Raw genomic sequence first — 545,492 nt, 5'->3', positions numbered from 1 at the left:
GAGTCACTTCTACCAAAGGGCAAAGAATAGTCACACTTCTGCCTGTATGTTAAGATTTATCTGTGTGTTTAAATGGTTGTGTATATAGCTGGGAGCAAAAGCATTCAGTGATTTAATCCCAGCGGGGCGAATGCTTCACAACGTTTCTCTAAGTACATTATCTTACTGAAGGAACTGCCTAACTAAAACCAAGTCAACATATATGGTAAAACATAGTTTTTGCTCTCAAATTAGACACAGATATCTCCCTCTCAATTTTTGTCATACTGTTTTATTTCTCTCCCTTCTCTTTCAGAGACCTTGCCAACAACAGTGAATTCCAGTGTAAATGGGATATAAACAAAGTTCATATATGGTGTAAGCGTATGAGAACCACATTGGAATGGTATTCATTTCATTTTAGTTAGTGATACTTTAAGTAGGCCATGTAGCAGGCAAAAGGTATTTTAGACATAGTGTTTCCTGTGTGAATGCCAATTAATATGTGTAACTACAGTTACCTTAAGAACCTGCCTACATAGTCACATTCTTCTCTTTGAGGTGTTAGACATGGAGGATGGTTCACAAGAAATAATTTGCAACGGAGTTTGATTTGCAAATACGTGTTGCGTGAGCTATTAACAGAGCACTGAGCACACATTGTTCAGTGATAATTAGAGATTAAATCAGGGATTTCATTTCCAAGTTATACACTAAAATGTATAAAGAATCATATTTTATCTGCTAAATGCGTGGGTTGTATAAAATATAACTCCTTCAATAAGATTGCAATGATCATTTTCATTTCCCCTTAAGAGATGGCACTAGATGGATTCTCAAACAATAGCTTGCCTTACTAATTGAGCTGATTTATAAACCCACCTTGCTATATGAATGTCAAAAAGCAGTAGTCTGAATGTGGAAATTTGTCACTTAGGAGTGTCTAGGTTGTGTGTCAGTTTTCCATTAAATTAGAATGGGTTGAAAAAAAGAAGGTTTAGAAATACACAGTGGAAGTTACTGAGCTTACAGCATCGATTTGCAATGCTGTGCCCTCCAGTAATCAATGCAAGTTGGGAGCAGTAACAGTGCTGCTATGCCTTTTTACCCCACTGACAGCAGTGCTGGAAGTGCTTCCTGCACTCAATAAGTCAGTGGGCTTCCTGGGAGCCAAACAAGGAGTCTGGCTGGTGTCTCACAGCAAGCAGCACTGGCACAAGGTGTTTTTTCAGTTTGGCCTTCTTGACCATAGTAACAGCTCAGGATTGCACATTGTCAAGTATTGCTGCAAAAAGAAGTGCAGGAGTTTCCTGATGGTGTCCTGGATCCATTTGTGCCCTTGCCTTGCCAGCATAAGGAAGGCTTTAAATTCCACCAGTGCAGTCAAACGAGCCGCTGCAATCAGGGCAGTGCTGTCAGCTCACGTTGTCATTGTGACAAGACAGACACGTGGGTTTTTCATCCGGCCAAACAACCTGAATGCACCTACCAGTACACTCAGGTGCACTGTGGTGCTTTTCCTTGTCTCTAGAATTCATCTTCCAACAAACTGAACAAAGATTCTTCTACAAAGTCAAGTTTTACCAGGCCTGTACTTTTCTTTGGAAGTTAATACAGCGGCTTCTCTCAATGTAAGAAGGAAAACGAGAGAGCAGTGTGAGATTGCTAGAGAGCCTGCAGCCTCAGAGTCCTTTTAATCCCTCTGTGTTTTCAGCTTCTTCCCCCTTGGCCACAAGCGTGTCCCTGTGCAGCTGGGATGGCAGGTGCTGAGCCTCAGCAGGAACATCTCTGCAGGCTCAGCCCCTCGGGCACGTGTGTCAGCAGCTGTTGAGAGGCACAAGGGCCTTTAACAACTGCACATAATTCAGATGACTGCTCTGGAGATGTTACCCTCTAAATCAGTGAGTTCACTTTTAGACAATCAATAAATCAATTAAAATGGAAGAGTAAATAGTATGTGCTTACATACACTGCTGCTGCATTTGCTTTTTTAATAAGATCAACTTCTACGGACCCTCAGAACTATTGACACTGCTGTTACAATGCCTGTTTGTGTGCATGGTCACATTTCAGTACAAAGCACAGTGTAGCAGCTGCTGTGTTGTCTGGCACTATGAAGACAAATGGAAAAGTAACCATAAAGCATATGAAAATATGAAAGTGTTGTTTCCAATTGCAGAGAGTCTGCTGGGGAAGAGGGAGAGAGGAAGAGGACAATGATTCTTCTAAAATATGTGCCTGGTTCAACAAGGTACCTAAATATAAATAGAAGTGACTACTTTTGATTTCAGTGAAGATAACAAAGGGCATCATCAGCCTGTATTTCACTGTAGAGTTTTACTGTATATAACTTCTTCAGTGACCTAAAATATCTCTTCAACTAAAATTTCCATAGAAAACAAGTGCTTTGGAATAAGTAGACTTAACTCCCCTAGTACTTGAGAACTCAGAAGTTCACAAGTAACTACTGAAGAATACGGAAGGCCAAGGAAAGGTGGAAGTATCTCTGGTGGTAAACATTTCAGCCCAAATGAAATCTGTGGGTAGCTTGGGTATGGTAGGGTGTGCAGATGAAATGACAATGTGATGTGAGGTCATGGTAACAAATCAATTACAGTAAACTGGAACAAACTATAGTTTTGAAATGCTATGTTCATTTGAGACCACCACTAAGGAAGTCACATTTCCCTAGTTAATTCTCCCTGAAATTATGATGGCTGTAGCATATAGATCAACTTTGGAGAGCAACTGACACTGTAAGTTCCAGGAAGAGAGATCATGAAGTCAAGTTTCATTTAGTGATACCTGTCTTTGTGTCATCCCTGGGGCAGGGTGTTTGTTAGGATTATCATTTTCTTTACCAGCTGTTGGCCTCCATCCTCAGTGATTGATACTGTTCCAGCAAGGAAATCCTGGTGCTTCCAGAGCAGTAGCAGCACTGGTGATACTGAATACAGTGGACGAGATGCTGGCTTGTTCTTGGTGGATTTTGTATCTGTACTATGTCAATATTCACTTTACTCACCTGTTTCACAATAACACCCTTGATTTATTGGTTAAATCTTAAGAACTGAATTGTACATCAGAGCTTTCCCACTAGCTGATGAGTTTTTTTGCTTAACCATTTATCTTCCATTTTCTGCCTCTATAAAATGGAAACTACTTGTCAAAATGCACCCCCACCCCTCCAAACGAATGCCCACTGAATTTGAAGCTAGGCATTTTTATATATCTTAAATTTATCCTCTAGCAAATTCTATTTTGGGTGAATTAATATCCACTAGGAACTGCTGCCAGAGTTGAGTCAGGCAAGAGCATGGGTGAATAACTCAGAGCTTCCCATGAGCAGAGTTCTGGAGAAAACTAACAAGGGGTCTGCTCATGTATGTGTAGAACATCCTCACTTTTTTGGAGAGTCCTTAACTCTGATTGCTGAGAAATTGGGGTGCTTCAGTACAGCAAAACCTCAAGTTTTGTTTCTAATCAAGACTTACTTGGAATTTTCAGTTTTTCCTGTTTCCCAGTTGAAGTTTCCTGTGTCTTGTAACCATTTAACAATATGTTACTAACCCTTCATTATGTCCTGCCTTATTCTCTTTTAGATGAAAGAGACATGTAAAGAAGAATTCACCAACCCCTGTGACTGAATTTGAGCGATAATGTCAATGGAATTAACACATTGCCATTGTTGAATGGTCTCCTGTGGCTATATAAACATCAAGGTAACACATTTCCAAAGCAGGACATGTTACTGATGGGGGGCTGCTGGTTTGGGAATATTTCCTTACTGACAAAATACTGATGTAGATGGTGGGGGGAGGGAAAGGTTTATCTTGCTGCTTTTTTGCTGAATTATGGTTTATTTGCTGAAGATAATGTATTACCTTGTTTGTTATGTGAGTTTAGCTTCTCTGCAGTCACCTTTAAACAACAAGGCAGTGAGTTTGCTGTGTTTCTACTAATCAGGGACCATACCCAGGTATCAAAAGGTGGGAGGTCAGTCTCAAAGATGACCTCACCAGGCAAAGACAGACACATCCCTCTCCAGAATCCATGAGATATACCTGCTGTCTCTACCAGAGCTAAATCAGTTCTGGAAAAAAAAGGATTTTAGCTTACAAAGCTGAATCTGACACTTTCAAGAACATTAGGACTAAGACAGCAGAGGGGAAGGTATTGCCCATCTGCTGTTGTCCAGTACTGTTGTTCTGGGTTGGAGTTTGGAAAGCAAAGACTTTTCAGCACCAGGAATGTTCTGGTTTTGGGCTGATCTTGAGTAACAAGGGCTAGGAAAGAAAGTTGTGATGGAAGGAAGAAGGAGCTACTCTTGGCAGAGTTTGTCAGGACACAGAAAATGAACTGATGAATCATGAACACTGCACATGAGTTGTAACTGAGTGGACATGGTTTGTGTGAACTGAAGTCCTTGCTTCTCCCTCAAGGGCTGTTTGAAGCTCTCTGAAAGCAGAGAGGAGAACAGCTAGCAAACTTTGTGCTTCAGAATTGCAGATAAATGGCTGCTTTCATCTATGGATCAATCATTTGTCAGCCTTAACACAGTGGCTGATGGCTTTAGTCTGTCTCCACTGTCACCTGAAAGCACTTATTGTGAAATGAAACGCAGTGGCTCAATAGCTTGACACTTTTGCTACCTCTCCAGTCCAGGCCTAAGAGCAGAATAGAGGAGTGTTCTACCAGACTCAGCAGTGTTTAGTTGGCAGTCACACTGCCCTGAGGAGTCAGTAGCTGATCTTTTGTGAGTTGTGATGTGTGGAAATAGTGGATTTTGGTTTTGTGCATCATCAGCTGGGTACAAAAGCTGATGGCAAGACCACGGAGTCCTGGGAGAGGATACCAATGGCAGGAGCATGCACAGCCTGTTACTTTTTTTTTCCCTTCACTATGTATTACCTTGCATTTTTCCCTTCTTTCTTTCTACCTTTGCTTTTCCATCCATTTTCCCCCCACCTACCCACTTTTTGGTTGGATTTGTGGGTTTTTGGCAGGATCTCCTGAACAATAGATGGTTTTTCTGAAGAACAGGAGTTATTTATGGAGCCCTTCTGCACTTCTCCAGGGTTCTTCAGGAACCTGTCTGCAGCTGGCCACTGCCAGAACATGCACTGGCCTTACAGAAGCTGCAGCTTTGGCCAACAGCAAGTAACAGTAGTGACAGCACCAGGTAGGACAAAGTGGTTCATCATCTCAGCCACTGAATATGCTCCTGATTTTATCACTTCAGACTGTAATAAGTTAACTGCATATATATAATGACATCTAAACTTCTAGCAGAAAACCCCGTGGGAACATTGAGTATGATTGCAGTAGTTTATTTCCTATTAATTGACAGTAGGGCTCCTGATCACCCAGAATTCATGTGGCAGGAACATCATGGAGAGGCAGAGGAAAGAAATGCTGAGTTGTCCTGTCACAACCAGTCCTTTACAAGTGTATGTGAAATGAATCTAAAGACTTGTGTGGTCATGCTGCCAGTATTTCCCTCTGAGTACTTTTAACCCAGTCTCCTGGTGTCAGCCTAACTTGGCAGAAGTGTAGAAGTCACACATACCAGTTGGGTCCTGTGTGCTTCTTGAAATGGTCTGAGGGAATAGCTGCGATGCAAGTGAATGTAATAGCAGGCAACAGAGAATCAAACAGGAGAGCTCCTTTTTGAATGCCTCGGTCAGGAGAAAAGCATCAGTCACAGCTCAGGATGGGTCACAGGGTACACGTTGCACATGTGTGAGTATTCCTTGTGCCCATAGTCCCTTTGTTTTGGTTTTTTACTTTGTATTAAGAGGAAGAAGCTGAGTAGCAAGGCAGTGAAGCAAGCTCAGAGTGAGGAGGAGGAGAGCTGTGAGTTCTATGGCTTCAAGTCTGACCCCAGCAGTAGCTCCTGTAGAAGCTTAAGTGAGTATCTGCGTATTAGGGGGTGCCAAAACCAGTGACCCCATTATTGATAACCATCTAAACTGTGCTCAGAAGAAATGCTTGCTCTCAAACACGACTTTGATTTCCTCCTGCACACTCCCCAGCATTCTTCTTAGCAGAATTTAAGTATTTATGTTGAATTTAGATCGTGTTGGTGTTTGTTTGTATCTACATTTGATTGGCAGACATAGATTAGATTGTAAAGTGTCAGTAATTTAACAAGGGCTTTCCCATCACAAAAGCAAACATTGTATTTTTAAGAATGGTATATATGATGTGTGTGTTAGTGATTGCCAGGCTAGAGAGGAGGAGAAATCCAAGTAACTTATGCCAAAGTAGCTGAAATGCAGTATTTTCAGTGCAATGCAGTCACTGCATACCTCTGTTATTCTCAGTGCAAGTGGAACTTCTCTGCATTAACTGTTTGGATAGCTCACAGCTATGCGTCATCCCTTGGTTTCCCAAGGAATTGCAACCAATGTATTTAAATCATTTGAGTGCCTGATGTTCTTTACAACTTAGAAGCATTTGTTCACTAGAGTAAGGCTAAATTTTAATTTATTTTTCTAAGCACATCTATCCAAAATGATGCTGTGCTTTTATATTCACAGCAGGGAGCATTGTGAGGTTAAATATCCCTTTAATCACTAAGGATGTAATAAAAACAAGGAGAGTTCTTTGAGCTGCAGAGTGTTACCCAGGGAAAAATCTACTCTGGAGCTTACAAATGTGAGCTGAAGAGACAAACTGGGCAATAAAATCCACAACTATGGACCAAACCGACTAAAAGTTGGTCTGTAGCTGCCCATCAGGAGCTGGGATTTGGAGGGGGGAAAAGGCCATTCAGCACCTCTAGAGCCATAAGAGCCAGGTCATAAACATTTCACATTCTGCTGGGTGGGGGGAGGGAGCCGTGGGCCTGTGATCCTGCCTGGAGCTTGTACTCTGGCCTATGGCTGCAACAAAGAATGAGATGAGGAATTTGCCAATATGAGAAGAGTGGAGGAAAAAACCTAGACAGATTAGGGATTGCAGGAAAAAGTTGTAGCTGAGATTGATGATATCCAATTCATGTAAGTTTATGACAGCCTCATCCCACTGCTGACTTGAGTGATCTGTGAAATCTGACAGGTGCTTCTTTTCTTTTACCAGTGATGTTGAAGGAGTCTTACCTGAATGTTGTTACTGTGGACTCCAGTATCATTTTGCTGGTGAACATGTTGGGTGAGAAAAAAGTATGATTTGGAATTATCCAAGGACTTTTGGCTTAAAAGGAATATATATTTCCAACTCTTTGTCCTACAGATGATATGTGTTCCATCATAAAGCTCTGTATCAGCTTTCAAAAGCTGTCTTGGAGGAAGTACCACGTGAATCTCTCATAACATTCATTTTGGTTTTATGGGAGATCCTATAAAGAGCTCAGCTCAGACTCCACAGGTTGGTTAGACATCCTGTGGGTTTGGTTCCCTTCCTCCTGTGAGGTGCACACACAGTTGTGTGTCCCCTGTGGCTGTATAACTTCTTATACTTCTCTTTTTTTTTAGAGAAATGATTAACTGTAGTGTAGCAGAAAAAACTCAAATCAGTGATGGGAGTAAAACAAAACAGCATTTCTTGTAAAGTGCCCTGAATCAAAATCTGCTCCATTTTGTTTAACTGATCTGTTCTCTCATGCTTGCTGCCAGTGCTAGTTACTTGCCCTCAGTTGGAGGAGCTGGACTCTGCTCAGCTCTGTAGAGCTCTTGATAGATTTTTTCATTCCCAAACCTTTGTATCTTAACAGTTTTCATTTGTTCTTTGAAGACAGTTCCTTTAATTGGGAATTACCCTGTTTATTGATTTCCTGTTTTCCTTAGAACCTTGTTGTGATGAGCAGTGTCTGGGAATTTCCTTATGAAACTGCTAGAATTAAATCTTGGTTGATAAAACAAAGTAACTTGCAAAGTAACTTGATTGAGGTCTTGCTGGCTTTACAAATGCTTGCACTCCAAGGAAAATAAAGCAGCATGCCAGTGGATCTGCAATCTGGGAAGTGTGAAAAGTTTAGATACGAGCTTCTGGGTTTGGGCTGCTGCTTTTTCCTGAGATTGGCTTTTCAGCTGAGATTGCCCAAGCACCTTCAGCTGGGCTTCCATCCATTCTGCTCAGGATGCTCAATTTACAGTTAAGTAATCTGCCAGCAAAGTTTAAGCCCTGCATGGTGCTTCTCTTCACGTATGTTTATGTGCCATGTGTGTAACTACAGCTACAGAAGTGTTTATGTCTGGGTGGTAAGCCCAAGCTGTTTGCATGTTTTCTAAGGCTGATCCTTTATGGCTTCTGATGGAGATGGGGTGGGGAGGAAGGGTTCTGGCAGGGCTGTGTGGAGGAAGGGACGCTTCCCCGGTCCAGCAGAGGAAGGGCAGCGCTGGCACCACAGTGCTTGGTTGACCCTTTCCTGTGCTGTCTTGCAGAGCTGCTCTTGCTGCTGTCAAGTCCTTTCAGTATGTATTTTTTGTGTATTTGAGTGGGACAGAATGCTGAGCTGTGTCTGGGAGACACAATGGGTTGACAGGAAAACAGTGCACCTAACATCAGGAGTCTGTGAAGACTTGAAAGAGATCTAGACAGAAATATTTTGCATTTGACTCTGGACTATAGCCTTTGAGGCTAAACTCAGCCTTCAGTGTTAAGTGGCTGCTAACTATTTCCCTTCTTGTCTCAATGCTAAGTAACTGCTGGGAGAAGGGTGCATATTCCAGGAGGGCTGTGGAGGGCGGATATGATAAAAGGGAGACAGAAGAGCATCCTCTTTTTCTTTAGTTCAGGAGCACAGCTCTGTGGCCAGATACCTCAATCCACAAACCTGCAAGAGAAAAAGCCTCCTGTTAAAGTCATAATGTACAACTTTTCATTTAGGTGAGCTACTTTCATACAGTCCTTTGCAAAGCAGATCCTGTCACTGCTGAGCTCTCCACAACACCAGGGCACCCATTGTGAGTTCACATTGGACTGTTACCAACTGTTTTGTTTTGCCAAATGTGATTTGTGCATTTTGAGAGCACAGGGAAGATTTGAGGGTGATGCAATTTAGGGCTCAGCGTGGGATTTCCAGCGCTACAGAGATTCTGCCTTCTCAGGGGCCCTTGCATGGGTCCCAGGGTGAGTGTCTGCATGGCAGTGCAGATGTAACATACCTAAAGACACTAGACAACTTTTCCCAGGAAAAAACAATCAAACCCAACTGTAGGGGGAAAAGGTGCCATTTGCCACTGTCAGAATAAAATGCTGTGTCATGAGTGCAGTGAGGAACCAGGTAGGAACTATTCCTTATAGTACCACAAGATAGGCAATGCTATATACTACTTCTTCAGAGGAGCTCTGAACACTTTGTAAGCTTTTACCATTCCTGTAGCCACCCATAGAGACCTGCTCACAAACCTGCCCAAACTTGGGCAGTGCCTACACTGCCAGATCTCAGCCATGCCGTCCTGACTGACCCTGCTCCATCCTCTCAGGCAGCTCAGTGCTGTCTGAGGGGCTGCACTTGTATTTCCTTGTTTTCTATGTGAGATGTTGGTCCCTAGCAAGGAGAGGGAGACACATGCTTTGAGGCTGAGACAACCATAGGAACAGTAGTTTCATCAGGCTTTTTCTCTGGAAAAACAAAGCTTTTCCTCATGGCCCCATGTGCTCAGTGGTGCCCCATGTGCTCCGCAGTGAGCTGAGCCTGTGTTTAAGGGGCAGGGTTGTGGATTCTGAAGTTATCTGGAAAGTCTGAGGCTGCTTCATGATTTTAATTAAATATGAAAATAAGTAGCTGTAAGTGTAGGGCTGTCTATTTTATTTTAGGTCCTGTCATGATGTCTTTCCATACTTGCAGATTTGTCCCGTGCAGAGGGCAGAGTATCCCTCATAAAGAGATTGCCAAGATGCTCTGGGGCTGTGGCCTGTGTCTGCCAGGTGGGAATCTGCTGAATGAGTCACATGTAATGACAGTATGGCTATCCTCATATTTCAGAAGGGAGTATCTCTTAAATGCAGTTTGCACTCCTCCCTGTTATTCTTACTCGCTCGTGCAAGCTCAGCCAGAGAATGCTGCTTCCCTTGGCAGCTTGGATAAAGCAGCAGTGTGTGTGGAGGGAACCCTGCTGAGGTTGGATTACTGGCCACTCTACCCAGGTGCTGATACACATCAGCGATGATCCAAGACTGGTTCTTTCAAAAGATGATCCTGTTGCATTGTAACAGTCTCCCAGGCAGTAACTTTACGCCTTGCCCTTGAGTTTGCTCTCAGAGCAGAGGAAGTTCTGCTGGGACAGAGGTTGTGGTGCATCTTGTGCAGGGGCCTGCTAGCCCAGGCCTCCTGCTAGCCCAGACACTTTTATCTGTTCTCGTGCAGTCTGAGAGCCCCAGACACCAGCCAGAGATGGCAAGATGAGATCTCCCAGTTCAGAAGGCAGGAATGGGGGAGGGTATGAGTGCAGACAGGTTCCCTACAAGGTCCTGTTGAGTGTTAAAGGTTAAAGCTTCACTTAAGGCCTGAGAAGTGTCAGAAAACATTTGCCTTTCTACAAAAGAGGGAGAATGTTTTTTTTCTAATCACCTCCTCAAAGAGATGCAAAGCAAAAGCTCTTGGCCTCTGCTTTTGTCATCAGGCATCCCCTGCCTTCTGTGCTGCCCTACCTGCCCCCTCAGCACAGTGAGGGCCTAGCGTTAGAGCTGGGCACAGCTGCTGTAAAATGTAAAAATCCTGCTGCTGTAAATGAGCTTTGAGCAGAGCTCTGTGTGTTACTGCCTTACACATGTCAGAGCCACTAGCTCTCCCATCCCCTCCCACCCACAGCCTCCAATTTGCTGGTGAGCTCTTAAACACCAGCACGTTCACCTCTGGCTTCCCAGCAAACTGCCTGAGGGCTCTCCGTGGACGGGTAATGTGCTGCATTCTCCCCTTTGCTAGGGATGAGTTTCCTGGGGCTTGCTGCTGTTAGTCACTTTCCAGCAATAGTAACAACTTCACTTTTTTTTTTGACACTTTTAAAACCTTTCCCGTGCTGGAGAATGCCAGAAAACTCTTTGTTAACTAGTCACGCGTAATTAATGACTCCACCTTCCCCATCAATCAGCTGGGAAAAGCCAAAAGGATTTGAGTACTTGTAGCAAATGTGTGTTCTCTAGACATGCTGATGGCAGTGTGCAAATGAAGTGGCAGCAGGAGACCATCTCGTAGCCTTGGGTGGGGGAAGCAGTAAGTCATGATACACATCCCACGCTCCTGTCAGGTGAAGAGTCTGAAATTCCCAGCGCTGCTGCTGCTGTGGTGCAGTTTCTGACTGTGTGGGATGTTGATCCATCTCGCTGCTAGCTCGAATCTGACCCAATTTTTGTTCTATTTTTCCTTTTCAGATTCTGATTATAGTTGTCTTTTTCACTTTCTACAATTAAAATGCTAGCATTAGAAAAAAAGCAGGGCACGGTGCGGGGAGGCAGATGTATGCTGGCATTCCTTTTGTAGCAGAGCATTTCTGCATCCTCTTTTGTTTGTGTCTGGTAGCATCTAAAAGTACAAGCAGAGACTTGACCATGATACCGTTTTCAGCTGATCTTTTCTCTTCTAATGTATTTTTCCACATATATAATAAATAATCTCCAGTTGAGCTACAGGTTGATGTTGCTCCACCACATGATGGTTCTCTCTTCCGTGGTACTGAGAATCCCCAGCTCTGGATGTCCCCATTTTAGCTGAAGGGGAAAATCTTATAGTCTTCTGTATTATCCAGTAGTTTTAAAGGCATGTCAGGAAGGCTGGATGTGGTCCTTCAAAGGTACCAGGAGCCTATGGACCATCTCCTGCTGTAAAATCCTCCTCAAGACTTCTCAAACTCTGCAACCCCTTTTAAACATTCTTCCTTGCCACACTAAGCATTAGATTTTATCTCTCTATCTAGTACTGGGATGCCTAAAACTCAATATACTATTGAAAGAGCCATTTCCTCCTCTGATTAAACTCTTTTGTGCTCTTTGCATGTGCTTGCATTGCCTGCTCCAAAAGTCAGTACAAACAGAGCTAAAAGGATGTTGTTAGGGTATAGGGACTAAGTAAATTCAGAATAACATTTTGCATATCAGAGTAAAAATCAGATGTTCCAGTAACATCACTGACAAACGTTTATTTTATTGGGAGCAAAACCAGGCTGTGAATCAGCTGCAGCCTTATAGTATGCTCTTGGAAATGAGCAGAAGTCCTAAACTTGCTGTGCAGGATCCAGCACTGGCCCCTTGAGTCTGATATCCTGCTGTTGACCTCCACTTGTTGGACATCTTGGACCTAAAATGTTAGTATAGCCATTTCTGTGTGCGAATGCATGGAACTCACTTCTTCACTGGGGTGCAGGGGCTGTTCTGTGCCCTGAAGCATGAGACTTGATTGCTGTCTCTTAGCACTTGTAAGTACAAAAGCTAATGGTCACACTTGCAGAATAAACTAATTAAGAGAAAATGCTCAAGTCCTTCAGTTTCTGCTCAGTCTGCCTTCAGTGAGAGCAAAGCCACTAACAAGGCCTGAAACCAGGGCCCGATCCACCGCAAGGCTCTTGGGTCCCTTGCAGGACCCAGAGAGGTGCCAGCTGAAGGAGCTTGGTGCCCTGAAGTGGTACACTAGCACGGCTGTGTCATTAAGCCATTGCAGCTCTCTCTCAATGCTCAGCTGAGTAGGTGCTGTGTGTGGAGCAGCCTCGGTGCCGAGCGGCAGAGCAGACACGTGCAATGGTCAGGTTCACTGTGCAGCGAAGGGCTGTGAATGCACAGTCTGGGCAGAGAACTGATGTTCTACCATCACCATGTCTCTGTTAGCAAAGGCATCTGTTGGTGAACAAACACTCAGTCACGCAGCATCCCAGTCATGGCAGCAAACTACCACAGACTGTTAATCGCCCACTGGGGAAGGAACAAGCTTGATACAGTCCTGACTCTGATACCAGAAATCAAGAGGAAAATGATTCTTTGCTCTGCAGATAAAAATTACTTTAAATCCATGGAATGGCCAGAAGGAGAGTTTTCCTACTTGCTGTTTAAGGGATGTTTTTTAGTTTGTAGGTGAGTCTTCAACCGATGGTTTTGGTCTTGTCTCTATTTGTTTATAAGTGCGTTAGCAGTAAATCAAGGTGCATTTCCCCTGTAGGGTTTCCTGTATGTCAAAGCCATGTTAATTCTCTTTGATTTTCTTCCCTTAGCCCCAGCCATTGCTGCAGATCCTTCCTCTCTTTGTCCCTTCGGACATCAAAGGATTGCAAGGGGACAGCCCTGGCAAGAAGCTCCTCCCTGCTCATTAGCCTCCATAAAACAGGAACTCACCTTGGCTGGCTGTGCCTGGAGTGCCATCCTCATCCCAGTCACTCTTGACACTGGATCTCAGAAGGGAAGGGCTTTTGCTTGCCCCAGGAGAATAGACTTTTGCTTTTGAACTGGACTATTTTGGGTTCCTTGGAAGAACTCTGGTGGCACTCTCAGCCGTGTAAGCTCCTGGACTCCCCAGTACATGGAAAAATGCAAGCTTTGCCAGGTGAGTAAAGGACTCCCTGCTTCCTTATTGCATGGAAAGATTGGAGACCTAACACAAGAGTGTACCATCAGTTTACAAAGAGAACAAGTGGTCCTGAAGGGCTGCTAGCATTTATAGTGTTGTGTGTGTGGCTGGAGAGGATTTTTAAAAGGGGGGGGAGGGAGTGTGGGAATAGATGGGAAATTGTGGTCTTGAGCGTTCCTTGGAAGATCATTTGTAAGGTAGCAATTATTCACAATTGTGCTCAAAACTCCCTTAATCTGTATCCCCTCGTGCAGTGAGATCATTCATTGAAGGCTGGAGGTGTTGTTTTTGTATTGTCTACAAAGTGCCCTGAGTTCCTTCAGGTTGAAGGCCACAGATTGGGAAATAAATGTTGTATTGCTAGCAGTAGTTCTGCTACAAGTTACTGGGGTTTATCTCACTTTTTCTCTGCCCTTTGAAAGTGTAAACCCCAGGCAGGCACACTCCACCTCTACCAAACACAGGATTTTGTGATTTCCTTAGGATTTTATATACGTTTTTCTTCATCGACCTGTTGTTAACATGCTGTTAACATCTGTGTGGGGCATGATCACACATGGAGTGACAGATTATGTTGGAAAATTAAGGGCCAGTCCAGAGGCAGTGCATTTCTCAATGTAACTGAACCCAAAGTTTAGTCTTGGATTTCACCCTGCATGGGAAGGGAACAACTATTTACCTAGTTTAGGTGTGCAATTCATATGTACATATCATAGATGGTTGGGTGTTCTCAGCCTCCTTTCTCTACCTCTGCAAGGTAGAGAAGGCATTTCGTTCACAAGCAAAATACTTGTGCTGTGGCTCAGATAATTCCCACCTTCCCTGTTTGGGGTTTTTGTGGAGCAGTCTGTGCTGTGTTGATCTGATTGAAGAGAATTCTGGGTTGAAAAGCAAAAGAGCGACAATACAGACTGTGTGATGGTATTTTATCATGTTGAAAGATTCCAGTCATTGCAGAAGTCACCTCATTTTCTTACTGAGTTGTTGCTGATGTAAGCCCCTCACACAAGAAATATTCCAGGTGATGTCTGGGTGCATGTGAGAGGCGAAGCCACTGCATTTGTAGAAACACCATACTTCCATTGTTGCCAAAAAGCTTTCTGGTTCTGAGACAGAGTTCCCTGCAGAGGATCAGGGTGTTTCTGCTGACATTTGTAAGATCAGAAAACAGAGGATTGTTTTTGGCTGTTGGCAAGATTAATTTCTCAGATAGCTTTGTATATTGGTGTGCATGTGTTGCCCCTGGACACTGGGTAGCTGATGGTGTTGGACTTCACTCAGAGACAACAGCAGCCAATGCAACGATAACTGATTTTAGTGAAGGCAAGACGCACACCTCACACCTTGTTTGGGTTTTCCCATTAGTGCAAACCATTTCCCATACATTTTTGGAATGTTGAAACAAATGTTCTGACATCATAGCACATTGTCTCAGTAATTGACAATTAATTGAGAGGCTACTTTAGATGAGTGGATTATACTCCAGCGTCTTCCATCCAAAGATCTTGTCTCCCAGGCAAACGTTGCTGAACTGACTCTGATTTCTCTTTCTCTCCTTTCCATCATCTCCAAGGTAGGAAAAATGTACAGCATATTCTAGATAAGAAAACTGCTTGTATTTGTACAAGGGCTTTAAAGTCAAGAATTGAATAGGCTAAAGATCTCTTCACATTCAGTGCCTTTATCATAGCAGCTATCTTTATTTTCAACTGCAGCTTGGCATAAAGAATGTGTTTTAAAAGGTGCTGTGTGTGTTGTTACCAGTAGCTTTGAACTGCAATTCTTGGGAAATGTTTAAATCTTTTGCTAATAATGCTTAAAATAAAAAATCAGTCAGAAGAGGAAACAATAGAAGTACAACTTTCACAAGTTCAGTTCGGTGCTGGAGGCGCTGCCAGAAACGTCTCCCAGCTGGAGATGCGTCTGGGGGGAGATGTGTGGGGCCTGGCCTTAGTATCAGAGGCACAAATGGTGAGTGGGTTTGAAGTGCCTTGCAGACCAGCCTTTGGCTCTGCACAGAAATTCCAGAGTGGTTCCTACAGAGGAATCCACCACTGCAGATCCCGCTGATGCTGACTGCACACCACTCTAGTCAGCTGTGGGGATCCATTAGCAAGCTCACACCTTTGCTGGGGCCCAAATCCTCATGCAGACTGTTAATGTCCTGTTTTTCAGCCTCCAACTGTGCACACAAAACCTGCAGAGTGAGAGACATTAACTACATTTTAAAATCTTTGCTGCAGTGTTTATTGTGTGCGCAGCTCTTTGTCTCCTGCAGCATCTCTGCTCACACAGGTGCATTGCGACTCAGTTTGGTAAAGAAACAGGTTTTTAACATCTGCCTTTGATTTTTAATTCAGTATTGAACTCCTTTCACTTCAGTTCCTCTTGATTTCATTGGAAATCTCCCCTCAGTAAGGACTCCTGAGATCTGCCTGGTTGTAGTGTCATTTAATGGCATTGGAATTTGCTTACAAAAATGTTAATTGTGGAATTCATTTGGGGATGGAGCCAGCATCTGTCTAGCTAGTCAAAATCTGTTTGCATGTATTTGTGACTAGATGACTCCTGTGGGAAATCAGCCCAATTTTATTGTAACTCCTTTTGATACATGTGCTGCACTGAGCTACTGAATGCATCGGCTCATGGCAGCTTTCATGTCTTTGCAAGAGGATATGGGGGAAGCTTTAGTAGGAAGATGTTAACAGGCTAATCTTAGTGAGCAAACTAGGTGTCACTTCTTAGCCAGTTCATTAATGTCGGATCAAAGCAGAAAAAAGGGTAGAGGATATTTTTTTTTAAATGCCTAAGAGCCTTTACAAGCTGACAAAATGGTATTAAAATATTTTTTACTTCCTCATCCTGAGAGAAGATTCCCTTGGACTCACTTTGGGTTGTTTTTCTGGAAAGGTATTGCTTTCTGAACAAAAAAAAAAGGTAATTTCTCTGGAGAGAGTTGTCTGTTTTTCATGCTTGTTCTTTGGAGGATGTTACTGGCAAAGCTGTAACAAGCTGAAAATTCCTTTATTTCTAAATAAGATCTGATCAGACTGAGAGGCAGAAAAACCTCCCTTTGAACAGAGCCATGCAGGGCTGGTAATGCCTCAGTGCAGCACAAGCCAACAGCACTGCTGGGGGAGTGCCACCACCTCCTTGAGTTCTGGCCACTGCTGCTGCAGCCTGGCAGTCCACCACTACCCATACTGCCTTTACACCTAAAATTAAACTGGTGGGGTTTTTTTTGCCTGGGTTTCTCAATATGGCAGAAGCAATCTTGTGTGTTACAGTAGAGTAACCTGTGGGAGGTTTTTAATCCAAACAGCTTCACAGAGGTGGTAGGTACCATCAATACCAAAGTGGGTTCCTCCAGAATAGCTTCCCTTTCCTCCTCCTCAGGGCGAGAGTCAGTCCTCTGCCTGTAGGTGAAAGTGTTCCTCAGTTGTGCTGTGGTGTGTTCCTGAAAAAGCACCTTCCCCTGCCATCACAGGCTCCTCCGTGGTCTCCATCTCTGAGCCCAGCTCAGACCAGCCATTGTCTTTTCAGAACATTCCATGGTCTGGCTCTGTCACCTCCTTTTCTTGCCTTCACTTGCATTTGAGTCCTCAGTCTGTCCCTTCTTTGTCCTCTGGAGAGATTTTTCACCTCTGCTACCACCTATATGTCACTTTCTCCCATTACCCACTGATACACTTAAAATCTTACCAAGTCCTTCCAGCTTTCATTTTATTCTCTTGGTAAAGTAAACCCTGATCATGCCAGAACAGGAATGAAAGTGCATTGTGGCTGCCCTCCAGCAGGAGTTGTGGAACAAGGGAAGTCAGGTGGAGTTTGTGCAACATACAAATCCTGAAAAAAATGCATCAGCTGAAAACAAACCTGTTGGGAAAGCTTTTGTTCCTCTGAGCCCAGCGAGTAACAAAAGCCTTGGAGGACAAATGGCTTTTCTTTAAGAGGTTAACTGTGGCACACACTCCCCAGTTCTCAGCGGTACTTGAGAGCTTCTTGGGTGAGCTCAGGGCACACCAGTGTGGGATGGGATGTGCTCACCCTTCTGCTACAGTAGGTCAGGGAGCTGGAGCTGGCAGGCACTGTGTCTCCAGACCCTGTCCCTGAGCAGGAGCTGCCTCCTGCCAGCTCCCCTCCTGACCCTCTGAAGTGACCCTTCTCTCTCCTGGCAGACGTGAAAGCGCCGTGTGAGGCACTTCCTTCCCCCAGCCTGGAGCCCTACCCGCAGAGCTCCATTGTGGTCACCCTGGAGGACATGGATCTCTGGATGAAGTTCCACCAGATAGGGACTGAGATGATCATCACCAAGTCTGGCAGGTGAGAGGCAGGACAGCTGCCCACTCTGCTCCCCAGCAAGCTACTGACAAAGTCTCCAAGTGGTCACTTTTTGAATGGTGGCCCTTAAACTAGTTTTGTAGCCAGTTACACACAACTCCCTGTCTCTGGCAGAATAATTGCACTTTGAGAATGTCTCAGAAGTCCAAACTGCAGTGCACAAGGTCCCTGTGGGAGATATTTGTGTGCTTTTCTCACCACTTAGCACTGATGCTCCTGCTGTTGCTGTGAGGCAGCTCTGGAAAGCGCCCTGGGCTTCCTTCACCTCAGTCCTAGGCAGCAACACTTGAGCAGCAAGTGCCTGGGCTTGAGCCTGCCTTTGCAGTCAGGAACGTGGTGTAGAATAGTAACGAGCTGTGTGTGCAGACTGCTCTGAAGTTTAAATGAGTCATGCACTGGGGAGCTTGCAGTGAAAGAAGATGAAATAGGGAAATTGTAATGCATGATGTCGAAGCTGCTGTGAGGTGAAATAATCCCCTTGGGTAGGGAGGTAAGTGTCAGAGATTTTTTGCAGAGTCAGAAGATGAAAGTGGTGGCAGGGAGTGCTGGAATGGAAAGCTGCACCTGCTCTGAGGTGAGAGCACATTCTACCAGTCCCAGAAAATGCTCTCATCTATCCTCCAGGCCTGCGATAGCTACAGAAGGCTGGGGACTATTTAAAGTTTCCCACTGTTGTGTTAGCAATCAGAACAAGGGCAGTAACAGTGTTAGGCCTTCAGTGAGTGCTGCCCTGTTAGTGCCTATTCCACTCAAACCCATAGGGCTAGGTGGTACACCATGAAAATGCCAAAATGTTCAGTGGTGGCCCTGTAGAAGTGATGTTACCAGCACAGTAGTGAGTAAACATGCCAGGCTGCTTGATCATTGAGTGGTATCTTCTTCATAGAGAAACCCTTATGCTGGCTGTTTCATTTCCCCTCCAGACGGATGTTTCCACAATGCAAAATCAAAGTCTCTGGCTTAATCCCATATGCCAAGTACCTCATGCTCGTAGATTTTGTGCCAATGGACAACTTCAGGTACAAGGTAAGTACTGTAAATGGTAGAAGTTATGCTGCCCTACTGCCTGTTTTTGAGATGGAGTAGTCTTTGTGCTTCACTGGCCAGGCTGATAAACAGCATTATCTCTGGACAAAGTTCTGAAGTAAATGGTGGCTTTTATGCCCCTCAGGAGTTATTTGTCAGTTCTGCTTGGGGAGCAGCTGGAAAGGTAAGTGATTTTCATTGTAAGTGGTACAGTTTTAATCATGATTCATGTCAGGCTTCTCTGACAGTCATTGAGAGAAAGAGGAAAAATGAGGTCTAAACTTGGAGCTCTTTTGGTGACACAATCATGGCTCAGAAGAGAGAATCTACTACTTGTGCTTCAGAGCAGTCCACTAAATTAACAGTGAAGCAAAGTTGCTGGGGCTTTCCTGGAATGAGATTAGGGTTTTTCTTAAGCTCTAGATTTCTGTCTCTCCCTTCACAGTGGAATAAAGACCAGTGGGAAGTTGCTGGAAAAGCAGAGCCCCAGCTCCCCTGTCGCACCTACGTCCATCCAGATTCCCCAGCTCCTGGCAGTCACTGGATGAAAGAACCTGTCTCCTTCCAGAAACTGAAGCTCACCAACAACACTCTGGACCAACATGGGCATGTAGGTTGTAGCTGGCCTTTGTGCTGTGCTCTCTTGGAATTCATTGCAGATGGAAGTTATGGGAAATAAGTGTGACTTGTGAGGAATTAGATCATGTGGCAGTTAAAATGTATCCAAGTGCCCTTTCTACCTTCCTCAGCCCAGCCCTTGTGCCCTCTCAGCTTCCTGCTAGGGAAGGCTTTAGTCTGCACTGTCACTGCAGAGGCACAGTGGAGACACCAGCCCCAGGCAGGCATCCCTGCTGTGAAATGAATGTCCTGGAATCTCCTCAGGAGACTTTGCACAGTGTGCTGGCAGTGGTTGCAGATGGAAACTCTCTCTTTTGTCTGTGTCTGTGCCAGATCATCCTCCACTCCATGCACCGTTACAAGCCTCGCTTCCACATTGTGCAGGCAGATGATCTCTTCAGTGTCCGCTGGAGCATCTTCCAAGTCTTCAGCTTCCCTGAGACTGTCTTCACTTCTGTTACTGCCTACCAGAACGAGCAGGTACAACATGCAAATACTCCTCTTGGACTCTCAATACTAAAATACTGACACCAAATGAAAATACTCTCTTTAGAAATCTGGTAAAGGAAAGTGTCTCCTTCCAGGCTGCTCATCTGGGCACCTGTGGTGGACCTTCCTGGGTGGGAAGAAACAGGCACATTACTGTTCCTATGGAAAACATCTGCTCTAGGATGAGTCACTAATTGCATTAAGTGTGCTGTCAGTGATGAGCAGAACCCTAAATGCAGTAAAAAGATTGGGCAAAAGTCCAGAGATAGATACTGACCCTGTGTATTTCTCTAGTCAGATGAGTCCCACCTAAATTCCTGCTGACCTTGGCAGAGTCATGCCTGTGTGTGTCAGTTCCTGGGAGAGCTGTTACTGTGGCAGGGCTGTGCCCAAAACCCTCAGACAATCTGTTGTGATAAATACTGAGGTGGAAGTCTTGAAACCCAACCAATCAACATGACACTGAATCTTACTCCTTTTTACTTTAAGATTACAAAGCTCAAGATAGACAACAATCCATTTGCTAAAGGTTTCCGTGAGCATGGGAAGAACACCCGAAGGTAACTATTTTGTCATCTTAATTTACTCTTAACTGGAGTTCACTTGGGAGTTTTACTTACGGCCAATGAGCAAAACTTCACCAGCAAGCCCTGCAGGGACTGCTGCATTGTGCACACAGCATTTGCCTGTGGCTGGGAATGGTGTCCCCTGTGCAGCCTCCTCCCAGGGGAGATGGGGAGTGGGAGGAGACACAGGATTTCCTACAGAAATGTGGGAGGTGTGACAAATTTGAGACTTGCATTCGCTTGGGAGTTGGAGCTACACTGGAGTCTGATGTGTGAATAGCAGTGATAACAGGAGTCTGCAGCAGATCACTGTGTCTCTCTGAGATCAACTGGATTCTGACATTTGGAGGCTCCCTCATCCACTTTCCCTGTGTGTGGGAAAGTATCTCTTTCAACAGGAGATGTGTCTGTGAGCAGGAAGATGGATGCCAGCACCAGCGAGATCTTGTGTCTGATCTGAGGGCAGACAGTGGATGAGATGAAGAAAAGCTTAACCATAGATTGGCAATAGAGAGGGATTTTTTTTCCAAGCAGAAAAATGTTATGAAAATATCTGAGATTTTGTTTTTATGCCTGAAAAAAAAAAAATCTCATTTCCTGACTAAAAATTCCAAAATTGACTTTGTTACTTAAACCTTGCAGACGCCGTGGGTTTTCTTTCTCCTCCTAATGGAATCATTTGTGACTAAGCTTAGGCTCATTTGTCATGGAGGAAAAAGCTGCTTTCAAGCAAAAGCCCCTCTCAATGCATACAGAACTGTGTGTGTAGCTCTTGCAGCCAAGCTGAGAGGGCACGTGCAGAGCCGGTGCCCACCCTCGGGTGCAGGGGGTGTGTGCCCCACGCTGAGCTGCAGCCCTGCTTTGGACTTGCCCTGTGCTGCAGGGCCAGGGCCTCGCTGCCGTGGCTGACCCGTGGTGCTTCAGAGCAGGCATGTTCCCCCAGGGCTGGCAGGGCACTGTGCTCAGTGTCAGAGAGGCTCATCCCATCTGTCCCAGCAACCCTCGTGTTCTGATCCAGGCAAAAAGCTTATGTACAAGCTGCCCTCGTGTCTCGTGTCGTTCCAGGGAAGGACGAGCCAAATGCCAGAAGCCCAGTCCAGCCAAGGGCCAGAAGAGGAAGCTGCCTGAGGAAAAGGAGCCTGGTGCTGAGGAACGTGGTAATATTGATCACAACAAACCCAGAGGAGGATTTCCAAACAGCGCCCAGGCCACAGGAGGGGAGAGAAACAGCAACATATTCCCCTCTCTGGGGAAGAGTGGCCTGGGTGCAGTTCCTAATGAGTGCTGTGTGTGGCCTTGAGTCTCTGACTGTTTGGGAATGATCCTCAGGAGGCTGCTCACAAATGGCTTGTCAGTACTGATTCATTAGCTCTCCCACCAGCCTCTCAGCCTGGCCATGCTCTGTGGCCACGTGTCACCGTGGGCTCTGCTTTCACAACACTTCAATAGAGACAGGAGCTTGCAGTATCCCCTGTTGCTTGCTTCCTGGTTCTCACTGTTGCTGCTGTGCCAGGAGTGCTGTTTGTGCAGCTGGTTGGGATGCAGAGGTGGGAACTGATACCATTTGAAAGAAGTATTTAAATCTTTACTCATTCTGTTTGGGCGGGTTTTATTCCTGATCCTTCCTTGCTGCAGTTCACAGTGCAGTAGCACAGCTGAGGAGGGAGGACAGGGGAGGACTGAGCCACTGTGTAAGGGCAGAACAAAGCTGTAAAGGGATAGTCCCTTAAGGCAGTGTGGCTGCAGAAGAGGTGTTGGTGTGTTTCCATCTGCCATCCTGTGATGAATGCAGCTGCCAATAGACCATTGTGAGCTTTGTCTCTCCTCACTTCTCATTCTTTCCCACTCTTTCCTTTCCACACCGTGAGTCAGATTTTGAGAAGGATGAGAATGCAGATGTGAAGGAGGAGGGTACTCCCGTGGTGGTGAGCAGTGGATTCCCCTTCTGGGTGTCAGAGCAGAGCGGCAGCAGCTCCTTCCCTGCAGCGTCACCAGTGCCTGCCGACCAGAGGGAGGCTCTGCCCAGGGAGCAGCAAGTGCCCACTCCATCCTACCAGACGTACCGGTGAGTCCCACCTCCTGCTGCTGATGTCCAAAGCTGCCCTTGGACTCATGAGGTTCCTCCTCTTCTGCTCGGTGTGTCCTGGGAAGAACAGTCAGTGGGGGTAAGGAAGGATGCCTTTCTGTTGGGCAGTGTACCTGGGCAATGAGTGCTAGATCAGCATGGAGATAGCTCCACAGCAAAGCCTTTGAGGGACACCAAACCCACAGACTCAGGCCATACTCATCTCTCAGTAACTCTCTTCATTTCCCTGTCCTTGGATGCTCTCCCAGCAAGCTCCATGTACCACACAGCTTGCCTGGCCTTTGGAGGAAGTGAGCTGGGGGACTGGCAGGACTCCAGTGATGTTTTCTCCCTCCTTCTTATTGCAAATTCAGACCTGAGTTACTGTGAGCCCAGGCTAGAACTGAGCAAGAACTAGGGCAGTCTGGCCTTACCTTCCTTGGCGCCGAGATCTGTGTGAGTGACAGTAAGACATGGACTGACCTCCACAGTAGCAGCAAGGTGAAGCAGTAGGCAGGGGAAGAGGGCACACTGGCAGAGGCCCTGCCTGTCCCTGAGGGATCTGTGTGGGCTGTCAGCGGTTTCCCTCTGCCATGGGTTTGACTCGCTCTTCTCTCTGCCCTGGGGTCAGGTTCCACGAGGCCGGGGACAGCCAGCAGCTTCCCCCCCGCGACGGCCCGGCCGGCAGCGATTTCCGGGCACGGTGCCACCCGCTGGATCTCGCCACGGTGCCCGAGCACGACTCCAAGCAGCTCCCCGAGGGCTTCAGCAACCTGCCTCCGCTGCCCCCGCCTCTGCCTCCTCCCCAGGACTACACAGGAGTGGTGAACGTGGCCCTAGACTCGGTGGGGAAGCCCGGGGCCCGGGCACCGATGTACGGCCCGTACGGCCCCGAGCAGGGCCTGGGGCAGTGGATGGTGCCGGCCCACAGCCAGTACCGCGCCATGAGCTACTCGGCCTTCTCCACGGAGTACAACACACAGGGGGCTGCAGGACATGCCCACGGGGCCGTGGCAGAGTGGAGCCAGTACCCTCTGTTCCCCTATGCCTGCTGGTGAGCAGGGAAGCGCTTCCCCGTGAAAGAACTGAAAGAAAATTGTAAATGAGATCGGCTTTGCTCTGGGGTGTGGACCTGTCGAAGCCTTGCCTGTGCTAGGCAAAGAGGTGTTGCTGCAAGAGGTAGCGTGGACACCTTCACTTCCTTGTCTCCTTGCACAACACCCTCGCCATATTTCACAAGCAGTGCTAAACTGGTGGCTGCTCCAGCCGTGTCAGTGTGGGTCTGGCCGAATGTGTGTTCTGCAGTGTTGTTTGTTCCCAGCAGGAGTGGGAAACCACAGGAGCTGCAAGAGCATTTTCAAGAGCAAGTATTTCAAGAGCCGACAAACTCCCAGTCCTAGGCTGGTTTGCATCTCGCTTTTGGCAATTTCCAAAATCCCATCCTCCCAGGACGTGTGTGCAAGGAGACAGGGGCTGAGTTTCACTAAGCCACCCAGGTGGCCAAGGAGCTGTAGAGAACTATGACAAAGATGAGCAGAACAAGCAATCCCGTTGCCTCCGTGAGCAGTTTCCTCACTTAGTGTAGTCCGACCAAAGCTAGAGTCTTGCCTTCCTTCCAGCAGCAAACCAAACCAAATGCAGAGCAATGCATGTGTGTGGAACTCGGCAGTGAGTCGTGCAGGCAGGGAGGAACTTGTCCTGTGCAGGAGAGGCAGCAGCAAGGCTGTGTGCTGTGTCCCCTCTGCCCACCCTCTCCTGTCACCCCTAGATCTGAGGTCAGTGAAACTCCTCTTTCTGCTCATGCTGGAGGGAGGCTGTTAACAGAGTGTGGGGGATGCTCTTGGGGCTTCCAAAGGCCTGGGACTGTCAGAAACAGCCATAGACACCAGTGCTATTGGGGTCACTCTGACCTTTTCCTTTTGAAGGAAAAGAGATCTTTCACTTCAAATTTCTTCCTTCTTCCCCCCTCTCCCACCCCCCTGGAGGATACAGCCTGTAGTGCTGGTCACCGCACTGCTTTGAATGACCTCTGTCTGCTGACACTTGTCCCCTGCTCCTGGGCATATCCTTCAATTCATACCCTTAGGCAGGGAGCTGGTGCTGCAGAGCTGCTGTGTGAGCACCTCCCAGGCCGGTTGGGAAAGGCATCCTGCTGCTGTTGGGGCAGACTGCAGGGATCTGACTGCCCCAGAGCAGTGTCAGCTCCCTCCTGTGTGTCCAGCATGGGCAGGGGTGGTTCTGCCAGGAGCAGCCTGTGTGCTGCGTTGCAGATGGGATTTCTTTGCATCTTTGTTTTAGAAGGAGGAGTCATCCCTGTTTGCCCAAGGGGCAGAATGGCCCTGGCAACAGGGTCTTGTTTGAGACAGACTTTTTGCTTCTCAGGGAGGACAGACATGTTCCTAGGTGTTATTTAGGGAAGGTTTCCTTGTCACGCTTTGAATGCAGTGCTGTGTGGCCTGTAGCCGTGGGCAGGCAGTGAGGGGTGTCACTGAGCACATGTGCCACGTGGCTTCCTCTGTGTGACATGTGTGCAGCAGATGTTGTCCCTGAGCAGCCCTGGGCAGGTTTGTGACTGTGCACTGAGCTGTTCAGGCAGCAGGTCACACTGTGTGTAGGTAGAGGTGTCGAGTCATGTTTGTTGTTGTTTAAAATTACTTTGAAAAGTAGCCCTAAACGTTTGTGAAACAACTACAGTGATTGCTTCTTTATTTAAATAGGATATTACTAACTGCTTTTGTACCACAACTGTGATATGTACAGAGCAGCCAAGCCCTTCCCTCAGCTCCACAAGATGTGATGATGTGCAGTGTTTAAGTAACGGTCTGTGCCCATGACACCCACCATCCTCCCCTCTGATAGCACCTGGCCAGCAGTGATTGCTGCCTGCTGTGTCTGACATGCAGCTGGATGCAAGTGACACTGGGGAGAAAAAAATGGGGAGGAGATTGTTTATGGCCCCAGAAAATTGCGATTTCCTGCTGTCCAAACACCAGCTGCATGAAGACAGGTCAGGTGTAAAAGGCTCTCTGGATGAAAAAGCATTGTGAGTAGCTGATTTTGCCACCACCATTTCCCACAGCTTGGAAATCAGATGAAGAGGCTGCTGGGGAGTTGGGGCCTGAGCCCCATGGGCAGGGCCCCAGGGTGGGACTTCCCAAGGCAGCCCTCGTGCCCCCTCTGAGGGCTGGCAGTGCCATGCTTACCAGGAAGGAGAAGACAATGCATTACCTCACAGCCTCCTGGGTTAGATCTGTGTCTTTGAAGTTGGGTTGTATTTCCCTCTGTCACAGAGTGCTAAGGAGGATGAAAATGGTGCTGTGGTGAGTGTAGCTGGGAATTGGGCAGCAGGTGGAAACTCCTGGGTGAATATGGGTGTAAAGCTGTTCTTCACAAACCCTCAGAGTAGCCTTGCAAGTGCTGCTGCCCCTGGGGCCTGTGGTGGGGCAGGTTTGGCAGACAGCTCTGCACCAGGGGAGAGACAGCCCTGTGCCTAGCACAGCTGTGAGTCACTCTGGTGAATGCCCTCAGGTGCGCAGGACTCCGTGCCCTTCTCCAGTGAATCATCTCGCTTAGAAAAGCACTTTTACAGTCTCTGGTTGGAGACTGTGGCTGGGCTGCTTTGTGAAGCCTTTGGAGATGGTGCCTGTAGGTGTGTGCTCTGGACTCTGCCGCTGCCCTCCCTCCTCTGCAGTTCCCACTATCTTGTTTTCTTCAGCTGTGGCATTTGAAAGTCTGTATGAGCCGGACTGCAGCGCTGGTTTTGCACGCGTGCCAGGTAATGTACTGCCTCTCTGACAGCTTCAATAAAGGGAAATGAGACATGTGGAAGGCAGGCCATTAACAGCAATAAAATAAACTCTAAAGTGTGGGTTTTGTGCATCTCCTTCAAGCACACCAGTGCCTCCACCGGAGTGCTGTTACCTGGGGCCAGTTTGTGCATGCCTGACAGGCTGTTGATGTTGGCAGTGTTCAGCCAGCCTCTGGTTATCCGCTTCATTGCTCCCTCTGACTCAGGCTCTTGCACTAATTCTTTGCAGTAAATTGTTTATTTTCTCTGTGTTTTCTGCACCTCTTCTGCAGAGGAGTTACATAAGGGATGAGGGCAAACAGACTATAAATGGGATCTAGGTAAATTTCCTATGGGAAATAAAGGTCCTGATTTATTTTGGTTTCTCCTGCTGGTTTTTGCAGCCTGAAGCCTTGTCTGATGCTGCTTCCATGCAGATGGGAATGGCAGAAGATTGCATTGGTGCCAGTGCTGCAGTTCTGCCCCAGGCAGCCATGTCCTGAGGAGCAGCTGCAGGCTAGGGCCGGGCTGGGAACCCTCATCCTTAGGGTACAGCATCCCGCTCCCCTGGCCCAGGCTGTGGCCTACAATGCTTGTGCCCATGCTCTGGCTCTGCAGAGGAAGCTCCTGCCTGGTTTCAGAAAGAGTGTACCTGGTCTCCAAGCACTGGAGGGAAATGTGCTCAGCTGGTGAAACCCAGACTTGCTGCCTGGTGCTGTCAGATTGGCCTCTGTGGCCCGGCCAAGCCTGGGACAATGCTGCTCACCTGCACCTTCCCCCTCAGATCACACAGCCGGTGGCCAGGCTGGCTGTGGGCCTCCCTCAGGTGGATGTGGCAGCACAGCCTGGGAGAGCTGTCATTTGGCTCCTGCTGACCCTCCCAGGAGCCTCCTGCAGTGCCTTTCCTCAATTGGTGTGTAAGCAAATCCAAGTGAGCTGTGCAAACCCCCTTCCAGGAACAAAAACATCCTCTTGAGTCAAATGGAGTTTTATGGCAGAGCTTAAAAGCCACTTAATTCACCAGCCTGCAGTTGGGATCCCACAGGAGCCTCTTAGCAGGGGGCTGCAGCATTTGGCTGGCAACAGCAAACACTGGCTGGGGCTGGCCTGGCCAAATGCTCGTGCCTGGAGCCACCTCAGCTGCTCTCTGCCTCCCTTATCACGGGGGGTAGGTGTCTGCGCTCCCTGCACACCCCCAGCCTGCACGGACCTTGTGAGCAAGAGAGGGCAGATGAAGCTGTCCAGCACCAGCTGGGGAAGAGGACAAAGGGGTGTGTGGCTCTTTCTCCCTGCCCAAAGCCCCCTGGCTGTGGCACTCAGGGGCAGCTGGGGGCAGTGGGATGGGCACCCGTGTCTGCCTGCGTCCCAGACTCGGTCCTGTGCCTGGCTCCAGGAGCAGACATTGCTGAGCTGCCCTCACTGTCTTGCAGAGGTGTGATAAGGTTTAAATGTTGCTCTGACACTGCTGCAAATCTGAGCAGGAGGAACTGGGAGAGAGAAGCAGCTGCTCACAGGATAAAGTGAAACAAGCTGGGAAAGTGTTTCTTGCCGCAGCACATTGTGTCCACTGCCCAGAACAGATGCTGAAGTGATCTAAAGACCTGGGCCTGAGCAACAGCATCAGACAGAACGTTAACAGGGGTGAGGAGGGGCTCTGGCTGTGATGAGCAGTGTTACTGCTCAGCCTGATTCAGTGCTGGTCCTTTCCAGTCACGTGCGTTTGGTGTGTGGCACAGGGCACTTGGCTGCAGGTGCTGGGTTGCTGCTGACACTTCTGTAATGCTGCTTTTTCCTTTGAATGTGCAGGTCTACAACTACAGTGTTCCTGCCCAGACAACACCCTGCTTGGTGAGTGTAATGGATGGGCGTCATTCCCTTCTACTGTAGTGCTTTGGGGATGTGCTGAGAGTTTTATGTCCTGTTTCTACTGAAGAGGGAAAATGTGCCTCCCTAAAGGCGTGTAGCGAGTGCTGCAGGACGGGCACGCCGTCAGCCACGCTCCCTTCTGGGATCTGCCCCTCGCTGTACAAACAGGGCTGGGAGGTGAAACATGGCTGTGGGTGCTGTGTGGGCACTGTCAGCCTCCCCATCCCCTCTGAGCGGCCACAGGGCACCGGCACCAGGGAGGGAGCCAGAGCTGTGTGCCGCAGCCTCGGCGGGAGCCGCTGCGCTGGGGCAGCTGCGCTGGGGCAGCTCTGCAGGGCACTGCTGGGGATGGGTCAGGGCAGAGCATGTGGGGGTGGGTTGGGCCTGATTCACTCATGCTGCAGGGTTCATCCCTCGCTGCTCTGTTGTTGGTGCTGCCCAGCCCTTGGCTCGCTCACCATTGGTTTGGGCTCAGTTTTAGCACCTAGAAGGGGCTCTGGGCAGGGCTGTGCAGAGCAGCTCAGGTGCCACCCAGCAGTGTTTTTGGGTAAGCGGGGAAATGAGAACTGTTACAGACCTGGGAAGTGTAAGTCAGCCCTCCTGCATCCTTCAGGGCATCCCCAGCCAGCCTGCTCCAGGGATCTGAGCCGTGCAGTGGCTGTGATCAACTCCTCCTGTCTACCAAAGGGACGTGCTGAGCGTCACGCTGACGTGGGCTGAATGACACTAATGTGTTGGGCCCCTGGGGACACGAGACATTTTGGAAATCATGGATGAGAAAGCTTGGCCAGGACAGCTGGCTTTGCACTCCTCAGCCTGGGCTGGCAGTCCTCTGTGGAGCTGTGCCACATGTTCCTCATCCCTGTGTCCTCCTGCCCCCATGTCTGTGAGGGTCCTGTCCTGCCTGGTCCTCAGGGACTTGTTGTCTCACACTGGAGCAAATGTGCTCGGTGTTTAAAAGGAGTCTATCGATTTGTGCATGTTCCTGAAAGCCTCCCAGGGCCCCCTTCCCTTTGAAGTGTAAAAGCATCTGTCTCTGCTTTTCCAGCATCTCCTGCTCCATTTGCTCTCTTCTCCAGCTCGGGGCAGCCTGGGAGGTCCACCCTGGCCCCATTCTGCTTTGGGACTGCTGAGAGGGCTCCCTGACACAAAGATGTGGCTTGAAGACAAAGGTGCAAAGCTTCTTTCTGGGCGGGGAGCTGAGCTCAGGCTGCAGCCTGGGGTGCTCGGGAGGGAGCTATTTCTGATGGGCAGTTTCCAGCACTCAGGATTTGGGAATGTTCTCACAGCACATTTCTCTGCAATGAGTGAGCTGATTAGGAAGGAGAGGAAATGGTCTCTGGCTTCTTCCCACTCTGGAACTGAGCTGCTCCTGCCAGAAAGCACTGGTGGGTCAGGAAATACAGTCAGACCTGGGCTGCTTTGGGTGATCCACTATCCAGGAGCTGAACTGCCCAGGGGCAGCCAGACCCTGCAATGGTTCTGACACACCTTTGAGCAGACACTGTTGAAATGCAGCCGAGTCCCTGCTCTGTGTGTGGGCAATTTGGCCTGTGATTCTCCCCATCCCACAGCTCCTGCACAGTGGGACTGGCCCTGGACAGGCTGCTTATTCTCACCTCCCAGGAGTGACAGTGTCTCTGTCCCTCCTGGTTGCCCCCAGGTGCTGTGAGGCAGGGGCTGTCCAGCCGGGGCTGCCCATGGCCGCTGCTCCGGATGGAGCTCAGCGGTTCCTGTTTCCTGCGGCGCAGCAGCGGCTCTTGGCTGTGGGAGGAGGCCACAGGGCTCCCATCTGCTTTAATGATCAGTAGCACTTTGGTGCTTGTTTATTCTCAGGTTTTACACTTCAGCAGTAAAATACTGCTTCAGCTTGTTGGATCCCTCCTGGCGCTGGCTGGAGATGAGTTCACAGTGTCTGCGGCACACAGGGTGCTGGCTGCTCCAGACGGCTGGGCAGGATCCATGATGTCGCAGCAATTAGTTTGAAATACAAATGTCACTGGGCAGGATGGAAGGTGGGGAGGGCAGCTCATCCTGTGTCTAGCAAAGGAATCTCATCCTTGGTTTAAGGAGGAGACTTTTGGTCATGAAGCTGGAGCCGTTCTCTCTTCTGTCTCCCCCAGGTCAGCCCAAAGCTCCCATGTGGAGTCCAAATGAAGTTAGTCCCAACTTTAAAGCCAGGTACTTGAAGAAATTTTGGGTCCAAAGTGCTGCCCATGGTAGTCACTCAGCTGCAGTGCTGCTTTTTAACCCTAAAGCTGCAGTGGAGGTGGCAGAAGTGTCATCAGGGCCACGTCTCGCTTGGGCAGGGGCCAACTCTGCTGCAGGGCAGTGGGACGGGGCTGGGTTGTTTCACAAACTTCTCTGGAGTGAATACACTCTGAAGTCAATCTAAGGAGGGAAGTGCATGGGGCTGTGGGGGTTTCTGGTGTTGCCCCCTCCGCCCAGCATGTGTGTGTGTTACCTGCCTGCAGCAGCTCTGTGCAGAGGCATCCTCTCGGAGGGACCAGCAGCAGCACTCTGGCACTCAGGATCTGGGCATCTTGAGTCACTTTTACAAATGGTAGTTAAGCTTTTCAGCACATCTGAACATGACTCTGTCCTGGGAGGTGAGTGGGGGCACGAACGCAAAGAGAGATTAGACAGTAAACCACAGAAGGGAGAAATAGGCTCTTTATCTCCCTTCTGACTTTTATAGAGACCTGGAAACCTTTTGCTTTCTCATCTCCCATTTGTCTTCCACCCTAATGGTAGAGGAACAGCCACCTTCACTTTATTTCCCAACAGGATCCTCCTTGCAGGATCTTTAGCTCTTGCTTCTAAAGAGCATTGATTTTCAGCAGAGATCCTTTTGCCCAGCTGTTTGTCAAGGCTGGGAGCTGTAGGTGGTAACAAAGAGAAAAGGATTTCAACAAACTCATTAACCCCCTTCTGAGTCCTTTGGGGCTCCATCCCCTGGGTGCCACGGATGTCCATTTGTGCTCATTTCCCCTGGAAGGTTTAACAGAGGAGGGAGCCATTAAAGGACACTTTTCTCGGGCTCCTTTGTGCATGAGGAAGAAGGAAGGTCCATTTGGCCACTGCTGTCCCGGGGTGGCTGTGCAGTTGCTGCTCCAGACGCTCCGGTGGAGTTTAGGTCTGACCTACACTGGGGGTGCAGCCCCAAGAGCTTGAGTCCCCCCTCAAGCCCTGACAGGTACCTCCAAAACAGGGCTCCAGGTCACACCAAATGTGTCACCTCCATCTCCCCAAACAAACAGAGGTGTCAGTGTGGAGGGAAGGGACTTTTACAGAGCTGAGCAGATTTTGCCATCGTGGTGTCAAGAGGGGCTGTCTGCTCTGGGGTGAGCTCCTGCTTTCAACTGCAAATGAAGCAAACGGTGAAGTATTTACAAAGGAACTCCCTGGCCTCTGCCTGGGCCTGGAGCTGCAGCCAGTGTCTTGGCCTGTGGCTCACCCTGATGGTTTAACAGCTCCCAGAGTCAGGGCAGAGCTGGGTCACAGTGCCCTGGGAAGAAGAATCCCGGGTCCCTGCAGATGCTCCTGGCAGCTTTGTGCTGCTGGAACCCCTTGGGCTCTGAGTGGTGGGAGGCAGGCGAAGGCAGCAGGCCTGTGCTCATCCTCATGCTGCTCCCAGCTCAAAAGGGGGGTGGTGGGGATAAAGAGCTCGGTGGCTGCTGGGATTTGGGGTTGGAACAGCCTGTGAGCTGCAGCACAAACTCCTCAAGTCCAGACTATAAAGTACTTCACAGGGCAGTCCCAATTGCCCAGCCTATTAGTTTTATGGAGGGGGATATTGTAAAGATGCAGTTGATCTCCTTTTACCACAGTAATGAAAATGGAACCGAGGTGGGGAAGGAGAGGCTGGCAGGGAGGCAGCGGGAGCCCGGGGTGGGTGCTGGGGGTCCCCTCCCTGCAGGGTCCCCAGATGCCTGTCTGCTCCTGCTGTGGTTGGTAACAGGAGCCTTTGCCTTATGTGGGCACCTTGGCAAGAGGAGCCTTGACCCTGTGGCCCTGTCTAGGGCTCCTGTTGGGGCCAGTGCTGGCAGCTGCGGGGGGCACAGGGCTGCCCAGTGGCTGTCACCCTTGATGGGGCAGGTGCTTTGCTGCAGAGGGTTTGAGGCCTGCAAGCAGCAGTGAGGGAGCTCCAAGGTGATAGAGGACGTGGAAAAACACAAGAAAGCTGCCACATTGCTGTTTTGTGCCTGAGGTGCATCAGGGGCAAAGCTCCTGCGCCGTCCAGGGCGAGGTGGCTGCGTGACTGGGCTTGTTCAGGTGCTGCCAGAGGCTGAGGCTGGAGCTGGAGCTGAAGCAGCTCACGTTTCGGAAGGGAATCTGGCAGCAAAACAAGGGAAGGAGGCGGCAGTTACCCAGGCCAAGCTGCTCTCTGGGGGAAGGGATGTGTCTGTGCCCTGGGAAGCACAGGAGAGGTCCTGGGGCAGCGTTGGCTGATCCCAGAGAGACGAGGCTGCCTCTGAGCCGTGCAGTCGCTGCCAGACTGGGACTGCACTGGAAGGGATTCCTCGTGTCATTAGGTGGCAGCCGTGTGTGGTGACTTTCTGATTTGCACCCTGAGGTTTCCTCCTCTCTGCCCAGACCCTGCCTACATTCTTTGCTGGGCTGACCCTGTTGGGTTCCCTGGCTGTAGTGTCAACGAGCAGCTTGAACGGTGGGGGAAAGGAAAGGAGCCAGGTACAGTGGGGTGCAGCGTCAGCAGCTCCCAGGGTGGCTCCCTGTGCTGGCAATTGCTGCTCCAGCAATGCCTTGATGTGTTTCCAGCAGGGACTGTCTCGAGGACACGCAGGCTATGGCACTATTTTGGGTGGTGACTGCAGAGCATTTGGCAGCAGGGAGGAGTCTTTGCCCAGCCTGTTCTTCTCCAGGTGCCTCGTCTCCTCCCTCCACTCACCTCCATTTTCCATCCATAGCTGTTCCAGTGCTGTCCCTGTGCTGTGGGGCTGCAGAGTGTGGCTGGGATCAGGGCATTGCAGTGAAGGGGGCACGAGCCCTGCACGCTTCGTGGATGCAAGTCCGACATTGTTACTGCCCTATCAAGTACTGTGCATGCTTCCTGTTCCTAGGCTGCTCTCCAACATGTCTTTACTCCTGTCTCAGTTTAGGCCAGCATTGATCCATGGGCTGTGGAGGTCTGTGGGCCACAGCTGCTGTACAGCACAAGCCCCTGGCAGCCACTAGCACTCGTCCCACCGGCTGTGAGCGGTTTCCATCCCACCACCCTGCATCAGATAGGCACTGGGGATGGTGAAGGTGGGTCACTCAGCCTCATGCAGGCAGGAGCTGCTGCTGAGGACTGGAAGTAACTTCAGTGTTGCTGGCATACATCTTGCAGTTTGGGATGATTTTGGCCAGAGGTTTCCAGAAGTGCCGACGTCCTTCCCGTGTCGCTCAGCCCCGTGTTACCTGCATTCAGCAGAATCCCAGACCAGAGCCAATTTTAGCCTATTTCATACTCCCCTGATGTGTCCTGTGTTGGGACCAAGGTGCTATTTCCTGCAGTGAAATTGTCTTCGTTAATTTTAGATGTTGTTTTCCAAAGTGCTGAGTAGCCATGGCTATTTCAGGTAGTCAGGGGCAGTGGGAGGTATTCCATCATTGAGGGATGTGGCTCTTTATTCCCTTTCCTTTGTGCCCTGCAGCATTAGGCTGGGTGCTCAGCAGGTCCCAGCCCAGTGCTGTGTGTGTCAGTCATTGCTGCAGACTCAGAACCACATCTCCAGCTGCAACACCTGGAAATAGAAAAGCTGTTTCTCTTCAAGGTCAGAGGGCTGCTGATGCCACTGGTCACAAGATGGGGGCAAGAAAGAGGTAACCCAAGCCACAGAAGTGGATTCAGTGTGTAGGAATCCTGGTGAGAGGCCTCTCAACTACTTCATGATCCAGATCAAGTTTTCAATTAACATAAAATAGATTAAAAAAGTTGGATTAGGGTCTAGAAATACAGGAGACTGTTCCTTCATGGTAATGGGAAATGGGCAAGTTTGATTTGTATGGGTTTTATGGTCAGTGCCCGCTAAGGCCTGGCTGGGTTTGTCATTCCTGTCAGGAGCATCCTGGGGGGCTCGTTCCGGGCGTTAATGATGAGCAGCGGTGGGCTGACAGGAGGTGAGTGCTAAGAGTTTCAAAGCAGCTCCCATTGTTCCCTTCAGGCAGTCCCTTCTGTCTCAAAAGAGCATCCTCTTCTCTGACTCACTGCTACCCAGAGTCAGGCAGCTCTTGGGTGCAGAGGCAGCTGGGTTAAGGCCAGGCCCCATGTCCAGCGCTGCCTTTCCACCTCAGTGCCCTGTGAGGGGCTGCTCTTGCCCCAGGCCCTGGAGAGGGTTCCTTAGGTGGCACAGATTGGGAAATGCAGCACAGGGTGAGTGCTGTCAGCCTGGACCCACTCATCCACACTTTCTCTTGTGCTTTAGTGCTTCATTTCTGGACCAAATGCAAGATTACAAGTGAAGGCTTTCTCCTGACTTTCAGCTGCCCTTGTTAGGCCAGCCAGGACATACAGAGCAGGAACCAGTTCCCTGTGGATGCCCCAGATTTAGCTCTGATCCTGATTGTCTGGTGCACCAGTGGCAGGTTGCACTAATAACTCGTGCAGGGGGGGTTCTGCTTACAAAATGCCTGGGAGGAAGGCAGCAGGTGCTGGGAGGGTTTATCTGAGGAGAACAGTGTGATGATTCCCTGTCACTTCTTGTCTCCCACCCGCCTCAGCAGCAGCGTGGATGGCACCCCTGCAGGTGAGGCCGTGGGGGCACAGGAGGGGCTGCTGGGCTCCCTGGTGAGCAGCCATGATGCTGCTCAGGCAGCAGCCCAGCCTTTAGCTCCCAGGGGTTGTGCCAGCCAGGAGCAGGAGCCCCTGCAGAGACAGGGCAGTCAGGGGTGGGTGCTGGGTGCCCAAGCTGCTCTGTGGAGGGTCCAGCTGGAGCAGCACTTCAAAACCCTGGCTTGAGGTGAGCACACAACAACCCGTGTTCACCAGTTACCAGTTCTGGCTGTAGGGAAGGTCTTGGGGCTCAGGTTTCGGAGCAGGAGGCTCACTTGGGACAGCTGTGATGGTTTCTTTCCCTGCTGCCTGCCTGTTCCTCTTGGACTCGCAGTCCTGCTGCAGGAGGGCTCAGCTGTTTGTGCAGTGTCTGACACAGGTTGCAGCTTGGGATGTCGAGGTAACTTGAAATTGGAACTGCTTTACCTTACCATGCTGAGCTGTGGCTTGTGGCTCAACAGCTGCTGTGGGAACAGCTGATGTGCCCTCTAAAAAGAGGCCGAGGGGACAGTGTAAGGGACAGAAGCTGCTACAGCTGCCCCAAGGTGTTGCCCAAGCTTGGGTTACTGCTTGTTTCTCCTTACCTCTGACTACTTGCCGTGCTGGGCCCTCCTGGTACAAAGCCCGAGTCCTGGCTGCGCTGAGGGGTGACTGTGCCAGCCTGGGGAGAAGCTGAGTGTCCCTGAGGCCTGGGCCCTGGCTGGAGGCACAGGGAGGCCGGCGTGGGGGGAAGCCAAGGCAAGGAGGGCCAGTCCTATTGAGACAAATCCCAGCCCTGCAGCCCCCTCACGCTGTGGAGTTTGTCCCTCTGGTAACTGGAACATGCCACAGTAAAGCAACCCAGCACCCTGCTCCTGGGCCCAGCTGTGCGAGGAGATACTTCTAAATGCACAACATAAGGGGATGCAGATTGTTGTGGCCTCACCGTGCTACAGCGTGGTGCAGATGGACACTTGGTGACACCTGCTGCAGCTGGAGGCACAGATAAAGTTCTCCTGTGCAGAACACAAGTATCCCAAACGTCCCCAGGCGCGTGCAGGTGTCCCGGTGTCAGAGGAGCCTGGGTGGCACCAGAACCCAGCCTGTCCCCGCCCGCGGTGGCCGGGCCCGCGGCTCCCCCGGCACGCCCGGGGCTGCAGTTCCTGTGCCGGCCAAGCGACACAAACGGCAAAGCGAGAGCTGCCGAGGGACGGTCTCGGGAGAGGGGCTGCAGCAGCGGGCCGGTGCTGCCAACCTCGGCGGGCGAGCGAAAGGCACACAGAGCGCGTTGGCAGGGGAGGATGCACACGCTTCACCCGTTCGAAACAGGCTTTCTCTGAAACGTTACCTGCCACGTGTGAGTGTTTGATGATGAGACACGGTGCAGAGTTGTCTATGAATGTTTATTAACATCACACTGTGCTCCAGAGAAGACAAACAGTAGCGGTGGCATGCCCAGGCCAGGAGCAATGGCAGCTTTTAGACTTCTGGGCAGCAGTTGGGGTCTGATGGTCCTCTGAAGTCTTTCTCCATCAAGAGCATCTCACGTTTCAGCACATTGTTAATGATTTAACGGAAGGATCTCACCGATTAAACCCCCTTAACTTGCAGTTAGTGCTGGCATTGACCTGGACTGACTGCAAGGTGGTGAAGGGCCACGTTGTGGCTTTGAGCGGCCACATCCCGTGTGCAGCCCCGTGCTGCAGCGAGGAGCTCAGCGAGTTCCTCAGAGCTGACGCTGCAAGGAACGGGGGATGCAGCTGCTTCAGGGGAGCCCCGGAACACAGCGCGGCCTCTGGCACAGGGTGAGAGGGAACAGGGCAGTCTCCTGCCTGGCAACAGCATCTGCTTCATTCAGCCTTTGATTCTCGAAGACTGCAGCTGGTGCTTCACTCCTAGAACAGGGCTTCGCCACGGCAGAGCAAGGGCTCCACTACTCTGAGAATGCCGTTAACACTAAAGACAACAAGTAATGCTGTAAGTTGAGGCAAGTTTTATTTAGACTGTACAAACAGGGCACTGGGGAAAAAAAAAACAGTGGCTTGATGTTGGGACCAGTTCTATGAAATAAGTGGAGCAAGAAATTAAAAAGGCACTAATCTTAAGAAAAGACACTCCGTATGTTCTAAGAATATAATTCATTTAATACTGTTAATCTCATAGCACAAAAAATAAAACACGCTATGATCCCCAAAATAAACTTTAGAAGCTTACACTTAATATTATTGCCTGAAGATCATGGTCTTTAAATTACATATTGTGTTTTAAAAGTTTACACAGTGAAGACTGTCTCAAATACAAGGCCACCTTTCCCACTGCAGTAACCGGGTCCTTGTCCCAAAACACACTCTACTTCAACATGAGTAAACAAAAAATGACAACTCTACAAGAATGCTGTCACTGGTCCCAAAAGGCAGTCTTTTAGGCAGGTCTCACTTTCAGATGCAGGTATGGCGGAAAAGGCTTGAAAACTGGACTAGAAAACAAAGGCAGCCCACTCATTCCCAGGATGTTAATACAGTATTAAAAAAATCCCTTTACAGGCACGTGAAATGGCACAAAGGAGGCTGCTTTCCCTTCACAAAAATAACACTTGGCCCCTCGGAGCCTCAGCCCCAGCAGGACATTCCCTTTTGTTTGTATCTTCCCAATTTGTAAACAATCATGGTTTCAATTAGCGCTCAGCCAGTGATGGACACTGATTAACAGTTTTCCCTCGAACTTTCAGGCTGGTCGGAGGCTTCAGTGTCTCTATACACGTCAACGTAAGAGGAGGGAGGAGAGCAGTGTGTGTGTGCTGGTGGTTGGCTGCTGTGGCACCAGGTCACCCCACCAGCCACAACAACCGGCTGGTGCAGTGACGGCAGCGGCTGTCGTGGCTCTCGTGCCGGTAGCTGCCCCTCCCGCGCCCGGGGACGTTCACACGCACAGGGGACCACTGACAGGCGTCACGGAGCGAGGACGGCCCGTGTCAGCACGCAACAAGCGGCTGAGAACCCACAGCCCCTCAGAGGAGCACTGGTGGCAATGCAGCCTGTCTGTGGAGACGCTGCCAGGTGCAGGGGCAGAGCCGCTCCACGGGCACCACGGCTCAGCGCCAGCCGTGCTGCTCCTCCCTGCCCTGCCCCGCAGACCCCAGAGCTCTTGTCTCTGCATCAGATGCCACCACACACAAGTTTTGCATAGTTTTGAAAGTAAACAGTTTTGCTTTTCTGCAGTATCAGAAGACAGTGAAACCTAAAGCAATGCCTGTGTTCAAAGCGTGACCCTTACTCAGTGAGGGGAGGAGTCAAGACCTTTATTTCAGTGAAAAAAAACCTCCAGGTTAAAAGCTGCGTTCAAGAGCTCAAATCTCACAGTATTTATTCACCACACAAAGGCCCAATCCTGTAATCAGTCTTCTGAAGAGCTGCCTGTAACTAGGTCAGGGCTGAAATAAGATTTCTCTGCAGCAGACTGAGTTTAGTGCAGTTTCTGTATGCAAAAGATGACTTTCAGTAGTACAATCTATGTAGTAAACTTTTGGGTGTAGCTGGGGCACAGAAAAAGCATCACCTTCTGTAGTTGAGAGCTGCATAGCTTTTCTTTGCAAGACAAAACGTCAATGCCTATTGTCGAGATTTACAGCACCAAACACTTCAGTCAATGCTACTCTACTTCACAGTTAATTTGGTAGTACAATGCTCAACAAGAACTTCTAGACTGTCAGACACTTGATCAATACTACAGGAAATAGCTCACAGAGGAACAGAGACATTTCGGATGTCTTGTTGCAAATACCACTTTTGCATTTCTTCAGTGCCTTCCAATTAAGGACCTCATGGCACTTTCACATCAGCTAAGACCAACGTGCTTTTATTAGGGTCAAGCAACACAAATCAACAAGGAAACATGCTGGAACTTGAGACAACAACGTTTATGTGATGTGACATTTGTAAGGAGGGGTGGGATTGTGCCTTGTCTGACGTTTCTGCTGCAGCTGAGGCCTGAGGCTGCTGGGTCCCATCAGCTTTCACAACAGGCTTGTCTTCACCCGTGCTGGCTGCAGAGGGGTGCAGGTGTCACCTTTGCAGACGTGGATTCTGTTAATTCAGCGTTCCATTCTTTTGACAAGCACCTTCCAGTCCATCTACAAAGCCCTACAGGACACCAGCCTGCCCAAGCTGCCATGTCCCGCGCTATGGCTCAGGACTCTCCGGCATGGCGTGTGGGTGCCAGCTGCAGCCCCGTGGTTCCCTACTGCAAGCAGGACCATGGCAGCAGAGCTCATGCACAGGAAAGGGGAGATGCTCTACTCATCACAGACACCTTTGTGGCCTCCTCCAGCCTCAGCACTGATTTCTCAGGTGGGGAACCCAGGCAGCTGACTCCAATTAACCACATCCTAGAGGCTGCTGGGAAGAGGGTGGATCCAGGGCATATATAAACCAGAGCCAGCTCAATCAGAAGGGTGAAAGAAAAGTAGTGTGCAGAGGACTTAGGATGCAAGCAAGGAAAAGAAAGGAGAAGGAAAAAGATGAAAGCAGCTCTGGAAAACAAGCACCATGGAGATATCCTGGAAAACAGGTACTGTGTTTGGAAAGGAGCTTTCAGCAAGCTGGGGCTGGCACAGCTAGGAAACTTTGGAGAGTAAGGGAGCCTGCAGAGAAATGGGTATAAAAGGTGTATGTTTAAATAAGAGGATCTTTATCACTATTTACTAAGCTTTTCTGTCCCACTCCTTTACTGCCTCCCCATGCCATGGCAATCTGATCAGTCTGTCTAGCAAGTAACAGCTCTGTGACAAGCACTTCTCTACTAGTGAAACCACACTTTCAACACTGCAGAAGAGCTGTGTGTAGACCAGGCCAAAGTGTTTCCCTTTAAAGCTCGCTGTCTACAGTTAGTGCTTGCAAAAATCAACAAATATGTTAAGCGTATCAAAACCGGGATACAGGTATCACTCCCTCCTAAGCTTCCTCATAAATAAATGCCTCAGCTTCAATGCAGATCAATCCATGATTATTTGCATTTAACACACTGTTTCAGGAAGGTCAACAACAAGCTTAAGAGTTAACAGAAAAGAGCAGTTTCTAACACAACTGCTTAGAATACATAAGCTTCGATGTTTGTCCTTTAAAGAGACCATCATTTAAAATGTACTACCTTAGGGCAGGTTCTCTTAAAACTAAGTCTTCTTCAGTCCTAAAATTGCATTTTTGTTGTTGCTTTTTGTTGGACAGTAATGCACAAGTTGCATGTTTGATCTAAAATGAGGGCTCTTCCTACTGAGCAAGCCAGAAAAAGTCCACGGAAGTCTCAATGGGAAAGGTTTTTCTTCCCATGCTTCTCTGCTACACGTTGGTTCAGTCTTCTCCAGCTTAAGGCCCAATAGTTTCAAAAGTGAAACTAAGTTCTGGATGATGCAACTAAGGTATGGTCAGGCAGTGCCTTCAGTTGTATGTACTCCAAGGTATACGAAAAGAACCGTCAAACTGCAGCAAGCTGGACAATGGGCAATGCTAGCAACGTGCCATCAGTCACCATCCCACCTCAAACAATGCCACCGACAGCCAGGGCAGGAAGCAGCAGTGGGAGTGGGGCAGGGGGTCACTCGCTCTCTTCGGGGTTCTGGGGGTCAAAGATTTTGACGTGTGTGAAGGGGAAAAGCCCTTTTCGGCCGTTGACTTCTCCTTCCCACTGACCGTTTATGTTCATCCTTGTAACCTTCACAATGTCTCCCACCTGTGTAAGCAAAACAAAAAGTGTGTCACACATGGGACTCAGCTCTGACACAAATCAAATGAAAAGGAACAGCAAATACAAGCCTATCACAGCAAAAAGATTCCTTATGCCCTCTTCTGGGTGTAAGGTTCACCTGAAAAGTTAAGTAAAACACCAGCCCTTTGCTGCTAACCAGGACAATTGCCTGACCTCTTTTTCAGACTCTTAACTAAATGCATATTTACATAGCCAGGCAAATTGCCGAGCTACACCTTTTCCTATAGGAAAGTTCATGCAACAGTGTATTTGGCTTGGATATAAGTTGCCATCAGTAAAGCTGCCATCAGCAGGGGGATGCACCATCCGTTCAGAAGAGCAGGGCACTCACACTGGTTTTGCCATCAGCTGCCTTATTTCACAGGAAATTGAGTTTTCGAAGAGAGATTTCTGTGGCCAAGAAGTTGTTGCTTAAAGTTCTGCTTCTGATTATCACAGTCTAAGAAGCTTCTGTAGTTTCTAAAGTAATGGTATATCTCTGAAGCAGGCAAAAGCTACCAGACCTTTTTTTAGGATGTACAGATTCTAGCTTTTATTTGTTCTCTTTACCGCTACTTCCTAACAAAGAATTTGAAAGAGGAACGATGACGTGTCAGGCCGTCCCTACCATAACTGTGTCTCCTATTTGGCAGTGAAAGATGAGAAGAGCTAAACCATGAGCAAGCAAGAAACAGCCCAAATGCTAAGTTATACTCTCAGCATTATGCAGTGCCCGTATTTAATTTGGATTAGTATCATTTGCAAAGCATCCAATATAGCAAGTGGCATTGAAGACTAGCTGAACAGTAGTTTCTCCCTTAAATGCTTCAAAATAGCTGAATATGTGGTCTGTTGCAGCAGCTCTCTAGCTTTACACCTCCCTTCCTGTTTACTTCAGCTAGTTAACATGGTAACTCTAGTAAATATTAGATAAGTGACATTAGCAGCTAATAACTCATTTCACAAACAGTCCACCAGCCTGTGGTGGATGACAAACAGCTGGGAAGCCTCTTCCCTAAACTAGGTGCAAGCTTTTTGTAGCTGAGTCTCAGCTCACTGAGCTGCTTCAGTGAAATCCGAAGGGTAACTAGCTTTGATGTTTTATTGAAGGAAAAACTAGATTTTAGCCTTGAAACAGTATGTATTACAATCTGTCTACATTATCTGAATGGTATTAAAACTTGGAACTGATGCAGATAGTTTAAGGACCTTGGCCTAAGGGCCTTAGATTAAAACTTTTTCAGGTAAGACTTGTGTTCTGTTGAAGAAAGAAAGCCTGAGTTTATAAAACAGTGTGCATGGCACTAGGTGATCTGAAGCCCATTTAAACCAGTGACCATTACTCCAATCGATATTTTCTGAAGATCACTCTGGAACAAAAACCCTTAAGTGAAGTTTAAGATAGTAGGATACTCTCCTTGGCAGCCACTCAGTGTTATGTCTTTTAAATAAATTTCTCAAACTATGAAGCTCTCTTTAGAGATTTAAGTTTATGTAGCATGATATTGAAATGAGATATTGAAGCAAAATATATTGCTCCCCCTCTTCTTTGTCTAAGTAGAGTTGTCCATGTCCCGTCCTCCTCCCAACTTGAGACTGTCATACTTGGAACAATTGGAATCTTGTGATTTTAGAAGAGGAGAAAACCCTCTGAACTCCTTTCAAGTTTCTCAGGATAGAACTGAGACTGTGTTCCACTCCTAAATGGACATCTTTACTTATGCTGTCCCTGAACTCAAGCATGAAGCCAGCATGCTACTAAGTAGTTACACACTGCCCATGACAGTTAACACATACATTTGGCATTAATTTGAGGGAGTTTCATCTCTTTGCAGTAAATGTTGTGCATTTGCTGAAAAGCACAATTTGTCAGACTCTTTACTGAATAGAAAGGCTGGGGAAAGCTTTAAATAGTAACAAGATGACCTAAACAGGAACGTAATGAATGTCTCTTTGGGAAAAGGCTGATAACATCTAAAAATACTCAGTGTTACATTGCTAGATTTAAATAGCCTTTGAAGACAGATCCAAGTTTTAGACCCAAATTCGAGGAGATACAGTCAACACTGTAACAGTTAAAACCAAGTAAGAAACTGCATTTGTACCACACCATAAAACCAATCCACTCTCAAGCACTCATTCATGGAAGAAAATGGTCTATAGTACACTGGCTCAGAAACATGGAGTGTCATTTTCTGAGAGCCTATTTAATTCTGCTCATGTGCTGTAGAGATCAATCCATTAGTCACTTTGAAGTTCTGGAAGAGATACCCTTCAATTTGACAGATTTGTACAATGTGGATAGGTTTGGAAGTCTTGCTTCATATGACTGAAAAGATATTTGCACAGAAGTCTACGGCTTGGCAACAAGCTGCCACGCAGATTGGGTGGGCAAAGTTGCTACAGTCATTATCTTCCTGGAAAGGAAGGCTGCTAGCATACAAAAACTACTCAACATATGCCAGAACCACTGGAATAGTAAATAAATGACCTGAAGCAATAACTTTATGTAACTTTTTTTTTAAATGAAAGTTTTTGAATATGCTCTTGTCTGTATTACTCAAACCCAAACAGGCAGTTCCCCTGAGCTGATGAAATGCCATGCTGAAACAAGGTTTTTAAAGACAGAACCTTGGTATGCTGAGGGAATCATTAAGGGATGTTATGTTAGAAACCTCCATTTTGCGAATGTCTGCAAGAATCTGGTCACATACTCCTGATTTTTTTACTAATCAAAAGCAATATTTGGTAAATGCTCTTTAAAGCATCTCTAGTATGGTCAGCTGAGGTGTGATCACCTACTACTGTAACATTTTTAAGTCACTCAGAAGGATTGTCTTATGATTAGGCACAGGACAGAGTCAGGAGACCTGGTTCTATTCTCATCTCTGCCACAAACTTCCCGTATGGCTCTGGACAGCTCATGGCCCTTATCTTCAAATTAGGATAATGCTTCCTTAGCCTCAGCATCTCACTCCTAAAGCATGCCAGCATCACTGGATGGAAGCAGCAACTGCTGAAGTGAGTAATACTTCTGAAATGCAGCCATTTGGTTCCACCCAAAATGATAAAAATCACAATGTATGTTAGATAGCATCCTTCCATTATGTCCCTGTTACAGCATGAGTTCAAAGCCCTGAGGAAACATAAGCTGTGGAACATGCCAGTCAGAAAGGTTACTTCATTTGCTCCAGACCCTTCCATACCTGCCTTCCATTTGAAGGTTTCCTGAATGCCATTTTAGTCACACAGTCAACCAATTCCGTGTGTTTTACAGATACTCCAATAATTGTATGTTAATAGTTCTATAGCTGATTGGATTCAGTAATGTAATTTTAAGGAGATAGAAATGCATTAAAACTCTAAATCATCACTTTTAGCCTACTGAGACAAGAGCTATAGAAAACATATTGCTCTCTGAGAATTTACTGAGTGTTGAACCTCAGTTGTTATCCTAACACCTTTTAGTGTTATCCTCACCTTTTTTTTTGGCAACACTAACATTAGTACCAAAACAATTGTTCAGACCAGCTGTCTGCTCTGCAGAAGAATAAATGAGGCTTCAAGGCTAAGGGATTACTTGATATCCTGTTGTTCCCAAAAGGTACAAAGCTGAGCAACACAAGAGAGGAAGAGTTCAGTTGCACTGCAGGCAGGACCAAGGGTGCTTTATCTATTGGACGAAACCAACAGGCTGAAAGAACTGCTTAATTTTCCTTCACATCAAATGTTATGTGCCAGAAAAATAATAGCTGATGCCCAAACCAGAGAATTGAGTAGTTCAGAGGAAAGGCCTTCACCCATTCTTGAGGGACAAAAGCAGGTCAAAAGGCAGCACAGATGCAATTAATCTGGCCTCATCTAGGAACATGGTAAAACAACAGAAGTCTGCATTTTGAGGGTGGCTCATTAACAAGAGTTGAGGTTGCAGCACCACAGTGCTGATTTTCACTAAGTGATGGTAGCCTGTCTCTATCAGATTAAGCTATTTGTCTCTACAGAATCTGTAGAGCTCAAAACTTCCATAGACCATCGTTCTTGAGCCATGCAGAATCTCACCATAGCACAGGACCTTGTCTAGGTTATCCAGGTCACATTCAGTTCCATTTGAGCCCTGCAAGCAGTTCTGAGGGTGAACGTGTATTAAATTGTGAGGCATTCAACACTATCATGATGGGAACCATCAATAATTTTGACTGGAAAAGGATATTACAAAGATTAAGACTGCATATGACATCTCCAAAACTTGTCAGTGGTATTTTCCAAGTAGCATAGTGAAAAGTTGGTGCATGTCAGGCAGACACAGGGATGCTGCTGCCAACGTTGCTTTCAGTCCAGCAGTTATCAGTACTCCTTGATCAACACTTCACACCACACAAGCATAGGCTCAATGTTTTGCTTAAAATTTAGACCTTGTGGGTTTGAAGCATGTTAATGTTTAACACAGCAATACTAAGTTTTCTTAGCTTAAGAAAAGCACAATGCTTGTTGTCTAGTGAAAGAAGTAGCCTAATTTCCTAATTAAGAAAGTTCTACTACTAGCACATTTTGGCCTACTTGTCTCAACTTTTCTTCCTCTCCAAAGGAAAGTTAACTGTAACCTAATTGTAACAAGCTCAAGAGAAATACTGTAAGTCAGTTACATAATCATGGTGAATGGATATTTATTTCACCAAAACATTTCAGTAACAAGGTAACTTTGTATTAACAAACATAGATGTATGTGTCTGATAGATCATGAACAGATAAACTACTCAATACTATAATGCTGGCAGAGGTCTAGAAAAAGCCATCATTACTATAAAAACTTTGCTATAAAAAATATAGCAAAGCTGTTGTTTTAAAGCAAAATAATCTTCAGATTCCGTCATGCTGTCACGTTGATTCTGGAGATGAACTCTGGGAGTCTTCAAAATGGTCTATCACACTTATTACAGTGTCTGCAATATATTTAGAACATGTTTGTAAACCACAGGGCACACAAGCCTAGTGGCTGCTCCTGGTCTCCCATTTTCTGTTTCCTTATACCACTTAATTTTCTATGTGGACGTGGAATTTCTTGTTCATGTTCTGAATCCCCTTCAAGCAGGTCACTAATTTTTAAGGGCATTATCCACCATTAGTTTAGCTACTGACTACGCTGGATATAAAGAACTTCGTTGTGTAGAAGTTAGCAATCAGTCAGCTACTTTGGATCCAAACACGTACCCAGCTACCAAGAGATAAGCTCCCTAAATGTACAAGGTACCAGGTGTTCGTCTGCTGGGCACTGTGTGCACGTCACGTGCTGGCTGGAGCTGCCATTTACCACAAGGCTTTATTGGCGTGTTATTGTTATCAGGCTGCCTACAGACCACAGGCTTTAAATGTTGAGAAGCTATCATAGTAACAGTGCCAAACAATCTCTGCTCCTACAAAATCTATCACCTTCTTGGGGTGCTTTCCTGTATAACATTTGAATGTAGGATTGCCCTCCTAGTTTTCCCAGAGCAGGACTGAAGAACAGCAGTACATAACCCTGTATTGTAGAGTTCTAGTCCCAGTAAATACAGGACACTGTATCCCTGTCCTTCATTTTCCTTCCTCTAGAGCACCAGAAAGGAAGGAAATTGCTTCTTGGCTAAAAGCACACAAGTAAAGAAACAGATCTAGGTCGGGTTTTTTTGGTGTGGTTTTTTTGGTGTGGTTTGGAGGTTTTTTTGCTAGTTTTGCTAATGCAGTATCCAAGAAAATACTTGCATACATCACCAGGAAGGTCAGCTGTAGTGAGAAACTGCACATTTCAGTCATTTAGTTAAAAACATTACATCCAAACTGCCAAGGCAACTAACTCCACTGACAACAGGAGATGGAAATCTTAGAGGTACATAAAATTTATTGTAGGCTTTACCAGTTGCTCACTGGTGTATAGGAAGATGCCCAATGTATACCAACTGTATTCTTTCAGATAGTTTACTTAAAACTTTTATTTTGGCCTATAAAACAGATTAGTATTTATATTTTAAAAAGAGAGTAGAGCATGTAACACTGTAAGAGCATGTCAAGGTTCAGATGTTAGTCACTTCAGTAATACCAGTATGAAGACTAACTAATTTTAGCCCAGCAAGGTCCAAATTGCAATAAATGGAGTATTAACTAGTCTCCTTACATTGCAGTTGCCCTTGAACTGTCACACTTTAAATAGTATTTAAAAGTGAAACACCCCATCATGATCCAAACAAGCACATCTTGAGTCAGATTTTTCAGTAGACTATTCACTTGTTTAAAAGTTACATTTTTCATGTGAGAAACTTTCCTAAGGAAGGTATAGATTTTTTTAAACTCTGCTGCAACAGGCTGTGAATCTTTATCTTTTCTTAAACAAAACTTCTGACAGCTTATGTAAACAATTGTGTGCAACAGAAAAACTGGCCTTGCAAGTGGAGAGCTTGTCCCATTTTCCAGCGGAACCCAGGAGAATGACATCCCTCCATTTCAAAGGAAGTTGAGCATATTACCATGCAATAGCTTTATTTACTCCAGATGGTATTCTCTTCAAGTACTGTCTGTGTGCTGACCACATAAACCTTGAGCCAGCAACCATGTTCTGCTCTCCTATTCATTTTATCAGTTTAAATGAGATCACACAATCAGGTGCTATATCATTACACTAACAAAGTGTTCTACCTGTACAGGCTGAGCTGGGATTTAGAGTACACCTCTACTGAAGCAGACTACAGATGCAGTTATTATGAGAACATCTTAACTTTCTTCCCCAAAACATTCCCATCTCTGCCACTAGGTACTTTCAGTGTTCTTACAAAATGGAAGCTTCAGATGGTCCAGATTATTCAGACAGATGCAGAGCCCTGACAAGGTTGGGAATAAATGTGTGGTCTGGGCCCAGCAGGTGTTGGGCAATCTGAAGGAAGATCACGAAGTTGGGTTTTTTCTTTAGGAGTCATCAAAAAAACCCCAATGAGGTTGCTGAAGTTCCCTAGGCATGGATAGCTATGGAGAAGCTGTAATCATTGCTTTTAATGAAACTGTATATCAGTTCCCAGAAGCCTCTTGAGAAGCCACAGTGTGGCTAAGGTGCACAGACTACATAGGAAGACAAAAACATAGCAATGGTGAGAGACAGAGACACAAAGTAATAAATTATTAGGATTCAGTGGAACAGAAGGATCCCTCAAACAGAACTTCAGCAGGTTCAGAATTATTTGCAGGTTCAAAACAATTCAAAGCTATGTGTTGGTCAGAATTAATCCTACTGGTACACTAGAGTAGCTAGAATGATGGAATTAACTAGGTCACCAAATAGCAAGTCAGGAAAATCTATTTGTGAGGATCATCCTTTCAAGTGGTTCTGCTGCTCTGCAGTGAAGCAGGTTCCCTGAAGTAATTCCGTGACACATTGACAACATAAAATCTGTTGCTTGCTTTGTTTTCAGAAGCATGAGTAGCTTTGGCAGGAATCTTCTGTACAGTGCAGCTGGTGGAGAATTTACACTTTGTTCTGTGATAACTTTCACATACTATTCACAAATAACTAGCTGCTACATCTCCTAAGACTGAAGGAGAATCCAGTGATATGTCTTTAATATGAAGCCAGTAATCACCTGTAGAGGTTTTACATACCTGGAAGTGTCAAATACCACCTTTCAAATTTCAGTCATAAGTCAGAAGCTGAGCAATAGCAACAGGAAAGTTCAAAAGTGTTTTTAAAAGCCACTGTTTTATTTGCTAAAACGCTGTTGCTTTATTTGCATTTTTCCTTGCATTTCCTTTGCTCCTTGAAGTATGGTACCATGCTCAGATCTCAACTTTTGAGACTAGCACTTTTTCCAAGTGAGACATTTTTGAACCATAGGTTAACTAGCCTTTGTATCATCTTAACGTAACAGCTCAGTGTTCGGGATTATTGCTTTAAAAACTTCTTCCAATCCATCATTTGTGCCAGTTAAACTTGAATTGTAACCTGAATTCTTCACCATTTAAATAATAAAGCTCTAGAGTCTTAAAGACATCCCTAATAAAAATAAATTTTAAAAATGCTTTGGCAAGCATGGGAACTTATTAAAGGCTCAAGACAAGTTTAGAGGCCACACTCTAGCCTTTCATCTCACCTCTTTGGTCTTAAGGTTTCTCAAATTCCACTTTTGAAAACGAAAGTAAAAGGGACTAGACTACTGCTGACATACTTCTGCCCAGGTTTCATGTCTCAGCACCAGATAGTGAAGTGCATTACGGTGTGTTCATGAGCAATCCTTACCTTTTTCTGAATGATGCTACTGCCAGTTCTCAACCTGGAATACTGCAATGATTAATGACACATCACTCTCCTTCCTCAATATTAGCTGGAGAAGCAAAGTCATCTTCTCACTAGCACTTATTTCCAAAGCAGGACGTATACACTCCAATGCCTTTGTAACATATTTGAAGAGGCAAGAGGAGAGGGTAAATACAGGTCCTGAAGTAACTTAGTCACTTTTCTCAAAGGAAGTGGTATTTATGAAGCAATTTTTGTAGATCTTTCTTCAGAATGTAACCTAACTTCTCAGTCCCTTGACATAGATAAGCAGATTCCACGTGAAGTCATCCACACCAGCTCTGCCACTAACCATTTTTAGTTTATTTTACAAAGCAACTGAAAATCACGAGACCAGAGAGGAAAAGCTTACCTCTAATGCCAGTGCAGTCTTGTCATAAGCACAGGGTACTCTCTTTTGGATAGCTTTGGCATAGACTGGTCCATTCTGTGTTGATGGCAGAGGATTGATCACTGCTCCAGGTGTACTGGATACTGAGGGAAGGGGGCTTGCGGTCTGAGGCTGAGCATAAGCATGGGCAGGTTCTGGGATACCGTAACTGTTGGAATTCCTGATTCCGTGCTTCCCAAGAGAAGATCTGACTAGCTTTTCTACGTAAGGAACAGGAATCATCCCAATCCGACCATCCTTGTTTCTGGCACTCCACCACTGTTCTTCTGGCTTCTCTACAATTACCAGTATCTCACCCTTTTTAAACGGAAGATCCTCAGCATCATTGCCAGGAAAGTCATAGAGAGTCCGAACATACTCCACATTCTCTTCTGCAGCAGACATAGCAGGGGCAGATCCAGATCCCATTGGTGGACTTGGATACCTATGTTTAAAAAAGATTTGGTATAAGCCATGGCTATTGTTTGGCACTTCCAGTAACAAAGCCAAGTATCAGTTTTACAGCACCAACACCAATTAGAGCAGAATGACTTACTGAGCTTTGTTACAAAAGTATTGGCTTGGTGGCACTGTGAGGCACTTCAGGAGTAACTTGTGCTCTTAAGAAATTACTTAACTAAGTTGACTTCCTCAGAAACCCAAAAATAATCTGTCGTGGATGCAGGAAATCAGGACAAATCATGTGAGATCTTCATCTACCTGTTTTGGATTGTTGTAAGGACCTACCTTAGGATAGAATAAAGTCAATTCTGTAGCTTAAGTTACAGGAGTAATGATACATAAAACCAAATTAAAATTGAGTGACTTGGGGTGGAGAGGCTCTCAGAGACCTACATAATCCTCTTCAGTTCATCACATCTATATTTTAAACCTCAACATCCACTTGTAAAGAATTCAGTAACTCTAAATGCCAGAGTTCAGGTATCCTAGTGAAAAAAGACAGCAAAAGTAAGAGGGCACGACAAACATTTTTCTAACTTAGAAATCCAGTGTTGTCTTTCTAATTGGTTCATCTTTCTAACCAAATCCTACTACTTACATGCAGAATTTTGGGGACAGCTAGTCACATTTATACTGAAAACTCCTTTAAGAAAAGAGTTAGGCAAGTCCTGTGGGTTTTTTTAGGAGACAACACTTTTTCCCCCTTTTCTGGAAAGTAGTATGGAATTAAGCTCTGTAATGTTTTTTTTGACAACTTCAACTCTCAAAGGGCTGTTATAATAAAAAGATTATTACTTTCAAAGTACTTTCCTGCATATTTAAATACCTAATAACCTGAAAGTGACATCTTAAAAGACAGTATGCAATACCTGCATCCACTGGTAAGAATGGAATAAGAAATGGAAAAAGTTGACCATCTAGAAACATTCCTTTGCCTTATTAATCAGTGCTACCTTTAATTTATTCACATCACTGTTTATTACTACGTTCATCACCTGTCTAATACAGTCACTTCACTGTCTGCGATTAATGTGAGTTTGTTCATCAAATGAGACTATTTTCACTGCAATCTATTCTCACCATAAATTTTACAAATTTTATTCAAAGCAGCTGTCAAATCTTAATGTATGTAGGCCACAGCAGATACTTAGCTAAGCTACAATAGCAGGAATGCATATCATTAGCCTACTTCAATTCTCTTTTGCTACTTGCAAAGTAAGATGGAAGTCAAATCCCTGTGATTTTTGCAAGATATGCCAGAAGCTCTAAATAGATATATGCTTGAGACATCCTGCTGCAGGCAGAGCCAGGGGAGAGGGAACCCTTTAGAGAGCAGTCACTCTGTGTAACCAAGAGCTCAGGAACATCTGCAATGATGGTCTGAGCTCTCTGTTGACACAAAACAAACAGAAGGCTTCCAGCACTCCACTTTCAACTGTTTCATTAAGTTTAAAATGTCATCTGAGAGCGAAAAGTGTTGTGGCTATATACAACAAACTACTTAATCCTGCCACAAAAACACCTCTTAACTCTGTACTTTATGAAATTAAAAGATCAACAGCCTTCAAAAGCACAAGAATCTGAGCGTGGTGTTACCTGAGAGATAAGATGTAGCAGTAACAGTTCTGAGGCACATACCTGTCCAGCCCTATTCTAAATCTAGTACATTAACTCCAAATAAACTTCAAACAAATTAAAGTATCTGGAAATGCTACCTCTAGTCCTCCCTCTTGCAGCAGGCAGTCTCCTATATCAAACCATCAACCATTGTCATGGATTTTTCTAAACCAGTTTAGAAGAGAAATCATGCTGAGGAAAAACTACCTAGTTAATCCCATTTGCTGCTTCACAAAAAAACCCTTGTCACTTCACAGTAGGCCAGGTCCCATCTGTCTCTAGCTGCTGAGAGCATAATATGAAAGTAAGGTTCTAAAATGCCCATACAATGTTTCACACAAGACTCCTAACAAATACCAAGCAAGCAAGTGTATGGAGAAAGCCAAGTCAGTCTTTGCCATAAATGATTAAGTTTTTACATCCAAAAAATCAACAGTATCCAGGTTAAGGAGAACAATAAGCATAAAGATTGTTTCAGTGTTGACTATTTTTTTCCTCACAACTATCCACATGTTCAAGCATGCACACAACACCAGGCAGCTCCATTTAAGCTTTCCTGCCCTGACGAAAGTGATGTTTTGGGTTTTTTTTTACCTACCCACCTCTCTAGCTACAGCACAATCACTATCCAGAAGACTTCTCAGCAATTGTAAGAGTTCTTGAAGCTAGTGCTGTCACATCCCTCCCATCACCTGACAGGGTCACAAAAAGGCTCTTTTTGACCACTTGAGGATTTTCAACTTGGCAAACTGTTGGCAACCTTTGACAAGCTCCTGAATGCCAGTCAGCAACTGGCCTATGCCAAAGTTAAATTGTGACTATAAACCTCAAAAGTTATTCTTCTCCCACCTAACAATGTGCTAATCTGCTAAACATAGTACGATTTTAAACTGTAGAATTTAGAAGCAAACTAATGTGCATTTATTTTTCTAATGTCTCACTACTTTTGTAAGTTTCATTTAATTCTATCCAAGAAGCCCAAAAGCTTTTAAATAAGATACTGGGAAAAGGTTTATTAATTAAAAATAGAAAATATGTTCTTGATTGCAAGCTGCAGGTATGTCCCATGTTGGGAACAGGGCAAAAAAATGAGCTCATAGTCATGTCACATTTTCTCATCCTCATAGAATAGCATTTCTCAAGGTAGTGCCTGGAGTATGCTGATATACACGATCAGTGCCATAACCACACTGAGAAGTAAATGGTTTACATTTTGAGGGGGGTGACATGTCATTCTTGAAGTTTAGGAAATGCTATCCCAGAATGTATTAAAGCTGGCTTCACTGAGTGAAGCAGTCTAACGACATAAAAGCCTGTTCTATTGTAATAGGCGTGGATGCAGGTGCAGACAGTAACTTAAGGTCAGAAGCTGTACTTGGGTACTGAGGAAAAGACTGGTGAATCAGCTTCTCAACCATCCTAAGAACAGGACAATACCAGAAGGAAAGGCTGATGCAAAGCACGTGGTAGAGATGTATACGGTACCTTACCTAAGGAGGGGCCCCGTGTATTGTATGGATGATGTAACTGAAAGAGCAACCCGTGATGGTCACGGAGATGCTAATACACTGTTAGAAACAGCCTAAAAGGATGGCCACAAATGCTCCCTTAGCATGGCCGTACACGCCGTGGCTGGACGGGCACCCCGCGGTGCCGCCTCTTCACGGGCAGCAGTGGGGGGCTGGGGGGCACTCACCTGGGCGCGGGCTCGATGAGGGTCGTGGTGTCCAGGTAGTGGATCTTGTAGAACTCCAGCAGCGCGGGCAGGTGCTCGAACTCCTGGTCGCCGATCTTAAAGCGGCGGTTGGGCAAGGAGTTGATGATGTAGTGGGAAACGCGGGAGTTCTCGGACACGGAGAGCACGTAGTCCCCCGGGCAGGTGGAGGAGTCCCGCACCAGGAACATGCCGTGCCGCTGCCCCTGCAGCCGCGTCTGCGCCTCCGCCCGGGACACCGGGCCCACGTACCAGCTGGAGCGGTCCGACGAATCGAAACGGGCGGCGGAGGACATGGCTCCGGGCGGGGAGAGGAGAAGGGAGGGGGAAGAGCCCGAGGACCCGGGCGGAGGAGCAGACCCGGAGAGGGAAGGCCTGGGCAAGGAGGCCCGTGAGGCGGCGCGAGTAGGGGACGAGCGGAAAGCGGCTGCTGCCCAGCCCGAGAGCGAGGAACCGCAGGGAAAGGGGAGCTCGGGGAGAAGGAAAAGCTCTGTGCCTCGGGAGGCGAAGGACCGAGGAGCGGCTGGGGTGGGGCCGGCCAGACGCGGCGGTCAGGGCCCCCGGTGTCGCTCAGCGGCGGGGTGTGCGGGGCATCCTTCCCGCCTCTCCGGCCTGCGGCGGGCCCGGCTGAGCGGCGGGCGAGGCGCGGCGGCGGCTGACACGGGCGGGCGGCGCGGGAAGGTGGCGGGGGTAGGCTGCTACGGTGCCTCAGCGCCGGAGCCAGGCGAGGAGGGCAGAAACGCCGAGCTCCCGCTTTCTCCTACGGGTTCCCTCCCCTCTCCGAGCCGAGCACCAAAATGGCGGCGGCGGCGCCGGGCGGCAGCGGCTCCGGAGACACCGCCCCGCGCAGGCGCGCGCCGAGCGGCGGGGGGAGGGGCGCGGGGCCGCGTGCGCGGGAGCGGCCGCGCTGAGGGGCGGCGCCGGGCTCGGGAGCGCCGCCGGGCTCGGGAGCGCCGCCCGCCTCAGGGCTCGCAGCGGGGTCGGGCGCGCCTGGCGCACGGGGACCCCCGCAGTTGGGGTGAAGGGGCGCGGGCGGCCGCTGATGTGTTGTTAGACGGGTGCGAGACCCCCGCGGCGGCCGGAGCCCCGCGTTACCGCAGGGTACGCTCCCTCCCCGCCCTCCTCGAACTCTGCCCAGGCTGAAGACGTCTGAGGGGGATCAGCCACCCTACCTCCTCCGTCTTCTCCCCTTCTTTCTCTTGGCACGCCCTCGCCAGTGCTGCCCAGCCTCAGGCGGCACTGTTCTGCCATGGCACCGTAAGGCTGCTCTTCCCTTCCCTCGGGGTCGCTCCTGCCCTGCCTTGGGCAGCCCTTGAGCCTCCCTCAGCTCTCCGCAGCTACTCGCTTAGTGGGAGGCCCTGACAGCAGGCGGTTTGGAGACAGAGATCATATTCTCTGAGATACTGGTTTTTCTGTTAGTTGATTTTTTTTGAGGAACAAAATGGACTACTGTGATAATTTCTGATCTTAAGATAACTTCCTACGCGCTCAAAAGAGGCAGTTTCCTGCCTCTTTATGGCATTGCTCACAGAATGGGGTCAAAGCCCTGTCTGTCTCAGGACGTGGGCAGGAGGGAAGATGGTGTTGCAGCTGCTGAAGAGGAAGGAAGCCCCGGAAAGGACTCAGCAGGCCTCATGGGCAAGGACTTGGCACATGGTGCGGCGGGAGCTGTTTGAATTTGAGAGGGAGGTTGGCGTGCGGTGACCTCAGAGAAGCAGCGTGGGCCTTTGCACAGTCTGACTCACATTTGGGAGGGCTGGCAGTGGCAAGCAGCGTGTCCAGCTGCAAGCAGCAAGGGCATGACAAAATAACGTTACTAAGTCCCTATTCGTGCTAGAAACCTTGGCAAATAGTTTGATTTTAGTGCAATCTCACAGCTTTAGTTTGTGCTTTTGATTTTGCTTTGGGGCTGGCAGTGTGAAATGAAGCAGCACTCAATTAAAATGGAGAAATAGATGTAAGATGACTGTCTTGAAGTGTCTGTCTAGGCTGTTGTGCAGTCTTAATTCCAGCTTTGCCATCTGTCTTTCATGCTCTGCCTTTTCCGAAAGCTCAGTCACAACACGGTCGTTTTTTTCTCTTTGTTCTACTTCCTACATTGGCAACTGGTGCCAATTGAGGTGTTTGGATTGGAGCATATGGGCTGTGTCTCTGCAGACATTTAGCAGAGCTCCAATCATCTAAAATGGAAGAGTCATGCTTTAGACAAAATCATCCATGAAAGTCTCATAACAACACTAACACAAAAGGATCCTAAAGTAGGCCCTGAATGCATTTACAGGTATCACTTTACCAGCTGCTGAAATACACTCATCTCCTGGGTGGAAAACAGCAGCTGTTAGTCATGTACAGCAACACTAGCAAAACAGTAGACCCAGAGATGAATAATACCATCTGAATATTCACATCTATGCAAAAATACTTGGTCCATTGCTGGGGAAGATGACTCAGTAGTTATAGCTTTCATACATCCCTACTGGTTTAAGTGCTTGTATCTGCCCATGAGAGTCATTTTTAAACACATGTAGGTAGGGTACACTTGATTATGAAGGTTAATATGTTTTCTCCTGTCCTTTGAACAGGTTTGGATCGTTTTGTTTGACCACAGCCAAAATACAGATGAACAGATAGTACAGATAGTACTTGGTCTAGCAATAACATGCTAAATGATGTTTAAAATTAATTACACAAGCCACAAGTTTGCAGAATTAGCAACACATAGTACATAAAAACAAAATAAAACTTCCTATTGATGCATTTTATCCAATTACAATTTTTGTTTTAATAAAAATCAAATGTAGTGGGTCAAATACATAGTGATTTTACCTGCATTTGGTATGGATGCTACTAAAATCTCAAAAGATTTTAAACATGGCACAAATAAATAGTGTTCAATTATGAACCAGGTTTTGTGCAGTACTGCGTGGGGTCAGACTGATGCTGGAGAGCCAGCACACCCACCTTTCTATCCAGAGAGGGTTCTGAGTGCCTAAGAAAACCTAAGAGAGGTTTTCATTTGGAAGGAACTGCCACAATTGTTCTGAATTTGTGTTCTTGCAGGCTCTGTGCATCCTTCAAGTAAATTACTCCTCAGTTTCAATAACTGTGGTTGAACTAGGTCAGATCTTCTAGGTAAGAGGTCCCACATGTTACTTATGGATGAGAAAAAGGTGACTTGTTCAAGATCACTGATGTTCCCTGATAAGAGTGGCCTTCATCTTCCTAGAAAATCATCTCAGCTGTGTTACATACCTACAGCTGCATATGGTTTAGGAAGAATGGCTAAATGTATGGTACTACTTTACATTTTTATTACATATAAATACATTTATGCTCTTTGTCTTACCTGTTGGCAACTTCCACCCTCAAAGCATGGACAAATAGTTTAGCACAAGTGAGGAGGTGGAGAGAGCTCTTAAAAGTGCATCAGCTGCCGATGAAATAAAAACTTGGTTGGCTGAATATTCCCTTGAGAAGGTCCTGTCCCTCTTTCCCTGTTCCCATCTGCTCCTTCTTCCTTTCACTGAAAGCTTCGGACCCCATCATGTGGGGCTGACTGCCAAATAGATGGTACATGTCGCTGGTAAGGGGAAGTAAATTTCTGTCAAGGGTATAAAATGAGAATCCTTATTTGTTTCAAGTACTGGGTATTCCTCCAATTCAAATTAACATCACTAATTTAAACCATGATGAAATGGGAAAGGATATGTTGGATTTGGAGGTAGATACCTGGAGAACAAATACAGTAGTAAAAGAAGGCTAAGGTTCTGAAGCCTCATTCTTGATAGCAAAACTGATCAACAATAATTATAGCTCTGCATATCAACCCTTTATCTCTCCTGCAATTTATTTATATAGGTAACTGCAGTACACAAGTAGAACAAAGTGCTTTATATCTGCTGAGTGAGATAAAATTGACAATTTTAAAGCAAAGCCAGTTTTTGATTAGCCTATGTGTTACTTTGGAAAGATATATGCCGGACTAAAACGAGCTACTGCTAAATTATTAGGATGGTTTGAGCTAAGCTAAAGTCTGGTTTTTTTACCTCAACAAAATACATGCAAGTAAGATAGGGCACACCATAACATTCCACAGACACATTATGGTCAGGTGAAATGAAATTTTGGGGGTGAAAGCAACAGAAATTTTGTTTTTATCAAATCAAAATACGTAATACCTGCCCTTTGGTTTACTTGATGTCACTTAGGGGTAGGATACCAGTAACTAAAAAAAGAAAAGGAAAAAGAATGCAGAACTCCCTTATAAGGTAGATGGTCTGCTTTAAGAAAAAGTAATTTCCTTGTAACTGCGTTCTATGCCTTATATTGATCTGCTTTGCACAGCATCCAACTGCAACATGTAATAAATAATGCAATCACACAAAAGCATATACTGGCAAATGAAAAAATGGATCACCTGCCAATCTAAAAACCAGTATTCAAACAGAGAAGGAGTGGTAGGGTTGAAGCTGGAAAAAAACCCCAAACTCTTGAGTTTTCCTCAGTGTTTCTTTAGCTTAATAATCACTCAGGAATGTCTTATATTCTGCTATGTAATGTGAGAATTAGCCTATCAGCTTGGTTACTTGTAATAGTAATACCCTCTAGTGGTATATGTAGGAAAAGAAGCCAGACAAAGAATGATCACAACAGAGGCCAAGTAACATTTTCACTTGTAGAGTATAGGGTGTGTTGAGGAGCCTCTTGAGACGTGCTAGTTAAGATGGGAAATGCGCTGCATGCATTGATGGAGTTAGATGCCTGGGTTTAGTTAAACCAGCTGGGTATAGAATATGGCCTGGGCCACTAGAAGTCTTGAATCATTTCTTGTTTGCTTATGAAACAAAAGGCCTCTGCAACAACTGCAGTCTGGAAGGAGTGGTTCTAGTGACGTCAGGGTCAGAGAGATCTGTCCTTACCTCTGAGGGGTACATTTAATTCCTACAGATTAAAAGTAACTGTAGGCAAAATGGGGAATACTTGTCAGTCTCCAGTACTGTGGTGTACTGAAGTCTGGATTTGCAGACTTCATGTGCAGTTCACTATAAAAAAGAGATTTTCTGAATAATCTCATTATCAGGGTTTCCTGTCGTTACCAGGTTTTTATTTGCCAGTTGGCAAAGGTTCAGAGATTGTGGTGAAAACTGACAGTGCTGGAGAAAAAAGTCCAACAAATGCCCCTCGTACCAAGAAAAAAGCTGTTGAGCTTATTAAAAGAAGTGTCCAAATAGTCTTGAATCTTTTTCAGAAGCCCAGTCTACTGACACAGAGTCATCTAGGTCATTTTGAAATCATCTTTGTTTCCATAAACAAAATATCCTCAAGTAATGGTAATATCCAGAAACTTCTTCAATTTCTCTAAAATAGCAGGTCAATGTGCAGAAGGGCAGAAGGGTTTGCCCTTCTCCTGTAACCCCGTTATTGCTACAACATTTAAAAGCTTTTGGTAGTTTGTTATGATTTTCTGGTAGCACTGATTACTTCCCGCCCCTCCATGAGGAAGGATCCCATACTGTTCAGGTATCATACTGGTTTGGACTTCATCTTCTAAACTAATGTTAAGCAAGATGGTAGTCAGAAGCCAATTATTTTAAGGCCTCATGAAGGAAGGATTTACTGTGTCTTATCTTTCCAAGCTGTTGTAATTCTCTATTATGTTCCTCGAATTAGTTTGGCTACTGCAGGGGCTTGAACCAGTGTAATCTGCAATACCTCTCATTATCTCCTTACTTTTTTTTCCCTTATGCTGTGGCAAGCCAGTCTCTGCTCTCTTTACCTTCTTCTGAAGCATATATTAAGAGTTTTTAACCCAAGCTGGTGTCCCACTGCCACTAACGCAGCACTACAGGATCCGGTGAAGCTCACTAACGTGCCAACTCCTCATCACGAGCAGTACAACTGAGACAGCACTTAAGAAGAAAAAAGTTCTGATGAGGATTTATTAATTTATGCCTGTGAATAAATGCATCTGACAGCTGAATGACAAGACTGCCATACTCTGTACAGAGTTTTTTCCTAGAAATCTTCTTTGCGCTGTGTTGACAGAACTTGCAGTACAGAAGTTCAGAAGTAGGCGTCAGCTCCCAGACTAACCCAGTCACAAAGATGGTGACATGCCCAGAGGAGAGGAAGGTTCAGATTATCTTGATACTGTTCCTATTTCTGTATGTTCAGTCCTGCTCAAAAAACAATCAAGCTGTCTGACACCTAGCACTGGAGGGAGACACTAGACCCCTTCCTGTGTTAAGCTGGCTGGAAGTTCTATTACCAGAAAGAAAAGGAAATAAAAAAATCTCCACAAGCTATTTTGATTTAAAAGCTGGAAGGAAAGAAGCTAGTCAAGCTGAGCCTTCAGTGCCTTTTTTAATGTCCATGCTGAAGGCTGAGAAAAGTCTCCTTCATAGCAAAGGAACCGCGACGAACGGGGGAAAACGGCAGTTCTGTGGTTACTTTAAAATTCTGGCAGATACTCACTGTAAGTGGCATTTTGTGCAGAACATGTGCAGATGGGCGGATACTGACTGTGGACGTCAGAATTTTGTGCAGAATGCTTATTTTTCAAACCTTTAAATACTGATTTATATATATAAGAAAGACATATAAAATCTATTTTATCCAAGCCTTAACTTCCTCGTCCACTGGCAAAAAATAAATATTAAAATTTTTCTAATCTTCACTTGAATTGTCAAATTCCTCCCAGTCTGACACACTCATAACTTCTGATGGAAAGTCAAGGTGATACTTTACGCGGTCTGCATGCCACTCTGAGAACCATTTCTCTGTTTCCATTAAAATAGCCCTGGGTAAAGTGAGGACACAGGCAGCCATCCCAGAAATATCATCCTCCAGCTGGGGTCCTTCCTCCCAACAGTCTCTCTCTGCATCGTAAATGTGGACGTAGTCCATGCGGATTCCTCTGTTGTGGGATCTGCCTCCCAAGACATAAATCCTGTTGTCTAAAACAGCAATACCTGGCTCTCCGTGACCTGCAGGAAGTGGACATACATTTGTCCACTGATCAGTGCTTGGCCTATAGCAGGCAACCTGCAAAAAAAGGAAGGGGATTAGCTAAAATCAAACTTGTATCTTGGTGACAGAGCCTGGCCATATGGCAAACTGCTTCAGAAGCCATGCAATATCATCAGTCTTTTGACAGGGTGTTGATAATGGAGAGAGCATGCCCCTATGTTGTAAAAGTACAGTACTCAGCAGAAAACTGTGCACAGTTACCATATAGCTTCACATCACAACTTCTGACCCTGCCGCTGGAGTTACAGCTGTATGTCATTCAAAGCATGTATACAAATGTGAACGAGGTGGGAACACGTGCCAAAATAAGCTCTGACATAATCCATCTGTTTGCATTAGGAAAAAACTGTCCTGGAACAAAGAAATTGGACAAATCTGTCTCTGCACCATAGACTGGGAAATTTTAGGTTTCATTGGCTACCTTTTTGGCTAACTGCTTTTACTTGTGAGCACCTTTTTATCCTTCAGATGTTTTTTTCAAGTAGATGTAATTGTCATCTTGATAGGCTTTGCAAGAGCAGTTACTTTTTTTGTCTTCATGTCTCTTGCAGTTATAGAAGCTGGATTATGATTCAAGAGAATTCTCTCCAGCCATCACTCGTCATCAGGTACTGTGAATTTAATGGCATTATACAATTGCCATCCAATATATCCTTAACAACTCTGTCCTGCAATTATACATTGGTAACTCAAAAGTCCTTGACTTAGAAAAAAATGCACATGAGAAAACAACATAAAGTAAATTTAGTTGATGTGCTACTTATTGGGTATGTGCATGCCAATGAATGTTATCCATCAAAGACATTTTAAAATTGTGCCAGAGCTTCAATGCTTTGTGGGTTAGACAATGTGTTCAAGACAGACAGCAGCAAATAAATCATTGCAAGTTCTGCAACTGAATGGGGGAGAGCGGGTGCCGTAGCAGCTGCTGGGCAGGGAGTTTTACTTCCATACTTAGTAGGAGACAGGCACTATGTCAGAGTGCAAGCATCCGTAAGAAACAGACTCTTTCAAGAAAGACACAGATATGACATGCTCTCACCTGGTGAACATCCCTTCTGTAGCCAGAATCATTGTTGCTCCCTCCAATGACATAGAGCTTTCCCAGCAGTGCAGCCATGCCATGCCAAGCACGTCTCACTGGACCATCTGCTAAAACTTCCCAGCGGTCAGTCTTTGGGTCGTAACATTGTAGCTCCTTCAAATAGGCTTCTCCTCTCCTCCCACAAGTAATGTACATCTTCCCATCCAGTGCTGCTCCAGCATGTGCATATACCTGTACCAACACATGGGAAAGCAGGAGGTTGAGGTGTGAATTTATGTGTTTCTCCCAGTTTCAGACATTAAGGGAGTGACATTCTTCATGAGTAATGCAGATATCAACGTCTGAAAGGATTTTCTTACAGACAATTGCTTTCCATGTGATTCTGCTGTAAGTGTGAATTTCTGAATGAAACACACAATTTCTAAAGCTTCCAAAACTGCAGTAGGTTCTCATATTGTTCCTTGCTTAGAAGATCATTCACACTACTATTTTTCTCCCTAGTCTACTTGGAAGCTTTTCTGTTGGAGATTTTTATTACAGAAGCAGTATTACCAGGAATGCAAGATATCCTACTTGGTAGCACTCAACTGCATCTTAAGGATTTTTATATTCTCAGCATTGACACACATCTGTTATTCCTGACCTAATGCAAGTTGTTTATCCTCTTCTGCCCCTGCACCTCTTTTGTAAAATGGCAGCAATGTTTATATTTTTAAGGTATCTTGAGATTCAAAACTGAGAAGCATTTTGAAATCACAATATTATTTTGTGCTGGTTACTTGACCCAAAGCTTTTGGGAAGTGTAGTAGAAATCAGCATAGTTTCTTGAAAGATTACTCAGGATTTTAGTTTTCTTGCCTAACCAAGATTCATCAAGCAGTTGTTTGTATTTATCTTTCTCCTTTGCAACACTTTTAACCTGAGAATGGAAATTCTTGCTTTTTTTTTAGCAGTATTAGAACTTAGAACGAACTTTTCCACACATAATCCCAATTCCCATGTCTCTGCATCATTTCCTGTTTCCTGGGGTCACAACTGCTTCCTTGGCAGTCCCTGTTCTAGAAGGGTAAATGGCAATGATGACAAAAGATAGCTATTCACTCATGTATCTGAAATGAGTAATGTCTTATGTTAGCTGACTGAGATGTGACTCTCCATCACATAAGCTATTGTCAGCAGAACTTGTTACCCACTCTCAGTTCTGTGTCCAGGAACAAAGTAGTCTATAGAAACTGAGGTCCCTTCTTACTGGCTCGCTACCTTTTCTGATCAGGAGTGAAGCATATTGTCAGAACTGTGAGAAGCTCATAGTTCACCTGCCTATGAAGAATGGAACATTCCTATTCTAAGAGCTTATGTGTTCAATTTTAAATGGTTTTAAAAGTTGACACGGTAAAGGAGCAGGCAGAAACAATAAGGAAACAGGAAAAATAAGCATTTAACATAAAAATGTAATTTACATGTATTATTATTGTCCTTTGGTGATTATAATTTATCCCATATACAGAGGCTGCTGTTTCCTAGCTAAATATCAGCAAATGTAAAGCTACATGTGCAAAAAGCATCTAAAAAGATTAAATCAGGAACTGGGGAACTGTAGCAGTGTGTGTGGCTAATGCACTCCTTACCTCCTTCTTCAGAGGTGTCACATATTCCCAAGTGTTGCTTTTAGGGTCATACCTCTCCACTTCTCTCAGGTCTTCATGGTAATCTCGGCCTGCCACGGCATATATATAGTTGTCCACCACACAGACACTGAGGTCAGCATGCTCTTGCTGCAGGGACTGGATCTGGAACCACTTGTTGTGTCGCGGGTCGTACCTTGCAAAACAATGGGATCAAAGGAAGTTATTCATACAGACACAGAACTATTGCTGGAATACCAGACAGCACAGATGGGGGTTGCTGAGCTGCCTTTGGACAAAATTGAGCTCAGCTGTAAGTGGAGTGAAATTTGGCCTTGTCAGCTTTTTATTATTAGCAAAGTTGTTTCATTCTATTTTAAGAGGATGTGCTTTAGCTGACATAATCATGCTATAAAAGCCTAGGTTTTCCATTATCTTACATACTGCTGTCAGGTTATGTATCAAAATCTCTGCTTGCACAAAGCCATTCTACAAAGTACAATGTCTAAAAATAGCCCAAAGACTGAATCTCAAACTTCAAGAGTCCGAGAAGGGCATAAATATGTGGTGGGTTCTTTGATTCTTTTCCCCAAATATCCGTTGCTCAAAGTGAACCTCATGATTCACTTTCAGATCAAAATATCTATCTGGTCTGCAAATTTTAGTTACAGAGAAAACTGGTTGTGAAGTGAAAATGCGTGCCATAAAATAAGGGCAACTCAGCTAAAACTAGTAAAAACAGCCACATTATAAAGACAAAAGGGTTTGAATCTGGTTTTGCAATGTAACAGGCGTGAAGGTCTAAACCTGATCTTTCCTCCTGCTCTTTTCCCTGGCACAGAAGAACATAAGAGAACCTTGGAATGGTGTTATTGTGCACAAAATTTCTTAAAAATCAACCAGTAATATCATTTTATTTAAAACCCATTTTTGGTAGCTACATCCTTTTGTATTTAGACCAATCCTAGTTCAGAAGGACTTAAGACAATCTAGTGTTCCAGGTTTGTTACTGCTTCCCACACCTTTAATACTTCCCCCATCCAATGAGACAGAAAGTAGCACATGTAATACTCTTGAATGAATAGTTGGTTCTACCCTATCAGTTACTAGAAGGCTCATTTGTTTATTTTCCATGTTTTCTTCCAGCGAGACCCCTGCCCAGTTCATAATGTTTTGTCTAGCAAGCATACAGACTGTGGTACTGGCTTACTGACTCAGATATGGGCAACAGGGTGGGAATAAAAGTAATAGCAGGATTATCCTTATCTTACCTCCAACACCTTGACTCTGCTCGAAAACCACTTACATTGTTGTCTCCACCAATTAAATACACAAAATTATTGAGAACAGCAATCCCTTGGTTGGACATTCTGGGGGCTAGTGCAGCTGTAAAGTGCCTCCACTCTCCCAACAAGGGGTTCAGATACTTGGCTTGATCACTGAGAACAATGGATGGAGTGGAATGCATTCCTCCAAATCCTACTACACACTGGAACTCTGATCTCAGCTGTGTCTGGGAGCTCTGAAGCATTGGCTGAAGACATTCATTTTTGTGGTACATTAATGCATCTGCAACCGTATCTTTTAAAGGACAAGGACTTAATTTGTCATGAAGCCTTTGCAGGATCTGGGGTTCCATCAGAGGAAAACGAACTGTCTCAAGTAACTTAAGGGGCTCCATCAGGGAAACCTGATCTGCCTCCAGTTGCTCTGGAGAATAATGATAAAAAAGTGCTCCGTCATAAACTTCAAACTCATAGTTAACTTCCAAACGGTTGCTGCTGAGAAGAGAGTAGACCTTCTGCAAGGGTAGCTGTCGGTACACTTGTGTCCTTGAGAAAGCTGCGAAGTTCTTCAAAATGTAGAAGTCCAGCTGCTCACTCAAGTGTCTCAAGTCATAATGGTCAGCTAGTCTGTAAACATCGAGGATGTTCTCTTCATCTACCCAGGACATGAGAAAATCACAACAGAACTTAATGACTTCTGGAATCTGCAAGAGAGGGAGATTTCTTGTTTCAGATACCTCACACTCCGGAGAAATATGACAGAAGCCTGGGCTGACTGAGAAAGTAGTCCACAAGTTAACTGCTGTCCTCACAGTTTGATCCCTTGCACCCAATTCACCTTTCTCCAGGAAAAAAGAACTCGACATGGGTACAACAATTTCTGACTAGCAAGCTCTGTCCTTTACTGTAGGCCAATGGCATTCTATCTCAGGGAAGCTTTCATAAGCAGATCACTGGCGGTGAGTGCTATATGAAATAGTCCTCTAGATGAAATGGTAAAAGTTTATACGTATTAAAACCATTGGCACAAATGAGATATTCAAGTACTCATTCATTGTTCCTACCTTTAGACAGTTAGTTCCAGTGGATATAGAATCCCAAAGAAATTCTTCTCATCAGACTCATACTCTTATTCAGCCCCTAATCCTGCATCTAACCAAATATTCTTGTTTTCATTGTTGCTTTTATTTCTTGCTTCTTTGTGTTGCATCTCCCACTATCTCACCTGAAGCTGACAGGCTGCAGCTAAAGTTTCCTGTACACTGTTCACACTGAGTTCCAGCTCCGAAGTGTAAATGAAATTCAAGATTTTACACATTGCGTTGTAGGAGATGCCATGGATATGAACTTCTTCTTGCTCCATCTCTCTCAGTCCTCCTGCAAACATTCCTCTGTAAAAAAGACAATGGCACATGCTATGGCAGATTTGCATTGAAGTTATTTTTTGTTTGCTTATCTTATATTGTCCTGGGAACATAAAAAAAACTCAGATAAAATCCTAATCAGACACTTTTATGGGATTACCTTTCCTCTAAGACAATGACACAAAGAGTACAGGTCTTTAGGGCCTAAGAAAGTAATACTCTTCATTCTGCAGGAAAACAGTAGAGGCCATCTGAAAGGCATGATTCACAGCTGAAAGACTGTGCAGAGACAGTACATATGGGTAGTCAATGGGCAGAAGCAGATACTCTGGGTGTGGGGGAAGAGGAAAAACAGAGGAACTTGGGACCACAGGAATTATGTCTAAACCAGGGCAGTTCTTCCTCCAGTTAGAAGTTTGTCTGGATTGCCTTGGGATTTGTTTGTTTGCTCTATGAAAATAAAGTCTGTTCAAGAAACTGTTAGTCAAACTCATCAGGGGAGTACCTGGTTTAATGGACAGTGAGACACACTGTAGGCATGTAACAGAGGAGTGACTCATTCCAGGGACTTTTTGTGGATTCTGGATTGATCACCATATGGGCAAAGTCTCACAATGCTAAGGATATGTTAAAAGCCACCCAGAGTGCATTTATGCAGAGGAGAACTGTCCAGATAGTCTCTCCTCTTTATATACCTCCAAGTACCACAAGCAAGCAGTGAATTTAGTGGAGGTAAGCTCAGTGTGCAGGAACAAGAGCTTTATTTCTGTAAAGAAATAACAGATGAATAAAGCCACACTCAGCATTTCGAAATACATTCAGCTCCACCTTAGGGTCTATTTTCACATCCAGAAGCAGCGTGCCAAGACAGAAGATTTGGGTGTTGCAGGTTTGAGTAACATTCAGACACATGCTTGTTACTGCTGTACTGAAGTGTACCTGAAATAGTCACAGGATGCAGCTAGAAGTATGCGATGAGCCTCAATAGGTTTCTCTTCCACTACCAGAACTACATCGAAGAGGATGCTGCTGTCTCGGAGAGATACCAAGCCACTGAGCAGGGCCTGGGAGTGCTCTGCACTGCGGTATGTGTTGCTGGTACGCTGCTGGAGGGAGGGCTCGAGTTGAGCTTTGTGTGGCTGAGTCAGCTCCTGATCCTCCGCCATCCCAGGCAGAAATGCTCAGCCAACAGCTGTAGCAGAATGAAATCTGTGAGACAACAGAATCAGCAAAGGTTTGTGCCTTTTGCTTTACAAATAGTTCTCTGAGTCCTGCCTGACACAGAAATCAAAACAGTTAATGGGGGGACAGTTCTACCCTCAAGAAAGGATTCTGAATGATGAGATGAGTCTATAGCAGCACACTGAAGTGGCAGACAAATATTCTGACTCTTGTGTTTTCAGTCCAAAAGTCAGAGTATGCAGCATGTGGGGATATTTCTTAGCAAGTTTCACTTCCCAGACCAATACCAGAAACCCTCATTTCTTTTGCATTTCTGCATCATTTATAACAAAGAATGGACATAATTTTTGTCAAATTACAAATTGCCTAATATCCTCAGGGAACTTTGCTGCAACATAAACTGCACCTTCTGTCTTTCTCTTGATGTCAGACATTTTCCTTAGCTGACATATTTCCATCTGCCATTCTATAAAATGCTGTATGTAACTGTAGGCTTGAAGGTGTTTCTTTATTGTGAAAACATAGAGCTAGCATGCACAATTGCTTTCCACTTCACTGTGATCTGCAGAGAGGGTATTTCTTCTGGCGCAGGCATGGCAGAGGCTATCCTGTACCTCTCTGGGGCTGCCACTGACACTGTAGGAAGGGCCCCTTGGCACATGGGGAAACATCTGTAAGGAGCTATCTGGAAGTGATTGTTTCATGTCTATGGTTAAGCTCTGAAAATCTCATGAGTCCTCTTCTACCATCCTGTAGTTTACCCTTTCCATTGTCTCTGAAGAATGTCAGAATTCGTAGCAGTGAGAGCTGACAGACTCTATCCAGTTGTCAGAGCATGTTAAAAAAAACCCATTAGCAAAAGGAAATAACTTGGGTGATATGGTTCCTTAAAACAGAGTTATAACAGCCTCTCCTCCAGTGGCCTGGGAAATAGCTTAGTGGTACACGTGGTAGTTGTAAGAGGTTATCAGCAGTCAGAGAAGCAAAAGCAGAACAAACCCAGCAAATCCAAACAAGCAATGAAGGAACGGAACCATTGTTTAATTGTACCAGCCACAGACTCTGAATTCAGCATTGGAAATCTCTGCACCACAAGATGTTCTGTCCACGTATGATCAGTGAGCAAGGGGCTACCTGAATCACTCCAAGATATATGAAAACGTTTATTGTTCTGCCTGAGAGAAGTTACCCTATGCTGTCCAAAACAAAAGGAAGCTAGGTGGCATTGCACAATAAATGGGATGGGCAAAAAAATGAAAAAGCATATTAATGGTTGTCTTCTCTTTGCCAGCAAACTCAAGACAACCAGCTCAGAAGAGGAGCTCTGATGAGATAGCCTTCTAGGGAGCACATTCAGGTCAGTTACACAGGGGAAACTATCCATCATCAGCTCAAGAGATGAGTAATCAATTCTTTTTCATGACAAGTAAATGCTTTTCCTAGAAATAAGTGCTTTTGAAGCAGACAAAACATTGCTGTGTCATTTGATTTGCTCCTAGGGAACGCTAAAAGTGATGGTTTGAAGCAAGGGAGATAATATAGTCAGACAGGGAAATGAAGGAGTGAATGTTACTAGACATTGATCAGAAATTTCCCACTTTGGTTGGGTAGGGGGCATAGCACAACCTTCGGTACAACCTTACAGCATGTCATATAGTATAGCTATTGGTGGAAGAGCCTAGGGAGAAATATGTGAGATAGAACTGCACAGGCCATTGAACCCATGCAACAGGTGTTAGCAAAGCAATGTAGGAGAAAGTGGAGAAAGAATGAGGGACAGGGGACAGAGATATGTATGCAGGATAGACCTTTAAGACAAAAATTAGAGGACCGTTAACAGCTTGTCGGGGATCCCCAGCAAGATTCATTCAGCTGATTATTGAGTGTACTCAGCTTCGTAATAGCTGTACAAGGAGCAGCTGGGGTTGGGTGGGCAGGCAGCTGTTGAAGCAGGCTTAGTGGGTTTGTGTTGTGGGTTCCCTTGAGAGATAAGTGAGGAGGTTTGGGTATTTTGAGTTTTCTGGGTTAAATAGAGTGTGCTTGGTGAGATGATAGCTTTGTGGGTATTGTGATAGCTTCTCTGGGTATTGTTTTTAAATGCTGACTACAAATTTGATGGGGAGGGACATTGGTGCTAGCACAGCACCCTGCTTCTCAGATTGTGTGGTTTAACTGTGACCTGTGTATTTAGCCTTACTGTCTAAAAATCTGATAGCCCAACAGGGGCAGTATACTATTTTACTTGTGGTGTACCAGTTGGGTGGGGGAAATGACTGTTAACATCTAGGAATTGTTTTGCCTTGTAAGTGTCTGTCAGTCTTAAATTACAAGGAAATTTACTGAATAAGTTCTGTGTATTCTCAGCTGAAAATAATTCCACCCTGTCTCCTCAAAACTGTTTTACTTTATTGCCCTTTATGTATGTAAAAAAAGGTACAAGCAATATAGTTCCGAATGGAGAGATGGACCAGATTTGTTAAGCCTCCTGTGTGCTGCAGAAAAGCTTCTATTTACTGTTTTTCCCATATAACCACTCAGGAAATTTACTGGCTCCTTGGACTTGAGACACCATTTTCCCAGGCTGGCACATCTGTCCCTGAAATGAAAAAGCTGTAAGCAGGCCCTTGCTAACTATGTGAATGCACAGTCCCTTGAAGCATAAAGTCTGAGCCTCTCTACTGTCGGCTTCTTGCTTGTAGGATGTTCTTGAAGCTTCCCTGTTCTGTTTTTGAGAAACCAGCTCTGTGACTGAGCCAAGTTCCTAGAAATCTCAGTAATATCTTTTCTTTCCTCTTGTGCAAGTTTCTTAGTGCTGGTCAGCTGTTCACAGTGGGATTCGGTGGCTGAATATTGCAGAACTGACACTAAGGTGGAAGACATAAGGAACTCTTTCTGTTCACTGTGCTTCTTTCATAGTATCAAGGCTAAGAATTATTATCTCATGTGCTGTGGGACGCTGCCTTCAGAAACAAGGTTAGACAAACCCTTGTTCCAACCACTACAAACCGCAGAGAAAATCAGACTAGAGAATTTCTTAGCTGGCTGCACAAGGTATGTGAGACTGCAGTTATCTCGGTTTGCACTTGTCTTTTAGAGGACATCAGTTAATGTAGTTACTCATTTCAGGGTACTACAACTGAGTGCTGGGTACATAAACACCAGGGAGGTATATGGGGTCAGTAATTTTATGTGCACTTGTATAGCAAATGCTCATGTAGTAAGGCAGGCGCTGTTTGGTCACTTTAAATCTTTTCCTTAAAGTTCAGAAACCAAGCCACACAAAAGCCACCATAATTGGCAAAACCCTCAGAGGTACCTGGAAAGACATGACTGCTCTTTTTCAATAGACCGAATTTTTCTATATGCTATGCATTTAGGAACCAGGAGAAAACAGCCATGCCTTGCAATGGCAGACATGGAGGGAACATGAAGGCAGTCTAGTATTTCCTTCTATTTTCTGAACTGTATTCAAAGTTCACTGTATCACCAGTGATTTCTTGAAATGAGCTATGGACACAGTGAAAGCTGTAGTATCTTAGTGGCTTGCTGATAGCTCTGTGTGACTTTTCTGGTATTCAAATTCCTTTACCACAACATACTTCTGCAGATTATTTATATGAAAAAAGCAGAAGTCTCAGGCTTCTGGTTATTCAGCTGAAATCACTGCTTATCTGCACATGAAGAGCTGTGGGTTTGGTTTGTTTTGGGTGGTTTTTTTTTGGTTTGGGTTGGTTTTTTTTCCCTTTCATAAAATCCCCTCTCAGATGAAGGCAAGATTACTTATTCTCCCAGCCAAGGTTTACAACTGAGGATGTCCTAGGACAGGAGGAACTGAGGGAATGGTGAGAAACTGGTATGTTGCTTTGCTCCTGTGGTCACTGAAAATCCTCATCCTTTCAAGAACACAGGGTATAGGAATGGAGTAGTTCAGCTAAAATGAGGGAGGGAAAAATTACGGGTGTGACAAAACAGATTTGATAGAAGAGAATGCAGAGTCTGTCCTATTTGAACGTTTTAAGTGCAGAGCAATTGTACCACGGTGCTTGTGTGCTGTTCCAGTAAAGAACATTCTGGGGAGTGGGAATCCACAGGATTTACAGCATACACTTAGATAGAGAACAGTCCTGCTTCCTTAAGAATCTGTGGTGTACCTGGGAGCACTTCCCAGCAGCTGGGTCAGGGCACGTCCTGGATGCATCCTGTTGCCGTTACAGATATACTCAGCCTTTATCTTCTGGTGAGAGATGCTGTGAGCTGATCCTGTGCTTTAAACACAATGTAGACAGTTACAGTGATGAAGCTGGTACTGTGTGTATGATATACACCTAGGCAAGTATTCACTCCTCCTATGACTAGCATCTATGTCAGTGATGCTTGCTTGTGGGGGCGGGGTTGGGGTTTGGTTTTTTGGCACAGTTGTGCTTACAGCCTTGATTCGCTATTGTAGAGAAATGGCTGGATAGAGGAAGGATTATCCAAGTTAGTTTCTATGGAAACTCAGACATTTTTGTACAGAAGAGCTCCTGGCTGTCAGTTACATCTTATAAAGAGGTGTTTAATGCAGATAGTGATATTTTCTTGTGCTTCAGCTGTGCCCAAAATAAACTACAGCTTGCTGGTGTCAGGTATCTAAATCTGTTTAGCTTACTGCCATATGGACAGGTGGTTCGGGCTTGCTGGGGTTCCCAAGCTTTTCTAGGATTGTGGAATAATTTAGGCTGGAAAGAAACTTGGGAGTTCTCTAGTCCAGTCTCCTGCTTGAAGCAGGGAAAACTTCAAAATGAGGTCAGGATGCTAAGAGCCTTGTCAGGTGCAGAATCTCCATCCTTGTCAGTAATTGGAAAATGGAGTGTTTAACCATCAAAACTGTTCTGTTTGAATTTCTTTTCCTGCATTTTGTGACACTTGCCTCTGATCCCTGGTATTGTACACTGGTTTTGGGTTTTCTGGGCTTGTAAGTGCTCAACAGAGTGGGAAACAATTTCCCATAATCTACTGGCTATGCTCTTGCTAATACAGCCCAGTATGAAGCTGGTCCCTGTTGGAGGAATCATATTCAACTTGATGTTCATCAGGATCCCCAAGCTCTTTTCTTGCAAAGCTGACTTCTAGCCAGGCTTGTCTCCAGCCTGTTTGGATGCATGCAGTTGCTCTGACCCAGGCACATGGCTTCACTTCTGCTTTTGAAATTTATGTGGTTCCTCTTGGACCATTCTTAAAGCTTTTGACAGTCAGTTGCAGTTCTGTCCTCTTTCTTGCAGGCCACCTTCTTCATAGCTTTTTTTTTCTAATACAGAGCAACCAGTATGGTGGATGATTGGGATCGAAATATATTGGTCCCTCAAAAGTCATAGTGCATTGGAGAAGTCTAAATATATATCCCCTAAGGTTTCCCATACCTTGATCTTTTCCTAGGGAGAAAAAATAATTAGGATCTAAGCCAGGCTTCAGCTGAAAGCCTGACCAGAAATCAAGATGTAAGACTGTAGCAAAATGCCAGTTATGCTCTCTGAGGCTGCCAATGCAAACAGGCAGAATCTGGCTGTGTACCAGAAATTTAGCAGGGCAAAGGGTACACGAACAAATAGATCAACTAGTCAGTGAGTGTGCAGAATGGGGAGGCAGCTGGGTCTCTGCCAAAATAGTTCAGAAAACAGATGTGATGCCACAAACAATGTAAACTGAAAAGCAAAACTATTGTTCATTCTAACTGGAGTGCAAATACTGGAATAATTCACCAACTATATGAAAATTTGTAATGGGCACTTGTAAGACTGTTTGCTACAGAGGACAATGGAGTACACCATTATGTGTGGACAAGACTTCAGCCAGTTTCATGGTTTTTGAAGAACAAGGGAAAAGGGGTGAAGGAAAACCAAAAACTTTTCTTAGCAGTGCTGCTTTTAAAGTAATCCTCTCTGCATTCACAACTGTGCAAAGGAAAAACAGTCTTCGAGAAATACCCTTTCACTTTTGGAATCTTCCACCAATACAGTAACCAACCCAAACAGCTCCTTTTGAGCGAGGTCCCAACAGAAAGAAAGAAACTGCAACATACAGTAGCCTGTGATATCTCAACAATACTTCTGAACGCTTCTCAAATGATGAGATGCTTTTGCTTAGGTCTAGGTGCACCACCTCCCTTTTCACATCACTAAGGGAAATACCAAGCACAACCCTTGAGGCTGAATCTCAGTCACTTTCACTTTCTAGCATTAGTAGTGTGCTTGAAGTGTGGGAGGAAATAAAAGGCTGTGGTTTGGGAAACAACCCTTGCAAATCATGCTGTCTCATAAACTTTGGCATTTGTTCCTTTCAGCAAACACCTGTTGGGTTTTTTTTTCCTCAAGGCTATTACAAGTTATTTTGAAGACATATCAAGAGTAAAACGTCTCTCATTTAATATGTATATGGTGAAACTCCCATGAAATCTATCCATATTTAAATATATAGAGATTGTAAAAGATGCCCCCCATGAACTGCTGCATAACCTAAAGAGTATGAGCTTTCACACTTGCCTTATCCATAAGAAAATTGCAACTTTCCTAAATTCATAGAATTGTAACTGTAAATCTGGGAAGTGGCCCATAGCCCAAATGCTACCAAGAAATAGCAATAAGGGAAACAAAACTTCAATATAGTGCCAAAATTCTTTCTCTTACAACTTCATATTTTTAAAGAGTCTGATTATCTCTTACAACTTCTTTTTTTTGTTCCTTATCTTGAAATAAGATTTGCTTTTCATCCGAGTCTTTCAGTAGCCATGTTCTGGTTTGGATGGAGCAGCATCTTTGATGGAAGGTGTGTTAACCAACTATATTCAGACACGATTACCCGCTTACCCTAAAAACAAGTGGCTTTCCGTTAAGGCTCCATCTCTTTACAGAAGGCAGTGTTAGTTCTATGTTCAGATAGATCTGGTTAATCTGTGAGGAATATGTTCTTTTAATAGAATTGTTTTAGTTAGCTCAAGAACTTTTAGAAAGACTCTTAAATCCTAAAGTATTTTCCATAACAAGCACACCACCACTTTTTAAAATCAAGCTTCTGTAAGATCAGTCTCTCTTAAGTATTAATTGTGCCCAAATTCACAGTCTGTTAATTCGCCAATGCTGTATGTTCTATAGATCTTGAGACTCATCTGGTCAGTAAGACTTGAAATTGCTTTGTTGAATTGCTTCATCCATATCAATATTTTTAACAGTTGAAAATACAAAGATAAAAAAAAAGACTTAAAAGTATTAAGTCTTTGCCCAATATATGAACAAAGTGACCTGGAGGAGAGCAAAGGCCTCTTCCAGCACATCCCAGCTCTGATTTCTCTATCAATCATAAATTCATTAATATTATTCACCACATTAATTTTGTTCCTGCAGGGATGTTTGAGATTCCCTTCTGTCCCGTAACTTACACATCTCCCCATCAAGAACAAAGAATGAGCAGCTTTCTCTGCAGGGGGAGGCCAGCTGGAATTGTACACTGTTAACAGACACGCTGACCAGACTAACGCTGTGATGAAGAGGTGAAGGCCAGTTCACACACGCTCTGGTCTCACTTTGTATAGCCTCCCTCTTGGTCATCCCATCTCCCATGCAGGCACCCCAAGTAACTTTGTGTAGGGATGTGGGTTTGGGCCTCGACCTTGCCAGGGCATCCCCTGGAGCTTCATGCAGGCAGCAGGCCCTAGCATCAGCCATTGCCTGCTGGGTTAGCTCGAGGGCGGCGGCGCCTGGGCGAGGAGCTGCCTTGGCCGCGCTGGGATGACAGCGTCAGCGGGGCTGCAGAGCCCTCTCCGCTGCTCGCTGCTCTGCCCGCTAACCTGCTCTGGCCCTCGCCCTTGGCAGCCGTTGGCGCCTGACCCCCGTGCCCCCGCCTCTGGGTATCCCTGCGCCCGCTCCGGGCTCGTTGCGGGGAGCCCAGTCAGGATGGGGTCCCGCAGCAGCGGCGGGGCTCCGCTCGGCCCCTCGGGGGAAGGGGCACGGGCTCCCCGTGAGCAGCAGGCAGCCCTCTCACCCTCCGCCGCTGCCCCAGCCACCTACCGAGAGCAGCGGCAGCGGCCTCCGGCGGCGGCCTGCGCCTTCATGTGCGACCCGGAAACCACGGCGACCCCGCGTGATGCGCCCCCCCGACGAGGGAGGGGCGGACGCGGCCGGAACCGGGGCGGGCGGCGGGGGCGACAGCCCCCAGCCTCACCGAGGCCCCCGCCAGCCCCAGGAGCTGCGGCTGCCGCTGTGTCCGGCGCGGGTGCCCCCGCCGTGCGCAGGGCCCGTCACCGCCGCCGCGGTGCCTGTGGCTGCGGATGGCCTCGCTGCCGGGGTCTCTAGTAGCGTGCCTGGGACGGGACTGCATTTCCCAGCGATCCCCGCGCTGAGCCGGAGGCTCTCGCGATATTTGCCTGGGCTGGCGCCGGGACTTCATTTCCCTGAAGCCCTCAGCGCGCCGGAAGCGGGAGCGCGGAGGTTCCGCGGTGCGTGCGGGGGGCGCGGGGGCTGCGCGCCGCAGCGGCAGGGATGGACGTGACCGGGCCCGAGACCGACTGGCGCAGCACCAACTTCCGTCAGAAGCTCGTCAGCCAGATGTGAGTATGGGCTGTGTTCGCAGCGCCGAGTAGGCCGCAGGCGGGCTTCGGCCTGTATCGGATGGGTTTCAGCAGTTCCCGCGGTCCCGCGCCCGAGCGGCCGTGTCCCACCCATCTCCGCTCCTCAGCAAGTCCTCGGTCCCCTCTTCTCTGTCTGAGCTCGTCTGTGGTCCCCGGTGTTTCCTGTCCCACGAGCTCTTCCGCCGTCGTGCTCGGAGGGGGCCTTGTTACCGGGTTTTGCTCAGAGCCTCCACGGGGGGTGTCTAGGCCTGTTCTTTGACTTAATTTCTCCAAGCCTCCATCCTTTTTGCTTTCCTCTTCCCCAGGAGTATCGATTTCCTATTTCGCTTGACAGCATCTGCTTTAGGGTCTCGATTTTGTCAGTGTCTGTAGTGTTGCCAAATTTGCCGTAGTCTGTCCTCTGAAAACCGCTGTTACTCTCTTGCATCCGACTTTTCATGGCAAAAGGAACATTTAAAAATAGGTGATTTAATGAAAATCGCAGCTTGTTGCATTTTCAGTTGTTCTTTGTGAAACAGTCGCTTTACTTGAATTATTTTCCTGCTCTGTGGGATTTTTCTATTTTATGGCAGGCACTTTACCCTGGGAAAGGTGGTTATTATAGAAGTGAAAGCACTGCTCAATGATTCTAAAGTGATGTTGAAATCTGTGTTTATGTATGCTTGAAAAGCTGGATCTTGCCTTGTTGCTTCTAAGAATCAATATTTGAAAACAGACTGTCATTTTACCGTTGCCATTTGACTACATGGGGTATTGCTACCTGGCTGTGGGCTTTACTTGCTGTTTCAGAATTAAACTGTTATACTATTTATCAAAGAAACATGATAATGTGTGTTTGACAGAGCCCTGTGAGCTTTCTTGGTGCTCAGAACTGGTATTTTACTCTAAACTTTTTACAGAGTCATTAATCTTGTTAGATTAATCCCTTGATTTTTCTTCTCCTCCTCTTCTGCTGCTTCATCAAAACAAGCAAACAAAAGTATCCTGGAATACCAACTTTGTATCTGCTTACTCATGTTTATTTCCACAAACATTAAAGCAATAAACCTTTGGTTTTGTGTTTTGCCCTGGCAACTGTAACTGTTTTCTTTCTGAGTGGTAAACAATGCTGTTTCAATGGAAGCACACAATGATAGGTAAAAGCCATTACTACTTATGACCAACACTATCTTTAGGGTTAATTCCAGGTGAAGAGAGATGACAGTGATCTTAAACTTTCAGTTATTGTTGTGAAAAAGTAGAAAGAAAGTGTCTTTTGTTTATTAGCTGTTAGATACCTGTGCAGATGTCTGTATGTGATCTGTGTGCTTTTTGTTATAAATGCATTGATGCAGTCAATGCAACATTTTTAAGGTTGTGCCTGTAAGTGATGTGTCTTCCTTACACTCCATCCAGTTTTATGGTATAAATCAGATGTTTGCATTCACCATGTTGTTTAAAATGCAAACAAAATTCTTACCGGGATATGTGTACAATGGCTGCAGTGTATTTTTTCTAAAGTGATTAATGTGTACTAGATACCTGAAAACAACTTGACTTCTTTTCATGTTGGTACCTGAAATAAAGTGAAGCTAGTCAAGAGCAGAGTTTATAGTAAATATGTTTTGTTGAGTGGGAAATAGAAACAACATAGTGGCGAAAAAGTTTTGAGCTCTGCATGCAACAAGTTCCTAGTTTGTTCCATAAGCAGTTAGAGAAGGTTATGTAGTAAGTGGAAGAGGGGAAGTAGTTCAAGTAAATGCTTGGTGAACCATCTGAAAGTTTTCTTAATTTGTGGGAGGGTTGTTCCTAACAGTTATGAAAGTACACTTATATGCAGGTATGGCTCCCATTTCATCCTGCAAATAACAGATGATATTTATTTCTCAAGTCTTAATTCATTGCTGTTTTACACTTGTATTTACTTTACAACTCAGAGTTTTAAGTTTTGGCTTCTTGTCATTGTTTGGATTTTTTGGGGCTTTTGTGTTGATATGTTTTGTGTTTTTCAAAAAAGTAAGTACATAGCTTACTTTTCTTATCTGATCACCTCTGCTGGAGGATGTGATTGTGAAGCTATGAAGGGATGATTCTGTGTGTGGTGAGAAGGGCTTTTTTCATTCCTCCAGAACTGGAAAGGCTGGAACAATGCCTTAGGGAGGCTGAATGGTCCTTTACTTTCCCCTCTGGAGCTGAAGACATTGTTCTGGGGACTGAAGTCCTTCAAGCATTTATGCGTTCTGTCCAGCAAATGTGAATAATATGAATGGCTCCTGTTTTGGGTTTTCTGCTGCTCAGTGGTATGTGGGCTATGTGGATATTCCTGCAGTGAGGGCTGCTGTTGATGCAATTTATGTCTGATCTGTAAGAGAAGTGTTGTGTGGAACAGCTTCATGTGCACAAGATGAAGTAATGAAGTTTTTTTATGTATTTGCTTGTGTTTACTTGGAGCTTTTTAACTCTTTAATGTGGATAGATGTGGCTCACAGCTTACCAGCATACTTTTAAAAAAAAAAAAAACCTCTGTATTTTTTCTTGTTGTCTTAAGCAAGAAAGGTTTGTTGAACGGGGTGTTGCAGTGATCTGTTAGTCTGTTTGCAGCATCGGGTGATGCTACATGACTTGATATGGTGTTTTGTTTCATTGGAACAACTGATTCATGCAGTCATGGTCAGAATTGGATGGAGGCTGATATAGTTTTGAAGGAAAACATGTCTTGCAAGATTTTTCAGCTAGACCAGCTGGTCTGGATGAGAGGTGGAATGTTTCTGGTCTGGAAACAAGCTTCTTGGGAATGAAGGGGGAATTCTTGAAGCTGGTGTTGAGTGCTTCATCTTGTGAAACCTCAACTTTGAGTGTTCTTCATGAAATGAGAAAGGCAGAGTTTTAGTGTGCATCTTATGATGCATTTAATAAGTGTTTGTGAAGCAGATGAAGATTGAATTGGCTGGTGCCAATTGGTTCAGGATTTTCTGGAGTTTGATGTTCTGCAAGGATATGATACACTATTTGGTATCCTTAACTCTAGGCTAAAGCCATGGCTTTTTTTTAATGACTTTCTCAGACTTTTAACATCAATGTTTTTATGTTGTTTTCATGTGAATATCTGAACAAAGAACAAGTTGTGTGGTTGCTTTTTTTCCTTCTTCCCAGTCTAAACCTTTATTGGAATGCTAACAGATAGGACATTGAGAGCTTGGAGTGCCGTTATAAAATGTCTTTCATGTTCTCTATTCCATCAAAAGGGAGTGGTAGATACATAGAAAAGCAGACTTCTTTGCTGTTGATTTTTTTTCAAGTTCCTAATACCCCATTGGTCACTGTCTGTATCATAGTCACTTAGTACTACCTACCTGTGACTTCCTTTACTTGCCCCTGCATAATCTTGTCCTTCTGCCTGATCAGTTCTTGGTGCCGTAAAAATGACAATGTAAAAATTTTACAATGTTCTGTGTATTGTTCTTTTTCTTCCCCTCAACTTTCCATTAACAGGGCCTTCTTTTCATCTTCTTTCTTCACCTACTGCTTTCACATTGACTGTCCCCCTCCTTGCCCAGCATATCACTGCGCCTTTGCTCTTTTCTGCCCCATCCAATGTTCTCACTCATTCTCACTCATTGGTTAAACCTCTATGCCTTTAGGCAGTGGTTGAGGGTTTTTCAATCCTTCCACCTTATATTCAGATAATTCTTTTGGAAGTACCTGATGCTAGACAGGCTCAAATCTATTGTTCACCAATCATGGACTACCTTAATCCTCTCACTCAGCTTTCTTCAGGTGAACAGATCCTGTCAAAATAATACATCAAGTGGTAAAATTAAGACTTGCTTAGCATTTTTTGTCAAATTTCTGCAAAGAATATTTGTATTTCCTTTTTAGAAATGAGTTGGTTAGTTTCTCTGTTGTTTGAAGAAATTTTAAAGGGCATTGATTTTAAGTAATGTATGTGGTGTCTTTTTGCTTGAGATTTTTTGTTTGTTTGGGTTTTTTTAATTTGTAAATGAAGTGGAGGTAAAAAGCTGTTTTACAGACCTTCCAAACTACAGAAAGTATTTTCAGGTGTCCTCAATTAATACCCAGTCTTGTTTTTTCCCCTTTTTTTTTTCCAGTGATGATGCTATGAGGAAGGCTGGTGTTGCCCATAGTAAATCCAGCAAAGATATGGAGAGCCATGTGTTTATGAAGGCCAAAACAAGGGTAAAGCATCTCTATTTGTTTCCAGAAGTTACTATGGTGTCAAAAGAAGTTTGAAACAACTTGCAGGAATAGCAAACACAATGCATGTAGTTAACTGTCTCTGCATAGACCATATATAAGTAAAAAATTTTGCATAACTATGTGCTTCTTTTACCCTGAGGGGAAATGAGGTGTTTTGCATCCAGTATATGCATCAGATGGACTTCAGTCCACGACAGCTTTGCTGATGCTGCAGTGTTTAATGCATATGTGGGACCGCACTTCATTCTTATCTGAAGACTTGTGTGTAGTGAATTGCATAGACTTTCCTTTATCTACAGTATAGCAGAATTCCTTGTTGCCAGTTTGTTGGTCAAGAGGGATTAAGATGTCCATGAAAAGGCTGTGTCAAGTGTAAGACCAAGGGAAGAACTGTGGTCTCTGGGAAGGTCTAGTTATCATGTACAATTATAGACTATACTAAAATGTAAACTTCTTTCCTGGAGCTGTGTTATGGGAAATTGGATACTGTTGCTGTTTCCAAAGAAGCCACATTTGAGCTAGAGCTTGTCTTGCTGCAAATTCTATAATGCTACTGTCACAAATGTATGCCTGCTGATGGCATCCTCCCTGGTGAGCTGGCAGTTTCATGGGCATGAAGGCTCTGCAGTTGCTCTTCTACGTGAGGAAGCATGTTAATAAAGTGCTGTGAAGAAGATCTGTCTTTTGACTTCTATCATATGTTAATCTTTAAAGTTGTTAACCTGCTTGTGTTTGTAATACTAACTTAGCTTAAAAAAAACCTTGTAGCATGACTGTGACATAGTTCAGGGACTGAAGTAAGTTGCTGTATTAATATTAAGTAAGCAAGTTAAATCCTTAAGAAAAAGGAATTTGAGTGGATAAGAAATGGAAAAAGGATGTATTGGTTGATAATTACATTCATATACTGTGATCCTATTAGTGTGACTGTCATGGAGGTTCTCTCCAGTACGTTCTGTGGTTTCTTGACCTTCTTGTATTATCATCCACAATGACTGATTAGTAAAAGTATTCTCAGTTAATAAACAAGTGCAAGTGAATTGCTCTGAAAAGCCTACAGATATTGTAAAGTAAAATCTGTTGTGTTGAGGAAGAATACTGAGGAACCAGAAATTCATCGTTGCCAATTGTTTATTCCCTGTGCTAAAATACTGATTTTTCACCATTAGGAGGAATATCTTTCTCTTGTGGCCAGACTTATTATCCATTTTCGAGATATTCGTAAGTAATTATTTGAGATTTTTTATTTATTTGTTTTCCCATCCTCCCCAAAAAGTAAATTTCAGGGTTTCTAAGTGTGGTTCTGCAGGTGACTGACTTCAAGTTGCTTTAAAAATTTTCCTGTAATACATGTGCCTAATTTTCAAATACTATTTCTTTTACACATCCATTAGTAGTTGAAAAGTGTCTGACAAATTATTTAAACTTACTGCCTTTTAACCTTCCTAATTTTTTCCTTTTTTTTTCTTTTTGCTTGCTTTCTGTTGCTTATGTAGCATTCTGGTCACCAAATTGGCTTAGCTCAATGACTTTTGTTAGAACTACACGAGACAATGATTTTTAAAAATTAAAAACTTATTATGAATATATTTCTTGCAAAGAATATGCCTGAAGGGCTAAATTTATGTGTGACAAGATTAACAAAGGCAATTTTTCTTCTTTTGCAGACAATAAGAAATCTCAAGCCTCAGTCAGTGGTAAGAGCTCCTTTTCCTTCTTCCCCCCTGCCTTCTCACCACCTCCATTTCTAAACAGAAAAGCTTGGAAGTCAGGGCTGCAGTGTACTGAGAATAGGACTGTGGATTTCCTGGCTGGAAAAAAAAGATAGCTTGATAGTCTGGGAGTTGTTCAGTGGTGAGGGTGACAGGATTGGACAGTCTTTTGGATGTAACAAAGGAGACTTGTTTCCTTGTTTGTATTTTTCTTAGTTCACAACACAAAGATTCTTGAAAGAACAAGAGTGACTGAAAATCTCTATCTGAGCAGTGTAGGTTTCTCCCTGTTATCTCTTACTTTGTGTTCCTCAGTGTGTTGCATCAGAGACAAATGTATCTGTGGAGTATAAACACTATGACATTTGACTGAGATTTGATTTGATCATGTCTTCTGCCTCTGTGCTAATTCTTAGTGTGTTAGGAACATAGTGTGATCTTCTGTTTTTATCCCCTTGTAGGCTAAATATGCAGTGTCTGCAATTGATTAACATCTAGCCTAGACATTAGGAAATTATAGGTGTTCTTGAGAAAGAGATGATATGGTATTCTGTATCTGATTGATGTTGATTCTGTACCTAATGTTGTGTTTTGCCCTCTTGAATTGTCATTCTCTCACTTTTCTGTGTGCCCAGGGTTCAGATTATGACAATTGTCTTGAGGGATACTGAATTTACTTACTGCATAGTAAAAATAATATCATAGGGTCAACTGTATAGCAAAGTATTTGCTCTGGTCTGAGCTCTGGTTCTTCATGTTGACCTCAGGAGGAGGAGGCTAATTGAATCCATAGCTAGAGTATCATCTTGGTTTTTGAGGTCACAAGCTGGATATCTTCATGGAATTTTATTGGCAACTTGTTTTGACTTACATTAAAGAAACTTATTAGCCACCTCTGAATTGGATGCATTTAGAATCTGTTTGGAATTTGCAAATCCAAAGCACTTTAAATAGTCTCCACTACACTTTACAGAGAGGCAAAGATGTGCCAGAAACCTGTAGTCTTACAGGCAGAGTAGGGAATATTAGATTCTGAGGGGATCTAATCTAGTTATGGTCTGAAGCTGCCAGATCAGAGCTGATGATGTGGAACAGGATTTTTGGGAGGCAACTGCATGTCTGGCTGCATATTGGTAACTGTTTCCTTTGTAGATCCGATGAATGCTTTGCAGAATCTAACTGGAGGTCCCCCAGCAGGGGCACCTGGAATGGGCATGGCTTCCCGGGCTCAAGGGGCACCCATGAGTGGGATGAGTGGCCTTGGCCCAATGGGCCAACAGATGAGTCTTCCAGGACAGCAGCAACCTCCTGGAACCTCGGGAATGGCCCCTCATGGTATGCCTGGTGTCTCTACTGCTACTCAGCAAAGTAAGTGTTCAGACTGTTTCAACAACTGTAATGGTTAGATCAGCTTCAGAACTGTGTTTTTGTAGAGCTCACCTGTTTTCCTTGGGTATGGTGATTCCTGCTAGTGACATTTTTATATCCTTTACTGAGGTTAGTGACAGGCAGTGAGAATTAGAGGTTGGCAGTAGGAAGTGTTTTTAGAGGAGAGGGAGTTTTCACAAAGGCATGTAGTGATAGGACAAGGGGTGATGGTAAGAGACTGGAACAAGTTGCCCAGAGAAGTGGTATATGCCATATCCCTGGCAGTGTTCAAGGGCAAGTTGGATGGGGCTTTGAGCAGCCTGGTCTATTGGAAGGTGCCCCAGCCCACAGCACCAGATGGAACCAGCTGATCTTTGAGGTCACTTCCACCCAAATGATTCTATGATTAGTTCTGCTGTTAATGTGCTTCATCCATTTGAGGGAGGAAAAGTGTATTCTGCTAACAAAGAACTAGTGTACTTCAGGTATTATCTTCAATTATTATGAGTTATACTGTGTAACTGTGTCTCCCATTGTTTGGATCTCATGTTTTAAGTACAGTCTACCTTCTTTTTAGCCCAACTTCAGCTTCAGCAGATAGCTCAGCAGCAGCAACAGCAGCAGCAACAATTTCAGCAGCAGCAAGTGGCTTTGCAGCAGCAGCAATTCCAGGCCCAGCAATCAGCCATGCAACAACAGTTTCAGGTCCAGCAGCAGCAGGCTGCAGCAGCTGCAGCAGCCCAGCAGCAGCAGCAGCAACAGCAGCAGCTGCAAGCTGTCCAGCAGCAGCAACAGCACATGCTGAAACTGCAGATGCAACAGCAGCAAAACCAACAGCAGGTGATGAAAAACAATTACAATGGTGATTGTGGTGACCTGTGTTCAGTTACTTGTCAAGTGAGGTTTGCTTGCATGGAAATACTGAATATCATATCTTCCTATTAGTAAAGTGTTTCCACTTTAGGGTATGATTTCAGCTTACACTGGCAGGTTAATAGGCAACATGTATATTATAATCCAGGATAAAAGGCTTAACAGCTTTCTTCTGTCAGAGCAATAGAGAGTTGAAACTTGTCTCCTTCTTATAAAACATAGGGATAGTCTTTCATTCTGCCAAGAATAGGGATGTGGGAAAGAACTAAAAGCATTTACCTTACTCTAGAAATAGTGGCTGTTCTGTCATTTTGTGAATTACACATTGCTACTTTAAAAAAAAAAAAGTGTGCCAAGCACATCACATATATGTTTCATCCTTAGGCACAAAAGCAGAAGAGGAGACTTCAGCTGTCATATCTTGTGCAGTTTTTGGTAAATAGTAGTGCTGGTGCAGGCTGGTTGCAGAAGTGCTTCTGAGCCCATCTGTACAGGAGAAGCTGATGGACTTCATCTTTGCTTTTGAAAACTGTTCTAGTAGTGAGACAATCTTGTAGCGTTGAAACCTCAGGATGTGCACTGTATACAGTTGAAATAGTTAAAAGTGAGTGGATAAAAGGTTGGGTTTTCCCTTTGGACGTAGAACCTGGGTTTGATGGGTTAGGGTTCTGGTTGCTCTTGGTTTATGCTATAAAAATAAAGCTACTATTGCACTGCTGGAAGCTTTAGCATCCTGGCTTTTCCTGCTTTTCAGATACAGCAGCAACAGCAGCAGCAGCAACTTCAGCGAATTGCACAAATGCAGCAGCTGCAGGCAGCACAGGCTATGCAGGCACAGCAGCAACAACAGCAGCAGCAGCAGCAGCAACAACAGCAACAAATACCACAACAACAGATACAGCAACAGCCACCTCAACAAGTAATGCAACAGCAGATGCAACAAATGCAGCAGCAACAGCAGCAGCAGCAGCAACAACAACAGGTCGCTCAGGCACAACAGTCTCAGCTTCCACCACAATCCCAGCCTCAGCCCCAGCCCATGGTATCTCAGCCACAGGCAATCTCAGGACAAATTCCTGGTCAGGTCATGCCTGTTACTCTTACGCCACAGCAGTTGAAAGCAATGCAGGTAAGGGCTAGTGACCAGCTGGTTGTTGGCTCATTAAGATCCTCTAGAGAAATAGAAAACATTCTTTGACTTTTGCAAATAATGAAGCAGAAAAAAACATTGTTTATTAAGACACCTGTAGTTAGCATGTTGTGAGTATGAAGAGTTATGTCTGGGCCTGCCAGTAGAAAACAGTTTTGTCTCGGAGAGGGACTTCTGGAAATCTATTAAAACCATAGCTAATATTTTATAATAGTTTATTGTCTTAGTCTTGAATGGACAAGTTAAAAGAAAAAGAAACTACTTAAAGAAGAATCATGTCCATGATGTTTGCTTTTCTAGAACATGAGCAAGTGCTTTGAAGTGCATGTGACTGGAGCCAGTGTTGGCTCTTTAGCATTCTGGCTTTGCTTCTGCTGCCATGTTTAGAGATTTTAGTCAAAGTTTAGGTGACCAGGAGTTCCTGCCTTGAAGAGAACACAGACAATAGTTTTACTTTGAAACTTCTGCTGGGTGCAGCTTTTTGAACTGTTGCATTTACAATAACTTTTTTTGGGGGTCCATATATACTGTTGAGCAAAAGCTCTGATGTAATCCCAAGAATACTTTTCTTTGGGCCTTGCTGGGGAGGAGTGGCGTGTCAGCTATGTGTATTGACCATGTGGACCATCCACTTCGTGCTTGTCAGCTAAGCTAGGAATGCTTATAGGTCATGTACATGAAAATTATAGTTGTAATGAATGTATAAAGTTTGAAATGCTAGTCATTGGTTGGTGCTGAATACAGTGTGCTTGAGGGAAATCAACGTCTAAGTGGTCAATTGTATCTGTCAGAAGGTTAAACCGTGTAGTATTGTCATAGGAAGACTTGGTAACACAAGGAAGAAGTTGCAAGAAGATAATGAATCTTGGGTGCACAGTCTGTGGAAAGACTGTTCTAGATGTCAGAAACACTGGAACTTGTTTTCTTAAAGAAAACTCAGAAACTCTAGGAAGACTATTTTAGGCTGATCCTGTCTCCACACCCTTTTTTATGAGTATAGTCAATATAGTTGAAAAAAGAGTCATACCCTAGTCAAATACATGTGTTCACTTTTTTCTTTCTTTTCATGCTCAAGGTAAGAGCTCAGCTGGTCCAGCAGCAGCAGGCAGCGGCAGCAGTGCAAGCAGCTCAGGCCCAGGCTGCTCAGATGGGAGCTACAGGGCAGGTAAGGGCCCAGGAGCCACAATCACTAGATATAGGCCTGTAGCAAGTGCATGCTAGAGATAAGCATGGAGTTGGGTTTCTGGTGGCTTTTTGATGAAGGGTCTGATGTCAATCGTCCCCTTTATAAAGGGAATAGGAGCTTTTATGCTGTTTCTCCTTTGCCTGAAGTCAGAGGCAGGATTTCGTTGACAACCTCTGTGCATGCTGTCTCTCCCCAGTAGGTAAGATTGTTGCCTGTACCGACACAGGAATGCACATCAGTGACCTACTGGGGTCACTGTTGGTGCCTGAAATGTATCACCTCTTTGTTCATTAAACTTCCTTAGGTGACTGCTTTGTTGTGTAAACTGATTTCTGTACTATGAAACTTTGCCTGCTTCCTTTGCCCACATGTGATTTACCTTCCATCTCCATGTGTCAACCATAAAAAAAAATAGTATAGACAAAGAAATCTCTTTTCACACTCCTTTCACTCCTTTCATCTTTTATTCTCTTTCTGAGTGAAATGTGCAGTAGATATAGATTGCTTTTGTTCTGGGTGTGAATTGTGAAGAAAAAAATGGCACGTGTCACAAGTGCAGAGTTGTGTTAAAAAAAAAAAGTGCTGGGTGAAAGCTTATTGTCTAACACGGTTTTCTTATCCTGCAATACACTTGTAGCCCCAGTGATTGTTCCTTGATGTGTGTTTGGTATGAAGGAGACGTGGGGGAAAAATGGGGAATAGCTTGAGCTGAACTTCTGGTCTCATTTTCCACAAGAATATGAAATAATCTTTCATGGCTTACCTCTGTAGTGTTTCATATTGAGGCATTTTACAGTCATGGGTAAGTACAATTATCACTACTTTGTAGATGAAGAGACTGAAGCAGACAGATGAAATGAGGTTGATTAGGTTTAATGGCAGAGCTCTTTTCATATAGCCAGACATTCCGTGTCTGTATGCCCCGTTTTCCCTTCAGTGCACAAGTAATGTTATAGATTCTATAAGACTTTTGGAAGCTTTCCACTTGGACAGCAATTGGTTCTTCAAAATCTCCCAGACTTCTAACAGGAATAGTGTCTTGTTACTGTCATAACTCTCCTGTAGTCTGCATCCTTGTTGGTGTTTCTGTATTGGTCCTTTTGCTTGTGTCAGTGTTACACAGAATGCAAAAGCTGAGCAGTGGTAAGTACAGTTGTTACAGTACTGGCAGCAATGCAGAATTCTCTTTCTACAGTTGAAATGTGAACTAAAGCTTCTATTTGTTTCTTAGACAATTTCCAGGTGGGAACTGCAGGGACTTAGACTGATGAGAAGGAGACTCTGACTTTTTTTTTTTTTACTAACTTAATGATACTCTTTTTCTAACTCCTAGGCAGATGGATTGTACTTATGTAGAGTCAACTAAATTTTTGCCCCATTTAGTAAATTCAAATGCCAGTGGCTTAACAGCACAGTGCATTTGGAAATGTTTCTGGTGATAAGATGATTGACATCAGGTTTTGTGTTGCAGCTTTATTCAGACATGTAGTAGGAAGTACAGAGTTCAGAAAATTCCACATACAGACTTTACTCCTTTTATGTTTGTACCATTGCAGTGTGACTACTAAAATTCACTTAACACTGTCAAGTCTAATAATTACAATAAGTTTCTTGTATGTATGTAAATATTTTCTGTATATAATATTTAGTTGTAAGGTTGTAGCTGTGTATACTGTTAACAATGCAGCTTCAGTGTTGAGTGTATATGGATTTTCTTTAATATATGAGAAGTTTCTTTTAAGAGTAGATTTTGTTTTGTATTTGTTACACTTTTCATTGGCATAATAGTTTTTAATCTGCCTTGATTTCTACATTTGGTTCAGGGAAGCTTTTGTTATAAACAAACCCTGTCTTAATCTTTGCTTGTTGCATTTAAACTTAGTCTCCAGAGGTTTTCAAACTGGGAGCTTTGGTAGATATGGCTGCATTTTTCCTTTACTGAAAAGTTTCTGTTCATCCTTCCTACATAAAAGTAAAAGCAATCCCAGGTTTAAACATGGATCCGTGTAAGATTTGAAGTTCCTCTCTCAAGTCGTAAAGACATTATGTGGGTCAATGTTTCCTTGCTTGGGTTTAAGTTCTTGTGAGCTTGAAACTCACAGGTGAAGCTGGTAAAGACACAAAGTAGTGTCCTAGTGACTGCTGAGTGCTACACAAGTGCTTGCAGCACTAAGAGAAAATCTGTAATTGGCTGAACTTAGTATTAATAAAGTTTAAATCACTGTTCTGATGCAGCTTCTTCAGGTGCTCTGAATGCAGGTTGGCTGATGATCTTTGAGAATCAGAGCTGCCTATAGTGGAGTGACAGTGGCACAATACTCACACAGGCTCACCAGAAGCTCTGTATTTATGGAATTACAAGTCTTTAGGTTTTAGGTGAAAGAAAAGTACATGTTCAGGATTTATATTTTGATATTCCACTTCATTGTTTGACAAAACTGGGGAGGGAGACTCTCTTCCTCACCTTACTCTATGTTTTTATGGGCTAAAATTCTTGATTTTGTAGATTTAGGTAAATCAGTTTCACTTGTGGAGAAGGATTTGCCTTCAGTTTACATCTTTTATCAAAAGGACTTGAACACTTCTGGTTGTCTTCTGTTTTTAGACTGACAAAAACAGCTCCTTCAAGAATATATTGCTTTGCATAAAACAGATGCTATCTTTGGAACCCCCATTCCTGATTCCTTTGTCAAAGGATCACAGGTTTCATAAATGTAAATCAACTGGAGAATGGGGAAAAAGAGATTTCTTTCCAAAGCACCCATGTCAAAAAGCGAAAAATCGAACCCGAAATTGTGTCCACGGACGTATGTGTTTGACCATCCACAATGCAACAGCTGAAAGCCACTGAATCGAGAGTTTGTCATGCTGGTGTTCAGTGATTTGTCAGACAAACTCTACACATGCTTCTAATTTCTTTGACCTCAGAGGAAGTAATCTAAATCGTCTCACTTTGGTGGTGTGGCATGAGAAACGGGATCAAGATGGGACATGTGGGTCACAGTAACATCCCTGGGATTTCACACGCTCCAGAGATCCATGTGCATTCACGAGGGTCTAAGATGGGGTGATTGTGCCTGGAAGGATATATTTGAGGTTTTTTTCCTAGCAATTTCCCTTTTTTGTTTGGTTTTTTTTTGTTTTGTTAGGGTTGTGTTGCTTCACCAGCTCTCATGTTTGATAACTGTAGCTCTTCACTGCACTTTGTAGCATCCGCCTGTGCTTTGTGCCAGCACTGGGATGTTGTATTTGCTCATGATGGCTGTTGCATGCTGTGTGTGTACTTGTGCATGTGTGTGTGATGTCTGAAGTGCTCTCATTTGTTTCCCTTTTGAAATCCTGTCTCTGACCATCCCTCTTTGCCTGGATGGAAAGGGACCACATTGCTCTGATGTTGTGAACTAACAGCTGTGCTGAATTTGACACTATTTTCTTTATCAGTTACTGCTTTCCTTTTTCAGTCTTGTTATGTTGTGTTTAATTTTATTTATTTTTAACAATTGTAAGCACATGCATTCTCTGACTCTGTAGAGACATGTTGCTGGCTGCTTCAGTTCATTTACATAAAACACTAAGCAACAATGCCCCAACCCATTTACTGAAAGGAGACTTCGGTACCTCTTAGGTTAGTTAGGGCCTGTGTAGGTTCTTGGGTAACATGCTGGAATAAAAAGTAGCCCAGAGGACTTTTCTGTGGGTCTTTGAAGTACCAAACCGAAGCTTTTTCTGTGGATAAATCTTCTAAAGTTACCTGAATGCTGCCTCAAAAATATGCTGTACTTGCTGTAAATCCTCAGCATATATGGTATAATACCACATTTTAACAAGGCTGTACAGTTAAGTATTAAATCTGTGTGGCTCATGCAGGGTGATGGTTCTGAAGGGTACTTATAGGCACTGTAGAGTAGCATAGTACTAATACTATTTTAAAATACAAATTGTAATGCTAATCTTAATTTGTCCTTCATGATTGTACTGCAAGGTATGCTCAGTCTGTACACTTGAAGACTCAAATAGTACATGGATAAGCTTGAGGCAGATTGTGGACTGAGAATATTTTAGCACAACAGTAATATAGGAATGGGTATTTGTCAGAATGATGGAAATGACAAGGATATATTTGACTTAGTTGTGGGTTATAAAAGAAAGACAGTAGTTTTTTCAGACCTAGTAGTGCTTTTCCTTGTCTTTGGTGATGTTATACTGTCATAGATTAGGCTGCTCTGAAATTTTTCTCACTGTGGAGCATTCCTACTGACAGTTGCTGTTGAACTGTCTGATGAACTCTTTTATAATGAAGGGTAGCATATGCAAATACTGCTGAATCCTCTGAGTCCATAGCAGGAAAAGCACATCAGAAACCAAAGGCACGGTATAGTTTCTTAAATGTAGTGTTCTTGGTAGCAATCTTGGAGTATTTCTTCCCAAGAATTCTAGAAATTTAAGGTATCAGGCAAAATTTAGGAAAAGGCCTTTGCACAAACATTAGCATAGTCAGCCCTTGAGCCATGAATCTGAATGTACATGTCTGTTCTCTCACGATACCTAGAATTCATTAGACGCTTTTCAAAAACAGATAGAAAGGGTATAAAAGGGACTTTGCTTTATAAACTAGCTTGTTAGGTTAACATTTAGAGAAAAGCTCACTAACCTTTCCTTCATGCTCCCCCACCCCTAATTGTTGGAGGTTGCATGTGCTTCTCATCCTGCCAGTGCACTGCATTTCTTGTTTTGCGATTACTTTGTCTGTTGTCCCTCTGTCCTCAAAGATGATCACCGCACCTATGGCCCGAGGTGGGATGCAAATAAGACCACGGTTCCCGCCTACCACCGCAGTGTCTGCTACACCGCCAAGCTCCATTCCTTTGGGCGGACAGCAAATGCCACAGGTATTTACTGAGTCAAAGCACATTGTGTCAGGAGTTGTGCAAAGCATTCAATTCATGATTATATGGCACTTGCTTTCGAGCAAGAGGAGGAAGGTCACTGTTTCATCAAACAGCTAATTTGCTGGTGTTACTCGGGGTGTTGGACTGTTGATGTTTTTTATGGATCCTTTTCCGTTTTGATGAGAGTTTGGGATACTGAATAAAGCATTTTAAAGGTAGCATAGATCTGTATTTCAATTTTTAAAATATTTCCATATTCATAATTGATTCAAGTCTCAAATTAGAACTTTGTAGTTTCTGTTTGGTCTTTGTCCATATTCCACTTGTGTGCGTTTGAGTGTTGCAAGTCAGTACTGCAGTGTACTGATTGAGTTGTGTCTGGGGTCTTATAGTGTGTTCATGCTCTGTACAGATGCTTCTTTCATCAGTAGTAAACTTAACTCATTTCAGTTGCAATACTTTCTTGGTATGGTATCAGGGACCAAAAAAAATGGAGCTCTTCTAATTAATGATTGTATAGGAGGAACTGCCAGAAGGAGTGCACTTGTACCTGCATCACAGATGAACCTCTGTAGGCAGGCTGGCAATGCCTGTCCAGCTGTTGTAGGGAGATACGTGAAGTCACAGTACTGCATCTGCCTGATGTGGATCTTCATCTGATGAAGACCTCAGTAGCATGTTTTGCATGCAAAATGTGTCATTTTTGGGGCACAAGGATGGGGAGAAATAGAATGAAACAGAAGCAAGTTCTTACCAGTAAGTCAAAAAAACAAGGCTATGCTCTGCAGAAGTTTGCTGATAGTGGAATAGTGTTCAACTGCATTTTCCTATCTGTTATTCATGAACCACATATCTAGTTCTTCTAGATACTAATTTTCAGGTTTAATATCAGATGCAGTTTCAATTCTTAATGCTACTGCATTTTGTACATAGGGTAAATGAAAATTTCTTCACTCTTTGCATTTTCGTTTCCTTTGCAAGCTTGTGATGGGGTTGTGGAATGTCTGAAACTCTGCTTCCTAATACTGCTGCATCAACTTTAATAGGCACAGCTTTTTCTCCTCAGGAATTTGCTAAGGTAGATAACAGTGATCAGAAAGATTCTGCAGACCTAGACAAACACATCTGTTGTTTCTGGTTTAAGATGGATGATCATTTCAGTTCAAGTAATTTCTTATATGTTAACTGAAATAAAATAGCTGTTGAGTCAAAGGAGAATTTACTCTGACCTTTATTTGCTGTAGCAGTCTATATAGACTATCATCTTCCACTGTGAGGTATTCATCTGGTTAGAGGATGAGGCCTTCTGATGGATATTTAAGTGTTAGATTGGCTTGTATTTTGTACTTGAGTCATAACAAAAGACCTCTAGTTTAAGCATTCAGTGCCATAGGCTGATCTTTTAGTGCTATGGTTATTGAGGAGCCTTGATTTCTGACACCAAATAAATTGGTTATCAAGGAGTGCTCTCAGTAGCATACCAAGGAAAATTTTGTAGAAGACTGAACAACTGGAGAAGGCAGAAGAAGAAATTTCTTTCTGAACAATGATTGGAGTGAAAATGGCTCCTAAGCAGGTGGTAGGATGCATGAGTCATAGTTTCATGGTTGTGGGAAGCATGTTTTTAAAGCCACTCTGACGTGTTATGTGCTCAACAGCTCTGGATCAGCACGAGTCTCGTGTTGTCTGCCAAAACACTTTTTTTTTCAGGTTCTAGGTGGATTAGAAATCAGAAACATTGTTACCTACACCTGAATTTGTAAAATGCTTATATAATATTGAATGCTGGGTATATTGTAACTTCCTTGATATCAGAGCCCGAGCATCTGTTCACAATAGGAATAAAGGACTGTAGAATATATCTGGTTATTAGTTACTCAGTTAAGAGTCTGTCATCTCCTTGGCTACAGTATCACAAGTCTTTTAAACTTGGTGATAGGTGGTTCAGAGCATCTTCTCTCTTTAGAAAAGAATCTTCATATTGCGCTGAAGAGTCTCTTTCAACAAAAGGACCAGATGTGATATCAGCTATTATTTGCTATATCAGCTATTATTTGCTATATCAGATATTATTTGCTATAATGGTCTTTTCAATTAAAAGAATATATTTGCTGATGCAGTATTGCTTTCCACAGTCTCCTGGTCTTTTGAATTGCCAGAGAATTAGAACCTCCTTTTTTCTTCTTAGATGAAGTCTGTTTGTGCCTGAGTAGTTTCCAAACATGAACTACAATCAACGTTAGGGCCACTTTTTGAACAACTAGGAGGAGTTTTATAACACCATATTTGGATTGGCTCGAGAAACCTGCTGATGTTGAAATTTTGAAGGATTAAGCTAAACTGATACTTAGCTTTTGCTATAGCAATTAGATAACTAATGTGCTGATACTGATCATTCTCTTTTACTTCTAGTATCAAAACCTTTGAGTTCTGGTGAAAATTTATTGCAGTCTGCAGTAGGATGAACTTCCAGTGTATTATTGGCACATATTGGCAAACTGAAGATACAGGGGGAAAATAGTAAAACCAAGTTAATATTAGAATGGAACAAAGCATCCTGGCACAACTGGGAACATGGAAGCATTTGTCTAAACTGATTTGAAGCCCTGCAGTTTCCATTTTGTCACATGAAGCAGCATGATGGTGAAATGTAAACCAAGCTACAGCAGAGTAGGCAAGGCTGTGCTTACTGGCTTAACACTGGACTGGAAGTACAGAATTGGAAATGCTTTCTAGAGTTTTCCTTTACACTAAAACTGTTTCTACTGTTCCTCATTATTACCTGTTACTTCCTTGTTACAATCTCCTATTCCTTGCTGTTAATTTCTGCCTATTGCATACTCCTGCTACCAGGAGCTTCTGAAAATCACTAACCTTTCTGCTGAGGGCTGTTCCTTGCCTGAGGCTCAGCAAGCCAGAGCTAGGCCTCATAGCTGAGTTTTCCAGCATGGTGTGCATTAAACACTGAAAATAGCTTGGATTTAGTGGATATTAAATGCAACTTTTTGTCATGCAAGCCTAAATCTCTTTTGGGCAAGACTTCAGAAAATTAGGGCTTGGTGTCATGATCAGGTCACTGTAGAGTCACAGAGTGAATTAATAGTCAGTGAGCTGTAGTAACTGTCCATGAAGATGCTTGTAGATGCAGAAAATCTCATCCTGCAGTGAAAAGATGTGTAGCTGCCTTTCCTTATACGTTTTGAAGGTGAAGGGTATACAAATGGTCAGTAACTGTGACGTAACTCTGGAGCTAAACGAGATGTAATGAAATCTTTCTCCTTCCTTCCAAACTACAAGGATTTAAGTTTTCAGAAGTTCATGTAACCAAGTTGAGGCATTTAAAGGGGGCCTGATTTTCAGGATGTGATGAACCACTGAGAAATGAGTGCAGCATCATATCGGTGAGCTCTTAAGTCACCTGCTGTTTAATAGAATGTTAAATAGAATTGTAAAAAGAGTCAGGGAGTGCTCTTTGCAGTGTTCATCCTAGCTTCCTTCCAAACAGTGGTGGGATGCTTGGTTTCTGTGGGAGGCAGACTGTGCTTTTCAATCTCAGAAATGCTTTTCCAGCTGTTGAGGAGACACGGGCTGTTAATGAATCCACCTCCTGTGAAAAAGACAGTAAGCACAATGTCAGTATGTGCTGATTGTGGAGGAAAAGAAGATATAACAGGTGATTTAAAACATGATTTCAGCCTCACTTGTTCCAGATATTATTTTTGTAGGAGAGGTGGTGAGGGTAATGGAGTTATTGGAGATTTAAAAACATCATAGTCTGCCAAGGTGCATTTGATTTTAGACTATGCTTTAATGGATGATGATCTAGTATCTTCAAGTTTAGTAGTTTTACATTTATACCTGGGGATTGTTTGGGCCTCTTATTTTTCCAAGTGGAGTGTGACTTCTTGCAAGCATTTCCTGTCATATTGAGTGTGTATATGGAAAAATAAACCATGCAATACATATTTTTAATGTGCTAAATATCGTGTCCTCTGGAAAAAGTTGGATGATTAGAAGATATTTAAAGAGTGAGTGAAGGACAACCCCAAATGGCAATGTCCATGAAGTGTATGGGACTTACGGATTTACTGGGACCTTTGCTTAAAAATGGCATAGACTGAGGGAAACAGAGTTGTTAATTCCTTAAGGTGCTAATCAGTGACTTACAGAACAGACATGTGGCTGCTGAGTCACAATATGTGGCCTCTGTGGGCTAATTCAATTTATGTTTGTATTTCCTTACAGCCTCAGGTTACAAGAACTCTTGCATGTGATTTAAACACAATCACTTAACAGCTGCATTCTGGGAGGCATCAAGAAGAGTGTAGCTAGCAGGTCGAGGGGGATTCTCCTCCCCCTCTACTCTGCCCTGAGGCCTCATCTGGAGTACTGTGTCCAGTTCTGGGCTCTTCAGCTCAAGAGCGACAGGGAACTGCTGGAGAGAGTCCAGTGCAGGGCCACCAAGATGATCAGGGGACTGGAGCATCTTCTTTATGAGGAAAGGCTGTGGGAACTGGGGCTGTTTAGTCTGGAGAAGAGGAGACTGAGGGGGGGACTCATTAATGTTTAGAAATATCTCAATGGTGGGTGTCAGGAGATTGGGGCAGCACTTTTTTTCTGTTGTATCTAGTGACAGGACAGGGGATAATGGAAAGAAGCTGGAACAGAGAAAGTTTTGTTTAAACATAATGAAAAACTATTTCAGTGTTGATGTGAAGGAGCCCTGGCCCAGGCTGCCCACGGAGGGTGTGGAAGCTCCTTCTCTGGAGGTTTTCAAACCCATCTGGACATTTTCCTGTGTGACCTGATCTGGGTGGGACCTGCTTTGGCTAGTTGGACTAGATGAACTCTAAAGGTCCCTTCCAACCCCTACCATTCTATGGTGAGAAGTTGTTTTAATTTGAGCATCATCTGCCTCTGGCACTTTATTCTGTACACTATGAATTTAGTTGTTTGGTGCTGTTCCAGAAGTGTTCTTATGCATCTCTTCATCTTTCAGGCACACATCAGAAAGCTACGTGTTTTTTTGTTTTTTTTTTCCCCCCACTCAGCCTTTCAGTTTGGAGTGTTCCTCTCTCTGCCCAGATTTGCAAGGATGGATATTTAAACAAGACATTGATGGTTTGGCTTACTTCATTTTTTTTTTTTTTTTACTTCCTTCTAAAGAAAACCAGCTGGGAAGCAACAGTCAAGACTGGCAGACCTTTAAAGACTCCAGTTAAAATGTCAAAATAAGGAGGGGTTTTTATGACTGTTAATTCTCGAGTTAGAACTCTTTTAATCCCTGCTTTTCTTTACTCTAGTTCTAATACAGTGTGTGGTTTTCAGATGATACTTCTGACATTTTAATTGCAACATGATTTGAGAAATGAACAACAATGGTAATACAGTTATTCAAGTTATTTTCTATTTTAATGGTTGTTTCTGGTAAAGTTGTTCTATGAAGTATTGCCTGAGAGCCTCAGGACTGATACAGGTGGCCTTGTCATAACAGGGGAGAACAGGAAACTAACGCTTTCTTTTCTTGTAGGCTTGAGGATACACTTCTGTCTGTATGTAGAGCCTTTTAGTTAGGTTCCCATCCTGTACTCCCTTTTGGTGTTATTGATCTGGTCTTTTTCCACATTTCAGGTCAGCCAGAACAATATTACTATGATGTCATCCCCATCTCCTGTCCAACAAGCTCAAACACCCCAGTCAATGCCTCCACCACCCCAGCCACAGCCATCTCCTCAGCCAGGCCAGCCATCTTCTCAGCCAAATTCAAATGTCAGGTGAGCCAGACTGCAACTTTCAAGGACCTTTGGTAGTAAGGGTAAGATTTTTCAGAAGCATTCAATATATTTTACTTTATTTCCATTGAAGTGAATTAATTTTAGTGTGATCTTCAGTGAAAACACAGGTGTGATTACGCTGAATACACTCTGAAACCCTCCATTTTAAATAAAGAAGCTGCATACAAAATCCTCACTGACTCTATTGGCTGAGGTACAGAGCTTATCATGCTTCCTTGGGAGATTCTGGCAGATTTGACTCTGTGCTTATTTTTCAGCTCTGGTCCAGCTCCATCACCCAGCAGCTTTCTCCCCAGCCCATCTCCACAACCGTCCCAGAGCCCAGCAGCTGCACGGACACCTCAGAACTTTAGTGTCCCATCCCCAGGTCCTTTAAACACTCCAGGTAAATTATCTGAGAACCATACTGCAGACTGTTAGTTGGGGTATGTTTTGGTAGCTGTAATAGTTTCCAAGAAACCTGCTGTTGTTTAGTGTGATGTTAACTTTAAAGAGCTCTGTGAAGCAGCCAGCATTGCAAGTAGTGAACATGTCACATGCACCACATAACACAAAAACATGGATATCTTAAAACCTCCTTTCTCATCCCTGAACTACATGATGGGTTTTTCTAACTTCCCCAGCCTTTTGAAAAAAGAATGATACTTAATGGAGCAAATTGAGAGCCATGATGATTCCTTGGTTCCATGCAGGATGGAGCTCTTAGCAACAGCATGCAATTGTAAGGGATGTTGCTGCAGTAATCACAAGTGGCAGGCTGCTTTCCTCCGTAACATCTTCCTAGGTGTACTCTGACACTTACGCTCTTCTCTCTCCCAGATATAATAAGCAGTTTCTGATACTGTGAATGGATGTAACATACTGGCTTTTCTCGTACCAGTGTTATGTGCTCTGCAGTTTCAGCAAATTCAGTGTGCTGATTTAGTGCTTAATCCCCAGAATGAAAGCAAAATGAGGACCTAGAAAATGGGCATATGAAACTTTGGACCTTTTCAGAAAAAGGATAAAAATGAATTGTTTTTCTGTCTGGAATATGTTGTTTCCACACAAAGATGAAAGGTTTGAACTAAGTGCTTAAACTGTGGGGGGTGTCCAGTTGTGGACTTGGATATTTGATGTGAGCTACATTTTGACAGTGCCACACTTAGAGCTCTAGATTCTGAAATATTAGCAGTGTCTTTTGTTGTCCCTGTGACATGCATGATTTTGCTTCTTACCAGGAAATCCAAATTCTGTCATGAGTCCAGCCAGTTCTAACCAGTCAGAGGAGCAGCAGTATCTGGAGAAACTCAAACAGTTGTCAAAATACATTGAGCCACTCCGGAGGATGATCAATAAAATAGATAAAAACGAAGGTGAGGTTCTCTATATTTAATCATACATCTTTTTCTGTCAGCTGCCTCTTCTGATGAAAGAAGCAGTACCTTGCCTTTTGTGATGATTTCTATTCCAGGGATTAAAACTGACAGCTAGTTGCTCTCTTTTGACCATAACTGTAAAGATTTTACTCTGAAAAGTGGATAAAAATCCTCATCCTTAAATTCCCATTTTTGAGACACATAGAGCTTACACAATGGTTATACTTAACACTTAGATGAAAGATTTTTGACCCTCGCTAGTTTCTTCTTTTAACGTGTTTTCTCTTTTAACAGTATATTGTATTTCTGTTTGCAAGTATGGAAGTAATTCTTGTAGTCAGTGTTTGTGTGTCTGAATCTCTTTCAGATAGGAAGAAGGACTTGAGTAAAATGAAGAGTCTCTTAGATATCCTGACTGACCCTTCAAAACGGTAACTCTTTTTCCTTTTGGCTGGACATCAGGTTCCCCAGCTTTTCCAGAAACTTGTTTAGCCTCTAGCTGTGTTGGCATTGAGATTGTCTCTGGGGCTCAGATAGCTGGAACACTTCAGCTGAGGTGACCATTCTCTGGTGATGAAATTTGTCCTTTTCTGCAGGTGCCCTCTGAAGACACTGCAGAAATGCGAAATTGCTCTGGAGAAGCTGAAAAATGATATGGCTGTGGTACGTAATGCTTTGTGCTAGCGAGAGCAGCAGTTAGTTCCAAAGGGTCTTATGCAAAAAGTCATCTTGCCAAATGATTTCTTGTTGCTCATGCTGTTAAGACTTAAAGTAAGGTTGGGCAAAGTTCATAGGAGTAATTCCTCCTATGAACTCTTGCAGCTGATTTCAGAATACTTTCATAAATGAAAGCTCTGCAGACAGCTTGTTGGCTCTGGTTTTAGGAGGTTTTTTTCCCCTCCCTTAATGTTACTCTCTGCAATTCTGAAAATCATTGGCATGTCCTGCAGTGGAAGTTTACTGCTAGAAAATGTTCTGGTATCAATAGTAGAGGTTTCTTTTTTGGTGATGATTGAAATAGAGGGGGCTTCTCTTGTGTTTCAGCCTACTCCCCCGCCTCCCCCCGTGCCCCCCACCAAGCAGCAGTACCTGTGCCAGCCGCTGCTGGACGCCGTGTTGGCCAACATCCGCTCGCCAGTCTTCAACCATTCCCTGTACCGCACCTTCATGCCAGCCATGACGGCAATCCACGGGCCGCCCATCACGTACGTATCCATCGCCTGCTGCCTGCCTCAAGTGTGCACTGGTGATTCATTTGTAGAAAGTACTAGAAGGACAGATGGTTTATGGGTTGGTATGAATTGTATCCTTCCTTTTTCACACCTGTAAAATCTCTGACAGATGCAGCATTGGCAGGAATGTTTTCACCTGCTCTTGTGGGTTTGTGTGTTTCACACAGGGCCCCAGTTGCTTCTCCCCGAAAACGGAAATATGAAGAAGATGAAAGACAGACCATACCAAATGTTTTACAAGGGGAAGTTGCAAGATTAAATCCTAAATTCCTGGTGAACCTGGACCCTTCTCATTGCAGTAATAATGGCACAGTTCATCTCATATGCAAGCTAGGTAAGCAAGAAAAAAGACTGAATTCAGAAAGAAGTGCTGAGTTTGACTGTAGAAATTTGATAAGTCTTGGATAAGTCTTGAATCTTGCCAGCCTATGACTTCTGCACAAAGTATGTACTTAGCAGATTCATAGCACTGCTTCCACATGGCATTCTGCAGAGCTTGCTTCAGGGTGTACCCAAGACTTCATTCACACTGGTTGATCCTTTTTTTACCAATTGCAACTTCAGTGCAATCTCATTTAGGTTTACCAACAATCTTGATTCCTGATTTGACCTCTATTGATAGGTGGCAATTGTTCTGCCTCCAACAGGCCGCACAGAGCTAGAGAAATGTTATTTTTTTGGGAGTGTGTTTAAATTTGTACTAATGATCACTGAAACCAGAATTCTAGAAACTCAGATTGCATCCTTTTTTGCATCTCAGCTGCAAATATATCATAAATTGTTGCTGTTTATTAATTTGTTTTGCTTTTGGATTCCAATGGAGAAAGTAGATTCTTTCCTCCTTCCCTGTGTTTGAGAAATCTGAACTGATTTGGTCCTGAATATTAGCACATAAAGCATTTAATTTTCAAAAATGATGTGTCTTAACTTTGTGAAGTTTAGCTCATGAAATGTTTAGATTGGCAAGGTGCAGATGGAAATATGTTTGCCAGGCTTTTCTTCCAAGAATTTTAAGAGTGTTGTTAAAGTGAGCATGAGACTGCCTTCCAGTAAAAATGGAGTAGTACAGCCTGGTTCCTTCTTGGGTTCAGAGGCTAGAAACCAAGCTGAATTGTGCACAGAAGATGTTGTCTGTCCAGCAAAGAGGAATGCTTTATTCTGATGGGAAGTGTGTTTGCTTCTAGATGACAAGAATCTTCCAAATGTCCCACCACTACAGCTCAGTGTTCCAGCAGACTATCCAGATCAGAGCCCTCTGTGGATAAAGAACCCTAGACAGTATGGTATGAGGATGTGTGCATGTTGGGCATGTGTATGTGGGGAATAGTGGGGAGATGGGAACACCTAGCAGTACTTCTGTTTAATTGCTTTAAAAATTGGGTTTTTTTTTTACTAGAACTCCATTTACCTGTTATCTTTTTTTTCCAGCAGCTAATCCCTTTTTGCAGTCAGTGTATCGGTACATGACTTCAAAACTGTTGCAACTTCCAGACAAGCATTCAGTCACAGCACTCTTAAACACCTGGGCACAAAGCATTCGCCAGGCCTGCCTGTCTGCTGCCTAACAGCTCACTGCTTAGGTCGTGAAGCATGGACAGAGCTCTCAACAGCTGGCCTCTTCCACTTGCCACTGGAACATCCCAGGCATTTTGAGGAGTGTTCTCCAGAAGAAAGAAGCCTTACATTGTTTTGTTTCTAGGTGTCAGGTTCGGTAGAGAGCCTGATGTTAGACTTAGCCTTCATGCTTTTTATCTTCTGCCTCTGTGGACTGTCGCCAGCATTTTCAGATATACAAAATGTGTATATATGGTTCTTGAGACTGTATTAGGATGAGTTTTATTGTCTTCTTAGAGAAGAAATTATTTGTGGACTTCCATCAGGGAGTCTGGTATAAGAGGGAGTAGGGAGGGAATGTCCTAATTTGCTTCCAAGTTTGCTCAGTGCCAGTATTCCTTTCATACTGTATGTTTTGTGACCTGATACACCCCCAGAAATGAATTAGCTACAACTAGATTGTGCTTGCAACCTTAGTGGTTGCAGGAATATTTTTGCCTATTGCCTCTGCCCAGAGACAGGATAAATTATGCCTTTTTAAGGCATCTCTCAAATATGTGAGATAAATCTGGATAATTATACTTGGGGAACCAGATAGAGGAAAAAAGTATTTTATAGCTTATTTTAAACACTACTTTGTATGAATGGGTTTTGGTTAGCATGGACCATATCTCTCCAAGTGAGGTTTTGAGAAAAGTGATACTAATGTGCATACTGACTTCCTCTGTCAACTCAGTAAATGTGTATGCAAAAGTAGGGGCAAAACCCCGCCAGTACGAAGCCCCAGTAATGCAGGTTAGTCCAGCAGGCTTGTGGCTACACTTCTTCTTTTCCTCGGAGTCTCTTTGAGGTGTCTGGCTTCCTTTGGGAGTTGATGCTTTTCAGTGAAAATGCTGCAGTGCTACATCAGTTTGTCTAAAAAGAAAAGTTAAAACCCAGCATAGCTCAGGAGTGGAACTAACAGGTAATACTTGGGCTTTGAGCAATGATGGGCACTCAAGTCGGGCATCAGCTGTCTTTATTGGTGGGCAGTTCTCATGAAAACATTTGCCATGAGCAACTAACTTCATGCATAGATGATTGTTTGATTTTTTTTTTTTCCCCATGCTTGTAAGTTTCAATTTCCTGGTACAGAAGAACTTAACATTTCCTATGTTCCCATTATATGCCACTTCATCTCCCTGCATTGTGCAGCAAACCTTAAAGAGTAGCTGGGCTCTCTTAAAACAGTGTCAAGAAATTGCTATGACCTTTGTAAATCTGTGTGGTGTCACCAGTTTTAGGACGTTTTTAAATGTGGGTCCTTAGTAAGCACTGACTGAGGCAGCAGAATGCTATCAGTATTTTGTACATGAACTAATGCATTGTCTGTCCATTTCTATTGTAATAAATTTATTATTATTCCTGTGTGGGATGCTAACATGATATTGCTCTTCCCATGTTGATCCTTAGCAACCAGTTCTGTTGTGTCTACTGGATGATGATTCCTTAAGCACTGATGGAACAAAAGGGATTTCTTGCCTTTTCACGTCAGGGGAGAGGACAACAAAGTAGTGTTGAACTCCAAGAAGAATGCTGCTGTCTTGCAGGCCACAACTGCCAGGTTACAGTAAGGTTATAGGGGAAACAATGCAGTAGCTTCTGTTTCTACAACCAAGTGTTAATACCGCATCGAGCACGGCAGCTCCGGAACAGGTGTAAACACGTGGAGAAGTGGTTTACAGAGGTAGAAGACGCAAATCTGCCTGGGCTAGGGAGGCTTCAGGAGGGAAGAGGAGCTTTAAGCCCAGTGCTGGGTTATGTGATGCTGCTCTTGCTGCCTTGTCCCATCTTCTGTTTTTGGGGTTTTTTTTCTATCAGTGCAACTTCCTATAAATTTCCTGGTGCTCTGCTATTTCTGTTGCCTTTGCAACGGCTGGGTATGTAAGCATAACGTGTTGGTCCTACAGTTAATTCTGGCTTCAGAACAGGGTAAAAGGCTTCAACACAGTTACTACTGAATCAGTATTTAAAAACCCAATTCAGTAGATGCTCTAGGAGCACTGTTATAAAAACAAAATTTACATTGCTAGTCACCACAAGACCACACCATTGTTTATAAAACTCAATTACCTTTAGTAATAGAAAATACTTTAGTCAGATCCGATAGCATAATTAAAACACTTCAGTCATTGAATCCGAGGCTCATCCTTAAGACATTTATTTTTACAAGCGTAAACTGAGAGAAGGAAGTTAGTCGTCATGTGGTTTCCATCCTTCAGAGAAAAATGTCATTATTACAGCATAAAGAAAATACCCAATGAGGATAATGAATGTGCAGCCCACTGGCCCAATATAAAACCAGGATGCAATGAAGTAGGTCATCAGCAAAGAAACAAGAGTCCTGTAGCTAGCCAGAAACCTCAGACTGATTCTTGGTCCCCAGTTCTGGCTTGTTCTTTCCTTCACTGCCGGACTACACCTGATTTTCTGTATGAGGTGGGGGCTGGTAAGATGATAGCGACAAAGTCTGCCAACAAAATCTTCCCTGGAGCAAAGCACGTCCATCTGATGAGCAAACTGAGGTAAGAAAATAACAAATGTGAGTATTCTGCCACAACTACTATCATAAAGTTAATTTAACTTATAGTAACATTTTCTTCACTTACAGCATGAGGGTTATAGGAAGTAGAAGTAAAAAAAAAATCTAAATACACTTTTAAATAGTAGATTTGCCTTAGTTGCAGGCTTAGATCTGTCATACCTGGAGGCAGACAGGATTTGCTTTTCCCATTTTAGAAACACTGACTCTAAACAATATTCCATTGTTCAACAAGGATACATTTAACATGTTATTTGATAATGTTTTGTGTAGGAAAAGCAGGACTACAGGTGGAGAGGCAGCCCTGGTACTAAGAGGAAATGCCCACCTAGATCACACTAAAGGAGACAGCAAGAACAAACCGAGTATCATATATAAGTGCAGTGAAAAACCAATTTGCAATGTAAAACACAAAAGGAGGCTCTGCTGTACTTACTCTTTCGTTGAGGACCGAGGACAAACGGAATAGGAGGCGGACAAGGGTGGCGTTTTCATAGCTTCGGATGGGCTGAAGCTCAGCATCTCCTTGGTACTGCACCTCAAATCTACGCAAGCCATTTATGATCTAGAGACAGGCAAATAAACCCCTTGTCTTGTAGCTCCCATCTAGAACACCTTTATACAGGCATTGCTCAGCCCAAGATAAGGTGCATTTCTCTTGAAAAAAACAAGTTGTTCTATACCAAGACCCATCTAGGGTAGAGACAGGGAGTCTTTCTCACCTGGTACCTGCCAAGGGGGGTAAGAATGAGGCCATCCTCGCTTTCAATGCTGTCTGGAAGCTGTTTTTTTCCATTCTCGTCTTGAGCTGTCCGACACTTCATCATCATCTGGGTCAGCTGGGCTTCGTTCAGCTACTCAAGAATAAGACAGTGCTAAAGCATGTGTCTGATCTTCCCCCTTCTATTTGTTTCCCCATTCACAAACTCCTCAGAACTGGAAGCCTGTGACAGCCAGCACAGATAGGAAAAACTCCTCAGTTAGACATTAAAAGGAGATAAAAGCCTCCATGTTCACAGGTCTGTGCTTGTGAAGTCTGAGAGGCATTCCATTTGCCATATCTCTTACTCCTTGAACACTGTCCAACAGCATCTCCTAGGTCACTTCAATGGGAGGGTGTGTGGCTGACCCGAGAAAATAATCTGCTCTTAAATTTAACCAAAGAAACAGGTCACTTGTAGTTTGTTCATTTATCTATAGTGGGAGTTAAGTGTTTATTTTTATAGCTCTTTAGAAGATACGGGAGACTCTTTAAGCCATGCCCTGCCTGTTTCTAAACAAGAGGACAAGAACAAGCAGGAAGATGAGTTTGGTATAAACTATAGAGTGCAGACAAGTAGTCACTTTACACAAAGTAGGCTTTGATATTTAGATTCAGAGCATCTAGTTCCATCTGTACTGAAAGGGGTTTTGAAGTGATAGGGTAAAGTCAAGTCTACAAGATGTTTAAAACAGGGTCTCTGGATGGGTTTTTGACCCCACAAACTACAAGAGAGTCGGAAACATGTTTGAGGAGTCCTGACTCTTCTTCACACTGCCACACAGGGAAAGCTCTTAGGTGTTACGTACCTTAAATATTTGGCACAAGTATTCCAGTGCCTTCTCTAAATATTCATCTGTTTTTTTGATGCTGTCTTGCCCAGTTTCATCTAGGTCATTGCCTGTGTAGGAACCATTCATCTCAGATGGTGTAAATCTAAACCATGAAAAGAAGGACTGGCTAGCCATTGTCTCCGCAGAATGGTCTGATATGGATTTTGCTGTCTGTTGTGCCTGACAAATTAACTGAGCCAGTTTTAACACCTAAAACAGAAAGAAACGGACAAACATAAACTGACCAAGCACCTTATAGATGGATAAAACTCTGCTTTGATATCTGGCAGCGAGAGCAAACCCAGCAAACACACTCACTCAGCTCTTCCAGACCTGTGTTAAGACTGTTGGTTTGTATTTGCAGTAGAGCAAAGGTAGTTCTTTGCTGTTGAGGCATTTAAGAAACTTGAGTGCTGCTCAGGTTTCTCAGATGCTTTGCTTTTTTTTTTTTTTTTGGTTCTGCTATTTTTGTCTGACTGGCTGATAGGTACTAATCAATACAGTGAATCAGCAGTGTTTGAGAGGAAAGGCTCACAATATTCTGCGCCAAGGCAACAAGCTGTTACATTAACTTCTTATTTGGCAAGTAGAAAGCAGATTTTTTACAGCTGTGCTGGTTTGACCTCTCAGGTTCCAGAAGTCACCATCAGTAAATGTTAACTGTAGAGTAGTGCAAGGTGTAACGTTTTCCACTCTTAACTTCCCATAATATGGAGGCTCAGCACTGAGAAAACACCCATCAGTAGAAAGACATGTCACAAGAAACTTGTTGCTTACCAAATTTCTGACTTCTGCGCCAAACATCTGTTTATACTGGAAGTCCTGTCCTTCCAGGCTGTAAACATGACTCTTCACCTTAAATGAGGCATCTGTACTAGTTGTAGGCCATGATGACAAGAAGCTCCCACCAAGTGTGGGGCTCATAAAAAGTCGGTGCTGACGATGAGGAATAACAAGTTCTGGCTCCAGGAATAGCTGTTCTCCTAGAATTTCAGAAAAGTAGTGAAGGCAATAGTGAAGAGATACAGACTTTTGAATGGCAAACTACCATGCAAAAGGGGAGAGTAAGTCTATTACTTCAGTGCTTCTGGGGTAAAATGTAGCCACTGTGAAGAAGGATTGAGACAGGACAGCATAAGATGTCAAAATATCCATTTACCTTTCAGGATCATTTCAGCTAGATGGGGCTGAGCAAAGACCTTGGCTACTCGGAACACCATAAGAGCATTTTTTGGGCTGACTAAGTCTGTTCGAAGAGCTCTGTTCAGAAATCCTACAAACAGCTTTGTGTACATGAGTAGGTTTTCTTGAATGAAGGGAGCCCTGTCAAAGTAAGTACAGGATTTGTGAGTACAGCTATGTAAATATTTTCTAACTTGAGTCATTAAGGGAATGTAATACTCTCAAAAGCTTCTGTTGTAACAAATAATCTCTGATGTTGCACAGGAAGCTAATTCAGGGTGGTGGATGCCTCCTGAAATTCTGCTGTCTTACTCAGGATCTGCATAAACCTGAGCCTTGGTTCACATTACTCACAGTTGCTTTCCTCCTTACCATTTCTCCGACACGTTGCGAGGCAAGGCCTCTGCACTCTGTGGTGGCTTTTCTGGAGCATACCTCCAAGGCTGCAAGTAACTTAACCACATCTCTAGAACCTAAGCAAAATCACACATAAAAACACATATCAACATGTTTTGGGAAGGAAGACGGAAAGCAGTTTTTGTTTGCTTCTTCTAAACTTCGTGAATAGTATCTTAATGGTACCTAGAAGTGTTTGAGGAATAAGCTCTCACTAGTAACCTGAATAGCTTTGAAAAAACTAAGTGTGTGTTTGTTAGGACCAGTCTGCATCTTCTGTAACACCCAGGTGAGATGGCACTCAAACAGCTATTAGAAAACCAGAAAAATTAGGTGATGGCTGTACTTAAGGTGCATTTAACAGCTCTGATAATGTTCACTGAATCCCTTTGGAAGGAAACAAAATGCTACTGTTACCATCACTTCAGCTCTCACCTGCTGCACAGGCATGCCCCCCACCTTAAGGAAGCACTGGGGGTCTTTGACTGCACCAAAGCCAAGAAGGGGTTTGCCTTGGCCTCTATAAGTGTTTCTTTTGGCAGTCTGCCATACACGTGTACCTCAAACACTGTGATATAGCTAAATGCAGATCTGGGGAGCAAGATGTAGCCCTATTACATTCTGCATTTTAAACTCCTACATTAATTAGAGTCACGCTCTGATGTATTCCTTTTCCTGCTTGCAGGAGATAGTATTTGCAGTAGCTTGCTATCATATTATTTTTGTTTATGACTCATCATATTGGATAAGAAATTAGCACCTGTAAGAGTGTAACTGTTTTAAGAGTAACACCTACTTCTTTTCAATCAACAGACATTTTCAATGTTGAGAAAATCAGCCAAAAACCTGTAGTAATCCTTACCAAGATCTATTCAATTTCCTTCTTATGTCTAATTGGCACTCTTTCTGTAACATTAAATATGCATGTTGTAGAAAGTATATGACTGGTCTAGAAAAAATATTGTTAAAGATCAAGAAGCAGCTGCCAAACAGCAGTAACTAATTACTGTATCTGTTGAGTACAGCTGTAGAAAGAGAAGCAAGTACATACTGCTCTGAAAGAGGCATCCAGAGGCCAGTGGCCAAAACAGTGTTGCAGAAAGATGTAAAGTTTCTCCTGGACAAACCGAGGAATTACAACCCTGCAAACAGATCCAAAGACAGTCACTTGTATAAATCAGCAGCAAAGTTTGAAAGCAAAAGAATCCAACCCAACCAACAACCCAACACACTTCCACAAATGCAAATACAGAAAGGACTGACCCAAACTTGTTCTTCCTTAGCTGATGCTACTTTTGGCCACTGAATTTCAACTCAAATACATACTTATAAAATTCTCTGCTCATCTTGGCAAGAATCCTCCAGTATAACTTTTTTTTCCCCTCCTGAAGCTGCCTACCCCCCTACCCATCTAGCAGATGTGAGAAATATAATCCATTAGCTCTCCTTCTGTATTTAGCCATCAAAATATTCTTTAATTCAACCTCTTGGTGAAAGCTTTTTGGGGAGTAGTTCTATGTTTCTAAGCTGCTCACATACCTACCTTTTAAATTCCTCCAGTGGGCCAGCTGTGTGGGAGTGGGCTGAGGGGGACAAGGGCTCTGGTTTTAGACTGTTGCTGAAAGCATGCAGATGTTTCACAAGCAGTCTTACCACTAGCACGTGCTCTTCGGTGGGCTTAAATGACTCCTAGATTCGAAGCAGAAGACAGGAAGGTATTAAGTATCATATGCTAAATGTGCAGAAGAGCATTCAGGAAAATGATATTCTCAGATCAGAACTGGAAACACAAGAAATGCTCTCATCCTTTGACGTTCTTCACTGTAGTTTGGTGTCACTTGACAGACTTGCTCCCCGGGACAAGCTGCATCAGTCTTCTGCTACCAGTTCACTAAGAAACAGCAGCATATTTTTGATAATGTGGTTATAAGAAAAAGTACAGTACTCTGATACGTTGAATTTCAGGCTAGCATTAAAGAATAGAATAACTTGTAGATTTTGACTTACCCCTTTCTGAAAAAAGAACATTGAGCCTTTCATTATCGTTATAAGTTCATTGCTGTGGGCAGCACAACAGATCCTTTATGCTCCTGGCTGGCTTTACCGAGTTTTGCTTCCTATGCTGCTACTCATCTGCCTTTCAAGAAAGAATAGTCCTAGAAAGAGTTATGGTAAGGATAATAACTGCTTCGAGTCCTGCGTGATCCCGCTGCTTCCAGCATTGTTATGGGTGGAAGTGGGCTGGGTGGGAGTAGCACGGGGAGCAACGGTGAGCCCGTGATGGTACTAATAAATGAGTGAGTGTATGATATAGCTGGGAGATGAATGAGGTAGAAAAGAGCTAGTTCTCCTGGGTGCCCAGCACCAGAGCTGGTCTGATACAGAATGTGAGGATTAAGCACTAACTCCTTTTCACTGTAGTCTGCTTCAAGAATAGTGATCTAATCTCAATCCACTACTGATGGCACATTCTAAGTTTTAAAAGTCTGAAAAGTTGAGAAGAATGTACAAGAAACGAAAGTTACAGCTGCAACTATAAGAGAAGATGCTGGAAGAGTGGGTTAGACAACTGCAAGGTGTTTCCAGGAATCCAACTGCAGCCAAGCTGAGGTAAGACACTGACTATGACTCAGGGGGACTGGCAGGCATTTTTATACAAAAAGCTTCCTCTTCTTAAATTCAGTGCTGGGGGTGGGGAGAAGGGGGATAGATGTGAATTTGTGTCTAAGCTTCCTGTAATGCCTGAGGCAAAGCAGATGTGTTTGTTAATACACTGTAAAGTTCACTCCAGGAAAGACTCAAGGCTTGATTGATAGATAGTCACGTAGTACAGCCAGATCTGAGACTCCTAAGAGTCTATGTAAGAAGATAATCTGTTATCAGTTCTAATGAAGGCAGGTCTGTTCTTGACAGCTCCTGCTAAGACAGTTTGTTTTCTACTGTCCTGCGAGAGTTCATACAAGAGAGTAGAACTGAGAAGTTACTTAATCCTAGGAATATAGACCAGGATCTCTGAAAGCAACAGAGAGGTTGAGTAGTCTGCTACAGGCCTTGAAAGACTGGGATTTACACAAATTCTAGGCTCCTCCTGAAGGCACCTTTTGACCTTACAAAGCGACCAGTACCACTAGTTCAATATGCCGCTTCAGGTGACACTAGAAGTTTTTCCTCTGAGCAATTCCTGTAATTTCCTTGTCTGGCTCGGCAACATCACAAACACTGCTGGTTTCAAGAGTGGTTTTCCTCAAGTGTTTTTTCTGTCAAACCCCAGCTTACAGGATGCCATTCTTAACACAGCATTTACTATTAACATTTGATTAGCTATGATGTACCTAACAGATGTAGTTACTATGACGTATATATGTATTATACCTAGTTACTATTAGTAACGTAGCAGTCACTCTTTACATAATACTAAAAAAGATTTAAAGACAAGTAATAGTTTCTGGTTTTCCTTTCTCAGCAATACCTTGAGTTATCATAGCACTTTATTTTTTTAAAAAAAGATAAAACAGCAGAAAAAAATCTGTGTAGTGCTGAAGTGCTTTATAATAGACTAAGAGCTTTATAGTACATATGCTCAGCCCTCCCTTTTCCCAAAATGAAGACCCAATGAATAAAAGGCTGAAGTAGGAAAAGAGGAATCAGCAATCTGTTCCAACAGGAATGTTTTCACATGCACATTTCCTGAACAATCTGCAAATGTACCACTGTGTGCTTTTGCAAAACTGGACAGTCAGGTTCACATTACCACTACCAATTTGGTACCATCCAATAACATTTCACTGACTAACAGAGCCTCATGTTACCTACCTTAATTTTAGATGACAGCCTTGCAAATTCTGATCTTCTCTTCCACGTGAGGTTTGCATACATGACTAGTGTGTGAGGGGCAGAAAGCTGCTTTCAAGGAAGCCAATTTTGGTGTTAAAAAAAGCTGATCAGCCTCTTTCTGTAATGCATGACAAGAACGGATCTCTAGAAACAGAGGTCCCAATTAGTTCTCATAATATGCTAAATTTTAACTATTTTCTCCATGAGCTTTGCTAATACCTCTCAGGATCTTTCACTGAAAACTGAGTCAGTCTCAATGCAGTGTTTTCAATCAAGTTGTAAACCCATACGTTAGCAGAAAAAGCTGCTGTACAGTTGGCACCAATACACTTTGCAGATTATACGATGGAACAAGATTTTTAAAAAGGAAACAAAATGAAAAGATGGTAATACTTGGTATGCGTGGAGGGCCTGGTGGCTGGATTGGGCAGGACTACCGTGGTGTTTACTGGAGATACTGAGTCGGTAGTGGAGAACCTCCAGCTGAGACAACAGAAACAAAAAGGAAGGGGGGGAGGGAAAAAAGGAGAGAAGAGAGCAAGAGAAAAAAAAAGTGAGAATGAGCCCAAGAAAGAAGGGTGGGGGGAAAAAATGAACATCACAAATACAGTCAGGGACAACATATCACAGTAACAACTGCAGCCACAGTATCCTCTTCTCTCCACTGTGTAGGACATTGATTCCACGGTATTTCATACACTTTATTGACCTGTGACACCTGCCCCCAGTTGTATTTTCAAAAAGTATAGCTGTAAGTTGCTGTGGCTGGTCTATTTGCCACCCTCAGAGCAAGTATGAATAGGGAATGTGGAGCTTTTGCCAAATAAACTCCCCCTTTCAGCAGGTGACTGAACTGCAGCAACAAGGGTTTGCACATTGCTACAGTGGTTTATTAAATAACACAGCAATAGTGCTCAATATTCTGCAAGCTTTTTTAAGACTATTTTGAAAACTTGGTCATTTCTTCCTGGGCTGCTGGAGAAGCAGGTTTTGTATTCTGGTAAGAAACTCAATTTGATATTTTCTTCTTCCCAAGGGACAGGAAGAAAAAAAAGTTTGACTTTTTATAATCACCATTCAGTCTGTCCAGTAAGTTTCCAGTTTGGGGAAATACTCTGTCTTCTTTCTACTTAAAGGCCACTTGGAAAAGCTGCAGATCTTGTGAATTTCCTCAAGAGAGGAAAGCATTTTTACTATTAGAGAAACATCCCATGTACGAATAGGCAAGAGACATACCTAACATACAGCAAAAGGCATCTTGCCTTAACACTGAAGTCTCTGCAAGCCTCAGCCAGATCCCTACTTGGATGAGTAAAGTAGAGAGTATCTTTTGACAGTGGGCTGTTGAGGAGGATATTGTAGCCACAGCAATGCACATGTATGAAACTCATGAAAAAACATAAAACAAAAAATGTATACTACACAGATCCCAATGACTGTTGTCAGGCATCTAAACTAACTCTCCAGATCACACCTCTGCTGTCCCTGAACAGCCCCTGCCCCATCTCCTCTACTGCTGGTTTGGTATCTTTTGGCTGCACACTCTCAGAGTGGTAGGGTTGTTGCTGCAAGATCCTCAATGGCTCAACCATATTGTCTGCTTCATAATACATTCCCCTGCCACAGGACTGAGCAAGAGCCTGGAGTCTAATAGGTGTTCTCCATGCAGTGCTGGGCTCTGTAGCACCTGGCATTGGAAGGTCAGGAAGCCTCATGTACAGTTTTATTGAACTGCTTTTTAAGGGTTCACTGTGATTACAGCAGAAGGGAATAGGAAAAAAGATGCTGCACACTTGGGCTCTGCATCACCCAAGAAAGAAAAAGCAAACAGACAATGTAAAAAAATGGGAAAACAGTTGAATTAATGGGGAAAGCAGCAAAACTCAGCATAGCAAACAGCATCAACCTGAGGCTGACACCAGACCCAGAGAGAATTCAAAGCAGGAAAGTAGAAAAGAAGTAAATCTACAAAGAATTCACTATTTGTTCCCATCTTCTAAGTGTAAAAGAGAAATCTGTGATGACAATAACAAGGTTTAAGGATAATCTATCATTACTTGAAGCATCTCACAGGAAAGTTACGTATCTGGGATCTGGCTTGGCCCATCAGAGCAAACCACTGCTGGACAACGAAAGAGCGAGTTCTGTGGATCCTCATCCCACCTTCCAATACAGGTATGTAGCCATTTCAAGTCACTGATGGTCACAGGGATCCAGGGATGAACAGTCAGTAATTACCCCTCCTTCCAAACACACAGAAGGCTAAATGGAATCAAGGGAACCTGCATAGTTATTAAGGACTTCAAGAATAAGGTTTAGGGTGACCTTGGGTTTCCAGTCAAGACCTTGAACACTTATGATAAGACAAACTTGCATTTCTGCATATGCTACTTCTTAATTTGAGGAACTATGAAACAGACTATTCTCATTCCAGACCACCCTGAGACCCAGGCTGCAAAGCTTAGTTTAAGCATTGCAGTCTTATGAACAGTTCTGTCCCCAGCTGATCTAGAACCTTTCCTCAGTCCTGCAGGATGGATCCTTTGTCTGTTTATGGATGTCATGGGGAATTCCAGTCCCCTAGTTGGATGTTTGAACTCCCAACAAGTGAAGACTTCCTTTTTCACATGCCCATGATTACTTCCCATCAAACATGAAACTAAAATACCATCAGGGACTTATGGCCCCAAGTTGTGGCTCAGTACACCTTGTGGAGGATCCTGAAGTGACTCAATTTCAGAGAACTTTAAGCTCTACCTAGGCCCTACTCCACCTTACCAGTGACAGTCACTGTCTACAGCTGCTGCTCCCTATTGTTAGAAGAGAGCATCTGAAATACAGAGGGTGAACAGAGGAGAGAAGTTTAAAGCAATCATTATTTCTGGCCTAAGCACAGCGCTTGATGCACAGAGACTGGACAGACAGACAGACCAAATGTACTGCAAGCAAAGCCTTTCCATCACAGGTGCACAGCCATGCTGCTGGGAGTCCCAAGGGGAGACTTTGTAACATTAATGAGTTTGCCTTTTGAGCTCAACTTTTAAGAATGAAAGACAAAACCCACCACACTTTGTGTCTCCAAGAAATATATTTGTTATTTTATAGCCTGTGAAGGATCAGAATTTCTCAGTCAATTCTTGTATTGCTCTTTCACACAGGAATAAATCCTGAGTAGTTTTTCCTACTTCTTTCCGTTTCTATGAAAGTCCCACTGTGACCCAGAGGGAATTTGGAGCATCAACATTTTCTCCTTCAAATTCCCTTCACATTTATGATGCCTTTGATCTTGGCCTCCCCAACATTTAGTTTTTACATGCGGTAGTTTGTTACTGAACAGGCCACCACAAACTGCTTAAAACAGTGTATTGTCTGAGCAAGAGCTTGTAAGGTGTTCTGAACTCTGTAGCAACAGAACTGCTTCTGACACCATCAGGGTGAAATGCATATTTTGGAACATGAAACAACACAATGGCTTCTTCGCTTAGCGCTGAAGGACAGCTGAGTCAGACCGCCCTTAGGAATTTGGATGTGTGCAAAAAATTGGTTACAGATAGTAGAAATTGATAACTGCTGCTTCAGTAACTGTTGATATAGCTGCTGGAAAGAAGTTTTAGCTATTTTTAGCAGCCATGTTGCCCCAGTGGGATTTCACATGATGGCTTTATAGTGGCACCTTCCCTGTCATTAGTGGGTTAATTCTTGGTGTTCAGATTGTTGTGACCATCCTACAAACTCAGCTTGTACAAAAAACAAGACAAACCCAACACAACTTCTGTGATGAAGGCAAGTCTGGATGACACACTTATTCACAATGTTTTCCATAACCAGATCAGCATTTCTGACACACACATGTAGATATCCTGATGTTTTTTTTGCCTTTGGACCAATATAGCAAAAGAACCTCTCCACAGTATTGGAGATTTACTCCAGGATAAGAGGTCAACCATCAGATGTCGCTCATGAATGAAGTACAAACTGTTACCTTGACATGAGGGGACTGCATTTTCTGATACATTTCCAGTGAATAATGATGAAGCCACATTTCAACAAAGATCTGCAAAACAAATATTTTCTCAGGTAGAGAAATAGTCCAGGACTTGTCAGTCACAAGCTAGGTATAAGGGAAGACCATAGGGTACCATTTGAAAACTAAGCTATGCTTGTAAATAGACAGAGATGCTTCAGGTTATCATCATGGCAGAGCAAATGACTGAGCTGACATACTGTTAGCACCTGCTAAGCATCAATAATTCAGTTCAGCATCGTGTTAGGAACCTGTTTCAGAACAACTGTTAAGTCCAGATTCTCCTTTCCCTTCCCTTGAGGTGAACAGAACCAGCTTCTCTGTGCTCGGCCTTTGCTTAGAGCATAGAATAGACATAAGAGTGAAAAGAAAATAATTTGAAATCAGGTTTAGAAACTCTTCTAGAAAAAAATTACTCAAATATCCAACAGCTTTCAGATGTTAAAATATGCAGTCTAAAAAAAAAGGTATCAAGTGCCTTTCTAAATTACAACTTACCAGTTGCACAGTGGTTCTTTTTTCCATTAACCAAAACCAACAGCTGCATTGCTCAAAGCCAAAAACAAGTTAAAGCAACATGGCATAACTGTCTCTGGTCTAAAAAGAAGAGATTCCTCAGTTGGCAGCAAGAAATGTTGTGGGGTGTTTTCTTCCTTAAATCCAACCTACCTGAAGCAGTGTTTCTGATCTCCAGATCTCCTGTGAGGCTGGGTCAGCGTTCACAGAAGGCTGGTGGGCAATGTGCCGCTTCAGCAGGCTGGTGTGGTGCATGCCATAGGAGGTGAAGGGCACTGCTGGGGACCTGGGAAGGCAGGAAAGGAAATACTGAAGTCAGCAGGCCTCAGCCCAGAGAAATGTATCATTGCTTTCATCCACTAGTTTATAAACTGGAAAACAGTCTTTAAGAAGAAAATCTGCATAGTTGATGACAAATTTCAAACTTCTGCAACATCAGATACTGTCACTTTAACTATGAACAGAGGCTCCATCACTGCTTATACTGCCCTGAGCCAGCTTTACACAGACCTGATGGTATCTTCAGTAATACATGGTTGGTTTACTTTCTCCTGTGCCGTTTCTCTTTCACTCTGCCTTCCATATTCATCATTCACCTGATCAGAGACCTGGTCCCAACAAGCCATATTTTGTAAGTACAGTTCCCTCTGAGAGGGAACTGTAGTTGCCTCTGGAACTGTAGTTCCAGTTGCCTCTGGAACTGTGGTCATTACCTGGGAGTTGGGGAAGGGATGGCTCCCCCAGGGTTTGACGAAGGTGGAGGAAGGACACTTCCTTCTGTGGGCAGGAAGCATTTCAGGTATGTGTCCACCAAGATGAAATAAGCACTGTTGGAAGGGCTGACATGATGGGTGACGGGTGAGTTCTGAAACAGACACAAAGGGTACACCTGGAGTTATATATATACACTCTTTAATTTTAAGCCACTGCTGGGGAGTGTCTGCTACACATCCAGACCCATTTAGTATAAATAAGCAGAGCCCAGTGGTTATAAAGCATGAAATAGCAACAAAGACACTTTGGAGCAAAGGTAAAGTAACCAACTGTAAGATCAGTTGCTGTAGTAGTGAGTGTAACAAAGTATAAGGAGTGCAGTGTTATAAAGCACAGGTAGCAATAACAGGAAGAGGAACCAAATAACCAGACACCGTAGTACAAAGCTCTGATGATGACTATAAATAGGTGTCCTGGTTTCAGCTGGGGCAGAGTTAAGTTTCTCCCTAGTGGCTGGTACCAGGCTGTGGTTTGGATTTAGTACGAGAATAATGTTGGGAACACGCTCATGTTTTGCTCATTGCTAAGTAGTGCATGTCCCAAGTGAAGGACTTCTCAGTTTCCTATGCTGGGAGGGAGCACAGCCTGCACAGCTCACCTGAACTAGCCAAAGGGCCGTACCATACCCTAGGACACTGTGCCCAGTACAGAAACTGGGGAGGTCACTGCTCAGGGAGGGTATGGGCATCGGCAGCACGTGGTGACCTACCACATTGTGCATCACAAGTCTTGGGGTTTGTTCCTCTTTTTGTTCTATTCCTTTTCATTACAATTACTTTATTATTAATAATAATGTTATTGTATTTTATTTTGGTTACTCCACTGTTCTTATCTCACCCCAGGTTTTGGGTTTCTGTGGATTCTCCTCCCCATCCCCATGGGGCCTTCGCTGTCAGCTGGGGTTGAACCCTGATGATGGTGATACTGGATAGAAGAGCAGCAAAGCCATCTGGGATCCCCTGCCTGCTCCCTGTTGGCATACTGCTGGACAGACTGCTTACTGGGATATCTAAGGTGGGTATTTTGTTTATTATCCAGTCTCACATCATCACTCAAACCCAAAGCAATAACAAATTCTAGAAGCACGGGTAAAACTGCAGTTAATTTTAGCGGGACAGCATCTCGACAGGCTCTTGAAGCATTGTGAAGAAATAGCATTAACTATTTTAAGGGAAAAATTGTGAAAGGTACTTACCTTCTGTGTAATCAAACTAATTGCAAAGTAAAACATGTAATATTCAAATGGATCTGGAAGAACAGAGTCAAGGACCAGATTATAAAAACTAGGTACAGCTGGGGATGCTGACCAGACATTACATTTTTATTTTGGGCATGCTAAATGAGCTTGCTAAAGCTTAACAGCAAATTCAGCTTTGCCTCCTTGCTTTCCAGCTGACTCAAGCATTGGTAACACATTCTCTATGCAGCAAGGAGTGTTTGCATTACTCTTCTTTAGCACATTCAACTACCTCAAACTGAAACCAGTGCAGCTGCAGCTAGCCTGCTTCCAGCAAGTACACTAGCTGCAAAGTTAACATGCTGCTTTTCTATCACTTTACATAAACTGTGAGTAATTACAAAACCAAAAATTGTGAAATAGAGGCTGTACTGAAATCACTGGAAATTTTGTTGTTGATTTGAATGAGGCCAGAAATTCCCCCATGAGGGTTTGTAAGGAGATGACAAATTTATCCTTCACTGCAATATAAACATTTCTTATCAGCCCAAGCTCTTTAACACAACCATGGTTTACCATAGACACGTAATAAATATACAACAGAAAAGCTTCTAAGATCTGTTTTCAGTATTTAAAATTAAATATCCAACTGTTAAAAGGATACTAAGAGCCAAATTCCAACCTAAACCACCAGAAGGAAACTGGACTTTGTTGTGGTATAAAGAGCACTCTGGTAGGACTTGCTCTTGTATTGAAGCTTTCACAGGGCCCTGAAAGACAGAGTAATGAAATATGAATCTGGCTACTCTGCATACTTGCAGAGTAGGTTTTCAGATAGTGACATTCTGCTGCATTCCAGGATATCTGGGATGATATCTATGTTCAGCTCAGTAGGATCTTACTGCATTGCAGTACTTCCTTGTGCAAATGCATATTCTTTAGGTAGCTGCCAACTTTCTCACGGAAAATGTATATTCAGTATAAGAAATAAAAACAAAGACCCTTCACCAAGACTCTTCCAGTTGGGAATAGGAGCAGCAGAAGACTGGCATTGGCCTGATGGCTGATGGTTTTGTTAGGGTAACTGCACTGCAGACCAGCAATTACTATATACTTAATGTTTCCATTTGTTAAACACTGTAAAACTACCTGAATCAGCTTCCAGATAGCAGGTAGCTGGTGTAGCAGGTAAACACCTTTGTTTGAAATGTGATACTTTGTAGGCAGGATAGCAGTTAGTCCTCAAACACATGGGCACAAGGCACAGTGAGGGAAAGCACTGCTCTGTCATGAGCTTGGAAAACTGTTTTCAATCCTGCAACTACTGGTAACCAAGACAAACCACAAGATACGAATCACAAAGTGGCTTTCTTGTCTGAACAGCCCAAATAACCAGTCACCATCTCCTACAAAGTTTTTGGCTGGGAACCCTCCTCCTCTAGCAACTGCTTAAAGAAACAGGTTCCATTCTACAACCCAGAGCACTGAAGCTAAACCTTGGCCTATACTGAACTGTACACAGAAAGTGTGTGCAAAGTTCCAATAGCTGCCACAACTATATTCTCTTACATATTTTTTCAGACACTCACTGGAAGATATGAAACTGGGAAATCATATCTGTACTCTTCTGCTTGGAGTTTGTAAACCAGCTTCATCATTGGGCCACTGCAAATAAGCATCAGAAAGATAAAACGTGGTAAGTACCTTCTGTTGCACTTCATGAACTTATGTTTGCACAAGGGAAAAAGGTCAAACACTGGTTATTTGTTCACCACCTACTTTTTAATCTGTGCTGAAATGAAGCTTACCTGGGATCCAGGAAATCCAAAGCCATAGAATATTCAGTAGGACTTGTTCTTCCTTGCAAACAGCGAAGATTCCAGCCTACAATGATGCCATCCAGGCTACCAAAAATGCTCTCCACCAGCCATGGGAAGATGCCATGTAGTTCCTTTAGGGAAAGAGACACAAATAGTTAATGTATATGATTCCTTGCCTGAACAATCTCTATTTCCTGTGCTGGCACACACAAAGATGCTGTCTGACAGCTAGGTATGACTGTTTACAGATTATCACTAGGCTGAGCAGACAAGGACAGGAGTAACATGGAAGAGCTAGGCCTGGTAGTGAGTTTGAAAAGGCCATGTCCACCCACCTTGGCAGGAAACTCCTCGATGACCGTCTCCAGATCGTGGCACCTCTGAACAAAAGGCTTGTTGATACAGTCCGCCTTCAGTGTGGCCTGTTACAAACCATAAGGGCAATCAGATCACTGCTGCCGGCAAGGGCAACATTTATCATGACCAGGACGTAAAAAATCACAGAATGCCAGAATGGTGGGGGTGAGAAGGGCCCTCCAGAGCTCATCCAGCCCAACCTCCTGCTAAAGTAGGTTCCCCTTGACCAGGGGGCATAGGAAAATGTCCAGGCAGATTTGAAAACCTCCTGAGAAGGAGCCTCCACGCCCTCCCTGGGCAGCCTGGGCCAGGGCTCCCTCACCCACACAGAAAACAAGTTTTTCCTTGTGTTTAAGTGGAACTTTTTGTGTTCCAGCTTGTGTCCATCACCCCTTGTCCAATCACTGGACAATACAGAAAAAAAGTGCCATCTCATCCTCCTGACACCCACCCTTAAGGTACTTCTAAATGTTAAAAAGGTCCCCTCTCAGCCTTCTCTTCTCCAGGCTGAACAGCCCCAGGTCCCACAGCCTTTCCTCCCCAGGGAGGTGTTTCAGTCCTCTCAGCATCTTGGCAGCCCTGCACTGGACTCTCTCCAGCAGTTCACTATCTCTTTTCAGCTGGGGAGCCCAAAATTGGACACAGGACTCTAGATGATGCCTCAGCAGGGCAGAGCAGAGGAGAATCTCCTCGATCTGCTGCTCACACTCTTCTTGATGCCCCCCAGGAGGCCAGTGGCCTTCATGGTCACGGGGCACGTTGCTGCCCACCAGCACTCCCAGGTCCCTCTCCCAAAGCTGCTCTCCAGCAGGTCATCCTCAGCCTGTCCTGGTGCAGGGGGCTGCTCTTCCCCAGGTGCCCTTGGTGAACCTCAGGACGTTCCTCTCCGCCCAAACCCCTCCGGTGCAGCGTTTGTGTCGCTGCGGATGAAGGTCCCGGTCCGGCCGGGCACGTCCACAGGCACACACAGAGCTGAGGGCGGCTCGGAGCCGCACGCCCACCCGCCCACCGCTCGGCCTCACCAGCAGGAAGCTGGGCTGCTGCAGGTGCGCACCGGCCATGTCCCCTCGGCCCGGCGGGCCGCGCTGCTGCTGGGGCCTCGCTCGCTCCCCGCCTCCCGCGCTCGCGCGGCCCTTCGGCGTTACCAGCCTGGCGCGGCGCGATGACGTCACACCCGCGCGGCCGCACGGGCCGCCGCTGCCATGGTGACCGGCCCGGTGCTCAGGGGCCCGTGGCGCGGCCTGCGGGGCGGCCACCGCCCGAGGGGCTCCAGCCCCGGCCCGGCAACACACGGGCTTTGCGGGGAAGCGTCTGCGGGGCGCTTTGGAGGTTCCTTCTGCGCGCATAGGCAGAGAGCTTTTAAAATGAGCGGTATCGCCAGACGAAAGGAGCCCCAGGCAGCCAGGCCCACAGCAGCTCGCGGTCTGGGGGCGGTGCAGCCGAAGCTCAGATACCGGTGTCTGCAGAGAGCATCCTCTGAGCAAATGTGGACAGAGAAAGGCCTCATAGATGATACATACTTCCTGACCGTTCAAAACGACATTTTTGTCCAAAGTCTGTGCAGATTTAAAAACGATGCAGCAGAACATCACAATACTGTGGAGGAAATGTACGAGTTTCTAAGTAGAAGTGTGTTAAATGGACAGAAAATGTCCAAAAATGAGGCAGCTATGACATGAAACTCTGTTAGAAATGATGGCTGCATACATTGATTGAGCTATAGGAAACTGTAATTACACGTTTCAAGTTAAAGAGAATTGGTAAGGGAAGCTGAAGTCCCTGGGGAAGTACATGGCTCTAGAGGTAAGGGTAATCACTTCTCAGTGTGAGAAAGAAATCGTTGTGGTGGTCGTATCCCATTGGTATATAAACAAAGTACAACTCAAATTGTTAACAATGCAGAAGAATGTTTGGTAGGTCCTTTTGATTCGTAAGTAGAAGGAAGTAAGATAATCCATTTAATTGCAAAGCCACAGTAATTTGTGTGCAAGAAAATTAAGCTGCTTTTTTTTTTTTTAGTGGGGAATCTGGGAGAAATTCCATTAAACCAGAGGAATGCTCATGTTGTGCCAGTACTCAGAGAATTCCAGTCAAAGGTCTAGAAAAGAGTAATTAATTTTCTAAAATGCCAAAGACAGCTATACAATTAATACCAGTAAACATGATTATAGAAATTTACCCTGCTCAGACAAGTTTGTTTTTGTTTGTGGTAAGATTTGCACACTTTGTCTGAAAAGATTAGTTTGGGCAAAATACCAATTTTCTTGAACATTTTGATTGTTTCATGTGTGGAGGTGCAGGAATAGTTGAGTGAAATGGTCTGGTTTAGTTTGTGTAGATCAAACAAAGTGATGTGGCCTCATACTCTACTGCTGTCATTAACATTGAAACAAAGTGTAAAAAATTGTGTCAGAACAACAGAATTCCTTTCATAAAGTCAGCTCTGGTTCCTCAAGGTAACTATCCAGCAGTGTGAAATGATTCAATATTTACATAAACATTTGCAGGATCCGTATTTAAAATGGTACATCATTTCTTGCTATTGACATGTGCTTCCACTCCAACCTGCTTTTCCCAAGCTGGATCTCAAGATTGCTTTTTGATATCAGTGGTAAGAGAAGGGAAGGCAGGAGCTCCAATGGCAGTAGAGCAATCCAGTTCCTGACTGCTGGAAAGACAAATTAACAGCTTTTCAGACAGAGTCATTTGGAAATCTGCCAGCAATTAATATGCTTGTTCCTTTCACTTTTTAAAATATTATGTATGGGGTTTTTGAAACAGATGTCCAGTATTTTGAAAGTAGCAAGGTGGTAACAGATGATGTGAGTTCTTTGACACGTGCAAAAGTGTGATTGAATAGAATTTGAGCCGTGTTTGCTGTGATATGCATCTACATATGGAAATGCATGTCCTGGTGGGATGCTGACCGTGGTTTAAAAGTGCGCTTACAGATAGAGAATGGCTGGCTGTGAGTGAATGCTTTTCCTTGAAAGGCTCGGTCCTTCCTCCAGGTGGGGATAAAGAGCTATTTTAGCTCCAGAAAATTTTTGCTCTTGGGAAAACTGGGACTTGATGGCAAAGCTTCTGCAATGTGTTCATTTAGTTATAAAAGTCATGAGTATGATTGCCAGAAGTTATGGAAACAGCAGACCTGATGCATTTTTGGTGCCTGATAGAGCTGGAGAAAGAAAACAACAAAAAATAAATGACTGAGTGAAGAAGTGGAAACAGAACAATGAAAGTGCTTGGTAGGGATGGCTTACTAACACTTGTCGAAGTTAATAAAATAGCTGCAAGGATACCGAATTACAAGCTAGAACATAAAAGGTTCCAAAGAAACATAAGGAAAGGCTTCTTCACTATAATGGTGAGGGAGCACTGGAAGGGGCTGCCCAGATGGGTTGTGGAGTTTCCTTCTTTGGAGACATTCAAAACCCACCTGGACAAGTTCCTGTGTGACTTACTCTAGGAGTTCCTGCTCTGGCAGGGGAATTGGACTGGATGATCTTTCAAGGTCCCTTCCAGCCCTTGAGATTTTGTGATCCTGTGGATTACTTCAGTAACCAGGGGAACTGCTGAGGAGATCTGTGGAATGAGTCTATTTATATTTCAAAGTCTGTTTTGGAGCCTACTGAAATCAATGGTATAGGTTGATTATCACTCACAGCATTTTTAGATATATATAATCAGGATTGCACATGTATTTTCCCCCATCATGCATATGGGGAGACAGAGGCCCAGAGAAGTTATGCAACATGCCGCTTACCCGGGTTTCCTTTTTTCCCCATCTCCCGAATTACAGCTGTCTTTAAGCCACAGCAACTAGATGAGCCTTTTTGTTTTAGTGGTGTGTTTTTCCTGAGAGGAATGTCTCTGTGAGAGCTGGAGGTTGAGCTGTTTTCTGAAAGTATCAATTCCATTCAGTAATCTGCTTTGGTGCTTGCTTTGTGTTTTTATCGTTCATTGTGTGAGGGGTTTTCTGTTAGGCAAAGAAGTGCACAGCTGAAGTGACTCACTTCAGCCACACTAAACACTTCTCCCAGGCAGCTCCGAAGGTAAGTCAGCATTTTGTTGCCTTGGTGTAATCACTACAGCATTACAGTTTCCATCAAACTCTGCAGAGGTAACTAAGTTCATACAATTGCTATAAAGAAGAACTATTCGATACAGCACAAGCAACTTGTGCATAGTAGAGTGAGCTAATCCAACACTCAGTACCAGAATATCCACTAGGAAAAGAGGCTCTCTAAATTCTCTGATGGCAACCTGCACTGTTACTTATGCAGACTTGTGTGTTTCTGGTGCTTGCAATTCTGTGTCTTAAGCTCCTACAGCCTTCTCTTCTGAAAGCCTCCAAATTTACTCTTAAGAGGCCTCCAGTGCATTTTCCACACTTCAAAGGGAAGTTTGGGTACAGAACAAGTGTTACATCAATGCTTTAGCAAATGGCTTACCCACTTTAAAAGTGTTTGTAGGAGAAGATGCCATCTGTTATAAAGCCAATGGATTTTAGCGGGAGAAAGAGACAAGGCTTGGGCACTGTAGCTTCTCTTGAAGTCTGACTCAGATGCAGCAAACAGTAAGTCCAAGCTGGGAACAAGTTACCATGACCTTAACCAGATTATATCAATAAACTTGAGAGAAAAAGATAAATTAGAAGTAATCTAATTTAAAGAAACAGCATCAGTTTCTAGTAAATTAGACAGACCTTTTTGCTTGTGTGGGATTAATTTAATTTCTTCCTGTAAGGACAGGCTAGAGTGTTACAACACGGAAGAACTCTGTCAAGTATTCTTTTGTTTGGACAGTTTTTTTGGGTGTTGATATGCCAGGGATAGATTAAATGAGTAGAAAACCTACAGTTTTCTTAGCTGTGATGGGAGAAAAACAGGACTGCCATTCAATAAGAATTCAGATGGAGCAGAGCCTAGAGTCAAACAGGTGAGGAGAAGAGGGGAATTTTCAGAACTGAGATAATGTTTCTGGTCCAACTGAAGCAACTTCTCTTTCCAAAGTGCTTCAGCTCATGCAGACATCAACATCATACGGTCCCTAACATGCACAGACCTGCTAAGGCTGTAAGTCAAAGTTACACATGGATTAAGAGGACATTTCCTTTATAATCTGAGAAAGCATTAACCCTCTCACTAATGGCTTCTTTTCTGAATGAAGCTTCAGCAGGCTCTCAGGTTATGTTTAATCCTTTCAGGATGTGTCCCCAGGTCTGCCTGCTTTTGTTGTATAGCTCTTTGGGCAGTCTGTTGCACATTTAATTTACTTATCCAAGACAAAAATTTTAAATATTAAACTTCTCTTTGGTAGCAGGATCTGACAGAAAAATCCAGATTTTCAAAGGACAGGATTTTCTGTGCATTCCTTTTTGGATTTAAAAAATTTGTCCTTAAGAAATATGGGACTTTGTTGTACATTACTGATGCCAGGACACACTCAGGCAGAAATTGAGGGCTTCTCAGAAGGGTTGCTCTAGCTTATCTGTTATGTGGCAGCTCTTCTATTAGATCAGAGAGCATCTTCTTTGTCTTTTAATATCAAGTAAAATTGCCGTGACTCTTGGCTTCAGAGGACCCAGAAGCAGGGGACAGCAGTGCATTGGAAGAGGTACCTGCTGAAATGTGTCATCTCCAGGGGCTGGAGGAAAGCAACAGGACAGCTTGGCATGGAAAAGTGTTCTGTGAAGTCTTTCATCATATACAAGAGTGAGTGAAAAAAGATGCAGGTTTTTTACATGTCAGTTAATATCTATTGGGGTATGTGCATTAATATTGCCTCATGATTTCAGCAAATTTGTTACATTTTTGCCTAGCTTCAAGAGATTGCTTAAGATATTGCATGGCAGCATGTTCCAATTCCAGCTTTCCTCCCACAGTTTTGAGAGTACCTTAAGGACAGTCTGATTTAATATGCAGCCTATTTTGTGCCTTCTTACATGTACTTTGAGTTTTGCAACTTTAGCAGTCCCATCTTGCAGTCTTGTTCCTCCATATGAAGTGCTAGAAATTTGGGTTTTGTTGAAACTTGGATTTCTTGCATAATCACATGAATCCAGGAGCCTGAGGCATAAGTAATCTCACCATTTCATCACATGGGATAAAAGATGAGTACCAGTGGCAGAGGGTATAAACATTATGCAGGGAGCTAAAGCAACTCTTGGATCAGGAGCCTGAGAAGTTTGAATTCGATGAGCACTACTATTGAAACCACTTTCTCATTTTTGCTTTATTAATATAGGGTGTGGGATTTGGGCTTCAAGAAGTAAAGCAACATTTAAGGTACCTTTTTCCATTCTAGTTGCTGGTGATCTGTATTCTGACTTTTAGTTTTGGAAGGTTAGCCTAGGAGGAAAAACACTTTGTTCCATTTGCAGGAAGCTTTTCCTGTTGATTTTTAAGGAAATGGCACCTTAAGCCAACAATTGGTTTCATTTTGATTTTAGATATTTCCCAAGCAAAATCATCTTTATGCAGTAAGATAAGCATGAATTGCTCAGCTCTGACTAATGCTTGAAGAGTGCAGTTAGAGCTGTTTGCTTTTTATACTTTGCCAAATTGCCATTCCCATATCTCAGCTCACCCTATTCCCATTTCTCAGTTTCTGCAAAATGCTGTTGATGACAATGTCACCTTTTCTCATTGGACTTGCAGTTCTATGCTGGGGGCTAGATGTGGGCACTGGGAAGAGGAGGGATTGCCTTTGGCTGCACCTTTGTCATACCACTGGATGTAGACACTACACCATATAGCACTAGGGTGGGGAGTGGCCTCCCTTATGAACTGGTGACTTTGTTAGAGACACAAATTTCTCAGTTCTGTGCATTTCCAGCAGTAGACTCTGTGCCTTGCAGAGAGACTCTGACATGTGTCAGGTAACCTCACTTAGAACAAATGTCTCTCTTTGTCCCTACACATGTCTTCTTAATGTCTCCCATACTGCATGATATTCAAAAGTGTGGAGAAAAATGTGTCCCTCAAGAAGAGACAGTGATAGTCCTTGCTAGATTGTGCTGGGTACCTGCAAATGTCATTGCTCTTTTCTGTGTGCCTGAGAGGCAGCAGCTCTATCTACAGCATTTGGTGTGAGTTTTCCCAAGGACTGTATATAGTCCTCACCATAGCAAGATGTCCTTGGATTAGTTTAGCATCAAGGTCCTTTTGTAACCTCAGTACTCAAAAAAAAAACCCTAAACAAGGAAATACAACTTAATAAAGTGAAATAATATAATAAAGCATAAATGATAGCCTTAGGAAGGGAAGCAGTTCAGAGCCATAATATGGATTGAGTAAGCTGTAGCTGGTTGGTTTTGTGACTGATACAGTATTTCATGTTATTTTTATCCTTCCAGTTAAAACCAGATACTCTCCCCCTTAAAAAGCAGTGAATGTATTTAATGATACCTTTAATAATCTCTTTCCTTTTGGAAGCAGTATTTGGGAAGCAGAATGTCTCTCCCAGTAATGGCTGTCTGCCAACTGGCTTTCATCTTTATCCTTTCTGGTTCTTTAGTCATTTACCCAAGTGAAGCATTTGCACTTAGAACATTCAGTTTTTAGCTCCCTGCAGTCAAGATGAGAGAAATCAATGTAAATTGCTGGGGTGAGTGACCAGGAGGTGACAAGTCAAAAGCCTCGATGTTGAATGCTTCAGCCTGACAAGCAAGATGAAGCATGCATGAATGGGAAACTGCACAGAGCTCAAGGAGGAGGATCAGTTACAGGACCTCAGAAGAAAATACAAAAAAGAACAGATAAAGAAGATTCCCTGAGGTAGAAAGGAATTATTGAGAATCATGTAGAAAGCTTCAGTGGTAGTGGACAGGGCTCTGGGTCTGCAGAAACCAGTGGAAAAACATGGGTTGACCTCAATAGTGGGAGATCATTGTCTTCAAAAGTATTTGCCTGTAGACCTTTTAAGATAAGGTCAAAGGAAACTAAGTATTCTCTGACAGTTTTTTCCTTAAGTAAAAACACCTGCTGTAGGGCAGCTTTAGGAAGGGAAGCTCTGAATTCACTCCCGGTGTTTGCTTTCAGTGATTTACACCACTGTGCTTTGGCAGTAGGCTCCCTGCTATCTGCAGAAGAGATGCTTCCTTTTGACTGATTTGGTGCTCTCAGATCCAAGTACTCCATGTTAGGTGAGCATTTTGAGCTCAGTTTAAGAAGATGCTGATTCTAGATTTTTTAAAATTATATGCAGAATCCCTGAGACAAATCTGTGTCCTCTGTGTTTCCCTTGTCTGTAATGAAGGCTTTCCTACTTCACAGGAGTGTAGTGAGGAGAAACAAACACTGGAGGATTGCTCTGGCACTCAGGTGACTGTATATCATAAACACCAAAATAGCTCTTCTAGGCTTCTGTTTTTCTGGATAGAAAATTTCCATCAACCTCTAAAACTTATTTGCCTGAACTCTTCTGCCAGGCAATGAAACAAGATCTGAGGACTCAAAAGTAAGGTCAGTCAACAAATGATCCTGAGATTGGTACTATTTATGAACTTGCTTGTTTTCTTAGACAAAAAGACATGCTTGATGCACAATAGCTTTGCTTTGGTTTAGTTTAGGAAATTATCATAAAAGAAAGAGTAAAAAGTTCACAGACACAGAAAATGAGATTTCTGTGCAGGTAAAGACCATGATTTTTTTGGTTGCCTGACCTGAAAAGTGAATTTGAGTTTTGATCCCTGGTTGTGAAACTGTGTCTTTCCAAGAGCTCTACAGAGAGGTACACAGTGCCTTCTTGAAAGGCACATGCACTTTAATCTTCAAAGTCATACTTCTGTTGGCTTTGTGACTATGGAAAGAGAGCTGTGTAAGTCTTGTCTTACAGGTGGAGTGAGGAAGATTTCCTCCTTGGTTTTATTCTTTATTCTGAAACTGACTTGCTCTACAAACATAATTTAATCACTCATATCTTTCTGTGGATAAGTCACTTGTCTCTTGCTCAGCCTCTGCTTTAAGGATAGCAAGGTTTATGTCACTGTCCTGTGTACACTGAGGCAATCTGGGATTCTGCCACTGGGTTGTTGCATTGTGCTGCCTTCCCCTGCGATGGTCCCCTGAGCACTGGACACTGCTGTAGCTGTGCATACGTCTGAAGAACAGGGAACGGGGTTTATTGTGCTTGGGTAGGAGAGACTGCTGCTGTACCTGAGAGATAGAGCTCAGAGAAACAGGCTGATTTAAGAGGCAAGTAGAGACACACAGATGGGGAAGTCTTGATGGCATTGAGGTACTTAGATAGGCTTAGGGGCTAGAATTGTGTATAAGAACATTAGGACTGAGATCAAGGAAATTGTTAGCTCCTGTTTGATAGGTGCAGTGTCCAGGATAACTTGCTTTGTGCAATTGTTTGTACATAACCAGAACAACCCACAGGTTTCTGAGTGTTGGTCAGCTGCAGGGGTTAAAAAATCAACCCCATCAATGCCAGAAGAGCTATGGCTGGGCATAGAGCAGTATCAGTCATCCTCTCCAGACCTACCAGCTGTTCTGTGCAGCACAGGAACAGGATGATGCAATGTCCACAGTTTTGTCCACTGAATCAATGCTTGGGTAAGAGCCTGGGGAAGGTCCTTAGCCCTCTTCCTGCAGATGTCCTTGTCTCCCCAGCCATCAACTACATTGAACATTAGTTTCTAAATGTACTGAGGCACTGAAGGATCATGCACAGGTGTTTCTCATAATACAGCCCACCTGATAGGACAGAGTCCTCATCAAAAAATTTCTAGAGAACAGCAGTAGCTCTGCCATTGGGCACTGTTGCGTCCATCCCCACCTAAGCTTTACCAAGTTTTGTGCTGGATGCATTGCATAAGACATGGTGTAGGCACAGAGTTAGGGTGTTAGAAAGAGAAATCCGAGACATACGGTGTGAGAGTGGTGCTCATAAGGGGTCACCAAAATAGTTGGAAGGCTGTTGGAAGGGTTCCCTCAACACCACAACCTGGGCATGTGCCCAAGATTACAGCTTATAACCCATTCTAGGTTTAGAGTCCAGATTAGGGCTCTGAGAATTTCAAGGCACATAGTAAGGGTGGAGTTCAAGGGAGATGCCAAAATAAAATGAGGATTTTACTAGGGCTGTCCCCTGAGTAGTCCCTTACCTGGCGGACTGGAGTGCCTACATCAGCCTACATGTAGGTAAGGGATAGGCTGGGACAGTGAGGTCCTTCTCAACCAGAGCTTTATACGCCTTTGGCTCTTCCTAAGTTGTATTTCCTGTGTGGATGGTGCATGTGCCAGCACCAAGTCTGGCACCACAGTACACTGAAGTATAACCAGAATAGAGCTGTGCTGTGCCTGCACGGGAGCCCTCAGTGCCCTGCCTGGGGGACCCACTCAAGCTAAAAGGATTCAGGCTGTTACTGCTAGAGAGGAAAGAACATGCCCTAGCACAACCAGGGTTAACACAATGCAACCACTCATTTTTCTCAAGAGTCTCCTATATAAACAGAGATTAAGTTCATTGCATCCTTGTAAAAGATCCTGCTATCAAATTTCATTTAGAGTTGCACAGAGGTCTGGGGAGGTAGGGTTTCCAGTTTCACTAATGAATTTTGGCTTCAAGCCTGTATGTTTTTGGGTTTTTTTAACCTCTATTTCCCAGAAACATGTTCTGCTTCTCAACCTTTCATATTCATGTCTCGTGTCTAGCATGCTGAGAGATTACAGCTCCATCCTGCTGCTTGTCTTTGATAGTTTAACCTCTAGGCTAAATTTATGTTGCTTCAGTACCATCCTTGAGCTGTAGTTTTGCAATGCCTTGCCTACTGCTAGCCATTTCATATTGTTCTCTGCTGTTCTCACAGTATTTGGTTTTGGCATTCTTGTAGTAAAAGGAAGTGAGTAAACACTAAAGGTGACTAATGTGAGGTTGCAGTAATGTTGCTGTATATCGATGGAGAGTGCAGAGCTGCTGGAGTGCTGTTCTTTGGCATACCTAAAGTTGTGGTCATATGTGTTTTTCCTTGTTAGGGAGTCACCTGCAGTGTCTTGAAAAGCCAGCCTCTTAACAAGAATCTCTTTGTTTTGTGTACACCCTGGCTGGAGCAGAGTTAAGTCAGCCATGAAGAAAATCGTAAGTTCACTAGTTGTCTTTTAAATGCTTCATTTTCTTTTAAATCATGTTACTGACACTTTACAGCTGCTCAGAGATGCCAAATTATAACCCCAAGAAAAACAAAACTATTCTTTTACAAGAGTAGTATTTGCCGGATGAGAATTCATGCTGTGCTGCCACAAGTGGTGAATAGGCATTAAAAATCAGGCAAAAGCCAGGCAGTTTCCTTAATTTTCGAATAAACAGTAAGTTTGTATGTGTTCAGTGTTTTGCACTGCGGGGAAAATCACTACACATTTACTTCCTCTTATAGTTCTCCCTAGGCATCCACTGCCAGGTGCTGTCAGAGGCAGGATATGGAGCAATGGGCTTTCAGCTTGAGCCATGTGTCTGGATTTGTGTTTGTATGAAAAGATTGTCACCATCTAAGCCTTATCATATAGAAAGTGTGGAGACTGAATGGAAGCAAATGAGACAAATATGCTTCATATGAGTATAAATGACCATGAACCAGGACAGGCCTGCACTAAATGGAGTTACATTTGATCAGTGGACTTCTACAGGGTCTTTAGAAAAATATGTTTTCTCTTTCTAAGCAATGTCTGGGGAGCAGAGACATTTCCCAACTGTGAACACTTCTGCTTTCACTGACTTTATATTTTCAAAATGGCTGTTTGTTTGGCCTTGAGTAAACAAGGCTCCAAAACACTGTGTTGGGCAATCTGGGCCACTAATGTGTGTGTGATGTATGTGTTTGTGTGTACGACCCTGCTCAGTCTGACTGAGTTTCAGTGTCAGGAGAGGAAATAAAAACCATACAGAGTTGCAGAGAATCTGGGCTTGGCAGGCTTCTGTGAGTCCAGCACAGATCTGCCCTTGACTCTGCAGCAAGTGTCAGACCTTGAGGAAGCAGAAGAGGGGAAGTCTGACTTGGCTCTGAGTCTGGTGGCACCTTTTTAGCACTTGACATGCAACTAGAGACTGACATCCAGGAACTGAGAATCACTTGTCTCCTCTTAGTCATTACAAGCCGTGGGGAGTGGGAACAAGCAAAGAAAGGAAAGTGCTGATTGCCTTTTGGCAGGAGCAAAGGGCCTGCTGAGGTTTAAATCCAAAAGAGTTCCTTTTGAACTTGGGGTGCCCTGTGGTAATGGCTACCTGGGTTGAAGGACTAAGTTTCTTTATTCCAGGAGGTCGTAGATGCAGGGCAGAGCTGCTGAGAGTAAACAAATGCCCCTGTGGCATAGGCATGGCCAGGATCATGCGTGCCAGGAGGGAGTTACTAGGGAGAGAGTGGCCCCAGGCATCAGCTGACTAAGAAAGAGAGATGTATGTAAGTTTTAACATCACAGCACTGCCCATGCTTCTGGGCAAGCCAGAGGATCTCTGTAACTGATTATGATTTGGGGACTGAATCCTTTACAGTATTGTTGTTGGTATGAAGCACTCGAGAAGCTGCACTGTGTACATGATGTGGATCTCAGGACAGACAGCAGCAGGGAGGAGGACAGGTGCTGTCTATGTGATAGGAACACCTGCAACACCTGCAGTCAATTGACAGGAGAGCTGTGGATCTCAACCCTCTGTAATTCATCCTTGAGCCTGAAGGGATGGGAAGGTTGGTGTACAGCATCCAAACCACTCTGCTTAAACTAAGTACTAAAAATGGAAGTATTGTGAAAGCTGCTGGTGCAGACAGGGAAGGAGAGGAACAGAAAGGAAGCCAAGATGCAATTAGCCCCGTGGCTGTGGCATCTGGAGCTGGGTTTTGTTTTCTTGATTTGCAGAGATAAGGATGTGTGAGGCTGAAAGACCAAGTCCATTATCTTTTTGTTTCAGCACCATGCTGGCCAATAGCATGAAGCTCTGGAGAGGCACACTGACAACATCCTCTTTCTGTGCTCCAAAAGCTTTCAAATTAATGTAATTTTTATTCAAATAGGACACCCTGGAAGTCCTTTAATCTGTAGCAGACAAAATCCAGATGTTTGTGCATTGTTTACTTTGTCCTTTCTACACTGACCCTGGGGCACCATGGAGAAACTGCTCCATTTCTTCTCATGAAATGCTGCTGTTTCCATCAGCCTGTTAATATAGAGGCCAGTAGCTCTGCTTTTTACGGGTGGGAAAAAGACAACCTTTCAAGGTTGTCTTGAGAAAACTTTTCCCTTATTCCACTATCTTAATTTTGATGATTTTGGTGGAACTCTATCCATTACTAGTTTAGGGTTTGAATTCAGAGAAGGCTTGTGGTGAGTTAAGCAGGAGTAAAGTGAAGAGGCGAAAGGTACTGTGCTGGTACAGCTACTGCCACATGATTTGGAAAGGGACTATGTTAGTGTTGGGAACTTTGATTTCTTTACCCAGCAGGAGCCTTGCTCAGTGCTGTGTGTTTTAATGTTTGCTGTTGTGCTGCACCACTTCCCAAGAACTCTCTCAGCATTTGCTGGAGGTGGCAGGCACCAAGCTGTATTATTTTACTACACTAAATATTTCTGGTTTCAATACCTCTGCTTTTTCCATTTGTAATACCTGAAGTTAACAGGTGTACAGGCTTTTGCTGTCTCTAAAAGAATGCTCAATACACATTTGTCAACTCAGATATTTTTGGGCGTGTTCCAACATCATCTTGGCAGTCCCATAGTACTATATATAGCATCCCTTCAGCACTCACCAGCCTGGGTGCTGGTCTGAGGAACCAATCCATATTTTGGATCCAAAACAAAAGAGGGGGAAAAAAAGAACTTGCTTCTGAAAATTGTAACTGACTGGACTTTATTGCTGACAGTGACTTGCATTTTGCAATTTGATAAGCTGAAAATATCTTACTCCAATATGGCCAGAAACCTAAACAGCTCTTCTGTAAAGAAAGGTCTTAAAATTAACTATACAGTGTAGAAAAGAAGAATGTGCATGAAACTCTGAAAACAGCGTATTCTCTATTGAAGTAAAAATACGTAGTGCTCATCCAGCTCGGCTCAGATGTTCTTACACTACATATCTAACATCAACAGAGATAAATACCCCAGTTCTGAAGTTTTTTTCCATTCCCATTGCTCATTCTCAGGAATAAGTAACAGTTGAATTTTTGCAATTTCTACCCTACATTCCAGATGAGTAAATTTGGGCACTATAACACCAGCGTGTCCCTAGAGGAAAGTGTAAAATTTTGAAGGAAGAAAGGAACCATTTACAGTGATCACTGTGTGGGAAAGTGGTTAAGGATAAATAATACAACAGCTCCAAAGGGAATTGTGCAAGAGCCTGGAAACACAATTGCTTAAAAGGATCTGAGCACTGGGGAATTTCCAAAGTAAAACAGCAGTGAAAGATGAGCAGGGAAAAAGAAAAGGACAGAAAACAAACTCCAGAAGAAAGAGTTTCTCCCTTCCTGCATGCTGCTTCCCAGTGAAGAAAGCAAACACTTTCTTGTAATCTTTTACAAGAAAGGATTTGTTTCACACGGGCTCTCAGGGCCATTCAGAAGAAAATGTAGTCATTATGAAGCAATGCTGTTATCCTTGGGACCAAGACAGAGATAGGAGTCTACAGCTGTAGTTGCACAGTCAGCAATGACCCTGTTTCTTTATACCAGGACGACAAGGGCTGTTTGTGGAGCTGCTTTTTCTCCTTCTATCAACCTCACCATTGCTTTGCCTATGAAGTCCATGAGGATCATAAGGGCAGTTAAGAACCTGCTCTTCCCCCCTTTCCTGGCAGAAAAACTCAGCTTGCACTGTGTTTGCTTATGTGCTGATTCTTGTGAGATCCTCATTGACTTGAAGCACTCACGTATCTGGCTTGTATGTGCAGACATCCTTCCTGAAGATATGGAAGGGCAGCAGGGAGAGAGGGCAGAGGTCCTGGGTGCTTAGGCTGTGTTAAGCTGGGACTCAGGAGAGGGGAGTCTAAGGCAAGTGTGAGTGAGTCTCTTGTAGCTTCTGGCTTCCCAGAGGCATGTCCTGGTCCCTTCCTCCCCTTTCTGTGCCAGCTGCACAAGTTCTCCCTCCCTCCCTCTTTCAGCACCAGCTCTGATGCTGGTGGATGTCACTGGATTCCAATGATAATGGATCCCCTACTCCAGTGGGGATGCTCTGTGAGTGCTCTCATTTCTCAGAAAGAGCTGCAGGGACAGGCAGAGAAGGAGTCTGCTGTCTCCAGAGGAAAGTGTGACCTGATTGGCTCCATTTCTTCTCTGATTGAGCATTCCCGCTCATTTTGGAGAAGAGATTAATTCCAGATGCTGGTCCTGGTCTTGATTCTTGACTCAATGAAGCAGTTTGGAAAGGTTCCCTGTGCACGGCAGCACAGCTCTCTCATTTACCTGGGAATCCCAGAAAAGTCTCATTTTCTTTTCAGTGATTTAGGGGATTTTTAAAAATTATTTCCCCTCCTTGCTTCTATTTCTGAGATTATGAGGTTGTTTGCAGACAGCCTCTTAAGACAAAAGTCCCTATTGTTCCTACATACCCTTCACTAACAGCAAGGACTTGAAAAGAAAAGAAAAAGGATGTACCACCTGCACAAACAATCAAGACAAGGCAGCCCAGTTGCTTGGGGCTCAGTATGTGCAGCCTACAGAGTGTTTGCCCTTTGTCTCCTGCGTGGTGTTGGCATGTACTGGCTGACTTCGAGGCAGGAGCACAGACCAGGGACTCAGGAGTGTGTGGCGATGGCAGCAGGTGGGAGATGGGGGCTGTTTGGTCACTACCATAATATTTTGGCCTATTTTAGTCAGCACAGAGTTCAGGCAGAGTTTACTGTTGGGATCTTTGGATGTACACAATGTTTTCTTTTGTTTTCTAGTGACCATATTTTCAGCTGCTTATAGTAGTTGTACTAGTGAGATCTAGTCTTTAAGAAAACTGCTGGATTTGCTCCAGAAGAGCACTCAAGAGTTAAAGAGTGAATCACAAGGTTTCACTGTTAATGTAATCTTGAGCACAGCTGCACTGTTACAGAAAGGCTAAAATGCTGGTGCTGTGCAGTGAGCTGTACCTGAATATACTCACTGAATGAAGTTAATGGGGAAGAGTTTCCCTTGGGCCATGGTCTGGGCCATGTGTCTCACTCAGCAGAGCCATGCAAGTAATTGACTTTCAGTATGTTGACTGAACTGTAGAGCAGAGGGTGTCCCCGAGATTCTACAGGGTCCTTTTTTGTGATTTTAGAGATGTGAGAAACAGTGCATGTCTTGCAACTGGCCTGTTAAGTGCTTTCTCTTTGTCCATGCTTGAAGCCCACAAAGAGAGATCCTGCACAGTGGGAAACTAACAGTCAGGGTGGCTGAGGAAAACAGTGCCAGAGCAGTGTTTAGACTTTTGAGATATGTCCTCTTCAGGATGTGGGCTTGCTCCCCCTAGTCATTCATTACTGCCCTGCTGCGCTCCTAACACATGGACTGCTTGTTATCACCCCCAAACTTTTTCAGGGCTTGTAGGAGGAATCTCTTTAACCATTACAGCTCCAGCACAAAGTGTGTTTTTAAGACCTGAGATGAAGTAGCGCCAAGTTTCTCAGCTAGAACGGGAGAGTTGTTCCTTGGCATGCCTTGAAATGAACAGGAAAACCAAAAAGCTTTAATTAAGAAGGTACTTAAATATTAATCTCAGAGGAACATTAAGTCCATGAGTAGCTGTAGGACACATTTCCCTGTTCTAATCTCAATAATAAAAGACAGAGTTTGGTTTTCCTGAATCGGAGGAGTTTATGGGCTTTACTTTCATCACAAATTCTGAGAAACAGCAGAGGGAAGAGACAAGAATCTCCAGTACCAGAATCTGCAGTTTCTCAGTATCTGTTTTTCCAGATGTAGTTACAGAAAACTATACATGGGAGCAAACCCATGGCCCTCAATAAAAAAAGGTTGTTTGTGTGCGAAGGAAAACAATGGGCAAAGGTTAGTGTTTCTCAGTTCCTGAGAAATTGTCCTGAGACAAAAGGATCATGAGCACCAACATCTGTGGGACTCACAGCCAAGTCCCCTAGAAGATTTGACCAATAAATTCCCAGTATGGTGCCTGCTTTTGTAATTTGATTATCATATAGAGAAAGCTGATATTCCTGAGTGATAAATAAGCACAACTGAAGGAGGAGACAAATGGTGTTTGAAATACATCCAGTTTGGCTTTTGGTTGCATGTTCTTGGAATCTTTCCAAGAGTCTTGTCCAACGGTTTAAACTTAATTTTGAGTTGGGAAATGCAAAATGCACCTCTTATTTATTACAATAAGAGACTGGTGACTGTAGACAGTGCTCTGCAAGCAAACACCAGCAGAAAGATTCATCTGCCCTCAGTATGTTGCAATGTAACTTGGACAAAGACAAAGAAGGATGTTTAGGACACTAGCATGAGAGTGCCTTATGAGTTTGGTGTGTGTTTAGGGTTGTTTTAGTTTATATTTTTAAAGATGAGATGAAGAGTGATAAATTGAGGGTCAAATCTTAGTCAACTTTTCTTTGCTGAGCAGAAATGTCTGGCTTTCTGTCCAGTGATGTCCTTTTTTATCTCTCAATCAATGGAAAGTAGCACTGAAGAAAAGAAGGCATGGAGAAAACACAGTGCTTGAAATGCTGTTCATGCCATAAACCTGCTCTTTGTCTACAGACAAGGCAGCAACCCTGTTTTCTTTAGTCTGGCCACAGACATGTCACTTCAGCATAGTGGCCTTGACCTTCTCAGAAGATGGCTCCTTGGTTTGCATCTCTAACCTTATTCTGCTGAACAAAAACCACAAATGCAGCATGTGTAGATGCTGGTGCTCTTTGCGATTGTCTCCTCACCTCCAGGATCCTGAGGGTGGTTATGAGGGTTGACTTTCAACCAGTCACTAGCTTTCTTTTTGTTGAACCTGACTGATACTAGTCATCATCTGAAACTAGCTTCACTGTCAGAGAAGGAAATTCTACAGATGGTAGTTCAGTGTGTCAAGGACATTCTGGAGCTTGAGGTAAGATTACATTGACTTAGTGCAATACACTGCTGCCAAGACAAGCAAAGGTGTAAGCTATCCTCCAGCAAGGCTGAAGGGGAAGCTCCTGGTAGATACCAGAGACCACCATAGTCGCTTTGGTCACTAGATGATGGGACTAGACTAACTGCCTCTCCCCACTAACTCCACACCTCTGCAATAACTTACCTGCAAGGGGAATTTCTCCACAACTTCTTCACATACTGGAGCTCTGCTCTTGAAATCTGAGGATTTCTATGCCTTGATGGTTTCTTACTCTCCATAAGGAAGCTCTGGTGTTCACATCAATCTCATCAGTGCCTGTACTTCAGATGTGAAATAATTTTCTAATTTGGTCTCTTGACTCAAGATTTGGAAAAAAAATGAAACAGAGCCTCAGCAACATAAAGGATGATTTAAATGTTGTGTGCCTGCTTATTTGTTCATAAATGGTGATTCTGTTAATAATTACAACTATAATTTAAATCTCCTTGAGTATCTCTTGGCCTGTAAGGGTTTTTTTCATGCAGCATACAAAGCCTTTCATGCTGGCAGTGGAGGAACAAAGAGCCCTTGCAGTGAAATGCTATGTGTGGAGATCTATGGCAAGGTAAACTGCCCTCCCAGTCAATCGTGGTAAATGTGAAAGTTTTGAGAACCACACAGACAAATAGAAGTCCTGAGCCCTAATATGTGAATAGATAAGCAGCCTCTCACATGGGAGGGTCAATACGGGCTTTGAAGCATAATATGGTAAAAGTTGAGTGTTGTATCAACAAGACTGTAAAGGTTACACATTGAAAGACACAAGGTGGCTCAGACTGCATTTATGTATCTAAAAGACTAATGGGTTTGACTGTGGGAGGTATTTGTTAGTTGGAGTAGATAATAAGATGCATTTTGGCTTTCCCAGTCATGGTCTGGGAGATGACACATTTCTTCATTACATTTCTTCTGTCTTCCAGGTCTTTTCCTTGGCAACAAAAGTGGTTTTTTCAGTTAAAGGTGTTTGATGTGCTGAGTTGAAAACCCAAATGGACGGAAATTTGGAGTCTGCACTTGAATTCTCCACAGCATTTGACGAAAGCAAATGGGCAAAATCCACTTAAGCCTTTTGGTACTGAGTGGTCTTGGTATCCAGCCCTGCTATGAATTTAAAGGAAGAGTTTTCCCAAGAAACACCAGAGTGATGACTATTTGTTACAGAATCATTTTTCAAAAAATGAATCATAAGAGTCATGTAAGGATTGAGAAATTTGACAAGATCAGCAATGTTTTGCAATGGGGTGAAAAGAAGAATCCCATTAGAGCTGTGGAGGCTTCATACACGTGCCAAGTACATTCCCCAGGGACCATGCTTTTATCTTGGACAAAACCATATCTTTTTCTTGGACTGTTCTCACTCCCTTAAGATAACCTTACGGGAAGATGCAACTACAATACAGACAATCTATCAGTTCTTCTTCTTGAGATACGCCACATGAAACAGTATTACCTAGAGAAAGTTTAGTGGCTGCAAGTTCAAAGTCCTGAAATACAGAAGACAATCTGCACAGGTGAGTTCTCCTTCTCCCAAGTCTACCCGGCAAAGGGGCACAGATAACATCTTTTAGAAAGACAGCAGGCAGATGTGGAGTCACATCTTTAATCAGCTGCTGTGGTTTCTGACAGACAGGCTGGCACCCAGAGCTTTTAGCTCTAGTGTTTTGCAGGGTGCAAAGATGTGCTGTTTTGTTCCAGGCACTCAGGCTTTTTTACAGAAGGTGAGTGGTGAGGACACTGGTGAGTTCTAATGATGAAAAAAAGGTAAATAAGATTATAATAAACTATAAGGTAGAGTAAGAGTAAATATGGAGCTTCCACCTTTATATTTTTGTATTTAGCTTTTACTTCTTTCAGTAGTCTTATAGAAAGAAAATACCCCAAGTTTGCAATGTAGGATTGATGTAATTTTCCCAGTGACTTCATCATGTAGGCTGCCTTTGGCAGTTTGGAGAGAGGGAAGCTGTGAAGCCCGAAAGCAGCATAAAGGTTTCACTTTGCAATGCTCCAGCAGTGAATGTGTTAAATGTTTTCATCAGAGACTTGGAAAAAAAAAAGGCATTTGGTGGATATGCCAGAAAAAGTTTACTTTACGAAAAGCTTCTCACACATAAGAGAGCAGACGAGACAGAGCAACCTTCTTAGCAGCTTTTAATCTTCAACATTCTTAGTTGCAGGGGGCAGAGCCCAGTCCAGCGAGACCTCCCTCCCCAAACCGCCGTGGTCCTCCGCTTCCAGCCCGGGGAAAGCCCTCGCCAAAGGAGTGCAAGCGGCCGGCGGCGCAGGAAGAGCCATGAGCCCGGGGAAGCTGTGCTCCCTGGTGCTGCTGGCCCTGGGCGCGCTGGCGGCGGTGGTCGCGCTGGTGGTCACCCTGACGCGGCCCACGTGCGGGCCCCAGCGCTACGTGCACGGAGCCGTGGCCGCCGACACCGAGACCTGCTCCCTCATCGGCCGGTATGTGCGCGCACCCTCACGGGCTCAGGCTCGCGGCGGGACAGGTAGTAGCTGCGGGAGCGGAGCGGGTTCGTGCAGCTGGGGCTGCGCAGCGATGCTGCTCCCTGCGTGCTCTGAGGGCAGATGGAGCCCTGCCTCTGTGGTGGATGCTGATTTTCATTATCTGATGTCACTAAATTGCAGCTCTGTGACTTATGGCCTTTCAGAAAGTAAAAATATTTATAGTATACAAATACAAGGTTGTTTTTAAGTGGAGAAGCAAGACATTAACAATTTACTTTATGGTGATAAGTCTGTCAGACAAGTGGCTTGAAGGGATAGGAGCTATCAGAGAGCTGCAGCTGGACTTGAGCAGAGGCAAGGAAGGCAGGCTGAGGGCACTGGGCATCCCAGCCTTCAGGGTGTGTGCTTCTCTCCAGCAGTTGTGTCTGGAAAGCAAAGAGCAAATTTAATTGAAGTTCAGGCAAACCAGTGTAAGTATGAAAGACCTACTTACATTACTTGATAGGAAACATGTAGGTTTAAAAAAAAAAACCTCTCTAGCTGCCCAGGTGGTTACACTTCAGTTTGTGTAACAGCTTCTCCAGTTTGTGTAACAGCTTCTCTCTCAAACGTTTTGGCTCTTACATTATTATTTTGCTATTACTGTTCAATTCTTAAATGCTTGTATACATGGAAGTGAAAGGATGGAACTCTACAAGCTCCATGCATTGCAGGATGTTCCAGCAGCAGAGCTGTGGGCTCTGCTTGGGGGCTGAAAGAGTTGAGGTGAGATATCATGTGTGCCGTGTCACATACATGGACCTTCAATGATGTGCTGACAGCTTTGTGGGTTGTGGAGAAAATGGACTGTGGTTGCATGTACGTCAAGGTTTTTATGCTAGGCCACAGGTTAGTTCCTTAGAGGGCAGAAGAGGTATCTTTTACATCGGTATTAATAGAAATAGAGGTAAATACATGATTGGATTACCCAAAGAATCTGCTGGGAAAACCACGGCACTTATGCAGCTATTGTAATTTTTCACTTGAAGTAGTGTAGGATCAGGTGGAAGGCACTGGAGTGAGAGCCACAGAAATCTGTGATCAGGTGCCAATTGAGCAGCTTTGGCTGCAAGGCTGCTGCTCCACAGCCTCAACCACTGATGGGGCTGTGGCTCCAGTGCACTTGCTGGCAGTGTCAGTGGTGTCTCTCCAGTCCAACTGACACCCTTAGATTTCCTACAAATAGTTTGCTGAGGATCCCCAAAAAATTCTGTCCTTGCTCCAACTTCTACACACGTTTTTCTCCCTCTTTTTCCCAGTCTGGAGCATCTGCATATCACATCCTGCTGCTACAAATGTATCAACTCTCTCCACCCAACCCTGCCAAGCCCCTGGATCTCCCCAGTCAGGACTCTTCTTCACCCTGGCTGCACCTCCCTCACCCTCTGCCTGCTCATGCTACTGCTTTTCCTATTATCCTTTGCCTCCAGCTGTTCTTGGAAGCCCTTGTGCTCATTTTGTGCTGTCCTTGTATTTGGAATGAGCCACACTCCTGTGTTGTTCTCTCAACTTGGGCCATGTGCTCATATTCTTGCAATAGATAAGAAAAGTAAAACTGTTAACAAAAGTGTTCCTCTTCAACAGAGCTTGTGATGATAAGCTCTGTGTTAATGTTTGTTCTTTTGTTTGTTGCTGCCATATTTCTCTCATTGTCCCCACTGGCTCACAGCAGTAGCTTGTAAGGAAGGAACATGTTTTTCTTTGGAGGAAGCTTCCTGCATGCTCTGTTCTGCGTGATCTTGTTCATTTTCTCCCAGACGTTTCTGTGCTGTATGTCATGTTTCAGCTCTTAGCCATTAAGCACATGATACCACTAAACTTAATTCTCATAGCAATCTGTAAAGTGAGCAAATGATGTTATTTCACCAGTCTAAATAAGGAAGTCTAGCATAGTACCTGTAGTGCATGGATGCTACATCAGGGCCATTGTGATGGGGTCTCTGCCTTTCAGACCAGGCTGAGCTGCTCAGGGACCATCTCACACAGACCTCCTAGGCAAGGGCTTCTCTGGACCTGGCCCAGAGGTCTTGATGTGAGCATGAGGAGCTGAGTAGCGTAAAGCAGCCTTCTGCCTAATCTTTGTTGAACAAGAGTTTAGCATCACATAGGAATTTCTCACAGCAGTAGCAATAAAATTCAGTTTCAAATAGTCTGAGCCACCAGGCCCTGCTGTCCCCACCTGTGAGCTGTCAGTTCATTTGTCATAGCAACAAAGCAAGACTTGGGCAAAGCCAAGCATCCCTCAATGTACAACCCTAACTCCTTCCCAGACACTGCCCAGCCAGTCAGCTGAATGATTCTGAGATTGCAACAGTGCTGTTGACTTCAGCTGTTCAACAATAAAATCCTAAATTCATGAGACTTAGGTGAGAGGAAACAAGAAAAAATAATTAATCTTGGGGTTTTCTGTTTCTTACAAAGTCCTGTGTTGAGGTCTGCACTAGTTTTCTGCAATTATGCAAACATTTGCACATTTTTGCACTGGCTGTTTGGACCTGTGATACTGTAAAGCATTGAGGAATAGGTGAGCTGTCATAAATGGTGAGATACAAGGGCACAAGAGCTCTTGAGTCCTTGCAGGCCCTTTGGTACCCGTGCTTGCCTTCTGCCTAACTGCTGCCTCACCTTCAGCTCTCTGGCTGCTCCTTCCCTCGTGTACCCATCTCCCTGTGCTGGTGTTTGAGCCTGTGCAGCCACTGCATCTCATTTTCTCATCCTACCAACACAGCACTGCCATCAACCCCCCTCCTTTTTTCTGCCCTGATCCTGCCTCCACAGATCAGTCACTACTCCCATCTCCTCTGTGTTTGAGGCAGGACATGACCACTCTGCTGGCTTCTGCTCCAGCCAGGGGAACAGAATAGTAATTTCTTTGTTTTTTTTCTGCCCCAAAGCCATTACCAGATGCAATTTTTTTCAAGGAAGATGTGCTTAGCTTTTGCAGCTCAGGGTTGGAACAGCCTCATTTCCACTCTCATTGCTTAGAAATCATAGGAGAATGAATCTACCAAAACTGGCTAATTCACTGATGGCTACATACATATGCATTTTTGTGTATATAAAACTAAGTTACAGAAAAAAACTATATGACAATATGATCGGAGTTTTTAATGATCAGTTTGGGGCTCTTTTTTTTTCCCAGATCAAACAACTTGGCCAAGTTAGAGAGAATTCCTTGAACTGGAGGCAGAAGTGCTACCTCTCTGGCTTTGCACACTGCAGAGCTGCCTAACAAAATTTCCAGAGGAGTTTCAAACAAGTAAAGTAAACAAAAAAAATTCCTCAGTCATAGGTTTTTGCTAATTGCTGAATGCTTTTAGTGGAAATACAAAAAAGGAAAAGCAACCTCTAACATCATAGGGAAAAAGAATTCGTGTTGGTGGCTTGTGTATAGCAAAGCTACAAGGAAATGAAAGCCACGTGTTGTAACTGAACCTGAGAGCAGGAGTCCCTGCGGCCAGTCCCTGGGGCACACTGCAGACACAGCCGCCGGTGCTGCGTCTTGGCAGCTCTTCCCCACTGACCTCCAGACCTTCTCTCCTAAGCCCTGGCTCTGTCCCCTGCAGCCACCCCTTTCATCCTACTCCTGGGAACTTGTGCAGAGGGTGCTGCAGTGCAGGGGGGGCATCACACCAATCACACTGCTCTGGTGCCTAAAGCCGTGCGAGTTAAAAGCAGCATCTAATCCCTGACCTGCCTATACATCTTATTCTTTAATTAAAAAGTCTTGTTTCCTTTTAAAAAAAAACAAACCAAAATCTCAAACCAGATGCTTTGGTTTAGTAATGAAATTCCTGGGGCATTACATGATACTGTGTTGGTTTAAGATGCTGCTGTTTAAGGCAGAGACTTTGTGTGCTCCCAGTAAAGCTTTCAATTGAACTTATTGGAAATAACTGAACCTCTTGTCCAGAAAGCAATCGTCCTTTAACAGGTGGGATGACGGGCTAGGGAGAACACCTCAGGGCCCTCGTGTTTCTCTCACTGGTAGTTCAGCTGTGAAGGAACTGTGTGGCTCTGCAATTCATTAGTAGAAGCAGATGAGGGACAGACTCACAGCCTGTGTTTGCGGCTCGTTTTTCTTCAGTTGTGCAAGCTGTCATCCTCATGCTTGAGGTTTCCAGCTCTGGAGATGGTGTTTGTATGTTCTGGGGCTGTGTAAGGTTGGACTTTCTGGAATCTTTATGTGGCTCTTTGGCTTCAAGCAGAAGTGAGCAATCTCAGCAACTCAACATCATCCTGTTGGCAGGTCCTGTGCTAGACTTGCTCAGCCATCAGTGCCCAATTCTATACTGAACAAGGTTGGGTCTTTTGCTATGAAGGGTTTTACTGGTGGAGATTGGGGGCTGAAAGCAATACCATGCAGCTGTCTGGTTTAGACAGAGGCCCTGCACTGGAAAAAATGTCCCTGAATGAAGTGAAACACTTTCATGAAGAGGAATGTGAGGCTAAACGATACCCAAAGGTATCAAAGCCCACCTTGGTAATTTGTCCTTATGTCAAGAAGCCATGAGGAGACAGGAGGTGCTTGCCCTGGCAGCAAGCAGTACCCAAACCCACCCTTGCCTCCAGCTCTGAGCCACTTCTTCCCTCCTGGCAGTGGAAAAGGCTTTTTCAATTAACCACGCAAAATGCTTTCTAGTCCCTACCAACGTGCTGGTTGAGCTCTGCCATCCACTGCTCTGCATCTGTTTGTTTCTCAAATGGCAGAAGAAAGAGCAGTGTAAGGCCAGGAACTGATTTAGCAGAAGTGCTTATTCCAGTGCTGGGATTTGCTACAGTGAGGCTGAGCTGACCCAGCCCAGCAGCCATCCCTGACCCCCTGCTCCAGCACAGCCTGCATGAGCCCTGGGAACTGGCTGCTTCTGAAACACCCGCTGGGGGAACGAGGTTGTGGGGAGGGTCAGAATGGTGAGAATTCAACAGTCAGAAAATGTCTGTGGTCCTGGGAAGCTCACTTCTAGGCAGAGAATCTGCTGCAAACATCCTTTTCAGTGATGGCCCAGCAGCATTGCTGATGAAGGTTTATATCCCAAAGGGTTTGCCTTCCCTTCTTCTATTTTAACAGTTTTAAATTTGGAAACTGGCCGTTTTTTCACAGAAGCAGCTGTTGCTTTTGCTCTTCATAAATCTTAAGGCAGCAGCTGCTGTGTAATGGGTGGTCTCCTCCCAGCCCCCCATGTTCTTTAGCAGAAAAAACCAAGTCAATCTAATTCTATGCCTTGGCATTTCCTGTGACTTAAAACAGCTCCAGGGCTCTTTCTGGCCCTGAGCAGAGCAGCAGACTCAGCCTGTAGCCCAGCACAGCCCCTTCACAAGGTACTTGTTCATCCATTCAGGGCAGGTGAAGCCTGTTCTGCTGCTGCTGGAGCAGGACTTGGTAACATCCTCTTCTGTTTCAGACTTTAAGGAAACTCCATTAATGGCTAAACCCTAAAGCTAAAGCTGAGTGACAGGAAGGATATAGGACAAAACATGTTGTTATCAGGTCTTGTCAGCTGTAGGCTAAGATATCTCTAGAGAGAGCTGGTAAGATACCACGCTTTGATTGAGGGGACAATTGTCTCTCCAGGGTTTTGTGTTCTAATTAAGGCAGCTGTAACAGTGATCCATAGAAAGGGAGCGCCTAATGGGACAGAGTGTACCTGCAAGTCTGGCTAGATGAGAAAGACACAAATTCCTCAGGCATCACTTCCAAGGAAGCGTCAGGGCTGTGACTGAAAGCAGGTGAGCCAGACTGAGGGGACCAAAGACCAAAGCAACTCAAAGAAATTTTCTTATTAGCCCTGATCAGGATTTGATTTTATCCTGGAAATTCTGTTTTTCTTGTAATCTTGTTTGTATTGCAAAATGAGATTAATGAGGGCAAGTGATTAAGGACAATGTAAAGCATGCTTTGCTTTTCTGTGAGAATGTGTCCCTGCCTTGGCTGCTGGTGTTATTTTTGCTTTATATTGTGTCACTGTGGTGGGCACAGAGCAGGAACAGTAAAGACTATTTCTGCCTTTCCTGCTCTCTGAGGCACGGACAATCAGTGCTTTGGCCTGAACCATCTGAAAACTACTGGGTAGACAACAGGCTGGAGTAATCAGTGCTGATAAACCAGCACTTGATTTGCCTCAGCCATGCCAGGCAGGATGTGTCCATCCTGCAGTGCTGAAGGCTGCTCCCCTGGCTGCTGAATGCTCTCCTCCTCCTTGTTCCTTGATGCTCCCAGGAAGTCTGTGTCACTTTTGCCAGTAGAGTAATAGTCTAGGTTTCAGCTCCCTGGAGTAACTGGCTGCTTTCTTTAGCCCCCAGAGAGACCTTTTCCACAGAGTCCTCTTCAATCTCAGCGGGAGCCAAGGGCACAGGTATAAGCTGGAGTTTACATGGCTTGTGTTATCCTGGCTCTGTGCTCACTGGGAGTGTTGGAGGGAGGGAGCAGGAGTAAGGTGATACTAAGAAACTCTGGGTTTTGTGGGCCCTGTGCACATGCCCAACACTGAACACAGCACTTGAGCTGCGGCCTCACCAGTGCCCAGTACAAGGGGACAATCACTGCCTTGGGCCTGCTGCCACATCAGTGCTGATACAATCCAGGGTGCCATTCGCCTTCTTGGCCACCTGGGCATACTGCTGGCTCATGTTCTCTCTGTTTGTCCACATGCCACTTCCCTGCAGGCATTGTGCCAGCCATAGCATCCTGGCCCCAGCTCCAGCCAGCCCTGTGTGTGCTCTGTGTTCCGGTCACAGCCTCTGGGAGCAATTGCACTCAAATCAATGAACTATTCCACTTTCTGGCTTTGCTTTATCTAAGCAATATCCCAATCTAAACAAAGTGGCTGCTGCCAGGCTATGCAAGGAAACACCACCCACCACGTTGCCACTGCAAGGAAAAGACTGAAGCTGTGCTTGAAGGAAGCAATTGCTGAGACACATTTCTCTAGCAGAGAGTTGTTGTACAAGGCTGGCTTATGACCCGTGTGCTCTTTGGAGTGGCTGTGCCTAAGTAGGAACAGTTGAGGGGGGCTTTTTACCTGTTTGGTTTTGCCTTTGGGGATACAGAGAGGGGATGGGATTTCTGTGCTAATATCTCATACGTAGCAAGGCACGCTGTAAGAGTGACAAAGTAAAGCCTGAATTGACATGTTGAGTCTCAGGAGTTTGCTTCACATGGAGGCATAGTTTCTGCTTCAGTGCCCTGTCCTGTTGACCAGTATATGCCCTTTTGTTGGGAACTAGGTAGGGAGCTAGAAATCATTTGCTTCCCAGCGTGTGGAAAGCTCTCTCCTCTGTGAGGGCATCCCCTGCCACCTGGGAGCTCATTGATGGCCTTTTTTGTAGGCAGCACGTGTGAGGGCTGCAGTTGTCTCTGTCCCAGAGAAAGAGCATGCTCTCTGCTCTTGGGTCCTGGCTGCTCTTTCCTCCTGCAGAGGCTATCTTCTTTCCCACTAGTTTTTTTTCTCAGTCTCACAGAGGAAGGTGCCATTCTGCAATCTCACACCCACACTGCTGCCAGCAGCTTTCTCCAATTGCTGGCTGCTCTGGTCCAGCTGGGGCTGCCTTGCAAGCACCCCAGGGAGACATTTTCATGTGACTCCTCCATTCTATCATTCCTGCACTTTAACAGTCTTTTTTTTCCCCCTTTCTACCACAGGGACATCCTGAAAAGTGGAGGCACAGCGGTGGATGCTGCCATTGCTGGCTTGATCTGCACCTCAGTGATGAATCCTCAGAGTTCGGGCCTAGGTGGTGGTGTTGTATTTACCATCTATAACGCCATCACAGGTATTGGCCAGCCCCAGCCCCTCCACGGTGCCCTGGCTCCCTGCAGACACTCAGCTGCCGTGGAGAAGTCAGAGCCCTCACAGTCCTCACCAGCCTGGGTCAGAGGGGCATCTTCAGGAAGCTAAATCTAGCAATGCTGAGGGTCTGCTGGGAAGCCTCTCTGTGTTTGGATTGGCCCCTGGTGTGGTGTTCTTGCTTTTATGTTTCTAATCCTTTTAATGTTTTGGGTTTTTTTAAACTGTCTTGGCTCCAACCCTCCCCCAGAGCTCATAGAGCTAAGTAGTAAAATCAACAATGAACACAGTAACAATGTTGTAGTTTTAAAGAGTGCCAAGTAGGCTCACAGAGTCACGAGTCTGGAAATGGCTGGGTGTATCTTATGCAACAGCATAATTTGGCAAAACTACCTATGTTTTTTTATCTTATTCCCTGTTTTTCTCTGTCTTTTTGTCTGAGCCCTGTAACCTTGTCTCCAGCCAGCAGTCCTGTCCTGCCAGCTGAGTTACTCTGTGTGCTGAGCTGCATGTGCTCCTGCTCGGTGCACAGGGTACCGCTGCGGGCTCCTGCCTCTGCAGCAGGAAAAGAGAAATAGAAGGCAGAGAAGGAGGCAAAAATAACAGACTAGGCCTGAAATAAGAGGTTTTTTCTCTTATTCAGAAGTGAGGGTTTTTTTGTTTGCTTGGGCCTTTTAAACCCTCTCAAGCTTCCTGATACAGAGAGTATGACAGAAGGTGTAGGGAGGCTCAGCACAGCACCACACTGGGCATGGCTGCCTGAGGAGTGATGGCACTTGCTGCATCAGGACAATGTTGTACCTTTCCCTCTCTCCTTTCCAGGCAGAGTGGAGGTGATCAATGCTCGCGAGACAGTCCCACGAGAGTTCCCCCACGATCTGCTGTCTGGCTGTGTCCCTGACGCCTGCATCGGTAAGGACACGGACAGGGCACGAGGGCTCTGTGCCCTCCTGGCTTGCAGTGCACCGAGCTCAGGGTGATGGAAATGAGGACCTTGATGACTTAGCTGAAGTTCTGTTTAATTGCTTGTACTCTTCCTGGAGTGACTTCTGCAAAAGCAAGAAAAAAAATACTAGGTCCATAAAAGTACCTGTAACAGTGGCAACCTGAGCAGTGAGGCAGTGGGAGCAGAGCAGGGGAGACATCACAACATAATTTCCCATCATAGAAAGTCTGCCTTTCAAGATCAGATTTCCCAAAGCACTCATTTCCCAGCAGTTCTTACAGAGAAAAATAAGGTCAATAGCTGCTCAGACTTTCTGGAAATGAAAGCAAGCAATGTATCATGCCTGCCCATGTCCTTACATTAAGGAAGCAACCTGAGAGCACCGGGAGTTGAACTGGGCTCTGGCTTAGCTCAGCTGCCACCTCACTCCCATCCGAGGAGGCTCCACGTCCCATTGCTGTTACCCATTTGGCAGCTGGCACTCTCACTTTAGCAGCACATCTAGGATCACTCCATGTTTCTTGCTGCATTTGTTCTCCTTCCTTTTAGCATCTTTTCTTTTGAGTTGTGTCCTGGTTCCTGGAGATCTTATCCTTGGGAGATGAACCTGAAAAGGAATCAAGAACAAGTGTGGTTGGAAGGGACAGCTGGAGGTGTCTGCTCCAACTCCTGCTCAAAGCAGTGATGTCAGAGTTGGCTGAGGTTACTCATGCTTTTTAACTTCTCCAAGGATGGGGAATTTCACAGCTTGACTTGTTCTAGAGTTTGACCAGGCTCCACATGACTGCTTTTTCTCTTATGTCCAGCTGCCACCTCCTTTGCTGCAATGTGTGCCTGTTGCCTCTTGTGCTCACTGTGCACCTCTGAGTCTGGCTCCAGCTTCTCTGTACCTCTCCTATTAGGTAGTGGGAAAAAAATACATGAACAAGAAAGGAAAAAAAAAAAACCCAATCCTGCTTTTCAAAGCCTTAATGCTGCCTATACAAGTCCCCAGTGTGGGCCAGGCAGTGATGGTTGCTGCTGTGCTCTGCAGGGCCCCGCTGGATCGCTGTGCCGGGAGAGCTCCGCGGATACGAGGCAGCACACCAGCGACACGGACGCTTACCGTGGAAAGCCCTGTTTGAGCCAACCATCAAGCTCCTTTCAGAGCCACTTGCCATTTCCCCTGTAATGGACAAAATCTTCCGTCACTCAAAGTTCTTGGTTCCAGGAAAACAGCTGTGGTAAGACCCATGAGTGAAATTGCAGTGGCAGTGTGAGGGCCAGTGTTCCGTCAGCTTCAGGCTCTTCCTCTGACATGCTGCCATGGAGAGCAGGCTGCTGCTGTGGCTCCTGCTCAGTAAATGCTTTATATGGGCAGGGAGGGAAGAACAGAAGTTGGTTGTTTTTTAAAAAGTCTGTCAGCAGGTAGGGAGGAGGCTGCAGTTTAGAATGGCTTGGCACAACAAAACTGTCTGCTAGGCAAGTCTGCTCACGGGGAGAAGCTGGCTGTATGTGGAAAGCATCCCCTGACAACAGACACACATTTGGAGAAGCCCCACTGACCTGGGCCAGGGCCAAAGGGCTTGTGGAGGAAACTTTGGGGTACAAGTGCCTAGTTCTCTGGGTAGCAGTCAGCTGAGAAGGACTGCTCTCCACATAGACAGTGTAGCACTGGCTTGGGAAGTGCATGGCATGCCAATAGCACAGCAGCTTTGGATAGCAGACTCTGGGGACAGAATAAGCACATACTGTAAACTGATGATGTTCTTCTTTAACAGCCCACTCATATGTGATGGTGAAAGGTTTCTGAAGCTTGGGGAGAGCTTCAGGTGGCCGGCACTGCAGCAGACACTGAGAGCTGTGGCAGAAAATGGAGCCAAAGCATTTTATGAGGGGCAGATAGGAAAGGCCTTGGTGGAGGACCTTAGAAAGGCTGGTAGGTAACAGCTACAGCTAATACTGACAGATGGGCTGTTTCCCAGCAACTGGGTGCCAGCTGGATGTCAGGGGAAAGCCAACACGTGCTATTTGTTTGCCATTTGGGACAGGGCCAGTTGCTATAAACCTGTCTGGTTTTCTATTAAAGGATCCAGTATCTCCCTGGAGGACCTTCGGGAATACAAAGCAGAGGTGTCCTCAGCTCTGAACATTACCCTCAACAACCACACCAGAGTCTTTTCTCCTGGGCCGCCCTTGGGAGGTGCTGTGCTTATGTTCATCCTCAAGATCCTGGAAGGTAAATTCCTCAGGAAAAAGGGGCAGTGAGATTTGCAAAGTGCTGTTCTAGAGCAATAGAGAAGTAATGGGAGAAATGGCTCCCACAGCAGCAGTGTGATCATGCTGAGCAGCAGGATGATGGACTGGCTCATTCTTACAATGGAACAATATCATCATAGTTGCTGCAGAGGCCAAAGGATAATACACAGTTTTCCTGAGGCTTCAGGAGTAATTGAAGTTGCAGCAGAAATTAATACTTGGTTCTTCCCATGTCAGCATCCTGCTAAAGCCCAGGGGAAACTTGATAAGAACTGGGATGGGAAAAGAAGGTTTCTTTCAGGTTTTTTTTTTGCAGTTCTTTAAAAAAATATTGCCATGGGTCAATTAACAAAAACTGTTTAATCCTGATTTGTAGAGTATAAACTTGGTGAAGCATCACTGGCAACACCTGAGGAGAAGGTAGAAACATACCACCGCATTGCAGAGGCCCTGAAGTTTGGCAATATGCTAAAACCCCACATGAGTGACCCAGCCTTCTCCAAAGCTCAGGTGAGCCAGCTGGGTGCACAGGGGCAACTGCAGACACCCACAGCACTGAGAGCCGCGTCTACACTGGTGCTGGACAGAGGAGTGGCGCAGAAATCCAATTCCTGTTTGGGTTTGCTTTTTGTTTTAAACCTTCATTGTCACCCACTCATTTCAGCCTCTGTGCTAAGCCAGAATATCCTGCTGCCAGCACAATGCTACAGTACTAGGTGATGCTCTGACATCCTCCTGCTTTGCAGTCATGGAAGGGAAAAAAAACCACCCCTGCTAATGAAGAGCCCTTCTGCTGAGCTGGCAGTCTGGTGGCACTACTTTGCTGGCAGTTTCTGTTCAGCTGTAGGCGCTGCTCACTGCTCATTGCAGATAAAGGATGTGCCCATGCTCCTGCCAGAAGTGAGGTTCCTCAGTACTGTGCTTTCATTTTCTCTGGTCAGTGGCCTTGGCATTGATGCTGCCAGTGCAGGCCCCAAGCCCTGTCTGCCCTGGGTTCTGTGTGCCCACAGACACAGCTCTGCTTTGGTGCCACAGGCTGTCCCCATGCTGCACTTGCAGGTGCTTGTGAAGACCATGCTGTCTGACAAGTTTGTTGAGCTTGTCAGACAAAAAATGGATACCCGAGGTGACCATCCACTCAACCATTATGACTTGTTGGAGTCCATCTACAACCACAGATACCAAAGTAAGGGCACCAGCCACATCTCGGTGATCACGGCAGATGGCAGCGCAGTGTCCGCCACCAGCACCATCAACTACCCGTGAGTAGCCCAAGGGGTGCAATGTGTGTCTCACAGGCCATGCATCAGGTTCATGGGGTAACTGCAGCGGCTGTTTACCAGACATGCAAAGCCCTTGGGCTTCACTGATTTGGGCAGCCTCCTGCTGCCTTTCTCACGGGGCAGCAAAGGTCTTTGAGCATGAGCCCAAAGGAACATCATGGTTTGCAAAGACATGATGACTCGCTGAGCTCTGCGGAGCTTCCGTGTGTTGGGCAGATTTCAGAACAGGGACCTGTCTCTGTTCCAGGACAAACACCTTCTGGCCACCCTCACTGGGGCAGCTGCAAGCTGGGAGGAGCCTGAGGGAGCCCACAGGGTGCCATGCTCCAGTTACTGGCATCCAAACAGGAGAGCACTGGGCACTGAGGCTTTGTTTTCTCCCCCCTCCTGTAGGTTTGGATCCTTTGTATATTCCAGCCAAACCGGGATCATCTTAAATAATGAGCTGGCAGATTTCTGCATGGCAAACAGAAGCATTCAATCAGGTGAGTGTTGTCACCCTCAGGACACAACAGGAGGCTAGGAAATGGACCTGCAGGCCATGCACAAGTGGGCAGGGCATGTTTGTAAACTGCAGGCACTCTTTCCTAGCTCTGCATGCTCATTTCAGACTAACAGGAGTGTGTAGTGTGTCTGTGTCTGCTCACATGCAAGTTTTGGGTTCTGATCGAGGAAATCAGAGATTAAAAAACCCCCCCTAAGGGTTCCTTGGCTGGGTTGAGTGAGCTGCAGCAAACTCTGAATATGTGTGGGATGCTCTGTCCTGCACCAAGATTCTTCCTATTAAGCCTGTGCCATAAAGGTCCAGTTTCTTGTTAAGATGGGATCTCAGCACAAGGAAGCTGGTTTTCTGCAAGACTTGAGCTTCTTGAGGAACGAGCAGCAGCTCAGTTTGCCATCAAGGAGGCAAGAAGGATGAGGTTGATACACCTATGTGTCTCTCCAGCCCGCTTCACAGCCACAGGGGAGGAATAATACTCTGCCTCTGCTCTAGGAGAGAAGCCTCCCTCTGCAATGGTGCCTTCCATTCTCATCTCCAAGACAGGAGACACGCTGGTGATCGGAGGAGCAGGCGGGGCCTGGATCATCAGTGCTACTGCCATGGTGAGTGAGCAGTAACACCTTCCACTGTGCAAGGGAAGCACAGGCTGGCCCGAGCAAAAGCAGTTCCTTTGGAGCTGCTAGTACTGCTATGTGCAATGCAGCCCTGCTGCAGTCTGTACTCAGCTTCTTGCCTCTAGCATTTCTGTGGTGAGGGCATAGGGTAGCTTCACCTCTGCTGTTGAATTGCAATCCCACCAGGAGCGGAGGAGGTGGGAGAACTCACAGCCAGTTCTTTCAAACCTCCCAGGCTTCCAGCCACAGCCAGTCTCACCTGCTCTTTTTACTTGGCTCTCCTCAGGCCTTCACTCCCAAATGCTTTGCTTTATTTCTAATTTTGAAGTCACTAAAGGCTGCAGTTTGGAGACCAGAGCAAGTGCCATCTGCCTTGCTCGATTCTTTTTTGAAAGAGAAGAAGTTAGAATAATTAACTAAAAAGTTAAGGAAGTTATTAGGAAGAGGGGGATTGGCCATACCTTGGGGCCCTGAAAATAAACTGATAAGCCATGTGATGGAAAAACTAGGAAAACTAGAAAACCACTGCACTTACACAGAGAGTAAGAAATGTTAATGCAAAAGAGCTCACTGAAGCATGGTGTCTAACAAACACCTTGTCCATCAGTGAACAAATAAAATTAGATAAGGCCACAAGAGGAAAAAGAAGATGTTTTTCTTTTTTTCCTTTCATCAATTGGAGAGAAGCATGGGAAGGAGTCCATGCTAGCACCTGGTATGAAAGCAGAAAGAAGGACCCTGAAAAGAAAGCCATGAGCCATCAGTAGCTACTGAATTCCAGGACACCACTTTGGCTCAGAGAAAGCGTTGTAGGAAGTATCATTTTGTACTCACCCTCTTCTTACACTTGCCCTGACCATGTGCTGTGGGTCACCCTGAAGACAGACCTCACTTGTGGTCTGACTCAGTGCAGCCTTGCTCAGAGCCCAGATTTGCAGTGTCCTGCAGGAAGGATGTACAACAGAGCTGGTTGGGCCTTACAGCAGTGCGCTGTGTGCCCCAGGTTCTGTCAGTACCTCCTTAGGCAGTGTGAGATGTGTCATTACAGGCCATCATAAACAAGCTGTGGTTTGGCTACGACTTGGAACATGCCATTTCAGCCCCCATCATGCACACTGATGGTGCCAATATCCTGTTTGAGGAACATTTCAGCCAGGTGAGTGGCCTTGCCTGGATCTTCTTGTCTTCTCCTTTTGGTTAGAAGCAGGTTGCTTTTGTAACTCTCCCAAATAGTCTATATATTGCTTCTAGTCTATATATTGCTTAAGTGTCACTTTCTCAGCCTGACCCCACATTTTCCCACCTGGCAGTGCTGAGACCCCAGGCCCCTGACTCCTCACTCTCTTTCCCCTTCTCTGCCTGCTGCAGGAGGTGAGGGGTGGACTGCTGGGAAGAGGACACAAAGGGACGGAAGATGCATTTGGAATGAATGTTGTGCAGGGAATTTCCAAGGAAGGAAAATGCATCTCTGCCTACTCTGATAAAAGGAAGCTGGGGAAGTCAGCTGGATATTAGCACATGATGCCAGGCCAGCTCACAGAACTACAGGAGATAAGGAGATTCAGAGTGTGTGCTGGCCAGGATCTGCCAATGTTGCCTGTTCCTATCAGGCCTCCTCGAGTGTCTGTCGGCCAGACTTGTGATTACACTGATTGCAGTAGCCTGCAAAGCACCACCCCCAGGCCATGCAAGGACAGGTCAGCCAGCCTTGTTTAGAGCTGCGTCCTCCTTTTCTTTTGTGATATATGGAAAAGCATATTTCTTGAGCACATCAGCTATTCAGAATAAGAGAATACAAAATGGGGGAAAAAAACTGGTCCAAAGCCCACTGGGAACACTGTGAAATGACCCAGCTGTATCTTCCATTCCCGTGGGAGAGTCTCAGTTCAGAGTAGAACTGGTTTCTTACAAGCTGTTGCCACAATAAGCTTATTATTACTGGGGCTCAGTGGTGTGAACTCAGTAGCTATTTTGATTACAAGGATTACAAGAAGCGTCTGTAGGGTGAGGACTTTAAAATCTTAAGCATCCAGGCTTAGAGGGTGGGTTTGGAAAAGGAAAACCCCACACTCCTCACCCTTGGTTTCTCCATCCAAAGAAGCCTGCCCTTTCCCAAAGGTGGCAAATGAAACCAGCAAGCCACAGAACATCTGCTGCCCTGCTACTCTCTGCCTTGAGGATGCAAAGGACCCCACAAGCTCAGAGTCACTGTGCTGAAGCTTCTTTCCACCCTGCACTTTGCTGACTGAGAATAAGCCACCTGTGGAGCTGCAGCCCTGTTCTCTCCCTGTGGCAAGGGGAGTCTCAATCCGTGCCAGTTCTCCCTCCTCAGTGCCAGCAGAAGATAAGGCTTTGGGAAGGCAGGTGAGGACTGCAGTGGGAGAGCTATTGTTTTTGGAAACACAAAACAAAACAAAAGCTTCCTCTGAAGCCCTGGGCTCAGCCTGGCCCGGCAGAGAAAGGATGCAGCACTGGCAGGGTGCTTTTCTCCCATAGCCTAATGGCATGCTTCAACTCCCTGTTTACCACAACTAATCTCCAGTGTTCCCTTAAGACCATGAGGAGATTGTAGGGCTACTTAAGAACTATCACAGAGAGAGAAGACTTCTGGAGGAGAGACCTGACACAAAAGGTCTTTGGTGATAACCATAACCTTGTCCTGCTCAAAGTGGCCAAGAAAATCAACTCTTTAAGAAAAAAACAACCAAAACCAAAAACACCACCACAAGCCCTCAACTCTTCTCAGATACTCAGGGGCAAGTTCCCACAATCCTCAACAACCACATTTTCTGAAAGCTTGTGGGCTGTACTTCCCTGTGGGCACAGGCAGTATTTGGGGGGGGCTGTTTTAAAAAGTGAAGCCAAACCAGAGCAAGGTACTAGCAGAGCCCTCCCTCTCCCACGTTGATTCTTGCCTCACGCACAGCTCATGCTATTCCCAGTGCACTGAAACAAGCACAATCCCTCTGTAAACACCATTAACAAGCATTGGAGCACACACTGTTAAACTCAAGCTGGGGCCATCCACACACGCCCTTGCCAAGGTGGCCAGAGAGGTTTTAAGGCTACATTCTTACCCACAAAGTCTGTCCAACAAAGACAGTGACTTGTTGAAATCTCAGCCTTTGCTTGCATTTTAATGATGGTCTCAGTGAAGTCTGACTAGAACCAGATGTGTGTTTTTCTTCAGAAATTGTACACCAAGGACTGTAGAGTGACTGCAGCTTAATGAAAAAAGTGTTCCTAAGTTACCAGATGATAACTGCAAGCACTGCATCAGGCAGCTGGAAGACAAGTTACTCATGGATAGGGCCACAACTTATGTTCCCCGCGTTCGGGAAGGACTACTGGTTTCTCCATCAGACAAGCCATAGCAGTGACAGCATTGCAGTGCTGCTGGCTGTGAGCAAAGGGAACCGGACTAAGGTTTGAGGGGGAGCAGTGTTGATGTTCATTTGGAAGGGGTTGCAGTGGCTAAGCTTTTTTGGTAGTTGTATTCAAGCTACAGAATTGGCTGAAGTTTTCTACTTTCATTAACTCCCTCACCTCAGCTATCAGTTCCCGGGTGCATTGGTCCTAGGGTCAGAAGTAACACCCCAACTGTGGAGCTGTTACAGGGGAAGCCCTTACGGGCACCAGACACCATCTGTGGCTCCCATTTCAGGAGCAGCCGGGCTAACAAGGCCAATATTGGCTTTAGCAACACCTGCAGTTATTTCTAGCCCAGTTGAGCTTAGAGCTTACAAGAAAGCAACTGAGAACAATACTGGCTGCAGGCAGGAAAAGCAGTTCTTGCTTCCCTTCCTTCTGGGCAGCCCTCAGTCATGCCCTAGGCCATACTCCATCATGTTTTGCTAGCAGAAAAAACAAGTCACTGGGTAATGAGGCCTCTGACTGCCTTCACTTCTGCCATCTCTTAGGGTACAGCACACCTCAGTTTCGCAGCCTATCACCTTTCCAGCACAGAGGATCACAGCTACTTCTCACCATGAAGACATGGGAATATTATCCATAGTCCAGCACTCACTGCAATTTAACTATTTTGCTACCAACACTGAAACTGAGCCAATTAAGCAGTTTTAAAACCCATCACAGCTTTAATTTGCAAGACAGGAAGGAATGAGAGTGCAGATCTCTCACAGCAGCAGAGACTTCCACTCCTGCAGTCCTCACTAGCAAACATCTGGTGAAGCCAAAGGACTGTACCTACCTTAGGACCTCTGCTTTTGCCCTGCCACCTTCTTGCTGCTGTTGAAAGTCACTGGGGTCAAGAGCCTCCAGTTTTGTCTTTTCCCCATTCATGCTCATGCCAACAGGAGAGCATTATTTTTGTACTCACTCATCTTACAAGGACTTTGGAAGCATCACTGCACAGAGGCTGCTTGATTTTATAACAAAGCCTTTAAATTATATTTTTAATAAAGTGTTTTTTAAACTGTCTGGGAGTTTCTCCTCTAAAAGTGTTGCCTAAAAACACACAACACCCTGCTGCACAAGCCTAAGGACTGTGTGGACAGCTGCAGATGCCACTTGTTTCTCACAGCTTGGATTTGGCACAGCCCTGTAGAGGCTGCAGGGCTGCCAAAAGAAAACTGTGCTAATATGAGACTGAAGAACCCTCCAGTTGTTGATCTGAATTGCCTCTTGACAGTACAGTCCTGGGAACCTGCCCTGTCCTCCGGCCTGAGAGTCAGGAGGCTCACACGGGAGCTGAACAGGGAAGTGGCTGCATTCAAAGGGAAGGCACACGAGCAAGATATGTTGGAGTGAAACAGTCAGAGCAGCTGCACAGCCTGCAGCATGTGGGCCAGGAGGTTTGACATGAACCTCATGTGCCCTCTTATATAGGCATGGCCATGAGATGCACATCACAGCACGCACAACCATCCATAAATAATAGGGGAGTTTTCTGTCCAGCTAGCAGAAATTCAGGCACACAAGTAAGATTGCTGTACTAGGAACTGCTGGAAACAGCCCAGCAGCAGTTACTCAGACTTCCTTCAGAAAGTGTGTTTGTTCAACAGCCATTTCCCAGAAAACAGTTACCTTCCAGTTCCAGAGCATGTGCGTTTGCTGTCACAGTTCACACTAACTATGGTGACTCTAACATCACAATAAGCTGATGGTGCTGTACTATGATTTGATTTCTCAAATCACACTTGGCCAAGAGCTCAGCTAAGGCCAGATATTTCCAACAAATAGCAGCTTCCCAAAACGGCCTTCAAACTGTATTTAAGCAGCAGCTGGCCACTGACTGGCACCCGTGGTGGAATTACAAGAAGTAGAAAAGTCAAAGTCTCAGTTGAGTGATAAAAGGATACAAGTTTGGCCCCAAACCAATCTCATTCCTAAAGGAAAACGACAACTCTGGCTGCATCTAACACACCCTCATCAGTAACAGCTCAGGGAGAAGGAGCACAGAGCACATCCCAGGCAGGTTCTGGTAAAAGCCATTCATTTGGTGGAAGTGATAAAAGCAAATAGATACATCAAAGTCACATCCTCTGATGTGACTTAAGCACAATCTACCTGTCACTTTATTCCTTGAAACTACATTTTCCTCAATTCCAGAAGCTTCTGGGAAAGAAAGAGTACCTGATGGTTAACATTTCAGCCTTGCATTTTCTCTTCATCACATTAATGGTCTGATTAACAGTCACTTACCTTCAAACAAGAGTAGCTGCAGCATGCCCTTTGTTAGAGGTTTCATTTCCTCAGATGCTGGTATTTCAGACCTGCAGTATGATGCAGTAAAAGCAAACGGGAGAACAAGCAGCTTGATTTGGGTTTGTAACTATTGGGTTTTTTTTTTACTCATAGCTTCATCAAAGGAGTGAAGAGAAAAACCTCAGGAGAGCTTCTTCCATGCAGACTCTCATCATCCCTTTTCCCAGTAGCAACTGTGCAGGCAAGAAAGATGTGTGACTCCATATTTATTTATTTTAGTTGTGCTCAGAGTTTTACAGGTAGCATCTTCCCTTTAGACCTTCTCAACAGAAACATCAAAAAGTTTGAAGCCATTTCCCCATTTCCCCACTCATCTCCAATAATCAACTGAAGTGAAAAGCAGAAACATCTTTTGTTAAAACAAAGAGTGGTGAGATTGTGAAGGATTATCCCAGCCTAGATCTGGGCTTCTTGTTATGGCACAGATCTATTAGTCTGTAATTTAGAAAACCCAGTCCCCAGAGTCCTGTATCTCCCACCTACTCAACAGGAAACAAATCTCTTCTCTTGCAGTGACAGGGACATTGGCAGCTGACACGATGCAGGGGAAACACTTTCTGCAGCTTGCGTGTGCTGGACCTCCTCCAGAAAACTCTGGGTACCTAAACTGTCCTTGTGGGGTGGAGAGAAGGCAGGGAACAAACTCTTCAAGGCAGAACAGACTCTTCAAGTAGGTACTGCACTTCCTGGTACACATGCCTGCCTGAGCAGGCTGCTGTGGTGTGAGGCACTGCGGTCATGGCTGTGAGAACTGTCCCAGCTCTGTCAATAGAACCACAGGTAAATTTGTGCTCTTTCCTGTGAGAAGTCCCTGAGTTGCAGACCTGAAGGATCTTCCCCCCAAACACACCTCATTGTCACTGGACCACTGAAAAAAGGAGCCAAGCCACGTCAGTAGCCTGCAGGGACGCCGCCTTTCCGGGAGTCGGAGGCTGCAGCCCAGCCCTGCTCTGTTCTGAGGATGGCCTGTACCACCGCGCCGCTGCTCACCCACGTCGTGTCGTGCTTTCTCTTCCGTAGCTGCTCCTCTATGCCCTGCAATGCAGAAGCCAGTGAGCACGGGGGGACAGAGCAACTGCACACGCAGCACGGCCCGTGCGTGCCTGCAGCAGGCAGGGCTCCGACCGCACGTCTTCCTCCTCTTCCCTTTGCCCTCTGGGGTGTCCTGCTTTTGCACAGGTGGGGTTGAAAAGATGTGGCATTTGTGGTGCTCAGTGTGGGCTACCAATACTATTCCTTTCCACAGAGCATTCTGCCTCAGATATTCGTATACCCACAGCCAGGACTGATGGATCCGGTTCGAGAATGGGGGAAAATACAGGACTTGTAGAAGACCAGGGCATCCTCCCCAGGGCAGGCCAACATCTCAGCTGGTATCCTAAGAAGCTTATTAAAATGGGACATTTACAGAGTCTGATCAAGAAAACCACCTTATGTAGGAGTGTTTTCCCTAATACAGAGACAGGAAGGAGATTTGTACGAAGACAGCATCTGTCTCTGTGTAACTCCTCAGGGTAGATGGAACTGCCAGCTCAGGTGAGTGCTAAGTAGGCAGATCTTGCCCTCAGCTCCCAGACTGACAGAGACTGTTGCTGTGAAAAGATTTTAAAGCCAGTTCTTGGATTGCTCTGTGCAGCCTCCTCAGCAGCTCTGTGCCAGGGCCTCAGGCTTCATCAGGGTCTTGCACAATAGGACAAGACTCTCCTGAGGGTCGCTGGATTTAGACTGCTGGCTAGTTCAGTCCCTGATGTTTTTTTGGGGTTTTTACAAGTCCTTTGAGCCAAACAACATTGCAAGGACACAAACCCTCAGTTTCAGGCGTAGGTCATGCATGAACATGCTAAGCTTCAAACCCATGTGCCTGAGACTGAAAGAGACATTTGGAACTGCTTCCTGTGAGCCAGCCCTTGGCCTATGTCAGCTCTAATGCTGCTCACCTGGAATGTTTGGCAGAACACATGTTTTTTCCCAGGGATGTTGCCTCCCTAGCACCAGGAGCCCAGCCCACACACACCCCAGCTCCACACACAAACCTCCTCTATTTGCTGCTCAAGCTCCGTGATATTGGGGAACAGCTGATCATGAACTCTGGGCTCCTCCACTGCTGCCTTCACATCATAACCAAACCAGATGGAATTGATGATTGTCTGTGAGAAGCAAAAAGCCTCAGCATTAGTTACTCATCCTCATAGAGGCCTGATCCTTGTAGCACCCCAGGCAGAAACTCAAAGATGTTCACCAGAGCACATAAAAGGCAGTTTCTGGTTCCTGCTCCTTTCACCAGTTGCTCTCTTGGCTGAGCCAGACAAACACATTGCAGCAAGTCAATCTCTGTGTTTAGGAGGGTTCCCACACAGAGACCACATAGTAAAAGAATCAGACCCTTGAGCCATTGTAGTTGGATTAACACTGCTGTGATTAAGGTAGAGCTGGCTTAGAGACACAGCAGCACCTCAGCCAACATGCAGCTACAGCTTCCTGCCATTGTGCAACGGGTGTCCTTAAACTGGGATCATCTCTACATGCTTAAACTGCAGGTTGGAGCTGCTGGCAAGTGACAACAGCCTCAGGATCAAAGGCTTAGAAAGCTGCTTGTAGTGGTCTTCATGGAGATTTCTCTGTCTCAGCCAGAAAGCAAGATTGAGCCTGGTGCTCTGAGCACGGGAGACAGCTTTCTCCTGCAATCACTGTTGGGCTAGCTGGGCATTGGAGGGGCTGCCACAGGAGCTCACAGGGAGCCTGCCTGTGCCTGGCCTAAGCTCTTACTTAGCTTTGCTGTGTGACTTTCACCCAAAGTTCAGGATATTGGATGGAAATGTCTCTAAACTAGATATGGAGGCTGGTTCTGGAGATCCAGAGAACAGAAGTCAAAGCTAAACTGAAGTCATTAATCTTCTGCAACTTGCCAAAGAAACAGACCTGGACTCACTGAAATAAGTAATTGAATTGCAGGCCCTTTGCAGCTTTGGCAGGAGCTGGTGTTGAGGCCTAGCCCTCAGAGGGCCAGGAGGGAACCTTCTTTTCTGGCCCCCAGCCCACAGCAGGGAGGCACAGCCAGGGTCACATTGCAGGGGAGACAGGAGTCCCTTCCACAAATGCTGCCTCTTGCCCCACCTTGTTTTGCCTCAGCCTTGCCCAGTTTGCTCATGTCATCACGTACCAGTGCTGTTGCTGTAGTTATTTTTGTTCCTCCAGAAGCACCAACCACCATCCTGACCTTGTTTGTTTTATCCACCAAGATGGACGGGCACATCGAGGACATTGGCTGTTTACCTGTTGGGGGATACAGATGCAACAGAGGCTCAGCCTTCCACCTGCAGCTTACAAACTGCCAGCTCCTGCTCCCTGCCTAAACCTAGAGCCTCAGTATCCACTCTCCTGACTCAGCTCACGTGTCTTGTTCAGCCCTTGGGGATCCCATTGTCCCCTATACCCATCTCCTTCCTCCTGCAATGCAACGTTTAATTACCCCATGTCCTTCACACAGAAGCTGATGGCAACTTCCTCCACAACCTTGTCCCAGCTGGGGCTGTACATCACAGCACTTCTCTTCCTGTCCCTCTTCAAAGTGTGGGATACAGGAAGGGGCAGAACCCCACCTGGCTTTAGCAGCCGTGGGATGGGTCTGCAGGAACCAGTGGTCAAGTGCCTGTGATTGGAAGCAATCTGGATGCATCTAGAGCTGCCTTACAGCCCCTGAGGCAGCACAGGGAGAAGGCTGGACAGTGCCAACTTTGCAGTCAGCTCCTGCTGCTGCCTCCCTCTCTCTTAAATCAGTTCAAAGAAATCTTTTGCAGCCGTAAGTAATTTCAGTTGACACATACTGAACGCCTTGGGAAAGGATTTCTGGTTGTAGGAAAGAGACAAGCATGCACAAGTGTCTTTCTTTGGGCAGGCTGTCCCCTGGGGCTGTGGCTGCAATGGTGGGTGATGGCTGTTACCCACCCTCCCTAGGGACCCTGTGGCTATGCCGATGGCAGAGGGGCTGCACCCCCTGCACCCACAGCTGGGGCTGGTACACAGCGCACTGCCACGAGGCTGAGTTGGGAAGGCAGTTTACAGCTACCTGGTTTTATGAAGTTTGCTGGAGAAGGGGGGATCCCAAATCCATTGATTATGTAAGGTGAGCTGAAGTCATCCATCTCATCATTAAATATGATTCCACTCACGTTGGATCGTACGTCAGAGCCAAAACTAGAGAAAACAAGTTGACACAGACATGTCAAAACCAGAGCAAACCTGGGAGGAGCTTCAGGTGAATTGCTGGGATATGAAACCTGGGTTTTGCTTGGACGACTTAGCAAAAGTCCTCCCTCCTGCTGGAAAGGACGTGCTGTCACCCCTTGGGGAAGGGTAGCAGTTCACACAGTGAGTACACAGCTTCATCCAGTGGAAGGGCAGCTCAGAGCCCTGCTGTGCAGCAACACTGCAGGGCCCCGAGGGAGAGCAGCACAGCAGCTAAGGACAGGCAATTCCTCTTCCAGCCAGGCAATACTGCTCTCCTTCAGAGGCACAGCACAGCTCAAAAGCTGCCACGTTTGGGAGTGACTGGGGCTTTGCTTAGATGTGTCAAGCTGGAGACATTTTCTGTAGGCAAGAGGAACTGTCACCCCACAGCTTCAGGTCACACACATGGAACGCAGCCCCTGACAGCACTCCAAGCCAAACACTGCACTTCCAGGGCAGCTGTAGTAGCTCAGATTCCTTCCAGAAGCCTGGGAAATCAGAGCCAGCAGCGATACCACTGTTTATGAGAAGATCCAGATGCACTGAATGTTTTCATGGTGGGTGAACTTAACATGAGAGAAGGCACATCTTGCTCTCTGACCCATCACACAGGTCTTGGTGTTAAGAAGTGCCCTGGCAGCTCAGCAGGAGTGCTGGTCAGCAGTGCTGCTCATCACCACCCCGCCACAGATGACAGCCAGTGATGTTTCATACCAACCACACAACCACCACTATGCAGATGGCCAAGGCCCACAGGGAAGTAATGGCTGAGCTCATACTATTGGTTGATGGTGCTGGTGGCGGACACAGCGCTGCCGTCGTCAGCCACCACGGAGAGGTGGGATGTACCCGCGCTGTCTCCTGTGTAATACACCGGCTCATAGTAGTCAACAGGGTGGGAGGTGTTGTCTGTGATCTTCCTCCGGAGACTCTCCGCAAAGAACTCAGACGTCATGTTCCTGATGGCCTGTCAGAGACACCCAGTGCAGCTACTCAGCAGATTAAGTTTCAGACACATGCTCTGAGAGCCAAGACTTCAGACCACAGAAGTGGCAAATCCCAGCAGTGAGGCTACAGCTTTCCAGCAGGAGCTTTCTCCTCCTGGAAAGAAAGCCAAGGCACCAAAGGGCATTTAGGCAGTCCCAGAATCATAGAATGCTAGCGGTTGGAGGGGACCTTTAGATCTCATCTAGTCCAACACCCTGCAGAAGCTGGTTCACCTAGATCAGGTTTCATAGGAACATGTCCAGGCAGGCCTTGAGGACCTCCAAGGAAGGAGACTCCACAACCCCTCTGGGCAGCCTGTGCCAGGGCTCCCTCACCCTCACAGTGAAATAGTTTTTTCTTATGTTTAAGTGTATCTTTTTGTGTTGTGGCTGCTCCAAGGCAGTTTCTGTGTGGAAGTTACTCAGCATCTTCTCTGTGGGTCTGTAGGGAGCTGTGCCCAGCAAGGCACTGGCGAGCGGTGCCACAGTCACCCCAGAGATGGGAGCAGTGACTGCGCCGGGGCAAGCTCTGGCCATTGCTCTGTAAGTTGCAAATGTGCATCCATCAGGCTGCACTGGGCTCAGATCCTGCTGCTTTTGCAGTCACAGAAGAAAAAGCACAAAGTGTGGAGTCAGGAAAAGTGGGGTCCCTGCCTCACCCCTTCCCATCTGTTGGTCCATTTACCTACGCAGGGCTGTGTTAGAGAGCCACGAGAGTGCTGGGAGGTCATCTATTGACTAAGGCTTTAAACACTATAAAACCAGGGAAGACTAGCCCTAAATATACCTAAATGCTTCTGGTGAATTGAGGATTTTGCTTTTTCTTACAGCAGGAAGGTTTCCTCCATTTATACCCTTCACAGCTCAGCCAGGACTCACATAGGACTTTACATTTTGATTCAGAGCTATTTCCATGCCGGTTGATAGCAGATGGCACAAGGCATCCCCGACAAAATTTAGTCACCCAAAACCTTTAGGCCATGTTCCAGTCAACTTTGGTGCTGCAGACGGAAAAGGCTTTTGCCAGGTACCTCTGTAACATTGACAAACTTGGGATCTCCCAGCAGAGTCCTCTTGGCATAGGCAAAGCGAAAGGCCTCCACGATGCGGTGGTAAGTCAGACCTTTCTGCTCCATGGTTTGAACGCTATCAGCAGAGAAATTATACCCTGGCAACAGAAGACAAACAGTTGGGAACAAAAAGGAAAGTACACAGTTAATGGACTGCTAATAAACCTGTGCCAAAGGGGCCTGTTAATCTTGAGGCCCAGTCCTGACAGAGATGCAGCCTCTGGGATGTCCTGATCTCCGCAGGGAGAACACAGGAGCTCTGCTGGTTTTGAGCACCGTGGGTGGGAGTCACCAGCAGGATTTGTACTTGCAGAAATGTTTTCCAAAGCAGTCTCAAGTACCAGTTAGTTTCCACCCATGCAGTTAGTAGGGAAGTGCCCCAAACAAGAGCATATTCTTGCACCTGTGTTTCAAGTAGGAAGGTGACATCCCCGAGTTCACAGCAGGAATGTTTCAGCATCTCTGATCCCTCCTGGGATCTCAGATTTCCCACCTGTGGAGGGCTACTGAGGGTGGCCCAGCTGCACCCTCCACCAAGGCATCATCTTTGGAGCAGTCCCAGCTCCTGCTGCCAGCAAGGCTCTGCTCAGCAGCACTCACCTTTCAGGATGTTGAAGATGAGGGCGAGCACTGGCCCGCTCAGGGGGGGGCCAGGCGTGTAGAGCGTGAACTCCCCCAGCGGGACCTGGATGGGGTCCTCGATCACCGTGGCGTTGTAGTCCCGCAGGTCATCCAACGTTACAATGCCTCCTGCAAGAAGGAAAGGGGCTGCACTTGGGGCTTCTGTCATTGCTGGGGTAGTGCTCCACCACCATGTGCACAGCAAGGGCATGAGGGAGCACAGACAATTCCCAAAGGTGCAAGGTAAAGAGAGCAAAGAAGGGTGCCCAGGTGATGAATTCAGACCTTGATGGATCCAGCTGGGGCTCAGGCAGCCTGATCCCGAAGTTTGGCTGAGTTACAGCAGTCAAAAGCCTCCTAATCCACCTGGGCTGCTTGTTTTGTTGGTTGGGGTTTTTTTTGCAAAGGACACCAGCAATGTCAGGTAACAAAATGTACTGAAGAGTCCTGTTTACAGGAGGAGGATGCAGCTCTTGGGTGCAGCTGCTTTGTGCAACCCCAGGAACAGAATAATTTATCTGTTCTATTGCCGTTCTTATCAGAAGGGGGAAGGTGATCATCAACCACCATGAAGAAGGCAGTAAATGTGTTACCCACATGAGGAGCACTGAAGCCAGGCAATGCTGGCCAGTAAGAGCAAGGACACCACCACCATCTAGTGGCACAGAGAGGTTAAACAGGCTCAGAGTTTACTGCAACACGTGGGTAATGTTTTAGGTAGAAACTTGTTGGATTCAGGCCCCGTAAATAACACGTAGCTACTGAGCTATATCCAGAAACACGCTGACTTGCTGGACTATTGGGTCAGAAAGGCACGGGACATACTGTCCGTTTCTGACTGAGTGTCAAATACATCCATTAAAGGGCCAGTGGCTCCTCTTGCATGTCCTGGTGCCACAGGTCCAGGGGTGGCATTTCAGCCAGCAGGTCTGACCCACCTCCACGGTGCCAGCTCCTCCCTGAGTGCCAAACTGTGAGCTCAGGACACTCAGCTCTTTGGGACAAGCACCCTTTTCTCACCTGCACTGCGGATGTCATTGATGATCTGTTGTGCCAGGCTTCCTGTGTAAAAGGCATCTGCCCCTTCCCTGGCTATAGTCTCATACGTGTTGGCCAGTTTGGGCATCTTGATGACATCACCCTCACGCACAATTTTCCCTCCTTTGCAGAACACTTCACTAACAGAGAAAGGAGATTGAGAAGACCAAATCTGAGAGACACGCTCAAAACTATATGTATCTGTCCCAGATGCCACAGTATCTGTGTGCTCATGCTAGAGGCTTCTCAAAGAGAAGAGGAGCTGCCTGAGCTATGCCCCAGGGGCCCTGATATCTTGCACTGGGACATAAAAGTGAACCCAGTTTTTGATCTGGGATTCCCTATTGCACAGACTTTGCTCAGTGAAACCTGCAGGAGGAAATGCTGGTCATTTTCACCAAGCCAAGCTACCCTTCCCACCTGCCCAAGGGGCCAACAACTGCTTCAGGATGCTCAAGAGAGGCCACAGTCCTTGAACTCAAGTAGTTCAGCTGAGAGCACAGAGCAGGAAGCCATGAGGCTCAAAGCTTCCAGTGAGCGCAGAGTAAGAGATGACCCAGCAGCAGATGAAATGTTCAAGGAGACTCTGGAGACACCCCAAGCACGGGTGGGATTAGCTTGGTGCACTTACGGCGTGAGGAAAAGCTGGGGCTTCAGAAAAGACATTGCATCTGACAGATTAGCTCAGCATGTATTCTAATTCTACCTTTGCTTGGACAAATGGACTATAGGAGCAATTTATCCCTTTAAAGGTCAGGACTGAACATTCCCAAATGTGATTCAGTATCTTCAGGGCTGGAATAACCCAGCAGGCAGAGTGAGGGAAGGCACAGTCCTCACAGAGGCCACGGTGCAGACACAGACTTTCTAGTCAGGACACGGTTACCCCAAATGTATCTGTTGCTCTACCTACCACAGTGAGGGATTACTTTCAATTGACTCCTGTTTTGATTTGATGGCTGCTGCAAGGCCTTTCCCAATGGCAAATCCTTCTCTTGCCAACTTGATGCTGGGCAGAAACAGGTCTTTCCATGCCAGCTTGCCATGGCGTTTGTGAGCCAGCTCATACCCACGGATTTCTCCTGGAACAGCGATGGACAAGCCTCCTGGATGGAGCAGAGGAGGAATCTATTAGTCTTCCATAGCAAGAAAAGAAAGTGGTTAATGGAGCAGGAGGTACAGCAGGCTTCTCTGTCAGCCCTGGTTTTTGGGATGATGAGTTCAGCTTATGCATGTGATGCTGACAGAATTATTGTCTGACATTTGTGTCCACATGTTTTGTACTGTTGAAACGCCTCTGTTCTCTTGCTGGTTACTCAATTGGGTCATTTCCCCTCAGTAGGCTCTTTACCAGAGAAAAGCTGCTCAGAACACAGAAGCTATCACAGCTACTTGCAGGTTCCAGTCTCCAGAGGAGAAGACACTACAGTAACAGGACACAGACTGTGTACCTGCTTAAGCCAAAACCTTTGTTGCAGTGTTGTAACTACATTGATTACTTCATTACACACTGATGAAGCAGTTTGCTTCAATCCTGCTTCTACTGGTATCTCCCAGAAGTTCAACAAACTTCTCACCCCCTCTCCTTGGTTATAGGAGTGACCACGAAGAGAACTAGTTAGTGTTTCTTTCTATTTTGAAAGGAAATTACTTCTCTGGAGTCCCTGAACTATTAGCTGAAGCCACCACAAAAGGTATTTAGGGAAGATACTTCAACTGACAAGAACTAAGGTGATCCACAAAGATGTATTCAAAGAGGTGGGAAGGTGAGGTTGCAAATACAGAACAGGCCATGCTCAGTGCTTTGGTTCACCTGCATTTTCATGACATGAAAAGCAGAAAGTGCTGAGGTGAACAGCTAGTTTGAAGGACATTACTTTTAGCTTCCTTGTCAGGACAGAGTTTGCAGCTTGTGTAAAGTAGAGGACATTTCTAGGTGAGAAATCCTGTAGGTATGCAAGAACCTAACCATGAGAATTGTTCTTAGTTTAGACCCATTGACAGCAGCTCGTGCTGGGGCTATGGGTTCCCCCAAAGCAGTGAAAAAGCCTTTGCCATACCTTTCAGAGAGAGCTGTGTGTTGTTCCCAAACATGTCCTCTGACGCACCTTTTGGAGCCACCTCTCTTGCATTAATGATTTCCACTTTTCCTTCAATAACAAAGCAAGGAAGATGATGTTTAGCTCTGGACTCAACACACAGTCATGGTCTCTGCTGAAGAAGTCTGATCAATGAGAGCCAGTTTTTGGCAATTATTTTGAGGGCAGCATTGTGCCCCAGAAGCAGAGTCGGTCTTTTACCTTCACTGAAGTGAAATAAATCACCTGCTTTAGATAAACAGTTCTCAAACTACTCCAGATGTCTATGGCCTTGTCCCTTACCTGTGCTGCTGTAGATAGTAAAGAAGAAGCCTCCTCCAATGCCCGTGCTGTGAGCATTCATGAGTCCTACACAAAGCAGAGCTGCAATCGCAGCATCCACTGCAGATCCACCTTGCTGAAGGATGTCCCTGTGCGGCAGAAGAGAAGGCATGCGATATGTTAATGTCTCAGCTACCTGTGAGCAGTGGGTTCTTCTCATCAGAACAGCTATGGCAGATTCTCTAACACTTGTTTGTCCACACCCAGTCTGTAAGTCCCTCGGGAAGAGGAACTTTTGAGCTTCTGTCACCTTAGAGAACAGACTCTAATGGTCTGGGTGCAGCTCTCATTAGAGGCACATGCAAAGTAGCTTGGAAACAGCAAGGTGTGTCACAGAGCATGTGGGGACTCTGCACATGAGAAATGACAGCTCTCCAAGCAGCTCAAAAGCTGTAGCACTTGCATCTAGAACTGGAGGACAGCTCAGCAAGTCGCTTTAAAAGGAGCTTGAAAACGCTCTCTCCTTCCTCTTAGTGACGCAGCTGGGGAAGCTTGGCCTGCTCGGTTGTCTCTGAGTGCCCGCAGTGACTCCTGCCAGGCACGGTACAAGCCCAGGTTTTATCACCACCGCCTCTGTCTACAGGGAGATTACCTGTGGTGGGCAACTGCCAGGCTTGCACCTGGATGTCAGGGAACCTCAGTTTTGCCTTGCCCCAGAGCTGCCAGAGCGACAGCACAGTCGGTGTGTACCTTCCAATGACGGAGCACGGCCCCGCGTCCGTAGCCACGGCCGCCCTCTTGTAGGTGTGAGTGTCCCCCGAGGCCGAGCGCAGCCCCAGGAAGAGGCCCAGGAACAAGATGAGGCCCAGCAGGGCCGCAGTCAGGACCCCGACCACCACATAACCCTTCTTCATCTTCCTGTGGGCAGAGACAGCGCTGTCAGCCGGGCCCAGGGCTGCGGGCAGCCGGGCAGGGCGGGAGCAGCCTCCTCACTGCAGTTCCCCCTGCCCCGCAGCCCCCGGCTCTGTCCTGGGAGGGGTGAGCCCAATTCTGACCCTGACAGTCACACTGGGGGGTCCTGTTTGGAAGTGGTATATCACGAAGGGAGGGAATGGTCGAGAGGTCCCAATACTGCTGCCTTTCAGTGGCAGCAGGACAACCAGCTGCTCTTGGAGACTTTATGCTTTGAGCATTTCAGATGCTCTGCAAACATGGAAGCTACTGCTCTGCTTGGGAGGACAGAGGCCCAGTGTCAGGCTGGATTTGATTTAGTTCCCAAATCAAGTCAGTAATATCAATGAGAAACTTTTTGCCAGATTCCTCTCTCCAACATGTCCACAGGCCCCTTGCCTCCTCTGTAAGGTGACAGGGTCAAGATCTGCCTCCTGCCCACAGCCCAGGACAGGCTGGCAACCAGCCGTGCTCACCTCCTCCTCCCTACCTCCACTCCCTGGCAGGGCTGTATATGTGACTCCTTCCCAGCCCTTGCCTTTCAGCAGGTTTACATGAGTTCTGAGCTGTGGGCAGTGAACACCTTCCTCCTCCCCTGAACCCCTCACAGAGAGGATATCCTAAATATTTCCTCACTCAGAACCATAAAGATCCAAAGCTCTTACCAGTTTCCCCTTAACCCATCACTGCCATCCTGTCTGCAGACTGATCTACTCCAGCAAGCACCCCAGGGAAGCCCTTTGTTAATAGCTCTGAAGTGTTACAGTACCAACAATGAAAAGGCCCCAAACCAGCAACTAACACTGGGGTAAGGACCTGTCTGATAGCGGTTAGATAACCTCATAGACCAGAAAAGCAGCAGATTCATAGGTGAGAAAGGAAATCCAAGGAGCAGAGTGGAATTGGTGTTGGTCCTGACTCACAGACAGTTCACAAGAAAAGGTGTTTGAAAAATTAACTTCATACAATCTGCTTTTAAATACCGTGTCTGTGAAGGAGGCTCTGCCCAGCAGGCTGCCAGTCACCACCACAAACACATCCTAGTCCTTGTGTCTGTGAAGGAGGCTCTGCCCAGCAGGCTGCCAGTCACCACCACAAACACATCCTAGTCCTTGTGTCTGTGAAGGAGGCTCTGCCCAGCAGGCTGCCAGTCACCACCACAAACACATCCTAGTCCTTGTGTCTGTGAAGGAGGCTCTGCCCAGCAGGCTGCCAGTCACCACCACAAACACATCCTAGTCCTTGTGTCTGTGAAGGAGGCTCTGCCCAGCAGGCTGCCAGTCACCACCACAAACACATCCTAGTCCTTGTGTCTGTGAAGGAGGCTCTGCCCAGCAGGCTGCCAGTTACCACTGCAAATACATCCTAGTCCTCAGCAAACAACCTCACCACAAGCTGTTTTGGCACAGCCCAGTGTGAGCACAGCACCCTCCTGCTCAAGGCTCCTCCTGCCCAGGGCCATGGCGAGAGCCCCTTCCCACAGCCACAGCTCAGGTTTCCACCTGAGTGAAGAGCTACTGGAGGAACAGAGTCACTGCCACCTTGTTGGGACTGACAGGTCATCAAATACAGCTTGAACAACTACTCTTTGACCCATTTTCTTTCCCATTACAATTTTTTTCCAGGAAAAAAAAGCCTAAATTCATCCTCCAGGGACCAACTTCCCTCTGTGCAGTGCAGCTTTGGGCTGCCACCATGACTGCTGTACTTGATGCCTTTCACCTGTCCCCTCAGAGCTGAGCCAAGCCAAGCTGAGCCGTGGCCCCATGGGTGTGACCCCCAGCCCCAGACTCTGTGGGTGCCAGAACTGACCTGGCTGAAGAAACAGCCCAGACAAACCAAACCAAAGCTTTTCTCAGAGAGAGGAGATGAGTGAGAATTGCCCCCCACATCTACTGTTTAAATTAGGACATAGACATTTGCTATCCAAGCCCTGCATCTGTGAGTCTTGGTCTGAGCACTGAAGATGTTCCTCTCCCAGCAAAGCTGCTCCAAACAGGCTGTAAATCCACTGTATGTGCTGTCTGTAAACAAGTGTCAACTGAGGGCAGTAAAAGGTAAATGGATCAGACCTCTTTCCAGGTTCTAGAAATTGATTTACACTCAACTACTTTTAAAAGAGACCAGTGGTGTGTTTGCAGAGCAATGACTGTGCAAGGAAACAGAGAAGCCATTATGTCCTCAACAATAGCTCACACACAGCCTCAGAGTTTAAAGACAGTTTTGTTTGTTGGCAGAGAGAGTTCAGCTTCAGCACTGGCAGTCTCCTCCATGCTTCACAAGAAATGCCATGGGAGCTTTTATCTTTCTCCCAGCTAGGCAGAAGGTACTTTGTTTCATCTGAAAGCTGCTCCATGAGCTGTCCTGCCAGCCTGGAGTGACTGGAGCCCATTAGCTGGTGTGTTAACCCCTGGGCTCCTGGCCAGAGCTGGGCAGTGCTCCTGCTCTTCCACAACTGCTTGCCTCGCTGCTGGGCTCCTGTAAGCATTCACTGCCTGCCAGGCAAGTTATTCTGAGAGAAGAAGGGAGAACCTCAGACAGTCCCTCTGTTCTCATCTTTCACCTCCTCTCTGGATTCAGATGACACTCATGAGCATCTCTGAGACCCATAACGGCTACACACTGAGTGCCCAGACCTTGAAAAAGGCCCTACAGGCACCCTGGGCACAGGGACAGGCAGCCAGACTGCCCAGCGATGAGCCCTCAGCCATGGGCACTGCCCCAGCACCGCAGCTCTGGCAGTGCACCGTGAGCCCCAGCTCTGAGTGACCCCATGGCTCACAGTTGGCAGCAGGGTGGGCAACCCCCTGAGCTGCCTCCCAGACCTTGCCTGCTGCGGCTCCACATCTGCCCAGTCCAGCCATGGAGAACCTTGGCCAGCACTTATTGTTTGGCAGCAGTAACAGCTCCAGGAGAGAAGAGCAATTGATTATTTCTGACTGTTACAAAGGTCCTGAACTCACAAACTCAGTCTCAAAATGCAAGTTACTAAAATGAAGTTCTACAAATACACTCAGAACATCACTGTTACAGTCACTCACAATCTAAAACCAAAATGCATCACAGGAATAGCTCTGCTCTCCCAGCCATTGCGAAAGATGTTTTCCTGTGCTCTTCTGTCATTAAATTAGTAGTTTTTTAGACCTGAGCTTATTCAGACTGGTTAGTCCGGTCCTATCCTCCTCTTTTGTTAGGCTTTCATCTGATATATTGAAAAAAGTCACATTGTCCCATGTTCTGTAGAAGAAGAAACCCCCCAGAGCACCCCCAGGCTGAGGGGAATGGCTTAATGAAGGTCATTTCTAATTCCCCCTTTCCTCTCGAGGGTATTTGCAAGTCTGTCCTGTCCTTTTGCACAGATCTGGTACTGATAACCTTCTGATATTCTGTGAATATCCTCTCCCAAGTAGTAAAACCCTTTCTAAGGATAATATGTCTTGCACTTACCTTCCCTTAGAAGCTCTCCAAAGCATACTACACCAGTTGGTGTTTGTACTGCTCTGATCACTGAGCTTAACCCATTGAAACTCATTATGTTTGAATTCACAATACCAGAGGAATGCATAAGTAATCATTGACTGGGTGAAGAGTCAAGAACCAACACCTCTGGAAATGCGTATTTCAGAGAACAAAATGGATGTGTATCACCAGCAGAATCACTTTGGGTTCCTGGATTAGGTTACTACCTGGTACAAATACGAGTTTTCCCATACCTCATCACTAGCTCTTACGTTCTGATTAATCAACTGAGCAAATATGTGGTTATCTCAAGTAGAAATGCTCCCACCTCCATGCAGCCACGTGCTCTCACACCCCTGTTGCCTAACTGACCAAACTGTTGTGGTTCAAAGCCAGACTGGATTTTAGTGTCCTTGCAGCTTACACTCAGCACCCTGACAGATTCAGCTGTGAGTACCTTTGGTGGCAGCAACCTCCCTGCCAAGTGTGAGCCACTGCCTGCAATGCCAGGGCACCTCATCAGCTCCCACGGCTGCTCTTCAGCAGTCACCACTACATGATACCTTAAACTGTCATTGGGTTTGATTCAGATCAGTACTTCATCTGCCACGAGAAGATGCAATGCCTCTTCTGGCACTGCTGCTCCCAGAGCGGTGACGGGGAAACCTACTGTCCATCCCTGAACCTCACAGAGGCTTCTAAGCAACAATCTTACACGTCTGCCTGTGCCAAGTGCAATTGCAGCTCCAAGGCTGCAGCTCACCTGTGGCTGAGTAGAGCAGCATTAGCCATGGGAGCAACCCAGGCTCAAGGTAACAACCTGCACTAAAGCTCATGCCACTGCTGGTGTCTGTGGCTTGCAGAAACCTTAGACCCAGCTTCCAACATTAGACAGACAAATCACTGCTTGCCTGACATATGGACACAGTAGGGATTCAGCCCCACGGGGCCCTTGGACACAGCAGGGATTCAGCCCCACAGGCTGTAAGCCTGATTTTCAGCCAGAAGGCTGTCCCACACACACAGGATGAAGCAAAGTCTGCCTGGATGCCAGCCAGCACTGATAGATGCTCTTTTGAGCAAGCAGTTAAAGTTAAGCAAGTAGTCAAGTAGTTAAAGTCTCAATTCCAAACCTGCCCAGTCCCTCTACCATGCTCCAACCTTTGACACCATGGATCTTTACCTGCTTCAGAACAGTATCTACCCCACAATGACCCTTTAACAAAGTTTGGTCTGATTTCAAGAGCAAAACTTTTGAAGACATGAACCATATTTTCTCTGCTTAAAAATACACCTTCCTTTGTGTAATAGCAACAAAATGAAGTTCTGTTTAACATTCATGTTTGGTAAAATCAGTGTTAGAAAATATGAGCATTCCAGCCTTGAGATATTTGGAAGGGATTTAGCATGTGCCCGTCTTTCAAAGATGCTGCTCAAATACCCCTTTTAGGCTATGGCATCAAGAGGGCAATACCCTTCAGTTACATTGATATTGTCCAAGAGATCTTGAGCAAGAACAGAAGCTTTCTGGAAAGTACATCCTGGCATAGAAAATATTCTACAGGCTCAGAAGGATTTGAGGTATTTGCTGTTTCTACTGGGCAGTGTGAAGTACCCAGCCAGAGACCAGGCTCTGAATTCAGTTAGTAACACACCTCTCCCACTGCTTCTAGTTTACTGAAGTGAGACCTGTGATGGTCCCAGAAAAGATTATGACAGGAGCTGCTCCAAAACAACCACCCTCTGAGAGAGCAGACAGCATGGCAATGGATCTGCTCTCTGCCCCACACAAGCTGAAGTGCATGTTCAGTCTGTCACACCTTTAACGTTACATGATGGATATTTTCTGGGAGAATTTAAGATGCAGTCTGCAGAACTGAAGCCTCTTCTTAATTGACTAACCCCACAGGTGTGATGGTACCAGGTTTTATGCTCAATAGCAACTTTAGAACTATACAACTTGGTCCCTAAATTTAGTCTAGGTCAGAAAAGTATCCAGCTGTCACCACATTTGTTTCAGAAGGTGCGAGGTGACAGAGGAAGGTTGCGAGCTGTAAGTAACCCCCACTCTAAATCATCATTATCCAACACTCATAGCTCTTTGCCCCCACTGCTGAAAGGCAGTTCTGTGACCAGAATTAAGCAAGTTGTGATGTCCTTCTTCAAGGGCAATGCAGTCTCATCTGTGACATGTTCTTGGATGCTCCTCAGCAAGTTACTCTTTCACTTACGCACAAGCACTGAGCTGAAGATGGGGTCACAGAAAGTTATAAAACCTGGAGATGGGTGACAGCTTGCTATGGACAGCCTGCACTGTGCACAACTACCTCATTTCAGCTGCATGTAGTCTTTGAGAACCGTCAAGCATCTCTGTCTGGGCACTGCTGTGTCCTCTCACAACACAGCCTTGCACATTTCAAGCAGCAAAGCTCAAACAGTAACACTATGTTTACAGGTGCATTACTGCCTTATTCATCTCAACTCATCACAAAAAGAAGTAACACCACGCACTGCCACCTCTTTCATGGCATGGCCACCTTTAACACTCCCAAAATGAGCATGCACTATTTCATTGACACACCAGTGACAGAGTGAAACCTCCATTTGCTCCTTCTGAAGGAGTGGGTCCCTTAGCACATGGAGGGATGCCTTCACAGCTCTTTAACAGAACTCACAGGCACTGAAAAGCATCAGGCAACCTGAAGGAACCTCTGGGTAGTTTTTTTTTTTCCCTCCTTTCCCCATTCCCAGTTGATTTTTATCCATAGGAATTTAAAGAAGCAACACCAGCAGCAACTCACACACAGATCACAGAACCACATCTGTCCACACCCTGCCTTTTCATGGCAGAACATGCAATCCAAGGGCTGCATTTCCTCATGTTTTACCTCATGCATTACTAGAATAGAAACTGTCACAAGATGTCCTGACCTTGCAGGTTAGATGTCCCCACCTTGAGGAAGTCCTTCCCTCTAACAGAGCAAAGGTGCAATCCAACACTACCTGAACACAAGCATCTTGAGTGCCCAGTAACAGAGATTTTAATAAGCATGTGAGGCTTCCTCCCACTAAGTAACAGTTTCTTTTCTGATGCCTGGCTCCACTCTTCCACATTTAGGGCAACCAGTAGCAGTTAAGCACCAGCAGCAGCCAGTCAGAATTTAAGCTGAACACCATATAAGAAACACTGATGTAAGGAAGAGTTGAGTGCTGCAAACACCCTGGAACACGAGTCACAAGAGGACACTCAGGAAAGGTACTTCGGGGACTGAAAAAGTTGCCTGGCATGCAACAAGCCAAACTGACCGAGGGCAGGGGCACAACAGCCAACAGAGCTGAAATTAAACAAGGAGGTGTTTGCTCACAGCCAAAGCAGCTCATTCCCCTCCGTGGGAGCCGCTTCTCCCATAACGCAGCTGCTTAGAGTGGAGGAACCCACTAAATCCACCCACTCCCTTTTATCACCTCTGGCTTTCCACAAGCACCCTCAGCTCCACACTCCTCCCTGGGGTAGAGGTGAGGTAAGGGAAAGGAAAGATAACTGGCATGTGGGGAGGCTTGTGAGCTGTTTCCTGCCAGCCACGTGGCCCTTTCATCTCTGCATAGCCCTTCTGTCAACCCTCCCACGGGGTTGTGTCCTTGCAGACACCTCAACTGGTGGAAAGGAAAAACAGGGGGAGAGGGAACAGAGGAGACAGACAGGGGGACAAAAAGACAGAGCAGGAAAAGGGGAAACTGAAGGGGACAAAACAAATGATGCCCACTCTCAAGGCTACAGATTTTCTTAAGCTTAACTGCTGCAGTTGTCCTCTCCTGCACAGACACATCGGAGCTCTCAGATCACACATGAAGTTTGGACTCTGGTGGTCTGCAGAAGGGTTTATTTAATGTTATTGCCATAGCAGGAAATTATTTTATAGACTGTGGAGCATCTGGACAGGAGAAAAATCCTCAACAAATCTGAAACAAAAAAAAAAAAAACCCAACAAAAATAAAACGTAGATTCCAAAATAATAAATGAACTCGAGACTGCATTCACTGAGGTTTCCACAGACCTCAGCAGGACTTGGAAAAGAGCTCAGTTTCCATATGAAAAGGATGTGTAGATATCTGCTTAAATTCACCTGCTTCTGCTGAATCAAGACTCTACAGATAGATGAGTGCCTTAATTGCCGTGGAACTGGTTTGAATAGCTTTGCTTTTCCTGCAGTAGCCATGGTCCGATTCCTGCTTGCTGTGGACAGCTGGATCAGGAAATGCAGCTTGGGACTAGGACCCTGTGCTGGATTAGAGAGAAGAGCCCCAGCCCTGGAGAGCCCCTTTGGCATGTTAGAAGGACTTCAGCACAAACTAAGCAGCTGTATGGCCACTGAATGGGTTTTTGGTGGGAATGATGTACCTCTTCCACTAGAGAGGTACCCAGAGCTGTTGGATTCAGCTTTAGTCTTCCCCATGAGATGGAGACCTCATAGCATAAGAATAAGCCAAGAGCAGGAGCAGGTTTTTGTTTTCCAAGAATGAATAGGAGAGGGTGATTCTTTTGGTAATGAGCACTCATTCTCCTGGGTGCTGTTCTGGTCCATCATGTGCCTGAATATTAATTTTCCTGGGCAGAATCTGTTCTTTGCACACAAAGGTTGCACTTAATAGTTCCTTGCAATGTAAATTTCTTTACAAAGAATTAAATGTGTCTGGCTTAGTTTATTTCAGGACATTTCTTTCTGCTTCACAGGCCAGTTTCCCCACATGCCACTAAATCCCCCTTGCTGCCAGGTAAGAAACCTGCCAGTGCCTGACCTCCCATCCCAACAGGGTCTGCATTTTCTAGGTTACCACTTAGAAACACAGAATTATGTGGAAAGAAGAGGTATGCAGGATCTATGGACATCAACCCACTCCTTAGACCTAGCTTTCACTGAAGAGGACTTCTTGCCAGCAGGACATTGACTTAAGTAAGAATTTCTCATCTCTAGGATCCCATGAAACCTGCCTTCCAACGTTCATGTACCTCTGACCTCTCTCATAGTTCTGAGTTTCTTCTGTCAGCTTGCTAAAGCAGCACTGCCCTTATCAGCATGACACATCACTTAAAATACATGCAAAACCAGAGTCAAATGGTGACTCAAGTCTTATGACCCTACATACCAACCTTTCACAGACCTTCTCAACCCAACAAGAAGTGAAGACCAACATCGAGTTGGATTGAGTGGTTGGACGGGCCAAGAGAGGTGAAATATCTTGTCCAGGGAACCAACCGAGATCCCAGCTCACCAGACCCCCAGCTCCTTTTTCTGATCTCAGCTTCTGTCAGACAACCCAATTCCTCCTGAAACCATCAGTTCATGTCCTGCAGACCCCATCAAGCCGCAGCTCCACTAAGGGCTGTCCTGGCTGCCTGGGCAGAGGCTCTGCTGCCTGGGTGTCATCAGTGAGAAGATCCAAAGTCAGCGCAGAAGATCAAGACCTGGCAATTCCTGTCAAAGTGCAATGCTTGCTCTTCAAACCTGAGCCTGAAGCCTTGTGAAACAAAGGCATACTTTAATAAAGTATGATTAAAGAGATGGAAAGATACCTAACAAAAAGAACAACTCCTCTATCTCATACCTCAAACCAACTAAAATATGTAGATAAGATTAAATCATGCTGTTTACTCACTACTTTAAAAGCTCTGTTCTCCGTGGGTGCAGCTCACCTTCAGCTAGTGACACCAGAAGAAGGTGCTTGTGCCTTATTCTCTTGCCCCTTAGCCCTCAAGTGTCCCCAGAACAGGGGTGTTCCAAAAGCAAGATCGGTCACACAGAGCTGAGTGGCAGCAAGACTTTATATATGGGAGCGGTCAGAAAGGGAGGGTGATGTAATGAAGCCGTATCTTTGAGCAGCAAAGCATGCCACCCTTCCCCCTCCCTGTCCCTGAAGACTTGCTGGCTCACGGGGCAAGCTGAGAGCAGAGTGGCCAGGCACTTTCCGTGCCGCACTTTCTCACGGTAAAGGGAAGAGCACAGAGGGTGGAGAGCAAGGAAGGATCAGACTTGAATGGAGACAATACTTTGATGTTGGGTAGTCCCAGGAGTGAATCTGTACTGGAAAAGTTGTTCCTTTCCTTTTCTTCTTACATCAAACAATACTCTGCCAGTTGCTGGTCGTGCCCATGGCACAAGGTCTGGCACAAGGACACTCTCTGCCTTTCAGCACTGTTGCCCCATCCCCACCCCGACAGGGACGATCCCATTCCTGGCTCTTTCAAGTTAGCTGATGCTGCAGCTCAGCCCAGCTGCCTGGCCACAGCTGGAAGCTCTGTGAAGCAGAAGGAACATGTATCCCAAAAAAGGTGGTGTCTTGGACACTGACCTAGGAAGCTCTTGAGAGGCACATCCTGCCCTTCTCCATCGGAGGAAGTCTTGTAGCCTGTGAGTACAGAGGAAATCTCTCAAGGATGTACCATTGCTCTCTGAAGGGAAAATAATTCATTTTCAACTTCCTTCATTATAGTTTTGTTATCTCTCACTTGAAGGCCTTGTTTGCCACGAAAAGCCAAGTCATGTGTTAGGACAAAGTTTGATTTAGAGCTTATAAATTCTTGATCAAGTACCAGTGGCAGAGCTGCGTGAGGGAGAGGCCCAGAAGGCATGTGTGGCTCCTCAGCTGGGGCAACTGGAGATGTGGAAGCCTGGGCTGGCTCCTGTCACGTGGCATTCACAGAGTTACTGTCACCTACCAGCAATAAATGCCAGCAGCAGACAGCATTGCAACCCTGCACTGACACAAACCTCCGAGGCTGGTGCTCAGGTCTGGGTGGGGAAGGGAGGTGTGGGAATGACTCCTGTGAGCAGCACTGTCTGTGCCACACATAGGGAACTGCACTGTTTCCCCTTCCCAGGTGATTTTGCAGTCACAGGGCTCCCCTGTCCTCTCCATGTAACGCTGTGCCAGGTGTGATGTAAAACACTGTCAGGACTATTTCTTTACAAGAAATCATGGTCTCTGTCTCATTCACCCCAAGGAATGGGCCTGCTTTGATAGTGTCAAGGGACTCAAAGCAGACATATATCTGAGTCAGATCCCCTTCTAACTGCTAGGGAGGCTATAGAAGAGATTTTTTTTCCAGATCTAGAACAAACTAGGTTTCTATTGCATAGGTAAAATATGCTCAGTATGTTTGCACTTCCCTGGAGATTACACAGACATGATCTCAGTAAACTATTCCCTCTTGTTCTGTTGCTTTGGAGCTGCTGGGATCAAACCACAAACAATAACACTAAATTGTTCTGTACACAAAGAGGAAACCTGCATCCCTGGCAGGCATTTTTCAGCACAACCACAAATGCAGCCGAGCTCCTCCATCCGAAGGAAAGCCTGGAGACAGCCCAAACACACTAGATGGGCAGCAGGGCAAGCTCTAAGCAAATCATAAGCATGAGAAAGAACAGAGTCATACCAAGTCCCTCCCCTGATACTTACAGTAAGGGAGGGAAAGACAGAGAGGGGACCATGCTACCGAGCAAGTAACAGCCTCCGGTATCGCCGCACCTACAGGAGGATCCCCAGACTCCATCCCCTGCACAGATCTGCCAGACTGTTACAGTCACCACCACGAAACACAGCCACGGTTTAACGGCATTTTTAAGGTACTATCAGGGCCTCGGAGACTTACAGGCCAACAGGAGCAAAGCATTCACATGACCAGTTTAGAGACAGGGCACAGAGCCAATCCTGCCCAGGGCCTCAGAGCAGGTCAGTGGCGTGCTGGAGTAAGGAATATGCCCTCAGGCTCCTTTAAGCCCATTTCTAAAGAGCCCCTCTCTACCCTGTCCCGTGTCAGACAGGTGCAGTGACTCTGGATGTGGCTGATGGGTGCAGAAGTTGCCCATGATGCAGCTGCATCATGCTGCAGCTCTCAGGCTGCTGCTCTCCCTTTCCCAGGCTTTGGCTTCTCCCCCACTGCCAACAGGGGATGAATAAAACATGAAGGCAGCTCCCTCTCCTTGGGAGAAATGACAGCAGATTAGATTGCAGCAGAGGAACTGGGGAGAAGTTCAAAGTGTTTGCCACTTAATGGAAAACTTGCAGGTTATTACAGAAAGTTGTTGGGTGACTAATTGCTGTTAAAGTCTAACCAAAGCAAGAGGTCCCTAAAACCAGAAGGATTTTTTCCAAGGAAGAGTCAAGATCTACTGTATAGACTGCCACAAATTATTTTCCATTCTGCCTAAGAAGCAGTGGGACCCGGAGATGTGAGGCTCAGGAGTAACTCCTGGCTAGGATGGAGCACTGACCAAGGCTCAGCCCCAGGGAAAGCTGAGGGTGCAACCTGCCCCAACCTCACCCCAGGAGAGCCATGCTTCCCGGGAAGCCTCACAGCTTCTTGTCCCTTTCTCAGCAGTTCCTGCTGCAGGATCAGCTCTTCTGCCTTTGACAACACATGAAGCCTCAACGTAAAATTCAGCATGGTCTGGTAAGCCAGAACCAGTCCTGGGTTATTTTAGCGTGACAAGTCTTCAAGTGTACCACAGCTCCTGCCCCGTGGCAGGGTCAGGGTTGCAGCCTCTCAGCCAGGGAAGAGTCTGAACAGCAGTGGCAGCAGCCCCAGGTCTGTGCTCACACGTGCCCCCAGCACTGCCCATCACAGGGGCACTCACCAGGCACGGCTGGCAATCAACCACCTCTGAGGGCTGCAGGAGCAAAGAGCCATGCAGGGCTCCTCAGGTCTGTGTGGGAAGAGCATTCACTGAGTCCCTGAGAAGCCTTCAGATAAAGTGCTGGTTTGCACTGTGTTCAGGGGCTACACACAGCCTGGCTACACCTCTACCAGTCTCCAGAGGGCAAATCCATCTCTGGGATAACACACAGAAACAAGAGTTTCATGGGCTGAGAGCTCTGATTTACAACAGGAGCCTTTTCCCTGCTGTGGGTAGGTGACAAGGGTACAGATAATTCACAGAGCAGTGCAAGGGAAGGTTGCACACCATGCAGACAGCTAGTGCTGCAAGTGACAGTCTGGATTTCTAACTCCTTTATTGCACTGGCTCTCAGCACCTCACACTCCATTTGCTCCCCAGAAAGGATTTTCCTTCCCAAAAATGTCACTCCCTGCAGCTCCAAGTACCCCCCAGGTCCTTCAGGCTCACAGTCCAGTTCATCAAAAGGGCACTTCTTCAGGCTTTTTGATTTTGGTGCTGCAAAGGGCATCAGAGATGGCCATTGCTGTTGACATATCAGAATCACAGGTGTCTGCCTGAGAGCACTTGCACAGCACTGGCCAGGAGGGAGGGTTTGCTGCTGAGGTCAACCTGATGTGTAATGGGGGCTTGGGGGAAACAGACCCTGGGGATTCCACGGAGCTGCCCCCCTCTGAGAGCTCCCATGGTCAGAAACAGCTGTGAACTCCAGCAGGGCAAGGCAGGACTATGCACAGACAGAAAACTAGATAAAAGGGTTTGTTGGGTTTTTTTTAGGAGGGCAGGAAGGAGCAGAGGAGAGAGGCAGAGTGCAGAGCTCATGCTGGCTGTTCAGATCTGAGGCTACCAGAAAGGCTGGCTGCTCTTGAAAGGGCTTCCTGCCTCCCCTCACGCCAGCCTGGTGCCTCGCTGGCCCCACCACAAAGATCCCACCAGCCTCCAGCTAATTTGGGCTGGTGGGGCAGAGCAGAGAAACACAATGGTGACAGGAATGACAAGCAATGGGCAGGATGACACCCAGGAGACTCATCCTTATCAAGGAGCATCATATCAAAGTGGAGCCGGAAACACAGGGAAGAGCCTTTTATAAAGCCCACAATTGAGCCAAATCCTGCAGTGTTTCTATGTTGGTGCCCAGGAAGCCCGTGACGGGCTGCCCAAGGGTCCCTGTGCTGGGCCGGATGCACCGTGTGGGCATCGTCTGCCCTCTGTGCCTGCTCTAACCACAAACAGCCTCTGTTTGCAAACCCTCTCCTGAGAAAAGGCAAACTGCATTACTCTCAGCTAATTAAAAAAAACCACAAGAGTTTCTCAACTGCTAATCACCCCCAGCCAGCAGTGCCACTGCAATGAAAGCCAGGCCCCAGCCAGCAGTGCCACTGCAGTGAAAGCCAAGCCCCAGCCAGCAGTGCCACTGCAATGAAAGCCAGGCCCCAGCCAGCAGTGCCACTGCAATGAAAGCCAGGCCCCAGCCAGCAGTGCCACTGCAATGAAAGCCAGGCCCCAGCCAGCAGTGCCACTGCAGTGAAAGCCAGGCCCCAGCCAGCAGTGCCACTGCAGTGAAAGCCAGGCCCCAGCCAGCAGTGCCACTGCAGTGAAAGCCAGGCCCCAGCCAGCAGTGCCACTGCAGTGAAAGCCAGGCCCCAGCCAGCAGTGCCACTGCAATGAAAGCCAGGTCCCAGCCAGCAGTGCCACTGCAGTGAAAGCCAGGCCCCAGCCAGCAGTGCCACTGCAGTGAAAGCCAGGCCCCAGCCAGCAGTGCCACTGCAGTGAAAGCCAGGCCCCAGCCAGCAGTGCCACTGCAGTGAAAGCCAGGCCCCAGCCAGCAGTGCCACTGCAGTGAAAGCCAGGCCCCAGCCAGCAGTGCCACTGCAGTGAAAGCCAAGCCCCAGCCAGCAGTGCCACTGCAGTGAAAGCCAGGCCCCAGCCAGCAGTGCCACTGCAGTGAAAGCCAGGCCCCAGCCAGCAGTGCCACTGCAGTGAAAGCCAGGCCCCAGCCAGCAGTGCCACTGCAGTGAAAGCCAGGCCCCAGCCAGCAGTGCCACTGCAGTGAAAGCCAGGCCCCAGCCAGCAGTGCCACTGCAGTGAAAGCCAGGCCCCAGCCAGCAGTGCCACTGCAATGAAAGCCAGGCTCCAGCCATGGGCAGTCCCATGGAGCTGCAGTCAGAGCTCAGCCCTGCCTGTGATGCCCCACACAGCTGCTGCTAGCAATGATGGAAGATGAGGTCTGGAAGGCCAAATGCTTCCTCAGTACAGGACAGGGAGTCCCCTGCACCCAACCTGTCCAGGCACCACCAGGCACCATCACTGACTCTGCCCATGGGCAAGGTGAAGGACAATACACAGTCTTGAGGTTATGGCACCAACATTTGGGGAGTGAAAAGGGGTTCACTCCTGTTTCTGCTAATTGGTTACAACATATTACAATGCCTGTCTGAATCTCCATTTCCTTTCATGTAAACCAGAGATTTCAGGCTTCTCTGTCAATTAAGGGGCACTGGCAACAAACTGCAGAACAGACTCTTCATAGCATCATGGAACGATGGGGTTGGAAGGGCCCTCCAGAGCTCATCCAGCCCAGCCCCTGCTAAAGCAGGTTCCCCTTGCTCAGGGGGCACAGGAACGTGTCCAGACGGGTTTGGAAACCTCCCAAGAAGGAGCCTCCACACCCTCCCTGGGCAGCCTGGGCCAGGGCTCCCTTTCCTCAGCACCAAAGGAGCTTTTCCTTGTGTTTAAGTGGAACTTTTTGTGTTCCAGATTATGTCCATCACCCCTTGTCCTGCATTGGACACTACAGAAAAATGTGCAGCCTCATCCTCCTGACTCCCGCCCTTAAGGTACTTTTAAGTGTTGATGAGGTTCCCCCCCACAGCCTTTTCTTCTCCAGGCTGAACAGCTCCAGGTCTCACTCTTGCTGGCACCCATCTCACATGAATACTCCAAAGCCTGTGCAGACTGTGACACACCATAGATCTGGGAGTGAATTACACAGGGGAAAGTCTGAATCCCGAGAGACTGTGAATCCCAAAGCATCAAGAGACAACAATAAAGGAGGTTACAGACCTGTGAAAAGCTGGGAGCTTGCTGGAGAAGCAGCCATCTCTGCACTGCTCAGGCTCAGGAGAGTAACTGCAGGTGTGCAAACAGCCCCACACACCTGCCCCAGGCTCAGGGCTCTCCAAACCACAGCTGGGACCAGTTAAGTTTCAGGCAAGTGGGGGCTGCAACCATCCCCGGGCCCCCACTACCAAGGTGCGGGCTTTGGAGAATGCCACCCCCAGGAAGACAGCACTAATTAGGGAAAGCAGAAAAAACACTACATCTGTTTCAAGATGAATTTCCTTCCCACTGAAATCCTCACAGTTTCAGTGCTCAGCAGGATGCAAACACATCTTTAAACGACTTCCTGGAGCCCCACTTTCAAAGATCAGTCCCTTCAAAAGCAGTAACATATCAAGATCAACAGCAGCCCCAGGAGAGCTCTGAGCATACCAGCTCCAAAACCACTGAGCTGCCCCATCACCAGTTAACCATCAGATGCTAAGGGGCAATTCCATCCTTTCACATTTGAAATGCTGCTGAGACTTCCTAAGCCATCAGGCTTATGTAAGTACCAAGAAAAAAACCCATAAGTTAGTAGGAAAATTTCCATTTCAGAAAGAGCACGAGGTGTCTGTGCCATATACCCAGAGAGGCAAAGCTGCAGAGCTTGAGGGCAGCAAACCAGCTGATACAGCTCATGAGTAGAGCCCACAGCCTGCTGGATGGGATCCCAAGAACAACAATGTGTTTGTCTGCCCCTTGAACCATTTTGCTACTAACTCCCTGAAGCCACTCTTAAGAAGTTCTGGGAAGCAGATATCAGATGATCGTTGTTAACCCAGTGCAAGTTATCAGCAAAGAGCAACTGATCAAAACTCCATGTGGGAAAGCTGAGTGGGTGCCCCACGGATGGCAGAGGCAGCACGGTCAGGGTATTTACCTGTGACCCAGGAATGACGTGGCAGAAGATAACTCATGGAGCAAGCAAAGGACATCAGGGAAATTCCAAAAGAGCTTGAGGAAAACAGGGCAAATAGGAGCGGATGAAGTTCCACACGAATCTGTAATGCCTGGCTGTGATAAAGCCCTCTGAGTGACAGGTACACACTGATGGGTTTGTTAGCAGCTCTTTTCACCACCGTTAAAACTCTTACCCAGACTTGTGAAAAAAAAAAAGCAGCAAGAATTTGTTAGCTCCTGATTCATCCCCTCTCATTTAGAGCTTACAAATGCAACTGGGTCTGTAAAGACGGAAAGGATTTCTTTGAATAGGATAAAGAGGACAGAGGCAGTGAGGAATCAAAGCTGCCAAATCAAGCTGCAGCTACAGGAGCTTTTTGGAAAGTAGCAACAGCACAAGGAGTTTACCTAAGAAACAGTGTAACGCAAAGATTATACTCAACAATCTACACTTACACTGAAAAACAAAGTGCCTCATGGTCTACAGTGCTCACTTAAGGGAAGCCGACTCTAGTTCTCCTCGACATCGCACTGAAATCCGTCCCGATCGGAGAATTCCAGTCAGAGGTCAGGATTTTCGTCGCTTCAAACACGTGTGTGGCGGCAGAAAACGCCACGGGAAAGCGGCGCCTGGGCACAGGGGCAGGATCCCGAGCCGCCCTCCTCCCTACAGCTCCCCCAGGCTCAGCTCAGCCCGGCCGGCCCCCGCCCCGCTCCCGTCCTACCTGCGCTACGGGCTCGTCCCAGCGGCATCTCACGGTGCCCCCGGCACGTCCCCGCCCGACGGGCAGCGGGCAGACGCTGCTCCGGAGGGACGGGCTGTTCCCTGCGGGGAGAGCCGGGGTCAGCCCCAGTTCTTGTACTGGGCACTAGATGGCACAGATGGGAGCGATTTCAGAGGGCGACGGCCTGAGATCTAGGGGTGCGGGACAGGGCAGCCTGCAGCTGTCCGGGGGAGGCGGCTGCCCTGGGGGATGTGCCCACAGCATCCCACGGACGTGCCCTCCGTGGAGTGTTCCCTGGCCCCTGCCCAGCTGCATCCCCCCAGCATCCCATCCTGCCCTGTCCCATGGCCCGCAGCCATGCTCCTGCCTCCTTGACGGATCCTGCCCTTCCTCCTCAAGCACAGGCACCCTGCCTCGGGCACACAAACACCTCGTTTAGGTGTATACGCTCAAATTGCATCAAAAAGAACTCCTACCTAGGATCACTGTCTTGTCTGAGTGCCAGGCTGCACCTCAGGCATCAGCCTGCAGGGTCACAAACACCACCTGACCCCAGGGAGCATGAGGAGAGAGGCCAAGGGCTGGGGACTTCATCAGTAGACCCCCTGGGCTGGGGCAGGGCTGAGGAAAGGCGCTTAAACCCCTTTCTTTTGCTCCATAGGATGATGATGCAAAGCAGGGAAGCACTGGGTCCTTGCTCTTAAAAGCATTTTTAACAAGGCAGCTCCTCTAAAGCAGCTCACTTTTTCCTCTGGTTTTCTCCCTTTTCAGCACTGCTGCTTACAATCCCTGAGGCAGGACCTGTGCACCGGGGCCTTTCCAACCTCATCTTCCTCAATTTCTTTCAGGTATGGATGAAATTCTTCACAAGTGAGCCGTGAGGACTGATGCAAGGAGGCAAAGGTGGCAAAGCCCCACAGAGCTGCTGTGGGAAGCACAGGAAAGGCCAGAGCACTCCTTATTGGGAGAAAAGCATTAGTGGAAGGTGGAAGGTTGGATGTTGGCCTCTGCTGTTCTGACATTAGACATTCACTTCAAAGGTTAACAGCTGCTGCATCTGGTGAAGCTCAGAGGCTCTGGCAGCGTCTGGAAAGGCTCCATCCGCAGCGCTGCAGGAGGGACACAGGGTGCAGGATGGCACTGGGGTGAGCAGCAAGCTCTGTGCACAGAAAGGAGTGGCACACGTGGGTGTCATCCAAACCAAACTTGAACTTGGCAAAGCCCAAAAGAGCTTTTGTGCTGAGCAGTTCAGTAGTGCCAGGTATTAATGACACAGACTCCTAGGAAAAGCCTGTTTGCTTTCCCAGTAGTACTGGACAGGTTACGCTCAGCCTTCTGGGAAAGATCAAGGTGGGCAGCACCACCCTCTCCCATCTGCTCCTGGCAAAGCCCTGCACACCCCACTCCGGTGTCCTGAGGCTGTCTGGGCAGTACAGAATAGCCAGAGAAAGTCCTTCAAAATTAGGCTTTCATCCACAGTCTGAGACTTGCTTCTGATCAGCCATCTAAGTCTAAATGCTGGGTTACTGGCATGGAAGAACTTGTCTCTGAAAGGTTCCTGGGCAGAGGAGATGCTTCAGAGACAGCTTTTAAGCTGCAACTCCCACTTTGAGCCCTGCTTCTTGTACTCTATTATTTTTAAGTACTTGGATTGTTTTTAGATGAGCAATGTCCTTTTATCTTTGAATAGAGATGGAGAAAAACTAGTCAAGCTGGAAAGAAAGGAAAACATCTGGTCATTTTTCCAGGCCTGCCACAAACTGTAAACAAAGTTTTTTAAAGCTTTTTTTAAAGTGCTGAGGTCTTTGGAGAACATGAAAGTCACCCTTTAGCCTTTAGGCCATGAGGTGGCATCCTCCTCAGCAGGACATCTCATGGCTGGAGTCGCTGAGGGCTGGACTTGCTTCACTCTGCCAGAGCACGGAGCCCTTCACACCAACAGCCCTTTCACACTCTGTGCTTGCTCAGAGCAGATCCCCCTCATCTGCTTCTCTGACCCCCAGCTTCTCCTCCACAGACTCTTCTGGAGGCCTGGGACTGCTTTTGGTGGTTTGGCACCACTGCAAGGTGCTTAGAGCCTCTATCACCTGTGCACTTAGTGGTTCCAAACTTTCAGAGCAGCTTGGCAGCACCAGGCACTGCTTCAGCCTCTCCTTTACAGGCTTAAGAGGGTTCAATTCTTCCATGAAACACTAACTCCAGCCCATGGCCTTAAGGAGGTCACTTCTAAGACACTGTCTAGATGCTCTTTAGAACTATTTTTCTGAAACACACAAACCTGTATCCCATAGAGACACACCAGATCAGATGTTTCTGACTTTAAGGCTGGGAATGTGAGAGCCCCACGGCAAGGCAGATTCAGTCCCCTGCTGTTCCTAAGCGAGATGGGGACAGCATGCTCCCACAGAGAAGGTAACAGAAACCCTCCCTGTTCTTCAGAGACCTCATTGATTCATTATGAAAGCAGTGGAATCTCAGAGTTGTCCTGTGCAAGGTCATGCCATGCATCCCTGGAGTGGACTGGTGACCTTCCCTGGGCTGCAGCAACGTGGTCCAATGTAACTCTGACCACAAGTTGTTAAGATTCTCTTTGCAGACAGCACACAAGCCAACAAATCTTCTTTTATGAGCCCTGCTAGAACTTGATTAATGTCCCAAACAAAGAGCAGATCACTGTTCATAATCACGTAGCAGAACACTGTCATTTTTAAAACCCGTCTCTGCACAGATGCCCCAGACCCAGAACACCAACCAAGGGGCTGCAAAGAGCCTCAGCTGTGAGAAGCAAAAGGCTTAAGCCCTAATTAATATTCCATGGACTCTTGCTGCCCTTTGTCTGTGAGGTGCTGAGTTTCAGCAGTGCCTGTCCCACACAGCTGCTGCTGCCTGCACCGCTGCTGCAGGAACTCCCAAAAACCATGGCCCAACTGATGCTGCATTCCCCTTTCCTCTCCCCATCTCCACATACTCTGTGTGACCATTAAGGGGATTTCTCCTCCCAAACTACACTGTCATGGACAGGTGGACCTTCTCCAGGTCTGTGCTGTTTTGTTCAGACAAGAATTTGGAGCTGTTTGAGCTCCAAAGTTCCCCACATACGTTTCACAGCCGAACAGTCAGTGCATTTTCCCTCAGTTACAATGAATTAAGCCTGGAGCCTGGACTAGCTCCTTGTATGTCTCTCTCTGGGGCTACAGCTCCCTTCCCTGCAGGAGGCTTGGCTTTGAGAGATCTGCCAACAAGCTCAGAACCACAAGAAATGACAACTTGGGAGTTCAGGCAAGCTGGTTTGCAGGCAAACAAATACTGAAGCTGTGAAAGTGGGAGGCACGGTGCAGTGTCTGGCAGTGTGGCTGCCCCATCACCCTAACCCTCCTTCCCTTCACTGCTAAATTAATCAATTACACTGCCAACCCAGCAACAATAGGCAAAACCATAACCTTCAGCATACACAGGGCACACAGAGTGAGGACTGGGGTTTAAATCCAGCCTGAGCAGCACACAAAACACAGGGCCTCAGTGGGGAGCAAACACACACTGCAGGGTGCATCCACATCCCTGTGGCTGCTGGGCCAGTTGGCCACAGGCTACAGCAGGATGAGTAGAGGGGCAGGGAGATAGCCAAAGATGATCCAAGGTCTGAAATGACTCCTGTAGGAGACCAAGACTCTTCAGCTTGGAAAGGCAAAATCTGAGAGGGCACATAGCAGAGGTTTATCACTTAGAGAGTGACTTAGAGAAAATGAATAGGGAATGCCTGCCTGCTGCCTCTTCCAAACTATAAAGCATCAAATGAAACCATTAAGTGACAGATTCAGAACAAAGTAAATAGTTCTTCACACAACACACTGCTGAACAGTGGAACTCAGTGCCATAAGATGCTGTGGATGCCCAAAATTTGCTCAGGCTTAAAAAAGTCTGGGAAAAACGTGTAAAAGACTATTAAATGCAGAGATTCCCAGCTCAGGGAATTCCCAAAGTACAGACAGCTGATGGTGAGTAACACAACAACCTGCATCCTCTGTTCTTATGCACCTTGCTAGATGCCCTCTATCAAGCACTGCTGATTCAGGGTCCCAGGGGACAGAGGCCTGTGGTCTGATCCACTACAGACCCTCTTCTATCCTGGCACTGGTCAGAGATCTCCTTACCTCCCTGGAAGGACAGAAACAGGGAATATTCCCATTACTGGACACTGAGATAACAAGGACATGTGTTTAGAGCATGGAATTTGGGTGAACAGTGAGAGGATCTCTCAATTAAGAGAGGATTTCGGGACAAGCCTACCTCAGTCATGCCGCACCAGCCAGCTGTAGTGGCCTGAATCTAAAGCACAGAGACACAAGACAGATGAACTGATTGTTTTAAACCTGCAACTGTTTGTTTCTTAAGAAGATTTGATCTGTGGTGGGATGTTTTTGAGCTGCACAGAGAGTAAAAGGCATCCTGATAACATAGTCACCCACTCTGAACCACTTGCCCTAGTTCTCCCTCTGCCACAGAACAAAGCACACAGGATCATCCCTGACCAAGTTTCCTTCTCCTGCCCCTTGGAGATAAGGTGTGAGACAATTCAGCTACACAAAGACATTCTGCTATTGTGACCCCTTGCTTACCAACCCCGTGATTGCTGCTTTTCCTCTCAGCTGCTCACACAGGATGGAGCAGGTAGGAACACAGGTCTAAGGCAGCCTGGCCAGTAGCCAACAGGGATGTCAGTGCTAATTTCTCTCTTGCAAGTGCTTAGATAAAGCAGGGAGAAGAATAACAGGGAGATGGGCAGTCAGGGCTTTGTTCTGATCAGACATGGAGTAAAACTCTGAGAAGGGCTGTGAGGATTTGGCCTATTGTGGTTAGAGACTCGTGTAAATATAGTGACAAAACTGATGCATTGAACTCCAGAGTTCAGCCCCACTCTGTCTCTGTCTCTTCAAGACAGACTCAGGATCACCTGGAGAGTATTTGGAAGAGGCTGCAATGATGCAAAACAGTTCCATCTCCATCCCTGTCTCTGAGGAGAACCTTTCTGGCTCTATACAACACAAAGCCATGGCCACTCCCATTCCCCCAAAGTGTGGACCCAATGGCCTCAAGAACAGATTCCTCTGTGCATGCATCAGCTGATGCTTGTCTAATGGAGACAAAAGGCAGTGGGAACGCCAGGCTGCTCCTTACCAGCCAGCCAGGCTTGCTCTGTGTGCAGGGCTTGCAGTCCCACAGGGGCACTTGGACTCAGTATGGTGACAGGCCTGAGCAGAAGTGAGCCCATAGTTCCAGCTCCAGAAAGTGGAAGGGCAGTCTGAGCCACTGGTTATACTGGGAGCATGACTCAGCTGCCTGCAGAATCTCAGGGGCTGGAGATGGGATCTAGGCTTTGTTCTTTACCACCGTCAGATAGCAGCGATTTTATCTAAGGAAAAGCATGGGCTAAACTTGCTGTGCACTGCTGGAGGAGGGAGGAATGTGCGAGAGGAAAACACTTCTACCCACAGCAGGTAAGGATCGGTGCCAGCCCTGTACTATCAGCTGCAGGCGATGGGCGGTGGGCACAATTCCTGCCACTTTCTAGATTCATACCAACACTTCCTCTGGGACCAGCAGCAGACTGATAGAAAACACAGCCCACGGAAGCAGCCCCTGCCAGATGGCGTTTCGAACCGCTATTAATCCTCACAACCTTCTGCAGTGTTCAGAGAGTTTGCCCAGGCAAAAAAAGAAAAAAGAAAATTAAGCTCCTCAAACTGCCTGGACGCGAGGAACCGTCCCAGCAGCGTCCGCTCTCTTTGTCCTCTCGGCCGAGCATCCCCCGGCAGCGGCGGCTGCCCGGGCTGGGGCCGGTGGGGGCTGCACCCCCGGGGCGGCGCTGCGCCGGGAGCGCCGGGAGCGCCGGCAGCCGCCCGCCGGGGAGCACCGGCAGCCGGGGCGGAGCCGGCCGGACCCCCCGCCTCCACCGGCGCCTCCCCCGGCCCACAGCCCGGTGCCGCCCGGTCCGGAGCGGCGGCGGCGCGGCCATGGGCTCCCGGCTGAGCCGGCAGAGCAGCCTGGAGGAGGAGAGCCCCGAGGAGCCCGGCGCCGGGCGGCTGGAGGGCGGCCGCGGCGACTTCCACCTCTCCTCGCTGCTGCCGCACCCGCAGAAGCTGCCCGGGGTGCTGCGGAAAGCCTCGCCCGCGCCCTACGTGCGGCGGGTGGGGTGGCTGCGGGAGATCCAGGCCACCATCCGGGAGCACAAGCGGGACCACGCCGTGCACATCCTCCGGCTGCTCAGGAAGGCAAGTGCTGCGGGGCCCGGGACCGGCGGGCGGGGCCGGCCACAAAGGGCCGTGCGGGCCGGGGCCGCGGTGCCCCCCGTGCGCTGCGGGGAGTTCGCAGCGCTCCCGGGCGAGCCGGGGTCGGGCTCGGCTCTTTGTGCCGCCGCCGCCCGCCGCGGCGGTGCGGGACCCGCCGGGCTCCATCCGGCGGCGGCTGCGGGAGGCGACGCCCGCCCCGAGCCCCTGTCCCCGCCGGGGCGAGGGCACCTGCGCGGCCCCGGGGCGGGGAGAGGGGCCGGAGGAGCGGCCGAGGGCTGTGCTGCAGCGGGGGAAGGGGTGGCCGAGCCTCAGCCGTGCCATCTGCGCCCCTCCGTGCCCGCCCCTGGGGTCGATGCTCCCTCGAGAAATGCCACTGCCGCCACGTCCCGTTGTGCCAGCCCAGCCAGGCCGGACGAGACCTGCCTTTGGGAGACGCCAGAATGGTTTTGGAGAGGACCTCTGGGACAGTCTAGGCTGAGAGGAGAGGTGAAGGGGTCAGTGTATCCGAGGGAGGTTGTTTCTGTCTGCCGCCATTCAGGAACAGCAAAGCCCGTGTGCAGACGGTGCCGTGCCAAAGCGATGCTGAGGCCAGAGCCGTGCCGCTGGCAGGGAGCTGTGCTGCTGGCACACAGGCAGCTCCTCAGCCCTACAGCGCTTTCCAGGCACACTCACCTCCCCCAGACTGCGGGCAATTCAGCACACGAGAAATCCTCCCTCCTGCTCCGACTAAGTTCTTAGCTTATCATGTTGCTTCATTAGATAATGACCCCCTTTACCTTGGGAACAAACTGAGTTTCTCACCACAGTGGCAAATAACCTTTGGGTGTGAGTAGGGTGGGCAGGGGCTGGCTTTGGCTCCAGGCAGGGGGCTGGCTTGCTGGGTTGCCTCCAGCTGCAGGGAGCTGCACATCAGCCCTGTCTCAACATCCTGGGTTCTGCACACTTAATTTACAGGACCACACACTACATCTCTATTTTTCCTGTCCACTGCCTTAGCATTATAGAATCACAGAATCATTTCAGTTGGCTCATCAAGTCCAAACACTGACCTCACACTGCCAAGCCCATCACTAAGCCCTGTCACTCAGAACCTTCACATGAAGATAAGTCACCAGAACCACAAATACTGTTATTGCCACACATGCAGGCAGGTAGACCCTCAGCAGAGAGCCTCGATGTGTGCACCAGAATGGCAGAGAAGGGTCAAACAAGATTTCAACGGCGGTTTTGAAAAGGCAGCGTTGTGAGAAGCTTATGAAGGAGGAGAGGCAACCATCACTTCATGAATGTAGTGATGTAACATGAACAGACCTCTGTAGGCTGTGCCAGAGGCCAGAGCTACAGCATGTCATTTTCTGAACTGCGCAGTCTCTCCTTGAGACTGAAGCACTGAAATCCCCCACAGACCCTGGAGGTCTCCAGAAGGTCCATCTGTGAACAGCCAGGGTTTCAGTACTAAGACAGAGCCATCTGGAATGGAGGGTCATTTCTAAGCCCTCCATCAGTGGAGCCTGCCAGCTGCTTTCAGGATCAGTTCTCCACTCAGCTTCCCAACATCTGAACATCCTGAACACTCACACTTTGTCCACTGCCTTTCCAGTTCCCCTTGTTAATCCTGGTCCCCACCTCTGCCTGTCCATGTTAAAACAGTGACCCTCTGCTGAGCTGTTCACAACAGAGCAGTGGGGGACACAACTTGTAGTCACAACACAGCCTTCCTCTGTCAAGTAAGACAGAGCCCATCCAACACCTCCCCAAAGCCTCCATCTGGTTGGGTGCTCAGAGCTCAGAAGCAGAAATCCCACGGTAACGTGTATCACAGTACAACCGTCAGCCCCACTGTGGTCCTGCAGTCAGACACAGCCCTCCCAACACCTCCAGTGTCAGTTTCTAAGAGTACCAGCATCATCCTTCTTTCTCACTTGCAAGGTTCCCTCACTGCTCAATGGATGGCAGCCCCCAGCCCTGTCCCTAGCATGGTTCCCAGCCCACTCCCCAGCACAGGCTGGCTCACCTCGGCAGGGGCAGTGCTCAGGAGGCACGGCTCAAGGGGTCCCAGGAGAGGGGCTGCTTGGTACCTGTAAAGAGAGAGATACCATGTTCACTCCAGGGGACAGGGAGGATATTGAAGACCATACCTCATTGCTGGTCTGTGGGCCAGGCTGCAAACACCTCCGAGAAGGCAAAGCAATGGTGGGACTGGAATCACAACCTCCTTGAGTGGGCAGACATGCTCAGGCTGAGCAGTGGGCCGGGGCTGCTGTGTGTCCCTCCTGCTGCTCCCCACACACAGACCTTCTCCAGCCCTGAAGATGGACCACAGGATGGAACTCTGCCTGCCAGTGGCTTCTAACCTGTGGTCTGCAGCCATGGGACAGACAGGAGGGTGTAATAAAGTAAATCCAACAAGCCAGGCAGAAGCAGATGCACAAGAGAGCTGCAAGCCCCCTGTGCTTTAGAAGAGTGCCCAGAGACCAGGTGCAAACCCCAGGCACACTCTCAGGTGTTCACCTCTTGTGAGTGCACTGGGATAGCTCTGCTGCACATCATCTGAGCAACATGGGCAATGCCCAGCTGCCCTGCTCCCCACAGCGGGCACTGCTCAGCCAGAGCTTGGGGAGATGTTAGTCCTAATCCAGCAAAAAGACTGGTACAGTCTGATTTCCCTGTGCTGAGACAATGGCCAAGTGTCATTTCTAAGATAACAGCACTAAGCCAGCTGCACTGGCAAGGCTTACAATATCCTGCTATCTGCAGCCACCCTTCAGGTGGTACAAAGTTTTCCAAGAAAAAGAGAGTGAGTGAAATCAGTAAGCTGAACCAGAAATTGCCTCTGGGCTAAGAACTTATGGGCTATCAACATGAAGTGACTATTTACAGCTCTATTATTTATAAAGCCCTCACAGGCAGGATTTATAATGGGAATGGAGATTCATCTTAACAGGACAGCTCCAGTCAGAGGAGTGTAATTACTGCTGCACCATCCCCTGCTGCCTGCCCAGCCATGCCACCCTCAGCCTGCTTCAGCTGGGCACACACACTCGGTGTAGGAGGCTCTGTTTCCCTGAAGCCTTACGGAGAAGGGGGACACTGGCACACTGCCATGCTGCACTCCTTGGCCCCCAGCCAACTCTGGCTCTGCCCAGGGCTGCCTGTCCCTCAGGACATGGCCAGTGCTTGGGTTCCTTGGTTGCTTACAGGTATCATCTGTGTGCACACAGTGATACCTTCTCCTTTCTCCACCAGACCTGTGGCCAGGGTCACTGGTATCGTGCTCTTGCTCAATGTGAGTGCATCCAGAGCAGCAGAGTGTGGACACAGCCCTGGCTCTCATTGCTGCTGAGGGTTAAGATCCCACCCCAGCTATGGCTCCATCCCCGATGGTGATGGACGTGCATATACCCAGATTTCCCCCCGCCCTCTCGGTGCATCTTTCACTGGGTGGTGCCTGGAGCTCACATTCAGTGGAGCAGTGTGAACATATGGGGCACCCATTTGCTTATTCATTTCTCCTAGCAGCAGCATACAGAACAGGCACAAGATTTGTTTCTTTCCTCAGCTGAGCTATCCTTGTCAAATGAATCAAACCCAGCACTATGCCTACTAGGCAGCTTTTTTGTTCTACATTTTACTCCTGGGGTATATTTTCCTGCCCCTGGGTGTTTTCAGGTCAGTGTCTGATCTCTCTTTCCTGGATGCAGCTGTTTGGGTTTTTTTCCCACAGCTCTCTGGTAGCTCCTGATAGTAATAACTGTGTGACATATTAGATCTTTGCTCAGCTTACAGTGCATCTCCCTCAGCTCTGTGGCTGCCCCCAGCACAGCCCTCCTGGGTCAGACACAGCTGCCTCCCCTGTACCAAGCACCCAGCAGGCACCTCATTGGGATTTTACTCTTGTTCTCTGACCATGTCACAGTCACAGCTCCAGGGCAGCCTGTGTCTCTGACTGCTTCTCTTGTAGGACCTGGGACTGGAAGGAACCTTCCTCAATGAAGTGCTCTACAAAAATGCCACTTTCCTCAACTTGGTGGATCCCATCTCCCATGACTTGCTGATGAGCCTCGCCAGAGACCTGCAGTGTCCCAAAAAGGTGAGCCCTTCCCTCAGCTCCATGGGTACTTTGCAACAGAGCACCGATGCAAAGACAGTCCTGATAGGGGGCTGGTGCCAGCTGGGGCTCCTTCTGAAGCAGCCCAGTGCCCTTAGAGGGGTGTAGAGATCATTGGATTCATCTCTGGAGAAATCAGTTAAGAATGCAGCTGAAGTGGGGCTGGTTGCACATGCAGGAACCAGGAACCTGCTTTCTGTGCCAAAAGTAAACTTGATGACAGGGTACAGGCCAGATAAAAGCTTACAGGGTAGATGGTGGTGCCATAGTCACTGCTATGCCCCAGAGGTTCAGAGCAGATGGTTTATGGGCTTCAGGGGGAAGGGAGACCTCTACATCTCTGCCCAGCCTGCTGCCTCTCTCTTCCCAGGCCCTTTGCTGTATGTGTAACTACGCTAAACCCTGAGTAAAGAACAGTGCTGGAGCAATATATTACAACTCAGGGTGCAGGGAGCAAATGTGTTAATGTACAGAATCCCTGTGCTACTCTGGCACTTCCCTTCAGAGAATGAGGAGAGAAGAGACAAAGAAAGGCAAGGCTAAGGGTGAACATCACAGATACCAGTTTCCACTGCAACACCAGCATCCACTTCCATTATCATTTGCCACCACAGACACTTTCAATACATCCATTTGCTCATCAGGCTTTGTCATGTCTGCTCTGTAGGGAGAGCAGTAGAGTGAATTTCTTTATTCAGAAAAAGATCTTATGCACACACAGCTCAGAGCAAAGAGCAGTGCCCTGGGGAAACCAAGGAATGCCTGGTGTAAATCAGTGGCATTTCTAACCTCTGGTGCCATCTCCTGAGGCTCTCTGATAACAATCAACCACTCAGGTCTCAACAAACTGCTTTTAGCCAAAGTTTAGTCACAATCACTGGGCTCCAGTGGAGCCTGGAAAAAAAAATCTTTTCAAGTATGACTTGGGTGTCAATTTGATAAGCATCTAAAAAGGAAGGAGGAGGGTTGCAGCAGCAGTGCCTTTTAGCTGTATGTCCCTTGATCTGACCTGTTCCCCCAGCCTCACGAGGGGGTTATCTTCCAGGCAGCAGGGCAGGGAAGGGGTAACACCCCCTCCATTTTCATGCCTTAAATACGTGTGCTGACCTGCACTGACATAGGTGCTTTTATATGGAGAGTTTTCCCCATTCCTAAGGAAGATGTTGAGCACCTGAGCTGCCCCTCAAAGCCAACAGGAGACCACATCCCTCGAGCCCTGCTGGCATTAGGGCTGGGACTGCCTGACAGGTCAGGGGGCTCAGCCAGGTCCCCTCTCTGACTTCATTTCTACTAACAGACTGGGAAGGAACAGGAGGGTAATTCCCAATTGTGAGCCAGCAGAGCCCTGCAGAGCACTGTGCCAGCTCCTGTACTGGAGCCAGAAAGGCAGCAACCATTTTGGTGCCATCTTTCCTGATGAGTTCCTGCTGGCAGGGGGGAGCTTCCAAACTCAAGCCTCCAGCAGCAGAATGGACTTCAAGGAAATGAGATTGAGTCTGGGGAACTTGCTGGTTCCCTGTCCTAGCACCTCCCAGCTGGAGCCCAAGAGGGAACACAGTCAGTGAGCTGCTGCAGGCAGAGCAGGGATGCCCCAGGGCATATATCTCACAGCAAGAAACACCTCAGGGATGGGGCAAGGGTGCTGACTTTCCACATCAGGGTAACAGACAGCCAGTCCAAAGACTATTCAGAGTTTGAGGAGTATGACAAGAAGGTAACAGATAGAAATTTAGTACAGTCCTGTAACACAATAAGTTGGCAGCTTGTCTGTGCAAGTGGGGGTGGGATGCTGCTGAGGATCCAGCAGTGAGGAGCTGGGGCACCCATGCTGTCCCCACACTGGGCTTTTTTGAAGGAAAGGGTGTAGGAGGTCCCTGCACAGAGCCCTCTTGCACTGTCAGCCACCTCTGCCTTCCTGGCTGTTGCTTGGCCTACAGCCAGAGCCCCCACCACAGCTCTGAGAAACGATCCCAGCTTCTGAGCTCCACTTGCCCCTGGGCAGGATGTGAAATTGTAGCCCCACTCTGGGCAGGAACATGCTGGCTAGTAGTTTGGGGTCCTTCCTGGTAGTGCAGGGCTCCTGCTGCTCCTCCTCCACGTCAGGAGACGGCACATGGCAGAGGCATCTCGGGCCTTCTTGGCATTCCTCTTTCATCCTCTCTCCCTCATCTCCTCCCTGATACACCTGCCCCTGCTCCAGTACCCCTCCAATCCTGTCCCATCTCCCTCTCCTCCCCCTTGCCCCTGTTCTGCTGTGCTGCAGGCAGAAGCTAAGCTGTCCCTTTGCTTTTAGGACTATGACCCCTGGAAGTCCTCGGACAGAATCTGCCGGCAGCTGATTTACCACTTAACCCCCCACTCCAAGTGGCACCGGCACGGGCTGCCCCGCAGGAAGTCCCAGGCATGGTAAGGAGCTGGGGGGACAGTGGGGATGGGCACAGGGGGCTCTGCCACGAGAAACTGCTGCAGCCCAGCACTGGGCTGCCACTGCTGCCCCTCTGGGTGCAGGACAGGGCTGGTGGGCTGCTCAGTCCCGGAGGAGACCGCAGCCAAACAGCACGGGGGGCAGTGCCAACACCCCTCTCCATCTGCTTTGCTATTTGCTCCTTTTTCTCTAGTCCCATAGCTCCTCAGCCTCTCCCTCTCTGGGGCTCTGCCCCAGAGCACAGCCAAAGCTGGGCCTCAGGGGTACCCGCCCTGGGCCGAGCTCAGCCAGCCCCAGCTCAGCATCCCTCCTTGTCTATCTCAGTAACACCTCCGTGCCTGAGGGGAAGCTCTCCCACGAGGAGGCACTAGCCCATCTGCTCATCCTGCTCAGGAGGAACCACTTTGGGGTGGCTGTCAGAGAAGTGGCTGCCCCTCCTCACCTCCCACATCTCTGCCAGGACCAGGAGAGGGACGTAGGATGGTGCAGAGCCTCACGCATGGGGAGCCCAACCCAAAGCACATTGGCCACTGACAGCCGGATGGCAGCTGCTTTCCACTACTATAGACATATCCAGACACCCACACTTGTTCTCTCCTTGACACTTGCTGCCTTTTCTAACCACATAAAGAGCAATCTCTACTTCTGTCAAATCCACCCCTCTCATGCTCATTTTCTTTGAGCAAAACCTGTTCCTGTGACATAGAGCACCACTGCTGAAGGAAAGACAGAGGAATGATTAAGGACAGAGCTCATGTCAGCCCCATTAGCTACACAGGAATAAATATAGGACTGGGTAAAAACCACAGAATCAGCAGCACTCTGAGAATGGCCTTAGGCTTCCCTGAGACTGTCAGAGTCTTTGATACATGTACCAGCCCAGAGGACTGTCTACTGCAAACTCAGCATCTCTTGTTACCACCACAGAGTGGGTCTGCAGCCAGAGGAAGAGCTCTGGGCCTCACGAGCTCCAATCCTACACAAGATGGGTCAGGCCTGAAGTATCGGCCAGGTTCAGAGCATCTGTGAGCACGAGGAGGAAGAGAACAAGGCAATGGGCCATGGAGGGAAACACAGGTCTAAAGTGGGTGGCCCTGCCCAGCAGCCAGGCCCAGATGAAAGGTATTACACAAAGCACAAAATATTTCTGATTAAATACTAAGCAGCAGAACTTCCTGAGACTGGAGAGGAACTGGTTTGCAGTGTGCAGCAACAGGCACCTGCAGAGCTGGCACCTGAGGCATTGGACATTGCCAGTAGCAGGAGACAACAAATAGCTGCTTCATTTGAAGATACTGAGGCCTAATTTTGTCCAGCCAGGCTGTTTTTACCTGATTCTCCACTTCCCTCTGTCTGCTAGTGGGAGTATTTTGCTATCATCTCTGTCTCTGAACCTCTGCTCTTGGTTTGTACCCTTCCTGCCTTCAAAGGCCCATAAAAAGCATGGGTGTAGCAGCAGCATTTCTAAAATCTAGTGGGGATTTAGGACAGCAGTGCCTGGAGATAGCATTCAGGAACAAAACTCTCCTCTTGCTTTTGCAATCTCCTGGGCTTTGGCTTCTGGCCTTCCCAGAGCTGATGCAGGACCCCCTTGTTCTCCTCTGAGATGCGAGTTCTGCTTCCTGGCAGCATGTCAGATGGGCCCAGGAGATAATTAACGAGCCCAGCCATCCAGAGAGCTTAGAGCATCTGCCAGGTTTTAATTACATTTGGGCTGTTATGGAGATGAGGCATGGGAGATGGAGAGGACCTGCACTGCTGGAGCCTGATCATGCATCAGGAGTTCCTCTCACTGCCAGACACCAAACCAGGTGGGCAGAAAACAACTAACTGTAGTAATGTCCCCATCTGCTCTCAGTGGGACCCAGAACATCCAGCAAGTACACACCTGAGCTGATAATGCAGAAAGGGTAAGATACATGTCTCCCAGCTCTCCTGTTTTGATACACAGCAATGCCAGGACAGCTGGAACTGTCAGCTCCATTAAGAGCCCATCATGCTTCCACCAAGCAGGAACAGCCTTGTGCTATAAAGTCCAACCAGACAGTAAATGGACTGAGCTAGAAAAGTATCAGACACTCAGAGATAGGTTCCTCTAGACATCCTTCACCCTTAACCTGCTCCTCACTGCAGAGGTGCCCCCTGCACCCACCACTGCCTATATGACCTGATCTAGGTGAACCTGCTTCTGCAGGGGGGTTGGACTAGATGATCTCTAAAGGTCCCTTCCAACCCCTACCATTCTATGATTCTATGTCGAGCACAAGGCTCTGGCTGCAGTGAGGTGCAGGGTGCCTCACAGGAGACACTGGGCTGCTGCTCATCCTCTTTAGCCATTCCTCTAAAAGCTACTAACAGGAATCTGGCACATGGCCCTAGCCTGGGAGAAGCCAGGCCACATGGCCTGAGCAGCTGAGTGCCCTGGGCCAAAGCAGGTGAAAGCTCATTTCAGCACAGCAGCTTAAGGGCAACAGTGGCTGAAGGAGACATCCAGTCTAGGCTGCCTCTGCTTTTTCTGTCCCATTAAACTATCAGAGGTGATGCTGGGAGGCAGTTTGCCCTCTGCATCCATGCTAGGGCATTCCTGGCAATGCCTCTCTGCCTTGTACAGGGAAGGGTTGGCAATGCCCCAGCTGTGCAGTCAGCCAAAGAGACTATTTCAGCTGACCAGGTGATCCTCAGCCAGGTTTGCCACACTGAGAGCAAGGGGTTGCACTCTCTTTTTCTGCCTAACTCTGTCTCAGGCGTGCAGCCTCCAGCCCCAGCCTGCACTCTGTGCTGCTGGCCCTGCATGGGCTGGCTGCCTCACCCCCGAGGCAAGGTCAGCACTGGGGAATGTACTGCAGGATTTCAAAATTGAGAACTAAAGAACAGGAGGATAAGCTTTCCACAGCAGGGACCAGCATGACTTTATTGCACACCTGTCAGTCCTTTTCCATCCTAGCAGGAGCTCAGGTTTAGCGCCACGTTGCAGTTGTACAGACCCCTCACACTCACCGAGCACAATGAGCTCTGGAGGGGTGGGTAACTCCAGCTTCACTTCCTCATTAAACTGACCTTTATAGTGTAAACAGAAATGGATTAAGAAATGCTCCTCTCTACGGACAGAGGCTTTCTAGGCTCTCAACACCCCTTCTGGGGTATTTTGACAGATGCAGGATTTCTGGATGTTATTAATTCTTGTTTTCAGAGATTCTGAGACTTCCTTAATTCAGCACTACAGGAGAACTACACACTCTGGTGCAAGGACCAGCATCTGCATTCCTGAATCCAAGGGCTGCAATGCTTTGAGGGCAAAGCCCCATGGGGGTGCAGCTGAGAGGGCAGAGGCAGCAGGTGAAGGCAGCCTTTGTCTGGGGAGCTGGATCACAGCTCGTACCACAGTTGAGACACTGTGGATTCCAACTGAGCTGTCTTGGCAAAGCTGCGAGGGAACCTTAGGTGTCTTCCACTTGCATCATCCCCAGAGCTGGCTACTTGAGTGTGACTGCTTCCTTTCCTGAGAGCAAAGGTTAAACCTGAATCCTCAAAACACACAGGCAGTAAACACAAGATGATCTTTACAAGCAGGGTGTGCCTGGCACAGAAAACCCACAGATTTTTCACACAGTAACTGTTGATGGCAGAGCAAAGACAGTCGTGTGCCTTTGTTGATAATGATAACTCCCAAACAGCACACAGCTGGGCTTTCCTTTTGATCAGCCTCACCAGGGTTTTATTTGCTCATCTGAGCAAATTTCATCTTGGCTAATCCAAAGCCAGGTGAGAACACGGTATCCTTCTGGGCTCCCTTTCTCAGTTATTGATGTGCATTGCTCAGACTCTGCAGCATTAGATGCACTTTTAAAATGCAGTGAAAGCACTTTGTCTAGAACACTGCAATGAAACAGCTCTAAAGGGCTTTGGGTGTGGGTTTTTTTTCTTTCTTGAAAACATCACATAGGGCTGTGGGCGACAGCACTGGCAGATTAGATCCTGGCCCTCACATGGCATGAGGTGAATATTAACTATTCATGGCAGCCTTATGCAATAGGGTAAATGGGCACTGTCATTCCTGCTTTAGAGATAGGAAGCCAAGATAGAGCATACCAGTTAACTAAAGCCACATGGAAACAGTCATATGGGGAGTACAGAAACTGCCTCACACAAGATTTCAAGAAGCTGCTTCTCACAGAAAGGTCAGTGGACAGACATGAAGTGGGGAACAAAGTGTGGAGAGAGGCAGGAACTGTCCCCACCCCTCATCTCACAGAGCAGGGAGACCCAGACACTACCAATGATCTGGGTTCCCAGCAGCTTGGCAGATCTGCTACAGATCAGAAGAGAAAGTCCAGCACTGACAGGCAGGAGAAGCAGGACATTTGGACAGAAAGAGGCCATGAGTGAAACAGCAGAGCCTGGGTGGCAGATGGCAGTTAAAAAGAACCAGAAGAGACCTTGTGCCTTCATGACTTACACAGCTGAAGATCTGACAGGGACATAGGCTGATGCATGACACTCGCAGTGTGCCAGTGGCATTATTCCCTGCTTTGCTAGGGGATATGGAAACAGTGAGGAAACAGAGGTGGTGGATGGCTCAAGTGGCAGCAGGAGGAAGGCCAAGGGTTCTCTTGAAGACATCTTCAAGGGCAGAGTGGAGATGACAGCAGAGCCAGGAGGAGGAGATGTGCATATCCAGATCCCTGTTTCAGGAGGTGGTGGGAGGAAGGCTCCTGCTGCGCTCTCTTCTCTCCATGGTGGGGGAATCTCCCCTTGCCAATGGAAGGAGCTTGGGTAGGAGTTCTGGGATATGCCTAAGGGACTTCATATGGAAGTGGCCTATTTGTGCACTGCCTCCACCTTTACAGAGGTGCCTCAGAGCAGCTCCAGCTGGGGGAGGCCAGGGCAGTGCTTTTAAGGCTTCTCCTTCCTCTTTGGTGTCACACTAGAGGCAGCTGAAGCCAGTCCTGCACAGCAGCACCCTGTGCCCAGGGAAGCAAAGCAAGCAGATTATGCTAAGCAGGCGATTAAAGAGCATGGAGTCCATCTCCTGAATCGTTGCCCAGAGCAGAGGAGCCATCCAAACGTGCTCATCGCTGGGTTCGATGCAAGGAACAGCAGCCAAGAGATACCTGACTCAGGGTTAATTAGCCACTGCTGGCAGTACCTGTTAATGAAGGAGGGGGTACACAGGGATGAGAGTTCTCTGGCATCAGGAATATGTTACATTTGGAATCAAATTAAATGTAAAGAGAGAGAGAGTGTGCTGGTATTTCTCTAGAGGGACAGGCAGAGAGTAGTGGCCATCCCTCATTACTGAAATCCTGTCTGTCTCTTACTGTCTCCTCCCAGCCTCTCTCCATGGCATGGAGACAAGGAAATGAGGCTGGGACCTCAGAACCCCAACATTCTTGGGCTGCACAAGCTCCTCCAAACCCCACAAAGCCAACAGGAGGTCAAGCACCACTGTGGCTGCTGCAGTTCTCACCAGAGCTGCAATCAGGAGCTACGACACCGCTTTCCTGCAGCCACCAGAGAATTTAGCTGATGAGCAAGGAGTTGTAGGGATTGAGTGCTAATGAACTATCCTGAACCCTCACCTTCATGGACTCAAAGAAGCACCTGGAAGAGGACCCAAGGGTTATGGCCCTTGGGACAGGTCTTGGAGATAAACAAGTAGCAGTTCACTTCATCTCAGGAAAAGCTCTGAATTTGCTTATAGCAGCTACGTTCCCAGGAGGCAGGAACAATATAAAACAGGAAGAGATCCTGGTGCAGTCTGGGCACAGCTGGGCAATGCCTGCTGCAGGGACGAGTAGCACCCAGGGGAGGGATCAGAGATGAAGGGCAGACTCCAAGGAGGGAGTTGGGAATGATGCAGGGAACAGCTTGTTTTGCATGAGAAACCAGGAGATGTATCTGGAAGAGCTCTCATGCCTTACAGGGGGCAGACTCAGGCTGCAAGCAGGACACTGATCCTTAGGCATAGACAGCACCATTCCTCCCTGGATGCTGCACCTGGGGCTGGGCAGGCAGTGGGGCTGCTGACTCTCCTCACTTCTTGCTTTAAGTTATACAACGTTTCTCACTTGCAGCCATTTCTCCAGCATCTGAGAGAGTGGGGGTTTGTTTCCTCTCTAAGCTCGCTGCAGATAGCACAAACATTCTGCCCCGTTGCACCAGGAGCCACATCCTTGCCTAATGCCAATGCTGACATTTATGATGCACACACAGCAGGGGTTGCTGTGGCATGAGGTTAATGCAGAGATTAATGCAGCCTCAGGGGCTTGGCAGCTGCTGCCCAGGAGTCCCTCAGGCACCAGCCACGTCGCTAAGTAGCTGTTTTGTCTTGCACAAAGAAGGAGGCCTCTGCAGCTGAAGCAAACTTTAAGCCTATTTTTCTGGCAGAAATTTGGGGATAATAGATGACCTATTTCCCTGGAAATAAACGTGGCATTTTCTCAGCTCCTGCACAAGTGTCTGACCTCGGGGTCCTGTGGATTGTGCCCCCTTTCCCCCCAGGAAACACAATTCAGCAGAGCTCAAAAAAAGCCCCAACCACAAGTGTCAAATAATTCAGAACAAAACATCTACCCACATCTCTCAGTCCCTTTTCAGACAGTAGCTATATTTACCCCTAAAGCAGCTGAGGAGCAGGAGTGGGCAGCTATTTGGTCCCCTGCCCCAGAGATGGGCTTTGGCTGCACCTCTCATTGCTGCACAGAAGCACCCTGGAGGTGAGGAGGCTGCCAGGGACACGCGGGGGTAGCAGAGCTCATGCTTCAGCACTTACCAGAGCCGAGAGCCTGGCTGCAGCACTGGGGGCTGTGTGAGGCTTCTATGGACACATCCCTACAAGAGGCATTTTTGTAGGCAGGAGAACAACTTAAACACAGGAGGAGCCCCCAGTGCTGAGACAGGAGGCCCAGAATCACCCTGGCAGGTACAGCAATGAGGGCAAAAGGAAGCTGCAAAAACACAGGAAAGGAAAGAAAAACAAGCCAGCAAAGGAGGGAGGGAGGGCTCTGGCACAGGGCAGGAGGCTTTAAGCACATTCAGGCAGGAGCAGTCCCGTCTGGAGAATCAATTACGGGAAGATAATTTGTCTGCTTGATTAAAGCCTCCTTGGGGCAGCAGCTCCTCGCTGGGGAGAGCAGCAGACGGCACTGGCTCCGCTCAGAGCACGGTCAGTGACTGATCACTGCAGTCCCTGCACAGCGGGAGGGGCAGAGCCACCGGCACACAGACCAGCACAGAGCTTCTCTCCTCCTGCCATCCTCACCCTGCACTGGCAGCTCTCAGACAGGTCACTCCGCAGAAAGGACTCGGGCTGTGTTTCTGCCTCCTGTCTGTATCCCTCCCCAGGGCTGTCAGCAAGGGGGAAGAGGATTGCCAGGAGCCACAGATTTTGTGTGTGCAAAACAGACAGTGAAGCAATTCCAGGCTCGCCTCTGTGCTTCTCTGTCCTGTAATACAGGACATATCCCCCATACCCCTAACAAAGCCTTACTCTAAACCAACAGAGGTCACTCCCATGTGTCCCAGGCCCTGCTGGGTACAGGGCACTGCTTCCCTATGCATCAGGTCTGCACTCCGGATCCATTTCTTCCTGTTCAGTCTGACAGAAACACACCTCCACTCTGCATGGACACTTGGCTCTGCTGGAACAACAGGTACCCCCTATCAAACATCCAGATGAGACATCTGGCACAGCTAAAAGGACAGTGGCGTGCCAGGGGAGACCTGAGACTCTTCCAGCTTTGAGGCCAGTCCCTGATAGATTTTATACAGGCTTAACTCTTTTATGGTAGATCATGCTACACCCCTGCCAGGGGTATGTGACTATCTACACAAAAGAAAGCACCCATTGTTTTTCCAGGAGAACTGACCAAGTACAGGTCCCAGGCAGCCTGGACTGACACCAAGCATCCCTGGGTCACCAGGGAAACGGAGGCCAGCCCAGTGTCACCCAGACTGCAGCATGCACAGCTCACAGTTCCTACCGCTGTTGCAGCGTTTAAGAACTGCACCACTGCTACGACCAGTGTAGTTGATTAATTCTTCACAGTCATGTCTCTGGAGTCCTGATATTGGAGAGATATCAAATACCATCTTCAAGTGAAGGCCCTTTGGAGAACTCACTCCAGTGCTTTCAGACCAATTAAACTCACCAGAACCTCAGTCCCTGCTGTTTGATGGTACAGACAGGCACCACTGTCCTTGCTTCTTGATCCACTAAGGAGTAGTTTGGGTGATGCAAAGTGTAAACATTTAGTAAGTAACCCATGATACTCTTTTAAACCTTTAGGTATGAATGTAAGTTATTCCATACTGTTCTTACCTCTCTACCACAAGAGCTCAGTAGCTCAAATGTATGAACACTGCTGACATAGCCTCAGCCACGCACAGGGAACTCCCGTGGGAAGCACAAGGGCACTTAGAAATAGCCTGAACAAAGTGCTGCCAAACCCAGAGCAGGAATTTGGGGGCTGGATTGCTGACAGGGCAGGCCCTGAGGCCTTATCATCTCATAGTCCCACAGGGAGGCACAGCTATAGCTTTGCCAGTGGGGAAGGTGTCTGGGAGGGGCTGTTGCCTGCACTGAGGCACATTTTTTTGCTTGAGTCATCACACGCTCACAGGAATTATCAAGGACTGAAAGCTCCAGGATGCCACAAGCTGTGTACATGAGAAAAGGTGCAGAGGCAGCATTGTAGCCTCTCCAGGGCCTGGCAACGCTAAGGGATGTTCTCACCTGCCACGGGAGCTCCTGCGGTGCTGCAGCCTCTGCCGAGGAAGTTGCATGTCCCCATGGCCCCACTGCTCTCAGGGCCTGGCTGGGCCTCAGCTGGGCAGGACACTACAGAGAGCCAGATAGGAACAGTGGGGACCTTCAAACTGATGGTTAATTCTTAACCCACCCTGCTCCTCCCAAGCTCAACAAGGCACTTAGAGACCCACTGGGTATGTGATTAATGACACTACTGAGGGTCCTACGAGGGCTCCCATATCCTTAAAGCTGTCTGCAGCCAAAAGGACAGAAATACTAAAATCATTTACCCTAAGGGGTCTCCTGTGTTACACCAACACACATTTCTACTCAACCCTGCAACAGATCCCCCACCAGCTCCTACAGCCCCAGAGCTCCCACTTCTCACAACACTCTCACAAGCCCACCATCCATCATAAAACTCAACATGCCACTGCCTTTGCATACCCCACAGCCCCATAGCACAGCTTTGCCTACTGTACAGCTTGCTTACCTCTTCCTCACTCTACTTGCCACACAGACAGTAGAAGAAATAGCTGAACCCATCTCTCCAGCTTTCTTTTAGCACCCTTATGCCCTTCTCACAGCTGCAGCAGATCCCAAATAATGAGCTGCTGACCGCAGAGACCCAAATAGGCAGCCACAGGTGCTGCTCATCAACTAAGGGCTGCTTTAAAGGGACATGCAGTAAATCCACTCCTGGAGTGCAGTTTACCTATAGATTGTTTTCCTGACAAAGTATCCATTTCTCAGCTTTTTGCTGCTGCTCTCTTCTACAGCAGCCCTGCAGCACTGTGTTTGCAACACACCTTGGCACTCACCTGGAGAGGTGGCAGGCAAAGAGCCCACTAGCAGTGTAAAACATGTTTGGCTGAGTTGGGTTTCTGTGCATGAGTGTCTCTACGTGCACACAGACAGGCCCCTGGACACGTGCTGGTGGAGGGCACTTGAGCATCCTGTGTTTGGCCAGTTCTGGCAAAGTTTATGAGGAAGTGCTGAGAACATACAGGGCACAGTCTGCCCCGAGGCATGGTGCAAACCTTATGCTTGTTTCCCCAGTGAGCTCCATTACCCTTTGCCTAACATTGAATTCTTCCCTGTCCCAAGTGCTCTCACATGGGCAAGAGATGGGTGAGAGTGGTCCCCTTAATGTTCTCTCTCTGCCCCGCTTCCCGTCGTTAGCCTGAAGAGCAGCCTGCAGAAGAAGGTGAGCCAGGACTCCATGGATTTGTCAGGGATCCCCCTGACCATGCGGGATGTGCACCGCATGGCCTACTACCTGCAGAGCAACGGGGAGCACCTCACCTCCGTGGACCTGAGCTTCACGGAGCTGAACGACGACATGGTGCGGCTGCTGCTGCCCTTCCTGTGGGCGCTGCCCAGGCTCACGCACCTCTCCCTCAACGGCAACCGCCTGACGCGGGCCACCATGAAGGAGCTGACTGACGCCGTGAAGGACATGACCAAGTTCCCTTGCCTGGCCTGGGTTGACCTCGGCAACAACGTGGACGTCTCCTCCATGCCGCAGCCGCTGCTGGTGGGGCTGCGCAAGCGCCTGAGCCAGCAGACCACGCTGCCCACCATCTACGAGGCGCTGGACTGCGACTCGGAGGCGGGCAGCGGGCAGGAGGGCAGCCAGCCAGGGCCCGGCCTGGCAGAGAGCACCCCGCCACGTGCTCTTTCTCAGCGGGGCTGCGAGAGGTGACTGGACACCAGCCTGGCGCTGGCACGCTGAGCCTGCCCCGAGGAGGACTCTCGAGCACAAGCATCAAGCACAGGGGCAGCCTTACCGGCCGCCTTCGGCTCTTTTCTCTCGCCTTCCCTGACATCTCCCCTCAAACTGCTGTGAGACAAAAGCCTGCCATCCCCCCACAACGTGCTCCACTCCCTCCCCTCGCTGCCAAACCCATCGCCCGCGTTCCAGAGAGGAACCAGTGACTTACAGTGAACCTGGTCCCCAGGCAGGGTCTCACTGGAAGACGGGAAAACACCTGTCGGAGTCAAGAATATCCTCCAGCAGCCATTGGGTTGCAGGACAGGGATGGGGGGAACCTAAAACAGAAACAGGCTTGTAGTTTACTTCCTTTCTTCCTTTTCCCATGCACCTTGGAGACCTTGGGACCTGCAGCCTTGACTGTGAAAGGAGGTGCCCCAAGAGCCTAGTTGCTGGGGAGCTTAGCTGAAGGGCTGCGAGGAGAGCCGAGGAGAGCCGGAGCCCGGCTGTGTGTCTCCCTCTTGTGTCTGGCTCCTTTTGTTTTGTTTTTTTCCTATTGTGTGTTTTGTATTAACGTCTGAACAAAGGGACTTGGTCAGAGACCATTGGATCACATCGGCTGGGGCGGACACACGGCTTGGAACTGCAGCATCAGGATATTTGCTGTGTGACCGGGGTGAGAGGGAGGGGAAGGAGGTATGTGTTGGTGGGAGCATGGGGGATGGGATGAGTTGGGATGGGATGGGATGGGATGGGACAGGATGGGAGGAGGGGGGAGGAGAGGGAGGGGAACAGCCTTCTGGATTAGTAGGATCAGTTTCAAAACCTGTGCTTTTATATTAAAATGACGACTTCCAAGTGAAACTGAGGAAAAGCAGCCAGCTGAGGGTATATTTGTGGCAGCAGAGGAGCCAGTGGTGACTGTGCCAGAGGTGGGCTCTCCCCAGACTGGAGCACAGCACCTTGGCTCCTGAGGGCACACTGCACGTTCCTCATACAGACATGACGTGAGTGGCTGCATCACCGTGGCCAGTGCTGCCCAAGAACCAAACCACCAATGCAATATTTCTAGTGTTTTCCACATTGCTCATGCTCTATGTGCACATAATAAACAGTTCTCTTGGACGTGAGTGTGAAGCATTGCAGAGTCTGAGTATCCGGGTTGTTCACAAACTGAGCCAGCAGCCCAGACACTGCAGGAGGATGGACAAGGAGCGCTCATGCAGTGCCTGAGCAGTGTGGGAGATGGTCAGTGGGTACCATTGGCAGAGGTGAGGTTCAGTCCTCCAAGGACAGTGAAACATGGATGTTCATTTGTGGTAGGCAGCCACTCTTCATGCTGCAAGGTGCTGACAGAAATAAACTGACCAGACTTTCGCTGATAAGTCAGTTCCTCTCAATGATCTGTGCCTACAGGGATTCAGAGAGCAGATAATGTTTTTGAAAGAGTTGAAAATCAAAGAAATCAGACACACTAAACCAAAAAATGTATAAATCCTGGCCCTCCTAAATTAACAGTGGTAACTTTGCCCTCCTCTGCTGATCCTCTCTGAGCCTCAACACATATTAGCAACTCATACACTATGCCACACAAATCAACATGACACTTTTCATTTATCCCCTTTGGACCAAGAGTGTAAGGTAAAGGAACAGGTCTTTGGTCACCTACCAAAAGCCCCAAATAGTCAATTTTCCCAAGGGAAAGCTGCTTTTAGAAACTGTCTTGAGTATCAGACCTGACATCATGCATGCTGTGCCCAGTCCTACTCACACTCCAGAGCAAGGCCTCAGAATCTCCCTCTTGTTAACTTGCAAACAGAAGTGCTGTGAAGTCTCTGTCCTGCTGACCAAAAAGAGCAGAAGCCACAACAAGGCAAAGCAAATATAGTCAGGGCCAGGAGCTGGCTGCCCCATCCCAGGGAAGGTGGGAGAGAGCAGATCCTGCAGCAGCCCAAGTGCAACAGCCGGCTGAGAGGACAGGGAGTGAGACCTGCAGGCACAGGCAGCAGGCACAGGCAGCCCTCAGCACAAGGCAAGGTGGGAAGGGAGCATGTGCTCCCTTGAACAGTTGTCACCCAAACCCACTTTTAGCTCTTGTCAGGGCTAGATGAGTGTGGAGAATTGGAGTAATTTCTATGTCAGAGACTGTATCTGGAGAGCACGAGATGGTTTTGAAAAAGGCAAACCAGAGCTGCACAAGGGGCTATTCCCACTGCTGGGGCTGTGCTGCTTCCAGAGGTCACCATCTGCCTCTCCTCACACCTCATTCTCCCCTGCTATGGGATCTGTTTCCTCTGCTGTGGCATTATGTTTTTCTTCTTTTCCTTCCAAAATACCTTTCAGTGAAAACAAAAAGCATTTCTGACTCCCTGGCCATGCCTGGCTGCCAGCTGGAGGCTCCAGGAGCTGGAGATGAGGCACGCTTAGTTGCTTTGCCATCAGAACTTCCCCAAAGAGAGCAGGTTGTGAGCAAATACACACAAACGCAAATATTGGGGCCCTTGTCTAGGAAACTGCTACTGCTCCTTGGATGAACTGTGATGGGCTGTACCTTTGCTGTGGTGAAACTCCCAGAGCACAGCTGGGTGCTGCCCACTGGCTCCTGACCGTGCTGACAGAGCACAGCATCCAGCTCTAGGGCTGGCGAGTGCCCTAGTTCAGATGAGATGTGTACTCAAGGAGCAGGCCTGGCGCCTCCAATCCAGAGGAAACTACATTCGTAAAAGCCAAGTTCAGAAACCAGAGAGGATGACACAACCTTTCATTAAATGTGACTGCTGAGGGCTCTCAGAGGGGATTAGAGGGATGAGCTGCTAATTCATTTCTCTTCACTGATACCCAGAGGGACTAGCTTTTGTTATGCTCTTAAATCAGGGGATGCCTGCCCTGCAGTGAGCCTCTGTCTGCAGCTAGATACCACAGCAGGAGAGATGGATCCATCGTACTGAATGCTCTCCTCAGTACCCTACTTGCTGGTGCAGGGCTGTAGCCTCAGCTGCTTAAAGCAGGACACACACCTCAGTACCGAGACCCACACACCAGATCACCTCCATCACTTGCAGTTTCTCAGCCTCTCTCTCCAGGCAGGATGCATCAGCCTGCCATGGGACCCGACTCATGGGACAGGGAGGAAGCTGCAGCTGCACAGGGTGGTATTGCAGCCCCTTCCCCACCCCTCACCCCCAGCCAGGTGGTCATTCTCACAACAGATCTCAAAGTGAGACATTTAAGCACAGCTTTCAAAGGTAGCCTTCTGGAAGGAGAGGTCATCAGGTCCAAAGCCATAGCACACCTCCCCACTATCTCTTTTATCCCAAGCATTGTAAAATCCCCTCCTCCTCCTGGGCTTGCTTGGTCCTTTTTGGAATGTACAGTCAGAGAGTGGTGGGGTGTGGGACAGACAGCTCTCTGGATCCTTGCCACTAGCAGCTCCCAGTCAGCACCCCTCGGGCAGAGCTGCAGGTAGGTGGGGATGCTGAGCAGCACCCAAAATGGGGCTGGGGGTCCAGAGGAATGGCAGGACATGCCAGACCTTCTCAGTTACTCAAACAGAAATGCACATGTTCCCTCCCTGACTAACTGAACATCTTCCTCAGTTCTCCATCCTTTATTTTGCCTCAGCCTCTGACCACAAAAGCTGGGGTAAGCATCTTGGCACGTTCCAGGTGCAATATAGCCAGAAACTGAGGCCACCACAGGTCTCCTTCCCTCCTGTGACTGTCTAAATGACTAGTAATCACTTTGTGGAGGTAAGGATGAAAAAGCAGCTGGAAGCACAGGCTTGTCTGATCTATTTTTATTTCACACACTTCAAAGCCTGTCAAGGCCCTTCTTTTCTGCACTGATGAGGCTCTTTTTTCAGCTACAACTCTTTCCTCAAAACAAGTTCTTGGAATACAAAGGAGTTTGCCCTGTTTGGGGCAGGCTGACAGCTGCTGACAAAGGTGCCAACATAGAAATTGTTTCATCATAAGCAAACATGAGAGAATTAAACATTTGCCTTTAGAGATCACTGTGTCCACACCAGAGCACATTTGTTTCACAGCTCAGGAGGGGCAAAGGTGTGTCTGAACAGACTCTTGTCACTGTGTTGCCCTGGCAGTGCAGCAGGTAGAGAAGCCAGGGAAGGGCAGCTGGCAGAGAGCCTGCCCAGCTCCCTGCACCTGCAGACAATTCCCAATGGACAATAGAAGCTGTTTTGCAGTTTTCTGGCATTAAAGAAGTGCTCTTGAAATGGATGCAATAGCTGGTTTAATGCTGCCAAGAGGTAGCTGAGAGAACAAAATGGACAGAACACTTGGCTGAGACCAGTGCCCCCAGAAGCTGTGACTGCATCTTGAGACACTAAGTACTCGAGCATGAATCTCTTCTGTTCCTCTCAGAATTGACAGTATTCCAGTTCAGTGATGCTGATTCAAAACCAAAACAGCCACAAAACACAATAACCACCCAGTAACTGCTTCTCAGAAGAGTGAAGAGGAGAGTCGGCTGAGTTTCATCCCCATGCATTTCCTCCTCTGCCCAAACCTGGCACTCCCCTGCAGCATCCAAACTGCTCTCAAAAGCCAGTGAATCACAGAAATGCTGATGCTTCTACAGCATCAGGTTTACTCAGCTTGCACGCAGGTGTGTCACGAGGGTGGAGGAGAGATACTTGGCTGCTTAGCGATCAGCCAGTTCCTCCACTTCTGGCAGGATTTTTCCTCCCAGTCCATTTTTGAGGCAATCTGCCCCAGATTGGACACAATGATGGGAAGCATTAGGAAAGCTATTAAACAACGACACGGGCCTTATTCAATGTCTGCAACTCCCCTGAAACTCCTGGTGTCTTATCAAGCACAAACATGGCATAGAAAACTGGAAAAAGGCCCTTTCCCAGACTGGCAGCAGCAGCTGCTTTTGGGTCTCCATGTCAGACTTCTGAGCAGAGCTTTGTTCCTGATCCCCTGAAATCTTTTGGTTTGCAGAGCCAACAGTTTGATGTGTGCACCTTTGTCTGAATTCTGCTGCAACTGAACAACTGAGTAAGTCAGAACCAAACTGCTCATTTTGCCAACAGTTTTTCTGGGGGGGGTAGTTTTTCAGAAACCACAAATGAAAGAGAGTGAAATGGAAGACACCAAAGGAACAGCTTTGACATGCAAACATATACTCAGAGGCAACAGCCCTGAAGGTCTCCAGCTGTAAGGTCCCTCACCTGGGTTCCAGCCCTGGACTGGCCCATCCTTCAGCTCCAGTGCGAGTGGAGATGTTTTAGAGAGGGCTGCCCTGTGTCTGTGATGTCCAGCACTGGCAGCCCCAAACCTCCTGCCACCTATGGCTAAGAACACAGGGACATAGAAGGGACTGGCCATTTTGTCACCTTCTGAGCTGGAAGGTCAGGAGCAGCAAAGGCAGCAGCATTGCCTCAGTGTTTGCATTGCTAATGCCTGAGCTGTTTGTGTCTGTTAGCAGTTACTGTCAATTCAGAGACAAACAGATCTTAGTAGCTCACAGAATTGCCTCTAAGTCAGCAGTACGCACTGACTCTCCAGACTTTGTCTGCTTTCAGAAGATTGTAAAACAGATGCCCTTGTGGTACAGGCAGCAGGATGCTCTGTAAAGCAGGAGGAAGGCAATGCCTGGCTCCTACCTGCTGTTTCTGCTGTCCCTCACTAGGGAGAAATTAAGCCAAGCTAGAAAACCCCAGTCCCTAAGCACTGCCCTCAGCTGTGCCACAGACATGCTGCCCTGCTGGGACTGGTGCTCTGGAGCTGGGTAGCCACCCCTGTCTTACAGCAGGACCCATCCGTGCTGTGTATAAGGGCAAAACACCATATGGCAGCAAGGGGTGAGGAAAAAAGGTGTGAGAAACAGCCCAGCAATGCTGAGGCCTGGGGAGGAGGAGGAGAGGTGCTGCAGGCCCCAGAGCCCCTGCAGCCTTGGAGGGAGCTGGGGGACACAGCCCAAGGGAAGAGCCCAATGGAGCACCAGAGACAACCTGTGGGGGCAAATCTGTCTTCAAATTCTGATCTGAACCCCTCTGTAGCTTGGTCTCCACCTCCCTTTGTGAACTGCCAGGTAGCAGCATGTAGCAGTTTTGCCAAGAAAGGTAGCTGAAAGCAGTGGTCAGGCACTTCACAGCATGGAGACACAGCCCAGCCCCACACAGCCCATCTCCCTGCAGCTCCACCCCGGTGCCTCCCCTCTGCACCACCAGCCCAGGGCCGTTGGTATTCCTGACCAGTGCTCTGTCCTTCTGCCTGTCAATCTTTTAGGTGCTGCAGGACAAAATGTGTGAGTTTTGCCTCACAAGCAGTGGTTTGCTCTGAAGCAGATGCACTAGCATTTCTCTGCTGAGCTGAAAAGAGGCTAAGCCCCAGACAAGAGATTTCTCCAGGCAAGGGAAAATGAAGAACAAATTAAATGTTCACTGCGAGCAGGTCACTAAACAAAAGAACAATAATAGTGCTTTTCTGCCATTCTATTCATTTCTTCCAGCATAACTACACATCTCTGGATACAATCTGTTTCTTTGCCAGGGCTTCAACATTCTCCCCTGAATTAATGATGCTGGAAAATCTCCACTTTTCATAGACTCGGATAGTCTCTGTGGAGCAGCAGAGCTGTACAATACTTGCTTATGCAATGACTGGTCCTGCGCCAGGAACAACAGCCTGTCTGCTAGGAACAACCAATTCACACACTACCCCAAAATGCTTTCCTCATGAAAGGTCTGAATTAGGTGGAGTGAAAGTGCCCCAGACCTGCTGGTCACACTGTTGTCAGCCTCCCAGCGAGCCATCACCCACACCCTGGGCTCTGAGCAACAGCCACCCTGAGCACAGCAGGGCCACACTGCCTCATTCATTACCTCCAGAGTACCCAACACACTATCAAGAACTATTATCACAGGACCAGGCAACCACAGGGCACCTGGTGCAGTTAAAATGCAACTTGATCTGGGAAAGTACTGGCAGACAAGCACTGCTTTGGCTACCTCAGGCACCAGCATGCCGGGTCACAGGGCAGCTCTCTGTCCACAGGCTTGACTTGTTGCTGAGGAGGTGTAGAACAGTGTCATCTTACTTGCCAACTAATCTGCAGCACAGTGCCCAGATCAGCATTTGTTTCAAGGCTGCTGAGGATCATGCTTTGAATATGGTGTATTTCTTCCCAAAGAAACACTGAAGGCAGGAACGCCCATAAAGGGAGCTTTTACTAATGTCAGAGGAGGAAGACCAGGTCTTACTGTCTGCAATCAGCTGCAATAAAGGGCAAGACAAGAGCTAAATTTTTGCCTTCATCAGGAGGAAAACATCAAAGAACCCTGGAGAACTCCTATTTTGACCTGTGTGTGGTCGGGATAAGCAATGAAATCATTAACACTTTCCTGTACACCTTGGAATTCCACCTTTTGCTACCCTACCAAAGCAAAAAAAGTGTCAAATAAGGGTAGCTGTTACAACCAGCCAGCCCTGTCCATCCTCAGCATCCTCTGGTCAGAGAAACACATCACTTCAAGTGCTGAACTAGAGGCATCTGCACAAGCTACATAAGTACACATGCCCAATTAGCCAAGGACAAGTGAAACACACAGCACCAACCAGCAGCTGGAATAACCTGGGTGGGTGTGCAACAGGAACTCTGGGAACACTGGAAAGAAGCTATTTTCATATTAAGAGTTTGCAATAGCACTAAGTTCATGCATTTTATAGCAGAAGTCACAGTTCTTGCATTTTTTCCTTCCAGAGGGTTCTGGTTTCTTGTATTTCATTCTCTTACCGACACAGCCATCTAGTGATCAGACACCGTTTGGCAGAAGGAAATTTGGGTTTACCATGGTGGACAAAAAGATAAACCACACAAAGCCTGGAGACTCTTCAAAGCAGCCCACAACAAACCACCTATCAGTCAGTCCAGTCACAAACTGCTAAGTACTATGTTTGCCTTGGTTGGGGCTTAACTTCCAGCCAATGTCAAACGTCAAACTTTTCAATACTAATTCACCATATCCTTCAGAAGAGGGTAAAAAGTTCATCCCAGACTCAGTCTGAGCTCATAGTGCAAAGCCCTTTGTTTATGCAAAATCTATTATCTTCTTCAAAAGCTGATCCGTGTGACATGTTTTAAATAAAAGATTAAAAGCCAAGGCAACACTGGTTGGAAATAGAAGGTATTTTTACAAATAAAGTTTCACTGATGGACAGGCACAAGTACAGAGGGTGAGAAATAAGACAGGGCAGAAGCTTCTTACAGCAGATACACTGCAGAGCTTGTTCTATCAGTCACATCTACTGGGAAGGGTTCATTCCTTCCTTTTGAAATTCAGTTGTCCCTCCGCCCTTAGTGCTGCTGAATGCCACAGCAACTTTCAGGAAAGAAAGTTCAGTGGAGAGAATAGAAACTTGGTACTGTACAGAAAGAAGGAACAGGGACTTTAGAACACAATAGAAAAGATAAACCAATCCTCATCAGTGGGAACAATCCTAACAAATCTGTTACTGCCAGGCATCTTTACTTTGCTTAAATAGCGTTTAACCATGTAGACTGCAAAGAAAAGACATCCATTTCAAACAGCCTTACTACTGCCTACTAGGGAAGTGGATGTCTTGTACACAACCACAGAGCAACAAGCAAAGCCAGTGGATGTCAACAGAAGTATCTCTTCTTACCTACCAACCTAGCTAGAGAGAGCACAGGCTTTACTACCTGTTCATTTCTTAACATGAATCTCACGGTACAGCAACAGCACAGAATTGTGTTAAAATAGGTCAGTCTCAGTGGGCATTGAGGTTAAAGACATGAAATGGACTTCGGCTTCATGGGGATTTTGAGATCTTTTTTTCAAACCAGGCTTGTGATATTCAGAAGCCTTTATGTTAGCACCTTACCTTACCTTTACCTTAGGGAGGAAATCCTCTGAGAATGCCATCTCTCCTGCAGCAAGAGTTAGAACCAAACTGATCACTGCAGAACTCCAACCAGTACAAACAGCTGGTGCTACCAGGGAGTAGAAAGGTTATAGTCTGCACATGACCACTGCAGTTTTACTTACCCAAATCTTAACGCAGATACCAGCTGACCGGGTCATCTCCCTCTGAGAGGGTATCAGTCACACGTCCCTTCTCAGTGACTGTCAATTTGACATTTCCTGCTGAAGTGTTTAATATCATTGCAAAGGCTCCACATTGCTCACTTGAAGCTGGAAATACTGTGTCCAGGAAGGCATGACTGTTATACGAATATGACTCACGTACCATGGCTGCAGCAGAGCTTTGTGAATACCATCTTATCTTCTAGGCAGGATCCTCTGAAGACATCTTGTCTGTTTCACTGCAACGTTTTTATAGTTCAGTTCAAGCATGTCTTAAACAATTTTAGGAAGGTTTCTAATGCAAATATTTAAGATCATTACTACCCAGAACATGTAGTAGGTTTTGTGGGTTTTTTTCTAGTGATGTGAGACCAAATACAGCTTTATTTACAGACAATTCAACAAATCAATACATTAGTTCAACTTTCATGGCTGCACATGACGGAGTCTTCACAGCATCAGAACAGAAAAGCAAGACTAGCTATTTCCTACATGTACAGACTAGTAATTTATTGTTTGCAGGTATGTGATTAGGTACAGAGTGTTACATTTAAACATTTGAAGCACTTAAATCAGCAAGAACAACCAGCCTATACCTTCAGCAAAATAAAGCTACAGCTCTCATTTGGCTTCCTGCAGATCAACATATGATCTGTACTACTGTGGGTAGATGTTGAGACCAAACACTAAAGTTGATCTAAATTTTGTCCAAAAGATTAGCACTTGTAATGAGTTGTATTTAATGGATAACTATTTATAAGACTTTCCCCATACATCTGCACTACCCTTCATACTCACAAAACATTTCAAATTTATCCTTGGAAACAGCTATCTTATTATTCTGTCCTCTTCTCCCAGGCAGAGGGAAATGCAACCAAGAGTTAGAACTTTCCACTGCAAATACAGACTCAGGCTATCAAAGTTGTGTTCCTACTGAAAAACTCTCCCTGTGTCAAAGAGAAAAATAAAGAGATAGTAAAATATAAGCTCAATGCACAGATCTGAGGATGAGCCTCTCTCTAGTGTAGGTCCATAGAAAGCAAAAAAAAGACAGTGCTTTGCTTCTCAGGAAGCTGCTTCTGTTTTGCTGGATTTTCCATAAATGCAGCTGCTAATAGGACTTTCAAACATACTATTTAAAGAGTCCTCATCACAAATGCCTTCTCATTGTTTAGATAATGAACGACAACAGGACTGAACACAAAAGGAAACATCAATATCTTTAAAAGTCAATGCATCACAGAAACCCAAAGCAGTCAAAACCTAAAGTCCACTGTTTTCCAGACAAAGCTATTTTGAACTTGAAATCAATCTACGACATATTTGCCTGAGGAGTCCTGTCACGTAAGAACAGACAAGTTTTTGTCAGAAACATTTATTAAACAAAACTGATACCAATGCACATGTAATCAAATTAATACCCCCTAATAAAAAAGCATGTCGGTCAAGACCAAAATTATCTTCGCTTCTGGAAGATGTTGCCACGGCCCATACCACGGCCTCTTCCTCTGGCAGCCACTGAAGAAAGAAAACACATGAGATGACATGAATCTGACATAGCTGCATATTTATCATCTCAACAACTGGCAAGCAAGACATGAACACCACTCAAAGTCTCTTGATTAGAAGCAAGGAAACAAGGTTATCCCATGAAATTCAGGAAGGGATATAACAGCAAAGCATTTTCTATGAGAAGACCCAGCAGCCTTGCTACTTAGAACAGGTGCAGGGAGCATTCAGACACCTTGTGTTCCTTCCAAGCTGACACATAACTCTGTCACTCTTCTAAGGCTTTGCAAGAGAACTCAGCACGTTTCAGCAGATGATACTCCCAACACATAATCTTACTGCATCTGCTAAAGTTAACCAAGGCCTCTGTGGCCTATGATTATTACTCAATCTTGTAATAACATGGGAAAGGTACAAATGACAGTGAACTACAGAATGGCTGATAATTACAGCTTCCCAGTAGTTCAGGTGATTTAAGTAGTCTAAGCTCTGTGATTCTCTAAGTGCCATCTTAATATCCAAGTTCAATTTTCTACAAAAGCTTAACAAGAACACCTGAATCTTTCCCTAAATATTCCAAAGAGCTGGTAACCACAATCACTGGAAAACAGAAGATCAAGTTTTAAATAACGCCTGTGCTTAGCAAGATTACTCTCTCCATCTAAACTACAGTAGCATCCATATTACACATTTGTAATAATCTGGTAGCTGGAGTTGTGACTCCCACCATACAACAAAATCCACGGAAAACCAAGGAATGAACCATTCACCTTCTGTTTTCTTACAGCTTACACTTCCCTCAGTGATAGAGATGACAGTTTCCCAGTTTTGATGCAGCCAAATGGGGACTCCCCTCTCCCCAGCCCTGCATTGTACACACCTTGAGCTTTGAGAATCGCTGCTTTTCCTCGCCCAGCACCAGAACCTTGGTTTTTATTCTTCATGCTCTTCAACATCGGAGCGTTCTTCAACATGTCTGGCAAAATGAGAAACCGTATCTTGCTGCCCCTGATGTACACCTGCTCCAGCTGGGCCACACGCCCGTCTCTGTATGTCACCGTTATGTTGGACATCTGGAAAGCAAAGGTCAGTCAGTGCTCAGAGGCCTCTAACAGCTCTGTGTTCCTGCTTCTCTTGCCTGCAGAATATACAGCCAGGATTCAAGTACCAAAGCCAAAGACTTTCCAAGCACACCATTTCCTCAACTCGAGCTGTGACACAGGCATCCAGGACCACTTAAAAATAGCTCTCAGTCTGTGACTATCCAAGCAGGCCCAGGACTTCTACTTTCTTCACAATTTGCAAATTAGTTTTATCAGCTTTGTTACTTTTGGTTTTTTATATTGAATCAGTTTTAATAAATCTGTTTGACACCTACCTATTAAGGAAGTGTTTTAATTTCAACAATGACTTGCCTAAAGTCAATCAAATATAAGCTCTTGGGATAACTATAAAGTAGCAGGCATTAGAATAAGTTTCCATTTCTTATGTCAAGGCTTGTTTATTCTTACACTCAGTGACTTTCTAAAGAAAGAACTCTGGCAGAAACATTGCTCACAGAACACAATCTTAAAGTTCTGATGTTGTTGACAGGAATGTCCCATCTGACTCTAAAACTGGAAAGAACAAGCTCTAGCCCTTTGGAGGACACAGTAATTCCAATTTCACTATGGTAAGTCAGTGTACAGACAGCAGAATAATTTTATTTATCTTGAGACTAAAAGCAGCAGTCTTTTAATCAAGCTGACAATAAGCTGTCAGCCTTTCCAGGCACAGCCCAGCCAGCCTTCCCTCCATCCTTCTGAAGCAGCTATACCTGACAGTTCATGTTGTCTTCAGCTTCAATAAGTTTGCCTCGGTAAACTTCCCCTGTATTGGTCTCACACGTCACAATATGGCCCTCAGCCTCGTGCAGGACTTTAATTGGCACCCCAATCGACATGTTTGCCTTTCTGTGACTCTACACCTAGGACAAGAAAAAACAAAGCACAAAGGAAATAATGGACTAGGTTTCTCCTCTCCAATATATATTTCCCAGTGAAAAGTGACAATCCTTCTCTCTTGCCCAATCACACCATAACCTTTGATGGTGAATTGATAAAAATTCCCTAGAAAGATGTTAATGGAAAGAAAAGATCTAACAGATCAGAAGCAGGTCCAGCTCTGTTCTGACCTATAAAATTCTTCTGTGAAGATGAGATATGGGATCCCTTGCATAGGCAGATACACTTCTAAAGGAAATAGCCCCGAGTGCACCTCATAACGGTACAGCCCGCCGGGCCGCCTACAGCCGTCCCGGACCCGCTGGAGCATAGCAACGGCCGCACACACCATCTCCGCCACGGGCCGCACTGTTGCGGTCGCTGCGAGCCCCTAGCCCCAGCCCTGCCCGAGCCGGGGAGAGCCTGGCCCGCTGCGGAGACCCGCCAAGGGAGCGGGCAGGGCCTCCTGAGGCCTGCGCGGCCGGCGGCCGCCTCACCGCGGCTTCAGTCCCTCACACCCGGGCGCCCCAAGGAGCCCACCGGCCGCGGGGGGCGCGGCGCAGCCCGGCTGCCTCCAAGCAGCACCAGGAACCCGCTCGGGGCCGCCACTCATCCCTCCCGCCGCGGCCCGCGCCCGCTCTCACCCCTAATGGCCTCCTCCAACTTCCCGCCGTGCCCCGCAGCGGAACCGGAACGCGGCGCGGCCCCGCCCGTTCCGCCGCGGCCGCACGGGCTGGGCGCCGGGCCCGCCTCGCCTCACCCCGCCCCGCGGCCTCCGCCGCCGTGTCATGCCCCCGCCCGCCGCCGCGCCCGAGCGCCGCCGCCCACACCGCGGCCACGGCGCGGGGCAGCCGCCGCCGGGCCCGGCCCCCCGCAGCCCCCATCCCCGGGGCCGGGAGGAGCCAGCGCGGCGCCGAGGAATGCCGGGCCCCTGTGCCGCGCCGGCTCGGCGGGGCCGGCACTGAGCGGGCTGCAGCCGCCGCCATGAAGAGCCCCCGGGAGGCCGGGGAGCCGCCGCCAGGTCAGTGCCCGCCCCCGCAGCCCTCCGGCCGGGCAGCGCGGGCTCATGGGTCCCAGGCGGAGCGGGACGGGGGAGGGAGCCCCAGGTGCGGCCCTGCCCGCGGTGCACAGCGCCGGCTCCGGCTGTCCCGTTCGGAGGCCGCGGCGGCCCACTCCGCCCCGCCGCTGCCGGTTTCGCCAGCAGCAATGTGGAATTACCGGCTCTGGCTGTAAGCTGGTTGTGCCGAGGAGCCGAGAAGCCCGAGTGGCGGTTGCAGTGTTACAGCCACAGCATAGACCCGCGCGTGTCTTCTGTCGGGACAGCTGACAGTCATCTCTGAGGGAGGCCAGGGGTGTCGGGAAGAGAGCAACTGGAAACTGAACATCCACGAAAATTAAAGTTATTAGCCTTTGAAGTCTTAAGGCAGGAAACATGTACTTCAGTTCTGGGACTTGAGAGAGGTCCTGGGTATTAACAAAAAGCAGACAGTCATAACACGCCAAGAAAAAATGACAAGAAGATCCTGCTTTGAGGAGAGGCTGGGAATTGGGTTTTCATTTTTTCCTTTAGGACACTGAAGAAATTTAATTACTCCTTAATCTGGAGTAATTAAAAAGATTGGGAATGCCAGTCTACAAAGTCATGGTTGAACAGTGGCACAACTATAAAAAACAGTTTGGAAAGAGTCCAGAGTATCTTGTCCCTACAATAGGCCGCACACAGCTTTGGTAAGAATGTCAGATTACAGAGAGGTTTATAAAACCTCTGAGAGGTTTTATAAATAAAATTGCATCAAAACTAGACCAGTCCACATGTTAAAAGTGGTAGAGTGAGCCAGATATGGAACTATTAGGAGCATGAGATTATATCAAGTGCCTAACTGTACAGAAATACCAAACCTACATTTGCCTAAGAAAGAAAAAATATACCCACCAATCAGATAAAGTAAAAAAAATGTTTGTAAGTTTCCAGCACTATAGTGCTGAGCAGCTGACTTGTGATGCTGAGGTACGGTGTGGCTGACGCCTTTCTCACTGCAGCCGAGTGCGTCCAGCTGAAGGTGCCGGTCATCCAGCAGCTGTACCACTGGGACTGCGGCCTGGCCTGCTCCAGGATGGTGCTTCAGTAAGTCACTCCCTTGGTTTGAATGGGTGGGAAATCCCATCCTGTGGGGAGGGGGAACGGGAGCAATGTGCTGGGAGAAGAGGTATATTGAAGCAGCTGAGTGTAACTTAGTCTAATGAGAGCAGGTATTCTCAGGTACCTGTAGAGAATTCCTGCTGCTTGGGCCTGGCTCAGCTCTCCAGCAGGAGCAAGGGAAAAAAGAAACTAAGGTGAAATTCAGAGCCTTCCGATTTTGACAGATGCAAAATATCTGATAAGCTCCAAGAGCTTGGCAGGTATAAACTAAGGAGAAGTTTCTCTTCCCTGATGTCTGAACTCACAGCTGGTACTTGGCACAGCGGTTTGCCCGATTCCTCTCTGTGCATCCCAGGGTACAAGTACACACTGCCTCTGGCCTGCCCACTCCCCACTCAGTGGAATGAGTGGTTTTGTTCCATGAGTAGTTTGAACTTCAGAACAATGCACTGTATTGCCCTTTGTGGTTTGTTTGGTTTGGTTTTTCTTTTTTTTTGAACTAGTAGCTGTCCTGCTGAACTCCTCTTTCCGTCCACAGAGGAACATGAGCTTAGGTGCAGGAGAAAATACCTATTTAGATGTCCACTTAGTAGATATGAAGCAGAAGATTTTCATTTCTCTCCACCCCTTCTGCCAAGACGTTAGTCCATGTGCTGGTAATTTCCCATCTTGACTACTGTAACCTCTGCCTCTTTATTCCCTTTACCTCTTTGCCACTTCCATCATCCCAAAACTCAGCATCCAAGGTTAATCTTCTCCCAGTGCTGATCTGACCTTGTTTGCCCTGCATCCTCAATTCCAGTCTTTTTTATTTACTTGTTTGTTTTCTAACTTGCAGAACTCTCTGTAACTGCCTTTCCTTACCCCTTTGCAACCTGTCCCCAGTTTCCTCCTGACTTCATCTCCCCTTTATAACCTTTTGTGCCTCAGACAAGCTTTGTTTAAATATTTACCAACTTCCTTTACAGTTCCTCCTTTTGAATTCCACTTGTTTCGTGAAGCAGGCTTTAGTCTGTAACACCTCTTTCTGTATTTGCTCTCATGTTTATACCTTGAGAGCGTGAGCCGTTCAAGACAGCTTTCTGTACTTGCTCAGTATGGTTGGCCTATTGTACAGCACCTGTATACTCCTACCAATACAAAACAGTCTAGATACCCACACATTTCCAGTTTTTAAAAGTCAGTAAGAAATCATTACATGTTCCCTTACTCTCTTCCCTTAAATTTGTGTCTCCTTTGTGGTTTGGTTGTTTTTTTGGTTATTTCTTAGCCAAGCCCATGGTTTCAGTTTTGATGTCCTGTGATGTAGGGGCTACAGCATACATTTTGCCTCCTAAGACCTGTGCTTCCCTTCCCCTGCCTTCCCTAATACCACAGGTATCTGAATCGTTTGGACAATGATGAATTTCAGAAAGCCATCCAGGAACTCCAGTTAACCAAGAGTATCTGGACCATTGACCTGGCCTACCTAATGCGGCACTTTGGTGTTAGGCACAAATTTTGCACCCAGACACTTGGAGTGGACAAGGGCTACAAAAACCAGGTCAGTAATTTGATCTACAGGGGGACAGCAGATAGTTTGTAAAGCCCAGTGTGCCATGCTATAAAGGTGCTGTTGCCAAAACTGGCACAAATCCATTCCAAAGGCAAGGTCAGATACGATCTCACATATTTTACATCTTTGATTCAATAATATGAATTTTTTGGAAAGTTTTCGTGTAGTGCTCATGAAAGGTTCCAGACTGTTTGACAGCCTTAGAGACTGAAGCCCTCTATTTATCTACAGAACAGGTACAGCCTGGGCAGCAGCAGTGCTAGCTTCCACACTTTCCCCACCATCTGGAAGCCCTGACCTGGAAGAACCACCTCTAGAGGTGAGAGGGGAACTCAGCCTCCGTATCCACTGAGAGCTTGGCCCCTTCAGCGTGGCCAGCGAGGGCCTACAGTGGTGATGGCTTTTGTAATGCAAGCTCCTGCCCAGAACCAACCCGATGGGCTTCTTCCAGCTGAACAGCCACTGGGCGGAAATTACATCAGTAGCTGACCAGGAGTGAATGTACCTTATTCAGAGCAGAAATCCTTATCCTGCTACCAGTGAACTAAACAAAAGTTGTCTTATCCCATAGCCAGATCTCCAACTTATGCAGGGAGTGTAAGTGGTGGATTATCTAAGGTAAACATCATTCAAGTTCATAACTTCTGTTATCTCCACAGTCATTTTACAGGAAGCACTTTGACACAGAAGAAAATCGGGTGAATCAGCTCTTTGCACAAGCCAAAGTCTGCAAGGTGCTGGTGGAGAAGTGGTAAGCTGATTGTTTTCTTTCCTTTCTCTGTGGAGACTCTGGGAGCCCCATGCTTTTCTTGGAGTCACCAAAATAAACTGGTGAAAGAGACTGAAGGCAGGCCCTGAGCCTTTTTTTTTGTGAATTATAGAATCTTTCTACTACACCTAAAAAGTGGACATCAAGAGTTAATAATGAAGTTTGAGGAAAAGTAGTCAAAACACAGAATAATCGATTTGAAAATGCTGATGGGGGTGGCTATTGTTTATATTTGGAACTTGATTATCCATTAAGAGTAGGGAGTGCCTACAGCACTCTAATTGGCCATTCCTGGAACTAAGGAGAGTGGTGTGTGGGCACAGAACTCATCGTTCCCACAGCTATGCAAACATTACAGCTGTGTTCCTAGACAGCTGCACTAGCATATGAGCTTTTGTCCAGGAGAGGCTGAAATATGGAACCTCTGTGAAAGAGCTGCAGACCTAAGAGAAGGAGACAAAACTGAGAATTGTTTCCCAAAGACAGTGATACTCTACTGGGAAATAACTAAATGTCCATGTTCAAATTGAGCTGCATCCTTTTATAGTGAAACTCGATTTGGATCTCTCTCCAAGTGGTGTGAATGATCAGGAGTAAGAGAAGAGAGGGCACAGGGTAGCCACAAAGGTATTTGAATGCAGCTTCTATTTAGCAGAATCGTTAAAGTGTCCTTTTCCGTGTACATGGAGTCTGTATGGCACCATCTGTTTGACTGGAGCTGTTCTATCTTGCTTCAGCAATCTACGATTGTGGCCTTGATCAAGGCAGGGACAGAGCACATATCTACCTAAGAGTGGGGCAATCAAAGAGGAGAGGTGACACTGAAAAAGATGAAAAAGACCGAGAATTCAGCCAGGCATTGCAGACCGCTGGGATGTGTCCAAGGGTTGAGTTTGTATTGCATACAGAATACACCATCTGCCTCAGTGAAGGACAGCTTTTAACAGATGAGATTATAGGTTATGTTTGGTTAATACTCATTCTCTGTAGGAGGCAGTATAGCAACAAAGCCTTGAGCATCAGGTAGTCTAAAACTGCAACTAGGAGAAACAATCCTGTGTGACTGAGGCAATTTTTTAGTGATTATACAACCTTAAATAACTGAGTGGATAAAGATTCAGTGCTTCAGAGATAAGCTTTTCTAAGAGCAGGAGAGAACACTTCACTTAGCCTTTTCCCCCCCCCCAGAAGTCTCTCAAGTTACTGAATGAGTTGCCAGCTCTCTTGAGATCACATTTATATTACTGCAGAATCCAGAGCTGCTGCTTTGCACTTCAATAGCAGCAATGAGATCAAAATGCCTTGAAAGGCTTTGTGAGTAGCAAAGCTTGCAGGGTGTACCTGTGATATAAAAATAACCATGCCAGCTGCATGTCCTAAGTACTGCCCATCATCACACAGTGTCTTTCCTAAACTTGTCAATAAGTATGTCGGGTTTTTTTCTGCAGCACAGTAACTGTTCAAGACATCCAAAATCACTTGTCCCAAGGTCACGTAGCCATCGTCCTAGTGAATGCAGTCCTGCTATTGTGTGATCTTTGCTCAAGTCCTGTCAAATACTGCTGCTTCTTGCCCATTGGACAGAAGTGCTTCTGCAGGAATCCTGACTACCAGGGCCATTTCATTGTGCTATGTGGCTACAACAAAGCCTCAGGGAGTATTTACTACAACAACCCTGCCTATGCTGACCGTGAGTAGCCTCTTTCTTTCGAGTAGATGCTCAGCCACCACTCTGTAATACAATAATTACTCTGTAATACAGAGCCACAGCTAGTCTTCACCCAGCAGTGTGCATGGTTCCAAGCACAGCTAACCTATTTGTCAGAGGGGGTTTTGTCACATTAATACAGTTTGTGCTGTGATTTCCTTGAGGCATTGAGACATGTTCTAGCAAACTCATCTGGCCTGAGCTGGGTTAGTGAGAGATGCCAAACTGTTCCTATGTGCAGAATGTAACAGGATGGCCAATTTATAGGCTATACCTAATTACAGCATTACTCCAGCGAGCACTGCCTTGGAGGTGAAAATATTTGCCTTAGTAAAGCCATAAGCTAAGCTGATAAGTCTAGTCTGTATACTAGATACTTTGTAGAGACTGCTAGACCCAGTACAAGAGCCTCTCACAAGTCAATTCTGAATTTTTACCAACATTTTGTTTCTCAACAGGAACATGCTGCACCAGCATCAGTAACTTTGAGGAAGCGAGGACAAGTTACGGCACTGATGAAGATATTCTGTTCATCTACGCAGACAGCTGACACTCACACCTGATAGCTCTGGCCCTTTCTGTGCAGCCTGCATGGCAGCTGGCTGCTTGTCTCAGGGCTCCCCCTGCAGAGACCTTGCTCCTCAGTTGCAGTGGGATCTTAAACGAGGGAGGCTTTATAGACATTGATAGGACTATATTGCAATGCTGTCTTTACCTTTTTTGGTTTTCCCTGATCATGTATCTGATTTTGCAATGTACATCTCAGTTTTTTTGGTCTTTTTTTTTTCTTTCCCATTTTCAACAATGCACATTTGACAGCAGTTTTAAAATACAGGCCCAGGACCTGTTCACTACGAGTTTCTTTTCAAATTAAACATGAGAAAAAAGCACCAAATTTAAGAACTTTAACAGCTGGTAATACATGCATAGGTTTAGGAAAACAAAAGCAGGAAAAAGAAAATACCTCTTTCTGTCTCTGTCTAAGCATCAAGGGCTGATCTTCATCCTAAATCTAGAGATTAGAGGTTCAGCAGGGTATAATGGAAGGAAAAAAAATGCTGACTTAAACCACTTTTAAATTACAAACAATGCCTTGCTGGCTCAACAGTGTTGTCTGCACTACAGGAATGAAACATATTTACTCAAAGAAACTTCCCATGTACCAAACTTGCATTTAATGCCACTCCATTGACTTCTGAATCCTAGTTATTGCTATTGTTCCCTTGTACAAAATCTCTTTTGGCTAAATCCTCTAGGGGGCTGCTGAGAGGTCTGTATTGCCCCAGAGGTTTATATGAAGATATTTTATTTGTACCTAAAAGTCTTTATTGCTCCTTGCAAAAACTGAACATTATGCCCCCAACATGTGCCAGTTTCTGCAGAGCCCATTCTAAATATAAACTTTAAACTTAGTAAGCAAATACATGGATGTCATCCACACTAATCTATACATTTTGTGTGTAAACTGCAAATATCTGACAGCACAGAGTGGACTGAAATTAAGAAAAGAGAGAATTTAAACATCTCTTTGCTACAAGTAAAAAGGCAGGAAGTCAGCTTTTCTAGCTTTTACACTGCAGTCATATTTGGATTGAGTTTAAATTGCTGTATTCAATCATCAAGTGAAACTATTAGTAATCCATTCACAATCCTTTCACTTATTACCTGGGTTTAATTACTTTGCTGAGGAGTAGTGTAAAGAGTAAAAAACTGCCACTTATTTCAGATTCATCCATCATTATTTTTCACAAGTCTTGATCTCTGGTTCTACCTGAAGTGGGTAGAAAAACCAATACTGGGTAGAAAACAATACTGGGTAGTGGGTAGAAAATTTAATACTAATGTAAAACTAGCAAAACTTTATTTTGCACTTAAGACAGATATCCCATACCTTTGGCATGGTTTTAGGAAATGTTCAAGTCCTGGAACTGCATGGAGGAACAGTAAAAGGACATTGTTGTTTAGTGGTGGAAATAATAAATAGGAATCTACTTTCATCATGGTAATTTTTTTTTTTAAGATAAAACATTTTATCAGTTGACTTACTGAAAAGTATCTGTAAAGTGTTCAGTAAGTATGCTTAGGAGAATCAAAAGTGCTTCTTTGTACAGAGGATAAAAATAGTAACAGATTTAAAATGCAGTAGCCTTTAAAAAGTTCTGAACAAAAATGTATGTGACAAGAAATGCAGTCTGATGCTTAAACTTGCAAGACGAGTAAAAATTAGGATATGACTGGTGAGCAGTAGAACTCGTCCATTAGTGCCGCCAGCAGAATCCGAGATAAAAGGTACAAAACCTACCGTAGATAATGCCTTCTGACTCCTCCAGAAGGCTGCTGATCTGGGAATTATGTCCCAACTAATGATGTTTGATTCAGAGAGATTGCATTAGCTATGTTACTAATTAACAGGTATGTAAACTACAGCTGGATAAAGTACTTCCTTAGCCCATGCATTTTTAGGTAGGTAGTTCACTCAATGCCATTAAACTGCAACGAGATTTATTTTAGAGCAGGCTTGAACAGCTAAATAAAACCAATTTTTACAAAAAGGCTGGCAGTTGGCATTTAGCCTGTTACTGGTTCAGTTATCTAAATGCCAATCTTGAACTTACACATGAAACCTCAACTTGGGGGCATCCTACGTGTTTTGAAGTGCACAGCTGGGTGTAACAAATTGTTTGGTACCCAGGATTTAAATACTTCAAGAAAACTGAAAGAAACAAAGCCATTCAAGCTATCACAGATGAAAGGAGAAATTCACCTTTGCAACATGATCTCATAGCCGCCAAAAAGAAGACGTCAATGGGAGATGAAAACACAGGGAAGAAGCAAAAGCCAAGTGAAAATTAGGTTTTGTATGACACAAATTCAGACTAAAAAGCAGCTCACTGCAAACATTCAGAACATCTACATTTTCTGAAACTTTATTTCCCTTTACAAGATTGTTTATCAACATATGCATTCTGAAAATGTTTTGTCACTTTGCTTCCTTCATGATGTTAATAGCAAAGGAAGAGGTATTTTACATGCAGGGATTTTATACATAAATATATTTTTATTTGTAATTAAGCCATTCTCAATAAAGGTTTAAAGTCACAGATGACCCTGTAAGATAATGTAGCAAGAGTGTTTCTTATGTTGGGAAATTTCTAAAGGATGTGTTAGATCCTTAACTGGAAACAGCACCACAAAACAACCCACATGAAACCATTTTTCAATCATTTTACTTAACAGTTTCGAATCCTATTATTTAAAAGTTTGTTATAGGAAGTTGAAACAACAACATTGAAATAACAACCTGTGATCACAGTAAAGCTATCAATCATCCAACAGTACCTTTTCATTTGTTAGGTAACGATTGTAATGAGATGCTCTCTCTTATTCTCTTATTATATTGGGTACAAAACAAGGCTGGACTGCTTCAGTGAGCTTGTCTGCATACATTTCATATCTACCAGTCATCTGGAAAAGAAAAATCAAAGCTTGAGTTCTTTTATTGAGCTATGGAAGTACTTCAGTAGAAAATATTTATATCCGCTATTTTTCCACTCTAAAAAGTCAAACTTTAAAATTAACATCTTCCTGCTTTGCAGGTCACCTTCAGTGACAGGCATGTCTGCTAATTACTTAAGGCTACTGTGATTATCCTGGAGAGCTGAAAGCTGAATGTGAAAGCTGGACTTACCTTCCTGTGCATCAATAATATTGTCTTTTAAGTAAGATATGTCAATGAAGGCAAAAGAGTGTATCTGTAATTATGTCTTCATATTATGCCCTTGACAACTGATGAGCCGAGCCCTGCTGCCAGCAGTAAGTTTGCACATTGATGGTATTTGGGTTGCTCTTGTTTTATCCATCAATAACATGACATACTATTGCTCTGGCTGGTATGGTAAGCTGGGAGGCTGAAATACAGCACTTTACATAGTGCTACTGTCCTCTTCTGAGTGAACAGTCTACAACACTGGCTCTGAGAGAGGCAAATGATTTATTTCTTGCCAGAGTGTAATGAGAATAATTTAACTGTTTTGCTGCTAACAAGTTTAGCAAAGACATTCTACTTACTGCCCTTTCCAGGCATTGTTGAATGCAAATTGCAGATACCAGAGTGGGTTAAATAGGTTTGTACTTGCTATCAAGACTTTTCTGTGGTGGATAACTGATGACTTCATACTTCCCCGTTCCACTCATATCAAGAACTACCTCTGTCTTAACCACAAATGAGAGGAAAAGGAAATAGATATCCCCTGTTACATAAACAAAAGCCACAGCTGTGCCTTATGTGCCAAAAGACCAACAATAGCAATCCACACCATCAACATAAAACTGAGGTGCTGAAAGCACCAGACTTGAAGACAACAAAAAATAAGCAATACTATACAAAACAGCTAAAGGTCAGTGTTTTGCTTTTACTGTTTGCTTTTCCTAATCAATACAATTGTTTCTGTTTGGATACCCCTACTAAGCTGATATAAGCAATGTTCCATGTGCTTCCTGACACACTAAATCTCTCCTCTGCAATAGGGGCCTCACATGTCAGTGGCAAAGCAAAACTAAATGCCTGCCTGACTTAAAAGAAATTAGGAATCTCTCAGCACAGCTGAATTCCGCTACATCAACAACCACACACCTACCACATGCATCTGTAAAGGAACAAATGTAACTGTCCGGAACATGATCCAGAATTACTTTTGTCATTAGTCCTATTAGCAGCATTACCAAAGAAATAAACTCTAGATGAAAAACTACTATGTTTTAATTAAAAAGTTAATTTATCATTTCAAATCCACAGAAGAGGTGTAGTTTTACATGAAACTGAAGTCAAAGCCCATTATATATTGCATTATATGTAATGCCCAAGCTAGTTCAAAATAAACCAGCCGTATAAATGTCTGCCATTACATGCAAAAAGTGGCACTCCTGCAAATGATCACTGATTTTATATACCAGATTGTCATCGAAGAACCTCAAACGTGATAGTTGCTAGCCAGGGGTTCTGGTCTGCTTTGTTAGAATTCAAATCTTAGGAGTGGATAGGAAAAAAAAAATCTAGTCTCTAGAAATAGAGGACCAGAACAAAAGACCTGCCTTCAGAGATGTAAGCAAGATGTTTTCTTCACCAACAAAGTCTATTTAAGATATTGCTACCTCTCTTTTCCTTTCGCTTACCTTTTCTGTTGTTCCAGCAGAATATATGTGCGGCCTGTCATAAACATGACCAGATTAAAAGAGGAAACTAGAGTGCCATTTATTTCTTTGTTAAAAATAGTCACTCCACTAAGCCAGTATACAATACAGCACCCCACATAGCTTGTACTGGGACAACTGAAGGGTTAGCAAATTGCAGTGTTCAGGTGGCAATTTCTTAAACCAGCACTGCTGCTGGACAGGTTAAATCAGATTACATGCTCAGGAAAGATGACCCAAATTAGCTTTATTTTAGAATATAAAATACACAGTAATAAATAAGCTCATTACACCCACATGGAGAGGCTTGCGGCTGTCTTAATCTGATTTAGATAAATTCCAAAGTGTGTTAGGATGCTTCAGAAATTAACGTAACAGTTCTTTGTGGCTTCAACATGTCCATAAATTCAGGGAGTTAACACTGCCAAAATTCTGCATTCAGAAAATTCTCAGACATTAAAAGATTCTTGTGGTTTTGAGTTTTCACTAAATTTCACCAAAACTGACAAGTAAGGCCTACAAGAATATCAAACACTACAATATTAGGTCAGATCAAAGGCCTTCCTTAGCTCAGTGACAAATGCCTAAATACCCTGCATAAGGAAACTGCACACACTTTCCCTAGCAGTCCTTGGAGCTCCTGGCCATCCACAAGGACCAAAGGCTAAGTTCTATAAGATCATTCTGAAAGCTTGTTTGTTCTAATAGCATAGGTAACGTGTTACTTTATAAGCAGACTTACCTTAAAATTCCATTTGTCACTGACTTGTCTGCAAAGATTTAGATCCATCTCTACCACCAGAAGTCCATCCTGAGTGCGAGAGAGCCCTGGGGTCCTGCTGCCATCCGGTGCAGCTACATAACTTGAGCCGTAGAAATGGCCCAAGTCATGGTGAGCTTAAAGAAATTGTTAGAAAACACATAATGCCATCTGCAAATAAGTATTCAACTGAACACACTGTGTCCCATGAAACCTGGCTCAGTCTGTGTGGTTGTTCACTCACTATGCTTTTAGTAAGATGTCATCCTGAACAGTCAGAGCACAATCCTAAGGTAACTGCAGTTTTGACTGCAGTTTCATGCACAGCTTTCACATAGACAGAAGTCACAGGAAAAAGCTCACTCCATTGCTTTTACAGCAATGCATGATTATGCTTTCCCATTATTAAATCTCTGAACTAAAGGTTTTGTTTTCATTGGTTTTTATTTAGAATTTAAATGAATTGTAATTGTCAAATCACACATCTCCAAAATAGCTGACAGGGATACAGCCATTCAATTTTTGATATAAGGTCAGAGGTGGAAACACTGGGATTTGAGGCATGGAAAAAAAATCTTGCTTTAGATTGCATAACTCTTTGAGTTGGGCCAAAAATCAGCCACATCTGTTGTATTACTAAGCAACAGATACCACTGACCTTTTTCATGCAGCTGCTACAAACACATAGCTACAAAACTAGCTTATAAAAAGGCTCAAACCCACTCCAGATGAAGCCAGTCATAGTTGTCAGAAGACAAATTATAGCATTTCATTATACAAGTGAAGTACATACAAGCAACTTTCATGCTCTTTGAGCTTTTTCTTCTGTAACTCCTAGCTAATCTGTGGAACAGGGCAAAATGACTTGGCTGGGGGCTAGGGCTATTATTGTTAAACATCTTAAAACTAGCAATGAAATATCATGCATGTACCGACAACCCAGGTGAATCTGTGACACTTCTGTCTTCCAGTTCTATGATACTGCACTGTCTCTAAAACTCTTAGTCCTCTGACAGTATATAAAAACCTCAGGTATGAAGTCCTGGTGACCACATACTGCAGGACCACTGGGTTTAACAGGAAGTGCTGCTTCTCTCCAGCTTACAAAAACGCAGTCTTAAGTAAGGTAGTTTCCAGCTACCATAGCTGTCACAGGACAGACACTTGCAGGAGAGCTATTGTTTCTCCAGACTTTCTAGTTAACAGTTATTAGCAACTATTGAATGGGATTTCTAAACATACCTTTTCCACCGTCTCCAGAAGTAAAGCTGTTTTTGTAGTACTCCTGTGAAATACAAGGGATCTGTAGGTGGCAGTGTAATTCCATTTCAGTCAAGAAATCCCTGCTTGTCTACCATATTTAGTATGCAAGTTTATATAAATCTATTGAGATTTTCTTCTGGCATATTATCAGCACTGCCTAAAGGGAGTCATCAAGAGGGGCCTGGTTGCTGTGATGGATAAGCTAGAAAACAAGATCTTTTTGTATCACTGCCTGTTGCACAAACTCATCAGGGAACATGCCTTGTATCAGTTTCACAAGAGGCAAAAGATGAAACATTTAACTCAATGCATCTTTGCAGGTCACTAAAAGAAGCAAAGCTATTAATGGAGGAAGAACAAGCCTGGATTTTTGTAGGGAACCTTAAAAAAGAACACAGATTTAACGTATTTGCCTAATCTGAAGGCAAGGACAACCTATTGTGTGCAATATTAATTTTCATTATAGAATTTCACTGGACAGAAATAGGTGGTATCTGTACAACAGCAACCAGCTGTGTACCACTGACTTGAGGATATATTTAATTTTCAGTTATTTTGGCTAAGAGAATACCAATTTAATCACAGAAATTAGCAAAAGGGTGGGTGCCTCTTGCAAAAGGAACAATTCAACAACAGGAAGCAGCTGCAACCAAAATGCAGGATACCAGCAACAAGGCAGCTCCCAATCTATCACGGTCCATCTTCAAATCATATTATGAACACTAACACGGTAGTTACACAGTAGAGGAATCTATGCATTCTAGCACTATTCAGGTCTTCACCTTGAATTAACTCGGATTACACACAAAGTGAAGGTACATACCGTTCCTACCCTGTTGATGGGACATGTAAAGCAGTGATTAGCTATGGCAGCATTTCTTGCTTCAATTGGCCAGAGTGACTCGCTGCAAGACACCAAAGAGGGAAGCAGGTATTCACTACTTGTCTGCTTCACAACTAAATTTAGATGATGACTGTCATACACACTACATTTTTCTGTCAAAGAAGCCTGCTAGCTACTAAGACTGATCTTGCTGTTACAATCAAAATCTCCCCAGATACAGCCAAGCACTATAATAACCTGGTAAATATGGCTTTGTCATGGCAAAAAACAAACAAAAAACCCCCACAAAAACAATTACTACATCTCAAGATTTTTAAAGCAATTAAAGTGTATAATCTTTTACCCCACAAATCATGGAAAGATTTACACAGGTGCTTTCACATTCCATTAACTTGCAGTACACTAGACATAATTCTGCAGTAAAGCTGTAAGAGATTCACTCAAGTTGCCTCCTTTTTTCCCCAGAAGGTTCAGGAGAGGCTTTTGCAGCAGGGAACAAAAAAACCAAAAAACAAGCAAACAAAAAAAACCCCAAACAAGTTATGGGAATAATTAAAACAAAAAAAAAAAGGAAAAGAAAAATCCATCTCCACCAACATTTTCTACTTGGGTTACTTCAACAGCAGCTTTCATAGCACTTTCCAGTAGGGCATTTTCCCATGGTGGGTCACAAAAAGACAGCATGTTTAACAAAAACATTCCCAGTAATTATCTGTTAAACCTGTCAATAAATGTATATAAAATCGAGAACTGAGAAATTAGGAATATATATTTCCTTCACTTTGACAAGCCTCTACTTATTTTTCCAAAGGAGATATCAATTATGACTGATCTTCAAAACCGAAATTGTGTTCTTTTTATTAAATAGTTTGATACACAAGGACTAGTTAATAAAAGGTTTGGAAGCACTCAGAGCTCCAAAATAAAGGTGATACAATTTGTGCACTCTTGTGACAACATGTACCTGCCAGATTCTGAGTACTAAAACAAGGCTGCAAGCATTTGACTCATTAATCTGACAGTCAGATTCAAGGATCTTGAGACACAGTCACTGGACTGATTGAAAAGAATTTATTACCTCTCTTCTCAATTGCTTTGAGTATGGCAACCAGCTCTTCTAAGAAAAAAGTATTTTATTGAAAAGCTCCAGCAAATTACAATTTCACAGAAGTGAGACAGGAAAAAATGGCTATAGCCAAGAAGCGACCCCTGAGAGGGTTTTTACACAAGCCTCAAAAGTCCTCTTCCTGCAATAAAAATTATACTCTTAAAAACAATCAAGTGAAAGCTGATAATTGGGAGAGCCTGAAGCACCCAAGGTACCCATGAAGTGCTGTACAACAGTGTGATTTCTGTTTACTCTCCTGTTTGTAGGCTATAGTGGACAAACATCACAAACACTCCAACAGTGCCATAAACATCCCACAAGCATTGTACATTCATTCAATCTTTTTTTCCAACATTACTCAACCTAATTTATCTTTTATACCAAAAAATATGAAAGGCAGTTTGAATGAGAGACTACCACAGCTAATCTACAGTTGTGGACACATTCTGGAATCTCACACCTCGATTTACAAATAGTCTAATTTGGAATTCAGAAGTATTGAGTAGTACAGCAAAGGAGAGAATACAATGATAATAAAAGGAAGGCATGGTGATTTTGTCCAGAAAAGTAGTATAAAGAATCACTGAAACCATTTATACAAGGTTTCTACCTAAAGAAAACACTCCTGCCAGCCCCAACGAAATGTATTTACTCTGCATCACATTATAGTACCCCAAGGAACACAGTCCGTGTCAGACAGTGCCTTTAGGAGCACGGCCCATTCAAAGGTTATTATGTTTGAAATGTGACTGATGCTCATAATGTAGGGGCAAAGAATACTCCAGATCTAATAAAAAAATTAATCATTATAGGCTAACTAAGAAGTATATTCCCTTAGCTTACTGGGCTGGTTTTCTTTCTTTTTTCTAGGAAATCAAGTCAGTAGGGTGCAATTAATGTCAATATGCAGAAGATTAACCTCAAGGGAAACAGTTTGCATTGGTTCAGTCTGGTTCAAGAGGCCTGATAATCACAAAACTGCCAACAGTTAAAAAAATGTTTCTGAGAAAAAGATTTCTCAGCTTGGCTCTGAAAACTGCAATTTGGTGCCATACTTATAGGCTCCTAGGTAGACAATGAAAGCTGGCAAGCTAAGCCTGAATGTAAATTACTACAGCCAATCACAAAGCAAAAATATTACATAAACCTAAAACTCTTACTAGTTTTTAGAACAACAGCTGGATGCTGGTTAACTCTGCCTCAAACACAAAAGACCTGCAGATGTACAATTAAAATTCCAGAACAGAATCAGTGACTGAGCAGACTAGCAGCCCAAAATTCCAGCTGGAGAAGAATGCATATTCCCTCATGGTGGCCAAACAAGGAGGCAATGCCTCTGGTTCCAAAACCTGCACAAGGTGCCCCAGACGCCTCAGGGAAGAGTGCAGAGGTTCAGTTATCCCAGAGACAGTGCAATACCATAAATCAGTTTGTATTTTACCTGAGATTTCCAGTAGTGGCTGAAGGGTTAAAGATGATCTCTGCTCCATTCAGGCTAAACATAAGCCAGTTCAGAGGGTGATGGCGTCCATAGCAGATATTCACTGCAATTGTACCAAACTGTGTCTGAAACACTGGGTGTCCTGTATTTCCTTCCATATAGTAAGTAGACTACAAACAAACAAAACATAAATTAACAAAGGCAGACTTCTTGAAATAATGAAAATAAGTACCTCTAACATTGCTTTGATACTTCCCAGCTTCTGATTATCAGCTCCAACTCATTAGACCCCAATGAGACAACATCTTTCACTTAGTACACACCTGCACTGTAATGGGTATATAGTAAAAAGTGTGTCTCTCAGGCTTCTGAGATCAAATCCAAGCTTCTTTCTGTTCTCCTTCAGTCATATTGCACCTAAGCTCCTATTGCTTCCATTAATGCTAGAAATTTCTACTGAAGCTTAAGAGAAATCCAACAAATAGCTAAACTTTTGGCACTTCTCTTAGTATTTTCACTATGTAAGGAAAGCTTCCTAAGTAGTTTATGATCCTTTGATGCTGATTAAAGAGAAGATGAACACTGTTTAAAGAACATGGAATTCCTTTACATTCACCTGTTATGTAATGACACACAGTAATTTTATGAATGCTATAAGGAAATATCAGTGTTATAGCTAAGACTGGTTATTTAAATTTGGTCTGAACAAACAGAAGGCTTGAAATAACCACTAGGAAAGTCACAGATCTAGAGCCAACTGTTAGCTTAAAAGATCACCTTTACCATATGCTGCAATTTTTTATCTTATCAAACATTTCTGCACAGTTACAAATGCACTGGTTCCTGTAAAAGGCACTGGTGAAGAGATGGATACGGTATCCGTAATGGTTATCAAAAGAGACAAATAGTCACAGAGGTACTCCCAGTAAAACGTACAGAAATGGCTCTTCCCAGATACAAAAGGTATGTGTGGAGTCACTGACAGTTGTCTGCTCAGTGGCAACCAAAAATCCAAGAAAATCTCAGACATCAAAAGGAAAGGTTTCTGTTACTAAAATAATAAAAGATCGTTTTGTTGGCTTTTAAGAATTCTGTGTGCCCAGGGTTTGAGCACTCTGGGAAATTCTAGGGTCTGCATCTCAATAAGCATATACCAGAGAGAGAATATGTGAAGGCAACTGAAACAATGAAGGAGATGGGGCAGCTCCCTCATGAGCAGCAACTAAAAAGGCTCTTCAATCTGCAGGCAGAGGCTGAGAGTGATACGATGAATAACATTTACAAAATCACAAAGGCAGTGGAGAAGATGAAGACAGAAATCCCCAAGCAGCAGCAGTAGTGGGAACTCACTGATATTATACTCTTTTGCCTGTTTTCAACCCAAATAACATTTTTTCATGCGGCATGTAATGCACTTCTGAAATCTGCTGCTTTGTGAAAGCAGGAGTTATCACCAGGGGCAGATGGGATTAGACAAAGTCACAGAGAAAAGACTCACAGCTAAGAAGTGAAATAGACAAGAATGTGCCACCCAACATCCCTAGTGCAATGTCTGTGGATACAAGGGAGCACCAAAGCTGCAGAGTAGCCAAACTTATTCTTAATAGTCCATTTTTGTGACAACTTCAGAGAGAGAAAAGCAAGGTCCACAGTTCACCTGCCTGACCCACTGGGGTGTCTCTCATCATATAAGAAAGGTGTCTTGTAAAGCAATTCCCTCCTTACCGAAACTCTCAGTCCATTGTAACACCCACCGCCATCGGTCTTGAAGGAAGCAGAGCAACATCAAGCCTAATGTTTGAGGAACAAACTAGGGCACCAGACAAACGTAGGAGGAAAGTACGAGAGATTCGGGGGGTCATCTTCTGAAAGCAACAACTAGATGTTCATTGTGCACAGTAAAAGTGACATCTCATGTTTCTTATTTATTATCAGCTCTCATGAAATTGCACAGTCCCTTGGGCACTGATTTTCTCCTTTCATGTCTGTTGAGGGCACATAACGTGGCAGGCAGTCACACATTCCTTTTTCAAAACAACCCCACTGATTGAATATATTTCCTTTTTTTTTTGTTTTATTCCCATTTTTATTACAATGGGATAAGAAAACACAAGAATGTCGTTGCTTCAGGGAGTTCACTGGTTATTTTTTTTTTCTTCCTCAACAGAGGTTACAATCATCTCCACAGCAACAAGCTGTGATGTCTCAAGAAGGATTGATTTTTGTTTATTTTTATGCCCTCCCACACATGGCTGAATAAGTTACAGACCCATCTCCTTCCCCTCTCCACTTGGTTCTCACTGGCTCAACAAGGATGATTTTAACAAGGCTCCTTTTCCCCATCTGCTCTACAGAGACAACCAACAAAAAATAATTTCAAATTAACAATTCATTGGGGGTTAACTTTGTTGATAACGAAAACAGCATTAAAGTAATTTAGTAATTAAAGTAAGGGAGATGAGCATAATGCTTCCCTGTAGTCTTGTTGGTTTCTAAAGTTCCTGTATCAGAATTGCTCAGCTCAGAAGAATGGACTTTATGTTTTGCTACCAAAACTAGCTAAAAAGACAATGTTGTTTTGAGTAAATGCTACTTGCTTCTAGAAAGAGTTAGAAATTTCCAATCATTATTGTATACCTTCAAGATATAAATAGACTGTTTTGTGGTAATTCTGGCATTTAGGATCATAAGAACTGACTCCTTTTGGGAATTACGCAAAACTCTTAATGAAACTCTATTTATACTTCACATGAAAAAGTAGAAATATTTTCTTTTTCCAGGTGCCTGTCATTACAGTTTCATAGCTGAAAACAAGAAGTTTCTTGGCATCTATTGATGCTGCTCCACAAAACACTGTTTGGAGAACTGAAAGACATATTTTAGTACAAGCAAGGGGAATTTATTTTTTGTTTCATTACACAAGGAATAAATCAAGAATGTGGAAACTAAGCAAAATTCATTTTAATCAGTGCTTGTATTTTATATAGGTTTGTTAATTGCTGTTTTGCTAGTTAAAAGATAGATTATTTTTTAAGTGATAAAATAATACAATATGCATTATATAACATATAGATTATAAATACTATTGAAATAATATTAAAATTTTAAAAAATATTAAATATAGAAGCAAGCACTGGTGACTGAGAGGCCTGTGTCAGAAATTCATTATGTAGAAAGCTACTAACAACCTCCTCTGAAGAAATACAAACCAGTCTGATCAGGCCTGGAAGCCCAGATCAAAACTTCCAGAGGTCTTTGAACAAGAAGTTTCAAGACACAAAAAAACCTTTTAAAATTAATTTAAAAGTAGTTTGGATTCTGAACACTCAGTTTAGTGACTGGAACATTCAGACAGGGCACAAAAGCAACTGCAGGTATACAGCAGCCCCCAGTGCTTAGAAGAAATGCCTCTGTTAATTACTCACTGGAGCTGAGACAGAGATATTTAGTTAGGTAAGACAATGTATTTTTAGGCTTTGGTTAATTTTTAATCCCGATCTTTCTGCTTGTGATAATTCTATGGATGGATAAACACATTTCAGGTCTACCAGTTTCCCTTTGACGTTGTCTTTACTACCAGTTCAGCTTCTGAAGCTGGTTCTGGAGGACAGCCTAAAAACTGCTGGGGCATTTAGTGGAAGTACTGTGACGAGTAAACAGAAGGTGCTGTAAACCACCTATTCAGTCAGATGCATAATGAATTAAGGGATTCTTCTCTCAAAGAAATAGAAGCAAATGAACTGTTATTTCCAAGAGAATCTCACAGAGAAACAAAGATCATAGATAATGCTCACACCTGAACCATGAAACAATAGTCCTCCAAATTAAGTTCAATGCGCACACATGCAAAAACTATGTAAACCAATCATGTACAACAAACATAACAAAGCTGTGACTTCATAGTTTTAAAGATCTTCAAGAAGAGCACATGACAAAGATTCAATGTTATTTGCCCTTTAAGAGTCACCATTCTTGATAAATTAACTTACTATAATTTCACTTCCGCAAAACTGATTTGACACTTAGCAAACCACATTTCCTGCCAATATGACTTCGATACATGCTAACATACACGAGAGCAGCAAGAGCAGGTAAGTCTAGATGATAATCACAATGCTGCATCTTACCTCGTTGAAATCTCCAATCCTTGGAATGTGATTTTTCCTACTTTTGCCAAGGACAGCTCCAGAATTAGAAATTACCACTGCAGTATTCCATAGAGTTCCCCAGTGAATTTCATCTCGCTCCAGGATTGGAGACACCACAACCATATTGTGTTTCCTTGCCAGCTACACAAAGGAACACAATTCTTCTATTATACACAAGATTGAAATAATTATATTCACTGTTTGTTCATAAACAAGGATTTTTAAAAGTTTTAATCTTATTATTTCCATTTTCTCAGTTATACAAGACCAGTACATAAGAAGAAATCCATGGTGATCAGTGGCAGTTCTGAGCTGCGATTGCATGTGAGGGGTTTTGTGCTTGTTGGGTGTTTACCTCTTGACAGAATTTTGTTGTCACACCATCCTCTGCTGACTCTGCAAATTCAGTCCAAGGAAGCTTCTCTCTTGTACAAAAAGCAAAGGGCATGGCTAAAAAAACACCAATGCAAGACAAAATTGACAAGAATGTTCCTGTCACTCGAGAAATACACACTGTTTGCATGAATACAGATAAAAAGTTACACATTTGAGAATGATTCAACTGTTTTCCTTGTTTAAAGGCAAGAGCCATATAAAAAATACTTTTAGTAAGAGTAGGAGTTTTGGACCCACACAGAGCAAAGCACAAGAGAATAAATGCACTTAGTGAGGTCTTACTTGAGGCAAAAATACAAATATACCCCAGTTACTATCATTCACTTTCTGTGAATAACCTGTTTTCACCAACACTTTACAGGCCTTCAGTTTGGTTTTTGTCTCTATTAAGCCTCAAAGATGCCATTTTAACTAAAATTAGACTTTAAAATTTTATTATCTGTCTATAAAAACGACAAAGTTTTAGGAGAAAAAAATAGGAAAGGATCATGAAGGATGACGTGAAGAAGGAGCACACCTACAAATGTCACTGCTGCAGCATACACCCATCTTCAATATAACAGACTTCACATACCTCTTCCATACAGCTCTGCTAACTAAGACTCTTTCCTTTCTCCTTTAGGAAAAGTCAACTGTTATATCTCTGTTGTTTACTTTCAAGACATATATCTAGTAAAGAACATCTGTTAAAAACTGAAGGAACTTGACCTCTGACAACCTGTAAAGAATCACAGAATATACTCACTCCAAGCCTCCTGGAAACAAACTATGTTGACCCCACATAGTGCAGCAACTTCCACAATCTCCTCAATCCGTCTGTGCAGCGCGGCCACCTGATGAGAAATGTCACACTGAAAAAAGCTCTATGTTCTAACTCACTGGATATTAACAGTCTGCTTTCACAAGTGCTGTTCACAGTAAATCTGTCTTGTTTTATACTTAGTCTCATTGCTTTCAAGAGGAGGAACTCAAAAAGTTATTCTCAAACATTGGTAACAAAAGGAGTTAGGTACAGACTTTTAAAAGCAGTTAAGAGAAAGCAATCCAACAGAATTCTAATTCTGCGGCTAGCATATTTAAACATTGGGCAGTTCATTGCTGACTGACTTGCAAACAGCTAAAAATCTTAATAGAAACAGTGAAAATTACAATTCTGCTGTTCATTGTAAACAACATAGAGAACAATGTTGAGTGAACATGAATGCAAAGTCAAGTAGTCAGAATCTTAAAACACGATGTAGATAGTCTATTTCCTTGGTTATCTCTGAATCCTGCTCACAAATGTGGATTTTGGACACCTTCTAAAACTAACAACTCCAGACTGTTTTCTAAATCCTGCTGTCCTAAGGGCTAAGTAAATTATTACCAAGAAAAAAATCAAAACATTTATTTATTAGCCAAAAAAAGGTTGTTTTAAAGCACCTTTGTCTTGACTTTTAGGTGTCAATAAAGAAAAAAAGGGATGTAAGACAACAGTGATCTACGAACTCAACAACTGTACACTGATTTACAGAAACGGTTAACTAGTTATTTATAAGGTAAAATCATTAATAAAACTGGTGGTCTCTTCAACAGAATCGCAAAGAATCCACAAACTTGATCCATTTACTGACTTAATGACTTGCATCCATGACAGGTAATTCCAAACCAAATTATTTTCCAAGTGTTCTGTCCTGTTCCTGTACAAAACTACTCCTCCAGTACATTTTATAAATAGGATACTGTCTTTCACTTTTTAAAATCTAAGAGTTAGGATTTAGTCTCCTAAGAGTTAGGAGGCTATTTCTATACATGTGTCACATCAATCCATTTGTGTCCAAGATGTTAAGAGATTATGGTCCCCTTGTAATAAGGTTTCATTTACAGCTGTACAAAGAATAATGAACAAAGCTTTGTTAATCTGCATTTACTTTAATGGATTTTCCCATAATGGAACATATCTCAATTAAAACAAGAACTGCACCTGTGGTTTCCACGGGCTGCCATTTCTCTTCATTTCACGTAAATGATTTTCTGTTTCACTTTAGAGGCAAGGAATTGTCATGTGCAAAATCAGTGACTAAATATTTAGCTTTGGAAAAAACTGCAAACTAGTTAGGCAATACATTAAATAAACACAAGAGATGTTTCTGAGAAACAATAAAACTGAATGTGTCATTCAAATTTCTTACAGGGTGCTGTGTTAAGATAGTGATGGGTCCCATATAGCTATTCAAACAGCAGACATTTCACAAACGGGAGTTTCTAACATCAACAACTGACATGTGATCTCTTAAGCCAGTAGAAGAGGAGTTACCACACAAACGGCCCAGTTCTCAGTTTGTGTACCTGGACTGCCACTGCTGTGTCTGTGGGAAGTGGAATTTTATTCTGTATCAGTCCCACTCGAACAATACGTGGCCTTCTCAATTGCTCTGCAGCAGCTTCAAATCCGTAGCCCTGTAGCTCAAAATCTCTCTCCTGAGCTGCTAATAAAGCAGCAGCCGGCAAATTCAGTTTTCTGGATTAAACAAGAAACAAAGGCATTTCAATATGAGATAGTCTCCTTTTCTTCTATGAATGCAGTGGACCAAAAGGATCACAAATATGGTATACACCCTAGATCCTGTGTTCCAATACACAGTCACTTGCAAATCTCACTGCTCTCTACCATGGCAGCAAACTCCTAGTGTCCAAACCCTTTAATTGTGATTTCGAGACACTAGTAACTTACTACAGATGTCAATGCACACACTTTTCACCTGTCACCTCCAGATTCTGAACACTTTTCCTCCAGAGTATTTTCTTTCATGTTAGATTCCCACTTCCTCACATCAAAGCCATGACCTCTCCATTTGCCCCTCAAAATGATCCCACTGAGGTCGTTCATTCCAGTCTGACAGCTTCTCCCACGACCTCTCTACCACCCCACTTTCCAGACCTGGGTTACCTCCTAACTACTCCAGTTACCTCAACACTGCCTGCCCTCACCACAGTGCCCCAGGCACCATAGGACCTACCCTTCAAGCCCAGCCTAGTGTCTTGCGTACCCATCCTCAAACTGACGCCTTCCCCCTCACGCCCAGGCTGGGCCTCTCCGTGAGGCCCAAGGAGGCGGCAGGACAGTACACGACCCCCATCGGGGAGAGGGAGGCGAGCCCGTCCCAGCAGCGCACCTCGCCTCGCCCCCGTAGAGGATCCTCTTCACCTCGGCGAGGTCCTCAGGGGGTATGTGCTGCTCCAGGCACGACTCCAGCGACTGCAGGAGTCCCGACATGGCGCGGGCCGGGCCGAACCGAGCCCCTGCGAAGCGCCCTGACGGCTGGGCGCGCGCTGACCGTTGGGCGCGCGCTGACCGTTGGGCTCGCGCCCCCCCCCCCGCATTTCACCCTTGGGCGGCCCGGCCGGGCCACGCCCCTTCCCCTCAGAGGCGTTTTGGCGGGACAGGGGCCGGGCCGGGCCCTTGAGTTGCCTCAGGGCGCGTTCGGTGCTTCGGCTGTGCCCTGGTGGCTAACGCTGAGGTGCCCCAGAGGGTTAGAGGGTTACCTGCCACCGCCGGGCAAATGCCTCGGCCTCAGAAATAACTCACCTGAAAGCAGAACATTTTTAGGAGCTTTTTGTAATGATGCCATTCAACAGGAAGGTGTGGAAAGGGGAGGTCATAAAAGGGCAATGGTTTTTGTGGAGATGTGTGTGTCCATTTCAGTTGAAAGAAGACTCTCAACAGCAGACAGTAATAAAAAATAATGTTTTCTTTAAGGTGTATTTGAAGCCTAGAGTTGCAAACTCATCCCCAGACCAAAGTTAATATCAGACAAAGGACTGAACAAATTAAGACGATCTTGGACAAAAAAAAAATCCCAAAGTGCATCTAAATAAAGACCAGATTAAATAAAGATTCCTTCTGCAGGTACCCAGCGAGGAGCCTGTTTAAATCACTCCCACCGAACTGTCAGCTGCGCCTTCGGCTGCAAAGTGCAGCTGAAATTCTCAACATGGTAACTGGTTTTCTCATTCAAATGAAGCACAAAGACCAAGGATGGTTAGATGTGTCTAAATATATCATGCCAAGTTTAAGCACTGCTTTATGTGTCTCCTGGAGGATATGACAACATTCAGCACTTACCATTTGCAGTTGTTAGGTATTTTGAGTTAAATATTAAGCCTTTTAGACTAAATAGAAAAAAAACATTGGGGAGGGAGTGTCTAATATTTAACTTTGAACAGAAAGTGTCCAAGGATAGCCTGGTTTCATGAAGGCATTTGGAGATGTGTGGTTCTTTCACTCTAATCCACCTTTTTTAACTCCAAAAGTGGCAGTAATGCTCTGTATGCCAACTGCACCAGGGCATACACACTGCTTTGCTTCTTTGTTAGGGGCAAGGATTCTTTGGAGTAACTCATGAAGATCAGACTAACTCCTTTAGACAGCAGATGGGAAAATCCTTTAGTCTATGGGGCAATTTTCAAGACAAGGTGAAAGTAGGGATGATAGTATGTTATAAAGCAAAAGGTAAGTACAAAAGAGAAGAGGAAAAAAACCCATCTTTTGAAAGGAAGGAACTTTTTGAAAGTCTCTGTAGCTGTGTTTAAAGATCTGCTCTGTACTCATCATATGGCATCTCCCTGTTCCTGACCAAGGGCCTAAAAAGCTTCTCTTAGGAACTATTTTTCTTTCACAAATTTTCTTTCAATTTCTGAAGCACAATAATAAGCAGTGACTGATGCTTAACAGTATTTTTCATCTGATGATCCTAATTTGCTTTAATGGCCAATTTTAAAGGTAGGTATCAATAACATTTTGTTCTGTTCATGGCTGGCAGATCTTTAAACATTGCAGAACAGGAGATCAATGCAAAACCAAAAATCAGCTGACAATACAGGGGGGAAACTAGGAGACCAAGTAAGGTAGTTTCCATATCAGCATACCCAGGATGTGGACAGATAAAGCATTTCTGGAGTATTCGTAGAAACAAACAGAAGGGTTCTCTGGGAACTGTTTGAGTTCATTTCTGCTTGGACTGCAATTTAAAGGGAAAAACAGCAGGTCTATTTTGTATCCAGCTCCTGAAGAAGGTCACATAACTGAACTTTTCTCTTCAAGCTTCTATTCTTAGTGTGAACTTTCACTGACTTCTCTATTGGTGCCTTGTTTGTTTGTAATTTAGTAAATTGTACTACATGTAGGAAATGGACTTCATGGCAATAAAACTGAAGCCCCTGAGAAGAATACTCACAAAGAGTCGAGACCTGAAAAAACAGTACATTTCCTGAGGACCATATCAGCCGTCCTGCAACAAGGCAGCAAGGCCCTGGCTGCATGAATAGGAAATGACCAGCCTGGAATTACTAATAACGATGAAAGGAGATCAGGCTATTCCATAGGGACCACACGCATATAAAGGTATAACTCCAGCCAACACAATAAACCTTCAAAGCACGAAATGTTAATGTTGAGCAGGAAAGTAACCTAATAAAGGAAGATGCCTTCCATATACCAGACAAAGCATATTAGAAAGCTTGGATTTAAGTCTGAATGTTCCACCTCAGTCATTGCAATTATCTGTTAAATACAATGCTTGAATCCAGATCCCAGTTCTGGGTTTGACTTCTTCAAACCTCTGTAATTTAAACCTCTTCCCAGTTCTGTGTTAGCTGAACCAAGTCCTTATTTTGGGAAACAGATGAATCTTTTGTTACAAGCCCAGGCTGTACTAACTGGTTCAGAGGAAAATATTTTATGGAAAAAAGGTGTTCTTTAAAATGAGGGGAAATTCCCACAACAGAGTTGTGAATGTGGACATTTTTCATCTCTGTGGCCCTCAGTCAGGGTGGTCCAGAGAGTCGGATGTAGAAGTCAGGACCACACAGTGTAATCTGTACAGAAAGCAGTGCTTGGGTGCTTCTGTGTAAAACCCCTATGTTGCATAGATACCATCCCAGAGCTAAAACTGGGTTTGATAACACTGGTCCACATGCTCTGTGCTGCAAGACTATTCCCAAGAGTTCCTGTAAAACCCCACAATAGCACCCTGGCATTAGCCAGAAGCACCCTGGAGAAAGAATTTTAGAGCCAAATATCCAGAGTTCAGCTAAAATTGGGAAAGACCCAAGAAAATATTTAAACAAAGTCTTTGCACTGTAACCCAAGATGGGGCTGAAGGCTGAACAGCCTCACGTATCAGAGCAGCACTGTTCCCTTCCTAAGTTAGAAGTACGTACATACACTCCCTCTGAAACACCCAGCTTCTCACAAACCCTGCTACTGTCATGCAAATAATGTTTCCAGACACTTTCTTCTCCTCTCCTTCCTTCTAACGGGTCACACAGAGTTCCCCAGAGTAGCTAAATAAATTAACAACTTGTGTCCCTAATGCAATAACAGTAACAGATCACCCACAGGGTCATGTTGCTCGTTATTAACACCTATCAAGGGATGTAAGTGGATGTGGACCCAGATGTGTCTTGCAAGGCTAAATAACATCGATCCTCTGTCTAAGCTTCTTTCTAGATCCTGCAACACCCTTTAAAATTACCTTCTACTGTCCTTTTCCATTGGCCACAAAATAAAGTACTGAATCATGCTGCAAAATACATCACTGAAATAGAGCTTTATGTTGCTTCACCTCAAGTACAGATTCCCTTGCTTCATATGGAGATACAGAACAATAATCTTGGAACATATCGGGTTCAAAAATGTAAGAAACAGGCAGCGAAGGGTTTTTAGCATAATAAAAGTTGTAAAAGAGGAGAAAGATCTAAAGCATAGGTGGAAGATAAAACAAAAAGAAGGAAGACAACTGGCAAACTCCGTTGCTGTCCTGTTTTGTTTATACATTGAGCCAAACAAGAAACCCATCAGTCTCTGTTTTCAAATGACTCCTTTGTAGCATAACCTCTTCCTAACACCACTTGGCTTTGGTGGGTTCTTTTGAGTTAGTTTTTTTCTGGGAGGGGTTTGCCTTCACATTGGTTACACACAAAGAGCTCTTTTCCTAATTCTGTTTCAGTCTCTACAAGTGTTCTTACCACTTTTAGAAACGTGCCTGTATATAAACTTAAGCAAAAGCAAAGCTGAGGATTTTGATATGGATGGAAAATCCTGGTCTGTGTTTCGATTCCCTGCCTCTCCTGGGGCAAAAGCCACAGGTACAATCACCTATAGAGTAGGAGAGGCATACTGTAAACCTCATAGTTGGCCTTGTGTCATCTGCTGCTGCCTTCCTGCCATTCTGAGTGCTGGATGAGGGGAAATGGCCAAAAACTGAGGAAGTTTATTCTTGACAATACATTTTGTCTGCTCTCCAGTCTGAGACCAAAGCAGTCCCTAACCAGTCACCTCTTCACCTCCCTCCCACAAGAAAAGCCCAGCTTGTAGTTTCAAAGAGTTAAGGTACCCTTTGGAAGAGACCTTCTGTTGTTGGGACTACTGTCTTTCTAGCTAGAAATATCCTCCTTGCTTGCTTTGACTAAATCACACCAGAAAATGTATCTTTAAACCAGAAGATATTCACAAATTGACCCCTTTTGCCATTTAAAACCTCAATTTTCCCCTGGAATATGGTTATCTCCCTGGTGCACAGGAAGTGCATTAAAGCAGCAATAAACACATGTAATGATCTAACATTTAAGAGCAGCGTTCCTGTTCATTACTGTAACTTTCTGCTAAATTACCACCAACAAGATTGCTCATGGGCTCAAAAGGTCAGTGTTATTTTTGCTGTTGAAATCATGGAGTCTGGGAAACAACTGTGTGTAAATTGCTGATAAACTGGAACAAAGACAGAGGAGAAAAAACACTGAACGTATAAGAATGCAAGTAAACCAGCAGGAAAGGAGGGGAGGGGAAGAATCTCACAGACAGTTTATTAAAAGAACAAAAGAATAAAATCTGGCGCGTTTGTTTTCCACGGGGCCAGGAAGCCCGGTCTCGAAGCACCTCCTATAAATAGAGTTTTCTAATCCTCCATCAAAGCGGGTAGCAGTCTACAGCAAAATGAATGAATCTGAGCTATAAGCTGGGAAGAGGAAGATGTCCCTCCCCTCATAGTAGGAGAAAGATCTTTTGTTTCAATCCCTGCAGAAATTAGGTATTTCAAAGCCTAAGGAGCTGGACAGATGAGGCAGAGTGTGGAACACAATGTTTCTATATTGCTAGATTCCTGTCAAGAATATTGTTAGAAAATGGAATTAGGAAACATCTAATTTGGGGTTGAATAGTCTGATTTTGAGAAAGGTGGTCTTGAATTTATCACGTAGCTAACCTGGAAATCTTCAAGGAGTTCCCCTGAGGAGCAGCTCTATGAGAATTCTATAAACTCAGAACAGGCATTTGATAGGATGGATAGGGATATCAGATAGAAACTTCTGGAAATGTATTTGACATTCCAATGGGTTGCTGCAAACCCCCAGACACTCGGGAACAAGCTCTCGAGGTTTCAGGCATTCGAGGGGTTTATACACAGAGACACGGTGACACCCAGCCTGGAAACTTCTGCTTCAAAGTAGTTTGATCTGCTTGAGAGTTTATTTCCGAGTAACGTACTCTTGTTCCAAAGAGAGAATATCCATCCAAGGTACTAACCAGGTAATATTTAGTTGGACTGTGGGCTCCACTCACTCCCAGTCATTTGCGCAGTGCAAACAAGCTCCTTTTTTCAGAGAAGGGGGAAGATGCCAAAGCATGCCATCTTTTAAGGACAGCTGATGGAAGGGACACTGTGAGGCCTCAACGGCACAGTTGTGTAGTGGAGGCCAGTATCTGGCTCTCAGCAACATGTGAAACGGGGCAGACACTTGCAGCTGCACTTGGCAAACAAAGAGCAATAAGTTGAGCTCGACGCTATAAATGATGGTTATTGAACTAGCGCCTTCATGACAAGGCTAGATGCTGGCAAAAGGGCGTGAGGAAGACAAAGCAGAAGTTTAATTAACTTAACAGGAAAGCAAAAGTCTCCTAGATAAAAGGAAGAGAGCCACTTCTGAGCCAAGTATTTAAAGGGTTCTCAGAGCTTCCCAGGCCAAAGAGTGTCTGTGTGTAATGCCGACTTCCTTCCAGCTCTGTCTGTGCTAGAAATAACTCCTCCATGGAGTGTCTCTCAGTGGTACCTTTCACCAAAGCTGCTCTTGCAGAAGTGACATTTGCTGCTGACATGCTGCTGGCAAACGGGGAAAGCAGGAAGCTGCGTTTATGGAGAGTATAACACATTCTCCCATCCTGCGTGAGCAGACAGGAGTGCTTGCTGGCTTGGGATGGCATGAGCTAAAGACTTCTGAAAGAGACAGAGCGTGTGCACCTGGGCAAGAGTGGATCTGGAGTGATCAAGGGGAGAAGGGACGGATTGACTGGCCTCTTCTTAGGTATCTGAGACCTTGGAACCTGGAGCCACCCATTCTGGTGGCCACACAACAGGCTGAGATGTGGCCAGCTGGGCCACACACAGAACAGACTCGCATGTTGCCTGAAGACACAAGAGGTGATTCTTGAGAGGTGCTGAAAGAATCGTGTTACCCCTATGGTTCTGCATTCATCCACGAGCTGCTGTGGTTCCCCTGGCCTGCCCAGGGCAGGAGCTGAGCTCCTTTCAGGCAGAAAAAGAAGCACATTTCTGTTTCTCACAGTTTCAAAGAAAGTAATTCACATGTGACTAGAACAGAGCAGCTGAAATACCATCTGAAATCTACAGAGAGTCTCAAATCAAAGCTCTGAGAAGAGTAATTCCCCTCCTAACCAGGTATCTCACTGGGCTCCAGACCTCAATGACTGGCTTTGTGAAGGCAAAAATGGATAACGATAAAAAAGCCCATGTTAACCATTTCCCTGCTGTACAGTTGCCTATGGAGACTGGAATTTAAACCAGTTGGACAGAGTTAAAAAGACAAAATGGATCAGAAACACAAAGAGCAGAAAGAAGGAAGGAAAGAGATTGGGGGGAGGACTTACTGGTGGTGATCATTTTCCTGCTTAGCAATAACTACCATACCAATAATTTCTGAGGATATTGCTAACAGTAAGTGTAGGACATCTTTTGTTTGGGTTTGGGGACTTTTCTGTTTAGCAACTAGAGGCCATACTGGACCTTTGATCCAGCCTCACAGTCCAGAGTTCTGTGGGTCCAGAGGAGAAGACAGTACTAAATTTATATCCCCAGCTACCATTAAGGATGGAATGTAGTCCTTTCCAGGAATGAGACACACTCCTCCCACAGCCAAAGAGAGGGGCTTTTATCTTTTTTTCTTTCACACACAAGGCACCCTCCTACCCCCACCCCTGCACTGCATGCACATAGCCATTTCCTGAAACATTTAACATTTGTTTTCCTTAGGTTATTTGTGTCTCCAGCCACCAGCTGGTCTGTGTCAAAGCCGATATGTTCAACATATTATTCCATTATCCTATTAGGTTGAACATGTCCTTCCTCCCATGAGAGCTGTTAAGATATCAGTCTTACAGAAAAGGGACAGCTTTAGTCCCACTGTCACCTTCTTCTGAGCAACATGCTATCCTCAGGGATCATATGGCACATAGCTAACTTTTTAGCCTACCTTGATAGCTTGTGTTCACACACACAAGAAATGATACTTGGGCATTTAATATCCAGCTTTGTCACTGAACAAGCCACAGACATGTATTAAATGGGTGGAGGGGGAAAAAAAGGCTCTGAAGGCTTCAAGGAGACAGTGTCTAGTGCTTTCTTTTTCAAACAACAGTTTCCTATACTATATGACCCCACAATTTGCAATGATCACTTCTCCATCAAGATATTAGTCATATTTCCAAAACTGCTCTCTTGATCTTAAAAGCCTTGGAAAACATCTCCAACTCAGGTCAATGACATTTCAACTGAGGAAATGGTCACCTTTGGTTCTTCTCTGCAGGCTCCTCATGCCCTTGGGAATGGGAGAGCAGAAATTCCTGGCTGGTTTCCATGACCCCAAGGGCTGAACATTCCTTGCTTGAAGAGCCTTCCCAACCCCTGCAGCAACTACAACTAAGGCAGCTTGTGTTAACAAAGATTATTCAAAAGATGCAGTTTAAATAATGGTAGGGGTAGAAGACAATGGGGGGGGAGGGGGTGGAGGGAGGGAGAGAGAGAGAGAGAGAGGAAGCACTGCTGATAGGGATGGAGGCAGCCAACACACAAACAAATGAGCCTACACCAAATATCTCCTGGGGGAGTACTTAAAGTCAATAACAATAGTATAAGCACTAGCTCTTGCTTTCCTTCAAGAGACAACTCTGGGTGAGAAAGGCCCTGAACAAGAGACCCTTCTTTTTACACACCAAGAACACAGCCCCCTTCATTTGCATGCCTGGAGATTTACCCTTACCTCACACCCTACATTTTCACAGCATCTCAAAAACAATTGGTAGGGGAACAAACATCCCCAGAATCACATTAAAAGGAGGGAAACATAACACATGTTCCCTGGACAGATCATCTGCAAGGCATAGTCCACTTACAGACGTAGGGAAGAGGAGCAGAGGGCATGAGTGTGTGATAGATAACTGGGGCATGCAGGGATAAAGAGCTGCCCCATAAACTGCTCACCCAGAGCCTCCTTACCAAATCAAATTTCAGATCACTCAGATAGCACTCAGTGACAATAAAGGAGGGTTTTTTTCCCTTTATGGGTGACAGCAGAAAGACGGCATTACTTGGCAACAGGCAGTGCTACAACTCATCCTTCCTCAATACACACTCTACTTGTCTCCAGAGCAAAAGAGCGTCTGTAGAGGCTTCATATCCATCTTTTACTATGTCCTTACTTACCTTTTCCATCTTTTGTTCCACAATGAGAAGCAGCCACAAGCATGCCACTCAAACTTTGCTGGTGCTCAGCTCAGTCCCTTCTGGTCCTAGCATAATGACCAGTACCAAAGCTGTAGTGTTCAGTGAGGAAGTTCTCCCCAAGGCTAGAAGCAAAGGTTTTGTGGAAGGATTCCGCTCTTCCTACAGGCACAAAGAAACATTCTCCAGTCATGTAGCATCACACGATCTTGAATTACCAGTCATAGAGGAGTGCTTGCTTACAACACAGTTATTTAGCAGAATAAAAAGGTGAGAGAAGTGGCAGCATCAACAGTTCTGACCACAGTTTCAACAAGGTTAGTGCTCAAACCATAGAACCACAGACTACTGGACAGAGGCTGGGGGCAGCACTAAGAGTTGTCTACAAATGGCATTCATAATGACAGTGCAATTTAACGTAGCTATTATGAAGATGGCTGCAGCATGCATGTGTCACTGCCTGCACCAAACAATGGCTAAAATTGGGCAGAAGGAGAGATGATATAGTGCAATTTGCAAATAATTAGTATGCCTGTGGCCTTTCTTCACCTTTCCATCTCCTCATGCATTAGGTGAAATCTTCATGGCCCAGGCAATAACCTTCCCAGTTCAGACCTCCCACTCTTTCCTCCCGCCTCCCGTTTGCCAGTGATTCAGCTTCCCTCACCCATGTAGGTTTGACCTATAAGTATGTTCTCACTTACCTTCATACAGTCAAACAAAAACTACTAACATGACTATCATTTTGTGTCCCAGCTGCCTGCTTAGAATTCACAGCTGGTCTGGATTAACTCAGACACAATCAAATTAGCATTTGTTGTTTCTGTTACTCCTTTGTCTTATTTCTTTCTCTAATTTTTTTACACTGGATTCTGTTTTACCTAGTTCAATGTGTAGAGCTGCTACCAAAACAAAGAACAAATTTAACAGCAAAAGAAACATTTAAGAAAACCATTTACCTTCTTAAATGTAGAGAGCTCAGTTTTACCCACAGAAAAAGCCTCCTTGATGGCTCAGCATCAGCCAGACACAGGAAGCACTGAGGTGGCTGCTCTTGGGCCTGGACAGAGAACTGGAATGTGGTGTTTCCCACTCCTGCTATGGGCTGTTCTGCCACATCACTGTCTGATCCTTCACAAACAGAGGGAAGCACCAAAAAACATTTACTGACCAGCTTCTAGGGATGACTTACTTTGTTTAACAATGAGCCCTTTGTGTTTGTTGAGCCTCCATGTCTTGTGCATGCTGGGACTCGTTAGCAGCTTGACTGAGGTGAAGAAAAATAGCACTTTTAAGAATTGCCAGGGAACAGTTAGAGTGAAAAAGCCTTGTTGCTCCTGACAAGAGCTGCTCACCTGTTGGGGCACCAACTGAAATACCATAACAAAGGATTGATATGTTACAGCTGAAAAACACAGGAATGCCTCCCTGAGCACAATTCCAGAATTGGATCTGCAGAGAGTGAGCTGGCGAAAAACATAAAGCAAGCAAGCAAAGGCCCTCCAGAAGAAAAAGGAGGCTTCATAAACATGAGGTGAGAAGCCATATTGGCCTATCTGAGACAAAGAGTTGCCACCCTGTTTGCTACAAGCACTCAGGCAAGACATGGTCTAGTTCAACCACTCAGAATGTTTTCAGCCTACACCAGAACAAATAAGGACCTGGGCTAATGATCTCAATAAGCCAAACATTCACAGCCATTTAGAGGTATTTTTTTTCTCTTAAATTGATTAATTGTAGCTCAGGTGTAGTTCCCATCTGACTTCTCAGCACCTCCCTAATGGCTTTAGTCCTGATGCCTGTGAAGCAGCTTGGGGGGGGGGGGGGAGCATCATGGTGAGTCTCCATTGTCAGTTTAAGAGTGGAGAAACCTGCCTGAAGTACATGATGGGAAAAGTCAACGAGCTTTACAGACTTGAACTTTCCACCCAAAATTGAACAGGATTTCCAGTACATCCTGGCATGGCCCTGCAGAGACAGGGATGGCCTCAGTGCCCCTCCCTCACTCACCACCGCACGCAGCTCGGTGGGAAGCAGCAGGGCAAAGGGCAGGAAGCCAGCACAGAAACAAGAAGCAAAAATGACAAAGCAACACAACAGATGAAATAGAAAAAAGTACCCCCAAAAAAGCGTGGAGAAGAGGAAGAGTGCAGCATCCTTCAAAACACAGCACAGGTAGAAGGTAGGGAGAGAGGGAGTGTAACAGCCACAACACACAGAATTCACAGGAACAAAAGGGTTTTCTTCTCTTCCTTCCATGATCTTTGCCAGCAGCCCTGCCCTGTACCCCCAGCCACCCATGCAAATTCACCTCCCATTACCTTACCTCAGGAACATTCATTACAGGAAGATGCCCTGAGTTTATCAAATTAGAGCCTTACTAAAGCCCATGCAGAAACATCTATGTGATCCTTATTCAGTTAGCAGGAGGGGATGGAGTGGGGATGCCAGCTGAGCAGGGGGTTTATGTGAACACATGTCTCAGGACTGATGGGCAGCAGTGCTGTGCAGGTGCAGTGCAGAGGAACCAAAGCCTTCCAGCCCTGAGTGCTGATGCAGCCTCACAGTCGCTTTTGTGCACCAAAACAATCGGATTTTAGAGTTGAAAAATGTCTAAGCCTAGATGGAAAGTGCTGGAATGAGCAACCGGGTCAGGAGGTATCCCCACCAGACAGCCCATTTTCATCTATGTGAGAGACTGAGGACAACAAGACTCAGGGTGTTTTAACCTCAGAACTGTGCTATGAACTTACGGCATTGGAAGAAGTGGCCAAGTCACTTGGAGCAACAACAAAGATCATAGCACTCCAAAATGTTCCTCTGCAGCTGGGGTTAGGAAAAGGTGAGATTCCACGTGCAGTACAGAGGTGTACGTCCAGAGCGCTGCAAAATCCACCAGTCAAGTACATCAGGCAAGACACACTGGTGTATGGCTTCAGCACATTTCCCAAGTGCTGTCCAGAGACCTCACCCTAAGGACACTGCCACAGACTGCACAGACACTGCCTCTGCTTCTCCGGGCCAGGCACAGCAGTGTTCAGCAACATGTTGTCTGACAGAAATGCCCCCTTCTGCTGCTTGTGTTGCCCCAGGGGAGTGGGATGCAGCACACTGCCAACAGTTGTGAGCAAACAAGATTGTCCACACAGCAGCTGTAAGGCGAATGGGACTGAGGAGAGATAAATTCCTGTCTCTGACAAGAGCTAATAGGCTCCAGGCAGACTGGCAGCTGCAAAGTACCCAGTTCTCTGCTCTGGTTCAGCTGAGCAGGCACCTCTGGGACTGTACTTTGAGCTGGTGAAGAGAGGCAGAACAAGCCTGCTTCAATCTATTTTTATACTGCAAATCCATCTGTTCCTCTCCACAGCTGGCAAGACCTGGAGCTCAGCTCAGATCCTCCCAACAAAAGCCTCTTTATGAGGCACAGGAATCCCCCACCACTTATCAACACCATTTGGACTGGGTTGCCCAGGCAGAAGCTATTTTGGGCACCACAGGTGGCTTCTCCATCTCCCTGAGAGCGCAGGGATGGAGCCAGCAGATGCCCTGCTACAATACCACCCAGGGATAAGCTGTGAGCAACACGGAGGCTCTTATAGCCCAGGATCTGGAGGAATGGGACTCAAAGCAGAGGCAAAGAGGAGGAATTCAGAGAATGGGTTTCACAGGTGAGACAGAGCAGTTTCCATCCACACAGAGATCCTCAGAACTGCTTCACCATGTGAAGCAGAGCTAATCAGAGTTTCGGCCCTGAGCAGAGCACTAACTCACTCACATCTAGACTCAAGATCTTCATTCCACACACCCTGTACCCTAGAGAGCAACTCCTACTTGGTCTGGGCAAAGCAGAAACCTCCTTTTCTCTCCTTTCCTCTCTGTGCAGGCAGTAACCTCTTCTTTGATGTCAAGGTTCAACATCTGCTTGCTCCTCAAGAGCACACCGGTTTCTGTGCTCCCCCGACATACACGCAGCAGAAGGCTCTCCCAGCCTCTCCTTTCTCTCTTATCTTACTGCATGGATGATATTTCCTGTGTTTATTTTTCTTGTCTGGCTGGCCGGCCTGGAGGGTCTCACCTGCTGGAGAACTGCCATCGCTTCCCATCCGCAGCACTGACCAAGGACTAGCAAAAACCAGCCTTAGGTCACCGCTGGCTTCCTTGGGACGCCTGACTGGTCAAAGGGCACAGATGCCGAGGGACACCAGCTTCCTGGGCCTCTTACCTGGGAGCTGCCATCAGCAGGTGCATCTCCTCAGGGAGCAGGACACATGTCCTACAGCCCTATGGTTCATCCTGCGTGCAAAGAAAACAGTCAGCTGCACAGCACCCAGGCGGTGGCACAGGGACCTCCCTCAGAGCGGGCACATGGGGCACAGGCCCGGCCCCGGCACTGACACCTCGGGACGTGGCGGGAAGGAAGCGATAAACTCCCCCTGGGAAGATCCTGTGTCCCTCACGGGGCATCCAAATCGCAGCCTGAAGGAAAGATCCTCCTGCCAAGGAAGGGGAGGCTGTGGGGAGCAGCAAGTGCGGCCCTTCTGCTGCCACAACGCCCACGGCAGCAGAGGAAGCCTGAACCAGGAAAAGGGACAGAGGGTCTCTGCCTCACAGCCTCTGCATCACAGATAAACCTTTTGTGCCTCCCAGCGTGGATGGCATAAGGAAGGAAAGGTGGGATCACACGCAAAAGTAGAACTTGAGGTGGGAGGGAACTTCCACGGGCAGCAAGAGCTCAGAGAAAGCAAAATGTGATGGTTTCTGGTTCAAGGCTCTGATTCCCAGGCACTAGCTCAGTCTGGAAGGAACAGGGGATCCTGGGTTTAATTTGTTTGCAGATGGATGTTCTGTGGGTCAGCTCTGCAGACTGAAGGCCTCAGTGAGAGTTGGGGCTATTACTGTATATTTCCTCTGGAAGGAAATCAAATTGCTTGTTCTCATGAATTCAGAAAGGACACAGCTGTAGAACAAGCAGCTGACTCTCAGCTTTACTTGTGGCACTGGGTTACCAATGATGGGAGAAAAGACTATTTCTGTTTTTCTAATGCAACCTTTAGCATTTTGATCCTTCTGGAATGAGAGGATGATCTTGAGGAGGGTCTGAGATTTTTTGTCTCTACCCTATGCTGTTAGTGCTTTGGCATGAGTATAAAGGCAGGAAACACTTGGAATACTGGACTGCTCCCAAATGGCAGGCACCTCAGAAACAAGGCTGCCCCTCATCCTTTACTTAAGGTGTGAATGCTGCTGAGGCCCAGCACCCCGCTGCCGGGGCTCGGTGTGCTCCTCTGAGACGCTGCCTGTGCATCAGCCTCAATCTCAGGGACTTAACTTCAACTCCCCTGTGGCCCCTCTAGGACTGGGAACAAACATCAGTCCTCCTCTCCCCAATGTCTTTTGGCTCTTCAGAATAACTTTGCAGTCTGATGTGTCACCACTGCACAACAGCTTCAGTTTAGCAGCACACAATTCCCAGTTGCCTGCAGAGGAGGATTGTGTTTCACAGCCCCTGGGCCAGCTCAGAAAACCTGCCTGGGATGGCTCATGGTTGGCAGGGGAGACGGCAGGGCAGGGATGCATTGGCAACAGGCAAATCTCACAGCTGCCATTCCTGTCACTTGCAAAACTGGCCACATCCCCTGGATGATGGAACAGTTTAATATCCCAGGATCCAGCCTGCATGGCAGGGCTGCTCACTAGACATTCTTACAGGAAGCAATACTGTTCAATGCCAACTTCAGTGCTCGATGGGGTACATAGTAATGTGAAAGGACGAGAGTCCTATTTGTCCCAAGATTCACACCACTGCCAACAGCATCCTTCCTCTGCAAGACTTTTCTTTTTCTGGCCCAGTGGTAAAAGGTTGTATCAGCACAGATTCAAAATGCCCTCCATGAAGCCTGCACCTGCCCTCGAAGGCTTCAGCATCTGCCACCGCTCAGCCCTTCAGCACACCTCCAAATGGGAACTTGGCAAACAAAGCTGACAGAGTGCATTGCTAAGCAGAACATTCTGCCGAGTCCCAACACCAGGACTGCATGTTATAGGGCACTTGCCAATTCCTGAGTCAACTTTATTTATTATGCACTAGAAAGGTCATGACGAATCTCAAAAGATAAAATCTGTGTCTGTCAAGCCACCTTCCTTATTTTCATTGGCCCAGACCCTCACGTTCCACACCAAGAATAACAGGACATGGGTTCAAGAGGCACCGTGAGTGCAGCTTACCCTGAGACGGCCCAGGCTTGTTTTGCATTCTTGGTAGAACTGATCCAGGCTGCTTGATTGTCTTTATTAGGTCTTTTTTTCCTTCCTGGATGCGATCACCACACTGCACAGGAGCCTCACATCCCTGGGAACCCCAGGGCACGGGCACGAGCTTTCACTGCTCAGGTGATGCCAAATGCCCAAGGGATGCGGCTGCAAGTCCTCCAGCAACATGAAGCATCCAACTGAGATACGCTTAGATGTAATGCTGTGGCCTAACACCAGCCTCAAAGACATCCCCATGACCTCATCAACAGTCGAGGCAGCGACATATCCCACGCACATGGATTTTCTTCACTGTCATTATGAGTGATTACTTAATCCCCTTGCCCCAGGTAAGGCAAGGAAGCAGAGCTGCCTAAGGCTCTGGGTGAATCCTTGGCAAACAAAGCCCGAGCTGCTGCAGCCTAGTGCTGTCTTTCTCCCAGCCAGCCAGTTTAGAGTCTGCTCTGAGCTCTGTAGAAGTGGCAGTCACCCCTCTGGATTGCAGCTGGACACTCCCAAAACCCACAGTCCCAGGTCTGGAGTTCAGCAACAGGCTTAGACCACACAGTTTGGATCTGCACTCCAAATAACCTCATCATTACAGAGTTTTTTCTGAACTTGCAGATTGAAAGCTCTTTTCCCAGTCCTCACCTTCCACTTGCAGAAAATCCCCATGCTGCTCTCAGACCCAGGCTTGGCTTAGATCTTTTTTCTCTGACGTGTTGCAAAGACTCTGATTCTTGAAATGAATTTCTGACTTTCTGAGATCTGGGTAGTACTTCCCTGTCACTGCAGGATCTCAGCAGAGACTGCTGCAGTCAGACAGCAATGATAGTGCTGGTAAGTGGCACATCTTACAGCCAAAACCCCTCCAACAGTCTCATCTACTGGGTCATTTCTGAGGAAACATCTCCAATATTCAGAAGTGCCCCCTTTTCTTCTCAGAACAGCACTGATTAGGAGATTGGGAAGTCAGGGAGGAGACAGCCCCACTTACTATTCAGCAAAACTCCAACCTGCAGCGAGTTGCATCACAGCTGAGGTGGGGTGAGAGGTGGATTCCTTCCAAGATCACACGGAGCTGGCAGGAGGCTCAATCCCTGCCCTGAATGAACACACAGGGACTCCCGCTCCTCACTTGGTCACTTCAGCCAAATGCAAGACAAGGGGGAATCTTTCCTGTGAAAATAAATTGTGAGTTCCACAGGGCCTAAGAAAAGGTGCTCAGAGCTTTTAACTGCCCAAAACTTCTTGAAACACATGATGGCCAAGTGCACAGCAGGCACACGTATGTGCTATTCTTAGCAGCAAAGGCTTCCTGTCTGGGAGCAGAAGTGACAAGGAAGATCCTGCTGCTTTAAATACTGTGAAAAACTGTGGTTTTTAGCCAAAAAACATTATCCACCCATTACAGAATCACAAAATCATTCAGAACTGTCTTTAGTTCCCCAATGCTGAGGTAAATATTACACTATTGAGCTATGTTACCCTCAGACAGCTCTTAGTCTCCAGCCAAGGGCCTGCAAGGTCTAGTTTCTGTGGGTGGCTCTGCCAAGGTGTGGACCTCTGCACAGAGATTTCCAGATCAGGCCAATTGTGTTGTTAAACCCGGAGCTCTCTCTGTTCTTTCTTCCCGGGAAGCCATTGTTCCCCCCACCCCCAGCCCTGGCTCCTGCAGAGCCCATTGTTCCTCCCAGCTCCTGCCTTTGATGCTGCAGAACAAAACGAACAGTGTTTGTGAAAGGAGGGAGAAATCCCAAAGCTTTTCAATGACACAGATGGTTGAGCAGCCTGGGCACAGCTGGCTGCAGGGCACAGGGGTGCCAGCACCCCTCCACACACTGGGCCTCCAGCAAGGCCTCAGCCCAGCTGCAAAGTCAACTGAAGGTGGCCACCACCAGTAGCTGATGGTTATCTGGTGAACTCCCATCACTTCCAACTCCAAATGCTCCTGGATTGATCAGACTTTTGCAAACCTCCTTACACACACATTTAGTAGCTGCCAATTGGAAAAAGCTGGAAATTATTCCTGCTTCATCCCAAAAGCATTGCTCAGAATTGGCTTGAAAGACACCACAGTGTGTCCAGAGATTCACTGCCTCCACTTCCAGAGCACTTGGGGGACATCAGGCTGAGGCTGGCTCGACCTGAGGTCACTGGCAGAAAAGGACAGTGATCTGAAATTGTGATGACTTTAAAGGAGATCAAAGGTGGAAGGAGAGGCAAGAGGCTGGCATGCTCCAGTCACAGCAGGTGGAGCTCCTCCATGTCCCAGTTCTGGACCCCTCAGGTCCTGCCATGTCACACACTGCTGCTGACACTGCACTGGTTTGGGCAAAACCAGTCCCATACCTTGTGCTCAGTACACAGCTGCAAATATTTCCTCTCACTGCCAAGACAACAGATCCCAGGATGCCAGAGATGTGAGGGGTCTTCTAGTCCATCTGGCTCTGTCACCTCAGTCCATGATAATGTCTTCTGCAAAAGGCAGCGCCAGGGAGAGAGTTCTCAGGAAGGACCAGCCTGTGGAAAAAGCTAACGAAACAATAAGAAACCCCTGCACAAAAAGGACCAGCCAGCCAGATCTTCCTGGGACAGAGGCACTCACACTCTCTTTTACAAATATATTTTATTACTTTAATACCTATTAAGAAATGTAACCAAGACAGACTCAGCAGCACCAGCTCCTCACTGCCCAGCAGTCTGATGACTTCACAGATATGAAAACTTCACAGATTCAAAAAAAAAAACCCCTTTGGTCAATGCACTTTGAATACATTTGCATGCACAGATTCTCCCACCCCCTTCCCCTCCCTCCAGCTGGTAACTGACAAGCGGAGGGAAAACAACAACTATATTCATAAAACATTTAAATTAAGAGTAATTGTTTCCTAGTGACAGCGGGTGCAGCGGGGTGCTGATGGTGCCTTGGCCTGCAGAGCACAGGGACAACGGCTCCACGGGGCAGCAGCTCTGGAGAGTGCAGGGGAAGCTCAGGGCCTTTTCAGATCAATAGGTTCCAGTCTTGAACACAGCCTGGTGTGAATTGTCCCAGCAGAACTGTAACATGGGGAGGTACACACAGCACTGCCCCAGTCTGGGGATTCTCAGTCTGTCAGGGTTAGTCACGTCTCATGCACAGGAGGCACTGGTGTGATTTTAGTTACTCTTGATGTGTTTTACTGTAAAGAAGGCCAAAAGCTCAGGGCTAGAAAGAAAAACCTCTCTGCTATGACTCAATGCAGTTTGATGCCCACAACCAACTGGGAGAGGACTTGGCAAACACCACTAGACAGGGATGTGCAGCTGTCCTGCACAGCAGCAGCGCCACAGGGTGCTCGAACCTTCCCACTCAACACAGCTGATTGATTTGGTTTTAGGCTCATGTTTGTGAAGCAGAAGGGCTTTTGTTACACTTGGGCACGCTTGGGAAATAGACCATGTACCTGAAAAGCAGATAATCCATATGAACCACCTCTGCCTCAGTCACACACAGGCCATGGGAAGTCAACCCTCCGCACACATCAGGCAGGGCAGACCCTCTGCAGTGACATCCTTTCCTCAGCAAGTCACCGCTGGGTCTCATGCCAGCACCATTTGTGCAATCCCCAGCACATTCCTACTACCTGAAATCCTCCCTAACACCTACACTACGCATCTTCCTTCACCACCAAGACTTCCTCTCTAACCCTAACCCTCCAGCCTGCTCCCACACCTGAGAGGCTTTTCTGTGCTCACCAGCATCCCCTGGAGCCTCTTCTCAAGGAGCAATCAGAGACTCAGACCATTCCATACAACCCCCAAGCCCATCTGCACAATCAGCTTCCCAGCACCAGCTGGGATCTGTGGCAAACCCTTTCTGTCTACAGTAACCCCCACTGTCCCACCATGTCAAACTGCTTCTCTGTTCCAGAGCTGCAGTTCCAGCTTGCACAGAGCTTTGCAATAGTACTGATCCAAAAGCAGCTTTGCAGGACAAAGCTGTCAGTGCTGCACACACAAATAGTGCCCAGCTGAGAAGAGAGGGCCCCAAGAACTCTAGATAAAATTACTCCTGGCAACTGATCAAACTTGACTTTCTCCAAAACCCTATAAAGCAAATAAATCATGGAGCCTAAGAGTCCCCAGGGAATGGTGAAATTCACAGAATGACTTCATGCCAAGTGAGGCACCACATCTCTCTATGGCTTTTCAGCCATTTGTAGTGAGAAGTTCCAGTTCAATGAAATCTGTCTCTTCTTACCCCAGCTCTTACTCTCTGGACCCACTGCACCTTGGATTCCCAAGGAGGTCTTCTCCAGCCTCTCCTGATGATCACTTCGTTCTTCCCTTTGTCTTGGTACCACTTTTGTTTATCCAGAACTCCTATATTTCATCAGCTAACCATTCTCCAGCTGGAAGGGAAATGGTGATATGAGTGGGGAGGTTAGGAGAGAATTCTTTCTCTTTGGCTTTTCTAATGATCCCTGCCCTGTGCTGCTGTGCAGTTTGCAAGGCAGGTACATTTCTCAAGAGTGGAGAGTGCTGCCAGGAGAAGCAAAGAGCACACTTCATTGATGGGACCCTACAGCTTCTTTTTTCTTTTTTGTTTCTTTTTAAAGGTGGCAAGCCTTGAAATTCTCTAGAAAACAAGAAATAAGAAGTGGAGAATTCTGTTCCAAAGGCTCACACTCCCCTCAACAACTGCTTCAGAAACATCTTCCAAAGGTCCACCTCAGACATATGCTTGCCAGAAGGCACACAGCACGTGGTGCAACTGCCATCCCTTCCTTCCTGTGACTACAGACTCCCAATTTCATATCAAACATGCTGCCTCTTACCCCCACTGCACTTCCTCCTGCACACATCCCCCAGCCCCTTCACACACCCTTTTCCTTTCACATCTGGATCACTATTATTGGAAAGGACTGGACACACTTGGGGGCACCTCAACCTGCAACAGAAAAGTTGGTTTCAAGGCATCTGGAAACTCAGTAGACTCATTGGGCAGCCTAGTTGGCCAAGGAAAGTTCTCCAGAGGAAAAATCCTAAGCTTGCTGTGCCAAAGCAGCTCAACTTGACCTGCGTGGGAACCAAGTAAGCTGCTGCCATAACTGTGAAGGAGCTAAGGGAACAACAGGGAGCAACCAACCCACAGCAGCTGTAGGAAGTCTAATGCAATGTGGCACAAAACATCCCCTTCCAATGGCAACTAAAGCTCAATAGGAGCCACTTTTGCACTGGCCTGTCTCCCAGCACAGGAGAATGCTATTTTCCCACACTTCCTGCCCTGCTCTGCCTCGTTGAGGACCCAATTGTTATTGCCATGAGGACCGGATGTAATCTAGTGTTATTCTTAGAAGCAGCTCAGCTCCCATCTGAGGCCTGAATGAGATCAGACCCCCATTTTCCTGACTGAGTTCCTCTGCCACTACTGCAGGAGGTCAGGAGGAGCCATCCCACAAATAACCTACACAAATATCCCATCCACAGAGATCAAGAGTAACAAGATCCCAAGTCACCCTATGGAGGAACCACCTCCGACGTCAGTCCCAGGGAAACGGCTCAGCGTCTGTTCGTGGTGCTGGAGGGACAATCCACTGCTCTGACGTCAGACTGTGCACAAGCTGTGCCAGGAAAGCAGCAATGCAATTAAACTCTGGAGCCTGCTGTTCTGCAAACTCACCTGTCTGTCTGCTAAGGATCGTGGTGGCAACCACGTCATTTTGTCCATCTCACAGTAGGTTTTGTGCTGGCCTGGGGCAGTTACGTACTGGAACAGGTTCAGCACTACAGACTGCTCCCCACCTTCAGGCAGGGAGAAAATTCTCCTCAAATAAAACTGATTTTTCATTTGAAATAAACATAGAATAAGAGTGAATAAACCTAACCTGCTCCTCCTCAAATCCCAAAATCCACTTCCTCTTTCCTTGCTGAAAATGGAATTACTTGGCTTCTGACACGTTAGTGGACAGATATGAGGAAGAGTCAGGGTTCGGGGATAATACTTCTGATGTTTTCAGCTGGAGAACAAGCTTCAGATCTCTGAAATTACTGGAATTAGCTTTCCAGTAGGACCATTACAGCCTGTCTCTCCAGAAGGCTGATGGTATTGGACCTAGATTGTCTGGAAAACAAAAACCAGATAATCTTTAGGTAGAATTCAAGCTGATGTGGCATTCTGCTGTCCTCAAGCTTCCAGACTTCGTAAGCGATGCAGAAAATCATCCAACTGCTGAGCAACACCTCTACAACAAACCACAGCCATGCATGCTCTTGCTGCAGCACAGATTTGCCTGTTCTACACAGGCTACTGCCGTTTCTGAGCTGATTTCCACTGCTACTGATGCCTTTCACCTTCTCAGAGTACGAGCATCTTCTAACCAGAGGCACCCAGCTCTGTTGGCCTCTGCACCACGGGTACATGTTGTGCTTCACACTAAAGCACATCAGGAGAAAACTGAAATCACAGGAGAAAAGGTGTTTAAATAGAGCTCACTGGAATTGCAAGGTGTTAGGGGTGTGTTCCTCCTCAACCCAAGAAAGAAGGAAAAAGTCCCCACAGCCTTTTGAGTGAGGGTGAAAATTACTGATGTATGAAAAGCCAGCTCCCCTCACACATGGCCACAGCTCTCCACATCACCTCAGGGCATGGCACCCTGAGGACACAGCCCACAGCCTGCCTGCTATCTGCAGCACCCAGTCCTGCTAACAGCCCTTTTGCCGATGGAAGTCCAGATTACAGTCTCCTTTGTCATTATTTGTTAGACCAAGTAGAGACTCTGAGGTTACATTTGCCTTGTGCACCTGGAACATCGAGCACTCAGGGGATGGATCCAAGTTCCTGCCCATCTTTTATAAGTTAGCATAAAGTAATCTTACCAAGACAAGAAAAAAACCCAACATTCAAGCAACCTGTTGCAGGTATAAGCTTTGAAAAACATGAACTGAAAGGTCAAAAGGCCATGGTGGAAGGTATCCAAAGTTCCCATCAGGTAAATTCCTTCCTTCTCCAGGCACCTACCCGCATCCTTCCTGACCCACAGCCACTGCTCTCGCCCTTCTGCTTGTTGCAGAGCCGAGGGACTAACCGGCCCCTTGGCTGAACCTCTTGCTCTTTGCAATCTACAGAATACTTCTGGCTGTGCTTTTATTTCTGTTGGTAAAGACAGCAAAGCCACCAGACCCCACAGATACAGTACGGCACGATGCCATGGCCTGCCGGGCCACAGCACAGTCCCCCAGTGCTCCAGTGGAATGCCACCTTTAGCCATGGCACTGCTCTCGGTGACAGGTCAGAGATGGGTAACATGTCCCTCCATCCTTTGTCCATTTCAGTGGTCTCTTGGCTTTTCTCCAGTCTGGTATTTAGGATCTTCCCCACAGTCCTGGGTTGGGACCCCTTTCTCCGTAGCATCTGAATACACACCTCTCCCCCACCCCCCAACCTCCCCTTCTGCCACGGCAGAGGTCATCAATGGAACAAAAAAATAACCATTCTACCAGGAAGACTCTGAAAGCCTCATCAGGAAACATCAGCTGCTGCAAAGGCCGTTCTTTCTAGATCTGAGAAAGACACCTCGGCGTCGCTGAGCTCTTCACCGTGAAGCTCCCTGTTCATGCACGCGTCTGAGAGAGCCCCGTTTTTGCAGGAGTGTGGCAGGTGCCCGTTTGTCTCCGCCTCCAGAGCGTTTCCATTCTGGTGCCATTCCAAGCTGGCTTTGCACTTGTTCAAGTCCTGTTTCTCGGGATCCCTGTGGATCTCGCCGTTGGTGTACAGCTCCAGGCCGTACTGGCTGAGGCGCACGCTGGCGTGCTCGGCGTCCCCGCCGTGCGTGGAAGTCCTGCAGCTGCCCTTGAACGGCTCCTTGCGGCCCAGGATGTGCTGGCTGATGATCCTGCGGAAGGTGTGCCGGAACTCGCGGATGCGGTACGCGTAGATCAGGGGATTGACAACCGAGTTGGCGTGAGACAGGATAATAGCCAGATACATCAGCCACAGGGGAGCGTGGGCACAATTTGGGCAGAAGAGGGTAAAGCAGTTAATAATGTGTAGTGGAAGCCAGCAGACTGCAAAGAGCCCTACAATGATGGCCAGAGACTTAGCAGCGTGGACTTCCTTCTGCAACGTGGAGCGAGAACGTTCCCCGTGTAGCATCTTGTTCTCCATCTGCTTGAGCTGCCGCCGCGCCGCCATGAAGATTTTCAAGTAGATACCAAACATGAGGAGAAGGGGCAAGAGCACACAGGCAAAGAAGTTGTAGTAGACCATGTACTCCATGGTGACCACAGCCTCAAAGAGACACACCACCATACTGTTGCTGCAGTTGATGGGAGAGGACTTATTGGAGCCCAGCTCTTCGATCTCAGCACGCCTGTTCCAGCCCAGCATGGGCGTCAGGCCGATGATGAAGGACAAGACCCAGCAGATGGCAATGATCCCTTTGGCTCGAGAGCCGGTCACCAAGCCATTGTACCTGTAAGGAGGGGAAAGGGCAATTACATCAGTATCTTTTGACCGGTCCCTGGCACCCAGGAGACTTCCCAATGGCCCACTGTCCCAGAAGAGAGCAATAAGGGCACCTGCTTCTTCAGATGGGCCTCACAGCACAGCGAGAGCACAGGGTGATACTGTATGCCATCTCCCTCCCCTTTCCCCTTGGCAGTGAACAAGAGACAGAAGAGCAGGGAAATGATAAGAGTTTTCATCTGTGTTCCTTCACTCCATCAGCCCACTTGGTCATGCACATAGATCTTGCAGCCTGGATAACCAACAGCACTGTGCTGACCCCTGGTTATGAAGACCACTAGGTCTCTGGAATTAAACACTGTCCCAGGCTGCCCAGGGAGGTGGGGGAGTCCCCATCCCTGGAGCCATCGCAAAGCTGTGGAGCTGAGGTGCTGAGGGATATGGGTTAGTGGTGGGCTTGGCAGGGTGAGGGGAGGGCTTTCACTTCAGGAGCTTAAAGGGCTTTTCCAACCAAGATAATTCTGTGATTCTATGACTCTCTTGCCAAAGGCTGAGGTGGAGCTCCTCCCTTCTGGCAAAGGAGTAGCCTTGTAACATGGAATTGCAGTAGATCTGTAAGCCAAATTGCACAAAGCAACCCGGAGGCACAGTGCCATTGACCCCATGTCTGCATTCAGCTGTGCTCCAGGGAAGTTGTGCTGACTGGGCTGCAGAAGCCAGGCTAGCATTCCCCTGTGAAGCACCTCACTTTGCTCCACAATGCACTTTCAAGAGGCCAGCACCACAAGCCTTCCTTAAATAGCTGAGATAAGACAGCAGGTTCCCTCCCCAGCCCAGCCATGCTGACCTCATGTCTTTCTCAAACAGGAGGAATTAAGCTGAGTCTGATGCTCTGACTACGTGTGCTGTGGACTGCACTCACACCCAAAGGGGACTGCAGTGGTGGAGGCTCTGATGTGCCTGGCTGAAGCCAGGGCTCTTAGCCCTGAATTCTCTCAGATCTGTTGAGGCAATAAGCAACATGGTAAGAACGTGACAGTGCAGGCAGAGACCTTTGGCTGTTTGAAGTATTGGCCTGTCCCAAGGCCTCACAGGTTACTGTGAGTCCTGAGCTGACTCCACCAGCTCTTCTCTCTGAAAATGTAACTCAGGGCAACAGCTTAACATGTCTGTGCAGTTTCCTTCCCTTGGTAAGGCTCAGCATGGGAAGGAGATAGCTGGATTCCCACAGTGTACCTGAGCCCTGCTCTGCCATCACACAACAGCAGTGCTGCTCCCAGCCTTTACCCAACACTCTGTCTCCCTCTGTCCTCAGAATGCTCTCAGCAAACAAACATTCAAAAGACATAATCCACCAAGTCACAGAAATCTTTCTGTCTCTCAGTGAAACAGATACTCCCATGGGTTCATGCCTCTATCCCAAAGCAAGTTCAAGAGGGAAGGCTGTTTGTTGCTGGGCACAGTACAGGATGGAGATGCTGCATGTGCTTTAAATCCCTGCTAATGTGCCTGCAAAAAACAAGGGCTCCATGCGAGGCAGTGGGTGAGTGAGCTAACCACACAACTCCCAGTACCCAAATACTCCTTCCAGATATGAGGGAGGGATTCAGCTGATTCTGAGAGATTAAAACGTTCCTCCAGCAAGTAGTGGATCCTGCTCAATGCTGAGGGGATGCTAAGGGCACAGCATGGACGGTAGCAAGGAACTGCTCACATTCAGACCTCATCAACACAGCAAAACAGCATCTGTGCTTTGCAAAGTACACTCAGGGAGCAAGGGATTGGCTGAAGGCACTTGAAGCTTGGAAAAACAAAAAACAACCCAAATCTCTCAAAAGCCTGCAGCCCTGGAACTGGCTACATCTTGTGAGAGGAATTCTGAAATTATGCAGCTGTTATCCCACGACTAGAGATGTCCCTTCCACTAAAAATATACTCATTCCTGCTCCAGGCAAACACCCCCCCATTTCTCCCTCCCTCTTACCCTCTGGGGATTCCCAGACAACAAACTTTACAAGGCTTAGGAACAGCACTTAACCCAAGCAGCCTTCTACTTTCCAGCTGCAGCACAATGTGGTGGCAATTGCCAACCTACCAGCGAGAGCATTTCTGTGTCTCCTTGCTCAGCATCTCCAAGGGTTAAGACAGAAAGCTCATGGCATCTCAACACAGCGTGAGGCTTGTGCTGGGCAGGGACCCAGGAGGAGTGCCCATTCACCTGGGACAGCCTCATTTCTAGGACCTGCACAAGACTGCAGGCTGACCTGGCTCAGAGAGGGCTGGAGATGGGCACTGGAGATGGGGAAGGGGCTGCAGCACAAGTGTGATGAGGAGAGGCTGAGGGCCCTGGGGGTGTTCAGCCTGAAGAAGAGGAGGTTGAGGGGAGACACAATCACTGTCTGCACCATCCTGACAGGAGCTTGTGGTGGAGGAAGGCGGGGTAGGTCTCAGCTCCAGAGCTACAAGCGACAAGAGGAAACAGCCTCAAATTGCCCCAAGGGAGGTTTAGATGAGAGATTAGGGCCAATTTTTTCCCCAAAAGGGCTGCCCAGCCCTGCCCCAGGCTGCCCAGGGCTGTGGGGGCAGCCCAGCTCCCCATCCCTGGAGAGATTCCAGAGCCCTGTAGCTGTGGGGCTCAGAGAGATGGTTCGTGGTGGCTGTGGCAGTGCTGGCGGAACAGCTGGACTCAAAGGTCTTTTCCCACTGAAATGATTCTGTGATTGTTCACATGGATTTTCCTGGACTTACTCCCTTTGTCCACTTAGAAATGTCACCAGGGTGTCACTGAAGAGTTTGTGCACTGGTCAAGGCTTTCTGGGCTCACGGCAGACAGACCAAAACTATTCTCTGTGTTCCCAGTGCTGAACAGCTCTGTACAGTAAGTTCAGGGCTTCCAGGAGCCACCACAGCTCCAGTGAGCTGCTGGCACCCATGCAGGAGACACAGCTGAAAGGAGCTGTTCACACCAACAGCTTGTTCTGCATCTGGTGACTTTGTACCATATCTGATGTGTCCAAACAGCACTGGATTGAGCTTCCTGGACATCCTGGGCTTGCTACATAAACAGTGACTTCTACATGTGAAATTCCAGCCACAAAGCAGAGGGACACTCGTGGTGGAGCTGGGCACAGGCGTAGGGGCACCCGACTCCTCCAGAAAACAAACCCCACTTTTACAAACACAGGCAACTGTGGATATTTTCCCCATATAATTTCAACTGCCCTGCTGCTTTTCCAGCTATCAAGCTGGCAGAGTGACTCCAGAGCAGCTGCCCCTGCTGAACACACAACTCATCTGTGCTGCCTGAAGCAGCCTGGCTGAGCAGGTAACTGTCACATCGGGGGCCTCAGCCTAAGCTCCGTGTCATCGAGACAATGAATCCTGCAGAAAGCGTCCTACCTCCCAGGGCTGACTCGTATACTGTGAAGCTGGCTGGAATACAGAGCTGGTGTCAGAGACACAGTTGCATGAGAAAACCTTTCCATTTGGCTGTGGGAAGAAAAACGTCTCCTCTCCCGGGCAGTGGAGCTCCCTGTCCAGTCCCCAGGAGGATCCGTCCCACAGATGCTGCTCGGGCACACGTGGGGAGCGCTGGGCCTGCGGAGCTGCAGTTGTTGCCGGCCTGTGACTCCATCCCAGGCCTCAGACCTGCAGCAGCTCTGTTCAGAACACCTGGGTTGCTGTCACTGGGCTCAGGGCTCTGGGTACCTGCTACAGAAACACCGTTTGGGTTTGTCCCGGACCGAACGATGCTTCAGCTTCACTGCACTGGGAGGGCTTTGTTGCCATTTGCAGAGGGGCACATTTGTATAAAACCTGGCAGAGTTCAGCAAACTGTTTGGGAAGTTTATCAAACTGTACACAAAGGTTTAGTCATTTGAAACGTAGAATCCCTCAGGCGTTCACAAATTAGCTCTCATGTAGTTTAAATGTTACTTACATATCTCTGTCTTTCCTCACTGCATTTTTTGAGGGTCTTTTATCCACAGAAAAATCACTCCAAAGGTAACTTATTAAGTACTGAGGTGCCTAAAAACAAGCAGTATTAGAAATCCCACTCTTCTGCTTCCTTAATAGTGGTGGTTTATTTGCGTGGCAATACACATCCACATCCACCGAGCCACAGGGTGACCTTCCTCAGGACAAATCAGACACGAAACAGTTAAAAAGAAAAAGAAGAACAACAAGCCAGGTTTGTCCCTTTTTGGTTTTACTAGTGAAGGAAGTCTGGTTTATTACTTTTTAAAGAGCATTCATCTAATGAATGTCAGGAATGCCTGGTGGTACCTTTCTTGTCCTCTGAGAGGAGAGGAGAGACTTTCCCAGGCATTAAAGGATGGGGTGAAAACAAACCATCTTTAGTGGCAGAACTTTCCTTACAGTGGTTTGACACGTTTTTGAGGCAAGCAGATAGCAGAAAAAAATTAGGATGTGAGCAGTCTGAATCATATCACATTTCCCTCTTCAGCTTTCACTTTCTCAGCAGGTCTCTGGCTGTAAATCTAATGCTTATTCATCCATAAGTTCTTGAGAGGAAACACAATTGACAAATTCTTTGCTCCCACTGCAAAAGGACAGTCAGGCAGAGGACAGCAGGGGGGAACTCACTGATCTACCTGTGGGTTTCTGCATCCAACCAAGTCCCCCGTTTCTGGAGCAGAAGAGGGTGTGCTCTGTTTGTTCAAAAACAAAACAGTGAAAGCAGTACCTTGCCCAGCAGTGCTGCAGTCTGATTTGTCTGACATCTCTTCACCTTAGCTGTTCTCGGAAACTAAATTTTCAAGGCAACATAGTTACAGTGAGACCTCCCCAAATGGGCAGAAAGCCAGATTTTAAAAGTCCCTTTTCCTGGCAAGTCATCTTCTAGCAATAAGAGCACTTAAACTGTCAGCAGAAGTCTTCAGAGTTAGCTCAGGAGAAATGAATTAAAGACATTAGACCTTCCCAAAATCATTTGAGAGGCAAGCTCCTGAGAGCTACTCTCTGTGTGGTTTTTTGTACCATTTACCATTGGTTTGGTTTATAGACTAAAACCATCTGTATGCAGAGCTGCAGAAAAGTGGAGACAGTCCAACATATAGGTAACTGATACTGAGGGATTTCTGCACAGTGCAATGGAATAGTTACTCCTTACAACTACACCGAAAGCGGAGTCTGTAACAGGTACAGCTAGCAGTGATGTTGCAGCAGCACGAGGCTGCTGAGGCCCTGTGCTGCACTGGTCCCCATGGCAGGCAATCTCTGCAGCTCCAGGGAAAAGAACGCTTTCTATTTCTGAATGGGGTGTTTGTGTTAATTGACGGAAGTGCTGGATGGCCAAAGTATGCACAAGAGACAAAACTAAATTGCACAGGTCAATACAAGTGATTAAGCTCCACAGGAGTGAGGATGCCCAAAAACTCCAACTTGAGAGCACAACAATCGGAAATTTGTTCCATTTCTGCAGCTACATTTCGTCTTCAGCAGAATAGGAAGCAAGTCCTTCCAGTCCTGAGAGTGTGCTGCATCCTCCTAAGAACAAGGTGTGAAGGAAAGAAGGAGACTCCCACACTGCCTAAGCCAGCCTCTCCTGGGGCTTCCTCTACATCTTCTGAGCTTTCTGAGTGACTCGGAAGCATAGTCACAAAGCATCCAAATGCAGTGCACAAAATGCAGATATATCCCACTACAACATGGTGCTTCTGGAAAACAACTGAGCAGCAGCCCCTGTGCATGTGGCAAAACCTCCCCTTGTCCCACATCGGCCTCCCTGATTGCACACACAGTAGCAGCAAGTCATACTCAGCTTTCAAGCTCTAATACTGAAATGTCTTTCTTCCTTTAAACTTCAGAGTGGAGACCACAGAGTAACCACCAGCAGGTCTGGATTGGGACAAGCCTCTGCCTTGATCTAGCGACATGCTTTGCTTCCACAAATAGTGCCTAAGCTAGCCCATATCTTCCTGAGCCTTGTTTCTTCATAGTCTGCTGCTTCTCCTCCCTTCACATTTAATGGACTCCAAGATGTAACCCCCACCCACACTGTCCACAGCCCTGCTCCTACAGCTGCGGGCAGTCCCCCATTCCCCCCACAGGGAAGGAGACATGTTGGCCTCAGTCCCTTTGCCTTCCCCTGGGTATTGCTTGAGCTCCACTTTCCCACCACGATCCTACTGTGCTGTGGCTGAAGATCAAAGCAGGTTACTGAGGTTGCCACAGGACCCTGTCTAAACGTGGAAGGTCAGCTCCTGGGCAGTGCCACGGCTATGCCATGGGCACACACCATATGGGGACAGAGAAGAACCAGAAGAAGCAGCGACCAGAAAACGCAGCAGCCAAGGCAGCCTTCAGGAGTAGAAAAGGGGTTTTTTAAATTACAAGAGAAAAAGTGCTGATCCTCAATTAATTTCTCCTTCCTTGACTCATCTCCACATGTGTTGTTTCTCCTGATGCTCACCCCTCACCTCCCCAGCCCTCCTCCCTCCCTCAGCCCAGCTGTGCTTACCTGAGGGGTATGCGGATCGCAATGATTCTGTCGATGGCGATGGCCAGGAGGCTGAAGATGGAACTCTGAGTCAGGACCAGGACGAAGCAGGCAATGAAAAGGCAGCCATAGAAGAAGGCACAGAAGCCAGTGCTGATGGTGATGGCAAAGGGGATGGCCAGCACACCCACGGCGATGTCGGCTGCGGCCAGGGACACCACAAAATAGTTGGTGACGTTCTGCAGGTTGCTGTTCAAATAGACCGCCCAGCAGACCAGGATGTTCCCCAGGATGGCCAGCACCGCGATGACCAGCTCCAGGATGATGTAAGCTACGTCTGAGTAGAAGTCTTCCTTCACTAGCATGGTGAGAACGACCAGGCCAACGTGGGAACGTGCCGGAAAAGCTCAGCGTTCATATCTGCGGAGCACTGAGGCACCACGACGCCGGGAGCTGCGAGGGGCGCGGGGCCCACGGCTGCCGGGGGGCAGGGACTGCTCACACGCACCAGCCTCCCCCCATGGCTGCCCAAGGCCCTCACAGCAGCAAGTGCCCAGGGAAGGAACCAGGGAGTGCCAACCCCAGCCACGCGGATCAACCAGAGGCAGAGTCACCCAAACGCCAGCAGGCAAATGAACAGAAGAATCTCTCAGGCAGACATCCAGTGCTCCCCAGCCCAGAGTCCAGCAGGCAGCAGACACCCAAGGGCACTGTGGGGCAGACTCACATTGGCTGGGATGTTTTGCCTCCTGTTGGCAATCACAGTGCTAGTCACAGCTTCCTGTCAGGTACACACCTCCCGGCAACATTCCCGCTTCTCTTTTGCACCTTTTCCCACTAGGGAAAGATCCTCTTCAGCTGAAACAAACATTCAACTTCTTCTCTTGTAGTTTCCTTCAAAAAAAACCAAAACAAAACAAAGCCACAACCAACCATCAGCCACATCACTGAGTAATCAGCTCCACGGAGGAGATGGAGAAAGCAAAATCTCATTAAAGCGGCACATTAAATTGATAACGGATATTAAACAGACCTAGAAGGATACATCACTGGCAAAAATCTCACATTTTGTCTGTCCTGAAGGCTGTAGGACTAAGCCCAAGTTTCAGGCAGGCAGCATTTCACAGTGGTGACAAGAAACAAGGGATGTTTTGTTTTTGAGGCTACCAAATGAGATGGTACCTCAGCAGCTGCTCAGTAGTCTGCCCTGAAACACGAGAGCCCCACTAATTATGCCTTGGCAAGTGCTGTGGCTGCAGAGAGGAAAGGTGGAGAAGCCTTTGCACATAAATCTGCCTCCCTCTGATCACAAACACGAGACTGGAACCATCATGTGCTGCTCACTCCCACGTACTCTGCCCCTCCATTCCCAAAGTGGGGGTTGCTGCAGGCACGTGTGGCCACTGCTCTGTGGTCAAACACAGCCTCGTCCTCCAAGGTGCTGATGCTGAGCGTGCCCAGCAGCAGGGAGAAGAGCTGGAGGTATGTCAGACAGGGACACCTCTGGCGACTGTCCCTCTGGGGCTGTGTAGGGGCTGCAAAGGTCTCTGCAGGTTCCCCTCCTGCAGCACCAATGTTTCTGGTCATGTAAATCTTTATCCTGGAAACAAAGAAGGTACTTTCATTGTACCTGCATTGCCCACAGTGTTTGCTGCATCCATTGATGCAGGTCAGCATCATTCTTCAACTGCAACCTGCCAGAAACGTATCCACCAAGATACACCTCTCCCAGAAACACACACAGAGGCACAATGCCAACAGCATCTCTCAAGTATACATTCATCTTCCTGCAGCAGCATGCACACAGATCTGGGGCTAAAGTTGGTGCCACTTGCAAGGAAACACAGTCCTTCCAGCTGCCATTTCACTGAACAGCTACACATCCCTTCGTGCTGGCACTCCTCACTTGCACACTCATCTTGCTTTCAGATAGGGATGCACTTTACCACCTTCAGCTAAAAATACAGCAATGGAGAACACAGTTCCCTGAGCTTTGTGCCACAGTCAAGAGATAACTGCTTCCTGTCCTACTCTGTCACTTCCAGGGTGGGTTTTAAACCTCATTTAGCAAGCTTTAGCAGTAATTCTTATTAGTTGAAGAAAACAGGTACTTGAAACGTAAGAAGGTTAAGGGAGACAATTGAGCTCAGTTTCAGATGCAACATGAACCTTCAGAACAAAAGATTTTTGGGATCCTGTCCACAGGTGACCTGGTGCAGTCTAACTCAGCAGAGTTTCATGCCTTCACAGTTCACTTTGTTTTCCAGTCAGAAACCTAATTTCTCAGGATAAAATAAAAGGGTAAAGACAGTGATAATAAAGAAAATATGATTAACTTGTGATTCACATCTGATCTCAGGAATATAATCTAATTTTAGACCTTTCATTGATTTAGAGCTCTATTGCTAATGCTGCATTTGAAAGGAAAGTGAATGATTCTTGGTGGTTTGGATGTGCTTCAAAACCTGGCTTTTTCTCCACCTTCAGTTATCTTGTTTCTGTGTTTTGTTTGGTTTGAATGGAAGAAATCATCAGAAGAGATTAGTTTGTGATCTGGCTATGAAGAAGAAGATAAAGATCAACCATTTAATCTTTTCTAAAGAACGAAGAACCCCAAGAAGTCTCTATATTCTCCATCTCCCTTCAGCAAAACCTCCAGTTTTCCACTGGCCTCAAGATTGCATCTATTTTCTTGAATTTCAGGGATGTCAGTGATATGCTCCCACATCACTCTGCTAGCATCTGACTGTCCATTACAAATCCCAATGGGTTTGTTTCAGAGCAGTGATCTAAAAACACCTCCCCCCACTCCAGCCTGACTTCCAGGGAAAGGGATTAGAACTAATGCAAGATAGGAACTAAAAAAAATCTGGAGGGAGGGAAAACGGAGAGGGCAAGATGAAAAACAAACAATGCTCTGTGTGTGTGTGTGTGTGAGCAAGAAAAGGGGTAAAAAAAGACAGGAAAAAGTTGGTAGGAGATAAAACCCCAACTAATCAAGGGAAGCTGGAAGCACAAGAGGCCCATAAGAGTGTATGTGCCTTTCAGAGACAGAACAGGGCTGTGCCTGAGGGCCCTGTGCTGAGGGTGAGCTCCCATCTCCCTTGGTTTCATGGCAGCTGAGGAGGGACCGGGGTAATGCTCCGGCAGGAGCACAGGCCTCTCGGCTTCCCCACGCGCTCCATCTCCCCGTGCAGGGCAGGCTCATGGCCAAACTGCCCTGGCACAACCAGCTTAGAAAAAGTCAACTGTGATATACTTGGGCCAAAACTACTGCTACGTAACCCAAAGCCACCATAAACACCCCACAAGCCACTCTGGCACCAAGTCAAAAGAACTGAGGACACAGCAGTTGGAAAGGGTGGCCTGAGGACTGGCCAGTCCTGATGCTGAGATTTTGCACCTCAAATTCACACCAAATACATCCCAGTGAAGAGAATCCAAGTGAGATTACTGGGATATTCTTCCTCATTTCAGAGCTTCCTTTAGGATGATTATGAATCCATATTAATCCCAGCTGTATTTTGTTTAACCTCACTCTTTCAATGGCTCAACTCAAACTCACTTTCCAACAGGACATGGAAGAAGGTAACAAACCTGTGCTGTGGAGGTTGCACACATACCAATCGCTCAGCACAAAGACAGAGCTGGAACTGCCTCCAGACCTGCCTGTATCCTCAAAGAGCACAACTCTGCATCTGAAGTTTAATGACCACATCACATGTTGTTTTCTGACATAAGAGAGCTTTTAACCTTCTGCATCAACTGTTTGTTTCATGGTCTGATGTGAAGTCTGGATTTTTTATCTCTGAATTTGTTTAGTCCCTGGTTTCCCATCCCCCTTCACGATCAGTGGCCTGATTCCTCAACCCAAGCCCCAGCCATTTATTCTGAAGTGATCTGTGAGATGTTGTGTCCAGAAGAGGACAATGTGTCCTTCCATCCTCTGCTCTCTGATGGGACAAAAACACTTAAGGAGTTCTGCAGAGCCAGCACACCTCAGAAGAGAAATGACCAGAGCTGAGCAGGTGTCCCAGCCAGGACAAAACAACATTTTATGTCTGCTTCAGCATTAGTGCTGCTGCAGCAGCCACTGGCTTTTGAAACAGCAATTATCAGCCACACAACCCCAGCACATCAGAGGCCTCGTCCACCTCTTGCAGTGCCAGCCCGCTATAGCTGTCACCCAACATCAGAACAAGGCTTTAATTGTACAAGTATCTGCCACTTGCTCTAAAACAAGAACAGGCTTAGACTTTCTGTTCATACAGCTAGAAACGTACTGCAAAATGAAGTACAGACCACCTAGAGAAGATGACACATATCCAGAGGCAATACCAAATTTGTTACAGAACCATCTACTTCATGCAAGACCCAAAGGCTCAGCAACCAGGTCTGACAAGACAAAAGTAATGAACAACTTGCTTTACTCACTGGGGAAGTATATAGTTAACATCTCAGGCCCTTGAGGGATCAATATTGCAAGGTTCTTGAAACTTAAGAAAAATAATCACACAACCTGCTGGACAGCTACAATTAGTGTTTCTTCTTAAGTCTGTGTTTTATTTTGTTAATTGGATTAATTCCTTCTTGATACCCTGGGCTATGTTCCGGCCCTTTTCCCATTATTAAATAAACCTTTCTTGCCACTCATAAACCTGTAAAGCTGTTGCTCTTTTCATTTTCAGTGACTTGGAACACTCTGTTCTCTCTCACATTTCAGCCCCAATGAAAAACTATTCCTTGAAAATTCAATAAAGCAGCTGAACAGCTCGTTCCCATGAAGCAGTTCACCACTGGAGCCTAAGCAAGCTTTTGTTTGGTATCTCCAGTTGCCTTTGGACTAAGGTGTTGCACCTTCTCTCTCCTGAGTGCCAGGAGCATCAAGGTGAGTCCTTGGCCACTGCTTGGTTCAAAGCACCCATTTTCAAACAAGCTCCTTCCCTGCCCTTGGCCCCTTCAGGTTTTGCATGCTCACCCTCTGTCACACCAGGATGGAGGAGATGGGCTCTCTGCTCCATATGTCAGGCTGACATACGTGACAGCGTCTGCAACACTTCAGTTTGACAACTCCTCTCAGCCATTAGCAAAATCTCCAGGGGATCAGCATCCCTCAGGGCACACAAGAGAGTCTGTGGGTGACAGGCTGCAGCTCCCTGGGGGGAACAGAAGATTAGTTTCTCTTTGTCTGCTTGGGGCCAGGGTAACGAGGCAGCTCACAAGGCCACAGGGCAGCCTTCATCAAGGTTCATTCCACAGATCACAATCTACCATCTCCTTTTGACAACATGACCCTTCCCAGGTACCAGCATACAGACTACCCAGTTCCCTTAGGGGAAACCCTTCAATTCATACATGGCTGTAAGCAGAGAAATTGGTGCTGCTAAATCATTTGTTTCCTACTCTCCAAAGCCTGGAGGGGGAGATGCTTGTCAGTTTTTATTCTTTCTTTGAAATCCCTTCAGCTCAAAGAGAATCTATCTCTAAATCAAAGGCTCTAAGACATCTTGTCTCTCCCCATTTCTTTAGAGGATCAAGTCACAATAAATGACCCAATGTGCTCACAGGCAGTACACAAATCTGCAAAACAACCCGGGCTGTAAAACAGAACCCAAACGGCTATGCTATTGGGGAAAACAGCAGGGGAGGCAGCAGCAGCACTTCTCTGTGTTGCGCAGTGGTTTCCATTCTGAAGTTCAGTGTTTTAGGGATACTTCACACAGAGTGGCTTTGCCATGCCCCTGACTGCTCACACGAAGTCTGTGTGCTTGGAGTTGTCAGAGCATCCTCACCTCTGCCTCCTGCCAAAGGATGAAGAGACATGGGTGGGGCAGGAAAGAGGGGACAGAAGAGGCATCACCCATCGAACCAAGACACATACTTTTTCTGGTTCCCCTATTTGCCTTATTATTGGCTGCTGGCTAAATGATCTTTTAGGTCATCTGCTTACAGTAATAGGAGGAAATTAAATATTAATAATAGACTATTTCCCTCTAGACTGCTCTTTGTTAACAAAGAGTACAAGTGAAACAAAGCAGGCAAAATTATTGGTACACCATGCTCTTGGTTTTCAGGCACCTGGAGCACTTGCAGTTTCCCTCCAACCTCTCTGGGGTTTGGGGTGCTGTCCTGTGCACCTGCCTGCAGGGACACCCCACAGTGTCCAACACAGAGATGACTGGAAACCCTTGTTCCATCCAAGGCCTCCACATGGCAGTCTGGCCTTACCAGAGAATCCTTTCAGACTTCACCCAAACTATTGTCTGAGCTACTGAGCCACTGCAGGACCACGGATCTTTTGAAGCACAAAGTCTGTCTCCATGCGGGGAGGGAAGCCTCTCTCCAGGGAGGTAATGAGGTTTCTGGATTGGCTTTGCCAAGTCTCCACAAATTCTGAGTGAAATGAGGGCTTCAGCTTTGCTAAATTTGGTCTGATCTCCTCTTACAGAAAAGCAGCAGCCCTTAAGCCTTCAATCCAAACACTTGTGAAAGGCAAACAAAATTACTCTGAAGAGATGTGCTCTGTCCATGATCTTTGTCAGTTCAGAAATGGGGAAGGAGGATGGCATTTCTGCTTTACACTTCCATCTCTGCTGCAGTCCAGGACAGAAAAGCAGGCTCTACTCACAGCAAGAATGAGCAGGGAAAATGGGGATGCAAAGTGGGGATGACTGGAGACACCCACACTGCAGTAGCAAGTGACAGCAACACAAAGCCTAAGAAGATCATACTCTTCCAGTCTGTCCCACATCCCTCTTCTCCTGCTTACAGCCCATATGAAAATCACGAACCAAAACCACCCCCAAAGTGAAACTTCACTGGACAACAAGCAAAGGCCATAAGCCACATGGGCAGCTAATAGGCATGGCTGATCCAGAGCCACTGTTTCAGCTTTGCCTCCTGCCCTCCAGGTTCTAGAAGCAGATAATATTATTGCAGCAGCGGAAGAGAACTACAGCACGATGCATTTCACCATTCTTTTTTTTCCCCTAAGTGGATGTTATAAATGTTTAAAAGCAAGGAAAAAACCCTTCACAGTAATTATTTCTATTCTAATGGTCACAAAGAGCCAGGGAGGGCAAAACTAAGTAAGGCTGAATGACCAGCAGTTAAATAACTCAGATCAAACAAACAAACAAACAAGAAAAAGTTCACCTGTGATCACTAAAGTCTCACTGGGCAGCAGCATCGTGATACATTGCCACAAGGCACAGAAATATGTTAGGGTTTGGAGTAAACCATCTGTACACAGGCCTGATAATGTTGATTTACCAAGACAAAAATAATGATTAAAGAATAGAGCATTTGGACAAGCTTGCATAAGGCAAGACATGTAAAAAGCATAATTAAAACCAGGTACCATGGCCAGAACCAAGTTCCTACTGCCAATATCATCCACAATGTCTCTGAGGAGCCAGTTTGCCTTTCCTGTGTGAGGGAAGAACTCAAAAGCAACCTTAGCCTCCCCACAGCCCTGCTGAAGCCAGCTGTGTTCATACATCAGGAGCATTTCCTTCAAGAACAAAATGAGAGAAATGAGGAAACAGGATCACAGGAAGAGGCGGCCCACTGAGGAATACAGGCGAGGAAGGAATTTGCTCTGAAAATATTTATCATATTGCTAATGCATTCATCCTGGTATGTTTTAAAATAATGGCATAGGCTTCTCTCCAGATGTGACTTCATGTCTCATTTCTATAGGAAGTCTCTAGACAGGCAGTTGAGATTTAGGTATAATCTCTTCCTTTTCCTGCATTTTTATCCAGTTGCTCCCAAACCCTGTTTGCCTTCTCTACTCAGAGGTTTGCTCTGAGCCAGCCAGTCCTGGTGACTCCAGCTCCTTCTCCTCTGAGCACTGCTCTTTTGTGGGTTACAAGCAGTGTTTGTGTAAGCTCTGCCAGTGAAACAAGAACTCGTCCTCCTCCAGTGCAGGGAGTGCTGGTGTACCAGGTCAACCAACATCCTATCTTCCACCTTAGAACAAATATAACTCTTATCCATTCATCCATCAACTTAAACCGATTTCCCAGCTGTCTTTCCCTATCCCAATGAAGGCACCATACAACTTGAACAGAGATGAGCAAATCCTACCTGCCTCTGAGCCAAAGCAAAGCTGTTTCACTGCATGATCTCATCCATGGCTCACAGGCTGACCCCTCCGAGCAAGGTTTATTACAGAGGACTCACCATGAAGCTCCCACTACCACCCAAGTGGTTTGACTCATCCCTACCCGTAGTTCGAAGCACAGCTGCCTCCGTTGCGTTGCTAACACAGCTCATTACATCCCTCCTCCCCAGCTCACTCTCTTCTCTTACCAGTGGCAGCAGCAGCACTGAGGCAGAGCTGCCCAGGACATGGCAGCAGGGCCTGTCCACAGCCCCCTGAGCTGCTTCATCCCTGCCCCACACAGCTCACCCTGCTCACGTTTGCTCTGCAGGGGCTCTGAGTGCGGCCTCAGCCTGGCAGATGGGCCACGTGCTCCCCGGGCCTTACAATCCCATCTGACCTGTGGCCCAGGCAGGAGTCCCCCAGGCCTCCATGGCCCCTCGCACCCCTGGGCGTGCAGCCTTTATCCAGTTCATTTCACCTCAGTCTATCACTGAGCTACCAGTGAAAAGGCATTTATGCAGAGTAACAGTGCTGGTGATGGGTGTCCATACCAAAGGCAGGCAAAAGCCACAATAACCTTTTTTTTTGCCTCCTTAGTTTGTTTCCAGCATCCTTCTCGCTTCCATTTTTTAAGGTGCTTACCCTGACTGGATAATGTTTATTTGCTCTGTGTAACGCCTCATCAGCCCATTAATGCTTCTGTCTCAGCCTCAAAGCTATTTAAGACATTTTTAGGACTGTGCCATCCTCTCTGGACAAGAAAGAGTTAATGCCCTGACCATTCTTCATGCCACATACCCTTATTTTGTCTATCCCTCTTCTCTTTGCTATGCCTTGCACCATACTTCTGTCATTCTAGAAAAGCGACTTTGCTTTTCAATGTCAGTCAGCCACACCAAGCCTTTCTAGAGGCACCCAAAGGGACTTTTTACCCCCAAGTCTTTGATTATTGATTGATTAGAACTCCCCAGTGCCACTGCTTGCAGGTCCCAGAGTCTCAGTGCTCAGCTGGTGTCCCGAGGGCTCTGACAAAGCCTTTCCTTTGTTGAAGGCCTTGTGCTGTGGTAACGGCGCTTCCGCCTGCGCCAGGAGGCCGCTGCCTCTGCCCACTTCCTCCTGCCACTGGTCAGGCTGGAGAGGCTCGTGTCCCAGCATGGACAGAGCACACAGCTGCTGGTCAAAATGACGTTTCTGCTCCTCAGTTCATCTCCTACATCAAATCATTACACTGGAGAACCAGCAGCCATTCATAAATCACCTCAGAAAACACTTGACAGGCCTTAGTAGCCATTTCTGAGTTAATGTGGCTGTCCATGGGAAGCAGAATAGCAGAGAGCAGCAGCACGTATCTCACCTTGACAGGGACCCCCTGATCATGCTCGGCAAGTGGCCCTTTTTACAGTTTCTGCACAACAGATCATAAAGAGCTCCAAAACTTGAAATAATTTCTCAAATGCCTAACAACCATGATCCTCACACCCTGCTGAACAAAAATAAACCAAAAAGGACTCCCAAGGTAAATTCTTTGACTCCAAGCACAACAGATATTAGTCAAGCAGAGATGGACCCAGGAGCATGCCCAGAGCAGACATCCCCAGGGCTTTAGGGTGGTTTCTCCCAAGTGGACTGTGCCCATGTCTTGCCTGTTGCCATCATACAGCTAGTGGCTACAAAGAGGAAAAGGGAGGTTTCCCTTTAGGAGTAGGAAAGACAAAATCTGTCAATGAATCCTCTTCCCAGTCTTCAGCCCATGAATATAGCTTCTCACCTTTCTATATCCTGCAAGAGCTGCCACCATGCAGTTGTACCAGAGAAAATATAACTACACTGAATCTGCTGGAATCCAATTTGTCTTATGTTATATTCCCAAGTGAATCACAATGGTCAAGTAGAGTTTGGACCAGCATTTAGCATGACTCAGGGTAACATAAACCAAAAGATTCACGGGTTTTAGGTGTCTGACAGAATTAGGTGCCTCAGTTTTTATAGGTGCAGCTAAAGAGGCCTGCTTTCTGGGAGGGAAGCACTTTTTGGAATCAGGATATTTAAGGAATCCCTGACTAGGTAGCCATTAGCACGGGTCATTTTGTTGCCAAAAATCTAGTCTGTAGAACATTCAAGAAACCTTTTAAAAGTCAACGTGCTTCCCTGCACATGCTCCAGGAACTGCAACGGTGCTGATGCCAGCCCAAGTCAGTCTGATATTATTTTCCATACTCCCATTGAACCTGGGCACTGATCTGTAGATTGGACGTGTGTGGAAACTGCAATTATTCAAATCAATTTCAGTCACGTGCCCCTCTTCTGAAGATTGTATTAGAGTCACATAGCTCTTAGCTGTCTTTTATCCTGGTGAATGTTTCCTATGGAAAATCCCAGCCTGTGCCCAAGTCCATGGATCTCATACTGAAGCCCAAGTTGTAACCACAACAGAATATGAAATTTATCAGCCTACTTCCCTTAATTCCTTAACCTCAACAACTGGTTCATACCAGGATCTGACAATCATGTTCCAGGGAAACCTCAATAATAAAAAAAAATAGGTCAGTCTATGGAGTTGTACTTTCCCAGTACAAGAAGGGGATGGAGATAGCAGGCCAACATTACAGAACAGGGACAACAAAAGGCCAGGGAGGGGCAGGGGGGAAGGGGAGGCAAGAAGCGAGAGGAGAACACAGTAGTCTAAAACCAAAGCAAAACAGCTCTAAAGAAGCAAAAATAGGAGAGAGATGGGAGAGACTCTGAGGTCTGAATATGAAATGAGCAAAAACTTCCAACAGGGAAAATAGTGCAAAGCTCACCAAAGGGATGCACTGAAGGAGCAGAGTGAGACTGAGTTGCAATTCCTTCTGTCCAGTGGCATCACAGACAAGGGGCTCTGCCCAGGGACCTGCTGTGGGCTTGGGGTCAGTTGGGCCCCAAATGGCCCCTTCCCAATGGTCCCCTCCCAATTGGCAGCCAACGAACCCTCTCCTGTCACTCCTCAAAGAGCTGTTGAACAGGGAGCTGCAGCTGTCCCTGTGAGCGTGGCCTAGGCCAAACCCAGGGGCCAGGGAGACAGAAGAGGCCGTGTCTCAGCAGGCCTGCAGATAAACCAGCCCCAATCTGAGTACGAGAGGCCTCCTGAGAATGCCCCAGCGCCTTCCACCCTGGATCTGAGTGCAATCACAAATGCTAATCAACATACAGACAGGAGCCCAGCATGTCATTCCTCACGTCTCCAAAGCTTCAGGAAAACCCCCCTTTCCTCTCCTTGTATCAGAGAGGGACAGGAAGATTCCCTCATCCTCTGTATGCCTTTCCCTCCCCCCGTCCCTGCCTCTAACCATCCCTGCAAAGAGTTTCACTGCCTGCTAACTTCTCCATTGTCTCAGATGTATTGTTTGCAAATGTTCCCTAAAAATACTACATAAAATATTCTTTATTCCTGTTTCAGGTCTTTCCACATCCCCATGTAACACCTGGACTTTATCTTGTTACCTGTCATATAGTGATAAACTACTGCATGCAGCCCCTGACTTATCATCTAAGATAAATACTTGTATCTAAGATCCATCTTGTAGCTGTTGCTTCTTTTCACATGCTGCCCTCCACTCCTGCCCTCGTAGTTGTGACAAACTATTCATTTTATTTGGGCTCAAAATGTGTAACTTAAAGAAATAATTAAACAAATCCCCATCAGCGAGAGCCCCAAAGCAAATGTAGAGTTTCAAACGCAGCCTGTCTGACAGCAGATTCACTGCTGCTTTGTGGGCAAGGAGGCTCCCGTGCTCCTGAGCTTCTGTATCTTCTACAGTGGCATTTGCATTTACTTTACATAAGATACATTATGTTTTCTGCTATCTGGTAACTTTTGATTTTAATAATCAACCAAGAGGCCCACTGATGAAAACCATCCTGTCTCCAGAACAAGTCATAAACTACGCTGATAAGGTTTGAGTCAATTGCTTAAATGTGAGTGAACAGTGAGGTCTGAAGTGCTCTGAGCTACCACATGAGCCCCTGCTGTCCCTGCAGAGAGGCAATCCCCTGCCTCAGGCCCACTCTCTGCAGCCCTGCTGGGATGTCTCACATAGCACTGTCCATTTATAGCACCTGGATCCAGCCCCAGGTCCCCTGAACAGGAAAGGGCAAAGCCTACACTCACATACATGCTGCAGCACTGCCAGCTTTTGCCTAACAGCAGTCATAACCCTCAACACCTCAACAAAGCCATTCTGTTGCACTTGTTTTTTCTCTGAACTCTCCTAAGCACTTAGAGGCTCTTCAGCTCTTTCCATAACCTCCTTGCCGTGCGTTTAGCCAAACCACTTGATCCCAGGGAGCTGCAGTGCAGCCTACCTGTCCCATCCCTCCCAGGCTACAGCAGACACAGGGCAGCCAGGTTTATATGACTTGCTCCTCACAGAACACAAGTTGAGGAGTGAAGGACATCGTGCGTTTACTCACATTTACCAAATACCTGCATTTGCTGAAGCACTTCTAAATACTCTTTGCTGATCCTCTGTGGCTTGCCCACCGTGGTCTGGATGAGGAATGAGTTCCAGCAAAAGAGGTTTAGGCTGGACATCAGAGGGTTTCCTCAGGCCAGGAAAGTAAGGAGTCTCCACTGCAGGTCTGTAGGAGCAGGAGGATGGAGAAATAGCTGTCGGGGGTGGCAAAAGTGCAGCTGATCCTGCCTCTAGGCAGAGTGGCAGGTGACCTCAAAGTACCTCCTGAGGTTATTTTCCATAACTGAGAGTTGTACGGCCCATCTGTCTGTCCTGATGCACAGAGATTCACTTCAGGGAAAAAAGTGCTATACAACCAATAATTACTCCTGATGCAGATGGAACCTCTGCGAGGGGAGAGACATCTGCCTATCCTATAGAGGAAACTGAAGCCTTCAGAGGTTAAACCACCTCCTGTGTGTCTGCCCAGATGCTCTTGCCCTCCCAGGGCAGAAGACTGCCAGTTCTTTGCCCCTAACAGACCAACCCTCAATATTCAGCTACATGAGCATCTCATTAAGCAGGCAACGTTCCCTGCCTTTTTAGAACAAGCAGGGAGGCAAGGAACTGCTGCCGTCGGGTTCAAGGAGCTTCACTAAGGCTGTTCAGGTGCACTGAGGCAAAACCTGAAGGTGATCCATGAGGCAATCAAGCCTTCTTGGTCCTAAATATCAGACCCCAAAGAAAGGGTGTAACTCTCCCTTTGTGAGAATCCTCCCTGATTCTTTGACAAACAGCTCAAGATCTCTTGGTTTTCAGTTTAGAGTCCAACAAAAAAAGAGAAAGCCTTAATAGCCCATCTCCATTTTCAGATGGAAAGCACACAACACCGAAGGACCTAGAGAGCTATTCGCCATCCACACCAGATGGAGAGAACAAACAAGAAGAGCTGAAATCTGTTCAAGCTGAAGGCAAGCTTTGCAGGACACCGTGAGAGAGGTTGACACCAGTCTCTGTATGGAAAACATCTCCCTCAGAGCTGTGCAGAACGCTGAGACCTCAGCCACACCATGTCATGTCCCGCTTCACGTGTGAACGTGGGGGCGGAAATGTCAAACCGACGCGAAGGGCTGAAGCACAGAACAAAGAAGTGTTTTGGTGGAAAATCTGTGAAGCCTTAAACATCCTATATAGGCAAAAAATCACACAGCCATGTTACCCAGGCAGAAAGGAAGTGGTAATGGGGGAGGTTTTCCCTCCACACCAGATGGAAAAGACACCAGACTCAAGACAGAGGGGGCTGCACTGGGCCAGGCAGCCTGACCCTTCAGGGAAACACAACTGAAAGGAAAAGGGAAGATTCAGAACTACCCCTGCAAACCTCCTGCTGGACTGAGCTGCTCCCAGTAGTCCTTAAGGGGCTTAACCACATGGCTCTACATAAAATCCATTATTGAAGATTAAACAAAAAAAGATGACTAGCTTTCAAAAGTTGATTACATCCAAAGGCAATAGCACCAGCAGCCTTCATGGAAACATCCTGTCAAATATCAGTAAAAATAGAAATGCAGATACGAGAGACCTGGCAGGAGGCTTTCCACTCAGACCTTTAATGCCTTGTGCACCCATTGACAGAAGGACAGAGCTAAACACATCATTATTGGGCTGACAACCCCTGACCAGGATGATGCTGATTCTATTTATTTTTAACGTATAAAAACACATATGGAAAGAGAGACAGATTACGTCCACGTGTGACAAACTCATCACCTGCACAGCAGTACCAAGGAGACCTGCCTGCCTTGCCTTTTTTCTTTCCCTGCACCCTGGAAGAGGTGATTTTTATTTTCTATACACACGTAGGTGTTTGCAGTTTGTACCCACGTGTTTTCGCTACAAATGGAGAGGCTCAAAGCTCTCCTGGTTAATGCAGGATTGACTCTATTCGCCACATTAGGCTGAATTTCATTTTCATAGTATTTCTGTGATACATGATCACATTTATATCGACTTTTTTATTGAGATTCGAAATAAAGTATTCTTTCTACAGATGTAATCCAATTGAAATGTTTCTCACATCCCCCGTGCTGGTCACTTTATCTAATCTCTTTGTACTCCACTGGGGCACTGTGCTGTGGGGGTGTGTCTCTAAGAGCAGGAGCTGGCCATGCTCTCTTTCTCTCTGATAGTTTCTCTCCTGCAGAAGAAGGAGCTTATCAATTACTACAGTTGTTGAGTTACACAGGTCTGAGACTTACAAGTCAGATAAGAAACCCAAAAACAAATGCATGCAAAGATCGAGTTATCTAATAGTTGACCATCTCCTTAGGAAAATAATTTAAAGTAGTTACCACAATTCTATTAACTGCTATTTACTGAGTCACGTTGCTCTCTCTAAGTTAACCCTTCATATCTCCTCTGAGGGCCCTCTGTCCAAGGCAGCTTTGAAGAAGGCTCTCGACCACCTCTCGTACTTTCAAGCTACAGCAAAGTCTGCAAAACCTCTGCCCTCAAAACTTACCCCAAGCTTGTACTGCATTGGAACGTAGAAGAGCATCAAACCGTGGTGCTTCTGGGCGACTCTTGGACCACACAAACGACCACATGGAAAAATCTCCTCCAGAAGCATCCCCTGCAAGGGCTCCCGACAGCCAGGCCGGGCTGCCTGCGCTGCCATGAGGACAGGTCACCCTGGCAGGGCCTCATAGCCCCATCTGCCGGGGCAGAAACCCTTCTCACACACCCTCCCAACTGCTCTGAAGACAACTAACACCTTGCAGAACGTTCTCCTTTCCCTCATCTGCGCTCTCGCCCCAGCACAGAGGCACCAGACTCCTCTGTGACTGGCAGCTCCACTGACACACTCACTGGGTACCAAGGCTCAGAGAGCTCCCAGGCACAGCAGAAGGGATACAGCTGAAAAATCTGGGCTAAGGACTGGGGTAAGACTGCACACAGGTTTAATACCATGGATTCAGCCCCTGCCTGCCCCTTTCCTCTTAGCAAAGTGTAGAGAGATCTCTCTGCTAAACACTATAGAAAAGTTTTCAGGATGCAGGGTGCTCCTATAAAATGGCTATTTTATCATAAAGCACAAGCACAAATATCAGCTGAAAGGCTAGGAGGGGAGCAAAGTCCAGCACTTGATGCTTGAAGCAAGATCCGTGAAGCGTGGGGGTGTGTCGGGCGGCTGACAGTTGGGAATCAGCACGGCGTGAAAGCGCCGGCTCCACGCTGGAAAGCCGTCCGAGCCGGCGCCGGGGAAACGGGGCGCCAAAGAAAACTCGCCCCCGCCTGGGGCCGGGGTTAGGCAGTACCGAGGGAGCGGCGGGCGGCCGCCGTGAAAACCCGCGGGCGAGGCAGGAGAGGGACCGGAGCTGCCGCGATCGGCGCGAAGAACGCGAGGGAAGTTGAGCTGCCCACCGCGGCTCCCGGGACCGGCGGCCGCCCGGCTCGGGATGGACCAGCCGGGCGCCGGGGCCGCCCGCGCCGCCGCGGGAGGAGGCAGCGGGGGCGAGACTCGCATCCCGCCGCGGCCGCGAGGTCCCGCTCCGCCCCGAGCGCCGCGCACCGGGCGCCCCTCGGCGCGGAGCCCACCGCGGCATCACCCACCTGCGCTCGGGGCCGCGCTGCGCGCCGGCGGCGCTCCGGGAGGCGTGTGGCGGGGCCGCGGCCGGGGCCGTCCCGCGGGCGCTGCTCCCGCCCGCCCCGCGCCGCGCCGCTCCCGCGGGACGCGCACAGCGCACGCCGCGCCGCCGCCGGCGCCCCCTGCAGGGCAGCGCGGGGGGGAGCGCCCCTGCGGGGACGGCGGCGGCCCCGGCCCCTGTCCCTGCCCCGCCGGCTGCCGCGGCGGGAGAAGCCGCTTGCCTCAGGCCGAGCGAGAGGAACTGGTGCCCGGAGCACTGCGCCCGCCGCCCCGCAGCTCTACCTGGCGGCCGGGGGTAACCGCGCACCGGCGCGGGGGGAGCTCGGCACCAGCAAGGTCAGCCCGGACCAGCGAGTCGCGCAGCAGCAGCAGGAGAGGTGGCCACTTACTTTAAGTCGAGCTTTTGCGTTGAGGGACCTGCAAGCAGCAAAAACGGGCTTTTACCGCGCTTCATCTGCATACAATGAAAGGAGGAAAGAAAGGAAGGGAAAGGAAAGGAAAGGAGGGCTTTCTCTGGACATTGTTTTAAGCTTCTTTCCAGGCTGGAAACCGCCTCAGCGAGTTGAAGCCTATGGCCATAGCAAGTGGCTGAGGGCTGCGCTACGTGGAGATAACCTGGGACCCCACAAGCAGAGAGAAACCACACTTTCTTCTCCTCTCTCCTTGTCAAGGGAAAAGTAAACCCTGTGCATTGCTACTCGGGAAGTGTGTAAGGCGTCTCACTAAAGATACTAAACGTTGTACAGAAGTTGCACATTTCCCACCGCGTAGGTCCTCGTGGGTCCCACCAGTGTGCACACACACAGCTCCTGCCCACAGCATATCCCGGGGGCTACACGAGTCCCCAGCCCCTGACCCCGGGGCTGTGCGTGTCCCCTGGGGCCGTGGTGTCCCCAGCTGGCCCCTGCTTCCCCGCACCAGCAGACTTGGGGAACAGCCGTGACTCATCTTGCAACAATTTTGCGGGAGGGAGAGAACCTCTGAAGAATTTGAACCCACTGCTCTTTGTGGGTATCTTTTGTGTTCTTTAATTTTCCTATTTTTCAGCTTTACATCTTAGCAAGTAGTTTATCTGCACGTTCCTATTGGTTGGACATGACAAACACGAAAAAGCACCAGCGTGACTCCACACTTCCCACCAACTCCATGGCCGATCCCAGCCTATGACAAACCAATTACAGCCAAACTGGGGCCCTCTGCACAGGGGACTGACACAGCTTGGAGGCTTATGCCATGCAGCAGAAGGTTTTATTTCAGGATTCCCAATCCCAGAAATGCTTAGCTCATACCTGCCCTGCTAGCAATGTATGCTCAGTCCTTCGACCCACAGGGAACTGGCTTACCCAGCCCTCTCTGGCAGCAAGAGTGTGAATGATGCTTTCAGTGTATTAAGACAGGAAAGAAGGAGCAGAACCAGCCTCAGCCACTTCAGCACCAGCCTTAAAACCTGTAAGCATGTAAGCTTTAAAACTTTTGCACTGGCAGCAGCATTTGGCACCTCTGCCACCCTCCCCTCTTACCCCAGGTAGAAGGCAAGCTGGCACTAGGGCTGCCTCAGCTGGGCAGCTGTGAGTTAGAGGAGTGGAGGGGCCACAGCACTGCTCCCAGCACCACAGGAATCCTGCTGGCAAAAGAAAAAAAGTCACTTTTGTTGGGAAGTTAAAGAAAAAGCTGGAGTAACCTATACACAGTAACACAGTACTGTGACACTGTTACACAGTAACAGTGATTCTGAGGATTGCATCTATTGACTAGCCGAGACAAGACAAAGCAAAATTGAGAGCAGACAGACAAATTTAGACTCCTCACCAAAACATGCTGCAGTAGGGATGCAATCGGAAACACTGTCTGCCTCCATGAGATGGGCTAGAGCTTTCTGAAAAGTGCTGACAAACACTGGGCACTGCTCACGCAATGGTCTTGCTTTGCCCTGTACAAGAGGCAGTGTTTTCCCACTCCTAGTTGATACTCCATGAAATTTTATACTGTGCAACTGTATTTGAACCGAGGGGCATGTGTTGTGCTGTAGCAATTAGCTGTCTGCCACAACCTGCTGTGGCTGTTCAGCATTGCTCCTTTCCTGGGGAGTGCTTTCTATATTGTAGAGGTTGCCTCTCATCTTTGGCCCAGACTCTCAAAGGCATTCAAATGACTCTGTCCTACTGAAATCAATGACAGCTAGGAATCAAAATACTTTCAAGGAGCAGGGATGCAATTTCTAAATACAATTCTGTTCCTGAATACATTAAAACCAAAGTTGCTGCAGTCCCTTTATTCAGCTGTCATGCTAGTTTCTTCCAACTGTCCCATTCTCAACACATCATCTTACAAGCTTCCTGAATTACAGATGTTGACCCACATATTGTTGAAAGTCCCCAAAAATGCTTCACTGGATGTTTGTTTTCCCAGCTATAACTCATCTCTGATTTCTGCAGCTGATCAGTTTTAAGCTTATTTGATGTAGACGATGTTGATTTTCTTTTCAATCAGCAAGTCATACAAGATCCAAAGCAAACGTCTGGGAGTGCTCACAGGGCTGGCTGATAATGGCACCCTGACAAGCTTCTAATGTTTCTTAGAAATTACTTCTTTTTCCCCATAAAAGCATTATGATACCACCACCAAAACCACCAAACCACCAGTTCCCTCCCTCACTGGCCATTCCAGTTTGGATGGAGTCATCAGTTCTCCACTGTCACCTACTGCTCTGTGCAGCTGGAATTCTGCAGTGTTCCAAGATGTTCAAAGCAGTATTGACACCTCCCAGAGCCAGTTCCTCTGTTACTTTTGCATGCTCATTTCTCACTTCTGCACAAGTGTCTTTGTAATGAGCAACTGCTGTTCCATGTCCTAGTTAGCAGTTGGATGGAGAGCTTTCATTACTACAGTAAGATCTGAACAGAGCTGTTGCCTTGCTTTTGAATTAATAAATTAACTTTTGTGTTATTTCTACGCTGCTGTCCCTGCTCAGTACAGAACTGCTCTGTTCTTCAGATTGTACTCTGGGTATATTCAACACGTATTGTCCTTACCTGTAGATATCTCTACTTATGCCCTCCCTTGCCAGTGGCCAAACAACAGTGAATTGACAGTAAGGAACACAATCAGCTTGGGTTTGGGATTTTTTTTAGGGGGGGTTCTGTTGTTTTGGGTTTTTTTTAATAATATGGGGAAGGGTGGCAGCACAGGAGTGCTAACTGCCTTTCCCTCCTTAGTCACTCACCAAGGAAAAACCAGCAGTTGTGACTGCAGTGGCAGATCCACTTTGAGAAGGGACTATACAAAGCAGCAGGTTGAAGTGCCCTGGAAACAGAACAGCTCCCAGCAGCCTTAGCAGCCATGGGGAAGGTACTGCCACACACCTAGAGCTGGCTGCTGGATCAGGCTGTGAGCTGAAGGAAGTCCAGGACTTGGTAAGGAAATAAATTAAGTTTTCACAGAACCTTAAGGGTTGGAAGAGGCCTCGAAAGATCACCTAATCAAACCCCCCCTGCCAGAACAGGACCACATGGGAACCCACTCATCCAGGTGGGTTTTGAATGTCCCCAGAGAATTCTCAACAACCCACCTGGGCAGCCTGTTCCGGAGCTCCATCACCTGAACAGGGAAGAAATCCTTCCTTGAGTTTTGTGATTCTCCTGTGTACAGTCAAGAGAGGCTTCTTCATTCCTGAAGAGTAGAGTTGCAGCAGCATACTGTACATTATCTCCTGACTGAACAAGCCAAACTCCTGAATTTTGGGCAGCTGAAAAGTAGTGATACAAGACTATTTGTACTTCTAGCAACTGACCTTGGGTAGTAAACTCTATAAAGACTGTAGAATAAACCCTGAAATGAATCCTTCAGAAAGGTAAGTGCTAAGTAAATAAAAACTTCATGCCCACCATGAAACTCACCCTTCTCTTGGCTGATACTGCATGAGCAACAATCTGCCTGGGCACATTGGTATAACACAACACTGTAAACACAAACTAGACCCCTGTAATGACTATACCCAACCTGAGCCTGCCACTTGGTAAGCTGCAGGAGAGCAGGGAAATCATACCTATGCACTGAGGCTTCTGTGGGAAGGACTGTCTAGAATTCAATCTGGAAGAATTAAGTTTAGTTTTAAATAGAGACATTATTTCCATATTTAAGAGATTACCCTGCACCAGCTTTTCTCTGTTGTGAAACTTTTGTTTCTAACCAGACTGAATCACCTACGTGCAAAATTACATTTGAGTGATGCATATTTTGCAAAGAAGCATCAAAATGTGCATTAACACACACATGCAATGTTGTTAAAAAGGACACTTAAAATGATGTGTTCTCACTTGTACATAATCCCATTCCCACAAATACTGCCTGAATCTCCTCAGAAGCAGTGAGAGGCACTTGTGACAGTCTAAGAGAAGGGATGGAGGCAGGATTACTTGAACTCCTTTGGAAACACTAGCAAATCCTTCAACATTAAAGATAGGTATCTAAAGTAAAATCCACATGTGAGTATGTGTGCAATTATTTCTCTCACATTGTTCAACAAGAAATATTTTTAAGCAATTTTAAAATCAACATTGGAAAACAATAAAGAGAGATCGATTTGTTGAAAAGAGTGTCCCTTAAAGTTACACATGCAAAACTTTGCTGGAAAGCCCCATGGCTAACAACTTCATGATGGACACTCTGCTGTGCCAAAGGCTGAAGTCTTCTCACAAACTGTTCAATTCCAGCACAGGAGTGCCCTGTCCTTTTCTCTAGGCTTAGAGAAAACAAGCTAAAGTTAAGGTAAGATTTGTGCTGACAGGGAAACGCAAACTACGTCCCCAACATCATTTCAATCCTGCCACTTGCACTTAGGTCAGGAATGAAAGAAGGATTTTCAGTAATTTCATGTGAAGAGTTGGACCATTCTCCCTAAAAGGCACTGCCCAAACAAACTGAGGCTTTATTTCTCTAAATGCTGTTCAGCATGACAGGCAATGAGATAGAGTTCAATCTAAATTTAAGCACTCTCTGTAGGCTATTAATAGAAAAAAAACTGGTAGCATGAATCATCATGTGGGAGCTGCAGAGCAACAGCTATTTATTTTATATAACAGTAATATATAGAAGTTACCTTTATACAATAAATGAACTGTTGGAGTTGCAAGGCCCAGCAGGAGAAGTCAGATGATTCTTCTTCACTTACACTATTCTCTTTTTATTCTAAGGAGCAATGAGAGGGCAACTCTTATTTAACTTGACAAAATACACATTGTGTATAACCAAGCTCTGTCATAACACAAATTGGAGACAAAAAGTAACTACTGACCCTACTCCCCACCTCTTCCTGCTAAGGAACAGTGCGTGCTGGAAATGTTGGTGCAAAATGATGGAATTTCATAGGTTTATAAAGGTCAGTTGGTGCTTCAGCACCCTGTTCCAATGCCCATAAAATGTCTGTACCTCTGGCCAAGAGGAAAATTGCGGCATGTCTTCCCTTTATGGTTCTTCTCTGCTGGGACAACAGCCTAGCTACATTTTGTTAGACCAGCCATTTTGGGGAAAGATTTTTTTTAAGGACTGAACAGCTCCTGAAGTGCAAATCTGCTGATGCTCAGCACCCCTCAGGATCGTTCTCTCCAATGCTGCGATTTTCAAGAGACAGCTCTGGCTCTGTGCACCACAGTCCTTACTCCATCGTGGCTGATGGACTCTGAACGTGGCCCCGCAGGGACACACAGCATTAACTCAACATGCTGGCATCCCAGTGCTCTGAGGGATATTTATTTTTGAAAAATATGATATTGTCAACAGCTCAGTGAAGTTGTCTCCAGACTGTTATGTCTCCTTCTCAAGTTTCTCTCATTTTTAAGAGCTTAACTTTTGGGCTTCTGGCCTGAGGAAAAGAGCCTAAAATGGCTTAAGAACAGGAAACATAAACAAGGGAGTGAGCTATACACAACACTGGAGAGAAGCACAACTATCTCCTCACACTACATAATCAATGCAAATGTCTATCAGTAAAAATACTGCAATACAACACTACTGTTTGCAGTCCTATTTTCATAATGAGATTAATGAAGTTCCAAAGAACTGAACATCCTGAAGGGCAAAGGACATCTAAGAAAAGTTCACATCATACTTTTACAACTGGGCACTTCGTATACAGAAACTCAATGCCATAGAGTTCAGTTGGTGGTACAGAGGGCAACGGCAGACATGAAGACTAGTATAACACTTACCTTGGATTAGAACAATGCCATCGGTCCCTGACTTACCTTTGCTCTAAATTCATAGACAGAGCTTTTTTCTAAACAAGGACTTGCACTGGAGACCAGAAATAACATTTAAAATAGTTCCTTTTGTAAGGGCTTCTCACAAGAAAACATAAACATAGAATTTGTTATTTGCAATCTTTATTTCATGAATAATTAAGAAGAAAACATGGCAACACTGGCAAATTGAAGGCATACATACTAAATACTCATACAGAATACATTATGGAGAAAGTAAATGCCCAGATCTTTAGTGGTCCTTGCAAACTAAAAGCATATTGGTCCTCCAAAAGGCTTAGCTTAAAATATGCTAGCTTTTAAGTTCCAACGATTAACAGCTTGTGCCTTTCAAACCAGAAACAGGGTGAAATACAATTTGAACATACTTCCACATTTTCCTCAAGTCTGTGTTATCTCAGCTCTAACCAGAAGCAAAATGGTTTTTTCTCCTTACCTTGTAATTATATACACTAATACACCACCCTAAGTATTCAAGATGCAAGCACTTCTTGAAACAGCTCAGTTTTATTAGCAACCTGCAGATGTACATATACGTACACACACATGCACCTATGTGTGTGTACATAGACACACTTATGCAAAGCCTCTCTACCTATGTAAAATATTCATACATGTCGATGTGTGTCCATAAACCATTTGAAAGGGTTCTGGAAAAAAAGAAAAGTGCTTGTTGTCTATTAAAAGAATCACTAAAACCATACATGAACTGTTAGGTCAGTCTAACAGTTGTGTCTCAAGAGAGTATAAAATCAATACAAATCAGAAAAGCTGGGTGGATGAGAAAAGCTTTTAAGAATCACTGTTTTTTACATCATCTTTGAAGGCCATGGAAAAATGAGTTTTAAATTAGCTATTTAGGAGATACTATTACTGGCTGCAGTGTCATCTCAAACAAGGTTAGTCCTTATCACATATAGTGCTGTGAAGTTAGGCTGAGACATCAATTAAATTCTGTTCTTCCATGAAGTCCAAAATTCACCACACTGTTCTGTCAGTTCTGCCTCACACCTGAACTGGAAGTACCCTCACTCAAGAGTTGGAGGGTACCAATTAATGCCCTTCTGACTTTGATCTGGAGAGTTGTCCAATATTAAATGAGATTAAATGGGATTTATTTCATACACATTGAACAACTCTTGATCATTACTGACCTAAAGTGAACTTACAGTCTGGAGCCTAACTAGTCTATGCTTTGTTTAGTAGTGTTATACTTTCTTGTCATTAGATAACATACAGAAAAAACATTTCTGTTCAAAAAAACCCCCCTTCAGATATGTATAAAAGTGCTACTTAAAAATAGTAAAATCGACTTTACAATACATGTAAAACCAAGTCTCTAACAAACTGAAATGTTGTGAGTTACAAGGATTAACTACTCGAGTATGCTACCTGTACGTGTGCCCTCTTTAGCGAGCGGATTCCCAAGTAATTGTTCTAATTGAACATATGCAATAATTGGAAACCTGTAAAAGCCTCCAGAGAAATCTCAACAAAGGAACACAAAAAAAGAAGAGCCTTTTTCTCCCACTTTGTTGAAATAAGAGTTCAGAAACAAAAATTGACTACTCCATTATTGCAAATGCAGTCTACTGTCAAAACAGTCAGTTCGTTAACTGCAGAACCAGGACTGTCAATGGCTCCTCTGCAGCAGGAAAGGTCCACCGGGCTTCCCAACTACCACATAAATACACTAGTTACATGCAATTAAAATAACACATATATCACTGGAGTGAAAATGCACGGAATACATCGCTACGCTGGGGCAGAGCAGGTTTTAAGCCTTGACTTCCCCAAATAACTTGTTTGTATTCTAGAACTCTATGCAAAATACAAAAGCCTTAGAAAAGTGCAACAAAACTAGCTTCATGACATTTTTCTTTCTGTTTCCATAAATACAATCTCATAAAAACATTATTAAACAGAAGCATACTTCCCAGTGGAGAACAAACGTGCCACGTTTCAGCTTTGAGGCAAGGGATTTTAGCTAAACTGAAACCCCCTGAAAATAGGGGATTCAAATGAAACCAGCTTAATTGCATCAGGTTGCCAGAATATTCTGTGCCTAAAGTTTACAAAAAAGTTTTGCATCCACAAGTGCAACTCTGCAGCAGACAGTGGCCTAAGGACAAGGAATATTCTAAGCAAAAGCTAACATCAGTTGGAAGGAAGTCCTCTGGTATTCATAGGGTTTACTGAAACTTCAGTGTGAGGAAATAATTCTGGTTTAGGGAGGTTAAGACAGTGGCCTTGTGAAACTGAGCTCAAGGGTGCTGCAGCCCAAAACCTGCCAAGCACAAATGTGTACAGAAAAAACGACACTTGTATCAAGACTGTAGCAGAAATCAGAACTGTAAAAACCTTGATTGTTGAAGTTATTTAGCATTAATTACCAAAAGCATACTTGTTACATATTGCAGATGCTTAACATCTTGGCTTTGACAGTAAAAGTGTACTACAGCAATGAAACCAGGGAACAGAACAAGAAAAAAAACTGAGATGAAGGAAGGACTGGGAATGCTCAGCAAGCCAGACAGCAATTTAAAACTCAGCCAGCCACTCTCCTTTGCAAACAGAAACACTATTAGAGGTATCTTTCTAAATAAGGACAATTAAATATATTAAGGGATTCTATGAACCCTTATCTCAGGAGCTGGTAACTTGGGGACAGAAACACCTGATGGACACCCTGGGCTGATGTAGGCTACATAGGAGATGAGGAAGTTGTGGGAGAATTAAGCAGCTCTAACATGTCTTGCCAATCACCACACACACTAATTTGGACACACAGAGGCACAATCCAGAACTCATGGATGACGACTAGACTTTAATACCACGTCTCACTAAATTGTTTCTAAAACTGGTTAATAGTACTGAGTGTTCATATACTAATTCTAGCTTAAAGAAAGGAACTGCAGAAAGAGAGCTAAGCAGAACAAAGATAGACCAGAAAGAAATATTTACCAAGCCACGGGAAGAGCCACAAACTCTATAGCTAATTCAGTCTGTACATAAACACCACTATTTTAAAATCCTCTTTCTTAGGCCACTTCAGCAAGAGTATTACTCACAATGAGCAAAACAATATGTAAAGGTGTACAACTGGATTCCTTCCTAGAAGAATTCTGCCCATTAACAGCTGCTGCTTGATGCAGCCTGCAGCTAAGCTGTGATTGCATTAATTGCAAGAGGCAAATAAGAAGTCAAGTCACCACGAGTCACAGGAACACTGTTTCAAAGGCTTAACTTTAGCCTATGCATAGCTTCATGCCAATCATTCAGAGGGAACAGCTTTGCAAGATACTGTCTCATATCACCTGAAAATCAGACAGCATTCCCAAACCAGTCACATGCAGAACACAAAGTGACAAAAACATCCAGGAGTTCTCCACATCTCCAGCTTCCCAAATAATCTTGTTTAAAACTAGACTATAAGAAAATTTGTGCTCTGGGCCAAAAACTGTACAAAATTTGAAAGAATAGAGTAAAAGTAAATTAGATGCTCAAGAGAATTTTTCTTCACAGCTGCAAAAGTCTTAAAGCAGATATTCAGCTGTTTATACCACTGCACTGCATCATTACAGCAGGGGCCAAATTCATTCCTCATTATGTGTGTAAAGCCAGAGTACTGCTGTTGCCAGTGATATTTATATGAGTTTATATGGATACATTAAAGCTGTGTTCATTTAGCTCTGTCAAATTAAGATGACAGCCTTCCAGAAAAACACAAACAGTGGAAATATTTTAGAAAACTGGAGGAAAAAAAAAATCAGAAGTGCTACATTTAACTTGAGGAACATGTTTTAAGCAAAATAGACAAAAAAATACTTTTAAGTCAGAAAATGCTGTAATACTGTATTCTGGATAATCCATCCACAAGCACAATTTTAAAAGGGAAAATTTCACTCTTCAGAGGCAAGAGAATGAGAAGCCTTTGTGAAGGCTCAAGATCCACACCAGAAATACTAAGTTAGTGTTTCTGTTTAAATACATACAACAACCAAATCAAATTGGCTCAGATGAAACCAACTGAAAACCAAATGAAGCATAATCCATTCTGAAGCAGCCTCAGTCCTGTTGCTGTTAGATGCTCCATAGCAAAACCCCTCTGACAGAACTTTCCTAAAGATCCAAAATTAAGGTTTTTCCTCCGATCCTTTCTTTTCGGTGAAGAAAACCCCACACTGTTGATTGCTACTGATCTTGCATCAAGATGACAGCTAGCCCTGTCAAATACCCACCTGGCTCTAAACTGTCCTCTCCAAGCTATAGAAGGGTTTCAGTAAACAGGCTCCAGAAAATGATACAGCTCTATCTGCATCAAAATGTTCAACAGCTCTGTTTTGTTGCCCACCCCACCCCTACAGCTGGCAATAGTAACCCTGCTGTACTACAGCACAGGCACTTGCAAGGCACATATTAAAATGCAATAACATGAACTGATGATAAAATATTTGTCTTCTTTTTTTTTAGTACATTCAGAAATATTTTCTGGATTAAAAAGAAAGGAAATGAAATCAGCATAAAGTTGCACTTGGTAGGTACAAAAAAACCAGGCTGTTTCATGACTAACTCTGAGTAGGAACCAACAGCACACCATCATCCATGTCCAGAAGGGCTACAGCTATTCTATTTGAAAAATTCAATGTGGTTTGAACCTTCAGAAAAAAACTTGTTGTGGAGTGCAGCAGGGCATTATCTTTGTCTTAGATCTTCCATTGCTTCATTACTTCCCTCAGACAGCTGTGCAGCGTCTTATACACAAAGGCTCAGATAACACTGTTATAAAAAGCTCTTGACAAAGCCCAATATTCCTTTACAGATATGAACTCAGCAGAGCTTTATCAGGCAGATCACACCAAGCAGTAGTTTACAGAGCTCTGAACTTCAAAACAAGATCATGTTTATAATTACTAACAACTTTTCTCTCTATCTGAAGAGTTGCAGCTCATCTTTTGAACTGAAAATATCTGGAAAATGTGATTTCCCTTTTTACAAAGGGTTGTACTAGTGTTTTATTTCAGTTAAGGACTAATACAACGCTCCAGGTAAATGAAGTTGACCATTGGACAGAAAAAAAATCACCGTGAAGCAAAAATTACCTTAATCAAAGAGGTCATGGGTGAATTTAGACCAAGAAACGCTACCCCTTTCTATCAGAAAAATACTTCCTTAGAATCTAAGACAATGAATAAGACAATCACTGATAACGATGTCTGTTCAGGGGATCAATAGGGTTTTTTAAACACAAACTGGAAGACCCCAGAATTTAGTAGTGAGACAGCAATAATGTCCATTTCCAATTTCTTGAAGAACTATACAGGAGAGGAAACTGTATTTCAGACTTTTATTAAAATCTGTTAATGAAGAATTTTCACTTGAAGCCTCTCTTGCAACCATTGTCTTAGGGTATCTAGCTACTTTTAGGGTCCTAAAGAACTGTAATATGAGACAGTGCTGTTCTGAAAACTTCTCCAAAGGCCCTCGGCATGGATTTAGTCGGTATTTTGCACATTTCATAATCCTCACAGGCACGTATCAGTGTAGGAGTGTACTTTTATACAATGCTAGCTGCTAGAGACATGCTGAATTATTACTCTTCACATGGGCTATGTTCTTCAGATGACAGGTTTTTTGATTTGGCAATAATTTTGAGTTAAATCTGTGCTTTTATACAATAGTGAAGTTTCACAGATGTCAAGCACAGTTGTGTTTGCTGAGTTAACATCTATGACATTCAAGCTGTCCTTAACAGTCACAAGAGCACCATAGGAATGGCAGATTCACCTTCTTTATAACAGAGTTACTGGGTTGAAAGAGCATGTGCTTATGAAGAGCAGTTGTTACAGAACTCACTTCTGAAGTAGGCTTCTGCTTAATATAAGAGACCTTCGACTGTGGCTTAACTGCTGACAAGTATTCAGCAAAATAAGAGGCAGAAGCAATGGTAGAGTGAAGTCTTCCCTTTGATTTGCAAACATGACTACAACAAACAGCTTATGACAAACAGATCTATGAAATCTTTCTGAGCCATTAACATTCTGCACGAGGCCCTGAAGTGCCAGGACGTATCAAGTCAACCATCGCTAAGGCACTTACTTGAACTCTTTTGCCCGAGAGTTGTTACATGAATTCAGGTACATTTTAGGAAAATACAAGTTGAGCAGACTAAAGTTCTCCAATTCCTTCCTTGTGACACTGAGTCATTTCCATGCAATATTCGAGACCACTGGGTGTATACACGTTACATCAGTTCCTCCATAGTTCTTGTCAGAGAACATCTCACCCTCTGTCAGTCAGATGAGGATGTGCAAGATCAATGAAAAACACAGAGAAAACATGGCAAAGCTGGATTTTTGAGACAAAGTACTTCATTAGTACATCTTATTGAAAATAACTTCTCTGCAGAGGAAATGCTATCCCAGTTCCAAAATCCTACCACAGGAATCCATGATGTATGCTTGTATTGCTGTAAAGCCTGGGGCAGCTCTGTGTGCTATACAGGCGAAGAGTGAGGACAGCCACACACGGGTTGGTTATTGACTCATCTCTGTTATACTGGAAGCACAGGGAGTTTGGACAGATTCCTTGAATTATAGCATAACCTGAAAACCAGGAGCTCTGTGTGTCAGTCTATAGTCCGTAAGATCAAGTTGGAAGCCACATCACTGTGACAGAGGTAGGCTTAAAATGAAGCTTTAGAATGAAGAGTTCATCTGTGCCAAATTTTTCGAGGTATTGAGAGCGCTCTTCCACTCAATTCGTTTTTATGGAACAAAAGCTTGTTTTCATAGAATATTGTGCATATTTTAAAGGAGGAAAAACAGCTGTGAAGGCAGTAACTAAATTACCATTGAGAATTCTACTGGATTGGGGTGCCATATCCTGCGGGTGGAATATTCAGACTCCGTGGTACCAGGATGCTACAGAAAGAAGTTCAGTAATATGATGCCATGTTATCCTTTCCCTTCTCAAAGCTTCTCAAATCTGTACATTCAGTCGCCTATACGCTGGAGGATCCATTCATCTCACTATCTTAGGAAATAAAGCTTCAGGAAGTCTGGCTGGAAAGGCAGCGCATAAGTAGTCCAGGCTCTTTAGGCTACATAATTAATCCAAATAGCTTAATAACTTGGGTTATTCCAAGCACTGTGGCAACAAGATCTTGTTTTTAAACAGTTGTTTCCAGGTTTAAATAGCTGAAGCAATCTGAGGCAATCCAGGACAGTGTCACTGAAGTTTGAGGGAACTCAAATGTTGCCATTTTCAGTGAAATGGGGATTAGCATTTCTGTAAGATTTCCATCTGGTAGCTCATGTTGGCTCTATTGCATGGGTCTGTTGAATTATTAGGGTTTCAGGTTTCAAAGTATTTGTAAATTGCTGTAACATACAGCATGACATTCTGCCAGTCTGGACGCTCGGTTCGCACCATTTCATTGATGTCCTGTCACAGAAAACAGATTGGTCAAAATCAGGAATGATAACCTTGTGTGTATTGTGGTGCTTTCACAAATTCCTGGGAATGCAAATCTGCAAAGTTTCCACAATTTAAAACATTGATGAAGAAGCTCTGTTTTCCTCCACAGATCTTTGTGTTACTCACAAAATGTAAACAACTGTGAATAGCTTATCTGTAGACAGCTATTTTGTTGACTGAAGATGAAAATGTGTAATGCTGTGGACACTTGGGTTGTGCCCCACTTGGCACAATTTGTATAGAGTCAAGACTTGCATGTCCACACACCCCTAACACCAGCCTCACAAGTCAATGTGACTACCTAGGAACTGACAGTCACAGAGTCATTAATGGAAGCTAAAATTCAAAATTCCTATCAGAGTAGGAGTCAAGCATCAATAAATAATTGAATCCCATTTTACAGCAGACAACTGAACTTGTAAAGAGTCAAAGAAGAGGGAAGTTTAGTTTACTACCAGCTCGGGTGTATCCAAGAGACGAAGCGACCAGTTGGTGCCTAACTGATGGGCCAGTTCACAAGAGATTGTGACAGTGAAGAGGCAGGGAGAATAAAGCTTGAGCTGCCCTTTTCAGCACATGTACAAAGGAAATCAAAGTGAGGTAATTTTTGTTTTCTGTAAGGCTCTATTTTGTAAGCTTTGGGTGCAAGAACCTCAAGAAATCAAATTAGAGACTAATTTTTTGCCACTACTATTCACATACAGTAGCTTTCACACCCTTTTTTACCCTCCATTCATGTAATAGAGATAAGGAAAAAACCCCACAAACACACACATACATACTGTGTATGTAGGGATGTAAAAAGATACCAAATACTTAAGACAGATACAATTTGCACTTAGAAGATGTAATTCCATTCACTTTGCCTTTTTAGGGTGTCTGTAATTAAGTACACTACAAACAGAAAGCCCAGACAATAAGCATTTGTACTAAAACTGAACTATGTAAGAATTTCTTCAGTTATTTCCCACAATCTAGTTGTTACATCAGCACTTGGTAAGAAACTTCCAAGTTTCAAATCACTGAACAAGTCAAAGTAGGAAAACCCAACAGCTGCATTGCTATTGTCAGCAAATACAATGCTGGGGGGGGAAAGAGGCTGATAAGGATCAAGGAAAGTGTTATTTTTAAAAAGGTCTGACTCTGTTGTATTATTAGTTGCCAACTATGGCAGCTCTGTTTGAGTCGAGGTTACAAAATATCCCTTAAGTATAATTTCTGATACTGGCAATTTTAGCTCTTTTTTTGTGATTACTCACAAGGGCTTGAGACACTCTCAATGCTCCCAGTTCCAGATCTTCAGAAATCTTCCTTTCCTAGTAAATACTGCACTACTGAAAATTAATTCTTTTAAGGTAACATTTGGATAAGGAAGCTTATTATAAACAGCAACTGGGAAAACCCTTACAACTATTTACAATGATGACAGATTAGAAGTCTAAACTTAAGAGGTAAATTTTGTCTCTCATATGACACAAAGTAAATAAGATGCAGGGAGAGGATTAATGAATCCTTGAAGACTGTATCACATAACTATTGCTTGAATTATTTTCAACAAAATCCCTTGCCTTTATTGCTATTACTTCTTATGATACTCGAAGTTTGGTGAATCTTCCTGTTCTAAGTTAAGAGTTATCTGCTACAGGTTATCATGCTGCTGCCTTTGCTGCAGCTGCTGGAATACTGGTCTATACCTTACTCACTATTTAATGCAAAAGACATGTAAGCTTAAGTTGTTGATGACAGTGGGTTTATTAAACAAAGCCACTGAGGTAAGGACTATCTTTTATATTTTTCAGTCAAGTGTGACACAGAGGCAATAACCTCTAGCTGAGCTCATCTACTGCTATTTTTAAGTATAATACATCAAAATGTTTCAAAGGTACAAAATAGAATAATTTGATTTTAATAAATGGGTTGTAATTCATTCAGTATGCATTTAAAACTTACCAGAGTAGATTTGATGCCAACACTTTCAGCTGCCTGAAAAGCCAAAGTGAAATTTCTCCTCTGCAGGAGATATAAAAACATGTTAGAAACCAAAGAAATGCTACTTCAAACATAATAATGTGGTGTTAAGAATTTTCATAGTAATGCTGCTACTTTTGCTTCAATTGGAGTCTGTAATTTGACCATAGTAAAAGAGCCAAAGGAATGAACATGTTCTAATATCAACTGAGAAGTTATGGAAAATATTTACTAGTTCCTCGTGCAGAAGATAATGCTGAAAAATGGTTGTCAGTGAAGAGTCACTGAGTTAACAAGTACTAAAGTGCTTTTTATTCTTTTAAAAGCATAAATAAAAAAAACTCTTTGTGTGTTATGAAATATTCTTTTTTAGGATTATATTATTGTTCATAATATGTCTCCAGATAACACACCCGTAGGTGTTACCTGCAGCACACTGGAGTACACACAGACTGCTCGCAGTCTTGACATCAGCTAGTTTACCTTTATTTGATACACATCACCTGAGTAGCACAGTCACGTGGCAGTGTGAGAAAGCAGGATGAAACAACATCCTCACAATATTGAAAGGAATGAATGAAACATGTCAAGGTGCAAATGTGATAGATTTAAACTTTAAGATTAAACACTCCTTGCTGCCAAAACTCACAGGGAAAAATCACTTCTCGACTATTTCAGTTATGCCTCAGGCTTAAATTTATAAACTTTTCTTGTTGGTTCTTTTTCTTCTACCTGTTCCAGAGTTCCATTTAACCCAATGATCTTCTCATACTAAAAAGTTACAAGAAGAATAGCAGCAAGGTAGTGTGAAGTGTTTCAATTATGATTACTAGTAATATTAAGGTTTGTTTAGGATTCCCAATTGTTCACTGTTCTTTACTAATGTGTATGAATTATACGGTCCTGCAGTCCCAGGAACTGGATTTTTACTATCTTACCTTGTCCTGGCTGTTTAGCTCTTGATAGGGAATATGGGCTGGGAGGTAAGTATGGAGGACTGCACAGAAAGCCAAGCCGTCGTTCCAGCTACTGCTGAAGTTTGTTATGTCGATATTCTTGCAGGGAAAAAAATGGAAACTACATTAAAATCATAGTCTAACGAGTATTAGTTCTATCAATCCATCAATACTTGTAGGCATTCTTGTGGTTTTTGTGTGTTTTTTTAATGTCTTTGAATAAATCATCAGAAAGAGTGAAAGCTACGTTGTGTGGTAAGAAACCAGAACACACTACTACAGAGAACAACAAGCTGCAGTGACAAGACAATGCTATATACATTTCAAGTAATGTTAAGTTCTGCACTACCACCGCCTGCCCCACCCCCAAACATGCAAAATATGTGTGTGTAAGAGTATAGATTCGGTACAAGTGTACACACCAAGGTGGAAAAGCAAACAGATTAGAGATGTATGTCTAAAATCCCTGAAACAGACACTATGAAACTACCTTTGTTAATGTAAGGCTTTACTTTTCTGCTTCTACTGAATTAACATCCAGACAAAAGTTCTAATTGATGAGGACAAGTATTTTTTCCTCTAAACAAAGCATTTCTATATAGAAACTTATGTGAACAAGATTCCAAACAAATATTTAGTTTCATTTGGAAATAAAGATGTTCCCACAGATTTGGAATGGCAGGGAAGCATTACCTTTGGAATGAGACTAAAGCTGAAATCTGCAGTCCTGTACTCTTGATCTTTTAGTTCCAGTCTCCTGAGACTGTATATATTGTAAAAAGAGGTAGCTCAGTCTGAGAGTTATGAACAAGATGCCTCAGTGACTTTTAAAATGACTGTGTACTTGTCTGTGGGCAGTCAAACAATAGTAAAGAGGCGAAGTGGATAGGAGTCAGTTTAAATGTCAATTAAGAAAAAAGCAGTAACAACTCAGAGTTTATCTCTCAGACCTTTAAGGAGAAATACAAACGTGCTTTAATACCTAACTCATGTCACTGGGTTTAATCAGAACCTAACCACCCCCCAAACTTAGTGTTAAAAATTTTAGTGTAGCAGGAACTATGACCTTCAGTCACAGAAGTGCAGAAACAATCACACAAGTCAACCTTTCATTATCATCACCTGGATATGACACTAAAACCTGCCATTCCTAACACAGAAAACTGCACCCAGATTCAGTGTTACTGTGCCACCCAGGCTGGGAACCAAGGCAGTTGTGCTTCTTGTCAAACCAATGGCTTGGATCACAAATGGAAAACAACTGCAATCCCTTCCAACAGAGGAAAAAACCAAAACTTGAAGCAATTTCTAGAAGAATGTGAGGGAAATCTCTATTTCCTGCTCAGCTTTAGCACATTTTACACAAAAGTGCACCCAATGTAGGTTGAAGCTGTGGTTACGTAGGCGTACGTGCTGGGGCTCACAGCGCCCCAGCCCCGCTCTGAGCCTCGCCTGCCGCCCTGCCGCGACGGAAGCGGCATTGTTGGAGACCCCAGTCTGTGGGAACATGCTCTTCACACAGCTTCCTCAGGCCACAGGGGTGGGAAAATGTAAAAGTAAAAAAAAAAAAAAGTTGTCCCTCCTTTCTCTTTCAGAGAGACAGGAAATTGAATTTAAATTGATGCTTGCTTACAACTTCTTCAATGTTACTTAAATTAGTGAGACAAATGCAACACACAGCACAGGGCAAAAAAAAGGGGAACAAGAAGAAAAAATCAGATTGTTAAAGCCAATAAACTCCTACTTCTGTTTAGAAAATTACTTTTTGATAAGTTCTTTACCCTCAACCTGTAACCACTAATGCCTCAGATCACATCTGTACCAGTAAGATGGATAAGCTTGGTTGGATCTCAAAAAGAAGTTGGCATACTCTGTTTTTCTAAATCTTCCTGTAGGGTCCAACTTTTATTATTAAGACAACAAGCAGAAAACAAACTCATCATCCAAGAATCTTAATGTATCCAGAGAAGTTGAATTAAATACAACGGAAGGAAACAATAAAAAGGGACTGGTTTCTGTTTCCAGTTGCTCAGAGCGTTATGAATTACTATTACCTCTCAGATTAGAAAAGTGCATATTGGTCAGACCCTAAAGAAAAAAAAAGCACATCTAGAAACTGGACAGACTGTCATTTAAACTGAAAACTTCTGTTTTTATGTAGAGCTTTGAGCACATAACTGGCATATTTAAATACAGCACGACTTTATTTCCCAAATGCTTTTAACTGCTTGTGGTTTTTTCAAAAAGCTCGGTCAGTATAATGAAATCAATCTTGCATTAAGCTCTTATTTCTCCAAGAATTGATGGTAAGCAGAACATCAACCTAAAATCTCTGACATAATTTCTTCTTTGTTACTGCTTTTATTAAGTAATTGGTTGTATTAAGAGAACTCTGCTGGAATCTAATCCAGAATTTCTCTTCAAGCCATTTCAGACCACAGAGCACTAAAGCAACTGAAGGACATACTTTCAGAGAAATTGGCAAATGAGGAGAGATGAACTAGAAGATTTACCATTGAACATTAATGTTTAATGCTTAGGATGGAGTGAAGTCACCTCTAGCATTTGGGATACTGTTTGTTTAAAAGGCAATTGTAACAGAAGGAGTTCAGCAACATACTGTTGTCACACAAAGATCTGTGGAAGACACTTTCCAGCTATGAATAAGGCTTTTCTAGAGACAAAGCATAAGAATATAACAGTTTACACAGACCAAATTCTGCAGTCCATTCTACAGCCCTGGAAAAGAGAGGAAAGACGAGATGGTAGGGGAACACCCAGGTGGATCTACAACTAAAAAACATTTCAAGCATGACTGAAGCTCCAGTTAGACTAACTGCAGAGTAGTTTATACTACTCACAAAATGAGTATTTCCTCGAGCTTGCATAGAAAAACCAAAAGAGCAAGAAGATTCTTCCTGAAACATGGCTGAAGTGTAATAGGAACAAAATGATCCATCAGCTTAGGCTGAAATACAATAGTGGTTGAACAGTAAATGATCTGGATTTAGATGTGAATCAGAACTGCATCCTTGCGGTAATGAAGGCAAACTGTACCCTGAGCTGCATCGCTAAGAGTGCAGCCAGCAGAAAGAGGGATGGGATTCTTACACTCTTCTGGGCCTCTGTCAGTTTAAATCTGGAATACTGTGCAGAGTTTTGGTCCCCCGGTTCCAAATAATCATTGAGGAACAAAAAAAGGTCCAGCAGAGATGATTATCAAGATGATTAGATGGTTAGAGAACTTGACAGATGAAGAAAGGTTGATGAAGTTTAGTTTATTCAGACTAAAGAAGATTCGAAAGAGATGTAATCAGTATTCCATGTCCTAGAGGCAGTTATAGAGAAGATGGAGGTACTCTCTTTGCAAGTACATGTGGTGGCAAGTCAAGATGCAGCCACAACTCCTTTGCAGGGAAATTCTGCCTGGATAGAATAAAAAAATTCTTTACCATGAAACAATTAAGTATGGGAATAGATTGCCCAGAGAAGTGAAAAAATCTCCTGCCATAGAAACATTCTACACAGCTTAACAGGGCTCCATCCCTTGCTTGCACAAGCAGCAGAGGTTCCCACATCCTAACTCAGTTTGGCTCACAAATGAGTTAGGACATGGAGAAAATAAAAACATATGTCTATGTCTCTGTTCTATTAGCTAATTCAATAAAGTGGTCTGAGAAAGCAGAAGCATTAATGTGATTCTGTACTATAATATATTAAACCATTTATACATATTAAACCATTACACAAGATTTGAGGCTTCTTCCTATGGCAGAAAATTACTATTCAAAAGCTTTTAAGGACACATAGACACACCAAAGAAAAGAACATCTATTAGAAAAAAAGAAACTTAAGACACAAACTAATGGCTGTTCATGGTCTGTTGAATCAGGACTCACTGATTCTCAAATCATGGATCAAAGCTGAGGCTATCAGTACTTTTGGCAGTAGATGAGAATGTAAAGGTATTTCTGAAATAAACTTAACAGCAGTCCCAACTACTGTCTCTTCAATCCCAGCTTCTGCAGCAGCAGTAAATGGCAAATATAAACCATCAGACCCCTTAAATATTGACCATTAATGTTTCTTTTTATATCAAAGTCATTGTTATTCAGTTTTGGCATGAAAATGACCCATAAAAAGAGCAGTAAGTCTCAAAAAAACCCCAGTAATAGCATCAGACATGAACATCTGAAGCACTTGGAGAGATACAGACAGCTTCATAATTTATTCTCAATTTTGCCATAATTAAGTCTAACAAGTTGACATTTCTCTTGTATCAGAATCCAATCCAAACAGAAAAAGGAAGCATGTCCTTCCTTAACTCTACAACTTTTGGCTTAAGCATTGTAGCTTAAACCAAGGAGAGAAGTGTTCTGGCAGCCTGACTGCTTCGGTGAATCAACCAGACAGCACCAGGGAAAGCATGCACACTCTGGCATCACCTGAACACAGACTCACCCAAGCACATGGCCTTCTCCTCTTTTTGTGCTTCAAAAAAAAATCAATATAATACTCTAGAGTACAATCTGATCTAGCTTAGTGTTGATAAAAATCCCACATGTATATAAGAACAGGTCTTTAAAAAAGCAACCTGACCATCTTTTACCTTTAGCATTGTTTTTCTACACATTGAGAACAAATGAAAACACTTCTTGACCTCAAGCTGCATCCAGCATAGCATCACACACACATGAATTCCTACTTGATCACACTGCTCAGTCACTACACAGTTTTTTCTTTATTGTTTAATTTTTTTGCAAGACACACAGCTTTGGATTTGTGTAGGAGGCAAAAATTAGGTGGCCCTTCCAGAAAAATCCAGCATTGCATGAATTAGACACCAGGTACTACAAGGCTACATTAAGGATGTTGTCTAGTCCATCTGTAACAAGGAAGTGTGGAAGACAGAGAAAGGCTAGAAGAAAATTCAGTCTATTCTGGCTGCTATCTGTGACAGGGTCTTTTTTGGTGTCAGACTTCTGGAAGTGAATTATCTCCCCGAACACTGACAAAAAATGGAAAATGAACCGAAATACTGCTGTAGATAAGAATGGGCAAGGATGTGTGTATCCTGTTTGTTGGTCCCTTTCTGAACATGAAACATGCATGCTCACATCCTTTTCTGGACTTTTGTTAGTTGTGTACTCAAAATGAAAGTAGCTGTGTTCCAGCTAGGGTGAATGCTCCCTAACAGCTGGATGGGATTACTTTCTGCTTTGAAGCTATCTGGAATTTATGACAGTTTTATGACACTGCACATATTTTAGAGGAGCCAGGAGGTTTCTCTTCTCCCTGGAAAATGCAGTACTTGGCACTGTACTCAATCAGTATGTCAGATCCTGAGCAAAGCAAACACATGACCAAATTTCAAAGATTCTGTGCCTATTCATCTGAAAACTAAAGGTGATTTGCTCCTCCTTTATCTCAATGCTTAAAAACCCCGCCCTTATCTTAAGAAAGCAATGCTTCTCTTTGATGGCTTAGGCTGTTCAGCCCTGAATATAATTCAATTCAGTAACTTAGTCCTTGCAATACTGTCTAGACTTTAGATGAAAGTTAATACAGAACTGCCTGTTGTTCTGCAATGACCTTCTGTAGTGCACCAATCTCCAAATCTAAGCTTCAAGGAGAAATTCTGCTTGCAAACAACATCCAGACAACACACATATTAAAAGCAACAATATTTAAGAGAAAAAGTGCTTTTTTGTTTACTTTAGTAAGGATTAATCAGGAAGGACTTTCATTGCCTGTATTTTTTAAGATTGAGATACTTAATAAAAAACCCCAGATTTGGAACACAGTTAAATATTGTTTAACAACTACATTTCAAGAGATCTGTTAATTTATTCCCTTCCAAATTTGCTTGAATAAATCAAAAACACTGCACAATGAAGTAATTTCTCACAGCTTTTTAACAAGGTTAGGTATTAGCTCGTTTATCATAATGCATCCTGAAAAGAAAAAGTCTTAAGATACCTTTAAAAATTCTGCTATATGAAACTAATTATTTGTCAGAGGTGGGAAGCACAGTTTGATGTAAATGTCAATGTGTGTGAAGACCTTTAAATAAAATCCTTCCACCACCATGGGCTGAAATTAGAGCTTCACCACATTATCATCTTTGAATTATTTAGCATGCACAAAATTTCAGGCTTCTAAAGCAGAGATACTGAAGACTTTTAATTAAAAGCTTGAAAGTAATTTCCTAAAGGGGACAGGACAGCAGAAGTTATTACTTCAGTAGACAAAAAACTCCAACTAGTTATACCAAGCAATTATGCAGTACTGTATTCTCCACAAGCACCTTGAGAATAAAGGAAACCTTTCCTCTGTGAACCAGCACAGAGCTCAGTGTGTTTTGCTGTGAGTTTTTTTGTTTATTTCTTCTTTAGTATTTTTAGCTTAAGAACTACAGTTGGTCTACAAAGAAAGTAACATTCAAGGGTAAGGGTAAGATGGTGAGATGCCAGAAGGCTGGTTAAGCACTATTTACAATGAATACAATGATAGCTATGTTTAAAAAACTAGACCACCACCACTACCATGGTGTTCATGAACTGAACTGAATTTCAGGGAATGCTGAAAATAGCAAAATTCTGGACAATAAAGCAATAAGAAATGATTGCGTCTAAAGCAAAATACATTCTTCTCCAAAACTTGATACAACTTCATGATACCCTTTGAAAAGAAGGCTTGCACTGGTTCTGCAGGTGCTATATGCTCTGGTTTCTCAGTAACACCACAAGCAGAGATCCCATTACAGTTGTTGAATCAAGTACAGTAAGTGTCAAAACCTATTCTATTAGTGTTCATAAAACTCAAGTAATGAGATAAGCACCAATCTATATAAACTAAAGCATGCCCTTGCATGTGCACACAACCAGAGAATGGAAAGTTTGGAATACTTTCTAGTGCTTTTCCTAAGCAGACACGGAAGCTGTCAAGTTCATCTTTCATTTCAAGACAATGTGAGAAAATAGTTTTGCATTCAATTTCGGAAGATTTATAAAGAAATATAACATCCTGCCTTTTTACACATGTGGTGAAGGAGAAAGGCCCTTTCCACCAAGAAGCTTATCCTCAGAAATAGCACAGTTTAGTACTAGACGTGCCACAGGAAGAGGGGGAGGGCTTATATCACAAGCCTGTCCATTGTACTGAAAGATGACTTTTCCTATGGATGGGTGACCATCCTGTTATGCGGCTCTCAACTTCCTCCTGTATTGTGAGCCTCAAGTCATGGAAAGAGTAAAGTTCTTAAACTAAGGATTGTGTTGAGAACTCCAAACACTTTCAATACAAGTTAACCAAACAAATACATCATGGTCAGACTATTAACATCCTGGTTTAGTTTGCTGAAGCCACTATTCTTTTGGAAAAATAATGTAATCAGAAGAGCTCTGTATAGTTATCTGTTAGCTCTTCTGGCTTCTGATAACATTTGAACTAACTGGAAAGAAAAAATGCCTGGAACCACAGTAGAAGGCAAGTTCAAAATGCAAGACAACGCAACCATCATAAAACAAACTATCCCTAAATAGAAACTAAATGAGAGCACACTGAAAGATCCAAAAACCACTACACAACACTACCTACCTTTTGATTATCTTCCACAAAAAATAGTCTGAAATAGGAGAAATGGTGCTCTAACTGCATGTAGGAAACACTACTTTAAACCTTCAGTTGATAACGTTTCAGTCACAGTTTCAAAAGTACCACCTGTAAAAACCTGTTTTAAACAGCAGGCCAGCTGCCCCCTTAAGAAAAAAGCCATTATCAACATAGAGCAAAGTGACTGAAGAGCTATTAATGTTAACCGAGTCAGGACTCGTAGCATGTGTTCCAAGTACAGTACATACCAGTGCCACTGCAATCTATGCAGTCAACTGTGGAGCAGTCTGGTTTGTGCCATTGGCAGATTCTAATGTGTTGCAGCTAGACGTATGCTACGTTAAACAGCTCTACTGTTACCTGATATCCTTCTGTTTTTTTCTGGCACCACTTCAGCAAGGCATTTCTCTTGGATCCCCCATATTCTCTTGCTAGGGCAGACAAGGGATCTTTCCTCTCTTCCCTAGAAAGAAGGCAGAGGTGCAACTTGGATCTTGCATTGTATCTTTTGCAATAAAGATAAATCTTGTAAAAGCTTTAAAAAAGGGACAAATTACTGTCACATTGAAATCATTAGGGTACAAGACTATTGACTGAAAAACAGAATAGACAGAAATACCTGCAGAGAATGAAGATATTTTGGAGTAATTCTTTTATTAGCAAATCCCTTTTCCTTTAAACTTTTGTTTCCTAGGTCTTTCAACTTCAATGGTATTTTTTCTAAGGGTTCAGAAAATTGAACTCACAACATGGTAAGTTCCAGCTTGAAACATTAAGCTAACTCAAGTGACTTTATTTTGTATTTAGAAAGAGAATAAACTGATGCTATCTCTTTTGCATCTCATGACTGATTACAAATGTCACCTTGAAACAACAAGTTTGCACATTAGCAGCATGGCATTATTAATAGAACATCAGATTGAGACCTGGAGTTCTCAAAAAGAGGAGGGAGATCGAACTAGGCTGATTTGCCATTTGATATACTGGCCCAATAAAAGCTGTCAATTCATTTCACTTCCAGTTTGTCAAGCTATTTGCAGTACTTTTCTTCTTTTAAGTAAGGCTGGAGAAGAAAATGATCATATTTGAGTTAGCCATTTTTTCATGACTCTTACATTACAAGCATCTCTCTACTAGGCTTCAGAAATGACTGCTTAGTTTAAAAAACCATATATATATATTACAGAGGTTAATACTTTTATAGTGGTCTAGTGCCATAATTCAGTATTTGTACAAAAACTCTAATGAACACTCTTGACAAAAAGACTAGGTATTACCCCATTAGGGAGCTTGGTTACTGGATGTGAAGTTGCTAACTGTGTATTTTAAATACGAAAAGGAATTATGTGAAGTTACTGTAACTAAAACCTCATAGGCACCATGATGCTTCAAGAAACTCTGTACTTCAGTTCTTAAAACAGTATATATTTCAACAACCTAAACTGGTGTATTTTCTGTATCAGCCATTGAAACAAATAACAATGGGATTGCATATTCAATCTACAATGAAGATTACACAACACTAGAAGAACTTTAGAACAGAGATTTAGAACAACGTATGAGAACTCAAATTAAAAGCTCCTTCTCTTTACACTAAACATACTGTTTAGCCACGATAGAGCTGTACAAACTGTTCTCAAATTCCAGCAAGAGCACATGGTTTTTATCAGGTTCTCACAGTTATGAAAACACTGCTGAAGAAAAAAAATAACCTAAATTGTATGGAAACAATGAGAAATGGTTTAAGGTATAAATCTTGCAAGTTAGTGTATTAGGTCAGCTGTATTCCAAATCAAAGAGGCAACAAAGTTTCAACTAGAACAGGGAACAGTAAACCACAAGTGTTTGTTTTAGTGAACTTAAACAATAACTGTTTATTTTACAACAACTTTAAGAAAAAGGTAGGAGGAAAGATGATGACACAACAAACTGAACTGCAGCAGTGCCATTGTGAGGATGGCTCAGAAGAGCATACTCATCACCATGCAGATTCCACTGCTCAGCCTTCTTGTACTTTGCAAGACAGTCAGTGGTCAGGTGGCACAGTGATGACATCACAATTATAACTGCCTGTTTTTGCCATGAAATGCTACAGTCTGCAGACTGACATCAATGCAATTTTATACATCACCAGTTTAAAGTTCAGAGATAAATGTTTTAGTCTTCTTTTTTTTAATTTCTGGATGTACTTGGTCTAAATTTATGTGCTACCACACACTATATTAATTGCTGCTGGTAATGCACCCACAGATCCAAACTTAATTTAATATCTGCTCAGTGAAAGGGCAGCAGCACTGAGGCATGCCTCAGCTCATTTCAGGGAGATCATTTTCAATAGCACCCGCAGCTGTAGATAACTTCACACATTTATAACATTATTATTACATATTGCAAATGTCTTGGAATATTAAGGGTTTAATGTTTTTGCTGCACAAAAGCTTTGTCAGGAACCTCTGTGTTAAATGGTCTTGAGAAAGTCATTTAACCTTTGTCTGCCAGTTTCCCAATCTATGAAGCAGGGCTAAGTACATATTTCAGTTGCATAACACGAGGCTTAAATGCTTTGAAGTTCTTTTGACTGATAACATTACAGATAGGAAAAGTTTTAAATTTATTACAGACTTATCTTTTTATCTTAATAATGAAAGAGGGTTGCCTGGCCATTTGTTGCTTAAACTTGCATTATGATTTCATCTGTAGGACAAACAATCCAGGCCCATTCACTCACAGCTGTTTAGAAGACCTGGCAGTGTCTGGAATTAAGACCTCATGTTGCTGTTTGTCATCAGCTGGGATTACAAAAGGTTCATCATGGGTCTCCCTGGGTCCAAGCCAGTCCAAAACATTTGTTTAATGTGTCATAAGCTCGGGGTTTTTTTATTTGGCTTCATGGTATTTTGCACTAATATGATGCTATTGTTTAGTGACATGACTTGGCTTGGTTTTCTACTAGAGCACAAAGTTTTGGTATCAAATTCACAAGCTCTAAGAAGCCTAATTTTTACCCTAACTTTTAAAACGTATACTGAGCTGCAGAAACCACTTTCTCTCAAACATTACTGAAAATTTTTACTGCATGAGTGTCAGCTGAGCCTGCAGTTTTCATGCCAGATTATATATTAGACATATGCAGACAGACAGCTATGAAATGAACATGTGTCAGTGCACCACAAAAAAGGGTTTCTACCTTATTCGACTTCTGGTCGTAGGGGTGACTGACGCTGTAGGAGAAGATGAGAGTGACAGCTGTGGTGAGGTGGTACCCATTGCCATCAGGGATGCTGGAGATGCTCCATCAGGTGCACTGATGTCCCGCTTGATTTCTTCACTACTTCTTCGAGACACTAAGTGGGAAAATGCTCATATATTTCTCATTCACAAAGATAAAAAACTGTCCAACTTATTCTTGCTCTCTGCCAGACATTAATTCAGAAACCATGCACAGAAACCTATATCCAATACTAGGTTTAAATGTTTTTTTCTTGATAATCTCCACTTAGGGAACATTAAGGCTTTAGACTGTACTACCAACATTTATCCTCAAGCCTGTTACTTTAAGCAAAGAAAGTTTTATGAATCTATCCTAATGAAATATCACTACTCCCATTTGAAGGGTTTCATTAATGAAAAGAAATTTTAACACCAAACCATTTAATTTCTCTAGTCCATGGAGCTGTCTTGCTAAACTTCAAGTAGTTACGGAAAAAGAAAATGAAAACAGCTGCTTTATTCCTACTTAATTTTAATCAAGAATTGTCATGTGTGTGATGCTCTTCACATTAATTAAATATCATCAACAAATATATCAAAGACTGACCTGACACCATCCAGCCACGTTCCACAGAGGTGGTTTCATTTTATCAAAGGACAAACAATTTTTCTTTTGAATGAAAGCATAAGCATTATACTCTGTAAAATCAACTGTCGAATGGTTATATTTTCTCTACACAAAATGGACTATTTCAAATGATTCACTGCAAATGTTCTTCTGTCCTACAGATTGGTACAAGTCTTGCTAGCTAATGTATGGAAAATGTTTATATGCATTAGATAATGTATAATGATGCATTTGTTACCTAAAAATATTACCTGAAATAGATTTGGCACTTTCCATAGCGGGTACTCTTGGCAAAGACGCCGGCCTGCTGGTAGATGATGTTCTCAACAAATGTTCTGGACAATGAGATGGAGGAGAAAACATCACTAATGAAGACTCCAGTTAAATGTAAAACATTTATGTATGAGTCATGAATACTGTGTACCAGTGCCTGAATTTGGCAGTTTTAGTGAGAGCAACTGTTTTTATCTGTACGGAAGAAAAGGACTAAATTTGCTGATTACCAATGAAGTTCACCATGAACATATTAATCCTTCTTCCTTAAGGCCACTTCTTAATCCACTTGCCTTGATTTATAAAGAATGAATTGTTAAACAGAAAGACTGAGTAAGGAATCCCCGTTTAGCATATAGTAAAAAAACATTCAGTATGCCATTCACAATGTGGATTGGTAAAGCAGATGACATCCTCCTTCGTGGCATTTTTTCCCCCTTTGCTTTTTTGGGTCAGGTTTTGTTGTTCTTTTAAAAAAAGAAACACAAAAATTCACGTGTTTTTTGCCTCTTCTGTATAGTGGAGTTTAGAAGATGCCTTTACATATTGTATGGAAAGATTAGCTCTGCCTACTGTCAATAACTAAAATCAAGCTACAGCAAAAGTAATTTTTGTTACATCAAATCAGAACTATTTCTCATGGTTGAATAAATATTCCTTCAAATAAAGCCTTTACACTGCAAACAAAAGGTTTACATAATCCTATGCAGAAACTGTTAGAGGGCAGTAATTTGATTACAAAACCCCAGGAAAATGAAAAATAAGGATTTAAAAAAGTGAAACCCCATTCACTAATTAAAAATGGACATAAGATGTATTGGACAGAAATACTTTAAAAAGATTTATGTTTGTAAACAGGAATTCTGGCACATTCTCTATTGGAATGCAGACTTGCTCCTGCATTAACTGCCTACAATGGAAACACAAAAACAATGTAAAGCATATCACTGGTGGTGTGTTTATGTCTACCCCCCAAACTCTGTAACAATTAAAGAATCCTAAACTATCTTCTTGGAAAGGCATTTTAACAGTCCTAAAAATATCAGCGCTTCTAAAATTAAGACTCCAGCTGCATTGTCCAAATAACCTCAATATGCATTCAACAAAAGCAAGGAGGAAATCTGGCACATACAGACCATTATGAAGTGCTACAAAAAAAAAAACCCCAAACCAAACACTCAACCCTTTAGAAAGCATCAGACCTCGGGAGAATACCAAATCCAGAGGAAATATTCGGCTTGGAGTCGTATGGGGATTATCTTGAGAAACATCTTACAAAAAAAAAATCCCTAAAGCAGGCATAAATCAGAGAGCTACACCCAACACATGATAGCCATTCATTCTCACAGGAAGGGCACATTGTGAACAGTGTTTTGAGAGACAAAACAAAGTTGACAGAACAGGGAAATATTGGGAAACAGATAAATCAACACTCAATTCCATTCATTTTTTTTCATCTGGCTCCTGAAGATTCAATAATTTATATGTTTTATAATTTTGTTATTCACATGCAATGCAATGCCAACCGTCATCATTTTCTCATTTTGGTGGAGGGGAAGAAAAGACCCAAACCACAACCACACAATACATAATGCAGCTCCCAAGGTGTGTATTTTTAATATCTGGAAGACAGCTGCAAGGTGAATACCACCTATTCAACTGAAAAGATCTTATCTTGATTTTGTAAGTGATCTGTGTTTATGTGCACAAGAAAAACTGTCAGGATAATGCTGAGTTATCAGCAAGCAATCATGTGGGGTTTTTTAAGTTTGAAAAAGCATCTTTGCAATATGTCACCACATGTGGTGAAACACAAGCAATAAAAACTTGAATGCCAGATACTTTATGAAAACACATTGACAATAAAAAGTACATAAAGTGATAATGATGCACATAGTAAACAATTTTAAAACATTAATAGCATTGCTAAAATCAAAGTTTGAATGCACTTAAATCAATACCTTGCACAGGGATTTCAGCATAGCTTGGTCTTTTATCTGTCAGGGTAGCAAGGGGTTTGGAAGCTGAGATTGGTCCGCTTATAGAATGCCTCTGAAATGGAAAAGTATTTCTGTCAAACATCATGTGAAGAGAGAAATATGGAATTGCAGAATCAGTTTTAGAAACTCAGACATGACACTATTATCAATTTAAAAGCACAAAAATAATAAAGGAACCTTTAAAGATACTTAGTGAAAAAGAGGGTCCTCTCTTCACTGGCTGGTTTCACCAATCTCAATACACAATCCCCTCCTCCCACACAAACACACATTGATACCGTAACATTTACACTGAAACCAGCCCCTCAAACCAACGTGGTAAAATAAGGTTGTGAATTCTCTTCCAGTTTTTATATTAACTTTAATTTATATTTGGTTTGTACAAACCTGTTCTGAGAAATGCCACGTGTTTAAATAAACTAATAGAACCCCCAACACGTAGCCATGATTTTAGGGCTTGAATCGTGTTAATGACATGTGCCTTTACAGCTTTGTGTCTTCTCTGGGAAAATTGGGATGACATATTGGATGTAGTGACAGAAACTGCCCTTTGCTAAGAAAAATCCTACTGAAAAAAAGGACATTTCATTCAGAATGCCAGTGGCTTCATTACCACCTACCAACTGAGATGCTCTGTGAACAACTGCAGAGGGAGATTTTGTCAGGTATTTGTTAAATAGGTAATAAAATACAAAAACAATTCTTTTTTTCTTTCTCAGGTCACTTTAATTTCTGTTCTGCTCTAAACTAGCTAGAAATTGATTTTTCCCCCCCTCTTTTCAAGCTCTATGTAAAACATTGAGGAATGCAGGGCTTCTGGCAGCTTAGTGTGAGTACATGACCACAGATGTTTTAAGGCTTGCACACAACGACTTAGTAACCACTGGATAGCACTGAAATAAGCATTTGAGTACCACACAAATGAACTGTACAATACAATAATTACCCTTACAGTTACTGAAACTGATATTCAGTTGCACAAGACTCAGGGAAGGCCGCCCCCAAGTATTTTATTTTAATTAATCATTTCAAAGAGCCTATTATTCATCCCCTCCTTTCTATTAGATTCCAATATTTAATCACAACCAGTCCAGCAATGTGTTTACCCTGAAAACTCTTCCAGCTCTCCATCTGGCCCAAGATTAGATGAGAAGGTTAAATGAGCTTTATATCTTCATAAGATAATAAAGGTCAGATGTTTCTCACGCCAAATCATGTAGGCGAGACAGACAAATCCAGAATTCTGATTAAAAAAAAAAGTTAACAGTGCACACTGCAGCGCCCTGTAGCACAGCCAGGATTACAGAGCTACTTGTTCATCAGAGTCAAACTAGAGTTGTGCTTTTGTGCTAGAAATCAAACAACTGACAAAATACAGACCAAAAATGTCACCACTTTTGATATAAAAAGTCCTGTAAGTGCACTACAAAGATTATCCCTTTAAACATGCAGATGGAAGTGACTGCAATTGGGAGCCTGCACAGAAGGGCCTAGCAGAGCTTCCATAAGAACTGGCATTTCAAACTTGCAGCATGTTTGAAGTTCACTTCACCCACCGAAGAAATGTTATTTTTTTCCAAGCGAAGGAAAAGGAACCAAAGTGAGAGTCATTTGCTCCATGCCACAACTCCCCCCTGAGGAGACAGCTACAATAGTCAGATAACGAGGTTAAATGAAACAGATTTCGTTCTGGTTAGCTTTGGGGTTGTCATTGCAAAGAGAAGGCAGTACAGAACCTCAGCCAGGAAGCACAGGTATGGTGCTGGGTAACCATGGACCTTTATCACCTTCTCAGCTTCCAGGTATCACTTAAAACCAAACATCCTTTATGGATATTGTCAGAAAGTGGTTGTATTACTCAGCTTGCTGTGTATTGGTCTTGTCTCCTTGTTATAAAATGAACTGTTTGTCTATTTGTTCCTGTTGACACTCCAGACAGGGCTTACCTTCACTGTTGCTAGTTCCTTATTACATATCCTACTGTTACCACTACCACTAGTAATGTAGTGACTAATACACTGCAAATTAGAGGAAAATGAACCAACTAATGTTCCTCTAGTTCCACCTGGCATCACCCAGCAGCAGTAGTGCACAAGGATCTTGGGAGAATAATTTTTCCTGAAGCATTGTACAAGTGTTAAGAACTTTTCTGCTTGACTGAGCTTTTGCTGAATTTGCATATCAGCCATTCCTCATTTCACTTCCAAAACAAAACACACCTGATGGTCAACCAAACACATACAGATCCTACCAATCCCTTCATAAACACCTTTTTTTCTTCAACTGGAAATACATGCTAAAACTTACTTAAATGCTAAACACCACTTGTCCTTTAAACTAGCATTCAAGTTCCTCAACACTAAATGAAAGGATCAGAAGTTGAGAGGAATCATGTGCTTTTGAGGCTATTAATGAAGGCTACTACTCGGATAGAAATTACGACAGACAGTTGGCAATCTGTGATCCTCCTCTTTTTCATCCTGCATTGAGATCTACCAGAAAATGCTGTGTGATATGTGAAGAAAATAATTCATAAACATGTTTCTACACAGTAGTTCCTGTATTTCAGCAACAGATGAAGTTAAAGATGCCAAGATGATCAGCAATTACTTTCTCACAGCCGTTCTTCATTGAAGATAGGAGTTTCTGCTACCTACCTATGACTTCCTTCAGATTTTTTTCCCTGGTAAAATGAGTAATAACTCTAGTACAGGAACCAGCACACAGGTAAGACAAAAAAGAAGCAAACAAAAAAAAGGAGAACAAACACCCAATGCTTCAAATTTGAGACAGAAGAACGGTAGGGTGCACTACTCCCTTAAACTCCAAATATTTGCTTCATCCCTGCATCTGCTGCTGGGTATGGAAGGAGTCATGACCTTCAGCCACTACCCAGGTGCCTACCCCTGATCACTTTGCACTTCAGTCTGTACTTCAGTAAGCACTTCATGCCAATGCACTTACACATGGCAGCTTCAGAACACACACAGTTCTTCACATAGTAGGTAGGTAAGATATGGAAGTCTTTCACACTGAATTGCTCAAAGTCTGACAGTTTATATGCACAAAGAAAAGCAGGACATTCAGTAGTGACCATGAAATCATGTCTACTTCAAAGTCCTACAGCTACAAAACAGAAAAAGCAAGCACTTGGGAAAAGCAGCAGGTGTACTTCCTTGTCTTCATATTCCTCTCTAGGCATCTGCTTTGGTCCCTTCTCAGTGGCACACCAGGCCACCTAAGCAACCAGGTTAAGTTTCCACATTCTGAAGAGCATTCTTTTCATACCTATCTTCTTAAATTGTTTTGCAGTATTGCTAAACACTACGGTAAACAACAACTATGTTCCAGTTCCACTGCAGGCTTGGGCCTGAAGCCAGAAATAGGCTTGTTTGTTTGTTTTCAGTTACATTCTTGGATATGTTTTTTGCATCTCCTTTTCATACAGGTAGTACTGTAAAGAAAAAAAACCAAGCAAACACAAACTCTCCAAAACTGAGGAGATTCATAACAGTTCAACAGAATAATGAAGTGATATGGGTAGAGGGCACATGCTGATGCATTTGGACTTGGAGGATCTTTTTTGCAACCAATCCATCTTATCGTAATATCAAAAGCTAAGCTTCTCAGTAGATGCCCATGGAAGTATTTCCCCTGGGGTAGCATTTACAAGCAACCTAGATTAACGATAAGCACTGCGACATCTATACAGAGATCAATCCTTCCACCTTTACTTGAGAAAGTATGGATGACTTCTGTAAGCTGGGAGCCAATGCCTCAAGTCCTGCTTTGCAATTGCAAGAAAGGAAAAAACCCACAGACAAAATATATGAAAATTGCATAGAAAACACCAGTAGAAAACCAGGCAGTAATACAAAAATAAAGAAAAGGAAAAGATTGAAGTTGGTTTTGAATCCAAACGCCTTCTCTTATGAGGAGAAAATATTCTTTACGTGCAGCTTACAATTGAGGTCACAAACCCCAGCTGGATAATTACAAATACTTTCAAGAAAACCACCTATCCTCAAAAAGATAATAGAAGCCTTTTCCTTTACACACCCTCCCCTTTGTTTTTCAAGCAATGTTTCTCTCTAATGAGTACCCAGCTGTTCATGACTTGGGTTTATACCAGAAGTAGAATTCAAAATTCAAGTAATTCTGGCAGATTGGGAAGATCAAAACAAGAGCTGTATATCTGAGCAGGTCTGCAGTATTTTTAAGAAATTACAGTCAATTTAGAGGTAAATAAAGTGAAATAAGCCTCAGGCTTAATTCAAAATGTCTTCTGTCTGCCAAGGCTCTGGTGTAGCCTTTTACAACACAAGATTAAGTGTGAGTCTTTCTGCACGAGTGCAGAAATAAACAGAAATCTAAAGATGGATCAATAGGAACAAAGCATCTGTCAGAGAACTTGTCACATTTAACTGCTTTAGAAAACTGCTGTCAACAGTGACTCAGCCACAAGAAACAGCACCAGCTCTCACAGAAACATTTAATTCTTTATCCTTGCTATGAGACTATTTGTTTTATGAAATTCATTCTTAAATGAATAAAAGCCACACTAGTCTGAGCACAGGAGGTCAGTCTGTTCTAGGTATTGCTCTGAGAGCACTAAAAGCCAATATGGGTATAGATTCCTCAGTTCACATGGACAAGATTTATTACCAAATAGACAATTACAGTAATCAATCTTGGTACTTCTGGTTAGTAATATCTTGAAAGCAACAGGAGAATTACTGATATTAAAGGAGTAAAACATATAGTACATTCTTCAATTTTTCTTTGTGACTCTGGGCCCATCTGGTTTGTCCTTAAACTCGTTGGCTTTTGCCAAAATCTCCCTTCACAGAGCTAGTGGGATAATAAAACCAGCAGTGATCTCTAGAGATGAGCTAACGCTGTACTGAGCTAAAGCTGAGCTACTGATGATGTAATCTTAGCATACCTGGGCTCCTAAAGCAGCTGAACAAATGGACAAAGCTGCAGAGGAGACAGGACAAAATACACAGCATAATCACCAACTGGTCGAATTCTCAGTCGGTATAAAATGAGCAATCAATTCCCATTGATTTCACTCCTGTCTGCTCCTGAAAGCCCATGCAACATGGAATACATTTATTGCTGACCAACGCTGCACAGATCTCAGTCCATTGCTATTACTGCTGGTTCCATGTCAGGCACAGGACTAAGAACTGATAAACAGCAGCTCCAACTAAAACCAAGGAATATCCTAAGACAAAGTTTTCCTCCCATGCTTCTCAGGAATAGTAAGGGTTGGGAATACTTCACAAGAACCTCCAAATTAATGCCAATTTTTTTATTTACAACACGGTTCTCAATGAAAGACTCTTACTGAACATTTTAGTACTTACCTACTTGAGGCGACATTTTATCATTAGCTCCCCACAAAGTCAGATGATTTTTTATGTTACCATCTGTAGTTTCACATGCTCTTTATGAAGAAGGATTAAGTGCAGTCATAGAACACCCACCTGCATAGGGGACACAGCAGCAGCCGGGGGAGTTTTCATGGGACTTGGGCTCAAGGGAGTGCGAGGAATGGTGGCAGCAGCAGGGCTTGGAACTAGCAGAAACACAGAAAGGAAGCCATCATGAGCACTGCACTGTTTTGCAGTGAAACAGGAGATGGCTGTTACAGCAAACTCTTGCCTTGTACTTCACTAGTTTTACCAGATCACATCTTTCAGATTTCAATGCAAAATCATTTAAAGCATGCCTACACATTTACTCCTCTGTAATTACATTCTTTGTCTACCTTGAATATATCAACTATGGTAAAAACTTAAGTTTACTGGGGGTGGACAAGGCTGAGGTTGCAGGCTACTATTAGCCTGGCAGATATGTATGATGGCATTACTGGTTCTCTGGTCTCCAAATAATTAAAGAAACGGTAGCAGGCTCCTGAGTCTGCCAGTAAGACAGGATAGGTAACATGTATCACACCTCCTTCTCCTTTCTCACTTCCAAGCAAAATCTACAGGTACTACACATTATATGACAGTCCCCAAAATTTTAAGATCAAACAAATAACATTTAGAAACGTTTGAAAACAGACAAATATTGAGTTGGTGAATCAGTCATCTGACTAATTAACAGCACGATTAGACATGAATGCTGAGGAAAAAGATAGAGAGATGCTTGAAAGAAAAGAAAGGTCATTTATCATTTTACCAAGTTAACTCTGCCAAGAAAGCACCTTTATCCAACAACAGTTTAAAAAAAACCCCTTCAAAATTGACGTCAGGAAAGCAGAAATTCATAAGTGACTATGAACAAAGAGAACTGCCAAATAAGACAGAGATGCTTCTATACCTTAACAGATTTTCAGTTTATAAGCAACTAAAAATAATTTGCCATGCACAGAACAGTACTTCAAGTCTCTCTGGTGCACAGTCTAATTACAGCCAAGCCTTTTTGCATCAGAGACTCACAAAGACATTATCGTAAATGACATTCAAGGCCCAAAGGCCTGGCAAGGGAAATAGTTTGATCCAGACAAAGTCTCGTGAGCAGTCAAAGCTAAAACTCAAGTATTTCTTATTTCAGGGTATTGACTTGGATTCCATACTCTGCTCACCTATACAGGAAGACAACAGCACCTGTTTCCACAGTGAATTATAGTCAAATTCATTTTCTCTACAGGGAGATCCCTTTCATTTTAGAAAATACTCCCCATGTAGGTGATACTGGCTGGATTTTGTTTTTACATTTCACCAGCACTGTGACTATAGGAATGGAAGTTATTAAAAGAAATAAATTTGTCTCTGGCTATTATGTGGCTTTTAGAATACTTAATTTGGCATATTAGGTTCACACTTTAATAATCAGGCTGAAATCAGCTGTGCTTCCAGCTGCAGTTGTGTGCAATACGTGTTTATGTATCTCTAATATACGACAGCACTGAATCAAAGTGTCTATTATATGAGTCATTGGCATGCAACAGTAAAGAAAATATAAAGACAAGACAAAGAATAAGGATGTCTGCACTGAAGACAGTGATCTGTTGTGCAATCTAGTTTGGTTGGTTTGTGTCAGTCATCACTTACATATCATGACAGTACAATAAAACACCTTTGAATTTGCTAAGCCATTAGAGTCCTTGTCAACATAAGCAAAAACCTAACTTGGTACATCTGCTATGCTGGTTGAAATTAATTACCTTGGGAGGCACTGTCAAATGACTTGATGAGAGTTTTCACAGTAGGAGTTGGCTCTGAGGAAGTGGATGATCTGCGACTCAGGCCCATTCCTTGTCTTAGAGCTGCCAAATCTCTCTCCACAGCATTCATGTAATTGTACACTCGACCACGTTCCTCTTCCTGCCTGAAATCAAGATGCAACTCATTTAAGGCATTTAGAAAAACATTTTAAAATGCCAAGTCTTAAAAAAAACCCTAAACACAACTTTTAAACCAAGTAAAAAACCTGTGGTCCCAATCAGTCATTACATTAACTTAGTTTTCTTGCCATTGTAATTTAGAAACAAATTATCAACCTAAATGACCACTGTTGAGTTCTTACTGTTTGTCAGTAAGAGAGCTTAAGCACCAGGTGAAAATTCTATCATATTAATACTTGATTTAAGGCTTAATTTCTGCTCCTCTCTCTTACACACATGTACACATAGATGGAAAAAAACAGAGCCTTTGATATTTCATCACTTCACATGAAAGCAGCTCAAAGGGCGGATTTCTTTTTTACCTGTATAAACAAAATGCATACTAAGGAGGTAAGATTACAATTCTGGCACACATCTTTATGCAGCATATCAATCATTTTCAGAACAAAAATTTACATTTTAAGTACAGAATACTTCTGGTGGTTACTGTCCTCAGTGTCACTTATAAAACAACTGACTAAAGCAAATTGTTTTCTATAGTCTGCAACAATTAAACTGAATTTTGCTGCAGACATTGTAGTAGACTTTTCTACCACCTTCCCTCTAACACAATAGCTACACCACTTCCAAGGAATGTGATTCAACTCTCTCCTTGTGACTGAAATGTCAAAAGAGGCTTGTGTATAGGTAATAATGAGTATACTGACCAGAATCAGCAAGTCAGTTCTACCTTTGGAAGTGCAACTGCAACCTCAAAGGTTCACTTGGAAGCAGTAACTGAGCAATTACATTTCTGCCAGCAATGTATGAGTAAGCATCATTCAAGTTGCTCAGTTTGGTGCTCTTACTTCAGGTAACATGTCTTACACCCACCCCGTAGTCTCCCAGATAATTTTTCTGTTTTGTTGTAACCAGTCTGCTCCTCCTACCATCAGCTTTTCCCCAAGTTGGGTTAAGTGTCAAGTATCCTATAAAAGACTCATCCATGAAGGAAGAACTTTCAATACATACATCACAAACATCATTACTGTAATTGTAAGCTATAGATGTGTTCAAACCCTAGAGATAGTCAGGATTCAACTGGTGCTGTCCAAGATGTTCCTATTATATGGATTTAGGGACTTGAATACTTCTGTAAGACACATAATTCAGTTTCTATGTAACTGTAGCACCTAATTTAAGCCACAACACATCACAGTTTGATTTGTTTTTATCAAAAACATACACAAAGTATCTCTAACTATTTCCAGAAACAATTATCCATGGAAAGAAAATGCAGAATTAGACAAAGGTTTCTGCTCAGGTAGAAATCCAGCTGTGTTTTTAACCATACCAAAAGCCTTGGCTGCTAATATGAAGTATTAATGATGGTACAGAAAAGTCAACACTGCTTGTTTTTCACACTGAGGAAAATTAAATCATGTCCAGCTGTTAAATGTGGAGAATTTTTCCGTTCAACCTGGTTTTGCAGAAGCACCCAACTGAATACTACAGGGCTCTGGCACAGGCTGCCCAGGGAGGGTGTGGAGGCTCCTTCTCTGGAGGTTTTCAAAACCCACCTGGACACGTTCCTGCGTGACCTGACCTAGGCAGACTTGCTTGAGCTGAGGGGTTGGACCAGATGACCTTTAGAGGTCCCTTCCAACCCCTACCATTCTTTGATGCTACGATTTTAATATTCTTGGATGGATTCAAAACACAGTAATAAGAACAATTTGTTCTTTAAAGTTTACCTATTTCAAGGTAAAACAAGCCCACATGAAGCAGTTTGTTCATATACAGATCCTCACAGTGAGAGGATTTATGAACTTCCAGTGTCTCAAATAATAGTCAAGATAATAGTTTTCCAAACTTGTGCCCTCCCTACAAAAAGCACAACATCCCTGTTGCATACTTGCGTGACTTTATTTCCTCCAGCTCTTTAGTGAGCTTCTCATTTTTCTCCTGAGCTTCGTGTAATCTCCGCTTCAGGTCTCCTATCTCTTCCTGGGCCTCGGACTTGATATCGTTTGCTATAACCACTGCAGTCTGCAGATCAGCTTGGAACTGACGCCATTCAGCTGACTCCTCCTGTAAGAAAATAAAACTTTAAAGCAACAGCAAGAATTTTGCAGTTAAAAATAAAAAAGTTATCATTATTCATAGTTTCCTTATGCTACTACAGGAAACAATTTACAGGCATGATAAAGGCCTTCATCTCTGGCACTAGGCAAAACCTAACTGACAAGTTAAATTGAACAAGTTCTGCTGGAAGTCAATAGACTTTCAAGGTCTTTAATTTCTTTTCTAGAAACAATGAAAATGTTCAAAGTGGAAAGGCAAAAAAATAAAAGTATGCACCAGAAGACATAGGAACACTTTCTCCTAAGCCCAACACCGTGTCTTTGTGACAGAGAATCTTTCACAAGTTAATTTGTTAGTGTCTGTAGGTTAGTAAATATATCCCCATAAGATGCCTGTCTCAGAACTAATTACTTTAATGGTGTTACATCTCATCATATTACCTTCTCATAATTTTACTCTCAGGTCTTATAACATTCCAAGTTCACAACTTACTGAGTTTTTGGGTTTTAACCTACCCGGAGTCTCCTGTGAAGATTCTTTATCTCTCTTTCCATGTCATGCTTTTGGTCCTGTAGTTTTTTAACTGTATCTGGAAAAAAAGTCAAATTATTTGTAAGATTTTAGTTAGGGATCTATTTACTTTAAAAAGAGTAACTGAAACAATCTGCAAGTGTTTTTAACAACTTACTCAGAGACTACATTTTTATTACCGGAGCCATCTGGAGAAAAACAGTATGAGTAGAAATAGCTTGACAAAAAGTGTCAATAGGGACATACTTCTCCATGTCTGCTGAGGGGATAGCATAAGCCAACTCCATTCTTTTGCACATCCCTCTCATCTCTAGCCTTCACAATATTAAAATAACAAGCAAAACCAAAGAGCAAATAAACAAAGTAGGTAATTTAACGGCAAGAATCTTAAAAATATGGATGTCTGGGTCTTTCCCCTCTTCAAACATCAGCTGCAGCTCCACGACACCTTTTAAGTCACCGTTTATTCCCTTCCACAGAACAGCTGACACAACACTCACAGCCCTGCCTTCAATGGGGATAAAACTCTACTTACATCCTCAAGAATCTTAAGTTCTTGTCTATTAAACTACTATGTGAAGTTCAAACAAGCTATACTTACAGCAAAGGGACAAACAATCTAAGTGATCCCATTATGAAAGAGATAGTCCCTTAAATCTGTCAGCAGCTTTAAAAAAGGGCACGCAGCTTGACCACCAGCAGCTCCTCATGTGGCGTCTGACAGGCTGGCTACTGCAATTATTCTTCATTTGTTACTTTATTTGATACACAAGAACAATGTGATTGATTACTCCATTCTTACAACCAAGCAACTAATGAAGAAGAACACAGCATAAATTTCTAACCGGTGTGTCCACTGATCTTGGGATTCCAGGTTGATTCTATTTCTGTAGCATCACGTAGCTATTTCCAAACTGTAAAAAAACGATGGACCGACAGACAATGCAGTTTTTTTGTTCTGGTTCATTATTCCAAGAGCTGCTGCTGAAAATTATTTTTCCTGTTTATTAGCAACACTCCTTCCACAAAAAGACTGAAGGTAGCTAATAAATTCAGGCTGTTGAAAATACAAAATCTTGGCAAAAATCTATGGAACTGCATAATAAACATCTGAACAGTCAGAAGACAGGTCCAAATGTTCATAAAGACAGATCAGTACAGTAAAGTTCTGCCGCTCTCACTTTCTAAGAGAAAAACTTTCCAGTACTTTTATTTGGGTATTATGTCTCAGGAAAACAGTAAACTATGATTTATTCAAAGTTTCTTGTCCTGCCAGTATCTACCAGCATCTTCCCAAGTAAGCCTACAGCTTCAGTACTCCTGGTCTTTTGTCAAAGGGCTTTTCTTAACAACAAAAATGAGGCTATGGCAAACTAAATGGAAAATGGTAAGCATTTCAAACTGTTTAAATCAGTTGCAACAAAGACTAAGAACAGATGTAAGCTTATTTATGCTCATGTGTACATTCAGGAGCCTCAACTCTGCTCCAAAGAATATTCCAGTTTTTCAGCCATGGGATTACCTTGGGCTCCTTCATCAGAATAAATTCTTGAGTTTTGCCTCAACAGTCCCATGCACAGAGACTTTAATGCCACTGATAATTTCTTTACAAGAATGATATAAATCACAGTTGGCCTGAAAACATGATAACCTTTCAGGCCTGGAAAAGTTGAAACACTAAAATTAGACATTTCTGTATTTATCTCTCCCTTGCAAAACTGCACATTTTTAAATGCAAACTGGTCTTTGAAGATCTGTGCCACACTTATCTCACGCTACCGTGATATAAGCAGCACTCTCCAATTTTTAACTTGTCTCTATACATAATCTGTTTAAGCTGAAGTGAGCACTGAGATGAAAGGTTTAAGTCAAAGTTATAAAAGTTGCTCCCCCTCCCCACCTTTTTTTTCTTTTAAAAACATGCTAAAAAGTCCCACTGCAAACTAGTAACTGTCAACAGTGACAGCAATTCAACACGCCCTAAATTGTTTCCAGTAGCATTTCGAAACAAAATCTAGCAGATGATAATTTTCCCTTTAAAGACAGTTCAAAGAAAATGTGTTTTTTTAAAAATAAAATTTGTTCTACTACTAAACGCAAGCTACAGTTAATCTAAAAATAACCACAAACCAGAAACTAGAAATGCACCCAGAGTTAAAGCTTGTGTAATGCCATTGTTTTGAGCTTTTGTGAGATATGAAACGCACCATTAAGTTTTAGTATATTTATGCTTTGAAGTAAAACAGAATGGTCTGAATATTCTGCAGTTACTATAAACAATACAGAGCACTTGACAGCAGTTGCTGGAAACAGTCTTCTCACCAGTCAATAGAAGAGATTAAAAAACCGAGAAAAGAACTACCAAATTGCAACTGGATTTGAAATGTAGTGAGAAATTAAGACTAAGATATGTGATTTCACCTCTTATAGCATGAGCTCCTGAAATTCTTCACATTGTGTCATCAACTACAGCCTGAAAATTCATATAGTTATAACAGGTAAGAGGCAGCAATTCTCTGCACAGCTGCCTTGTGGTATCTTTCCTTTCTGCAACCTCAGCCCCCATGACTCTAACACACACACACACACATACCTGTGCGTGCTGCAGTTTTCAGTATGGTAGGACAAATGCTTCTACCATTATTCATAGACAAGAAAGATGATCAAGATAAAAGGAACAGTAACTATTGTTTAGGGTAAGTGAAGAAAAAGGAGATTGTTCTGATGAATGAATAGAATAATAAGAAATGGCAAATCAGCAAGCTGCTCGTGTTTTACTGCAGGATTCAATTATGCCTACATTTTATAAAATAGCATTGATTTAAATCAGTTTGACAAGGCCTTGCCTTTTAAAGGTAGAAAAATTAATTATGGGATGTGCAGACTACAAATGTGCATTATGACTAGGTCTCAGGGTAGGAGGAAGAAACTAAGAGAGCATCTGAATTTTGTAAGGCTGACAGAAAAAGTATCACTGTATTCTGCAAGTGTAACTAATTTTAATTAGCAGTTAGAATTTATCACTCTGAAGTAAAATTAGTATCAACACTCAATTGTTTCATTTCAATAGTCTTTGAGGGGGAAAAAAGGCTTACCATATTCAGATAAGCACAGTATTTTCAAAACATGGCATTACAATTCCTGATAAATAACACTAAATTGAGTAATCCCAACACAGGCAGAACCACAATGGGCATTCTCACATAACAGTTACATTGGTTTGCTTTTCACTAGGATAGCAATTAAATTTTTTAGCATTGAAATGGCTATCCCAGTATAATCACATCTACATGGAGTAGTGCCAGCATTACAGTTAATTTAAGAATTACAGCTTCCTTATATAAGAGGCACTGGTTACAATACACCAAAGCTCAGGGAATTTGCATATCCATCTTGCTTTTGAGCTCATCGCTGTCAGACCACAGGTCTTTAGAGCAAGAAAAATGAATTTAAAGGGTCCAACGTTAGCAAGGAAAAAAAAGAGTACTAACAATTAGAAAACTAATGTTCAACTGATATTCCCAATGTTATGGTAGAAAAGGCCTAAATATGGTCATTTAGTTTCCCAACCATTGTTGAGATCTATTTCAAGATGAGATACAGCAGAATTAAAAACTAACACTGTCAGCTCCATAAAAGAACCATTCATTCACAGATATATCAACCTTCTTACTCACCTATCCTTGCCCAGAAAAAAATACCAACTTCAATAGTTACAGACTAGGAGAATTGATATGTTTAGCAGATCTACCCTGTACTAAGTGAACACGCAGCAAGTATTTTCAGGCTTTTGAAGGAAAGGCTGATAACTAATTAACTAAGCTACAAATACCAATTTTCTCTGGAAAAAAGCCCCCCACAAACTTATTAACTGCTGGGAGGAATAATAGGTTTCTTTTTATCCCTTTAGTCATCAAAGATGACTAATGTGACAACTTGGCTAGCTGACTACTTAAAGCTTTCCTGCAGTCAGAACTGAAAAGCTGAGGGCACACCATGCAGCACAAGGCCCAGCTGCCAGCCCTGCCCTGGCCTGCACTGCCACTCCGCTGCCTGCACTCTCAGCACCACTGTGGCCTGTTTCCTCTCACACACCAGACTGGATGTTAAAACATGCAGGTTACTTAAGTGTTTATCTTGGACTTCGTAGTTACAGTACAGAAACACTATGCTTAAAACATCTCATCCCACCAGTAACGAGTTTAGCTGCCACCAGCTCCAGTTCCTGACATCTGTATGGACATCAGGCACATGTTGTATGTTTTTAATCATCCTGTCCACATCAAGATGATCCTGAGTTTTGCAGGCTCCAACATGACAGTTCAATATTCAGGCTTCTGTGAAAAATGTTTCATTATATGTTTGTTGTGCTTCTTTTTGGTGTTTGGAAAGCCCACAATAAAGCATGCGCTAAACCAGTGCTGGAGCATTTCACGTTCCTACATTACTATCTAGTGTTGTTTAACCATCAAACTGACTGAACACTCAACATTTCATCTACAAAGCTTCTTTGTCCTAACTGTACTTGTTATTTACCAACTGGTAAATAACATCTTGCTATCATTTCTCATCACTCAGTAACTTTGCCATTAGGTGAATCCTTTCCTTAAGGGGTGGGTTACGCTTCTTCATAGTTTAAAATCTAAATAAGAGTTCATGGATGAAAACCTTTCTGGCCCTTTACCACATGTGGCTATTCAGGCTGAAAAAACACCATTGCTCCAACTACTGCTTTATTATACCTAAACCTACACTAAATGCTCCACATTTAAAAGCCCTGGTGTTATACCTTTGGCTGATAGACTGCTAGAACTGACCAAAAGTCTGATCAACCTAAAAAAGGTTTATTACTACTAAGATGTGCTTTTCTGTCACTTTAAAATCAATTATTAAAATTCTGTCTTGGATAAGTCATATGTACTGCCTCCAAATCCCAGATTTTATGAGATCCTGTATTTTCTGTCACTACATAGACGCTACTGCCAATAAACCTCTGTATGAGGTTTAACTCTGAACACTTAAAGAGACAGTGTTTGAAACTGGTCAGAGTGAAATAGTTGATCCTATTCTTGGGTGCCATTCTTTCTTCCTGCCACTAGATGCCGCTCTCCCTCCTGCCTAGAACTGAACCATTGCTTTTATTCCCTAAAGGCTCTCACCAGGCCATCAGCTGGTACACTTCAATTTTCCGATCTCTTTCAAGAGCAATGAGTAACAAAGACTTTGTCTGCATGAATTTTTACCCGTTTAAGTAAAATATCTGACAGTCATTTTGTACTCCCAAAACAAAAGCATTTAAAAGTTAGAGCTGCCTTGTAATCAGGTATTACCAGGCAAATCTCTACTTGACTACAGAGCTCTATTCTGTACAAATGTTTCTCAGCTAAGGGACAAAACAATGCAAGCTGAAACGCATTCAATCTTTCTAAGGCCTTGCAACAAAATTATTTCAGGAACCACATCAGAGCCACTGGCCACGTGCCTCAGCTCCTGCTCCCAAGTAAATGTCTGGCTTTGGCTTTTGAATGAGGAAAAGAAAAGCAGAATAAAACCTAAAATATTTTTGTAAAGAGAAATAGTGATTATCTTACAAGAGCAAGAAGGATTGCTTAGGGAAGCCAAGCTGACAGTGTCTTCAGACACTGAGCTTCAGCTGCATAAACAACTTAACTTGCCTTTTCTTGATAGTGGAACAATGCAAAATCCCCTCTATGAATATTTCCCTTGCTGTTAAAAGGAATCATGCTTTGGTTCTATTTGCTATGTTGTTTAGTCTTTGTACACAACAGAATAGCAGATATTTGAATTCTGTAAGTGGCACCATGCAAATACAGCTTCCCAGGACACAGTTGCCCAAGTTATGCAGGATCTTGCAGATCAGAGAGGGAACTAAGGCACAGAGAGGTAAGATGAGTGTATAGTAAACATGGATTTCATAATAAGTCCCAATAGTTTCTTGTATGGTGGCAAGCTACCTGGTAGCTCTTAATATTTGGACACTCAAAAGACAGAACATGCTTTAAAAAACCCACCTAAACACTAAATCAATCATCCAGTCTCCAAGATGCACAGGGAGCACACTATTATTAAGTCTGTAATTACATATTCTCCTACCTTAAAAACAACTTGAAAAAAGCATTATCAGATGTGATTTTATTCTCAATTCACTGGTTTTCATTCCCATCCCAATTACTGTAGGGACTGGAAAAGTAAAAACAACTTGATTTCTTTCCCCTAGAAAGGTTCTGCAAAGCCCAGTCTGACCTGAAGTCAGACATATGGAAAACAAGAGCTCTACTTCAGTTGTTCTTAAATTATCATTTCTCTCACAAGAGAAACTTGTAACACTTACTCTCCAAATCAGATATGATGAGGTTGTCATGAAGCTTCACAGCACGATGCTGCTCTACCTCATCCTCCAATTCAAAGATAGTTTCTTTCATGTCACTTCTCTCAGTCTCCTTTTCATCTAGTTCTGTCCGAAGTTTTTCTAGAGTCACGTTGAGATCTTCAATTTGTTTCTTGGCTTCTTCTTGGAACACTCTGTATTCATCTTCAACCTGAAAAAGAATATATCATTGTAACTAAATAGCTTGCATTTTAAAACACAGTTTTAGTTTTGTAACTAGCATAATTAGAACATATTTCTGTAATCATAAAAGAGTAAGCCTTTAGAAATGTATTCTAGTGTAACAATTTTCCTGAGGCACTTAGAGTCTTCTATTCCCATGCTGAAAGTATAAGCACTTCCTGGCTATCTTGTATTAAGGTGAAGTACAATACCATAATACCAACACTGTGATGTCATGAACAGCTGATCCAATTTAACATCTAGCTGCCATTTAAAACTAAAGTGTGCATTCAGTAAATTAAAGTTAATTTGGAAAAATCTCATCAACTTCAAAATCAGTTTTTTCTTGGCTGAAGAAAGAACACGTTTCTGCTGGCTTTACTGTTAGTTTATTCTAAGTTAATGGAACCAACTTGAGTAAGCTGAAACTTCAAGAATTCTCCCAACACCTGTGAAAGATTCTGTAAGTCATCAACAGCTGGATTATCATTTCAAACTGACTCCCACTACTTTCTCATTGACATCTCTCATCCACCAGTTTGGCACTAGCTCCCTGAAACTCTTGCAGCTGGCATGCAACTTAAGCACAATATCCATACAGTACCTTAAACAGTTTAAGTTTGGCCCATGAAATAAGATGCAGTGTTTAAACACCAACATTTTGAAGTAGTAACAGGACAGTCACCCTCACTTATAGCCATATAATTTTAGAAGGGGATCCTGTCCTTTTCATAAAGGTTAAGAGAAAGTAATATGCAATAACCTCACAATTAATCCTTTACTTTTAAAAGTTTTTACTTTTAAATCTATAGTGACCAACAGTAAGTCAATGGTGTATCCAAGATGTTAAAATACAAGTTAGTTTAAACACTACCTTAGCAATGGCATCTTGCAATCGATTGGCATCATTGCGAGTGTGTGCCAGCTCTTCCTGCAGACTACTGGCCAAAGTCTCTGCTTTTTCTTTATCCAGTCTGACACTCTCCAGCAAATCTTGTATATCTGATTTATCTCCAGAGTTATGTATAGAATACAACTCGGCCACTTTCTGCTTTTCGTGCTCTAACTGAGCTTTCAGCCTGTTCATCTCTATCTGGTCACTGGCTACTGTGGCTTTGTACTCCTCTAAGGTAGATGCTATGGCTGTTTTGCTTTTCTGCTCTGACTCAATAATCCGTTCCATGTGGTGATTTCGTTCTTTTAATGCCCCTATCATCTCTTGGGCCTCCTTGTTGTCTTGTTCTGCCATTTTCAAAGTGTTACTCAAATGCTGCTGAACACCCAACAGCTGCTCTCGCTCAAACCGAGCGTTCTCTGCAAGGTCCATGTAACGTTGCTCTAACTCCATGTAGCGACCACTTTTCATATCTTCATCAATGACATATGAAATATGGTGTTCATCTAAAAGGGACCGAAAATACTCGATCTGACGGCTGAAGTGTTCCAACTTGTCACTTTGCTGGCACAAAGATTCCATAAGGATTACTTTCTCCTCTCCGAGTCTTTCATTCTCACTGTTTAGCTCTTGTGTTATTTGCTGTAAATCTGCAAGCTCTTGAAGTGTGGCTTGGAGCTCTTCAGCTGTACTGTGCTGATTCTCTTCCATCTGATGTATCCGTTCTGTCAGACAAGCTACGGACACTTCACTTGCATTGCCACTGCTTCCCTTCCTAGATCTTTCTATACTTGGTACGCCTTCAGACTCTGAAGATGATGGAGCATCTAGGGCATCATCACTTGATGTCAGCGGCTGATAAACTTCACTGCACTCACTGTCTAAATTATCCATGGAATTGCTATGTTGGTTGTCCATCAAAGTGTTTTCATCCTGACTTAACAAGTCTTCCATCGATCCAGGAGCAGAACCTTCCACAGAAGATGTCAGAGTGCCACCACCGTCACTGTGGTTGCCAGCTGTAATCTCCGGACTCAAAGACTGATAGTCAAAGAGTTTTTCAGAGTTGTCCAGCCTTTGTTCCAAAGAAAAGCCTAATGCATTTAATCTGTCTTTTAACATTCGATTCTCATTCTTCAGTTGGTTTAGCTCTTCTCGGATGGCAGTGTTTTGTTCCTGTAACTGTAGCAACGTAGACTCTACATCAGTTGGCTGATGGACAACAATGGCCTCTTTTTCTTCAGATTTTTCATCACCTTCAAACTGATCTTCGTTCAGTCCGAGCTGAGCACGCATGTCCCTTAGTTCATTCCTCAGGTGCAAGATTTCCACATCTTTAGTTTTTGCTAACGTCAAAAGGTCGTTCACCTTTGCTTCCAATGCTGCTTTGTCACTGATTTGATTGTCTGATTTGGATTTGCTCATGCGAATGTCGGCCTCCGGGTTGGCGCGGCTGCGGGAGCGCTTTGCCAGGACCGTGTCGTTGGTGCCCTGGCCGCTCAGAGGCAGCTTCTTGCTCTGGCTTAAACGAGAACGGTCGCGTATTCTTTCCCTAGAAGAGCTTGACTCTTTATTGCCAGCTGAGGTGCTCCGCTTAGTTGTGGAACTCGTACCTGCAAGGTTTTTGAAAGTCAGGAACATGAATTTCAAATACAGTATCTGTAACAGGAGACTGTCTGTCCTGCGTCAGCAAGAGAGGGGCTGATTTGCTGAATCACACCGGTAAAAACATTTCATAAAGTACGTTTCGAGTACACATTTATACAACCTCAGTCATAAATCAGTGCAGTTATAATTTAATTGAGATTTGCTTTACCAACTGCTATGCTTTGCCAGTATTCTGAAAATAAGTTAGACATTAAAGTTTAATGTTTGCAAATTTCTTTGTTTCTGTCTTCAACAGCTTTTGACAAATTGTGCCAAAACCTGCAGCAGTGCTCTTCCTGCAGGTTCAAATGTGCTTCTCTCTTCGGTAGATTTGAATGCAATCTTTTAAGTGATGAATTGCGTATTATGATTACCCAAAATGAAAGTTATTTAATCTCATTTCATAAGGACAAAGATGGATTATTACTATTTATTTCCAGATGCTTTACAGCTTTGCAAGCATTACTGAATCCAAAACATAGCAAAGGAGGACAAGAAATTTTTCCATCCATACTGATAACACACTAAATAATTTCACTTTTCTGAACAGTTTCTGAAAGCTCTTTTATCTTAGTTCTATGAAGCAATACACAATGTCCAAACTGTTGACTGCAACAAGTGGTTACATCTTAAAGATTTAGCCAAATCAGATTTTACTGAACTCTATGATTCTCTAGAATTAGTTACATTATCTAGTTTTATATAGAAGTTGCATAATCAGTACTTAAAAATACTAAAAGGAACATCCCCCTAAAAAGGCAATTACATTAGTATGAACAGCAAAAGAGCACAGGTGTCTGATTTGAACATGACCTTACTGACCACTTCATTAGGCAGCCTGGATCTTCAATACAAAATAGGAAAATACAAAGCCACCCAACAATCAGCTTTAAAGATCAATATATACCTGCAATAGTTTTGGGTTTATTCTCCAGACTGTTCATGGTCGTCCCTGAAGCTGAAGATGCTGTTGATACACAAGTGCTCTTCTTTGCCTTGACACCATTGGTTATTGTCACTCCACTGCCACCAGCCATCCCTGCTAAGAGGTCATCATTGCTCTTAGTCTGAAAGAAAGGGAATGAGAGGCTTTAAGACAGCTGGCTGAGAAGTCTGCATAGCCAGTAACTGTATTTTCAGATGGATAATACATTTGAAGTCTCAACCAGCATCTCAGCTAAAAGGAAATGCTTTGGAATTAACAAGTTGCTTTACATCATGACTCTCAAATTCTGCAGGTTTATAACTTCTAGCTCCTATACATATTCATGTTAAGAACTATATGCCAGACTTTAAGATTCTATATATTAAGAATGAATTAAAATTGGAAAAAAAAAGATGCCTCTTCTCTCCTTTCTATATATTTTCTTTTTCAAGTGCAAATTTCAGAACAGTTAGGAATACTGACCACGAAATCATGAAGGGGCACGGATGGGATTTGTGGTGTTTACAAAGAACAGCTGTAAATCAAAAGGGACCTTGGGAGCAGAGCATATTTGTTCTGTGTGGAGTTGTTAGAAACACAAGATATTTTACAGATAGAATCAGGCATTTCTAAGGGCAAACGCTCTAAGACAAGAATGTTTTTATTGGCTCATGCAGGAAACAATATAGCCTTGTAAAAAGGATTATAAAAGGCTGGAAGAAGACACATGACTCTCCAGCTCTAGCTTGACGTGCATCTAAACTGGCTTTCCTGCTATGAAAAAGCTGCTGCTGTTCTATTCCCCTCTCCTCCGTGTGCAGACAACACTGTGCTGCGTAAACTAAAGCCTTTTCAAAGCGCCCTCTCCTCCCAGGAGCCAGGTCAGTTCCTTGATCTGCTGTATCACACCACTGTGCAGAACAACCAAAGCACCAATGGGAAAATTAAAACGTTGGAAGGCTACAAAACCAGCAAAGGCCACACTACTGCGGGGGGGGGGGAAGAAAGAACTGAGAACAAACTACTAGTGTATATTAACCTGTAATTTGATCAGATTTCATAGCTAATCTAAATTCATTTTGTGCACACAGGAGTAGAGGAGGAGGGAAACAACCTTGGGATGCAACTATCCCCTAAAACAAGGTATTAGAAAAAGGCCCAGAACAGTGATTTTTCTATTGTGCTACTGAATCTGCCGATCAGTCTGCAAACATGATAGTTCAAATGGGCTATCAGCTGTCAGCGGTTTTACCCTGTTGAAAGAGTGGGGAAATTAGATTAAGCTTTTAGGCACTTATAGTACAAGTACATATAATCAAGCCAAATAGGTCAAGATGTGACTCAGCTTGAAGAGGAAAAAAAAAAGCTAAGTAAAATACACACTTTCTGACATTAGTCATCTCCAGTCTTCACTGAACAATGGAATTTAAGACAAGTCATTCTTCTGCTGACTTCCCCATAAACTATTTCCAGCCTAGGTTGGAAAGCATTGCCTCCTCTGCAGCCAATTAGTAAACAGTTTCTCAACGCTGTAATGCTACACTCTTGGCAAAGAAAACTATTTAGCAAAGCTTTGGAAAAATGACAAACCAGCAGCATTCTGTTCTTAATGCTCCACGATAGCAAACATTCTTGACTTGAAAAATCAAAGTATGTTTGTAGCATATACTTTTAATGGAAGCAAAAATCAACGTAATATGTTTATTAAACAGCTTCTTCCTCAAGGAAGAGCAGTTCTTCCCACTTACTGAGAACTGTGCAATCCTGCATAGAATGCTGCTTAGCATCAAACCCCCTACATTAAAATATGAAAAATAATACATCATAATTAGAAATGCTCACCCAGACTGACTTTGATTTTCTGTATTAAAAACCACTTTATAATTACCCAATTCATATTCCATATTCCCTTATCTCTTTCTTTCAGTGCAGTGAAACTTGAATTATCTCTTCTACAATTCATTTCATCTTAGTTTTTCAACAGGTATATCCTATTTACTGCATCTCATTCAAATCCCTTTATATATAAATATAATTATTACTACCTGGAAACTTTTTTTTAATGGTTGCTTTTGCTGCATTTGAGTTCTTCAAACATCAAACGTCACAACAATCTATAATTAAGGTACTGCATTTTGCAAACAGAATACTGAAGCCTACACACATGAACATGGAAAACACATTCTGATTTTTAATATTCAAATACTGGTGTCCAAGTTCTGGCTTTTCAAGGACATTGGATTTTGCAATTCCTTTGTATGAAGTACAGCTGCTGACTGACTACAGTTTTGAGCACAATCATAAGCTCATTAGCTAAAAAAAAAGTTTTAAAATGAGCTTAAAAGTAAGGACATGTTATTGGCAGAGTATTTTTTGACAGATGAAAAACTAGAATAGTTGGTGGTTAGCCTTCTGCTGAACTAACATGTAGGGGCTGGTGGTGGGGGCTGAATATTTACAAAAGTCCTGGGCAGAATAAGAGCCAAAAACCTACAAAGTAGTAAGCAGCGGACAGCATTCTGAAGGAGACAGACAAACCACCTCTGGAACAGTGTTCAGCTGTACACAAGGGTGGGTCTCAGTTTCTTCCTCTGCTCATTGTCCACACACTTTGAAAACGCCAGAAAAAAAAGCCAAATCTGTAGAACAATGCATAGGGAAAGCAGCCCACCCAAGGCCGAACACCAGCCTAGGCTTATGTTATGAAGGCTATAGGAAAAAAATGTATTACAAAGTCATTTTTAATTTTGCAATACTATTACTGACTGATCAAATATAAAACAATACAAAAATTATCCTAAAAATAATACAACTTGTTGTTGATACTTCTTTCATGCCAGTAATTATAAATGTGAGCTGTTGGTATCGATATGTCAAAAAAACACAAACAACTAACTTGGTTGTGCAAGTATGGAACACTCAACAAACGTCAGATTCGTCATTAAGTCACACAGCTGGCACAACAGCAGCAAAAGACAAGTAAGATATCCAACTGTATGAGTAAGCTTGGCTGTAACAAAGTTGAGGTAAGTCTTAGTAATCCAGAGAAAAATTTTCACTGTGCCTCAAACATACGATTGTCATAAATTCTAATCCTACACCCAAACATAGCCAGAAGTGTTACTAATGTAAGTGAAATTGTGAAAGCATACTGGATCTAATTACTTCAGTGTCAGTTCATCCTCCTTTATCTGAGAGGTATGACATAAGAGAAATGGTAAGGATGGACTTTTGTTTCCATATTCTTTGAGATGCATCTAGAAATATAAAATAAGTAGTGTCTACAAGCATCAAAAAACTAGTTGAAGTTAGGAAAACTGCAAGAGACTTTCTGTGACTGAAGAAAGCGGGGCACTGGGAGAAAATCCAGCTGAGACCACGCTCACAAGTTCATCACCAAAATATATTAACCATTCTTCCATTAAAGAAAAGCAAGAAGAGAATAAGAGAACATTTCTTTTCTCTTCAAGAATCCTGCATAGCTAATACAGAGAGACCTCAACCCTTCCTACTTCTTTAATTTCAAGTCCTTATTTGCCAGTTATTTAAACGGCTCATCTGGCTTCCTGTAGGTGACAGCAGCTCAGGTCCCAGTTGCAGACACCAGCCCTTTCCTTTGTTCTGTTCATTTGCTCCAGGGCAGCTTTGCAGTCTGGGCTGAAGAAAGGCAAAAGGAGGTGGGTCCAGCTATGTTTCCATGTCAGAAGAGAAAAGCAGACCAGACAGGCTCATACAATCCATTCAACCCAGATGTGTTCGCTCTCAGATGAAAACTCCACACCTTGGTACACCCTGTTTTTTCTTAGTTGTTGAAAACCACATGCTCCTAAACCTACTGCCCTGATGTGCAGAGAAAAGAGAAAACCTCTACCTTTGAACTTGTTCTAGGAGCAAGAACCAACATGTGAAGGTTCAGCTCAAGCAGTATTCCACAAAAAGCAAAGGCCAAAACAGCTAGAAGAATGCATCTGCACTGACCCAACACAGATCACGGACACCAAAAGTCTCTCAGATACCTCATTGGTGCTTTTTTTGGAATCAGTCAATAACATATCAAATCTCATTAGGCACTGACACACATTTCAAGCATAATACATAACACAACTAATAACATTCACCAGAATGCAACTTACACTCTGCTCCATTTGCAGGCCAGTCAAGTTCTGCACAGCAAATTGGTTTCTATCACATCACACACTGCAATATGAAAAACGCAACGCAAATGCCACGCGAGGTCCTATCACTCTGCCAGTACCGGGCAACCATCCACATTCCCTCCAGTTACCTGTATAACAAACCTCCAGTCTAAGATGCATTACAGACAGGACTTAGAATTCTGTTCTTTTTCAAGAGTAGAAATTGTAAAAATGACAAAGAATCAGAACATTCTGTTGGCTGTCACCTTCAAAAGAGATGCTGCTGTCCCGGTTTTGGAGAGTTTTGTTACTGCAGACACCGAGGAGCCGTTTTCTGGTTTGGCCTTTTCAGTTGATTGAGTTTTATTTACTCCAGGCACTTTGGGCGCTGAGCCAACACTCCTGCTTGCTTTCTTCATTCTGGGCTGTCTGTTTATGATGCATTTACAAACAAATCTGAAAGCAGAAAGAAAAGATTTTAAATCTAAAATACAAATGAAAAGCAATGTCTTTTTTTATATATTTATCATGCTCTGTTTAAGACCAGAAGCCCAGGATGGCAGTGAAGACCACAAACTAGAGCAAAACAGAACACATGTGACTCACCAATGGTTTTTTGCTTTTTTGAAAAAGGAATTTTTACCAAGAACTGAGCACTTTCTACAGCTCCACTCCAATTTTTTTTTCCAGCTCTCTTTCCACAAATGGCACTGAACTGAGGATATTTTGTAAGTGGCCAATGCTGCCAAGTTCATTCGTTAGCTAGCAAAAGAAAGGCTTCTTAGGGCAGCAATGTTCTTTATTTTTGACTGTGGGAAGGAAAATAATGTGGGAGTATTCAGGCAACAGTCTGACTGCCAACAACACTGGATCTGAGAAAAGATTACCACCAGCTTGGTAACTGAAGGATGGAGACAGCAACAGCAGTTGCAGATAAAGTATTTTATAAACAACTAAAAGAAGTTGAAAGTTTCCCTGAAACCATTATTAAAGTGTTAATAAGCATACAGGATTTTACAAAATGTAATAGTCAGATGATTATGAGGATTATCTCTGAGAAGAAACCAGTAGTACCCGACCACGTTGCACTGTCTAGAGTCAGAACACTTCAGCACCTTTACCTTGCCTTCAGGTTTTCTCAAACAGCAGACAACTGTCAATACTGTCATTCCAATCATAAGCAAATAAACAAGACCCTGAAAAACAAAGCTGACTTCACACAAACCATGAGCAGCTGCAGCAGACCCAAACACTGTAATTATCACAAGAACTGCTAATTCTGGATGACAACCTAAGAAAGGGGAGACTAGCCAACAGCTGTAATCTGAAGCATGGACCAACAGAAAGACTAGGCACATAGGAATCTTCTTCCCTCTTGCAAGAGTGGAATAGTTGGTGGCTGTTTCTTCATCTCCCCTGACTCAGAAGATATAGGATGGGAGATTAAGAGCAGGAAACTTCCACTGTCCTTTCAGCCTTACAGATTCTGTCTGGAAGTAAGAGATCAGGTTGATCTGAGCCCAGTATCCTGCAGCTGATGAGAAACATGAACTACATCTAGCTGTTTCCATCTCTTAAAAAGTGAAGAATTTTAAAGGCACAAAAAGCAGACTAGGGACTGAGTGCATAGGACATCTGACAAAAACACAGTGATCAGGAATACTAATTCAATTAATCTAACAAAATTAACACCACACACTTACACACACTTCTTCCCCCTGATCAGCACCTCACCTGCACATGGTGTATTTCAAATCTAACTTTGATCAGTCGTAATACTCCAGGAGTTTTGCCTCCTCAGACCCTAAGTGCTGGTAACAGAAGCAACAGGAAGTTTCATTTTAAGACACTAAAATCATATTTGTTTGTATCTTCCAGATTCCCTTTAGCTCTGAAAGCTGGCATGAACAGACACAGAAAACTTTGTTTGCTGTTGCAGTTTCATCATCAGAATGTCAAAAATGCACCAGTCCTGCCATACAGCTACTAGCAATCAGAACGCCCTCACAGGAGAACCGAGAGATAATTTGCAGAGACACTCCTAAGAAAACCAAAATCCGAACCAGCAAAGTCCCACGAAGATAATATGTTTGCTATACACACGTAATTTTAAGTGGTACAAGTGCCTGCTAGATTCCAGAAGCAGATGCTAGTGTTTACAGGTAAGATCAAGTTGCCACACTTGCCTTTTTCATGTTCCTGAGTCAAACATCTATTTGTGCTTTTGATCTTTTACACTCAAAACTCAAACTGAAAAGACCAAAGAGGACCCAGTTGTAAACTGTAGACCTGGCAGCATTACTACTGAATTATACTTGTCATGTTCTAAAAAAGTTGCCCGTATCATGCTTGAGAAATAATTGCATTTCAGCACACAGCCTGTGGTGAAGCTGACGGTATTCAAAGTTACCTCAAAGAAAAACCTATACTCTTGCAGCAAATGCAGTAAATCAGAACCATGGCTTTTTGACAGCTCACAGAGCTAGTCAACCAGTGCTACAATGAACATTGAGGTACTGGCAATGATATGACTGTCATACATTTGGGCAGAGCTTGACAGCCCTGTCTGGCAATCCAGATAAAGCAGTAGCTCTGGCTGGCCTACAGACATCCTGCAAGGGTCATTTGCAATACACATTTATCAAGTCTACAGAGCACATCCATCAAGTCTGACACATCTTACATCATGTCACACACTGCATACATGATCTTTGCATGCACAGTAAAAGGTCAGTGCATCTGGGATCTGCGTATTATAGCCAATAATACAGTAACATAACCCACTGGATGTGTAACTTGAAAAAGAAATACAGGCTAACGTTAGCTTTTACAGTACAAAACATGAACACTCTACAAATATATCACAGAGGACATCAGTGACAAAAGATTATGTGTTGTCAAATGCTTCACATCCACAATTCTATGGTTTTAGAATTGTTCCTGAAAACACACAACTGTAGTTGCTTCAGGAACAGCAACTGCATAGCAAAGTGATGTAAATGAGGAAAACTAAACAGAGTAAGCTAAGTATGATCCTCATGCTTCATCACAGCATTACTCTAAATTAGTCATACATTTGACATTGAAAAACACTATTTGTGATTTACTAAAACTCAGACGTAGAGTCACCTTTCCAGGAACTTCAAAGGTACTTAGAGGAGTGGGAAGAGTAGATACCACTGTTCCCATTTGTCTTCCAGAGAAACCAAGCTCTAGTAGTTTCTTGCTGAAAGAAGATTGTCTATTTATGGTTTAAAAACTGACAAAAAGATATAAATAAATCCAAAATAAAGTCAAGACATTGATTAGCATTACAGGTTCTAAAAGCAGCTGCTCACTCTGACTCTTAAAGTGAATTTATGGTTTCTCAGTGCCAATTTCTCCTCTCCCACCTTCTCCAGGAAGGAAGATGATGGAGTTTCAGCACTCAAAACAAGACATCAACATCGTCGAATTGTAAGTGGAAAATGCCCTACTTCTGCTTCTCAAAAGGCAAATATCACAGATAAGGACTACCTTTATGCTCCTCAAGAACACCAGATTCCTCAGGAAGACACTGGGAACCAACAATAAATTTGCCTTTGCCCAACACTAAATTATAAGTTGAGAAAATGTATCTTGGTAGCCAAATGAAGCTTTCTGAAGATTAACACTGAGCACTAATAATCCAAACAACAGCTAAAATATTATTTCACTACTGTTTTAAAAGGAAAACACTGCATAAAAAACCTGAAGTTACTTAAGATTTCCTTTCTGTTCACACACATCTCCTCCTACCTCAAAGAAGTAAAAAAAGAATCAGGAAAAAAAACAAAAAAAAAAGAGAGAGGAAAAATTTAACACCAAAAAGCTTCAGTGGAATTAACAGTTGCAACCACACAAGACAGTCAAGAGTGACTTTTGGAGGTCTCTCATATCATGCTAGTAAACAAAATACTCATCTACCAGGCACAAGATGTTACTGGAAAACATTTGATAATGCTACCAGTACAGTATCAATTATGAAATTAATCAGGATGGAAAAAAGCCAAAACAAGCCCAAAATATCAGATAGAAAGACTGCATTCCTAAACTCAAATGTAACTCTTTGCTCTAACCTGTACCCTTTCCCAGACGTCTCTCTCTCCACAGCACACATAGCACAGGAAACAAAAGGGAATCTTGTTCGGGAGCGGGCTCTCCTTGCTCTGGAGGCATGTGAAACCAGTCCTGTGCTTTATACCAACTGCAAACACAACTCCATAAATAATAATTTAAAAGAGCTTTGCCCAATAGCATGGCTCTGCTCTTTACTGTAAACTGATATGATACATCCACCCTGCCAACATGAAATGCTTTCAGCGTTACTCTTACGTACTCTTTAGGAACCTGAAAACTGAAGCGAGGTGGTGGTGACGGCGTATGATTTCTTGCAAAGATTATTTTAATCTCACTCATTACTGAATATGCTTATTTATGCTAATATTGCTGTCACAGAAAGGCTCAATTACAAGAATGAAAAAAAATGGTCTCCTGTGCCTCTAAGGTGAGAGAGGATTAAGCAAAGAAGGTGCCTTTTGCCTTTAGTTAAAAATACAAAGGTACTAAGAGTCACTGAGCAGTTTTACCTATTAAAAAATAGTGAATTATTAAGAAAATGATAAATAATCTTAGAATTACCTTTTAAGAGTCCCACAAAAATAAGAACAACTGATCCCTCAAATGTTTCAGGACTGCACAGGGTTATCACATCAAAACCCAAATTATGGAGGAAAAAAAGAAACATTCACATCCAAGAGCAATGGAGCCGGTATACTTTTGCTTTTGATAGATTTAGGCTGACAACTTTTGCCCAAATAATTAGGGAATGACATTTCAGAGCCACTTACGCTGTCTCAAAAGCAGACCTGTGAAGAAAAGATTACAAAATATATCCTCTTCAACTCCCTGTGTAACAGATTCAGAACTTCCCCAGGTCTCTGCAGGCAAGCACAGCACAGTCACCAACAACTCAGCGCCTGGGGTGTGAAATACACTACATGCTAGGAGACAGAATTCTCTACATTTATAGTTTCCACAGCTCAAATTTTCAGCCTGAATGCTGCACAAGACTCTAAAACAATGTCTCTTGCTTAATAAATCCAAACCCATAATCCATTAACCACTGGATTCCATAAGCCAAGAGCAAGAAGTGCATTTGTGTTATTGCCTGGGATGAAGACATCGGTTTTTGCAGACTTGGAAATTTGCTGATGCTAGAGGGTTACTTATAGCAAGGATAACAAGGAAGTGCATGAAGACTCTTAGGAGACTAAGTGGAGAATAGAAACAGCCAATAGAAGTAAATGTAAGTAAACACAAAGCAATTTATCCATTGGGGCAACCTGAGCTTCATATATATTTGTGTTCTCAACTCATCTATACTGCTCAGACTGCATCTATACTGCTTCAGTGTTTTGATTCACAGCTCCATTAAACTATGCATAGAGTGTATGGAATAGGGCAAGAAAAATCACAGTCATTCCAGGAATTACTAAAGAAAGGAATACAGAACAAATCATAAAACCCCAAATATTATACTCAACAAATCATTTTTCCCTCATCTTCCTACACTTTAATTAGTATGTGCAGTTCTGGTCTCTCAAGCTCAAAAAAACCATTCTATTAGACCTGAAAAAAGTTCAACAGGGAGCAAAAATAAGATCAAAAGTATATAATAGCTCCCATGAGACATCTTAGAGCGAATACGACCAAAGCTGATCAAATCTTAAACAGCATCAAGAAGGCAGACTGGAACCAGCTGTTAATAATCTCTTCCAGTACTAAAACTGGGGACCAATGGATAAAGTTAAGGGCAAGTTCAAATAAGGAAAATAAGCCGTATTTTTAAGCAGAGTGAAGGAATGCTGTGGCTGCACAAAGCTGCAGAGTGGAAGCGGAGACTGGACATGCGCAGGGCAGAGAAACTCCCTAATGGATGTTAAATAGCTGAGCACAAAGGGCTCAGAAACCCCTCTGAGTCAAAATTAATTGCAGGGTGGGAAAGCAGTCAGGGTGTGAGGGAAAAGCTTGGTTTGATTTTTTTCCTGAGGCATGTGCTCACAGCCATGGCTGGACCCAGAGCACCAGGTGGGATGGATCCCTGCTCCAGTCAGGACGGTGTCTGCTATGTTCTTATGCCTTGAGGAAAATACACAGATGTCAGTGATTTACGGGTGCTGCAATTCTGGAACTGCTGCAGGTAGTTATTTAGAGAGGAAAGACTTTCCTATTACTCTGTACCTTAAACATTCAAATGAATCTTCGCAGTTTTCCTCAGCAAATTGTGGAATTACAAAAACAGGACTCCCACCTTTAAGTTACGTTATCCATTCACTGCTTTCGAGCCAAGTCTGCTATTGCTACTTCTCTCTTAAACAGAAGGGAGGAAAGACCAGAGCTTTGGGTAAGAATTGGCTGTTACACACCTAAATTTCTCTGCTCCTTGTTTGGAGAAAACTTCAGAGCTGTAACTGCTGTGAGCAATGTGTAACCGTTGCAATACTTAACATTCCAGACAAGTGACAGGAACATTTACAGAACTCCTAAACTTACAAACTGTGCTCTAAAAGCCTTTTTCATAGCAAAATTAAATAACCTAGTCTTGTTTTCAAGCTCCTACTTTAAACAACCACTACTTCAAACCACTGCTGAAGAAAGAAAAACCAACACTTCGTCAACGAAATTCAACTGACTCTTCCTGGCATGGGGAATCTATTCCACAAGGAAGGGGAGCACTCTCCATAACTCATTCTCAGTACTAACTACTCCATTGAAGCTGGTTTGGTTTTGTTTTTATTTCCAGTTTTGGAAACCGGAGGAAGAGACCAAGTAAATCTGTACCTTACTGGTATCCATAAGTGGGCCAAGTGTCCTGTACCATGCACATTAACTATGGCTGCTCACATTGCAGATGAGAATACCATCCAAATGACTATTATATAGGGTTTGAGTCACTGATGTTGATAATACACATAATGACAAATACCTTTATATCTGCAGGCAGTCTGTGTGTTCTTACAGTGTAAGTAGAGATAAACCTCAACCAGCAGAACTTGAATGAGAGAAGAGGGAATAAAATACGTAGAATATCAGTATGATCATGGAGGGACACTAAAATCTGGTTTGGCTACATCATCATTTTTCACTCTTTTGGGTAAACTTCACAGTTGCACCCAAATTTTAAGCTATGCACTTAAAGATGATGTAACATATACTTGTTTCCTGGATGGTAATTATATCTCTGTGTCAGTTTTAAAGGCCTAAACAAACTTGGCAGAAACATCAATGCTCTCTATAAAACCCTTAGGTTAATATTCTAGTAGTATAGAATTCACCCTTATTTTGGCACTACAGATTTTCTTGAAAAAAAAAATCAACAAACAAACCAAACAAAACCCCACAATGTATTACCCAGCCAAAGGACTGTCCAGCTTCAACTACAAAAACAACTAGTCTAAAACAATCACATTACCTGTCACCATTCCAAGTCTGTTCTAGAGTAAAGTTGCTACAAAGACCAATAACCATTTAGTTACAAAGGTGTATTTAGTGTCATATAACCCTAAGTATATACTGTACTCCTTAACCAACAATGAGATTCCCCTGCACACGTGGAATTGTCCTTGCACCGCCAGGGATGTACATTCATTGCAATGTCCTGCCTCTAGCAGAGCTGTTCCCAAAACTGCCAGCTACCATAGGTGACCAGAGTGGACCTTTTCCCTTTCCTCCACTGAAACTGTTGTCAGCTGAACTCTGCTGCACAAAGCTCTCATGGAGAAAGCAGGCAGGCAGTAGCCTAGCTCCAAGCAGAAAAAGCAAGGCAGACAAAGTACATGCAATATGCTTTTTCATGAGCTAGGCCAGCAGCTCCCAGCACACATCTTACAGGTGAGTAACTTAGATAAGGTGCCATGTTCATCCAAAACACTCCATCACACCTTCAGTTCATGCAAAACCCCCAAATCCTGCTTCCAGCATGGTTACAATGAAAAATCTGTTCTTATCAGCTGTTGGCTAATGCATTTTCAACTTGAGGACTTTCTATTGCCTGCATTTCTGCAAGTGGAATATGACTGGGTGCTCACTTTGTCCATTTCACCACTGACCTGGTCTGGCAACATTCCTGAAGGCATTGCACCAAAAGAAGCAGAAAACAGGAGAAGCATAGAGAGCCTTCCCAGCTCTCAGTACTTACAGCTCGAAGATTCACAACCCGGGAAGGATTCTCCGGATCTCAGCTGGATCAAGGGTATGGCTTGGATGGGAATAGCCCATCCCCAAGCCAGCCTTGCTAAAGCTCCAAGAGGGAAGTGCCTGTTGGGGATTGCTTAAACTAGTAATGAAAACAATTTAATTGTACCCTGCCACCAAAAAAGGCACTCCTACCCCTTCCTCAGTCCTCTCCCTTCTTTCAATTCTAGAGATCAGAGCTCATTTTTTGATGAGTTGGTCTTTCAGCCATATCAGGGCTGATCTGACTCACCTTATAATTGCTAGATACTATGCAAAGGAAGCAGCGGGACTGAACTGGGGAGAAGCAGGAAGGCTCACCCTTTCAGACAGCAAGGCCCCAAATTTGTTTCAATTCAGTCTCAGGCGATTGGAAACTCAGCAACAGCCCCAGTTTGAACAAGCCTCTAACCACCACCACTGCCCAAGCCACACTGCTGTGTGGAACCATGTGGTAAAGCACAGGAGGCACCAGACAACTCTGGCAGTACCTTGGAAATGCACACACCATGGTGACCTCCAGCAGCTTCACTCTCCAGTCCATGAGCCTTAGAGCGTGTTACAGCTCAGACTGCAGCTGGAAGAAGACCAATGGCCACAGGACTGAAGAATGGGGACTAGGCCATCCTTGAAAACCCATAACACTCACTTAATTAAGCAGATTTAGAGCGGTCTACTATCTAAGGATACTTAACTACTAAATCAGGATTCTGGATTCCATTCTTACATCTGCCCGTTTTCCTCTATGGCTTTGAGACAATCAGCTCCTTCCCCAGTACAGTCAAACCTGGTGATATTGCCACATTCAAGGATGCATCTCCCATCTAGAAACCATAAGAATAATTTGATGACAACTTCCATCAACTGCTCTTATTTAAGAAGTTAATTATTTCCAGAGAAGACACGTAATTGTCCACCTGACAGAAGTGAGTTCAGACAAAAAGTAGCTTTGCACGACTATGTCACTGCCAGGAAAGACCTTTGTCACAGTAAGAAATAAAAGCAAAACCAAAGCTTCAAGAGAGCAAAGTTACTCAGTCAGATCTGTTGCAGGAATTGTGCTTTAGTTTTTGTTTGTTTTTCTTTTCCTCTAGAGAAGTCCATATTCCTTCAGGGACTTGAAGGAAATATTTACCATTAACTATTTACAATGCTGGTTCCTTCTTAGGGAAAAGCAAATTGGAATAACCAAAACTATTGCTTACAAAGAAGGACTTTTCCCTGCCCAACAGATGGTACTTTAAATGCACACCCACTATCAAATCTGTGTCCTTTAGCTTGCTAAATGAAAGACACTCTGAGCTCCATACAACTTGGTAAGAAGTTGCAACAGTACTTTTACAATCCTACAGCTAAGCAAAGTCAAGCTCTAATAGATCAGTTGTTATAAACTCGTCCCTGTCAGTTAAGACTTGTCAATATGGACGATGACAGCATTTTGGCTATGAACAGTGAAATATGTTGAAGGAGCCCCTCCAACACCAGCTCTCACACAGCAAGCAAAATCTGCAGTTGAAGCTTCAAGAAGGTTCCATCTGCCAAGAATGCTGTGTGCTTTTAATTAAGAAGGTATATAGAACTGCATTGAGAAGAAAAAGACTCAAGGAGTGTTAAGAATGCCAGCCTCTTGGTCAAGCTTTCCACCCACTCCCCCACTGTACATCCCACAGGAAATCATTATTCACTGCATGGACCTGTGCAGAACACGTATCCCACGCTGGCTAAAGTGACCAAAGTTAAGGAAATGTTGTTAGCATCAGAGAAACACCAATACTTCCAGGCTGATGTCATTCAATACACCACTCAAGTACCTCAATACTACCTTTATTCTTTAATACTATTCAAATCCTAGGTGTTCACTTTATTTTCCGGAGTAAGACTGCATATATAGCAGCTAGTTGCAGGCGACTGTTAGCTCGGCTTCACTCTGGCAAACAGTCATGGAAAACAAAATTAACTGAGGATCATGCAAGACTTACTCTTCCTAAAGATCACATCAAGTCACGAAGTAAGTAGAAGTGAGTTATTTTTTCTCTTCAAGTTTTGCTTAAGTGGCTTTTCAACACTTTCATACGTAACAAGTGGCTAGTTCTCAAGTATGATTTGATCTTAGTTTTGATCTCAAAACCTTGCAGATCAAAGCACTTCAAAAAGATTCTTTTTACCTAAATTTGAAATTTATTCTTCTATTACTCTTTTCTGCCATTTAGGAAGCTACTAGTTCTGCCACTTAGTTGCAACACGCTATCAGTTACTCACAAAGTTAAGGTACCCTAAGAAGATCGATTGTTGCAGTGCCATTAAAGAAAAGTTCTCTGTCCCAAAGAAAAATCACACACATGTGAAAATTCTAATGAGAAATTATTTATATGTTAAAGAACAGTATCCCATGATTACTTGCAGGCCGTGTTAAACTTTTAAGTGCTCCAAACAGGGGCTCCTCTGATCGTTTCTGCTGGAATAAGCTCAAAAGAAACAAGTAATGTGTTCCTTGTGACTAGTCACTTCAGGCTATGATTAGGTATGTAACTCATCTTCTGACACTTGTTTTCCCTCTCCCTTTTTCAGTATCAAAACTTAAGATTGAAGGGGGTGATTTTTGAAGCCAGGAAGTACAAGCATAATATTTCTAACACCGTTTTTCCCAGTGAGCAATGGAGATTCAGTCATGTTAATAGCATCAGACACTTCTACAACTGGATCCTAGGTGACAAGACAGGCTCCAACATCACAAGATGAAGGCAAGTAAAAAAGCACTTCTGAAGTACATTAGTGAAAGATCTCTTACGGAGTAGCCACTTCATGCCTCCACCTTCCGAGAATATATTTTCATCTCTCCTACTAACAGTAAAGCAAAAATGGCACCAACTTATTTCCCTTCACCATGTTACTTGTAAGTATACATTTATTTATATCTAAAATGTTAACAGTACATCACCTCATCTATTCTATACAATGAAACCTTTGCAGCATCAAAACAACAATTCCAATATGCACTCGGGCAGAAACTTCTGAAGCTCACTGGCTACAGCTTACACCAGTCACTAACACAGGCCCGATTGTTCTTCAGTCTAGAGTCAACCAGCACCACTTGATCTGTGACAAAATCACTTTGCCCTCCCTCCCATCCATAAAGGACATGATCCATGTCTGTTTGGAGAAGTCCTGGCATTTACCATCTTTGAACGATGCCCAGATATGGCTTTGGAAAACAGCAAACCATACTAGTGACCATGCTGACAATTTACCACACTCACACCCACCAGACCTCTGCACAACACCCAAGTTCACTTTGATCTGCTACTACACACATTCTCTCCATTAAAAGGGAAACCTTCACTCAAGCCTGATGCAGAAGAAGCCTTTGGTAGTCAGCCACGAGGGCCACAGAGATCACACTGCCTTAGAACGCAGAGGGAAAGGGGAAACACTGTAGTGCCAGTAAGGCGCAAAACACCGTAAAACGTACAGTCCCTGAGAAGGGAAATCCCTGCACTGAGCTTTGCCCACTGGGATGTTCCACCATCATTACATTTCAGTAAAGCAGTCCTTCATCCTAGTAAAGAGAGAGCAGAGATCTGCTCAACGACCGGACCAAAACTCACGTCAAACAACGGCTCTTTGACTTGGGTGGATAAAATAACTGAGAAATGAGGACTGTGGTGCTTACAGATGGCTTTGTGTTTGATAGAACTGGTATAATAAGAAGATTTGACAACTTTTGTTCACCATAAAACAGAAAAATAGACATAGGTCTTCAGGCATACAGAAACATCTGAAGCCTGAGTTTTCTTCTCTCTTATTTCACACAGTCTACCAGCCTAAAATCTGATTTTTCCACTAACTGAAAATTAAGTGGCAGCGTTACAAGAAACTACTCCCGTCTCAGCTTCTCAGTTTTAAACTCAGATTGTTTACAGTTACCTGCTCTTTTGATTTTTTTGCTAGCAATTGGCTAACAATCACCTAGTCTGGAGGAAGGAACTACTTTGGAGCTACTGCAGAACTATACTGTGTTCCACAGCGTTAAAAGCAGCCGCTGGCTTTCACTTGCCTAGTTTGAACAGTCAAAGTCCATGCTATGAATTAAGCAGGAAGCAGCACCAGAAGGCTTATGTTTGCTTTTGGGGTGAGCAGAGCTTACATAGACTATGTCCTTCAACAGAATCTACTGCTCTTCAGAACATTTTTCACCCCAGGAATAAGACAAATTTACTGCTATGAGACAGCAGCGTTTTCCAGATCCTAGCACAGACAAACACTTCATACAGTCCCAGATGGTGAGATGCTGAGGTGGAGAAATGAGAGCAGTTTGCTCAGCATCAGCACTGCATTGGTTTTCTCTCCGAGGACACAGAGTACAGGAAGACTCTTGGAAAAGGCTGGTGACTGTCCAATTTTGGCCCAGCTGTAGGAGCCTGTTTTCCTCTGTCCCTGGCCCTACCGGGTCATGTAAGGCTTGCAAGAAAAAACACCGTGAAGCACAGGAAAGCAGACAGTAGGCATTAAACTGGAACTTGTAGGCTCTTTCAGCTATAAAAATGCAGAAAAGCGTCAAATCTGAATGCAGAGAGAGATGCTGCCCGCACACAACCACCTGGCAGCAGAGGTGCCGAAGCACAGGCACCCCGCCTTTCTCCTCAGAAAGCGCCCACGGGTGCCACCACCGTCCCCCTACAGAAACAAGTCAGCGGCGCGAAACAAACGCGTGCAGACCTGCCGCTGCCCCGCTCGCCGGGATCCGCGCAGCCCTCCGCTACCTCACCGCCTCCGGCCGGCCGGGCTCCCGCGTGGCGGCTCCGGGACAGTCACGGCACGGGTGGCAGCGCCGGCCGGGGGCACGGCGGCGGGTCCCTCAGCGCCTGTCAGCGGCCGAGGGCACGGGCGGCGCGGCCGGGGCGGCGGCGGCCCTCGGGGCACGGGGGAGGGGCGGCGGCGGCGAGGAGAGCGAGGCCGCGGGGCGGGCGTGCGCGGGAAGGTGCGCCGAGGCGCCGCGGGCGGCGGGAGCCGGGCGGGCGGCAGCAACCCCGCGACGCAGGCCCCGCCGGGGCCTAGGCGGCCGCGGGCGACCCTCCGGCGGGCGGGGCGGGGGTCGGAGCCGGGGTAGGCTCGCCGGCGCTTACCGGGCAGCCGCCTCCTCGTCGCTTCCTCCGCGGCACGGCCCGAGTCTCGGGGGGACCGCGCCGGGCCGGGCCGGGCCGCGCGCGCGCGCGCCGCCGGCGGGAGGGGGAGGGGGGGGGGCGCGGAGGGGCGCGCGGGGACGACGGGGACCCCTCCGCCCGCCTCCGCCCCGCCCCTCGCGGGCGGCGCCGCCGCACTGCGCCTGCGCGGCCCCCCGCGCACGGCCCGGCCCCGCGCCGCAGGGGGGCGCCGCGTCCGCGGGCCGCGCGTGCGCCGTGGCCGGCGCCGCCGGGCTCGCGCGCCCCTGCCGCGGGGGGGCGTGTCCGGGCGGGCGCGTGGCGCCGCACCTGAGCGCAGCGCCCCCTCGCGGCTGGGCGGCGCAGCACAACGCCCGCAGCACAACGCCCGCAGCACAACGCCCGCAGCACAACGCCCGCAGCACAACGCCCGCAGCACAACGCCCGCAGCACAACGCCCGCAGCACAACGCCCGCAGCACAACGCGCGCTGTCCGCTGGGCGAGGAGCAGGCGCTTGAATGCCGCGAAGCGTTCCTGACTTCGTCTGCTGAGGTTACACGAGCTGTCGGACGGCCCCCGGTTCAGCTTTGCAGCCTGTCCTGCAGCGTGCTGCAGTCGGGAATTACAGGCAGCTGCGTTTCATAAGCCCGCTGACAGCGCTGGTGGTTTCGTGGGAGGCATGGCAGAGTCTGTGCTCATAGGCATTGGCTGGAAAGTGCTGCGAGCACAGTAACAGAAAATGTGCTGATTTGCCATACCCCTGTGAAGTTTCGCTGTCAGGGTTCCTGTGTGTCTCAGACCATGGGTTAAGGCCTCTCTCCCAATAGCAATTCAGCTGTTTTATGGAAAGAAATGCTGCAGTACGAGATTGCATCACAGCCGCTCCCCTGAGGTGCACTCACCCCTGCGACATACACAGCTGCAGACTGGTGAGGACAAGCGTGATTTACAGTCCCCTCGTTATCTTGGGTGAAATGTAACTTTCAGTACTGTAAACCAAAGCAAATGACGCCTGTATTTCATGAGAACTCTTTAATACGGGGAGGATATGTGCTTCCAGATGTCACAACGTAGTTTGGTTCACACCATGGAAAAAGTTTTCCTGTGTGTGTATCTTACCCAGTCGTTTTTTCAAGGTCTCCTTCCCCATCCATTCTCTGTCAGTCTGCCCGTTCTCACCTGGCGGGGCTTCCCCTGGAAGGCTGCTGCACAGACTTGCGTGGCATTGGAAGGCTCCTTTATGCTTCCCTAACATTTCTGGTTTGTCATCCCACTAAGTTTGCTAATCCATGATGAGTTCAACAAGATGTTGCTCCGTGTTTCCACCTTTGGATTGAATTTTGTCAGTTATTTATCAATGACAATCAGCAGCATTACTTCTGTCTTAGGGCTGTGTAAACACCTGTGTGTCATGTACTATGTGTTTTGCACAGCAGCCCACAAAGAGTCTCTCGACCTGTGTTCCCTAGCAGGGAGCAGTGCTTCAGCTCTGTGAATTCCTGAACAAGCTGCAAGCTGGCAGTGCACGTGCCTGCTGTCCTCTGTCAGGAACAAAGGCCACTGAGGAAACCTGTATAACATGGTGGTGTTATATCCTGTAACGTGTGTGAGTGGTCCAACTGCCCGCTGGGAAACCTTCCTCACCGTCCTGTTCGGGATGAGACTACCCAAGGGGGTGACAATCTCAGCCATGGGAGCCTTTTAACCTTCTTTGCCCAGTGTAGGGGTAAGCATGATCCACTTTTTTCTTGACTCGCCTCTCATGTCAGTTTAAACACTGTCTGCGATATTTTTCCCTATGTTGGCTATTGCCATTGAGCTGTGTCATCTGTGACCCACACTGAGTGACGAGCAGCTAGGGAGCTTCCCAGCAGATATCTTTTTATTAGAGGGAGGCTTATCTTTTATATTGCATTTGGACTATATTAGAACAGAAATGCACTTTAATTACACTAACAATTTAAATAAGATCTGATATAAATAAAGCACCAAGAGAACTTGATTTAACTGATGGATTCAGTTTCCACACAGATTCCTGCAAAACCCACAAATTTCGTGCAACACTTGAGGAACTGGAGACAGGAGCATCCCTGTCCCTATGACTGAACTGCTCTGCACATGGCTGTGACGGCTCCCAGCCTCCAGCCTGGGCCTGCTGGAGCTGTGCTAAAGGATCAAATCAGGTCTGACAATGGATTTGCTCAGTACCTCTCCCCATGACATGTAAACCACTTCTAGTCATTATAGTTTGCTTTGTTTAATTCAGCAACAACCAGTACTGACTTCCAGGTTTTAAGTGATTTAGTTTTTACCTTGTAAAATATGAAATGCCTTTTATTTTGAAACACCAGGGTTCAGTTCCACACCTCTGCCACATCCAAGCAGATACCTGGGTTTCACAGATTCAGTTTAATGTAGACTCAGTTTTTAGTTAAATAAGACCAAGAGAACCTGACATAGATACAGGAGATTTTATTTAACATTGTATACAAAGAAAGGCTACAAACGCCTTAGGCTTTTCCCCCAAAGTACAGTTTTTGGATCCCTTTGAAATATGACTTTTGTCAGAAAATTAAAAAAAAGAAACAAAAATCCAGAACTCCACTCCCCCCTCCCCCCTTTCTTCTCCCCTTCCCTTTCCCCCTCTCTTTGGGCCTAAACTGAGCAGTAGGTTTCAACAGCTGTCAGGATGAAGCTGTTGGGAGTGCTGTGAGAAGCTGAAGCATTAGCCACAGCAGCACAAATGTCAGAACCCGCCTCCCCACCCCGGTGGCGTGGAAACAATGCCAACAATGTTAACTGAGGAAACCCAAACGTACCCAAACAGTAACGAGTTGTCTGTCTTCTATGCCTGATAATTTAGCACTAATTATATAATTGTGTTTATATTTAAATAAATAGTCTTAACTCCTTTTCCTTGGACTTCTTCATGGATTAGAAACTCTTGTAATACTAGAGATAAGAACAAACTACACAACTTACATGGGCAACAGAAGGCTCTGCTTTGTTTTGCTGGGCAGACACAGGAAGGACAATCCTTCCCAGTGTCCTGCTGGGAGATCATTTTAAATTCACTGTTTTTTTGTGGTGTTATCTGTCACCCAACACAACTCCTTACCCTCTCTTCTTCTGCCCTGGTCATCCCTTTTAGCACAGGCATCCGACTCTGCAGACCCCTGTCCCTGTGTGGCCACGTTCTATCCAGGACTTGCCCAGTTTTGTATGTAACTGTGAAGCCCCAACCAAGATTTCTCTTGGGCTGTGAGAAGCAGTAAGGAAGAGATTAGATGAGGCTATTGTGAAGAATTTGACTATTTACATAGTCCCTAGTGTAGTCCCAATTCCTCCCCAAATGGGACTAAAATGGAGGAAATCTGAACTACTCGCTGTAGACTGGCATTGGTCACTCAGGCACAGTGAGAAAAAACTGGATGAGTCTCTCCCCATAACTGCCTTCCAAGCCTCACTCAGCCCAAGGCACGAGGCTGCCGCCTCATTGGCATCCCTGGCCTAGGTCACCTGAGGAAGCTGCATCTTCTCCTTCAGGCAGGAAGATGATTTGTACAGAGCCTGCCCTTCCGTTCAGCCGTGGGCCAGAACGTGGCCTTCACCTACACATCGTTCTGCAGACTAGAGAAACAGTGCATCTGGAATGTCTGGGGTCCTCAGCACATCTTACCTCTGGGGAAAGGGGCTGCAGCAGTTACACACACGAAGGCCATGGTGGAAAAGAAAGTTTTCTCCCTTCAGATGGGCCATTTTTGCCAATCCAAGAGGATTTGGATACAACTGCAATTAAGACAAAGCAGCAGAGCAAATGCTTCTGCTAGGCTGGGGGATTCTCTAACCATATTAACTCCTGACTATGATTCAACAGGTGTAAAAACCAGAGCCTTACTCAGCTCACACAATGGGACCCTGCCAGTCCAGAGCATTGGCAGTGCTGGGGCCCTTCTGCACCAGAAGACTGGAAATATCTTTTCCATCTCCAGGGACAGCTCTACTACAGCCTGAACCCCCCGCTGTGGCAGTTTCTACTGTGAGGAATGAGGTGAAGCTGTTTCTGTTGGAAAAGGGGACTTGTTCTTAGGGCAAGGTAAAACATGACACAGCAGGAAGTGACACGGACAACACTCATGTGGTTAACCTGCATGCTTTTGCAAGGGTCTCCAGCAATTACACTCTAAGATGGTAACACAAAAATCAACTGGCTCATTTGATAGTTTTCTCATTCTTGGCAAAAGTGTTGATGTATTTGTCTGACCTGGAAGGCCTGAATCTAGTGGTATGGTCATGGAAGGAGGGGAATTGAGGTAACATGTACACTGGGGTTTGCTTTGGTCCTCCTGTTCCAATCATTTCATCATGGTCACACGCTGTGGCATTTCATCCTTGCAGCCCAGAAACAGACTTTTAGCTTAAACACTTGCCTAACATTCCAGTTCTGGTGGCTAGTTGCTCCTTTGGGGCAGTGTTTCGCCTCCACTGACAGACAGACTCCATTGCTCCTCCTTATCTAATGCCACTGCGGGGAAAAGGGCAGAGAGCAAGTGACAAGCTTTGCTTTCTTAGCAGTGGCCTGTGGCTTTTCAGTGGCAAGGAGGAGCTGCAGCACACAGGAACCGGGAAGCTGACAGAGCAAAATTCATGGTGTTCCTGTATTGATTCTTTACTGGCAAGACAGTCTTTGCTCCCAGGTATCTCAGGCTAAGCCACGTCTATAATGGGAAAAGGGAAGGTCTTTCTAGAGGGTGTGGTCTGAGCAATTCCTAATTACCCTTTTCCATTTCTGTTACTTTTACTCCCCTTTTACTTTTACTCCTTCCTTAGAACCATGTCTGACTGTCAGTGCTTCCTTTAGAGCTTCTGTTGATTATAAGGACAATCCATGTATTTAATTGCATTCAATGACAAAATTCATAGAACACATACAAATGTTCACATCACCCTAGTTCAGAATGGAGAACTGCTAATGCCATGTTAAGGCTCCAGTTTCTCACTTGCACATACCCTGCAGTGAAGGAAGGGAACACAATCTGATTTATTTTTCCAGTGACAGTGCTATGACAATGGTAGCAAAGTTTACAAAGAAAAACATACCATGACTACAAATTCAAAAGGGCATAACCAAGTGGCTTACTCACTACACCTAGAATTTGATTGTATCTACTTCAGAATTGCCCTTTCAGATTTTTCTTCTTCAAGGAACAGAAGCAAATCCCTTAAATCTAGCACCAAGGTATCGGGCTGCTGTTACAAGTCCCCATCTGCTAGAACTGAAGTAAAAAGAGCAAGAGTAGGAGTTTTTTTTAAACATCTCCCATTTCTTACTAAAATTTCCACAGTAAGAATGGCACATCTGAGGATGTTATCCCAGTAGATGACCAAGCACAAACAAGAGGATTTGCCCAGCAAGGAATTGGAGAGGGCTGGGGTTTTGCTGTCTGATTTTAAACATTTCTAAAACCCACGTTGGTCCTTGAAAGAACAGCACGTTAAGAGAAACGAACACATTGTGATGCCTCCCAGTGCTGTAAGGTGACAGACAGGTCTGGAGGTCCATGTATGTGTCAAAGAACAGTACATTTGTTTAAACAAACTCACCCAAAACTAACATAAACAATCGTAGTATGAACACACTGTAAAAATGCTGCATCTCCTGCTCATGAACACCCCTGTGCTTCCTTCCCCTGCCCCGTGCCCAGCCCCATCCCTGCCCTGTGCTGCTCTGCGGGTGGCAGCAGCGCTGCTGCTCTTACAGCTCTGCAACAACAACCCTCTCAGCAGCAGTTTAAGGGCTGTGCTTCAGTTTGGCATCAGACACCCCCCTCCAAACCAAGCACATGCAAACACAAAGCTGAAAGGGATCTAGAACTGTTCTTATGGGACAACCTGTCCCATAGTTTGCTTTACTTAACTGCTTTTGATTTTACTTGAAAAACCTACTCAAGTATTAGGAAAAAAAAAAATCCATGAGAATTTTAGGAGAGTTTCTAGATGCCAGGAAATGGTGCTGACTCCTCTCCTTGAAGGGAGCAGAGATTGTCCTCATTGCCTGGATTTCCTCAGGTGGAAGTTTTAACGCTCCACATTGCTGTGACTGAAAGCCAATACGCTAGAAACTGAAAGAGCATAAACTCTCAGTGCACATGTAAAGGGCAGTTTTTTGCTGGTTTGCACTTACATTGTTTATTTGGTACCTTTTTGACAGAGAAAACAGGAGGGTTAGGTTTTCTGACAACTCGTGTGGGAATATATAAGAGTAGAAATGAGGAGGCTTTCCCTAAAGCCAAGCTTTGCAATTCCCTTTTTGTTTAAGCATGATAAGGCTTACTAAAAAAACAACAAAGTATAAAAAAAAAAACCCAAACCCACCATCCCTGGGAAAAGAACATAAAAAGCCTTCTGGAAATACTTAACTTCTGAAAACAAAACAAAACAAAAAGTTAATTGCAAAATTAAAGGAAATTCAAGAAATCAATTCTTGTCTTTCAGATCAGCCCAGGATTTTGTCACCAGCAATAAGATGCACTAACTTTTCCAGCCCAAAATTACCAGCTTTGGGGAAAACATATCCATACCTAACAGAAATAATTAACGGGTTAAGTTAAATTAACTTCATTTTTTTCCCTGATCCACATGCCTGCATGTTAGATAACGTTACACTAGAACCCAGCACTGTAAGGAGAGACTTTAAAAGCAACAACCTGTAACAGTAACCAAAGCAATAGCCATTTTCTCATGGTTACACACTAGAGCAGTAACTTAACATTAAAATTAACTTCCTATATAAATAAAAACCAAAAAGTTGGGCAAACAGAAATTGGCACAGTCATTATGGTATTGCTTTCCAGTTTCAACACTGTTGCTCAGCTCCTTGATCCGGGCCCTGGGCACAAAGGCTGCTGCGCGGGCCCTGGGCTGGGAAGGGGCTGCAGCAGCTCCAATAAAGTCAGAAAAACAAGGCCAGAGTGTGGTCTGCTGGTCTGTGTCACTTTTAAGTCCACGGTTTTCAGGACTGTGACTAATTTTTACCTTTGAAGAGGCCAAAAATAGAATTAAAGAAAACAAATCCAAGTCTTAAAGCCTTGGGGTTGCTCTGCTTCCCTGCCCCCTCCCCACACGGCACCCCACTTCTGTGTTACGGGTTCAGAAGTTGGAATGTAGTGAAAATACATACAAGAGAGAAGGAATTTCTAATTGTACATTACATTACAAAGAGGTTGCTCCCAGACCTAAGGAGGGAGGGATACTAAGCAATATTGAACTCCTATCAGAATCCTTACAAAGCATGCAAAGTATTGATATACTCACAAAATTGAAATTTATATTTGTTCCTTTTTGAATTTGCAACTTCACAGTACAATAATTCCTAATATTATGCAGCAGTCAGAATGACAGTGACTACAAAATCATTTCCCTTTTTTGTTCTTTCCATTTGTTTGAGACTCCTTTGTTTTGGTTTGGTTTTTTAATCGAGAGGTTGCAGATCACCCATCAGAAAATGTGAAGTTCAGCATACCGGGGGCTGCTCTCTCTATCGTGTTTCCCCTCAAATGATGGTGACACCACAACTGTTCCCATCCTTCAGAACCTGTTCCTCCCTCCCCACACCCTCAGCACCCTCCTGCCCTCTGGGCCCTGGCACACCCTCAGGCCACTGCCTGCAGTCCCATGACATTTCTGCACTGCTCTTCCTTAAAACAGGGTTGGGATTTCTGGAGAACACGATGCCTGCTGCTTGCTGGATTGTCCAGAAAGTACATACTGACACGCTTCATCACAGGATTCGCATCTCTCAGAAGACTCCTGTAGCAGCAACAAACGAAGCCTCCAAAGCCCAAGGACTGACAGAGGTTTGGAGTGAGCAGCCAGCCCCACTCGTGGCCAGCCTGGTGGGGTTTTTTCTCTTCATTTCGTCCACAAAGGCTTCCATTCTTTATGAGGGATAACAGCTTCTCTTTGGAGTGTTGGGAATTAATGCTCTCCCCAATTAATTTTCACTAAGTTTTGTGAGGTCTAAGGATTTCAGCAATCCTGTCTGGATAATACTGCCTCTGTTTTTATATGCAAACCAACAATGGAATCACAGACAGAATCACTGGCTCTAACCCTCCCTGCCCCTATTTATTTGCTGTGTTTACTTATCATTAGGCCAGGCTCCTTGAACCCAAAACCCCTTCAGAAGCACAACAGAGGCCAGAGCAGGGCATCTCCTTCCCCAGAGTTCTACCAACGTTTGCAAGGGAAGGGGCAGGTGAGAGAAAAAAAGAACCCAAAACAAACCCAAACAAACCAACAGTTCTAGTTGTAGGCAAAACTTACATTTCCATTGAAAACCCCATTCAAATTGAGACCTGAATTTCTGAGGAGGGAATCTTAGATCCCAGACCCTTCCCTTCTCCTCTCCTCTTGCAAAGCAACGCTATTTTTGTGGCCTAGAACAGTACGTTAAAAACAGCAGTTATTAAAGACACAGTTGTGATACATCCTTTAACTCCCCCTCACCCAAAAAAGGGGCATCCTATCAAGTGGTCCAGTAGAAATATTGAAGTTTCTTTATGATAAATTAAATCCATAAAATGAGGAATACCTTCTGTCACATTCCCAGTGAGAGTAAGAGCCACACTCTGTGGTGCATTTGTTCAGGTGTCTATTGCTCCTTCTAGTGGAGATTCCAACGGCTCCATCTCCAGTTCCACTCTGGTCCTACCACGCAGGAGTAGAGATTTTTTTCTCCTTTCTCTTCAGCTTGTCTCTGGTCAACAAAGAGCAGAAGCACTGAGTGCCCCCACTCCCCAGGCCAGGGACAGGCCGGTCACATCTGAAGAAACACCAGTGGTCTTTTTCTCAGGTGGGGCAGGTTGATGCCAAGAGCAGTTCGTGTGTCCTGTTGGTATCACAGGTACCTACACCTCTGTGGAAAAGAGAATGCTCTGCCTCTTGCTGTCTGGGGTAGGGATAGTCTCTAGCTGCAGGAAGTACAGAAGAACTTGAACCTGGAAAGAGAAAGAAAAAGGTAATAATAAAGCTCTGATAACTCTTCCTTGTTCTGGCTGTTTGAGAGTTGGCAGACGTGCCTACAGCTCTCTCCATGGGAGCACCTTGCAGTCCTGTATTTGTTTTACTACAGCAGGAACCCTAAAACTAGCAGCACTTCAGAAACACTCTTCTCAGCTCCCAGGGTGTGACAATGGTGTTGGTACTCCACTGAACTGAAAACATCTGATCTGGGATTTGCCATTAACTGAATCAGGAATGCTCAGACCAGGCTGAGCAGCTGACAGCCTCCAAGCCCCAATTCCCTGCACTGCCTTCGAAAGGCAGCAGTGGCCAAAGAAGCCTGAGTTCAGCAAACAATCGTGCTGTGCATCAGTGAAGCGAGTTGAGGAGCCTTGTGGAAAAACACTGATGGTCTTTTTATACTGGGTGAGCAACGTGACCCTGGGAGGCAGCCTCAAAACATCCTGCTATGCACCAGCAGGCACCAACACCCAGAGGGTTGTGTGCAGGCTCTCATTCTTCTTTGAACACATTCCTAGCTCTGTTAGTGCAGAGGCAAACTGAATTGCCTGAAGAAACACAGTTCTACAAACAGTCTAAAACGTCAGCATAGGGGTGAGAGTTGTTTATGTTCCTCACAAAAACTGTCATGAGAACACAGGAGGAGGGCAGAACCAGGCCTTGCCAGGGGACTGCAGTCTCCCACATATTGTCCCCACAAGAGTCAGCAGTACATTTCGGATTTTACCTGGGACATGACTTCTAGTGACCAGCTGTCAGTCATTGTGATGGGCTGGGTGGGGTTGGCAGGGATTTTACTGTCCTTCTCTGAAGGCCTGAGCAGCGTTGGTCCAAAGACAGTTGCAAGATTGTGCAGGGACATCTTGTTAACACTTTCCCTCTCAGCAACCCTGGGAGAACAAATGGTGAATGAGACAGATCTTTATAAACATGTGAGTTTGGAAGTGGCCTTAAGTAAGAAACCATACTTACTCCTTCTGTAAAAAAGTTTTAGATGTGTTCAATCAACCACTCACTCTCTCTGTGCCTAAATGAACTTTATATATAAGCAATACCTTGACCTTGGACAGAGAGTGCAGGCACTCTACAGACACAGTTTAAGTTTGGGAAGGTACACACTGTGCAGGCAGAAGTGGGACAGAAAGAAAATAATGTTTTTCATCCCAGTTTTATAAACGAGAAACTCAGGCATAACGTTTACAATATTTACCCAAGGGCAGAACAGCCTGCAGCAGAAAACACAAGTAAAACCCCCATTTCCTGGATTTTAGTCCAGGACCTTAGTCACAAGATGATCTTTCCTCTCTCCAGTGACAGTCTCTGGTGTGCACAAAGTTGGTACCTGAACACACCATGTGTGTTACTGCACAACTTACTGCATTAACATCAAACACATAGAAATGCTTTTTCAGTTACAACCATATTTGCAAAGACATAGACATGATCAGAAAGACAGGTCTAAGCAAGGAGCTGACAACTCCAGTACACATAAGTGCAAAGCTGGAATTTTTAGAAGCATCTGTTAGGTTGCAGACACATTTTGAGACAGAGCTCAAAAGCCCTTAAACACTGCCAAAGCTTCACCATTTATACTGAAACTTTTCTTTGTATATATTGAGGCAGGTGCAGTTTTGCAGTGATAATGCAGCAGGGATTTGCACTAGATAAGCCCTGAGACTTTTGTTACCCCTTTCCTCCAGTTCTAATCCTTTTAGTAAAAGTGGAAGTGGAATTCAGGATTTAGTACCTCACTAAGTGAGTATGAGACAACAGTTATTTGATGAGCATTCACAGCAAATGCTTCTTCATTTGCATGATCCATCACAAACTCAAGGAAAAGGCTCCTCTTTTCAAAGCCACAGTGCTTTATACCTTAAATAGGTGTCTAGGTTTTGTCTAAAGGATCCACATGTTACCTTTTTAAATGGTCCAATAGGAAAAGGAATGTCACAAGGTTGGGTTCTGGAAGTGATAACAATAGATTCAACATACAGCTTTCCTTTGCAACAGGATCTGAAAGTGCTACAAAACAAAAAAGAATAAAACATCACTGTAGGCAGTGAACAAGACTTTGACTGACTAAGTAACTTCCCAAACCAACAAACATGGATAGTGCTGAATGAGCTGTAGTTCCATCATAGAATCATGGAATTGTTTCAGCTGGAAGAGACCTCTGAGATCATCAGAGATGCCTATCATTACCCCACAGGATCTCTTTCCTTTATTTCATAGATGCCTAGAGAATCCTTTTATCTGAAGCAGTTCAAGTTCTTCCAAGACTTTCAACCATTAAGATGTTTTCCCCCTGTACCAAAGTAAGACAAGGTACACCCACACACAGAGGGCTTCTCTGGGAGACTAAATGGAGCAAACAGCAAGCACAGCCTCCACAAGTGGGCTGTCATTCTATTCCTAACATCTCCAGAAACCTGGACATTTTCACCTCACAAGAAGGCATGGCAGTTGCTCAGACTCAAGCTCAGAGGAAGCACATGTCACTCCAACGCTCATCTCTAAGCTCCGTGTCACTTCCCGAACAACTTGTTCCAGGCTTCTGTCCAACACTATAAATACAGGTTGTGTTGCTTTAGGAGCAGCCTCCTGCAAGAAGGGGTTCTGTTCCCAAGGGCTATTTCTGCTGCCACCTACCAATGCCCTCAGCAAAGTTGGGGTACAGTTCATCTGTGAAGAGGGGCTCAGGCAGCTCCCGGAAGTACAGCTTCAAAGTGCCTGCGATGGCGTTGACATCCATCTCGCTCATCATCACTGACACATCCTTGTTATCTGAAAGAGAGAAGAGGGGAAGCAAAGTAAAACAGCTGCTGTCTCCCATTCACTCTTCCTTTCACGATCCAGTTGCAAACAAGGACTTCTGTTAATTTGGAGACCTCACAACAGTGAGGGAGTTACAGCTTCTGATTGCTGCTGCTTCTCCCGAGGAAGATGCCTGCCCTGTACAGGGATTTGGAAGACACGCTCCATGTCTGCTGGGAAGAACATAAATGGGTTATGTGGTTTAAGGAACCATCCTCTATGTATGTCTTGGGTTGTATCTGTAGCTGCAGAATATCAATGAAACATGCAGCCAGGGTTAAAATGACTCTCCCTGTGCAGGAATCTCTACCTCTTAATGCTTCTCGGGGAACACAAGATTACAGCCAGCAGGGCCATCTGTCAGGGAGCCCAGGCAGGTCCCCACAGTGCAGAGGAGAACCTCAAAGCCATCACTTACTGACGTCGAAGGCAGCCTTGAGAGCCTGGATGTCGGTGGCGACGCCCGAGACGCGGTAGATGCCCACCTCCTCCATGCCCCGCCGCTCGATCTCCTCCACGCACTGCCGCACTATGTACGGCACCTTCGACCGCTCTCTCCTGAGGAAAGTGGAGAGAAGAGCTCAGAGCAGCCTGTGCCTCGGTGCTGGCCCCCGTGGCCAGGCTGCCTGCAATCACCCCAGTGTCTGGCTGGGCAAACCTCTCCTGGAAAATGGGAGAAAGGCTAAGCAGGCAATCAGACTGAGCTAAAAACCTCCTCCTCAAACTAGAGAGGGTTTCGTGAATGCCTTGATGCAGCTTTGCTGCTCTGCAGCTGCCCTGAGCACTGCAGCTCAGGCCAGGTCCTTGTGCCAATACAACCTGTGACTCTGCAGGTACAGGGGGGGATTCCAAAGCAGCCCCTGGACACACAGCAAGGACTGCCTCCCTCTGAATGCAACTCCCCGGGGAGGAAATACCACGCTTCCCAAACTATGCAACGGAACAAACAGGTTTCTTCTGGCAAACAATCCATGACAAAAGATCAGGGGTTAAAATAATAGAACAGGATCCAAAGAACTTGAACATTTCCGATTATGGGAAGGAAACATCACTGTTCAGTGGCTCTGGAAATTCGTGACCAAGTCAGCTAACTACAGAGTAAAGGGGCAAGGGGTGTTTCCGGAGCTCAGGAAAGCCATTTGCTGTCAGTAAACACCCTGGGTTACAGAGCCTGTGTGCACACTGTGTTTTTTGCCTGCAAAAAATGAAGCTCAGAGAAGATCCAAAATCCCCACTCTGCAGTCACAATCATCTACTCTGCTACAAGTAGCACAGGCTGGACTGACAAACCCCTTGGTGGGCTGAAGGCTGATGTAACCTACTGGTCAGTTGGCTTTCTACAAACAGCAGGGAGAAAAGTGCCCCATCAGCTCACTTGGTGACAATGGCGATCTTGACCCCGAACACGCCGGTCTGCTTGCGGGAGGGCATCCTCTTCAGGCTGAACTCCCGGCTCGTGAACTTCACCGACAGCTTCACTTCAACCTGCAGCAAAGAGAACAGTTGTTACTCTTCAAACATTTTCCTTTTTATGCTGCAATCAAGAGCAAAGGGATAGAGCGGGTAAGAGGCAGAGAAGCGGTGCTAACTTCTGTTCTCCATACTTACTCCATTCATCGAGATGACTGTGCGTTGCCAGTCTTTGTCCTGCAATGTCTGGGGGTCCAGCTGAAAAACATGGAAGTTACCCATCAGTTACCCATTTCAGAGAAATCAGCTAGACTGAAAGGCTTCTGTGAGCCAGCACAGCACTACCAATTTTAATGTGTTATTTCTTTTCCATAGGAAAACACACATTCCAAGGTTTCCAGGTAATGGGACACAGATACTGAGTGGTTTTTTAAGCAGGGCTGATGAGGACTCACACACATAAGAAACCCAACAGCATGTGGGCAGTGTTTGCTCAACAACAAAGGTAACCTCAGGGAGCAAAATCACTGAAAGCCAATAACCTCAGCTTTCATAGAGAGAGACTGCATTTGTTGCTGTAGAATGACGGGCATGTCAACAGACACCCCAATTTGTCCCATCCCATAGGACTAGGAGCCAGAAAAGAGGAGGAGGGATTTCTGAAATAATCCGGGTTTAAAATAGAGCAAACGGTCTCCCCTCTGTAGTTTTGTAGAGACAGGTGAGTTTGCATGATTGTGAAATTACTGCACTGAAATAACGAGCCAGGCTGGAGAACTTCATAGCTCCTCACTATGAAGCTAACAGCTTCCAAGGACTATGTTCCACTGCATTCAAAAGACAGAATGACCCTAACAGTGAGAACAAGGAAGAAAAATATGAAGTGATCCATAAAGAGGCAAGTAGCTTTAAACAAACCTCTGTCATCATCTGACAGAAAAGAAATGTAGAAAATTGGCCCAGAAATCACAGAAAGTTGTCCTACTTCAACCTGTTCATTGCATTTCACTTCATTTGGAGCATGCAGGCAGGAAAAATGCCTGACTCTGTTACTGCAAAAATTCATTAAGCAGAAGCAAGTTCTGAAGCAAAGCCCTAATCTGCCACTCAGCTTTGCTTCATCTCTTTTGAGTGGGCAGCTGTGAGGCTGGGAAACAGTCGACCCAAGAACTCAAACGCCACACAGCAAATTCCAGCACTGCCCGAGTGAGCCCAAACACATCTGAATGGCTGAAGAATGGCACTCAGCTCAAGCTAGACTGGCAAAAGTGAGAAGACAGCCGTCTCTGTGGGGACTTCCATCAGCAGTCAGCAGCAGCCAAAGCAAGCAGCCTTCAGTGCCTCCTGAGACTGGCTTCGTTCACTCAGGTCTTGACACCAAGGCACAGCAAGACCGGAAGGAGCCAACTGCACCAGACTCCCGTGTTTTGAGTTTACTGTTGTCAGCACACCAAAAAACACTCAGTAACTAGAGCTACTTCTGCAGCACAGCTACGCTCTCTCACAGAGCCCTGCACAGCAGTAGAGTTCTCTGACAGGCAGAGGTATGTGTTGGAGCAATGGCAGCTGCAGCGCATCCCGGGAGATCTCGGATGCAGCCACGCTCACACTCTCTCGCAAATCATTGACAAACTAGCCCAACGCTGCTGACAGCTGCAGAGACAAGGCCCCCATGCCCACTCCCCAAACCAACAGACTCCTGTTTGCTCACACAGCAGACACCCCAAGGAGGAACAGACAAGTGAGGCCGACCTTCTCCCTGCGCACTCTGTTGCGGACGTGTGCCCAGAGCGAGACGCTGCCAGTACACACGTGCTGTCCTGTCGAGTTGGACCGGCTCCTGTAGCTGCAACTCTGGCAGAAATTCCTGAAGACCCCTTGTAAGGAATAGTCAGTGAGCAGCAGCTCCCACATTTTGAGACCCGAGGCCAAATGGCAGCAGTGCTTAGCTCCAGTGCCTCAGCAAGCCCCTGTAACAGCCAGCTTGCCAGGAGGCTTTGCTTATAACCGTGGCGGCACAGCCCCTCCCCGCCGTGTGCTGGCTACAGCCGCGGCTGCTCTTCCCTCAGCTTCCGTGATGCAAGTTTGGTTTCTTTCAACAACAGCATTCTTTCCCAGAACCAAGAGGAAACCATTTCTCAAGTGCCTGGTTTCCTATGAAGGCCAGCCATGCTCACTGTTCCTGAAAGCTCCATCTCCTGCTGCCCAAACAGTCGCCTTGTTGGGCTGCCAAAACAGCCCCGTGAGCGACACGGCTGCAGCACAGACACCCCCAGCTCGGAAGCAGCTCTCCACATGCTTTTAGAATGGGGTCACTGAGAGTTTATTTGTTAAAGCAGGGACAGACTGCTCAAGGCTGAAGGGGAAAAAGGGGTTTGAATATTTTAAAAAACAGTTAAAATGAAGAGTCCAGGAGGGTCCAGTTTCACTTTATTTAAGCCAAGAGGCTTAAGTGATGACCAGGGAACTCCTACCATCGTACAAAATGAAAGCACGCTGTTAAAAAGCATGAGCCAACAAAGTCCTACACTGTTTGAAGAGTGGATATCATATGGCTGCAAAGGACCAGTAAAAGCAGTGTGCCAGAGCCAAGAGCTCACAGAGGCTCTTCCTTGCTGGCTGACTCCTAGAGCTGAGCAAGGACTGCAAGTGGACCTGCTGCCACCTTCTTCCTCCGTTCTCTCTGAGCCCTGTCACAGGGCTGGTGGGACACCTGTGCTCCCTTCACCTGCAGTTTGACTCCTGCTGATTGAACAGAGACAGCCAGGGGAAACAAGCACCACGGAGTGGGTCTGGCTGACCCAGGCCAACCCTGCACAAATCACTGGTAATAACAACAGCAATTTTAAAAAGAAATACCCCCACAGATGTTTTTTAAATAACAAAGCAAAATTACAAGAGCTAATAAAAGAGCAAAGCTTGACTAAGCTCCCAACAACACTGAGACAGGAAGATCAGGTCTAACAGTCTGGTAAAGTCACTGTAGGAAATAACAGTCAACAGGAAACTAAGAACTCATTTAGACTTTGAGCAAGCTTTCAGTCCTGGACCTTACAGATGACTGACCTTCCAAGGCCAGAAAGAGCAATGCAGGGAAAAGGCAGCTGGAGCAGACAGGTTACACAGCAGACTGAAGACAAAGAGCTAGTGAGTGTGATGCTTCCGCATAGAGAAAGCCTGTGACAAATGGAGCCATGCTGTCTTCTGGCCCGATTTGGAGACGGATGACCTGGAAGAGGGAACACTGAGTGGACAGATGCAGCCTGCAGAGCTTGCCAAAGAGGCTGCTTGGGGAGGGTACCACATGTGCTTGCTCCACCAGCTCAAGCAGGAAAAGATGGCTCCTCTGCATTCACTTGACAGTGAGATTTACTGCACCTCTAAACATTTCCTTCAAGCAGTTGTTTGGTTTAAATGACAAAAGGACCTGTCCCATCTCCACTGAAACTGCAAAAATTTGTGTTGTTTCCGGGACCCATGGAAAAACCCCTCAAAGGCTCTGTCTCACAGGCTTGTCTGCACAGTCCCCACCAGAAGCACACACTGCACAGGAAAAATACAAACTGATCAGTTTGCCTTTACACCCCCAGCACCTCCAGTCCCTTTGAGGCCTGATCTTTGGCATTTGCAGAGGCAAGCTACAGTCCCAAATTGACTAATGAATCAAGCAAGTGCCTCTCTGTATCCTGCACAGCACAACAGAACAACAGAGCTCAGCACCACAGGGATTTCTGAGTGCAAGCCCCTGGCTCTTGGGGCAGCTTAGTACTGAATTAAGCCAGACAATGAGTGTACAGCAGTCAGCAGAGGCTGAGTGTGCAGGGCCCAGAGCACTGAGGACCTCAGGAAAAGGTGACTGGGGATGCTCCATGGCAAATGCATGCTGGGCAGCAGGAAGGGTGTCTGTGCTCTGTCTGAGGAAACCACCACAGAGATGAGGTATTTTTTTTACCCAGAAGAAAAATAACATGCTGAAAGAGGAAAAACCAAAACCAAAAAGCATCAGTGAAAATGAAATGCCTGGGAGCAAGGAGTGAGGCAACCCTAAGGTTACTGTCATTTATGGTATTTATTCGCATTACTTCCTCCTGTCATTAAATGTCCCTGGCAACTTTACACTCCATCAATTTTTAATTGTAGCTGTTGTGACATACATGTTGTCAGTCTCACTGCTGCTGGAAACTCCCAGTCCAGCCATAACTATTCTTCTCAAAGCTCCCCACTGACATGTTAATCTTTCCCACCATTACCCTTTAGACATGACCCATTGCCTTCTTCATTTCCACCCCGTTTTCATTGCTGGGATACTGTTCTGCATGAGCAAACTGTTTGAACGGACCTGAGCGTGTAAAGGTTTTCTGAGTTGACACTTGGGAGGGACAGCATGTGACAATCTGTTTTACATGGAAAACAACCCAGAGGTCTGAATTAGCCATGTGTACTGCTATCGGGCATCCCAGATAATTAAGCAGATAAGAGTGATTGTTTTGCATGGCAACAGAGGAATGGTGTTGTGCTGCTACCACAGAATGACTGATCTAAGGTCACATCCTCTCTGATTTTCCAGCACTGCTGAGAGGGAGAAGGAAATGGTTTGTCTGAGCTGATCATGCAGAAAAAAACCTCTCCAAACAACAAAGGAAACAGCATTTGGAGGAGGCACCAACTGGAGGAGCTGGATCACAGGATGAAGTATCAGTTTACTCATGCAGTCTGTTCCCAAGGCAGAGGCCAGCTTTGCTGACATATGTGCACACTTAGATGAAGTCTCAGGACCAGACAAAAGGCTGCTACACTACAATATGTGGACATGCCTGCCACATAAAGTGCAGAATCCAAAGAGCAAAAAAGTCAGTCTCCTAAGTGCCAAAGATGGATTGCAAGGTAACAGGAGAAAGAAAAATGATGAGTTCAAAATGAGAGGAGCTGATGCTTACAACCCAATCAAGCCTCATGTCTCCTCCTGTAAGATGATGTCCATTTCTCCCTCCCTCAAGACCCCTGGTAACTTCAGTTTCAGAGCGGACCCAGGAATGGTAACTTCTCTCTAAAGGTCCTTTCCAACCCTACCATTCTATGATTCTGTTTTGCATGTCCGTGATGTAACACAAGCCCCCAACCGTTTGTGCCAGTTGCCCCCAACACTGCACATCCAGTGCCACTCCACTTCTACATTTACAGGAATTTCTCTCATATTAAAACCTTGTGGTTTTGTTTTTCAGGGATAAAACTTGCAGGTTGTCAGGCAACAAAGCTCTTGCATGTGGCTATAAAAAGAAGGAAATAAAATATTCCATAGGAAAAGAAAATATGAGCAGTGGGAGCTATTAAAATTGCTGCCCATTCCTGGAAGCTTCTGATCACATGGACCAATTTCCAGCCTTCCTTCCTCCAGTGCCATTATGTAACGGAGAGATTTAATAAACATATCACAGCTAAAACAGTCCTCAGCTTCTTGATGCATTGTCTTCATCACTGCAGCTTGGAGAATGTGGTGAGTCAGAAATCCCATTAGTGGGAAGTTGTAGATTTACCATCATACATGGCTTAACAATACAGTGCAATTTAGCCAACACAGAAACGTCCCTGTTTTTATCAGCAGGAGGATGCAGACATGACTCTTGATCTTCCCAGAGTTTTAAACTAAAGGTAATTTAGGAAAAATCCACTCATCCAGCTCCACAGACCTTGTCTTTACACAAGGCAGACTTTGGCTAAATGGTGACAACACAACAACAAACCAGAAGGCCCTAGATACACTAACAACTCTGAAATAAACAACAGGTGTAAAAGCACCTGGGAAAAAATGACCACAAAAGTAGTGACCGGAAAAGATGCTGAAGCATTAATACAGCCAACCTTCAGCACAGGCTGTAATTTGATTGTGTTGTAGCATTATGATGATTTCCTAATAGAGAAAATCAAGATGCAATTAATAGTCAAGGGTCACCAGTTTTCTTACTTAATAACTTAAGTATAAAATGTTTGAGCAGAGTGTGCAAGTGCTGTGCATAAAAATGCCTGCTCTTCTGGAAAAAAAGTTAGAAAATGTAAGTATTTTATTCATTTTTTAATCATTCTGTGTAAAAGATCCAAATAATTTAAAGGGTGGGTGACTTCAGAGCTCTCCATTGGGAGCACACACATCTCTAGTGCATTTCAGGGCTGAAAACTTCCTCTTTTGTAGTTGCTCAGCTCCACGGAAAATAACCTTTTGTTAGCAGAAGGGACACAGCTTTCTGCTTACCCCGAGGGACACAGACAGGAGACACCCTGTACTGGCTTCTAGTGATTTTACACAAGTTCTCTTTCAAACCCACCATGTCTTTGGTGACAAAAGCTTTCCCTGAAAAGTGTGTCAGGGCCTCAGGGCTGCAAGAAGGGAAGGAAAGGAGCAGGCTTAATGGAACTCCTTTCAACAATGAACTCTTCTAGAGTAAAGGTGGGATGTGATCTTGCAGGCTGCCCTCAGAGCTGCTCTGAAATCCCACAAAGGGCCTTGCCGTGCGTGAGGAAGCTCCATCCACGGGGTGATGGGAGTCAAATGCAAAGGGAGGAGAACCAGGGGTATCTTTCAGCATAAAGTGTGATCTGGGCAGAGCCTCTGCTCTGTACAACAGCCAGTCCAACACAAAGAATGTGTCCTCAGGGCAAGCATTTAAACATCCTCCTCAAGCTGTGTACAGACAATGCAACAAACTGGAAGAAGGGGAAAATCTGTTCTCCATGTGACCCTCCCTGATGGCCTGATTTCTCCTGCATGGAGCTTTGCTGCTTCAGCACGCAGCAGCTCACTGAGAGCAGCATCCCTTTGCAATCATCTCATCACTTCCCCTATTATATTAAAAATCTGCCACACAAACAAAGTGTCCCACACTGATCCTCAGCAGTGGAAATGTCTCTCAAACTCCATCAGCTTCCAGCACATACAGAGGCAGCAGGTCTTCCCCATGATGTGCAGAGGTGATGACATATTCATAGTTTCTCCTTTTGTCACAAATAGAACATCCTCAACAGTGTCCAGGACTCAGTGACAGTGCAGTTCCTATATACTGTACTGGAAAAATGTGAAGTTAATGGGCAAATCCGAGATCAAAATGTAAATATTCATGAAAAGGCATCTACTCCATCAGGCTACTGAAGTACCCACTGGGGACAAGGCAAGAGGGAAAAGGCTGCTGACTTCCCACCTGTGACTCTCACTCTGTACCTTACTATCTGGAGAAAAATCTCCAATGCTGAGACAAACAAAGTAGAAAAAAACCTCTATGGTGCACTCCAGGATTCAAAAGTCCTGCTGGGTTTTGTGGTAAGGGTATCAAGAGCGAGGGTCTTACCTGGATCTGTCCTTTCCCCATTATGCGGTCTGTGCTCTCCCCATCCTCTTTGGTGAGCTTGGTTTTGTTGTAGCACTTCTCATAGCACAGAATCCGCAGAGTTTGGGAGCCTTCCAGCTCAATCTCAAACTCCTGAGGAAAGAGCAAGGAGTACATCATGCCAGGACACTAGTCTCTTAATAATCAATATAGTCTCCTTGAAACTAATCAGGAGGGGGCACTGAAGGACTGACCAAAACCTTCTCCCCAATGGAGCTGGTCTTGAAATAAATCCAAATTGTATTTGGTATATATAAGGTGTTAAAATCAGAGACTAAGATGGTTGAACTCCTTAGATTTCACTGAGTTTCAGCAAAGCCTCATTCAAAGAAACAACCTAGCCCAACCTAATTTTGCTCCTCAGTACATTTAAGCTGGCTGTAAACAGGCAAAGTGTCTATAACTTCCCCCTCACAACAAAGAAAGAAAGAACACCATCTCCTTCTTCAACAGATTTTCACTTGTATCTTTAAAAAGATAATAAAACATGCATCTGTTTACTGATCAAATGCTGGGCAAGACTTATTTGTACTGAAATGTTTAACCACAGCTAATCCAAGAGAAAATCTTCTGCAAGCTCTGACAGCCAAATGGCATAGAAGTGTTGTCTGAGAGGCAATTTATGCAGCACATGTGCTAAGTGTGCAGGAAGTTGCTTCACTTGCAGGTTTTCTGCCCCTCATGCATTGATGTCTGGCACATGGAACAAGTCACGTTAAGAAAAACCCAACCTACCTCATTCCAGTTGGGTTCTGTGGTGTCTCTGTAAACTCTAGTTTTAGCCTTGTTCACGAAATAGCCAAAGGAATCCACCTCCAAGGTGCAGTACAGATCTGGGGAGGGGACAAAAGGACAGAAACTTTTTAAAATACAATTTGTATCTCCTAACTTGCATTAATCACTTTCAGGGTGTTGCCTCCATTGGCATCTTCTTTGTATTAGTACCAATAACACCATCTAGCACAAATCTCATCACCTGGACCAGCAGAGTTGCTTTTATGGAGCTGAAGTACCAGCACAGCTGAATGACCTCAGCACAGACAAGCCCTTCACCTCTGTCAAGAATCAGGTGTATGCTTTTACCTAATATTTCCCAAGTCAATCCCCAATGAGCAGATGTACAACAACAAGGAACAAAAGTTTCTCAGTTAAACACTGGACCTCATCAGTGCATCAGAACCAACTTCCCTGAGAACAGCAGCAGTACAATATCCCTCAGAGAGCAGGTCAGGAGTGAGCCTTCAACACTCATTACCTTCACAAACTGGTCAACTATGTGGTATCTGGTGCTTGTAATGAACTGTAGACATTACTCCTGTTTGTAAGTTCTGTTGTAAATGACTTTCACCAGCACCTGGGAAGTCAGTGGTTCAGCAGGAGAAGGACTAACAGAATCCCCAGCCACACGGCCAGGTAAGCTTTGCAGCTTTTCCTACACTACCCTCATCAATGGCTGAGAACCATGTTTATTTCTACAGTGTTCTGTTCACTCTTATTTTTTTCACCTTTTTTGATTCTTTTGTCAAATAATTTCCCTGAATTTAACATCTCTTTCTTTACACCAAGAATTCTGAATGTCAGAGAAAGCTTCCTGTTCTTTCATTGCAAACCAAAATACAGTTGAAAGAATTCAGGGTAAGGGCTGACTTGTACCTAAAACTGTTGGATAATTAACAAACACTGCTTAAAAAAACCCAACAGACTAGACCTAAAAAAATGATGCTGCATGCTTGATCCTTAATCCTCATCTTTCTGAGAGTTAGTAGTAGCACTAAAAAACTGCATTCCCCTAAATTCACCCAAATGTCCAGATTTCACTTCCAGTTCCCCAAACACCCTCTCTCCACCATCACCCCAGATGCTGCAGTACTGAATTAGTCTATGCCCAGCTGTCACAGCACCCGAATTATCGAGCCCTGATCAGTCCCTCTGGGTGTTACAGAACTGCAACTCACTTGAACTTTGCTTGAATCCTGTGGCCGAGTGAACGATGACATTCAGGAAGCCATAGAGACCTGGGGATTCATCATCTGTACAAGAGACACAGTGAATTCTGTTATGTTCTCAGAGAGGCCAAGAGTGAAAGACAGAGTGATGAGACTGATATTGTACAGGTTAATAAGCAGAGTAACTGTCCCTAAAAAGGATGGCAGGAGTGAGGCATCTTGCCATTTCAGCATAAGGGGAGACTGCTGGATCCAGGGTCAGGGTGGGTTTCTCCTCTAAAGCCTTCTGGCAATGTGTGGCTTTAAACTTTTTAAACATTTCCAGAGTCAGCAAGACTGCATGGAAGAAACTCAAAGGAGAAAGAGTAAAGTACAGACACTAAGTCTATACTAGCAAATTAAACAGTAATTTAGGATGGTCTCTGACACAAATTTTGGCCAACCAGTGTTCTTCCAAAGGATGTCCAGGCATAGCTCACAGTTGTATCAGGCTGAGACTCTGAGAGGCACTCCAGTCCCTGTCATGTTGGCTACATGTAAAGGCCATTGAATAGTCAATGAATATACACTGAAGAATATCCAGGAATATGTTAATAATTTAGATGTACCCATTTAATTTAGAGCTTGTATTTTTATTGTTACAGCAAGTAACACTGGGATGACAGGCTGTTCGTGTTCCTGCTGCTCTCTTTTTGTACTCATCCACTTCAACTACCCTACAGAAGTTGGGTACATAGGGTCTCAGTTTCTGTAAAACAGAAACTCAGTTTGCAACTCCTCACCAGCTTGAAGCCTGTAGCAGACAGAGCAGTTCCAGGGGAAGTGCACAGAGGCAGGCAGAGGCAAGTTCTCTGTGCAGCTGTAGCTTAAACCAAAGGTCTCACCTTCCTTATTGATAGTGAGCGGAATGTTGTGGACTGTTTGAAGCTTCACACAGGAGTTAGTCAGCATCTGGAGCTCCACCGATGTAAGTGAGAAGCTTTTAAAGCCTGCCAAGGAGATTTACAGAGGGAGCAATTAAAATTCCAAGCAGATGCTCCCTCATTGTGGGCATACCTGGGCTAGCTGTTCCCTGGGCAACGCTCAGCAACAGCACTGTGGTGCTCAGGTCTGTACTGCTGCAGAAGCCCAGGTCTACAGAGGGTGCAGTTACTCTTTGGAGTAAAGAGTCTCAGGATGGTTCACAGGAAACAAGAGGGGGCTCTTATTTTCTTGCAAAGCAAAAAAAACCCACCCATGCCAAAACAGCAAATAAGTTTCTTTGGACTGGAGCCAGGTAAAAGGGTACAACTGTTCCCTTGACCTGGAACTGCACAGAGCTCTGATCTCAAGGATGACTGAACTTCCCCACATACTTACCACATGCTCTGCCTACACATTCCCTACATGTTGCTGCAAGCAAAATTCCTGAAGACAGGCCCAGATGTGCAGGCACAGACATCCACGTTGAGGATATGCACATCTCTCTTTGCAGGGAACCCTGCCCTACACATGCTCTGGAATCCTGCTCTCTAATAAGATGACAGCATTTGTAGCCATGCCCAGCTGAGGGACACTCACATTTCTTCTGCTGCTCCCGGATGTTCTCCCTCCACTCTGCCCTCTCATAGTCAGATGAAATGAGGAACGTGTAACTCTGTCCAGGAAAACAGAAAACAGAGTAGGCATTAGTCTGACAGCTCACTGAGAGCAGCTTGCCTGCCTCCCACCCTGCTCCAGGGGGCACTGCTGGATACACTGGCCTGCTGGTACTGCTCTGGCAATGTGCCCTCTTGGCAGCGTGCCAGCAGTACCAGCACAGGCTCCTGCAGTGGGAGTTCTCACAGAGCTCTGCTCTGCCAACAGCAGCTGCACCCCAGGCAGTAGGAGGTCCCATGGCAGCTCTGGGCTGTTCCTCCCAACACACCTGCCAGGAAAACCCCAAAGCCTCCAGTTCAGGTCCAGACACTGATGCAAGCTGAGGAAGCAGTGACCAGCTTGTGTATTTTCACCAAGCAGTAACAGGATCTCTTGAGACTAAAGCAGACTGTTGACAACCATTCAGCATCCCTGGTGCCAAGAGCACCCTACAGTCCTGAGCAGGCAGCTCTGAGGGTGCTAAGCCTTGGACTTGAAAGGGAGTCCTGCAGACAGCTGCTGTAGAGCTGTACCTGAGGTGGAGAGAGCCGTTCCCATTGCTCTGCCAGGGCAGGTGCTGAGTGAAGGTTCCTTTCTAAGGTTGTTTTTTAAATGCCAAGGATGCATAAATGTCAGTCACAGCCTTACAAGGTGCCATAATAACCCTTGGGGGAGCAAGGGCCAAGTGTCTGCTGCTCAGAAAGTGCTTTCAGGCCAGAAAGCAGAGGGCATATGAAGACCTCCTTGCACGATGGCCCACACAAACACATCCACACCTCCCTCAACCTGTGTCCTGTACAGAGGGAGAGCAGGAGAGGCACTCACCTTCCCATTGCGGTTGTGCACCCGAAAGGCCATGTTGGGAGACATCAGCAACAGCAGGGATTCCTGCTCTGACAGCTTCTTTTTCAACCTCTCAATGACCTTGCTGCCTTTGTTGGCTCTCTGAAGGGTGGGGGAGATAAGACAGAAGACACATCATTCTCCAACATCTGCCCCCATTTACACTGACATTCTAAGATCCACAGTCCCATCCCTCTGAGCAGCCAATGGCAGCAGCAATGCTGTGGACAGGATCCACAAGGCTCCCAGCTGCTCAGGAAGATGTTACCTGCAGTATCTCTACACTCAGACTTGGCTCTGTTCCCCAATTCCAGTTGCCCCAGCTGAAGATGCAGAGGTGTGTGGCCATTGTCCCAGCTACACCCAGTACTTTGTTCTAGAGGCTGCAGCAGCATCATGTCACTGGGCAGCCACAGCACTGCTAGGTCCTGTGCAAGCATCCTTAACTAAGAAGACTGTAAGGAACTTTTCTAGAGGCTTCTCAGAACTCTGTTACCAAGATTCTCTCCTACTCACCACCTACCTATCCATTTTCAACAGGACAGCTAAAGCCAAGGTTTTTCTTGGATAAATCCCAGTCCCAAACCCAGGCACATGTATTGTTTAGCACTGATGCACTGAAGCATGTATCTTAGACACCTGCAGCTCGTGAGTATGACGCTTCCACATGCTGTTCCTCCTAATATCTTACTTTTTCCAGGAAGCTCTCTCTGAAAGCCAGCCAGGACAGAGAGGCAGAAGCCTGTTCTTTGGAAGTGTGGGATGGTCTTCTCATGGAACAAGCAATGTTATTCATATCCTGTTCTATACACCAGCAGGCTTCCAGTTTTCAAACTCTTAATTCTCTCTTGGGTTCCAGGAAAGTTTGGAGTTTAACATCTCCGAGAAAACATGTCTTGCAGTAAAGAGAAGCCTGAGCCAAAGACACCATGTCTGTGTCAGACTGTCCAGTCAGCATAATTGATGTCCTCCATATATCTGCTGGTGCTCTGACAGTGTTTAAGTTAGAAAAAGCTTCAAAAGCTCAATTGAGCTGACAAAAATTCAGAAGTACAGGGGTTTTGACCAAAATCACTTTCAGGATCATACTTTAACAGCTAGAAATGGGCATGCCACACTCTCAGCCCTCTTTGTGCTCACAGCATCAGAGCCTTGTCCCCCACACAGATGCCTGGGGGCAGCAGGAACAGGCAGTTCAGTTCCACACAAGTAAAGGAGCTACCTATGTTCATCTACAGACCTTTTTGTTTCTGCCTCCTCACAGAACACCATCCTTCAAGCCATGCACTAGGACAAGCAGCAATGGGCTGCAGAGCATCTGGGTATCACCCATACCAGGGCTGCCACCAGTGCATACTCTGTTTCACTGGGAGTCCCCATGCTGTGCAGCTCTGGCAACACCACTTCTATCAGCACCTCATCTCAGCAAAGGCACTGAGTCTGTGCTTGCCATGGAGTGCTCAGCCTCTTTTACCTTTTCACGCTGGATGTCATTCTTGATCTGGGATATCTTGATCTTCATGGCATCCAGCTCCTCATCAGGTACCAGTGGGATATTGGGCACTGCCTCAGACTCATCCACCATCTGGAAGCTAAGGTCAGTGAGTGGGATGTACCATTTGCAGTCATATTGTTGGCTTTTTCTGAAAGATAAAACATCCAAACCTTTTACAATTACTGGTGTTTGGCAACACCAGCCTGCCCTTCCTGCAAGTCCTTTCTCACTGTAGGAGTAGGGACAGAAATGGCCACAACTTCATGGAGTCTCTCCTGTGGAAAAAGTCTAGTAAAGGGCTGTTTCCCAGCACAAAAGCCTGGAAGGGCCAACAGCCAGTTCAGGACCTAATAAAGCAACTTGTTTTGGTATCTAGTTCTTCTCATCCCAAGAAACCAAAGATATCTTTTATGAACCCTCTTAGTCCTTTGTGCATTCCCTCTGAAGCCTCCATGGAGGCAAAGCTCAAAAGCCTCAGACCTGGTGGCCACCTACAGCCTAAATCCAGGTCTCTGCTGCCCGAGGCAGGAGAGCCAAAGGGGGCAGGTGAGATAATATAAATAACCCCCTGTGTAACTCAATCATGAGAGACAAACTACAGCTTGTAACTGCCACTATCCAGTAATTTCACCAGGATGACCAAGTTCACTTTTCAAAAGTCTGATGTGATTTATTCCCTCTCCACCTCTGCTCTCGGGAACATCCACTCCCTGGAACATCCCACTCTTTCGAAGCTTCATTCCTCACAAGCAAGTGCTCCAAAAGGGACAGTGACCACTTTTTGTTTGAGGATGGCAAGAAGATGAGAGAAGTCTCCCTGAGCAGAACACTCACCAAATGAAAAGAAGCCCTGTTTGAGGCAGGTATGCTGGGAAAGGTTCCTCCCCTCTCATTTGGGAAAAATGTCAACAAAACTATATAGCTGCACTTTGGGGCTGACACATAGTCTGCTTATTCTACTTTTCCATCTTTCTGCAAAACTGTTAACTGGCTGTAGCTGCAAGGGGAAATAAATAACCTTAGTAACAAAAGAAAGCAAAGAACGTCACCTATGGACAGGGGAAGTAGAAAAATGAATGGCATTTATCCAGAATACCAGCAGCTACAGCACATCCAGTTTTCCTAGGAAGGCTCGGGGCAGGAGGCATCAAGCTTTCCTGAGGGGTCAGGGCTTGGCCAAGGTCTCATACAGTCCAACTGTGTCTTGTGGATTATGGTTACCCAGGTCTGAGGAACTCAAACGAAAACTGATGGCTGGGTTTAGCAGGATTCTACTGAAGCTAAGGTGCAAAGCACCTCAGTCTGGAAGCACATAGTCCATTAGGAAAACCTCACCCTCCAATCTGCTTCTTGAGCTTGGCACACAGGAACAGATCAGTGAAAAGAAAGACATGCCGTAGCTTGCGAGCCCCCTCCACCAGCTCCACCATGAAACTGTCCTTCAGCAGCTGCCGGTGCTGGCAAAAAACAGAGAGAAAATGGTTCAGTTAGTGCCATGTGAGTCTCAAACTTGGCACTGGGGCAACACATTCCTTAGCCATGACTCCTACCAGAGCCAGTTCAGTATGCTGGTCTGCCTCAGAAAAAAAGTCAACTGCTGTAAGCTCTGCTCCCTGCTCCATATGTTCATCTCTCCCAGGGGTAGAAATGGCTAAGCACGATCTTTATTGCCTGGTTCTATATCAGACTTGCGGGCTCCCTCCCTGCCCCGCTCCCGAGCCCCGCGGCCGCGGGCAGAGGGTGGCAGAGGACAGCAGGACGCAGCGGAGGCGGCCGGCAGAGGGCGGCAGCGGGCAGCGGAGGCCGCGGGCAGCGGAGGCGGCCGGCAGAGGGCAGCGGAGGGCAGCGGAGGGCAGCGGAGGGCAGATGCGGCACCGGCCCGGCCCCCGCGCGGACCCGGCTCCGGCGGCCCAAGGCCAGCGCTGCTGCGTTATCACAAGCGCTGTTAAGGGATAATTCACGAACAAAACGTGTGTCGAGCGAGCAGTAGTCCCTTATCAGCCTGTGTGCAAATAGGACCATCTGGCTATGTTCCCACCCCAAGCCTCTTTAAATCTCTTATACGTATAAACACCTCAAAGATGCAAACAAGCTGCATGACCCTGACGCCTTTATTCCTGTTTCTAGTTTCAGAGAGCATTACAGCCTCCTAAATAACAGGTACGTGTTGGTAGCCAAACGCATCACTTTCCTAATTCCCTTCTGAAGTTAAGGACAAGAAGGCTGTAGCACTGGTGCTGACACAGAGGCTGTGCACTGTTTCCAGGGACCAAGGCAGGAGGTTCAAGCCCTGCTCTACCTACACTCAGGCCTTCTGCTCTGATGTCAGGATCAAGAGGACTCTGAGTGCACATCTGGAATAGCTACCTCCCACTGATTAGCAAAAAGGAGTAAGAGGTATTCAACTTTGGGCAAATACTATTCCTACAAGTATGTGTAACAGTCAGTGTTGCCCTGTTTCCCAGCAGAAATCATGGAATCATAGAATGGGAGGAGCTGGAAGGGACCTTTAGAGACCATCGAGTTCAATGCCCCTGCCTAAGCAGGTCCTACCTACACAGGCATGCTAAGGCACTTTTTTCCTGACCTATACTATTTCCCTGCTATTCCAGCTGGGAGGATGCTCCCCTGACAGCAGTGCCTAGGCAGCACAGGGCTAGGAGAGTGCTCAGCACCCACCAGCACCCCCTGCTTGGCCTCACCAGCCTTCACCAGGCCCACGCTCCCTTTGCAGTATCTGAGACCTCCACTGCTGGGAGGTGCAGCTACAGCGCTTGTTCCTTTCCAAGGGGCAGCTGGCTGCAGCTGTGCAGCAGCATGCAACGGGGAAGCAGCTAACCTGGGCAAGGTCAGCACATCCCAGCCAGAATGGATGCCCCAGCTTCTCACGTTCTGGCCCATGGGTTTTGTTTGCTGTGTGACATAGCAAGCCCTGAACACACTGCCTGCAGAGGCTGTGGGAGTGCAAACCCCCATGCTGCCTCTCCTTCCGCCTAACATTCCTCCCATCTTCGCTCTTCAAAATGAAAACAAACCCCATCAGTCCTAAGCCCAGCAGGCATCATGGCAAGGAACACGAGGCAGAGAAATGCCCTTGCAGACATCATTCGTGCTTCCACACTCAGTCCTACAGCACCCCAAACTTCCTGACACGGATTTAAAGTCTTCAGTAGCCTGTTTGCAGCTGCACAGACACAGCAATGTCAGCATCTCACTCTGGTGCTGCTCCCATTACACAAAGGTCCTGGAAATCTCTGAGCAGCAGCAAAAGCTGCACCTTTCCCATAGTGCCATGAAGCAAAGCTGCTCCCTGGCAGACTGCTGCCCCATTTCTGGGCTGTCGAGATCTGGTACCCAGAAGAGATTCAGGCTCTGAAAGGCCTGTACGTATGTTTATGTTTATTTTCAGCTGGTAGTCATCCTTCTGGCTTCTCTGTAGTAGTTTGGGAGAGAAAATCTGCCTGCATTCACCTCTCTGCTGCTGCCACTTGTGCAGTCCTGCCCTCCTGCCTGGCAAACAAACTCCAGGCAGGAAAGAGAAACATTGAGCTTTTAAAATAAATAAATTAGAGGAGGAGGAGGTAACCTTGTCTGTTAGCAAAACCACTCTCCACAGCTGCAAACAATTTCATTTGGGAGCCATAATGAATCAGAGAAAAGTATTTTCTGAGCAAGCCAAAACCCTGATCTTGGGTTTCCAGATCTGTGCATATTAATTATGCTGCAAATCAGCTCAGCTCCTCCAAGGCAATGAGAATAGCTGCTTATTGCCAGCTCAACCTTTGCTCATTGTTCGTAGGTGTAAAGATGTTCTTACAGCTCACTCATCTCTGCACCCAGCAGGATATGGTACTGTCCCTTCTCTACCTGGCAGGGATGTGGCACAGTGCTGACCTGGACTTCTGGTGCCCTCTACCACGCACTGGCAGTGAGATCAGCCCAGACCCCAGCCTAGAACCCTGTGAGAGTTCTGAGCTGAAAAACACCCCAGGCTTGTCCAGAGCACAGGCTCAGCCCCACCATCCATGATGTCTGTGGGGCAGAGCCAATCCAACAGCATGGCCAGCAATGTGTTTCTTCACAGGCAAGGGAAGGGACAGGCCCATGAGAGCTGCTGGACTGTGAGGGACCACTGCTCAGCCCTATATCAGCCTCCTGCTTTTGGCAATGTTCAGTATCAACACCCAGAAGGTGTTTTGAAGATGAGCATGTCCTCAAGTGAAGCAGAAGCCCCTACAGTGGCATCAGTGACTGAAAACCTTTGTGTCAGACCTCCATAAAATAAGAAAAGCCCATCAGTATTCCCTGCAGCAAGGCTACAGAGCTCCCTATATGGCCTGCCTGGTCCAACCAGGCCAAGCAGAAAGCCCAGCCATATGATGCCAAAACAGGAGTGTGATTCAACAGCCTTCATCCTTCCCATGTGGGGCTGAGATGCCCCTCACTTGCACAGAGTTTATTTTGGCTAGCACTCCTGGTACAAACTACCCAGACTGACACAGTGCTACCATGAGGCTGCAAAAAGCTTTTGGCAGTGTAATCTCCCAGAAAGAGAGCTGGGTGAGAAGACAACAAGGCTGTATTTCCTAAGCTTGACTGGAACAGAAGAGGTGAAAGGGATGTATTCCAGTCAGCCACTGAGCTTCCCAGACCTCTCATTCTTCAATTCCTCTCCCTCCTGTGCTAGTTGGGCAGGCTTCCCTTCAGCAAGCAGCAGGGGTGAACAGCCACAGAAGCAACCAAGTATCTGGGGAGGAAAGGACAGGAGAAAACATCTGTGGACCAAGTCAGGAAATATCTCCTCATAGGGGTGTGGAGCTTGATATTAGATTTAACTACCAGCCTCCCTTGGAAAACAGGGCTTTCCTTGGGGCTGGGCAGAGGGCATGCCCCAGGCTGCAGCAGCGTTGGAGCAGAGAAGGAATACTTCCAGCAAAGGGGCACATCCTTTGTTGCAAATGATTCATCTTGCTGGGAGGGTTCAGCAGGTCAGAGGGAAACAATAAAAGGATTTCACAACTGGCTTACCAGATCCCTGCCAAAGCCCACAGTGGGGGAGCACAGAGCACCTTCCTGGACCTCCTGAGTCAGCCCATCCTACCCCATGCTGGGGGAGAAACAACCCTGTCACGAAGGGCTCATGCTGATCCGATGCCTGTGCCACCTCAGCCCCATAGGCCTTCTCTGTCAGTTTGGAAACCAAAGCCCACTTTGGTCAGTTCCCTCCACCCAGGGCCAGTAATGGCTCTTCCTTTGGTGGCCTCCTGTAAAACAGGTTCTCCTGAAACACAAGCCTTTTGGCTGGGTGATCCTGCTGTACATTACACACAGTAGCCTGTGTGTGGGAAACCACCTCTCTGCCTTGTTGCCAAAAGTTTGCTAACGTTACCAAAGTTGCTAAAGATTTCCCAAAAGGTCCTGAATTGGCATATAGACTACAGAAACAGTAAACAAACATCCAAGAAAACATCAACTTAGGATCAGAGAGGCAGTACAGTGGCAGAGTGACTCCCTCTTTTCCACAGGCAACCCCAAGACTGTCACATGTCCAAACAGAGAAGTTCAGCTACAGAGAGACGTTCCATGAGGCCTGGGGGAAAACTTCCTATTCTCTACCATAATGGACCTCTCAAACAGAGCCTGGGCTGGCTGTCACCCTTCAGTGGCTCTTGCAAAGCTATTGGACTGGTGCAGTCTAAGTTCTAAATCTTTCTTCTAGGTCCCACTTTCCTTTGCACGTTTTCACCTGCTGCTTCTCCCACCCATCTCAGTGGTCTGGACAAAAGAGCTCTCCCTGCACACTTTTCAGTGCTTGGATACCCTCGTGGGATTACCTATTGTTGTACTCTTCCTACCTCTGCCAGTGAGCATCTCCCTCTCCTCTGCCACCAACCTCATGACTACCTGTATGCTCATCTATTCATCCCACTGCATTTCAGTGCTGATTGCATGTGATAAATCCTGCTGCTGTCACGTACTGCTGAACTCCAGGAAGCATGGCAGGAGACCAGCTTGTCTGAGACATATTACAGAAAGAGGGATTTGCAACCCCCTGCACCCAGCAGCACAGCTGTGCCAGAGGCTGCTCCTCAGGCGAGGAACAGGGGCCTGTGGGGTGTGTGTGTGTGGGTGGATGAGAGTCCCATGTGTGATGCAGGATGGGGAGGGGAGAGTGGGAGACAGGGATTGGCACATGTCAGTGAGGAAGAGGTGGTTTGGCTCTCTGCAGAGTGTAGGAAGAAAATGATTCCTTGTGTGTATGTTGCAAGACCAGCACTGCAGAATAAGGGGATGCTCTGCCTGGGGAGTTAAACTGGCCGCTCTTGAGCATTTTAATAGCCTTTCTTTTTTCTTTCCAAAGCTTCTGCCATCAGGAGCTCTCTGACTCCAGCTCTAAGTGTGAGGCATCCAAGACCACTTTGAGTGCTCTATTGCCAACATCTGACAAAGGCCTCTCAAAACAGTAGGCACCCAGCTTAGCTCCCAGCTTTCCAAAGCCTTTAGCTTGCACTTCTGCTCCCTGGCAAGTGTCCTTTGTCCTTTCCCTTCCCTAGCACGCTTGGTCTCTACCAAGTTAAACAGGAGACTAAGGCAATGATATCCAGTCCCTTGATTGCAGTTTAAAGCCACATTTATAAACATGGTAGAGCAGCTTACCAAGCAGCCTCTTCTCTCCAGGGCAAGGGAAAAGGTGCACAGTAGCATAAGCAGATCCAAAATGTGATCTAGTGGGCTTGATCCCAGAAGGAGCTGCCTGTTAGCCCTCTCACATCTGGACAGGTGAGACCAGATACTAAGTCACTCAGCCAGTGGAGTGACCCAAAACTCAAAAAGGCTCCATTTCCAGGCAGCTCCATTCCTCCATGCCATTGTGGGATCACACAAATACCAGTGTGAACACTGCAGAGAGAGTGGGACTGCACAGCCAGGGGCAAGGCAGAATGACAGCCACCACCACTCAGGTTGGTCTCAACTGCCCCGAAACAACGTCCTGCAAAGAGCATTAGACAAGCAGCAGTTAAGAAAGGAACCACCATCTCCCAAATGAACTCTGCATATTTTTTTCTCAATTTCACTAATTTCTACTTCATAAGAACAAGCTAAATTAACTGAAAAAACAAGCCTTTACTTCTGGCAGGGAAAGATGACACAAGCTCTGAAGTAATTTGCATCCAGGCTTAGTTGAAAACAAAAAATGCAGCTTGTATAGTTGCTCTGTTAATAAGACTTGAAAGGTTATTAGTCCCTTCCTTGTGTCACATCCTTCACCTCAAAGCACTCATTTTCTTGCTTCCTCAAGGGACCAGCTCCAGTAGAACCTCAAAGAGGTTCCCTATTGAAGCCAAGAGAGTGTTGAAGATGGATCAGCAGGGAGTAAGAAAGACGCCTGTTCCATGGTCCTAAGGGGTGGAAGATTCTCCACCACTCACATTCTAAGTCAAGTACTGTGCTACTCAGAACCAATTTCTCTCCAGGTATTTGTTTGGTTATTTAGAGGGTTGGCAAAGTAAGTACCTGCAGATATTCCAAAGTAAAACCACAGAAGCATGAAAACCCATAAGCCTTCCTGGCTGCCTCATGTCATCAGGCTAGAGCTGGGGCTTTCCTGGTTCCTCTATACCATGACCCTCAGCAAACCCCAGGAAGACAGGCAGAGTCAGCCTGGCAGGCAGCACAGCCCAAGCTGTCTGTTCAAAAGCCTAACCTGTCAAAGCTGCCTTCCCTGGTACAGCCCTCTTTGTCCCTTTGGGAAATGGTTTTACTTGGTTCCCATCTCCTTGCACTACCTTAAATGGTCCTCAGCTCAGCAAATTACACCAGCTCCATGTGTCAAAAAAACCTTTCAGTTTATATGCATAAGTCTAGAACTAGATAAAAGCCTACAGAGTCAAGCAGAGCCAGGGGCTGGGGTGCAGGAAGGACACCTGACATCATGCAGTGAGGCAGGAGGCAGGTCAGAGTCAATGCTTCCAGAGCAGGGAACCACCTTTTGCAAAAGGGAGGAAAATATTGTGCTGATGAGTCTGTACTCTCTCCTGACCTGCACTCCTCTCCTTAGCAGCCTGTCACTGGGGAGATTAACAACTGCCTGCTTTCCTCAGTTCAAAGCAATGGTGAAAAAAGGAGCTGGAGCAAGAGGCTGGCAAAGGAGATTTGACTCCTCCCCACGATACACTCAAAAGGGGAAAAATGTTCCACATAAAAGGCGAGGACTGGGAAAAAAAGATAACGGAGATCAGCACCTAAGCAATACATGAGGGGAAAGGGCTGTTTCCCTCCTTCCTTTCCACCAAGGAAATTTCAATGGGAGGAAGACAAATAATGAAAAAAGCCATCAAAGCAAGCTGGTGATTCATTAAAATAAAAAATGCATAATGCATTGAGAGCAGTCAATTAGGAGATGCAAACTGCACGCTGTCCTGTCGCCCTGGGGGAAGCACGAGCAAGGCGAGTGGGAGGAAAGGATAAGCAGAAAAGGAAAGATTTACAGGCATAAACAAAACCCAGCTATGACCTCCAGCTGAGTAGCTTGTAGGAAGGAGCAGCCATCAATAACCCACAAGGAGTAGCTGGGAGCAGACTTGTGTATCTGGATGGCTATGCAGAGAGTGAGTATACTCCCTCTCCAGATACAGAGTTGGGTTACCTGGGGCATTATTGCTTTGAGAAAAGATGGATATTGGTGCCAGATGACTAAAGAAAGTGTCTGCCATCAGAGGGCAAATTCTAGGAAGCACCAGAAGCAAAATCTTTTTCTTCCCTGGGTTCAGTGTAAGCTGTGTGCAGTGAGGGAGAGCACAAAGGGCCCCCAGTTCCTTCCAGCACAACCCCAGCCCTCTCCATGGGTATGTCCCCTTCTTTTGCTTCCCAAGGCCAATCCCCTTCCCATCTTCTAAGATCTGACAAATATATCACCCCAAAAGAGATCACTAGGATCACCCTGCAGAGCCTGCCCCTCTGCCAGGGCTCTGCCACCTCATCAGGATGCTCCAAGAGGCTGTTCAGAGCCTGCACTCCTCACTGAGATGTGACAGACAACCAGACAACACAGAACACTCCCTTCCCCTGCGCCAGGGCTTTTCTGCCTGCCATTTCTGCTACAACTCAATCAGCATTCACCTTAAGGAGACCATCTACTGCTGCTGAGGCCCGAGTGACTGACGGCTGAGCTGCTACCCCAGCCTCCAACTGCCCAGCCCCTCCTCTTAGCTGCAGACTTGCTCAGTTGACAAAATGAGACAAGGAGGAAGACTTGCAGGACAAAGCACACCAATTCCCAGTACTGCAGCTTCTAGCAAATCTTTGTCAGCTGAAAGTCAGTTTAACAGCTAAAAGCAAACATGTTTAGCTGACAGGATTTGGGAATACACCATGAAGGTTCACGGTATCTTAACAATCTCTTGGGTGTCGTAAGAGATGTTTTTGTACAGGGTAATTTGGGCCAGTTTTGATCAGCCAGTGTCTCTGGCATGCTGCCACAGTTCCTCTTACACATATGCTGAGCTTCACTCCTCTTCTGTCCAATCTCCTGCACCCTTCTCTCTCTTAATGCATCTGTCAATCCTGGCTTTGATTTGATGAATCAAACCCATTGAGGACTTCATCACTGTGTATCTCTTACACTCTTCTTGCACAACACTGCACGCAGGCAAAAGAACTTCCCCCATCTTGGAACTATCTGGGTGCAGTCCAGCTCCTAGCATTGCTGAGAAGAGTTATATTACACCCTTAGGAGTCAATCCCCTCCCTTAGCTTTCCCAGACTGTTCCAGTTGTTTTGCTTCCTAGCCTCATTTACAACATTCTTTTAGAAATGAGGATGCAAAAAACAGGTTTTACGGTAAGAGTGAAGGTTCTGGAAAACAGCTTTTCCTTGTCTTCTACGCTTTCTGATGTTTCCTCACCTTTTTCTCCTCCCCAGCTTCCTGTCTGGTTTCAGTTTGCAGATAAAATACAAATCCATTTAGTGCATTGCAATATGCATCACAGAAATTAAGTATGACAAATGATTCTAACAATGCTAAGGACAAAACCACAACCACACTTTCCTCTGAGTTCCCAAACTGTTTTCCTAACAGAAAACAGAGAGGAGCTATACCACATCCTTCAGAGAACAAGGACACTGCATAACGTGTATCTTAGCAACAGACGAATTAATAGCGTTACATCCTTGTCTGCTCCACAGCAAAGGCACAACCAGCATTTAGAAACTGAGAAAATAACAAAAGCAGAAAGACTCACCTCCCCCTTCTTCACAGTCATGGACTGCCGACGAGGAGTGATCTCCTCATTGATGCTGGAGAGGAAGTTCTGTGAGATTCGCAGAGCATCCTGCAGGAGGGGATGGTCAGGGTGGCTCATTGGAGTGTGCTTCAGCAAATCCTGACACCAGCAACACAAAGAACAGAACCATGAGCAGCACTGGAAAGCAGAAGTGTCTGATGTTTCCTATTTAGAGCTATAGGACAATATGCTTCAACTTCTCACAGAGCAAGGCTTTACCTCTAGAGGAAGATGTTAATACTCTGCACTTCTTCCTAACACCTCTGAAGAGGTAGCAAGGACCTAGCTATGGGCCCCCTCTCCTTAGTGTAAAGGGAAGAGAGACTCATTTAGCATGACATGTTTATTTTTGCAGTCCTGCAGCTCCATGGAAAATGTAAGGGGTGAAGAAAATAGGAAAGAGGCTTGAAATTTCAAAACTACACTTCAGATACTTACATGCAGGACGAGTGTGCTGCGAGTCACTCGATCCACTGGTTTATATAATAGAGCTGTGAAAAAAAGCAGGAGGAACATAAGGAAGAGGTGCCTAAATGCAGTCCCTACAGAGCAACTTTTTCAATGCAAGTGAATGTATGGGCACAGGTTTATTAAAGAATGAGTTACTGGAAAACTCCCTACTCTAAAGGCTAATGTGCTGCACAGTTAATAAAACACACATGAAGACACAGAGGAAATAATCAAGCTCCACAGGTGCCCACTGTGAGCATTCCCTGCAAGACAGTGGATGGGGAGTGCACAAGGGAGCACAGAACAACTGCATCCAGCAAGACATGCTCTGACAGCTCCTGCCTGCTCCCACAGGCCAGAATCAGCCCCTGCACTCAGAGTTCCCAAGGAGAGCCCTGAAAGTTTGGCAGGGCATCTCTCCTCTGGAGTTCAATGTGACATGCTGAGTGCTTCCAAATCCTGACATCAGGCCAAAACAGGACAGGGACTGGCTTTGTGAGTATGGAAGCTTCTTATAACGTGGCTTGTTACATACATAGAGACAAGCACCTCATCTTGAGAACCTCATTTTGACCAGGGTCTCTAAATGCTACCATAGGGCAAGACCCATATAACTAGCTTATATAAACTGCTAGGATGACGTTTGTGCTGTCATTGGGTAGCAGAAACTGTCTTAAAATCCCAGCAGCACTTCAGTTGGCCTGGTGTTACCTGAAGGGACTGATCAGGTTTTAAGCTGGGCAGAGGCCTTTCCATGCACATGTGCAGCTTACTGTGCATACTTGGAAAACGGGAACTGATTTCCTAGGTAGAGCCAGCAGAGACTCTATAGCCTTCCAACATTTGGCAAAAGCCTCCACACAGTCCTGACAAACCACAGTACCCTCTGCATGGATCACTCACTTTCCAAGGAATTTTTCGTCGTCTGATCTTTAGATTCCTTTGTGCTTCTAGCCTTTAGATTCTAAAAGAAAACAGAAAACCCATGTAGCAGATGGTCAATCACCTTGAAATATCACATGGTAATGTATGAGACTATCTGCTCCTCCTAGGGAGGGCTGAAGTGTGAATGGAGGGCACCCTATCCCAGTTGAAGTCAGTGAAGGAAAAATGTGCTTTCCTTTCCTTCTTGGTAAATCCACCATTGCCACATGACAGGCACCAGCATACTAAATAATTTACTGAGGAGTGCCTGTCAATAGGGATGTATCAAAGCAGAACACCACCTATGGTGGAGTTTTAAAATCATCTGCAGGAGAAAGACATGTCCATAAAGATGCAGCTGTTGTCACAGCATGTGTACACCACCAATGAATAAAGTACAAGATTCAGTACTCCCAAGTTATACTTCCTTAAGCCTGTTCTCAGAGCTGTGTGACCTTGGACAAGTCACCTCTCTGTCATGGCAGAAAAAGAACAATGCCTGGGGCTCTGCACACACTGTGAAGAGGCATGCATGAACCTGCTGAGCTCCAAAATCCTCACCAGGACACAAATGCCAAAGTATCATCACAATCATTCCAAATACAGTAAATACTACCATAATTTCAGACTCCTCCTCAGAAAACAGCAAAACCAGGGATCACTTTTGCACAGAGCCCATAATCTTAGGGCCTTTATCTCTATTCTGTCTTCTAGGGACTATCATTAGACTATCTACACATATTACTATTATATATTCCACAGAGGAAGCTACTTTACTAATTATTTGGCACCACCAGAGTATGGAAATGGTCATGTCTGGTTGTTTTTAAGGACACACATATAAAGCTCATGTTTTCTTGTTAACCAAGTTCTTAGAATCATAGAATGGTAGGATTTGGAAGGGACTTTTAGAGATCATCTAGTCCAATCCTGCTGCAGAAGCAGGGTCACCTAGATCAGGTCACATAGGAACATGTCCAGGCAGGTGTTGAAGGAGACTTCAAGGAAGGAGACTCCACAACCCCTCTGGACAGCCTGTGTCAGGGCTCCCTCACCCTCACAGTGAAATAGTTTTTTCTTATATTTAAGTGAAACTTTTTGTGTTCCAGCTTCATCCCATCATCCCTGTCCCGTTGCTGGCTACTACAGAAAAAAGGGATGTCCCAACCTCCTGACACCCACCCTTTAGATATTTATAAATGTTAATAAGATCTCCCCTCAATCTCCTCTTCTCCAGACTAAACAGCCCCAGTTCCCGCAGCCTTTCCTCATATGAAAGATGTTCCAGTCCTTCTTGAAGATACAACCACTCGAATACTAAGAGTCAATGAGATCATGTACTGCAGGTAAAGCTGGTGGCCTGGGAATCCTGAAAAAGCACTCAAAATGACTTGACAGAAGGTATTCCTCTTAAAAAGTGGAAATTAGAGTAGTTCAAATGACTAACATTATAGATTATGGTTGACACACTTGTGTTTTTAAACAGTTACCCTCTCCTCCTTTCCATGACAGAGGAGGAGAAGGTAACAATTGCAGAAGCCTGCAGTTCCACTGACAGCCATAATGCAAGTCACTAAAGATGGCTTTTTACATCAGCAAGAGACACATTTGGGAAAGTCAAATACAGCTTTTGCTTCTAGAAACACATGAAGGTGGCACAGAGCTGAGAAGTTCAAAGCAGTGCCAATATTTACCAGACTCCCTGGTTGAGGACAGCACATAAAGGCTGTCTATGTGATAAACTCCATCAGCCCCAAGTATAAATGGCTGTCAGAACACAAGCTGAAGCAGGGAGTCTACTGCTGCAAAGATAGTTGGAGGACAGACAGGAGTGACACCGCAGGGTATTAGTCAGACCCAGACAGCTCATGTGTCTGAATACCATGATATTACCTCAGAGATTTCAGCAAACTGAGCATTGGCTTGGCAGCATTTCTCTGCTGTCTCCATAGCAACTTCATAGTTATCCACAAAGGCCCGGTACACTCCCAGCTGGCTTGCCTGCAGGAAGCACAACAGAACAAAATAAACGCTGGGGAAGCAGAGAGATTGGGATGGTCAGCCTCAGAATCTGGTGGTCAGGTCATGTCCCTCCATGCCAAAGAATTTCAGGGAATGCTGAGCAGCCCCAGAAAGACATCTCTGACCTGTCAGCTTTGTATAACCAACAAAGGTGCTCCTGTGCACCCAGTTCCATCTTTGCTGAACAAGTTCACTTGTGAAGGATGTGGAAGTCTGCTAGAATGACACATCCTTATTTCCAACATCTATTTTTCCCTTCTGAACTGCCAGATTAGTATCTATTAATATTTTAGCTCATTGATGTAACTGGAGCTGCTGGCTATTTGCCACAAAATATGAATCAGAGAGGAATGATTCAGCCCAACAGCGCAAATGTGACTCCAGTAAGCTACTTGATGACTTTTGCATGATGGGGATACTAAATCAAACCCAGTTATTAACCCACATCTGCATTGGTGAACATTGTTTTAAAAGCAGCAGAGTGCTGAAAATACAGAGATCCAGAGCACAACCTGTTTGGAAGGCAGAGACTGCAGCATGAGGTGACAGAAAATGGCAGGTTAACCAGCAGAAGGAATATGCAATTGGTCTAGAAGACAACAGAGCAGGCTCAGAGTGCAGTAATAAGCCATTATTATTACTGAGTCTTAGCACTGATCCCGTTTACTGACCTAGGAATTGCAGCCATGTTCATGCCAGAGAACATAAGATCCAGCCTGGGAAATCCCTGGGTAGCTTCCAAGCTTGTCTGTATTGCAGAGCTGGTTGTGTGCTGCAGAGCAGGCTGTACTGTGAACATCTCAGCAGCTTGCACGTGCTTGCAAATGCCTGGTCAATAGTGAGCCAATAGGTTGAGTGCTGTAAAAGGCTCCATTAAAGATAAGGTTCTTACCAGAAGAGCTTCACTTACCTTTTTATTTCTGCAACTTCCCTGACACATCTGCCCATGATGTGCAACAGGCAGAGCAGTTAACTTTCACATAGACAGTGCTCTTTTTCTCTCCTGCTTTCTCATAACCATTGTGTTCCCCACTCTCTATGGAGCTTTGTGCAAGAGATGACAGAAGAGAAAAAGCTGCTCTCAGGAGAACATTCCCTGCACAAATTTCCTTAGCTAATAGAAGCTAAGAAACAGTGAGCTAGTTCCCAGGGCAAGGAAATATTTCTAATCTTTCCTAGAAAAGATCAGAAATCAGTCTCAACCTTCATACAGAATAACATGGTTATGATTGAAGTTGAAGGAAAGTGTACTTATTTATGCCAGAGATGACCTGGCCCCAGCAGTGTGGAGAGAATAAAATCCGTGTTTGTCACTGGGGCACAATTCTGTGAAGAAGGTGCTGTCAGAATTGCTGAGCATTTGCAGGGCTTATGACATCCAGGTTTGGTTGATGCTCTGAAGCCTTTCCATTCCTGTGTGGCTCTTCAAGTTTCCCACTATTCCTGAATAGTCTTTCTAAGCTTTCATCTTCTTCCTCTAAATGTGCTGTTATGAAAACATCTTAAAAACTGAGCTTCCAATCCAAGCAATAATGCTTACACACAATTTTCATGCTGGTTTTAAGTTTTTTCAATTAAAAAGAACACACTGAAAATTGAACAAACTTTTGTAGAAATAACTGGCTTTTGGTTAATTTTTTTGTCCATTCCTGAAAACCGTTAGTGATAACACTTGCTAAATATTTCTTCATTTCTAAAAACAGTTCTAAAGTGTTTCCTTTCTAGTTATTAAAAATATGTAAAAAATATGCCCCCAAAATAAGCAGCACATCTCACTCCCACATACCCAGAATCCTTTTTTTTTTTTCCTCTTCACTAGTTTTAATGGAAAAAGGTGGAATAACAGTCACTGATGTTGTAAGTGCATCATACTTTGTGCCAAACCATATGAAATACTGAAACTCCTTCATGCATCTGTAACTTCAACTTCACTTCATGCTTTGTTTTGCATGATACTAAAGAAATTAATGTCCTCAGGGTCCTCAGGATAACAACAAGGATTTTGGTGTTTATCATCAGATTGCATGACATGACCACAAGTAAACAGCTTGATCCAAAAAGATTTAATATACATCTGGTACAGATATCCTGTAATGCCTGAAGTTCTTGCTGTCTCTCTCATCTGGCTGCTTCCCACTGCCTGCCAAGAATTACCAGCTTTATCTCATCCAGCAAAGAGTTTGCAATTCACACTGACACTGTACCAAACTACCAGAAACTGCTAAGCTAGCCCAAAGCTCCTTGCACGAGGGTAATTTGCTCCTTTGCTTCCAATACTCATCCAGTAAAACCAACAATCCCGTCACAAATGCAATAAAATGAGGGGAACATATAAAGAGAGTGCCAGAAAGGCTTAACTCCAGCACCTGTGATCACCTTCAGCAAGGAACGGTCTTAAACGCCTAAGTAGCTGTACAGTGAGTCAAACCTTGCTTGACAACCAGTAATGGTAAAAAATGCATTCAGGTCTTCCTCAGTTAGTGCTGTCTTCATTGCTGCTCTACACTTTCAATGCAGTTTGTGATGCTTCCAATTTCATCAGCTTTCTGCATCTTTGCTTCAGCAACCAACAGCAGGTGGTTTTGTCTTCTTAAACCAGCTGCTCAAAGTGCATACCATGAACTACTTACCAAGCCACCAACTTGACCCCTCCTGGCTAAAATATGCTGGCAGTGGAAAGCAGATGCCCATATTTTGATCTTGAGCTGCTGGCATGCATGCAAAACACCATCTTCCAGGCCCATCTTCCCCTGCTCCATAGGGGACGGGGCTGATGCTGGGCTACACAGCTGCTAGCAATTGAGTGACCCTGGTGAAGTGTACTCCTCATCCAATAAACCCCTCACTGGAATGTCACTCCTACCCCCTGAGAATCAGAGGCACCTCAGGAATGCAGAGATTCTTTTCTTTTCTAAAAAAGAAGAAACAGCTCCTTTAATCCTTTACTCTCTGCACATGCTAGGGGAGAGGCTAAAGGGGACAAAGGAATCTCCTAGAATGCAAAGAATTTGTCATCTGGCTCAAAAACTCAGCAAATTTAATCCAGCCTCAGGAACATGCTCTATATGTCTTACTCCTCATTCTGCTCACTGAGAATCTTCTCAAGGTTGCTTGGAGGACTCTCAGCAGCAGGTTGACTGCATCAGCGTAGCAGCAGAAAAGCAAAGGCAAAGGTGATGACTATAAACCAGAGAAAATCAGCAGAAGACAGAGTAAAGCACCACAGGGACAAGTGTGTGTGAGAGAGTTCAGCAATACTGAGAAAGGCTGAGCTGCTGGTGTTAACTATATGCTCTGTAATACTGCCACTCTCCCACCTCCTTCTAAAGCCAATGGTCTGATGACACCACAGACACCCTGGAGACTCCACACTTCTGTGAAACACTGTTTGCATTAGCAGCACAGCTTGCTGGAGTCTTTAATTAAAGGCAATGAAACAGCCACTCTTGCTTTTGCCCTTCAGTGCAGGGGCAAAGCCAGAAGCCTCCCCTCTAACCAGCTGTGGATCTTCATTTGGTGTAGGCACAGCCCCTGTGGGACCAGCACCGGGAGGCTGTGAGAGGCAGCAGAGACCCTGGTGACTCACCAGCTTTTGGAAGAGGTCCCCCACACGCTGCTGGTGACTCCACTGCTGCACTCGGGGAAAGAGCCCATCGTAGAATTCTTTGTGGATCTCGTAGAGCTCAGGCACTTTGAAGAATATTGTCTCAATCTGCTGACTAGTAAGCACAGGCTGAGAGGTGGTGGCAGCTGCTTTCAGAGGCTTCATAGGCTGAATTGAAGAAAGGAAGAAATCGTTATTGTGCAAACCAAGTACATTTGCCCTTGCCACGTTACAACACACCCCTCCAGAGAGATGTTTCTCATCCTATTAATAACTGATATTTGCATTCACGAAACTCCTGAAAGCTAGACATTAATAAACTCTCTCAGAGGGATCAGTCACCCTTGATGGGTGGATTTTCCCAGGGTATTAATGTTGCAATTAAATTCCCTTTGCCTTCCATTTCCTTAGTCTTTGTCCAATTGCACAACAATGTGTCTAACAATTAGCACAGGATACCTAAAGACAGGACTCCTGGATACTATCCCACTAATAACTTCCTGGTTGTGCCATATCTAGTCCTTTCCTTAAGCCTCTCTTTTTCTACTAGAAAAGAAGAGTAACAGGTACTTTTTGCTCCCAGCAACTTGTAACTGATGGGATGTGAAGTTCTTGAAAATTTTAGATGGAAACAGCAGTGAAAATTCAAGTACCAGTGTTTGAAATGGCATCTGCCACCAGTGCTTACCAGCAGCAGAGCCTCCAGATGGCTTAGGTAGGTTTCCTCACTGGCCAGGATTCCTGACAGGACCCATTTTCTCATCTCTAGTCCTTTCTCCAGATCTGGCTCACTCTATAAAGAAGTTAAAGAGAAAAAAAGAAAAATAAAAACAGAAAAGGAAAAGGCAGGAGAGAAAGCAAAAAAACCAGGAATGAGGATGGAGATTAATTCAGTTGACCACAGCATACTGGGGTTTTGTGTTTACTTTCAGACTAAAAAAACCCCAGCCAAATAGAAAACCCACCTCTTCTCAGTGTCCTCTTTCTACAAACACATAAACATATAAAGAAATACTTATTTACCAGCAACTGATGTAATTTAGATTATTTACAGGTGTTAACTTTAGTCATCCAACTTTAGTGCCTCTATTAGGTGCTTCATAAAATTCAAATCACAGAATTTTAAAAACCAGAATTATCCTCCTAAACAAGTCCTAGGGACCCTTGATTATGTGCAATTCACTGCCTCCTCCCATGAGAGTTTCAGTGATCTTATGCCAAAACCATGTTTCTCTATGCAGACAGGATCACTTCCCCTGTGTCTACCCAGATGCACATGAATATAGAGCAGCCTCAGCCTGCCATGGCTGTTAAGATGCCTGTTCTTTCTCCCACTCCCTACTAGTCACTAAATTATTTTTCAGAGCCAGCTTGCACAATGCCTATTTTTAGTTAAGGGATGGAATAATCAGCACTGCTTGGAACACACATGCTGATTTTCTTATTGGGATTCCATGAGAAGTTCTTGGCTGAAACAACTGAAGAAAGAGGAAAAAAAAAATATTCAGAGGCAAATGTCCACATCACAGGAAGATAAACACCAAGTGCTAAGAGAAGCAGTAATCCCCTCTGTTGAACTTCAATTACCCTTCCTCTCAAAACTGTTACCTGAAAAATGTTTAACCTGAAAAAGTGACATTGAGTATTCTGATAAATTCTGAAAAGGATGTGGCTGAACAATGAAGGTTACAAATAATGAAAAACACCCTGCTTTTGCAGAACCTTATTTCCACTTCTTTTTATTTCTATCATTCACAGAAACAGCTTTTTACAGTTCTTGCAACCTTCTCATATTGTTACATGTCTCTAAGAATTAGTTGGATCTGAAAGGGTAGATACTTTTCAAGGGCTTTGGGCAGGTTGTTTGGAGCTCCATCCTACTCCTCTTAATACCCAGAGGAACCTTCAGCTACTGATTTCAGCAGGATCAGGGAATAGCAGTATGCTCCACACGGCTGACTGAATAGAAAGCCCTATAGCTGACAAACACCCCTCCATTCAGTTTAGGGTCCTATGCTTTGAACTCTGCAGAGGTATATATCAGGTTCACTATGGAGAGAAGATATCTTGGCTGTAGATAAGCTTACAGTAACTATCAGAATCTGAGTGAAACTTTGAGCCTACGCACCCCATGAAGAAGGAAACGGATCCTCACGCTCCCAGATATTTCTGGATCCTGTCTCATCAATAACCAGCCTGACTTTTGAACACTTTCATTGAATTTCACAAGCTATTTCTAGGCTAAAAGACCTCAAAGCAACTACTTCACGAAAATGTTGTGAGGTGTCAAATACCACCATCACCTCTTGAATAAACGTGGCAGACAGAAGCTGTTCTAAGGAAATAAGTAACATTTACATGCATGTCAGGTGCTACATGGAAAGAAGAACTTGTCTTTGCATCCTTCAGTGAGGTTCAGTAAGAACCACAGTGCCTTTTAAAATCTTGAAAGGGCATCTCAAGGAAGCTAGGAATTTGTAATTAAGCAGTTGTGTTCAGAACATTTCAGAAACAAGCCAGTGACAAACTACAGTGGTAAAACAAATGCTGCAACAGCTTCCGTGTGTGTGCAGAGCACTGTGTGACTGCCATGGCTCCAACACAAAAGTGCAGCAGCATCAGGATCATCTCTTACGATTTCAGCACCAGCAGTGCCTGGATGTCCACCTCATGGACCATTTCATATGGCACTTGTGTATAATCAACACAGACAGCTCCAAGATGCTAAACAAAGACTGCCTTAATCCAAAGAGGCAGGGATGCAGCAGCCCTGGTGCAAGAAAAAACACAATACCCCTTGGTTTCCAAAGATTTCTTACAACATTTATAAAAGAAAAATACAGCTCCACAAAGAAGCATTGAGAAAAACTAACAGTGCTCCAAAGTCCCCACTGCTGAGGATGAGGTAACTGGTCAATATTGACACAGCACTATAATTATCTTTAGCAGGTTCTCTTGAAGGAGGTGAGGATTTAAATACCAGCTGGGTATGTTTGTGACATCTGTAAAGAGCAGCACACAATGACGAGTTACTTAAATGATTCAAACTTTTCCATCACAACAGTAGCACAACAGTTTTCCTTACAGCACTGAGAACAGCTTTTCTCTTCACAAATAAAAGCTTTAATTTACAAGCCAGTTTTTGCTGGGTACCGTCAGCTGACAGAGACAGCATTTTCCGCCTGAATGTTAATTTCCTCTCTTTAGAAGAGATGCGCTTTCAGAGAGACAAACATCTCCCAGGACACACTAGAGGCTTTCCTTCCTGGCTATTACCACAAGGTCGTTCTGCAAACTCCACGGCATTGTCCTCGCCCTTTTTCACAGTGGCATTTTCCAAGTGTGATGCTTGCAAAACTCTCGCTTCAGAAGCAGCCAGGCAGGGCAGGGCCTGGCTGCTCTAAGCAGTAGCACAGCCTTGCTGAAGAAACCCTCAGGGGAGTTGATTCAACAATCACATAGCCCATTACAAGATTTACAGTGCAGTACCACAAATTTACACACAGATTCCTCCTATGTGAACAGATGATCTCCTGCTGTTCCTGCTGTGTCAGGGATCAATAGGACAGCACAGCACTGCTGTCTCCATTGTGCTGCCTCTCTGTGTTCCCTCCTGAGAGCCCGTGCCCTGACAAGAGTCTCCTGCTGAGGGAGGCCTTTTCTGACAATATCATTGGAGGCTGCACTAAGGTGCAGTTCTTGCTGCTCAATGAACATCTGGAAAACAGCCCCTCTGCTTCTTCAGCCTCAGGGTGCTTTTTAAGTCACATGTTATGAAACATACTCCAGGACTGAGAAATTCACTGGGAGCTGGTGCCAACACCAGGAAGAAGAGGAGCAAGCTTATTATTTGGTATTACAACATTCCTCACTTAAAGAATTCGTTCATCTGCTCACCCCAACCAAGACAGAGCAATTAGAAGGTAGAGATACTGCAAGACTGTCCTTCCACTCTCCCCTTACAGCATGCCAAAATGTGATGCACCCAGAGCCAAGGGCATTTTCTGCTTTGCCCACATCTGACAAAGAAGGGAAATGAAGAGCAATGCTGTGACCACAACAGCCTCACTGACTGCTCTGTTTCTGCACTCCAGCAGAAGGGCAGTTAAGAGAGGGAACATCCTGGGCGTAGGTATCAAGCTTCCCACCAGCTCAGGGAAACACTCCAAGGCTGAAGACTTCTTTCCCTACCCTGGCAAGAAGGAAGTAGTCAGAAATCTTTGAGCTTCTTGTGGCAAGGGGAGGAGCTGTTGCCACATCTACCAGACCACATTAGCTAGGGAAAAACACACCTATTAACAGATGGGATGTTCCCAGCAGGATGTGGGAGCAGCCTGTATTGGCAAACTCCAGCCACTCAGCAGGGAGTGCCAGGTGGTCAGAAGTCCAGCCCATGCCTCCTACCCAGCTTGGTTAGACCATTTTTCACTTGTACAAGTCTAACTAGTATTTCATGTTCTGACTCTGTCCCTACTTCTTTAAGGCCAGCATCCATTTCTAGCCTTTCTCCATTGCCCTTCCACCTTGGCTACGTCTCTATCTATACATTTCAGTATAAGTCTGTCTTACAGGTCTACCACAGGGCAGCAGCCAAGGCATTCCTGTGTGTCTGCCATGGGAGCTGTGAGGACCCAACACTCAGTCAGTTCTGAACTAGCAAGCAAAAAATACAGTGCTTTGCTCCTGACTACTCAGGAATGACACTAAAAAACTCACAAAAATACTAAACCAAACTAAAATACAAAACAATACAAACACACAAAAAGGTGGAAAGCAGTATAAAAAAGGTTTCATAGGCACCTCATGCTTATAAGGTTCTGGTGTTTTCTTCTCAACCAGGTGGTGCTCCTTGCTAGTCTAAACACTTAAAACCCAAAAGATCACGTCCCTAATAAGTGCAATCTTGCAGCTTGAACCAAGGCCAGTCAGAGCGGTTAGAAGCACTGAAGACATTAGAGAGCGTGCATACACTGGCCCTCAGCCATGGCTGTTCTGAATGTGTTTACAGCTTGTCAGCCAAGCACTTCAGTTTACTAACCAGGTTGGCATTGCCTGTTTTATGAAATTACTGCAAGCCTGAAATTCACCAGCTCCAAGGATTAGACAGATTGAGCTCTTCCTGGTTCTGTTTAAGGAACTCAGCGCTCTCTGGTTGCTGTTTAAATTAACAGTAATAATTCTTGCAAATGCTAGAAGAAAGGACATTAAGAATCTAGAAACCACAACACATGAGATTTTGCAAAGTGGTTGCTGCTAGCACAGCTCTGTAAAGAGAATCAGCGATTCCAAGTGGGCGTATAAAAGGCACTTTAACTCTCAGGCCTTCCTTTGGTACAGCGTGTTCATGTGCTGCGCAATGAATGTGCTCAAAGGAGAGTTTCCTGTAAAGAAGCTCACAATCTCACAGAGAAGCTGACAGCCTATGAAAGAGAAAAAATATTCATTTTGATTTTTAAAGTGTAAATATCTTTGAAAGCTTCTGCTAAACAGGCTGGAGGTGTCTTATTGCCTTGGTGATATTAAACCGGGCAAATCCTGTAATCAAGGCAATCATGCTCCACACAGGGAGGAGAAGGAGCAGGGAGAGAAGCCAATATTATTTATAACATCGGTACTGGTGTGCCAGCTCTCCTCAGGAAGGGCTGTACATCCAGGCAAAGCCCTTAAGAGCAAAGAGTTGGAATAAAAAGGAAAAGTTGCATCTGTTGGGGGTGGTGAGGGGAAAGCGACAGAAAAAGAAAACAAACAAACAAAACCAAGTACTGAGAGGATGAAAGAAGGAGGATTTGGAACTGCTGGAGAGGGAAGGACAAGCTAGCAACAGTAGTACCAAGCAGGGCAGTAATTCCATTTATTGATGTAGCTTCAGAGATCAGCTTCTCTGGATCCACTTGCGACCAAGCTAAGGGAAAAGTCCACAACCTGTTCTGCCATAGCCCAGCTTTCTGCATAGCTGGCAGATAGTGAGAATGCTGCACTAACCCAGGGCTGCATGGCAGAATGGGGAAGAGAAATTCCACATTTTCCAGGACAGGTTTCCAGAATCTCTGGATAGTTCAATCACAACAGTTTGACTGTTACAGAAAGCAAGGTTCAGGAAAATTAAATTGCTTCTGAAGTTAAATAAACAAACAACTCAAGCATTAGTGGAACCTATTTCTCCTTTTTCCTCTTTCCTCCAGGCTTGCTTCAGAGCAAGAGTCAAAGTGTGTCAAAAGCCTTGGCTATATGCCAGGACACATGTTGGCAGCTCAGTACAAGAGTCTGGGAGAGCCTGCAGTGGGGTACAACCTGGTGCTCAATGCAAACTCCTGTTCAGGCCTCCTTACCACAGAAACGCCGAGTCAGGGATGCTGAGATCCACACTACAAACACACATGTGGATTATGTCTTCTCTGGGTCACAGACAAAACTACTGCTGCTACACCACTTGTCACCCTCTTTGGAGAGCAACATGTCTGTGCAATGGACGTAAAGCAGGGGAATACAAACTGGTAAGAGGTGGCTTCAGTGCTAGTTTGGAGACAGACAGTGTCTTTTAGCCTGCTTATATGTTGGGGAGGTGTAAGGGGGGATTGGAAAACCAGGTGGAACTGTGAGCACTATCCAACTGAAGACTACAGCTGTTATAAAAGGAGATGGAAGGACGTAGTCAAACACTTGGCAGAAAAATACAAAGTTCAGAGCAAGGCCACAAAAATCAGTCAAAGCAAAATGTCCTCAATATCCAGAGAGTAACGCCCAGTCTCCAGTGTTTGCCATTTTCTGGATGCCTGACTGGAGTGTTGTCAACTCTTGGTTGCAAGTGAAATTAAAGGGATTTTACTTTAAATGTGAAGAAAACAGCATTAAAAGTCAGAACCTGGTTTTGCAGAACATTACACATCTCCCACTAACCACTCAAAATTAGCAGATGCTTTTCCTATAATATCTGCCTTGATTCCCTGTGGTCAGGTCTTATCTCACAGGAACATTGCAAGGATAATTGTGTAGCATTCCAAATGGATTTGGAGTTAATGATCACGTCAAAAGGAAATGATTACTTTTACACTCAGAGCAGAGTTTGCAGTGTCCTGTAAATAAGGTGTACCCATAGCTTGAGAGATAAAATACTGAATTCAGAGAGTATCATTTACTGTACACACTGATCAATGCAAGAAGCCCCATGGGAGAAATAGGACATGATTGTGTAACCGAAAGTTCTAAAGATTCAAGACAAGGCTGTAGGCACAAGGCTGGATAATGACAGTAATTTCTTAACCTCTGAATGACTTCACAATCCAAATATTTTGTCAAAGTGGTGTATATGGTGCACGTGTCATGTTATTACACATCGGTTACTGTTGATTTCTAGATTCTGGTCACAAAGATAATCTAAAATTTTCAGAGGTAATTGCAGGTAACCAAGAAAGAAGTAAATGAGCAAGAAGGCAATTAAGAAAGCAAACACATGAAAACAGAAGATGTTTTCTTCTGATCCAGTGTAGTGAAAAAGAAATTAGAAAAGACAAACGTCCTGGTATTATTCCTGGTCCAACATATTTTATGTGCTTGGCTCAGCACAGTATGTTTGACAATTTTGTTTCTGACGTCTTTTCTACTACAGCTGAAAACATAACTACAGTAAAAGCTATCTAACAACTCGTGATGACAGAAAGTTTAACTTGTTTGGGAAATACTGCAACCATATATAAATTAGTCTCTTCCTTCTCCTCATAGACCATCCTTCATAAGTGACATTGTTGTTTGTGGACTAATTACAGACAGTTGAGGTTAACGATTAAAAGTCTAATCTGCATCAAGACACCTCTTTCTTTTGGAAGTCCTAAGACATCTTTTTATAGAGAGAAGAAAGCAACTATTTATGTTTAAAACTATTTTTTAAAAGGCAGTCTTCTAGCACTATTAAGGTAACTTTGAAATTAACTACTGTTAAATGCTTATGAGGCAATACTACAACAATCAGAGAACAATATTAACTATTAGGCAGTGTCTCTTCCAAGCCTCCAGTCACAGGCACTATGACAACTGGTTCTTTGCAGATAACTCTCAGCCTTTTGTAGTCATGTAGCATTTTTCCTTCATCCTGAGAAATGTAACCTGGAAATCTCTAGCCAAGATGAAAACATTCCTGGAGCTTTTGGATTTTACTAATGATCATTTCTTCATTCAAAAGCCTCTTACATATCACAAGAATTCTCATCTTGAGAGATAAAAAGGAAACCATCTCAACAGCAACTAGTCACCAATTCTCTCCACTAAAATTCACAAAAGGTGAAAACCTGAGGCTTAAAAATCACACAAACAACACTCATCCCTTAAGTTTATGCTTAGTTTCAGCTAGGAGTCTCAGTTTAGCTTAAATACACAGTATCACTCAGGCACTGCTGTATTATGTCAGGTAGTCTGTCCCGCAGTGCTGGCAGCACCTGTTTCTGCTCCCTGTTAAAGCAGTCTGTCCTTTGCAAACCTGCAACACTGCTTGACCTCAAAAAGGCTGGAAAGGACTCACTGATTTTGTAGATTCCAGAGACCCTGAAGATAGAGTGTCTCGGCTGCCTCGACTCTTGGAACTGAGATGGGGTGAGGATGATGGTGAGTCATCAATATAGGGCATCATATCATGATGTCGCCTCTGTTCTTCAGCACGGTCTGCATCATAAGCATAGCTAGGTGGTGTGCCACTGAATGAAGCATCTGGAAAACAGGAGAAAAGTGTATCTGGTTAGAGTCAAGCTGAACATGAGACAGGTTGGTCAATCAAGGCTCTGTCTGCCTCGCAGCTATTATGATTACTTACCAGTAAACCCAGAGTAAGAGATAGTTCAATATAGATCAACTGGAGGCATAAATTTAATTAAACTCATGTGGTCACCAAACAATCACTTAATCACTTCATTCATTCAAAGTCCTAAATGGTAAAGTCCTTTCTAATATCTAACATTGATGTTAGTTTAATTGCTGTTCCTTCCCTCAAGTTTTCCTTCAAAATCATTAGCATCAAAATCAAGGCGTTTGCAGGCTCCATACAAGTTATGCAGCCCAGGTTTAGGAATGTACTGAGTAAGGGCAACAGACCCTGTTCTTTCTGTAGAACAAGAATACATGATGCCCCTGCCAGTTTGGCAATCATAGACAATATATAACTCAGGGAAGAAACATAACTCTTTCCAGACCTCTCAGCAACAAGAAGACTAGGAAAGAAAGGTCTTACATGTCAAGTGAAGTAGCCTACTGCCAAAACTAAAATCTTCTTCTACTGGTTGCCCCTCTTCCTCAATCTGGAGACCAGCTCCATAAACAAATAAATATACCACCATCCTGCTCCCTCCTACATGCCCTCCTGCCCTCAAACCAACAAAAAAGGATGGTGGCAAGAAGAATCAAATTAACTATTATTTCATGAGAACTTCTGTAGGAAAGATAACTAGTAAAATTGGTTTTGGTATCTCTAGCAATTGCAGACAGAGATTGTTTCTGCAAAAATCTATATTAAGATAAAGGACACACATTGAGCAGTTCCCTCTACCGTAGGTTAAAGGTCTTCTACCTCTCTGCAAAAAGAAATATACACAGAGGACTCAAAGTCACTTTCTGTGCAATAGCACCATATCACATACACCTTGTCTGATGGAAGCTCGAGGCAGTCTGACATTTGAGTTACAGGGGCCTGTGAAGCACTTTGCCCAGAAGTGTCCTGTGTGTAACAGTAGCAGCCACACACAGGCCACTGAACACAGAATGGCAGAGTTGTTCCTCCTCTCAGTTACAAGCCACAAACACCATTCTTCTCCCAAAACTGAAAAATAATGAGGAGATAAGCTAGACCCACTTATGGAAGACAAAGCCATACACAGAAAAAAACCCTTTTCTGTCTTGTAAGTTTAAAATGACACATTAAAGTCACACCTGAACACAAGTAGAACCAATTTTTACTTGTTTTCACAAGTACCCTGGTTCTGTGAAAATAATAAGGACTAGCTGCCAAGCACACTAATAATCCTGTTACAAATCACTAAGGCAGGGTGGAGGAGTAACATTTTAAAGCCCACTTTCCTCCCTCACAGTAAACTCAGTTAAAGCATGACTCATTCCAGTAAAGGATGTGAACTTTGTGTGGAACAGAATAAAACCTGATCCATTTGGCTTACTGACGAGGGAGAGCTGGTCCAGGGAATTTATGCAGACAATATCCTGAAAATCCAAAAACTCCCTGTAGAAGTAAACCTCTGTGTCAGTTCATATCAAGTACCATCCAAGGCCTTTAGGCTGCTGAAGGACTGTGGCAACATTATGTTAACAAGCTCAATGAGCTTTATGTCACCCACCCACTCATGGTACTACCTTGTGCTCAAGCTCTCAGAGTTTCTCAAAAGGCCCATAAGATTGTACAAAACCACAAAAATGGAGAAAAAAGAAAAAAAAAAAAAGGAAAAAGAAAAAAGGTGGCATATGTTCTTTGAAGGGACTTTTGTCTACATGTTAAAGGTTTCCAGAGCTCCCCAGCTGTTTATAGTAGACACTGTATTAAGCTGATTTGGTAAACAGAGGCTTCAAGGTGAGTTGCTGAAATAAGGATGCTCAGTCACAAAGAAAAGAGATTTTTAGGTATTTGAAAGCAGGATAATGCCTACAACACCTGCAAGACAAATCTCATGCTGGAAGTTTCTAAAGGAACTTGACCAAAAGACAGCAGAGCCCTCACTTTGCACAGCCCAAACTGGCAAGGAAATGAAAAGAAAAACTATTCCTTTCGCACACAAGATGGGACAGTCTTCTGTTTAGCCAGAAGGTTAAGGGACTATCTTGACTCCAGAGACCAGAATTATAAATAGGAAGGAAGATGAGTATCTTCTTGCATCTCTGCAGTATTTATGCTATATAATAAACAACAAAAAAACCCACAAAACAAAAGCTAAAAAAACCCCAACACCATATCACTTCAGTGAAGGAGTGTTAGGTATCTGCTTGCCATTGAACTGTCCCATTGTGCAACTAACCTAAGAAGCCTGTAAGACCTTACTGACAATTTAACACTGGAATTACCTAAGGAGGAAGTTCAGTACTGAGGTATGCTTCAGACCTTTGATAAGCAAGAGGTCTTTTTCCTTCAGAAGTTTCTTCAACTACTTGTATCTAAACCAGATCCTCCTGATACATGCAGTAACAAGACCATGTTGTTGTACAGAAATTAGGGCAGGAGTATTTCCTTCATTCCCAATGCTCACTTTCAAAAGCTACAGTTTGCTTCACTTCTGTTAATGGGGGAGTGAACACAGACTAAAATGTATTCACAGAAAGGCTTGCAGTGAATCACAGTATTTTCACTTTCCTCACTTTCTCCTGCTAAAAAGCAAGCTTCACACTTCTACCTTCCATAACATATTCTGTCTCCTACTGCACAGGGAAACCTTTATCTGAAACCAAAGGAAAAGGCGGGTGGAGGGCTTGGGCTCAGAAGAGGAGATTTATTCCCAGCTTTGCAAGAAGATGCAGTCTACATTTGAATCACTTTGTATTCCTTTCCATAAAAATGAAAATAACACACGTCAACAAGGAACGAATTTATCAGACTGCCATGACATCTGTGCATAGAAAGCTGCACACAGAATTTAAAACCTTATTTCTGTATCCTCCAGGGATCCCTCATACATGAAAAAGCTTAGAAGTAGTTATGATTGCTCTTCTTTCTCCTATTGCTGCATGGAATACAGCACTGAAATCTATCTACAGAAACTTTCATTATCTCCATGGCAGATGGACCTTCTTGCCTTTATTCTACCATTTTTACCAACAGAAGCAAAGCATTACTGTAGCCAGATACACTACACAAGTCCTAACACTAGTGAGAGAGGTAGACCAACATCTCTGTGATTAAAAGGAATACTGTTGCTAGGGAAACTAGGTTATTTGGATCTCCTAAACCCCCAGCACAATGCTGCACAGGCTGTTCATGCTCTACCTGGGAGCAAAAAGACTAGAGCAAAAGCGATTAGAGCCAGGAGCACACCTGCTCAGACACTTCCAGCTGCTACTGTAGATGGCAAGTAGAGAAAACAGCTGGGCCCAAGCAAGAGCACTTGGTTCCTTAGCCAGCATCTCAGGCAGGGTGAGAATTAAGAGTTCTTATTCTGAGTCATCAAAGCCAGAGAAAGATGAAATACAGGAACAAATACTTGCTAACAAAGGACAAACTAAGGAAAAAGGGTTGGCATACAGTGATGATGGACTCAAACGTGTTGCATTGAGAGAGCACCAGAGACACTTAGGACATTATGTATGCCATGCTTCTCTCACCTCACCAGCAGGCCTCCTTTTTCCTTCTCTTCGGGTAATTTGTAAGAGATCCCATCCAACAGAGAAGAGCAGCAGTTGTGACTTACAGAAACAAGGCCTCTTAGTACCTAAAATTGACTGTTTCTATCACTAGTCCTCTGACATTCTCTTACAGTACCTTTCTTCTGCACCAGCACAATCTTCAGGTGCAATGAACTAGCTGGGGCTACAGGGATTCATCAGCAATTCCCATATTCTGCTAAAATCCTCAAGCATTTACTTCTTCCTTTAATTCTGACAGTAACAGCCTCCCTGGCCTTGCTTTGCTCCAGCTTTTACAAGGCTGTTCCACCACTCTCCTTCTCAGTTACTGCTTCTGTCCTCTTGCCTCCTTTCTCATCTCTGTCTTTTAATTTTCTTTTGGTTTTCTCAAGCTTAATGTTTCTTTTCTTTATTTTCCTGTTCTTCCCCTCTTCTAAACTGCTCCTCTCCCTCCTTGCCTCAAATTTCACCTGTCTGGGGTGTAAGGAGGTATCTAACAAATTTACAGTTAGTCACAAGTTCATCAGCACTGTGAGACAGCAAAACAACGCTGCTCCCTTGTCCTGTTGCCTACATCCTTCCTGCTGTGTGTCACATTCATTCTTTGAGAATATGAAACCAAGTCATCAATCTAACTTGAAAGCAAGAAGAGAAAAAGAAATTAACCTCCAAGTAAAAAGAAAGATTAGCTGCATCTAATCCAGGGCCACACAATGGTTCAAATGCATGTGTCATACTCCCACAGCATCACAACATCCATAGCTGCTTGAGAGGCTTAACAGCAGCATGCAGCAAAGCTTCCAAGCTAGCTGTGCTCCAGCTAATCCTGCTAAAAGAGCAGCGAAGCCACAGCAGCTCAGATCTGCCTAAGTAAACACCTAGAATCCTGAGAGGGAGGAGGAGTTGCATCTCACGCCAAAGCCCCACATCACTGTGGCTTCATTGTAAATGGTACCAAGGCTAGCACAAGTTGGTAATGTCCATACTCACTCCAAAAACATTCCTGCAACTGCTGAGCAGAGGACAACTAAGGCAGCTGGCACTCTCTGACTCTGTTTTCCTATGCCAAAGAATTGGTGAAGCCACAGTTTGACAACGCACTGTCTTGGTAGCAGTAGGGGTTTAAGGTTTCTCCCACCAAGCCCTAAGTCACTGAAAGGCCCTTTCCCCTCTTACCGCTTAGTTCTGCAGCCCCACAGATGTCTATAGTCCAGATAAAGAACTCAGTCAGCTCAAAGAAAAATCTCTCCGACATTTCCCTTCTAAGCTGGATGAGCTCTCTGATCTAGTCCGTGGCACAGAAATCCAAACTGAAAGGACACATACATGGTAGTTCAGGGGCAGGTGTACTTAAAAGCTTCATCTGCCACTGAAGACATCATATTAGCAAAACACTGCTGCAGCTTCCTTTAGGCTGTTCCTGGGATTTACACATGGCTGGTTTGGAGATAAATTAGCAGAATGCAACACTTCTTTTTTGTAACCTTAAAGTTACTAATATGCCTTACTGACCTTAGCTCCAGCTCTTACTATCATTTGCTTTCTGACAAACAGTACAGAACCGTGTCATTTTATTGCTTAGTGCCTGCTGGGCTACTTGAAGAAATAAGAGCAGGGATTCAGGCCCAATGCTGAGCCCACATAGAGGTACGTGAGTGTAGATGGGCTGTGAATGCAGTTGTCTAGGGGACAGAGCAGCACTTTCTAAAAATCAAAAGAATTAAACTATGGAAAACTAGAGTGTCTTGCTTATTTCCTTGACACCTTCTGAATCATCACCTCCAAGATGAGGAAACAGTGCACTCAATACTTCATGCAATTCTGCACAAAAATGAGATTCACAAACAATAATTATGCTGTCTGTCTACATCAGGGGCCTGTCCCAGAACAAAGATCAAGTACCAAAAGGGAAAAAAATAGATCTGTTTGCCATGTCAGATCCCTATGGCTTTATTATTCTCAGATTGATGAGGAAAAGGTTCTACTAGGATGGCAGACATGCAAAACCACCTCCTTCACCCTCAGTATCTCTTCTCTATGTAATGACAGCGCATCTACATCTAAAGATGTTTAGCAAACCTGAAGTCCCCACTCAAATACAAAACCAATTAATTTAGTGACAAAAGATTCCATTAGTTTGCAAATGTATGTTTTAGTATTAGAAGGGCAAGAAAACAGAAAGGCAGAAACTAACAAAAGCTCTCTCAAGCCTGTCTATGACCTCAAATAGCATCCAGCTATCAGTGCTAAGTGACAGAATCCTACAAGGCACACCATCACTTGCCATTTTTCTTCAATGTCCAAAGCATATCTTGCTTACCACCACTGAAGCTGTGTGGGAGCACGGGTTGCAAAAGTAGAATTTCAGAGAAATACATAACAGCCCATCCAGAGGAAACACCCATCAGTACACAAAACCAAAGCAGAGTTAACCAAGCAGTTTAAACATTACCCCAGGAAGGGAGGTTTCTCAATATATAGCTAGACTCTGAAATGACAACTGCAGCTTGTACAGCAACCAAAAATGGAGATCTGTGAATTCAAAACTTCATCACATTTTCCTGGAGTCACCATATTCATTTCAAGTTTGCATCCTTCCTTCTCCCATTGTAACAGGTCATCTTTCTGCAGCATGTTAAGTGGCTGCAGAAATAACTACCTGTCACATGGAAATTTTACCCAAAGTTTTGCTTTCAGGGTGTGTTTGTGTGCACACGAGTGCACGTGTATGTGTTCATGCAGACATTGAGAACTGCCTCTTATTTTTATGACAGAAGAAGGAAAAAGCAAAGTGCCTTGCAAATGGAAGCACCAAGACAGCTGGTAGTTCCCTCCATCCTCTCTCCCCTGGGGGATCCCAGGCCAGAGATATTAACCAGCCTGTAAGAAACATCTCTCTCTACCACAGATGAGCTTTATCCTTGCAGCAGACAGCGCCCTTAAGTCTTTAGGAAATGAATTAACTACAGTCCACTTTTAATCTTTTAGGTGTGTCAAACTTGGATCATTAAACATCTGAAAAAGAAGATCAGAGTTCTTTAATCTGTGCATATATTCCACAAAGCAGAGACTGGAGGACAAGTCTGATTTGTCTGCAGCAGTGTCTTACTGAGGCATGCTGTTGCATTTTGCCCTGGCTGGCATTTTCCTGGCGACAGATTTAACACTCACACAGATCTCATATGCATGCAGAGTGAGGTTCCATGATCCAGTCTTGATGTGAAAGCTGGGATTGCTGAGGACTATTTCCACCTCAGGGAAGCCAAAGGACTGAAAGAATTGTTCACTAAGGCTATTGAGAGAGTCACCATAATGAGAAAAATATTCGGGAAGCTAACCTGATCATTCAGGAGAGGCCACCTGTTACCTCACAAGGCTGCACTGTAGCCTGCTAACTCTAAAAATTTCCCTTCTGACAGCCAGAACAATTTCCCTGCTGCTCATCTTTGCTTCAGACAACTCCAGCTTAGCAACCATGGAGTGCTACATGCTAAGGAGCACAGCCCAAGCTGTCACCCACACATTACATCCAGTCAGGCTCTGACACAGTGCATTCCACAGACGTCAGCAAGGGAAGAGTAGCAGAGGTGTAAATTCCTATCTCTCTAAGACATTTGACATTTGGATCAGTTTCAATCAAACTGAAACACTTGGAGGGAAGCACAACCATTGCACACCCCAAAATCGGCTGAGGAGTCCAACTGAGGGTTGGACTGAGAGGAAAATAGGAAAATAGGTTAGGCATTTAGAAGAGGTGACTTTTCAGCTACAAGGTGTCTCTAAAGCAATTTGTGAATTGTAGGATACACTTCAAGCAAGCTGTATGTAACTAACACTAGGAAAGAAAGTTACTCTCGGTTACTGCAGAGGCAAGGTGAACTTTTCCCTGTGACAACTGACAATGCCTACACCCTCCTGGCTGCTACATGCCCTGCAAAGCACTTCAAAGCTTTAGTCACCATCACTTAGAGCCCTAAACACCAGTGAGTATACACATGCACGTATGAATGAGGTATGGTCCTCTCACGACTGCCTGCAAATATGCTGCCAGCAGGGAAAGACAAATTCTGGTCAGGCTCCAATTACATAGGTACCATCCATTCTCAGAAGGGTGTGAGAACATTTAACTGACCAGGCAGGCCATTTTTTTACTGTTTCTCCTAGATGTTTACCACTAAGTCATGTGGCACAATATAACACCCCGTAAAATACCTCTCAGACTCCTGCCTTGAAGGGAGCATAAAATGAATGTTTCCATCCAGGGTCTACATCTTTAGATTCCTCTCCTGTTCTATGGTGTTCCAGGCAGGCTGGAAAGGTTTCCATGTTCAGTTCATGTTGGCAGTCAGGCTGCTGGATGTTCTTGGCAAAGCAAATCCTAGAGCAAACTGGAACACCTTCCCAGTTTTCTTTTCCATTCCCTACTCAGGATTGTGCACCAAGTTTAGTTGTTCTCATTCATAGTAAGTCTCACAGGCAGAAAATACATTTTAGGCCTGGTTGTTGAAAATTATGTGGACAGACAAATCCATTTGTCAGTACATGTGGCTCTGCAGGAAAGGCACCAGGAGCTTTAGCACTGACTAGACCAGACTCTTTCAGTGCAAGCTGACTGAAATAGAGAAAAGGTTTCCATGAAAAATAAGGTTAAAAAAACCAAACCAAATAAACAACAATGAACTACACACAGTTTTAAAAACCTACAGGTCTTTCACAACAGAAGCAGAGGCTGCATTATGAGACCAAGTTATAGGATGCAAGCAGTCTCCACTCTCTTGTGGGTTCCCATCCACGTCTTTCTCACTGTCCCATAACAGCCATGTTTGCAGGGAGCACAGAAAACCACAGGAGGAGATGGTTAAGCTAAAAATAACCAGCAAGAGTGTTATTTCATAACTCAGAGCAGTTCCCTGTTCCGTTTCGCTGATCATCACCACACAATGCATCAGTGTAAGAGCACTGAGGTGGTACAAACATGACTGTTCCGGTCAGTACTACTGCTGTGCTCAAACTACAGCCTTCATTTCACTTCAGAAAAAACCCTAATAACAAAGCCTAAAAGGAAACTGCATGTACTAACTACACTGGGAGGGCTGCTTCTCTCATAGCCAGTGCCGCTCTATCATTTGTCAGGTGAATGGATGAAACAACCACAATCAGCACACTAATTACTATTTTGTTCTTCACAGTTGTCTCAGAGTTTTGCAGCCACTTCAAACAATGTTTGGTAACGGGAGTATCCAAAGAAGTAGATGAGGTTATAAAATTAATAGAAACAAAATGGACCAACCGTCTCAGCAGGATCTGTTAACAAAAACACCCACGATGTATATATTCCATTTCCTGTATTTAACTAGAGCAGACCAAAAGCCCTGCTGTGCAGAGAGGACAGTGCCTGTTAAAACAAGAGTTTAACTGACCTGACAGTTTTGTGAGGAGGGAAAGGAGGACCAGCCCTAGGCACAGAGGTATTAAAGTCTATTTAGAAAACAGTCAACATGTCTGATAAACATACTCTCCTGTTTCTAGATTTCAGTCTCCTTCAGGATGAGCTGCTTTGTCTTCTTTTTTCATATTGTTTTGTTTTCTCACTAGTGCAGCTAGGATGCTAAGAAGACAACAAAGCCAGCCACAATTTCCTGTTCACACTGCAAATCTCGCCATTGACATCTTATTTGCTACACTGTAAAAAATAAGGTATTGATTAACCATCTTGACCTAGAACAAGCAACCCTTGCCAGGCAGATGGCTCTGCCTACACCACTAACAACCTTTTCCGAGCATAGCTGCTGCCCAGGCTCAGTGCCTTCCTGTCATCTGGCTGGAGAAGAAAAAACAACAGTTTTGTGTCATTCATAACCATAGCAAGGTAGTCACAGAAACTTTTAAAAATTGTTATTAAAGGTGCTGAAGGTAGAACACAGCTCCCTACCAGCATTAATAAACAACATCTACTCCCCATCTCTTTCCTCTTGAAACTAATGGATAAGATGAAGGCAGTTATGGTCACGTGCCAAGGTTTGTTCTGGGCTGGTAAGCTTTCACCTGACATATCTTTCTTCCCAAACTGTGTGCAGTTTTACAGAATCTGCTTTTAGAAGGGGAAGAGTTTTCCTGGAATTATGATGATTGTGAAGAATAAATTTAGGAAAAACGTGATTCAGAGATGTGTTGCTGGTCTGAGTCCTCAATAAAGCTGAAGAGGAGATGGAAGAGCTCTCAGGCTGAGCTCATGGTGTACTCCATGATGCGGGTTTACACTTCAGCACCATTGACTTACTCATCGCTGTTCAGATTTTACTAAGACATGGGATAAAAGGGAGCTTATTTTTGGTAACACTGATGTGTTACACCACCATTTCATCAAGTCCTGCCTTCCCACAGCCTGAATGAGCCAAAAAGTGATTTTGAAGCCATGCCAAAGGGAAGCACTATAATGACAATGAATTTTGTCCAAAGGAAAACAGGACCACACCAGCCCCAACTAAGGTGCAACAACCTATGCAGATGATGGTGTTACCCCAATCTTGTATACACAAAACAGCTCCTGTTCAGACAGTAGCTCTCAAAGCAAATTATTAGAGTCCTTGTGCCCAGAAAGTTACAAAGTAGTTTCATGCACTAACTTTGCACAAAGGTCAACAACTGAGCTCTTGTAGCTCCCCAGTACTTCAAGGAGAGTCTCATAGATCCAAGCAGAACCAGAGCCCAGCTGCCGGGAGAGATGGCTGTGACTGCCACATACACACATTTCAAGGGCACTCAGCAGCTGTAATAAGAGATCAGCTAGTGCAGGAAAAGAGGGCAAAGCAGGAAGAGGAATGACCTGTGAAAACAGCTCTGCTGCAGGCCCCAGAAAAGTCTTTGCACTATTGCTGTACTGCAAATGATGTAGCTAAGGATTATCAACAGTGAGGACTCACTCCTAGGCAAGTCACAAAACAGATTTTGGCAGGGGGTGTCCCCAGATCCCACTTTCATGTACAAGGCTTTGTCTTTCCCTATTGGTGAAAGAAGTTTGTTAGGGAAACATCCTGGACACAAACTGTCAAGAAACACAAAAATATACACACTAAGCGTATGTACATACACACACCCACACACAGAGCAGAAGATTGATCACTTGTCCCAACTATCTGGAAATAGGATTTGGCTGTGCCAAAACACAGATTGAACCCAAGGAATCTACACTAGACCCCTACTGAGCAGGCTGAGCAGCAAGTAAGATTTTGAAAGATGAAGCACAAAGGCATGAACAATGTGACACTTGCTGCTATTAACATTTCCAAATTCCATTGCTTAATAAAAGCCAGGTACAGTTGCATAATGCAAGCCAGAAGCAGACCTAGAGAATCAGTTTATCCCAGAGGAATCATCTCAAAGCAAGAAAATGTTTAAAAAAATTAAAAATATACAGCAACAAAAGAAACACTTTCTCCATGAGGTTTCAGAGTTACTTTCTCCTTTTCTTTCCAGTGTCAACCACCTCCCAGAAGAGCCAGACAATCATTCCCCAAGATGAAGGGCTAAAATTCCAAAAGGAGTGACAATCACAGTGGGCTGACACTGGCACTTAAGGGCCTGTTTCTGATTTCAAGCCTGAAAAAAAAACCAAATCAATTACTTACCAGAATTACAACCTACTTAGCAGATAATAGCCTGGGATCTCCTTCCTCCCCCCCTTTACAAGAAACGTTTATCTAGAGAATAAAGCATGAAATGGAAAGTAAGTGGGAGTAGCTGGAACAGGGGCTGTCTTGCATGAGCTGTCACCACCAACAGCACTGTCACATCAACCACTCCTGACAACCCAGGGCAGGTCCCAGAAGGCAGAACCAGCTCCCCTTGTGTCAGGGACCACTGAGCTGCTCATTCCTTTGCTCACTGCAGTAATCAAAAAATGGGCTTAAAAGCATCTAGTGCTCAGAGGAAGCAAAGAGCGCGCTTGAATGCCTGTGACTGGCACCTAAATAGTGGATGTGGTAACCCTGGCTGTTACCATGCTCTGCATGAATTGACATTGAAAGCTGTATTTTGACAGGAAAAAGAACCTACAAATCCAAGAACCACCAAGAGGAGATCTGAAGAGAACCACCTACAGCTATAAATAGAAAAACCTCCAAAATCTTCAAGACAGAGTTTCCAAAAGCCCTTTGTGTGGAGCAAGAGATAATGGAACTGTGTGCCCAAATGCACCATAAGTACACATATAGGTTCATTGTCTTGAGTAAAAACCCCAGAAGCTCGTTTCACCTCACGTGCTTCCAAACAACTGATTTAAGAATGGTATTGACCTAACTCCTTATATAGTCCAGAGGCATGTGCAGAAGCAGACAAAATCTTAACTGCTATCACAAAGGGATCAATCGCTTGACAACAAAAGAAATCTTCACAGCTATGCCCCTCCCCTCAGAAGAAGGGGATCCAGGCCCTGCTTTCTGACTTGATCAGAAGGTAAAAAGATTAGCCAGGCACTGAACTGAGTAAATTGTCTGTACAGCTCATCTTTGTGCCAGCAACAGAGCACACGCCCAGAAGGATGGCTGCTCTCCTCCATGCAGCACAGCTGTGGCCTGCTGGCTGACTAAAGCTTTGCTGCCTCATATCTTCATTCCTTTTTTAGGAAATTTACTTATTTATTTTAATCTCTCATCTTCCACACCGTGTTTGTAGGCAGTCAAATATTTTGAGTGAAAATTTAGAGAAAAACCTAACCCTCTTTAAACCAGAAGCAAGTAAAACACAACAGGGGGAAAACAAAGGAACACTTGTACATCAGCACTATATTTAGACACTGCTTTACTAAGACTTTTACAGAAACTTGGAAGACGTGTTGTGTTGATGCTTGGTCCAGCCCTAAAAAGCTTCAAGCAATTTGACACAGCCCTGAAATAGAAGTTGTGACGTTTTTGACTGCAAGCTGCACAGAGCAGATACTGTTCAACAGCACAGTAACTGTTTTCTACAAAACCTCTGCACGCCACTATGTTTCCTGGATTAATGCTCCACTTCAATTTCCAGTAGTACTTTTAAACAACAACTACACTGTCTGACAGACTTATGCACTTTGATAGATTTGAGACAACTGAAGAATTAGTGAGACAAGACAACATTCCTGTCAATATTACTACAGCAGAAAGACAGAAATACTACTTGTAAGTCACAATATGTGACTAGCTATCCAATGTGCCAAGTAGAGTATCCACTCACAAAGTGGAAAGCTGGTTCTTGCTTCAAGAGCAGAGCTTTTTCAGAATGGAAGACACACAGATAAAAAAACCTCACCCCAACCAAATAAAAACTACCTTAACCTGGGATTTGGTTTACATCCTCAGAGTGGTGCATGGCACAGTACAGATTTTATACAGTTCATAAAGTACACCCACCCAGCACCATTCCACTATCACAAAATAACAACCACCAGCTTAAAGAGGCTCCTTTTCTGTCCCAAATACTCATATCATCTCCTAAAAACAGAAAAGTTGGAAGGTATCTTTTGAAGGTGAATTAAAAGGGGAGTACTGCTACAGGACATGGGGCTGAATTTTTGGGACCACACTGGTACCTCATAAACACAAGTAAATCATGAAAATCAGACTTAGATCCAAGCTACCTGAGCAGATTTTAGCCTGGATCCTCGGTCAAGAAGCTTTCAATCAAAAAAAGTGTAGGCGATAAAAGTAGTGGATGTTAAAGATGCCATTGAGAATGACATCAAGTACTAATGGAAGAAATGCAGTTCACACAAAAGATGACAAATACCCTTAGGCACCTTCTTCCTCTTAATCAACTGCTTAAGTTGGTAGTTTCACATCAGCAACACAAAGTTGGTGGACCACAAGTGGCTAGAAACAGAAGGAACAGGAAGAGAAACATGCCTCTTCTGTCCCGAAATAAAAATGGGCTGGAGCTCCATACCAACTGATCATTTTATAAAGGGCAAGCTGCCTTTTAACAGCACCCTGGTAGAGATGAAAAATAATGGAATCATCTCATTTTTGTTTATGAGTTTGTTTTTAACAGATGGGAATGTGAGAAGAGAAACAAGCATAACTCATTCCTTCTGCAGATTACTCCTGAATGTAACAGCCAAGAAAAAACATCCACCTGCACTGATGATCATTGTGTAATAATGAATCTTAACACAAAGCTTTCATGAAGCTGAAAGCTGAATTCAGTGAGCAAGGTGAGAACTTTCTAGATGAGGTCAGTGTACTCCTGTGCCCACCACCTATCTCTCAAAGATTCAAGTACTGAATCCTCAGTTTTATATCAAGCAGATGAGGTCTCTTGCCTTTGATGAGTATGACCCTCTTCAACAGAAGCATGAGTATGCACACACTATACAAGATTAGGTACAGCTTCTCCTCTGCCTATGACTGGCATTTGATATTGACAAATGAGAGGGGAGTAATCAGGGAATAAAAAAAGCACAGTTGGCCCTTGTCAAAGGCTGACAGTATGATGGCCTGGACATCACATAAACTGGATGTTAACCAAAGGACTTGGTTGCTCAACCTTAGTCACTGCCACTGCTTAGTCACTACAGTACCTTACAATATGTACCTTATTACGTACTTTAAAAATGCTAGATCCTTCTCCCAAAGCCTATAGATTTAATCTTAAACTGAATCTGAAGTTAACTTGAAGTTAACTTGAAGCAGCTGTTCTGCCTCAAAGAGGCTCAAAGGGTCACAGCAGCAAAGGCAGTGAGAGTCTCAGGACCTGAAGTGCTCACACAACAGACTATATTAACAGAGTACCACAAAGTATTCCTGTTGCTGTTGTGTCTTGGTTATAAGGATTTGAGCTACCATGCAAGCCTCCTTCCATGGCTGCCTCTCATGGGGAAGGATGAGCACTGATTGATAGGTCTCTAGCAAAGAGCAGCCACTATTCCTTTTCTGTAACCGCTTCTCACAAACCAAGTTCCTCATGGGACCTGGCAACAAGCCAAGGGTGAAACATAAAATTGAGTAACAGCAGGATTTGCAGCACAGCAGTCTTGCAGTGCAGAGACTCTTCTAAAAGGATTACTGGCTACCAGTCACTCTCAGAGGCGGCTCTTTACATGAGGCTTGCATTGCTCCCAGCAGAAGGTGTCAAAGGATGACACAGACACTAGGTAACACAGGCATAACAACCCACCATGCACTCACTGGGGATGAAACCCCTTTGAGAATCAGGGAAATACAGTTATTGCAACAGGAGGTTTTCTCAGATGACAGTATTACCTCTACAGCTACTAACAGGGTACCGAACGATGCTTAATCCCAGAGCATCCCTTAAACACAGGAGCTTAGGCTCCAGTGTTCTCCAGAGACCATCACATTTCTTAACATCCCAAGATGTTAAGTCTCACAAGGATATTACTGATGGATGCTATTTTTCACCAGGTGCACATAAATAAGCAGGAGATATCACTGGCACACAGGAGCACAGGCAGTCACGCTGTGTCTGTAGCAGGGAATGTGGAGAGAAGGGCATTAGCAGGCACTAGGAAAGCTTGTGTGTTCACACACGGGTGCTTAAAACCCACAGTCAAAACTCAGAACGACCATATTGCAAAAGGAGTTTCCCTCTGGAGATACAATTTCTTTCTCAAACCCAAGCTAACCTTTCAGGCACATGAACAGCCCACAATTAGAATGTCTCTCTCTCTCTCCTAGTTAAAGTATTTTCTTTCTAATCTGCCCTCTAAGTAGGACAGGCTTGCTTCTTTCTGACCTTCTTCCTGCCTGATATCCTCCAAGAACCTCAGACTTCTTTTGCTTAGCCCACAAAGACAAAGATGGAAAAGTTTTGTATGTGAATATTCCTATTTCATTGTCCCAAGTATTTTTGTAAAACAAAAAACACTCTATAGCTTTACAGGATACCTGCCCTAAAACACACCAGGTGGCCCTGTGCAGTTTGGTAAGAAACTTTGAAGAGACAGATCCAGTAAAGATTCTCACCTCCTTCAAATTCTATTAATCCACCTTTCTTACTGAATGCTGTCCATACATTACTGAGATCCTAAAAATGCACCAGCATGTGTCATGTGCACAGCTTCCCACATCTGGAAGCCTGCAAACAATGAGAGGCCATGGCTGCATCATAAGCTGGGAAGCTTCAGGCACCATGCAATCAGCTCAGCTCATTTTGTGGTTTAGTGCCTAGCCTCAAAACACCATGTTCCCAAAACAGCTCAATTAATAGGCCCAAAACCAAATATGTATTTAAGGGAAGCAAAAAGGAGGGGCAGGGGGGAGAAGCCATGAATAGAAACCTTTATGTCAGGAGTTACTCCCCATCTCATTGCTGGCTATTTTAAATCTCTCCTTCTCCCCTGCCAGTGGTTACCGAATTCAATACAAGGGAAGCAGGGAACCACCTTGGACAAGCCCCTCCTCCTCAGTTTCTTTAAATGATAACAGGTTCCCATTTAGTCTCACCACATATAACTGAAAACTAGCATGATTCACTACTACAGGTACTTATTTTATATATTTAATTACTTACAACAACAGGTCTAGTCAAACTTATTTCCCTGTTCCCAGTGCTAATCTTTCCCTCTTCACATGCTGGATATGAAAAGTATTATACACAATGATAGTCAATGGCAAAAACTCTTCCATTCTTTAAATCCTACAAAGCAAGGCTCACAATCAGTGATGAAAAGAGCTCACACATAGAAAAATAAGTGGTATTTCTTGAGATGTCATTACTTGCAAGAAATGGAGCACAGGCATCCTACAGTCCTGTCCAGAAGAAATGGAAGAAAAGACTGAAGAAAGGGCTTGAAATGGAAGTTATAAAAAGGTGGCTGCTTTAAATGGAAATCCATCAAACTTTTTTTTTTTTTTTCCTGCACAAGCAAACCCAGTAATTTCTGAATGCTCCTTCAGTAATTCCATCCAAAGGGTCAGGAATTCCTAGCTACAGAGATTTTTACTGCATTAGAAGAATTGAAACCTTCTTCCTCCTTACATGGGGAACACATTTAATGTCAGCTGTGCAATAGATTATACATGCATGTGAGTTAATGCCTCTTCTGGCTGTAGTTAATGGATGATCTTGGTAACATAAGAATTATATAAAAATTCCACCACAAGAGATAAAACTAACTTACAGGGAAATAGCTTTGCACTGAGTGAGACAGAGCTGCAAATGAGGAGAACTAAAGCTTAATTTAGGTCTGCTTCTGTCTGCAAGAGTAGGAACAAAAATTTAAACTGAGGAGAAAAAAAAAGTAGAAGAGCTAGTGACAAATAGAGAATTAAATCCAAAGAAACAGGATGGCAAAGAGAAGGTGGCTTCTCTTAGAATGACAGCTGGAGAAAAGAAGTTCTGGTATGCAGGAAATCCAAGGCAGAGAGCACTTTCCCCGCCTCTAGGACTGCTGGAAATTAGGAGCATTCCTAGTAACTGCACTTTGATTGCTTGTAACATTACAGTTCTCTGAATGCAATCAGAGTGCTCTGGAAACAGGCAAAAACTATTACTACTTCCAAAATTACCTATGAGAAGTGGCACAATGAAGTTGTACTTCTCTGTATCTTGCATATGTACAAATTCTGATTAAAAGAAGTCAGTGATTCACAGCAATCACTGGAAAAGTGTCTAGGAAACTCTTTTGTAAGGTTTGACAATGTGGCACCACAGTTACTGAAACAATACAAGGCATAAAATCCTGCTATAAGTTTAATCACATTGTGTTTAACCATCTGAGACAGCAATTCCTTTCACTGAGTAAGGATAAGCCCTAGTATTTTAGAAATGAGGCTGTTTGTCTAACATACAGGTTTTTGCTGTTGCTTTTTATCTTTTTAAAATGTACAGATGTGTTAAATTTATTGTTTTCAGGACATGTGACTCAGAGACAACAGTTGATCAGCCTATTTTGTTCAGCCAGTGAAAAGTTAGACTCTGGGAAGAACCAGGTCAGTATACAGCAATGCCTTGACTTCTTCCATTTTTAAACTGAGATAAAAACTATTTACACATGGAAATTAAAGTAGAAGTTTTAAAAACTATATCTGAAGCTGTCTGGGCAAATGTCAGTTATTCTGGGTAACATTAACTCAACAGAGACTAGCCACTTGCCAGAAAATGCAAACACAACAATTTTCATAGCAGGGAGAGTTTGGTAGGTGAATTAGGGGAGTTCACATAGCTAAGGACCGAATTATTTAGTTGCAAAGAGGAGAAATTCCAAAGCATCATTCAGGAACAGCTTTCTGAGACAAGGAAAATTAGACACCTTTAAGTTACTAAAGAAACAAGTAAAACACACTGCCATGCACAACAACAGAGTTTCAGAATTACTTAAATCCACAACCTTCAAAATCTTACACATCCACATCACCACCAAGCCACAGCACAGTGCTTTGCAGTCAAGCTCTTCTGGATGTCATCTCTTATTCCTCTTCTACCTTTCCCACTACCAATCCTTTAATCAGAGCTTCTCCAAGGGCATGGGAAAAAAAAAACCCTCCATCCGTCACAAATTCATAATGTTTCTAGTTTTTACCCACACATACTCCCTTCAGCTGTGATGTTATGGTTGCCATTCCCAGCAGCTAGTCTTCAGACCAGTTTATAAGTAATTGACTTGGTTTCTTCTCGAACATTTATGCATTATTATTTTGAGAGCTTACAGGTACAAAGGTCATTGTATGAGGGCATCCCTCTCACTTCTCTTAAAATTGTGCTGTGAAGTACATCATCACATCTGCTGTTAAGGTATTGCAACATGAGGAAGCCCAACAAAGGCAAAGATAAAGCCAGCTCCTGTACATATCCCAACAGTATCCCTCTGCTCACACACACACAGGTTGTATAAAGACAACCTGGATTCTTCCTGTCTACACCGAGCCTAAACCCACTCTGTACAATTCTACAGAATGTCACCTCAATAAATAATAAAAATCTGTAGGATGATGCTCTTTGACCTCCAGCACATAAAACCAGACAATTGTTCAGCCTGAATAGTTTCCACCACTCCAGGAGCTCTGTATTTGCAGGAGGAATGCAGCTGGGTCACTGCCACACCTCAGCAGACCAAAAATACAGCTTCAGGCACCTGACCCCAATGCTAATTATTTGGTGTCTTTTTCTATTTTCTCCAATCAATCACCCTCTTTAAGTAAAATTCTGGGTTTTCCTGTTGCTAAGATCTGCAATTCACTGCTTTAGCTTGGTTTCCTCTAGGACACATGGGGAGGAGAGATAAGCCCTCCCTTTCAGTCAGTGCTGACCACAGATAAGCACAGGGGCTTTATTATTTTCCACCTGGTCTCTACCAGCAGAACACAAGCAAGGATAATCTGAAAACTTGACAAGTTGAGGAGTGGAAGCAGCAAATGCTTCTTCAGCAAGTCTCAGCTCACTAACAAGGTTTAAGAAACATGGCACTCTATTCTAAGCCCAGGAAGTAACCAAATTTTTCAATTCCACAGGAAAGAAAATTAGTTCTTCTCCCTAGCAAATCTGAGGGCGAATATCTGGTGTGCATAACCATTCTTTGGAGAGCAATATGTTCTGGCAAAGCTTTCTAAGTCAGCCCTTAGTCACATCAATTCTCTTTAACATAAGGAGTTTGAAGACCTCAGTCTAACAGATAAGGAAGCTTTGCCATCCTTTGCAAAAGTAGCACAGGGACTGGGCATAAAAGAAGACGGGGAGGACAAAAAGAATATGCTGCAGTTCTAGTGCTTCAACAAATATGAGGAAATTCCAAAGTCCTGCCTCTTATTTTGTCCCAAAATACAATGGTATGATTTAAGAAGGGTGTGTGAAACATTATTTGGTGCACCTTAATTGTGTATGCTGTTGCCCACAGTCCGAGATACTGTACTCCAAACAGCATGACAATGTAATGCTGTTTTCTTGATTTCTTATCACCTCAAGCTATAATGGAACAGATGCACTTTTAAATTTTGCTTTTGTTTACTATCTTGTACCCATGACACCCTGCAGATCTTGCTAGAGAAAAACTTGTCCCCTAGCATAAAGAAAACGCATTTTGAGAAATACATGAGGAGATTAACTGAATTCCTAAACTCATTTCAGCAACTTCGCTTCTCATTTATACTCATACGCTGCATTCTCCAATACTTTTAAGTTGTTGCCACATTCCTCAAGACAGCTATCAGCATGGCAATTGCCATTACAAATCTGGAGTTCCATCTTTAGACTTAAGATGAAGTCTGGTCTCAGAAATGCCATGCAAGAAAACAAGTCTATACTATCAAATGTTTGGAAATTCTTAGTCAAACAGCTGAGACAATGTTTCTGCACTGGAAGAATGTGCTCTGTTCATCAAAAAGCTGTAGTACTTTATGTAGGTTTTCTCTATGCTACAAATCCTATGTGGATGCTTGTCAGGTCTGATCTTCAGTAGATAGTCTACATCTCAGAGACATTTCTAATCTGAATTCCCCATGTGATCCCTACATGTAATGCATTGAAATATTTACTGTGGGCTTAAACATTTACTGGTCTAGTCTCTTCCTCAGAAGTTATTTCAGAGAAAAGTTTCAGACATTTGTGGGCTAGGACAGAGAAATACAAAAGAGACTGTTACTAAAAAGATATTTTTGTAATTTGTTTGAGAAAGGACTTTTTATCGAAGCCAATGAGACTCTATCAGAACATATTAAACAGACAGAAACATGAATAAACATAGAAGAAACACTAAAGTGTCAAATACTGCAGTGCCTCAGAGCATGTGTTCTTTAAAAGACAAGAAAGTAATTTGCAAAATTTAATTTAGAACACAATAAAACCACTCCTCCAGAAACACAAAGCCACAAAGCAAGATGCTCTCAGTAAGTACAAGCAGGCAGAGCTTGTGTATCTGCAGATCATTTGACCTATTTTGATTTTTTTACAATGTTTTCATAAAATAAAGTACTTAGATAAGTAAATCCAAATATTTTGTTTAATCAATGCTCTCCCACAGCATGCTACCAGACTGCCTGTCAATTTAGAAAAACCCCTAAAGATATAGTATTTTATTTAAAACAGAATGAAGAAACACTCATAATTAAAATAAGTGGGAAAGTACCTTTCAGTGAGGAAAAGCAGTGAGCAGCACTGGAGAAAGTCATTGAAAACTGGTTTAGATTTGACAAGTTACAGAGTCTGCTCAGGGGCTATACAAGCAGTACACTCTGTGCAGCATATACAGACAAGGAAGTCCGTACTACACACAGATCAGTGGGTAACCTACACCATGCAATTAAATATTTAGAGAAATTAAAGGATTAAAGAAAATGAAGCTCTGCAGGAGCCCCTGCCTCCTTACACTCACTCTGGAAGAGATGGTACACATCAGCCTTTGCACAGGCTCTGCCCTAAGGATAACTTTCACCTTCATGACAATATGTTCATGGGTAGTTGTGGCAGGGGAAGATGCGATGCTCCAGGTAACCAAACTACCCTGCACAAGTCTTGCATGCTTAAAAGTAGGTAAAAGCCGTGCAGTCCCAAAGACTTACAGGGTCAGAGCTCTTATGTTGACTAATCAAATCCACAGTATACGCATAAGGACAATATTCAATGCCAAAACACCAACATGTCAATGAATCAGTGTCTTTTCCTGAAACCAGAGTTTTGAAGGAACTCACACTCTATGCATTGGGCAACAGTGAGGAGAACAAGCTTTACTGCTGAACCACAAAATACTCTGCACGTTCTGAAAAATTAAAAATGAAAACTTGCATACTCTGTAAAAGATTGAAAACGTTGATAACATCTGCACAGTGAACTGTAACATCAGAGCTACATCTTTAATAGCCTATGTAAAGGTGTGTATCTATCTTGGGTTTAGAGTATTATGAAACCAGATTTCCTAGAGATGGAGCCTCTTGACATTGCTACAGTACAGCAAGTAAGACCAGACTGTAATAGCTACTAAATAGGACACAGCTAAAGACATCGCACAAAAATGGTGTCAGCCACCAAATCCTACATGCATTTGTCTGCAATTACAGCTTATTATGGCTGCAGTCAGAATAGTTATTCAACAAATTCTGAAGACATTAGCCTCCTGGAGAGCATGAAGTAGTTTTTCACCACCAGAAGAACCAGCTGCCTGAGGATTACTGCAGTGATAAAATGCTCTTTCTCTCTATGTCACTTTACAGTGACAGCAAGGGCATCAAGCTAAAGGGGCAATGGACAAGACCCAAGTCTGTTTAACTAGTTATCTATGGAGTTGGAGGATGGCAAATGGATGGTTCTGAAAAAGACTACCCCAGAGGCAACATAGCCCAAAAAGGATGCGTGACAGTTCAGCTGAGGAACCTGCCTGATGATGTGCACATACAGCCACAGACTACAGATTGCTACAGGAAAGGAAGTGCCAACATTAAATGCTTTCCATGCTGCTCTGACACGCGGAATTAAGAAGTTCTGTCAGTATTTCTACAGCCTTAGTCCTGACCCCAGCAGAACTGTATTCCCAGAGAGGAGTGGACACCAAGAGGCAGGAAGGAGCATCTCCTAGCAGAAGAGCAGCTTGCCATTCCAGCTGGATAGTGCTCTGGGAACATCTCTGCTGTACCAGCACGGGGAGTCTGCTTTCTCTGAGACAAATCATGTTACCGGGGCCTTCCCAAAGTCAATTCATCCAAAAAAATTGCCCTTTCTCATACTAGTTTTCAGCTTCAGTATGAAGCCTGATCTTGATTAAGCTGTAAGATTGGTCTGGCAAAGAAATGCTGTAGAAAAGTAAGGCAAAAGATGCAGATACTCCATCAAGTTATTAATTTTAACTTACAAACACAGCTTTGCAACTAAAAGAGGGCATAGCACCCTGTGAAAGAGTATCCCTAATTAACCATCATCATAAAGGCAACATACCGATTCAGTGGAAGCAATTTACCTTTAAAACATTCTGGGATTAGAATTAAATAAATGGTGCATATGCTGCAAATCCACATCTTTTATGTGTTGAGTAGTGCATGTCAACATGAAACAAACGTGATTTCAGAGTTGGTACAACAAGACTTTTCTAAATCACTGAGTTTCACCCAGACAATGCTTCAAATATGCCAGGCAGATCTTTGAAGACCTTTTTGTTCAGCATTTCATAGGGCGTACATGATATACTTAGATGTTCAAGGTTGTAGTACATTCCCAGATACTTCAAACTCATGGAGAAAAAACACACTCCTCAAAACGAATTTATTGGCACTTTCTGGTCAGTACTTCAGTAGTTAAAAGAATCAGGAATGTCAAGTGCTGGGGCTTGAACTCTGTGTGCGGTTACCAAGCCAATACAAGAATCACCTCATGTTTTGCCAGGGAGACAGAAACAAAACTAAATTAAAGCCAGGATCTCTGGTAACAGATACTAAATGTCATCTTGAGTGGTGCTAACTTTGGACATGGAAAAGTTACAGAACTGACTGCACACCTGAGGATAGGCAGTCATCACTCTGTTCCTGTTTACTAGTAATTTCTTGGCAGATGGTGCATGAAGCTTATCAGCAAAACCAAACACAGCAAGAGAAAATTTTGAGTTGGTTTCATCTTCAGACACTTCAATAAATGTCTGTCTGAGGAGTTAATTCTCTCAAGCTTTAAAAATCCAAATGGTATTAATGTAATGAAGTGACGGTTTTCTTCTTAAAGAACAAAAACTATAGGCAGAAAGTCATTGTATCAAAGGTGACTGCTCCTTTACACCAACCTTTACTTAAAGGATTTATTTGTATCCCTATCAAAATCAAAACCAGTATTCTGTCTTCCATATCCCTTTACTACTCACCACCTTGCACAGCCTTCCCTATCTAAACAAATATGTAAGAACAAAGTCTGCCTGTGTGCTTTATTTTACAACAGATTCCAAACCGATCCAAAAGGTTGTTAATCAAAGCTGAACTTACACTTTAAGACTGCAAGTCTATCCAGGAGGAAATAGACTTTCTTGTGTAGAAGAATTCACATTGCTGTTGTTCAGAACGTGTAATTAAAAATAAACATATTTCTAGAGTAGGTTTCTTATGAAAGGCTCAGAACTACCTTTACCAACCCCTTGAAGGTGATGAATATTTACAAGTAACACAGTACCACCAAGACAATGCACAGAACTTTTGAAAAGTAAACCAAAATCCTTCCCTTAAAAAAAGGAAAGAACTCTTTTTCTGGACATGCACAACAACCTTGACAAAGACACTTGTACTCTAAAAATCAATCTACAGTTCTTTCACAAACAGATCTGTGTAGCTGGCAGAGGAAATCTCATCTGGCTACATTGGGCAGAAAAGGGCTGAAGATCCAAAGGCTTCATAGTGTGTATGTGACAGGAAGAACCTTTCCTGTTGCCCCTCATTGGAGCAGACAAAAATTCTGGAATTACCCCGTCTCTAAGAAAACAACACCAGAGTGTTCATCCACCCCCAACTCCCCTTGCACCTGTAGCACAGCCTAAGTTTCTAAAGCACTGCTGAGCCATCAGCTGTGCAGATGAAGTGAGCAGACAGGCATCTTTTGTGCCGCTCTCACTTGGCAGCTGCAGGGGAGAGGTGTGGGGGCTGGGAGGAGGGTGTTCTCCCCTAATACACCCAGGGAAGAGCATGGAAAAAAGGACTCAGGAAAACAGGAAAGGCAATACAAAAAGCTCACAGATGCCCTCTCCTTTCAGCTTGCAGTTATTTATTCTGAGGGCTTATTTTTAATGTTGGTGAAATTTCAGGTCCACATAAGGTTGAGGAATTTGAAACAGAAAAAGTGAAGTACAGGACAACCTTGCCTGCCTGCAGTCTTTCTGGGACAAGGAGAGAAGAAAAGCCTGCTCGACAAGGAATCTTAGCCCCAGTAACTCACAGCTTCCATTGGCCTGGCTTTAGCAAGATCCAGGCAACTAAGGACTGGAAGAAAGCAGTAGTGCCAGCCAGCACTGTACAAGCACTGGCACTGCCAGGGTTCCAGCCTGCCCACAGCCAGGCCACCAGTTAGCAGATACCAGAACGGGGCGGGCAACAGGCTTCCATACCACAGGCAACAGCTGGGTCAGAACAAGTGAAAAGTTGAAAAGCCACAGAAGGGGAGCAGCAGCTGACAGGTGAAAGCTCTCCACAGATCCCAGCTGGAACTCAATACAGTAAGTTAGGAGAGTGGTGGCAGTAATAAGGGTATCTAAGCAGCAGGAAAAGCTATGTTTTCCCCAAAGCCAAGTCCTCCAAGTTCAGCCCTTAAAAAAAGAGAGACAGCAGTAAACCAAAGTAGCATAGTAACTGTGAGAGGGACAGTAGGAGAAACAATATAACATGCTTAGATAACATTTACCACATTTAGTGGGAACACACTAAATGTGTGTACCCTTACTGATTTTTTTCTGCCCCTTCCTCTGTTTCTCTGTGTTCCTCTAACTAAACAACCACTCTCTAAAACTCGATGACAATTGAATTGAATGACCATACAGCAGTAAAGTTCGCATTTCCCAGACAGAGAAAACTGAGGGCCTCTGCAGTCTATAAACAATATATGAATATGAATTCATATCACATTCATTTCCCATCCAAAACATGCACTGTAGTCAAGGCAAGACAAGTGGTTCTAAGTCTTAGTTTAAAAATGAAACAAAACCAAACCAAACAACAAAACCAACACAGAGCAGACCACAGCTGCTTTACTTTTAGGCCTTCCTCTCCCTAACAGCAGTTCAAGAAGACTCCCTGGTAACCTTGGAGCTCCTTCTTGACAAGCCGCTAGCTGTTCTGCAGGGCTGCCCCATGAAAGCAGGGGTTCCTTTACTTCCAGTTTCTTCCCTCCTTTTCCCACCAGTCATTTTTGAGGGATCATATTTCCTGTTTTCACTGCTCTGCCTCCATTTGTCATTCATCACAGCCATTAAGTCAGAGGGAAGCACAGGGAGCAGATCAACACAAAACAAATCCTTAGGGTTCAGCAAGCAAGGGATTAAATGTCACCTCTTCCCCCTCTCAGCCTCACCTCTCTCATACACACCCTCCAAGACATTATGTACATATGGCTTATCCTCCAGCATGTACCCAGATTCTGACAGCTTTGACAGGTCAGACATTTCAAGATGGATCACAGACAGTCAACCAGTTCATTCTGGTTTGTGACAGCTACTTTCCCTCTGGCTACTCCATTTTCGATCACAAACCAACTTGTTCTGGAAAACCCCTACCTGTATCTCCTCGCTCAAAATGGTGCCACATTTAGAGATGAAAGCAGAGCAATGTAACCTAGATATTCTTTCTTGTTACGTTGTGGCAATGCATTGTACCAGAAGCAAATGATGGCTAGGGGATGAAGAGAAAGATTCAAAAGCAAAATGTTGAGACAGGGACAGAAAGACTCGGAAATAAAGAGCTTTTGGTTTCTGAAGACAGCTGAGGGTATGGCACAATAATATGGCTAAGCTAATCTAATGAACAAGTGTAGGTCTGTACAGCAAGAAATCATATACACAAAGCATTCTTACCCAGGTTTCTGAAAGCAATAGGGTTTAACTAGGCTGAGGATAAAATATCAACATCTAAGTGAAAACTAATCACATGCAAAACCGAACCATGGATGGCAGGTACACAAATGACAGGAGATAGTGCAATGGTGAAGGGCATTGAGAAGGGCGAAAAAACACCAGAATCAAAAACTCTGAGATGACTGCAGCCACTTCTAAGGAAGATATATTTTTGTTCCCAGGTACAGGGCAGAAGTAATCTTAACTTTATGCGAGTGCAAAAATGAATATATCGCAGCAGGTAAGAAAAAAGCAACTAAAATTATAGCAATGGCTCATGAGATCCTAGGCTTGACATCTTACAGCTCAGATTGCACAGCTGGGCAAAAGGGAGAATAACTCTAAAGATAAACACAACTTACCAGCGCAGAAATCAAGTTCTCCCTTCCACTACCTTAGTAAGGGCAGGAATCCTACCAACATTAGCTCAAAACAGGAGTTCAGTCCTCTCTAACAACCTGTGCCACGGTGGAAGCTAATCACAGTGATGCCTGTGCATCAGTGTACTCTGATGAGTAACAGGTGGTGTATACACAGGAGGGCTTAACACTGCAGGGTTACTCACAAGAAAGTCAATCAAGCTCTTTCACTCAGATGGCACATTCCCCTAAAGGCTGAGTATTTCTTTTTCCTTTGAACAGTATCACTTTATTTCTTGATGCTTGTGTAAACAGTGTCACTGCAAAGACTGGTTTAGGGAGCTGCTGATTCAGAGCATTAGCAACTGAATTAGCAACCTAATATTTTAAAGTTCTGCTTAAGCAGTAGAACAAGCAGAGGAGCTTTGCAAATAATAATTATAATTAGAAAAAAAAAGACACGACGGGTACCAAGAGTATAAACAGACCACCAGACAGTGAAAACCTGGGCAAAGCTGCTGAAAGGAAGATACTGAAAGTTTCTAGGCTTTGGTAGTATACCACAGTCACAATACAGTTGCATTCCTTTGCTCAGTAAGTGCCTCAGCTTCTCTCACTGATCTTGCAAGAGAATGTTAATGACACCTACCTGGAAGGCTTAAATTTTAGGGAGAGTGCTGTTCTGGCAGGAACTTATGGGTTAGTAAGTAAATCTGAAACACAAATGACATTTACTATAAATGCACCTTTCCAAGCACTTAAAACACCACACACAAAAAACCCCACCAAACCCAAACCAAACATCAAAAAACTCAACATACAGATCTGCCTTTGGTAAAATGTAAATAAGAAAAGCCGGTTAGTCTAGAAGTCAATCCTGCAGCACAGGAAAACTGGAATTGTTTTAATTCCTATCTCCTTTGTTGTTGCCAGCTAGAGGCTGTGCTCATCTCATAAGCAAACTCAAGGGAAGAATAGACTGGACTTCCCTGAAATAGTCTCAAGCCACATAATTTCTCTGTTGCAAAATATCATTCAATTTAAAACCGTTATGGGCAAAAAAAGCACAGCTTGCGCTGTAGTAAGTGTAAAAGTCAACTCCCCGAATTCTACTGCTCTAGGTGCTGTAAAAATGCCTGGAGAGAAACACAAAGACAGAAGAGTTTCCTAGTAAGGAGCCTGATAATGAGACATGAATTATTGTATAGCTTCAGTCCATTTACATCTCTTAGTAATTAAAACCCAGTTGTTGGGTTGGTTACATTAAAAAAAGCTGTAGTCACCAGTATGGTCCTTGATCCCTAGAGTAACAGTGGAATAAGCCAAAAAAGGGCAGTAATAATGGAAAAACAAGATGGTCAGGTGAATTTAACTAGTTTTTCCCTTTAGGCCCTACCCATTGCAGGGTTCTAGCAGAACTGGTGAAAACAACAAAGAATAAGCCATGTTTATCTGACCACCACAGACAGAGATGAGCCAGGATAAAGCTTATTTAGCATTGATGTTAACACCTCACTTCTCAGATGAGATATATGTAGTTGAGGCTGTCTTAGAGGTTAAGTTCTAGAACTAAGAACAAACGTTAGATGTAGATGATCTTGGACATCTTACTTGGAATTATCAGAGCTTCAGTTTCCCTGGATGAACAGGATATTGATAGTTGAACTTAACCATATTTCTGAAACACCTGCAGATTCCAAGAGCAGAAAAGCCCACATCACTACAACGCTGCAAGAGAAGACTTTGACAGAAAAATCCAGTTTTATCACTGTGTATCCTTCTGCTTTTGTGCAGAAAATCCTAGGCCAAGTTTTCTCTTCCCCACTCCCTACAGATCCCTAAGGATTCCACATAGGATCCTTATATGCATTTTTTAAGTCAACCTCCAGAACAATACTTTATAAGGTCAGAATGATAAGCTATCCTTTTAAGAGTAAATAACTACCTAATTAGGGTCGTAATTACGACTGTACTCGTAAGTTTCACAGAGACTACTGTAATTAAAACTATATTTCATCATATTTAAATCAAAACCCAAGGGTTTTTTAAAGACAAGACTCCCAACATCTTAAGCACAATTCCTTTCTACAGGCCTGTTTCTCTGAAAAACTTTCACCCACACAATTTTTGCCTTATCAGGAACCTGCAACATTCCAAAGGGCTGTGCTCAAGGTTGTAACGTTCTTTTCCAGACATTTTGCTGACTATTTCACTGCCAAATACAGCCCTATACGGGATGCATTTGTTTGCAAGAACTCAAAACCTGAGACATTACAACAGGGCTGCACAGTCTGCTGACGGGAAGAAGGAGACTGCTGTTTACCTCAATCAAAGGGAAAAAGTGTGTCACTTTGTATATTTTTAAAACTAAGAATTAATAACCGGCATTTGCCTTCACACAGTCCTTTGATCCCAAAGCAAAACAAGCTAAAGGGATACATACAGTAGCACTGCTGCCCCTGGGGTGAGCCACTAGACAGCTGACAGTGTGCAAGGTTGAGAACAACAGGTAAAAGAACATGAGTTTGCCCATGTAACAGGGAAATAACCTCTTCTAAGTCCTTGCAGAGCAACTAGACTTTCTGAGTATTACCTGAGAGATCAACTTGTAGACAGCATGATAGTAAACAGCCTAAGTGGTTTGCTACTCCTAATTTTCCCTATAAATAGCAACCCCTCCCCACTGCCTACGGCACTGCCTGACATCTCCCAGGCACACTTGGTATGCACACAGAGATAGGACAGAATTTGACAGCAGGTTTCATTTGGAACTGTCTTCAAGGGCATATTAAACGATGCAGTAAAATCCACTTAAATACCCAACAGAGTATCAGAATAAATCTGTTAAAAGGATTATTCTACATACTAGTTGATTTCTACAACAGTTGCATTTGTTGCAAAAGCCCTTTAAATGAATACGAGATAAGGAAATCACCTTGGGGCCAAAGCCTGGTAGAGCATGTAGACAAGATATGCAGGCCTAAGAGAAGAAACCAGCTCTTTTTAAAAGAGGTTTGGCAGAAGAGAACCAGACTCATCTCTGTTGAGTGGTTCAAACTGTCTCAGATATTAATCCTATTTCAGGAATATAGGGAGTGCTCTGGGCACAATGAGTCAGCAGGGTGGGGCTTTTTTTTCCATGTTTGTGGACTGAACAGGAACAGAAAGAGCAAAAGAAGCTGGAAGCCAGAAATGTAGCACCTGGCTGCTATATACAGGGAGGAAATCAGCAGGGTTAAGTCAGAAGCTCACAAATCTGTGCAGAGCACTGACAGGGAAAAATAGCAGTCTTACCCAAGAGTCAAGTAAGTATCCTAGAGAAAAATGAAACGAGAAACTATAAAAATGTTTCAATGCCATAAGTTAACTATATTTTCTCCTGATGACCCTTGCCCTCTTCTTGTTCTAGACCAAGCTTCTGAAGCAAATCATGCTATAAGACACAAATCTTAGCTGAACTTAGACCGGGACAATGACATTTTATATCACAAAGGAAACAAGTGTAAGAAGGTCTGACAATAATCTCTAAAACTCCCCTTTGTCAAAAAACTCACAAGGAAAACATTCACATACTACATAGTTGTAAGCTGTAATATTGCAGATGTCTCATTACAGTAACTACATCATAAAAAATAGTATGAAATCTTAGCCCATGAACACTCACACATATTTCACTCCTAGAAACTAAATACATGTTACTTCAAATGATCAACTCTCCTTTGAAAGCTATGCTGACCTGACATCCATACAGTCCTCCTTCCTGATGATTTATGACCGCAACAATGTTTTAGCAGAAGCTAGAGACTTTTAAAAAAATCTTAGTAATAAGGTATCTTTTCCATTTTCTCCTTGCCATAAACAGTCGATGTATTTGCTGATGTAATAATTAAAACACATGAAGTACTTACATAGGCAAGCAAAAGCTGAGTCAGTTACACGGACTAGGATATCATCTGGTCTGTCTAACAAACAATAGTGACTGTAAATATATATTTTTCCTCATTTCCAGTCCTAGCAGTCTGTTTAAATGTATTCTTACAAAACAGACTCCATTTTAAACACCAGCAAGCCCTTAGGCTGCCTTTTCTTCCTACCCCCACAACAGTAGAAACAAAGCCTCTGATCAGGAAAGAGGTACTCTGCTCAAAGGGTACCTCAAACCTCTTCCTGAAATCCCAAAGCAGCTGGCTAATCAGAAGTGAAATTGCTAAAGTTAAACATGACTTCTCAGCATTAATGTTCCCATTGTTATTTGAATTAACAGCCTCAGAGTCCCAAAGGACTAGGGGTTTAGGCATACATTGTCTTTCGTGGCATTACTCTCTCTTCACTCCAACATCAACCAATCAGTTGCTGCTCCAACACAAACATTTGTGGGGAGGATGGATGGGATCCACAGTTAGAGGGGTTTTGTGTTTTGGTTTGGGGAGTTTTGTGATTTTTTTTGTGTGTTTTTGTCTGGAAGAAAACCCCACAGATAAATTCCCTGATCCAGTTCTCAGCGTGAACCTACAAATGAACAGTTGGCACAACAGACAGGGCAGCAAGCCACAGCATGAACCATTATCACCAAAGACAATTTAAATCAAGACTTAGCCTCAAGGGGCATAATATGAAAATACTGGAAGACACACACAAATACATGTTGCAAGACAAGGCAGCCCTCACTTCAAATCTTACACAAACACACGAAAAAAAAGGAAAAGCTAAAAGTAAAAAAAACAGAGATCAATACACAAGCAGAACCAATCAGAGACAGAGGCAGGCAAACATGACCCAGATTTTGAACTTAGAGAGGAAACTGAATGATCTAATAGTAACACAAAATTAAGAAAAGAGTAGTGGAGAAAAGCATATGAATTGTAAACAACAGTGAAAGGGGAAACCTCCAGCAACAGAATTTAGCAGTTTTGTCATGTTTTGTGTTTCTTTTTTACAGCACTTTCCTTTGAAAGTTATATATGGTTAAAACCTCATTTCTAAACATGTACATATAGACAAAGTTAATCCATTTTCCAGCTAGAAGAAGTGTGGTCCAGGAGAAATGCATCAAATTGGATTGCAGGACACTAGGGCTCATCAAAATTCAGATAGAAGGCTGAGCTTCAGTGTTGCAAAACTTGAGCTGCACAGTTCCTTGTTAAAACACTTGGAAATTTATTTATGCAAATCACCACATAAGATAAAAGTTGTTTTTCTTTTAAAGGTCACTTTTCATTCTTCACCTGTGTTTGAAAAAAACCAACTTGCAAATGACTGGTTTCTTTATAGAAGAAAAAAAAAAGAAATCACACAACCAACTACCAACTATTATTAAAGGAGCCAGTTTGCAATGTGCATCAGCCCTAAGTGGCAAGTGTCCATTAATAAGAAAAACAGTTTTTGCATCAGAATGTTTCTTTAACCAGCTGTTGATCTCATTACAAGAAAAAAGCTCATTACAAAGTTTAGGTGCAAACTCACAAGGGTGTTTGTGTCTTTGCAGCAGTGCATATTTGCACATACCTTGTAACCAGTTTGAAACACGTACATAAAGAGTAAGTTCAAAAATTCTTCCTCTTCAGATTTTTCTTGGGCACACATCTATTCAGAATGCATTTACAAAACAGACAATCAAATCTCCTGCCTTACGTGGAGATGCTAAGACTTCATACAAGTATTGAAATGGAGGACACTAACTGCGGAAAGACACACAACCCTTTCTCTGCAGTATGAATTTTATTACCTTTACATATCAAGCATAAAACAAAGTAGAGCTTAGATCACATCAGTATGTATTTTAGTTTGACCAGACGGTGAGACCACAAGAAATTATGTACAGGTCAGTGCTCAAGACTGAATAAATTTTGGGTAGTCAAGGTCAGGGCTAGGGCATGTTTGCTGAACATATTCAAAGAGCTAAGATCACACCATGGTGTAAGAGAACAAGTTTCTCGCAGAGGATTGCCCAGCTGAAAGGAAGGCATCCTCTTCTGCTGTCTCACATACTCTAAAAACAAAAATGCTGCTATTTTCTTCCAAGTATTTTAAAAATACCCTACCTAACCAAAATTCATTTTGACAGAGTCCTGCCTCAGAGGACTCCACAAACTGAAAAAAGCATACCTGACAAACACCATTTTGCCACTTTCTCTTGCCTTTTTGCCTCATAAGGTGGCAGAGCACTAATGCCATTTTTACTTTATAAAGTAAAAATGCTTTCCAAATGGCATTAGTGCTTCCATAGCACCCATCCAGGAGGCATGTCAGATGCATATAGACAGCTAACAGTTCCCCAAAAGGTAAAAGAAACTTCAAAGCAGAATTACCTTTTTGAATTGCCTGCCCAGTACAACTCAGAGAGCTCTCAACCACATCTCCAGCACTGCTACTGAAACTGGACAGCATAAGCTGCGCACAAGTTTTAAAACATTTATAATGTAGGCCTGTGAAAACCCTGTCAGCTCTTTTGAAGTCAGAGATCAAGCCCACACTTCAAAATCAAGGTATCTTGGGAAATTCTGGTTCAGGTAGTTAGAGAAACACACAGCTGGTGCTGTGGAGCTTCAGTTACAGCAAACCAGTCACTAGAAATCTGCTAACATCAGGAAGTCCTGGATTATCTTTCCTGAGATACTGTTACTCTCAAGAGCAGTCCCTGGGGTGTCCAACTGTTAAATAAAACAAAAAATAATATTCCAATAAAAAACGAACAAAAAACCAATCCAAAATTCCTTAAGCTCTCTCATTCCTTCCTTGCTAGTTATTCCAAACACTACCTCTTTTCCATTAGGATAGTATTTTTTCCAGGTGAGAACCCTGACCCATTTAACAATACAGGAAAACTCTGGTAACTGCAACTTGACTTCAGCTCTGTGATTGTCTGGTAAAAATTCATATTCCTAACACTTTACCAGGTAGATTTTAATGGAGATATCCTTAAGTACTCCAGTTCCCTCAATGAAATCAAGGAGTTCCCTTTAAAGCTAAGTTTGGGGCAGGCAGTGCAACCAGTAGGCACTTGTTGCTTCTAGGCACAGACAGTTATTTACCTTAGACATTAGATTTTCTCTTCTGCTGGGGTCAGCATTACCTCACCCATTCACTTCTCTGGTTGAACTCTTCAGTACAACACAGATTTTTTTTAGTGGTGACAGACATTTAACACAAACAGGAGTATAAAGATAAAATCAATATAAAATTGCAGACATTGTCATGGAGCTCTTAAGCTAATAGTGGGGGGTACTAAAAGAAACATCATAATACTATCAATTATCTACTAAAACTCGGTTGAGACTGGCCAAGATAATACCCCTCACTCCGAGGTGGAGGCTGCTACAAGACCTTCTCTCTCCTACATCTTCCTGGGAAACATGTCCCCCCATTTTAACACAGTTCCTCCCAAGACATACAAATGCTCCAGGATGCTGCCCACTCCCATCCCCAGCAAGACGGACAAGTGCTACTTCAACAGTAGAAGCAAGATCACTTTCTCTTCCCTGGTACTGAAGTAGAACTGGATCAGCATCAACCTGAAATTTCTGGTACAGTTTTGTGGTAACCAGTAATCCAGTAGGTCCATCCTTAGTTTACTTTGTTTACCAATTTATTAATTAAAAATTATTTCACTCAGTGCATACAGAAGTTGCAAAATCAATTTGGATTAGAAAGGGCCAAAGTGATGTATAAATCCTAGGTAAATATTTCGACACAAAGCAGCGTGGTTTCTCAACTGCAAAGGGAAAGGCTTATAGGTTTGTGTAACTGCTCAGCTGTGCTTAGGAGGACTTTCAAGAAATTCAGTAAATCAAATTGATAAAGTGCTCAAGACTAAATGGTTGTGGTGACAGGTCTGTGTTCTCTGGGCTACGTGTTCAAACATCACTTGGGAATACAGGAAAGTGATAAATATTTTTTTCCAATATGCCTTGATCTGAACTCATAAGGTATGAGAGCGTTTGCACTCACATGAAGCAGAATCCAGCCCTCATTTCAATTATAAGAGCATCAGGCCATGTAAACAGTCTCAAAATTACAATCAGCCTTTCATTACTGTCATTCAAGAAGGCAGCCAGGCCTGTAGCTCCATACTCCACCTGAAATACCAAACTTAAAAAACAGGGAATTTTGTTGATCATCAGAAAATAGCATGGGGACCATCAGTCAGGTCTTACAAAGACCCTTTTGCCAGAATAAATGACCTGTTGTATAAGACAGCAAGTGTTTTCCATGCTCCCTGTTGAGGTGAGCTCATGGTGTCTCATGAAGATACTTGGGGACTAAACACAGTCCTCTTTCTCCCACACTAGACTCCTACATGTGATCAGAAACATGCTCATCATGCAGTTCTCTTAGCAACATCTGCCTTTTGTCTCATTACAATCACAGGTCTCCTAGGAAAGCGAGCAATAGCAGACCATGGAGCAGCCAGCCTAGATACATGATTCACAGGATACTTCATTCCTATGGGTAAGATCCTTAGGAAAGAAGCCAGGGGAGAAAAGACTGAACAAAAGGTTCACCCAAACAATTATTCAAGTGATTGCTAGCCCCAACATATTGCTTCTGTTAAGTGTACTACTTTTCCATCATACTTAGAAGCAGCTCTTGAAGGCCTTTGAGGAACATGCTTGTTCCAGCAAGTCAAGAAGCCAAGAGCACCTTTGAGACAATACTCTGGACTTGGTTAAAGCATTCTCCTCCTGACAGCCATTGACCCCATATCAGGGGCTATGAGTGACCAATATTAGACTAGAGAAGTGGTGTGTGTCACAATGCTGAAGAATGTGTTTTCATCAAGACTATAGCTTGCCAGATTTCTTTCCTCTTTGCAATTCAGATTTCGCTCATCAGCGTTTTATTCAAGAAAAACTAGAAAAGTAAAATAAGGAAGAGACTGTAAGATATATTGCTCTTCACTGCAGTCACTGATGTGTTGCAGGCTGCACGTCACCTACACGAGGCATCTTGAATCACAGCCAAGCACTGGGCTTGGTATCCATTGCAATTAGGCTTAAACAACAGAAGTGCTACAGAAGTTTACAGCAGGGTCCTCTCCGCTGGCCAATCCACAAATTCACATCATTAGTACCATCAGCAAAGACAAATCCTATGATTTCCTCAAAAAAAAAAAAAAAAAGAATATTGCTAGACTGAGGTATTTTCTTAGAGTAACGACAGAGATTTCATCCTTATTAAACTGAGAGGTCCAAGAACCACCTCAGAAGAATGTAAAGCAAAAACATATAAGACACTCAGAAGAGAAGGTAACTCCCACATTCAAATATTCAACCTAGAAGGATTCAAACCAAAGGAACAATCTGCAGAAGAGCAGGGCAGGGATGGGGGAAACACACAGATGTCTTCCAGCAGTGACCAACTCACATTTTAGCACATTATTTTCTGAAACCATGTGGTAATGTCAGTGCTGACCATTACAGAAAAATTTCAGCAGCACTGGTAGGTTAGCAGGAAAGTAAAATTGAAGATTGCTATGAACTGAGGCAGCTGATGCTAACCATCACAGAAACATGCTTTTCTGCGCCTTGAATCATACTAAGCAGCATAATCTAATATCTTTTGGAAAGCTCTGAGTCCAGCCAGGCTGACAGGCCATTACTATCTTCCTGGGCAAAATCATATCGTGCCATGTAATTGTATACTGCAGCAGATCCAGTTCTCTGTGTGTTACACCTCCCTAGTGACAACAGACCCGTCCCATTCGCTTTTTAGCAGCTCAGACACGTTTGAAGCCTGATGCTCCAGGGAATGAGGTATTTTTCCTCAGAACAGATGCTAGGAAGCTGCTGGCCCATTTTAAAAGAACACACAGATGTGTCCGTAGGTAACTGAGGGTTTTGTTGTTTTTTTGCAGCTTTTTGTGTGTTTTGGGTTTTTTTAACTGTTGTAACAACTAGAGCCTGCTCCAGCCTCACCCAAATTGGGCTTCGAAACAGGCACTCCTTACCTAGCTTTGCAGCCATATCCCATCAGAGAAGTAACTGCATTTCAGTGTTGACTGTAGAATACTCTAAAGTCCTTAAGAAGTAGTAAACACACAGAGGGAGCTAAGGCTGCACAGTGCACTTCTTCACACATCATGGACAGGTGACAAACACTGAGGCACTGCTGAGCTCAAATACACAAGTTGCTCACTTTTAAGTAAGTACTGCAAAAGCTGTCTTGTTAGATTTCAGCTAACAGCCTGTGATCCACAGCAGCCTGCTACAGTTGTTACTATCCTGTTGTCACTGACCAGTCTGCAAGTAATGTGGGGCTTTCAGATACTTCCAAGCGAGATCGAACCTATGCAGAAACTCCAAAAGAGGATGGGGTGCTTAATACGTTATTTCTAAAAGATGGAATTGTAATGGATTTGTTCTCCCTAGAAAAAGAATTCCTCCATTCACAAAATTTTTTAAAAACCCACACCGAAGTAACAAGGGTTACTGAAATAACTGCAAATAACAAAATAACAGAAGGTAACAACTAGGCAAAAGGTCCAATACACACAATTCAGTAACACAAACCAACAGACTGAACTTTACTAATTCACTCTTCCTACAGGGCAATTATTGTGGGTTCTAACACAATACATACTCCTCGTGTATTCATGAGCAACTAACTCAGCTCCAGCTGCCATGTTTTGGGCAGAGCTTTCTCTGAAATAGAGTTTCCAATTACATTTGCAATAATCTGATTACCGTATCAGCTGTAACCTGGTTAAGAAAGGGTCTGAAAGATACCATTTTGGCAGCTGGGAAGAAGAAAGAAGGGAAGACACCTTTCTATTATTTTAGTACCAGAATGATTTGCAAACTGCAATCAGATTTTGAGACAGAATACACCATGCTGGTTTTATACACACGCAGTACAACTCAATACGACTTTAGAAAAGTTATGGAGTTATAAAACTGCCTCAGCAGTCAGACAGACCAACATTCAAGGACTTACAGCTTATGGTTACTTTCACATCACGTGCAATTTAAAGATAGAATCAGGAAAGCAATCCACTTTGTAATCAGTGATCTGGCCAAAACCTGCTTTGTGACTTAAGACACTCAAATTATTGTTTTGGACGTACTTCATTTACAGGCAGTTCACCCAAACTAATCTATGCCAGCACTTCTATGGTCACTTGCAGTCTACTCCATCTCCACAGCAAAGTTGCCATTCAACCTGTACCCAAACATCACTTCTTTTCTGACATGTGCCAGCAAGAGATTACTTGATATTCAATGATATTTCAGCAGGGAAAGAATAGGATCAGGTCCTTATTATTCTTTCCATGCTTATCTGACTGGGCAGAACAATCAGGAGGATACAGTAAAAAAAAATTAAATGCTAGTCTTGGTTTCTCTGGGGGGAAAGCAAGCTCCAGATAAGGTGTGCCTCCAATCAACAGTCTGATTTTTGTGAACAGCAATATGCTTCCCTATGGTAATTGAAATGGAGCAATTCTCCACAAACAGCTTGCCGAGTCTCAACTCATTAACCTTTACGGACTGACCTCCAAAATTCCTTGAAGCTGAAATACAGGTCCCTCTGGCCTCTGCACAATAACTGTTTACCCCTAAGAGGCTGTGGGGAGAGGGAAGGGCATTAGAAAGCAAACTGATAAACGTGCTAGAACTGGAAGACAGATACGTATTTCCAGGCTGCTGCCGAGGCTCAAACATTCACAGGTTTCTTTCTCCTTTGCTGGGCCATCTTTCAGACAGCCTGCAAAATCAAGTTTGGATTACAAATCACCTTCACCTGCTGTGGCCATAAACCTGTGCTTTTTCAATGTTTTGAACACAGTCAGCAAGGATTATAGAGGCAGTTCACTGAACCACAGGCTTCTTACTGTGGTTTCACTTGCCTACACATCATCTCTTCATTATATGGTATTCACTGCTTGTAGGGCTCCAGCCTGTTTCTGTGAGATCACTGTGCTGAAGTCACCTAGGTCCAATTGTTTTGGCATACAGAATAGTGTTTTAGTCTGTGATCATCACATCAAGGACACTGCATGGACATCAATCTGCCTGTGTTGCAACTGAGTCCCAATCTTGAGTTCCTTGTAGCACCCCCAGACTTCAAGTGCACACTGGTGTTAAATGTCCCCTGCCAGGCACAGGTCACTGCCTGTCTGGTAGGCCCTCACCCAGAAACGGCAGCAGCACAAAGGGCATTCATCTCTCCTGCCAGATAGACCACTTTTAAACTGCTGGTAGTTATGCAGACGTGACAAGCAGCTTCCTACCTGATCCATTATTTGCAGAATTTGGAACTCTCTATCTACTTACTTCATAGGAAAGCCAGCCCCACTTGGATATCTCTGTTGTAGACTATGAAAATGAGCTTCATACAGACAGACAAGGTGACATGAGCATTCTCCAGGGCTTCCCAGTATCAGACAACTACTATCTGGATTGGTTTACACTCTCATTTCAAAAGCAGGTGCTTTGTGATTGCAAAAGAACCTGAACATTGGGGTGTAAGTAACTCCATGATCTAGGTTAAACCAAAATCTCTCTGCATGCCATTACTTATGATAGATCTGAGGTAAAGCTTAGTAACCATTTATGGAAGAAGGAACAAAACAAACAGGACTGCAGAGCTTATCATGGGCACTGGAGACATAAAGCAGAAGCTCCACAGATTCTACTAAACTCAGCTGTACCAAAAGAGAAATCTAGTGGAGAAAGAAAAGGAGCTCTTCACTCTCCCAGACTAAGAAGATGGGAGTGGTAGTACAAGCAGCTTGATAATCTCAAAAGCCACTAAATCACTGGAAAGCAAAGGGAGGGGGTGGGGGTTCAGCATTTAAACAGCATCATGTCCTCACTGCTTCTAGGAAATCCACTGATTAACACAGCAAAGGATTAAAACATATTTAAAAAGTAACAGCAAAATGAACTAAATAAGTGCCAGAGAAAATGTAAACTTCATTCTTGACTGAATGTAAGACAGACCGACAGCAGAACCTGTGGCCAGTAGCTCTTAAAATTAACAAGTGAGCTGCACATTATGAAAGTTCCTATATTTCAGATCCCCGGAAGGAAGAATCACTACACAGCAGACTGAAGTCTGCCTCAGTTGCTAAAAGAAAACTTGTGTTTCTGAACAGCACCAACCCCACGGTCATGCTCCCTCATGTATTGTCTTTGTACTGCTAAACCACTGCAAAGTACTCTTCAAACTGCATCTTGTAAAAATCACATAACACAATAGTGGGTGGAAGAGGTGTAGAATTAAGAAACTTGTCCAAGATCTCAGAACATGCAACTAACTTGCAGAAACTGGTACAGAACAATGTCCTTCCTTGATGACATATTGCATGCTTTCTCGAGACTTTAAAATTAAGTAGTGTCAAAGAAGTTCCTTTCCAACCCACACCATTCTATGATTCTGTGATTCTATGATTACCTTAAAAGCAGGAAATTCAGATGCTTGCCTATCTGGTCAGGCATTTAAGGCACACAAAAACTGAAGAAACTACGGCTCTAAGTACATATGTGCTTTAAAATGGCATTCTGCTCAGTGGAGAGAGCAAGAATTTTAAAAACCTTGTCATTCCTCCACAGTCATAGTAAAAATAATGAAGCTTAACACAAATATATGATTTTTTTTTTACTCCCACAACAGAAAATTAGTCATACACAATTAATCCTACCATCCTGGGCTCCATTAAGTGTATTTAATAGAAAGTACAGTTACAACCAAACTTCAACCCTGAACCTCCCATTCTGGTCCTTGAAAAAAAGGAAAGCCTATTACCTTGGCCTGATTTAAGGCTTTTGATAACCCATCTCCAAGAATCCTGATTCAAATTTTGTCTTGGACCCCATTCACTTGAGAGTTAGGTGAATTCTGGTTTTGTAATTAAAAAGTAGGAAATTATCACCCAATTGTGAATTTGGGCAAGAAACAAAACAGCCCACGTCTGCTGGCCGAGCTCAAGATGCGCTGGGACAGCAGATCCAGACACAAAGTTCACATCGCACCTGTTCACAACATATTCAGTATTATCATGGCCAGAGTCATGAAAAGCAGAGCCAGCAAGCACACAAAACTCTGAATGCACAAAGAAGTCAAATACTGTTGAATAAACTCCACTTGATGATAATTAACATTAGGACTGGCTAGAACCTGCTGTGATTCAAACTCTCACTCTGTTCAAGCAAAACTTCAGGGAAGCCTGGTAGACCCAGTGACTGCACCACAGGTGCATGAAAAGCTGCCTGGATCAGTGAACTGCTCAGATACCACGTGGTGATGGAAAACAGTCCACAGTCGGGCATGATAGCTGGGAATGGTAACCAGCCAACTCATCACACAGTGATCTCTCATGCCATTTGTTTGTTTTATGAAAAAGAGGTTGTGCCAATTGGTTTTAGATCCAAATTCTTCCTAAACAGGAAAGGAAAAAAACCAAACCATATAAAATGATACTCAGTAGGAGTTAATCAGAAACACAGTCTCCTGAAGGCACAAGCCTTTTTCTTGGTTAACTAAAAAGTTGCCATCAGCTAATGTGCAAGACAGTAATGATTAGCCATCTGGTGAAGGTTCCTGCTAAGCTTGCCATATTACCCCCTATGCTGAGGAAAGCAGAAGGTGCATCAGTTACATTCTGTCCTTGCCTGCAGTTGTGTGGTCATCCTTAGGAACAAGACACAAAGCTTTCCAGCACAAGCAGGGATTGTAACTGCTCTGACTCTTCAGCAGCCCACTTTTTTATCATTGCACCCACGATAAAGAATTTAAAATTAAAATTACCTATTGACTTTCTATAAAGCTGAACTTTTCTCAAGCTTTATCAACCTTTGTTATTTTTGTCCCTTTGTTTCCCTCTGCAAAAACTGCAACTGCCAGGAGGTTTCCCAGTCATCTAAAGAGCATCAGTAAACAAGAGCAGAGACAGATGGCTGCAGCTCAGTTTAAACCTGCATAAGATTCAGGCTCTCCCTTGCATTGCAAGATACAAACATAGGCTTAAAACCTAACAAGAATGCAGTAGTCCCAGACAGAAAACAAGTATGCATACACAATCTGATAAGGAAGAAGTCACTGTGAGACCAAGGTGCTGAAGTTTCATATACACTGAACATCCATTAAAATTGTACAGCCTTCCAATAATATAAAGGGATGTAATGATGGCACCGGTAACAGGGAAGAGCTTTCCTTCCATTGTTGCTCCCAAAAGCATGTCTGGCAAACCACATCAGTAGAAAAAATCGAACCAGGCACCTCCTTCCACCAAAGTTACTCTTCTGAGAACTAAGACACAGAACTTGCACAACCTGAGAGAACGACAACATTTCTCATAGGCCTCTGAATTCATTTACTACTTCAGGATTTCAGTTCCATTGACAAATAACAGGTTAACCCCTTGTTAAAATGACAGATTCAAAGAGACAAAGAAAACCTACAAGATAACTCACACATTTATAATGATAGAGGTCTATCAAAACAGAGAGTTTTTTCTTTCCTGGACTTGTTCTTCATTTACCATAAAGGAGATTAGTGGTGCTACTTATATTATGTGCCTTGCTAAATAGATTCAGATGTCCACATACATTCACTAAATCTATCTGAATCAACGTAAGTTCACTGTTTGCCTCTTCCACCAACTATAAATCTACTGCTATTCCACAGACACACCTGCATGCCTGAATGGCTTACACAAAAACAGGTTCAAACATTGCCCATTCTTCCACAAATAAAGATTTTGACTCTGCTGAAATTAAATTAACAGCTCTCCCTGAGGGCTTCCTGATATTCCAAGTTCTTCCCTCACTTAGTGACAGCAGAAAGCTTCAAGAACAGTGTTACACAATCATCACCTCCAATCAGCTCTAATTGAAGGATGACACGAGACAGAACGAAAAACTAGCACTCCAATTAATACAGACAGGAAAAAACAAGATTGTGGGAGCAGCATCATTATTGGGAAAGCTCCAGCAAACCCCTCAGGTCGTAGCAAGCTGGCACACTACCACCTCTGAGGTAGAGTTTAACTGCTCCTCAGTGCAAGAATACAAGGGAGGGAATGATGTGGTGGTGAATACTGAACAGTTCTGACCTCTTTCTACCTCAGTGTTAACATTCAAAGTTTAAACACTGATTAACATGGGACTCTCGGTTGCCTCCAGAGAAGCCTGAATCAACCCTTCTGGGAATTCAATCTCTATTGCCAAAATGCGTTGACATATATTTCTGCAGGACCTTTCTAAAACAGGAATAATACAAAACATAAATTCCTAAAGGTTATTTCTAAAACAGGAATAACAAAATAAATAGAGACCTCTCACATGACACAGCTGCCCCCTTTGAGCAATTCACCCAGGGTCACCTAGAAAACCCTCTCCTACTCATTTCTACGATGCTATGAGCATAACCGAACACAAAGCTGGTACACACCTGTATCCCCGTGGAAGCAGCTGTCCTGGTGACACCTCCCAGAGGGCAAGTCTCCATCACTTGGCCAGATCTGTCCCGTTTTTCGTACGCCCACAATAGTAGCCTCAGATACAATGACCTGCTGCTGCCTGTGCCGTTTTTGAGACTGGGGGGTTGGTGGACTACTGCTGTCAAAGGACTGCTGAGAGTTCTGGGAAGGCGAACGGCTTTTATCCCGATACATGCGGTAAGTGGTGGGGCTGGGGGAGACATGGCTGGACTGCCCTGAGGAGAAGTCTTCCTCACTAGAGGTAAGGTTCTCATTAGAGCTACAGTCGGGAGTATATCCTCCTCCAATATCTTCAAAACTCCTGGGGGAGTAAGATCTCCTGGGCCATGTGAGATGTTTTTCCTGGTCAGTTGTGCCCTGATTTCGCAGAATAGGTCCTTTCCCTTCTCCTTCCCCCATCATTCCACCAACATAGATACTTTGATAGGGTTGAAAGTCCATAGGCTGCCAAGGTGAGCGGTTGCTGCCATTGGCATTGATCAGATTATCTTTGAGAAACCTGGGGTTCAGTTCAGCATCCTCATATTCTCCATCATAGCCAAAGCTGCTCTCTGAGGACCTTCCCCTGTAAGCAGGCCTCTGGAACTCACTGAAGCTGGGTACCATGTTAGAAGGGAGGGAGTGCAAAGACTTTTTGCGTTCCATTTGCATTGCTTGGCTACCAAGGGAACTTATTTTATCGGAAACATCTTTGTCATTGACCTTTACTAAACCCTTCTCATGATGATACTCCATGTTCACATAAAAGGGCTTTTCAACACTGTCCTTGTTTTCTCCAGAAGAATGTGAGTTGACCTTTTTAATCCTTTCAAAATTGGACCTTAGGGCTGCCACGCTGGTGCTGTTCCCTCTGTCCTTGGAAATAGGTTCAAATGATCCCTCCTTCTCAGCAGATCCCACCAGCCTGCGAGTAGAAGCTGATCTGTGTTTTGAAGGAGAGCCATCTGTATCACAGCGATTCTCCATATCTTCTACAACTCTCTTCAGTTTTTCTTCACCATAGTACTTACACCTGTCCTGCTCTCCCTCTCCATGATGGGGGCTGTCCAAAGGCGACAGGTCTGACCCATCGCTCTGAGTAGATAGCTTCCGCAGAGAGGGTATCCTGGGTTTGAACTTCTCTTCCCCATGGTGGGACTTGCTTTTCTCATATTCATCTTGGTCAGCAGACTGGTGATGATGCAGGTCTTGGATCTGCTGCTCTGCACCCCCTTCAGGCAACTGAGAAACACGTTTAAAACCCCATCTCTGCCTATCATAGCTTTTTTTCTCCTTTGCCAGAAGAGTCTGCAGGTAAATCATGCGGAACCTCTCCTTGTTGACTTCCATCTCCAGTCTCCGGATAGACGCTTTGCACATCTCCAGCTCCTGTTCAATGTCTCCCACAGATTTCAGCTCCATTTTAGGTGGCTCAGAGTCTGCAAATTGTGCTTTCCAAGCCTCCACAAACCCCACAGGGTCCACCATTTTGCATACAGGAGTCAGTGGAGAACACAGGAAGGAGGCTAGAAAAAGATAGGTGGAGAGAATAAACCAACCGGATCTCACATGTAGAAGCAGAAATAGCTCCGGCAGGATCAACTCAATCCGTCTCTTTCACGGTCCATGCAGGGAAACTGGGAGGCAGGAGGCAATGCTCGGAGCAGTCCCTCCTCCCCGTCTCCTTCAGCTTTTGCCGGCCCCAGCCCCTCGTACACTCGCTACTCTCTCCCCGGCATGACTGATCTTTTGCTAGCGAACAACAATGCTCCCACCCCGGCGATCCCAGAGCACTTCAAAGTGGGTGGACAAAGGAGCAGGCTCGGGGCGGGGGAGGGAAAGTAAATATCGCCCACCACACACCCACCCACCTCCTGCCGCTGCAGTCCAGTGCACGGTCCTCAGCGTAGCCACGCTCAGGAGTCTTCCGCTCCGTCCTCCCCTCGCCAGCCCCGTGTTGTGCTTTCTCTTTCTCCTCCTATCCCCCTGCCCCTTCCTCTGTCTCCTCCTCCCGGCTATTGTGCTGTCCTCCGGGCGCACACGCTCTCCGGAGCTCCGGCGCACAGCGGCGCGTCCCGCGGCGAGCTCCGCCGCTACCCCTCGCTGCCCGAGCGGCCCGCGGCCCTGCGGGAGCCCCCTCGGCGCGGCGGCGGCTGGCGGCGGGGAGGCGGCGGCGGCCCGCGGCTGCCCATCGCGCGGCCCGGCCCGGCTCAGGCGGCGGCGCCCGCAGCGCGGCGCTGCGGAAGGGGAGGAGAGGGACGGCGCCCGGCGCTGCGATTGGCACGGCGCTGGGGCCTCTTAAAGGGGCAGCGCGGGCCGGCGGCGGGAGGCCGTGCCCGCGGGGCCTCGGCACGGGTCCTGAGCCCTTCGGCAGCGGCGCGCTCGCAGGCGGCTGCCGCCGAGACAAAGGCGGAGATCAGCGAACGCGTGTGCGTTCACGCCTGCTGACACTTGCAGCCCGCAGGCCTGGACATCACCGTAGACAGACACTATAGCTCAGCCTGGGCAAGCGCCTACCACAATAGAGAGGTATCCATTCTTGTCCATCTCTCCACGCCCTCCCAGACTGTGTGTAAACAGCAGCACGGCTCCGTCCTCTCCGTGTTCACAGCAACGCCCTCACCCCAGGCACTGGCACAAACCTCCTTCAAAGGGCACGTTTTCCCCCACTAAGACCAGTGCTGTTTAGTGAGAGGCTTGGAGCAGCAGTAGACTGTTTAAGAGTAGGGTCTCAGCATCTGCTCCATCCTTCCTTAACAATAAACAAGCAGGGTGATGGCTAAGGTGGTACTCTAATGCTACAGTGACCTTAGCAACAAAGGATGCTTTGGTCAGGCATCAGGCTTGCTTTTATCCTGTATGTTATCCCAGACCCAGTAAGTCGGAGTCCTACACCTCACCTCTGGGTCAAGGGTGGCAAATCATAGAATGGTAGGGGTTGGAGGGGACTTTTAGAGATCATCTAGTCCCATGCCCCTGCTAAAGTAGGTAATGATTTAAACAAAAGCCTGGCTGTTGAGTATTACTCCTGAATTCACAGTACATGACCTTGCTTATGCCTTTTTTCTTTTCCCTGTACTAATTCAACTTAAGAAAAAGTGGTAACAGATACACCCAAAGTTCCATTGTGCCTCTTTAGATGACAGGAAAAAGTGAGATATGTATACCTCATATCCCCCATGAACCTGCTTCTTTCATGTCTTTGCTGAAGTGTATCTTTCCTGGCGTTATTAGAAAAGAGGGTGGGATATAGCACCAAAAAGAACTACTAAAATCAGGTAAGAATCAAAAGCACAAGTCCACAGGAGCAGCACTCTTACCTTCGACATATGCAATGTTCCACAATCCAGCAAACAGTTTTCCTCTTCATGTGTTTTTGTATGCCAAGCAAAATATTTTCCTGTATTTTCAGGCATACCACAAACGGCTAATCATGTATTCAATTTTGCATAGTTCATCTCTCCTGGTTTTTGTTTCCTGGCTTTAACCTCTTTTCCTGCACTTGTTTCCTCAGCTTTTAACACATAAGAGGCATTGGCTGACCTACATGGAAAACAGATTATCATCTAAATATGAATAAAATCTATATCTTAAGTAAATACCTCTACAAATCCTTCAAGAAAACTAAGTCTTTCACAGAAATAAAATAGATTTTCACCATTCACTGTTTGCTATTTGATGCCTTAGTTCCAGTTTGAACAACAAAATTTGGATAGGCAATGTGTTTCTAGTAATATGAAGTTTGAGACTGTACCGGCATGGTTATAATCTCTATGATGTAATATATTTGTCATTATAACATTCTGAATTCTGACATTACTTTTAGTGAAGTCTTACAGCTTTGATTTTTAATGTCTACAGAGTTTTTCCTACTTGGGTTCACTTTTCTGACACTTGTGCCGTTTCTGGAGAGAGAAAGAATTCTGCTGATTTCTGTATGCACACTTAACTTTTAGTGAATAATGCTACTAAACAACTGTACTTTCTTTATCTTCTAGGGATACTAAATCAGAAATTCTGGTGGTAATTGAAGGGATTCCCTGATTTTTTGCTGATACTTTATATGTTCAACACAGCATTATTTTAATAGGCTATAGAATTGTGTTAAGGCTATGGTGGCAGACACGTATCTGTGAGCCGAGGATTCTTTAAAGAGGGGGCTGAACAGAGACACTGTCCAGCACACCTCCTTCCCTGGCCTTCAAGGCATGCAAAGCCAGTCCAAACGGGACTCGTACTAGAGTGACCACAGAGCTCCCTCTCGTGGGAAAGAGGAGCCAGCTGCCTGAGTCTTCAAAGCTTGAGCTGCCACTTGGGAACAACATGTTTCTTCAGCGTGATCGCACGCGAGAGAAGCAGAGGTTTTGCTAGAGAAAGTAACAACAACCCCAAAAACCCAAACCCCCAAAACAAGACGGTAGTATATAAGCTGAGTCTTTTAAAAGATGAATAAAATGATTTCTGATTAATCTATGACAAACTAAGAAACCATATTTTTGTAGCACAAAGCAGCACGCTGTGGTAGAGTTAGAGGACAGGAAGTCTTGCAAAGTCCCATCAGTCTAAATCATTCCATGAATCTAAAAAATCTGGGACTTTCCTTCTTAGAATTCAGAGAATGGCAATTTCTTACTATGAGAATAGCCTTCTGATCAACCACCTTCACTACTAAATTCAGATTGTGTTACAACTTAAACTGGCATAAAACACTTCAATTCACATGCACACAGGATGTGATACAGAGGTGCTTACAGCATCTACTCAGTGTGTTACACTGTACTCCCTTAGAACCACGTCTAACTATTGGCGAGAACCTGAACAGAGACGGACAGATTTATTCATGAAGAATGGACTCCAGTCATACCACAAGATGAACCTGAGCTGGGAATCAACATGATTTAGAAAGATTTGAATCACATGACTAATAAGAATACAAATAATAATATCCTAAATCATAGAATGGTGGGGGTTGGAAGAGACCTTTAGAGATCATCTAGTCCAACCCCTCTGCAGAAGCAGGTCAATCCTAGATCAGGTCACATAGGAACATGTCCAGGCAGGTCTTGAAGACCTCCAAAGGAAGGAAACTCCACAACCCCTCTGGGCAGCCTGTGCCAGGGCTCCCTCACCTCAACAGTGAAATAGTTTTTTCTTATATTTAAGTGGAACTCTTTGTGTTCCAGCTTCATCCCATCACCCCTTGTCCTGTTGCTAGCTACTATAGAAAAAAGGGATGCCCCAACCTCCTGACATCCACCCTTTAGATATTTATAAATGTTAATAAGATCTCCCCTCAATCTCCTCTTCTCCAGACTAAACAGCCCCAGTTCCCGCAGCCTTTCCTCACATGAAAGATGTTCCAGTCCCCTGATCATCTTGACGGCCCTGGACTGGCCTCTCTCCAGAAGTTCTCTGTCCCTCTTGAGCTGAGGAGCCCAGAACTGGACACAATACTCCAGATGAGGCCTCACCAGGGCAGAGCAGAGGGGGAGAAGAACCTCCCTTGACCTGCTGGCCACACTCTTCTTGATGCATCCCGGGATGCCATTGGCAAAAGGCAGAAACATCAGTAAAAATGACGTATTTATAATAAGATTTTAACTCTGCCTATCAGGTGACTGTTCCTTAAATGGCTTTTGATCCATTACTCATTGTTTTGCTCAAACTGACATGCATACTTATTTAAACAGGAACTCACTGACACATTAGCTTCTGCTTATTAAGATAAGAAACAGCTTAACATTACTTCTTTTGGGAAATTGATTATTACAATTGGTTGTGAACTTTGCTTCAGACTGCCTCCAAATTTTGCTCCTTCAACTTCTCAGCCACATATCCCACAAGCAAGATGGCCCTGCAACTGTAGCCATGACTGCTGCGAGGACTTCAACTAGTATAAAAACTGTGGTTTAGCCTGCCTGTGTTTAGAGTTAATACAGTTGTTCAAACACTGTTTTCCACATTATTAAGGCTTCTTCAAAGTCAATTAGGTTGCTGATAGAATAGATCCACATGCATAGATAAAATATAGATCAGACAGAAACATTTAAGAAGTTGCAAATTTCCATTTATTCCTCCAGCAAAGTCTGTTTTCTTCATGCTTCCCTAAGAAATTCATCATTTACAACATGATCTAGAAGTCACATTAGATAGTTAATTATTAATACTGAGTTCTTTGCAGAGGAAGTCTCAGTGGGCTAAAAAACTATCCCCTCAAACCAACCAACTAAACAAAAAAAAAACCTGCCAAAAAACCCCCAAAAACTCACACCATCCAAAAAACCTCAGTCTCAAAGCATCCATCAGAGTGAGTCAATCCGTCACTGTCCAGCAATAGTCTATGACTGACAGAGTATTGCATTTGTACACAAAGATTTTGAAGCTCCAGAAGATACAAACCAGTAATTATATCAAGCACTGTACACTAGAAAAACCATCCCAGCTGTTTTTCCAAGCAATGTGATTGCATTGCTGAAGAGATTACATCTCTTATTTTGTACAATAATTGAGCTCAGCAATGAAAGAAAAACTTAGGAGATGGGGGAGTGGGGAATGAGTCATGAGGAACTGGAATCCTGACCTTTTCTTAAATTTGTTAGAGTCATTTTGCAGCTGTAAACACTAATATATCTGCACTGAAAACTGGAACCTAGTCTAGATAATATGATTTGCTGCAGTAGAGTCAACCATCTTTTCCACTCTCATTCAAGCTCAGTAAACACAAGGACCATGGCTATACAGCCCACTCAATGCAGCACACGGTGCAACAGGAGTGGATATTCGTCATCCTTGTGAAACATACTTGGGAAATGAACAAATAAGCAGAATATAATAAGGTCAAAATATTGCAGATTTGGATAACTAACTCCTTACATCCCCACACATAAGCGTTTTCTCCACCAAATGCTACATTTCTGTTTTTGCCAACAGAATTGGCACAATTGCCAAAGTGAAGACTGATTAAAAAATAAAAGCATAGATTTCCTAGATCTCTGTTCGATGAAGCTGCTCTAACTTACATCATAAGAAAATAAAAGTAATACAAAGAAGGTTTAAGTCATCTTTTCTCCATTTTTTTTCTATTTCTTACCCATTTATTTAAGGGGAATATAATAGCAGAGAATCCAGAGTATTTGCAGTTTAATGAATATATCTATTAACGACTGCTCTATTTTCTCAGCAGCTCAGAGCTGAAAGGTCCTGGTATAATTTGTTTTCCAAACACTGTTCAATAAGATACTGGAAAAATTAAAGGGAAATGAAATAAGTGTATTTCCCATTCACTTCTTTTAAACTGCAAAAATACAAGCCAAATGATCATAATCAACCATTCTAATAGAGTTTCACAAATACTGACCAAATATTTGTTACAGCAATTTCTGCCCATGTCATTTGCCAGCTGGAATGACTTTTAAAATAGGAGTATCTTTTGCCATCAGTTATTGCTGCCCAAAGAGCAGAAAAACATTGTAAAGCTGCTTTACTTTGATGAAATTCAGTGGTATCCAGAGTTAATATCTCTCAATCAAACAATTATTGCAATTTCTGAAGAACAAATTGCACAGATTATGTCAAAGGGTATTTGAAAGGCAAAACTGGGGCAATGGTTGGTTGATCCAGCCAGCACATCAACACGTCCAGAGAGCTTACAGTAGAACCTGTGCTCAGTAGTACCATCTTCATATGGCAAGTACTTTAATATTTAACAAGTATGTGTTTACTTTGGAGAATTCCACCTTTTCCCATTCCTGTAAACCCCATACCTTTGCAAAACAGCACTTTACAAAATGGCAAAATTATTTCTCTACCATTACTGCTTTTATTAAACAGTGGACAACATTGCTTCTGGCATTTAATGATCAAATCATCTTCTCTAGTAAAAGCAGATAGTGACTAAGAGTTCAGTAGCAGTATTGAATCCAACCTTACCAGCTCACAGTTCCTACCACAGACAGGAATGAGCATGTTCATGACAGACTGCACAAGGTTCCACAATCATGTCACATTACTACAATCAAAAAAACCCTCAGAATAAAATGAAAAAGTCATTACTCTAAGCAATAAAGCAGAACTGCAGTGTAGACAATATTCATTAAGATCAATCCAGAGAATGATTCTGCATCCTCTTTGGAAGACAGAAAGATTAGATTTCATCTGTTGTATGCCATGCACCTATGTAACCATTCCTGCTTATTCAAGAAAGTGTAAAAGAATAACATTCTTAGAGCCTTTACAAATTATTAGACAACTGGGACAAAACAACAAGTTCCTACCTGGACTTCTTTTAGGCTTGGATTTAAATATACTATCAAGAGGAAAATTAAAAATAATACAGATTTTTCCTGGATGGAGAGACTACAGGTGGGAATTATGCAGTCTGCATTTGTGTACTTCCATACCTGTTATTTAAAAATATTTATTTTGGAACAGTAAAAATATTTAGAATATACAAAAGCAAGTCAGAATTATTTTATCCTATAATCTTAAAAGGCAAAAACATATGGATAGCACCCTTTATTCTGAACTGCCATTTGTTTTCTGCTCACATGGGAACACAAACAACTTCACCAAGACTTTTAGAAAATTATCAAAGAACAACACACTAAAATTATACAACTTTTGACTACAAGTGTTTCTGGCAGACAGGTGAGCACACAGCACTGACAATGTCTTCTTGCATTAAGACAAGTATGTTTCCACTACACAGAGAAAGGTTTATGTAACAATTATATCATCCTGCACAAATAAGCCTGCAGCAGCAATGGGACTCTTTCTAAGAGGTTGGATAAGTTTTTCATTCCTCATTTCCAACAGTAAAACTTTCTATTTTGGTTTGAGAGCATTAATTGTTGCAGGTACATTATGATGGACTACAGAGAAGCATGGCACTTGCCAGTAACAGTTGACAGTTAGCAGCAACTCAGGCTGACTTGAGTGTTGCCTTCTGGGATTTCCATAATGTTTTTTTCCAATTCTGTAGGGGGGGAAAAAAAAAGTTATAAAATCAATTCACAAGAAATCATACCATCCAATATTAAGGGTAACAAAAGCTGAATGCCACTCCAGTCACTCCTACATGCTAGAACTCAGGTAGATGCTTACAATAATATACTTGCAGTTGCTTGAAACAGGCTTTAATGCTTGAAAAACCTCTCTAATCCTTCAGATTCTAGAGGAAAATACAAAAAGCAAAACTTAACATACTGATGAAGTTTCCTGCCCCAATTTGGGCCATGCAGTGAGCAGTTTTCTCCATCTCCTTTATCATGGACTGTTCGAAGGCCACAGAAGCAACTCGGGAAAAGAATTCTTTGACATTTTCCCCTAGGATACAGGACAGAAATTATGTGGTTTTACAACTGCATGTCACACACAATCAAACATAACAAGCATATCTGTGAATATCAAACATAACAAGCACACTGCTCAATACTGGGACAGAGTAGGCCTATCCAACAATCTGTCCTCTTTTCTGATCACTGTAGAGAGAATTCTCATTTTCTTACTCTGGAATACTGTATCCTGTACTGAATCTTATTTTAAGTCATCAACAGAGAGAATTGAGTTTGTGGTATAATCTTTTCTCATTGCTAATGCTGAGTAGCAGTGCACAATGTGTATTATGTAACTACTTATGAATTAAACATGTTTAGATATTGCACAGCAGCTCAAGTACTCATTTCTGTAAACATGACAGTGCAAGCACACACACAAATACTCAAATAAAACCAACCATTAATAAACCCAAAGATTCCAGTATCAACAAAATGCAAGAACAACAACAAAAATCTGCATGGGAATGGGAGGAAAAGGAACTTCAGCTTCTTCCCACCTTAACATAAGCCTTTGTGGCTATGCTGTTTTCAGATTCTTTGCAGCACCTTACCTGTTTTGGCTGAAACTGACCAGTATTCTGCCCGCATCTCATTGGCAATGCGGATGGCATCTACCTCTGTCCTTTCACACACAGCATCTGACTGAGTAAATGACATGGAATAACTTTAACATAAGTGGGCATGGGCTAGTAATAACAGAGGTATTGCTAGTGCCTATACAGTGATGCTTCCAGTTTTCAGCTTTCTGGCCTTCCCTAAGAATTTGTGCCATCAGACATGACTCAAGAGCATTTAAGTACTTAGTACTGCTTTAAAATAGAAGACTCATCTCAGATACTTTTTTCTACTCCATCTATTTTCACTATGTTGTAACAGCACATAGTTGGGGTTTTTTTTACTCTTTTTAATCTCCTCTTAGAACTGACATTTCTTGCCCCTTCCATGGATTTTCTTCTCTTGTACTTCATTTTTTATCTTCTTCCCCTCTCATTTGTTCTCTGTAGTAAATCATATCAGTATGTTCCTATTTGCTTTTCATGTCTCTGCACAATTGGGAAGAATATTAAAAAAAATCTAGAAAGGATCATGTGACATTGCAATGAGAAGAGTGAATTCCATTGGGAAGATAATGACTTAATACTGAAGTAATACTTAGAACTCATAATCCCTTGCTTTGTTCTGTTTCCTTTTCAGTTGAAAGTGCTATCATTCTAAAAATAGAAACTAACCTACAGCAAGTAATTCTAGCTTAGACAAGACTTCAGATCTGCATCCTCAGAGGACTAGCACATTTAGCTTTTACTGCAACTCAGAAAAAAACAGAATAAGCAACGCAAAGCACCAGAAAAAAAAGTCAGACACACAATTTTCTAGAACTTATTTTCAGTGAAGGGTAAGAAACAAACCATGTAAGTGATACTGTGGCAGCTGAGAGAGTGTGGGAAATTTACAAAACCCGTAAAACCAACCAAGCAGCAGAGGTAGGAAGCTTATTTTGAATTCTTAAGAATTAAGTATTGATAGCTAGAGAAAGACAAGACTCAGAATACTGTAGGGTAAATGTATGATATCCTGTTCTGCAAATTATATCACATTCAATTAAGTAAGAATTCTTCTCTGTCCCTGAATAATCAATATGCTGTCCCCAAAAATCCCAACAAAACCTTCAAGATCACTAGATACACTGTTCTTTTCCACACACAATTTTACTCTGCTTTTTGAAGTGCATGATGTTTTTCAAGCACATGCAAACAAGGATGGGACATAGGGAAATGTCATTTAACTACCCACTTTTTTTCAGAAAGCATCTTAAATTGATTCCAAGTGTGCTATTTATTTAACTGTGAATTACTTTCTCTTTAGGTTTTTCCCTCAATGTCTTTATCTCAAGAACAGTGTGCAAAAAGTCACTTGAGGAACTAGTGAAAATCTGATTTCCTTATCTGCATTCAGTTTACTTACGACTAAATCTTTTTTTGTTCCAACTAGAAAGATGAAGCTGGAATCTGGCTCATTTTCCCTCAATGCATCTTCTAGCCACTGTCTGAAATACAAAAGAGAAAGGAGAGAAACAGTCAGAGAGACTGAGTAATACAGGAGAAACTGACAGATAATAGGGGTTATAAGAAAACGAACTTTTGTGAATGTATCAAAAGCCTTTTTTCTGAACAGGAGGAGACCAGGAGGTATTCCAACTCCTTTGAATGCATGCCTTCCACTAATGAAAACTTCCATCGTGCCCACTGTAGAGTGCAAATTCAGCAATGATTTTGGCACCCAGAGAGGGTATTTATCAGTGTAAGGGAGGGGGAAAGTTTTAATCAAGATCACGAATAAGAAAACAAGAAGCAGAGGAAAAGATATGAAAGCAGATCAGATACAAGTAGGAATAAAGAAGAGTGAAATAATCTATTCAGAATTATAAAACAGCTCCCTAGGAAGGCTGGAAGATTGTCTCAGAAGCTTTTATATTTTTGTTCCTCTGGCAATCAAGTTCCTCTTGAGTCATTCAACACAAGTCAAGGAGGGAAAGGAATGTGTGCGTGTGTGGGAAATCAGGTTCATAGGCTTCAATTATTTTCAGCCAAGCAGCGACACTAATATATATATTATTTTACAAAGTCCTATGTAAATGAGCTAAGTACCATGGCAATAGTCTAAGGAAATAAGTCTAAAACACATTCAAATACTAGAGAGTACAGGTTGTGAAGAAACATGTACCTGCATTACAGTCACAACAGTACGTTAGAAATGTATAAGCTCTGAGCTGGTGACAGTGTGGATCATAGATTCATGTAGGTTTTTGCAGCCTGCACTAAAAGCAGAACAAGTTCACTCATAATAATTAGCATGCTGTTGTAACCAAGCCATTACAAGTATCTGAACAAGTAAGATTAGCTATATCTACATATACTTTGAATTTCTAATGTTATCTCCTCTTTCTGACAGCCTATCTCCCAAAAGAATCCCTACAGAAGATAGAGAAAGGAAATCATTTCAGGCCAGCAGTACACCTAGAAAATGAGAGGCTCAAGACGTTATGCATGAGATGCATCTCATCAATTTCACCACTTACATCAGTTGCCAGCCTGTTACAATGCAAACACAAGAAAAAAAAGGATGCTTTAGGGGTGCACTTCATCTGTTTCTGCATGTCCAGTTTTGGAAGGATCAAGCTCTTACTGAAGTGCCTTTTTCTCTCCATGACAATAAAGGAAGTCAAAGGTAAGTAGTTAAAATTCATGCTCTGCATTTTCTTCAGAAAAATCCCATCCTATATAACCCAAACAAGTGACTGTTACTCTTAATTTTTCAGTTCAAAGAAAATATACTCATTATCCAGTAAGTTCTTAACAACTACAGGCTACACAAGTCAATTAAACCTGCTCTAAAAACTTTAAAGGCTAAGTAAAAATACAGAAACTTACTTGGTGTGATCCAAAGTCTGGATATCAGCCAGATCAAACACTGTTATTATAACTGCAATAAAAGACAAGAACAGAACAAAAGTAATTCAGTTAGAAAGTGCATCAGAAGTCTCTCCAACTCATCTTGTTAAATAGAAAAAATGTTTAAAGTGCCAGAGCAGATTTAACACAAAGGAGATGGAAGACTATCCATTTGTTTATTCCTCTTCCTTCTCTAGCAGCCAGCAGGACTCAAGTCTTCAACCTGTAGTTTGCAGTCTTAGTCTATAACCTGCAGTCTTCAACCTTAGTCTTTACTTGTAGTCAGCACTCTATAGTGCTATTACTTCTTTTATTTAGGGATCACTTTAATTCCTGAAGAATTCATCTCTTACCAAAGAAAATGCCAGGAGCATCCACTTGTGACTTCAGCAGTAATTTTACCCAAACTCAAATTCTTTTCCCCATAGACACAAGTGTCAATTTTGCTCACTGCATCATCAGAACATTCAGACCTTGCAGGTGTGACAACATATGAATTTGAGCTATTTAATCCCTTTTTCTCTCCAATAACAGGCAATCCATTCCACCACACTGTGTCTACAGGTACCTTCACAAAGAGCACATATGCATATATGTTTCCATATAAAGTACAAACTCCTGTCACAGGCAGGATCAAATTAATATTGTTCTCACCCTCTGCTCCTCGGTAGTAAGCAGATGCAATGCACTTGAACTTTTCCTGACCTGCTGTGTCCCATCTGTGCAATGGGGGAAAAAAATAAATTTCAAGTTAATGAAACCCAGTGTAACCTGAGTAAACATGCTAATGAAGGAGCAGACTGGTACAGTTGGAGAAAAATGTGATACCAGTGAAGTGTTACCACCTGGAACATGTTATTCATTAACTACTGAGAGAAATACAGTAAAGCTCTATTATTTAATGAAAACATTTGAACTCTGTTGGGGTTTTTTGTTCATTGTGGTTGTGTTTGCTAGTTTTTAAATACTGGTCCTTTTGGAGACCTAATGAAACATTTATGTTCTGTATGGTAATGCCCTTTCCTTAAAACGTTTTTTGTTCACCCGTACAATTTGCATGTGTTTCTAGGGACATCTAATTTCAAAAATTTTCTATGCTAATACTACCCAAATCATATATCAGCCCTTATTAGAATCTTGCAACTACTAGATATTATATGTGTTCATATACTACAAATTTAGAGACCTACAGCTCAAGTGCAGTAGGCACTAATGGCAGCAAAAGAAAAATCAAGAAAGTGCTGCTTATAAATGAAAATAAGCAGAGCTCTCAACTACTGCCATCACTACAGAGGTAGCCTAGTACTGCCAGTTACAGACACTTGCAAGTTTATCTTGTATGGAAATCTCTTAGCAAGAGGGGGCACTAGTGCTTATCATACAGAATATTCTACGCAGCCACTGAAGATTCTCAGAGTAATGCAACCCGACATACAGTAGCCCATTGCTTCAGTTGGCAAAATGCATCAGTCTAGATTATTAGAGGGACTCAAGTTCCAAAAAGTTCCTGCCTGCTAGGATTTTAAAAACACAATGGCACTGAAATCAGTGGGAAATGGGCTTCTAATTAATTTTCAGTAAATCACACTACCCATCTATTTACATCAATGATATCTCAGACATTTTATGTTCCTAAGTGAAAAGACTTGTAAGATTCATACACTAAAATATTTCATGCAGAACATCTTATTTCTACTATAGGTCAGAGTCCAGTGTAGATGACTCAGTAATACCCTAGAACAATATTGCTAACCACTGGAAATACCAAAGGACATCTTTCAACAGAATCAAAACAGGTAAGGGAAGGCCAGGATTCCCAGTAGTTTGACGAAGCTGAAAATCAAAGATTTTAGTGTTTCCTTCTAATAAAAACGATCCAGTCTTTCTGATTTGGGGAAATTCAGTTAGTCCCTAATTAAAGGATGCTAAAAATTACTGGACACCTTACCATTAATTTCAATAGCTGCAGGAATAAAACTCTCAGTAAAGCCAAGGTCAGTGTTTATTGTGTCTACTAAATAGAAATGACAGAATTACACTTTTAAAAGCAACATGAGGAAAAAAGGTAAAATCCCACTGAGTTCCAAGATGAATTATCATTGATAAGCTTATAACATTTTTTGATATGAAAATCCAAGAGAGTAAAATTTTTACTAAAACTGCAAGTCCAGGTACAGAATCTGTTTTTAGATCACAGTATTCTTTGTGCAATTTTTTTATATTTTAAAATCTTTATTCCATTAGAGCCTGTAGCAATTCAAGCTCTGCTGAGATTGTACTCCATGCAATGCTTAACCATTCTGTTTCAACTTACATCTGGAGATTATATGGTATTCCAATTATTTCAAAACGTTCAATTTCAAAATCCACTCCAATGGTTGCCTTGTAGTCTCGATCAAAGTTATCCTTACAAAATCTGAGGAAAAAACATACTAGTGACAGCCAGCTGCAAATAACTGCCAAAGTTAGAAGATCTAGGCTGAATTATGAAGAAAATAATTAACTAACTGTGGAATAGCTACATATTGCAGAAGTATATATAAAAACACCAAGAAACTAATTTTAAAAATGGATATACTGGATAGCAAACTAGAAAGCACACACTTCTGGCAAACTGTCAGGATGAGACTAGCAACACAATAAAATATCTTTGGACTGCCAAGAAAGATGCAGTATCTTACAGTTCTAGTTACAAGAGAATACATTTTGGGTCATAAATAATGATCCAAATCATTAACTGATGGGATCAAAAACTTACCATACCTATTTAAGAACATGGAAGAAATAATAATAATCAAATACAAGCATAGACAGGAATACAGTGATTTGTTCACTGAACTTAGATGCAAAAAGTGTAAGACCTGGTTTTAACACCCAGTAAAGCATCCAATAACTATTCTTTTAGCCATTCTGGATTTTATCTGTCCTTTGATTGTGTATCCTGTAGAATGGATTTCTTAAGGAAATACTGTGTCATATTTGACTGGATAAAAATAGTTCAGAATATAACATATACTGATCAAATCACCATAGTGTGACTTCCTATGTTGGTATATCAACTCTGTCTCATACTGGAGACATTGCTTTGTTTTTTATTTTAAAACAAAACCATGGTTCCAAACAGAATCATGAAGTACCTCACCCTAAATGGACAAGAATGGAAACATTGCATTTATTTGAGAAATGGCAGAATCAAACCATCTGCTCAGATACACCATACCTGTTGATAAGGCTGGTTTTGCCAACATACAGGTCTCCTAGCACAACCACTTTGGATATTTTCAACCTGTTACAAATATTTGAAAACATTACATGTTTTTATGTAGTAATTTCAATGTTTTATCTCTAAAAATTCTGAATTAGATCCTTAAATTGCAAGTGATGAGCAAATGTAATTCCAGTTTACCTAAATGTCACTATGCTGCAGGATCAGAGTCTTAAATGGTAAGAAAGTCACCAAAAAGCCTAAACTCCTGTGGAGTTGCAGTAGTCCCTGTCTTACTCATTTTTTTTCTTAAATATAATCCAGTAGGACATAAATTCTATTCTAACATCCCTTTTACTACAAGCATATACATTTGGCAGTTTGCATTTAAGACCACATTAAGTTTCATTAAAATTAATCACAAGTTTCTTATTGAGTTTAATATTACAAATCAAGTCCTAATTGCAGAAGATAACAAAATAACACACTGCAAAATTTGTTTCTGGAAAAAAATCCCCATAGTTAGAGCCAATACATTTTCTGACTATCTGGAATAATATTAATCTGAAGCTGGCTTCATGCAAATAATCCTCTTTGCTCTGGGCCTTCCCACAGAATACAACAGATGGGCTTTAGGTGACTCAGTCTGCATTCTTAAAATTGAAATGTAGCATACCTTTCAGGAGATACAGGTGGATAAGTGAATGTAAGTGTATTTGTTGACCTAAACTTGGATTGACATCACTTGTGCACATGCTACAAAACTGGCTTTAGAGGTTTAACGTTCTTTTGTATCAAGCAATGGCTTTTTAAACAAAGGAATTAATCTCCTATTGAATACTACTTCTGGTTATATCAGGCTTCTGTGTGATGCTGATTCCAAGTTATCTATTCTAAATAGTCCAAATCTTCACTGTTAAGCTGCATGACTAATATTTCCGAAAAAATTAAGCATTTTGTGTGCCAATCAACTCGAACCAGGTGGCCACAAGCCCTTAAGCTGCTGAAATGTCTCTGCCTGACTACTTATCACTGATAAAATACTGACTGAAATAAACAACCTTAAGGGAAGCAAGAAAGTAAGGGATGGCTTAGAGGTGTGTGTTCCCTTAATTCACACTGGGAGGAAAAAACCCTGCTGCCCAGAGGAGTTGTGGAGCCTCCTTCCTTGGAGGTCTTCAAGACGCGCCTGGACATGTTCCTATGCAACCTGATCTAGGTGAACCTTCTTCTGCAGGGGGGTTGGACTAGATGATCTCTAAAGGTCCCTTCCAACCCCTACCATTCTATGATCCTATGATTAGACAATGTAACACACCGATGAAATACCAAGACAGTTTTAAACACAATCATTAGCTACTGAATTTCTCAGAATACCTTTCCAAATAACAAAGAAGTTTTCCATTAATTTAGGAAAATGGAAAAAGAAGATAATGGTTATTCCTGTCAAGCTTTACAACTATTGTACAAAACAGTCAGTTGTTTGTTTCTCCTACTCCATCCCACCAAAGAAAAAAATATCATCTCTAGAGAGCAGTGACAGGAAAATGGTTTCATTTTTTTTCACAAAGGCAAAATGTAAAGCTTTTTTACCTATGCTCCACTACCACAATAAATGTTAAATCAGAGACCTGATTCACTCTGGAAATAAAAAAAAACAAATAGACCTTGGTTATGGAGGGACAAAAAGCCTCAATTCACTAAGGCTTGTCTTGCTAGCAAAACTGTCCAGATATTTGTAACAAATTTATGTGGAACTAGGATAGCAACTGTGCTTCTAAAAAGCAATAAACTCTCTAATGTCTCTCAGGAACACATATTTTTACTTCTTTTTTTTTTAGCAAGATTCTCTAGCAAAATGAATAGAAATTTGCATTTAAAGATGGATATCATGACAAGTCTCACAGTAATCAACAACTCTAACTCTAGATTTGAAAGAGCTGTGAGTGAATTGTCAGTATTGTAGAAGCTCCAGTTTATGAAAGATCTTTCATGCTGGAGCACAGCAGCATTTATCAATAAAACATACAGATATTCATTGTAACTGAATAGTGATAATTTCTAACACAATTTAGCTTTCTTGCCTTGCTTCAGGAATTAAATCAGTACTAGTAACAGTTCTAGGAGAGAAATGATGGGGAAAAAAACACCTTAAGTATTATCACTGGGCATAAAACAGTTTAAATCATAGAATAGTAGGGTTGGAAGGGACCTTTAGAGATCATCTAGTCCAACCTCCCTGCAGAAGCAGGTTCACCTAGATCGGGTCACATAGGAACATGTCCAGGTAGGTCTTGAAGACCTCCAAGGAAGAAGACTCCACAACCCCTCTGGGCAGCCTGGGCCAAGGCTGATAACACAACACCACCACTGATAACGCAGAGATGTTTTTGTTCTTGCTGAACAGTGCTTACAAAGAGTCAAGGCCTTTTCTGCTCTTCACTCTGCACCACAAGCAAGGAGGCTAGGGATACACAAGATGTGAGGGGATACAGATAGGACAGTTGACCCCAACTGACCCAGGGGATACCCCAAACCATGTGACATCATGGTCAGCATATAAAGGTGGGGGAAGGAGGAAAGCAGGGGACATTCAGAGTGATGGTGTTTGTCTACCCAAGTAACTATTACACATGATGGAGCCCTGTTTCCCTGCCAATGGAAAGTGGTAAATTAGTTCCTTGTTTTGCTTCGCTTGTGCACAAAGCTTTTGCTTTACCTGCTAAACTGTCATTAATTCAAGAATTTTCTCACTTTTCTCCTTCTGATTCTCTCCTCCATCCCACTGTGGTGAGTGAGTGAGCAGCTGAGTGGTGTTTAGGTCCCAGCTGGAGTTAAACCATGACACACATGCACAGGTTTAGTTACCTTGAAACACACTGGACTGAGGAAGATGAAGAATGAGGGAAGAAAAGCCTATGAAGGAAGTGGACTATAAAGAGCTTAAACTTTCTTCATTGTGTACTTGGTTTATTACAAACTTACCCAACTGTGCCAGTGCGCTGCTGACAAGCAGCCCTGACCTCTGCATGGAAGTGCTCTTTGAACTGCAGACAGGCCTCAGGTGTGTACCACTGAAATGGGATAAACTGTGTTATGGCTGCTTTGCAAGAAGACAAATCAGCAAGGAAAAAAAATAGATTATTAATTCAAAGAATTTATGAAGCACACGGATACTCTGGCATAAGAATTGGGATAGCTTGAGTTAGAAGGTAGTAAAGCCATCTCACAATCATGTTCCTAAAAACTCCTTTGGCCAGGAACATTATTTGACCACCTTTTTAAGTGTCAGCATTTGAGCTCTAGCTGAACTTTCAGAGTTAAATACATTTGCTCATCGTTCTGTACAATAGAAAGCACCTTAAACTATCCCAGTAATCCAAGACATGAGACACATACAAAACAGAGCATACCACCAGCAAGTCACTACTACTATGAAATCTTTCAGATTTGTGTGAAGCACTGTTTTTATTACTAGTTTTTAATTAGGCATTAGTTAAAAATGATGAAAATCTATTTTACCTTATATTTGCTCAAAATAACTGTGAGAGGTTTTATAAAATTGAAAGCAAAATATGTGGATGAGATCAAGCATACAAAACCCCACTAACTCCCTTAAAAGGACCTTTTGAACAACTGAAAAAAAACCAGAGTGGCAATTCCTTGTCCTTCCCTGTCTTTAACTCTCCTATTATACTTCAAATACAAAATTCTTCAGGGACATCAACAATCTTTCCTGTCTATGCTTCTACAGTGCCTATTACATTTGATCTTCTGCCTAAGGTTCCTATCTCATACAAACAGCAAATTAAAATTGCCTCAAATTCTTCAACTAAAACCTCCATATAGATCTAATTAGACTTTTTGCATATTTAGCATCATCCATGGTTCTTTATTTTCCCCTCGCTGTAGGAGCTCTGTAAGCATGTAATTCTTAACGGCTGTTTGAAATAACAAGAGAGATATTATAAGATTGCACTTTTGTGGCAAGAGTCACTTTCTGTAAAGGTTAAAAGAAGAAACGAGAATTATTATTGCAGACATGAGCATTGAATGGGAACATGAGGTCACATTCATCTTTGAGAGAAATTCTTAAAGAATTTGTCATTTTAGCAAAGACAACTGTACCTTAAACAAAACCACTATTAGCAGAAGGAAAAGAGAGCTTATTGTTGCAGGCACTACATATTGTGACCAGAGGGATAAGTGCTTACCTTGGGAAATTGGGATATTATCCTGTCTCTACTCACTGGGGGAACTAAATGCATTAGGTTGGACTTCATCCTCCAAATCAATCAAATTCTACCAGACAGGAAATAAGAGAAACGCAGGATTCAGGAATTGTCTCAATACTGGGAAAACCTGACAAAAACCCCAAGCAGTTCTTACAGACTCATCTTTTTATTATTATTGTTCCTTTTGATACAAGTGGCAGTTCTTTGACTTCATTTGTGTTAAAGAAAACCAGTTTCTTAGGTAGAACAGACTACCTCAGTGCACAGAGCTGTAGTAACAAACAGGGGCTTTCTAAAACTACAAGGCATCAACTCTAATTCTGTGGGAGGGCAGAGAATTCAGCATAAGCTCTTGCAGGTAGCCCTCAAAGCATTCACACCATTTCATTTTAAAATCTTGCTCATCTTGGTTTGAAATGTCTCTGCACTAAGCATATTGATAAATGTTAAGGGATATCAGCTTTCAATTGGTCAGAAAAAGAAAGGATGAAAGATGAAGCTGCCACATTTCTTGTCACAACATGAAGTCTTCAGCCAAGATCAGCTCAGAAAAAAAATGAAATCAGGAGTCTGACTTGGAAATGAATAGCATTGTCATGAAAATCACAAATGCATTTAGCTATCCCACTTGAGACATATCAATTTGGTTATGCAATGAAACCTCGTGGGTTGTTGGAGGAGGGGACCCTTAATAGTGTACCAATTTCGAAAGAATGTTTCTAATAAGAACATTCATCATGTAGCAAAGTGTAAGGAAGGACTCACCGTGCAGCAGCTGATGCAGCAGGATCCCAGCCACACACAAACAGCTCAGCCTGCTGCTGTGTGGCCATAGCAACAGGCTTGCAACAGTTCCCTTCCTCCCCTTCCCTTACAGATTGGGAAGGCGGAGTTGGAGTAATTTAAGTACACATGGAGCCCTACTTTTAAAAGGATAAGGTGGTTTTAGTGGCCATATATATTCCTTTGATTAGAAACTGCTCCTTAATAAACCGATGGTCAACTAATCCTGTAGAAATAGTTCCACTTTCTTCAAAGATAGTTGCATATGTGGATACAAAGCAAGATATAACACAGCAGACAAGGAACTAATCCAGCAGGGAACTGTCACAAGGTAACATTAGGCATACTAGCAATTATAAAGAAACTCCTGAGGGATTTTTTTCAGAATTCCAGCTTTATTTCATCTCAGCTTGAGAGTCAGGATGCCACTAATAAAACATTTTAAGTTGTAGAAATGTCTTTCTAGTTATTAGTAGTCTTGCTGTCTTTAGCATTCAGTGTGTTAGAAAAGGAATTAAACACCAAAACCACACAGCTCTGTCATATTATTTAAGTACTGTTAACAACTCCTTAGTTTAGACAGCATTTAGTATGCTAGACTAGAGCCTAGGATGCTAAAACATTTTGCTGTTTATTTCATTATAGAATTTAAATTTCCAAATTTCAGGACAAAAGAAATGTCTTACATTCCTAAAGTCATATTTTGATAATTCTGGTACAGGCTTAGACCTCTTAACATCCTCTTAACATGTGTCTCCTATTCCAGTAGCAGACTCAAAATGTTAAAGGGCAAATCAATGTAGACAAGTAATTTTAAACGACAAGTGAGTTTACAACAACAAAAAAAAATACAGTTGTGTTTTACAAACCCTCACTAAGAACAATGCTGAACAAATTTTCTAGTCCATTACTCAGAATTAATGGGGTTTTTTTCTTTTTTATGAGGAATTGCATTTACTTCAGGCACTCATGTGATCTCAACCATATTGAAACACCCACTTTTCCCCAAAGAATTCAGATCTGCAGTTGACAAGTTATTCACCAAAGAAGGTATTGCTACATTTATTTATTACCCTGTGCATAGCTCTACTTATCAGGCTACTTGTGACTTTATAAACTAGAGAGATATAGACCTTTTTTGTAGTTAGCTCCTGCCTTTTTGTCAAATTTGAATAATCTTATGGCAGTGTTAATGTCATCTCTCTGGAAACAAAAACAGCCAGCCAGTAAGTTTCAAGCACTAACTTGCCTTGTCTACGTTCTCCTAGTTCTAGTTCAATACATCCTGAGCACATAAAAATCTGTCATGTGTACACAGGCTGACTCACTGCCTGTCTCCTAGAGCACAAACTAAGCTACAGAACAAAAAAAATCAATTCAAGGGTGTCAGTGAATCCAAAGGAGAGACCAAGGCAACCAAACAGAAACATTTGGAAACTGAGAGGCCATCTTCCCTTACATTTACTGTACTTAATCTAAATCTCACATACATATACACATACTCCAATTGACCAAATCAACAAATTAGGGACAGTATTAGAGGCAACCAATCGATGATTTAATAAATACAAAGCTTCTAAAAAAACTGATAATGATTCATACTGATATAACGATTTTTCTTCTCTTACACAACTAAAGGGGATTCAATCACCAGGGAGGATTGAGTATATAATGTCTCCAAGGCATCACAACCCGCCTTAGATCAACACTGCAGAACAGCAGCACCAGTAGATTTCGTGCTTAGACAAAGGGTTCAAGGAAAGAGTCAAACTCAGAAGCTGTATATAAAATAAGTTAATGTCGTGACTACTAACCAATAATCAGTCTTATAAATTATGGTGGAGGTCATGACAGAACAACTCACACCAAAAAGAGGTGAGAAGAATTGACAATGGAAAACAAGAGAAGTCTCTGATCTTTGGGAACAGTTCACATTCTTCTTATAGAAAGGGTGAAACTTTACAAATACATAGTTAGTGGAAGTCTAATATAATTCAGGAAAATAATGTTTACTGTAAATAATCTGCTCTAAAACATTGCAGAAAAATGAATCCTCCCAGGAAAACTTTTTAAAGTAGTATTTTTTCTTTAATGGATTTTGAAGATCAACAAATCACAGTCTATTCATGTGTTGTACTTTAATCCAGCTGATCTGAATTACTTTGGCTTTGCAAAATCCAGTTTAAGAACTTCGATTATTATGATTGTTACTCAAACATAATCAAAACCATCTCAACAATGTGTCTATTTACACCGAGAACTAACATTTTTATAGCACAAGCTGTCTGGAATTGGATTTTCCTAATGCCAGATCACATCTGACAATCCAGAGCACCCTTAAGTTGTGCTCACGACATTGCAGATACATTCTCCCTGTGTATCATCCTCCAAACAAAACTATACCTTTCAGGATACTAAAAAAGATGGCCACGTCTCAAATAGAGTTATGTGAAACTGTACCACAATAATGGAAGCCCTGCTACACATTTCAGCTTTTTTTGTGGTGATATGCTATTAGAAGACTAGGAGAGGTAACCATCCAGAGCTGCTTAACTCCCATCAACCCTAGTACCTCACGGCACTCACCTGTTACACTGTTGACATTAACTCGACCAACATTTTGTCCAGCCCGAATTTTTTTCAATTTTGTTCAACTGAAATTACTTAAAGAACAGGGGCTGAGAGGAGTCGCTCCATGCTTCATCAGAGAAGCGAGGGAAAACAACATCCACTCTACAACCCCAATGGCGGCGCTTCGCCCGTCCCCTCACACGTTCCCGCCCTGAGGGGCCGCGCCTCAGCCCTGCCGCTATTCGCCAACTACGCCATTGACGCTATTCTCTCACAGCAGCCACCGTCAAACGCGGTATTTACGCTATCGGCGCAGGGCCAGACCCCGTCTGCTCGGCTGCGTAGGTTTTATTCACGGAGCGGGGCGTACGCAGCGTACGCTGGTTGCTGTGGCAGCTGGAGCACGCGCGCGCGGGAGGCGCCGGCGTAGCCCTCAGCGGGAGCAAGGGACGGACTCAGGCGACGAGGTGCTGGTGGGACGCGGCGCCTGCCATTATTTATTCGATTTCTTTTATCTTGAAGAGAGAGGTGCGATTGTTTAGCAGTTGTTTAAACTTTGCAGCTGTTTTTGGTTTTATTGCTGTTGAGCGGTTTTCAGTGTTGGAGGCCTTGTGCTGCTGTCAGCTGAGCTGTTTTCCTTCCTGAGGGAAGGGGGAGGTCAGCCATCACCGGTTCTTTCAAACGTTAACGAATTCTGAGGGCAGGTTTAAACTAGACTCGTTTTAAAGGACACTTTTTGGAAAAAAATGGCGTTTTGTTTGCTTTTGCTTTAATATTAATTTGATCCCCATCTCTAGTTTGGGACACGGGACTACTTCACTTTAACCCTTTGAAAAACATTCCCTCCCTCACCATGCATCCTCTCTCTTTTTGTTTTTACAGAATTACACCAGATAAGACAATTCATCTGATGAACAAACATTAATGCTGATGACTATGGACCATTCCAGCCTCTTTCATAGCTTCCCAAGAGTGAATGTGTGCTAACATATCTCTTCTGGGACACAGAACACTGTTTAAAGTCAGTAGTTGACTGAGAAGAGAATCCTTCTCAGGGAAAATTTGAGATGGCACATGCTCGTATCTCAGCCAACCTCCCTCCTGATATAGATCCCACGAAAGCTCCTATTGCATTTGGAAAGAGGGCCCTCCCTAAATTGAATGAGGACCTACACTCTCCTGAACTGCTGACTCAGCAGCGGGCATTGATGGCGCTCTGTGATCTGGTTCATGACCCACATAATGTTAACCAGGCAATAAAAATAGGTAAGTGGTCTGTTGTCATGAATTTTGCCACAGGGATCAAGGGACACACAATCACTTTCATGTACATCAGGATTCTAGCTGGCCATGACTATCTTCAAAGGTTTTTATCTTAGCACATGAAAGAATCCCAAGTTTGGATTTTGGAAACAAAAATAAAAACACACGAGCTTGCAATTTTTAGCAGTCTACATGGCACGTTTGCTAATGCTGAAGAAGTTCACTGGTTTCCAACTGTTTCTACCTCCATTCATATTTTTTCCCTCATAAAATGTATACATAATCATGTTTAAAACTTACTAAGTTATTTTGTGATTAACAGTAACGGCTGAAGCAATGTGAGGCACTTGTTTGGGGCTATTTTGGTCAGTGCTATGTATACATGTATTTAATTTCAAATGTATTTTTACATGTGAAAAGCACTGCTCTGGGGTTTTACATAGCCCATGCTACACCTGAAGAATTTTTTAAAAAATTTAGGCATCAATCCAGCAAACACATGCTTTTATAAAAACACCAAGAGCTCCAGTGACTTGAGTTATCCTTAGTTATATCACTTAATGGATATTTGCAAGATTAGGATTTAACTTGATACAAAAGTGAGCAGCTTGTTTGTAGCACGTAATTTTTGGAAGTGGGGCTTGAAACTTCAGAGTTTCTTCCCTATTTAAGATGTGACAATGAGAGTTTCACTGTCAGGATAAGATGTAAATTCTGATTGTTTGCACTTAAAATTGTGAGATAAAAATGAGTGTTGCTATTTCAAATTAATGCTAAAGATAAGAAATGTTTAAATGAACTATTGTGTCTTGTAGGATTATTGGCTAGCCTGAAGACTTTGCTGCTACATAATGACAGTACTGTCCGACAAAAAACAACAGAGATCCTCTATATAATGGCAATGCATAGCATTGGCAGGTAAGTGTGATTCCAGAGCTTACCGAATGATGTGGGAAATTATAAAGATGTTTCAGTGAGAAATAAGAAGAGAATTTCTAAATTTTGGCAAGATATATGCAACGTAAATCATAGAATCACAGAATGGTAGGGGTTGGAAGGGATCTTCAGAGATCATCTAGTCCAACCCCCCTGCAGAAGCAGGTCAACCTAGATCAGGTCGCATAGGAACACATCCAGGCAGGTCTTGAAGACCTCCAAGGAAGGAGATTCCACAACCTTCCTGAGCAGCCTGTTCCAGTGCTTTGTCACCCTCTATTTAGTTAAGCAGCATGCAAATATATATGAGTTTCAATATGCTTAGTTAAATCTGTTGTCCAATGTTGTTTGTAGGCAAGGGTTGATAGAAAATGGAGTGATTCCTGCCCTCACTGAGCTCTTGGATGATCCAGTAAATATCTGTCGGAAGAACACACATCAGATTTTTGAAATGATGGCAAAATTACCTAAAGGTAGGGATTCTTTCAGTAGTTAAGTATTCAAATAGGCAAAGCAGATAGGTGAATTTACCTGATTCCTTATGTAATATCTTCAGAGACAGACATCTAGGTTTTCCATGTTTCAGTCTAAATAGAGGAATCCAATATGACAATTTGTCTTTGACTTGCCAGAATAATAGGTTATTATACCTTCTACATGCTTTCTTTATATGTATTATGTGTAGTTACAGTTTTCTACATATTTTACATATACTAAGGGAATTTGTGCCGATTGGTTACCTTTATTTCCAGATTATATTATTATCATTTCAGTACTTTTCTAATCTGAACATTAGTCTTAATTTTCATCAACTGGAAGAAAAATGTTTGTAGTTTAAAATTAAAATGTCAGTAGATAAAGTTATCAATTAAAATGCCACACTAGTTAAATTCATTGGAAAGTATCTTGTCTGAAGGAATTCACTTACCTTACTGATTGCTTAAAATAAGAATTAAATGAATGCTTAAAGCCTTGCTGAACGAGTGCACATGCATTCTAAAAATGTAAAGGCATATCTCTACACACATGCAACCCTTTTTAAAGTCCTAAATAACTGAATCCATATGAAGGATATTAACATAGTGGGCTAAACAACTTTGTGAACATGATAGAAAAGCAGATTTTTCTGTTAATTTCATTTCAATAGCCATTTTACAGATTTTCAAATCAAATGAGATAGAGACTGGTCTTAAGTAAATTTTGACCTGTTTGACTGCCTTTAAAGAATTCTGTCCCTTACATGTGTAGACTGATACCATCCTGTGAATATCTAGATCATAATGAAAACTTATGGAAGCAAAAAAACTTATGAAAGCAGAAAACTTAACAGAAGAGAGAGTTTTGCAGATCACTATTAATCATTAACCATTCGTCCATTCTGGCTAAGGCCTCCTTCTTAGCCCTTTTGAAACCACAATGTTCACTAATTAGCCTTGCTGTTCAGTCTCTGCTGTACTGAACTTTGTTATTAAATGTAACCTTCAGATGTGGCTGCATCTCTAGTAAGCTAATGCAGGAACTTAGCATGTGTCTCCTTTTGCTCATGGAGTTTTCGTATGTGTGTGTGATGTGCAACTTCAAACTGAAACCTTTCCAGTCAGAAACCTTTCAAACTCAAACCTTTCCATCTTTTTTTTTTTTAAAAAGGCTATCTGTGTGGCCCTGAGAGCAGGTGAGGGCTTTCTGTTTTTCAGTGTTTGTAGTAAGACCATTTCTAAATAGCAGGGAATAAACCCAAGGGTTATATAGAGAGCACTTTATTAGAAACACCGTTTCTATTTAGAGAATTACTGTAGCAGTAAGCAACACTAGCTCTTGGTGATGCCAAAACATAGAACCATAGAATCATAAACATTGCTTGTTAAGAATTCCACATGGATCACAATGCATTGCCCATGTAGATACACCATACTGCTACCCAGGTCTACTCCCATTGTTCCATCTTTGTCCTTGCAGGGACCTGAACATATCACCTTAAGTCAGGAGCCATTGATGGGAACTGTCACAACTGTAAAACCAGTTTGGTGATAATCAGTAAATGTGTGATTATACTATATAAGGAGAAATCAAATTGCCTCCTGGAGTGGAAGAATTATCTAACCCCTGCTGACCCCAACTCAGCAAAACTTGAGAGCCACCTACAGCAGTCTCTCCTCCAAACCTTGCCTTTGAAAGCAAAGGATTCATATCAGCTCTGAAGTGAGCAGGAACCTCTGTCAGACAAAGATCAGTTTCCAAATTACATTACAGAGCTATATTGTACAAGTTGCCTGTATTTCCAAACAAGGCTACAATTCCCTGAGTGGTAATTCATTTTCAGTGAGGCTTCACTTGAACTAAGGCTAATAGCAGGTTCTTCATTTTACCTTTCCCACTTCAGATACTGGTGGCAGATAAGAACCAGGTTCTCCAAATTAGATTAACATCAAAACTTGTTTTAGGAATGGGTTCTGGACTTTTGTCTTCAAAAAGCAGGGAAGGGTAAATAAAAGTGTGCAAAGAGGGCATTGAAACAAATGTAAAATTAGTTATTTGGTAAATTCTGTGTATCAATGCCTTCATTACAATTTCCTTTTGAATAGATGGAGATAGAAGAGGAAGGAGAACCATCAATAGGACAAATTTAAGAACATTAGAAAACTTAATAGCAAAACTTTCACTCTTTGTGAGAATGATTAGTTGACACATGACACTTAACAATATTAGTGAGTGTCATGCAATGAAAAATGACCTGGGCAATAACAACTGCAAAAATAGTTCTAGGATAATGCTGTAAAAGTTAATGCTGTAAAAGTTTAATAACTCTTACCCATTATCTGTTCTGTCTTTTATGGGTACTTAATGCTTTTAGACAGATTGAGGTGGATTGGATGGGCAATGGATTTTTATGCTTGCCAGAACTTCTGTTTGGGAAAAGTTCAAGAGATAATATTTACTGACCCTCAAGGTCTGCACTATTCCACTCTTGGAAAATCATAACCAATCAGATCTGTGGATAAGGAATGTTTAACAATAATTTTCCCTCTGAAACTTGCTTTGCAGAATGGGGTGCAAATGATAAACAGACAGATGGCATTCTTATTGCAGCAGATGGAACATCTCTCCTGTGAATGTCATTGTTGCCCAGATGAAGTGAAATCCCAGCTGTATTAATGCAGTTCTTTCAGGTGGCAGTGCACTGCATCACTGATAAACCTGAGAACTAAGAAAATAAATACAAATTTAATTGCATGATTTATCCAAGTGGAGAACAAGGAGTCAGGGGATTTCATTTCAGCACGTCTTTGACAAACTTTTTAGTTTTAACTTCCCTGTGCCCTGAGATTTCTTATAATATCAGAAAATAGAACTACTTCTATGTAAAGCACAATTTAACATCTTGAATTCTTCAGATGGAAAACAGAGTAACCATGAGTTACTTAAAATACTAAGATCAAAACCATCCAAGGAATTAAATTATTAGAGTTAATAGCCAGGAATTGCTATCCAGATAACATGATTATGTGAACTGATTATTTGAACTTAATTATTTACCACTTTATTCTTCCCCATGCCTACGCCTTTGTTAAGCCAAGTAGGAACACTCGTTAGTGCTTCAATTTCTTTTCTCTTTCCCAAGATAGCCTTAATTCAATGAGAAATGTAACAGACTCCTTTTCTTTTGAAGTATCCTTAGGCCTTTATTAAAATATCCTAGGTCCTCCAGTTCTCTTGTAGGTTGTCTGTAATACTTAAGTTACAAGAATCTTCTTAGTTAAATAAAGACTTGCTTTTTTAATATAAAATATCTCTTACCTTTCTCATAATTCACTACACTTTTTGGTTTAGTTTTCCTATCCACCTTGAAGCTATAATGAATGCCAATGTTTCCTACTCACTTCTTTCATTAGTCTGAAATGGCCAGAGTACCATGAAGGCTAAAGGTGAGAGGTATAAGTTCTAATAGTTCATTCACTGGAAAAGGAAACCCTGACTTATTATACCTTTTTCACAGTCAACTAGCTAGTAAGAGGATATCACGCTGTAGAAAGTATCTTAATCTAGAAGTATTGTGCAATTTCTCAAGTAAATGACAGCACTTTAATGGTAAACAAGTTTAGAGGATCCTGTACTAGCAATTACCATAGCTTTTAGTAAACTCACCAAGAAGCGTCACTACAAATATCATAACCAGGCAATAGTATCTTCTCATTACAGGCAAGACCTAAATACACCATGTGGCACGACAAGCCACTTACTTATACCTTCAAAGCACAGCCTCATTGGCTCTTTTGCCTCTATTCTCCAGGTGTGACAGTTCATAGGGAATGCTTAAAGGGGCTCTGTATTTTCAGTATAGGGATAAAATACATTCTTCAGATTTTTTCCATTATTGATTTAATCTGGATTGAACAGTTTTGAAAGTTTTAACTCATGACTTGAGCCTCAGAGAATATTTTTGGTTATGTTTGCATTTTCTAACAAGGTTGAAAATGATTTTTCCTCAAACTATTACCTTCAAGGACATTGTAGTTCTCTTGGCAGTCACAGCTTATCATTATCTTGAGTCTCCAGGTCACTTACTTAGAAAAATGCTAACTTAAATTTAGATATCCTCAAACATGACAAGAAGAAAGGATTCTTAAGCATAAGGTAAGAAAGATTAGGACTTTTTGATGCATTTTGTAGAATTGCTGAGAAGAAAATAAAGGAAGGAAATTATCCAAGCACCATCAAGTATTTTCAGCTGGTCTCAGGAATGATTAACGGGGTGAAGGGTTCCAAGTCAAATTGTGTTTAAACTAGTTATAGTCTGAATGGATTCAATTTTCAAGAAAAGTTAAATGAAAAAAAACATGACTAAGATTGATGTTTATAGATCACCTTATACACTCAGTTGAAACAAACAAAAAAAAGCTTTTCTTCAAGCCTATTTTTTCACAACCATGAGCCAGACAGAACTTTGTGTTGATTTCAGAGACTTAAAAATGTTAACATATTTTTCAAGGCTTTTTCCATTTTTAAATATAGGTTTAGGGGACCAGCTTCAGGCACACTTCAAACATTTATGTATGTGCTTATACCCAGACATGTATTTCTAAGCACACACATCAGGGCAAAGTACTTGTTTGTGTATGACAACATAAAGGTAGGCTTCTTGTGTATCTTGCAGATACCGTGAAAGTTTCTTTCCTGACATTTCCTATAGATATTGATCTGTAACTTCTTTCCTAAAGTTGCTACTAACCACACTTCCCACCAAAATCTAAAAATAACTTGAATTCAGAATCTTATTGAGTCACCCAAATGGAATTGCTTAAGACTGACATTGCTGAATGTTGATGAATAAACTGAGGAAAAAGATCTGGAGCAAATAAACAAAACTCAGCAGTCTGTCATAAAGGAAAGAAAACTTTATAAACATTATCAAGTAACTGGCATAACACTAACTAATGAACACACTGTAGACACATTCAGTATCATTTGAATTATTTATTTTAAGTGGACAATTTAAATGTTGATGTTATTAACCATTTCATTTTAAATTTCTTAGAGCCCTTGGCTGAGACTTCTTGCACTAATCATAGTACGTAAGGGGAACAAAAGTGGGTTATTTTCCAGTGTGCATGTGTGTCTGTGTCTCTGTGTATGTATGTGCTTTACAATTATCAAACATATATTTACACACCAACTTTACACTGAAGTCTTTAAGAAGTCTTTTCTATAGCAGGGGAAATAATCAACTGACCAAAGACTTAGGTATATACGATCCATTTGAGATTTTCCACTATAGTCCCACAGAGCTTCTCAGACATTTAAACTTTTGCCAGAATGTTACTCCATCCAATAGTGTTTCTTTATGAGATGAAACCTGGAACTGAGGAATGCATCTCTTGAGTTTCCTTAACTTCACTAACCTTAAATAATTTAAATTATTAAATTGAAAAATAAAGACATTTAGATATTGTTCATATCGCTCATCTTTAACCTTCTAATAGTACATCACATTTTAAAAATAATTTAAAAAACAACAAAAAAAAAAGACTTTGGAGGCTATATACTACACAAGCTCCATGACTCCTGCATCTTGGGAAATCTGTTACAATATTACAATTCCCAGAATGTATGTGGAGCAGTGGAACAGAATTCTCTGTTGGCAACTTTCACATTCAGCAATCCAGACACTACATCAATAATTTTTAAAATTGCCTTGTGATTTATTTTTTTAAATCTGTATTAAAAAAGGAACACTAACCTACTTCTTAAATATAGTTTGTTTTTTGTGAAACACCACAAGATTTGGCAAAAAAATATGTAAAAGAAGACTGTTTTGATGTATAAAACTCCTTACCAGTAGAAGAAACACTGACCTTAATTTGGCCTATTCATAGATTCATTTCGTGTAGTTTTGCTGCATATTTGAAGCCTTAAAAGAGCAGAAAGAGCTGCTAGTCAGTTTGGAAATCACAGAACAGTTGCGCACCAACAATCCCTTTAACAGGCAAGATGTCCATGATAGACAGTAAAGTAAAGCAGAAGTGTGTACATACTGTGAGTCATGTGCATACATGATACATGTGTATACACTGTTTGGCTGTGTGTACCAATATTGTGGGTACATGCCCATTGTCTACAAATTTAAGTAGTGATTTGCTTGAACTCTCCTGTTCTGCAGATTCTAGTTTGAACTAGCTTTTCTCCCCAACACAACAATTCTGCTCCACGCCCTCCAAATGAGTTCATCCATCACTCACCAGCTTTTTAGCTTCATATCAGTAATATTTTAGGACAACTGGATGAAGAATTGCTTCTTACACAGAATATGATAACACTCCCACTGTAGGAGATGGAATGAAGGAAATGGAATAAAAGTGCAGTGACTGTGGTGAAAACATCTCCACAGAGCTAGGCCTCAATCTCTCTCTTTATTTTTGTTTGGAGTTTTTGAATTGTTGGGTTTCTTTTTTCACTGGGATGGAGGTGGAGGGCAGGGAGACATTTGTATATTTTTGGAGGGGAGGAGGCTTTCACTCTCCAGAACATGTATTTGTGAAAAATGATGTAGCAGGTTAAGGGGACATAAGAGGAACAGTGTACATACATCAGATTTCCCCATTTCTCTCCTTGGGCTACTAAGCATTGCCCCATTTTTTTCCACTGGAAGTGGAAGTGGTTAGCCCCCTTTTTACCACTTCAGAATAACAGATTAAGCCCAAGGATTCCTAGCAGAGGCCAATGTATTTGAGATTGTTCTGAATGATTACATCTGTCACTGCATCAAAGACAAATTGTATATTACTGGTATCAGTGGCGCAAGTGAAGTGTGAGTAGATCTCCTTGGTCTCCTTGTTGCGATTTAAGTCCTCAAACTGGCGCTGGATGTAGACTGCTGCCTCCTCGTAAGTGTTTTGGCCTTTGTATTCAGGAAAGCAGACTGTTAAGGGGATACGTCGAATTTTTTCTGCCAGCAGATCTTTCTTATTCAAAAAAAGGATGAGGGAAGTGTTGATAAACCAATTGTTGTTGCAGATGGAATCAAAGAGACGCAAACTTTCTGCCATTCGGCTCTGTAGGAGAGGAAACAACAGTATCAACAATAATGTTTCAGCATAACCATGCAAAGCACACAGAACACAATACTAGGTCTATCAATGAGAAAAATCTGCTCTCAGAAACACTTTTTATTTGGTGACTGTCTGTCTTACCTGATCACGACATTTCAGAGATCTTAATTCACTTATTTTGATACAAAACATTTCACTGCAGACTACTGCTTCCTTTATTTTTTTAAGTATTTGGCAATTATGGAGGAAAGTCTAAAACTGAAGATTTAGAAACAACAGGTGTAACTTGGGAAAGCATAATTGTGTTCAAACTTAGGTTAGCACTATAAACAAATTCTTTAAATAAAAAGGATTAATAATTTCTAGGATTTCACACTACAGCAACATTCTGCTATTCAAGTTTTTAAAAATACAGAACTACTACAGCACAATTGTAACATTGCATCATTAGTTATGTAGTTCATCACACCCCATCTACTCAGAATTTTCTCCTTGGCTTACTTCTGATAAGCTTGAAAGTATACACAAGAACCATCTACTACTGTGGGGCTTGTATATATACAGGTGAAAGCTGAGTTTAGGCAGATGTGTTTAACTTCTTTCTGTCAGTTGCCCTGCGTGGGCAAACTCCATTTACGAGCAACTGAGGATGACCACCACAATCACTTATTTGGAAACAGCTCCGTGCTGCTGTAAGCAAAGCACAAGCACCAGTTCGAAACCGGCTGGAGTTTTCCTGGTGTGTTGTCACTTGTGATGGCGCCGGAGCTGTCCGCGGTACCAAGGGCTCTTGGAAGGTCCCCGCATTGGGGCGGTTTGTCTATTTTTTCCTTTGTAAAGGTGGGGTCATCTGACACTTGAGACTACTTCATATACAGATCTTTAGGTTCAAAACTATGTCTTTAAAAATATGTTTTGAGGGTTTATTTGTTATGTTCACTATGCAAATCCTGACACAACAGATAATCCCCTAAAGACGTCATAGGTCTCTACAAATAATCATGCTTTTCTTTCTTTCCCTGAATTTGTAGCCGATAATAAAAGCATACAATAAATTTTTAGCTTTCAAACGCTTTTGCTACTAATTGTCTGGAAAAAAATGTCATAGAGCTAATACAGGTTTTTGGCCAACCTTCAGAACATTCATGCCAAAAGGATATTGCATTTTTGTTTATTATAGTTATATTTTGTAGTGAATCATCATGCTGTCCCTCTACTACCAAATCCTGAGTTGGAGTCTGTAGTTTCAGGACAAATCTAGAGAGTTAGAACTCTTTTATAAGTTGTGAAATATAGGGAACACAGAAAATATTGTACAATATTAAAACCCCTCACCCCTCAAAGCAAGCAGAGGCATTGAATGCTGCTAATTTGCTGCTTAGTTCTAAGTTAAAATCTATCTTAATTTATACTCTGGAAATCTTAATTTTATGGCACTGTCAAAGACACTGAAGATATTTTCTTGTATTCTTGTTATGGCATGTTTGCCCTCTTAAAACTACTTGGCCCCCAAAATAATACACAGAGAATCAGTGCAAGCTCTCATAACTCTTATGGGAAGAAGCTTATGTAGCATAAAGCTGTGTTGACCTTTGAGGCAGTAAAAGGACAGTGTTAACAGTTGTCTACTGAGCTACTGAAACATAGTAAGCTTTCCTTTAAGGAGAAAGAACAAGCTACCCACTCACTTTAATGATTAAATGGAGCCCTGTGAAAAGAGTCCATGACACCGTTTATCTTGTGTACTATTCCTACAGTCCTGCCAGCATGTTATCTGTGTAATGTGTAGCTTTTAATATGTTGGCCCATTGTGAATAAGCCTTTTGGCCTGTGTCAGCTGCAGCAGCATTTATTTTGCCAATCTATCCTCATTAGCCCTTCCCAGAAGTATTGACTTGTGTCCCTGCTCTATCAGGACCAGTGACTACTCCATATTTCTATTTTCTGTAACACACCTCTTTCTAGAAATTTCCTCTGGACTTGTAATTTTGAGAAGTAATAAACATAGCACATGCACATTTTATAGCTTCTAAATATATTTTTCCTGTACTTCAGCCGGCTTAGAAGATATATATAGCATATATATACACCACAAGCAATAACACAATCTAGATATATTTATCTACTTTTATTCTGCTTCCTTCCTTGTTGTGGAACAGCCTTTAATACCTTGGCCAGACACAATGGACTAGCCTTTATCTGGATCTTCCAGCATTTATATTAAATGATGAATGCCCCATGCTTTCTGATCCCTGAACTCAATAACCTTTTCCTCTGTTCTTCCAAGATTTATATATATATCCTTTCTTTACATTCCCTGTAGTTTATAACTCCTAACAGAAGCACCCGTTATCCCATTCTTTCGCTTGGAAATCCCCTGGCTCAAGATGTAATTCTTCTGTCAGGAAATTTGATCAAACTACTTTCTCAGCTCGGGCACTCTCCTTCCTATAATTATAGCTGAAGTGTCAGACTGTATTTAACAAATCTTTATTGTTCCTGTATTGTTTTAGGAATAGAAACCAGTTTTGGTAGATGGTGTTAAAGCGTGGTTTACCCTAGTCTGTCTTTGGCATCCATATGTAACTTCTATGTAACAATGTTTCACTTACCCTGCACTCCTACAGACATGACTTGCTGTTTCAGTGCACACCTGAAGAGTTGTGCGGATCAACTTTCAAAGACAAATACTCAGGACTGTTAAAGTAATATTTCCAATTAAATTCTGCTTTGTCTAGTCCACAATAAGCCTTATTAACACCACAATTCTTTTCCAGTCACAGAGATCATATGTGATGACATATTTCTAATGTTTTCATTGATATCCTATACAATAGACAAGACTAAAGTTCCCTGTGTAATTCTCATTCATACTGCCAGACTCAGTTAGCTGCAGAATTTTCTGTAAAGACAGTAGTAATACTCCACAGGAAATCATCCAGAGAGTCAGTATGCTGCAGTACTGCTTTGTCAGGTTGTTTTTCCTTTCTTCCCTGACAAAGAGGTATCAAATATTGACTGCTGCCTCCCCTACCTGTTCTACATTTTCATGTACAAACTGTAAGTATAAACAATCACAGGATATTATCTTTAAATTAATAAGGAATTAATTTGTTAGTTTACAAATTACATTTGCTAGTATGATTTTTCCTCATGATTTGAGGATGACTGTGTTTAAAAAAAACTGGAAACAAGCTTGTTCCACATGTAATGCTTTTTTTTTCCCCCCTCACCATATAAATAAGTATCTTCCTATAGAAAATCACACAAGATTTAGTCAGGGCTCCACTTTATAACTTCCATGTTTTTCAGCCTTCTATAAGCTCATACATAACATGTTATGTTGGTTTTCCAGCTTTCTGCACTTCACATTCCTTTTATACAAGCAGGACATCAAAAAGAATTTTGGTAGGAAGGACAGAAATGGATGGCACATGCATGTAGATATCCATATGGTAGATGCTATATTGACATAGCTGCTTCTGATTATTCTGATCTCCTTCCTTTTTGGGTTTTTTTTTGACATTGAGCTGGTCAGGAATTCTGCAGTGATTTTAGACTAATGTAACATATTACTTTGGTGACAATGAGTTTGCTTGTAGAATAAGTTAAGCTGCTAAATGACTCAAGAACAACTCTAATGAATTCACAATGGGACTTACCCTTCTATGTCATCCATTTTAGAATGCCCAACAATTTCCAAGAAAACTTTCAGATCTTAGGATTAGAAAGAAAGGGTCTGGAAAGGCAAGCAATTTTGTCTGTCAAACCCTTGTTGGTTACCCTGTCCCTTCTGAGAGACACCAAAGCTAGAAACAGATATATAGAGGACAACATGGGTAAAGTGTTTAATCCTACCTCAATGAGGTTCTTAATCTCCTTATTTCAGAGCTATATAGTGTGAACTGGATTAAATCTATTTACTTCTCTCCAACAGATAGCCAGGTTCTTACAATACGTACAATAGACTTTTTAAGTCAAGAGTGTCTTCTCCAGCACTCAGTCAGGACTGCCTAAGCGCCAGACAGGAAGAATCTTTCAACTAATACTCAATCTAGGCAAGAAAATGGTATATGTCTATTTGTCCAGGCTGTCTCTTGCTTTTTGCATCATCTGTATTTTCTTCTGCAAAATTCTTCTGCTTTCCCTCTGCCTTCCATTACATATTTATTCAAGCATAGTTTGAATTCCGGCATTGATTAGATTGTGACTGTCTTGGGCAATGGTATTTCCTTCAATTTATTTTGTATACTGTCATTATTTCAGAATGGATTAATTTTTTTTGTATAGTAACCTTAAGGAAAAGCCAATGCTTACATCCAACAGATACAATTATCTTTTTACCCCACCATCCCTTCTTCAAATACTTCATCTACTTTCTATAGAAGGTCTTTAAGTTGGAGATCTCTAAAGAATACATTTGAAATAGAAAGAAAAGATTCCATGCCATTTTGTGAAATGGCTCATAGCTCCCAGCATATATTAAATGTCAGCCACTAGTGCAAGGAAAAGCCTCAGTAGGAAAATAGCAACAGCTTCCACTGGTTCTTCCAAGATTTACTGACATTTAAAGATTTTCTAACTTTTCTGGAAAGCAAATGTTACCATTCCTGCACCAATTTTATTTATCTTTGTCTGTGGTTTACACAAGATGATTTGTTTAGTTAAGAGCTTCACATTCACCAAATGCCTACCAATTAAAAAATCACGTCAAAAAAAGAAATAATGACTGAAAGTTCTTAGGTAGTTACTATAAATGACAGTTAATTGTCTTATTTGTGATAGTTTCTCTCTTCACAATTTTGAACTTGAAGTTCAAAGCTCTCCCACCTGTGACCAGCTTTACTGTGAAAGCTGTGAGGTGATACCATATTCCAATTTGGTGCCATTTACCAGGTGATTTTTCTAATTATTTGCTATCTTGATAACAGGGTCTTCCCTCTTGAAAACTCTTAGTTGTTCTAGAACTCCTTCCTGCTAAGCACACCTCTGTTCTTGCAGAGGATGACCAGGGATGTTTATATATTTGTAAATTATTGGCAGAAGAGATGCAGTCATCTGTTCCTTTGCATGTTCTTTCCCTTAAGCAACCAATTCCTGTTTCAGAGAAGAATTTGTAATTAGCTCCCAACAAGGCTGACTGTCTAATTATATGAAATTACAGCAGCACTTTTTTTCTGACCACCTGGCTAGCTACTCCCCTCAGTATTCCTAAACTGGGAAAGACACTGTGAAGGCGAATGTTCCTACCATTATTCTTTCTCTACATTAACAGAACGTTTTTCTAACTCCTTTGGTATTTGTACAATAATTGATTCTATTTTTTTTGTTCTAATAAGCCCTAACTTCTCAAGTTCACTTTCCCTGTAACATATATAGTAATTTTACAGTATAGATGAAACCAGAAATGAGCCTGTTGTGGTAGGATAGGAATATATGAGTAGGTACATCATGTGTCTTTAGGCTCAATGTCAGCCTTCATCTGAGTACTGTGGACATATCACTTCTTATTTAAGGTTTTCAGATATGTCAAGAGATGTCATCCTACAATAAAAAACTGAGACATATGTCATGCTTTGCAGTTTCAGATGTGATTGATGCACTGCACAAATCACAAGCCACAGCTTATAAATTTATGAAGGCCTTGTCCTGCCATGTATACTATTTTCTCTTAGGTTTGGATTTACTTGTTTGTCATTTAATTCCATGCGAAAGTGACATTGAACATTATATGTTCTGTGTCTCCATGTTAACAGGTAAAAGAAAATTTCTGAATAACTTAAATTGGTTTTCTGTTCTTCAGATGCAATTAGATGCTGCCTGTTTCCCTTTCCCTAAAGTTTCCATAATTATATGGATGACATCTTACTGCTATTTGAAGCCTTTTTTTTCCCCCTTTCTGATACGTTTCCTCAGTGTTCAGTAACACATTTTCTTCCTTTTACTATTATAGTTAAATCATGAAATGGATTTTGAGGGCTCGTTTCTCAAGGCATATCATGTTGCCTGTGTCTTTGTTGGAAATGATTCCCAATTAACTTATTTGAATTTTCACTAAAAGAAATTTTGTTTAGTTTAGTGAAGGTTTTTATGATTTTCAGGTATTCAACCAAAATAATAATAATATTACAGAAGAATAAATCTTTTAGGTGTCAGATATAACACTGTATTAATTCTTTCTATTTGTAGATCACTGGATTTATAGTAATTTTAAAATATCAATATTGTACAATGTCAATGTACAATATTTCAAGAAACTGCATTTTTCTGGAGTTGAGAATAAAAATCTAGTTTTAAAATATTTTCTTGTTAAAATCATACTCATTTAAAGTCTCACCTTAATTGTAAATATCTGGGTGTTTTGTCCTTAGATTCAGTTATATAAATAGTAAGAGAGATCAGCTTTTTTATTCCTCACAATATATATTTTTATATATATATATTTATTCCTCATAATATATTTCAATGCTTATTCATTGTTTTCAAGTGGGGTGTGGTTTTCTGGTTTTGTTTTCTTTCAGGCCTTTAGACTATCTGCTTAGCTTGAAGGCAAAAGGATCATTTCAAGTACATATTCAACATAGCTGAAATGTTGCACAGTTTTACATAGAAAGTGGTCTAGGACTTCAGCTGTCCTCATTTGAGACCTTTAAGCTTAATATCAGCCTTCTGTGTATAGGCAATAAATAACTTCATGCAGCATGCTTCAAGGAGAGGCTGAGGGAATTGAGCTTGTCTAGGCTGGCAAAGTGGAGGCTAAAGGGTGATCTAATAACACCCTACAATTACTTGAAGCATAGTTACAAAGGTGGTGATGCTATACTCTTTCCAGCAGTACCAGAGGAAAGAGTAAGCAGCAGTGAATACTAATTGCAGCTTGAGAGTTTCACATTAAATGTCAGGAAAAAAAAAAATCACTAGAAGACTAGCACAGCACTGGAACAATTTGCCTAGAAATTGGGAGAAATCTCCATCCATAGAGGTTTTCCTCACTCAACTAGATAAAGCCATAGCTGTCCTGATTTACTGTTGGCAATAGGCCAGCTTCAGCTGGGATGATAGAGAAGTGACCTTCAGAGATTGCATCCAGCCTACATTTTTATAATTCCATGAACTGTAAGAATATACTTATAGTTGAATCCGTAAATTAGAAGTCAATTTTATGCATGCAGTTCTTAGCAGATCTCAAAATTTTCATCCCAAAGAGGCAAATTCAAGCATAAGAGCTATTGTTTTGATAGAAAGAGTTATACTACACTGTCACCATCCTGTTGGTGAGGCAGGATGAAAAAGAAAATGGTCAAACAATGGATTTGTGGCCTTTATAGTATATCCATTTTTTTTATTGCTTTCTGTTCTTTCTTGTCCTTAGAGTAGCCCCATAGCTATTAAAGTACTGCAGAAATCTGCATGAAAACTACATGAGAACATGCAAGTAAAAAAAAAACACCCTATACTAAAAAGCATATTAGAAAGAAAAATAAAATCTATAGAACAACTGTAATGCTACAACCCAATTTATGGACTTGTGCTTTACTAAAAACTTGCTATTTATGAACTGCTCAAAAGACAGAATTAATAGTTTCTTCTCAAGCTTATAATCATTGTGTCTGAATATTTTGTTGGCTACATTTGTTTCCACAGCATATTGTTTGTTAAAAGCACTTTATAAATAGGGTATGATACAATCTACACAATGAGAAATTATAGTCAGAAGAAACCCAGTAATTCTAGACACCCAATCTAATTTTCTAGAGCCTATTTTTTTCAGTAAATGTATTTATTTATTTAACAGAGTTTAACAGGTTTTTCAAGCTGTCATTGACATCTGCTATAGCTCTGAGTAATCAGACCTACTACACATCAAATCATAAGACCACAAATTAGGTCCCTTTAGGAAAAGTAAGGAAAAATGTGGGATTACCTATGAAAGTTTTCACTTAAACTGATTTGGAACCAAAAAAGAACATGAGCTTATGCCAGGATCTAGTACAGTTATTCAGAATAGCATTCAGTTGCTTCAGCCATATGAACTTTCTGTTTTCCTACATTCCTATGTTCCATTCATTTCATATATACCTCTCCTCTGCAGTACTGCTACAGTTGACAGTCTTACCACTAAGCCCTCATTAATCATATAAAACCCTTTTTATTCATTGAACAAGGCAGAATAATCCATTGAAAAAATATCATCACTGTAAAGCCTGAATCAAAATATACAGAAACAAGACATTCAAAAGAAGGTTGTACCAAGAAGGTTGTACCAATGATATTCTCCCATTTTCTAGCTCTTGATTATCTGATTTCACCAGATTACTTAAAGACACTCCACTTCATCCACTGATACTGTTTCACAATCTAAACTTACTCCCAACTTTCTCACTCTTCCAGTTCTGTTTCCTCCTCAGACTTGTACATTCCATAAGAGAAACAGCGCATATATAATTTAGAGGTGATCAGATCTTCCTAATGATGGTCTATACCATTCATATTAGCACAACAATTTTAACAGTTCAAAGTAATTAAAACTTTGAAAGGAATTAGAAAGAAATAATATATGTGAGACAAGGGCCATGCCAAATGTTAAGATGTTGTTAAAATTGTCAGATTTTTATATTTTTTCTATTTCGTTATTTTCAACTTGCTGTTTATCCATTAAGTTAGAAATACTATAATTAATTCTGTACCTTATTATAACATTTGCTAATTCTGGTCCAGAAAGTCCTGAACTTAGCCTAACCACAGAGCAAGAACTCAAGATGCCTTCTCTGGTTTCCATTGCATTAAAGTTCCTCTTTAGGTTTCCATGGAAATAGCAGAGAAGTGTGCTTATATTCTTGGCATTAAAATATTCATAAAAAGAGGTAAAGAGATAGCTTATATGGCAAATACTGTATTGTTGAAGCAGGCAGTCAAAAACTAAACTCCTTGTATGTAAATGATCATCTGCATAAGTGAATGGAAGAACAGGCCCAGAATGTATTCTTCACAGGGATAGAAGAAGGATACTCTATAATTCTATAAAGCTGACCTGCAGAAAAAGCAGGTATTTCTATCTGGAATTTAAGACTTCCCAGAACAATGGACAATAAAGTACTGCTAATATATTACCATTAGAAGTTGCAAACATTCTCAAGGGAATGGAAGATGACTTAAGCTTACTACAGAGATACATGTTGTACTAATGATCACATTTGAATGAAAACGTCTTCTCTAATAAAAATGGTGTATTTCTTGAAACAGCAATTCTCAAGTTGCTGTCAACAGCCAATACATTAAAATCTTTAAACCCAAAGTAAAAACTATCTTCTTCATAGGGAAAATATTTTCATAAGCCTGATGTTTGAGCAGGCATACGAAAATCACATTAACAGCACTTTGGATGTTCCAATTTAAGGTGAGCAAGTAACAATTAATTGCATTTATTTAAAAATAGACAGACATGGATTTTGATTTAAAATGTACATCTCACCATCCCAGTGGTTGTACTATATATGATAGAAGGGCAGTGAACTATATACTGAATACAAGATTTGAAATACGCTGCCCAGGGATCTGTTTGAGTCACCATCCCTGGAGATATTTAAGACATGTAGATGTGACACTCAAGGACATGGGTTACTGGTGGCCATGGCAGTGCTGGGTACATGGCTGGCCTCCATGACCTTAAAGGTCTTTTCCAATCTAAACGATTCTATGATTCTATAGCAATTTTGCAATCCTTGTTAAGTTAGAAGCAAGCCCCAGTGGCACCAGTCAATCAACTTCATGTTCTTTATGTCTCTAGGAATGCCACATGGGCTCATCATATCTGTATGGGGAAGATGACACAGATAACACTTTACCTCTTTCATTTTAGAACAGTGAAGGTATTTTACATCCAAGATTTATTACCTTGGAAACTCTTCAGTTTTGAGCTTGCACTTTCAAATAATCATGTAATTTCCCTATTGTTCAGAGGATGATCATCTTCATAACAGGGAAACAACAGAATAAAGCAAGTATTTGTCAAGCTGTTCCAGAATCCCTGGTCATTTCTGAGTGAGCGTGCTCTGAAATTGTGTGTATAATGAAAATTGAAAATGCATCTTGTAAAAGCCCTCAGCAGAGAAATTATTATAATTTCAAAAAAATCTTTATGTTAAGTTGAACCTGCAAGTATCTGAAATGATACCCTTTGTAAAATTCATATTCACAATAGTTTTCTACTAAATCTCTGATGAATCACTCATAGTTACATTCTAATGAAGCTAGATGCTGACAGCTTAGGAGCTAAAACCCAAAAACAAAGGACAGAACTCTTTCAGCAAAAATACAATTGCATGAATATTGAACTCAGACAATTTATGAATCTTTCTGCCTCTGGTGCAGAACTTAAAATTTTAATTTATATGACCTAATTTTAAGCTATTAAATTGTGGGTTCTTTTAATGGGAGAAAAGTGAAGAAAAAGCAAAGATTCTTTTAAAGGTTGTATGCATGTTTTAAAATATATACGTGGTATCTGATATGATTTTTGTATCTGGAAGAGTGGAATAACAATAACAGATTTACAGAAATGTTGCCTAATGGACTGTACAGATATTGGTTGTAGAATGTTGTTACACAGAAGAAAACTATTCATAAAGACAGTAAGTAACAGTCCATAATGAAAATGTTCAATGGAAAAAGATTTTGACAAGAATGTAGGAAGTGAAAAAAGAGAGGTCTGAGGAAATAATTTGCAGATCACCACAAGTAAAGACTTCTCTACATAGGAATGTAAAGTTTTAAGACTGTGAATTAACAGGCTTGTTTCAATGTCTTTTTCTGTGAAGCTGTTTTCTCTACTTTCAAAGTGGAGCAATCTTGCATTTAGGTTTCTCTTTATGTTTATAACTGATGGCTCCAGTGCTTTCTCTGGAATTACGTGACAGTTCCATTTCTCTTTCGATTTATCTTATAGCTTCAGCATAAAACACTCCTACAAGTCTACACCCTCTTATATTGTACATGAGCTTCCCTATATATTGTGCCTGTACATTGAGCAATACAACAAAATGAATATAAAACTGATTCCTAAAGACGAAACTTAACTTTATGAATCAGAAAGCAAGGCATCATCCAGGATCTATTTACCAATGAAAGAAAGAACTGCAAATATGCAGGATTAATAAGGAAAATTAGTACTAATAAAAATTAGCAATTTCCTCACAGCAAATAATGAGTGCAAAGAGCACAGAAGTATTAATCAGGAAAGCAAAGTAGAAAGAATTAAAGTCTGGAGCCTGGGTTTGCTCACATTAAAGTCAATGGAAATAACAGTCTCATTCACTTTGTTATTTGAAAAATATTGATATTAAAATGAAATCAGCATCTACAATACAATCTGCTGGAATTCTATAGTATTTCACAGTACTTAGTCCCTAGTAAAACAAAGGCTTCAAATATTAAGCCACATATCTGACAATATGATGATTTTCATCATCTAATTGTATATTTTGCAAGACTGTTTACTACACTATTCTTTTTTATTGCTTTTTCTATGAAGTATTATTACTTCGCATTCTTTATTATTACTTTTTTATGAAGTTCAGTATTTCTGACAAGTGCTTGTATCTTTCTATCAAGCACAAGCTTTTTTCCTTATCTTTAAACTGTTCTCACATCTTCTAAGACAGTGAGTAATTCACTGTGGTAAACATTGTAACATAAAAAAGAGCATTAAAAAGCAGCTGCTAATACATACTGGAGCAAGGGAGGTAAGAATAGTAGTAAGAACTAAATCTAACTGCATCCTACCATGTATCCCCTGATACATTAAAAATATAGCAGAAATTGACTGAGAACCTGATTTCTGACACAAAACCCCTATGATTCCAATATCTGAAGTGACTGCATTTAGGGCAGTTGATAGATCAAAATGGGAAAGTGGCACTGATCTACCTTTTGATTTTCCTCTCCTGCTGGATATGGGATCCTACTGCTTGCCTTACACAGATCTGGAACTCACTAGACTCCTCTGTGAGTGAGATACTTAGGATTCAAGCAGAAAAATCAACCACACTAAAATACTGGATAATTTTCTCATAGGTTTGTGAGTGATATCTATTTAGCAAAGGGCTCAAAGAGCAGTAGAGCTGACACAAGTAATAAGATAGAACCATCCAGCAGAGTTAGCAGTAGCTGGTTGAAGAGTTGAACAAGCAGAAGGGAGAGGATAATACCTGTCTTTCTCCATAGGTGGTGATCTTAGAGGTAATCTCATCAGGTTTATATAATATTTGCATTCAATATGCATTTCACCAAATGCGTGTAATTCAGCTTTCCATCAGCTGCTGCTCATAAGACTTGTTCTCTAAACCCTTCCCTGGCTTCCTTGCCTTTCTCTGGACACACTTCAGCACCTTAGTGTCTTTCTTGTAGTGAAGTGCCCAACACTGAACACAGCACTCAAGGTGTGGCCTCACCAGTGCCCAGTACAAGGGGACAATCACTGCCCTGTTCCTGCTGGCCACACTAATGCCGATACAAGCCAGGGTGCCATTGGCCTTCCTGGCCACCTGGACACACTGCTGGGCTCTTGTTCAGCTGCTGTCACTACTCCCCCTAGGCCCTTTCCTTTGGGGCAGCTTTCCAGTCCCTCTGTCTCACAATTGCCTGGGTTTGTCGTGACCTAAGTGCAGGACCTGGCACTTGGCCTTGTTGAACTTCATGCAGTTGACCTCAGTCCATTGCTCCAGCCTGGCTACATCCCTCTGTAGAGCCTTTTTGTCCTCACACAGATGAGCACTCCTGCCCAGTTTGGTGTTGTCTGCAGACTGACTGAGGGTACACTCAATCCCCTCATCCAGATCATTGATAAAGATGTTAAACAGCACTGACCCCAACACTGAGCCAACTAGAACACCACTTGTGACATGTTGTGATTTGTCACAATTATGGTCATTTCTACCTATTGGGTTTAGGGGTTTTTTTTTAAAAGCTATTTCAAGTTGGTATTTATCTGACCTAGCTTCTAGACAGTTGTTCTTAATTTGTCTTTCTCCATTAGATTGTGTATTTCTATAAATACTAAGCATTTTTTGCTCCTTCAGGTACTTACACACTAAGCAGGAACTTAGCAATCTTTTTAGCTAAACAAAGCAAGTTACCCTTTGGAAACACTTTTACATGCTTTAAGTCTTAGTCTGGATTTCTGGATAGAAATGACAGCCAGATGCTCTGCAGAACACTGCCTCCAGGACATTTTAGGCACAGCCACACTGCATTTAGTTTTGTCAGCCTTTTTTTTTTTTTTAAACATATCTTCAACCTTCTTTATTAACCTCTCACATTTCCAGTTCTTTTCAATTGTTCCCTGTGTGGGTTGTTAGGGTTTTATTTATTTATTTCTAATTACTGCTTTCATTCAATCTATTGAAGAATAGCAAAGGCACAATGCAAGCTGCTACTAGAACTATCAATTTCTGTATTGCTGCCAGGAGAATTCCTGCTATTGCATTACACCTAAAAAACATTGTAAAAATCAGTCTACTCTAACAAGTCCAATGACATCCCTAGCCAGTAATATCAGGGCACTACTGCATAAACATTTACACCAATAGAATTGCAACTGATTTTGGCAAAAACTAATGGAAAGAAACTCTCATTGCTATGTGACAGTTGAAGTGAGAAAGCTCGGATTGCTAGAAACACTGCTAGCTTTGGCAGGACACAGCTGAAACAAAGCTCATTGTCAACTGATATGACATTCTACCATGCCATGTTGCCAGGGAAACAGCAGAAGAGGAGAACATAAGGTTGGTAAACTGGAGAGGTTCTAAAAAACCTGAAGTAAATGTAGCATATGTATGACACTGTTGTGGTATACTACAGAATTAGTTTAGTCATCAGCTGTCTTCCCATAACTGATGGACTGAAGGATTCTTGCTTCTAAAGATGCTACTTCTGTTACATGGATTTTATGCTAAATTGTCTTAACTATTTTGAAAAATGTATTTCTACTGATTGTAAATGGTTGAAGCTTGGTTCCTATTTGTACAGTAATTAGTAAACAATGAGGAAAAGTAAGTGGAGAATGACCGGACTATGTGTTTTCAAAGCAAGTTGTTTCAATCAGTGTAATAATGGAAAGGAAGGACAGTATCAAGATTAGATATCTAAAAAGTAAGTGACAGGAGTTAGAGAACTGAATTAATTGGAGTAGAGGAGTTATTCATCGTCTGCTAATTTTGAAGTATAATCAGGGGACACTGTCATTGGTTGACAGGTTTGAAATTTAGCTAAAGCATATTAATAGCTTTTAAAATTGCATTCTGATACTCAGTCTTGGCAGTACACACACACACAAAAGAAACTCCACAGCACATGTATATGCTGTCTCATCCATTACTTTTCATAAGAAAAAGAAAAAAAACCAAAAGCCAAGCAGCCATCGAAGACAAAGATCCATATACTCCAAAATCCCATGTCTCTGACACTGGCTAACAGTCAATTTGGAAGGAGAAGAAAATTAACATCTAGAGGAATACAAATAAAATAGTATTTTATCCCTGCTTCTCAAAGTCTGAACTTAGAACATCCAAGTCAAAAGCACTCTCTTAACATTTTATAGGTCTTGATATATATTTCTTTTACACATCTTCCTATTCCTTCTGAACTCGTGCAGAGTTTTGTTACCATGACATAATAAAGATCCTGTGATTAAGAGGACTTGAACTTAGGAAAGAAACCTATGTAGGTGACATTAACCCTAGTCTCAAACAGGTGTCAGTAACATGTTTCAAATACTGTTGTCCATTTTCCAGTTTTACAAATAACTGTTTGTTTTTACCTTTACTCTGGTTTATGTAAGTGTAGCCTTATAGTTGCTAACATCACAGGAGTACATCATTTCTATCGATACGATAATACTTCTGACAGTAACAGCTAAACACTCTGCCAGTACCCAGGATGCCCAGAACACCCCCAGGGTGACCAAGGAGTAGGATTGTTCAGTAAGCTACAGGAACAAGTAGAACAGGGTAGATAACATGGCAGAATTGTTTTCTGATAATCCAGCATGCTGAAGCTCACTCCCTGCCAGCCTAATAATAATGCCTGAACTCTGAAGGAGTTTGTAACACCCCCTATCATATACTGAATTGTTATTAGGGTTGACTTTCCAGTATGTGTCTACATCCTGTCTCTAACCATACACCTTGGGATCAGGTGAACTGTGCCTTCTTTCTGTGCCCAATGTGTTACATGATTTTGGGCAAGCCATTTGAAAGCATTACAGCTATTATATTTACCCTGCTTTGCTTACCAAATTCTTCAGGTTTATTCTTCTTCCTTGTCATGTGGAGCCTATGCATAAAGAATAAGCTTCTGGCTATGAAGATTATTCTGCCTATTGAAAATGTCAGAAAGGGCAGTAAAACAGCAGCAAGAAGTGCAAATTACTAAATATATGGAAGCGTATAGGGAGATTCTACAGTGGTCTGTTTCATGTCCAAGCTTGTTTAACATCTTAGTTAATGACAGAAAGAGTAACTGTACTGACAGATAACATTACATTAAAACATACCATAAACACCAGCTAGGACAAAGACAACAATATAGCAAAATTAGAATGAATTATAGTCACTTGCCAAGTCACTAAGATTTTTTTCTATTCACATAAATTCAACTCAGGGATTTTTCAGAATTGACAGAGATGGAATCCATTTATGATCCTTAGAAAGAAAACTAAAGCCAAATGAGGTTCATGTTGGGGGAAGAGTTTTTCATCCACAGATTTTCAATGCAAAAAAGAACACAAAAAAGTTGTACTAGAAAAGGCTTTAGTCTAGACTGAGTACCACTTCAAACTGCTCCTATGAGAATATTACTATGTATGTTTCAGTGGTCAAGTAATTCTATTTGAAAAACTTTCCTTTCCAGCATGTATAACAAGTATCTACATTTTCTGAAGTTGTAAACTTTCTGTCAGAAAACTAGAATGAATTGTAAGAAGGGACCAGCTAGAGTATTCCAATAGTATAACCAACAGATGGTTTTGAAAACAAATGGGATAAAAGGTTATCAGTATAAATATCCTATGAGGATATTTGTAAAAATATTGCAAATTTGGAGTTGATCATTTTCGTTTATGCATATTCATTATTTTACTGATATTTACATATTTTAGAAGATATATGCTTGGATACAAGTCTTCAGGCTGGAATCTTGATATATCACCATCTAAAATTAAACTTTATTAAGGAAATACATATACACATCCATGCTTTGCTCCCACACAAAGTTCACTGTGAAATACCTTGAAATGCAAAAGCTTTCAAAAAAATGAGAGCACCGGAATGGTTTACGTCAGTCTGTCTCAGATTCCCAAGTCACTTACTTTATCAGAAAGATGTTTGCTGGCATGTTTTTTTCCCCACAATAATAACAGTTGCCAAAAGGGCTACATGAAACAGGTATCACAATCTCCCCTCTGTCCTGACTGTTACTATTAGTATGGAAGGAAATAGATGCATGCCAGAAACAAGTTTTAATATACTGTAGTCTGAAAAAGCTGAACTATCAGGAAAGGCAAATAAGCTCCTTAAATATTTGGCTTCAGGGAAAAAAAAATAAAGTTAAAAATTCTGTTTACTTGATAACAAAATTTCCTGGCAGAAACAGGATTTCAGTTCAAAATTCATACAATTAGCATATGACAGAGGGCTTTCCAGGCAAATTATTGTTACATAATTGGGATGTTCCATTATGACCCAAATAATTTGTTTTGCATGAGGCCTACTGCAGTCTGAACTGTTTGCTGCAGCATTTTAGTTTTTATATCTGCATCTTTCTTTTAACAAGATGCTATACTAAAAAAATAGCCTCAAAAAAGCCTAAAATTTGGGTTTTCCATTCACTTAGAATGGCTGTAACAAAGTCAATAAAAATTGTCAAATCAATAGCATTCCAAAGGTGTTGTAGAAACCAATTTTGCAACTGTGTCAAAAGCAGAGGCAGCTGTTACCTATCACTTGTTAGCTGAGTCATACTAACTAGATATTGATAGTGCATGGAAAGATGCAGCTATATGTATTACATGCTAGGTAGAAAAAACATACATTGTGGAAATGAAAACACACAGATCAAATTTGCAGGGAACTCTAGATAAGCAGGAAAAATATTACTATTAAGAGTGATAGAGAAAAATGCAGAAAAGGGGGGAAAAAAGTGAAGAATTAGAGTTTTCACTGTGTTGCCGTTTAGTAAGCAGGTAAATATCAGCTATGTTGAACAGACAAGTCAAAACATTGCTTTGGCCAGACCTATAAACCTTTAGCTGAGGTGATTTTGTCACTACAAGGGATGTTTCCCAGAATAAAGCATAGCAAGAGAAAGATAAAAGGCCCAGAAAAATGCTGTCTTCCCCTTCACTCATGTGTTTCCAGGCAGTATAAAGTTTAACTTAGTGTTCCTCAAAATTACATAAAAAGGGAAAATTGTCCAGGCAACTGATAGTTTGGGCATCATTTTTGTTCTCCCTTCTGCACATTGGTATCACTAAAATAATCTCGCCCTGAACAGACTCTGTGAGTTAGCCATGTTCAGGATGCAGAACTAGCTCATTTTTTTTGCCAGTTTTTACCCTATTTATTAATCATTACTTATTGAAGATGTATTAAAAAGACAGACCTCATGCATAGCATTTATCCACTCCTGTCAACAGGAAGCACAGGAGTTATCGTATTCCTACATAGTTTGCTCAACTTTTGCAGTTCATAAATCAGCCAGATTCTTACACGCTCTGTCAAGCAGCAAGTTACGTTTGGTGATGAACTAGTTTTATTTAATAGTTCTCTCCACCCCAGATACTACATCGGAATTCATTTTAGACTTGGCAACACTGTTCTTTGTAGGGCTCTTTTCATGAGTGGCAGTCTCAGTGTTGCAGTTCAAGTGATCTACCACTGCAGGTACTTACATTTAGCTATTGGAGCTGTTACCACTGTATTGCGTATTCACCATATGTGAAAAGCACCTCCATTTCTTGCATAAATGAATTAATAAATCTGTCCAGTGAGGCAAGCTATCCAAACAAAGGAATCATAGCTTCTGGCTTTTTACTATAGATCAGAGGTGAGGGGAAGGAAATCACAATTGGGAACACAGACATAATTGCCTTGGGAGGGTAGGGAAGTGGGGAAGGAAAAAAAAGGCCAAACACTAGGGAAGGGAAAAGGAAGAGAAGAGAATAAGGAGCAGAAGGTGCACTTACTGTTTGGTTATCTTCATACAGCTTCAAGTCGTATCCACTCAGCTCCACACAGAAAATTATTGCTGTAACCCCCTCGAAACAGTGGATCCATTTTTTGCGTTCAGATCTCTGTCCACCCACATCCACCATTTTGAAAGTCAGCTCTTTGAAGGTGAACTTATTTTCTACAATCCCTGTGGTCATGTCCCGAGAGCGCAGAATATCTTCCACTGTAGGGATGTAGTCCAGTGCTGCAATCCGTTCTAGGTCATTTAAGTAGTAGGCAGCATTATCCTCGAGGTGGTACTCATTGGAGCGGCAAAAACACTCCTGCACCCCAGGGTCTGCCCAGAGCCGCTTCATGACCCCCAGAAGCTCGGGGGTAATCTCACCTTTGCTCTCAGCTGGGCCTGTCAGAGCAAAAAGCTGCACAGCATCATATGCTCTGTCAGGATTGTGAAATTCTATCTTAAGGGTGGCTAGAGCCCGAATGATACGTGTCAGAGAGTCAATTGCATTATAGATAATCAGAGGTTTGTACTCCTTACAAGCCTCCAAGTTAAAGCCACCACTATGAATGATTTTCATTTGTTTTACAATAGTACTCTTCCCAGAATTGCTGGTACCCAGGAGAAGGAGCTTGATCTCTCTTCGTTGTCGCTGACTTTCAGAGCGCAGGTGGCGGTCAATCCTACGGGACCGCCGCGCTGCCTCTTTCTCCTCCGAGCTTTGCCGACATCCCATGGTATAGCAGGCAGTTACAGAAGGGAAAGGTTAGAGATTAGCTCACTCTCTTTATGTCTCTGAAAAAGATCTGTGGTGTCTTTCAGTTCTTGTGCCAGGTAAACCTTGAACAAAAGAGTTGCTCTCCAGTACCTGATGGTCCAAGATGCCTGTACCAGCTAATTCAGTCCCAGCACGAGTGCAAACACATGTAGGTATGCAACTACAGAAATAGTCTCTTCAGTAGATCTCATGGCACTTCCCTTTCCAGTGCATAAACAGTAGCACATTCCTGTTAATGAAGGGATGCTTCCCTTTGCCACAGTTTGGCTAGATCCATCAAATACTGTCTTCTGTTCTGCATTATTTTCCTGCCTTCTGTCCAAAGGTGGGGAGCTGTACTTTCACCTTCTCTGCTCCAGCCCTTGTCTTTTAATTGTATTTTCTGGTTGCTGTGGTGATGCTGCTAGATAAAGCTGAAGCTCTTTTCAATGGTGCTGTACTTGTTTTGTTTCTCTTCTTCCACTTCTTCGGCTGATCCAGTTCAGCTCTGTAAATCTGTGCTTTCTACCTGCCAAATGATGAGAAATGAATTAAATGAGAGACTCTACTTCCTCGCTGCAAACCACTCACTCTTCTAGACCTCTAAACCTTTTATTACCAGAAATAGAAAATACAGATGGAAAAAAATAAAAGCAAAAATCTAAAACCCTAGCAAAAACATAGGGACAGCTGAAGCTGACTGACCTAAGAAAATGTGGTTTCCCAACAATGGCAAATCAAATCTCGCTTTCAGCCCTCTGTGTTTTATTATCTAAACCTACATGAAAACAAACAGAGCTGAGCTGTGCCCCAATTTCTCCCTCAGCAAGAGCTTATGGCAGCGCTTTTCCTGCACGGTCCTGTTCTGACTGGATTTTCTGAAGTAAAACATGAAACAGACTCAGAACTACTTTTCCCAGGCTCTCTATTTATACCGATATCTTGTACTCTGACAGATGTCCTCCAAGTTTTCTTTCATCTCTTCTGCTTGCACTGAACATTTAAATAACTAAACTAGGAAGCAAAAGGAGGTGATTAACTTTGCTTCATGATTTTGTGAAAGGGAGCATCCCTGATCTTTGCTGAATACAGTAACAGATCTTTTTTCCCCTTAAAGAACAGTACTGTTCAACATACCACCTGCATTCTGCAATGAACTATTACAACAAACTTTGTAAGTTAAGTGTGATTAAGCCTCTTCCATTTTCACTACAGAAAATTCTGAGATGCAGTAACCAAGTGAAAAGTGACTACAAGGTGAATGTTTCATACAAAATAAGCCCAGAAAATGCCATCCCAAGCAAGATCTGACAGCTTTTCAGTGACTGTTAAAGCAATTATTCTTTCCCAAATTAAAGGCTAAGCCTACTAGTTGGAACTCTGCAGAAGGCAACAGCAGGAAGCAGTTACCTCTCACAGAGGGAAAACACATTACTAACAGCTGATTGGTGGTAACTTGCCTCTTAGTAAGGGCTTGCAGCTCCCACTAAGCTCTCAGCACAGTGGGCAGCAGAATCACAGATGTCATGGCTTCCTCACCAAATGCTGGGCCCAGCCCATTTCGGCACCTATCCTGCTGTCTGCTTACTCGTGTCTAGAGGGTCTTCAGTGAATATTTCCACAAACTAAACTACATGCCACTGATAGCCTCAGAGCTAGCCTTAAGAAAAATTTCAAAGCCTACTAAAGTAGTATAACCTCTACCACATTTTAATAAGATTAAATCTCCCTAAATCCATTTTCAAAGTTGCCCTAGAAGTCTTTACAAGTTTTTCCTTTTCAATGTAGATGTGACAGAGCATTAAAATACATACTGAAGAGGATGATTCCACACTACAGAATGACCCAAGCCGGATATTGAACCTGTAGATTTTGTGAGGTATTGGGCAAGTTCTTGCAACACAGTGGATCCCTTTTCAGCAGTTTCCAATACATAAATGTGAAACATCCATGTGTGGAAGGACAAACTGTTACAGCAATCATCATTAGTCCCTTAACATCAGAGACAAAGGTATAAAGACTGGATAGAATCAATGGATGACTTTTGCATATTCATTCCTGAAGCGTCCGAGGACATTAGCCTGGTATAGTTGAGCTTGCAATTCCTCCACCTGGGCACACCTCGCACAACAGTGCTCCCCACTTCCACCCTTGACAGCTGGACATGTCCTGCATCTGGATACTTGAGTGTTGCATGCTCCCTCTGTGGTTCAGTCTGGGTTGCTCCTGAGCATGCAGAGGCCATAGCTCTGGCTTTCAGCTGAGTGCTACCACCTTTCTCTCACCAAGCTAGTGGCTCTCCTGCTCACCTGCCTGTGCCAACTGCTGTGGCTGCCCTGGTTGCTGCAGCCCTGGTCACTTGCAATCCCTGGGGACTGTTTAACAATTGCCCTATATGAGTATTTCTGTAGAGTATTCTACTATTCTGTAGAGTTCCTATTGCATAGTTCCACACCACATTCAGATGCATCATTCATACCCACAGTGCTTTAAACATCCGGTATTCTGCTTGTCATTCACTAATAGATTTAACACAGAAAGGATAGAATGGCACCTCCTTACGGGAGGGAAGGCCAGGAGTACATAAACACTGTGTGAATTACTTTTACACTGTTGAATTCCATTTCTTGTCTTCTAGTCACTCCTATTGCATACATTGCAGTGATGTTTGGATATCACTATTTCAAAGCAGGAATGCGACGAGATGATTGTAAAGCCGAGCAGTAGATATTATTTCTAAATAGTTCACTACAGTAAAAAAGTTTGATTTATTTAACTTTTCCCAGATAGACTGAAATGCATCTTCTGCATTCACAGTTGCTACATTTCTAAAGATTAGAAAAAGAAAACTACAAACTATCCCATTACTACATCTCGCTGTTCTACATAAAGATGGATTTCCTCTCACCAGTTTTAGTTTTTTTAGAACACACTCAGGAAATAAGGCAGTCTATAATTTGTTCTCCTTTTCTAGATCAGATTTCGTATTACAAATGCAAGTGTTTCATGGCTGTGAATTTCTAATTGAAGTCTTTTGAGTTACTCTAATGGAAGTCCGTATTGCTTCCTTTCACTGCACACGTCTAACAAAATCTTATTCTTTCGATGACCAGATTATACTGCACATGTGCATCTAAACCACTAAATCTGCCTTCTCTGAACAACTGAAGATGCTTTATATATTAAAATACATTTGTTAAATCTGATGAAATATATGGGCTATTTTGTCATGACCAAAACGGGTCATTCTTCCCATAAGACAAAATTAACATGCCTCAAATCATGAGCTAACAATGATCTACTTTGGTTATGAAAGAAGTAGTGCAGAAAAGTTTATTTTTGCAGAGGAAAGGATATTTGAGCAAAATTCTGCACTTATTCTATAAATCTCTTAAAGCCCATGTAACTGGGCTGACTGTTACTAGTGGCATGTTCCTCTATCCATACATAGACAATGAAACCAGTCACTGTTAGTTTCGTACCTAGACTTGCTCTTTGCTCCTACCCTTTGCTTCTGTCTTGCTCAAACTGACCTGTGTGTTTGTAATGATAAACACTTACAGGGCAGGATGGGAGGAGAATGACACAACAACACAAGTCAATTGTAAAAATTTCCCTAAGGAAAGCTCTGAGCATTGTCCCTTGTTGCACTGGCTACTGGCACGTTAGCATGGAGCAGAGTTACAGAATACACCTTGAAACATTTATTGACAGGAACTGGCTCCTGGGCTGAGAATAAAGGCAATGCTGTTATTATCCCAGTCAATATAAAAGCTGTGCACACAGCACGCTGCTAGCAGCAGGAACTTCAGCTGGCACCACAGGCACAAAGCTATACTCTCTCTCAAATGCAAGTGGTACCAGTAGTCTAATAATCTGGCTTCACCACCTCCAGCCCCCACAGACAGAGCTTTAGGGGCCTATTGTCATTCAGTATTTCTATCCTAGGAGCCAGATGATACAGATGATTTTTTTCCTCAGCAGTATCTAATTTAAGAAAGTAAAATGAAGTTTAAAAGGTTGCCACAAACTTTCTATAGCAGTTTTAGCTATAGTTGCCAGCAATCTTGGTTCATTCAAGACTGATACTCTATTCAGTATTACAGAACATGTAGTACCAGAGGAACAAAACAAAACCTTACCCAAGCTACACTTTCCCAGCTTATTGGTTCTGATCACCTCCTCTTTTTTCCTCTTATCTGAAAGTTTAGAGGTAGTGGAGCAGACTGTTTGAGCACTTACCCATGTAAAAGCAAATGCAAGCAAATATAGAAAGAAGTAGCACAGCACACATCTAAATGTAATCTAACCTAGTGTAATCAGTTTCTAATGATTACACACATCCACGGAGGATTCCAGTACCTTAAGAAAACCTTATTTTTGCAGGTTTTAACTTTCAATCACTTCTTACACTATTAATGAAACAGAAGATGACACAAGGGAGCATGCTATATCAGGAAATACCCAAGGTAGTTTACTGAGGAAGAAGTCAAGCATTCCACTAAGCAGGCATAATATTTTCGTGGGTTTGGGGTTGGGTTTTTTAAGAGAAACTGAGGGCAAGAAGTGGCAAAATTGGTTCAGAATACCAGAACCTATTAGTTATTTTACTTTTGTGTGCACACTCCACTTACTTAGGTATTAATACTTTATAGGATTTAGGTTTCCAGCTGCATGAAGTTGGTAGGTATTTAAACCACAACTTGTTTTAGCAACATTCACAAACTAGTGCAAAACAATGAGAAGCAGCATCAGCACAACCAGTACATAATACTGAGTGATTCTTGAATAGAGCCAAAAATACAGCAGTTCTATTCTGAGTTCTGTTGCTGAAAATCCAGAGTAGTGTCAGTGGCTGCACGTGGAGCTGCCTGTGCTTCATGGTGGTTTAACTAAGACCAGAATTTGCCACAGCAGTCATTTTAAAGGTGATCTTTAGGCTTTCATAAAGAATGAAATATTACAAGAATATCACAGTGGGTGTGCAGCAAATCCCAGCTGCTAGACAAGAGTGAGGATAAACACCACACAGAGCATCTGCTTTAGGGATATACAAACATCACACTCATTTAAAAATCTGCAATAAAGCAATAAACAAAATGCAATACCCACATAGTGTTTTGTAAGCACCTTGGGTGACGACAGGAGTGTTGGATACATCTTCATTAGAGTTGGTGTTTAGATTTATCATTGGTATTACCAGAGTTGTTCTGTGGGTGAGTCCTGGGTTCAGACTCATATACCACAGGGTCTGTGTTTCATAGGTCTTGCAGATCTTAAAGAGATTACTCAATTACATTTAAAAACCCGGTAAACATTAGGTTTGGTCATTATATAGGGGCAAATTTCCTATCACTCTTTCAACCTTATTGCACACAATACCTTATGAAAACATAAGGAAACTTTGGTAGTTACAGCAAATATTCAAAAAACATACAGATGAAGTACTGAGGGATATGGTTTAGTTTAGTTATGGGCTTGACAGTGTTTGGTTAGTGGTTGGACCTGATGATCTTAAAGGTCTTTTCCAACTGTAATGATTCTATAAAAAGAAAGAAACAGCATAAAACCATAGCCCTCTAAAAGGAAGTTTCTCTTCCTGTGCATAAAAGGTCATATAAAAGAGAGAAAAAACACTTGTTTTAGACTGTTCCAGTGACAGGTATGAGACAGTCAAAGGTGAAAATCAGAATCTCTGCAGTAAGAACCTGAGAGCCTGGGTACAGATAACATTGTCCTGAAGACAAGTAGTTTGTTTAATGTGACAGTGAAAAGCAGACAGTCAAGATTCAAAGATTGAAGCTCGAGGCCAAGCAAGAGGCAAGCAAAAGATGATCTGGCAAATGGGAACCATGGAAACAGAGGAGTTTTATCTGTGATGATGGATAAGAAAGCATCTTGGAGATTCTATACAGAAATAAATCACAATAGTTCTGCTTGTGTGTTTTAAGGGAAAGGACCAGAGGAGAGGAAAAAAATTAAGGCAAAGAATGAGAGAGTAAAGTCATGGAAGCCAGATAAAAATTCTAGTGTAAACTAAAAGGGTATATAAACACAGGAACCAAGAAACTTCTATATCCATGAAAAGAAGAGGAAAGAGGAGCTGAGAAGCAGATGGGCACATCTTGCTATATCACATTGGCAGAAAGCAGCAGACATTTATCTACAGAAAAAAGGCCAGTGGGAAAGGATTGACTCAGATGCTGTAAAGATGGGTCTGCACATATGGAATTTAATTACACTAGTTAAGAAAAAAAAAGATATAATAAATCTGTGGTGGAAGAAGTCATCTGGGTCATCAGTGTTCTGCCAGAATGGTTTTGCTAAAGACATTGTTGAGATTAAATCAAGGCTGGACACTGGCAAGACAGACCTTGCAATGAGAGGCAGAGCAAAAGGTTTTTGAAGGAGGAAAGCAAAATATATGAAACAGTTTCAGTAATGAACACTGAATTCACAGAAAGGCTGAGCGAAAGCATGGGAAGAGTGGACTGGCAATGTGATAGTTAAACTGAGCAACAGAAAATGAGGAATATTTCACAGAGAACAAATCAAAAGAAGCTTGGTGAATGGGAAACCAGAAAAACAGACGTAAGTTGAATGAGTATGCAGGAGCAGCAAGTTACCAAGGTGAGAAAAAGTAATAAAAGGAATAGAGGAGATTTGTGTGAAGAGAGAAGAGCATAAGGGAGTTCAGAGACAGCAGCTCAAAGAAAGCACAAGAGAGAAGAGCAACATGATGCAGCAAGATCATCAAACGGCTGGTCAAAATGCAGAACAGGAGAGGAAAGGAGGACTGTGAAAGAATAAAGCCAATAAGCTTCATGATGGTCTAATTTAGGGAAGAACAAAGGAAACCTCACAAACCTGCTGAAGTTATCAGCTTCACAAGATGACAAACGTGGATTAAAATACTAATGCAATATTCCTAATACATCAAGGGAAAGAAAGGAAGAAAGAGTGGGGGTGTCAGCATAAGAGGCAGGCCTGTTATCGGGGGTTAATTTGGTAGGTGCTGCAGAGAGCAGTTTCCAGCCTTGGGCCACATATAAAATTAATCATATGAACTAAGTCAGAAGGTATCTGCATCAGAACTGTGGATTTCCTAGGTTTCATATTAACAACTCAAATTAAGTATGATTTTACCCACAGAAAGAGAGATGAGGACTGGAAGAAGTATTAAACCACAACTCAGGAAAAAAAAGAATCCCAAGAGGCTAAACAGAATCCACAGTGTTCTCTATAGCATGACTCATGGGAGAGGACTTGCATGCTACCAAGCACAGCTTACAGCTGCAGCCTACGCCTGGGCTCACTCTGCTTCTCGCTTGAAATTCAGAAGATTTGACAGTCTTACAATCCTGCCATATGCAAGAGCTTCAGCAGGTACAGCTCAGACAGCTGAGCCATTGTCATAGTTACTCTCCAATTCAAATGACTTTTTTTTTTTAATAAGCTGAATATGAAGGAAGATATCCATGTTCTGGGTTTGATATGAAATTGCTTTGGGCTCATTTCAAAAGAAACAGATATATTTCTGTTTCGGGAAACATAACTCTGCAACCAGAAATATTTTTGAACAGCCTAGTGCAATGGCTAATTAGCTCCTTGTTTCAAAAGCTAAGCTAATATTTTTTATAACATTTTGCCATCTTGATGAAGTTCTGTATGTATAATTTGCTATTATATATAATTATAACTTAAGTTCTTTTGCACTTACAGTAGAGCAAAGAGGCCTTGATATCCTGATGCATTGACCTCATTAGCTACCATTTTCCCTCCACTAACATCTCCCCTCTGAAACAGAACACCACACACTGCTGCTACCATAAAGAACCTAGTATCCTACTCAAAGTTTAGCATCTACTAGGATTTTTCTTCAGTTTCTCCTTGCCAGTTCCCTCTCTCACACCTTCCTTACACCCCAGCTTCTGCTACTGCAGTTACACACCCACCACAAACCAGAAGGATCTGAGTTGCTTCATGCAGGCTCCTAAGTATGCATATGAGGAGCTCGTTATTTTGAACATACATCAAACATTAGAGAACACTGGAGTGGTTAAATTTCTTTAATCAGACTGTTAAAATGTCTTTCAATAAGCAAGCGTCTTGTGGATGAAGTGAGAGAAAGTGCAGGTTTAACCACCTAAAGAAACTGAAGGCCTAATTTATGCAGAGAATGCAGTTAGAGCAGCAGTGCAAGCACCTCTACCAATATTATTAGTAAGTTTTTCACCATTCATGCTCTGGAGAGTGTAAGTTTCATAAATAATGCTAGATTTTTCCTCATAGTCAACCTTATTTTTTCTACTGAGATCACAAAGATTTCTACCTGGCACTCTATGAGATTGCAATATGGGCCAGAGGAACTCTGCTTCGGCCGCTGTGGTGAAGTGGCAGCCTGTGAGAACTGACACCTTGGAATAAGAATATTCATAGTTCTACCTCAGTATAATAAACGCTATTTCATTGTTAAGGCAAAAATAAGAATAAAACCTCCTATACACTGTAAAGTGTTATGACTTTAATCCACTCCCCATAAAAGGAAGTCTTTTAGTTTAGTGCATTTTGAAATGAGCCTGTATCCAGTTTCACACAGGATGAAAATAAACATGTATCTAAAAACATTGCAAGCAGCATACCTAACTGCCAGCAACATAACAGTTTTACTGACCAAAAGTCAGTATTTAGTGCTTGATTCATATTCTTATTGTATATGAATATCTACAGCTGAAAACTTCTGTGAAAATAGGTAGGAAAGTGAACAGTGTAACTCAGCTCCCCAATTTTATATGGTCTTATCATTACTATGTGACTCGTAGATATTGAAGCATGATTAGCATCACTGCATTTCAACATTCATTTCTTCCCTGTCTGTACACAGTCCAACCTGGCTGCTGTTGGTCTTCACTCTGTATCTTTGTTCATCAGTCTAATCAACCTTACAAAAACACCATATAGATTTTGAGTCATACTATGGCCAAATCTAGTCAGAGTGGCTTCACATATTGAGAGGGCCAGACAGATTCTGTTGGTATCAGGGATCGCTTTCATGTCCCTCTAACGGTAGGCACAGTATGTTGGTTAATAGTCATTATTTTTAAAATGCATAGATAGCAAGATGCACACATACTGATGATCCACTGGTGTTCTGTTAACAGTGCTAGTGGTGTTGTGCATACACATGCATGTAGAGAGAGAAGGAGGAAGGTAATTACTGCTTCTCTTCCAAGTTTGTGTTTTATGTAAGGACATTTTCAGCTTTCAGATTTTTTGCCCCTAATTACAATTTTTTTTATTCTCTGTAGTCCTACAAACTCCCAAACCATACAACCACAATTTCTATAGTTTTACTAATCGTGACAGCTTTTTTACTCATCCTTCAGACCTTAAATTCTGTCTGTAAATAATATGTCTCTCCTGTTGTACAAAGTTCTTCTATGCCCAGGTCAGAAAAGTTTTCCTTCTGCATCACAGCTCAAGTAGAACAGTTTCCTCTTCTTTAAGTCACCTAATTAATTAGCTCACCATTTTGTGACCGACATAGCTTCATTCATTTTGTTTGAAGTAGGCTCTTGAATCAAATCCTGAGAACTCTTAGGTTGATTTATGATACTACCTACACTATCTACTGCTACTGTTAGTAATAAAAACAAATTTTGCAGGTTTTTCTGCATGAGGCAGCTCTAACAGCTTAAGTGAGAGTTTCACAAACCAGACAAACGTATGACAATAACCACACAGTACAGATTTAACAGCAGCATTTCAAATGGTTGCTCTTTTGTTCTTTTTACGCTCAGTGACATCTCTTCTTGACTCAAATAGCTGTGGCACTAAAATTATCTTAAAGCAGCAATGTGCTAATCGAGCCTTTAGTTTATTCATTATTCAGCAATGGATCCTTAGTTATTCATTTCTCATGTTATCAGAAAAAAGTTACTTATGGTGACACTGAATCCTACTATTAAGATGGCTCATAAAGCTGAAATTCTATCACTGATAAGAAGCAATGGATTTGCAGAATCACACAGAGTCACAGAATGGTTGGGGTTGGAAGGGTCCACCGGAGCTCATCCAGTCCAATCTCCTGCTAAAGCAGGTTCCCCTCGATCAGGGGGCACAGGAACTACAATGGTCTCCTAACCATTCAAGTTAGCATTCTGCATTTCACACATCAGATATGCGGGGGGAAAAAATTATAATTTGCCGTTTTCTTTCTTTCTGCTCACCAAAAATCTGCTGTCGGTATTGTTGTAAAAGCAAGAGACAAAGAGGCACAGATGTGGGATAAGAAATAACATATGCGCTGGAAGTCCCTCAGAATGCATCCATACCTCACTGGAAAGGTCATACACAAATTTCTTGGGAAGGTATATTAGATCAAAACAGTGCTGTGTGGATTCCAGCTTCTGAACTCACCCTAAACTCACAAAGCAGATTTACCAAGTGGAGACCAATATCCATAATGCATGGCAGAAAAAGATTACTCAACTAGCAGGGGTGTGAGGAGGGGGGGAGCTGCATTGTCAGTAGCTTGTCCTCAGGTACCACTGATTAAATATCATACCATTTCTTGTCTGGTAACTGCTTGCAGCATTCGAGGATAATCGTGCTTAAAAGCATAGGTTTTGTTATGTTTTGGTTTATTTACAGCATACCTCAAGACTTTTAAGTTGAGATGTTGGAGTCAGTACCATAACTAAAATGACAAGTGTATCATTTCCTAATGCCAACTACAACTTTAGAACAGCTTTTGAATCTTCGTCATCGCAAGACTGAAAAATTCCCCACAGGATGCATCTTAGTAGTAAGAGAATAACTCATTATCAAATATCAACCCTAAAAGCTACACATGTATAAAAACAAGACATAAAATCACTTACCTCTCAGCTCTAGGAGCATGTTTAACAAAGTGTCCCTCCATTTTTACCAAAAGCACACCTGAAGGCAATAGTTAAGGTGTTCACAGCTGACTTAGCTTTCTGCCCAACCCACCCTAAAGAAGTCTGGATTTTGTCTCAGTTTCTTCCAGCTGACAGCAATCTCATTAAGATGCAATGCCACTGACATACACACTTACTAGCAGTCCCTTCTCCTTAAGTGTATTTTGCACCAAATACAACAGGAAGAATAAAGCAAACAGTTTGTGTCGTCTCTTTGCCCAAAGAAAACTCCACACATTAGGGAAACATCCAGTAAAAGTTTTCAGTAGTTTTGCACTGTTAGAGTCAGAGGAATGGCACAGAAACAGCAGAACAAGGGAGTAGATTCTCATCATAATACAGATCATGTCTCCTTGACTATTCTGAGGCCTTTTTATTTTCCCTAGTTCATAAGAATGAGCTACAATGTTTGAATGTATTTCAGATTCTTATGTCTGCCATTAAGTTGTGTGAATTGGTGCCCTGTACCAAAATATTTTTAACTGTCCCCGCCATCTTTTGTGTTGGTTGCAGGAGGAAGCTCATCCCTAAGAGTGAACTTGCTAAAGGCTTTTGAAAAGTTAAAAGGAAAAAGTATTTTAAAAAATACTTTTTGAGATAATTAAGATAGTTGCCTAGTGTTATTCCATAATATTTTGCTGCCCATACAAGGTGGTCCACATTTAATGCTATTTTAATTAGTTGTGATCAAAAGACAATGTTATTCAATAATAACATTACATCAAGACGGAAAGCGTCTCGATTCTTTCACTCTCAAGGGGGAAGTTGTACCATCAGGAGTTCTTACATTCTTTCAGGATTTTAATCAAATTTAGCCTTTCTTGAATCTGCCAACCAAACTTACCACTTCTCTCCAGTCAGCTCATTTGGGTAATCCTACTTAGAACAACATAGGGAGGCATCTCTAGCCTAATGGAAACTCTTCAGTTCAGACTTACAGGCTGGGTATGGAATAGGAACTCTGTTGGTTTCCACAGAAAATGACACGCGCTTTCCCATTAGTGGAAAAGAACAAGATCTCTTGCCTTTCTCAGTTGGCTACTGCCCTTGTAATACCAACTAAAATTACTTTCTAAACATCTAAATACAGACATTTATTTTCTTGAGCAGCACTTTTTCTTCTACTTCAAAGGTACTCCTGTAGGTGACAGAGGGTAATTGCTGATTGCTTGTTTAGCTTATAGGTCCTTTTTTTGGGGCAGTACTATAAACTTCTGTTTGGTCAGCCTTTTCCATTGCGTTCGTATGAAAGACTGGTAGAACGGTAGAGAAGCAATGCAGATTACAGGATCATGAGAGAGTACCTTAGTGTCTTTGTACTCATTTCACTTTCAGTTGGCTGAAATTCAAAGTAAGATAATATTATTAGTAGAACTACTCAGAGAGGTAAGAAGGAAGGTAATTGTCCTGCTCACTGAGTTCTGGCATCAGTGTTAATGTTAATTTAGTCTGCAGTACTTAAAGGTACTCCCAGAGTTCCATGTGACTGCGTGCCCAACATTCCCTTTAAAGTATACTTTTGCTATAATAGGCATCACACATTTCTTTCAGACCAATTCTTACAAAAAGTCTCATGCCTAAGTGATTTCCAAATTAGGATATTCCAGTATCTTCTACTTGGGGTTCATTGCTTTTCAGTATCAGAAGACACAAGTAGAAAAGCAACATGAATTGCTCAAAAATATGGAGAAGGGCAGACAGTTCTAGACTTGATCTGAATAGGGGATCTGAGGTTTAAGATCTGAATAGGGAGAAATGTTTTTTCATGATCCAGCCTTCATTGCACAGCCAGATTGGAGCTGCCTACATCGCAGCATAAATTGGAACAGTTTCCAAGTATGATCCAGAGAGACCACAGTATCAGCAGCTGCTCTTGGTTTCCTTGAGTGCAGAAGTGGGAAATGGCCAATGAGACAAAGGAGAGGCTTCTATTGTCACAGACCAGGATAATATCCTTTGTAAACATTTCATTTCATTTTATAACCCACTTATACTGGCAGAAAACAGGACTATAACAGAACCAATAATTCAGTTCTTTATGGTAGGTTATTACTTTGTCAGTGGTTTAACTTCTGTTACACAGAATTGCACTGTTCAGACTGCAGTGTACAATCAGGCTTCTTGGGGAAAACAGAGAATTGTAATTTGCAGTGTTAAAAGTCACAAACTCATACCTCTCATTGATGTTGATACCTGATACTTTCATTTGTTTAGATCACTACATATTTACTTGCCTTGTGTATTGAAGAATACTGTACTGATATAAGATGTACTGATGGGCATGTCAGCCTAAAGTCTTGCCACATTTAAAAGAACAATTGCTAATCCCTTGATTTAATACACTGATGAATTTAGTAGCCAAGAATTTGTTCCTGTAACTTAAAAAAAAATACATAAAGTCTTCAGTATTCTTTTTTGTGAGCACACTTGCAAAAAGCAAACTTGACACACCTATGTAATCACAGTCATGAGGCAAAGTTCAGATTTGCTCTTGGGAACACTCACAGCAGGAAACGTAATCAGAGGACTTATGCTCATCTTTTCAGGGAACAGGAACAATATGATAATAGAACAATTGTTCAAATTTGAAGTAGGCTAGTCTCAGTGTTTTAAATGCCAACATAAATGTCACCAAATTGCAAATTAAAGTAAGTTTATCTGATCATGGACATAAATGGATTGAAAAAGAGGTTAAAAACATGTCTCTGAAAGGACTGATTAAAGGAAGATTCTGCCATTACTGAGCAACGTGAAAGCTCCATTGGTTCTTAGCAATAGTAAGAACATATAAATACTTGCTGGTTACAAAATGGCTTCTATTATAGCACCCTGACTCTGACAAATTTAAAGGACCAGGCACAGAAAGGCATCTTGACATAAAAATTTCCTGCCAAGACCCAGTTGTAACCAAGATATTTTGTAGGACACCATCAACTCAGTGGCAGTACAGAGAGATGCTCCAGTGCAGCAGTGTTTATCCTGGTATCTTTTACATTACAATGGATTTGGGTGGCATCATATGCATTAAGTTACTGATGAATTTTAGTGCTTTAAATGATCTAGAATAAAGTTTTATGTAGTATCGGTTTGAATCCTTCCCCAAAGCATAAACACTAGGGAAGGTCAACAGTTAATATCATGGACTTACTTTCTTTCCTTGTAAAGACATCCAAACTGATAAAGCCACTCTAATTCATATATATATAAAAATGGTTGTTATATATCCAAATGAAATCACAGTTTGTTAATACATTCCAAATATTTGGATTATATGACTTGGGCTGCTAAATATCCAGAGAAGATACTTTTCATTCAAAAAAAAAAATCAAAAAGAAAACTCAACTGTATTATTTTCAGAAGGATGTTCCCTTAGATGATATTCTTTTAAAAGAAGTACCATAACCAGGTGCATACCCTGTCTACACAACAAGCCCTCCAGAGCTAAACATCCTACTGTTTTTGTTAATATGCCCTGATACTTTCATCTGAACTGATTATAATTCAGTTGAATTGTGTTTCCTTTTTCCACAACACAACTGTGTCAGCTGTATTTGTGCATCAGCACTTGATACGCTGTCTAATTGTATTTGCCTTGATGAGTTTTGTGAAGATAAAGGTAATTATTCCACATTGTCTCAATAAGGTTTGAAAAGACAGAAAGCAGGCAGACAAAATGAGGGTGGAAACAGTGGGGATGTGTGCTAGAATGCCTAAGTACCAGGAAAAACTGGGTAAAATATTTGGGTTACTTGTAGTGTTTCAGGAAAGTCTTTCCTCTGCAGTACAATGGCATTGCTAAGATACAGTTAGAGGGTGAAATCAGCATTCCAACCTAGTTACTATCAAAGAAAACAAGGTAGGTATGTAGGGAGTAGCAACTGTATTATTAGTTATAATACTTATTATGAACCATGAAAATATCTTCATCATTAACTAGTTGGGATTGATTAAACATTACAATATAGACAGTGAGAGTGGGATTCATCTGTCGAGATTCAGCATACACAGGTTGGTGGCTACTTCTGAGGTAGCCACTCAGTGCTTCCTCTGCAGGCAATGGAGAGAAATAGTCATATCCAGAGGTCAGTTCATCTCAGACTAAGATAGTGGTCAAAAACTATGATTAATTGCATTGTAAACTGATTAAACATGATAATTGCATTGTAGGAACCTTTTTCTCTCCATCAACTACAAGGGAAGCCTTAAACAACGACTCCATACCTACACTCCATGTTATAGGTATCTAAAAGTGACGAGATAATTCTTCCTATCTGCCAGGCCCAGCAAATTACTATTAAATAAATGTACCATAAAAATAACAGATTAACAAATTGTGGTTGCTAGAGAAGTTGTTGTTTGCTTTCATATGTGTGGGCAAAAGGAATACTTAGAATTTGAATTATTTTTTTCAGATTTGCCTGTCTACATTTTGCTATTGGCCAGCATGATCCCTGGCTATTTCTGTAACATAGAATTGTCTGGAAATGTTATCACACTTGTCTTTTTGATGTGATGACTTCGCAATCCAGAAGAGAAACAGCCTTTGGTATAAGGGGCTTAAAGAGAAAGCACGGGTAGAGGAAAATAGGATTTGTTGGGTAAAACTGTGTTCTCTAACAATATATTGGATGTCCAATACTAAAGAGTAAAATGGGATTCTGCAAGGAGCAGAGTTTCTGCTGAACCACAGATAATGCTCTCAGCCACAGAAGTTAAAAAAGTACAGAGAAAACTGTTGCCCTTTGAAATTTTGCCATGTGTTTTGTTAGCTGTGATTTTAAATGTATTTAGTAGCAACAAATGTTTGCAGTGTAGGTAACAAATGATGGCCTCATGAATAATCCATTCCTTCCGCTGGACTTCACCTATGCCCTTCAGGGTCAGGGAAAGACCTTCTCTTCAGCTGAGAGAGAAGAGCTCTGTAGCTTTCATCTCAGGAGTTAAGTTCTGTCCTTGATTACACCAGTGTAAAGCTAAAAGAACTTCAATTGCTAATACATATCAACTCCAGATTTAATAGCAGAATAAATAAAAAGCTGAATTTGGCCCTTATGTGTCATGTGGTGTATTCCACATACCTTAAATTGCCAGGGCACTTTGAGAATCAATTTCAGTTGGTTTGGGTCAGTCTCGTTTTTCTCTTTTGTGATTATTCTTTTGTCAATATGGTAGTTGAAATTCAGACTTCATAATCACCACTCTTGGATTCTGGAAAGTTTAACAAAAATGTGAACTTTGAATATAATACACAAAGTCAATCTCTCCTCTCAAGTAGACTGAAGGGAATCTGTTTCTAACTATTAAGGGATGTGGACTTATTCTGAATACTTTGGGGATCACAAGCAACAATACTTAGCCTTCTTTTTCAATAAGAATAGGGGAATTTTTCTCACCAAGTATAAAGAATATATTTGTGTCTGGCAATATTTTGATTTTGAAGGGCTTTGGTTTAAAAGTTCTCTTAGATAAGATAAAGTAGTTAATCCCTGGAGTAGTAAGCTGCTGCTGCTGCTGCTGCAGGTGGGCAATGTCAGCCCTATCAGCATTTGTGGAAATAACATTACAATTCTGTCAGTAAAAAGAATAATATTAAAGTCACTGATCATTTAAATATCATAACTAGTGATGCAAGTAGAGAATTACTGAATTTGTCATTGAGATTGTGACCTCACTGGAATCAGCTATGAAACCGTTCAACATTGTTGTTGCTAGAGGGCATGGGAGAACCTGATCAGTGAAGCTGTGTGTGATCCTATTGAGCTTGGGCTCTCGCCCGCTGAAACCAGGGACAAATTTCCAGAGACTCCTGTGAAAGCAGACCCAGAACTCTACACAGAAACAGATGGATTCAACTCTTACTTCCAGTGACATCAGTCTGGAGGATGTCTTCTGAAATCAGTTGAATTACCGTGATTTAACCCAAGGGAACTGAGAGTATTTTTCTTTAATTGGGGCAGGGGGAGGAAGACATCATTCCCTTATATTTCCTCACCACTGCATCTCAACCAAGACTGTATCAGCTGTCAAAATCCTTATCTTCTTAACCTGGAGAGGAAGAGCTGACTTCATCATTTAAGGATTTAAGCTTTTATTGTCTACTGAATTTTCTCTTATCCTTATCCCTCTCCTTTCCCCACCCCCACTGCTTAGCAGGTAGATTCCTTAAGAAGGGACAAATTTCTGGTTCTGTCTAGATTTCTTAACCTATAATGCACCTTACTCCACCAATGTGTAATTGGAACTGAGGCAACTAGAACACTGTCACGTCAGTCCTTCAGAACTACCTGGCTGGTTATTTTTAGATTATTGTAGTTAAATTCAAAGCCAAAGTCTGTAGGTGAAACACTGAGCTGTACTGGAGCCCCACTCACTTCAAGGTAAGGCCTCCAGAAGAGCCATTCAACTCTGTTCACCAGTGGTCAGTGAAGGGACCAGCAGATAATCCTCAGATGGAGGTGTAGCATTCTTTATGTACCACACAGAGTTTATTCATCTCTGTAAGATCCACTGTCAGGATGAATTCTCCATGGCCTTACACAGAATTCGTCTGATTCTCTTTCCCTATAAGCATGCATGTGCACATACAAGTGGGACTCTTCTTTGAGAATGCAAGTCAGTGCTTTGGTAATGAGTGATAGCATGAGATTTTCTCCTAAATCTGCCATATAGTTAAGATATTCCCTTTTCATTGCACCTGTCATTGGCTTCTTGAAGACTGGAACTTCATTCTTCCGTACACATAGGCCCATCCTGTAATAACGTCCTCTATCCAAGGACAGGGATCTGTGCTTTTTCTACAGTAGCTTCCAATCAAATGCTTTGATGGAGACAGACAAGTTAATGGCAAAAAGCTCTCTGTTCTGCAGAGCTGTATCTCTTCAGATCGCAAATATGTGCCCTGTTGCAGGAAAGTCACTATTTCCACCTGTAACAGCACCTAAGCCAGCAACTCAAGCTTCAAATGTCTATAGCGTAAAGTCAGAAGCCATTTCCCCTACAGAAGTACAAAATACACACTCATTTTTACTCCTCATGATCCATAAGCAGATGTTCACAATACCATGTTTTTCTACCTGACCTGCTGTTGGATGAGATTCTGATGGCCAGCTGAAGGGTGTGACCACAATGGCGCGAAACAGAGCCAAAATAAAAACCAACTTGTGAGTGTATCAGTAAATGGATAGAAAGAAATGATGACGGGAAAACTACTGAATTGTTCTCAAACCTGGCACAGGAAAATGTTGTCAAGGTAGGTCAGCAGCCTCCAGAATAACGACCGCAAGAACACCCGTTAAACAGCTCCTACAGTGAAACAGCCCAACAGATCAGACCAGTGCTGTTGGCAGAAAGCAAACTGACAGGCATTTGTGTGAGCACTCTCAGCAAACACTGGAGGACTGGGGGGTTCTGTATGAATCATTCACCCAAAATGCAACTGCAAAGCTACCAAACAACTTGTGGTTCACAACTGCAGATGGGAGCCGTCCACAGGTGCAGATTCATGTCACAAAACCTCCTCATTCCTTCACACGCATGGGCACACACAAGCAGGGCACCCAAAGCTCCGCAGAGCCACACACCCTCAGAGTGAGCAGCTGGGACTGTTATAGGGAGGGTTTGGTACAGAAAGCAGCAGCAAGGAGCCTTTCGAAGGGAACGTGAGCCAGGCTGCATTTCCCTGGGAGGAGGTGCCACAGAGCGTGGAGGTTCTTCTCCCAATAGCCAGAATCTGCTGGATTATCTTTCTGAACCATTAAGAGAACGCAATGGGTCTTAGGAAGGCTCAGGTACTGGATGTTAATGGGTTACAATCCAGGCTAGGAAAGGGAGATGACTTAATTTTGTGAGAAAGGGATCAAGCTGAAGCAGCAGCTGATGGAAGGCCAGTATCCCCTGAGAAGGTCATTTTCACTGTATCAGCAGACTGCCTCTCCTTACTAATTTTTTTTCTCCACACACAGCAAAACATCTCAGCCTCACAGACATTCATCTTTTCTTTCATCCAGCAAGAGCATAGGTAACTGTTTCAAAATGACATCTTTTTCTTCTAGCTTTAGAAGTCCCCTTTTATTTTAGAAATACAGAGAGAGGGAAACGTTCATCGCTACACTGACTGAAAAGAGAAAGAAATGTGGACCATTTCACTCACCTCTCCAGCGCCGGCAGGCAGGCAGCAGGCAGGCAGCCTCTACCGCCTCAATCCATCAGCACAAACGCTCGCATCCACTGACGCTTCTCCTCTCTGGCCCTTTTTCGCATCAGCAGCAATGATTTGCGGCGAGCGGACACACCACGACTGCAGCCGCTACCCCCGCAGCCCCCGCAGGAGACAAAACCGGCCCTTTCTCATTTTCTCCCTAGAAATGAACGGGGTTTTCTGAGGGCGATAACGGCACCGCTCGTCCGGCGGCCCCCGCGGGAGCCAGGGAGGTGCTCCGCGATCTCGCCGGGAAGCCGGGGCAGGGGGAGCGCGGGGTGGCTCCGGAGGAGGAGTCGGAGGCTGCCAGCCCGTTTCCAAGCCAACGGCGGGGGGTACCGCGGGCGGGGGCGCGGCGGCGGGCGGCTCCCGGGGCGGCGGCTCCCGGTGCCCGCCGGGGCGGCCGCGCCCCGCAGCCCCCGCGCCCGCGCTCCCGCCCCGAGCCCGCCCGCCCCGCCGGGACTCGGGCTGCGGGTCCATGTTTGCTGCGGCAGCGCAGCCCGCGGCTCTGCCGGGACTGGGTTTCTGTGATAATCTCGCACCGCATGTTTTAGGGGAGTGATGCAGTCGAGAGAAAGAGTCATAGACATGTTAGAATGATGCAATCGAGGCTAAAGGGAGAAAACCCGGTTCATTTAGTTACGCGGAATTTAGCTGCTGTTCACATCCCACTTTTTCCATCCCTCAGGTGCTCTCGGCACTGTGCATGGATACTCTTTTGAATTTCCCATTCTGCTTTCCCTTTTCCTGTTTGTTGCATTTGTGTATGTGTAATTTACTACAGCTTTTTTAAAGTCATAGTGAGTACAATTTTCTTTTTATAAGTGATTTACTCTAGTTATATTTCATATTTCTTTCTAGTGTCTTCTTCCCTCTAGCAATAGAAGTTGCATTGTTGAATCTGCAGCCCTGATCAAATACCTGTAATTTCTCCCCACACTGTTAATTTTATAAACATAATTTGTAACTGATACACTTCTGCTGGAGATAGCAATAGAGACTTTCAGACATAGGACAAATGTAGGCATTTTCCCCCCCAAAATACAGTGCAGAAAGCATCTGATTCCTGTAAATATCACTTCCAATATTGATGTTATCAGCAGAGCTGTAGCATCAATGTATTACAATAACGAAATATTTAACTGTAAAACACAATGTAGCAACGTTATTTTTCTTGCACAGAAACAAGATCCATGACTTGGTTTACCATAGGAAGGAAAATTTCCTATAAGCAATGACTCTTCAGCCTTGTTCCCACCAGCAGAGTTTGCCAGTATGTCTAGACTGGCAAAATTGTTCTGCTAAACTCTCAGCATTTAAAAAATAACTTGCATTGTTCTCCCAGCAAAATGGAAATATCCAACTCCTAAATTTGCCCTGCTTTAATAAAAAAGATCATCCCTACAGCTTTATTTTGAAATGTTAGCTCTTAATGTATCTGCAGACACATCTTTTGGTGCATGTATATGGTCAGGTGGAGGCCAATGTTTAAATTATCACAGTATTTTGTTTTTCAAAAGTACTCTTTGCCTGCAGTTGTGTAAAGCCCCAATATAGTTATGCTGGCCAGGGAATAGACTAAAAAATTGTATCTGTGCTAGCTAATAGTCTAGATAATGAGATAAAAGAACAGTAACAAGGTGTACAGGTTTAATGTGTTATTCCATAAAGAACAGGTAGTTACTATAGAAACTGTCACGTTACCTGTAGCTCCACAGTACCTCACATGTGAAAAAGAAGCATCTTCCACACATTAACCAACTTTGGCAGAAATAACAGCATCAACTGCCATCACCCTGGATAGGAAGATCATCATGTGCTCTCTACAGATTTCAGCACTTTTAGGTATTTTCAATTGACATAACAAACCACATTCTTTCTTGCAGTTTTAAGGGAGGCACCTAATCAAATTTTGTCAGTGAGGGATTTAGGAGCGTGCAGTACGTGAATAATGGAACAGATCTTGCTCTGAGGAGTTTAGGTGGTATTATTTCAACACCACAGTCTGGGAGCTTGCTGTTGATTAATGGCAGAATTAAAACCCACCTCATCTTAAAAGTAAATCAGCAGATCTGTCTATGTTTTCTTCAGTCTCACCTTGTCCTGCATCCAGAACTTCTCAATTAGGGCCTTTCAGCATGCATTGATTGTAATACACACAGCTAAGCTCCCACAGGACTTTCAAGAGAAATATCTGTCTCAGAATAGCCTAGAGAGGTGCCAATGGCAGTAATGCCAAAGCCAAATGGCACAGAAAACCCGTTCTTTAGCTTGGGTCTCCAAAGGTTGGTCTTTGTATATGGATAGATAGAAAACACTCAAATACCAACTGAAAATTAATAGCTTGCTTTACTTTTTTTTTTTTTCCCTGGAAAGAGTAAACAGCACTTGGGAGAGCTGTGATCATCTGGCTGGAGTCCTGCTCCCTCTGCCATGTCAGACAGGCCACCATTTTTTCCCCATATCACTGCAGGTTTTGAATTTGAAGGAAGCAGCATTTGGCTGTTGAGGTGCAACATCTAATGCACAGCCCAGCAGAACCTTGAGCTGCACGAGTTTCTCTCAACTTGCCAGTGCTATTCATTGACCAAAAGCCAAATCCTTGCCTGTTTACTGTTGCTTTCTATTTACAACCAATCAAAATAGATTCATTCGTACATGTTTAGTTTGAAGACAATAGTGCCAAACCAGAAATATGCTTTTAAGTGGAAAATCCCATAGGGATTTTTCTAATCAATTACCCTTTATTATACCATGACAACATCAAAATATTTATATGCACACATGCAATGTTCTTGGTGAATGTAAAGCTCCAAATGATAGAGGGTAAATTGAGAGGCCACATCTGGTCTGTAATAAAAATATAATAAAAGACACTTTGTATTTCATTCAATTTTCTACCAAACACCCTCTTTTTAACAAGCAATTGTAGATCTGGGTTAGATATTTATAGATGGGTCCGTGATTCTCTTTGAGCACCAAGACTGAACAGAACATTTAGAGAAGAATAAAAGGGCTGTATTTTTATTTTTAACCATTTTTTCTCACGTGGAAGAGCTTAAAATAGCATCAAGTACAGATGACTGGGATCTGATATTTATAACTATCTGAGATATTGTTGCTTTGTACCACTGACTGTGAGATGGTGGGGAAAAAAGTCATGAATGCACGTTCCAGCAGGGGGTATCAGCCTGACCTCACTTGGCTTAATCATTCAGGATGAAAACTCACTTTCTACTTGGATTTTACCCTTTTGTCTTCTCACATCCTTCAGGTAGCTGAGGGTTTCACTTAATATCAATTGTTTACTCTTCCTATGAGGTCAAATCATGGGAGACATTTGCAAATGGTACCCTAGCAAGGAGTTGCAGCTAATGCCACAAGCAACTACACAGAAGGTTTCCTCCAGTTTTTCAACAGAAAATTTTAAAAGAACTCTAAAATTGTGAATTGCCTCACATTCATGGGTTGTTTATGTACCTGCTGTGTTTGGAGCTCACAGCCCTTGGATCAGCTGCTGAATCCAGCTGATGCCAAATTTAGGAAAAGGGGCATTAAATCCCAGAGCAAGCCCTGGCCTCTGCCCAGCCTGGGTGGGTGACTTCACATCGCAGTCCTCACTCATCCTCAGCTTTGGGATGCCAGCTCCTTCAGAGCCTCCATGGGAAGAAAGATACAGAGGTATCAGGAAATAAGATCGTATATTTCTTTGTAAATCCTTCAAGGCTACGTTATTATTGTTGGTGTTTTTTTAAAAAGAAAAGGAGAATGAAAGTATTCTTTCCTCATTCTTCACTGTTAAGGCCAAAGAAATGGGGAAAACAAAACAAAGCAAATCCCCTTAACCCAACAAAGAATGTGGGGATCGTGTAAAAAATACAACAAAAGATCCATCAAGTGTGAACAACAGACAAAGTCACCAAAGATCAAAATATATGGATTCTTTGGGAATTACACCCAAGGAGATGCAACTAAACAGGGCTGGGAATTTTTTGAGACCAGAGCTTTTAAACTAGAAAGTATCAGCTTCAGATCTCCTAGTAAAGTGGTTTGAGCAACAGGCTGTTGGTTACCCTTGGGATACCCTCTTCCCTCCTGCAGTCTTGTTGTTTGAAGATTTTCCACTTTGTAAGAATGATTAAATATTCATTGAAGCAGTGAGTTGAAAGTAGGTCTCTCCCACTGGAGGATACAGGTAGGCATTTAGGTTTTGTTTCATTTTTGCTATAACAAACAAACAAAAAGACATGGCACTGATTTCAAATACCTTCGGTTTTGTCACTGATGTTCTTGCCAGTTGAAGAACTGGGGCCTTAAAAGAACTATGTATTTTTTTAATAGCTTCTTAGAAAAAATAGATTTCACCTTTCCTTGTACTCCTTACACATGGTCATTCTACTTCCTGTAGGAACCATGGGATATAGCTACTATTTCAGCAGGATCTTATTATTTGTCCCTTTTATTACTTTGTCATGGCTGATCAACAGGGATGAGAAACTGGTAGTTTAAAAAGAAACTAGACTGCTAATTTTGTTTGAGGACACCAAGGTAACTCTGGGAAGCTACAGAAAAAGAGCTGGGGACGTTCAGGTGGCTTTACCAAGGGGACTCGATGCCAGAGCAGTTCTGTAAAAACTTGGAATACTGCAGTCAGGCCTAAAAAATGAGTTTAGATAATTCCATGAATTTTGTATCTGCATAAAAAATAAAGGTGTGGCATACAAACATCTACCAACCAATTATCATGTATGAACTACAAAGCAGATACATAAAGCGGCAGCGTTAGCTGGTTGTAGCTGATCACCACCTCTTTTGTGAACCATTTTTAGACAGAGTTGAAAAGTGAAAAGTTGTACAAAAGACTATTTAGTCTGTGACTACATTAGTGATAAACTAATAGAAAATTGCATAACTGGGACTGCTGGTTGTTGTGATTTACCACCACTCTTTATTATTGAAGGTTTTGCTCTGGCAGTGACACCCACAAGATCAATTCAAATCATAAATGCAAGTCCTTAGGAAGCAATTCAGCCTCCAGCCATCAGTCTCTAAAACTGCTTTCAGCTTTCAAGGGTATCCTGCCTGGCCTCCAGCTGTACCCTAGAAATGTCCTGTAGGTCTTAGGTGATAGCAGACACCTGAGCAATACCTCGGATACTAAAGTAACACTGGAAACCTACACTGAGCCAGCTGAGCCTCTTTCTCACTAACTAGGTGATGGAATCAATAAAACAGGCAAAGTACATGATGCTAATTTTACCCAACAAATGAACTGATTAAATCGATAAACACTTTATCAAATCTTTCAACTAATACAGTCTTCAGACTTACTTACAACAATGTTATTTTTAAAAGCATATTAAAATGGCAGTAATTTCTATTAGCTGATGAAATTGGTTTTGATATCTGTTGTAATTGCTGCAAATACAATTCTCTGTTCCTGCTTAACAGTGTTGTGAATACTCTGTATGTAATGTTCTTAAAGATAAGCACATTAGTAGCACTGTTGAAGTGCCTATGCTTAATCTGGCATGTTCGCAGAAGCTAGACCTGGTATTTTAGGGCAAGTTAAATAACAGGTTTATTTCACTGTTATGGCTTGGGTCCTACTGCACTAGTTGTTTTCCAATTAATTGATTAAAAAAGGTCTTTTTGCAAGAATACCTTTATCCATTGACTTAGAGAGCCTCATTCAGGAATGCATCTCTAATCAGAAAATCTGTATACTGTTAACACATGTGCCTATTTGCAATAGACTCCTTTCAGCCAACGTTTGTGATTTACAGTGCACTGGAGAAATAACACTCTCAACCCAAGAGCAACATTTACTGGGGAGGCACTTCAAAAACCAGATCACCCTCAAAGCAGCCCACACCTTGGCAGTCTTGAATTCAATTAAGATTTAGGATTTTTTCACTGCTGGAAATAAAATACAGACTAAACCATTCTGAAAATCACTATTGTAGAACCTCATTCAGAACAGGCTGCAATTTTCATTGAGTAGTTTTCCTTAAGAGCATGACTTCCCGTGGAAAACGTGGAGTCTGCAAAGCAGCAGCTCTGAGTGGAAAGCAGAGACTCAGCCTGCCTTTCCACACAGCTCCACTCACATCGTGCAGCCATCTGGGCCTGTGGTTCTAATCAAGATGTGTTACTTCTACTCTCATTTCAAACAAAATTGCCAAGCCAGACCATCTGAGGCACAAAAGGATCTCACCCGCCTCTAGCACTGTATTCCTCCCTTCCTCGGGGTTTTATCAGCTCTAACCATTCCGTTGTGCCTGTTTTGGCATCGGTTTGAGCAGTGTGAACTGGAGGATAAAAATCAATGTACTGCAGCTTTGCCAGCATGCTAGATCAGCAAATGTGAGCTATGGATTTGCCAACACTACCGTTTCTCCAGTTTCTTCTTCTTATAAATTTCTATTTCATTTTTTTAAATGACAAAAGCCCCAAACCCTCCCACTCTTCCAACAAAGGAGAAACGGAAAAAGTGCCTCTACAGTGGTGCTAAATCAATGTCTCCTTTACCCTCCTCCGGTTGCCTTCTGCCACTATTTGCACTCTTTCAGTCTGTACAATGATTCATATATTCAAAACAAGTTTATGTTAATTTTCAAGATTAAACTCCTCAGTATCTGACACCCAACTCATTCCAGCCATTTTGTCCCTTTAAGCATCTCATTTATTGTTTGACAGTGCTATAATCAAATCTGTATAGAAAACTTTCCAATACCTGTTCCTGATGGCTTGTGATTCAGTTATGCTGTAGAAGTTCAGAGAATAGTTTCACCATCTTAATTATATATTTCTCCTAAGGAACAAAGCTAAAGGAATACCTGCTCTTTTACACCTGAGCACGTGGGATTTAATTCCCTAGTTGCAAAAGGTGAATGTTAAAAACAACCAAAACATTACAGTGGACATTTTGCTATGTAATGCCATTTTGTACTGCAGAATGCCAGTTGCACAGATACAGCTTCTAGATACAGAAATTTAGGATGTTTAGCAAAACTATTTCATGAACTTCAATCACACTGTTTTAATTTTCTGGTCTTCTGCCCCAAAAGAGAAAACGAGTTTTTTCTGAAATCTATTCTCTGGGCAGAAGCTCTGTAAAGTGCAAACACACAATTGCGCATTTCCCGCACACTGAGGGCTTGTAAGGCTGCTGGACATAAAAGTTCAAAACTATTTTTATCAGTGTAAAGCATTGCCACAGTCTCCTGAAAGGAATCTTTCCAGTCAGGCATTTGTAGACACCACAGTAATATGATTAATGCAAAGACTTACCCACAGCCCTGAGGAAGCTGCTTCTGCACAGCCTCCCACAGAGGAAGCTTCCCTCGTCTCGCTGAGCCTCCAGCCTCATCCCTCCCTGTTCAGCTCTCCGTGTGTCTGCAGTGGGCAGGAGGGTTACAGCCTCTCCTCCCAGTTTACAACCAGCAGCACCTCAGGAACGTGGTGCTAAACCAGGCTCTTCTGTGACTTCTCAACCATTCAACTGACCTGAAGGATTACTTCAAACAACTTTCTGCCTCTTTCCTTCCCAAGCACTCCTTTTGCCCTTTCCAGCCATCTGTAGGAAATGAGCTGCCTCACACCTCTGGGGCAGAGCAGATCTCCTCTCTCCATAGGCATCTCTGAAGTTTACTCCAATGTAAGTAATAATCATCCCAACATTTGTCACACTGGTAACATCCTGCTCACTTTACAGTGTCAGCTTCTTTGTACTGAAACTTGCCATACTAATTGTGAACATTTGCTATATTCTTGCACATATTTGTTCTACACTATAAAATCCAATATTTAAGTTAGTGTTTGCCACTGTGCCAGTCCAGGCTCCCTTCTGAACACGCTCTCTGTGTTGTGCACACTAAATGTGCTGCTTTCTGTGAATGTTGAATTTCACAAGGGATACTTGTGGGAGCAGAGTCTTATGGTTAAAGGGTTGCATAGGCCCCCTTTAGTCGCATCTCATAGCTACCTCTCTTCAATACTGATCAGCAGGAAAAAAAAGGACAAATTTTGACCTGGAAAATCTCAAGGCTTTAGTTTTCTCTACAGTAATTGATCAGAGGACTTTGGAACAAGTAGTACATATGTCAGATTGCTTTCCTTCCTTCGTGCATTTTGGCAAAGTCTTCCCTGTAGAGGAAATTAATAAATTTCAGGCTGACATTTCCTTCATCCAAAAGAACAAGAAAAAAAACCCCAACCCTCTGGGCTATTTTCAGTCTTCAGTTTTCACAATTTAAAAAAACCCTTTCTCTGAATAAAAGAAAGGTACTTGTTGAGAGAAATAAAACCCAAGACATTTCCTAACTTGTGTGACCAATATGAATGCCAGATCAGCTGAATGCATGTTACATGTGTGCACACACACAGGGATGGACGACCATCATATGTTAAGGAAAACCTAAAGAACATTAATTATATGGGAAGGGCAAACAGCTGAAGTTCCGAAGGGCAAAATAAAAACACAACAAAAGATGGCAATGCTTATACTTCAATGTGCAAACAGCCTATGAACAACTAGAGCCAGGAGGAAAATTGATAAGCCAGTGTTCCTTTGCCATTTCTATTTCACCTTTATTTTGATTGTTTGCTTTCTTATGTATGACAACATGTGACTGCAGTTTCATTAAAAGGAAAAGATGCTTTCATTTTGGAGACTACTGTACAAATGACCAGCAATCCACAGTTCATGGGTTCTGCACTATACAGAGACCATATTTCATTATTTCCACCAGAGTGGCTTTGGTGATTTTACACCAGAGGACGTGACACTGACGTCAGTCAGAAGTAGGATACTTGTCTTGGTCAGTTATTGATCTTGCCCTGTAGATAACTGTTGCACAAAAAGAGAATCCAAGATTCATTTTCCAGGTTGGAAACTGTCTCTATGTGAAACAGAAATCTACTCTGCCTAATTCACCCGTGGATTCCTAAAGATTCTGTAACAAAAGACATTCTGTAGACCAGAATTTTTAACTTCTTTGGGTATCGCTCCTCTTTTCAGAGGGCAGAAATTATTCTAGATGGGTAAACCACTGCCTTCAAGCAGACTGTCACAGGCAGCCTTACTGCCTACCAAAAATTACTTTTAAAAGAAGTTCATCTGTTTCTTGGAGTTCTGAATTATAATATGAAAGCTACTACAGACATATTAGCTGCAGTTCCTATGCTAATTGTTTTCAGCAGTGCTTTGATATTATCATTTCACACATGCTAAAGTAAAGCTTCTAAAAATAAAAACAAGACACGCAGGAGTCTCTTTCATTCTTCACTGGGGATCAGGAACTCTTGTTTATCAGACCAGTCTTTCCTTGGTAATGCTGGAAATGCTTTGGATTTTGAAAGGATCCTCAGAGGCTGCCACATTGTGTGTCTCCCAGTGCACTGCTCACTCTTTAATAGATTTCTTAATTTCTGCCATGTCTTTCATTCAGATAACGTCCCAGAATCCTTACTATTTAAAAAAAAATCTCAGTGGCTTAAAAAGCAGATCCCTGCTTTTATCATGTTTACAGCTATTGTATTTTTAGTGAGGATATGACAGCTGCTACTACTGAGGTTGTGATAAATCCCCAGGGCTGGCATAAGACAACTGCGTTCAGCCAATGCACAGATTGGAAATGGTGTGAAATACAATTGTTTACTGCTTCTAGTCTGATACCAGTGTCTGCAGTGTTCTCTTAAACTCCCCTGACATACAAATGGCTCTTCAGTTCATTCAAATAGAGACTTTCCACCTGTCAATCCTTTAAGAGATACTCTTTGTCTCTAGTCATAGGCATCCTTTGGGACACTACTGGTTATTCCTATTAAATTATCATTGCAAGACAGAATTACTGTTGCAAAGAAGAGGAAAACATTCTGACTTTCAAAGATATCAATAGAATTTTCCCCTTCAGTTAGACGACTTGATAAAGATGACAGGGTAAGGGCAGGTACTTCTAGTTCCTCTAATGTGGTCTGTGTCCTCCTCCAAACTTACCAGAAAGACATTTCAGCCCAGTTTTACCGTAGAATTTTATTTAATCTCCTTCCTGACACAACCTTAATGCTGGAAGCACTGAGACTCAAAATGCTGAATCTTACCATTCAGTTAGCTAGCTCAGGCTTCTCAAACTATGCTCTTGTGACTGGTGACTCAGAAATTTTCTCAGGGAATCTAAAGTATCAACTGTTTTCTCAACTGAAACAGTAGTGAGCAAGGAGTTATCAGGGCAGGTGTGGGGAAGGATCTCCTGCACTCATCTTGTCACTCAGAAAGGAACACTACGCCAGCACTGCATTTCTAAATGGGTATAGGATATGCCAGCACTCCCTAGTGTACTTTGTTTCCTCTAAAATGGTGCTAAACTATTGCAGTGCTAGCAAGAGGGCTGCTAGGTTTAGAAATTGTGTCAGGCTCAGTTAGCTTCCCACAGTGAGCGAGCTCCCACCTGAGACAGCGCAGCCGCTCTGCACTGCGTGTGCAGCTTTCTCCCTTCTGATTGTCTGGCTCTGCTTTTCTTTTCCTTGTGTGCCCCTTCCTAAGTAGAAATGCTGTTACTGAGCATTTCAAATAGTTGTGTGAACATCACAGAGACACATCTGAGGTGTCAGCAAGGCATTCATACCATATGGAATCTGTGTTCAGCTATTATTTTCCTGTGTTATCCTGCACCGTCCCTCACTTGTGGCCATGGTGAGGCACATGCTTCCTACCGAAACAAACAGTAACATGGCTTTGGGTTGAAAACTGACATTTGTAAGGAAAAGGATTTGTAATGGGATTTAATTGATTTATGTCATGACAAACCAAACCAAACCACCACTGTTATGTACTATAAATGACTCCTTTGTCTTCTACAAAATTTGATTTGTTTACATGCCCTGCAGCTACAGTGAGAGAACAGAGTAAATGGCAGCTCCTCTTTAGGCTTATTTGGGAAAAGAGTCAGGAAAGGGAGGATAGGAGTGGCCAGTGGGTTATAAGAAAAAGGAGATGAGAGCTCAGATAAAAAGTAGTGCAAGGGAAGATTGCAGGTTCTGAGAAAAAACAGGTCAATAACAACATCAACTGTGCAGCTGCTAATGCAACTATGTACCTTTTGAAAACATTTTTCTTTACTACTTCACTATGTCCAGAGTATCTAGAACACTCTCTTCAGTAGATAAATCACCTTTGAAAGGGCAGTATTTTAATTAGAAGTCACCATCCTGAGGATGCCACCACATTTTTCATTACAGGACTACCACAAATATCAGCTTCCCTTCTCCTATTGCTTGTTCAATTATATGCATGGATCTGAGACTGCTCTAATTTACAAGTCACTCTAAACAACTTTCCACTGAGTTTGTCTCCTCCCTTTTCCCTTTTACCTCCCTAGACCTTTCACCTTTTAGTTCCCTTGGGAAAACCATGACGAATTTCCACCTGGAAACCTCAGTCTCAGTGTTAGCTAGTGTCTTTTTGTTGTTGTTGTTGATGGCCTTTCCTCTCCACCCTCTTTCTCTTGACCACATGGAGACTTTTGACAAGGTCAAACAATTCATCGTTGTTTCTATATTTGTATCTGGGAAGCTCCCTTTAGTAGCATGAAGGCATTTCAGATAGGACAGCTTGACAAAAACAGTAGATAAGAAAGCTCTTGCTACAGAGACCTGGCCTGGCAAAAGAACACATATTTTAAAGAAATGAAAACAGCCCAAACATTCACACATGATAAGCACCCACTGGCTTCATGGGCATTTCTGACCACAGAGTAAATATTACTTAGTGGCTCCACAAAATAAAAGCTATGCTAAACAACAGTCTGTACATTATCTTGCCAGCTTCCAGAAACAAAGACATAAAGTGTCTTTGTTGTGTATTTTGCACTCAGGACTGCAGTGAAACAGTAAAAGCTGACACCAAAAGATGTGAAATGCAAACACAAAGAATGAGGGATGACTGAGTCAAAGAAAGTGAATAAACCTTAACTGGAAGGAATGAACTCAAGGGCCAGTGAAAGCAGCCCTCTCTAGTTGAATTTATTGGTTGGATAGAATCATAGAACTGTTTCAACTGGAAGAGACCTTTAAGATCATCGAGTCCAGCCTTTGTCCCAGCCCTATCAACCACCAGAAAAGACAGAAGACAAGTGAAAGACACAGACACCAAGAACTGAAACATGAATGCTGGCAATATGAAGATGTAGGGCTCAAGAGAATTGAAATGTTGGCTAGAAAAAGAGGGAGCTGCAGGAAATCAAAAATGGAAATGAAGATGATGCATTAAGAAATGGCTATGAGTATTTGAAGGCAAGTGCAAAAGAACAGTAATGGAAACCTCTCTAGGAAAGGAAAAAATGTATCTACCAGAATGAGAAACACAGACAGAATGCTGTGGCAATACTTGTAACAAAGATGGAATGGTAATTTACAGCAAGCAATGGCTTCTCTTGGCTCAAACCAGAATGCTGACCACTCTGTGCATGAGCAAGTGTTTGCTTATGAAATGATGGGAGGAAATGCTTATGGTGTGCCACTTTCCCAGGGAAGATGGTATCAAGGTGAATTAAAGCTACACAAAGGCTCTGGAGGAGCATGGAGTTTATTTAAATCTCAGTTCTTTGCTATTCTTATTTACATTTACATTCAGTGTGTTATCTTGTCTAGAAGGAATGAAATTACTTTAAGGACAAGCAGTCCAGATGTAGCTTTGGTTCAAAAGTATCACAGATCATCTGGTAAAGCAACTGTACAATAAATATGTTTGCTACAAGGAATGTCAGCTTCTAAGTCTACCGCCTCTGATTCATTAACCTTCCTTTGAATTTGTACCTCCCAAGTTTTGATTTTACACTGATTTCCACAGTGCCTTCAGAAGCATACACAGTGCCTGTGTGAGCAGTCTGGCTATCCCAGTTTCATGTACACACCCCACATAGTTTCTCCTCACAAAAAAACTTCAGAAGTTTTAAAAGTTGCCTTTGAAAACTCATGTCTTTCAATAGGCTCCTTCCAAAGACCATTGGCAAGTCTGGCTACACCAGTTCTGGATATGATTCACAGTCATCTGAAACTGCTTTAAGCTGCTTCCATGGGAGCAGCTCACTCGGTGGGTTCCCTGCTGCCTGGGACTCTGAAAGGCGTGGAGTGTTCCCTGCCATGTCCTTCTTGTTGTCTAACCCACCCATAACCCTTCTATCCATATAACCTACAAGCCAAACACCTATAATCCTGCTCAAGGGAGCTAATGCTGGGTGATGGAGCCAGCTGGGCGAGCTTTGCCTCCTTCTCAGGGACCCGTCCAGGAGTGTCTTTGGTCAGACCAATAATGCAGGTTTCCTTTGACACATCCTTCTGTGAGGACAGCAGGAAGGGGCTGGAGCCAATCCTTGAGAACTTTCTTTTCATTACACGGGGGGGGGGACATAAATACAGGGTTGGGTGGGGTTTTTTACTATGAACATGCCAAACCCCCATCTAGTGATTCACAACAGCCACAGCTTCAAAGAGAACATTTTCTTTAACTTTCCTGCTTTGTCTTCCTGGCACAAGGAGAAATCCTTGGGTTTAAAATGTTGCTATCCTTCAAGAGTGAATTGCCTGTGTTTCCTTATCATTTATAATTCCCACAGCAACTGACCTCCAAACGTAGCACAGAGTGAAGCTGTAATAATCTCACCCCTTGGTGTTTCTTTGCATTTGCATTAGTAAAGTGGATCCTAATCAGTAATGTAAGAAGTTATTCAATGTCAGCAAAACCTCAGAAATATGTACAACAGAACAACCTCTGGTTTCATGGTTTTCACCTGATTGTCAAGTTGAAGGGTTTCTCCCATGTGCCCCTAAGGGCCATTAAAATCTCACTCTCACTTGTCCTTTATCCCTGCCTGTGGAGATTCATTTGAAAATACCTTGATGACTCTTATCCACAAAACTTCCATATCTAACCGTATATGAATCACTTTGAGAAGAGTCACATTTCTCTTAGCAACCAAAGAATCAGTCTTAGCAACAAGACAGCTGGAGAATTTTGTTTTCACATGGTTACTCGTGGACAGTACGTTCTGCTTTCTGCTTTCCCATGGCACTGCTGCTTCAGTGTTAACTAGTAAAGCGTAAGAAATGGTACAAAGGAGACTGTTGCTCTTAGCAAAGACATCACTTGCAGGCCAAATGATGAACTTCCTACCTTTGATGCTATTCCCTTTAGGAGATATTGCAAGAGTAGTGACTGCTGGAAAGCTCGACATTTACATTTTCCCCATGACAGAATTACTCCAGGCTGATAGTCTCCAAAATCTTGACTTCTCCCATAGAAACCAGAGTGGAAAATCAAAGTACTAGCTCTAAAGGCTCCCATCTCAGCCTCTTTGGCATCTGTTTATGTTCAGAACATAGAACTGTTGGAAACATTGGATATAAGGTGACTTATGTATCTATCTATCTATTTCCTGTATTTTCTTAGCAAGAATAATTTGTGGAGAAATATTACAGTGGTGGAACCTGGGAACATCAGAGCAATTGCCATTTTGGTTGTTACCTGGGCTGATGTCTGTACAGGACTGTCAGAGAAGCTTCCTGAGGAAACACTAAGATGGTGTTTATCAACAGGGCACTGCTGTTATAGCCTCCATTTCTCAGTGGTACAGCTGATTAAGGAAATGAGTTATCACATGTATTTTGATCCTATTAAGAAATTCCAAGTGAAAGTAGAAATAGTAAGTGTACTCACATCTCACCCATGTTCCTCCTGTCTCCTCTGCAGGGGCTGCTGACATCCTGCATGCCGGATTGATTCCCTTACTTGTATGCAAATTGAAGACTGAGTTGGATGAAATCCAGGAGCTAATCCTTGATACACTCTCCAGCTGTCTATGTGTGGAGGTTTCTGAAGCTCTGGCAACTGATGCCATTACTATCCTCAAGGAAAAGCTCACGCACTCATCAGCAGCCATCAAAAGCAAAGCAGCTCGAGTCCTGTTAGAAATTGGGTAAAGAAATCTGTAATACTTAAACCCAAGAAAATACTCATGTAATGATTGAATCAGTGTCATTAGTTTGCAGTTGTGTTCCACTGCACACTGAAGCTGACAGATTTTACATGTAAAGCAACATCAGCCTAGATGCACACATAAGTGGAAGACTTCTAAAAGTCATTACTGCTATAAATCACTCAAGAAGGCAGATGCTTATCAGAAAATGTCATTCCCTCTCCTCCTGTTTGTCTTCAGCATTGGCAGTGAAATCAGGATTTTTTTCCTGGTATAGCACTGTTAAGAAAAAATTCTTGCACAAGAAATCACGTGAAAACAAGACTCTGACCACTGTGGAGGAAGGGAGAAGCTCGCTTATTTTGGGGAGCAACTGCTCTCCCTCAAAAAATTGAAGTTCCCGGGATACTTTCAATGTGATTGAGGACAGAAATAGTTTTCTGACACAGGCTGCTACGTCCATCAGTGATGGCTCAGAGAAAGCAATCTTTATATTAGATCTGTGTATCACACACAGAATGAAAGGAACAACTTAAGTCCGCTGTCCTGCAATCACTAAATATGATTAAAGTGCCCAGCAGATGTCTAATTTAAAAAGGTCTGCACATCATGTAGTTTATGCACCCTTTGGCACAAAGCACTTCCTAATGTCCTGTAACAAAGCGAGGTCTTACAGGAAAAAAGAGTCCAGATAACACGAATCACAGAAGGGAAAGCAGGAGTGCAGGTGGCGTAGGAACAGCAGCTACATTCTAGGCCCCTGCAGCAGCTAAGCCATGTGAAATATTGCCCACATTAGAGAGGCTGGGAAGGAGAGAAAAGTTGACCTGGGTGAAGAATTGCAGATCCCTAATTTAGCAGGTTTCAAAAATGAGTGTAGGGTTCACAGCCAGGTTTGTAACCCAGCTGCCACTGGGACCATCAGCACCCTTAATCCTCTTCTCCCTGTTACACGGGGCTGCCCATCCATCTCCAGCGGATCAAACCAATTATCCAAACCACCTACAAATAGCCCAAAAAGTAACCCACACACATAGGTTAACATGATATCATCAACCTCATATCAGCAATATCGATAGGTTTTATAGAGAGCAGGCACAGGCAGACGTCCCTTTCCTTTCCCTGGGCTGAGGAGCAGCATTTGCCATCTGTGCCCCAGTGAGAACACGGCAACTGCACAGAGAACAGAGCAGGCGACGGTGTCAGCACTGCTGGAGGAAAGGGGGAGGCTGCAGGGGCCCAGCTCTGGGCAGAGCCTGTGGGCAGCTGCATGCTGAGCACACACAGATCAGGAAAATGACTTCACTGTGTTTTCTACACAGAACCCACCCAGAGGGAAAGGCCGTGGTGTGCGAAGACATTATCCCTGTGCTGGTGAGCCTGTTGGAAGACACAGACCCTGAAGTCCAAGCGAGTGCAACAGGAGCACTAATGTTTGCTACCATCAGACCTCAAGGTGAGACACAGCAGCCCTTCTGTTGGGATACTGTCTGTAAATGCAGTTCTAAGGCCACTTAGTAACAACACTTTGCCCCCTACCCTCAAATCCACAGTTTCTCATAGTTTTAAAATTCTTCAAGAACTCTAAGATGAGGACATTTCTTTATACCAGCTTTGAGCGGATCTTGTTGCTCCCTCACAGTGGCTGGAGTGGGACAGTATATTTCACGTTTCATTCACCTGTAGTAGATCAAGAAGTTGTTTCTCTACCTCACCTGCCCCATTTCCCTCCAGAGGAGGAACATTCTCTGTTCAAATCCAGACCACACAGAGGTCTACATACCTCTGAATCACCAGTCCTCAACATAGGAGCTCTGCTTTGTGGAAACTCTGTGTATTAGAGGCAGTTTCTCTCTCACAGCTGAGAGAGGAATGACTATTAATAAGGTCTGCAGTTATCCCAAGGATCTGAAAGACACTGCAAATACTAACTGCTGTACTTTCAGTGTGATGAACGTGTATTTAAACACAAAAGACTCTTAATAACAGCAGTTGTGTTCCAGTCCTCCTCTGCAACCGTCCCCCAGCTTCCAAATCCAACACAGGAGTGGCTGTCACTGAAGTATCTTTAAAAAGAAAAGAATTGAGGATGTTCTTAAGAGCATCTCACACACACACACTCCCCCAAATAGTTTATGCTGGCATTTGGTGCCTCATATATTCTTAAATAATTTGTTTCAAATGAAATAATAATGTGCAAGGCAGATAAGGTTAACTAAGAAACATAAGCACTGCACCCTCTGGGGTGTGCAGAGCTGTAGCTGGGCAGGGAGGAGAAAGTAGCAATTCAAAAAGCATGATGGTTATATGGAATAAGACATTTGAAAGGCAGTTTCTTTCTTCACAGGCAGATTCTCAGCCCTGGGTGCTGAAGCCATTCCACCTTTACTGAAGTTGGTTGCTGAGGAAACCAGCAAATCCCGTCTGAGTGCAATCAAAACCCTCACCATGCTGGCTGAGGTACCAGAGGGCCGCAGGACACTCCTGCATCATACAGACACATTTCAACAGTGTCTAAATGACCCCTCTGAGGCAGTGAAAAGAGCTGCCAAAATTGCCATCGCTGTCATCAAATGGAAACCTTGCTGAAGACGTGATGCTTCACAGGGAGCTGTTGCCCTCTGTTGTTGTCTGGCTGTAAAGTTGCATGATTATATGAGACCTTCAAAACCAAAACCTCCAAAGCTGCAATGTGGATGAATGAAAAGCATTGTAATAATTTGGTATGAGACACTTGGAATATAAGCCAAGTGTTTTAAGTCATAGGCTCTGACACTGACAATAAAAATGCTGCACAGAGCGAGGACGAGCTCACACTTAC

The 545,492-nt window shown here is 43.8% G+C and overlaps 17 protein-coding genes and 1 long non-coding RNA gene across 34 annotated transcripts; 7 read left to right on the top strand and 11 right to left on the bottom strand.

The window, feature by feature from the left end:
- The first annotated feature begins 2,173 nt into the window (after positions 1 to 2,173).
- LOC133627022 (uncharacterized) lies at positions 2,174 to 13,274 on the top strand. The gene is made up of 3 exons (XR_009819884.1): positions 2,174 to 2,230; positions 3,582 to 3,701; positions 13,125 to 13,274. It is a non-coding gene; the product is annotated as an uncharacterized LOC133627022 (long non-coding RNA).
- A 98-nt stretch (positions 13,275 to 13,372) lies between these two features.
- Positions 13,373 to 26,396, top strand: LOC104553740 (T-box-containing protein TBX6L). The gene is made up of 9 exons (XM_010196495.2): positions 13,373 to 13,453; positions 17,656 to 17,800; positions 18,742 to 18,844; positions 19,290 to 19,454; positions 19,796 to 19,942; positions 20,441 to 20,511; positions 21,583 to 21,674; positions 22,390 to 22,582; positions 23,214 to 26,396. The coding sequence occupies exons 1-9, from the start codon at positions 13,438 to 13,440 to the stop codon at positions 23,638 to 23,640; spliced, it is 1,359 nt and encodes a 452-aa protein (XP_010194797.2). The 5' UTR covers positions 13,373 to 13,437; the 3' UTR covers positions 23,641 to 26,396.
- Positions 26,397 to 36,967: 10,571 nt separating this feature from the next.
- CRKL (CRK like proto-oncogene, adaptor protein) lies at positions 36,968 to 54,021 on the bottom strand. Its single transcript, XM_010195942.2, has 3 exons — positions 53,185 to 54,021; positions 49,392 to 49,854; positions 36,968 to 40,713 (listed from the first exon to the last, which is right to left on the bottom strand). The coding sequence occupies exons 1-3, from the start codon at positions 53,496 to 53,498 to the stop codon at positions 40,579 to 40,581; spliced, it is 912 nt and encodes a 303-aa protein (XP_010194244.2). The 5' UTR covers positions 53,499 to 54,021; the 3' UTR covers positions 36,968 to 40,578.
- A 5,098-nt stretch (positions 54,022 to 59,119) lies between these two features.
- KLHL22 (kelch like family member 22) lies at positions 59,120 to 75,061 on the bottom strand. 4 transcript variants are annotated; one of them, XM_062010251.1, is made up of 8 exons: positions 74,773 to 75,061; positions 70,885 to 70,998; positions 66,491 to 66,760; positions 65,413 to 65,578; positions 64,173 to 64,891; positions 62,905 to 63,097; positions 61,274 to 61,507; positions 59,120 to 60,246 (listed from the first exon to the last, which is right to left on the bottom strand). In XM_062010251.1, the coding sequence occupies exons 3-8, from the start codon at positions 66,715 to 66,717 to the stop codon at positions 59,869 to 59,871; spliced, it is 1,917 nt and encodes a 638-aa protein (XP_061866235.1). In that variant the 5' UTR covers positions 66,718 to 66,760; positions 70,885 to 70,998; positions 74,773 to 75,061; the 3' UTR covers positions 59,120 to 59,868. The 4 variants fall into 4 exon arrangements, with proteins under 4 accessions (XP_061866235.1, XP_061866236.1, XP_061866232.1 ...); XM_062010252.1 differs by having other exon boundaries at positions 66,491 to 66,743; XM_062010248.1 differs by lacking the exon at positions 70,885 to 70,998.
- Positions 75,062 to 75,163: 102 nt separating this feature from the next.
- MED15 (mediator complex subunit 15) lies at positions 75,164 to 102,071 on the top strand. Of its 3 annotated transcripts, none has more exons than XM_062009747.1 (18): positions 75,164 to 75,311; positions 79,421 to 79,508; positions 80,699 to 80,750; positions 81,197 to 81,226; positions 82,394 to 82,609; positions 83,187 to 83,449; positions 84,237 to 84,611; positions 85,708 to 85,797; positions 90,588 to 90,707; positions 96,339 to 96,481; positions 96,760 to 96,887; positions 97,723 to 97,857; positions 98,228 to 98,291; positions 98,457 to 98,523; positions 98,905 to 99,065; positions 99,260 to 99,426; positions 100,277 to 100,375; positions 100,524 to 102,071. In XM_062009747.1, the coding sequence occupies exons 1-18, from the start codon at positions 75,244 to 75,246 to the stop codon at positions 100,655 to 100,657; spliced, it is 2,400 nt and encodes a 799-aa protein (XP_061865731.1). In that variant the 5' UTR covers positions 75,164 to 75,243; the 3' UTR covers positions 100,658 to 102,071. The 3 variants fall into 3 exon arrangements, with proteins under 3 accessions (XP_061865731.1, XP_061865730.1, XP_061865732.1); XM_062009746.1 differs by having other exon boundaries at positions 100,521 to 102,071; XM_062009748.1 differs by lacking the exon at positions 90,588 to 90,707 and having other exon boundaries at positions 100,521 to 102,071.
- Positions 102,072 to 102,822: 751 nt separating this feature from the next.
- On the bottom strand, positions 102,823 to 120,035 carry SMPD4 (sphingomyelin phosphodiesterase 4). Of its 2 annotated transcripts, XM_062010031.1 has the most exons (19): positions 119,923 to 120,035; positions 118,879 to 118,965; positions 118,532 to 118,674; positions 118,313 to 118,388; positions 117,388 to 117,493; positions 116,742 to 116,794; positions 115,486 to 115,637; positions 114,926 to 115,058; positions 114,215 to 114,286; positions 110,626 to 110,715; positions 107,942 to 108,087; positions 107,450 to 107,540; positions 106,375 to 106,475; positions 105,980 to 106,143; positions 105,598 to 105,803; positions 104,797 to 105,030; positions 103,950 to 104,081; positions 103,664 to 103,792; positions 102,823 to 103,205 (listed from the first exon to the last, which is right to left on the bottom strand). In XM_062010031.1, the coding sequence occupies exons 1-19, from the start codon at positions 119,959 to 119,961 to the stop codon at positions 102,879 to 102,881; spliced, it is 2,481 nt and encodes an 826-aa protein (XP_061866015.1). In that variant the 5' UTR covers positions 119,962 to 120,035; the 3' UTR covers positions 102,823 to 102,878. The 2 variants fall into 2 exon arrangements, with proteins under 2 accessions (XP_061866015.1, XP_061866017.1); XM_062010033.1 differs by lacking the exon at positions 110,626 to 110,715.
- An 18,270-nt stretch (positions 120,036 to 138,305) lies between these two features.
- GGT5 (gamma-glutamyltransferase 5) lies at positions 138,306 to 157,259 on the top strand. Of its 2 annotated transcripts, none has more exons than XM_062010232.1 (13): positions 138,306 to 138,479; positions 139,143 to 139,419; positions 147,101 to 147,231; positions 148,068 to 148,157; positions 149,225 to 149,414; positions 149,952 to 150,109; positions 150,260 to 150,409; positions 150,806 to 150,939; positions 151,489 to 151,691; positions 152,106 to 152,197; positions 152,707 to 152,816; positions 153,877 to 153,984; positions 154,197 to 157,259. In XM_062010232.1, the coding sequence occupies exons 2-13, from the start codon at positions 139,259 to 139,261 to the stop codon at positions 154,341 to 154,343; spliced, it is 1,674 nt and encodes a 557-aa protein (XP_061866216.1). In that variant the 5' UTR covers positions 138,306 to 138,479; positions 139,143 to 139,258; the 3' UTR covers positions 154,344 to 157,259. The 2 variants fall into 2 exon arrangements, with proteins under 2 accessions (XP_061866216.1, XP_061866214.1); XM_062010230.1 differs by having other exon boundaries at positions 139,137 to 139,419.
- Positions 157,260 to 158,748: 1,489 nt separating this feature from the next.
- On the bottom strand, positions 158,749 to 186,774 carry GGT1 (gamma-glutamyltransferase 1). 7 transcript variants are annotated; one of them, XM_062009827.1, is made up of 14 exons: positions 173,256 to 173,287; positions 169,608 to 169,775; positions 168,879 to 169,006; positions 168,558 to 168,647; positions 167,411 to 167,603; positions 166,480 to 166,637; positions 165,439 to 165,588; positions 164,800 to 164,936; positions 163,562 to 163,749; positions 162,622 to 162,749; positions 161,716 to 161,828; positions 160,589 to 160,702; positions 159,406 to 159,590; positions 158,749 to 159,317 (listed from the first exon to the last, which is right to left on the bottom strand). In XM_062009827.1, the coding sequence occupies exons 1-13, from the start codon at positions 173,279 to 173,281 to the stop codon at positions 159,447 to 159,449; spliced, it is 1,737 nt and encodes a 578-aa protein (XP_061865811.1). In that variant the 5' UTR covers positions 173,282 to 173,287; the 3' UTR covers positions 158,749 to 159,317; positions 159,406 to 159,446. The 7 variants fall into 7 exon arrangements, with proteins under 7 accessions (XP_061865811.1, XP_061865813.1, XP_061865815.1 ...); XM_062009829.1 differs by lacking the exon at positions 173,256 to 173,287 and adding an exon at positions 186,670 to 186,774 and having other exon boundaries at positions 158,749 to 159,590; XM_062009831.1 differs by lacking the exon at positions 173,256 to 173,287 and adding an exon at positions 186,401 to 186,503 and having other exon boundaries at positions 158,749 to 159,590.
- Positions 186,775 to 192,644: 5,870 nt separating this feature from the next.
- LRRC75B (leucine rich repeat containing 75B) lies at positions 192,645 to 210,623 on the top strand. The gene is made up of 4 exons (XM_062010100.1): positions 192,645 to 192,938; positions 196,918 to 197,046; positions 199,358 to 199,470; positions 209,421 to 210,623. The coding sequence occupies exons 1-4, from the start codon at positions 192,681 to 192,683 to the stop codon at positions 209,941 to 209,943; spliced, it is 1,023 nt and encodes a 340-aa protein (XP_061866084.1). The 5' UTR covers positions 192,645 to 192,680; the 3' UTR covers positions 209,944 to 210,623.
- Positions 210,624 to 219,512: 8,889 nt separating this feature from the next.
- Positions 219,513 to 223,264, bottom strand: SNRPD3 (small nuclear ribonucleoprotein D3 polypeptide). Its single transcript, XM_062009787.1, has 4 exons — positions 223,164 to 223,264; positions 222,354 to 222,503; positions 221,418 to 221,610; positions 219,513 to 220,546 (listed from the first exon to the last, which is right to left on the bottom strand). Exons 2-4 carry the CDS (start codon positions 222,477 to 222,479, stop codon positions 220,485 to 220,487), a joined length of 381 nt encoding a protein of 126 aa, XP_061865771.1. The 5' UTR covers positions 222,480 to 222,503; positions 223,164 to 223,264; the 3' UTR covers positions 219,513 to 220,484.
- Positions 223,265 to 223,350: 86 nt separating this feature from the next.
- Positions 223,351 to 231,792, top strand: GUCD1 (guanylyl cyclase domain containing 1). The gene is made up of 6 exons (XM_062009785.1): positions 223,351 to 223,540; positions 224,560 to 224,644; positions 226,037 to 226,202; positions 226,874 to 226,965; positions 228,432 to 228,673; positions 229,150 to 231,792. The coding sequence occupies exons 1-6, from the start codon at positions 223,504 to 223,506 to the stop codon at positions 229,239 to 229,241; spliced, it is 714 nt and encodes a 237-aa protein (XP_061865769.1). The 5' UTR covers positions 223,351 to 223,503; the 3' UTR covers positions 229,242 to 231,792.
- A 280-nt stretch (positions 231,793 to 232,072) lies between these two features.
- Positions 232,073 to 247,097, bottom strand: UPB1 (beta-ureidopropionase 1). The gene is made up of 10 exons (XM_010205910.2): positions 246,997 to 247,097; positions 246,170 to 246,341; positions 244,587 to 244,674; positions 243,801 to 243,895; positions 243,425 to 243,586; positions 239,298 to 239,467; positions 236,728 to 236,809; positions 235,884 to 235,926; positions 234,624 to 234,778; positions 232,073 to 232,156 (listed from the first exon to the last, which is right to left on the bottom strand). The coding sequence occupies exons 1-10, from the start codon at positions 247,095 to 247,097 to the stop codon at positions 232,073 to 232,075; spliced, it is 1,152 nt and encodes a 383-aa protein (XP_010204212.1).
- Positions 247,098 to 269,317: 22,220 nt separating this feature from the next.
- Positions 269,318 to 292,993, bottom strand: ADORA2A (adenosine A2a receptor). The gene is made up of 3 exons (XM_062010010.1): positions 292,926 to 292,993; positions 276,795 to 277,667; positions 269,318 to 270,317 (listed from the first exon to the last, which is right to left on the bottom strand). Exons 2-3 carry the CDS (start codon positions 277,136 to 277,138, stop codon positions 269,366 to 269,368), a joined length of 1,296 nt encoding a protein of 431 aa, XP_061865994.1. The 5' UTR covers positions 277,139 to 277,667; positions 292,926 to 292,993; the 3' UTR covers positions 269,318 to 269,365.
- A 6,329-nt stretch (positions 292,994 to 299,322) lies between these two features.
- Positions 299,323 to 360,941, bottom strand: SPECC1L (sperm antigen with calponin homology and coiled-coil domains 1 like). The gene is made up of 16 exons (XM_062009633.1): positions 360,850 to 360,941; positions 347,740 to 347,929; positions 343,320 to 343,479; positions 340,745 to 342,378; positions 339,652 to 339,859; positions 333,284 to 333,357; positions 332,599 to 332,774; positions 330,525 to 330,688; positions 328,837 to 328,928; positions 323,306 to 323,396; positions 321,323 to 321,406; positions 320,421 to 320,577; positions 317,594 to 317,696; positions 309,602 to 309,718; positions 308,646 to 308,705; positions 299,323 to 306,662 (listed from the first exon to the last, which is right to left on the bottom strand). The coding sequence occupies exons 2-16, from the start codon at positions 347,890 to 347,892 to the stop codon at positions 306,573 to 306,575; spliced, it is 3,363 nt and encodes a 1,120-aa protein (XP_061865617.1). The 5' UTR covers positions 347,893 to 347,929; positions 360,850 to 360,941; the 3' UTR covers positions 299,323 to 306,572.
- Positions 360,942 to 363,506: 2,565 nt separating this feature from the next.
- Positions 363,507 to 458,360, bottom strand: BCR (BCR activator of RhoGEF and GTPase). Of its 3 annotated transcripts, none has more exons than XM_062009543.1 (24): positions 458,125 to 458,360; positions 456,226 to 457,779; positions 413,186 to 413,370; positions 405,362 to 405,466; positions 404,656 to 404,841; positions 400,941 to 401,048; positions 399,027 to 399,087; positions 398,112 to 398,164; positions 397,632 to 397,772; positions 388,726 to 388,847; positions 387,370 to 387,538; positions 385,878 to 385,997; positions 384,996 to 385,071; positions 384,320 to 384,424; positions 383,445 to 383,519; positions 382,225 to 382,322; positions 381,451 to 381,582; positions 374,312 to 374,371; positions 374,079 to 374,188; positions 373,122 to 373,261; positions 372,539 to 372,673; positions 371,806 to 371,911; positions 370,617 to 370,779; positions 363,507 to 369,864 (listed from the first exon to the last, which is right to left on the bottom strand). In XM_062009543.1, the coding sequence occupies exons 2-24, from the start codon at positions 457,739 to 457,741 to the stop codon at positions 369,775 to 369,777; spliced, it is 4,056 nt and encodes a 1,351-aa protein (XP_061865527.1). In that variant the 5' UTR covers positions 457,742 to 457,779; positions 458,125 to 458,360; the 3' UTR covers positions 363,507 to 369,774. The 3 variants fall into 3 exon arrangements, with proteins under 3 accessions (XP_061865527.1, XP_061865528.1, XP_061865529.1); XM_062009544.1 differs by lacking the exons at positions 456,226 to 457,779; positions 458,125 to 458,360 and adding exons at positions 440,486 to 440,549; positions 441,448 to 441,497; XM_062009545.1 differs by lacking the exons at positions 404,656 to 404,841; positions 405,362 to 405,466; positions 413,186 to 413,370; positions 456,226 to 457,779; positions 458,125 to 458,360 and adding an exon at positions 401,741 to 401,801.
- Positions 458,361 to 462,342: 3,982 nt separating this feature from the next.
- RAB36 (RAB36, member RAS oncogene family) lies at positions 462,343 to 479,986 on the bottom strand. 2 transcript variants are annotated; one of them, XM_062009965.1, is made up of 11 exons: positions 479,847 to 479,986; positions 476,457 to 476,544; positions 475,228 to 475,316; positions 472,258 to 472,323; positions 471,352 to 471,453; positions 469,692 to 469,756; positions 469,017 to 469,068; positions 467,551 to 467,632; positions 466,140 to 466,230; positions 465,458 to 465,577; positions 462,343 to 465,227 (listed from the first exon to the last, which is right to left on the bottom strand). In XM_062009965.1, exons 2-11 carry the CDS (start codon positions 476,523 to 476,525, stop codon positions 465,163 to 465,165), a joined length of 801 nt encoding a protein of 266 aa, XP_061865949.1. In that variant the 5' UTR covers positions 476,526 to 476,544; positions 479,847 to 479,986; the 3' UTR covers positions 462,343 to 465,162. The 2 variants fall into 2 exon arrangements, with proteins under 2 accessions (XP_061865949.1, XP_061865950.1); XM_062009966.1 differs by lacking the exon at positions 479,847 to 479,986 and adding an exon at positions 477,243 to 477,284.
- A 912-nt stretch (positions 479,987 to 480,898) lies between these two features.
- RSPH14 (radial spoke head 14 homolog) lies at positions 480,899 to 545,260 on the top strand. The gene is made up of 6 exons (XM_062010334.1): positions 480,899 to 481,097; positions 481,910 to 482,012; positions 482,385 to 482,503; positions 542,446 to 542,671; positions 543,994 to 544,127; positions 545,019 to 545,260. The coding sequence occupies exons 1-6, from the start codon at positions 480,899 to 480,901 to the stop codon at positions 545,258 to 545,260; spliced, it is 1,023 nt and encodes a 340-aa protein (XP_061866318.1).
- On the bottom strand, positions 489,233 to 508,535 carry GNAZ (G protein subunit alpha z). Its single transcript, XM_010206693.2, has 2 exons — positions 507,813 to 508,535; positions 489,233 to 489,577 (listed from the first exon to the last, which is right to left on the bottom strand). The coding sequence occupies exons 1-2, from the start codon at positions 508,533 to 508,535 to the stop codon at positions 489,233 to 489,235; spliced, it is 1,068 nt and encodes a 355-aa protein (XP_010204995.1).
- Positions 545,261 to 545,492: the final 232 nt, after the last annotated feature.

The sequence above is a fragment of the Colius striatus genome, chromosome 17, assembly GCF_028858725.1.
Source record: "Colius striatus isolate bColStr4 chromosome 17, bColStr4.1.hap1, whole genome shotgun sequence".
NCBI lineage: Eukaryota > Metazoa > Chordata > Aves > Coliiformes > Coliidae > Colius > Colius striatus.
The sequence above is the reverse complement of the archived record's forward strand: the minus strand, read 5'-3'. Positions and strand labels throughout refer to the sequence as shown.

What these genes read in the sequence shown, in the direction of transcription:
- CRKL (XM_010195942.2), bottom strand. Translation starts at nt 53,498, where the DNA reads ATGTCCTCCGCCGCCCGTTTCGATTCGTCGGACCGCTCCAGCTGGTAC. An exon ending in CTCATCGAGCCCGCGCCCAG is followed by an intron (nt 49,855 to 53,184) that starts GTGAGTGCCCCC and finishes TTTTAAACATAG; the next exon opens with GTATCCAAGTCCACCAATGG. An exon ending in AGACTGCACTGGCATTAGAG is followed by an intron (nt 40,714 to 49,391) that starts GTAAGCTTTTCC and finishes TTGCTTACACAG; the next exon opens with GTGGGAGACATTGTGAAGGT.
- MED15 (XM_062009746.1), top strand. Translation starts at nt 75,244, where the DNA reads ATGGACGTGACCGGGCCCGAGACCGACTGGCGCAGCACCAACTTCCGT. An exon ending in TATCCATTTTCGAGATATTC is followed by an intron (nt 80,751 to 81,196) that starts GTAAGTAATTAT and finishes CTTCTTTTGCAG; the next exon opens with ACAATAAGAAATCTCAAGCC. An exon ending in TAAAATAGATAAAAACGAAG is followed by an intron (nt 97,858 to 98,227) that starts GTGAGGTTCTCT and finishes AATCTCTTTCAG; the next exon opens with ATAGGAAGAAGGACTTGAGT.
- LOC104553740 (XM_010196495.2), top strand. An exon ending in CTGCCTACCAGAACGAGCAG is followed by an intron (nt 19,943 to 20,440) that starts GTACAACATGCA and finishes TTTTACTTTAAG; the next exon opens with ATTACAAAGCTCAAGATAGA. An exon ending in CCATCCTACCAGACGTACCG is followed by an intron (nt 22,583 to 23,213) that starts GTGAGTCCCACC and finishes CCCTGGGGTCAG; the next exon opens with GTTCCACGAGGCCGGGGACA.
- SMPD4 (XM_062010031.1), bottom strand. Translation starts at nt 119,961, where the DNA reads ATGGCCGGTGCGCACCTGCAGCAGCCCAGCTTCCTGCTG. An exon ending in TTAGTTTGATTACACAGAAG is followed by an intron (nt 115,638 to 116,741) that starts GTAAGTACCTTT and finishes TGTCTGTTTCAG; the next exon opens with AACTCACCCGTCACCCATCA. An exon ending in GATCAGAAACACTGCTTCAG is followed by an intron (nt 114,287 to 114,925) that starts GTAGGTTGGATT and finishes TTTGTTTTGCAG; the next exon opens with ATCTTTGTTGAAATGTGGCT.
- ADORA2A (XM_062010010.1), bottom strand. Translation starts at nt 277,138, where the DNA reads ATGCTAGTGAAGGAAGACTTCTACTCAGACGTAGCTTACATCATCCTG. An exon ending in GCGATCCGCATACCCCTCAG is followed by an intron (nt 270,318 to 276,794) that starts GTAAGCACAGCT and finishes CCCTCCTTACAG; the next exon opens with GTACAATGGCTTGGTGACCG.
- GUCD1 (XM_062009785.1), top strand. Translation starts at nt 223,504, where the DNA reads ATGAAGAGCCCCCGGGAGGCCGGGGAGCCGCCGCCAG. An exon ending in ACAAGGGCTACAAAAACCAG is followed by an intron (nt 226,203 to 226,873) that starts GTCAGTAATTTG and finishes TTATCTCCACAG; the next exon opens with TCATTTTACAGGAAGCACTT. An exon ending in AAGGTGCTGGTGGAGAAGTG is followed by an intron (nt 226,966 to 228,431) that starts GTAAGCTGATTG and finishes TTTTTTCTGCAG; the next exon opens with CACAGTAACTGTTCAAGACA.
- KLHL22 (XM_062010251.1), bottom strand. Translation starts at nt 66,717, where the DNA reads ATGGCGGAGGATCAGGAGCTGACTCAGCCACACAAAGCTCAACTCGAG. An exon ending in GCAGAGTCAAGGTGTTGGAG is followed by an intron (nt 63,098 to 64,172) that starts GTAAGATAAGGA and finishes TTGTTTTGCAAG; the next exon opens with GTACGACCCGCGACACAACA. An exon ending in ACAGAAGGGATGTTCACCAG is followed by an intron (nt 60,247 to 61,273) that starts GTGAGAGCATGT and finishes CTTTTTTTGCAG; the next exon opens with GTTGCCTGCTATAGGCCAAG.
- SPECC1L (XM_062009633.1), bottom strand. Translation starts at nt 347,892, where the DNA reads ATGAAGAAAGCAAGCAGGAGTGTTGGCTCAGCGCCCAAAGTGCCTGGA. An exon ending in ATTTGACAGTGCCTCCCAAG is followed by an intron (nt 328,929 to 330,524) that starts GTAATTAATTTC and finishes TGTTTCTGCTAG; the next exon opens with TTCCAAGCCCTGCTGCTGCC. An exon ending in AAGTGCCAAATCTATTTCAG is followed by an intron (nt 320,578 to 321,322) that starts GTAATATTTTTA and finishes TTTCCCACTTAG; the next exon opens with TGTCTCGAAGAAGTAGTGAA.
- RSPH14 (XM_062010334.1), top strand. Translation starts at nt 480,899, where the DNA reads ATGGCACATGCTCGTATCTCAGCCAACCTCCCTCCTGATATAGATCCC. An exon ending in GATGGCAAAATTACCTAAAG is followed by an intron (nt 482,504 to 542,445) that starts GTAGGGATTCTT and finishes TCTCCTCTGCAG; the next exon opens with GGGCTGCTGACATCCTGCAT. An exon ending in TGCTACCATCAGACCTCAAG is followed by an intron (nt 544,128 to 545,018) that starts GTGAGACACAGC and finishes CTTTCTTCACAG; the next exon opens with GCAGATTCTCAGCCCTGGGT.
- GNAZ (XM_010206693.2), bottom strand. Translation starts at nt 508,535, where the DNA reads ATGGGATGTCGGCAAAGCTCGGAGGAGAAAGAGGCAGCGCGGCGGTCC. An exon ending in TGTATGAAGATAACCAAACA is followed by an intron (nt 489,578 to 507,812) that starts GTAAGTGCACCT and finishes CCTCTCCTACAG; the next exon opens with AGCCGAATGGCAGAAAGTTT.
- RAB36 (XM_062009965.1), bottom strand. Translation starts at nt 476,525, where the DNA reads ATGAAGTCCAACCTAATGCATTTAGTTCCCCCAGTGAGTAGAGACAGG. An exon ending in AAAACCAGCCTTATCAACAG is followed by an intron (nt 471,454 to 472,257) that starts GTATGGTGTATC and finishes TTTTTTCCTCAG; the next exon opens with ATTTTGTAAGGATAACTTTG. An exon ending in TTACTACCGAGGAGCAGAGG is followed by an intron (nt 469,069 to 469,691) that starts GTGAGAACAATA and finishes CTTTTATTGCAG; the next exon opens with TTATAATAACAGTGTTTGAT.
- LRRC75B (XM_062010100.1), top strand. Translation starts at nt 192,681, where the DNA reads ATGGGCTCCCGGCTGAGCCGGCAGAGCAGCCTGGAGGAGGAGAGCCCC. An exon ending in ACCTGCAGTGTCCCAAAAAG is followed by an intron (nt 197,047 to 199,357) that starts GTGAGCCCTTCC and finishes CTTTGCTTTTAG; the next exon opens with GACTATGACCCCTGGAAGTC. An exon ending in CGCAGGAAGTCCCAGGCATG is followed by an intron (nt 199,471 to 209,420) that starts GTAAGGAGCTGG and finishes TCCCGTCGTTAG; the next exon opens with CCTGAAGAGCAGCCTGCAGA.
- UPB1 (XM_010205910.2), bottom strand. Translation starts at nt 247,097, where the DNA reads ATGTCGGGACTCCTGCAGTCGCTGGAGTCGTGCCTGGAGCAGCACATA. An exon ending in ACACAGCAGTGGCAGTCCAG is followed by an intron (nt 244,675 to 246,169) that starts GTACACAAACTG and finishes ATTTCTCATCAG; the next exon opens with GTGGCCGCGCTGCACAGACG. An exon ending in CAACAAAATTCTGTCAAGAG is followed by an intron (nt 243,587 to 243,800) that starts GTAAACACCCAA and finishes TCCTTTGTGTAG; the next exon opens with CTGGCAAGGAAACACAATAT.
- GGT5 (XM_062010232.1), top strand. Translation starts at nt 139,259, where the DNA reads ATGAGCCCGGGGAAGCTGTGCTCCCTGGTGCTGCTGGCCCTGGGCGCG. An exon ending in ACCTGCTCCCTCATCGGCCG is followed by an intron (nt 139,420 to 147,100) that starts GTATGTGCGCGC and finishes TTTCTACCACAG; the next exon opens with GGACATCCTGAAAAGTGGAG. An exon ending in TTGAGGAACATTTCAGCCAG is followed by an intron (nt 153,985 to 154,196) that starts GTGAGTGGCCTT and finishes TGCCTGCTGCAG; the next exon opens with GAGGTGAGGGGTGGACTGCT.
- SNRPD3 (XM_062009787.1), bottom strand. Translation starts at nt 222,479, where the DNA reads ATGTCGATTGGGGTGCCAATTAAAGTCCTGCACGAGGCTGAGGGCCAT. An exon ending in AAGACAACATGAACTGTCAG is followed by an intron (nt 221,611 to 222,353) that starts GTATAGCTGCTT and finishes TTTGCTTTCCAG; the next exon opens with ATGTCCAACATAACGGTGAC. An exon ending in AGCGATTCTCAAAGCTCAAG is followed by an intron (nt 220,547 to 221,417) that starts GTGTGTACAATG and finishes TTCTTTCTTCAG; the next exon opens with TGGCTGCCAGAGGAAGAGGC.
- BCR (XM_062009543.1), bottom strand. Translation starts at nt 457,741, where the DNA reads ATGGTGGACCCTGTGGGGTTTGTGGAGGCTTGGAAAGCACAATTTGCA. An exon ending in GGGACCTCTTCCAAAAGCTG is followed by an intron (nt 401,049 to 404,655) that starts GTGAGTCACCAG and finishes TGCTTCCTGCAG; the next exon opens with GCAAGCCAGCTGGGAGTGTA. An exon ending in TGACTGTGAAGAAGGGGGAG is followed by an intron (nt 388,848 to 397,631) that starts GTGAGTCTTTCT and finishes GTTTTTTGCCAG; the next exon opens with CACCGGCAGCTGCTGAAGGA.
- GGT1 (XM_062009826.1), bottom strand. Translation starts at nt 173,281, where the DNA reads ATGCTTTGGAGAGCTTCTAAGGGAAG. An exon ending in AGTTTGTCAATGTTACAGAG is followed by an intron (nt 163,750 to 164,799) that starts GTACCTGGCAAA and finishes TGTCTCTGACAG; the next exon opens with GCCATCAGGAACATGACGTC. An exon ending in TTGAGCAGCAAATAGAGGAG is followed by an intron (nt 159,591 to 160,588) that starts GTTTGTGTGTGG and finishes TCTGCATTGCAG; the next exon opens with GGCATAGAGGAGCAGCTACG.